This window comes from Semicossyphus pulcher, unplaced genomic scaffold (assembly GCF_022749685.1).
Source record: "Semicossyphus pulcher isolate SPU_LCO1_2020_fin unplaced genomic scaffold, fSemPul1.0.p SCAF_17, whole genome shotgun sequence".
Taxonomy (NCBI): domain Eukaryota; kingdom Metazoa; phylum Chordata; class Actinopteri; order Labriformes; family Labridae; genus Semicossyphus; species Semicossyphus pulcher.
This window is the reverse complement of record NW_027211681.1, coordinates 11,972,576-12,501,079: the sequence shown is the minus strand read 5'-3', so window position 1 is coordinate 12,501,079 and position 528,504 is coordinate 11,972,576. Positions and strand designations below refer to the sequence as shown.

At 42.0% G+C, this 528,504-nt stretch overlaps 12 protein-coding genes and 1 long non-coding RNA gene across 17 annotated transcripts; 7 read left to right on the top strand and 6 right to left on the bottom strand.

Annotated features, from left to right (window-relative positions):
* The first annotated feature begins 47,127 nt into the window (after positions 1 to 47,127).
* On the top strand, positions 47,128 to 51,523 carry LOC138594955 (uncharacterized). The gene is made up of 4 exons (XR_011308450.1): positions 47,128 to 47,325; positions 47,453 to 47,537; positions 47,713 to 48,051; positions 49,601 to 51,523. It is a non-coding gene; the product is annotated as an uncharacterized lncRNA (long non-coding RNA).
* A 46,588-nt stretch (positions 51,524 to 98,111) lies between these two features.
* On the top strand, positions 98,112 to 99,637 carry rasd4 (rasd family member 4). Its single transcript, XM_069666266.1, has one exon. It carries the CDS (start codon positions 98,304 to 98,306, stop codon positions 98,928 to 98,930), a length of 627 nt encoding a protein of 208 aa, XP_069522367.1. The 5' UTR covers positions 98,112 to 98,303; the 3' UTR covers positions 98,931 to 99,637.
* A 2,757-nt stretch (positions 99,638 to 102,394) lies between these two features.
* On the bottom strand, positions 102,395 to 112,844 carry LOC138594880 (phosphoribosyl pyrophosphate synthase-associated protein 1-like). 2 transcript variants are annotated; one of them, XM_069666152.1, is made up of 11 exons: positions 112,185 to 112,844; positions 110,371 to 110,423; positions 110,165 to 110,231; positions 109,006 to 109,178; positions 107,893 to 108,008; positions 107,680 to 107,735; positions 107,311 to 107,456; positions 106,490 to 106,531; positions 104,469 to 104,539; positions 103,324 to 103,470; positions 102,395 to 102,900 (listed from the first exon to the last, which is right to left on the bottom strand). In XM_069666152.1, the coding sequence occupies exons 1-11, from the start codon at positions 112,346 to 112,348 to the stop codon at positions 102,742 to 102,744; spliced, it is 1,194 nt and encodes a 397-aa protein (XP_069522253.1). In that variant the 5' UTR covers positions 112,349 to 112,844; the 3' UTR covers positions 102,395 to 102,741. The 2 variants fall into 2 exon arrangements, with proteins under 2 accessions (XP_069522253.1, XP_069522254.1); XM_069666153.1 differs by lacking the exon at positions 106,490 to 106,531.
* A 9,885-nt stretch (positions 112,845 to 122,729) lies between these two features.
* On the bottom strand, positions 122,730 to 137,759 carry LOC138594757 (bMERB domain-containing protein 1-like). Its single transcript, XM_069665972.1, has 6 exons — positions 137,460 to 137,759; positions 131,547 to 131,667; positions 130,365 to 130,438; positions 128,874 to 128,988; positions 127,341 to 127,411; positions 122,730 to 126,931 (listed from the first exon to the last, which is right to left on the bottom strand). The coding sequence occupies exons 1-6, from the start codon at positions 137,536 to 137,538 to the stop codon at positions 126,819 to 126,821; spliced, it is 573 nt and encodes a 190-aa protein (XP_069522073.1). The 5' UTR covers positions 137,539 to 137,759; the 3' UTR covers positions 122,730 to 126,818.
* Positions 137,760 to 137,897: 138 nt separating this feature from the next.
* On the bottom strand, positions 137,898 to 160,639 carry LOC138594669 (phosphoinositide 3-kinase regulatory subunit 6). 3 transcript variants are annotated; one of them, XM_069665843.1, is made up of 21 exons: positions 160,596 to 160,639; positions 151,462 to 151,546; positions 151,181 to 151,285; positions 150,568 to 150,659; positions 150,215 to 150,283; positions 149,643 to 149,775; positions 149,183 to 149,252; positions 148,833 to 149,031; positions 147,406 to 147,553; positions 146,377 to 146,466; positions 143,362 to 143,605; positions 142,968 to 143,255; positions 142,644 to 142,743; positions 141,548 to 141,670; positions 140,671 to 140,778; positions 140,449 to 140,551; positions 140,286 to 140,347; positions 140,010 to 140,100; positions 139,855 to 139,916; positions 139,634 to 139,737; positions 137,898 to 139,498 (listed from the first exon to the last, which is right to left on the bottom strand). In XM_069665843.1, exons 2-21 carry the CDS (start codon positions 151,481 to 151,483, stop codon positions 139,342 to 139,344), a joined length of 2,370 nt encoding a protein of 789 aa, XP_069521944.1. In that variant the 5' UTR covers positions 151,484 to 151,546; positions 160,596 to 160,639; the 3' UTR covers positions 137,898 to 139,341. The 3 variants fall into 3 exon arrangements, with proteins under 3 accessions (XP_069521944.1, XP_069521942.1, XP_069521943.1); XM_069665841.1 differs by having other exon boundaries at positions 139,855 to 140,100; XM_069665842.1 differs by lacking the exon at positions 160,596 to 160,639 and adding an exon at positions 152,285 to 152,337 and having other exon boundaries at positions 139,855 to 140,100.
* A 313-nt stretch (positions 160,640 to 160,952) lies between these two features.
* pik3r5 (phosphoinositide-3-kinase, regulatory subunit 5) lies at positions 160,953 to 183,786 on the bottom strand. Of its 2 annotated transcripts, none has more exons than XM_069665565.1 (18): positions 183,593 to 183,786; positions 175,091 to 175,206; positions 172,471 to 172,586; positions 172,217 to 172,285; positions 170,326 to 170,464; positions 169,451 to 169,520; positions 168,578 to 168,752; positions 168,098 to 168,266; positions 167,333 to 167,401; positions 166,403 to 167,205; positions 166,109 to 166,237; positions 165,881 to 166,012; positions 165,666 to 165,759; positions 165,108 to 165,184; positions 164,578 to 164,671; positions 164,277 to 164,359; positions 163,756 to 163,871; positions 160,953 to 162,373 (listed from the first exon to the last, which is right to left on the bottom strand). In XM_069665565.1, the coding sequence occupies exons 2-18, from the start codon at positions 175,188 to 175,190 to the stop codon at positions 162,223 to 162,225; spliced, it is 2,586 nt and encodes an 861-aa protein (XP_069521666.1). In that variant the 5' UTR covers positions 175,191 to 175,206; positions 183,593 to 183,786; the 3' UTR covers positions 160,953 to 162,222. The 2 variants fall into 2 exon arrangements, with proteins under 2 accessions (XP_069521666.1, XP_069521667.1); XM_069665566.1 differs by having other exon boundaries at positions 166,109 to 166,234.
* Positions 183,787 to 188,124: 4,338 nt separating this feature from the next.
* Positions 188,125 to 251,665, top strand: ntn1a (netrin 1a). Its single transcript, XM_069665567.1, has 6 exons — positions 188,125 to 189,151; positions 222,817 to 223,005; positions 232,618 to 232,767; positions 235,179 to 235,232; positions 243,968 to 244,042; positions 251,064 to 251,665. Exons 1-6 carry the CDS (start codon positions 188,125 to 188,127, stop codon positions 251,390 to 251,392), a joined length of 1,824 nt encoding a protein of 607 aa, XP_069521668.1. The 3' UTR covers positions 251,393 to 251,665.
* Positions 251,666 to 255,100: 3,435 nt separating this feature from the next.
* stx8 (syntaxin 8) lies at positions 255,101 to 299,628 on the bottom strand. The gene is made up of 8 exons (XM_069666469.1): positions 299,531 to 299,628; positions 298,733 to 298,832; positions 298,535 to 298,629; positions 298,157 to 298,267; positions 294,911 to 295,035; positions 292,884 to 292,976; positions 266,158 to 266,259; positions 255,101 to 255,836 (listed from the first exon to the last, which is right to left on the bottom strand). The coding sequence occupies exons 1-8, from the start codon at positions 299,545 to 299,547 to the stop codon at positions 255,772 to 255,774; spliced, it is 708 nt and encodes a 235-aa protein (XP_069522570.1). The 5' UTR covers positions 299,548 to 299,628; the 3' UTR covers positions 255,101 to 255,771.
* Positions 299,629 to 300,886: 1,258 nt separating this feature from the next.
* On the top strand, positions 300,887 to 305,302 carry LOC138594850 (TBC1 domain family member 24-like). The gene is made up of 11 exons (XM_069666110.1): positions 300,887 to 301,135; positions 301,311 to 301,486; positions 301,583 to 301,844; positions 301,949 to 302,065; positions 302,165 to 302,581; positions 302,676 to 302,915; positions 303,008 to 303,163; positions 303,649 to 303,712; positions 303,880 to 303,978; positions 304,082 to 304,382; positions 304,476 to 305,302. Exons 1-11 carry the CDS (start codon positions 300,918 to 300,920, stop codon positions 304,649 to 304,651), a joined length of 2,226 nt encoding a protein of 741 aa, XP_069522211.1. The 5' UTR covers positions 300,887 to 300,917; the 3' UTR covers positions 304,652 to 305,302.
* Positions 305,303 to 305,516: 214 nt separating this feature from the next.
* LOC138595003 (zinc finger protein ZFP2-like) lies at positions 305,517 to 309,183 on the top strand. Its single transcript, XM_069666318.1, has 3 exons — positions 305,517 to 305,622; positions 306,630 to 306,687; positions 306,858 to 309,183. Exons 2-3 carry the CDS (start codon positions 306,639 to 306,641, stop codon positions 307,979 to 307,981), a joined length of 1,173 nt encoding a protein of 390 aa, XP_069522419.1. The 5' UTR covers positions 305,517 to 305,622; positions 306,630 to 306,638; the 3' UTR covers positions 307,982 to 309,183.
* A 1,155-nt stretch (positions 309,184 to 310,338) lies between these two features.
* cfap52 (cilia and flagella associated protein 52) lies at positions 310,339 to 321,045 on the top strand. Its single transcript, XM_069666639.1, has 14 exons — positions 310,339 to 310,399; positions 310,729 to 310,928; positions 311,153 to 311,289; positions 311,456 to 311,584; positions 311,755 to 311,854; positions 312,048 to 312,164; positions 312,673 to 312,773; positions 312,910 to 313,080; positions 313,553 to 313,701; positions 313,855 to 314,000; positions 314,627 to 314,778; positions 315,474 to 315,576; positions 320,420 to 320,531; positions 320,861 to 321,045. The coding sequence occupies exons 1-14, from the start codon at positions 310,339 to 310,341 to the stop codon at positions 321,043 to 321,045; spliced, it is 1,863 nt and encodes a 620-aa protein (XP_069522740.1).
* A 1,828-nt stretch (positions 321,046 to 322,873) lies between these two features.
* usp43a (ubiquitin specific peptidase 43a) lies at positions 322,874 to 448,842 on the top strand. The gene is made up of 16 exons (XM_069666076.1): positions 322,874 to 323,794; positions 336,086 to 336,259; positions 365,570 to 365,673; positions 378,002 to 378,094; positions 384,932 to 385,067; positions 386,408 to 386,552; positions 403,166 to 403,334; positions 406,897 to 407,008; positions 414,760 to 414,863; positions 418,176 to 418,253; positions 418,460 to 418,589; positions 427,757 to 427,880; positions 434,259 to 434,483; positions 437,226 to 437,384; positions 444,052 to 444,213; positions 444,335 to 448,842. The coding sequence occupies exons 1-16, from the start codon at positions 323,177 to 323,179 to the stop codon at positions 445,495 to 445,497; spliced, it is 3,696 nt and encodes a 1,231-aa protein (XP_069522177.1). The 5' UTR covers positions 322,874 to 323,176; the 3' UTR covers positions 445,498 to 448,842.
* Positions 448,843 to 470,628: 21,786 nt separating this feature from the next.
* Positions 470,629 to 472,592, bottom strand: mchr1a (melanin-concentrating hormone receptor 1a). The gene is made up of 2 exons (XM_069666691.1): positions 472,535 to 472,592; positions 470,629 to 471,653 (listed from the first exon to the last, which is right to left on the bottom strand). Exons 1-2 carry the CDS (start codon positions 472,590 to 472,592, stop codon positions 470,629 to 470,631), a joined length of 1,083 nt encoding a protein of 360 aa, XP_069522792.1.
* Between the last annotated feature and the right edge of the window lie 55,912 nt (positions 472,593 to 528,504).

Below are 528,504 nucleotides of genomic sequence, written 5' to 3'. Positions count from 1 at the left end.
GAACAATGTGTTATGTTCACTTATATATTGATGCTTATTGAAATATTTAAGAGCAGAGAAGACCATGATGTCATGACATATTATGGCTGACAGAGAGATTAGATCCCCATGTCACTTTCTATGTGTGCACCACTGTAACAGGACTATATTTTCTGTTGATTTAGTTGCATGTTTTTCCAAAGCCATTTGTTCATGTGTGATTTATTCTTCCTTTGTTTACATACGCACTTGCATGCACATGAAATCCTGCAGAATCACCGCACAGCTGGCCCCCTGATTCCTCCAGACTGTTTTTAAAAACCAGACACTGGATGATTGGTACGTCTAATCTTGTGTTGTCTCAGGGTTACGAAATGTCTTTTGCTTGCAAATGTCAGCGCAACAGCCTCGCAAGGATTATCTCCATCATGTTTGACTGTCACATGTTAAATTATCGAAACAAATCTGGATGGATGAAGCAACGTAAAGCTAACAATGAGATGATGACGGATCGTAAAGTGCAGAGGAACAAATCATCACATTTTGATGAATGATTATAGAACTAATCAACAGCCGTTAAAGACGCTCTCAATCAAACTACTCGCCTCATTTGCAAACATATTCTCTTAGTCTGTAAAGAAATACATAAAGTTAAATGCTTCCCATGGAATATGTGATCATTTTGGTCATATTTAAAGCACTTTGTTAGATTAGGTACACATTTCTTTTGGCTGACCATCAGATTTAAATGAGAAAATAGTCCCACTTATTAAGTATGTATCTAAAATTAATCTTTTACTCAATACTGGCTATCTCCAGGCGTTATGTGTCTGGATAAGGTTGATGATCCTGCTTTCTGAGCCGACACAGACGCTGTTTATCAGGACAGGAGCATAAATTGATTTTCTGTTTGTCGGAGGAAGCAAAAGTCAAAGCCACTTCCTTATTTCTGCATAAATATCGTTGGTGCAAAGGGTAAGAAGAGTCAGCTAAACACAATGTGATTCTGAACCGGGTGATTTATGCAGGTCACTTTCGAGTTAAACTGCTGTCACAGGAGAAGCGCTGAAGCGGACAGCAGATTGAGATCAAACCCCAAACTCTGATTATGTAGACAAATCACATATCAGTGTCACGCACCCGTGGCAGCAAATCTAATTTGATTTTTCTCGACCAGGAGGGAGAAGCTGCGAAAGAGGAAAGCAATGTTACTATTTCAGTGCTTAATTTATGGCAAAAATGCAACCGGGCGGAAAGATACAGCAAGAGAAGAAACATTTATTAGAAATATATGGGCCTGTGCTGAATGCCTGCGACTGAATCCTTCAGGCCTCAACCAAATACATGTTATAACAGGTGTTTTCATCAAAAGTCAAACGCAACATCCTGCAGTGTGATCTATAAGTGCTGGGAAGCCAAACACAGCAACACACCTTAAAAAAATAAACCCATACAGGGTTGTTGAACAGGTGTCTGCCCTCAGTCGATTATTCATGGTCGAGGGTGCTGTTTCTCCTCTCTACACTGGTTGTAAAGTAGTACCTCATTTGAAAAATACTTTCCTTGTTTTGCTTAAAAATAATGCAGATTCAGTCAAAGTAAATTCAAGTAACTAAAAAGTTTAACACGCTTTCCTTGCTCAGCTGAGGCGGAGGGATACATCCAGGCAGTCACACAAACTGGTTTGTTTTGGGGACCTACATGGATCTGTCAGGTCAAACATACAGACTCAATTTGGCTACCTGAGTCTGCTTAAAATATCCTCATCTGAACTTTGGAACCACTTTTGTAACAATCCGTTAATCTTTACACGTTCCTGTTTTATTTTGAAATTATTTTGTTCTCATATCACTTCCTGCCTCCATGTGTCTCCTGGTCCCTTGATTACCAGCACCTGTTGTCATCGCACACCTGCTTCTGATCATGTCATTAGTCTACACAGCTCATTTACTCCTTTGTTTTCCCTCCTCATTTACCAGCTTGTGTTTGTTCATCCCTGTGAGTGCTTCACTTACCACCTTTATGCGTTTGTAATCTGGAGTTTTGACTCGGTCTGGTTTCTGGATTTGGACTTTTGGCCTCTTTCTTTACTGGATTTGGAGTCTTTTTCAAACTGATTTCCTTTTTGCGAGTGACCGAGCCTTTTCGAATTGCACTTTGTGTCCTGTACTTCTCTGTGTCTGAGTCTCACAGTTGCCTGGTACCGTTGAAGGAACATTTTCCCCCTATTCCTTTCAGTGTAGTGGCTCTAAAAGGTACTACTTTACGGCCTATAGCCAGAGGAGGAAGGATAACATGGGCCCAAAATGTGAGTCCTGTATAAATATAGACTTGGAAAAATGGAATCCTTTAACTGTAGAATATGAACATGTTGTATTGTGTATTCTAACAAGGGATAAAATACTAAGTCCTCACTGAAAGGGGTTGATACCTTCATCTAGGCTGTAAAACCTCCACTATACACTCAGCACCAAAGTTAGCAGCTAGTTGGTGAACATCATGGGACATTATGTGTCTAAAGGGTCAAACTTCGCTCGGGAGTTGGAGGAGACCAAAACAGGGTCAAAACATTTGTCCGGTGGTCAGAAATATTACTGCATAAGTAAGTAAACTCTTTGCTATGTATTCTTTAAAGTAGGGATGCACAATATCGGATTTTTTGCTAATATCCAATATGCCGATATTTTCCAGCCCATTTTGCCAATTGACGATTTCAATATATTCGGCAAATGTTTTTTTTGCTCCTAATTGCAGAGAACATCAAGTCTCCCCTGTAGTGGTATTGATATCATGCCTACTCTTATTGTAGTGGCCAAAAACTGCCATACCACAGACATCTTGCACCCTTCTTCACGCTTGACAGAAGAGACGTTGTACAAAACGTCACATGTCTGATCACTCAAGTTTCTGAGCGCACATGAATGCAGCATCCCCTGAAACATGGCAGTGAGGGAGACATGCCCGGACTTGTTTACTGCACCTACTACGGAGACATCAGTGATCGCCGACGGACTCTTTTTATCGCGTGTGCTTCCATGAATATGTAAGTTAGTTTTGCACTGATGTTTATGTTACTCTCTGTTAGCGTCAGCTTTGGCCGCGGGTGTATTTTTGGTGTGTCTGATGTTGTTAAGTGCGGTAAAATGACGAGAATGAACTGTTAGCTAATTAAGAGTAGTGAAAGTTGTTTAACTTTTGTCCATTGGCTCAAGTTTCTGTGACTTTTTAGTCTATATTTGTATATTAGTGATAACTTTTCGCAGGTATTGCACGCGCGCACACTTATAAATAATGTCGCAGCATTCCCTCAAACATTTTTAGGGAATCATCGAGTATTTAGGCAAAACTAAAGAGTTGTTTAATCGGCGGAAATATCGGAAAAAACATTACATCTCTGCCGATGCCAATATGTCATTTTCAAGCTGATACCGATAACGTGCTAATAATATCGAGCATCCCTACTTTAAAGGTGATGACACATCAGTGTTGTATTTGCTTCTTGTTTGTGCTCTCCTCTGGTGGCCAATTAACTCAATTATTGAAGGTTTAAAGACCCTAAACCCACATTATACAACATCTTTCCCACTAAGGCTGTAACAGTAGAGCAGACACAACACACGACAGACTACTGTGCTAATGCTAACTCGTGTGTTGCTGGTTCAGGGACCAGATTCTGCAAGTCAGCTGCAGAGAAATCCTCGGGTAGTAGAACAAAGAAATGGCAAATTAAACCAGGTAATGAAACAAGCTTCCCTTCGTTAATTTAGACCCACTCCGTTTTTGTCTCAGACTCTCTCCCTTTGTTCCGCCTTCCCTTGTATCCCAAACAAAGACAGGCTAATTGGGAGTCTGGAGTTGGTCACAAAAAAACACAAACCAAAAACAATCCATTACCTCTGAACTGTAATTGAAAAGAGAGCCTGGAGTTAATTACTAATCGTTAATCATCCCATTCTCCTCCAGCTACCTGCTCACTTCATCGTTTTTCATCCCACCAACTTTTTCCATACCAATTACAGACCCTCCCTCTGGAAGGGAAGGAGGGAAACAGTTGAAAGGAGGGATAAAGACAAATTGGCAGGTGACAGAAATCGATGGAGGAATAGAGCGCAGACATGAGAAGCGAACGTAACAATGAGGGAGATTGATTTATCTGTAATGAATGAGGGAAGTGGCTCGGTGGAGTGATTTGTCCCCAGCACGTCCGGGTGGATTGTGGGCCGTTTTGCGAGAGGTTGAAAGGCGATGGAGGGTTGTGATGCTGATTGACAGCGCAGGTTGACACAGGAGGGACCATTTGCATTTTCATTACATCGGAGATTGACTTCCATCTCCTGTGTGGCTTGACACTTACACACACACACACACACTGAAAAAACACTGAAGCGTCTTGGTGCTGTCTCCGTGCAGATTCTGACCCTCGGCATCTCCGCAGAGTGTGATTGACAGATACACGGTGTGTTTGTGTCACATTTGGAAATAATAATAAAAGAATCGCTCTTAAAATAGATCAAGTGGGGTTTTTTTGCTGTAAACAAACCCTGAAATTGAACACAAGGAGTGATTTCAACTTCAGATCATGTTGGAAAGTGAAAGTTTGACTAAAACCTCTGCTTTTGAAAAGGGTGATTTTGGAACCCCTTACTTCCTGTTGTCATACTGCAGAAAGGATAACAGGATATCAGCCATACATGTGTGCATTAACTTAAGTGTGTTAAGGAAAATTGTTGCTGTAGTCTTGTTGTTGAATGAAGATGCAAAGGGTGCCAAAATGATAAACTGGGCGGAACTTCAGCGATGACACAATTGGCGAGCGGGCAGCAGTGACAGAACTACTGACTGTACATTTAGTTTGTGATTGACTGTGTACACAATCGACTGAGGGATTATGCTGCAGAAGCTTTACAAACAGACTTACATTGGATCATTCATGGGGCAGAGTCCTTGCTTTAACATGAAAGGCTGTCTCTCACGGTCTGCCAGTGACTTTAAGCTCTGTCGATTGTTTTACCCCGAGGCTGTGATGATTGTTTTTTCCTCTTGGCGTGGACGGCATGTTTCCATCCCAAGAAAGAAAAGGCTTCTGTTCACCTGTCAATAAACTAATGCCATTTAGTGTTGGCAGGTTTAAGCTGTCCTGAAATTCAAACTTTCAGGACGCACCAAGATATTTTTTTTGTTACAGGAGCTGGAGGTAGAAATTAAGATCAAGACGTGAAAGACAGAGGACTCAAATGTCGTTACTTCTTTGTTGTCTTATTTAGCTGAATGTGTAACTTTCAATTTGGACAACACATAGAAGCCACATGAACTAGAGGATATGATATTTTCTATTCAGGGTCATTGTTGTGAGCACACAGGGTTGTCTGTATGAACACACACGTGTTTCGTCAGCAGGTTTTATATCTACAACGCAACACATTAACAAAGCTACTAAGACAGCAAGTTGTTATTTTAGCTCCAGAAACAAACAAACTCCAGCTACACATTAGAATATTAGTATAATTACATTAAATGATGACATGAAATACATTTATTGATTATACACTTTATTAAACATCACCATAGCAACCTCTCATCATGCGTGTTTCATTTCGCCGAGTGTTTGTTTGCTTTTCCCGTGCCGTCCAAAAGGTGTTGTCCGTCTGCCGTCTGCCTGAGTCCATGCGAACACAGCATAAAACACAACTCTGCAACATGATCATGTAGGAGGCGCTATAAGCAATGATTCACTTGATTGGATGGACCTAAGCTTGTACAATACATATTACTATGAGTCAGTGGGAAATGTATTAATCATAGGAGGAGAAAATGCAGACCAAAAGCACTCGAAATATTTGCATTGTGTTACTTGAGCAAGTTTTATCACATGATCATTCAAGGTTTTCAGACATATTCGGCCTTATGTTCCAGAAAAAATACAAGGAGGGGGAGTGGCCTGTCTCCTAGATACCAACAACATTTGTTGCAGCCTTTTCCTCCTGTAATCAACCTTAACCTTAACAAAGTTGCTGTAATTGTTGACTTGTATGTGGTGTGGAAATGCAAGAGACGTTGGCATCTGTCCTCTGAAAAAAATCACATTAAGTCACGCCGCTAGCCAGCTACGGTTGTGCTAACTGCAGCTATCCGTTCATTGTACAACCCCTCGCTAGAAACAAGTAACCAACATATTTTCTGGACTAAGCAGGTATTCCAACCTCTTTACTGACTTTTTGCTGGGCCCTCTCCTTCTTGGTTTCGTCTCTATAAAGGAAACAAGTGGAATCATAAAGCTCTGGGAGCCTGAAGACTATTATATCCTCCATTTGTGACGTCATCAGTGTCTACTGATTGACAAAATTTGAACTTGCGTGAAGAGCAATTTGTCTGTGCTGAACACATCGTCAGGTTCTCAGAAGTTCATTCTATTGGGATGATGATGTTCACCTTAAACATACATTAAATGTAAACTAACTTCATATTCTGCAGTTCGCCAGTATAGAAGGAAAAAACACTTCTTCGTACTGCTCCACAATGTGGCTTTTTGTTGTGGGAATATGTGCGCAGATAAACCAAGCCACAACACTGATAGTTTATTGTCACTGGATATGTAACAGAGAGAAGCTGTACAGTGGGATGATGAAACCACACGCAAACAAACACACACATATACACACACACAGAAACACACTGCTGTTTCTTCAGACTTGCGCTTCTGTCAAGCAGACTGTTTTGACAGCCAGCAGCTCTCAGATTGAAAGGAGCGGTCATCTGAAAGTGGCATCACTGAGGAACGCCGAAGGGGAAAGGCCCGCGGGTCGGCCCGAGAGGCCTCACGCTGATACTGTGACTGACAAACCTCGCTCCCATTCTGTGACAGCCGGGCAACCGATATACAGAGTCAACAAGCTCCCGTCGGCGTCTTCCAAGAGAAAGAGCAGCAGATCCCTGCATTGCGATCCAAACAGAAATTCTCTCTGTGGCTGTCTGTCTTTAAAAAAAAACACAGTGTGAAGCCAACAGCCACAGGACACACACTCAGTCCTGGCGGAGTAAGCTACTGGCAGTACATGAAAAGTTAAAATTAGATATAGAGTTCTACCTGTGCAAACTCGCGCTGGAGGAGAGCATCTTACTTCTCCTCTTCTTCTGCTCTCTGTTTGCCAATGTGTCCAATTCCAACTTTCAGACAGGGGGGAGAAGTAAAGTGGCTGGTCTGCTCCCTGGTCTTGCAGGCTGTCTCAATGCCTCAGTCTTGGTCTTAATACACGACTTGGTATTTTTTAACTTTCTAGCCCACGACACTATTTACAGCCAACATTTATGCTGTACTCATGTGTGCTTTAAATTGTCCGATTTCCTCATTTGGAAAATTGGTCTTCCAACTTCAGCGTATTCATGAGCTCTGAAGTCGTAATGAGGGAACAACAACTAAGAAGATAGGGTATGTTATAATTCATTGCTCAGAACTAGTGTTCGTCACTCTTGCACAGCTAATGGTTACAATCTAATACCATTTAACAAATCACAAATGAGCCAACATTGATACGCAAATACTGAATATTAGATTGATGTTGGGTACCAACATTTGTATGTGACTGACTGACTGACTGAGTGATGGTACTTTCACAGCCGTAGAGACAGAGAGAGTTGCGACATCGCCTTTGTTCGGGGAGTAGGCGGGGCTGCTCCTCCGCTGCTCCTCCGCTGTCCTCACCTACGTCCGCAGTGCACCTGCTTTCAAACACGTTGTCATCGGCCTCATAAGTCCTTGTAACACACTGCCCACAAAAGCGCACTTTGACCTGATGCGGTCAGCCACATACTAGGTTTGGACCTAGTCTTGTTCAAGGTGTTGTTCCCACTTGAGATTTTTCCGACAGAACCTGAATTCAGGCTCATATTAAACTGTGCTTCTAATTTAGTTTCAACAGTTTTGTGGGAGACCCTTGTCCACATGTTCACATTTGACCTTATAATGTGTTAATCTACCAAAAGTACCAAAAAAGTTGCCATTTCAAGCATCATTTTGTTTTGTTTGTACCTGTAATGAAGTCCAGCTCCTCTGCGTCTCTTGGTTTTGCCTCTGTGAGAGCAGAATCTCTGTCTGGTCTTCACTCTGGGAGTAAAATATCAACGTCCCAGTGCCCTGAAGCCTCCCAGCTGCATGCCCTACTCGCTGCTGTCCTCTTCCTCTGGGGCGACATCCCACACTTTCACACTGCTCACTATGATCCAGGACAGTTCTTGAAATTCAGGCAATGAATGAAGTGAGAAGAGCAAACTGGAAATACACGTCACAAAGGGAGTCAGGAGCAGTAACACCCGAATACAGCTGACACCAGATGAACATCTTATCTGTGTGAGAGTCCCAAGATGATTTTCTCTGCCAACAGCCTTCCTACTTGCCACATAAAGTACATGTCAGTGTACTAATGTATTCTGGGAGTGAACTGTTGCCAAATGCCATATTACTATTCCTTCAGTTTCTTAAAGGTTCCACCAAATAGTGACACAGCAGCTAGGCACCGTTCTGGTTTTAACACACAATTCAAAATGTTACTGAAATGAGGACAAACCCCCTAGTTCCCAGGGGCATGTCCAATCTCATAGTCCCATTATTGTGTATGAAATGTGCTATACAAATACAATTGAATTAAATTGTCCTTTGGTTTCATGGGCCGACCCTGAAATCTGATTGGCCCCCCATAATCCTAAAATATAATTGGCTATATGCCCAGTCGGAGGCGGGACTTATGTTAAAACCAACTTCTTGGTGTTGCAACAGGCTGCTAGTTACATTTGTGGCACATTTTCTTTTGTTAGATGAAGCTTCGCGTTAGTTCATGGAGGACACGAAAGTCAGCTGTAATCAGGTGACAGCCTGCTGATTGAATCATTGTTCCTAATCGCTCTTATCCCATTCTCACAACAAGGCAGTCCATTTAAATCCCACTCACCTGGATTCAACTAAGCAAATAGGTAAGAGCCTTCCATTGGAAAATGACCGGAGTGATTAATATCTTTCAGCTGGCAACAAGTTATTTAACTCTAACTGACGCAGTGAGTAGCTTCTCATTTCTTAAACAACCATGTCGGAAGACATATCCTGTGGTCGTGGAAAAGATTATAGAGATAATTATTGTCCTGCATCAAGCAAAGAAAACAACTAAGGAGACGCTGAAACTACTAAAACTACTAAAACTGGGTTAAGAACTGTCCAACGCATTATTAAAACCTGGAAGGATAGTGGTGAACCATCATCTTCAACGAAGAATTGTGGTCTGAACATTTTTTTGAATGATTGTGATCGAAGATCACTTACTGTAAACGTCTGGTGAAATCAAATCATAAAAAATCACCAGTAAAACTCACAGCTAAGTTTAATATAGAAAGTAAGAGCATTTCCACACGCAGCTCTGTAGCCTTAAGAAAACCACTCATCAGTGAGGCTGATCAGAAGAAAGGGCTTCAGTTTGTTAGAGAGCAGAAAGATTGGACTCTGGAGCAATGCAAAAAGGTCATGTGGTATGATGAGTCCAGATTGAGATTGTGCATCAGGGTAGAGGCGGATGAAGTGACGCACCCATCATGCCTAGAGCCTACCGTACAAGCCTGTGGGGGCAGATCTGGGGTTGCTTCAGTTGGTCAGGTTGAGGCAGATTACCTGAATGACCAGGTTTTTCCATCAAAGGATTCTTCTAAGATAGTGAAAGAGTGGTTCAGGGAGCATGAGGCATCATTTTCACACATGGATTAGGCCACCACAGAGTCCAGACCTTAACCCCATTGAGAAGACTTTACACAGCGGCCCAACTCTCCCATCATCAATACAAGATGTTGGCAAAATATGAATGCAACTCTGGACAGAAATAAATGTGACATTGCATAAGCTTATCAAAACGATGCCACGGCGAATGCATGCCAAAATCAAAGCCAAAGGCGGTTCAACTAAATATTAGAGTGTGTGACTGTTGTTTGGGCCAGGCAGTGTATGTTGCCACTCTGTTGTGTTATTTTTCAAATCAAAAAACTATAAACAGGAATGTAAAACGTCTATAATATCTATTCAGAAATATGTGTTTGCCCATACATACTGGATGCCGCCCCCCACATAAGGTTCCCGAGGGTGGCCCCCTGAGTTTCGGCCTCCAAAAAATCAAGACACGCCCCTGCCAGTTCCCTCACACCAAAGCAGCAACAAATTTGGCGTATGATTGTACTTCTCCATCCTCTCGTGTGTCTAAAGAGCCGCTCAGGTCCCTGCCTTGAGGTGGCAAATGGAGAAAAGAGGAGTGATTGATCCACTTTCCACCTTACGCTGCAATAAAAAGACAGACCAGGGCAAAAATCAATAGAGGTTTATTTTGTTGTGCTGTGGATATGATGTTGTGACCACTCTGTATTAAAGCGAGTTAGATAGAGGAAGTGCGAGAGGGGAGAACATAAAAGCTGCAAGGTGGCAAACAATTGTTTGTAGATAAAAGTGGATTAAGCTCACATCAGTATTAAGGATGAATACTTTTTAAACAGGTGTGCGATATTTCCATAATGGGGTCATGTAGGGTCAATGACATAAAGGCTTATGAGAAAACCAACATCATCTCAGGGGAATTGGTCACGACCACACACCAATTTTTACAGTAATACAACCCGTGCAGCCTGTGCTCTATGAAAGCTCCACACAACATTATACCTCCAATATCTAATTGTCTACAAGGGTTGAGACGGTGTCCTAAATAGGACAAATGGTGCGAGGGCTCTGAGAAGGCAGTGATGTGTCAAACCCTGCCATGGTTGGTAAGAGGTTGGAGAGCCGGAGTGATTAAAGCCATGAATCACTGTTGGGGAGGTCTCAGCTGCTGGCGTCATCTCGCGCGCAAGACGGCAATTCAGGACGGCCATAAGCAGCACCGGCAATTCTTCACTGAAACGAGAGAACAAAGTGTGCGTTTATATGTGCGTGTCTGAGAAAGAGATGTCGAGGGAGAGTTTTTCACCCTGTTTATACAACACTGTATAAATGTGTCCAATTTCATTCTTCGCCAGCAGAAACAAGGCTCATTTATCTAGATAGATGTCTACTTGGGGCTACAATTACTTTTAAAAGTATGTGGATGGATACCGAGTGAGAGGAACACAACAAGACCCTAAAGTGGTGTTAACAGGTGCACTGGATTGTCAAGGCTCTCCGAGAACAATGTGCTACATAAACATTATTGTACAACTCGTGTAGTAGATTAAAGTACGGAGGAAACTCCAAGGTACATTTGGGATTTATTGACTCATGTATTTCTAAAATGTCATGTCTATCTGTCTTCCTGCTGATTTCTTGATTGATTTATTGGCAGACAATAAGTGTTGCAAACATACAAATACTTGTTAAACACTTCTGTAATATCATACAACAAGAATAAGGGTCTAAATCTATGCTAGAAGCTCTGTGAGGCACAGAGGTGCTTGGAGCTAAATGCTAGCGTCAGCCTGCTAGCATGCTCACAATAACAGTGTACATGCTGACTGCCGTTCTCTTTTCACTGTTAAAAAGAAAATATAACTAACCCAATCAAACTGAATTCAAAACTGACAACCTCCTTAAAAATACATGTTAAACTACAGCAAGCCTGGATACAGGATGTAGGGCTAGATAGTAGAAAAAAGCAGCGAAGCTAACGGTGGTCCTGCTGTCCACACTGACAGACAACGAGATGATCAATCCTTGTTGTTCATTTCACGCCTCCGCTCGCATCGTTTACCCTGTTCTTGGACTGCGTCAATGCCAATATTAATCAATATGAACTGTGATTGATGGTGACACCCACAGTCTGTCCACAGTGACTGTTCTCTGCTCAACAACAGGACACTTAATGCCTGCTGTAAGTGACACAACAGAAACAAGACAGCAGCTTTTGCCCTCTGACCCCTGAATACAAACACTTCTACTCTCTAGCCTACCTATGTAATTACTTGGTGTTTTTTCTTACCATTTTGTGTAACATAGTCTGGATCAGATGATTTTCCCTTATAATCAAAGCACTCTAAAGTCTAATTCAACCTTTAAAGACTACTTTAGCGGTTTGCTTCCAAACTAAGCCAAGATTAATCGTGTGGGCGAGAAGCTTTGTTGAGGTAAATTAATGATGCTGTAGCAGATTCCTGAGTAGGCGTCTAACATACATGATGATATAAAACTAAAGGAAGGGAAAATGAAAAGAAAATTGTGCTCCTGGACACCTGCAGACAATATCTTAACCTGTGCCAAGCTGGCGCAGCGGTCGGTCTTGGATATGGCCTCCTACGACGAGCTGTAAGACTTCTGATCACAGGCCTGTGAGCAGCAGATCACGACTCACCATATCTCACCTCAGTGTAGACACGGTTTATCATCCTAGGATCTAGTGTGGGTGTATTTTTGAAATGACTCAGCAGGAGACGGATGAAGTCATTACCTTAAAGCGGCCATTGTGATGAAAGATCAGAATCACTTCACGTGCTGTGTTGGAGGGGTGACGGGGGGGGGGGATCAGAAAGTAAGAAAGCTGTGAAGTGAAGCCAAATCTGTTTCGTTTAAGCAGAACATCTTCCTATTTACGATGCTCAAAGTCAAACAAGTCTGAGAAGCAGCTTGGAAATACACAAGGGGCTGCGGAAAATAAAGTGTGAAAACTGGTCTGTTATTTTACAACTTCAATGGCAAATTGGACTGTGATGAAGATATTGGAGGGATATCAGCGTCCCAAAGGAGGATACTGTGTTTGTGAAGTGCTCTGAAGAGGAGTCGTAAAAAGGGATAAAGAGGAAGAACTGATGGATGGAAGGAAACCAAAGCTGATAAGTCAGGCCTTGAGCTGACAGATTCACAGCCCCCATTTCCCTTTCATAAAAACAGAGTGCTGCATGGTTTCACCTTGGACAGTGTTGAACTGAGTGTGTGTGTGTGTGTGTGTGTGTGTGTGTGTGTGTGTGTGCGTGTGCGTGTGCGTGTGCGTGTGTCAGTGTCACAATGTAGTAAAGTTTGTTGGCAGTGATTTGACTTGAGATCTTCTTCTTTTGAGCTTATCCACGTCTCCCAAGTAGCTGTTTCAAGTTCACCTTTCTTGTACAGCACATAGTTTATAATGATCACAGTGGCAGATTTACTACTTAAGGCTAATTCATGAAATGACGGGGCGTTGACTTCATACTAAAGTACTAAAGAAGGTCTTATTTCATTAATATTTGATGAGGACAGTTCATGTTTTCCAGCTGAAATGAGTGATGTCCCTAGTTGGTTCGTTGGTTAACATGACGTCTTCCAATTACTTTTTAATGTCTTCGGCAGTTTTAAAAATGCATCTGAATCCCACATAAATTATATTGTTATTGTATTAAAGTGTGTTTCTCAGAGATAATTAGACTGCTTCCTGCTGACATGACACCACCCAGATATGTGTAATGTAGAACAGCGCTTAATGTTTATTTAACAAGGGCGGCGGCTGCAATGGCAATCAGGATGGTGCATGTCTGTGACCAAGCGTGAGCAACAGTGAAGTTTTCCTCCCTTAAAACAGCAGAGAAAACAATGCTGCGGCAAATAGGAGATGTCACCACTTAACAACGGGATAGCACCATCGTCTGGGTAAAATACTGTAACACAATAACATACCTCTCTTTGCATTTCATACTGGTATATTGGTCGCCCCGGCATGTAGGACGTAGCCCATTTTTTAGATTAAAAAATGTATTTAAAGTCGACTCATACACCACATTTTCTGGTACTTTAAATTTTATAATAGTTTATAGCAACTGTGTACTGATACAGTATCCGTCTGGAACAAGGAATTTTTGTAACGTAACCTTTAACTTGTGTTTAATGTATATATGTGTGTGTATATGTATGTATATATAATGTAATCAGCTATGATATGCAAACTCTAAGCCTTGGACACATTCATTTACAAGTAGTTAGCCAGACATGCTAACATTAGCAGCTTTAATCAGTGCAGAAAATCACCCTGCTTAATAGATTCTTTATAATTAGCTCTTGCATTTTTGACAACTCTATACGGAGAATCTTTCTTTGGCTGCACGATGGTGCAGTGGCTAACGCTGTCGCCTCACAGCTAGAAGGTCCCTTTTTTCGAATACCCCCCATGGGGGCTTTTCTGTTTGTAGTTTGCATGTTCTCCCCGTGCATGTGAGGCGTAACAGTCTGGCAATGTAAAAGGGGCTTATGTGTCAGCCCTGTGATTGACCGACGACCTGTCCAGGGTGCACCCCGCCTCTCGCCCAATGACAGCTGGGATGGCGCCAGCCCTCCTGCAACCCTGAACAGGATGAGTATAGATAAGGAATGGATGGAATCTCTCTTATAGTTCCCTGCTTACTGGCAGGCCTGCACTGCCTTGCTATGGTCGTTAAACTACGATAGTACGATCACTGTCTGGGGGAAGAGTTTGGCAATGATTCTTTTCTCCAAACAAAGTTTAATGTCACATGATCAATCTCACTGACTGCATTCATTGAGCTTGTACTTCATCAAGCAATAACTCAATATCCACTATGATAATATGAAGGCTAATTAAAATCCATTCTCCTTCATTATTTTAATGACTCTCTGTGGGTTTAGCACCTTTCTTTCTCTCACTGACAGGCCACCTCAAGGTGCATTATTTTTCTCCTTCTAAAACTCTTTTACCCCTTCTTGTGAAACCAAGATTAACTGAATAATTTGAGCGATAAGCTTTTAAGCAGGCAAAAACTAGTTTTTAAATATCCACACATATCGAGTACTGAAGGCTATGTGCAGGACAATAAAGTAGACACAATGTAGGGCGTCCTTTCTTATGTGTTTCTCTAGAAATACCACCCAGAGGTATTATAAATATGCAAGAACATTTCAGGCCTTGTAATCAATATAATGCACCATGCAGTATGTATGCTATGAAAGTGATACGAAAAATTCTGCATCCCACTTAATGGATTCAGCCCCTCGTGTAATAGGAACAGAATCTACGACCACGATCCTGAGGGAGGAGTCCTGTCAGCAGTGATCGATCACTGAGCGGCCACCCATCACAGGGCGACACTGACAAGATGAAACTGATTTTCTCTTTTAAGATGAATGAGAGTTTGAGTTTATTGACACTCGGCCATCATCCCCGCAGTGTACCACCACGTAGTCGGTGCCCTTCAGCCTGAGAGGAAGATCATAAAAGATGCGCTTCATTATGGTGATTACATTTCTGATATATACTCACCATAAAATATAACTAGGACCATAAAATGTAACCACTACAAAGGAATACTTTTACAACCGAGTATTCTTCATTTAATCAAGTTTCATGTTGGTACAAGCAAGGAAGTCTAATAATCCGCACCCTCTGTAGAGTTTGTTACAAGTTTCAGCATGTTCCAGTATTGTTCGACAGTCAACATTTGAGGAGCTGGGAGACAGATATAAATGGAGTCTATTTCCAGACACCTGCTGTGTCTAGACAACCCAGATATGCCAATAGTTGATCTGGCACTCTGTCACTGGCGGCTTTATGCCTAAATATCTCTCCTGGCAAAGAGAGATCGTATTTGAGCACATGTGGGTAGATGTTTTGTGCCCTTGGGTTGTTTGACGAGATGAAGAGAAACTCTCTTTTCATTCTAAATTCGGAGACATGCTTAGGGAGAGAAGTGCCCACTCTGTGTCTGTGCCCAGAGGGGGTGTCGTCACGCAAAGTTTCCTCCTCTGCTCCAGAAATACTCGGTATCCACACTCCGGAGCTGTCCCACACAATGGGCTCTGCCTTTCAGTGTGAAAATTCTGAAGTGTGGAAAATACCACCTGCTGCCTTACAAAGCTAATGCTTGTCTTTTAGCCCACAGTTATCCTCTTTCCTCTGGCTAGTAGAGGTTTCTCTTACAGCTCAGAGGAGGACTGGCTCTGAATTAGTGCTGTTATATTGGCCAGAAGACAAAAAGGAGTGACTGACGCATTACTCTGCTCAAAAACCCCTTCAGACACGCTGATCGATAGCGCTGTTATTAAAAACAAAGTCAATTGAGAATCTCTGACTAATCCTGAAACTCAACCGACTCTGCGGGGTAAGACTTGAAAACACATATTGATGCTTCACTCTTCTACAAATACAAGAGAACAATACTGGAAAGTTTTGCAATTTGAATGTGTCAATACATGTATCACAACATCTTTCCCTAACTGACTGACTGCAATACGAATGACTGAACATATAAAGCCCATCTATTGTCTCTAATAATGTGAGAAATCTAGCAACTTTAAAGGTTGTTTTATCTTGAATTTCTCTGTTTTGTGTCAACTGAGTTTTCCTTATATCTGCGGAAACACACCCCAGACACACACTACTTGGAACTCTCCCCAAGCCTCAATTTGACCCCCTCCCAAATTCCGTCACTTCACGTAAAGCCTCTTAACGCACACACCGGATAACTTAAGTTTACACTGCACATTGAGACGATAGCTGTATCTCAATTCAAGGCCTGCATCCTTCGAAGGACGCAAGCTACGAAGGATGAGTCTTTCGTAACCTGCCTGGGCCGCTGAGGCTAAATGAGACGGTCTTGTCTACAGAGGATTTTCTTGTTTGCGTCACCAGCTTTTCCTGCCCTTACTCTTACATCACCAAACCCTGCTCCTATTGCCTAGCAACAGGTAGCTAGCTGGCAAATTAGCTATCATAACTTACTTACTTCTCTTCATCTCCTATGGGACATAAGGCTTCATTGAGCTCTCTCCATTGTACTCGGTCCATGTTGGGCCTCTCCCCATGAAGTCCTGATATGTTTTTATTGTTGTTTTATAGTTCTGTAAATTTAATTTACAGACTGAAAACATTGTTTCATCTCCGCTCGTGGCAAATTCTGTGAAACTGACACCAAATTGCAAAATTGCAGTGAATAAATACATTAATCCTGCACTTTGTATTCTTCAGTTGAACAGGTATCGTGATGTATCATTATATCGGGATATTATCGTGGGCCACATATTGCTTATCATATCGTATCATATCGTATCGTATCATATTGTATCGCATTGTATCATATCGTATTGTATTGTATCATACTGTATCGTATCGTGTCGTATCGCATTGTATCGTATCGTATTGTATCGCATCGTATCGTATCATACTGTATTGTATCGTATCATATCGTATTGTATCGTATCGCATTGTATCGTATCGTATCGTATTGTATCGCATCATATCGTATCATACTGTATCGTATCGTATCGTATCGCATTGTATCGTATCGTATTGTATTGTATCATATCGTATCATACTGTATCGTATCGTATCGTATCGCATTGTATCATATCGTATCGTATCGTATTGTATCGCATCATATCGTATCATACTGTACCGTATCGTATCGTATCGCATTGTATCGTATCGTATCGTATTGTATCGCATCATATCGTATCATACTGTATCGTATCGTATCGTATCGCATTGTATCGTATCGTATCGTATCGTATCGTATTGTATCGCATCATATCGTATCATACTGTATCGTATCGTATCGTATCGCATTGTATCGTGTCGTATCGTATCGTATCATATCGTATCGTATCGTACTGTATCGTATCGTAGTGTATCGTAGTGTATCGTAGTGTATCGTATCGTATCGTATCGTAGTGTATCGCATTGTATCGTGTCGTATCGTATCGTATCGTACTGTATCGTATCGTATCGCATCGTAGTGTATCGTAACGTATCATATTGTATCGCATTGTTTCTTATCATATTGTGACTTACCCTCCAATTCCCACCCCTGGTAATAGTAGTACAGTTGTGTATCTCTTGGGTAAGAGCTCAGTTCATCCAATTTAAAAGGACTATTTTGAGACATTGGTGATTTATTGTCGTGGTCACTGTAGATATATTTGTGATTTCCTCTTTTATACTATCATTTATCTTCCTGTTTACCCAGGATTGTTGGTGAGAGATGATGTATATGGAGATGAAATATGTTTCTGTCCCTGATTAATAGTACTTACTATTGTTTTGGAAGTTAAGTAATTTGCAGTGAGTTGCCACAAACAGTAATCCACCTCTGCAGACAAAATGTGTTTATCGCCTCCAGCCAGTTTTCAGAGGAAAACAAAGCCTGAAACTGCCCGCTCGCATGATGTTCCTGTGCCCCTCTCTGTCTGCTCCTCTCTGTCTCTCTGTTTAAACTCCCATTAACCATTCACACTTAATGGCTTTGGTATTTCAGACAATTTAAAACCCCTCTCCGGCAGAAAGGACGGTGCGATCGAGCGTGGCGGAGAGCTAATTGAAGTCCGCTGACACCATTAGCAAACTGCCATCGGGCTGATAGCCAGTCGTATAACAAGAGGCTGAGGGCCGAGGAAGAGCGACAGAGAGACAGCTGATGATGAAGAACACAACAGTGATTTCTTTCTCACAGGTCGGACCACGTCTCAGCTAACAAGCTAATGGAACGATATGGGGGCAGCCATGGGTGGAAATGCATGAACACACACTTATTTACACATATACAGCTTAATATTCACAGGCTTATATTTTGATGTCTCTTTTTAATGCAAAGCCACAATCATCTGTACTGGTCCGTTACTGTGCTACACAACTGGAAACAAAGCTATATCAGTCCGATCTACAAAGGTCATTGAATTCAGTGACCTGCCAGCTGCTGTCACGCACTGGCCTTTATCTCTGTGGCTCATGTTAATGCACCATGACTGTTGCCTTTGCTGAAAGGACTAACAAGGGGACTATATCTGAAAATGGCTTTATAGTGAGATCTAAAAAGAGGACTGTGACATTGTGTGTGTGTTATTTAGCCTTTTAAGTGCTCTAAAGGTGTATAACAAATAGAGGCGATGCATGAATATGTATTATGTTTGCAGGAGGATTTTGTAAACTATCTTCCTGCACCATCTCTGGCAGTTATCCACAGTGGAAATCAAGCCTGCAGCCCTGGCGGTTTTAACGATATTAAACCATTAAACTACCCCCAGCCTGGCTCAAGAAGCGCAGCAGAAGGAGCCTAAACAGGCCAGTAACATGCTGATCCGCGCCATCGTCTCCTCCACTGTGCCGCCGATTTGATTTGGCTGTGACTGTCTTTATTTCCCCTGGGCTGCGCGGCTATCACGGAGAGGCGAGGAGGTGAGCCATCCTGCCTGAATGGAAATGCTCCCACAGATGTGCAGTATGTGAGAGACTAGCCCCTGGGACCAATACCGGCTAATGGCGATCTGATTGACTGGGCAAAGAGAGGAAGAGAGGCGAGGAAGTGAGGACGGGGAGTGCAGGAAGGTGACACGCCTGCTGTCTGATTGTCTTCAGTATGAAAGTATATAGAGCATGTTTATGCATGCTTATCAGTCTGCTGTGTGTTTTTGTATGTGTGCTCCCTGTCCCCACATGCCTTTCAGCCTGTGGCCCTAATGAAGGCTGCTTACAGTATAATGAAAGATGTGGTCAGATAATGGAGGAGGTAATTACTCCAGCGTGCAGCAGCCGCTGGTTAAGAATTACATTATTGATCAGTCAGATGCAGCAGCATGACAGGCCGGGGAGGGAGCGCAAAAATAGGAGAAGGGAGAAAAATCAACTCCTAAAATAAACAGCTCGTCTGTCTCGCTTCCAATCAACGCTGAGGCATACAGGTGAGCGGAGAGAGCGCGTGCATGCGCACGCACGCACACAAACATTCCAGCTGAGTGACTTCCCTCAGCGGGGGGGACATCTGCAGTAATGCGAGTGTGTAGTGATCCAAACGGCTCCACTGAGCAGGGAAATATGTGCACTGCGGATAAGCCTTTTTAAATGTTAGTCTGTGTGCTCCAAACACGGTTTTATCAGCCAGGCTGGAAACAGAAATAGAGTCAGGAAACATTTCATTCCTATCAGACACTGGGCACCTGATTTTATTTGCTCTGTGATGTGTTTGAACCACAAAACTTAATGCGCATACTACAAAATTAACTGTGGTCATTGCTGGCCAAAACTGCAGAATTTCCTCTACAGACACACTCTGGTTAGAGTTTTAAAAATCATACAGCGGACATAAAGAGCTGGATTTATGGGCAACAAAATGATATTTATGTCATTGTGGAACACAGGCTGAAACTGCTGGTTAGCGGTGGCGTTTACAACCTGTTGATATGATTGCGAAGTACTTAAATGTTTGTCAGCTGTAGACAGTGAAAACCCGTACCAAAGCACACGCTGCACACACACTAAACACATGTTACACATTAGCTTGACCCACGGCTCTTCATCCCCAGCAGAAATCAATACTTTATATTGATTCCCTCTGAGACAGCAGCATGTAAGACACTGGGATCCTCGCTGCTTCCACTGTTACTCTGATCCTGCTCCATGTTAGAGCATCTGCTAGCTTTAGCAAACATCAGAATGTGATGCTAAAACATTATTAGTACACAATTGAACATCCTTATTCATAAATATAAACAAAAGGGAGTTCATTTCAGCACAAAGACTCTGATAAAACCTTGCATTAAGCGGGTAAACAAGGTGGTAACTCCAGTTGTTTAATGCCAGCAGGACTCCAAACAGAGCTGGTTATAATGGACTCAGATCTGCCCGCTAGCTAGCCGCAGCATGCGCACATACTGTATGAGTGTGTCACTTTGTGTGTGTGCCAGTATGTATGAGGGTTTTGTGTGTGTGTCGGGGTGATTGCTGGGGCTTTAGCTTTTCATTAAAACAGAAGGCCTGGTGGCTAGGTGCTTCAATGTAAGTCCCCAGAGGCTGCCTTTTTCCATGAGCTCAACGCAATCAATTCACAGACCTGCATGGGGGAAAGGAGAGATGGATGTGAAAGGCTGGACTGAAGGATGGATGGATGGAAGAAGGGAGAGAGAGAGAGACAGGCAGGGACTGAAGCATGGCAAACAGGATTGATGACAGAAAACTCCACTAGCATAGAAATCCCTTCATTTCTGTCAGGAGGCCTCCTGTGGGCAGCTGGGGAGAGCGAACAAAGTCAGAGGAGCCGGAGAAAAGAGAAGAGAGGAATACTGAACATGTGTGACAGTAAAAGCGCCGTCCTTCTGTCCTCCCTCCATCCCTGAAGAGGTGCCGCACAGTGGCTGCAGTCACGTCTGCTTAAAGCCCACTTTTCTGCAGCCACCTGATGTTCAAACATTCAAGTCTCATAAACTAATGTTAAACTAATAATCTAAAGCATGGATTAACATTCTGATTTGTGAAATGTTCTCGCATATGTCCGCTGAGAGTGAGGTCTCGTGTGCAACAATTATTTCCACAAGAAGAGAGCCATGCAGTGATATATGTGTCACAGTGTTCAGTGCAGGCTGGACGGTAGCACAGAGGATTACAGATTTGTGCAATTCATTGTGAATAAAGGTCTTAAAGGCGGGTATGGGCTGAAAGGCAGGCAGGGAAACTGCAAACAAGAAACAGTCTGGCAGGTAGGCCAGCAAATCTAGAAAGCTATAAGCAACAAAGCAAAGCAGCAACGCAGAGTAACAAGGACAAACTGGGAACTAAATGATGGAAAGAGTGGGGTAGAGTGAGACTTATTAGTGAACAATAATAGGTTGATTATAAAAGGGAACAGGTGTGTAGATGGAGAAAGGAGGGAAAGTCTGAGGGCATGTGGTGCAGAGGTGGAGAATGGCAGGGGACCTTAGTATGTGGGACTGTTGAGGAGGAACAGGGAGGCACTGATGAATGTATTCATGCATAAAGGTTTGTCTATTTCCCCCCTTTTTATGCTTAATTGAGAATAGGTCACACTTCTTCAATCCATTTCAATCCATAGACTGTGACGACATGACAGCTCCTTAAAAGTGAAGTCAAACCCTCTCTATCGACCCCTGCTGGCTTGCTGCATAAAGCCCGCCTCCTCCATGTTAACAGATGGCATGAGTCAAATTATAAAGCCGCCTGTGTGGAGAGCACAGTTTACAATTTACCAAAATGCCCTCCCTGGCTCCCATCGACGGTCATGTGACAATGATTTCGTTTTAATTGATCTCTTTAAAATAGACATCTGCACCCAGTTGCAGTAAACAATCCGTTCTTAGACGTCGTACCTCGACTCCAACTCTGCTCTCGCTTCTCAAGTTGAAAGTCAGATTGTAAACAACATGGTCCTCAGACAGTAGCCGATAGGCTCCAAGATTAGCCAAACAATAGCACACTACCAAAGTACAGCTTCAATTAGTGCTGTTCCTAAAAGTAGAGCAGCTGGTGGAGAGCATTAGTGTGTAACGCTCTTCACAAACACAGGGCGCTACATATTGAGGAAAAATGTTATTGACAGAAGCCGATTAAAAGCTCATTATATACCCGGCCATACAGTAACAGCTGCACATTGTGAACGTTTGTTCGAGAGCTTGCTGGTGTGGTTGTAAGACTAATGGAAAATCTCCAAACCCTTCAACGTAGAGTGGAAAAGAGGGTGTGGATTCATCTCAAACTCTACATCTCGCTCTATACGGTGAAGAACACTGATGAGACTCGAAATGGGCCAATTTGTCTCAACATTATATTCAGTTTATTAGACAATGGGCCCTCAGTCAAATTTTTGATTGAGTATGATGATCAAGTGTGTTGTTTACCAATGTTAGACATCAGTGATGAAGCTGTTTCCAGTGACCATTGTTCTCTGAGTAGCATCAAGTGTGTCTCACATTGGGAACTTACAGCACGTGTTTATTAGAACCTCTTGTCTCTCCGTGACATCTAAGAATTGGCTGGGATCAAGGATCCTTGTGTGTGAGATCCCCCCTCCCCTCTACATGAGAGGAAGTAGGGTGGATGTGACAATATTCACTTGGCGGCCATTTTCATCAGCGTGGGAAAATAACACTCTAATAATGTATTGCTGTGATTCAGGTTGTACATCAAATGTAAGAAACCTGACAAATTGTCATTTTAACTCTCAGCAACTGAAAAGACTACAGAAGGACACTGTCAGACAACAGCTAATGTTAGCATTTAGCTACTTCCTACCTACTGTAAGCTAGAAGGTGTCTGAATGTAAACACTAACTTTTGAAACTGTTTTACGATATGATAAGAAAACATCATATGTGATATCCCATTAGCTACCATCACAACATGGTTGTTTACTATGGTATCATTCAACAAACCAACCATACAACAAGCTATTGTTAGAATTCAGCCACTTTCTAGTTAACAGTAAAATTGGCTAGGAAGTGGCTAAATGCTAAAATTAGCGGTTGTCTGCTGGTAGCTAATAGGTTTTAAAATATATTATTTTTACATAAAATATGAGCTGTGTCCCAAACCAGGGGCTGCAGCCTTCGAAGGAGGATGCGCCATTCAAAGCCTGCGCAGACCGTTAAAGTCGAACTGAAATGAGACAATTTGCGTCACCAGCTGTTCACGTCCTTACCCCTGCATCACCAAACGCCGCTCCGGTGGCTTAGCAACAGGTAGCTAGCTGGCTTACAAGCGCGCATAACTAACGCCGCGTTACTTAACCTATTATTTTAAAGATAACTTATTTCAAGGGCCCTTTCGTTTATTTCAAACATGTGTAACGCTAGCTATCTGACTTAAGTTGAAACCAAAAAAATTCACATTTAAAAGTCGCAAAAGGGTTAGCCATCTCGTTTGAATTGGCACGCAATGAATCTCAGGATACGTCGGGCTGCGTAGGATGCTACCGATGGATCCTTCATGGCCCGGGAAAAGGAGGACGCATTTGTCGGATGCGTCTGAGGAAGCCGTCGAATTGGGACAGCCTTCGATACGCTGCTGTGACGCAATCGGCCTTCATTTGGGATTGGGAGCCGGAGGAAAATGGCTGCCATGTGAATATGGTGGTCCCAAGCTCACTCAAAGAAATAAAAATAGCCTAAAACTTTATCAGCATTTTTCTGGGAGTCTCCCAAATCAAAGACTAGAGAAATGGTTGATTTACATTTTTTGTCTTCCACTATCATATCCTATAGTCACTATCAAACTATGTTTGTTGGTGGTGTTGTTGTCACTCCACAATATTATCAAATCATCTTTCGCCAAGACCCCTCTGTCAGCATCCGGAGTATGTGTTTGTGTTGTCAAAAACTCTGACAACAGTTGCCATTTAACCTTCATGAAGGACAGAACAATTGTCCTAAACAGGGAAAGGTGGCCAACTACAGCACAGAGAGCTTTCAAACATTTAACGGATGTAGAAGCCCTGTGTTTGACAAAAGTGGATTTATTATTCTACTTAAGACAGGAAGTCAAGGTATCTGGCAGACAATAGCTTTCACCAGAGGACGTGACTCAGCAGTTGACATCATCGATGCTAAGCTTCATTTGGAGCTGACATGTGTGAGAGATAACAAACAGTGCTGGGCAGACACTGCTGGTTAGACACCAGTCAACAGCCATCAGACAGAAAATCAGGAGGTAAGAGGACATTTGCTTTTGTAATTAGCAAGCCGGTGTTTGTGCAGCAGATAAAACCTCATGACAAGAGTAGATTCAATTATGATGTTATGTTTTTAAGGGTGTGTTAACTGTACAGTGACAGTGTGAGTGGCAGAAACAGGAAGTAATCACAACCATAAAATATCTGATAATTAGCCTAGCAGCTAAAAACTAGCTTAAATGGTCAGGGTTTTAATGTGTAGCTTCCAGCATTAGAGTTAAATTATTTAAACAAAGTGTGGTAATCTTTCCTTTTATCCTTTTATCCTTTTATCAATCTTTTATCATCTTTTATCGCAGGAACGTTCTCAAGTTACCAAAGTAATATCGCCGACTGATCCTATTTGATGCTACAGCATGATACACTTTGGAGGAGTGTCATTTTAAAACTTGTATTTGGGCCAAATGTTTTTTTCCTCTGACAGTTAATCAACAATAGAAGTGTTTCTGTGTTACTGGAAATTCTCTCTGGGCAAGCTGATATGTTTTTATGGAGCAGGAGCCCTATAGGAGTAGGGAAACAGGAAGCGGTGCTGTAAACCTGGAATGTGACACTCAGCTCAACTTTGTAATGAGCTTCCCTCCTTTCCCTTTAAAATGTAAACATGATTGTTCCTCCTTCAAAGGTAAAGGTACAAGAGAAGAAATGTAGGAAATACCCCTGAGCAGAATAAACGGTGAGGCTGTCCGAGCAAAAGGAGGATCAAGCGTCCTGTTACATGTGGTAATATAATCATGGCTTGTTCAGTTGTTTCAAATATATGGCTTACTCCTCTTCACTTTTCATGGATTCGGTCAGTAACACTCTCGTCATAGATTTAACCATTTATTGAAAAATGGAAGTACAATTACGTTTGGCGCTGATGGCTCCGCTCTTAAGTTGCTCCCTGTGTTAGACGAGCAGCATGCCGCAGCCCTCCAGGGAGCGCGATGCAAAACCCTGTGGTTATACAGAGTGGGCAAAAGGCTTACAATGTTACAATTTAATTGAGCCGATGCTTATTCCAAAGCGACGTACATCCGAGAGATAATACGACACAAGCAAAGGATCGAGACAGGCTTCAGACTAGAAAGGTGGAGGCTGGGGTGGTGGAGGCACAGCATCGTCAGCAGCAGCAGCAGCGGTGTGTGTGCAGCATTGGTGTAGCAGGGATGAGTGAGAAGGGAGTTGCACTTAAAGGGACAGCCTTCTTGTAAGAGGCGGTGGTGGTGTGTTACTGATTAGAAACGATGATACAGCAGGGGTGTATGACCAACCAACACAGACAGGCGATCGCATACTGGTGGCCAGTAGGATTGATAAGATGAGGTAAGCCCATCCATTGTGAGTAATTGTTGGTTTCTCTTGCCTGTTAAATAAATTAAAAAATTATGTTTTCAAATCCAGCATCTCACGTCATTAGCACACAATCTCTTAAAGTTATAATCTCAAAGATTTTCATGTAAATAAATGTCTGTTAAGTCACTATCTATCACCGAATGAGGTAACACAATGGTGATTGAGCAGCGCCCAGTTAGTGACGCGTTTTCCATCACCCAGTAGTGGTTGGTCTGCCAGAGAGGGTAGGCGGAGCTAAGCGGCTGCTTTTCCGGTCTCTGCAAGTGTTGCGAGTAAACAGTAATCTACTATGGCTGAACAAACAAAGAAAAGATCGATGACTACAGATACAACTTTGACGCTCAGGTGAAGGCAAACAGTCTAAAAAGGAAAGCGACCATCAGCGAGGAAAATCAACACTTACAACCGTAACAAAGGGAGCCATGTATGGATATGTAGGAAGTGTACTCCCGCAAATACCGCTTATCGCCAGGGGGTGTTGCCAAAGAGAACAAAACTGAAATCTTCAAGATTATACCTTTAATCGAGTAACTTAATCAAGTACTTAACTTTTGTATGAAATTATTTATTTAAAGATTCATAACAGTTGCCTATTTATACATCCAGCAGACACAGTTTAAAATTTGGGTTTCCTGCCACCTGACAAATTTCAGTCCAGTTAATATTTACTTTTCGTTTTGCTTTGTTTTTGTTTTTTGGTACTCCAGATAAAATTCCAGACAGGAATATCTGGCTGCTCAGCTGCTCATGCTAACCAGCTGTTTGCTGCAGTGCAGGTAGTGTACAGTGGATCTTTGAGGCCTTTTAGCTGCACAGTGGTACAACACTTGTACGTATGTGTAGCACTTTTTTTTTGTTTCTTGATCACTTCCAAGGACCTCTTTACATACAATTGGTTGCTACTTTACTCTCTTATAAAAGTTGCTTTAAAGCAGCAAGATTCAATTGAACAATGTGACTGTCTTTCATAAAGGACATATAAGGATCTGTGTTTGTGCTGCCTTGCACTCAAAGAACACATGCACGAACAAATCTCTGTTGTTTCCCAAAGGAGAAGTCAACGGATTGGTGACCTATTACCTAGTGATCTTTTGCTGTGTGTGCTTTCCTGTACTTCTCTTGATCTTTCTTTGACTGAGTTGACTTCCGGTAACTCTCTGGCATTCCCTCAGACGGGCCTGCGGACATTCTTTGTATCATGTTAATAATTCCGGGTGACCGGCCGGCCTTTGGCAATCTCTCTTCTCAAACTTGTATTGATTTGTAATGACATCAAGATGGCCTGCTGTTACTGCTGATGAATTTAACAGTCAGTGGGAAGCCATATGCTTATACTGTTCGCTTTTGTCAAGTTGGAAAAGTATGATGGTGTTGCAGCATAACTCTTTTTGTCTTGTGCTTACAGTTTTTCTTTTGTCTGCATCCATCCTACCCTCCACCCCCATCCCTCCTACCACCTGATCTCCCATGTTACCCCCTTTCATCTCCAACAAAAACACCTAACACTCTAAATCTGCTGGTGTTGTTGTTGCAGTAACAAATATTGATGTTTTTTTAAGGCGTTTTTCCGTGTTAAGGCAAAGATAATGGATGACCATTCTTTAGCACCTTCTCCCTCCTGGGGCGTGGTCCACAGTCGCAGGGTCTTATAGGCGTGGAGGCGTTGATAGCGAGCCATTCTCATCAGCAGTCAAGCAGCTTATTTTATGCACTTTGTCACTAATGGACAGGGCTATCATTTATGAAGGGTAATGCCTTTAAAGAGGACATCAATGGAGGCTAATGATCTCAACGGCACTCTGTCTGAAGCAGTCCTTTGTGGATGGTATTAAGACTTGTACCTTTATGAGGTGCTTTCAGTGATGGATGGTGAGCTTATTAAAGTTATGTTGACGGATGAAGACCTCTATTTTCACTGGTTCATTTACAGTAGAGATGTGTATCCGGCAGGTGAATATAAATAATATACACTTGGGATTTGATCCCCAACTTCTGTCTGCGCTGTCTTCTAAAACCCATGTGGGGTTCTAGTCTCTATTTTCTGTCTGTTGCAAAAGTCTAAATATACTACTAGAGATACTTTCCAACGTCACCCCCTCCATTCTTTTCTTCCTTACTTAATGTACTTAATAATTTATCAGAAATCAGAAACATGCATGCAGGTTTGCATTCTCACACTGTATGTTCCCACCTTCTCCCCCCTCTCATCACTGCCTGGTTAACGTCCCTACAGCCCCCTGTTAACAAAAACATAAATCACCTACGCTTCTTCTCAACTGCCCGACTGAAATTCATGGTTCTCTGTGCCACTAAATCACAGTGGACGAGTGCCCAGGAGAGGCTAGAAGGCTAATACACACTCTCCATGAATACCATTCGCAACGAGGCCAGTCTAAACATAGTCAATCCAGAGATGGATGGGCGAGGCCTGAGGAGCCATAGGGGAAGGGAGGGCACTTGGTTTGATAATTGCAGTCAAGTCAATTTATTCATATAGCCCCATATAAAAAATAATAACAAATAATATAACTTTTTGTACCTCAAGGGGCTTTACATTCTGTTCAGCAAATAGCACCATCCACCCTGATACCCTCTGTTCAGATAATGCCTGGCTCACATGAAAAGATTTTTCAAATCTTAACAGATGTTGAAAATGTGAGAAAGCCCACACATGACGATATATAGATTTAACAGTTTTGCTCCTATAGTGTGTGGAGAGCAACGATTACACAAAAACAGCACACCACACACTAACAGATTAATTCACCATCAACCAGAGTCCGACTCTCACAGCTGAAAATCTCACAAAACTCTCAAACGAGACTTTAGAGTAAACAAACATAGCGGACGACAGGCAGGAAGAATTGGCGCTGATAGTTTGTGGACTTTTTACTGAAAATTCAGGAAGAAAAAAGAAAAAACTGTGGATGAATTGGTGGAGACGGCGTGAACATGGGCTGGACAGTACTTTATGCTCCCCGTTTGCTTTTGTTGCCATGGCTGCGGTTTTTGTGCTTCCTCCTTCAGTCAGCTTGCTTCCCCATTGGCTATCGTTTAGTGTCACGTGACAATCCACAGACTGCGTGCTCAGCTGATATATGAATCAGCTGAATATTGTATATTGAACATATTTGATATTTACGATTTCAAAGCGGTGCGCCCACGACGGCTTTCCGAGCAGATCGGGGGGAGTAAAATCACTCTGGACATACCTCACACCACAGGAACATCTGGCAAGATAATCTTTAGAACCATCAAAAAATCGTGACTTTACGATTGTCGGAAGGGGGGAATGGGGCCCAAAATCTTGTAGTGTGTACCCCGCTTAAGGAAAACGAATGAAATGACTAATTAAAAGAAGAAAAAAATGGTAGAATATAGTACATTTTCTGTATAGGGCAAGGAGATAATAGACGGAATTGTAGCTGTGTTATTGAAAAAAGGCTGTCTGTGATTTTTGAATGTGCTCATCAAAAAATGATAGGAAACAAAAGTAATATCAAAATTCTTGACTATCAAATGTTGATAAATCACAAAATTGTAACATTCAGTTTTCTCAGCACAGAACCAAGTCTTTCATTTTATTATTTCAGAGTTATTTTCTGCCTGAACCGGCACACAAGCGTAGTATCATCAGCGTAGAGGTGGACATTAACACTATGACTGCATATAATGTGGCCAGTAGTATCATCAGCGTAGAGGTGGACATTAACACCATGACTGCATATAATGTGGCCAGTAGTATCATCAGCGTAGAGGTGGACATTAACACCATGACTGCATATAATGTGGCCAGTAGTATCATCAGCGTAGAGGTGGACATTAACACCATGACTGCATATAATGTGGCCAGTAGTATCATCAGCGTAGAGGTGGACATTAACACCATGACTGCATATAATGTGGCCAGTAGTATCATCAGCGTAGAGGTGGACATTAACACCATGACTGCATATAATGTGGCCAGTAGTATCATCAGCGTAGAGGTGGACATTAACACTATGACTACATATAATGTGGCCAGTAGTATCATCAGCGTAGAGGTGGATATTAACACCATTACTGCATATAATGTGTCCAAGAGTTGAAATATATTTTGGAAACCGGAGGGAAGTAATCCATATTTCATATAAGTAACCCATAGGAGGCAAAGATTGATTCAATATAACCCAAAAGTTTTTGTACCAGGCTGTAAGCATTATTATATTGGGCCTAATGGGAATTGACTCGCTTCAGCCTCAAGTGGCCGGTCAAGGAACTGCAGATTTTAGGCTCTTCCGTGTTGGCTTCATTTTTCAGCTTGTCGCTTGAAATCAAGGGGCTGTTTTAGTTAAGTAGACCATAGCAGTCTTAAAACTGGTGAGCACAGTGAAAGCCTTAAGTGATAAATATCAATATTTTGTGTTTTTAACCACAGGAATTGCTAGAGAAGTTTATGTAGAGAGTTTGAGGAGCAGGTGGTTGATTGGAAAGTACCTGGAGACTGAAAGCATGTTCGAAAACGTGTTCATGGCAGCCGTAAAAGCTAACATTTGGCTGAATTTGGCAATGGTGTCAAATAGAAACCTGGAATTGTTTTTAGTGTTACTTATTACACAACCAAAATTGGCTGATTGAGCAGCAGTCATATTACACTTTTACTTTAATACACCAGTGCCTCCCAGTTTTGATTAAACCATTTGCATCCTCCATCTCCTGTAGGCCTTAAGTGCGTGTTCTACAGAAAGCCCAGTGTAGACCTCTTTGACTGTATCCTCCTATTAGAAAGAGGAACTTGAAAGGGCTTTATTCAGAGTTTGGACTGATGATGAGGGATTACAGCCTCCTGGATAACACATTAGTCCATTAACCTTAACAATAGAAGGAATTGTGTCCTGTATCCTCCCCGAGGGTCTTTACATGCTATAGGTGTGTATAGCTGCAACTAAACTCAACAGCAGAACATATTTACTTTGTGTTTCTATGTCAAGAAAGAAATTTCCTCCTGGACAAACCCTAATGCAGTAAGCACTGAAAGTATTTCCTTTCTACTTTGAGGATCCTAGTCTTCGTTCCCCTTCACTCTTGTTTTGAGACATGTTTTGTATCTAAGTAAAACAGGAAATGATCAAACCAACGAAACAAATGAAATGCATAGACTAAATGACAAGAACACAGATTCAATTAAATACAAAACTAAAAAACAAGAACTAGTGACAACAGGAGACAAAGTGACAAAGCAAAACAACATCTGATCACCGAAACACAACTAGAATAACTCATGACAGACTTGGCCTCCAAATTCCCCAGATCTCAATCCAATCGAGCATCTGTGGGATGTGCTGGACAAGCAAGTCCGATCCATGGAGGCCCCACCTCGCAACTTAAGTGTTTTGGTCTCGTGGAGTCCGTGCCTCGACGGGTCAGGGCTGTTTTGGCAGCATAAGGGGGACCTTCACAATATTTGGCAGGTGGTCATAATGTAATGGCTGATCGGTATATAATAGTGTCACACTTTCAACATGATAAACCCTTCTGATACAGACTTTTATTTTGATACCGATACCAATTATTACTTTAAAACTGCTCAGGATCAAATTTAACAGCCTGCCAGAGCCGCTTAAGTGACCACAGAATCTCGTTACAGTATGCTTTCTTCTCCTGGGCGGTCCTTTGTTTATGATCATGTTTCAGCTGGGATGCGTACTCACCTTGCTCAAATCAAGGTGAAGCACTAAAGCTTAATCGACGGTGCTGCACTGTGTGCATCAGCATGTGGACATCTGTACAGCCTTATTATTAAACGAAGAATAATTTCTCCGGCAGACAGGAATGGCTCATGAGGGGAGGAAATGCACAGAGATCCCCGTGTGCTTCCACTGCAATTACCATAATCATTTCCTTTTTATAATTAAGGGGAATACACTTTAAATCTCTGGCAGTGAAAGCACTTCAGTGTGAAGTGGATGTCTGAGTGTTGTTAATCACACAGGGGGTCATCTTTTTCACCGAGGCAGTTTGAACCACATTTAATCATCCTATCATATAACACCTTTAGAAGCTACAATCTCATCTGGGAGTTGAGCCAAAATAAAGGATATGTTTAGGCCCAGTAATGCTGCACTAACACATCAGCAACTTCAAAGTGCAAGCAAACAGAAGAGGCTAATCCTCTGCGTTAGCAAACATTGGCGTCAAGTTTGAGCATGGCTCTACATTTCGCTAAGAAGGTAGGCCAGCTACCCTGCATGCTTTGAGCCAGATTAGCTTCCTGATTCTGCAGAAAAACATGCCTCTGATCTCCTCAGAGCTGCTTTCGGAGTAAAACTCTCTCTCAAACATTAATTTGTCCTGCTTCAAAGATGCTGACAACACCAGTGGGATTACAGGAAGCATGGGGTACGTATCCAAATATTGTTTTTTGTTTCACCCATTTACAGTCCTGACAAAAGATAACAAGGTTCCCTGAGATGATTGGTTCGCTAGAGATTAGAGAGAATTATAGCAGGGACAAATCTGATTACGCGGGACAGCATGATGTTCAGCTGGTCAACAGCCTGAGAGTGATGAATCCTTTGATCACAGGAATAGTGACAATGCAGATGTGCTAATAACAGCGTCGCCGTGCCTTCGACGTCTTATGTAACTAAATGTGTCAAAGTAGAATTATATAAAAGTCTTTATGGGTGTGCAGTGGAGGAGAATGTCACAGGTCCTGTCATGCCATGCGCTCCCTTCGGTTTTCATCATCTGTGAGTAAATTGGTTTAACATTCACGCAAAATATGACGAAGACTCTTCCTAGATTTAAAGTCTTTTGAAGATTTTTGTACCAGAGTGCAAATGCAGCCTCTAGTTAACCTTATTTTTTACCTCTCAGATTGTGGCCTAGTTGTTACAGTTTAACACACTGAATCAGAAACTACACTTGTCTGAAGGTAGCTCTGCAGATTGATGGTGTATGCCTGTAGTGCCACATATTTTTTATTTCATAAAGGCATGAGTTTCTCATTTTGGCCCAGTGCAAAACCAGCAGTGATGCAGCCACACTTATTTGTAAGGCATTTTTAGTACAAACTACCCTGAAGTAGCAGCACTTATGTGCAGTTTCTCCCATTTAAAACTGGTTTTCCACTCCAGTATCCTTCTCAGTACAAGAGTTATGCACATAAGGACATCTTGTCACTGAAATAATCGTTTTCTTTCCTGTCTCAAATCCCTCAAAGTCCTGTTCTCGCCAGCTGCAGCAGGCAGCTGCACTACATTTAAAATGATTCAGTTGGATCCTTTTGAGGCCTGTAACAGTCTGCAGATTGTGGTGAGATTGATGCATCATGAAGACGCAGATGGCAAAGCACAATGCTCCTTCATGTCATTTACTGGCGAAATTCTACCACAGACTAGTTTATGTATGTCATTATAAAGTCGATCCATTTCTAACAAGGATGGTGAGACCTTTCGTACAAGCTTAAATTTACTATTTGTGAGTCCGGATCACAGACTTTATAAAAAGATGGACGACATGACAGCTCCCTAAAAGTGAAGCCAAACCCTCTCTATCGCCCCCTGCTGACTGGCTGCAGTATAGGTCATAAAGCCCGCCTCCTCCATGTTAACAGATGGGACATGAGTCAAACTATAAAATCAAACTACACGTTAAATAAATGTTTCTCAAACATGGTTTCTGTCATTATAGTTAGTTATTATTATGTTGATTTACGTCCAAGTGTTCATTTTTCGGACAAGTTTAGTTTTAATGAGTTAATGAGTTGGTCCGGACGCTTGGAGCCGCCACTCCATTCTTTGGTTGTGGCTCGTTTGAAGGTCATGTGACCACTGTTCCTGGCTGCAAATTTGCGTACATTAATAAACTTTAACTGAGCATGCGATAAAAAGTCAGACTTAGTTTAGGGATAGTTTCAGCCAAATCATCTCGCTGAGCAGTATTTGTATTACATCACAAATAAAGAAACGAGTGTAGCAGTTAACGTTAGCTAAACATAGACTGGAGAAAACGTGGATCTTCGAGCGCGTCATAAAGTGTGCAACCAGGTTATGTGCATTAGTAAACCCATGTTGTTGTTTCATCTAGTGTTTCAGCAGAAGTTTAAGCAACAAGATGGCTAAAGGGGACATGATGTGATTGAAAGATGACCAAATGAAACACAACGTTATCTTGAGTGAAATTACAGAAGGTTTGAACACTAATGGAAACATTTAGGATGTTATAAATACACAATTCAACAATAAGAATAATGCAAAGGTCTGAGCCTATTGAGAGATTTTAGTGTGCAAATGTTACATATACTATATAATGACATTTAAACTCGAGTGAAGAGTAAAGCAACAATCCCTCATTAACCTTTCCTGTCTACTTTTCCTCTCCGCTCTGTCACTTGTCTGCACTTTAAAGTTTTCGCTCCTTTTCACTGAAAAGGTCACTTAGGACTGTCAGGACTAAAAGCTGGGCCCTAATGAATCATTCATGAAATCAACTCGTCTTTCTGTCACACTTTCAGGGCTTTGCGCTGAAAATGCATTTGAAAATATACTGAAAAGGAAAGATCAGGTTTATCTGAGAGACGGTTTTCTGACATGAAGTGTAGTATGACTTTAAAAGCCCTGAAAGAGAGTAGATGGTGTGTTTTGAATAGAACACCTTAATAGTCAGGCATTACACAGGGCTCGACATAAGCACTGGCCTGGTGGCCCGACGGTATGTTTTTCACCCACCAGGCCAGTTTATTAAGCATTTAACTGGTGTCCACAAGCCCACAGTGTAAACGATACAGTAGCCCTCCTGAGATTCACAGTCCCGATGGACGGGACTAATTACTTTCTAAGCAGAATGGCTGCTGCTCTCAACACCACGTTACACGCTACTCGCTGCACTCGTGACAGAGCAGCTGTCATTCTAAAACACTGCTAACGTCAATTAGCAAGCTACCGCGGACCAGTATTAATACACACGTTATCGATTTTCAGATGGGCCGTTATGTGAGGTGGCAAGTGTGTGTATTCCCATTATCAGCTGCAGCTCGTCCCGGTGCACGTTAGCACTGTGGCTACATAAACAAACCGTTCACAGAGCCGACATGGTGCCGACTGTTTAAAGGCTACAGGAAGTAGGAGACGGTACAATTTCGTTTCAAAAAGTTACTCTCACGGGCTGATCACGCTAATTAAACTTGCAACATTGAACAGCGTCAGCTTATTAGTAACGCAACTGCAGCTATTACTACTTATTCATGCGGGTGTCAGAGTTGCTGAACCAAGAGTGGAAGCCTCTTTATACCCATATGCTAATTTTGGTCTATTTTTATAAGTTTATAATAGTTCCACAATTGACTGAACACATACTCAGTTATAAGAACCCTTACATAAGGAGAAACTGAATTATACGTTGAAAAATTCCGCAATAACAAATGATCTCAGGACCAGTGGTTTTAATGGCAGGGCCAGTGAATTTGGAAAGTTACTGGAAAATTGTGCTCATTGTCAACCCCTGCATTACAGAAGTATATCCTTTAATTCTAGTTATTATACTGTATATCATCGACATTACACAACACTAAATATCCTTTTGGCCCTGATTGTGTTTTATAATTTTACATTTCTGCAAATGCAGTTTGCTTTTGCAGTGTCCTCATTGCTGTGTGAGTGCTTGGGATGCAGGACACAACAGGACCCAGGTGGTTTACCAGGGCCTGTGCCTGCTCAAAAAGCTGACAGATGCAAAACATCTTTCACCTTCCTTCAATGAAATTAACAGATGTGGATGTGGAAGTTCTGTTGTTTTCAACAACTAAAGTCTTTGTGTTATTGTGCAGCTTCTGGACCAGACTTCTTAACTTTTTATGCTGTTAAAATGAGCAGAACATGTAATTTCTGCTCAGTCTGAAACCTGCGTATATGCTTGTTCTGTAGCCTCCGACAAGCCTTCCAATAGACATCATTAGGGTGATAGCAGTTAGGGGTGGAGATTGGGTCGGGTGCAGCAAAGCTCAGAGAGCTGCTCATAAATGTGATTCATGATTATGTGTGATGGAGACGTCCTCAAACTTTAAGGGCTCAAACAGAGGACACGAGAGAGAGAGAGAGAGAGACAGAGAGAGAGAGGGGATGAAGAGGTTGGCATGCATCAGTGTGGTCTGTGTGTCTATCTGCCTGTCAGTGTCCATGAAGGTAGTTGATTATGTTGAACTGTTTCCTGTTTTGAGTGAGTGTCCCCATAAGTGATTTTGTGTTTGTCTGGACTTGGTTGAAGTTCTTTAAGATGTTTCACCGAAAGGATTCTTCATTTCTGAACTGACTGGTGGACGGAGCTACAAATATACGCCTCTGTAGGTCATTAGTATGCTAACAGATGTGTAAATAAGGGTGAGTCGTTAACCTGAGCTGTTGAACTAGTATCACTGAGACCCGTTAGTACCCTCTGTTGTTGATGGGTCGTAAAGCTCACATGATCCTGAGTTTCCGTAGGGTGTCTGGCCGATAAGGTAAGGAACTCGAACATCAGGATGGAGCTCGGAGTAGAGCAGATACTCCTTCGCATCTTAAGGAGCCTGTTGAGGTGATTCGGTCAGCTGATTGGGATGCCTTCCGCTGGAGGTTCTCCGGGCATGTCCAACTGGGAGAAGACCTCGGGGCAGACACAATGTACGTGTGTTCAGTCTGTAAATTAAATTTACAGAACTTCTAGATCAAATTAGGACTTTAGATTCGTCAAAATGGCAGGGAAATCTGTTTAGAGCGCCTTTTTATTTGTAAATTAAAATATATCGATATTTGACACTAACCTAGTAATAATTGTATTGCACGAGTCAGGATGAAGATTTATGCCGTATACTCTATACATCTCTTACCTTAAAGATGCAACCTTCTGCCTTACACGGGCACTTTTCTGCGGGTACTTACACGGTAAATTGCGGGTAATTACACGATAAGTCGCGGGTACTTAGACGGAAGTTGCGGGTACTTAGATGGTAAGTCGCGGGTACTTACACGGAAGTCAGGGGTTTACCTTAAAGATGCAACCTTCTGCCTTTTTACATTTTGCAAATGCATCTTGCTCTGAAAAATATGCTGTTACTACAAAAATATAGGTAACGCTTTATAATACGGCAATATTACGATATTACATTATAAGTCGCGGGTAATTACACGGAAGTTGCGAGTACTTACACGGAAGTCACGGGTACTTACACGGAAGTCACGGGTACTTACACGGAAGTCGCGGGTACTTAGACGGTAAGACATGGGTACTTACATGGAAGTCACAGTTACTTAGATGGTAAGTTGCGGGTACTAACACGTCAAGTCGCGGTACTTACACGATAAGTTGCAGGCCGTATTATATAGCGTTACCAAAATATAACAAGATGCCAAATAAGGCTGTGCTGATTCCAGCTTACAGGCCCATGCTAACAGTTAGCAGCTCAGCAGCTCAGCTCTGTCATGTTCACAGATAAGAGTGTTTTAAATCAACATATTAAATATAACGATGACTGAAAACATATTTTAATGGATTGAACAATCCATTATAAAATGTATTTATGCAGCACATTGAATGGTCCTGTCACTGTGACAATTCTAAGGTGAGTTTTAGCTACATCATGATGCATTTCATTGCATCAACTTGTTGTCTGAAGAAGTAGAAGGAAAGTCCCAAAAACATGCCACACAATATATTTTCAATTCATACTTCAGTGTGTATAAAGTGCATTCAAAATGTCACAGTGACAGGACTGAGATTGTGCGCTTGTCCACTCGAACTTTTGTTCCTAAACCCTAAAAAACACACTACAGCTGAAGCCTCCAATCACGGCCCTGCAGAGATGCACTGAAGCACTCTCGTGACAGTTTGATCAAATTGGCTCAATTTTGTTGGAGTGGTGACTCGCGAGCTGCAGTCTACCTGCGAGCAGCCCCTCCAACAAAGAAACAACCTTTTTGCTCATGCGGCTTTGCTTCTCCCGCTCGCAAAACAAATTCTGCACAGTTTAGAGCCTCCCGCGCTGATCTTACTTACAGCGCTGGCAGGAGGAGAGTGTTGCATTGATTGCATCCTGCCATTTTCTGGATGTGGTACCAGTAATGGCTGTACAAAGCACTACAACTGTGCTGCTGATGGCTGGAAGGAGCAGTCGGAGAAGGGAGGGCATGTGGAAAGGCTTATAGCGCAGGTGTAAGGGTTTAATGTGAATTACTGTTTAGGTCAGAGTCTCTTTAATAGACCTGCTGAGCATGTTTTCCTCCCCCTGCACACCTCTTCCAGGTTTGACTGGAAAGACAGAGTTATATTGTTGCTCTCAGAAACAAGAAAGAAAGGTTAAGGAGTAACCCAAAGTAAACTGACCCAGAAAATACAGATAACAAACGATATGTACCTCTGATTTATTCGCCTATCACCTGGTCTAATCTCTCACTCCACCATATTCTGCCGGTCAAAGGACTCTTAAGAGGAATTTCTTAAGAGCTTCCTTGTTTGTGTTGTGACGGTAAAGCTTAGTAAAATATCCAACAATCTTAGTTCCTGGTATGAGTAAACATTGCTTAAGGTGTGTGACAGACACTCCCCTTTTGTGCAACAGTTACCTTTTATACTGCAGGTAATAATAAGACAAAGAGCATGAGCAAACATGAATGATATTGTAAATCCCTGTTCCACTTGAAAAATAGACCTCACCTGGGACAAACTGTGAAGATAAGTCAAGTGTAGCTCAGTTTTATGATGATACAGTACGGCTCTGTGAGTTTTACGGGACACCAGTGGTTCCCAAGCCCCTTCAAACTGTCTGTGAGAAAGTGAAACAGTCTCTGACTGTTCAGAGAAACAAAATAATTACGACCCGATAGCTTGAGGCAAAGAAGTGTTTCTCACAACATGCGGGTGTCTGTTAATGCGGCCTTCTTTGTCTGTTCAGATGAAGTCACTTTCTGTCAGGAAAACCCCCTAAAACAGCTGCATGCACTCACCCGGAAGGACTGTTTTTATGTGTTTCCTTATTGTGCAGATAATATACCAGATGATATATGCAGATATACTGTACGCCTTAAGACATAGTGCCAAAAAGTCACACATTTCAAACGTGGACTATTTTTCCGTTAAAAAGACGTTTAAAACTGGTTCAAAAGTGAAAGTTTTTTCAACGACTGAAGATGTTAAAGATGTTGTGAGACCAGATTTCGCCTGGTGCTGTCACAAGATTCATCACTCACACGTACACATACTAACGGCGATTTTCAAGATGCATCTTATAAAATGCAGTGCACCGGTTCACCAATGGAAAAATCACACACATCTGGAGATGGATTAGATCTAGGGCGCTTCACTGTCAGCCACCAAAGTCTCTTGAGTTTTTCCACTCCTTCGTTTCCCAAAAAACCCCGTCCACACGAGCACGGTTATAAAAAAATCCCTGTCCAAACTAAAACGCAACACAAACGCTGTAATGAGAAAGCCACACCAACAGGCGGCGATATAACCCAGTCATGCAAAGAAGAAAAACTAAATCGCGGTCAATCAAAAATCTGAAAAAATCAATTGCCGGAAACTGTACATATAAGCTACTGTATTTGTAAACATGTATAAAGTCCTGTTAAAAGGTTAGAAGCATTACTGTTTTTGTCACATCCGTCATTTTGCAGCCTGACGCCACGAGCCAAAAATGCCGTTTACCCCGTCTACACGTCTCTTTCTAAAAGTTTCTAAAAGTCTTCACCCTGGCTGGAGTCTTACAAAAGATCTGTTTTCAGTGACATAAAACGGCGTTTGTGTGGACGAAAGGCTGAAACGCAGAGAAAAAGCTGCATTTTGGAAAATAACCCTGTTTGTGTGACTTGGCCTACGTCAGCATCCAGGGGTCTTCTTTTCTCTTCTTCTGTGGGGAATGTTTAAAACTGCTCTCTTTACAATTAACCCTCTGGTAAACATCACACAGCCCATTAAGCGCTGTATTTCTGTATTTTTTTTCAAGATTATTTTTTTGGACTTTCATGCCTTTATTGAGCGGACAGTGGAAAGTGTTGGAAACAGGGGGGGGATGACACGTGGCAAAGTGCCGAGGGCGGGAGTTGAGCCTGGGGCCGGCGCATCGAGGACTGTGGCCTCTGTATATGGCCGCCGATTTAACTGCTGAGCTAAACCGGCGCCCCCAAGCGCTGTATTTTGGATTTTTGTATGAAAAATAAAATGCGTTGAAATGATGTCTTTGCATAGACCAGATTTCTACCACCTACATCTACAATCATCGCTTTCGTCACCCTTTTAACGCGTGTTTTAGCCGGTTGGTAGAAAACTGTTTGAAAAGTGGTCTTGGACATTTAGGCCTGTTTCCAACCAAATTCTAACATTGAAATCTTGGTGCTCACTGGGTTACTTATTTATTTCAATAATTAAAAAATGGATGCGTCCCAAACGTGCAGCTGCATCCACCATGTTGCCTCAAGATTCTTCTGAACTTTGAGAGTTAAGTGCCAGCACAGCTGAGATTCTTTAAATCTGGTTGAGGCTGAGCTTTACTGGAGCTTTGGGGGGTTTTTAAAAGCTAAAGTCTTCAACAGGAATTATGAGTGCTACTTAAAGCTGCATCTTCTGTGAGACTGTGATGCAAGGGGAGATCAAAAGCCCATGTAATGCAGTAATCTTTAACAAGTTCAAGAAAACATCCCACTTCTGTCATTTAAAATCCTCTGTTCGGTGGTGTTTTATTCTATAAAATCATTTATGCACTGAGCTGTCCGTGCAACTCATTTAATCATGTTGAATAGGTGGTAATTAGATCATTAGCTAATGTTTGCAGCCGCTGAAGTATTAGCTTTGGGAGCCACAGATGATTCATCTAACAGGAGTGACACCCAGAAAAAGGTCACAGGAATCAGTCTTTGTCTTGAGCTTGGCGACACAGCGTCTCTGACATTATCAAGGCGCTGTAGAAAAACAGTGTCTATGAATACGACAATTTTTCATTCTAAAATAAGTGTTGTCCTGCTCACAAGTTTTCAGCTGACTGCAACAAAATCTACCTGACTGACGCCAGAGCAAAAGGTCAAGAGTGAGACTCAGCTGCACTCCTGTGAGCAGAATCACTGTCAAACTTTATTCACCACATGCTAAACAAACACGGTGGTTTACCGGACCCACTGCAAATCATGTTAAAGCCTCAGATAAAACTCAGCATTATGGGTAATCTGGTCCCTACAGCAATTAAGTACAGGATAAAAGCTGACACGCCGTGTAGCTAAGCCGCACCGCTGCTGACATGCAGGGCAGGAGAGGCCTGAGAGTGTGACACCAGGATTTTCCCTGTAATATGAGACGGTGAATCAAAGTCGTACCTGTGAGTCTGTGTGTGTGTGTGTGTGTGTGTGTGTGTGTGTGTGTGTGTGTGTGTGTGTAACCAAAGTCAGATTACAGACAGGACCAGACACGATACTGTAAAGCAGGAACTGATGACTGATGCAGGTTTTAAGGAGTTTTTTTTAAGGGTCTTTCACTATACAACCATTTAATTTTAGTTTCTTATAGGAAGCTTGATTACGGTGGCCCTGAAGGTCAAAACACCACAACTTTCACAACACACAAAAACATTTCAGAAAACATAACAAAGGACAATTCACTGAACACAACATTTGAAAAAAACAAGAACCTTCCAGAAAACACACAGAGTGATTTCTGAAAGGTTGTTGTGTTTGGCCTTCAGGGCCACCGTATTTAATGAAAACTCTGTAATTTAGTACTGATCCAATCATGGGGGTAAAAATTGAAGAAGATTTAAACCGAAGAAAATATCTATTAAATGATTTTAGCTATCAATTTGAATTAATATGTTGGGAGGGTACCAATTCATCTGTGTTTCTACATGTATTACCTGATATTCAGCACCAAATTACACGGTCCTTTCAAGGATACGTCCTAGAAAAGGATTCACAACTTTTCAGAAATTGCAGAGCCATAAAACACATATATATTCATCTTGGGGTTACTATTTGTTAGTTCTGAATTTAACGTGGTAATCCCGAAGATCTCAGTTCCGTCTCTTTGGCGATAACCGGTAATTGCGGGAGCACACTTCCCAGATATCCAGACAGTGTCGCATGTGTGACGTCCACGGTTGGCTCCGGTTGTAACTCTTGATTTTCCTCGCTGACGGTCGCTTTCCTTTTAGACTGTTTGCTTCATCTGAGCGTCGAGTTTGTTTCTTTTTCTTTGGATCTTCACTTATTTTTGAAGTTGTATCTGTAGTCATCCATCTTTTCTTTGTTTGTTCAGACATAGTGGATTACTGTTTACTCGCAACACTTGCAGAGTATCACTTCAGTGATTCAGATAATCTGACTAAATTTGTTGTTTCCATTCTGCCTGCTTGTCTGATCTCTAGTGTCTGCTGACGTGTTGATCTTCACTGCAGTAGCAGCATTTGCTGTACTTCAGTCACTACAATGTTCCATAAATGATGGCTCAAACTTTTAATAAATAAACATCCTTAAAGGCAGCTCATGGCAAAAATCGACATGAACGATGAATGCAGTGAAATGAGGAAGCAGAGTTGATGTTGCAACACATGAAAAACAAGTCAAGTCTGTACTTGTGGCAGTTTTTTCAAGGAGGAGATCACCTACCCTGTTTCTGCTCCTCTCACTTTCTCTCCCTTCCTCATTATCTCTGGTCTTGTGTTGTAGCATCATGTCGTGTTTATGGTTCATCCAGCTATATGGACAATAACATTTTGGCAATGACACTTGTAGGTTTTCAGTCCAATGTCGACTATCGGCAATGACATTGGATGACTACAGCTGTTAATGCAGCAGAATTGAAAGAACTTCGACAGCTACAGGAAGCCAACACGGTTTAAATGTGTTTCATACCTTCAGGTTTAGTGAACAGACTGTATTTCACATGAGCAGTATTCAGATTATGATGGATAAACCAGTCAGCGGAGGGCATGAGAAAAAGAAAGCATTATGATGAAGGCCAGACTGCTGATTGTGATCTTTGCTCACATAAACGCTGATACTAGATTGTGTGTAATGTCATGGTGTACTCATAAACACATAAAAACTGAACTCAGAAGAGCAAAGGACAGATAAAAGGATACATAGCAGCAGTAAAAGAAATAGTCCTAGGACAAAGTGTTACTGATATTACAGGAAGAAAATGTTTAGAGCAGCAGAAAGATTGAGACAGCAGAAGCACAGGTTATATTCTGAAACCTTGAGCTGCTGGTATTAAATGTCCTGTGTCTTCTCCCTGTGGGGAAGAGTTCAAACAGAAGGGAAGAACAGCTGACAGTTCAGAGCAGATTTGAGGACTGCAGGGCTGAAACACTAAAGTCTGCAGCACTCAGAGAGCTGGGCACAGTCGCTGTATGTAGAGACACGAGCAGGCAGGAGATGTGGCTCACAGCAGAGCGTGTCAGATTTCTGTAAGAGTGAAACAGAAAACTCTTATCGCTTATCTTTTCATCTGATTGATTATCTGAGCGTGGTGCTGATCATATAACACTGACGAGAAATAGATCAGCAAATTCATTATTTTAATTTCCTTTACATTTCTGTAAAAATGCAAAGAACCAGGTGAGGGGACGGCCTGTAAGTCCACGTATGCTGCCAAAATAAGGTATGCGAGGCAAGAATACTTTCCTCGCTGGACGACCTGAAGCATGAAATGCTTAAAAGGACAGGTGTTTCTTTTTGTCTCCTGAAACTAAAGCTTGCAACCTGCAGTCCTACAAACAGCCAGCCTTGCTTTGTTTTACCACTTTAGGGCCTGTGTCCAATAACAGCGCCCACGACCTTTCAGAGTGCTTCTCACTGGCGATTACCAGAGATGTGGACTTGAGACTTGGTGACTTGCACTTGAGATGACTTGATTCTTGACTTGGACTTGAGGCATGATGACTTGAGTGTGTTTAGAAGTTTGAATGCTGTTAAATATAAAATGATAAAATTCAATGTTGTCAAGTTTCTGCCTAACTATCAGGTATGTCTGCAGCGCAAACTGGGAATCATGATTGGACGACTCAAAAAGCTCCCCGGTATGTGATTGACATGTTTAGATGACTGGCTGTCAGTCAAACTCCTCGCTATGGCAACACGCAACATGAAAGACCCCACTACCTGATGTCTGTTCCCCAGACAGAAGCCTCATCAGTCGTACTCGTTACTACTATATACGGTCTCAGACCAGACCATCATCATGGCTGCGTCTGTGCCAAGATAATACAGATACAATTCATTGTCATACTTTTTGAACAGGTTATATCAGTTGGCCAATTATATCATCATTAGACGGGCTACTAACACCTTGTCTTTTCTCTTTATAAAGACTTGCCCAAGAAAAATGACTCGAGACTTGCTTGAGACTTGGACCAAATGACTTGAGACATACTTGGGACTTGAGCAAAGACGACTTGGTCACAACACTGGCGATTACTGTTGCTAGCTTGCAAAAATTGTCTGCCGGCACTTGTGCTCCTCTTGGTAGTGATCATTAAGTCTGTTTTAAATTGCATAAACATAAAAACAGTGGAAAGGAATTGTGTCCTGACATTAGCAGCAGCTCTAGACCTGGAAACCCGCCAAAAAACTGAAGGATGAGCATCACCTCTGCCATTGTTGTTGACAAAGATATCTGAAGTCCCGCCCCTTCTTGATTTTGATTGGTCGGTTAGAGAGAAGTCACATTGACGAGCCCGGCGCTGTTCCAAAAGTTGAACTATTTTCAACTAAGAGCGCTGTGAGCGACATTCAGGGCCTGCTTGGCCACACCATGGTGCATTTAAAAACTCCCTGCTGCCTGTATATCTTATATTGTTGTCACTGTAATTAACTACAGTCATGTAGTGCAGGAAAAGTACCTTTGTTTGTATTGTGATCAGAATGGACTGGTAGGAATTAGAAACATTTACACAGAAGATGGAGAGAAGGTAAACAGACCTGCCCTTGAACGGGTCCTTAATAACTCATTTTACCAGCTGAATTCTTCTCAAACGTCTCCGGTCTTAAGAGCCTCTTGAGTGAGTTCTCTTTGGCAGGCGTCACGCTGCTCCCTGTCGCTCTCTGTCTCCCAGTGCTCAATTAAGTAAATGAACACCAGTTACTTTGTCTCTGTCACACACTCGACGAGCAGCTCTCTAATTAACACTCAAACTGCAAGTGTCACAATAAGAGCCATTGAAAATCAATGCTCATTATGACCAGAACTCTGTGTGTAGATGTAAATGAGATGTAGTTAACTTGTCCTCACTTCCGCAGCATTAACGCAGAACAATGCTCATGTTTGCTGCAGAACAGGAAAAACCCAAAGTAAGAGCTTGCCGGTTTTATGTGGTTTAGGACAGTGATGCAGCTGTGCGCCTAGGAGGCTGAAGCAATTGACAATAGTTGTTAGTAGGATTAATAGGTTAAGTTAGAGGGATAAAGGCGGCATTGATTTAGGTCTCCCCTGGTATTTTCTGATAATAAGACAGGAAATAACGATATCACTGTCCTGTAACAGATACAAGCAGACAACTTTTTCATGGATGGCAAAGTTGCATTAAGGGAGGTTTGCTTGGACAAATGCAGCTTTCCAACCACCTGGGGCACATTGTGCATTCTCCCTGATTCCCTAAATGAACTCTGCTGCCACGGCTCAGCCACAAAACACGACAAATATAAGTGGGCTCCGAAAAGGTGCAGCATCAAAGTCGACAACATCTGCACATCGTCCAGAGAAGAAGAAACCTCAACGGCTAAACTATGGGAGAAATGACACACACATAAGTAAGAATAAAGAGGCATAAATGTGGATATGATGAAAGTAAAATAAATATAACCCGGGGAGCTGGTTTAGCTCAGTTGGTAGAGCAGGCGCCCCATGCACAGAGGCTACAGTCCTGGATGCACCGAGCACAGGCCCGACCTCTGGTCTTGCGGTGCATGTCATCCCTCACTCTCTACTCCCCACTTTTCCCGTCTCTCTTCAGCTGTCCTATCGAGCAAAGGCAAAAGCCCAATAAATAATCTTTTTAAAAAAATAACCTGTCCATTTATGATGATGTAAGGAGAGTCAGTCGCCCCCAATCCCCTGATCCTCCATTCTCAAAGTAGAAGTATCCTTGGGCAAGATACTGAACCCCAAATTGCTCCTGGAGGCATAGCCTGCGTGAATGCGAATATTCACAAATCTGAAATAATCTTTTGGTAGATCAGCAGCACACTGTCACAAGTTTAAGGATATGAAAAGTGATTTTATTTGAACATGATTTTTGTCATTTTAGCGCAGGCAGCTGACTTATCTTCTGCCTAAAATTCAGAAATGATTTTCCGGCCCTAGTACTCCATCGTATGACGCACAGAGTCAGACAGCATTTCACGCTCACATTCAGGCCTACAGGTATTTGTTTTAGTCACCAATGAACCTAACAAACATGTCTTTGGTCTGTGGGAGGAAGCCGCATTACCCGAATGACTAGAAGGAGACTATATATGTGCTGCTATATAAATACCATTTACCATGTCATTCCTATCAGCCTTTCATCATGACAATGCTGTTCTTGCTCATTTTTACACTTTACTGTACCATTATTATTGGCATTGTAACCAGTATGTATTACCTGTTGTCGTTGTTGTTGATGATGATGATGAAGCAAGGACATATGTTGTTGTTGCTGTTGATGTTGTTGATCTCTATGCCTGTCTCTATCCTGCATCTCCTTCTGTCCCACTTCTCAGCCCGTCCAGTCGAGGCAGACGGCTGTTCAGCATGAGTCTGGTTCTGCTCGAGGTTTCTGCCTGATGAAAGGACGTTTTTCTGCCAATGTGCTGAATGTTGCTAAGTGCGGCTCATGTTGGAGTCACGTTGGGTCTCTCTAAATAACATAACTAAGAGTACTAGACCTGCTCTTTTTGTAAAGTGTCTTAATAACTTTGGTTGTGATTTGGCGCTATATAAAATGTGAGTGAATTTGATTGACTGACAGATGATATGAGTCAGTGTTTCTTACTGCCCAGACTCAGGGTCACTTACAGTCCACTTCTCTATCTTGTGAAACAAATTGTTCCGACCAGTATGTGTGTCTATTACCATCATTTTGCTCACTCACTCGTGTTTATACTGTTTCCGGTTAAAAATGACTCATTTACAAAAAAGACACGGCACAGTCCTTAGCCTGAGAAAGAGGCTCTTTGGAGCATCGTAGATTAAAGCGTTTCCCTGAGGCTGTGGCTACTGAGTTCAAACAATATCAAGCACTCATAATGACGCCATGGGAAAAATCAATTCGGCAGTTGAGTGCAGTGAAAAGAGGAAGCAAAACACTTTTGCACCACATGGAAGATACAAGTCTGTACTTGTTGGTGCTTTTCTGGTTTTCTGACTGGGTCTTAACTTGCCCTCTTTCTGCTTCTTTCACTTTCTTTGTCTCTCACACGCTCTCACACAACACGTCTGCCTTTGCCCTTGTTGTGCAGGTTCCAGCAGCGATAAGCCGTCCTTGCGTCCTTCCCCTTTATCATTTAAGAAATTATTAACTTTTTGCACTTAAAGTCTGAGGGACGATTCCTGAGCACAAACGCGCCTTAAGGGATCGGAGACTGCAAACAACGGAGAAGAGCTGAGGAGAAGCACCAGTCCTCCTGAGGTCAGTTGCTTTCAAATAGAGGACTTTACAAACATGCTGCTTTTACAATATGGGGGGTTTATCAGCCTGCTGAGATCCGGATTTCAACCTAGAACTTAAAGTATGGAGATGTGTTTTTATGTTGCAGTGAAATGCAAACAAAGTGAAAATGGGGTTCACAGCTCTGCATGTACTTCTCTGGCTTGTGGCTACCTGCACTCTTACAACACAAGGTACGTGCAACTTTTATGACTCATCATTTAAGAGAGACGTTTTTAACATGAGGAATAAAATTCTTCTTTCTTTTAAAGTGTAACGGTTATGCTGTAAAATTGTAATAAATGTGAACAGTGTGATGGTGTTGTTGCTAATTCTTGCATTAAATCGTGTCATTAAATTTGTCTACAGATTTGGCATCACTAAGCGTGAGTCCCAAAATTACAGCAGTGTGTGGCCAAAAGGTGGTCCTCCACTGCGACGTGTCCTCTTCTCATCATGGACTGTCAATCAGAAGTATGGGCTGGTCTCAGAACCAAACATCTTTGTGCTCTGTGGACAGTGAAGACACTGTTACCATACATCCTAGGGCATCTATGAGTAGCTTCACTTGTGATTATCGACAAGGACAACTGTCCCTCACCTTCGAAGAAGTGCAGCCGATGGAGAGCGGACTCTCAAACCGATACAGGTGCAAACTACAATCCAACAAGGGAGCTTCACATGACTATACAACAGTGGAGTTACAAGGTCAGTGTCCACATGTTTTTTATTTAGATAAACGCTGATACCTCTTTATACTGTTTGTAAAACTGCTGTCACGGTTGCTTTTCTTTAGCCATTTTTTCTAGTTGTTCCCTCCCTTTGTTTGTATCTTTGCTGCTTTTTTGGCACGTATCTACAGTCGCTAACAAGGGCATCCATGCTGAGACCTAAAAGATCTTTATTAGTGAAAAAATTGTGTGCGTAAAGTGAAACTGCTTTATTTTAGACAGGTGAGAGAAGAGAACCAGCCTTTACAAATTAGGAATTTGGGCACCGGTTTAGCTCAGCAGTTAAAATAGTTGACCGTATACAGAGGCTATAGTCCTTGATGCTACGGCCACAGGTTCAACTCCCGCCCTCGGCCCTGTGCTGCGTGTCATCCTCACTCTCTGTTCTCCCATTTCTGGCACTATGCACTGTCCTCTCTCTTATAAAGGCATAAAAAGCCAAAATATATACACTACCAGTCAAAAGTCTGGACACACTTTCCCATTCACTTGTATGAGAAAATGTGTCCAAACTTTTGACTGGTAGTGTCTATATACAGTATATTAGGAATTTACTGATTCCCTGACAACACAATGATGGGTTTATTTCCAAGTGCCAGGTCTCGCTGCTTTTACTTTGCTAAAACAAAACTTAAAAAGTTGCTAGCAGAACTTTAAGCTGAACCTGCCCAGTGTGAGGGCTCTGAGTTGGGGGGGTGTTGTACACCTCTGACTAGTGCTTGAGTTTGTGACCGCTTGGCAGTTGAGGTTATCAGGCCAGGGGCAGGGGGGAAACTCAGTGGGAAATGTTCGTGGAGTTTGACGACAAGGATTAACATTGGTTAAATTACCCAGGAATTTGACATCGTCTCCAACAAGTACTCTGACTCTAGGGCTGTCAAAAATGTCCCCAGAGAAGCCGATGGGATCCGAGATTGCCATTGGGGTAACTGTGGAGGACCAAAAGGGAGGTCAGGAATGAATCAGTACCCAATTGTGGAGATAGCAGGCTTTTTTGTGGGGGCAGCCCTGATATGCCAGGAGTCAAACTCAGCAAAGAAAACTTCCTTGCTACTGTTATCAACCCGACCTCCGTTGGTCTTAGGGGCAGTATTGGTCCAGGCCTGGTCATGTCTCCCCCCACGGGCCTAAAAACCTCGTCCAGGGTCATGTAAATATTTTTTTCCATAAAATATGTTTAGCTTAAATCCTGTTCCAGTTAGCGCCCCCTACAGGCCTGGAGTACTTCTGTTGTGATGACTGGATATGTAATGTTTTTCTTCTGCTTAATTTTTTTTTGGTATGTGTAAGTTTCTCCTTATGAAGATCTTTTTCGGCCATAAAAGCACGTTTGCCCTTGTTGACCACCGTACGTATCTGCCAAATACTGCCATTCAGCTGTACAATCATTGGCAGTAATATAAATAGCATTACTGGCATGCACTTAAATGTGCCGTCAAAACCTGGTCCCACTCACATATAACTTCTCATTGTTTACGACATGAGGCGTAATTTAAAGGAACCTTTTCTTCTGGTCTCTCCTTCAGAGTGCGTCGGGAAAGAGGAGGGTTTTTGGAAGGATGGCCGTCCCACCTGCACCTTCACCCGTGTCCATCCAGACGGAGAGGTGCACTGGTTTCACGGCTCCCGACACCTCAGACATGGACACTTCACTAGTAAGCGTGTGGAAGACGGGGGATGGCTGACTATCCATAGTTACCTGGAGACGAAAAGTTCAGATGGGCCCTACAACTGTTCCCTGAGGAACACGAAGACTGGTAGATACATGGCCAGCGCTTTGGTTGAGCATGGAGTCAGATCACTGGGATCTAAAGCTGTGCTCGGGAATGGAGTTGGATCTCAGGGACCTATGGAGACATTTTTGATTATTTTAGTCTCACTTGTTGTCGCACTGAATTAATGGATTTACAAATGTTACTCCAGATCATTAAGTTTGATCAGGCTGGAGCATTTATTAGTACTGATTAAGAATAACGAGAAACAATGAGGGACTGACTTGCATGTTTTCTTTCAAAATCCAGGGCAACTGCACTCCCAGTTAGGTCTGCTTGCATTGTCCAGAGGTTAATTATCTACTGTTAAGCTCTCACCTACAGGGAACAGGGAAGTTAAAGATCATTACAATCATTTCATCATTACATCAGATCATTATCAGTAGATCTAGTTTGTGTTTATATCAGAGAGAGTGAGATATAAATATCGATCAACAGGTTGGATTCTTGTTGGTTGGTTGACTGTCGTGTCAACATGTAAAGAAATCCGTCCCCCTTGACAGAATGAAGACCTCGAACGACGAATGTCCTTCAGGAAACACATCTCTGTGGTTTGTGGGTGTATGCTGCCCTCTGGTGGAAGAGTCTGGGTTAGTCAGATGTGAATGTCGCTGCGGTACAACTTTAAGGGGCAGTGGACTGACCGTATGGAGGGCATTATGGGTGCATTTAAAGGGTTGGTTTGCTTAATTAAACTTAAAAAAATGTTAACCTACCTTTAATGGTATGTGTTCATTCACGCAGGCAGCTTTGGTTTTATCTTTTGTGATTTTGTTGAGCCTTCGTCCAATGGGCTTGAAAGATTTGTGACTTTTTTTAAGAATCTGTTTTTATTACAGAAATAAGGCATGTGCATATTTGTAAAGATTTAATCTTGTTGTGTTCTGTACCGATACAGTATATGAAATCCCACAATGCTCTATTTCATTAGTGTGGTTGTATCTGCATACAAACTCATAGTGTACAGTCAACATCCTGGGAACAGCAGACAGGTCCCCCTTCCTTTCCCCTCTTCAGTTTTTGTAGATATAGCTCAAAGTCAGGGACTAAACCTCTGCCTTCCTGACGCCGCAGCGCCCGCGCTCCAGACAGGACATTCGAGAGCCTTTTAAAGTCGAGAACGACTCTGTGCTAATGGTGTCTCTAAATCGGTGCCACGCAGGGACGGGTTGAACCCTGAGCGGGATCTTGCTGCAGCTGAGAGCTCAGTGAGTAAACAAATACAAGGTCACCTTGGCTACTCCAGTGCACATGGATGCATCCGGATACAGAGATGACAAACACACACACACACACACACACACACACACACACACACACACACACACATACACTTTCACCAGTCAACATAGGCTGAGAACTTGATGTCTTTGTTAATTACTTTTTTCTTTATGTATATGATTGTATATATATATTTTTTATACGAATATCACACTGACCACTTCTAAGATGGTAACTATTTGTCATTTCAATCTTCAATCGAGAACAATCACATGTTCTCTAAATGGAGAAGTGTGTTCATTTCTTACAGTTTGACATTGATTGTTATACTGGAGTAATGTCTCTTTCCAGTTTGATACTACTTTTTATTTTAATTTGTTTTTAGTACAGCATACTGTATGTTTTTACACATGAGCCTTTAAAGGGAATTGCATAAAGAGTTTTTTATGAATGAAATGATTTGTGGTTGTTTTCTTCGTGTAAATAACTAACTTACTAACTAAAGCTTCTCCTGTATCTACTGAGGTTGGATCGAACTCAGTTTGACGTTGCTTTGAAAAAAGGTGCCACCAGGTGAATACATGTAAATGACGGTTGTAAAGAAGTGTGCTGACGTAGTGATCTTTCAAACTTCTAAGCAAAGACTTTGATGGCTTCTGATAACGAACCCTAGAAAACAAACAAACAAAACCCCAGAGCTAATGTAAGTCAGGGGCTGAAATCCAAATTGCATTGCAGTGCATTGATATTATAGCTGCCGCATGGATGTCATTTAGGAGAAATAAAGCTACAAATCTTTTGTTGAGCTTCATATTCTGTTGGCTTTGTGCCAATTAAGAGCGTGGTAGTGATTGAAAGCAACAATAGCTAACCTTGAAATTCAACTTCAGCTTTTAGGCTGAAAATCACATTGAAATATTTTCTAGGGCCCACGAGAGTATCATGGATGAACAGAAAACTGCATCAGCCTCTCTGCACTTGTAGTGAGCCCTTCTAACCACCAGAGGGAGCACGTTACACACATCACAGTCACCCTGACAGATTTCAAACTGCTTGTCCTGGTGTTGCAAGGCAGCAGGATTTACATCACATTACTGATGAGTCGGAGAACCTGATTCAAATGGTTTGCTGCCTTATGCAGGTTGGTGCAAAGACTGTTCAATAGAGTATAATATAATACTAAAGCATATTGCAAGACTAGTGTGTTTTTAAATTAACAAATGAGAGACTTGCAACTATATTCCTCAGTGTAAGAATGTTTTCTTATGCCAGGATGTCTAATGCCCTTTACATAAATATGGGGCAATTACATGTATTGGTGTTGTAACCGACCAGCATGGTGTTAATTGTTACTTCAGCTGACACGATGCTAACAGCAGCCCTGCTGCTTGTTACATCACCTCTGTATGTTTGAAGTTTGTTTCTCCTACGAGCACTTCATCTGGGCAAAGTACACAGTGGGGGGGTGCTCGCTCCAGTCACTGAGATGTGTTCGTGTGTGTGTTTGAGTCTATACAGGGGCTTCAGGTCAAGTTCCCATGGTAACAGAGAGGTGTCTCACTGCGTGCCCCGGGCTTCCTCTGTGTGAGCGTGTGTTTGTGTGTGTGTCTGGCCAATTATCCCGGTGGCCTGTTATCTCTTTTCGGAGAGGTTTGCATTATCACCCTGACAGCCTGCCGGTCATTGGTCAGGTGAGCAGTCACAGATGGTTATATCATATACAACATCCCTAGTCCAATGGGGTGGAGTGTGTGTGTGTGTGTGTGTGTGTGTGTGTGTGTGTGTGTGGAGGGGGAGGGGAAGGGGCTGATCAAAAGAGGCGAGATAGGACACTGACTGACCGACAAACAACGAGACAGGATGGACGGATGAGGAAGAGAGGGGGAGAAGAAAGAGGGATGGAGGAATGGAAAGAGGAGATAAAAGCCGGTTTCTGTCAACAAACAGGGAGACATATGTGAGCCATTGATAACATGTTACCTAACATGACAGTAAATGGGAGCCAGCTGGGGATTTATTGCTCTCAGAGCTGATGTATACAAGGATCAGTTGTTGGCGTCTTCTGTGTGTTCCTACAGTTTTAATTACTGTACAGAAAATCACTTTTAATTAAGCATATTCTGCACATACATGTTTCATAAAATGCACCAATATGTATTAAAACCATAGGAAATATTGATATTTTCTCACAGCCTGCAGCACTGTACGTTTTCCCTCAGAAGGATTGTCCTGTATTGACTTACTTTGTGCATATCTACTCTTACATATAAAGTGTTGCATGATGACCCCTGGCAGTGTTGGAATATATAATTAACAAGTCATAATGCGTGACCATGTGAAAAGCATAGGTGCGGTTTGATGTGTGGTTAGGGGTTCACAACAGTGGAGGAAATTAAATCTGTGCAGCGGAGGCTTTGCATATAATTTCCTGTATTTCCTGTATATCCAGATGGATGAATTACCATAGTTGTCACAGTTCATCTCTGCCTCACCACTCTGCACCTGCCTGCTTCAATCTGCCAATCAGACACACCCCTCTCGTCAAGCCAACTCCACTCACCTGTGCTCTCTGCTCTGCTCTGGCTGCATTTAAGCCCCAGCTCCACTCTCACTCATTGCCAGATTGTTCTCGATGCTTGCACCAGACTCTCCAGCGTTTCTCTGCCTGATCTCCCGGTTTCGACCCTGCTTGCCTCCGACCATCCTGCCTGACCGATCTCCTGGTAATCACCTCAGCCTTCCGTCCCCGACCACGATCCTCGCCTGTCCCTTTCTGGATTCTGCCTGTCTGCTCCCTTGGCTATCCGGTGATTACCTGATTCAGCTCTACATAGTGAGTGTCACTCTCGTCTCCTCTGTGGCATCCTGCAGTTCTGTGACTCTGATTATCCCTTCACTGAGTGAGTACAAGACTGAGTTTCACGGACGTTACTCACCAGTATCCTGGTTTGGTTCGGCTGAACCTAATCTACAATCCCCACCAGAGACTGTTAAAGGCCAGCGGCCAGAAGACAGACTGTTTTGCCTACTGCCATTGATTCCTGCTCTTGTGTCAATAAAGTTTGTTACCAACGATACCTGCCTGTCTTTGTGCTGCTATTGGGTCCAAACCAAACCCTTTTACAATAGTAACTGAACAAGTACAAACCGAAAAACCTGACAGTACTTAGCCTCATCTGAGTGTTGAAATATTTTACACACAGGAACACAAAAAATGCTGGTGTGTTGAAAATGAAAGATGTCTTTTTTTTAAACAAGTTAAAGCTCCTGTGAGGAGTTTTTCGCTGTTTATGAAACAGACTGAAATTAATTCTGATGACTCTATATGACCGACAAAAGCAAACCAGACCATCAGCGACAAGACTGATTATTTATATGTAGTTATTTTTCATGACTGCAACTGCAGGCGAGGGGTAGGTGTCACACAAAGTGATTAACTGCACTTTGTCCACAGGGGGTGCCAAAATCAACACAAACTGAAAGTTCCTCACAGCAGCTTTAAAGAAGGTTTATTATCAGCAGGATGAGGATGACCCAGTGTAGTCCTGTGAAATCAGTCTTATTTCATGCCATCACCACGCCGCTGCTGCTGCTGCTGCACAAACAATGGGCAAAGATGGCGGTTCATCTGGCTGATGGTTCCTTTACTGAAGAAGAGAATCCCGAAGTTTCTGGCCATCACCACCAACTTTCTGCAGCTGCTGTCCTGCTGCTTCCTGTTGTCAGCTAATCATCCTGGCCAATGGGGAGGTCCAGAGAGTCTGTCCGTGTTCATTAAGGAACTACAACTACGAGAAGCTGCTGTGGACGACCAGCCGAGTCCTCAAAGTGCTGTCGTGTCCCAGCAACAAGCCAGCCCTCATGGTGGCTGGTGAGACCACACACCTGAACAGAAAGTTCATTATTTATTTTTTATGTTTTATTTTAACCATATCTATTTTTAATTGTAGTAATCTAGATTGATATTTGAATATCATATCAGTAAAATAAGTCCCTGCTGTGTTGCAAAATGGCATGCAGGCAATGAATAAAATATTCTCTGTGACAGAGAAAATGCTGTTTAACCTTTAAAGGGATAGTTCTGATTTTTGGACACCAAGTTGTATGAAATACTTGCTAGTAGTGTAGTGGATGCAAAGCTATTAGCTTACTCACCGAGTCCCGTGGTCGGAGTTCTGGGCGGGGTCATGAAACCAAAAGGTTAGTTACACGTTAGTTTTACCTAGTCTCTCTTACCCTTCAATTCCACAGGATCCGTCTCTGTGTCACCGCTCTCCTAGCGTCATTTTCGGCTGCAGCTTTGTGCAAATAATCCACTGTACACGACCTGCTCAGCACCAAACAGCTTACAAGCACAGCAAGGGACTCTAGCTAGTCAAGCTGCTAGAGCATTAGCATCCAGGTATTCCCTCAGAAATTGGTTGTGGTCAAAACAGAGCAAAAATTAAGTGAATATTATACATATTTTTGCTTGTTGACATAAACACAAATTCAATGAATGCTATGGTAATGTTGCTCAGTAAATCCTGGATTTGTAGATATTAGAAAATGCTTGGTAACAAGTTTGCCATATCAACCTCTAAGGGGTTGATATATCCATGTTTTCCTTTACTGAAAGCAGGCTGTAGCACAAACTGTTCCAGTTTACACAGTATGTAATTCTAGGGCAAAGTTACACATACAGCGGCGGTGGCTCAAACACTGAATGTCCTAAGAGTCTGTAAATATCTCCGGTGACAGCGTAGGAGGTTTCATTAAACACTTCATCCCTCCTCCAAATCATAAACACATTTATAGCAGACAGCCTCAGCGGCTCAACATCTCCACTGCTGCCGACACTGATTTTATTAAACACTCATATTTGTGTACATTCAGTGCTGATTCAGCCGCCTGACAGTAACAGGAGTAACTCCTTTGAGTAACAGCTGTTGCTTTATAGATATCAATAATAACCCAGTGGGGAGACTGGGCTGAACCTCAGCTGCTTTCTGAGCTTCACTCAGAGGATGTGGTTTCTTTAAGGTTACAGCCGGAGATATAAAAGTGTTGACAGGTATGACGTGGAAAAAAAGTTCAATATGTGCTCTCAAGGTATTTTTGCAAACGCAGTGGCTTCAATTATTCACAATGGAAAGAAAGTGACAACAAAGAATGAAAGATGGTGTTCGTCTGAGGACACGGCCTGCAGACAGCCTCACAGCAAACACAGTCTGAATCTTTCTGGTGCTGCTTGAACACTTGACACTCTGTTTGTTCCCTTGTCCTTCCAGATATATCAGCTGTGATGAAATATAGGATGTCAGCTTTCCCAGTTTTTACTAAGCTTAAAATTTGTTGAGATATTACGACGAGTATTAGTCGTAAGATATGTCCACATTTGGTCTTTTATAGGTTTTTTTTTTGCTCTGCTCCTGCAAAATTAAAGATCCCTCCAAAACATATACAGATAAGGAGGATATGGCTCCCTCCAGTAAACCGTGTGCCATGCTACACCTCCATTATCAAATTTACAGTCGACACTGTAATGTTCATTTCACTCAAAAAATGATGTTGGACCCATGTGCAGGAGACAGAAGCCAGGAATCAAAATTATAAGGTCTTTAGTGGAAAATAAGGAACACACTTGAAAGAGACAAGCCTCTTTAAACTCAAAAAGGAGACTAACAGACAGAGACTAAGTCAGACAAACCCAGGATTTAAAGACCCAATCCGAATCTCCACCCGAAAGCCTAAGCACTTAACCCTCACGTGCTGCCACTCTGTGTTCCGGCTGACCCAAGACACAAACTACAGTGCGAGGCCTGATCACCATTGAACAGGCATGCCTGAAACAGGTAGATGGCCGCACACGTCCTCAAACCTGACACGGAACTTCAGCAAGACAAAAGGAGTGGTGGTGGACTTTACAAGACAGCACGTCTGCAGATACACCCAGCTGAAGATCAATGCAGAACCTGTATAACTTTGATCCTCACCTCGACCCTTCACACTCTTGCACTCATCCAGAAGGCCTTCAACTCCTCGGCCACGTCATCATCTCGTGGTTCAGGAGCAGCTCAGCAAACACCGCATCGCCCTGCAGAGGGACATAAGTTCAGCTGAAGCACTACAAGAAGACATCTTTTACCCTCTTTGATTTCTGCGGTCAGGCAGACAACTCTGCAGTCACACGGCCAAAACAGACAGACTGAAGAGGTGTTTCTATCCTCAGGCCGTCTGGTTCACTAACACACACGCTTCAGTTTAACAAAGACTTTTACACTCACACAAACACGATTGCAAGACTGAACACACTGTTTGATTCTGCCGCTGTCACTTTTGCTGTAAATAAAGATCACCTAAGTTTACAATGTGTCTGTATATAGCTTCATCTTTACCCATTAATTTTATCCTATTGTATTTTTCGATCCTTTTGAAAATCTTGCATAGCACTGAGCATGCCCTTCATTTCTCTGCATGTTTTGCTTTCTATCTCTGAGCAAATACAGAACCTTGAATGAACCAGATCTCTTTGTGAAAGGGAACAATTGGCTGAAAGCTACAATGAAAGAATTGTCAGTAACCGGGGACCAAGAGGAAGGAAATGCAAACACACAGACGGGTGATCAAAATTTAGGAACGGTTTAATGCCAGGCAGGATTCGGTACACAGACGAGCAGTCAGATCAGGCAGAGGTATCAAACACGTGAGGCAGTAAAAGGCAAGGTAAGACAGGGGGTAAAATACATGAGGTAATGGCGCTGATGAGACACAGCTGGGGAGAGCACAATCAGGAGCAGGTGAGCACACAGCGGGGGAGGTGCAGACACAAACCTGGAACAGAGGCAGGGGTGAGTGATTTCAAAATAAAACAGGATATACCGGACATGAAACAGGAGGAAAAATAAAAGAAAACAAGAGTGATCCACGATGCTTCAGATGTTATGTCACTAATTTGCTCCTCTACATTGTACATTTACCCTTGCAGGCTTTATTCTGACAAGAACATTTCAGGAGGAGCTGATGCATTCATACAGATCATAGAGCAGCCTTGCATGTTTGTTTGGTGTGTCGGGAAGGGAGTATTTTTTGCACACGAGAAACTAGTCCTGGTTTCCTTGGAAACCCATTCACAGTTACAATCCTGACCATAAAGCTAGCTCTCATTAACATAATGCTTTTCACTAAAATCCAAGTGGATGTGAATGTAAACATCCGCTCACGTGTTACATACAGGAACATAGAGACTGACAAAGATTGAGAAGAGCAAGACATACTTTATTATGTATTATATTATAATTGACTCCATTGTTATTTCCCACACACAGGCCTGAAATACACTCATTCACAAACAAGACCTTTACGCATGCATCAATGCTTTGAGACATGTCAGACTAAGGGGCCCTTACAGCTCATTTTCAGTGTTCAGTGCGTCGGTGCACCGTGGCAATGCCCACTAATTGAACTGCCGCCTCCCAATCTACCGGAAACACTTCATAATAATGGTGTTACATAAGTTGCAACACACACAAAGCTTGTAATAATAAAGCACAGGTCAAATAAAAAAGCTATAGTTATATATGATTCCACTCAGGTGTACTTACATACCAATCCTAATGTCATACCATGCCGATTTTGCAGCTACGATACAAAAAATCAAACACACAACACAAAACAAAGCTAGGGAAAGAAAAAAAAGGCTCTTTTTGAAATCAAAAATGACACCATATGTTTATCATTAAGAATTTAATGGTGGAAAAACAATGTCAGATAATTCACAGAGAGAAAGCTAAAGATTTAATACTGTAGCTTTCTGTCCCTGTCTCATCACCACCTGCTTTCTGTTGCAGCTGCATGTAGTTCAGCCTTCCCTTTGTGCAATGCAATATGGAAGTAAACGAACAGCACTCTTAAAGAAAGTACCGAATACTCACACAGGTGTGTTGTGACCAGAGTATACAGTAATCGGATTTGTCAGGCCAAACCTGAGGCCTGTACTAAGAATCAATTCAACAGAAGCATGATATCTTTTAGTTATCTTAATACATGTGTGAACAAGGTAAGTACAACAAGGCATTAGTGCTTCAATCAGTCTCCTGCTGTAGGATGATACGCGTACGAAGCACAAGGAATTTCTCTCATATAAAAAATCATCTGGGAATGCAAAAGTCTGAACACTCCTGCCCTCCTCGCCTCTCGCCCCAAGCTAGGCGATCAAGAACATTGATCGGTCAGTACGGGTGTTATAGGATTTGACCTCTTGTCTCGACCATAAGCTAGTCTGATGCAGGTTTTAATGCAGCACAAATTACCATATCATGGTGAAATGTGAACCATGGTTGAGTCCCGAAATCCCAGGGTTCACCCTAAAGTAACCGTGCTAACCGCAAGTCTGGCTTTTATTATGACCTGATTGCAGATAGAGAAAATGCTTCCATTAAGTTGAAAGGTCACATAATTATAGCTCTACCCAGTAATGGCTAGCAGTAGCTAGCAAGTTATCCCTCACACAAAGAGATACAAAAATAACCTATCTCTGTGTGTGGCATTGAAAGTGAAAGGCCTTGAGCAGATGTGAAACGGCTGTTCAGTGCATTGTATGGATATTAAACACTGCTCTAAGTAGAACGGAGACAACTCTAATACATCTCTTTACTTCTGTGCATGGCCGCTATGACAGGTCATGTTAGCGATGAGGTCAAGTGCGACTCCTTCTACTGGTCTGCTTTAAGGATTTGGTAGTTGTTTATTCCATATTTCGATACCTCATCAGAGTTTATTTCCTGCTCTACATCATTTCTAAAACTGTCCAAAAGATATTAGATTTCATGCCAGTACCTTTCTAACAGCAGTGAGTCATCATACTGAATTAGCAGGGCTTTGTTCCTGAGGCACGAATACAGAAAACATAACAGACCTGTTCCTGATGATGAGTCATAGTTGGTTTTGTACACCCATCAAGAGTCAGGTGTAATTAAACCAAAAACATTCTTTGGTCAAACTCAAGTTACATTAGAAAGTTTTGTGATTGCTTCTGGAACAGGATGTGATGAGACCTGTAACCTTAAGCGTAAGACTCAGATGTTGCATGATACTATGACATTAACACCATCTAATAATTAACTTACAGAAGCGTGGAAGCCACTGAGAACAGAATATACCAAAGTATCTTGTCCTCTTTTGGAATGTAATAAATAATCGATGAATTCTGGACGGGAGGACTCCTGGATCTATGATTGTGACAAAAACCGAATATGAATTTTAAACTAAAAACGCTGCTGGTTGAAAACGTTGTTGAAGACGTAGATTGGCCCAGGGTGAAAAGACTTTATAATAAAGGTCCGTTGTCAGCAAGACACACCATTATAAAGTCAGTCTTTAAGAGAGGGTAGGGTTGACCTCCGGCTAGGGAAGTATTGATTGTTGCCTTATCCTTGCTTATATAACTGCACCCTGGAAGTAAACAAGCAGAAGAATAGAAGGGATGCTGTGTGTGAAGGGATAGAGGGTAAAGAAAATAGGAATGGTCTTCTGGTAGAAAGATGGGTAGGCTGGATAATCACCTACACTATCCATTATTTCTTTAAAACCTCCATAGTCGCAGCACAAAAAGCAGTGACAGGAAGCCACGCTGGCATCTGTTTGTATGGGCTCACTGGTTCTCTGTTCCCCTGGGGCTCTTACTCACATCATCAAAGCAAAAGCGCTCCAATTTTTGATCAAAGTCCAAATAAAGTGGCAATATTGAGAGGCTGTCTGGGTTTCAGTTGTACACTGCATATTTCATTAGTGCAAGCAAACCAATTATTAGTCTGAAAATCGACTGTGTCCTCTATTCTGCCCTCATAAGGAGCTGGTACTGGTATTTCAAGGATCCCATCTATGAAATATGCATAGCTTATTGAACCATTCTGGGTAGTCCTGCGTCAATATCCCATCTGTCTTTGTGTGTTCACATGAAACGGGCTAACAAATGGTCAGTATCTTACCACGTGCATGTTGATGGTACATTCGAGGAGCTGGACTGTAAGACGACAGACCGAGCAATCCTTAAATCAAGCGCCTTTTAGTCATATATCGATTAATACAGCTGCATCTAACGGGTTGTTACATAAAGCGCCATCTCTGGAGGATCGCAATCCCCTCCAGGACTCGCATGAATGGACGTTCATTAGTTCATGTCAAAAAGTAATTTACGTTCTCCATCTGTATTACCTTTTCATATATTTTGCTATTCAGCCCCAGGAGAAAAGACAGAAGAGAAAGGATTCCTGGTAATTTGCGCTCATTCTCAGACTTTCCCTTCAATCTACAGGTTCCACCGCCCACCATCTATTATCTGCCTGAGCGGAGGGTTCCATGCACCACAGGCAAAACTGATTGACAAGAGTTCACAAAGAATAACGGCTGGATGGTCCTCATTACTCGGAGACCCCAACTGCCTTACGTTCCACTGCTTCAGTTTTTTGTGCATGTTATGTAACCTTGGGGATTTATGTAACACCTTGCAATGCGACGACCAATGTGACAAATCATGATGGATAGAACAGGCGACATTGTAACCGACACACTTTCAACACCTCACTTTTCACATGTCTAAAGTCTTGAGGAAGCTAAGGGGTGGAAAGTTTTGAAATATGCCAATATCAGTGATGCCACAATTTCCCATTGCCCCCGAAGTATTCGTGTCTTCTTGTCTTATGTCCACACAAAGGGTTCAGTTATGCCCTCAAGAAACTGTGAGACATGTAGTTTTTTGCTGAACCATGTATGCCATAAACATTTTTGCCAATGAATAATAATAATATCAAATCCAAATCCAATATAGTTTTTTTTGTAATTCATATTCTAGGCTTGCTTCAAAAGACTTTTCTCGATGACGATTTAGCTTCTTATTAATCTCTATAAACATCTGCATTCTAACAGATAACAATCTGCTCTGGATCTCAAATTCAACTTGAGTTAAATTCCCTTCATGCTGTGTCACGAAAGCCGTTCAACGATCAGATTTTCCGACTTCCTTGAAAGCATCAGATCAAGCCGACCTCTGTTCAACAAACAAGCATTTTAAAAGTAGTTTTCTTCTCCTCTTGAGGACAGACCTGACAAAGCTTCAGGTAAGACCCGTTATTCAAAGTCAGTCACAAGAAGAACAGGTTATTTTCCTGTATACAATGCAGCACGCAGAAAAGGAAGTCGTTTATTGCTGGCTACATGCCCCGGCATGTTCACCGCTGTGCCAAGAGGCTATATTGTCGTCAGACTACAGCCGATGGGATCTGAGATTGCACAAAATCACGTAAGGGGGTTGCACTTTTCTAAATAATTAAGTTTCTGTGCACTATGTATGTATGTTGTGTTAATCCAATCCATGATTGAGTTATGCTGCCAATAAAAACCTAAACACAGAAATCGGGGAAACAGCATAATGTGTAACTCCACAATTCAGTGATACAGTAGTTGAAGGCCTCTTTACATGTTTAATATGTCAAGAAAGTCTCAGATTTTGCTTTACCCGGTCTTTAATATACGATTTTCTATATTTTATTTACCTTTTTATTTAAATTTTTAGACATCATAAGGGATTTTAGTTTTTGTCACTACCCCCAGCTCAAGTGTGTATCTTATACCCCTTTCCCACCGAATTTAGCTTGTTGACGCAGGTTTTTCAGACCCAGGAAGACCCGCTTATAGATGCCGATTGTCTCTTTTCCCATTGCCAGTGAAGTATACTCCTTTAGGTCTCTTTTCTGTTGTGTCACCGTCTGATGTCATAAACGCTCCAGAGACAGGGTTAGTAAACAGTGAAGATGTTACGGTGGTTAGGTCTTTATTGTATCTATTACTCATTCAGTCTGTTTATCAAACTCGGCGCCGACAAATGTTGGGTTGTTTGGGCGCTGCTTGGACGGAGACGGGTGGAATTTTGTAGCTAAGACGACTAGGAGTCCCAGAAGTTACCGATAGAGTATAGCATCACGCCGGAACCGAGGCGATAATTACCTGGGTCTACTACAGAGTCATTTGACACGGGTCTGAATGCCAATTGTATACTTTCCCACTAAGCAAAAAAGCTGGGTGTTAGAGGGTTTTTGACCAGTGGGAAAGCAGCTTTTTAGGATCCATTGATTCTTAACAAAAAACCCTTTTCACCGCCTGGATCACTTAGGTATTTTTACATGTCACAGAGGAGACTTTTATGACAAAAAATCAGTTGTCAGTTTTTCTATTAGGACTTGATTGAGGCTCCCTCTTTTCCTCACAAAATGCCCGCACCATTATTCTGGTAGTAGCGTGAAAGCTCGGGGAGCATGGTGGCTCTTTTGTTTTAAGGAGATTGCCACATCCATTAGACACGAGTGCTGTTCTTGTTTGTTCCAAGAACAACAGATGATCTTGAAGTGCCTGAGGGCGTAGGGGGTGAAAGCTGGTTGGTGACTGAGTCTTATGTGGTTCCCAATTATGGTGAGAGAAGGACAATTGGAGGGTCCCCTTTGAAGACTAAGTAACCTTAAATGGAAGCGATACTAGATACTAGTATGGAAAATGCATGTAGATAAGTCAGCAGCATTGTTATGATCAGCGCCTCCTGTTCTCACATATGCTGTGTGCATAATGAGGATCTAATTGGTATTCAGTGCTTTTCTGCGGTGATGATTTAATTTCTGCAAATCCATGCAATTAATAAAACATAGCAGTAATGACATTATCGTATTCAACTGTTCACCTGTATTAAAATGAGCCTTATTTATATGTTGAATCTTATTCAAGGCTAAAATCTTCTCTAACGCGACCTGTGACAAAAGTGACATTATCTAATACGAAAAGAAATATGTCTGTAAGTATCAATAAGTGCAATTTCTTTTAGTGCATTCCACTTATTTGCTTCCTCATTTATTCATTTCACACTCAAGATATGCAAACACCAAATCTGTTAATGAATGCTGATTGTAAACAGCGATACTGCAGGTGATACACATCACACACACAGCCTTCCTCAGTCCCTGTGAAATGAATACACACTCAGCGTCGTGGACATGTTGGCAAAAACATAAAACATCTGATGCAGGAGACACAGGGACGAGAGCGAAGACAAGCACGCCAGACAAAATGTTCTTCCCTCCAACAAACACGCAGAGCATGCATGCACTTGCACACGGCACGTGCAGGCGTACAAGCAGGCAGACACGCATGCACGGCACTTGTACACACATTAAAAAAAAGCAGTCACCCACACGAACAAACACTTCCTTAACACCTCCGCCAAAAACCATGTTTATGTTGACATTGCATTAGCAGGAGGAAATGTGCATCTGTTTCATTATATCCGTTCAAATTTTTTGGATAAATGTTTGCAATGTTGTGGTGTATCACAGATGCACGCACACACACACTATGCAAATGCACACCTGTACTCTTACACTCAGCGATCTGTCGAGTAGACTAATTTGTTGCAATCAGCTGTTTTATGCAACAAAGCTGTCACGTCACCTCCTTGCACAACGACATCTGCCCCATGTTGTTTTTGAGGATAAATCTCCACATGTAATAAAATGGGTCATTGAGCAGTGAGAGGAATTTGGATCACATTCACATCCTGTGACAGTTCGTGAGTCACAACTGCAAATTCAACACTATTACACAGAGAGAACAAGACACACGCAGCATCCCTTCAGCCAAACTGTATTTGGATGAAACTTCACATCATATATATATACATATACCAATATAAATGTTGAACTGCGTCTCTTTATGTAGCACACGTGGGGTTAAAGGTCAGTCAGTGCTGAATTCTGAACTCCACAGAGCTGAATACATTGTGTATCCTGCTTATATATGCTGTTGCGAGGGTCATGTGCAAGTGCAGTGTGCAAATCCTTCATGTGAGCTTTTTCAATCTTGGAGCCCATCAGCGACCTTCTGACGATCGTCACAAGGATACATCCACTGGGAGCAGCGGACAAAGTCTGGAGGCCTCCTGTGTAACCAGCTGTTATTCCTGGACTTCCTTTTCTGTTTGCTGTTCATTGTCACCAGTCCGACCTCAGAAACAAGGATGGGGTTTGAGTTGAGTGGGGACGCCTAATATGCACTTGTCTGTCTGGAGAGAGTAATAAGGTGCAAAAACCTCGTCAGATGATGGCTGATGGGTTCTAGGGCGGCATTATGGCTAATGTGTTCTGCTTCTTTTGCTCTCCACATGTTTTCCTGCATACAACGAAAGCCCGGGAAAACACAAGGGCACTACAGATGAAAACACGAATGCTTCAGACACCAAAATCTTCTCGCTCTTGTACATTCTGCATTTATATGCAGATTAAAGATCTTTCTGATGTAACCCAGTAACTCCTGTTTGCATCAAAAAAACGTACAGTTTTTCATATTGCAATAGTAGTTTGATAGTGGTTGTAGGAGCGGTTTGAGACCCATTTTTCAAGTCTTGTAAGCAAATCTCAGTAAACAAAGATTTTAGGAAAACAAAAAAGCAGCTCTCTGATTTGGGATTTTATGTTGATGTATTGCTCTATGAATTAAACATTACATTAAAAGTTATAGTTAAATTTAATGGCTGTCTTACTTAAGCACAGTAAAAAAGACAAAAATAAAATACAGTGTCAGCATGACCCTTCTGAAAAACCCAAACATAACAAACCTGTGGTAAAAGCCCAGGTGGAGACGGTGCAGCAGCAGCAGCAGCAGGGTAAATGAGGCAGAGGACGCCTGAGGTTATTGTGACCTCTCATCAAAGACAAATCTCCGAGACATGATCGATAATCCTACTTTTTTCTGCAGAAGCCCTGCAGAGATTTCCAGACAGATTAAGACCTCAGAACTACAAGTCATCTCACACACGTCCATGGACACAAACACACACACAGACACACACACACACCGGACGCCGCTGTCAAAACACAAAATCACAAAGTCAGAAAAGGTTTGTCTTTGTTTGACGTTTGATATTTAAGCGTGACTGATGTTAAAGGACATCCAGACTGATAGGAAAAGAGGATGTGAGAGTTTATAAACTTAAGTCTGTATTTTAGTTGCACGTTTTTTCACACTTACTTTTTTACTTTACATTTTTACTTAAAACTGTGTTTAATATTTTGTATTATTTGAATGACTTTTCAGTTACTGGCTAAATGCTACAAAGAAAGACATGTGGAGCAACATGGTAATACAATATTAACTCTTGTAAATGTGGTCGATTTTTCCAAGCAGGTTAAAATGATTTCAGAACCTTGGAGACATTCGATATACATGACATATGGTTGGATGTACTGTATATATCCTTCCTCTTAAGTGTAGTGGGAACAGGAAAATAGGTACAATATGTACTGTCCCCGGAAAAGTAGAAACACACATCACAGTTGGACACAGGTCCTGTCACAGGTGGCGTAACCAGGACAACAGGAAATTGACCCAAGCAAAGTCTAATGATGCAAAAACTGGGGCAGGTCAAAGATTTACTGAAATGAAAGAGCAGCAAAGGATCTGGACTGATAAACTGTAGATATATGATAAGGCTGATGAGGGAATGTGTAAGTGGCTGATGATGCAACGTGATGCAGATGGGTGGAAAGATCAGGTGCACAGAATATGTTGTTTGTAATGATGCAGGGCTGATGGAAGTGGCAGAAGAGTCTAAGAGCATCTGCTGGTCTGAAGAATGGCAAGGGACCTGAGGAAGTGGGAATGTGACCAGTGGGGAAGAACAGGGAGACAGACAGTGCAGAACGCCACCATCAAGGGACCAGGCTCTTCCTGGTGTAAAATTGGAACCATGGGCAGGGGGGCCTTGGAGTTCAAAAAGTGGACAGCCTGTGGGCAGGACACAGGGGGAGAGGAAATCCCTTAGGAAGACAGACATGATGTTGATGAAAATGGCGGAGCCACTCCAGAGGAGAAGCTGCAGGTCAACTAGATGGGCAAAGCCCCCTTAGAGGATATGCACAGGGTCGACCAAGTAGGCAAAGCTGCTCTGAAGGACAACCTGTAGGCCAACTTTGGAAGAATCCAGGATGGGCGGACCAATGGAGGCCTGACTAGGAAAGCTAAAAAGGTGGCTGGCAACAGGACAGGTGACCAGGAGGATGGCAGCTGGGACATTGGCAGGGTAGCTTGTGGTGCCAGACAACAGGTAGCTGCTGAAGCACCACCGTAGGTGCCTGCATCAGCACAGGCCAAAGCATACAGTGTCAGAACATTATGTTTTTAGTAAGTAACTGGTTTCATCAAGGAGCTGCACGGTGGTACAGTGGTACAGTGGTTAGCGCTGTCGCCTCACAGCAAGAAGTACGAACCCTCGGTTCAGGCCTTTCTGTGTGAAGTTTGCATGTTCTCCCCGTGCACGCGTGGGTTCCCTCCAGGTACTACAGCTTCCTTCCACAGTCCAAAGACATGCTCATTAGGTTCATTGGTGCCTCTAAAATTGCCTGTAGGTGTGAGTGTGAGCGTGACAGGTTGTCTGTCTCTATGTGTCAGCCCTGTGATTGACTGACGATCAGTCCAGGGTTTACCCCGCCTTTCGCCCAATGACAGCTGGGATAGGCTCCATCTCCCCCGCAACCCTGAAAAGGATAAGCGGTATGGATAATGGATGGATGGATGGATGGTTTCATCAAATAACTGCATATGTTGATTGCAATCCAACATCAGGGAATAGCCCAAAAATTCAAGGGATTACAGGTATATCAATCATCAACCTTGTGACTGATGTTTTTTGTGTATACCACAAGAAAATGCTGCCTTTACTTACTTTTGTATTCCACTGTTTCTACATGCTGCTGTGAACTGGCATGGCAGTAAAGAGGATATCCTAGGGCATTGAGGGCAGGCAAGTCAATCCTGCTTAGCTGTAGTCACAGAGACAGAAAATTAGATTTACTTTGACGCCCTTACCTCCGAGACTGCAGAGTTCCCTTAACTGGCAGGATGGCAGGTCACAGAAACTCTGAAAGAAAATTTAAACCCGGTTTCTCTTTAGCAAAGTGGGATTGAAACAAGATGTTCTTTCACGTTTCACCCAGGGCACGCTGTCCTTCATCTTAACGGTTATGACAACTTGATACTTCCAGCATTTATTTTCCTCATAAGATTCTGAAGTGGTTGAAATCCACAACTTGAATTTTCAATAAAATCAAGAGAGCCTAAAATGCCCAGAGGAGAGTTTAGATAGAAAGGGTTCTCGTGACCTTACTTAGGCTTTAAAATCTGCTGTGCTTTTTTCTGTTTGCAGGCGCTTTTTAAAAGAATACACTGTCAAGGACAGATCATGAGCTTTGGGAAGTGGCCAAAATCACTTTTCTCAACAGCGTGGCTTGGCTCCGCCTTAGAGATCAGGTAAGGAGCTCAGACATCCGAGGACAGCTTGGATTCGAGCAGCTGTTCCATCGCATTGAAGGAGTAGGTTTAGTTGGTTCAGGCATTTGATTAGGATGCTTGTGGGGCGCCTCCCTTTGGAGGTTTTTCTGGACACATCCAGCTGCCACTACAACATAGCCTCAGATAAGTGTAAGAAAATGGATGGGATGGACTATGTTGTTTTATGTTGGGGCATAATCCAGCGTTTTCCATCCTTTAACATAATTGCTAGATACAGAGACTAGATTATGGCCAAATAACCATTATTTTTCTGACTGAGGACAAAAGCTAATCGAAAGCTAAAAATAATAATGTTTAAAAATATTAATCTGTAATTGCCAATTTAAAGACAAAAGCTTTGATGATACTTTTACTGCAATTTAGCCAGATCACACTGCCCTCTGGTCTCTGTCTGGATGGCCTGTGTTTCACTTCATTATCCCATTTGTCAATTAAACAGGCTGGTGCAGCGTTTCCATGGCAAGTGATAGCTGCAACAGGTATCAGCCCAAGTGGTGGCAACTGAGAACAAGAGTAACAGAGTAGGGAGTGGTGCAAAATAAGCATGGTAGCACTGATTGCTAACCAGAGCTTGAATATGCAGAACAAACACAGTTCTTCACACTCCATTAACCAAAGAATTAGGAGAGAGAACACAGAAGTCCCTGTTACAAGTCATTATTTTGGTGAAATATCAGAGAACCTCTTTTTTGGGGGGTCTCTTCCTCAACGAAAAACATCTCCATGGTTAAGGAGTGTGCATCCGTCCCAGCCAGCTGATTTCCAAATGTCAGAGATTACAGACAGTTTCATCATTCTGTGTGATCAGATTGGTTTCCCTTTGAGCCAGCAGACGGAAGATGTCACTCACCTGGATCCTTTTATAAGGCTTAGTGTGTGATTGACAGCAGATCCTCTGTAGCAGTTATGCCTTCATATTGCCATTCATCTCGTGTCGTGAATGACGCTGTGACCTTCAGGACTGGTGTGTTTGTTATATCAGGGGCTCGTAGATAAAACTGTAAACAGAATAGTCTTGCAATTTTAGAGGATCAACCGAGCAGACTATTGTGCCCACATGCATGAGACCTGTTTGTCCAAGAATCTCTGCGAAATCAGCTGTTTCCATCTTGGTGAAAAACATGTGAGATGTATATGGTAATAAGGGACATTAGCATTAAAATGCGCTCTCGCTGTGTTCCCTGTCTGAGTGGATGTCCTTTCCTATCGGCAAGTCTGCCCCTCTCACGGTGCTTCTGCTGCTTGCTGCTTGAAATCACGTGGGCTCTCCAGCATGCGGAGCAAACATGAACCTTTTTTTTTTTACAGCTTCATCAGTAGCGCACATATGTTTTACGGAGCTCCGGGTGATTTTTTGCAAATTATGTGGTTAGTGATTGCAATCAACAATCATTAATCAGTGAGACTTCATCTCGGTGCTGAGGCTGAAGTGTGAATAATTCCAGTCACCTACATCTACGTCTGCATCTGTATGACTGTGAAATTGCGTTTCACATGTACAGAGCTTCTGTGGGGACCTGCACAAGAGATGACAATTATGTGAAGAGTGTAAGTGCATACTGCGCACAGAGTTGCACACAGAAGTGGGATATGTAAGTAAAAAGGGTGAGTTTGAAAGCAGCCTCCATTTTCTACTTCAGCATTATTCTAAAACAAGGCTCGAATACATTTCTCTTCTGTGTGCTGCATAATCAAACTCAATAACTCAATATAAATCTGAAGAGTGTACTTCAAGTGTACTGTCACGAGGGCTTTAACAAAAACTGAGGATGAGTCAGATGTTTCATCTCAGTTACACAACAACCCTCCAGATATTCTTTACATTAACACAACAGATCAGCACACTGACTAAATCAATAAGTCACGGCGCAACAGTGGGTGTATGGTGTGTGCTGTTGTGTGTGTAGGTAGGTTCATGGGAATGTGTGTGTATCCTATACCTCTGGGCCATTCGTTTGTGTTTCTAATCCAAGAGTCTGAGTGGGCTGGAGTCGTGAGAACTTCATCGAGGCTACTAGGTCGCTCCACTGTTGGATCGGCTTGAAAAAAAAGAGCAAAGCCGTCTCCAGTGTCCAGCCCTCCACCACCCACCTGTCAGTCAGTAAGTCAGTGGTTTAACTGTCTCTTCCTTTATCCCACCTACAAAAACATGGAAACAATTTTATGTACCCTTAAATGCACCGTTGATATGACATCACCATTATTCTGTTGTTTCGATGCTCACGAGGCACAGTACTGGGTGATGCTGGGCGGCTTTGGCACAGCGCGTAGAGTGGGTCGTCTCTATGAAGGTTGGCAGCTTGATCGCTGACTCCTACAGTCTACATGTCGGAGTGTCCTTGGGCAAGACACTGAACTCCTAATTAGTCCTGAATGCATTGCCATGGGTGTGTGAATGGTTAGCTAGAGCCTGATAGGAGATTGGCACTCTGTGTAGCAGCCTCTGCCATTAGTGTGTGAATTTGTGTTTGAAAGATTCTCAGATTCGCTCAGATCCATCCATCCATCCATCGGATTGTTAGCTGCACTCACTGTATATGCACGTCTGTTTGTAGAGATTAATTAGAAGTTGAACTATAAATTGGTGGCTGATGGATTCTGGGATTGCTTGATGGACCAATGGGTTCCGCCTTTTTTGCTCTCCATTGGACTGCGTTCATACAGCTAATGCCCGCCTAAATGCTATAGGCAATACTATTTGGACTAAAAACAGAAACCAGAACACTTCTTACACCAAAACTCCTTCCGCTTGCTTCTGTACTCGTGGTTGATCGGTCTGTGGTAATCACATCGAACAATTTACTATATGAAAAATGTGTCGCCCCCCCCAGTAACCTGAAACATAACAATGGACCTTGTTCTTTTTGTCTTTTCTTTTCAAAGATAAGTTCTGGAGAAACTCCTACAATGAAATGCATGAATGCCTGAATGTGAATGGGTTGAAAACCCTCTGTAAATGCCATGGTAACTGATCACTGCTCACTGGTTCTCATTTTCAGCATCGGTGGAGAAGGAGGTGCAGGGTTAGCTTGAATGAGAACCGGGAGACAGGATGATGAGGAGGTATAGACGAGTGAATGTGAAAAGGGTAAGGACGGAAAGTGAAATGATAGAGAAATCTAAGACGAGGGGGAGCAGGGGGAAGATGAGAGGATGTACAGTATGTCATTGATATTCACTCTGCTACACACTGGTGGAAGGATAAGACACTGCGTACCATCTGATGTGGAAATTAATGCAAGGGAGAAGTTATTAATGGTGTATGTGTGCATTTTGTCACACAGGGACCCTGGCGTCCTGTATGGAGAATCGAGGGTTTCATGGCAGGATGGATAGCAGAAGATGGATTGTTTCATGGCTGACTCCTGAGCAAAATGATTTCAATAAGAAAATAATTACACTTCATCCACTGTACATCTTTTGCTTTCCATTATCACTACACATATATTCTGAGATATATGATATTGGCATTGAATTAATGTGCAAGGTCAAAGGGGTAGCTTGCTGACTTCCAACCATCCAACTGACCGGCCTTACTGATTTCTTTTAGCTTCATTTAGCTCTGTGTTTTTAGATTTACAGAGGGTACATTCAGTTAATGCCTCAATTGATCAAGCTCCATTCCAGCTCCATCCCTTTTTTTAGCAGGCAGCTTTTTTTCAGCAAATAGAAATTGGACAAACCTTGCCACCAACCAAATGACATACCGGTATTTGATTACTTCTCTGACAAAGAAGGTGAAACTTACAGCAAGTTTGATAACCCCCAGCACATTTTCTTGGGAGCTGCTAACGACCTAGCACAGCTAAATGGAAAGCGAATATTGTAATGCAATTCATATAGTGACACCTTTAGCCGTTAACTACGTTAAAATTTTCTATTTTGGGCTGTTGACATTGATGATCGAAATGTCACGATTTCTGCCTTGGGACACGGGAAGACTTTGAAGATGTCATGATGTTAGCTGGGTAAGCTTTGAAAGCTATCACGTATCAAGTGAGGCGTTTCCTTTCTGCCTATTCAAACTTTAATTTGAGTTAACAGTTACCATACTCACATTGCCACCTAACAGAGAGTTGGTGTCCAACTGTGATATTGCATTCAAGTAGGAAACTGTCAAATCAGTTGGCTTTCTTTTCTCTGGAGTCCCCGCCCTGTTTACTGCTAAAGATGGCACACCTTTTGGTTGTTTGAAAATACAGCTCTGAAGTTGGAAGTCCCAAAGGTACCAGGATGCTTTACGCAAACAGGAGTGGTAACCCAGCAGTGGAGACTTGGCGGTTGTGTGGCTGGACTTCGAAAAGTTGAAACCAGACTAGACTATAGTTCTTGAACGGCGGCATGTAAAGAGCCTGGGCAAAATATTTGTCTGCATCTGGAGGGACAATGCAGTGCTCCAGGCAACCATAAGCTAAAGCAAGGCTGCAGCAGTGGACAAGTCAGTGTTGCCAGGGAAATGTATCCCCTGCAGAAGCTTGCTTGAGGTGTTCATTATAACTTGAAAAGGAGAGGTGCTGATATATCGAGACTCAAGAAATCAAAGTCTCCTCTGTAGACATTGAAGTCCGGACGTGAGGAATGGAGGGGACATCAGGCAGTCATGCAGTGGCGTTAGGACAGGCAGGTCTAGGAGGCACTCCAAGGCAAAGCCAAGGGGAAAGACCTTGTGTGACGGAGCCTGCTGGTTTTCCTTCTCCTGGTTTTGTTTTTTGTTGCAGGTTGCTGGTGGGCGGGTTTCGCTGCCCCTGGGAGTGCCTGGCCAGTCTCCCAGGTGCATTTAAGAGCTGCCCGTCGACGTGCACACTCTCTGCTCTCCTCTTTTCTCGCTGCTCTGCTCGACCCGGTCCTGCGAGATGCCAGTGCGATCCGCGTGGCAAAATTACTTTGTTTAGTTGGCTTCAGCCGTATTTTGTTTAGGTTTCACACCCTACAACAGGCACTACGCACTTTCCATTCATCCAACAGCTGACACACTGACTAACAGACTTATACACCTCATATCCTTATACCTATATATGTCTTGTGAGCCGGGTCATGACACCCTGTGCAGGCGGAGGTCTGAGCAGGTGGAGAGGAAGTTTGTTCCAGCCCATCCAGTCCGTTCTGTTGGGGTTTGGAAGAAACTCCAGCATGCCCGAGAGGCCAGAGAAGAAGATCCCTAAAGCATATTCAAAGCTGTTGCCCAAAGGCTCTGGGAGAGGGGCGGTATCACTGCCGCCATGACTGGGGAACTGAAGGTCAGCGAGTGGAAAGTGGTTTGGTTTAAGGGAAGCATTAGTGATAAAGTATGAGAGATGAGGATTATGACTAAGAGCTTGATTAGTCTATTGTTTGCCCTTGAAATTAAATTTCTAATTTACAAGAATAACCTGTAGAAAGCTATGTCAATTTAAAAAATGTAGCAGGTTTAGTTAGTTTCTATCCACTGACAACAGTGACCTCAATTTCCAACAAGGACTCCCATTTCCAATCCAAGTAGAAAAATGTAATTCCAGAGCCGGCATCACACCAAGAGGAGTAGCAATTCATCTTAGCAAGAGTGAGTGCCGTCCATATCCTGGGAACTGTCACATGCACTTGATTGCTTCTTCTTGCCTTCAGGGTCAATTGAGGGACTGCCGCTTTCATGGTGATATGCTGGTGCTTTTACCAAATCACTGAGGTAGCAAGTAAAGTTTTTCATCACACTCTGTGCTCACGTGACACAATAGAGATAGGATGGTTTAATGCAGCCCTTTGCGTGTGCAGGGACTTCTGTTTTGGCCCTATATACCCTGATAGATGAGTGACTAACAATGCACTTCAACAAGGCGTAACAACCTCAGAGACGGAGCGCGGAGGGCAGGATAGGGCTGTCACCCTCGCTGCCTTTCTCCCTATCTTTGTTAAGTGTTCAGCACATTGTGCACAACATAGATGGAGCCTCGGTGTATACGAAGAGAGAGAGGAAGGTGGAAACAAAATGATTACAAAATGAGGAAAAGCAGAAGGAGGAGTGAAGGTAAAGGAGAGAGCAGTTCAGGATTAAGGTGAAGGAGCTGTGTGAATGTTAACTCAGTGTGTGTGCGTGTGCGTGTATGAGCACATAACGGAAGGTAATTTCTGATGACATTAAGAGTCCTCTGGCCTGTGCAGGGACACACCTGCTGTTCAGACTTTGGGTTTTTTCTGGATGTTGTAAGGATGTGCAATCTTTCAGTGAGTGAGGTGTAAAGAGGCCCTGAGGAGCAGCTTGTTGTCAAGGACAACATCATGCTCTGCTGAAGGGAGGCGGACCGTGGTAAAACATTTGAACCAGGTAAACATTGTGGGATTTTTCTCTCATTGGTTCAATTAAAAGAAATGTGTTTTTCCCTGCAGGCAAACATTAAATCTCTCAGTTTGAGCTTCACAGGTTTCTTTCTACACCGAACCCTGAGACCCTGAATAGTATAATACAGAGATGACAGAGACTACTGTCAGGATTTTTACCATTATGTAAGCAAATGTCTAAAGTGTCTTAGCCCATAGAAAATGTTCCGTCAACTTAATTTCATTCCATTTTGTGGAAGTCGCCAGTTATATTTTGTTATGCGTAATTTGTTTATCTAGTATGGAAGTTTAAATAAATGACTTAAAAATAAGTATACATAAATAATCTTTTAAAAATCTTTGGAAACTGTTGCACAATTTCCAGCTTTTCCTTTCAGAAGAAGATAACACATACATATTTATCAGTCACAGGGCAAGTCTGTTATTTGTCAAAGCACATGTGGGAGTATTAGAAGCAAAGATGCATGCAGTCAGCAAAAACTTCTCATTAGCATTCATAACTAAGATTAGACCAGTGCCTTAGCCTCTGTACTTACATGAAAGCATTAACTGATAAGGCAGCAGTTCTTTTCTGTCTGGTACACTTCTGCATCTTAAGAGACAAGCAGCTTATCCTTTTGCTAACATGAGGCGAGGAACCATCTGATTAGTTTGTGCTGAGTCTCTAAAAAAACAAATCATGTATCTGGAAACATTGTTACGAGTTAAAGATTCAAGATCAAGGACAGAATATTTGTAGGCAAGCTTTCACTTCCTTATAAATGTTTGCAAATGACACCATTGTTGTTGAAACAATAGTTGGAAGTTCATATCTTTTTTGCAGCCAAAAGACAGATCATATTGTAATATTATGATATCGTAATAGTTTATGTGTGATGGACAACATTCTCAGAGTACTCTCAGACCCCCTATTGCTCTCTATTTTGGCTGGGTTAGGGTCAGCTGCGGGTAGAACAAGGGCCAGAAACAGCTCTGAAGAGGTGATGGTCGTCATATTCCAGTAACTTGACAGGACAAAATTCCCATCTTCACATTTCACTAATGAGTGACTGCCCTGACAACAACAGGCAGCATGGTGCTTTTGACTTGTGACCCACTGACAGTAACGCTAACCTCTGGTGCGGACGTCAGAGCACTTAATCAAAAATAGTTTTTAACAGACTTTTAAGATAAGACAGATGACTGTTAGTCTCAAAGGAAATTCTACCACCAGATTGTTTAAAAATGTCAATACAAAATTATGAGTCACACAAAATAACAACTAAAATAAAGGAGAAATATAAAGTGTACATGTTTTAAATGTAAAAAGACAGTGCCGGTTAGAGTAGTCAGCTCAATAGAAAGCATAGTGAAAGTAAAAGTATTATTGCACATGATATTAATATGTGGCATGGATCAGTATTATTGCACGATATTAAAACGCAGAATGGATCAGCATTTTTGCACATGATATTAATATGTGGAATGGATCAGTATTATTGCACATGATATTAATACACGGCATGGATCAGCATTATTGCACAATATTAATACGTCGAATGGATCAGTATTATTGCACATGATATTAATACGTGGAATGGATCAGTATTATTGCACATGATATTAATACGCAGAATGGATCAGTATTATTGCACATGATATTAATAAGTGGAATGGATCAGTATTATTGCACATGATATTAATAAGTGGAATGGATCAGTATTATTGCACATGATATTAATACGTGGAATGGATCAGTATTATTGCACATGCTATTAATAAGTGGAATGGATCAGTATTATTGCACATGATATTAATAAGTGGAATGGATCAGTATTATTGCACATGATATTAACACGTGGAATGTGTCATCATTATTGCACATGATATTAATACGCAGAATGGATCAGTATTATTGCACATGATATTAATAAGTGGAATGGATCAGTATTATTCAGGGTGGAAGATGGTGGCCTGGTCTGATGAATCATGTTTCCTTTACATCAAGTGGATGGACATGGACATGGCACTAAGATGCTCTATGGAAAGAAGGCAAACTGGCAGAGGCAGTGTGATGCTTTGGACAATGTTCTGCTGGAAAACCTTGGGTCCACGGTATTCCCTAATGGCAGTTGCCTCTTTCAGCAGGATAATGCTCCCTGGCACAATCCAATGGAGCATCTGTGGGATGTGCTGGAGATACAAGTCCGATCCATGGAGCCCCCACCTCGCAACTTACAGGACTTAAAGGATCTGCTGCTGGTACCAGATACCACAGCACACTTTCTGAAATATAATGGAGTCCATGCCTCGATGGATCAGGGCTGTTTTGGTCATATTGATACGGCTGACGGGGGTATATTGTTTGTATAATTTAGAATAAAGCGCAGAATATCCCATAATGCCACAAAAATGCACACATTAGCAGTTAAACGCGGCCAAATGTATTATATGTTTATGGTTCACACATGTTCCTGGTTTGTTTTGCCTGTGAAAGTCCTCTGGCAGCATGTAGCTGTAAACGAGAGGCGGAGACACACTTCAGTTTAGACTTCAGATGGCTGACAGTGTTACACAACCCAATGTGACTTGTTAGCACATGGGTGCCCAGCAGGCTGTTTCCCTCCGCTGCCTCTGACAGTTTACCTGTCAGCAACACTGTGCCATGATAGGGGACTAATACGAGATGAAAACACCACTCGTCTTATGCATATGCCAACATTATGCGTGTACATCAACGCGCAAACATTCTCAGACTGGTTTCTTTGAGGAAACACATCCGTAACTTTTGACTGACTTCAATTTTCTAACAGAATTGTTGATAAATGTTTAGTAGCTGCCTGCACTCAACCATCATAGAGAGATGTTCACTCTTTCACTGACAGACGCCTCAATAGAGCAACATGCAATGCAATGTGAGGGAAGCAAATGTCTGTAATCAGAGATACGCTATGATGCTCACACACTCAGTTGCCTCTCTTGTAGTTATTCACACTGAAAAATAAATCTACTGAAAAGATTACGGAAAATCAGGATGTTGGATACGGATGTAAAACAAGACGATAAAAGACAGGACGCAGAAACAAAACACTAATTGAAGCCTTAATCAGAAAAGTCACATGATTCATATAATATCAGAGGATCTGAAGAGCAGGTCTGTTTACTCTGAATGAACATGTCTGTGTACAAAACCATTGTAAAGATGCAGATTCCCTGGGTACAGGAAAAACTAGCACGGCTGAATGGAAAGAAAATTAATTCACTGAAAAGAGAGCAGCTAGAGGAAATAAGAGAAACAGCTCCTGCAACATTAAAGTTCTGCCATTCATACAAACACGCACACAGTTTGGGCCGTCAATAGCTACAGTGTCTGACTTGTCACATGTATCTTTGTACCAGTACATCACGACTGATGTTTTTGTCCAACAGAGGCATTGAAAAACCAAGTGGACTTTCCCAAAAGCAATGGAGGGAATCCTAATTAGTGGAAGCCTCTTTTCTCGAAAGTCCGACCATAACACGGAACATTGTAGCCATTAAGAGAAACCCACAGCGTGTACCTGGTTAATGATTACCTCTCTGCTCTCGTACACACACATTAGAGCTCAGTAGATCAGCGGTTTACTACTCTGGCCTGGTGAACTTCCGCTCCCACTACACCACAGACCTGCATTCTCTGCAGACAGACGGTGTCAGCTCACACACAGCTGTTATATTGATCCATCACACAAAGAGACGAGAGGAAGCGTGAGAGGAGGTGGGAGAGCTCCGTGTTCACGCTGATTAAAAGCAACTATTCTCAGCCATAACTGTGCTTCATTATGAATCATTAATTGTTATTATTTTTGACTCATAATGAGACGGCTTAAATATGTCCGACAAGTGTGCAGAGGCAGCTCCTGTGTTTGTGAGAGCCCTGCTGAGGCTGGGTCACATGCAGAGGGAGGGCGAAGAGGCTAAATGAGGGACAGCGAGAAGGACAGAGTCAAAGTAAACTCTGAATCACGCAGTGAGCATGAAGGAAAAGCCCCCGAGCCACAAGGCAATGTACTTTTGGTGGAAGTTGTCATCTGCGGTATTCCACCTTCAGTTTAACCGTATGAGTAAAGCGGACACCTCATACATAAAGAACAAGAGAAGCTCGTTAAATATCTGAAAAGATTGTAGTTTCAAAGGAATTATTTATTAAAGCTCGTGACTCATCTAGGTTGTCCTGTCCTACTGAGGATCTAGCACAATATTGCATATGATAAAAAAAATCAGCACAGAACAAGAATATTAAAAAAGATTCACTGTGACAGGACACGTTCGGGAAAACATGGCAGACCATATGTTTATTGCATGTAATGTTTATTTCATATTTCATAATTTAGTCCAGACATAAAATACTTTCTGACAACTACTGACCAGATTATCATGACACGTGGTAAGACTAATGGGCCATTAAGGTTAAGTATTGATGATTGTGATACCATTTTTCAAGAGTAGTTAACAAATGTTGGATGGTAAATAGACTGCAACTATATTGCGCTTTTCTAGTCTTCTGACCATTAAACATGCTTTTACACTACATGCCATCATTCGCCCCTTAACACACGCCATGCAAGGCCACTAATGAGCTAACCACTCACACACATTCATACCTTTGAAGCAATGTGGGCTTCAGTATCTTGCCCAAAGATACTTTGAATTGTGGACTAGAGGAGCTAGGGATCACCTCTGAGTCACAGCCACCCCTTTGGAGACATGCAGTACTTCTTTCACACAGTAAAACTGTTTACCCAAAGACATTTGTATAATTCTATGTGCAAATTACACTGTCCTGCTCTGAGGTCAGTAATGGTAATAATAAAAGTTCATCAGCATTCTCAACTTTAAAACTTTTTAAGAAAAGTAACTCATATTGAAGCATTTGAACGTGCGACAGAAAGACTAGAAGTCACCAGGGTTGTGCCTCGCTTCCTTTCAAGATGATCCAATATGCATCCAGATATATACGATACCGCACGGCTCCGATACGATTCATGGACGATACGATGGACGATCGATTTGGTGCAATGTAGCCATTACTCTCAAATACACTGTAATCTTAGTGATACAACGGGCTATGTATTTAAACCATAGACTTCGCAGGGTTTTGGCTGGAAAAGTGTTAAATATTCAGGTCTGTGTTTTGACTCTTGTTGCTTGTGCTAGCATCCTCGTTGCCTGCCCAGCTTTGGCCCCGCTGTCTCACCAGGTCAGTGTTAACATTTGTCTTGCTGTCGTTGTAGTCAATCTATTTTTCTACAAATCATACAAACAGACAGACTTTTGTCAAGTTTACCTTCCTTCATTTAAAGTCAAAATAATTGCTGACTGGATTTTAGATGTGGAGCACTGCAAATCACTTCAGCGTTTATGTCCTCGCAAGCCTCCTAATGCTAAGGTTACTCGCAAAAAAGGTGAAAGGTCATCGTCAGCGTCATCGCAAGATTGGAGACGCTGTGCAAAGTATGCAGGAGTAGCAGCAACTGTTTAATAAACAGAATCAATCGACCAGCTCGCCTTACATTCAAACCGACCCAGGACTTTGTGTACCGATGTAGTCGCATCTTTAATGTGAAAATTGATGAGCGATTTGTATCGACCCCTCGAAGTCATCATAACAAATGTAAAGTTAGACTGGAGTTTAAGACAAGTAGAAACCGGGCTCATGAACCTGAGTCTTGTAACAAGTTTATCAAATAACAGCAACAGCAAAAAATGGTTTTGGGGTCACTGGGAACACATGGGAAAAATAAATACATATAGTCTGAAAGTAATTTGTCTCCGTCTAAATGGACAGGCATATGAGATGTGTGACAGTGATGGAGGGGAGCAGATGAAAGACGGACAGCACTTTGATGTTCTCTTAAAAACTGGGTCACTGAATAAACTGGATGGATTACACTTAATGATGCCCACTCTGGATGGAGGACAGATGGATGGATGGTGGTAGTAAGTGTGTGTGAGTGTTTATGTATAATTAAAGGTGTGGTAGAAGCAGTCTGGCCAGATTTGCTGCTTGTGCATATATAGCACAGATATATGCACAATAGTCTCAAAGTGTAGATTAACCCTGAAAATTGTGATTATTAAGGTTAACATGAAGTCATGACTGTAGACTGTAAATACCCTCTGTGATGTCACACTGCCATACAGCAGCGATGTCTCCATTAGTGAGTCCACTAGATGACACATTTACCAGTGATTATACTTGATTAACATAATAATAGCTTAATATCAAGTCAATTAACTCACTTGAACCACACCAACAAGCCTCCAATACAAGTTGTGTAAGAATACAAGTGTCGTTTGGATGTGGAAAATGGAGGAAGATAAGGGCTCTTGATGACGCATTGATTTTTTCGTTTCTGGGTCAGAGCTTCAGAACAGCGTCTGAATGATACCAACTTATCGTTGACTCGAAATATATGGGTCACTGATAAAAGTTGGGTTACTTTGCCAATGCAAATGCATGGTTTTCTGCGTTTGCAATTCTAAATTTAAATGATTTAAATAATGAGTCCTGAAAACAGGGCCATGACTCGGGTATCTATCTAGCATGTTACGTGGTCCAGAACAGACAGACAGAGCATCACAAACCTTCAGTTACTGCTTATCGTTGGTGCAAAATTAAATCCTTAAAAATGTCAACTGAAAACTGTGGTAGGCAACTTCAGAGAAACCAGCAACCTATACCTGACTACTGGTAGGTGACAAGATCATTGTCGAAGAGTGTTGGGGCTAGGAGCACAGTGTATAGTTCACATCCAACTACCCGTCTCAGCCATTCTTGTGTGGGTAGCTCACCAGCTTTAGCTTGTGGAAGCCTCTAGTCATGGAGGTACATAGGTTGATTGTCAGGTATACCAAGCAATTGTTTCATTCTAGTAAAATGAAATGATTTGCTTATTACAGGTCTTACAACAATGCAACAACATAATAAAAACAAGTGTCAGTATAACGCAAACAGATCAACAGCACCACAATGCTCAACTGTGAAATGACCAAAAAAGTAAAATAAGACCCCTCATGGCCAGTGTGAAGGGGACAAGAGCAACATCACGGTGAAATGTAAGTTGTGCCTGGAGGATAAGTGCCTGTCAGCTGTGAAGAGCTCTAGTTTAGATTTTAGGAAGCATCTGCAGCTAAACACAGCTCCGCAACACTGGTGACGCTAAGAGCCTGTGTTGTATTGTTGTCTTTGAAACAGCTGTGCCTAATATTGTCTGCCTCTGCCCAGTTCGCTGTTAGATTGTTAGCATAATAAAGAGCTGTAAAGATGACATTGCATCTGTCATTCTTGTTATTATGCTGCAGAGTTATGGATTATGGACCGTAAACTAGGCTATGCAATGACGGTAGAGTCAATTCATCCAAAGGTAGATGTACAGTAGGCTACACGCCGTCCTGACAATATAACCGACATGCATAAAGAGTTGCCAAGTGGTTTTAATATCGGTAACACAAAAATGACCTCATGTTGTCACTTAAAGTGACATGAGGTTTTTCAAACTAAAAAATATTACATTTAGGTAGGATTTATGATTGTTGTAATAGAGCACACTAGTTTTAGTTAAGTTAATCTACTGAATTAACTGATTGTAGCAATTGTCCTCAACATATCCTATTATAATTCAGAAACTCCAACAGAGAAAAAAGTTACATTTTTGAATACAAACTTCCATCTTGGTGCTCAAACTCTTGTTCCAGAAGAGAAATACACAACAACAGTGTCCGCATACAGTACTGGTCGTGCCAACAGGGACTACATGTCGTTAACGTTGGCAGGCAGCAGGACAGCAAGAGACAGGAAATAAACAAAGGTTATAGAATTCTTGGCCTCATTAGCAGACACTGGTGCTTTTGGTACGTGACGGTCTAAAAATTCCGGTATCACTCAAACTGAACATCAAATCAAGCGCAGTGGGCAACAATTTTTATGCACCTGCTAGTTGTTAACAAAAAAAGTAGCACTGAGGAGTGTTTCTTGTATGTTGACCTTAAAAAGTCGTATTAATATCGTCGCTTTGGACACTTACTCTTATTGTAGGAGAGCCAGGTGTCAAATTTGAATACAGGGTCATGCGAAAGCGGCATAATATGTAGGGCAACAAGTAACACAACCCATTCATGCTGGGTGACTAACAGTGACACTCAGCACACTCACACCTACAAGAGGACTCTTCTCAGCGCTTCGTGCTGGACCACTCTTTGTATTAGCTGAAGCTTTGAGAGATAATTTTATGGATGAGTGAGCAATTACATATTTTCTTGAGTTCTTTGGAAGGATCAAACAGGCAGCTAATGAGGGATCCTGGTGACACTGCCATGTCTCCTGGGGGTCATTAGGGTAAGGAAGGTTTGGTGCACAGGGTCCAGATTTATATCCAGTTTGATCAGAAAGACTTCTAAAATTTTAGCCAAAATGTTGTCCTGACTTCCTCTGAAATTTGGAAGACAATACTCTTCTTGTTCTCGTCATCTAATTAAGTTAAACTCACTCGCTTATCCAAATGGGAGCAAATGACTAATCAGCATGCCCTTTATTAATCCACTTAGCTGCTCCATCCAAAGTCAGAGTCATGATGGCCGAGGGGAGTTACTATGTCCTCCTTTTCTGGGTTTCATCCCAGGAAACAAAGCCAAAAACTGATACGATATCGGTTGTGTCTCCGATTGACGTCTATCTGGTGTTTCAGCCAATTTGGCACAGGCTGTAAAAGTGAAGCAAGTAGATCTGTATCACTTACAAATACGCCCCATGTTATTTATCTGTCCTCTCTCTGTGTTATATGAGCCAGATGGGTGGAATTGGCACTGGTTGCCTGTACTCCCAGACCATGAAAGCATGACAGACTTTCAGATTAAAAGACAGATTTTAGGTTAATCATCGTGAGCTATAAAGGAGCTGTGACTAAGTTTGCACCTGGAGACGGAGCTGCACATACAAGACGGGAAGCCTGCATGCAAACACACAGAAAGATTATACAATATATTCTGCTGCAACATCTGATATTAAATTGGGATTTTAAAAAAAATGCATCATGGTTCCACAATTTTATTTTTTTATCTCGTGGAACCTCGGGTCCTCAGAGGAGCAGCTGTGATAAATCCGACAGGATGTGGCATGACTGATCACCAAAATGTCACACTGCTGAGCACAATGCAGCCTGACAAGCCATCTGACTGCCGCTGACTCACACGTGCACACATGCATGTACACTCTCACACAGAAAGTGGTAAATAGCTGGACCTACGACAATCCTAAGGTAACAGGAAATAATTTAGGTCAGAGATTGTGGAGTTTATGTAAGCCAGAAGCATAAAACTGCAGATTTAAGACACAGATATGCATATGCACCCTTTTTGTCTGATTCATAAATCCAGAAATGGTTCTGCAGCAGTTTTAGAGATAGCATCTTTTTTTATCCCAATTCTTCTTCGTCTACAATCTTACTTTAGCACTTACAGTTGGGTTGGAGATTCAGGTGTGTTGCTAATAACAGGCCTAAAGCAGAATTTTCTCTGAGTCACAAAAGGATCTCACATTTTTTCAGATGTGCAGTAGTGTTCCTTCAGACTGATAAACCGCCTTTAGTGCCTGTGTCCACAAACGCCATTTTATGTGCTGGCAGTGCGCAGGACCTCAATTTCAGAGCACTTCTCGCCCGCGCTTACCGTTGCTAGGTAACGGAAGTTATCTGGCAGCACTTCCCCTTCCCTCTGTAGTGATCGTTAAGTCCGTTTTAAATTGCTCTGTATGCTTCATATTTGCTTTACTCAAATTTGTACCCTTGAAAAAACAGAAGGATTAGCTTCTCCTCCGCCATTGTTGTTGACAAAGTCGATGTCTGAAGTCCCGCCCCTTCTTGATTTTGATACTGATTATTGATTTTGTCGGTTAGGGAGAAGTGACATTAACAAGCGTGGCGGTGTTCCAAAAGTTGAACTAGGGCCTGTGTCCACTAACGGCATATTTTTTAATACAAAACCGATGCAGTTCAGCGCTCAGCGTCCTTAGTGCAAAAACACCCTCGGCTTCAGCTGCTTTTTGTAGCTGTGCTCACAGCACTCTCAGTTGAAAAATGTTCAACTTTTAAAACACCGCCAAAGTCACTTCTCCCTCAAAACAAAAACAGGCGGGACTTCCGATATCAAATTTGTCAACAACAATGGCGGGGGAGAAGCTAATCCTTTCGTTTTGTACAGGGTACAATCTCCAGGTGTAGAGCTGCTGCTAATGCCAGGAGACGTTTCCCTATTTAATGTTTACTTTGTAAAATCTCCTTGAATCAAAGCAGATATTAAGCATACAGACCGATTTAAAACAGACCTAAAGGTCACTCCCGGGAAGTGGAAATGCAGCGTGACAACTTTTGCAACCTAGTAACAGTAAGCGCCGGTAAGAAGCACTCTTGAAATTGAGGTCATGGGCGCTGCAAGAGCAAAAAACGCTATTAGTGGACACAGGCCCCTATTTTCAACTTAGGACGCTGAGCACTGAAAAAGCTGAACTGCATTGGTTTTGTATTAAAAAAATGCCGTTACTGCACTCAGGCCCTAGTTCAACTTTTGGAACACCGCCGCACTCATCAATGTCACCTATTGGTTTTGTGTAGAAAATAGCTGCCAGCGCAAAAACGCCTTCAGTGGACATAGGTCCTTAATGTTTCAAATCAATGAAATATCCCTTAAATAAAATCATTCCTTCATCACGTGTGTACCAGCACATTATCATCCGCAGTGGTACATTATCCCACTTCTTATCCTTACAGAAGATTATAGCATTCGTACCAAGACAAAAACAAAAATCACAAAAAAAGTGAATTAAAGATATAATATAAAAATAGTTAATACTCTAATAGAAAGCATGTCAGATTTGGCGTGGTCATCATTCTCAGCTTGATCGAGGAAAACAAGTGCATGCAAGGTGTAAGGTGAGGTCCAATTAATCCATAACACAAATATAAATACAAACTTTTGTCCACCGTGTGTTTACATGATTTTTCAGGAAAGACTTACTGTTCTAGCCAGCAAAAGTGTGAAACTGCATGGTTCTTGGTTCCTGCCATATTCTTTCTCTACTTTCCTCCCTGCCTCCTCGCTGACATACAAACCCATACAGTCACACGCATTCACGAAACAAGTGTATCCTCAGGGTGTTTGGGACATCTGAGCACTGAGTCACTGTTGTACCAACAAATTGATTATAGAGCAGGACACATTAATCCACCACACTTTTGGAAGTGACTCAGGGTGTCGAGCTGTTTGTTCAAGTGGTTTCATTTCCACACTTCCTGTTGACTCTCCAGTCATTAAATCGAGAAATAACATGTACTTAAATATCTGATTGCGGCCCACTATTTGTGCTACTTGTATTTTGAACAGAGACATGCTGTAATGCGTGTGCTGTTTTCCTGTTCATTTCACAGCAGGCTCTCTGTATAACAGGACCTGACAGCAGCTACAACAAATCATAGTGAGTCTTGTGAATGTGGAGACATTTGTAACCCCAGATGACTCTTTTCCAAACGTCACAAGAACTAAACCATACACGACTTTCTGTGCATATACGGACGACAAGAAAGCTCTCATATTTGTAAGAACATTGCATTGCTTTTGATTTGTTTTAGACATTGTGAAAGCGAAACATTAGAATGATGACTCACTAATGACGCGTTTCTCATCAGTGAAACTTTAATTAGTTCTGATTCACCCAACAAATTACTTTTTAATTAAATTAAGTTATTGATACTCAGTGCCAGACTGTTCTCATCCCCAAGTCTTCGACGACTGATGCTTTATCACAGCCCGCAGGGTCTCACAGAGATGCAGAAGATAACCTTTGACTGCATGAGACGCAACAGGTTTTCAAGTAAGTCCAATATAAATCCTTCTGCGGCAATAATACAGCCTCAAAGCATCTGCTCTGAGTGTCGCTGCAGAGTAAGAATAAAGTCAGCTGATGGCTGTAGGGGATGTTAGATGGGTCGAGCAGCGCACGCCTGTAACCCAGGAGACGGGTTCTCATTTCCTGTGAGACACTGGAAGTCAATATTGAGTAATTAATGATTATTGAACCCACCAAAAGATGTTTTTTGAAAACATAAACATGTGATTTTTGTGACTATCAAATGTTGTAAATGGTAAATAATGGCAAATGGACTTAGTTATATAGCGCTTTCCTAGTCTTCTGACCACTCAAGGTGCTTTTACTCTGTCACATTCAACCATTCAGACACGGATGGCAAGAGCCAATATAAGTGTCAATCTCTAATCAGGATCTATGCATTTATACCCGATGGCTAAGCATGGGGAGCAATTTAGGGTTGGGTGTCTTGCCCAAGGACACTTCAACATGTGACTGAAGCAGTCAGGGATCAAACCTTCGGATTGAAAGACAACCGACTCCACCACTGAGCCACAGCCGCCACATGTTAAGCGGGGAACACACTACAAGATAATTGGGCCGATTCCCCCCTGCCGACAATTGTAAACAAAGTCAGTGTGTGGTGTGACTGATGTTAAGAGTGATTTACATCCTCCGATCGGCTCGGAAGGCCGTCGTGGCCGCTCTGATTGCAAATCGTAAATATTAAACATGTTCAATATTTACGATCCGTTATGCTGTTGCGTGACGATGACAGCCGAGCACGCACTCTGTGGTTTGTCACGTGGAACAACACAATAGCCAATGGGGAAGCAAGCTGACGGAAGCAGGAAGCACAACAACCGCAGCCATGGCGACAAAAGCAAACATGAAGCATAAAGTAACATGTACAGCCCGTGTTCACGCCTTCTCCACCAATTTTCCGTAAAAAAGTCTAAAAACCATCATCGCCAATTCTTCCTGCCCGTCGTCCACCATGTTTGTTTACTCTAAAGTCTCGTTTGACCGCGAGAGATTTAGTGAGATTTCCAGATGTGAGAGTCGGGAGTCGGGTTGTTGGTGAATGGAATCTGTCAGTGTGTGGTGTGCTGCTTTGGCATAATCATTGCTCTCCACACTTTAGGAACAAATCTATTAAATCTATAATTATTTATATCTCATATATCAACATCTGTTAAGATTTGAAAAATCTTTGAGTGTGAGCCAGGCATTAGAAAGAAAGAAAACAGACTCTGCCTTGTGCATCTCTCTAACGAGCAGCTGACATACAGCATGTATGAGACACCAAAGGGGGAAGACCAAACATCTGTATAAAAAAACTAGGATGATAAAGCATCATCAATGCCCCCAAGTTTGGGTCTCTCAAAACTTTCACTATCTGTGATTCAACAATTCTCAAATCAACAGAAATATTCCAGCACTATCCGTTCTGGGCGCATTATAGATGGTTTAAATAACTGAACAACTTCTCCTTCTTTGCATCATTCACCTTTATTGTTCAGACCCCCCTCCGCCGCCATGATCTCCATCTGTCACCTGAGCACATCTCACCGGGGATCAGTATTCTGAATTGGTATCTTGTTAGAACCTGACATTAACATAATGCTTATGAGTCATTCCAGGCACGGAGACTTACATACTGTATATCCACATGTGCGGCTCACATCCAACAGCTGTATGAATAATTTAGACACATTAATAAGTGACACATTTGCACAACAGAGGGATGTTTGTAAGGTAAGGAGAAACTCCCTGGTGATTTGTTGTCAGCCTTCTTAACCCTTCTGCTGAGATGCTAATCAAGAGGAGACAGTTAATTATGGCGCTGTGAGGAACTCTGCGTGGCTCGAGATGATTTTTAAAGATGCAGGATCCATTAAAGCAAGGAAATATAAACAGGGTAAGTGAAGCTGAATAAGTGGGAATGGCCTCAGGAAACAACTCGAAGCTGTTTAAGTCAGAGTGCCTTTAAAACAGAAAAGTGATAGTCAGAGTGGCCAAGCTGGATAGCTTTTTATTGGAGGTTACATTTTATTTAATGGGTTTAGTTTCCAGGACCATTTCAGTTAGTAAGCTGCTAATGAGCCGCCAAGGGTACAATATCAGTAACACTAAAAATAACTTCATGAAACTACATTATAGGACTAAAGGGTAATAAAAGTGAGATGGTGTTTTAAAGGAGTATTTTTAAAGTAAGTCAAAGGAAATTATTTCCTCGGGCAGGTTTTAACAAAAGAACAAACCATATAACATCCCCATTTCTCACTAGCCTTAATAGTTATCTTTGCCACTGTATAAAAGTAAGTACGAGGAAATGGGGCACATATTTTGGATTATTCAGTTTGTGATGTTTGTATGTCCTGTCTTTTGTGTGGCACCCCGGAAGAAGAGTTGTTGAAGCAGTAATAACTAACGAGGGTTCTTTATGAATGTATAAGTGAATCAATAAATATTATAACAGCAGTGATTAGTATTTGACAGGGAGACACAAGATTGGCGTCCATCAGTGGTTGTCTATCCGTTTGACAGAGATATGAAAACTGATATGATCGTTGTTGCCAAGTCAGACATTTGACTCGTCTGTTGCTGACATCCTGTCAGTCCATCAATAGAAGCTGCGCTACAATATTTTGACACGACTTCATTCTCAAATATAATGATCGCATACAAGTTTCTTTTATCAGCCTTTCCTGAAGTTGCCTGCATTCCTGCAGGTTGATGTTAGGGTAGTGGTGTCATTGTCAGAGCAGAGGGAAAGATAGGAAATTTTGCAGCATTTAAATGTCTGTTAAGTCTCCAACTATCGCCTACTGAGCTAACACAATGGTGATGGAGCCTATGGCCCACTGATGAAAGCCTTTGCATTTGCAGTATCACAGGCTGGGTGTCTGGTGCGACTTTCGAGGAAAAGAATCACCAGCGGCGCCCAGTTAGTGACGCGTTTTCCATCACCCAGCAGTGGTTGGTCTGTCAGAGAGGGTAGGCGGAGCTAAGCGGCTGCTTTTCCGGTCTCTGCAAGTGTTGCGAGTAAACAGTAATCTACTATGGCTGAACAAACAAAGAAAAGATGGATGACTACAGATACAACTTCAAAAATAAGTGAAAATCCATAGAAAAAGAAACGAACTCGACGCTCAGATGAAGCAAACAGTCTGAAAAGGAAAGCGACCGTCAGCCAGGAAAATCAAGAATTACAACCGGAGCCAACCGTGGACGTCACACATGCAGCACTGTCTAGATATCTGGGAAGTGTGCTCCCGCAATTACCATTTATCCCCATAGGTGCCGCCAAAGAATATGAAACCGAGATCTTCGAGATTAGCACTATAAATAGACCGCAGGTGATTCAGTAAAATAAGACTTGTCAAGTGTGTATAAAGGGTGCAGCTCAAACTGACTGCCTTAACTAGCTCGCAGGCGTGGCTCCATTATCTTCATTCCAAATCTCAAGGAAAAAAATAGATAATTAAATCCGAAATAGAAATAAGTCATTAAACTAATGCCAGGGGCACAGAAGGCAGCTTTGCAAACATAAAGCCACAATACAACAATTTAATGGTATCACTCTTTCCATTAACACTTACTACTCACTATTCACTCAACTACTGTACAGGCAAGACTTCTTTTCAAGGCTGGGAACCAACACTGGCAGACTGGAGGGCCATTTGGATTATGATTTTACAGTGGCGACAGAAGGCTGTCACACAATCCAGCAAGGCGGGAAAATACCGGACATGGACATTTCTGCATTCGAATTGATCATTGTCTATGAAGCGTGCAACAGTAGCCCTGATGAACCTTGCATACGTTTCATATGATGGACTGGAAGAGCTCATGCTTTAACAAGTCTTCACAGTGAGGAATTATACATAGTCATTGGATAATGGTTCGCGGTAAGAATCAAGTAGGTGCAGGTTCTTATTTTAACAGCCGCTCAGCAGCTTTGGGTTAAGTGGGGATGTTTGCCAATACAAAACTACCACAAGCTATTTGCTCAGCAATACAGTGTCAACACAACGCCAATCCCTAAAGGTAAAGCCTGGAGTTGTTAAATGAGCGTAACCTGTGTGGTAATATTTTACAACGACTGCCAGAGAGTGCAGGCTTTAAGCCATAATTTACTGCTCACCAGCTGTTAGGCAACAGGTCAGCACCTGGGCTATATCAACAGCCAGGGCACTTCATATAGGATTAAACTGTCTACTGATGTCACTGGACGAATGACAACTGCCTTCAGTTAAACACTGATAAGACAGTGGTCCTTATAATTGCCTCTGATAGCATCGCTTCCAAGGTTGCCAAGTGTATCCCTATCCCTTTTCTTCTTCTGTATTTGTCTTCTTCTACATGTGATCAGGTGATACTTTCTGATCAACATATTAAGTCATTAACCCGTTCATGTTTCTTTCATTTAAGAAGCACTGCCAAACTAAAATCTGTCGTCTCACAAGCTGAGTTAAGAGATGCTTATTCATGCTTTTGTTTCCTCCCGGCTTGACTACTGCAATTCCCTTTGCACCTGCCTCAGTAAGTCCTCCCTCGACCGTCTACAAGTGGTCCAGAACGCTGCTGCACGGCTCTTGACTAGGTTCAGCAGGTCAAGTCATATTACACCCATCTTACTTTCCCATACATTGGCTTCCAATTAATTTATAATTCATTTTAAGGTGCTTGTTTTCATTTATTAAGCCCGGCATGATCCGGCAACTGTGTACATCTCAGACCTGCTCCATCTCTACATCACCAGTAGATCCCTCGGGTCTTCTGACCAGGCTGTCCGACTGAAAACAAAAGGTGATACACTATGGCCCTGTTTACACCTAGCATCTTGTTTAAGCCGATCAAGTGAACAGCTCAAAGTTTCTCCGTTTACTCCTGGCATCAGAATCCCATCATGCGTCCTGAGTGACCACTTGTGTTTGAATCTCACTTTATTACACATGAACCTGTGCGCCCTTTTCCATTTGCATGGGCCAAATATGTTGTTTTAACTAGCGGCAAAATTGAAAATCAGCAACAGTTTTGTGTGTACTTTATGTATGAGGCTGTCTCCAAATGAGTCCCCAGGGACCACTTGTGATCGGATCTCGCTACCCCGCTCTGCATGCAAATGAACAGGTAGCTTCGTTAGCCCATAAAAACATGTGATTCAGATTTCCAGCAGAAGTGCTCATGAGGACAAGTGAGAAGGAGGAAGCAGGTGAATATGGACAGAAGTGACCATGTGATGATTACAAAGCCTTATGTTCCTTTACAGCTGTGTGGTTTAAAAGTGAAGTACATAAAGTACATTGTAGACTGGTGTCTCTGAAAACAGTAAAAGAAAAAGATCCACTTCACAAACAGACCCCTCCCTTTGTCCATTTACTTGATTGTCCCATACTGACACATAAAATGTGTGAATTGGTTTTAATGAGAATTAAACGCAGAGCAAAGGTATTCAATCAGTCAAGAATGAGAGGTGAGTGGTCCTTCACTTAGCATAATAGATGCCATGGATACAGGGAGAGTGGGCGGTCCTTCAGTGTAGCTTAGGACACGTGCCTTCAGCCTGACACTCAAATGTGAACACATGTCTCCAGACCACCTCAGTATTTGGCGTTAGTGATTGGATCTGAATGCATCCTGTCTTTAAGACTGCCCAATCACTTAGGACACATGTTAATACCAGGTGTAAACAGGACCTATGAGAATCACTTTTGTGGTGGCCTCTTCTTCGTTTGTACTTTCATTATGCAAATGGAACAAAAATGGGTACATGCTTCTGTGTAGGACATCTGTTGAGTGGATATTAGCCAGGACCGGAGCCAAGCTCTAACATACAGCTAAATAAATGTGGCCATATACAACCCAGACAATCTCCAAATGTGGTCTGCAAAATTGGATCTCAATGCATTCTCAATGGGGCAGGGGTAGAATTAAAACGTATAGCTGTCTTCTTTTGCCATGTTACTGTCGCATATAAATAGAGTTTGTATATTTGTGACCTAGTCCTAAATTGATTTTCGATGACTTTACAAATAAATTGGAACTACTCAATTAAAAGGACAGGCTCAACCACAAAATAAATTCATAAATTAACTAATAGAAGACTCATGCATAAGTTGTCTTTGAACGAACTATGATACACAGTAACTCTGGTCAAAAACATACAGGAAGACCTGAGGAGGAGGAGGAGAGCCGTAGATTTAAAAACAAACTCTGCTCTTAGCATTGAACATGGAACACTTAAAGTAGCCTATTTAACCCCGCTAATGTGTTTCCAATCACCCTATCCTTGTTGCTGTGTAGTGAGAAGGAGGGTGGAACTGCCCCTTCCCTGCACCACTTTTTTATTTTTTACGAAGCTCGCTCTCTTTTTCTTTTTTGTTTGTTTGTTTGAATTCAGAACCAGGAGAAGCAGCAACAGGCTATCAATCTCTTCTGCGCTGTGTCAGTACCATGGACAGCGCCGCACCCGTCGTACACACAGCGAACGTGGCCCGAACCGTTAGCAAAACAATGACGGCTGCGCACGCAGATAAATATTTTTAAGAAGAACGTTTCTGGGACTTACATGGTTAATATATCATATCTTTACTTCCAAAAAAAATTTGAAATGCGGGAAATTTGCTGTGATTTCGAGAATGTGGCGAGACACTCGCGACTCTCCCATAAAATGCGGGACGGGTGGTCACCCTAGTGGGGTCTTACATCAAACACGGCACGCTTCCTCTGCCTTTTATTGTAATAAAAAAAAACAGGACAGGGGGAGAATATTTAAGTACAAGTGAAGGTTAATTCACACGTAGGGCAACATTTATATTTAGCATCTGTCAGATTTAAACACCATCATCTTTTGGCGTCATCTTGACAGGTTGACAGCGCAGTTTGCATGTTTGCCACGGGAGTGAAGATGCAGAGGTTCAGGCCAGGGGGGCAAGACACAGGCAGTTCTCCATCAATACACTGAGCCAGAAACAGGCTCCTCGACACAACACAAGGGGCTCATAGCCATAGGGAAATCTATTTTAAATGAAGACACACAGAAAACTAATAATAATTAATTGTGAGTAATTAAAATTTTTGGTTAAAAAAAAATTGTTTTTCCAGACAACTGTTATCCATCTTTTTAACCACAAAATAACAGAATGCTTGTGTGATGTAAGGAAGAAATAAGCACAGGTACGACTGAAAGAGGAAACACCATGGCAACAAGAGCCCATGTATACCTAAGGACAAGCACACACACACAGCAGCACAATGGCACTTTCATTACAATAGGGTCACGACACAGGTCATGTAGACAGCCTGTTGAATATGCATTGAACAGGCAAACTAATCAGCGAAGAGCAGAAAAATGAAGGGAGATAAACCAGACAGAGCTTCTATTGTTTCAAGCAGCAGGACTTGAGGAAGTGAGTACAGATTAATACAGAGCTTTGTGTGTAATTGAAATACACACTTTGTGTAAGGGTGTACAACTGTGTTCTCTAACACACGTCAGAGCTGAACATTTGTTTCAGTCTAACAAGCAATGCCATCTGGTAATTATCATCACCACAGGCAGCATGACCGTAAATAGAAAAACGAGAAAAAGGCTGGGGATATGAGACATAATGGAACTTGAAGTACACACGATATCTCCCTGCGGCCACAGACGGGAGGTCAATTTTATATTTAATTTTAAACGCTTAATGATGCAGATTTCTTGGGCGTATGGGTAGTTTTTCCTGTATTATGTCTTGAGGCATTTTTCAATTACAAGTTGGGTATGAGGGTTTGCAATATGACAGGATAGACCTTTTTGTGCTCCTCGATTTACTTTGTTATCTCACCATTTTTTTCATTTTGCCTAGGGCAAATAAATTAATGGGTTTTCTTTGATTGCACTGTGCCACTGTATGAAAATGTGTTAAATGCTATATTCTTGGGTGCATGTACATATTTAGATAGAGAGATAGAGTGCGAAAGTGATAGTAAATTATTTGTATTAATGTTTTGTTTCCATCCAGCAGTGAAATCAAAATTATTTGCATTCAAGGTTGTAGCTGTGATCTGCTCATAGGCAGCAGGTGGAGTGCCAAAGATAATCACAGCGGTGCTGCTTTTCAGTATAACAGCACTCCCTCTCATGAGATATGCTTTTATACAAGTTATGCAAGCCGCAAATAGAACTAAACAGTAGGCTAATAATCAACAACAGATTATTATTTTTTGCTCCACCTACTCAGCTAAAACTAGACTGTCGTTGCCAAGCAACCCAAACATTGTCCTGCACTGTGTCGACATGTTACCAGAGTTTTTTATCATGTACATTTATCTGTATGTTTAAATTTCTCAAGCTGCCAGTGGAATAAGAGTCTGCTGTGTGATTCAGAGGTACCAGATCGATCGGTCTAAACATACACAGTCTGCTTTAATGTTAACTAAAGCCACGTTCCCGCTGGTAAAAAAAAATCTGCCAACACCCGCTAACACCAGGCTTTTCACCGGTCATCTCAGCTACAAAATTCTGCCCGTCTCCGTCCGAGCAGCGCTTGAACATCGTTCGAAATTTGTCTGCACCGAGTTTGATAAACAGACTGTATGAGTATTAGATATAATAAACACTTAACCACCGTAACATCTTTACTATTTGTCTGTCTCTGGCGCGTTTGTGACGTCATACGGTGACGCGGCAGAAAAGAGACAGAAAGGAGTATACTTCAAAGGCAATGGGAAAAGAGACAATCGGCATTTATACGTGGGTCTGAAAAACCCCAACACGCTGAAAACCTCAACCCGCTAAATTTAGGTGGGAAAGGGTCATAACGGTAGTCAGAACACCTGGCTTAGGTGGAGTGATACACAGAGAGAAAAGTCCCAGTGATGTTATACTCTATATCAGCACTCATGGAATAATTCTTGTCCAATCAGATTAGTTGGTTGGAATAAACTGTTATGGTATAATGATAGACAGTCAATTGATGGATATTTCAATTTTGTAATTGAACACTCTCTTTAACGCTCTTAAAATAGATCTGGAGGGAGTCTTACATTAGCAAAATAACTAGTAACTATGAATATGAGACAGGTGTAGTGGAGGAGAAAATGTGCCCTGTAAAACCCTATAAAATGTAGTATCTGTTTAAAGAAGCGTTAAATAGACAGTAGAACTCAAGTAGCTTTGAACTGTACTTAAAACGAGCTCTTGAGTAAACTCACTCTGCGACAGATCCATAACAGTGATCACACTGAAATGCTATCTTTACTACTTTGTCATATAAAAGCATTGAGATGTGAAGATGTGTTTCTTTAGCAGTAACACTCTTTACAGTCATGACAATATGATTACAACCATTCAGATTTAAATTCCACAGGCGTGACACGGCAGCCATTAGCGAACCTCACGCTGTGTGTCAGGACGAGGAAATCCACAGCTAATATTCCCACTGTGCTCAGCTCTGCTCCACTGCCCAGCAGGTACAGCAGCCCCCTTGGGAGACACGGTATGCGTGCATATTAAAAGTGTATGCTGAGGGTACATTGGGAGGGGTAACCGCTTTCCCTGGAGCTTATCCTGGTTCCACAATGTTGCAGAACCTAACAAGGCAGGCAGAGGCACAGTCTGTGAGATGACACAAGTCCCGGGGGAAATCTATGAAGCTCACGAGTCAGACTCACTCCTCTAGAACAATCTATGACAAACTTCACGCGGGCAAGAATGGTTCTCAGACAGTTACAGGCAATGCATCACATTTAATTGGACACCAAGGAAAGCTGAAGGTGGCTCACAGTCATGCATTGCCATGTGTGACTGAAGCTACTCTTCCTTGAATTGTATGCAACGGAAATGTCATTGGACAGAAAAGTTATGTAATGGCATTTTTCGATTTTTTAGAATGAACATCACAGGAAGGAAATCACGTTTCAGCATCTGCTTTTGAACTTTTGTGACTTTCCTTTTACAAATGGAGAACGATACAACAAAAGGGGAGAAGGGGTAGTCTGACTGCATGGAGATCAAAAAGCTATAGTTGCTAGTTCTGCATTCATAGTAGCTAAATAATAAAGAAGGGGCCGAAAGATTCACAAATGATTTCTTGCGGATTACCAAGGTATTGACCTAAATGCTCTTTCGGGCGCCGAGGGTCTTTGGTGGTAAAAAGTGAACTGCAGCTGCTGCTGGAGTCCAAAATCAGCCCAAGAAAGTGGGGTATATAACTAGCCTCATGTCTCACGTGTCTCAAAGAATTAAATCAAAAGTATACTGTGAATAAAGAAGTCCTACTAAACGGTTATAGTTCTCTTTGACCTCATGGCAATATAGCAACTACAGGAGTACACTTCCAAATATCCAAACATCCACGGTTGGCTCCCTTTGTTACGGTTTTAACTCTTGATCTTCCTCACTGACGGTTCGTCTGTATCTGAGCGTCCACTTTGTTTCTTTTTCTTTGGATTTTCACTTCTTTTTGACCGGAAAGAGCAGCCGCTTAACTCCGCCTACCCTCTCTGGCCGACCAACAGCTGCTGGGTGATGGAAAACGCGTCACTAAGTGGGCGCCGCTTGTGATTCTTTTCCGTGAATGTCGCCACAGTGTGAGTCTGTAATACTGCAAATGTAAAGGCTCCATTCCTTAGAGGGTTTTCATTTTGTATGTAAATTATGGCACTCTACTGCACTGCATTTCTTATATTCAACTGTAGCTTAAAGTCATCTGTATCTTAATTCTTTTAAAATCATACATTTGTGACTTAATATTTTCCTGTGTTTCCGTTGTATATTTTAATGCCTGTGTTTCTTACGTAAAGCCCCAATTGCCTAGCTGTTGAATGGTGCTACGCATATAAATTTGCCCTTTGTTGCCTCACCGAAATTGATATATTGAGCCCAATGCAATTACCTCTCTGCACCAATTGTTTGCCTTTATCTCAGGAGGACTGCAGAAAAAACTACCGTTTTCATTAAACTCTGAAGAAGGATGTCACATGGGGGAAGAAGGTAGTCAATACATTTTGGACTGGATGCAGATTTGACTCATGATATTGACCTACTGGTATGTGTTGTGAAAATACAGATTTCTTATTACAACTACTTAATAGCAAGCTGCTGTATTCATCGTAACTTCAGTCTAAGGATCGGATATTTGTATATATGTACACAATCATGATAAATGTACAGCTCTGTAACGGCACTCTGCATGAACTGAATTATATAGATCAGAAATGCAGAAGACGTCCCTTCTCTAAGGTACTCTGTGACCCCCAGACATTCTAATCAGGATCCTCCTCTAGCAGCATTCAGTGCTCCGCTTGCTGTGAATCCCTCCTCTGTCCCTGTACACTGATTTACATGATCTGTCTTCATTGGTTGCCTAGCTATTGCACTCCAACAGGCTGCTGACGTCGGATTGGCTGCAGCTGCAGGAGGGCATGGACGCTCTCACCAAAACAGGCATAAAAGGCAGTGTGTGGGATCAGACATAGAGGAGCACTCAATGCACAACTTTGAGGAGCTTTGACAGAGAGCTGCTGCTTAACAAAACTTGGAGATTGTTAAAAAAGCAAGGAAAGGAGTCTCAGGAAACTTGATTGAAATTTATAACTGTTTTACAGCAGCTGCTTTGACCACTGAGAGGAAGTTAGGAAGTGTTCTGGATATTTCCTTTACACACTTTGTTTCCAAAACAAAAGAGCAGCATGTCTCTGGAGGTGAAGGAGAAGACCCAGGTGCGTCTAGTGTTTCTGGGGGCAGCAGGAGTGGGCAAGACAGCCTTGATCCAACGCTTCCTCCAAGACAAGTTTGAGCCCAAACACCGGCGCACAGTGGAGGAGATGCACAGCAAGGAGTACGACATTGGAGGGGTCAAGATCACAGTGGAGATCCTGGACACCAGTGGCAGCTACTCCTTCCCGGCAATGCGGAAGCTCTCCATCCAAAACAGCGACGCCTTCGCACTGGTGTACGCCGTGGATGACCCGGAGTCGCTGGAGGCAGTGAAGAGCCTCAGGGATGAGATTCTGGAGATCAAGGAGGACAAATACACGCCAATCGTGGTGGTGGGGAACAAGATGGACCGGGAGGAGGAGCGTCAGGTGTCCAACAAGGACGTGCTGTCGACCGTGGAGATGGACTGGAACAACAGTTACCTGGAAGCTTCGGCGAAGGAGAACGCCAACGTGGTGGAGGTGTTCAAGGAGCTCCTGCAGCAGGCGAACCTTCCCAGCCGCCTCAGCCCGGCGCTACGCAGACGCAGGGAGACCTTTCCCAAAGACACCAACTTCCGGCCGCCCATGAACAAGACCAACAGCTGTATTCTGTCGTAATGTGAGACAGAGGAGGGGTGGTGATGTTTTGATTCATGAGGGGACATAAGATGAGAGGCAGAGGGGTTGTGTTGTGGAGCGAAGAGAAAAGCCTGACTGACTCAGTCAGAAGGTGTGAAGTGAAGAGCTGCCTGACTGAGATTAATGAATCTGGAGCGACAGAGACCCTTCAGGGCACACATCTGAGAACCCGAGGAAGAGATGGTGTTAAGGCTGGACTTTAACAAACTGCCAGGGGAAAGACGGAGGAAGCATTTATTACTCAGTTGTTTACTCTATGTAATGTTGTTGCTGCTTATTTGGTGACATGCTGCTTGTGTTTAGATCAATGTAAGACTTTTGGGTTTTCAATTAAAAAGATATCTGGACTGTTTCCAACACACTGTCTACCGTGAGAACGTGTGCGTCTGTGTTGTGGTTTGTGCCGAGGTCGTACGTTTCATGTAACTTAATAATTCAGCTGTAACGCATCATGATGTGAAGTATGAAGTTTTTTGTATTCAATTCAAATTTTGCCAATAAGCATGCCTGCCTCTTGTATTTAAAAAAAAAAAGGGGTGAAATGCAAAAGTAAACTGTAAATGCACTTTTTATTTTGAGATGATCATCCAAATGTTTTCAGACTGTTCTTTTTATAAATCTGATTTTTTTTTTTTACTATGACATATTGTCACACGTTATTATGTTGCTGTTTATTTTACAAATGTAAGTGGAAAGTTGATTTTAATGTGTAATAAAAACATAAGCAGATAAAGAGTGATGTGTGTCTCATTTAGATGTTGATGTTATATGCATGATTGTGCAAACGTTAGGAGTTATATAAAAGAGGTGAGTTTGTTAAATAATAAATGGATCATTAATTACATGAACATTTAAGCAGTTCCTTCTAAGATTAAACACACGATATTGATACATATTGCAGGAATACAGTTTTTATAACTACAATATTTATGATTAAATTTACAAACGTGTGAAGGACAAATATGATTAATATTTTTGTCCACCCTAAGTGGAATTTTAAAACCTATTAGAGAGATGATCTCTTTATGGAGTCAGGTGATCTTTCTGAAGAGAGCAGCTCTTAAATATCTCACCGTATAACGCTTGTTAAAGCAAACAGGCCACAGATATTATGAGTGCCCGTCAGGTGCAAAACAAAGAAAGACTAGAAAGCAAACGATGATTATGAAATATACATAATTAAGATTAGAGGCATGTGCTTGTTAGAGTAATGCATGTGTAACAGAGCCTTAAAAACCATGTTAGCTTTCCACTTTTACACTAACATTTTATGTCATCTGTGAAATCTTGAAATGTGACTTAAGAGTAGTAAAAAGCAGTCTGTGTTGTTCCAGTTCTTGTTGACATCTTCCAGTATTTTAAGACCTCTGGTGCCATCTGTTGAGGAAAAACACACATTACATTCACTCACACACGGGGAACACAGCGTCACCTTAGTGCCGACTTTTGTCATCCTATAAAGCTTCAACCATGAACCTTGAAATAACAGATCAAGGAGAGGTGTTGATGTTGACACAGACGTCACTATGTTGTGTTATCATCCTCTTAAGTTTCGTCAGTGTTCAAAGAAACGTGTGCTTGCGTGTCATCAGTCTGAGCGAAAGGCGCGTCTTCAATCAATCAAAGCAGGCTTTATGAACCTCAAACCACACTTTAGCTTACGGTTGACAACTGAAGAAGCCTGAATAATACAAACACGTTTCACATCTCTGCAAAATAGTTTCGACTTAAGCTGAAAGCAAGTGTGACATCCCGATTAACAACGTAGTGTAAACTTTGCCAACTGGTTGCAGGCCTGAGGGCGCAGCAGTCACAGTTAGACTCAGTGAAATGAGCTGGCCTAGAGCGTGACAGAATTTGAATACTAAACTCCTGTTAAACCGGTGGACAAAACGGATCGCTGTTCAGTTCCTGAAACAGTTGTGCACGGTTCCCCTAAATGCAACCTGCCGAGCAGACATTGATGGTGGTCAGGTTCCAAGACCCCCCCATAGCGCACACACACACACACACACACACACACACACACACACACACACACACACACACAACTCCATCAGATTACAGTGAACTAAGTTTCCTGTTTTAATTTGAGGAAGTGGCCGGGGCAAACGTTTGCGGGCAGTTCCTCTTTCAGTCCACATTTAACCATTCTTCCGCACTCTGCTCTTGATCATTTGCGAAGGAAAGGAGGCCCAGCAGCTTCACAGTCACGCAGGTGTGTGGATTTGTCATCTCCTAACGCAGAGTTCTGCTTTTATTCATGTCAGAGGTGGATATTTCAGAAGATTTTGTGTACACTTCTCTTAAAATGTAACAAATTTTTATTAGCATTCAGTGTTTTGATTTTACCCTTTGTTATGGAGGCCATTCATACAGTTGTGACTCATTTTCTAAGAAGCCTTTGCCCCTGGACTTGGTCAAAGCTCCTCAGCAGATTAAAGCCACTCTGAGGCGTTTAGAACAAGTTCAGGGTCCAGGGCAGAACACGGCAAGACTTTTAAGTTGAGTGCAATGAAATGTCAGCAGTCTGTGTAATGTCTGGATATAAACTAAGACGTATTTTTTGTCTATTCACATGCTCATTTTACTTTTTTTACCCTTCTTCTGTGGAAGTGTAAAAATATCTGCATGATGCGTCATGTTTTTATATTCACTCTGACCCAGTCTCCATGGGTCATGTGTCGATGTGTAACATACACTTGTGAATAAGTCGCCTATTTATAGCAGAGACCATAAACAAAGAATGCATGAACAATTGAATTCACATTTTGAAGTGTTACTTAAAGGCAAATTAAGATTGAATATTTGCTGTATACCCAGAAAGTCCCAGATGCCGCTTAAAAATAAATCAAAATTGGTCACAGCAAGCTCGAGCTTTTCTACCATCTAGTAATTTTAGCTGGCATGCAAAGGTTTATTTACCCTTTTGTTGGATCTGTTCTGTAATAAGATTTAAAAATACAACAAAATAAAGGCACATTGCAGCAATCAAATCCCACCAACCCTCTGTACAACCATATCTTTCTCCTACACAGTACTCTGTCCTGACAGGAGCTGAACTCTGTGATATATACTGCAACCCTAAAATTACGGAAGCCTCAAACAAAACAGAGCCTATTTAAAAGTGATCATAAAACTCACACCAAATGTCAAACTGCAACTGAACACTGCAGCTTGACATGTCATACTATCCCATGCTTCATAAAGCAGCAGCCTCGGCTGTGACTGAAACTGCTACTGAAAGTTTAGTTTCAGGCGTGAAAAAAAACTGCACTGCACATTTGTGACGGTTCCAGAAATGTCTTCACACTTCAAAACGCAAACCATACTTACTACTGCCAGCTGTAGCACAGTGTTACAGTCATCCAGTTACTCAGGCTTAGCACAGCCAAGCCTGGGTCACTTTACATGCACACAGTAAAATAATGACAGAAGGTTGCTCACCCGAGAACAATTGTTTTATTTGCCAAATTCTGCAGCTTGCTGAAAGGCTGCACATTGTACATTATGTTGTGCCATGTGTGTTTTCTAATAATAGGAAGCTTATATTAGTGAAGTGTAACAGATGCATGGTAGGTGCAGTCCCACTATGTAACAGAGAAACAAAGCAGCGGTCAGATGCTTCATATGTAACATACAGGTAATGCAGCCGGTTTCTGTTTACATGTTTATCTGCAAAACAAACAGGAACAACAGACACAGGCTGGAGGAAATCTGACTCTTGGTCATTGGTGTGTGCGCTTGGTAATGTTAGCAGGAATGTGAATGTGTGTGTGTGTGTGTTGCCTCAGTCGTCCACAGCGATGTTGCGGAACAGATAGGCCATGGACTCTCCGTTGTGGATTCGTCTGATGGCCTCAGCCAGGATCATACTGACGTCCACCGTCTTGATTTTTGGGCACTGCAGCTTCTGCACCTCATGAGGGACAGTGTTGGTCACCACTACCTGGAGGCACAATACAACAGCTTTAATGCATTTTAGTGGCAGCGCTATAACTCCTTTTGTGCTCTCAGGTAGCACTTGAACTTCTTCTCAAGCTAAAAATATCAGGACTAACTATGGGGCTTCTTCATAACATACTTTGTTCAACTTGATAAATCTGCAAGTGATAGTTGGAGGGTAAGTGAGGTGGTGCACCCTGGGAATTAGGTATGATTCACATGTACATGGTATTATGAATAAAAACAAACCCCATACTAATTTTGTGCACTCTCCTGATGTAGGATCAGTAAAACATCTGAATAAAAATGTCATTTGTGTCTTGTGTTTTGTGTATTGAAAATAGTTATACGTCAGCTTTGTCCTAATGTTGACCTTTGAATCTTAACATTGTGACAACATATGAAGACATCCTCCAAATGATTTTACCTCATCAATAGCAGACTCCTCTATTAGTCTGGGTGCCTCTGCAGACAGCAGGCCGTGTGTAGCCATGATGTAGATCTTGTAGGCTCCCCTCTCCTTCAGGATTTCTGCTGCTGCAACATATTCCTCCACATCATCTATGATGTCATCCTGGGTTGAGCATCACACGACAAAAAGGGAACAGGATTAGAAGAAAAATATATATATATATATTGATTTCTGGAATACTCATATAGAAAAATCAAATTAAAGTACAAACATCACTACAAAAAGTTCCATTGCTTTGATTATTTCTATCATGTTCCCCCCTTATGAGAAACATTAGCAATGAACATACTGAACCAGACAATAGCTGCAAAACAACTAAGTAATGCCACATGGAAAATAAACTGTCACATAGACCTGCATATGAACAACCTCCCAAAATCAGTTAACTTAATATGTGAAGCCGTCCCTCTTACAGTATAACAAACTTCCTCCACCTCAACTGTGAAAAATCGGACATAATAACCATCACTAACACCGCCCACGACTTCTGCCTAACAATTGACAATTCCACTCTGTCTCACCGCACAAGCGCAACCTTGGAGTCATTCTCGACAGCAACCTCAGCTTTGAACAACACGCCAATCAAATCACCAGGACTGCCTTTTTCCATCTCAAAAACATCGCTCGTCTCCGTACATCACTCTTTCTCTGCTGCCGAAACCCTGATCCATGCTTTCATCACATCCAGAATCGACTACTGCAACAGCATCCTATATGGTTCATCCTCCACAGTCCTCAATAAATTCCAACACACCCAGAAATCTGCTGCTCCTCCGCTCCTCTGATGCAAACCTCCTCTCTCCGCCACTCAGAACCAAGCACCGAACCTGGGGTGACAGAGCTTTCTCCATAGCTGCCCCCTCCCTCTAGAGCTCTCTACCCAAACACATCAGAGACTGTACCGACCTGAACTCCTTCAAGTCATTGACCTTTTTAAAACTGCTTTTAAGCTCTGATGCAGATCTTTTTTTTTCAAACAAAGGATTCATATTGAAGCAATTCGTCTTGCTTTATCTTTCATTACAGATGCGTTGATGGAGATCAGATTTTCCAATATGATGAATTGTTTTAATGAATCATATGAGAGCTTCTGGACTCACGATAATGATGGCGATTCTGCCTCCTACATCTCCAACCACAGTGATGGGCGGCTTCTCCTTCGCCATCATCACTGAAAGACACAGATAAAGAAAAAATGACATTTTGTAAAAAGAGTTAAATCTATCCGGTAACCCCGGTAAAACGAGTTCTTGAAGGTCAAATGAGGGGAGATTTGGTGAAAAGGGACTTGACAAACAAATTCGCAAACGTCATGCAAGACAGCTGTACCCGAACAAGCTTCCAGCTACCACAGAACCAATCCAGTAACAGCAGGACAACTCAGACTTTCTGTGACAAATGGCTGCTTAATCCGCACCATGATTTACGGTGGTTTTATATTGTGCGGCTGCTTGTCACTGATTTTGGTTTAGTGGTAGATGGACAACTGGGTGTTGAACTGAGCCTCTTTCAGGAACCACAGACCAGGAAAGATCATTATTTGTAATCCTATCAATCACAATTTCCAAAAGATAACAATAGTGATGTTGTAAAAAGAATGACTTTTTCAAGCTCATATATGCCCCGCCCCTAAATTGAGCTGAAAATAACCCCAATAGGAAAAAAATTAATTCATGTAGTTGACGGGATTTCAAGTAATAATCAATCCAGGTCTGAAACCCAGCAAATCTGACTCGTAAGGTCCCCCACACTGAGGCCCTGAGCAAAACAGTAACCCTCCTCCAACAACAGCAAGGCAGGGACAGAGGTCATTTTCAGAATCCATCACAAGACCATCCAGAAAGTTCTCTGTGCAAAAAACAAAAGATTAAAAACATTTTTGAACGGGCTGAAAAGGAAACCAAGACACTAGAATCTATATTCAATCAAGGGTTGTTGTTTTTTTAACAAGAGAGTCAAGCAAACCATGAGCCGACGACCTGAGCTGAATTTAGAATCTGTTCAACAGTGTGTAAAGACATCTGTATTTCTAGTAGGAGAATTAAATAGCATGAGCCATAATAAATAACTTCGTTTGTCCAACCATTAAATTTAATATCCTAAAGCCTGAGGTTCTCACAGCTGTGTTGACTAAGATAACTTGACTCATGTTGTTCACGTCACAGTTACTTGGTCCAGTAATAACTTTTATTTCACAGAAAACAAATTCATTTAACTCGAGAGGATGTGAGACTGAGGGCTTCCAACTAATTTAATTGACACTTAGATGAAAACAATTATCCACCTTATGATTCAAGTGTTTCTCAGTGTAACAGGACAGTGCAGCTTCCTGCGCTTAGCACTAAACATAAACTGACAGACGGGGTTTGTCATAAAAACAGCAACTGGTTGGAATAAGTCACATATAAACCTGGTTTAGATGATGTGTTCCAACAGCTTTTTTTTTAATTAATTTGAATATAATTGCAAAAAAATCCACTTCGACATTGATGTAAACAAACAAAAAGAAAGAAACCCCTTGAATTTTTGTTTTTGGACTGATCTGTTGTAGAAGAATCAAAGCGCTCACTCAGAGAACACAGCTGGAAAAACTAATGCATGTCCTACATTCCTTTGTAACGTCAGCAGTAAGCTGCGGTGAGCGTGTGAAATACCATCGATAAGGATGGCATCAATATTCAAGGCGGCTTTGATTTAACTCCGGTGAGAGATACTCATATACTTTGTAGAAGTAAATAGTGTGTGCACTGATCAGTATCCTAAGAATACGAAATAAAAAATGCAGCAGATAAGAACTAATCAAAACCAAACCAGACAACACCTGACTGACTGTTGGAGATACAGCCTATCCTGCTGACATTTGGAGAGAGCCTAGGTATACAACCTGAACAGGTGGCTAGTGTAGAGCTGAGAGTGTGAGCAAGTGTTTCTGTTGTTTTTCTTTCCCTCTGATGTCAGAGAGATGCAGCCAAATTCTATTATTGGACTACTGTCACTTTAATTCTTGAATTTCAACATGTAAAATGAAGTGGATGCCCTCAGTGACACATTCTGTCGTTCCATGCAGAAAGACAAACAAACCAACAGGAAGCACAAATGCATTCAAGTGTTCTGATCATACTTGGGAGCTCTATCCCAGGGAATGGGACATGATGTCTGACACCTGCGTTGGCAAAAGAAAGGACGGAACAGAAAATATTAATGCACAATTACAAAGACAACAATCAGACAACGACAAAGTTTGTCACTGTTATCAGGGGAGATGGTTCAAGATCCCAGAGCAGCAGTGTGAAGAGTTGAAAAACTTTTTATACAAGAAAGTGACATTTCATGTAATTGATGCATGTGTAAAGGCAGAGAGGAAGAAATGGCTGGAACGAAATTGATTCAGCTGCTTCTGGAGAGAAAAAGATGAGGCTGATAGAGAGCATACTTCCAAGTTCAGGGGGGTGAAAGGGTGAGATGGTGAATCAACTGAAAGAAGAGGAAATAGGACCAGATGAGATGAGGAGGGAACCTGGCTGAGGAAGGAAAAACGGGGTCAGTAATGTCAGCAAGCGCCTGCAGTATTTCACATCTGGCTAACCCAACACCTGGGGCAAGGGTGACCCGAAACATGCTGAAAAACTGTCTGGTTACACATAACTGGAGGGCAACGTCTCCAGTCATAACATGTCTATTTTAGGCAGTTTTGAAAGAAAACTTAAACTGTGAGTTGGGGTTTAGCCCTGCAACTGAGTCTAACCCGGAGGAATTTTGATCTCATAAAAATCATCTTTGGGTTCATATGTTTACCAATTTAGGGAAAACAACTTTAGTTTATGATCGTTTGTCAGTAATTCCACCAAAAAATAATTTTAAATGAATGTGAGAGGTTAAGGAAAAAGATGAAACACAAACAGAGGAACGGGTTAGTGGGCATGTCGCTGTGTTGTGTCTTACATGGCAGCTCCAGGCCGGTGTGTCCTGTGGTGGTGCGGGACAAGGGGGGAGACTGTCGACCATCCGTCATGTCCGACTCCGAGTGGTTGGCCTCCCCGTGCAACACTGCCAGACCGAGCCGCAGCCTCTCAGCGTAGGACTGAGCTCTGAGACAGACGGACACGCAGACACACAAGAGTCAAAGAAACTGACAAACACAACACATACAGACAAATACAAAAGGCAGAAAAAGAGCAGAAAGAAGTTTGCACAGGACAGACTTGAAGTGGTAATATGAAAAGACCAAAGCACAGTAATGTTAAAGACAGAAAACGGCCACTGTGACAGCAGGAGATGTTTAAGATATGCAAGTTCTGCGCGTCTTCTTACCTTTTGGCTGCTGAAGGAGACTTTGCAACAATAATAGCGTTCCTGTAGTCCGGGATCTGAGGAAAGAAAGAACGTGAAACTGACCTTTCACCTTACATAAGATAAAGATATTCAGCAATAAATGGGTTCCAAAACTCTCTCTTTGATGTACAGTAAAAACCCATCATCGTTGTGACAGTGTCTGTTGCACAATTACAGAAAGTGTAGCTTCACCTCCTCCTGGATGTACTGGATGAGGAAGGGGGAAGCTCTCAGGTTGTCAACAGGGAAGCTGAAGAATCCCTGGATTTCTTTCTGGTGGAGGTCCACGGTGATGATGTGAGTTAGTCCTGCAACACCAAAGTTCTTAATTGAGACATGTCTTATACAACTGGAATGCAGAGGAATTATTAAGGATATAAATTAAGGGGGGAAAGAAACAGTTATAAGTTACATGGAGCAAAAATATATATCACATAAGGCAGTAGATACCCACAATTCAGTTTGATTTGGTTTACAATCTTTATACATCACACACTAACTGATGATTTTGTCTGCCGCCTGTCAACTTCAAATTAGCCAGACTTGAACTGAGACGATCCCATCTGTCATCAAAGCCAGAACATATTCATAAATAGCTCGACAGTCCTCCCTGCATTAACAGGGCAGGTCACTTAATGTTGTGTTTTTGTCTGTTTATCAGTGCCTTCATTCAGTGATATAAATCAGTCCCTCCAGGATTTTTGGTTATTGCGGCCAAAAATACTTGATTTCGAGGACTGATTTTGAATTTTGCAATGCAAGTTGTGACGTTTTAAGGCTTTTTTTCTCCAATTTAAGTCATTACACATCCACTGTGAGCGACTGGGACAAACACTGTAATAAAGTAATCTATGTGTCTTGAGACATCACTTCCACCGGACAATTTCAGTGACAAGATGCCAATAAAATGCGGAAAAACTGAATAACACTAAAGCCATATAGCCATAAAGGGGAATCTACACATTATTCGTTACATTTATACTGTACTAGTCTATATTAGAGTCTCCTTAAAGACTGTAGTTTGAGGCCGGATTAGTTATGAAAGAGAGACAATCACATGGTGCCTTGTATGAAAGGATCAGCTGTCTGCTTCACAAAAGTCCATCTCTAGTACGCAGACATACAAACATATTAAAGAAACAGTGAAACTACCCTCTGTTACAGACCTCAGGGGATCAATATGACTTCACCCACGCAGGGAAATTGGTTGAATTTGCGGGAACGCAACTTTTGGAACTTGCTGGAGCGACTGCTAAATAACAGATCAATAATGACAGAGAAGAAATCCTAATACACAGTCCGTACCAGCTATAGCTAACATGGATGCGAGCAGCTTGCAGACGATGGATCCTCTCTTCCTCATCTTGCACTGCTTGCTGTACGGAAAGTAGGGAATGACGCCAATGATGTTCTTCGCACAGGACGTCTTCAGGGCGTAAGCCATGACCAGCAGCTCCATGATGGCCGTGTTGACATCTCTGAGAAAATACACAATCAATTCAAAACATTTTTTCAGATGTCATAACCCCGCAAAGGCATTGTGCTGGTGTGCAATAAGTCTGAGCTTAGAGTGGATCTGAAAATGAACAGAAGGATGTGTTAATGGGAGTGATGGACTCCACCTTAACCAGGTTTTGCTTTGATACTCGAGCCAAAAATGACTGTCAAAGTTACTGGAACATATTTGATTACCAAAAGAAACACTGCATTAGCTAACATGACATTTACATGAGGTTCTGTCCAGGAAAAAGACAAGGCAAGTAAGAAAAGACAGCTCACAGGACATTTTTAAATCAATATCCCACTGGATAGAAATCAAAGCTTTCATACACTACAGTGATGGTTGATATTTTGATAACTCGGACAGTTCCACTACATTAGAAAGATGAAGAGCAGTTGGTGTAACAGGACACTGTACGTATCCGTTTTGGCCTCGACGGTTTGTTGAAACCAGAGCTCCTACACAGACGGGTCAGTGGCCCTGCTGGATCTGCACACACTCAATACAGGAAGCTCAATATGTGACGTCTCCCCTGTGAACTGTGTCTATCTTCAGAACGTGCTTATCTGGCTAATTACTGATTAACGAAGACAAACATGAGAAAAGACTGGTTAAAGTGAAGTGGCCATAATAAGTATTATCTTCCTTGTTCTACTTCCTGCAGAAGGGAATGTCATTTGGACTCGAACCTCCCGTAATGTCTCAGTAATCTTGATGGTCAAAGCAAAAGACAAGACATAAAGTAGATGTAGATTACTGGTTTAGCTACTGAGATTGTTACAGCAGCAACACATTCAGCTTCATCACAAAATAAAATGTTGTGGCTACTACCAGAGAAAAGGCTGCAGAACCAAACATAAGAGACTTAAAAACTAGGAAGAGTTGTGTGACAATTCTCTGAGGGTTTGTCACATTACAAAGTGATAAAACATTAAAGGCTTCAAGAGCATCCTCCGGTCTCACCTGGGAATGGTCTGAATGATAAAGATGTCTTGTCCACGGACAGATTCTTTGACATCCACTCTGGTCTCTGAAAGACAAAAACAATCAATAAAATACAATCATGCTGGGTTCAAGAGCAACGCCGAGGGAGCCCATCATAAACCACAGCTCCTTTTTTAGGCCATTAATGTGGATATGAGGGACATGAGGGCATTTATCAGCCTTACCTGTATTTGACTCTTGGTAAACCACTGACTTGCCCAACTCCACACCCAGGCGTCTATAAAAACAGAGTTAAAACAGACCACAGAGAGTTAAAACAACAACACACACCTTTATGTGTTCAATTAATTGATGTGTAAATTCTTCTGCTTGTACTACACAAGTGTTTACAATCTTAGGGACATTTAATAACCCAATGTATTGAAAGGACAATCTCCAGCTAATCACTAACATTCTTCCAAACCGTCACAGCTATATTAATATTAATATTATTTATTACTGTTGCCACCTATAAACTGGAAAAACAAGTTCCAAGTTACAAAAATGTGTTACAAACTAAAGTTACGAACAGTCCTGTTGTATCAAGTCAAACTGTGGACAGGCCCAGGCACCATGTACACAGCTCTTCCTTGGGCTGATAATCACACTGTAAATTTTAATATCAAACAGCCACACATCAGCGCCAGTTATAATGAGTGAACTTGATTGCTGTTAAAAACATGCCGAACATCAGTGAGGGTTTGGCTCGGTGACAGCGGGAGGCTCCTCTTCAAGGACGTTCTGATGGGATCCCGCAAGGCAAAAACAAGCTATTCTGCCTCTTTGGCCTCACCCTGTTTACATCACTCAACCATTTCCAATTTTAAATAAAACATTAATCTGAGACATGTCTGAAGTATTTTTTTAAACTCTATTTGTCTTACAGGGGAAAGCTCGAAGAATATTGCAAAAGGAAACCCTGCATTCCATATATTACATTCAGTAAAATATCAAATATCAAAGTGACATCAGCTCCCGGGTTGCTTACACAAAGCCCAGACACCATGTGCACCTCAGAGTAAATATTGAGTTCAGTATTCATTAACATGTTTTACGTGCTCATGTTGTTATTTAACCTTTGCTCCACACAAAAAAAAAAACCTACTTAGCAGGACAGCAGCACAATCACCCCAACAATGTTCTGCAATGTTGCCAAACTGTGAACACTGAGAGAGCTAAGCTGTTTCTCACTGTGCGAGCAATGCAACTTCTGCTGACTGGCTGACAAGTCTGCTGGGCAGAGAAAAACACGGCTGCTCCCTGTTTTCAGTACACCAACAACAGAAGATATTGGTGTCTGAAGGGATCTGGGTCAGCCAGTTATGGGTTTCATAAGAACTGCGAACAGATATTGTTCAGATGCATGCTACCTACCAAACCAATAATCATTTCAATGAGTCACTGCCCATTTAATAATGTCTGGCTTGGCACGATAACATCCAGTGTATAGTATGTGTGCTTTGTTTACGCTCTGACAGAGCGGTGTCTGCAGAGTATGCTCCTTTCATCAGAGTTATTCTCACTGGCAGGTCCTTTGTGTGTCCCAGGCTAAGACAAAAAAGACCAGATTAGCTGTAATCTAATAAAACAACTCTTTCATCTTAACTGTATAGAGATCTGCAATTATTCTTTTAATGGAAATGGTGATTGAGGAAAAAACAAGCTTTACAGTCAATGACGCCTTCAAAAGCTAAAACATTGACATTTTACACTTAAGAAAGTGCTGAATCAAATGGTATAAGAGTACATGTATATGAGCGAGTTTACGTTAATCATTAAACTTTCATATGTACAGTTTGTCTCTGAGTATTTGTTTGTAAAGACTTTCTGAACTTCAAGAGATTCAAAAACAATACACACCCACTAGCCTGAGGTCACCTGCAGATATGAATCCCATTACTGTCAGGGACATGGCGGGTAACAAAGACAGGCTAATCAGCAAATTCACAGACATTAAATGACATTAATTCTTAATGTATTGTAATTAAAGCTCGCTTACTCTGTTATCTTCTTGGCCAGCTCGGTGCACGCGGTGGTGGAGTTGGCAGAAAACACACGGTAGCCACTTCTTGAAATATTCATTCTGTTGTAACCATAAGACAGCTTTGTAGTTTGAGAGTGAGATACCAGAGACCTGTGACCCCCAAAACGCCTAATGGGCATGTTGCTACTGAGCCAGTGTGGTTTTTAGCGACGTTTCTCCCCCCAAAAAACCCGTTAAACTCGTCCGTTATTACCTCAGGCAGTTTCTCTCTAAAAACTAACTATGGGTGCTTCAAACTTCTACACCATCACTAAACACATCTTTGAGTAAGAAAATACAAAACTCAGGATAGCTGTGTGACCGAAAACTGTCAAAAATTAAACAACAGAGAGCACATGCCCCAAACTCAACGTTGGAGCAACACTCGTGCTGATGTTAGCGAGTCAACAACCACCTTCCCATGGAGAAGCACCAGAAAAAAGACCCCGGTCTACCAATAAATCGACAGCGGATAGAAAGCTGAGCTCAGTGTTTTCAAACGGATCAGAGTCTTTATCGTCTTCAGACCACACACACAGCGGTTTACGTTACTATTAAGACAAACAGAAGTGTAACAAGAACTTCTTAGGCGCTGAAGCGGTGTAATAAGTTAAAAACTCCGCCGCTAGCATTCAAATGTAGCTACTAGCTACAGTAAACTTTGTAGCAATGCGGTCGCAGAGGAGGGTATAAAACGCCACGAGCAGTCGGTCATTGGGTGCATGAAGGAAGGGAGTGATGTTAAGGAGAGCCAATCAGAGACTGAATCAGCACGACAGAGGGCGTGTATAATATCAATTTGACCAATAGGTTCGTGGGATTCCCATGACGTAAAATTAAAGCGCAACTACTAAAAAATTGTGGGGTAAACATTTTTTCCTCCCCGAGTTGAATATGACAGGAAACAAGAACCTGATATTAACCATATTGTGTGTGTTTTCTGTGAATGTACATAGTACAATGTACAAAAGCATGAAATAAAATATCTACATACTTGAAAATGTCATTTCCACTGATTGCCCCTTAGCAAATGAGGTTGTTCAAGTAACTCCCAACTGGGGTGAAGTGCAGACACAGTTTGTAATGAGTTAAATGGCGATGGCGATGATCATGACGAATCCACATAATCTTTGCTTAAATTTTTTTAATTTGCAGAATAAAACTATTTACTCTTTATGTTAACATATTCCTTTATGTTAACATATTTTCTTTACATGCATTCAGTTTAGAAAACGTATGCTATTTATTGGGCACTCAAGGCAAAGAAGCATTTTAATTCAAAGCATTTTCATACATACAAAGCATTGTAGCTATATCACGGTAAGATGTGATTAAAAAAAAGTCGATATTAAAGCTTATTTTATATTGTAACCAATGCTAACACTTTAAACTGAGGATTTTAGTAAACATTGTTACACTACTCATGTAACGTAGTTTAAGTGAAAAATGTCCAAATTGTTTTTGTAAAATCTGTTGAATAGAGGCAAACACTTAACAGCTTAAAGTGTTACAGTGTAGTACCAAAGTGCTTAGCAGTCAATGTACAGTGGAGTCACAGTTAGTAAAATAAAGTTTTACTTCTACTTTAATCCAACTTAATCCATATGTATGAGTCATTAACATGTTAATGCTACAAGATTTTCAAAAGCACCATAACTCTAATGTTAAGTGCTTTAATATACAGCTTTTCTTTTTCCTTCCAACCTAGAATCACAGAGAATGATGTCCTTTACTCTGAGAACAGGACTCGTAAAAACAGGACGCATGTATCTGCTTCTGTGCAGCAGATCATCCTGGCACATAATGAACCTGCCAGATTTGGCTCAGTGGCTCACCACACCTTCTGAAGGAGAGAGACATGGCACCACACCCTTTTTCTGCATTCCATTTCTGAGGTGACAATCCAGTAATCGCTCCTCTTTAAACCCTCATGCAGACTGTGCCACGAGGAATACAATGTAGGGAGTGATTATTGGCATATAAATGGACCGGTTTTGTGCAGCTGGTTTAGGCAAATATTTTCCACGGTTGTGTGTAATTTTTGGCACATTGGTGCACCAGACACACATACTGTACATGTGAATGCACATTACTAATTTATTTGGCTAGAAAGATCTGCAAATGTATTACTGCCATTCGTATTAAATCACTGGTCAGCTCTGCTATAAGATTTTGTTTAGTTATTTTACCAGGTTGATGACCTGCACCTGAAAAAAACCAACAGCAGTTTGATCTTTTCACATCCTGCTTCCCAGGTGTTCTTCTTTTTTGTTCATGAAGTCAGCCATGTTAGTTTCCCACATATCATGCTTTGACTTTAGTTTTTTAAAGATGGCATTGAAATGCATGTGAAGCAGTTTTTTCAGCCTTTCAGCACCTTCTCTTTCAGCAGGTCTAAGATGACCTGCCTCTCTTGGCTCTCAAGCTCAAATCTCCGTTCCCTCTCTTTCCTGTCAGCTCCTAGACGTTCCATCTCCAGAGCGATCTTACCTGAGAATAGAAAATGAAAAAACAAACAATGAAATCTGTAATCCAATGCCGCTTGAGGGTTATGACGCCGTAATAGTCAGCATAAGTTATTGAATTCCTCCTTTAAAATCAGGAAAACGATGATCTTTTTCAATTTACATCACAATAGAAGACAGGACATTTATTGATCTTGCTTTATCACAAACAACATCAGTAACAAAATATGGACTTCAAATTAATAACAAAGATTGCATAATAGAAATATCCACTTTAAACAACATCTACAACAAAGCTGGAACGACCCTGCTCTCTGAAAAATCTTACTCCTTTGAATCTCCAGCTCCTCTCGGCGTAGGGCGAGCTCCTCCTCTCGCAGCCGCTGCTCCGATTCTGAGCGCTTCTCCAGGAAGCTGAGGATCTCAGAGTACGTCTGGCAGCAGCACTGGCATGGCCGTTTGGCCATGGGCGCCGCTGAAATCTCTGCCATTGCTTCGCGTTCTTCTTCTGGTTCTGCTGTGACAGAAAATAGATATATAACAAAATACAATCAGCCGCAGAGCAACTTCCAGGGATTAATAGTTGAAGGACACTTTGAAAAATACTTGTTTACAGGTTTGTTTAACCTTGGAGTTGAGGGCTTTGAGCTACTCTCAGCCAAAGTCTTTATTTTGAGAAGGAAACACTCATTGATCTCTTTGATTAAATTGCAATGTTGCAAAATAAATGAATGAATAAAAGCCTCTTCAGATCTCCTATTTACTTACAGTTTAAGTGCTATTAACCATGCAACTCAATACCAGGGGCTTATTCTTGACAGCAGCGACATATTCCATGATTAAACATACTTTGTTTGTCTCTAAGCAGGATTTAATGATTGAAAAGTAATTCCCTTAATATCATTAATTATTACATATTTTAATACCCTTGTGCTGTGGGCATAAGCGAGTCCTGTGTAGTGCCCTGAATCAGTTTTACCTGCAGTGTGTGTGATTGTGATGTTGGGCTTGTCCTGCTCTGGTAGAGTTAGTTCCTCTATGGCTCGCTTTCTCAGCTCATTATCCTGGAAGAGATGATGATGTTACCGCTTTTATAACACTAAGAAGGAGGAAAATGTAAATTATGAGCAACAGAAACAACTGTTTTAGTAACAGCAAGCTTAACCAATAGTAGAAGAAGAAGAAGTCAGAGAATTTAAAAATATGTTTCAAGTAAAAATAAATATGAAGTTTGGACCGATAATTTAGAAAGAAGAAAAATAGAAATATTATGTATTATATTTTTGTGTAGCAAGTGTTTTTCATGTGCGGTCAGGGTTACTTTTTCTTCTTCTGCCCTCTAACGATGAGAGGTTTTAAAACTCACTCAAATCCAACTCAAAGGTACTAAAAAGCCCTCTTTAAAACATTTCTTACACTGTTGGTGTCACATAATTTACCTTCTTTACTTTTAACACCGCTGAAACCCACCTGGTACTTTGTGCCTCCCCCACTCATCAGGAGCCCCTTTTCAGCCTCCAGCTCCAAAACCTCATGGAGCAGATCCTCCTTCTGGGCGTACAACCTCTCTGTTCCAAATCTGAGTACAACACACAAGCATACACACATTAAACTTAATGCCAAACACATCATTAATTACATTAAGTACAGGAAACAAGCACGGTAAGCATTTAGTTTTTCCTGAACTGTGGGTGCTAGTGACTTAACCAACCTGCGCAGACTGGGGAAATCTTGTTTCTTGTAGTAGTCGAGCAGCAGCATGGTCCTCTCCCTACACCTCCTGGCATCCACCTCAAAGTTTTCATCCTGGAGGGTTGCAGTAATAATCTCCCCCACACGGGCCCAGACACATCCTGATTAAAGAGCTCATAGTTAATAGGATTGGGCATACACTTTCCCGCCAATCCTTTTCAAACTGAACTTACCTGGCTCTTTAGAGCCAAACGGGTTCTGGGAGACTACCTCCCGCAGAAGGATGATGTCATGCCGCGCTGAAAAACGCACCTGACGCTTTCTTGGGGTGGACGAAGGGCCAGCGAGGGAATAACCTGAAGATGAGAACAGAGAAGAATATAGTACAGAGAATATAGTGCCCAGGAAAAACTCCATATAACAGTGAGTTAAAGAAGGGAAAGCATTATTAACAAGGCTGAACTCTTTCAGAATTGCTTTGACTCCAACTGTTTTCTGAAAACAAAACAAATAACACATATTTCTGCCATTATTTATATATTTTTTATTATCTATTATTATCATTATCTGCATTAGAAATGCCAAGTCCAACTTGAGCATTTGCTATGGTTATAACAAAACACCGTTCCTGGAATAAGACTGCAGGTAATATTAACTTAATCTATGTCAGATGAGTCTTTTGTGCTGTGTTTAGGTGCACAGATGTATGTGGTGACAGGAGTGCACCAGTACAAGCAGCAGTATCCTGCAGCTACACGAATCCACGCAGACACGAGACTGAATAGCCAGTCATGCACTCATGCTCCTGCAGAGGCTACAGGACGTTCACAACCCATACATTGCGTCAGAGGAAGAGGAGGAGTAATTGTGCTCGAATTGAGATATATGACGTCTAGAATGTGTTTATAAGTGACTGAAAGGCGCGTTAGACGTGCAGGTGGTTGTGTGTCTCACCGTTGTTGATCGGCACTTCAACCACCACCCGGTCCATGTTTCTGTTCGCTGCTTCCGGGAACCGGCTGACGCGCCGTACACGTCCACTCACCAGTACAGGTTCACTACTGACGTGTAACTCAACTTGGCGGGGAAACTGAATCTGGCTCACTTTTAGTTGCACTTACTCTGTGCGAACACAAGATGGAGCCAGATACCTGCTGTCCAATGAATCTGAGTTGACTGTTGTAACAAGATGTGAGGATGCAACTACTCCTGTTTGCAGAGTGAGAAGCCACAGCAACAAATTCAACTTAAGCTGCCCTTACAGAACCTCAAATAACACCTGGATCTATTTGTGCTCCCAACACTCACCATGAGGTTGTGAATTTACTCAAATAGCTTGTTTTTGTTGTGCAATATGGCACACACAAAATCATTCCTCAAAGTGATGATGCTTTTGTCCTGTTCTGTCCATCCTTGGTGCTGGGGTACAATGGCCTTGCTGAATAAAGTGTTTATCTATATAACCTCCATGGACATCAGCTGGCTGGTGACACAGAGACGTCACAAATCTGTCAACCCAGACATCCCTCTGCATCTCTCCTGCCTATTCAAAGTTTTTCTTACTGCAGTGCTTTTCTTCTCACCATCTTTCAACTCCTTTTTTTTTGCATTTGACATTCTACTTGATTATTTCCAGGGTCAATGTGACATTTGAATGCCTCTCCGGTGTTCAAAGCTAGGGCAATGAAGGCTACTACCTGTATGAGCAAATGAAAATCGAGTCTTGGGACCAGTGGTTAGCATTAACTGACCACCAGGTGTCCCCCAAATGATTGAAAGTAATCTGACCTTGCTGGCTGATTAACTCTTCAGCCTCACACTAAAATCCAAGGCTAATATGTGAAGTTTATTTTATTTGCAATTTGGTTTGTAATTCTCTGCTTCTCAACTTACCTAACTTTTAATACCAATTAGAAAATTCTACCCTTTTTCACTCTGTCCTCTGTCATGCACCAAGATGTTAATGAAATGCTCTCTTTAAATTCTGCCATTCAGTTAACCTTGGAAATTGATATGCAATACACATTACAAATTAAATCCCATGTATGTGACAGCTATGGATGTCTATCATTCTTAAAACACACCGTCTATTTAGAATGCAGTTGAACGTAAGAAGGCTAATAAATAGTTGTAACAGTGATGTTTGAAGTGACTGAAAAGCTTTGTAAAAGTTGTGTTTCATTCACTGTAATAAAACCGTACTGACCTTCCCAATACATGATGATTGCTTACAACAAAATGTGGAAGTACTTCATTAATTTACCTTAGTGGTTATTTTATTTCCAACCTCAGCTCAGCTCCGCTCAACTCAACCTTATTTATATAGCACCTTTCACACAAACTTTCAGCACAAAATGCTTCACATAACAAACAGACAGAAAATTGATCTGAAAACAATAGATATAATAAAAGTTTGTTAGACAATGACAGCTTGCAGTGCGTTGGGGTCATTTGGTGAGAAAGATGTACAATTGAGTGTCGTCAGCATAAAAGTGGTAATTGACATGGTGATGTGAGATCATATTTCTAAGTGGCAGCATATATAATAGAAATACAAGAGGTCCAAGAATACTTCCTTGAGGAATCCCATATTCTACCTATGAGCTGAAACCAGGCTTAAACAGTTACAACCTCTATTTAACTTTGCTATTTCTAATGTTTTCATTGCTATAGCTAAAAACTACCTGTTATAATATTTTGAGCCTAACCCCATAATTTTGACACTGCAGATTTAAGAGGGGTAAATCTGATCGATTTCTAATGTGGTCTTTTCTATGTGGATATGATTGTGCAAAGGTACTCAGAAGGCTGCGTTCTCAAACATAGTGCTTTATTAAAGAATATTTAACATTATTGTCAACCTATTGACGTTTAACTCCTATCCTGTGTTGCAGAAGGTGCTGAAGGAGTATTTTTCATTAAGGTGTCGGAGTGGACTCTGCCAAAAGAACTAAAATCACCCAAAGCATTGTTTCCACATTATCTGATCTGTTAAAAATGGTTTCATATCTGTGCATGTCCATAAACATTTACACTGATGCAGATATATCTGTGATAGACCAATATTGGCCCAATAATATCGGTCGACTAATGTGTAGGTCCGCTGTAGTTATTTCAATTTATGTGTTGAAAGTACTTGGTTATTATGTGACTCTGCACCCATCTAGTGCTTAGAATACCCAGGCATCACTGCCAGTCTTAAGAGCAACCGCCAATTACTATTCTGTCTTCTTCAACAGACGAAGATTTACCTTGAGCCCTGGCAAAAAAAATACAAACACTAATCCTCTCTTTTTATCTTTGACTTTGAATCTGACATTGTTCCGTCCCTCGGGAGCAGCAGGATGCTTTAATGGTGAGAAAGGCTTCTCTTCTGATGTAATGGGAGGAAATAAAACACTCGCTATCTCCGTGTTTGTAAACTCAGCCTACAAACTATGATTCATGTAATGTGACATAGGCTGAAATGCTCAGTGTGTCCTTGTAAGTAAGAGTAAATAAGGAGAAATGAAAAGAAATGTGACAGACGAACCACAAACACAAAATGGACACCTGACTGAAATAACCACAAATGTCAGTAGATGTTTATTTTCTCACTCCAAAGACACTTTACTGTATGAGAATTTCTTCTGTCTCATGACTAAGAGAGGAGCTATAGGGGTGTTATGTTTTATACTTACTGCAGATATTATGTCATAATCTCCTCTGTGATCTTCTTCTGTTAAAGCCTGCTGACATTTAACAAATCCATAGTCCAAGGTCAAATGAACCAAGGGGAAACTTTACACATAAATCAACATAACTGTGCATTCCTTGCGACTTGATGATTATTGAAATGTAAAAATTATTATAGCCTTATTTTAAACATCATGTCTACATGAAATATCCAACATACAGTGGGATTCCCTGACTCTGCTGAAGCCCCAAAAACCTCAATGGAAAGCCGCCGTATACCTAAATATGTTTATTTCTTTTGTACCTTTGTCTGGAGGTTTTTGCTCTACGTTTTAGAAATTCAGCTGTGGGGTCTTTTGGAGGATTTAGTTTGTGCTGCTTTTGATTTCACTCAACAGGTACCTGCATTGTTTTTCCCTCTTCATTTACATAAATAAGGGCTGGATAAATAAAAGAAACCCTTTGCTGTAGCACAGCACAATTCAACAAAAGCAAAAACAACACTCTCTGGACATTTTAAGCTCACTAAAACAGGGATTTATTGCAGGACTGTGAGATGACTGTAATAAACTGTTAACTTACTGTATCCTCTGTTTAAAGAGGATTTTAACTGAACAGAAGCATATTGAACACAGCACTGAAATTTAACCCTCAAAATAGTTTGGGATCCTCGGATACTTTGGCTTCTTGTAGCTGTAAAGGTGAATCAGATTACGATTCGATTTTTAACATCCGAGGAAGGCTTGATTAACTATAAGTGAGCAAAGTGAATCAAATACACAAAATAACAATGCTGTGTCCAAAAGGAAGAAAGATGCTCTTTCAACCCTGCAGCAAACACAAAGAAGTAGAGAAGGCAATTTAGAGGGCTGTCAGATTGTTACAAAGAGGAAAAACTCTTCATGTTGTTGTTGTGGAGGTCGATCTGCTCTGAAGCTTTTACTGTGAAAGGTCTTTGATCCTGGCAGGACCAGAGCTGTGTGTCCTGGCTCATTAACAGTCCAGTGACATGTGAGCGCTGCTGCTGCTGCAGCTGCTGGTGAGCCTGCCTGCAGCTGGAGCCTGCTCTCTATTCTTTCATCTGCACAAGCTCACTGGTGATTTGTGCTGTATGATCAGACCATATGGCATGAATATGATGATATGATATTTTTTATAAAAGGCATATTTTTGTTATACCATCCTCTGTCTGTATGTGACATTGTTCCGTTTCCTTTTTCCGACTCTGCTTTATCCATGTCCCGTGTGTCTCTTCAGTCTAAATAAAAGCAACACTCAGCGTCACAGTCAGCGGTGATGAGAGCGTGGGCGGTACTTTCACCTTTATTTGGACGGTTGCCAGGTTCCATTAACTCTCTCTAAAGTCAATAACGCAGGAAACAAAACTGATTTCCTCTCTTTTTATAAAAAAGCAGCTGTGACTCATCCCCCAGTCACCCAGTCTACCTCCACACTCTCTCTCTCTCTGCTTCCATTCCTGTCTGCCCTTCCTCCCTGCATCCCTCAGTGTATCCTTAAAACAATTCCCCAGCGTCTCGTAACAAATAATCAAATGATTATGAAGCAGCAGGTTGCCAGGTCCTGGGTCTGTTTCTCTGCTTATCTCCCTTTAATTATGTCAGCAGCTACGTCAAGCAAATGCGGGTTTAGTCAGAGAAAGGCCAAAGTAGCAATGACAGAGTGTGACTACGCGAACACCTGCAGGCCTCTGTGGGTTTTTTGGAGAGATTTAGGACCAGAAGACTCTACCATCTTTTTCTCACTTGATTGTTATGTGTGTAAATTTTTTCCCTTCTTATCATTAGTTTTCTACCTGTTCATCTTTATAATGTATTGGAATTCTCAACAAACAACCTGACTCTTTGTTCTGCACCCTTCATTTAAGTTGCAGAAAGAAAATGGTTGTTTTTCTTAATTGCATCCGTATCAGGTCCTGTAGCTTTGTCGTCCTGTAGCTTTAGCTACATGCCTAAAATACAAATGTGTCAAAGGTATAATAAGTAGGATTTTCCTAAAAAAAACTGCCTGTGTGTACAGACCCTTGGGAGACCCTTCTCACAAGGGTTCTGCTCATCTATTCTGTTCTGCATTGCACGGGACGTTTTCAGGAGGGGCACTGTTGTTGTTCCCTGAGCCAATCACAGCGTATAGGTGAGTGTTGGAGTGGTTCAAATTAGCAACTAAAAACCAAGTTGGCCTTCTGGCCATCAAGGTTGTGTTCACTTATAAAGAATATCTCGCTGAACAAAGTGTAGAATGACAACGTTTTATATGGCCCAGAGCCTATTATCTGCAATAATCCACAATGCAATGAAAAAAACATACTGTTTGCTGATACAGGTGTCCTACAGGTGTCCTGTTTTTAGTGGATGGTGTTTTTCTTTAGAGATGCCACTGAAACTGAAACAGTAAGTGCCAACGTGCTTGCTTCACATTCACTTGTATCTCTCTCTCGATGCAGACACGAGCATGGCGTCTTCACTTCCTGGGTCTAATCATCGTGGGGTTTCCAGGCAACGAGCAGCAACTTGATGTGCTAATTAGAAAGCTAAGAGGTGATTGTACGGGAGTATTTTTGAACTATGGAGAGAGGCGGGATGTGTCACATTCTGCAGCAGATTCAAGTCACATGAAACACAAGCAAGATTATGTCCACATGCGAGCAGAGTATGAGTAATGAGACTGAATCTTGAGATAAGATTTGATTTATTACATTTGCAGCTTTAACTGAGAACATGAAATAACCCTGAACATTAGAAAAACAGGTCCTTGTAGTCGCACCACACATGCAGCCTGCAGCCTTTGAGTTTAATACACAGCACGACCTAATGAAACAGGAAGTGAGGGTTTACAATCCAGTCCCAGTAACCATAGTAACAAAGCAGTGACAGCTACTATACCTCCTGTTATCACCTTAGTGTTCGTAGGCACACAAACAAGCACAGGTACACACACACTGCATACACACCTACACATTTCCATTTGTCTCTCTCTCACACGCACACACACACACACAAACACACACACACACACACGTATAAACACATTTTACTGTTATAGTGAGCTGTGCAGATCGTGCGCAGGATTACACTGTTTGAATGACAGTCCTGCCCTTACCACTACGCTGCGTACACTGATCGCTGGCCCTGTGGGAACTCACAGATTTCACTAAGGATGACTCACACTGAAGATTAACAACCCCCCAACTCTTTGTCCTCCCTCTCTTTTTTCATCTCCCCCCGCTTTTGACCACTACAACCATCTATTCTAATATCACTTTCTCCCTCCGACTCCCTCTCCCTGCAACATTTCCTAGGAGGCTACAGGGTCTCACATAGTTTTTAGATCATCTCTTTTCTCAGGCAGAACACAGTTAGGGGATGTAACACATCCTCCAACTGGTGTAAACAGCTGAATTTATGTTTAAATGTACAAACTGAAGAACAGAAACATGGCACACTCAGTCCCCTGACCCAACACAAAAAATATCTAATTCGCCAGGTCGCCATTCAATTGACCATATGTACACGGTGCCCATTTTCCTCTGATGTCACTCTCAGGATGGGAAGCAAAACTGCGATTATAATGCGTTACTCTTGTACTCCAGGTTGTAAATAGCATAAATGCAGGGAATCAAACAAATCGCTGTTATCTAATAGCTCAAGTTGGCTGTATTTTAAGTTTAAGCAACATATTAATAATCATTTAGCTATTGTCAGACAAGAGATAATGTTAGCATTCTGCTACTTTCTAGCTAACATAACTGTAAGCTAGGGTGGCTAATGTTAGCTAGAAAGTATTCAGCTACTTTCTAGCTAACATAACTGTTAGCTAGGGTGGCTTATGTTAGCTAGAAAGTATTCAGCAGCTGTGTCCCAATCCACGGGCTGCAGCCTCGAAGGATGCAGTCTACGGAGGATGTGCCTTTAATAGCCTGCATAGACCGTTAAAGTCGAACTGAAATGAGACAGTCTGGTCTACGGAGGATTTCCTGTTTGCGTGCCCAGCTGTTACCTCCCTAACCCTTGCATCACCAAACACAGCTCCTGTCACCTAGCAACAAGTAGGTAGCGGGCTAACTAGCTAGAATAACTAACATCACGTAACTTAACCTATATGATTAAATTGAAACCAAAAACTTTTACATTTCAAAGTTTATACCTGGGCTGCGTTAGAGTCCGCCATCTCGTTTGAATTTGCACGCAATGCATCTTGGGATACGTTGGGCAGCGTAGGATGCACCCAGTGGATCCTTCGTGGCCCGGGAAAAGGAGGAAGCATTTGTCAGCTGCATCTGACGCACCGCTGTGACGCAATCAGCTTTCAAATACGGCCTTCAAGTTGCAGCCCCTGGATTGGGACACAGCAAGCTACTTTCTAGCCACCATTACCTCTAGCTAGGGAGTGGCTAATGTTAGCTAGGAAGTATTCAACTACTTTCTAGTTTACATTACCGTCATCTCAGGAGTGGCTGAAGGCTAACGTTACCACTTGATACCAATGATTATAGACCGAATAGTGTAAGACAATATGACAGGAAAGGCGTTACTTCCAAGCTATTGCTAATAGTAATGCTAGCTGGAAGTGGTTGAATGCTAACATTTAGCCATTCGTCTGCCAGTACCTAATGTGTAATCAAATATGTTGTTTTATCTTTAAATATGGCCCATGTCCCTTCAGGTTTTCATGGTTCGTTGTCACTTGTTTATTATTCTGAAGTTTTCCCTAAATTTAGCCTCTACAATTGACAACATGGAATACAGCAGCACAACATTATTACCAAATTTTAGCTTGCTACCCTAAGAGTAACATCAAAGGAAGATTGTCGCCGTGAGAATATGGTAAATAACAGGGCTGACACATACACACACACACACACATACTGATAATTTAGAGTTACCAATAAACCTAACGAGCATGTGTTTGGACTGTGGGAGGAAACCAGAGTACCCGGAGGGAACCCACACATGCACAGGGAGAACATGCAAACTCTTCAATATTTGTATTTTTAAGTTAAAAACTGTTCTATGTGGCAAAAAGGTTTACACTGTCATAATGTTATGCAAACATTTTATCCCCTTGTGAAACTTCATGACAGCAGCAGAGATAGATGCTGGCATCTATGATATCTGACCTAAAGCCTCCGACTGAACAAAGGGGACAGCTGCATTCATGACTAGTTGTGAATAAACCATAAAAGGGACGAGAAACCTGACAGATTCGCTTGGAGGTGTATCATCTGAAATTATTTTAAAATGAGACTTATAATTACCATCAAATTTAAAATCTGTGTATCTCTAATACGTCAACTTTCCAGTTGGGAAAACAGCAGATTTCCGTTTACTAATTCTTTAGGCGTTTTTCGTTTAACTTAAAGGATGAGAAAGGGATTCAGAAGCTAAATTATTTTAGATTTCTTGTTGTCATAAGAAGGCTGTGTAGGTGTGCATAAAAATCCACATTAGACATCACTTTTATTCTCTTTCCTGTTCACTCTTCATTAGTTAACCACAATGTCTTGCTTTAGACACATCTCTGAAATCTCACCTCTCCCAACCTGCCGCATCGTCTCATTGTGAAGATATGGGGTATACAAGGTTGCTATGGTGACTATTCTTCTCAGCAACACAGGGATCTGCTCCATAGTTTGATTGGCCAAATGTAGTGTACACTTCCTTTAGGTATATATAGCTGATAAAAAATAGTGTGGGGAACAAATACATAGTGCTTATTCATAGTGGCAATGGGCTGAATAGAGTTGGACTACGCCAGCAGATTAATATGAAACATCAAGTAACCACTCAAAACACACATAAGTGTGCCTGAGTCATGTGTGCAATGTCTGCCTTTATCACTGGAGTGGTTTGTATATTAGGTCTAGTGGTGTGCAGTCGTGTGCGGATTCATATCATTTGTGGAAACGTATGCGAGTGATACGAAACTAATAAATGAGTAGTTCATCAGCTTGTGCCTGTGTGTCCAGAATCGTATGGTCTTAATACTGCATGTGTGTGTCCCCACATAATGCTGCAATCATTTTTGAATCACTGTTAACTTTAAAAAAAAAAAAGTTGACATGTTTACTTAAGTGTTTATATTTAGCTATTAAAGGAAATTGGAGCGTGACGAGACATCCGTCGTTTCTTCACGAGTCACCACCTTTCAAAAGGTCACAACGTCATCCTAACACAACCCCGTTAATGTCACTTTCATTCGTGTCATCTCGTTAATGCTGATCATAAAGTTCCAGCAATGTGTCTAGACTGGCCTGCCGACTCCTGCAAAAAACAGCTTCTTTTCCTAACGAAGAGGTGACAGTTTAGCTCGGTTAGGTCTTTAAATATAAAACTTGTGGGCATGCCGTGGTAGCTGGATCCAATTAGTGAGTGCACTATCCATGGCTGACATGTGCTGTGCTGTTTGTGTGCTTCACACCCCCTCCTGTCTGCATGAAAGAGAGAGATAAATACAGTATGCTGGGCTCAGTTTGTCAGAAGAAGTTGGCTAAGCAGTGATAATTAGTGTGATGAGACATTTGGAAATCAGCGACACACAGAAGGGAAATCACGTCAACTCAGGACAGACTGGGGTCTTGGCGTTGAAAACACACCACGTGATCTTTGCTAAATTCTTTCCTCTCCTTCTGAGCAAACATATCTTCAGCGTTCTGCGCTGCTCCATCCAGTCTTTCTCAGACTGAAGAGCTGAAACTGGAAAATAAACTCCTGTGAAATGGCTGTTTTTCGGTTGCAGTGGGGCCCAACATTTTGGCGTTAGTCTACATGATGGAGCAGGTGAAGCCGCAGCACTCCTTCAGCAGGGTGAGGCCTGTCTTGGTGAAGGGGGAGGAGGTCTGCTGAGCCCTGGATGGCACCCGTCTGGTTGGTAAACCTAAAGTATGGAGAAATCGCACTGAGTAACAGGTAAAATATTCTCCAAATGGTGTCTGAGACAAGAGACAACTTCATCTGTCCCTTTGAATGTGATGCTTTCTAGCTCTTTCTCTTACATACACACACAGACATAAGTGCTGATGTATAAAAACCAAGACCAAGAGGAGGAGAAAGACATATCTTTTTGCAGACAAGTCTAAAGCACAGCCTCAGAACTCCCATTTCAATTTCATTTTGCACTAGTCAGTGTATCTGTGAAACTTCATCCTTCAAAGCCCTCAAGAGGAAAGCACCTTGAACAAGGAAAATGTTCGGAACAAAGAAAGTTCTTGCCACAGCTTATTCCTCTCTCAGATACTCAAACTTTGATGGAGAACAAAGTAGCAGCTCTCTTTAAACATGAATACCTTTCTTCTTCATATGTCTCGGGAATTTGGACTTCAGAAAATCTGCCATTTCCTTATCTTCTTCGTTCTCCCTGTAGAAATGGAGAAAGACTGACGTAAAACACATGGAAATAGGTGCATTTGTAAGGCACATGTTGCCTTCCAATTATATAAACATCCTGATACGAACCACTTGTTATAAAGATGTCTAATTCAATTCTAGTTTCTAGTGTACGATTGCTGAACTTGCCATCTATTCCACACTGTATGAGCATTTCAAAGGAGGATGATTGTTACTAAAGTGGAAGGATGAAACACCTCCTCAAGATTCCCACTGGATAAGAAACATAATGCAGTTCTGCCTGTCAGGAAAGATTAGATTACTCTGAGAGATTCTACTGCTAAATTCAATATATCTGGCTGCCACTCTTTGTCCATGAAGAGATTACTAGACTCCGTAAACACACTCTGCATTTTGAGTATTTGGATGATGAAAGTGCCTAGTGAAGTAGCCTATCGAGATGCATGTGGTAGGTTTGCACGATATTGGCAGAGTATGCTAACCATAGCATGTCTGTCCTGCCTTGAAAATGAAAAACTTTGTTGTGAAGGACAGTCAGGGTAAAAAAAAAAAAAAAGCAAGAAAGATCTCTATATTTATCAGCGAGAACAACATGGCCTTGAGCGCCGTCACATCCTCTCCTCTCCCCGATCCATTACCGCTCTGTTGTTCCCCTGCTTCCTGCCTCTCACCTTCCTATCAGCCCTTCAGCTTTTTCGCAGCAGGCTGTCAGCTGCCAACGCAGAGTGGAGATCACACAAACTAACAGCGCCTGATACTGTCTGAGAGCTGGAGGGGTGAGAAGATTAACCCTAAAACATGCTTTATACCACACTGTCCAATTTCAAGTAGATTACAAGCTGAGCGATTTTGCGGCGACGTGGGCCCACGGGAAACAGGTGTTCTTTACAAGTGACAGTTTCTGAATGAAGTACCCACAGCCAGATTTAAAAGGCTTGGTGAAAAATAATGTAATGAAAAAAACAGGGTTTTTTTTAACCGATGGCGGCCCCTTTTGCAGCACTGAGTGACTCACGCTGACACATCTTTAATTGAAACGGCTCTCCGCTGTGCGCTCCGCGGTGTTCTGTCTCAGTGCGCCGTGCCTCAGGAAATGTTCCTGTGTTTAATGAAGCACAATGGGGCAGCTCTGTGGAAGCATGCATTGCATATGGATGATATTGATGATACTTATATGACTTTAGCGGTGAGTGTGACTTCAAGTGATGTCCAATCAGAGGCCTATCAGTCACTATAAGAATGTTAATGAACACTGCATAAGGAATGGCGTTATCAAAGATTGGTGCTCGTGCATGAAAAATACATCACACTCAAGTTTTTACACTTGGGTGACATATTCCCTGAGGCCTTTCCAGCGAGACTGCATGAGTTCTGTAAATTTATAATTTTTAATTATTCATTGGCAGACTATATTGACAGGCAGCAAATGATTCCTGCCAGGCTGTAATGAAACCACAGAGGCAGAAACACACCTGAGCCGTTCAAACTCCACATCGTCCACCAGGAAATCTCTGGTCTCCACCAGCTTGTGGATCTGCTGCAGCAGCTCTTCCTCCTTCTGCCGGTCATCGTTGGACTTGTCCTTATCTGCAGCACAACACATCTGAGTTGCTAGAGCTCTTCCAAAACTTACTTTACTACCAACATCCACGGACGACAGTCATCTGTAATCAGCACTCGGACTGGGGTACCACAAGGTTGCGTCCTCTCACCCTTGTTGTTCACATTGCTTACCAACGACTGTGTAAGTCATAAAGTCATAATTGTGCATCGATTAAATTTGCAGATGATGTCGCTCTGATAGGACAATGAGACCAATTACAGAGCTGAGTCAACTTTTACAACTGGTGTCTCTGGCCCCTGTAATTATGAATAACACAAATAGTGGAATTGTAACATTTAACTGACGTTAACATAAGTGCAAGATTTGCTTGTTTTCTCGCTGAGAGTAAGATGAGAAGATAGATACCCCATTAGCTCTGTCTAGTCAACAATAAGCTGGAGCCAAAAGATGATTAGCTTAGCATAGCATAAGACTGGAAGCGTGGGAAAATAGCAAGCCTGGCCATAATCAGAGTACCACAAAGTACCACAATCTCTATCTATCTAGTAGATTCATTGACAGGTCAAATCTTGTTTGTTCAATCTGTACATTAACAGAAATTAAAAAGTTTTAACGGTAGATTTTTTTTTGATATTTCAGAAAGACTAGGCTTGTCCTTTCCTCGTTTCCAGCATTTATGCTAATATAAGCTAGCATAAAGCTAACTGTAACAGCCTGCTGACTCCATACGAACCTGACAACAAAGTGAAAAAGCTTTTTGTCCCAAATGCCAAACTTTTAATTTTTACCTGTTTTTATTCTCCATCAACATAAAATTCCAAAACCGTCAGGTTTGAAATGTAGACTGCAGACCTGAAGATTTTTTAGACGATTCCACTGGTATATTCTCGTCGTATTTCTGATTCTGTACCGCTCTGAGCCATTGCCTGCAGCGATCAATGTCCTTGTCTGGAAAACGGAAGTATTTCACTCCAGCGTCTCTCGCTGGGCCGTTCTTTTCAGAGGGAGCGGCACAATGCATGCTGGGTGTTGTAGGAATGTAGAATGGGCGAAACCACAAACTGTTTGTACAACTTTCTCCACAGCTATGCCACCAATTTCAAATATTATTGCTTCTATCGACTACAGAGAACACCAGCTTTGCCTGACAGTGGCTTTTTCCGGGGGCGAACTGCTCCTTTAAGTAAACTGTGTGACAAAATAGCACTACAATAAAGAACTGTAGTGCTTCAAGGACGCCATAGCCTACAAATCTTTATGTATTGTGGGTGAACCATACCATATGTCACCTGATTTCGATCGTTTGTCAGGGAAAAAAGTTGTGACGCAACAACAATAATTCCTCACCTAGGATGATTTCCAAATTCTAAATCTGTCAGAATTATCCAAGGACACATACCTGGTACGGACACTAATTTATGCAGCTCCTTCTTCAGACGCGTGATCTCCTTGCACAGCTGAATGTCATCCATCCTGCGCAGACATGAAGGAACAGAGACGCACAACGTCAAATGAAACCCACAGTAAGTTTGTGATTTAAAGGGTAGTGAGGGGTGAAATCTTGACTCAGTGAAAATGAATTTCAAACAGAGGAAGATTGATTTTGATCTTATATTTCACACAGGAGATGACACAATCTTTTCGGGGCAGAAATCCCTGCGGCGTCTCAGAGTCAGATCGCTTTCAGTCTGCTGCGCTCTGCATCACTCTCTCTCTGTCAATGGCCCTTCAAGTCAGTGGATCCTTACTGACATTTAGGTGGGGTGAGGACCCTCTGAGCCTTCCTCGGAGTAAAGAGGTATCACAGCAACTGAGTCTTTTTTAGAAACACACACACACACACACACACACACAGGCAGGTGTGGAATACAAATTGCACACTTAACTCAACTTACTAAAAGAAAAAACACTGTTTGTATGTGGACCGCTGGGAAAAGAAGGTGCTTAAAATCGTGACTCTCCATCTCCTTCCTCTGTCTCTCATTCCCCTACATTATCTGCCTGATGCTTGCTTGCTACTCCACACGCGCCACTCCCCATATTTCCCCCGCTGTCTGAGCAGTGTTACTATCTCTCTTTCAGAAGAGTAGATGAATAAATATCCATGCATAAGCCTGCTTTGTGGAAGGTAAAGTCGTTGAAATTTTAATGGGGGCCAGATTGGGACGTGAATACGGAGGCATACGAGGAGTAGAGGGCAATGCTGCTATGAGATGTGTCTCTGATTCTGAGGTGTGTTCCTGGATGAAAAAAAGGCTTTATGCAGTTACATTTAGAACAAGTATGAAAGTATTTATTTATAGCTTTACAGTCATATCAGTATATTGTTTTTTCAGGGATGCATGTCAGTCTTTCGGTCAAGCACTTTTAATCAGACACCCCCAACATGTCCAGATATTGTCATGTTAGCATGATATCATCAAAGAGTCAAAGCACATCTTCTCACGCTATAATCCCCAGGCAAGAACATACTTTATAGAAACATCAACAACTTCAACCAAGTCCAGTCGCCTTTCAGATTAAACCATGACCTTAGATGACTGAGATCCTCCACAGTGGTGGTGCTGTGCGAACCACTCACATGTATCTGAGCTCTGACTCCCTCCTGACCAGGACATCTCTGATCCTCTCAATCTTAAAAAGCTCCCCCTCGATGTCGTCCGCGGTGATGGTGGAGTCCGCCATGGACACCACGTCGTCCTCTGGTAGAGAGAAATAAAGAGAGGGAGGATACGCTTTAAATGTTGTAAAAGTACAAAAGAGTATATTAACATTTTATAGTTTTTAAAGGATGTTTACATTTCTTTAACTGACTTTTACTATAGAGAAAGGTAGACACATGCATGTAAGAAGCTATTCAAAGTCCAGTTTGCCAGTGCACGACAAACGCTGCATGTGAATCTGCAAATTAAAATGTATAAACAGCTGCAGCTGATCCACTTTGAAATTGAGCGTCACAGTCACATTAACGTGTGTCAGGGGTTGGCACGACTCGCATGTCTGTTCTCTGTGTCTTGATACTGCTTATCCTGTTCTGCTGTGAAGTTCACTGTTCAGGCATTTAGTGTAAACATTTCTGCGGAGTGAAATTCTTCGGGGCTGAAATGGTTGGTCACATAATTAAAGAGTCAGTTAACAGAACAAAAGCAGCAATCTTAAAAATCTATAATATTGTTATGGTCGCAACGATTGAGACAGGAGGCAACAAACTCAGTAAGAGACAACAAAAAGCTTCAAGCAGCAGCATCAACAAGGTCAATGTAGTCATCATCATCATGAATATCCTGGTCAGCATAAACTACATCCTCAATTTCATCATCATCAACAGCATCAATATCATTAAGGTCAGAGGTGTTCATGAAAGAACTGTGTCTTTAGCTTCTTCTTAAAGGTGAAAGGGACTCTGCGAACCGAATGGAGTTTGGTAGCTTGTTCCACCACCTGGGGACGACTGAGGAGAAGAGTTAGCGACTTAGGGCCCTGTTGTGATGGGAGTACCAGGCACCTTTCATTGGCAGAGGACGGGACGGAGTGTAGACCTAGTGTAGTGTAGTGACATGTGCTTGTTGGGTTGATTGAAGACCAGCCGCGCTGCTGCGTTCTGGATCACCTGCAGAGGTTTGAATGTGCACACAGGAAGGCCTGCCAGTAGGGAGTTGCAGTAAACAGTGCGTGATATCACGAGAGGCTGTACCAGCAGTTGTGTTGCATACTCTGAAAGGTAGGGTCTGATGTCTGCGGGATGGCAGTTTTTCAAAGTTTCCAAAACAGACAGCAAGGTTGTGCTCAGCATCGCAACACTACAAATGTAATCGCCCATCTCAAGAATCTGCCAGTGGGCCACTTCAATAAGAGTAGGCATGTATCAATTCCACTAATGGGGAGACTTGATGGTCTCTGCAATTTGGTGGATAAAAACATGTGTATGATATATCGGTATCAAAATTAGCAATCGGCAAAAAGGGTTGGAAAATATCGGCATATCGGCAAAAAATCCGATTTCGTGCATACCTATTTTTTTTATTCTTCTTGGATATTAGAGAAAAACATAAGCCTAATTATTTCATTAATTAATTTATATATTTAACATTGTAGTTTGCAGTCTGACCATGACACCAAATTCAATTAACATTTAAGAAAACAGGATGTTAAGCATTTCCTTACACAAAGTGAAATCAAGGAAGAAAACGCATCTGTCACTAATAATAGTTATTACTACAGTAAATGTGCATTTGTCATATGCACAATATGTGCTAGCAGATGCGTCTCAAGTGTAAACAAAAGGCACTAAATATATGAAAGTATCTTCAGTTCAATTCTTCCAGCATTCTGCATGTTCATATAAGAACAACAGAATGGCTCATAATTATTTTTAAAGAACAATACAATGGTGTTAAGTCATCCCTGTCGAAGTATTGACTCTCACACACAGCAGCTCTGCCTTTAAAGTGGAACAATAATCTGCACAGAGGATGCTTTGATGGTTTGGTGGACAGGAATATGAAACACTAGCTGTAAGTCTGTCTCATTATGCCTGTCACTCACGCACCACTCCCTGCATCTCTCCTTTTAACTGTGTCCTTTCAAAAATCAAGAGACATCCAATCCTCAAAGTTAAAATGAAGCAAATAATATAAAATCGCATTATGTTTGCTGAATATCTCATGACACTATCTACGACCATTTACAATTAATTAATCCCGAGGTCCCCGGGAACGTCTGAGTGGTGTATGAGGACATCAAAGCCTTTCACACAGCCAAAGTCACCAGCTGCACTAGGAGCACATTCACCAGCATATCAAACACTGAACTGCAACCACCTCAGGCTAAATACATTTAATCTAGCCTGAGATCCAAGCCCTGTTAACCCTTTTGAAGGCCTGCAAGGACATCATTGACTTAATAACCACTGTCTGCTCACGAATCGTTACATTAGCACAGTAGCAGTTCTGGATATCTGTCACTCCCCTGCAGAGAGCCGCACAACATAGGAGCTAAGACGGACATTACCAGGAAGAAACCACTGACACCAGGTCCCCGCCTCCTCCTGGGCCCTTAAATCCTCTTAATATACACACAGCATTGCTTAGTTTAGCTCTAGCATGTAATATCTGTATTCTAGTCACATTTAGCCTGAGGGAGGAGCTCAGCAGGTTCAAAGTGCTGTGAAGACACGTCTTCTATAGCGTGAACAGAGGAGAAGTGCATCATAATAATTGAAACTTGGATTGTATGACCTCAGGGTAGCAGTGAGAGCACCATGGGAAGCATAAAGCGTGCCTGGTGATTATTGCCAGTTTACATGGACTCACATCTCCGCTGGCGGTAAAGCTTTGTATGAGGGGCTGGTACATCTGCACTCGGCTTTGTGTGACAGACAAAAAGGGATCCTGAAGTACAGACAGACATCTTCACACGCAGACGCTCTACTCCGTTTCTATGACAAATATGGCTGACGTCAGTGTGGCGTCAACACAACCTTGGCGTCTGAGAAGAAGTGAACTGTGGCAGCAAACATGTAACTACAGCATTAATGGGATTACAAATATAAAAACATGGACTGTAAGCGGAACGTTTCAATTCAAGATAAAGTCCAGAAGAAGAGGCAAACAGCTAGCCTGAATGTGTCCAAGGTTCAAAAGTACAGCTACCATGTTCCATCATCGTTACATGCTAACACTTCTTTTGCTAATTAAGGTTAGCTGCCTCCCTGTTGTAGTTCAGTCCTTACTGCACAGACAGTGTCAATTCTCCTCTAACTCACTTTTTTTTTTGCTTAAAAAAAACCTAAAACTGAAAAGATGTGTGGAACATCAGAAGGAACCTAAGTGAGTAAATTATTTCATCTTATGCAAAATGCAAAAAAACCAAACTTTTCAAATACGTTTTTTGTAAGGTCTATTAATTGCAATATTTGCACTGTGTATACTGTATGTATATATATATATGCTAGCTACATTTACTGTGTAGATCAGCCGACTGGTCTGTGTTTACACTACCTGTGCCACTTTTTTAACTGCACTATATGTCACCTTTTGCTTCTCCTTCTTTTATGTAGCATCGTGGTCCTGGAGAGAAAACATTTTGTACCTGTATATTGTTGAAATGACAATAACTTCACTTGTCATTTGCCTCACCTGAACTATATCAAGGTGAATTGCTTACTAAAATGAATGGACTTGACTAACAGTCTATTTTCACACTTGTCACAGGTGTAACTAATTACTAATTGATTGCTGGAAGGAGTCCTCATTAATGGCATTGGTGTCACCTGTGCTTTTGAATTAGTGACATAGTCACATCTGCAGTTCAGCAACTAAGTACTTACTAAATTATCCTTTTTGTTATTTTACATCAACAGCTAGTGCAAAGCTAACCGTGATGCTGTCGGTGTTAGCTCGGCGGGGTGGCCGTGTTCTCTGGTGACGAAGAGCCCAGGAGGAGGGGCCCAGTTTGAATGTGTTGTTGACAAAATACAAGTTGAGTTGCTTACTGAAAGGAATGGACTTCACAGCACACAGTCGTCACAGATTTAACAAATCACTAAGTAATTGCTGGAAGGGAGTCCTCGTTAATGGCATTAGTTTCAATTGTGCTTTTATGACTTCATGACAGTCACACCGGCAGTTCAGCCTGTAAGTACTTACTAAATTGTCCTTGTTCTTTTTCACATCAACAGCTTAATAATATAGTTTAACATAAAATAGTATTTCATTGTAAAACAGTAATGTATACTGTTGTTAAACAGTAGCACTGTAATTTAAATTACTTTTGTACAAGAGTAATTACATTACAGTACATTTGTAACACTGTACATAATTTAAAAGTATGCAAAACAGTGTAAATAACACTATAATGTTCTTCATTTTTCCGGTTTGTTAAAAAAATACTATGGTACAATTTACAGTCATTTTAACATAATGTGAAATACCGCAATTATTGGAGAATAGTTGCCAGTAAATTAGTGATAATTTCACAGTTTGTGAAAGTCTTCAAAACTAAGACCTATCTCAGCAACTACCTCCAAAGACACTGTTTATTCATCACCTGCCAATAACTCAAGGTAGCCAGTAAGACAAGCTGTAATACCTCCAACTGGGGATTCCCATGTAGCTGACTGAAACACCGTATGAGGTGGGGTCAGATAAAGACACACAACATGAAGAGTTGTGTATTCTTTCATTGTAAGAGACACCACGTTGTGCTGCAGAGGCTCTCTATGACAGGTTATTCTGCCACTGTGCAGTTATGACTCATCACCAGACCTCTCTGAACGCTCCCTACTTCACACTTTTTCCGCTTCTTTCCTCCCTTACAGCTGGGGTTACATCTCCCTTTGCTCTCCGTCATTTCCTCACCATGTCTCTCCCTTCTCTTTATCTTAACCCCTGGAGATGCAAAGTCGCATCATGAGCAGAGTTTACAGTCCCATCCCTCTCCTACTCACTGCTACAATGTGCTTTAATGAGGGGGAACGGCGCAATGACAGAAAGATCAGCTTGATTATAGGCCAAGAGGCAGAGGTGGAGGAGAGAGTAGGAGGGGAGAGAAGAAAGGGAGGACAAGAGGTGGGAAATATGGGAAGGAGGAGTGACGGGAATAAAGGAAAATTTACGAGAGCTTAATCCGCAAAGCTTTCCAGACGTCTCACGTGACTGATCACACCGTCTGATAGAATAATGCTGTCGTAAGCATAAATCACACAGTTCTGATGTAGGATATCAATGAACATGAGAAACTTCAGCAACAACTTTGATGAAACATGAACGTTGCACTTTGTTTTTCAGGAAAAATGTCAACACTGGTTCCAGAGGATACACTGCTTTCTTTTTTCACAGGTTCATTGAATTTCTTTGAGGTTTTGACAAAAAGGAAGGCGTAATTTTGGCCTTATTTTAATGCTTTAATGTAGCAAACGATTCATAGAAAACTAAGCACACACATACATACATTTTAAGTCGCTTGTGTGGACATAAATTTCACATAGACTCATTCTTGTCCTGGAAAATCCCTAACTCGCCCAACCCAAGCCTTAACTGCTTTTTCCCCAACTGGTGACAGGGCTTTTGTCTCTAATTGGACAAGCAATCCCTAATTAACCGGTTGGCACTCTGAATGTGTCATAATCACACACACATACACACTGGCACATCAGACACATTGATTGGTTCAATCAAGCAAGCATACAAATGACCCAGCTGTGAAACTAAAACACTATACAAACTACTGTAGTCATGCTATACATTTTAGTGGAGCTGAAACCTATGAAGACTTTCAGAGACATTGTGGTAATGCCATAGATTATATTTTAGAATAAAGAGAGTTAGAACAGATTGAAATCACACATTATAACTCCCAGTACATGTAAAAAGAACACGAGATACAGTGGCACATTTTAAAGTGATAGTGATATCGGAGATATAAAATATAGGCAGAAAGCTCACTTTAAACTCTTTAAACAGCTAATAATAACGCTGTGTGTTTATAAGTGAACCTGGTTTGTCGGCGTCTCTGCTCCATTCAGTGCGCTCCAGTGATCCGTACTGATGAGGAGATGCTTGCTTCCTCTCCATCGGTCCGACAGCTGTTCCTCTCCTCTTCTTCTCTCCCCCACGCGTCCAGCTGCAGCGGCCGTGGAAACAGCAAGGGAAAACCTACAGGGGAGGGTCCAGTTTGCTGCTGTTGGTCATTGAGTCATCGCCAGTAAGTCAGTCACCAACCTGTAGAGGCAGAGAGGAGAGATGCTCGAGCAGCCCCCACCAGCTGTGGCAGGTGTCGGTGTGTGCGTACAGTGTGCAAGACCCTCCCTGATGTGTCAACCAGTGCTCAAGCTGGCCAGATAAACAGGTAAACAGAGCCACCTGGTGGGCAATAGTGGCACTTACAGCGTGAGAGTTTACATGTGCATTTGCTATGAAGTACAAACACCACATTAAAAAACAAAAATATTTATTTACAGTTACATTTTGATTTTAATGGCATCCCCTTTACATGACATGAAAAGAATGTGCAAATTGTATCATGAATTTTTAACTCATGATTTCACCCTGCCAGGCCAACAGACACACACACACACTCACACGATTATATTTTGAGCACCCAATAACGTGTCACTTCCACTTCCTGAGGCGGCTGACATTTATAACCTGGTTTCATTCCTGCGCCTGAAGAAGCAACGCCTTGGTCTTTGAAACTGAAACAAGCCGTCGTTAAGTCGCTTTGCATGCTGTACACAGTTGTCACACTGTAGCTCCACTCCCACAAGGATATGCTTTAATAACATGCAGTTTTAGTGCAAATAGATTCAGTTTATAATTCCTTACTGTAACACGCAACACTGTCAGAGGTGATTTTCACACCTCAGTGTTGATAGATTTAAGATGTTTACTGAAACATGTGCAAAGTTTCACTTTTGATTGTCCCCAAGTTTTGCTCTGAATGTAACACATCTGGTGAAAACACAGCGGGCTAGCTGTTACTTTCTGTAGCGCAGCCTGCGAAAGGTCAACATTTCTGTGCGATAAAGTAAAACACACAGGCTGCTTTCGTTCTGTAATCATTCCCTGGTGTGGTCACAGACACTTTCCAGAAAGACGCCAAACACCAAAGCGGAAGCTAACATCAATCTTTTGCTCTTTCATAACAGCCTGCATTCTGAAACAGGTACAGGAATAACAAGGCATTTGTTTGATTTGGCAGAGCACCAGTGACCTGTGAACAGTCAACACTTGTCACATTTTAATAGCTGACCCGCCAGATGAGTCTGTCTGCAATATTTTGTGTAAACTGTACGTGTGTGTGTGTGTGTGTGTGTGTGTGTGTCAAGGAGGCAGTGAAAAGGTAGTGTGTCTACGAAGTAGAATCCCTTCAAATCTGATTCTCACGTTGCAGATTTTTTTAAGATAATGTCACATCTTAAATGATCCACTTGTTTCCGGATCTTCGGATACATATCGTTGCTTATTGTTCCCACTACCTCTCGTCTTTCCAGTGTCACAGGCAGTGTTGTTCTTTGGCATTATTACAACCTGCATATATAAAATTATTGTCTTCAAGTAAACACTGAAGTTCACTCATGAAAAGTCTTATCATCCCTTCAGTGTGAGGATACTTTGTTCCTGTTTCCGTAAAAGGTACGGTACGGCATGTGTTGCATTTGCCACACAAAAACACACATGCTAGTAAGTCCCTACTGAGAGAACTGAAACATGCAGGTTTCGGGAGCAGCTCAGTGGGACTCGGAGGTGATTCCCGTATCTCCTTTTATGTGTCCGAGTGGTCTTCTGATTTTACAGAAGCAGCAATCATTTTGACCATCAAACACACAGCGTCATGGTCGGCATTGTCTCGATTCTCTGCAGGGTTTTTCCGTCACGTCAGGTGATGATGCCGGCGAATGTGTTGATTGGCAGTGGAAGTCCTTTGTTCATGTATTTACTCAGTCCGGCGTCTTTGTCTTTTCCCAACTTTAATTTGGACCTCATGGTTTTCTGGACGCAGTATCCGGGATCGAGACAGGGAGAGACCTCAATGCTACGACACAAACATGTTCAAAAGACAGTCATCAGTTCGGTTGGTTGTTGTGAAACATTTTTAATGATGCACCATATCTTTATTTAACCTTGAATAAAAAATCCACTAACAGAACAGCTGAGGCTCGACTCTTACCTCTGCACGTCTTTGTAGGTCCTGCGACTGTCTCTGTCCAGCGTAAGAGTGAAAGATCGGCTCTCCAAAGTGCGAATCTTAATGTTGTTGGTCCGAATCTTTGGCTGAATTTAAAAATGAAATCATAAATAGGTTTAATGTAGAAACTGAGAGATATTATGAGTTGTTGTAAAGATAATTCACCAGAGATTTGTGCACTCGGATGTATTGCTTAGACTCACCACAATGTTGTTTTTAGACTTTGTTGGAGATTCGTTCAGTGTGAGTGTCAAACAGTTCAGATCTGAGAGAAAATAAATAAAGGGAGCATGAGAGTTACAGAATGGCGTGGAGTTATAGACGTTAGTTGTGATGAGTGTTTGAGAAAATACTGAACCTTCTGCTTCATTGGAGGGAATAGCGTTGATCTGAGCACCTGATGTCCTGACCGAGAGTCCTTTGTCAACGTCTCGGCCACTTAATGTTACCTGGATACACATGCGCAAAGAAATACGCACCCAGAAACAAAGCATATATATTTATACAGAAAACACAATCTGAAATGAAAATGTCCGAGCCATTTAACTAGTTATTGAAAAAGCATTTGGCTACAGAGATACCACTCAAGATAGTAGTCGAATAAGGAAACAACCTACCAAAATAAATAACTCACCCTTCTGTAATTCATTGAGACAACAGCTCCGCATGCCTCCCCCGAACTTTTCCTCTGTTTATCTGATAAAGACACAAGTATGACGTCAAACTTGGTTGTGCACAGACATGCAAATCTTCCCACATATAAACCCAAATAGGACGAAAATGTACACGCAATTCACCTTTCGTCGGTGGTAAGATCTGCCTGAACTCAGGAAACTCGATTTCTAGATGGGTAAGAAACACGTCTTCCACGGGCTCCCTTGTTATGCTGGTGAACGTGATCTAATGGGAAAGAACAAACAGCTTTAAAAATTAAAAAAGATTTGAAGAATGTGAATGTAATATTGTTTTTTTTTTCATATCAAAACCTTTAAGCCCCATTAAAAAGTGCATCGTAGTACCTTAACAAAGTAGATGGTGAAGTAGACAGGCTGCTGGCCGGTTCGAACGTAGTAGGAGATGACATCAGACACGAAGGGGTCTTTCGGCCGCCCGGGGTTTGTCTGTTTCTAGAGAAGATTAAAGAAGTTAACCTGGCTGTCTGCTCGAGGCGGTAACTGCAGACTTATTTTGGTCACAGTTTGGTCTTATCAGGTAACATGATGAGTCATTGAAAGGTCAGTTGCCTGCCAGGTAACGCAGCTGTGGCTGGTTATTTGCCTGTTGTCAAGAAACAGCAGAGAGTCCCTTCAGCAACAAAGTTTACTCTGCTGTCATTTTAAGGTGACTTCAAATTTAGCAAAAACACTTTTTTATATTTTCTTCCAGTGATTTTGACAAATTGAATGTAGTCGAGTATCGAGAGGAAATAAAGTAAGAGCAGGACTCAGAGCGCTCAACACTTTTTACATCATTCTAAACCTCAACATCGAACCCTTGACTGTTTTACCATTTATATCTTATAATATTAGATTTATATATTATATATTAGATTTACCACTTATAACTTTGCATTGGGTGTTTCCTGTAAAGGGCTCAGAGTCAGTGCAGTGTCAAGATGTCTTTCGGTTCAGCGCACTCTAACTGTGGTTTCAGGGAAACCAACATATTTATTTTCCTCACAGTAAAACATGTTATGCAACTTCCTGTGTTTCAACTAATGCAGAGAACAGTCGCCCCGTTCACTAAGTATTCAAACTAAAGTAATCAACGTGGTTTTTCTCTCTAATGATGCCACTCGAACACAAACAATTACTTTTAAATACATGTAAAATATAGGACTGCGGTGATAAGAGAGGGATTTTTCTTGAGATTGTATTGCATTGCATTGTATCGTACCATCTCTGCCAGTCTGGGGATCATGCAGCCTAAACCCCTGATGTTAGAGTTGTACCACGGGTCCACCATGCTCAAGTAGGAACCGAGAGCGCAGGGATTTCCCCTGGGTTCTGGGAGGTTTTCCTATAAAAAAAAAAAGGAACATGAGAGTGAAACCAAATGAAGACGTATGTGCCTTCTTTGATTCTAGAACTGGAATTCTGTTCAGGACAAACCATCATGAATGCAGGTTTTGGCTAACATGTCTATCATCATGAACTTGGCTTTCAATAACATGCAAACAGCAAAGCAAATGTATATATTTTGTTTTTTACATACTATATGTAAAATGTTTTAAATGACTGATGAATTAATGACAGAAAGGTGATTGTTTTCCTACGCAGCGTCACTCCATTATTACTTAAATAAAGAAACTATGACACATTGTAATCATGTAATAATCCATTTGCTCTCATTGTACAAAAGTGATGCCAAACTCCCCCGTGATAGGCGCTGCCATCTTGTAATGATGATGTCATTTGGAGCCAGAGACTGTGCAGTAGAGATCAGCGGCCGTAGCCACTTAACTTATAGAAAAAGCAGCAAGGATCCCGCACGTCGGCGTATTAAACAGCAGAACAGCTTCTCTGTGTTGGTCTGAAGCAGACGTTCACAGATATGGAAACTTCAATGACTGTAGTGATTGTTTAGTTACGCTTACTCTCACCGATCGTTCTCCACTCTGCTAATCCGGAAATAATTGGCTGCAGGAGCCGTATTTGTCAACAGAGCTGTCAATCATCCTTTTTGCAGCATAAAATAACTAATTAAAACTTGACGGAAAAATGAACACTTGGACGTTAATCAGCATGATAATTACTAGCTATAATGACAGAAACCATGTTTGAGAAAAATGTATTTGACGTGTATTTTGATTTTATAGTTTGACTCATGTCCCATCTGTTAACATGGAGGAGGCGGGCTTTATGACCTATACTGCAGCCAGTCAGCAATCTATGGAAACAACAAAGGCCCTTTATCCTGCTTTCATAAGAGGTGTGGGGACTTTTACACAGTCACACGTTGGCGGTGTCTTGATAAGAGGAAGTTGGCTTACCTTGACGGGGGAGATGGTGGTCGTAGGCCTGCAAACAGGGATGTAGTAAAACTGGAGGTTGACTTTCATTGTAAGAAAAAGCCTCCGTGCTTCCCTTTTCCTGCAAAGACAAACCATAGAAACATGAGTGTCTGCACGCCCAATCAAGCAACGTGACGATCCCAGCAACAGGAGAAGTACTGTTAGCATCGAAACCTGACATACCAGTTTGGTTGAAGTAGCTGATTTCTATATTGTAGTTATTATTAGTAAAGGCATATAAATGTTATATCACTCAATTCACACACAAATCTCCAGCTGCTTGTGACATGTTTATTCCCTCACCTGAAGAAGAAGTATGCCTTAGCCAGGCGTCCAAGTACCCTGTCGTCCCCCATGGCGACTATCCTGGCAGTAAAGTGTCTCTGCTGCTTGTGGAAAGGGTTCTGCAGCATGGTGCTTCCTGTCCTCCTCTGCAGAGGGGCCCCTCTTCCTACCCCTCTCCCTCCAGTTCCTCCTCCACCGAGGCTCGCGTGTTCCTCCAGGGTGTCTTGCATCAGCAACATATTGTCTTTAGCAGAAGGCTTCATCTTCATGCATCCACGCCGTGACAGCTTTGATGGATCTTGCTCACTGGGAAGAAAAAAAGCTCAAAATCATCATTTTGAAATAATGTAGTAAATGTACTATAGAGACTGCTGGCCTTTAATTTATACAAAATAACAGGTTTTAGATTTACCTTTTGCATTGTTCCAATGATGCGCTCAAGCTGGCAGAGTCCAGAGAAGACGATAGGGAGGGATCAGCGCTGGGGGGTAGGTCTCTTTCAATGCCGCTGTCGTTCGACAGGACAGAAAAGCGGGTAATGTCAGAAGGCCTCGGGTCACTGGGAGACTCACCCAGCTCCAAGTCCTCCAGCTCCTGGGAGAGGGAGAACTGCTCCGACATGGAGCTGGATCGAAACCACTTGGTCAGCACTCGCCCTGGAAACAGTTAAGCATTCATTATTTACGTGCAATTCAGAAGTCGACATTCACATGGAGGAAAACAGCACAAACCTCTTAGTCCACAAAACACTTAGTCCCGTCAATTATCAGAGATGTAAGGCTCATTCTAAACAGAGCGCTGACATGAGTTTTCTGCTGTGTGTAATTGTTTTGTTACGGAGCTGCAGGGTGCACATGCACGCTCTTCCTCTGGGAAAGTCCAACAGTTTATCCACAGTGAAGAGGGTGAAGGGGAAGAGAGCTTTTGGTGTAATATTTACCCTTAGATACGTACAAAATTGCTCATTTTCACTCAATTCAGCACTCAAATTCCTGCTGTGTCTGATACTATGAAGTGATGTTCTGCTTCTAATGCGTAAATGAAAATACATATTGGCAGGTTTTGATGACAGAAGCTCTGGAGATGAAGATGTATCTGAGGCTGCTGAGGAATTTTGTTTTTGTGCCATTTATGAATCGGATTGTTTAAAAGCAGAAATGGTGCATTAGAATGGTAAAACTACACTGTGAGCTTTGTATTTGATAAAAGTGAAGTTCCCCTTAAAATAGAGGAAATTTTTAACATGAAGCCAGATAACCTTCATGAGTTGTGACCAAAGCTGAAGAAACTGCAGAGGCCACAGAGCTTGCTGAACTACACTTCCTCAATCTAGGACGCCCGCCTCCGATGTCATGTTTTTAGACGACCAACTGGTATATTCTTGTTGGATTCTGTAGCGCTCTGAGCCATTGCCTGCAGCGAAACGGTAGTATTTCATTCACTCAAATCTCTCGCTGTTCCTTTCAGCGGCAGGGGTGCAATGCCTGCTGGGTGTTGTAGGAATGTAGAATGGGCGAAACCACGAGCTGTTTGTACAACTTTCTCCACAGCTATGGCACCAATTTCAAATACTATTGCTTCTATCGATTACTGAGAACACCAGCTTTGACGTGAATACATCTCTGAATAAAAATCGAACATCTATAAATGAATGAAAAATAAATGAGTGAATTAAGTATACTGTATTCCATAACCATATTTAATATTTGGAATACTTGCAATGAATAAGTAATGCTTAAAAATAGCCTGCAGGCAGCTTCCTTGTGACCCCTCAGCATTCAATGCTGATATGACTCCACTGCATACATTAAAAAGGCTATAATCACTGTGCTTTATTTCCAGTAAACAGTGTGTGAGTTGTATTGCAGGACAGTGAACATCCTCTTCATTCAAAAATCACATGATCACTATTGCTTTCACTGAAATCACAGCTGTGATCATAAACACCTTCAATAAATGACACGCTTTACTGAGACTATGACGACCATACTGTACATGTGCACGTCTTGGCCACAGTCACTTTCACGGTTCCATCGATTCAAATCAGATTTGTCCGGTTTAAACCGGTTTGTTACAGTAAAGTTGATCAAGTTCAGCTTGGATGGAAACTCTACCCCTCAGCTATCCTCATGCTGTGAGCGAGCGTTATGATTAGCTGAATGATGTTTACATCTGAAATGATCTTGATGTGTCTAATGAGGCTACTGTTGGTGAGAAACATTCACTTGTAAAAAACTTTCCTAAGATTAAAGATCTACTGGTGATGTTTTTGATTACTAGAGAGAATATTTTTTCATGGCAAATAGGGCTGACACGTATGCTACAAAGCTTTAATCGTTGCCATGGTAATCGACGGCAAAAATCAGGATTCCATTTTTATCTACAGACGTTAGGAGATGAGCAGATACAACACAGATCTATGTTCCTCATGTGGCTCAATAAAGTCGCGACCAGTTACTGTAAAGTATAAACTACACTCCACATGCTGTGAATGACACGAGCAGGAGCTGTAACCTCCCATCAGTTCATCATTGTTTCTAATATCTTTTAATAACGTGGATCTGTGTGTTGTCCAGTCTGCTGTAGTTCATATATTTCCCTGATAAACACAGAGCTATAGAGGAGCATCAGACTGGACTCTTACTGTGGCGCCATGATCAAAGTAAGTCGTGTATCACGTCATCACTTCAGTCCGCGATCACCTGCTTCCTCCCTCCCCTCTGCGCTCGTGCTTTCCCCCTCTCAGCGCTGCGAGTCTGCGTCACAGTTTGTATTATATGATGTTTTTTAAAGTCTAATGACAGTGAATGAGGCTCCTTGTATATTCACAGGGCCTAAGGCTAACACCACACACCAACACTGCTATATGAAAAACAAAAAAGAGTGAATAGTCCAATCTTCGTGTTGAACAGCCAAATCCAGTTTGGGTACCCTAGTACCAAATAACAAAATAAAAATGAAAATTAACTTAAAAATATAGAGGAGTTTCCCCAAGTAAAGGTGTCTTGTTTAATTGATGCTGTATAGCAAAGTTTCAGGAGCAGGACCACGCCTCAACCGCGCCTCTTGCATTCCCATTAATTCAATCCTAACCCTCTCCTCCTCTTTAGCTCTCGCTATCTGCACCCCTCCCTCCCACCCCTGCTCCTTTGCTGTTTCTTTCGTTGTGCTTGACCTCACCACGTAAAAGCATCATAATCATCAATCTCATTAATCAATTAGTTGTTAAATGGCATCCTGTTGATGGTTTGATCCTTGCTAGTGAAGTTCTTTAAATGTACATCTTTTCTTTGTTTCAGGATTATATTTTTTATTGGGTTTAGTTTGAGGTTAAGTTTCCACATTCAGCCTATATTCAGTTCAGCTGACTGGCTGCAACAACTTCCTCTAGACCCCCCGCATTGACCACCCCGCCGGAGACACTCACAGATATCCAGATCCTCCGTCCACAGGTGGAAGCTCATCTCTGGGTTAGGAAGAGGGCAGTCACACAGCGGTCCACCACCGGACAATGGCTCTGCAATAGACACGCACACACACACACAAACAGGGAGGAAGAGAGATAGGAAGAGACCAAAACTGTCACAATGACACTCAAAACAAAACAATCCACACAATTTCCTCCCTGTGAACACTGCTGTCTGTCCCTCAAGCTCCCAGCTGGGATGAGCGGAAAAGCAGGTTCATCGGACGGGTTGCTGACATGATAATAGTTTAAAAAAGAGTGGATGTCATGTAAATAGATATCCGGACAAATATAAAAATACAGACAACTGACTCGACGGCTTCGGCCAAAGAGGAAATTGCTTTCTAAAGGCAAGGTCACATGTTTGATCTCTTGAGCCCTTTTGGAAACAGTAAACACGTCTATCACCGACAATGTGTGCTTTAACTGTACTCTGAACAGCGCTGCACTCGCTTACGCAGAACAGGATCAGTTTGCATAAGTATGAGCTGAATGAGATGTAGAAATAGTCATGAAGGCCTGCAAGATATGAGGAAAATCTGCGATGTGCGGTAGGCAGCGTTGTTGAATATTGCAATGCCGCTATAATTTTCTCAGCCATCATGCTAGCTAGCTTCGCAGTTGCCACCAAATTGACACCACTAATCTGAGGACAGCTGTCAGCTAGCTAGGGCTACAGTGGCTTGGATGCATGGTCCTTGTTTCCAGGGCTCTGTCTGATTGGTCAAATATTTGCCAATGCATGGTGCATGGCAATAAAAGTGCAAAGTGGCAAAGTTTTTTTACACATGCTAGATGTAGAGCAAGAGGAAGCCCTGTACGGCTTTTTGCAAGCGACAATCATCTATCAAATGTGAAGCAGCCACCGTTAATTTGTGGTGTAAAGTTACATAACCAAAAATGTGAGAGTGGTTCTTGTGGTTGTCCTGAAATTGATATACACCTTCAATGTAGCAGCTGTGCCTGAAAAAAGCTCCTGAGAACTCCTACCTGAGTCCGTGTCAGACACGATCTCGCTGTACAGCTGCAGAAGACGGCTCTTCAGAGCCCCCTTCTTTCCTCTGGCGCCCTCCTCCGCGCTCTGCTCTACAGTCGCCATCACTTCCTGAAAGTACGTCTCAACGTCTTGGCCCATGTCCTGTCCAAAAACACACACACACACACATGTGGGTGAGCAACTGATATACGCACAGGAAGACGAACACACACAGATAGTGTATTAATAGCAAAGAGGTGAGGGGTTGGTAGGGCGCGCGTGCGTCTGCCTACGTGTGCGTCCTGCTGAGGTGTTACTTTAGGCTCAGTGCCCGGCGACACTTCCACCACGCAGCTCAAAGACAACAGACCTTCATTCAGGATGTTTCACATGACATGTGCAGATGGGGCAGGGACTCGTAAGCTATTTTTAATATGGCAGAAAATGCTGATGAAAAAACCTCATGAATCATTCTAGAGAGTTAAAATCTCTAAACATGTTCAACATGTGGTGACCATTGAGTTTCTTTTTAGGACATAAAGGTCACTAACTTCCCCCCTGAGTCGCAACAGTCAGCATTTGCAATTGTGCTAAAATGATTAAAAGATGAAGTGCAACTGACTGAACAAACAGATTCAATAAGATACTAAGAACGTGAATAAAGAGAAGAGAGGTTACATGGAGTGATATTTGTGAAGCATGCAGATGCAGGTAAAGGCGGCTTTAGCTCGCAGGTACAGTGGTTCGATTCTGCAGCCAGAATGTTAAAGTGTCCTTGGGCAAGATACTGAACCGCTCCTCAGGACATGGCCATCAGTGTATGAATGTGCTCGGATAAGTTCTTCATGCCCAGCTTGGCACTTTCCATAGCAGCCTCTGTCTTCAGTCTATGAATGTGAGAAAGGGTGAACTTGACATGTGGTGTAAAGTGCATTGAATTACCAGAAACCTAGAAAAGCCACATATAATAGAGTCCATTTACCATTCACCGCAACAGAAACAGACGCTCGCAGCCACACCAGTCATTGAACTTTCATGGTCTACTTGCTGCCGCAGATATATTTAGATATTAATGAGCCTGGTTCCAAGTAAGAGGCTTTGCAAGAATCATTCACATTTACTCTCTGCCTCTACATTAATTGCATTGCTGACTGACACTTTGTCTTTTGTATCCATGTAGGTCATTCATTTGTCTTAAAAGCACTGTGTAGTGCTCAATAAAGAAAGCTAATATCAGTATTTTACAAAGCCTTGTGAGTGCAAAGAAAGGTTCATCAGAGAGCAAACCTGCAGTCAACTCAACAGAACAACCCTCAGAAAGCAAACCAAAGAATTACAGCATGACAACAATAACAGCAGAGGGACAAACAATGGCCAAAACAGACAACCTGACAACTAAAAAAAAAACAGAAGGCAATAGGTATTGTGTAGTCGCACTGACCTTCAGGGCTTGAGCCAGTCTCTCCCCGTGGCACTGCTCTCCTCCTAAAGCAGCCTGGATGGAGTGTTGCACCACATTGCGCATGTGTTCTAAAGGAGATAGACATCCACCTGAAGCTGAAGCGAACGCCTCGATGTCTCCCATCAGGACTTGTCCCAAAGAACCAGAGAAGACTTCTGGGTCAGCCAGAACAAACACCCTGCGGGGATTTACATAACAGACTTGAGTGACGGACAGGGAAGGCAGTTTGACTACATGCAGCAGTACAAGGAAATAAAATAAAACTTCCAATTCCCGGAGGCTTTAATTGTACCTTCAGACTTGTAATACATTATTTATACATAACTCACCTCTCCTGATATGGATAGTGCTCGTTTTTTAGTCTCTGCTCAGCTGTGACCATCCTCTGGTACTTCAGGCCTGTGAAACAAAGTGGTATTTAATAAAAGGTATATGGTTGCAAATGCAAATAAAGGTTAATTAACTAATGTCTGCTGAATGGACAGCTCATGTAATACCACAACAGCAGTATACGCTTGTGTCGCTATCTTTCAGGTTGGTTAGGTTTGGCTATATTTGTTTTTCTTTCATTGTTTGTTCATTGGTTAAACTTCCAATGTCAAGAGGATGAGTAATACTGTAGATATCGAATGTTTTGATTTACCTGTCCGGGTTTATCAGTCATTCATTTGTTGTTAGAAAAACATTATTAGCAAAGACAACTGATACCAAAGCTAGTCAGCTCGTTAGCTCATTAGCCTCTTGTTTTAAATTTAAAATGGAAATAAATAGATGAGAGTGGACTAATACCTGGAATGGCCCGTTCAGTTTTTATCTGTCTGGCGTAGCTGAGGCCCACGGTGCAGTAGGGGTGAGGAAAGGTCAGGAGTCTCTTACAAAAGTCGTAGACGCGCTTGTATAACTCATCTGGAATGTAGGCCGTCTGGAAAATCAATAAAAACACACACATCACACACAGGTGGTTTTTTTTAAGGTTAACCGATGGTAATCATCTATGTTTGTCATAAGAGGACATAAGAGGAAAAACTCTCAAGCTTTTTTTCAGAAGTCTACTTCCTACTACTTGAAATAAAAGCACATTACTCCCCCTGTTTAGTTTTATTTGGAAACTCCCTCCATTACACACCTTAAAGCAGCACACAAGAAATTTACTCACACTGTGTGGAATTTTTTTAATCAACACACAAACATGCCAGCCTGGTGAATTACGGCAATCTGACTAGTTTCAAACACGCTTAAGATAAATTCATATACACCCCTAAAAACTAAAAGAATGGACAGCGCTAATACACAGAAATGATGTGTTCACCATGCCATTCAAAAAATAGTGAAAAAGCAAGTGTGAGGCAGGAAGATCGTACCTGAATGATGGCATACATCAGTGTGTGAAGCAGAGGGATGATGCATTTGCGAGAGTCCCATCTCTCAGCCTGCAGAGAACACACACACACACACACACACACACACACACACTTTGTCAGGGGTCTAATCCAGCTCAAAGGGAGGCCTGTTTAATGCTACTCAAGCTAGCCAATTAATTTATAATACTGTCAACAGAAGAAAATCAGCTTTTATTGAATTTTAATCACTTTTTAATTTGTTGGTTAACCGAAAAAATACAGCAAATAAAATTCAGCAATTTCACTAATTGATTTAACAGGCATGCAACATGTACAAACTTTGTACACAGGTGACCACAGCTGAGATCTCATACCTTTTCCAGCTCTTTTATCAGCACCCACACCAGAGATACGCTGTTAGCAGGATTGTTTAGAACCTTCTTATGAAGTGTCCATCTCAGCATGCCTGCACACACACGCAGAGACACAACTCATTACAGACAGACATTAACGGAGGCTAGATTTCCACAGGACTAACACAAACTTGCAAAATGTGTCACACCTTTCTCCATTACAGCGCTAATCCAAAATATGTCTGATGACTAACAGCTGAACTGCCCTCACACTGCTGACACATCTAACTATTCCACCGTGTCATTAACGCAAGTGGGCAGGCTTACTTAAATATCTGCTGAGGGACGGAAAGGTCTACAGGGTGGAGTGCTTCTGGATACAGTTTTCAGCATATAATTGAGTCTGTTTTGTGACGTCTTATCCACGTTTTTAGAAACACTGAATCACTGTAATTGTGTTTTATCTGCGTGGTGATCACAAAGTTGGTCTTCTGCTGTTGTCACTTGAAAACCATAAAGATAAAGTTAAAACCCAATGAAATAATCAGATGATGTTCGTGTGAGCAGAGCCAACAGCAACGACTGATACAAACCTTCTTATCTTAACACTTAGTTATGGGGGATTATTTAGTACCTTTGTTGAAACAGTCTGGAAGCTGTTTGTTGTCTGTTTCCCTGGGCAGCAAGGCCTGGATGCTGCGGTAGAGCTCGGCCTCTGGGACTGTGGGGAAGCAGCCAGCTGATGATAAAAGTTAGAGGTTTGGGTGTTTGAGTCTGAATATGAAAAGCTTTTGCTTTAAACAGACTAGCCCTGAAGAACTATGTTGGATTTTACTCCGTTATTGGAAACATTTTAAGGCCAGAGACACGACAGCATGTCTAAAAATGTCCACATATGCATCCTGTTGTGTGTACCTGTTGGCTCCATGCTGCACATACTGCTCGAGTTATCCCAAGGGGCCTTGTTGGTCTTGTCTCACGGGCATTGTGGATGTTTCAACTGTTTTGAAGAAGAAGGAGACACAGACAGGAAGCGTTATTTTTGTCTGCTTGCTAAATGTAAACGGATACACTGAATGAAGTTCTTTCTGTGCACAGGCGGGCTGACAACACAATCACCTCTACCTGCCTTCGTCTCGTTTTTTTGGATGAGCGTGTGAACTAAAGTGCAGAGGGGTTTAAACCAAAATGCTGCGTTTAAAGTCCACCGACACAAACACCTACACACACATTTACACACACACTGGTAGCTAAGAGAGCAACCACGGCTTTATGAGTCACCTCTTAAACCTCCTTAAGACTACATTTGCAGTGAAATATAGCCAAATTTAGACGTGTGGCACTGGTGTGTCAAGCTTCAGAGCCTTTTTTTATGTCCAACACAAATGAAACATGAGACCTTAAAAACCACAAGAAGTTAAAATTAGCTCTGTTTATTAAAAGCTCTGCCGTCATCTTACTCACCATAACTATATGCCCACTTTTGCACAACAAGAGATCTCATGAAGCTGCCCATAACGTTGGTGTAAAAGACCATGAAGCTCATTATAACACAAGGCACAAAACAAGGCCTGGCCCAAACAAACCAAAAGTTCTTGCTCCCTGAAACACGTTCATTAACTTCTCAGCCAACAGTCCAAATTTACAAACATCACACAAGCCAATAAAACTACAAAACCCATCCTCATCCACTCCCCATTGCTCACGAGTCAAAGCATAACAGGTGTAACACACTTACCCTGTTCTGTACAGGCACGGACCAAACAGTCCAACATCCACACACTACGCTCTCCGTACTGACACTAAGAGTGTGACACACGCGAGGGAGAGAGAGAGAGGGTCACAGTCAAGCGAGGACAGCAGTTCTTGCTGAGTGTATTTCCTCTTGTGGCAGCTTATGTACGAGTTACAAGGAATAAGCACTTTGTGGATGTGTGTGTTAGTGTGTAAGCCGAGCGGTGGAGGTGGGGAGAGGGTGAAAGAGAGTGTTTGTGTGTACAGGTGTCCAACAGTCAAAGAGTCATAACCTGTTTGAATCATGTTTGGTTTGCCCAAGGCCGAAGGTGGATTTGTTTCTATTTTTGGACGCGTGACTCATGACAGATCTGCTCACTTTACTAAACTTTTCAGAATACATTTCACGTCAACTTCTCTCAAACTCTTCCTTATTCTCTCCCTTCCTCCCTCACATACACACACAGAGCAGAACACGCAAGCAGCCCTGCGTGCCAATCCGCAGGGTATGTGTCCAATGAAAGGAATTTGTGTGTTGAGCCTTAATCCCTCTCAGAAAAGAAGTATTTTCAAAAACTGTGAGTTAGCAGCGCTGCCTCAGCAGCTGAGCGCTGCCTGTTTGACCACAAGCTTCCGGCGTGTGTACTCGCTCTAATGTCTCTCTCTATCTTTCACTCCCTCCTCCATTTCTCTCTAACTTTGTTTACATCATCTATCTGCGATCTGAAACATGCACCACAAGTCTAAAAAGATTGTGTCTTTTTCTTTACACATGCACGCATTTTCTCCCGCCCGCTCAGATGCACAAACTCACACACGCCTGAACACAGAAACCATTATTGCACTGTAGGAGCAGACACATACACAACACTTCCTCTCCGTCAGAATGAGTGGGCAGGCGACACTCTATATTTAGATAAACACAGACAGAGTGAGAAAAAGCATGACAGAAAGATGAACACAGGGTTTAAGACATGTTAAAAATAGACGAAACAAACAGCTAGCCTGGAAAAACCACAGTCTGCAGAGAGTTTCTGTAGAGCTGTACAGCCCTGAAAACAGACGAGCCCCTGCATACAACTGTGGATGTCAGGATTATATCAAACAAAATATTCAACTGATTTTTTTTCCTGAGTTTGAATTAATGATGATTCAAGCACGCACTGCTTGCACCACGCCTTGTCCATCAAGCATGAAGAAGGGTGCAGGATGTCTGCGGTATGGTGGGTTTTCCAAAGTTTCCGTGACGGACAGAAAGGTTGCTATTTGCAATGGTTGCTCAGCATCGGTCATGCGAGGGCGGGCCAAATCTCATCATGCAAGCCTGTTAAAGTTGTATGAATATTATAGTTTTATTTGAATTAAATGTAAGCTAAGTTTCAGTAGTTTTCTTATACTGCCCAGTGAATGTGTACATTTTAAAAAGCACTGTATTATGTTATTTCTGTGTCTGCCAGTGGGCCAGTATCAATTCCACTACTGAGGAGACTTGGTCTTCTTTACAAAAAGGGATATTTGCATGCCAATATTGGCATGTCGGAAAATATCCAATATCGTGCATCCCTAGTTTGAATCTAACCTAAAGTGTTGCTCTCACAAAAAAGCCTTTTAGAAAATGTATTAAAGATGTTAGCAATGTGTTTAACTGCAGAAACAAAAAAGCACTTTATGTTGCAGCTGCACAAAGAACCAATGATGCAATAATACCATGGATTGTATCTTTTTACTCACAGTGCATGACAGAAACGCAGTGAACCAAAGTTGTAAACACTGCCACACAAAACGCGAGGCCACAGCTCCAAATGTCACCAACCAGAGTCGGTATTCTGATCTGAACATTCCTAACATGTTTCTGAACGCTGCCAGGCATTCTTTGATTTGCACGCATTGTTAATTTTGTAATTAGTGCCTGTAACAGCCGTCACATGACCCAGAAAACTGAGCATAGAGCACAAGCTGCTATTAATGCTGCCAAGGCCACATGCCAGCGAAACAAACTTCCTCCATGACTGTTGACTATTTACTGTGAATCAGTTCCTGATCTGAGTATCGGTAACGACACACATGCACCTACACCTTCCCTTTGCGGCCAGCCGTCACTGTGTGTCGCGGTGGGCAGCTGAAGTCACGAACAATGCGGCCAAACAGAAAACAGGAGAACTCATTTCCGTTCGGGCACGCTGCAGACGTCTCAGAAAACAGGAAGGACCTGACAGCGACGTGTGGAAGTGCGTTCATAGCGAAAGAGAGAGGTGGTGCTTAGGGGCTGCAGTGGGGGTGGAGTTGTATATGTGAACGTGTGAGTGGGTTTGCTTGATTGGAAATCCCCAACCTGGGGTCTGTTTGCACAGAAGGGCCTCAACTTCTCGTACATATAGAGGTGGACAAAGTGGTCCGGCTCCTGCAGTGTTTATCCCCTGTTGTATGCAACAAGCGAGCAATACCTGAACAAAAAGTACACAGCGACAGTTGTCCTTCTTCCTTTAGAAGACAACACAATAGCTGCTGCCCTTGTGTCTTTCTGGGGCTTCTTAGAAAGAAAAAAAATCTACGCTCCAAAGAACACACACACAAAGTTGCAAAGAAACCCCTAAAACGGTCAACGTTTAATCCAGTGTGAGCAGCATTGGATATCAATCAAAGTGATTTCCTGTATCAACATGCAGGACAATATGAGGAAGTCCTCTTGGACCGGTGAATGAGTGTATTTGTGCGTGCATGTGGCTGTAAACCTGCCTGACCTGAGCGTGCTTGCATTATTTCCTCCTTAGGGCCTGCAAAAATTTGCACAATAATGCTCTGAATCCGCAACAAACAAAATATGTTATAAGTACACAGAGAAATTCTCTGACTGGTGGAGGCTGGTGTAAATGGACAGTGCACTGAGTGCACAGTGTGAAGATTTATGTCGCTGGGGGTAGTGTGCTAAATCCATCAGGAGGGAGGAAGACAGATAGGAAGAGGTCAAGATATAAAGGGGTTTCCCGAGAAGGTGTGTATGTGTGTGTTTTTGTGTGTGTGTTTAATGGGCCTTTCTGTTGGGTCTGATGATGAGAACTGGGTCAATCGGTTCATTAGGGGTCAGTTTAGGATGTGGCATTGAGGTTGGATTAGGAAATAGCTAGTTTTGTACAAACACTGTGTTAAAAACAAATTCAGACGCACACACACAAATACATACACAGGACTAAACGTTCTACTGTGTGGCCGAAACGTGAGGCACAGGAAGCGTGCAATTTAACGGACATGCAGCTCCCGCTGACTTACACAAAACTCAGCCTCGATAACTTTTTAATCAATTGATTGTAGTTTTTCCTGTGTCCATTCATCTTGCACTGACAGTACTCTATGTATGTGTGATTCTTATTGAGAATAAACAAGAGGAACAAAGAGAGGTTTGTAACCATAGATACTGCTGTGGCCACAGGCAAGAGGGCGAGTGGGAGAATGTTGAGTATGATTGATGTCTTTTATTAAACATCTTAATGAATAACAAGCCACTTACAATGACTTACACAACAACTATCAGCTATTTAATTTTCTATTGTGGTTGGGAATTTGTTTGTTTAGCCACAAACCTACAGATTCCCTCTTGTGCTTTAGCACAGTTGCCTTGTGATTTTCAAGACTGCTCTTTAAACACGTGGCTTACAGTCTCTGCTTATGAGGCGTCCCTGCTGTTTATTCACCTGTTAAAAGGTATAATAAGGAGGATTGTTTCTTGCATTATGTCAACAACACATTCAAACTGGGCCCCTCCTCCTGGACTCACCAGAGGCACACGCCCACCCCGCCGAGCTAACACCGACAGCTTCATGGTTACCGTTGCGCTAGCATGCGTACTGCCAGTTACCATTGCGCTAACATGCTAACCGCCGGTTAGCTTGTCCTACCCGGTTTGAGGCACCTACCTGTCCAACAGAAAGAAGGCCAACTCTACATCGCTCTTTCACCATGTTCGCCGGTCTGAATGGGGCCCATTGCTAATTTGAACCACTCCCACACTCACCTATACGCTGTGATTGGCTCAGGGAAGCACAACAGCGCCCCTCCTGAAAACGTCCCGTGCAAAGCGAAACAACAGAATAGATGCAGAGGGAAGAGTCTCACAAGGGTCTGCACACACACTCACCAACACACATAGAGGCCTGTAAGTGATGATTATATTTGTAAAAGTCTATAATTCTATAATTTCTAGGAAAATCCTACTTATTATATCTTTAACTCAAGTGCAATGCATGTCAGATTTGCAAATACTTTACACAAATACATTCACATCCTATGACTCTTATTCTAACTATAACTCTGCAGCAAGCACATATTCAAGCAAAGAACATTCGAGACTTTCTCTAACCACATATTTGTCACATTCTGCAACCTAATGAATGGAAAAGCAAACAATGTTTCCAGACATCCCAGGGGGGAAAGTAAAAATCATGAAGACAAATGTGAGGACCATAAGTCTCGCCACGCAGCAGACCTTATTTAGCCACTGTGGGTACAGTGAGGCCACGCAGTGCGAAGGAAGTACACCCTCACAGAAGGTCACTGGCTGTAAAGAGATCCGACCGCTACAAGCACAGGATGTAAATAGTGCCTCACATAAACATGATCACCAACAGAAATAGATCCAGACACACTAAGTAGCATAAAAAAGCCCAGTGGAGCCGGTTTTCCAAGCCCACAGACACACGACTTTGCCAAGAAGTGTTGCTATTTGTTTATATCCCTCGCAAGACAAACAAGACTGCGGTGTAACAAATTGAAGGGCGTCTGCGACTGTCTGTGTTTTGGTCATTACAACACGTGTTGTAATGACTTAGGGCAAGGTTTCCATTTAAAATGATGGGTCAAGTTTTCCAAGACAATGCAACAGTTGCGTTGGCTGACACGAGCCCAGCACACCAGGGTGCAACATCTGCCTAAACTGGCAAAAGTAGCCTAGAGATGCTAAAACGAAGCTGTCAGGACGCAACTAAAATGATTTTTAATACTGATTAATCTGCAGAATATTTCTTAATAATTGACTTCTCCTTTAGCAGAGATAATGGAAGAGAGTGAAGGTGGAATCCTTAAGTATTATGGTTTTCTCATGCTACTGTGCACAACTTAAATATTTTACATTTATTACGACCTATAATCAAAAGCAGCAAATTCCTAGTTCAGAAGCTTGAAAAGCGGGAATGTTTCCTAATAATTAAACTAGTTGCACATTCCTGCTCTGATAATGGATAATACTTGGTATTATAAGGTTTTTCCTGAACACTCATCGGCATCATGTCAACTGACGTAGTGATGGTTTGAACTAATAGGGTCATCTGACTGAGCTGAAATGATCAAAGCGTCAGATGAGGCATTCAGGTCTTGTGTCAGAACAGCGTAGAGACACAGTGGAGTCTGCTGTTCCAGCTAACGTAAACTACTGTCCCTCGTAAACACCACAGGGTGAAAGGGACTACAAAAAGGGTTTATTGACTTTTCCCCTGTAGCAGGAGGAACTACCCAACAAATCCTTAGAACAAAGACTTAGCTGAGACTCTGCTCAAGGTTGTATGAAAAACCAGTTTTCAAATGGCAGTGATACAAGGGTGTGCCCTTGATCACTTTTTGATCTACTAAACACTAGAACAAAGACAAAATTACTTTTGCCTGTGACCTCCAAACATTTGTCCAAACATTGCTTTGAAGTGGCTGACCTTTCGTGAAGGACTGAGGGGCCTTTGATTGCAAAGTTCACAGTCTCATGATGGCCCTCATGGGTCGAAGTGGCACCACAAGTCCAGCCCTTTCCATCTATCAATTGATCTTGTTTTGACAGAACATGAAGAAGATAATGACCTCTGACTCTGTCGACCAGACGGTGTTTTTTTAAAGTGACAGAGGTTGACCCAAAGGCCTCAACATTATCTGAAGTGTGATAAACCAAAGTTCATTTTGGTCAACTTTTAACAAACCTCAGAAGTGTGACACTTATAGTCCGTTTTATATGCTTGAATCCAAACACATTACAGTAACTGATCTGTAACTGAAAGTAATTGTTGTGTCATGATCCTGTCTAAGTGACAAACCACATGGCTGACTGCAAAGGGCCTTAAGATACTACTGCTAGATGCTTATCTGAAGTAGACTCACTTAAATAAGAAAACGCATTTTGAAAACTTTAAAGTCTATTAGCACGTCTGTTAAGTCTATCAAAAACACCTCAAGGCTGCTGGTCTCAAGCGTTCTCAGCAGTTCAATCCTAACAAAGTCTTGCTTCACTTAAATCCCTCCTGAGCTCTGGCCTGCTTCTTACATTAGATTTGTAGTTCCAACGAATTGACAAGATGGCAGCATTAAAAAAAACTACATAATATTAAACTATAGAAAGCTTAGAAAAGTACAACATTTTCATTTAGCAGACACTTTTGTCCAAAGCAACGTACATCTGAGAGTTAATACAACACAAGCTACGATCACGACAGGAGGGAACAAAGTCACTAAGAGCCAACAAACAGCTTCAAGTGCGATCGGACACTGGTGCCGACAGGCAGGTTATCGGGTGTTTTTTTGTTTGTTTGTTTTAAATAATAGTAATCATCAGCAACATCAACAAGATCAGTATAGTCATCATCATCATCATGAAAATCAGTATAAACTACATCCTCGATGTCATCATCATCAATAGCATCAATATCATTAAGGTCAGAGGTGTTCATAAAGCGCTGGGTCTTTAGCTTCTTCTTAAAGGTGAAAGGGACTCTGCGGACCGAATGGAGTTTGGTAGCTCGTTCCACCACCTGGGGACTACTGAGGAGAAGAGTCTAGTTAGCGACTGTGATGGGAGAACCAGGCGCCTTTCATTGGCAGAGCGTAGTGGGTGGGACGGACTGTAGACCTGGATGAGGGCGTTCAGGTAGGCTGGAGCCGTGTTTGTTGCTGTTTTGTAAGCGAGCAACAGGGTTTGGAATTTGATGCGAGCGGCGACTGGGAGGCAGTGGAGGGATATGAGCAGTGACAGACTAAGAATTAGTTTTGTGATGTGTGAAGGTGTATGTATTCAGTGTGTCTATCATCATTATTACATGCTGATGGTGTAGGGTTAAGCCTATTATTGAGACAAATACCCTTTGATACAGTTCTAACTGTACCCCTGTGTTTAACGGTAACCTGCTCAGTAACTGAGTCAGTAACTCACCCCAACAAGTGTGCAAGTGTATTGTTAGTGTCACTGTAGCTGTTTGTATAATCCCGGAAATTGCATATGTGTGGCTTATCATGTGCTCATAATATATTTCTAAATGGTGATTACAGTGTGTAATTATAAACGTAAGTGATGTTATTAAATGTCCCCATAAACAGTAATTTTCTCATGAACCACGTTCAGGACTAGTTTATCAGCATTCAGCTAATAGCCTATTTAAAACCACTATGTCACTGCTTTGTCAGGGACCTCACCCAATAGTTGACATCACCAGATTGTTATCTAGATTAGATTAGTTGTATTGGGTGGATGGCTTCAACATCTTTATTTACGTCAAAATTTAAGATTTAATGTGTGCCAAACTGCTATGGACAATGTTCCTTTGCAACAAAAATAAAGGATAATTGCCTCAATTTAGGAACAAAAACATCACCTACAAAGGGACTAACATGGACACACAAACAGACTGGAGCCACTCAGCATCCCCTTAACCCCACAGTGGTATCAGGAAGCTCGGGTCTAAAACACGGAAGCTGAAGGAAATACAGCTGCTCTTAGACTCCAAATAGACACAACAGTGAGCCAGAGCTTCAATCAGATCAGGCACTGTTATCAAACCACTGTTATTATCTCAGGAGGGAGAAAATAAACCGCCGTCCGTCATGACTTCCCGTGTCAGAGGGCATCATGACGTTTTTTTATAGCCTGACTCACATGTAAAAGTATAATATAGTATAGTATTAAAAGTAAATCTGAATAAAGATGAGGAGAATACAGTTTTCTGCTTACAAGTAGGCAGATAATAGCAATCGTCTCATCAGTGCAAAGCGTAAACATTAGTAAGACGATATGAGTCATGCAAATGAGCAGAAAACATCCTTAAATATAAACAAGTCAACCCATAGGGAAATGCAACAGGTATGAGATACATTTACATACAATATACAAGTTTATTTTACAGGGAATTAAACGGACATTGACAAGCACACTTAAGCTAACGTTAACGTAAAAAAAAAACATTCGCAATATTATCGAGCGATAGTTATTTCATAAGTTGACACGCAACTTAAAAACGTAAAGGTGTGTGGGAAATTAAAAAACGTTTGATAATAAAATATTTGTGAAAACTTACCTGTATTGAAGATGTACAAACAGCTCCATTTGCCTTCTGTATCAGCTCAGTGTTACTAGTCAGCTTCAGTCAACTGTCAGCCAAGTAGTCTTGTAACCACGCCCACCAGTGAAACTGACCAATGGTGTGTTATTTACCACTTGCGCTGGTGACCAATCAGAGAATCCATAGCGGCGGTCCTCTCATCCCACAGGTGTTTTATAGTTTAACGTGCTTTTATGATGACCATAGATAGATAGAAAGATAGATAGATAGATAGATAGATAGATAGACAGAATTATTTTGTCTAAAGAAGTTGCTATATGTAGTATAGAAATTTAAATATGCAAGCAAATATCATGATGGAATGTTGAAGACATTTATTTTGATAAAAATAGAATTTGTGAAGCATCCATTGCATTAATGATACACATTATGAAACCAATATTGCATTTAAATATATATTTACATTTTCTTTTAAAAAGGCCTGTTGGCAGAGGGCAGTGATGCACGGCATTTATCTAAAAATTAAAGTACCTATTTCACTTTATGTAATGTTCAAGTGCTTTAATTGCATAACAGATATTTCTGTACAGTGCTATTATTTCAATCTCAGTCAGATGATCAGGATATTCTCCCTTTACAGCCACAAGACTGTAAGCTTGTCTTTAAAAATGTCATAGTTCACAATATGCAAAGTGCAATGTATCAGTTCATCTAATATTATGAAGGATATCATGCATCCAAATGTATTTTTAGCACCATATCAAATTCATATTTTATATAAATTCAATTATAGTTAATAAAAAGCATTTACTGCATGTATAGCCCTCTCTGGATTGTTAAAGTAATCTGTACTTCCCTGGAAGACAAAAGGTCAACAGAGCCCTCTGCTGGTCATATTCATAACTCCAGTTTACCCAGTGACTTCATAGTAACTCCTTAGGAGACATGTAATGACAAAAAGCCAACATACAAAAGACACAATTATGGTGTGACATTCAAGTTATGTCATACAGTATAATATTTTACAAACATAATATATACACAATGTGTAAATCCATAGTGTGCACTCTTATATATATATAGTCCCATAGTCCAATAATCTCCCTTGGGGATTTACATGGTAAGTCTAGAGAACAGTTTTCAAATTCTTGATCGTCCACCATGTCCAGGAAGGTCGATCCAAGAAAAAAACTTTTCATTTTTATACAGCAGCTCTTTGTAGTTCCAAGGTTTATGACAGCATATTGTAGTTGCAAGTTTGGGTGCCATCTCACCCCAGATCCTGTACAGTAGATTCACCCTGTTTGACCAAATTACGTTATAATGTTGCTGTGCTTAAGGTCTCATCCCTGCGAACTGGAAAAGAGGAACTGAAACCTGAGGAATGAAACTTGAGCATGTTTCCTTAACAACAGTGATGAGTTCTTTGAACAGAAGAAACTGGTATCAACATCATTATATCCACTGAATCTTTTTTTGCAAGCTCTACAGTTTTCTTGATTAGTCCTCGTCTTTCAACAGCTCTGTCCAACTGCTGTTTGAGGCTGCATTCATGTGAGTTCAACTGTGTCGTTTATTCAGAGTATATAAATATCAGTGCAGAAAACTTTCCTTTCAAGCCACCCAAACCTAGTTGAGGAGTTCAGGGGAGAGCCCCGCTGAAAGTGACAATGGGCAGGCAGAGGAGGGAGCAGAAGGTGGGGTTCAGAGGCTGGATTTGGGCTGAAGTCAGAGATTCCCTTAACTTCCAGTCACTGGAACTGTCAGGTTTATAGCACACTGATATGTCACATCTGTGTGGGACAGAAGAGACACATGGGTTAGATGGTGAAAAAACTTGTGGGGGTAAGGATTAGTGAGTCATTATGAGAGTAATTTTTTCCGTTAAGGTGTGTTTCCTGACAGGAAGTGGGTGTGCAGAAGATGCACGTGAGAACACCCAAGAAAAAACAAGCCTGCCTGGTCTTTGAGATGAGAAAAAAATCATATCTTTTACACGTGAAACTTCTGAAAAATTGGTTTTTAATTGTCTGAAGATATTGACAGATTAGGGGAGCCTGTCAGATGAGCAACCACTACTTGACACAAATGATTCACTTTATCAGAGAGATGAAAAGTTGTTGATATGCCGCTTACAGACACTAAGACATTTTGGTACTCACTACCTCAAAAGACTGTTTTAAGGTTAAGACTTTCGATCTGAGAACCCTAAAACTATCTTATGATGTCGATTATCCAATGGGGGCAACATTTAGGATAACTTACATCCATGCCAAAACTTCCTTTAAAAGGTATAATAAGTAGGATTTTCCTAGAAAAATAAATGATAGACTTTTACAAATATAATATAATATAAATCATCACTTATGGGCCTCTATACATGTGTGTTGGTGAGTGTGTGTGCAGACCCTTGTGAGACCCTTCCCTCTGCATCTATTCTGTTGTTTTACTTTGCACGGGACGTTTTCAGGAGGGGCGCTGTTGTGGTTCCCTGAGCCAATCACAGCGTATAGGTGAGTGTGGGAGTGCTTCAAATTAGAAAATGGGCCCCATTCAGACCGGCGAACATGGTGAAAGAGCAATGCAGAGTTGGCCTTCTTTCTGTTGGACAGGTAGGTGCCTCAAACCGGGTAGGACAAGCTAACCAGCAGTTGCCAGCGCAAAGGTAACCGGCGGTTAGCATGGTAGTGCAAAGGTAACCGTGATGCGGTCGGTGTAAGCTTGGCAGGATGGGCTTGTTCTCGCACGAGAGAGTGAGAGTGAGCTTCTGGTGACGAAGAGCCCAGGAGGAGGGGCTCAGTTTGAATGTGTTGTTGACAAAATGCAAGAAGAAATCCTACTAATTACACCTTTAAGGCACACTGCTCATGTATACAGTCCGACTAGCTGGTTTAAACGTAAGAAAGGAGTTGGACATGAGAGATCTATGACAGGATTGTTTGGCAAGAAGGAAGTTTACACCCGTTTAAAAAAAATCTAGTAAAAGATAAATTGTGTTGCTTGCCAAAGGGGTTCTGAGATTATGTTTTGGCCAAATGTTATCCCCCTTAAACAGTTTTCCTGCATGCAACCAAGCCCCCAGTTACTGTAAGGTGAGAGTCAGGAACATGGCATGCATTTCGTTGGTCCTCACAATATAAAAAGATGTTTGTGTGAGTTTTTGTTGACTCCGTACCTGGTGACACTCTGCAGTATTTTTTTCTCGTCTTGGTCAAGACAAACAGCAAAGGTTGTGTCTCCAGCACCGCTGATCTGCACCTTGTCCACCTTCACCTCTGTCACACTCAACGTCTTTGAGTGGTAGGAAGAGAGAAAAAGTAAATGAATTGCACATCAAGATGTTTTTGCACATTTGTGTATCCTAAGATATGATTTTCGTTGCAAATGCAGCTTGACTGAGTTGTTTAATTCTTGTTTATGCATGGGGTGTTGTTGAATCTAAAGCTAAAGCTACAATGCGAGCAGAGTCTTGCCTTTGCTGTGGTTTTCTGTTCCATTAACAGTGAGCTTAAAAAACATTCTCAGCAGGCTGTACGTGAGATTCGGTTGAGTTTCAGATGCTATCCGGAGCGTATTGAGGTCGCTGTCTTTGAATTGTGAATGTGCTGCAGAGTTGTTTGTGAAAGTGTGCAGCTGTGATGCTTTTTTTTTAAGACCACAAACCACCAGCGCAGACAGATGTCACATCTAACTCACCTGGTTGTAGCCCTTCTTGCTTTTACCGTTCTGTCTCTTCAGGACCTCCGTCATCGTGAGTTGCAGGCACTCCATCTTTGAGTCTGACAGAGAATAGTTTGAACACACATTAACATGATGTGCCCATTAGCTCCTTTGAGGTTAGTTAATGGTCTAAAGAAGTTTTAAGAAATCTAAACAAAAAAATCTTTGTTTTTGCCATTAACAGTAAATCTTCTGTTATTCTGAATCCAGGCGACTAATGTATGGTCTTATTCGAGCACTTAGCATTTTATAAGAATAGGCAGTGGCAGCAGCTTACCTAGTTCCTCAGGGTTCTTGCACGCTTTGGTTAAGTTTACTGAAGTACAAACTTTGGTGTCTTTTTTCCACTGGCTTCTCCCGCTGATCACCACCTGCATGGGAGCAGAAAGGAGTATGAGATTATGGCTGTGTTTGAAAACGCTAGCACAGGAAGTTTGAATTGGGGAAAACAAATCACAGTGAGGAAATGCATCTACTGTAAGATAGAGCTTAGAGAGCGATCATGTTCCTGAGTCTCTCATGCTTCAGAGCCACAGAGAAGGCAAAAGCCCTAGACACGTGCTCATTGCTATTTAGCAGAAGTTTGTCCAAAAATGTTGACGTGTTATTTCCTGTGGGAGGAGAAGTGATCATAACTAAGACCAGTAAGAGTACCACCAAGAGTAGATAAGGAAGAAACTGCACTGTCTTCAAATCGGAAATAGGATGCGTTTATGCTGATCAGCTTTCTGCTTGCAGAAAACAAATCTTGTTTACTGCAGCTTTAATGATCTTTAATAGTGAATACCATGAAAAACACCATCTTACCCTGTTGTACACCACGTCCAACATTAGCGGCACTGCCTCTCTGTCACCGTCAATGCCGAAACGTTTACTGGCAGCACCTAAGTAAAGAGAAGAAAACACACACACTTTAACTCATGCTGTTCAAATGAACACAAAAAAATGCTGCATTACTGTAGAATATAAGTACTGATATTCAAATTAAAAACAGCTAAATGCTCATATTTTACAGACAGCTTCCAATGTAGAAGATGTTGTCTGTTAGTAATTGAATAAACAAAGTTGTTTACACAGTAACTGGACATGAGGCATAAACAGTTTCCCCTGAACTTCTCAACGGAAATAAAAAATCAGAAGTGCGACGCAAATGGCGATAAGTGAAACTAGAAAAGTAGAAGTAGACTGAATAATGATGATATAGAAATAGCAGATGTTCCTCTTCCATAAATTGGCCCCAGTCTCACCCTCAAAAACACTGACGATGATTCATTTCACCGCGTGGAAAATGCGAAGGATTTTCTTTTCTTGTGGCACGGTTGCGAGGATATTTGTGTGTGTTTGGCTTTTGTGTGTCACCCTCACCCATGGCCTTGATGGCTCGTGTTCCTGCAGTGTGACCCAGCTCTAAGGAGTGGACGAACACCTCAGTCCTCTTCTCTCCGCAAGCCAATGTCAGCTGCAACGCAACAAGAGACCTTAATCAATCACTGGATTTCAACCAATTAAATATTCGTTATAAATGAGACCCAGAGGAAAGTAGCTTTTGTGTGTGTGTATGTAGTTTTTGTGTGTCCTACCTCGGCCTGATAGAGCTGGATCAGAGCTGGCCTGTTAGCGTTGCGGCAGTAGTACAGGACCAAGTCTGCCAGGATGGGCAAACGCTGCTCATACGAACTATCGTACGACTCTGACTCCGTCTTTGAGGTTTGCTGCAGAGTGATACCAAACAAAGTTACACTTCATATACACTTATACAGCAGGGGGATTTACGTATGTAGGTATAGCAAACAAAACTATGGACAGACCTGGCAGACGACGTTGGGAGGCAAGTTAAGCAGGCTAAGGGTGTTCCTTTCGTACCAAGGGTCCAACATGCCGAGCAGGTGGGCAATGTCGTTAGTACTGTCCCCTGTGCCCGCGTGGTGAAGATCCTGCTTTAGCAAAAGGAACAATTACAACCAAACAGTGCTTGTTTTTGGCTTTTACACTGTAGCCATGTCAAAATCTGGCTCTCTTACTCTAAACTGCACTCAGCTCTTTAACAGGTTAGATAAGGTAAGGTAAGGTAAGGTAGATAGGTAAGATGAACTTCTACTTACATTTGACAGGGATGCTCCTTTTGGACTAGGAGACCTCAGGCTTCCAGGCCCTGCAGCAGAGTCCCTCCTCACCGGCACGAAGTAGAACTGAAGCTTGAAGGCCCTGCTGAGCCGTGGACATTCACTCTCCTTCCTCCTCAGGCTGTTGTAGGCCCGTGCCACCTTCCCGACTACATGATCAGCACCGAACACCACCACCCTCAGCGTAGTGTTCTTGATGTCCTCGTCGCTGCTGAGAATAGGCCTCCTTCTGAAGCAGACATGTCTGAGAGTCTGACTCTGTGTCTGCTGCAGAGGCTCAGGACTGCGTAACTTGACTTGCTGTGGTAGAGAGTTCGAGCGCCTGTCTCGCACCACTAAAAGGTCTTTAGATTCTGTGTTTCCTAAGCTTTTGGCCCGGATCAGCGACCGCTGCTTCGGTTTGAAGAGACGGTAAAAGTGCTGGCTGAGCCGAGACTTTGGCGAAAATTTTTCAGAGATAGGAGAGTCGTCGAAATCATCAAAGAAGTCACTGTCCACTCCCGAAGTGACAGAGTAGAGCGACGGAGTGTAGGACCCAGAGGTTACGGACAAGGTGGAGAACATGGAGTCTTTGGAGGCAGTGGACAGGGAGGAGATGGTGGAGAACGTGGAGGCACGATGGATGTACATGGAAGGCAATTCTACTCCATGAACCTCCTCCTCTTTGTCTTGTTCCTCGTCATCATCATCCTCATCATCACTGTCTGCTTCTTCTTCCTCCTCAGTATGCCCATTGTTTCCCAGGTCATCAGGGTCATGCTCCAAAAGGGTGTTAAGAACATCTGCAGGAATCCAAATACACAAATATCAATCACATGTTGCTCACAAAAACAATTATGCTTAATATGCTTCATATTTCTGTCATATTAAAATTTAGCTTGGAAGACATATGCAGAATTTATTTTTTACCAAAGTTATCGTTTTCCCAGTGAAACATGTGACACTTGGCTGTAGGCAGCGGTAGAGTTTGTAGCATTCCTGAAAGAGACAACAGACAAAGAGCCATCAGAACCATATGTAATAGAAACTTAAAGGGCCCCTGGAAAAAGCCACTGTCAGTCAAAGCTGGTGTTCTCTGTAATCGATAGAAGCAATAATATTTGAAATTGGCGCAATAACTGTGGAGAAAGTTGTCCAAACAGCTCGTGGTTTCGACCACTCTACATTCCTACAACACCCAGCGTGCATTGCGCCCCTCCCCCTGAAAGGAACGGCCCAGCGAGAGACGCTGGAGTGAAATACTACAGTTTTCCAGTCAAGGACATTGATCGCTGCAGGCGATGGCTCAGAGCGGTGCAGAATCAGAAATACGACGAGAATATACCGGTGGATGGTCTAAAAACTCTTCGGGTCTGCAGTCCACATTTCAAACCTGACGATTTTGAACGAGACGTGATATCGGAGGCGCGTGTCCTAGATTGAGGAAGTGTAGTTTAGCGAGCTCCCTGGCGCGCCATCTGGCGAAGGTTTTCCAGGTCCCATTGGAGAAGCGGATAGCGTCCTCCAAAGGCACAGAGTGAAATTGCATTTTCTTTTTTCTACCATAATGGCATTAGCTCCCCAAAATAGCATGATAGTACTAAGGTTGAACATTGGCGAACTGGCCCTTTAAATATCACTATCAAATGATACATTGTGTATGGATCCCAAAGCTCATGAAATGCGCTCTCTTACCATCAGACTTCCTTCCATTGGATGCTGGGATTCTCATCCTCTCCCTCAGTTGCTCGAGTCCCTGGATCACATGACTGCGGCCCTTTACAGGGTCAGTCATGGCAGCCGCCGTCTCTAAGACGTCACTAACTGTGGAGAATATCTCCCCGAGTTCAATGACATTCTTTTCCTGCATAAAGGATTTATGAAACGGTATTTAGTAAAAGAAACATCCGTTGATTGTTATACTGGTTAATTTCTTAAACTAATTACACACTCTTTGTTTGTGTGTGATAACTTCCTCCTCAAAAATATAATTTTAAATGCGTATAAAAAGGGTTAAATGGAGATTTAATTTATACTATGGGTCTATATTTTCAGTATACTCCTTTGCACTGTATACAGATAACTCCATAATATAACCCCATACCATAACAGTAATGTTTAACATATAGCATAAGTAAAATATCCTTCAAAAGTCCTTGAGAACTATCTACAGACCTGCAGGGCTTGGTGGATACTGTGCAGAGGGTATTTGGTGCCCAGTGTGGACTGGAAGGCGTGTTTGATCAGGTTGATGTAGGTCTCCTTCTGTGAGTGCTGAATGCTGGTGAGCTGTTGAGCCACTGAGAGGAAGTCAGGGGGCACCTCGCCCGGGTTCATCAGCAGCACAGTCCTGCGGGAGGCAGACAGACACAGATGGTGTTAATGGAAATGCGAGGACATGTACACAAATTCAAACAGGATGCTAAGGGACTTTCCACTGCGTGAACCTGCAGTGCTGTAGTTTTTGAATGGTGTGTTTTTTACTTTAAAAGTGTGTCGTCAGATCAGATAAACTTACTGTGAACCAGTGACAAAAAAAAGCAATTTTAACAAGAAAGCAGAAGGTACAAGATTGCAAAATGACACTAAGTATAAACTGGGCTGCAAGAAGACCAACATGAGCACACAGCTTCAAACAGAAGTAGGTGTTGTATGTGTCTCATAAGGAATATCTCTTTTACTAATACAAATGTGGTGATATACGCAGTTGTTACAAATTGAAAAAAGAGCTTTAATTGTACACTGAATACAGAAAACATGTCAGGGCACCGGTTTAGCTCAGCAGTTAAATTGGCGACCATATACAGAGGCTATAGTCCTCGATGAGGCGGCCCGGGTTCAACTCCTGCCCTCAGCCCTTTGCCGCGTGTTGTCCCCACTCCCTATTCCCCGATTTCCACCACTATCCACTATCCTCTCTCTAAAAAATAAAGACATAAAAAGCCCTAATATCTAATAAAAAAACAGAAAAGAAAACATGAATAGAGTACATACAGTAAAATCTATAGGTACATAAGAGAGTACAATGCTTCTGTTATGTGGACTTACATGGTCTTGGAGGACTGGCTGGACATGATGAGGCTTTGTTCTTCTCTCACCAGCCTCTGAAAGGAAAGCCCTGTGAGGAATATAAAAAGAAAGTTTAATTTCATGTGTTGATCCTTTTTTTAACCTAAACACAATGTAATTAAAGACATAGTTCAGGTTAAATAGTTGCAGGAAAGGGAAGAAATAGTGGATTTAGTACATGGGTACAGGGTAAAGCTTTTGGCCACTGAGGAGCTTCACAGAAGTTTTGGGTTAAAGTTTATAGTTTTTGAAGCTGCTTTTTATGCTACAACTTTTACAGGCGACTATTGTCTATTGCTATATGATGAGAAATGGCTTCAAAATCAGTACAAATGTTTAAAAGCATCCTGGGGCAGTCACACATCCATGATGGCTTTATATTTACATGGACACGATACTGTTAAAAAAGAAGTTTAGAATAAATGAAGTACGTTAAACTAAAAAAGTGGCTTAATAGTGCGTCTTTATTTCTGAGAGGCTCTTTACACTGAAACAAATACACAGGCTTTAAAACAAACATCCATTCATTCTGTAGATGTGAATGTATTCATTCAGTCACGTTTTCACTTCCTTTGACCCTTCCTGTAAATTTCGGTGTACGTGTTCACAGCTTCTCCTTTTTTTGTTTTCTCAGAGCAATTTCAAGTCAACAAGCAGAAGTGCCCAGTTCAACCTCAAGCCTTATCTTCCTGTCTCTCTCTTATTGATACTGATACTTGTGGCATCTTCCTGAATGCACTTCTCTGACTTGTCACTAGGGGGAAGACAATCACAGCATTGAAAGACGACATTAGACACTCCGTGGAGGCACACGAAGCGTGGCCATTTAACAAAATAAACCCATCAGTGTTTACCTGGGGCTTTGATCTCCAGCTGTAGTGTGGAGAGGAGGTTTCTGCACACGCTGCTGTACGGCTCAGGCCAGGTGAGGAAGCAGCGAAACACCGCAACAGCTTCCTCCAGCAGCTCTGTGTCAGGAGGACAGTACGGCGTCTGCAACCAGAGCACAAATCAGGTTAGTTGGTGGCGTTCCTTTAAGGAGCAGCAACACCTGTGTCCTTGTATGGCATTATGGGAGCTTTTTCTTGTGTTTGGTGTAATACATCATGCTGTAGGTACTGTATGTGGTGGCTTTACAGGCTCTATATGTATGACGAATGCACAAAAAAATGGCCTAAAGTTGAAATTATGTTACTTATTAATCAATCTATCGATTATTTTTTTAAACTGATTCTGGCGACATTGTCAAACAATATTAACAGTTGCCCCTTTATCAGCCAGAGCCCGAACTAAAGCTCTTTTTTCTTGCCAATAGTCGAAACCACTCCACCATTTAAAAAGGGCGGCACAGTGGTGTAGTGGTTAGCACTGTTGCCTCACAGCTCCCCACCCTGGTTCAGACAAAGTCGGCTTGCGATCAGTACAGGGTGTACCTCGCCTTTCCCCCTACTGACAGATGGGATCGGCTCCAGCCCCCTCCCCACGACCCTGAGCAGGATAAGCGGTATAGATGATGGATGGATGGATGTAGAGAAAAGTAGAAAATCCTCAACTTTGGACTTTAGGAATAACTGAATGGGTTGACTTATTATAAATAATCCTCCTTATTTAATTTAACCTTGTATGAGACTCATTAAATACATAAACTGGCCTTTATGCCATCCTGAACAATAATATCAATTATCCCTTTTATTATTTTTTTCATCATCTAAACACTTGTACTTGTAGTGTTCCAGTGTTTTATTTTTTTTACAGGTTGTATACCATCTAATCTCGATTTACAGATTCTACATAGAAATGGGACGTGGATATCCGGGAAGGCAAGTGTTCTGTTTGAACTACGCTTGTAGTCCCGAATAATATTGACCAATCACGTATCAGCAGGCCGCGGTGTATGCAGGAAAAACAGTCCGTGAGGAGAGCAAAAGCAGGCGGAACGTAATCCGCTGTAATGACATCCCGGCTCCCATCAGCCTCATCTGACGACGATTTGGCTTCTTATTAATCTCTATAAACAGACATCTGCATGCTAACAGCTAACAATCTGTTGTAGATCTAAAATTTCACTTAAGCTTCCTTTTTACTTCTTTCAGATCTGCATCGTGATGAAAACGTTTTCTCTCTCTGTAACGATGCAGCACGCATTAAAGGAAGTCCTGAAGGGAAGTCGATTGTCGCTTACCGCCCGGCACGTTCACCAGTGTCCCCAGAGGCTAGATCGTCTTAGATTATAGCCGATGGGCTCCGAGATCGTATATCAACCAAAGACACATTTGTCACGTCATTACAAATGCTATTACATTATCAACTGCTACACAGGTTAAACCACAATTTGGGGGGTTTTGGTTTTGGTTTGTATCTTACTTGTAAAAAGTGATTAACAGCAATGACAACCACAAAAAGTAAATAAAAATGAATTGACACATGTAAACCTCTTCCGTTTCCAATTACATTGAGTTCAAATGTGTTATTTTTTTTACCGGACCACTTTATTTGAATACGTGTGAAGGCATTTCCCCCTGATTAAACAGTAGAAGCAATCTTGATGAACCAAATCGATCTTGCAATACCAGTAAGTGTTTTGCATAACAGTGTTTTTTTTCAGTTGTGTATGAGTAACAGTACACAACTGAAGTCATAGTAACACATAAAAAAAAACGTCATAGTGGTTTAATTTGAGGAAGTTATTGTCCTTTTGACGGAGTGTAAAGGTTTTGTTAAACTCCGGATGAGGACGATTTGTACCTGAAGCAATGTGGAGGAGAACATGATCGCGAGGGGAGCCACCAGCTCGTACTGACACTGCTCCTGAACCTGAACACACACACACACACGCACGCATACACACGCACACACAAAGAAAGAAAGAGACAGGCAGACAGAGAGTCTTTAGGGTGAATATTCAGTAACACTCGTGTTTCACATCCGTCAAAGATTACTACACAACATGAACAGTATGTGTTTTATTTGTCCGTGACCTTTGACCTTTGTCCTCTCACCTTTTTGGTCTTTCTGATGATCTGTTGCAAGAGGATGAGGAAGTTCTCCGGGTCCCTCTTCACCATCTCCTCCAGGCTCCAGCGGTTCATCGACTGACCAGCCGAGCACATCAGCACTGAAACACACAACATGTGGATTCATGTTACTATAATGCACTACTTTAACATGCACAGAAAGACACACAACAAACCTGGAAAAAGATACAGAAATCTTGTCTTACATCACCACAGTCATTTTGATAAAACCCCAAAATTACACTAAACCTTTCTAATGCCAGAAAAGCTTAGTTAATTGTATCTTCTCCGGCTCTTAAAGCTCCTGTGAAGAGTTTTTCACTGCTTATGAAACAGACTGAAATTAATTATGACGCCTCTATATGACCTTCAAAAGCAAACCAGACCATCAGCAACAAGATTGATCATTTCTATATAGTTATTTTAAATGCCTGAAACCGCTGGCGGGGGGCAGGTGTCAGATGAAGCGATTAACTGCACGCTGACTTTGTTCACATTTTCCAGGGCAAAAATCACTCACATTGTCCAGGTGAGTGATACGTTTGACTGTTAAAGAAAGCAGGAGGAGATTTTTTTGTTAAAAACCACCACTTAAGCATGTACAGGACAAAATCAGAGAAGAGTACAGCTTTGTCCACAGGGGGGCGCCAAAATCGACACAAACCGAAAGTTTCTCATAGAAGCTTTAATGTATAAAATCCTTAAAATAGAGTTCTGTGGTTATTAACAATACTGTGAATGTATTGTCACAAATGATCAGTCAGTTTGTTAATAAAATAAAGGGTAACTTTGCCAATGCAAGAATGAACTGTCAGTGTAGTAGTGCAGAGGACTTGTTGTTGTAAGCACATCCAACAGACAAAGGGCTGCGAGTCGAAGTCGAACCAAAAAACCAGCGCCCCAGAGAGTTTCTTGAAACCTTCTATATATAAACTAATAGAAATAATTATTTAATTTTTCAAATATGGCCTGCTGTGTAAAACTACATCACTTAAATACACAGCTTAATACGTTTGGTGTATTTATTGGCATAGCAGAGCTAATACAAGAAGGTTCAGATCTTTGGTCTAGGACTGGCATGAACCGTATTCAGCTTTACTACACACAGCGGGGCTTTAAAGCATGTAACTCTTGTTTCTGCTGCACTTCAAAGGTGTGTTTTATCACCTTTTGTTAAGTGCGTCAGCTAGGATGTTTGTATGCGTACAAGTCTGGCAGGACAGACTTCCTGTTGCGAGAAAACTGACTCGAGGTATCCTCTCTAAAGGATGTGTTTCGGTTAAAAACATTTAAAAGGTGTTTTGAACATCTTGACACAGATAATTATTACCCAGATTCTAATAAGTTTGGATTTCAAATGTCAATACTTTTTCTACAAACCGCAATGGAAACTTTCTTCTGAATATCACAGTTTTGGGATGTAAAGGAAGAAGAAGCGCTGACCGCAAGTTTTCGCTTACAGAGTGGAATGGAAACAACTGGGAGTTGCATATGCAGAATCTCAAAGCACACAAATCTGAGCTCAATCACGCTCATAGAAACCACTGATGGAGTGATCGCTGACTCCTCACAAGCATCTTATTTTCCATCTGTCTCAACGGCTGCAACTGCATCTCTGATAAGCTCAGGTTCAAGGGAAGTAAAACATCAGCAGTCTTTCTGGTTACACGTCGATGTTTTCCTAGAAACTTCTCTGTTTTTGTCTCTCCAACACCAGTGGTGTTATCTCTAAAAAAACGTGTAGTTGCATTATATTGCATCAGTATTGACTTGAGACAAACTCATAACATGGACATCCCTTCTTAGAATAACATGTTGTTAGAAGTGTCAATCAGGCACTGGTTGACATGCAGGAGGCCCGTACTGGTTTGATCACCCAGCCTGTTTTGACACGAGGGGAGCTCCCGCCTCGCGACGCCTCCCTCACACACTGCGGTCTCTGCCACCACTTCCTCCCAGCTGTATATTCACACAGCTTCCTGCAGCACCCAATAACATGTCCCCCCGGTGATTTCACTGCGTCAGTGTCACCAACAACAAGCTCAACATGCTTAAATACACGTTTGGCCTGCATGCTGGTGTATACCGTCTGTCACACGCCGGCCTTGTGCGGAGAAGGCGAGAACAAACAACATGCTCTCTGAACTGTGAACAGCGCATAAGACATCTAAATATGTTTACTTGGGTTGATAATTCTGAGAAGACTTTCTGCTTACTTAGAAACACTAGGTTGCAGTTTGACCCCGAACATTAGCCACAATTCCTTGAGCAAGAAGTTTCTCTTTGACAGGGGCTCTAGATTGCACGTAATCCAAAATAGATAAACAAAACCTTCTATTTAAACAAGTTCATAATTAACGCTTATATTTTTATAACATATTCGCCATGAATGGAAAAAGATAAATGCAAGCCAGACATGCATTAATCTAAAAACATGCCCATCAAAGATCTCAAAAACCTAAAGATACATCATAATTCCCACAGTAATTAAAGCATCCTCATTGCAGCAGTGCAGAAACATTAAACATTTAATCTTGCACAAATAAACTTTACTCACTGCAACCAAATCTTAGCTGCGGCCTTCGTAAATAGTGTGACTTCTCACCGTTCCAGTGGTGTGCAGCCGTGGGACTCCGTCTCAACCCGTCCAGACACCTGTCCAGAGCGTGCTGGATCCTGTCCTCTGTGCACGACGTGTGCTGCATCTTCACCGCTCGGGATCTGCGGAGGGACGAGAGATGGAGCTGATATTAGGAGTCAAAATATGACGCGTAACTGCACGCCCTGTCGTGTATTCTGTGGAATATTATCTGCCAATTCATTTGTTTGCTTATATCACATACACACGCACATCCAACACGCTCCTCTCTTGTCATGGACAGTGTGTGTTATCATGTCTGTTTTGCATGTATGAAAAACAGTCCATAAAGGGATATTTCGGCAGAAGAATAAACACACACGGTGTTGCTGTTTTGTTGCCATAGCATCTGAAGTGTCACATGCAGTGCAACATTTATGATTGCCTGCTGTCCTGTCTCAAAACTGACATGTTATGTGTGATATGTTAAATATTTTATCAGTGATATCTTTTCAGATGCTGATGATAACATGACATTTAAACAAAAAGGCGAACGAAAAAAGCCCAGAATTTTCACTATATGAATATTTTTTAGAAAGGGTATAAAAAAACAAGTGTGCTGTGTAATTTCAGTCCGACAACAACTCTGTAAGTATCATATCTTCAACTCTCATTGTGTCAGTGATTTTGACTGTTTTTCGCGCAGCATCTGAGGACAACCCAGGTGTGGCGAGTTGTTTCAGTTCTGTTATGAACGCGTCTCACCAGAAGACATATGCATAACAAAACAGGGACGTCCCGACAGCAACCTAAAGCTTTGGGTGATAGATTAAAAAAAAACAACCTTGTCTGTCTTAACGTTGATAACAGCATTCACCAACCAAAACCAAAAGTTCACCAACACCGCTTCCCAAACTTGAGCCATGTTGTAAGGTTGGCTACCACTTCTTCACAAATATTTTGCAAGATCTTTGAATTCCCCTTGAATTTTCACAGACGTTTAGTGGTAAGACTGCTGCTATCAGTCACAAAATGACAAGAAGCATCTCGGGGGGGCGACACAATGTGCACATACAATCGCCATTTAAAAAGGGGAAGCCTCTCACTTATCCTTTATAAAACATTTAGAATTTGATTTCTCAAGAGCTCCCCCTACAGCTTGCTGGAGTACAGCTACCCGAGTAAACACTAAATGACAATAACACTAACTCTAACCGTGTCATGAAAGGATCAAGCCATTAACGAGACTAGCCTTAAAAATCCAACATTGTGTTCACCTTCAAACCATTTGTAAGACAATTTATTTGTTTATTACATAAATGATGTAAACATGTGTTGAAGTAGCAGTTTTCCTCCTTATTTTTAGAACTTACAATCTCTGGCTCAATGACTAACAGCATCGTCATATGGTGCAGGAGAGTGACTGTTACTGGTTAAAAGATGATAACAAAAATAAACTTTAAAATCTGTTCGTCTTGGGTTTTCGGTCTGAAATGTCAGCCACTAGTCAAGAAACATCTAATCCAATGAGTTGTATTAATAGAAGTAGTACAAAGTAACATAGTAGATGCTTAATCCTATATTTTGTCCATAAATGTACATAAAGTCCAACTTTGCATGACAGTGAAAAGTTGTTTTCATGAATTATCATGAAAACGATCACGTGTACGATTTTAGATAAACACTAAAAATAGAAAGTGGAACTTTTACTGAATATTAATTGAAAAGCGTGCAGAGGAGAAGTTACATGCTATAAACTATATATTTTTAAAGCTTCCTCATATTAGAGTTTTTCAGGGAAAAAACATTACGTGTGTTTGCATACTGCGAAACAGAGAAGAAAAACTTCCCTAAAGAAGAGATGGCAAAGCTTTTTAAAGATCTGCTTTTTTTAGAACCTGGGCAGCTCAGCGGTTTTCACTAAGTGACATATGTAACCAAATTCTCAACATCATTATTAAAAGTTTTATGAATTTTTGCGAGATGTACCCACATAACTCCTGAGCTTCTGTGTGTTTGCTAGTCGAGTCCTTTAAAAGTAAAGTCAGCAAACTGACGTGTGTGCGAGGAGGTGTGCGATGACACCAAAAACTGTTTATGCCTGATTACATCCTCTGAAAAGTTCCCCAGTGAGCATAACAAATTCCCCATTTCACATGAAAGCTAGAAATAAATGAAGCCTGTCAAAAGGTGGTGGTAATGATTGACTCATTCGCACTAACACACCCACTCACCTGATAACACACAGATGTTACACACAAGATTGACTTTTAGAAATATGCCTATTTGCCTGTTTCTGAGGGTTAGAAAAAAAAAGATTGATACCACTTTTATACCTATCAAATATAAGGTTACAGCTGGCATGTGACAGCTAGTTGCTAGCTTAATTTAGCATAAAAAATTCAGGAGGGGACAGCTAGCCTGCTTCTCTCTGACGTTTACCAACACCTATAATAGCTTACTGGCTATGTTGTCACAAATAACACGGTTTAAGAACAAATTTAAGAAAAAACTTACTGGTGAATGAGGCCCAATATTTCTTGGCTGGCAGAAGACAGTTGCCTGGCAAACCTACGGGGACCTCAAAACTTTGGAAAGGTCCTGCACCTCGCCTCTTTGTTTAGCCGACAAGCTTCTTGTTAAGCTAGCAAAGCTAGCCAGCTGCTAATACCCAATGGTAGCAGTCACTTTCTAGCACTGGTCAAGAAAATTTACGAGCATTTATCCCACAATGTCACAAAATTTATTTTTAATGTGCGTAAAAATGTAACAAAAACACCATATAGAAGCACAGCAATGGAAATGCTTGCTAGTGTGGGCACAGACATTGTTCTATGCATTCACATACATGTATGTTTATATAAAATCATAGATTGTATAAAAAGATGGACGATTAGACAGCTCCCTAAAAGTGAAGCCAAAACATTTCGAGCGCCCCCTGCTGACTGGCTGCAGTATAGGTCATAAAGCTCGCCTCCTCCATGTTAACAGATGGGACATGAGTCAATCTATAAAATCAAAATACACGCCAAATCCATTTTTCTGTCATTATAGTTAGTTCTTATCATGCTGATTTACGTCCAAGTGTTCATTTTCTAACAATTTTAGTTTTAATTAGTTATTTAATGCTGTAAAAAAGATGATTGACAGCTCTGTTGACAAATACGGCTCCTGTAGCCGATCTGTTCTGGATTAGCAGAGTAGAGGAGGAACGGCAAGAGAAAACATAACTAAAACAATCACAAGTCATTGAAGTTTACATATCTGTGAACGTCTGCTTCAGACCAACACAACAAAGCAGTTCTGCTGTTAAACACGCCGACGACCTGGATCCTTGCTGTTTTTTCGGTAAGTTAAGTGTGTGGCTACGGCGGCTCCACCCGCCGATCTCTACTGCGCAGCTCTGGCTCCACCATCACATCATGAGGGGTATTTTGGCATCAATTTCGTACAATGAGAGCAGATGGAGATGCGTCGTCCATCTATATATACAGTCATTGATATAAACACGTACAGTACAAAGTATAGGCTACTTTACAAACATCCAAAGCACTAACCTCATGATTAACTTTAAAGGAGAGGTGGAACAGGAAGTCAATGCAAACCCGAGTTCAAGAGGCCAGAGGAATGAAGCTCAATTACCCCCCACCACCTCACCCCTTTTCCGACAGTCACCACTGAACAACAATACCATCAGCTACAGACGCAGACCTGTCCATGTACCCCCTTTTTTTCTCAGCGGTCCCTCCTCCCCAGAGAGGTATTGTGTCCCGAGTGGCACTGAGCGGGGGTATACAGCCGAGCGCGTTGGACACTGGTGCTGAGGGCTCCGGTCATTGTGAGGGTCGGACAGAGCTGGATTAGAGCCCGGTGAGAGTGGAAGGAAGTAATAAGTCAGAGCTGTGATGACTGCTGCTTACAGGATGGGGTTCAATGGAGACGTGCACAGGTAATAAAAGAAGCAAATACTTTATATGAGGGGGCATTATGCTGTGAAAGTGAGAGTTTATGAGTAGTAATTTTCAATTTAAAGTCTATTTTAGAGATAAATCATCACACCTAATCAACATAAGAAAGCTGATGGTGTGGATGCTACAATACACACATAGTGGATTTTAACAGTAAAATGTAATCCCAACTCCAGTGTGTCATCACACTTGTTTACGTAGAGTTTTCTAGTCATGTTGCAAATGCATGAGTGTGTGCTGTTTCATAAGAGGATGTATGCAGAACATCCCTAAGAGTCAACAAGGTCACTTCCACTTTTTCGTGGCTCGCAGCTCATAACAGTCGGACAATAACAAGCAGCAAAGTGGAAGAACGATATGAAACAATATCTAAAAGAGGACCAGATTTACACTGAAGTAACGGAGATGGTTTTATCAGATGCAAAGAAAAGAAACGGACATTACATACGTCCAAAAAACGGTGATATGTTCGAACCCTATTATGTCTTCTTGAGAAAAACATCCATGTGAACTAAGGGAGGTTAAATTTAGAGACACTATTGACAGCTCACTCCACAAATGTGGGATCACATGATGCCAAACTGCATTTATTATGTAATGTTTTAAAGGATTATATCCCTGTCAGCTGATTCCAAAAAAGAGAGGAACCTCTGATCCCGACAACAACAATGGAAACAATCTAACGAGAGACTCTTTTCCATTGAGGTGTACTTTGTCCCTCTCAAGCTCCTGCATCGTCTCATGGCCCATAACAGCATCTCATCCCAAACATTTCAATCCACTTTTCTCTGTTGCCTGATCATCTCTCTTTGCAGTGCCAGCCCTGCACCTCCACCTGTGTCTTTCTCATGCTGTCCTCCTCTCCCTCACAGGCTGCTTCCCATCTCTCCCACTGATCCCATTACCAACTGCTTCCTAACAGGAAGTCGGCTTCCCTGCACAGCTGAGGAAGCAGGTGCCTCCCTATTGTTGTGGTGTGATCAGACTCCCAGATACACTCCCACAGACCAGGGACCACGAGAGCTGCTGTGTGTTCCTGTATATATGTGTGTGTGTGTGTGTGTACAGTATGCGTGTCTGTCATTTTACTGACCCCCCCATGATTAATAGAGTCCAATATTCCCATCCAGCTTTCCTCTGCGGGCCCCGCAGAGCGGTTGAACCCCCCCCTCTTTCTCTCCACTGACCTACTGGATGTGGACCTTCCTCTTATTGCTTTAGGAAACAACAGCGGTCCAACTCCAAAGCTGGGCTGTAACTAAGCGCTTCCCTTTAGTTCAAACAAACGCTACCTGTGAGAACTCACAAGTCTGATAAACAAAGTCAGGGTAAAAACGGCAGTCATACCCCTTTTCCACCAACGCCAACCTGGTTCAGGGCTGGTGCTCGTGCTGGTTCTTGCGAACCACCTTGGAACCAGTTTGTTTTTCCACCCGAACTTTCCCTCACAATAACAACAATGGCGGACGACTTGGCATGTTTGCCGTTGTTGCGCCTCTTTTCGAATCACATTAGATCCCCAAGACAACTAATCCAACACATTCGTGCTACTCGTCGTGCTTTCCATGGTCGGTGACTTTTTATGAGAAGAAAGGTAATGATCCACCCGTCTTATTCTTAATAAGACTGAACGTAAGCTGTTGTTAGCCTCTCTGCTAGCCCGCTAGCTGAAGTTAGCTTATTTAGCATCGATTAAACTGGTGGCTTAAACCCAAAAGCTGAGGCTCCTGTTTGAAACTTTTGGGTTCTTTGGGTACAGCTATTTTGGTATTCAACTTTACTTTGTAGTTTCTTCTTGATCTAGGAAACATAGTTTGCCTACTTCTCCAAGCATTTTCAGGAGTTCCTGTTGATGCTGACCCTGAAGTATTAGCTTGTTTTTTAAAGTTGTGTTTGCAAGGTCAAGATTAAACTTTGAAGCCCGACTTTTTTGCCTTTGTTTTAGGGGAAAGTCTTATATTTTATGGGATTTGTCGATGATTCTTTCCCGTGTTTTACTGGAATATTGCACTTATCTTATCTTCCCATCAAACTTGCTCAAGAAAAAATACAGAAAGTGCAACTTAGACCTGACTTAAATAGGCAGCATTGGCTTCAAAATAGATGCAACAGTCCACTCAGGTACATTTACCTACCGCACAAAAACATAAAGGCTCTTTATATAAACTTTGGTCTCTACTTCCTCAATAAACATTTATAAACAGATGCTGAAACTACCCTGAATGCAAATATCAGCTTCTGTAATAACAGTGGAGACTCTGCTTCACAAACAAACTAAGCGAGCCCCTGTCCGCTCAGTTTCACACTGAATAACATTAAGTGTTATTATCATAAGTATGATGATGAAGCAGATATCATTTTTGTGCTTTAATGGCTACGTCACGAGCATTTCTTTACAACAGGTGGGTTGAGCATGTGCCAAGATGCGTATGCACCCACACACGTGGGTGTTGACCTCAAAGTGTGCGACATAAAGGTGAAAATAAAGATTTTAGTGATACCAAAGCACTATGGAGACAAACAGGAAGCAATTTTGTGAATAACACACACCTCTGCACCGGGATACTGCAATCAAACTCTGCTATAGATGTGAGAAAACAACACAATATGACAGCCTTCAGTCGTCATATCTGATCTCTGCGGTAAACAATAAAGAGAGTGAAGATCTGCCACCTCCAGTCTACGTCATGAATCTGTGTTCCTTTTTTTTTTTTTTTCAAGCCTGACACATGAGCCACTCTGGCAGTTTTTATTTCCCAACAAGAAAAGTTCTGTGTGCCCAAAGTCATTGTGTAATTGATGAATTTCTAAGAACAGTTTATCCCTTTCTTGGATGTGTCTGTCATCACACTAAAAAGGGTGCTTTGATGTTTAATTTAATGTTTAGTGTTTTATTTTGGTTAAAAATGATGGCAATGGTATTCATACTAATTATGCAGTAAAGAAAAGTTGGCTATTAAATCACCTACTTCATGTTAGTAGAGATAAGTTACCTGCTTGTTATTTAGTGAAATCTAACCCTCCACAACAGACCTGCAGAGATTTAAAGCTGAAGACTTGGACTGGATTATTTAATTATTTGACCTATTGTTCGCTTTTATATTCCTTTTGTCCATAGAATCAGGCAATATTATAGGAATACAACGCTAATTCAGAGTAATGCTTATTCAACTTAAGACTTGAACTCCATCCATCCATCCATTATCTATATCACTAATTCTGCTGGCCGGAGCCTATTCCAGCTGTCATAGGTCGAGAGGCGGATGAACATCCTGGACTGATCAGTCAATCACAGGGCTGACACACAGAGACAACCTTTCATGCTCACATTCACACCTACGGGCAATTTTAGAGTTGCCACTTGACGAGCATGTCTTTGGTGTGCGGTACCTGAAGGGAACCCCCCGCAAGCAAGAGGGGGACATGCAAACGCCGCACAGAAAGGCCCCCTTACGTTCGAACTGGGTTTCCAACCTGGAACCTAATAGCTGTGAGGCAACAGCCCTTAAGACTGCATGAAAAAAAAAAGATTTGAGCCTTCTAGATCTCAGTGGCTGCCACGTGGTTCATTTATGCATTACAAAAGGATGTTGATTTCAGGCGTTGGCTCTGTTTCCATGGGTGGAGTCCTCTAAGACCACTGAAGGACTGTGTTGTGTCAGCCTGAACTCATGCTTCTGTGACAGTACACAGGATCCTCTGCTTGCATCCCTGATTGTCACTTTTGAGTGTAGTTTTTGTATCAGTGCAGAATTTGAACTGTGTATGCTCTAGCCAACTCCTGCCTCTGAAATTACCCCTTTAGCATAACCTCATATGACTTTATCATGCTCTTCAAGGTGCTGACACTGCTATCTGACCACACTGCCTTATGTGCGTTTCCATTTGTGGATACAAACACAGACATTTAAAGCCAGATAAGAACCAGGCGCCTGACACGTGGCCCTGCCTGTCTACTTCCTCAGCCTTTATCAAAAGCATGAATCATACAGAGAATCTGAAAAAGCAGAAGTCCCCGAAATGGTCTGACAACAGGGGTCTAGTGAGCTCACAGTGGGCGGCTGTCAACATGTCAGATCTGCTTTTCCCATCAGCGCGAGGCTGATGCCGACCATCAGCTGCTCTGACAGAAAACGAGACGCCCGAGGCTTTTACTCTGAAGAGAACTGAACTCTGGTATTATTAAGCACCTCGGTATGAGTCAAAACAAGACGACTCGGACAAAACCAGCTTCTAAAAAAGAGTCCCCAAGATGAAGATGTGTAATAATGTCAGAATGCATTCTTAGTCTACATGCTATAGACATTTTAATACATCCAGTCTACTGTAAGGCATGGTGCTATTTTTCCCATTACTTCTACCAGAGAGGACTGTCACCATTAATCAATCAATATTTATTTATATAGTGCCAAATCACCTTTATCTCATGATACTTTAAAGCAGATATAGACTGTCACTGCAATGTTATTTATAGAGATCAAACACTGATCAATCAATGCCCCTAAAGCGGGAAGCAGGTGCCCTTCAAAATAAAATATACCCATCGATGCCTCTGTCTTACCTTCAGTCTACTGTCCAGCATCCATTCCTTGTGTTTGTGTCTTAAGAATCCAAAGAGTCCAAAGAAGAGTGTCTCCAGCTCAGTACTACTGCCATTCATTCACCGCACACATCACGGTTTAACAGATAAACCCACATCCTGGGCACAGCGGGGCGCTTCAGTGAAACACGAGTAAAAACTCAGCCAGTGATATCTTGCTGCAGCTCTCTGCTATGCAGTCCCTCAAAGACTTCTGCACTTCACACCGAACACACAGCGGCTCACAAACAGCGCAAACAGGAAGTGTATGACAGACTCACATGTGAGCACAATGAGAGAGCCTGCTGGTGTGTAAAGGTGGGAAGTGTCATTGTGTGTGTGTGTGTGTGTGTGTGTGTGTGTGTGTGTGTGTGTGTGTGTGTGTGTGTGTGTTTCTACATGTGTGCCTCAGAGGTTGCATGTGGATTTTGAAGGGATGTTGGAACCAGAAGGAAGTCATCTGTTTGACGTGTTTGTTTTCATGCTATTTTCAAGCTTGTGAGTTGAGCGTCTTTGTTTGGGTGTTGTGGCTTTGTTCATTATTTGGTTAAACTAGGCAGCACTAAAAAATCTGTTGATTTAATTGTCTCAACATGATATACACAAAAAAGGGGTCTGTTTGTCAGTGATTTGGAGACATCAACATTTCCAAAACTTATTGCAACAAAAACAAGTCGATCTGCAAATAGCAGCACCAATCATTTGCATAATATTTTTATATTTATATTATTATGATTTTTTAAAATCTATTTATCAAACTTTGTGTAGCACCCAAGAATAAAGCTCTGTTCCTGTTATTTATGTAAAGTTTGTGAGGTCATATTCGTGCTGTATCTCTCAGTAGCCCTGTCAGTCAGGGAAACACTGATCTTACTTCCCCCTCTTGCTTTGAATGTAATTTACATTTCATATATTAATGGGTGTAACTGTGAATTCCCCTTCTCTTGAATGGAGGAAGATGTGGTGTCAAACCAAACAAAACACTGACAGTAAACACTAATCATGTCCTGAGCAGTTATGCTAAATTTAAATACCCTCAGTAATTAATGATGATTTTTTTTTTTTAATAAAAACGGTAATGTATACATTAGAAGACATCGATCTGGCTTATAATTATTTATATTAAAAAATAAATAAATAAAAACATATATTTAATTTACCTAATGACGCCCCAGCAAAGTGACGGACGATGACCGTTGAACTTTGCTGATGTGCAATTTGATCGGTGGATTTGTATCGCTGGACGTGAGATTGAATGTGTTGGGCAGTGTAAACAAAAGATACTCTTACAGTTTTTAGCTGAGGAGTTACTACAAGTGCCGAATCGTTTCGGCGAAATGCAATAAGTTTGTAGTAATTAACCGACTAGTGCAAACAGACTAGTTTATTTTAAAATCTCAAAGAAAACAAACAAAACACGTTGGAGAGCTAAAGATAATCACGGAGAGCTAACTCCAGCAATGAGGATGCTAGTAGTTTATGTGGTGGTGACATTATGATGCCAAACACGGAGGATAATGAAGACGATGATGAGGGCGGTTAAGAAGAGGACTGTCTGAACGAGCTGCATTAGTACAGTAAGTTAGTGTCGTGAGCCGAAAGTAAGCTACTCCTGTCAAGTGCTGTGTGCTTCTGGCTAGCTGCTAGCTAGCAAGAGTAGCGTGTTGCTGTTTCCATCATAACATTGGACGAATCTGCTTATTTAACTCTAGCCAGAACTACCATCATTTTTTGTGAAAGTATTTTGTATATCCATTGATGCTTTTGTCATGACTATGCTTTGTTTAGTTCATTTTAACGTACGAAGTTGATTGTGCTTTGTTTAGTAATAAGCATTCAATTCTTTACCGGGGATAAATGAATCGCGTTTTTTTCGTAGCAACTGCAAGCCCCCCACTTATCAAATACGTTGTGTTGGACCTTTAACTTAAAAAAACATGGACAATTAATTTGTGACTGAAGTCATTACAAACAAGGACAAAACTCTAAATGTTAAAAGTGTTAATATACTCGACGGCGCCTTTTTTATTTTTTATTTTTTATTTTTTTACAGCTTTTTTGACAAACATGTCTTTATATGGTGTGGCATAAGAGAACATGTTTAAAAAGCACTTTTGTTTTTTTAAATTTTACTTCCCTGTAACTTGATATCACCATGGAGATGTAAACTAGATGATTTCCAGATAAGGGAAGTCACATCATCTCGCAAAAATAAATTGAATGTTTCCTGCTGCAACAGAGGCAACTATTGTTTTGCTGTAGGTGTATGTGAGGTACGCACCCGTTTGATGTAGTTTATCACTAGTTAGAAAGTTTATTCTTCAAAGAGCCCAACAACAGCTGTCAAACATCTGACTGGTTTTATTCTTCTTTCCAATTGCCTGCTTGGCAATGTGTCTCTGTTAGCTGTTTCTATTCTTATTTCCATTCAGTAGCAGATGTAAAGGAAATAGTAACAGTGAAACAGAGACGTAAAGCCAGAGCAGCTGCAGGACTGATAATTCTATACCATACTTGAATGTAGAAGGTAGAATGGCATCAGAAATATGTGAAGTTAGAAATATTAACCCCAAAAAAATCGCATTAAACCTTAGGTTTAAGCATGAAGGAAGATGTGATCATCATGTGTTTCCTTTAGAAGAGTGAGGGCAAATTGGATTGTATCTTCTTCACTGTTTAAGCTAAAATTGTATTGTTTATAAAACACCTTTTGCAGCTCATGATTTACATTATAATGAAGCTTCTACCTTGGTTTTCTGTTTCTCCATATACTAAAATAAGACTATGTAATTATAAGTAAAAGATAACTCAGTACCCATCTTTACGGTTTACTGTTCTTGACCTTAAACTGGATCCTGCAAAATGTCTGTTTTAATTTTTCCTTTCCGTTTTTCCTTTTTTAGTTTAGGGTGGTTGACCGCACTAAAAAGTTAATTTTCTCTGTATGAAACTAAGCAGTTATCATCTGCCTGTTTCAGTATTATACAGCATCTATACTATTCAGACCTGCAGCAGCAACACATCATCCATCTCATTAAATAGACGGTGTTAGGCCTCCACCGTCTGGGATAACTAGAATACTCTGCTCGCTCTACAGGCTGCGCTGGTGTGTTTTTCCATGTCCGCAAGATGGCGCTGTTACCTCTGCTGACATTCAACAGGTCCCGAGCTGCTATGCGCGCCAGGTTGGACTGCACATCGGAGCGTCAATACGATGAGTCCTGCAAAATAGTGCAGCTATAATGGCTATGCAAATGTTTTTTTACATACCGTATGTTTGCTTTTGAGTAGAAGCATTTAATATCCAAGTTTAGGCGATGTCTGCTGTCCTTATTAACATAATTGTAGATTATGGTTTAGAAGAGGGTAATCTGGAGACAAAGTGCTGCCCAGGCCTCTTAAAATTACCTGAAATCTGTCTAACACGATGCAAAGGCAGATTTAATTTTGATGTAGGTGGCATTAGGCACACTAAACATTTTAGTGTCTGGGATATTTTATTCATAAGGATTCCAGTCATGTATTTATGATGCCCAATCTGTGATTGTGACGAAAACGTAACTTAACTATAACGTAACGTAACTATATTTTTTAAATAGACTTCCGGTTGGCTTAGGTTGCTTTTTTTATCATGTAAAAATGCAATTACAATAATGTTCCCTTAATTTCTAGTTGCCTATACAATACTTTGGAAACAGTGTATTGAATTCTTATCACCAGGATAAATGAACAGCAATAAACAAAGGACCAGAGAGCACGTAAATAGTGATTTTACTGTATTTTTATTTATTGTAAAACACATGTTTTGACTACAATGTTTTCTGCACATCCCAATAATTCATCTACACGATTTTAGGATATCAGTTCTCGTTCAGATGAAGGTGTGGCATCTGGGCATTGAATCCTTGCAATACTTACCAGCTATTTCCTCTATATCTTGCGGTATGTGCCTCCATCGCAAGACGGATCTTCTGACGCACCACCAGTGGATGTCGTTGTTCCGCCCCTGGTGACACCTCACCCACCCCTTAGGATGAGCTGATTCAAAGCTGTGCCAAGCCAAGATCCGATCCGAGAGAGAGGCAGAGAGAGAGAGAGAGAGACAGAGGGAGAGAGAGAGAGAGGTTGTGAAAAGACCGGCAGGAGGAGTGGGACTTGCTATAAGGACACTAGCGACTCTTAAAATCCAGCCGCTGCTCTGTTTTTACGCAGCAGATTTGAAGAAACAAACATCTAAACAGGAGGAGCTGTGAGTGCAGGAAAGTCTCCTGATACATCGCCGCTATTTGGACATCTTTTAAATCATTCTCAGGTACAGTGAGCTTTAAAGACATTTCACCAAACCTTGCATGAACGTGGCGTGAATGAATGATACTTTAAAATCACTATCAAGTAATGATTCTGTGTTTGTTTGGAAACTAAATTTCTACCTTCCTGATCCATCAGCACCAAACTTATCTCCCCCTCTCTCCCTCAGCGGCAGAGACACTCGGGGACCACCAGGACCTTCTACCATGACTCGGGCTGTGGATTTTGCTCTGACTTTGCTCCTGGCCGTGTCCCTCTCGTGCCGGAGCGCCCTAGCCGGGAGCTACGGGATGAGCCTGTTCGCGGCGCAGACCTCCCCCCCGGACCCCTGCTACGACGAGCACGGCAACCCGCGGCGCTGCATCCCGGACTTCGTCAACTCCGCCTTCGGGAAGGAGGTGAAGGTGTCCAGCACCTGCGGCAAGGCGCCCAGCCGCTACTGTGTGGTGACCTCTGCGGAGAAAGGAGACGAGAGGACCAGGAACTGTCACACCTGCGACGCCTCGGACCCCAAGAAGTACCATCCTCCTGCTTACCTGACGGACCTCAACAACCCGCACAACCTCACGTGCTGGCAGTCCGAGAACTTCATCCAGTACCCGCAGAACGTCACCCTAACTCTGTCCCTGGGGAAGAAGTTTGAGGTGACTTATGTGAGCCTGCAGTTCTGCTCACCTCGACCTGAGTCCATGGTGATTTATAAGTCCATGGACTACGGGAAAACCTGGGTCCCCTTTCAGTTTTACTCGACCCAGTGCAGGAAGATGTACAACAAGCCGAACAGGGCCGTGATCACAAAGCAAAACGAGCAGGAGGCCGTGTGCACGGACTCGCACACCGACATGTACCCTCTGACCGGCGGCCTCATCGCTTTCAGCACGCTGGACGGGAGACCCTCCGCGCACGACTTTGACAACTCCCCGGTGCTGCAGGACTGGGTCACAGCCACCGACATCAAAGTCATCTTCAGCAGGCTGCACACTTTCGGAGACGAGAACGAGGACGACTCGGAGCTGGCCCGGGACTCGTACTTCTACGCCGTGTCGGACCTGCAGGTCGGAGGGAGATGCAAATGCAACGGACATGCGTCCCGGTGCGTAAAGGACCGGGACGGGAGTCTGGTGTGTGAGTGCAAACACAACACCGCCGGGCCCGAGTGCGACAGGTGCAAACCTTTCCACTACGACAGACCGTGGCAGAGAGCCACAGCCCGGGAGGCCAACGAGTGCGTGGGTAAGTCCATCCTCACTCCTCCGTGTGTCTGATGCTGCAGAGCTGATTTACGTGTAGTATGCATTTTATTTTGAAGATTAACTGTCGGCCAAAAAAAGGACCGCTCAGTCAGTGAATTTTTTAAAGGAAAAAAACAAAACAATAGTTTATTTGGACGTATTAAAAATCTGCGTATGATTTAGCAGATTCACTTAATTAAACCCAAATTTCAACATTCCCTTTAAACGAAACCACAGCAAAGCCACATTTTTTCACATATTATGGCGCACATAAACGAGCATATAATTGCGCTAAAGTCACATGCAACATGTAAATGTAATTTGACAGTTCATTTAGCCTCCTACAGGCCATAATTGAGGCTTTTTAACCACCTCAAACACGACCTCAGAGTGTAGTCATCAGCAGTCAGGAACGTTTCTCACAGCTCCACTTACCGCTGCAATAAAGCCATGCCTTTAATTCATCCTGCAACAAACCAACAGCAGTGGTGACTGAACACATAAATGTGTTTTTTATTATCGTAAATTATTTTTTTCCACATTAAAATCTCTGGAAAGGATCGCATCAAAATGTTAGATGTTAGAGTTTATGATTAAAATATAAATATGTCATTCGTAATGTCAAATTATTATTATATTATTAGATTCTGAGGTAATGTAATTAAATTGTCTGTCCAAATGTTAATGTTAATAATGCAGTTTGCCTCTGGTTTTTATTGCTGTTATGTCTATATTTTAATTATATTTAAATTACTATAATTTGAATATTTTCATAACAATTTAAATTTTTTTAAATCAGAGCATAACAAAAAAACAGCCATAAATGTGTGTTTAAATACATCAATGTTCAACAGTATTGTCAATCCTAAAAAGAAAGCAGGTGCAAAAAGAAACAGTCTGTGATCGTATCTGTGCTGCAGAGAGCCAACATGTTTCGTCAAAGTGATCGAGTTACAGTAGTTCAGCGTTTGTGTTTTATTACAACCTGGCAGACACAGATGAACCAGTAGATTACAAATAATCCAGGCTCACTCGCCAGGCTTCTGTCAGTTGAAATGTTCTACTTGAGATGTAGAAAAGAAGCTCGAGGCTTTGAGGGCTGTTTAGAAGATTGTGTGTATAGATTTATGAAAATCCTGTTATGTGATATTCTCGTTATTTTCTAATGGAACTTGGAATACATCTCTAAGATATCCAATTTCCCCAAATGTGCTTTTATTATTAATGCTCAATCCTGAGACCATTCACTCTTAGGCCCAAATAGACATTTAACTTTAGCATTAAATGTTAGCTTTGTTTTCTTTTTGAATTGCACCGAGGTGTGACTGAGAGAGAGAAACAAAGAGTTGCTGTAATTTGATGTTGGTCTGGCTGCTGCGATCAACTTCACAGAGCGGAAGGAGACGAGGGACGGTTAGAGATGCAGAAAGATGAAGCACTTAAACCTCAGTGTGACTATCGCATAGAAAAGAGTCAATACATTCAATCCTCCATGTTTCCCACTCTGCTGAAAGTCTGTAGTGAAAAAGCCTCTTCGCTGTTTGACAGCCCCGATGCATGTCACACACTCTGACACATACCAGCTGTTCAAGAGCTTTTTGTTTGCTGGTGTTTTGTGTTTCCAAAGCGAGTACATTTTTTTTCACCAGCAGACTTTAACACGTAGCTAAACCAACTTATTTTCTCTTCATGTTATCCATCCGTTATACTTACTTTACCCTTAAAAAATATATATTTTTACACGTGTGGCGCTTTTAAAAACTCAATTTTAAAGGGCTTGAGAGAGAGACAATTCAAAGAGAGATTAAAGAAATGTTTGGTAGCTAAAATTCCAGCATTCCGACAATAAGTGTTAATTTACTTATCAAATTTAAAAGTAGAGCGAGATCTTGAAATTGCAGCTTTAAATGCCTTAATATTGTAATGCATGTGTGGAAAAGACGAACACAGTTAAGGCTTAAGTAACTTTATTTTGTTCTGGCCCAGTGCATGTTTAACATATGTTGGGTATTTTGTGAGTCATACAAATGTGCGTATGAGCTGAATCTTAAGAGGAGGAAACCACAGCACTGTATGGGCAGTTGATGAACAATGAAAGGAGGTGTGTTGGATGAACGAGCGTATCACACCAAATCTGAGCCTTTGTCTCAGCACTGGTGCAACTAGACTCTCCTAAGTATAATCGCAGAAGTGTTCCCGTGTGCAGAAAAAGGAGTCGGAAGTGACCCAAGCTTGAGTCCTCTGATCTTCACTTCTCACACTAAAAAAGCTAAAAAAAAAAAAAAGGGTAAATTAATAAAAAGAAAGAACTCCGGAATGAAAGAAAAGATGTGTTCATGCAGGTGTGTGTCTGTGTTTCCTCTAAAGTGCCCTTTGCTGATTACTTCCATCAGGACCCTAAAGAACCCTCATATCCTCCTGGGTGTGCACCTCCATCCATTTGAGTTATTGTCTCTCACAGCAAAGGGAATCTTGTAATGCAATGAGTTTGATAGACCTGTTTCAGTCTGGGCTCCGAGGCGTTAATCCCGCTTTGCAGCAAAAGGTAAATGAACATTACAGATGCACCATGGCCTGTCAGCATGCTCCTCCACTCTCAGCTCTCAGAGTAAAGAAGGTGAAATGGTGTCAGCTAATTGCTGCATGATGAGAACCGGCTGCAGTCGCAGAGGCCCCCCTCCGGAGATAAATTCTTTCAATGCAAATGTACTGTAAATGTAATTTTTATCCCCCGGTTTTCAGGTTTGTGCAGTTTGCTTGACGTGTCGAGTGAGAAAAAAGAAAAAAAAGAAAGGAGAAGAAGAAGAGGAGAAGGTGTCTTGAATAATTCAGGAAGATTAGAGGGACAGCTTGGAGGCATGCAGAATGAGGGGGACCCGCTCTGCTCTGCAGCACAGAGAGGAGCAGGGCCGGAGGGAGGGCTGGAGGACGACAATAGTGAAAATGAAAGAGATGTAAGTGAGAGGAGGGGGGGGGAGTATGATGAGGAAAATGTGTGAGGGAGGGGAGCGGGGAAGTAATGGGGCAGTAGAGTGACATTTCCATGGCCTGTGGGCCAGCACTACTTTTTGACAATTGTCTCTTTTTTTCCTGGCGCCCCACATCGTGCAAGCAGTAAAACTTTTACTTTCCTGAGTTTTGTGTGTGCATCGATGCTGTAACACATTAGTGATTCGAAAGATTAGAGCAGACTGGCGGCTTAATTTTGCATCGCTATTTCAAAATGTACGCTGCAGGAATCTCTAAGTTTGCTCAAGTGTTTGCAGGCGCTGCTCAGAGGCAGGTGTGCAGAAAAGTGGACATGGATGAGTTAAAATAATTACGTTTTAAAGCCACAACCACTTGTTTAAAAGAGGGGAAAATGACGGTGTTTTTTATGCCTTCGTTTGTTTCTGACTTCATCCTGTCAGGAGCTACACAAAGCTACATAGAAAAAAAATCCAAGAAAAACATATGTAAACACTTAGAAAAAGCTGTGCCTGTGCTCTTGTTTGGCAGTAATTTTTTTTCATTTTGTCACAGCGTATTTGCCCAAACCTTGCTGAAGTTTAAGATAATTCCAGAACAACTAAATTACAGTTCGATAACAGGAGAATTCAGTAACTGCGAAAACCAATTTGCAAGATTTCGTGCAGTTTTTCTGACAGAATCAAAAATGAAAACGTTTCTTGCCGACCGTTTTGCAGAAACGTTCAAATCTGGCAAATTCCAGCAGAAAGCATGCGGCGATGTAAAATCGTGTCCTGAATTAGAAAGAATGCTGTCATGAGATGTGCTGTGTTTTTTTTGCATTGGAAGCCAGAATCATGGAAATGACCCAGTGTGCAATAGATGGACGGACGCTAGTGTTGTTTTATTGCAGAGTTGATTGTGGGCATCAGTCTTTCTCTTCGGAGTTGATTAACTTTTTTTTTCCACAATTGTGAGAAATAAAACAAATATCACAGACTAATGATTTATGATGGTGTTAAAATATTAGATGGTAGATTTTCTCTTGATACAATTGTTTCTTGTCCTTCAAATATAAGTTAATGACTAATTAAATGTAATAAAGTCTTCAAGGGCAGAATCAACTGCATTATTAATCCTACTTGTCAAACGTGTGCCAGTTCACCTTTGTCTGCACGTTTAAGTCTGCACGTTTCAAGTAAGTCGGGGGACAAAGATGCTCTGCAGGCCTTTCCTCAGATGTTTCCTTGCTGTCATGGCCGTTTGGCACCTTTCAGACCCGACTGAAGGTCTGGTTAATGTTCCACCGACTCACCGTCCCCCTATAAACCGGCATCCTTCATCTTCAAAGGCGCCGGCAGGATGCATTGTTATCCCCGCTCACTGCAAACAACGCTGGGAATAATGTGACCAAGTAGCTCCGCACTTTGCACTGTCCTACTTTTCCTCACCCTCACTTCTCTAGACAGCAGTCACCTCCAACACGCACACACACACACACGCTACCGTGCACGCCGGGTTTCCTTCAGGTCTTTAGCCGCTAGTTCAAACAGAGGGGGAACGGCCTTTCTCTCTCGCTTTGAGCCTCAGCTCTTATCACTGTTTATGACTCGTTCTGTAAACCGCTGCAAAAAAAATAAGTCGCTCATGCTCCAGACAACTCGGCCTTCTGTTTTACATTTTTGGGACCTGTTGTATCTCTCGCACAGACAGAAACATGGCCACCGAGCCAGCGCACACTGTAAGCAAGGCTGACGCTACGGTATATCAAGTGCTGTAACCAAAGACGGGAAAAGACAGCCAGGAAAGACACACACACACACATGCAGGAGGAGGTGGTAATAATAAGAAACTTTCTGCAGCATGTTCTGGGATCATAGTAGACACTATAGACCTGCATGTGAGGCCTCCTGTTGTCTTGTGATCAGTATGTGTTTTGGTGGCTTTAGGGTGAGTGTCCTGTCACACAGCTTGTTGCTAATTTTGCAGAGAATCTACGCCAGATATTAAACAAGGCAGATGCAAAATCACTTGAGTGCTGGAGCACAATTCAGTAAATGCACATACTCTGTTTATAGTTAGATTTAAGCCTGCACAATATGAGAACAATCTGTGATGTACGATGACGTTGTTCACAGTGCGATAACGAAATGAAGTGTGAGAAATAAACACATATGAAAGGGTGCGTATTAGCTTAGTTTTATGTCTATCTGCTGCTCTGCATGGTTTACACAATGCATGTGTTTGCAACATGTCCCTCCTGAATCCAAAATAATAAACAGTTTTCTTTCACCACTAAATTGACACCAGATAATGTGAGGGTAGCCAGCTTCGTTATCATCTGATTGCATGAAAATGCTGTGAAATCATGGTCATTATATCCAGGGCTAAATCTAACGGGTAACATTTTGCCGAGTGAGAAATGGTGGCTTGTTTGCAGAGAGTAAATTCTCTCATTCATTGCAATAAAGTCAGACTTTTGCGATTGTGTTTATTGCGAATGCTGATGTTGCGATAACAATGAAATTGGGATTTATTGCGCAGCCGTAGTTAGATTTATTACATTCTCAATACACTTCAATATACGTTGCAGCTTTGTCTGATTACAGAGAACTTTTGCATGTTTAAGTGTACTTTTTATTATTTTGTGAACTTACATCAGATTTAGCAGCTTGGTCTATGATAGGAGATAAAATCTGCTCCTGGCCCTTTAACCACCAATGTGGTCCAAAAATAGTCACCAGTCCTGGGTAAAGGTTTTCCGGTTCCAGAGAGATATCAAAGTATTTTTATCAAACAATTATGATGATTAAATAAAGCTTCTATAATCACATAACTTTCACAAAGCACTTCTGTAACCAGAGACCATACAGTCCCAGCAGTTGTAGTTTGGGCTCGAATGGAAGCCATTGATGTTTCACATGATGCAGATTCTGTTGAGTATGTTGAAGCATACAAAGTCTTGAAGCCATTAATGTCAGAGTTTTTGGCTGCAGCACTGTTGAGCAGGAATTCTTGGAGCTAGTTGTTGCTTGTCATGAGGCCTGTTCAAAAAAACAATTCAATTTTGATGGCATTCCACTTTTATACAGATAATAAACTCTGACAGGCCTTTGAAGAGATGAAATGAGTTTACATAAAAGGGGTCTGAGAATAATATACAGTTAGGACAGGCAGTTAGCGCACAAAGCAGCAATTAGAAAGTGTTTGTGCTGAGAGAGAGAAATACAAGGAAAGCTGCCACCAATCATAAAAGTAAAAACTGAATCCAGAGTACATCTGTAAGTGTGTTTTACTCCAGCTATCTGCATGTTGTCTGCTAGTGGTCTCAAGTGGAAAAAGATCCTTTTCATCGCGGTCCGTTTTACTGCCTCTGACAAAGCCCAGGTCGCACTGCTTGGGGTGAAGGAATGTGTTCACTTGTCAGAAAAGACAAAACCTGCTCTGAAATTTCACAGCCTGTGTGTCTGTTGTTGAATTCAGGCTCCTCTGGGCAAAGTGAACATTTCTGCGGCCGCGGTTTTGTTTCATTGCTTTGGCTACGACACATAATGCAACACAGATCCCGCTCACAGTGTGAGTCCACAGTTTCAGCCAGTGCGCGGGTGTGTGTGAGGGTGTGCACGCTCGTACCAGAAATGGAACCTCGACCTTGTTTTTGAGAAACGTTTGGTCGGAAGCCATATTGACTCTAAAGGAAAGCCATATTGTGTTACTCTATTGGCTCCTGGCCTGCACTCACTTCCTCTTGTCACTTTCACTGGCGCTTGAACTCACCGTGGACTGTGGCTGGTTTATCACAACATCCAGCCAGGCCAGAGAGCCAGAGTGACATCATAAGTATTATTATCTTTCTTGTGTTTGTTTTGATCAGACAAATCACTGCTGCACACCTGTAAAGTGTGTGTGTGTGTCCATTTAAATATGTTTCCATCCAATCTCTGGCGCACTCTTGCAGCAGCTGGCGATAATTGGTCCGTCCTCCGAGATCCAAAGCGGATCTTTTCTTCTTCCTTCCATCCCTCCAACACAGAGCTCTCCTCACTCAGTATCAGCTGCAGGAGCAGCTCACTTCCGCACTTTATTTTTACTCTGTCAGGTAGATCCTCCAGAGAGAAATCTGGGTGCGCTGCACACACAAGATTTTCAGCAATCTGATTAATCTTCCTCAAACCACAGACATGAAGTAGGTTTTCTTTACAGCGATGACAGCTGCTTTATTATTTCCATTGGAAGGCGTGCTCTTTGACAGCGCTGAGAGCTCCATTTTGAGCGGGTTTTCCTCGGGGGGCAAAAAGTTAAATGCATTACAAATTCACCAAAACGGTGTTCAGACATGACGAGGATGGCTCCCAAACATCTGCAAAAGTGCTGCTAGCTGGTCTAGAAAAGGTGTTTGAAGGACATGAGGGATTGAGGCAACTCCAAGACTTTAACACAAACACACACACACACACACACACACACACACACACACACTCGTGGCTCCTCGTCTTAAATTCTTCCAGCAGCAGACAGTCAGAAGATGCTCTTCCAAGTCTCTGTTGATACCTGCCTCTGCTGCCTGCCAGTTACCTGTTCATAAGTGTGTGCGCGCGCTTATGCTTGTGCTAGCGTTTCCATGTGTCTTTCTTCACCACCAGTACGCCTTGACATTATACAGTGTATTTATTTCTGCTGTAGCGTGTGTATTTGTGAGAGAGAGCGGGAGAAAGAGAGTCGATTGCGCAAGTCTTTTGAGTGTGTCTCCTGATCTGCGTGCGGTCTGCCAGCGGGTGTTTACGCAAACAGTATTTCTGTCAGGGATGTGAGCAGCTATTCAGCGCCCGAGGAGACGTCTGTTAATGAATTAATTGGTGACTTGATGCCGTAGTGAAAGCTCGTCTTAGCCGAGGGAGGATCTGTGTGTGTTGTGGGTTTGGCATGAACCGCAGGATAAGTGTGTGTACGAGAGAGAGAGAGAGAGAGAGAGAGAGAGACGGGGGTGTTTGTGTGTAATGGAAAGGTTTGGTCCGAGCAGGTACCACATGATTAAGGATAATCAAAACCAACGGCAGACAACATAAGCATGTGATCACACATTAGATCTTCAGCTGAATCACAGCCTGCTTGTCTTTGCACATTAAACAGCCACATTTACAGCATGAAGTACACACAGTCATACAGGGGGTGACAGACGCTAATCAGGCAGGACACAATCTGCGATTTTACTGGAAGTTTAATGGTAGGAAATTTTCCGACATTGTTTTAGCTCCCTGTCTGGGATTTTAGGATATGTTATAAAGAAAAAAAAATCTTTGTTCTTATTTTATTAGGTTTGGCTGGACAGCAAACAAACAGCTGGACACAATCTGCTCATAAGCAACATGCAGAGTCTTACTCATGATTAGAATAAATGAGAAAGACTTTACAGATCACAGAGGAGAGTTAGCCGTTTATCCTCAGAGGAACTGTTTGGAAAACTCAAATATTGTGTTAATTTGAAGGCACAAAGGATACTGTTGCAATCGGCTGTTTAAGAAAAAGATTGTTTTGCCTTACAGGCATAAAAAGAGCTGGCCATGACCTGAGTGGTATTAACGCTTAATCAGGCTGTTTCACTATCTACAACTACCAAAAGGTTTTCCAATGATTTGGCTTTGCGCTCCAGTAACGTAGTCGGATTCAAGATGGACAGTTAAGAAAATATCCATCAAATTGAAGCATTGAAGCAAGAAACATTTTTTTATTCATTCATTCTTCTTCCTTTCAAAACATGGCGTCTAGAATAATCACAGTTTACCATATTAACACGGCGGCCATTTTCCTCTGACGTCACGCTTAGGGTATGATGTAAGTATTTCAAGTTGTTTAAATGTAGCATATCTGTCTTTATCATTATCATATCAACGCTTCTTGATTGATAAGCAACTAAAAAGACAAATGAGAGCCAAACTACGCTACGCTAACAGCTAATCCTAGCATTTAGCCACTTCCTAGCAAACATTGCGATAGGAAGTAAATTCCATGTTAATCACATAAGCGAGGAAATTACACCTTTCCTTTCGTATCATGTAACACTACCAAACAGTATCTTTAGCTTTTAGCTTCCTTGCTAACTGTAGAGTGAGCTAAAAAGTGGTTGAATGTTAACGTTAGCTGCTGTCTGAACTTAGCTAATGGGTTATCAAAAACGTCATTTTGAGTTATTGCATTAATTCAGCTTTGACAATGACTGTCCATGGCATTTCCTAGAATCCAGAAGCTGTAAATGATTTATCGGATACACTAAATTTATTCCACTTACAACCTGGAACACCGCAGTAAGACATTATTACAGCATTTTAGCTTCCCACCCTGAGCATGACATCAAAGTAAAAATGCCTTCAGGTCTTTCTGTTTGGAATCGACATGTTGTTGTTTAACCCCTTACTATGATTTTTTTTCTTAGCAGTGTTGTGCGCTAACCCAACTGCAACCGTTGCACGACATAAACCACATACTTTGTAAGGTTTAGGCACCTACACTGCACTGACCAAAACAACTGTGTTGTAAAATAGCAAGTCATTAGCCTTTTTTATACTGCCAGTTCAAGGCGGGATTATTACGCCTCTGTTACGTTCTGTCTTCTATGTAAAACGCACGGAGGCGTAATGGTGGGGCGAAGTCATTCTGCCTCTGAGCCGGCATGGGAGGTAGTGACAGTAGAACAGAGGCGAAACGGCATCTGTGTAAACTGCAGAGCCAGCAGGGCGACAGGGTGTGTATTTGAAGCATGCGCTGTTTGTTTACACCTCACGCACGTTTTGCTTCCACGATGCCAGAACGCATCGTAAAACCACACACTGGGGCGGGTTTGCGCCAGTGTTGCTTGGTCCAATGTAAAATGACAAAGGTGGCATGAGGACTGAGCTTCGTTACGGCGCTGAGGCGGAACCGCAGTGTAAAAAGGGCTGGAGGGATTTGGTTGTGTTACGCTAGTTGCAATTAATGCAGCCTCTAGCCTGAATTAATGATGAGAACAGAAGTTACCTAGCTTCTTTCTATCTCCATACCTCAGACTTTTTAGTTTACAAACTTTATTTTGAGCGTCGACCAACACTGACTCACACTGAGGTAGTTTATCAAACATTCATGCGGCTCCTCCTGAAGCCACAAAACTACAACTTTTTCACATAAAATCTTTGGAGTTCCCCTTTTTGCCCACCAGTTTCTGCACAAGTCAGCGTCCGTCAGTCATGCCGTCATCGGCTCTGAAACTCTCTGGTAGCACGATACTGATTCATTGCCGTCACCAGAGACAGACCAGAGCGGTCTCACTTGTTAACAGGGGGCCATAAAGGGCCCAGTAAACAGGGCAAGAAAACACAGCGAGCGTGTGCCTGTGAGGGCCTGGTGCTGTGTGATGATGTATGCGTAGGAATTGGCAGCTTTAAAGAGTTAAAATGCGGTGAGTGAGTGTGTGTGTTCGTATATGTGAGACCTGATCCTGAAAACCGCGGCCAGCGGTGCTGTAGAAGATCAGCAGCGAGGCTGATGACCTCAGCAGCTCTGTGTGGCAGCAGGTTACCGCACGGTTACCAAGAGGAGGACGAGGGTTTACAGCCAAGGCAAATATATATTGTGGACTGGAGGCATCAACAGAGGGAGCAGGGAGAAAGTGAATTTAAGAAGACATCATTCTCCTTCACCGTGCCCTGGGCTGTGCCTTGCAGGAATTAGCTAATGCCATATGAATGAGATTACTGTAAAATCTTCGCATGCTGCGTTCCTTCTTGTACTTCCAGGTAGAAGAAACGCATCACAACAAGCGCTGACGCTGGTGCAGCATGTGTTCTTTCATTACGCTACAATTACCCAAGTCTGTTCACACTTTAAAATGAAAGCCTTGGCACCGCTTGTTACAAGTCCTCCACAAATCTCCCTGTTGCTGATGGAGCTCTAACAGCATCAACAACAACAATATAAAACAGATACTCACTCATGTGTGTGTAGGGGGGGGGGGAGAGCGAGAGAGAGAGAGAGAGAGAAATAAAGGAGAAGGAGGCTTTTGTGTTTGCAGCAGCAGCTCAGCGTTTGATTCAAGGTGAAAGTCCTGGCACAAACTTCTCTGGCAACGGTCGCGCCTCTCGCCGACAGGACCACCTAGCGCGAGCGTGAGCACATCAGGCCCGAAGCAGGGGTCCTTAACACTCACAGCTAAAGATGATTAACGGCTGGACGCAGCTTCACCATGACACAGCAGCTTGTTGTGTAGATCAGAGCGCCCCCTGCTGTTCCTGTAAGACACTACTGCTGTCATTTCAATGAAATGCAAACAGATGGAAACTGCTAATGAGGACTAAAGTGTCTGTGGTGGCTAATTAGGTGCTAAACATTAAGATTTTATATGTAGGTTAAGTTGCAAGGAGTCCTTATGCAAACTGAACGTGCATGGGTTAATTTGTTCTTTCATGTTTTCTATGCTTTATCTATCTATCTCACTCCCTCACACACACACACACACACACACATACACACACACACACACACACACACACATACACACACACACACACACACACACAGAAAAGCACCTGTGACAGATCAAGCAGAGTCAAACAATTTCATTGTGCGTCAAACATGCTCACATGCCGCCGCAAACTTTCCCTGGAATTCCTTCTGTGTGTGCGTGTGCGTGTCTGTGTGTGTGTGTGTGTGTGTTAAATAGCAGCCAGTGATTTATCACCAATGTCTTTGTCTTTCCCATATAAGTCATGGCGCAGGCTGTACGTGTCTGTGTGTGTGTTTGTGTGTGGCAGCCAGCAGGTCACCAGAGGTTTGTTGCACCCGGTTGTCATGGATGCCTTCAAGTCACGTTTGTGTGTGTGTGTGTCGGTGACTGTGTGTGGGCCTGTGATTGTCTATATAAGCAGCAGTAATACAGGCAGCTAAGAGTCATACATCAGCTTTTTATCTTTGAAGATGTCAGCCTGTTGTTGGGACCAAACAAGCTGGGAGAGAAAGCCGTGTGTGTGTGTGCAGGCAGCAGGTCGACACGGCTGCACAAAGAGATCTCTGTCAGCAGAGGTCAGCACAAAGTAGACACACTTACAATAAATGAGACTTTGCTGGCAATGATTTCTCCGAGGAAAACTAGAATTGAAAACTTCTGTTTTTGATGCTCCTTGCCTGATAATCGATGCTCCATCCGGACCTCGACGAGCAACTTGTATTGCAGCGCACATCCCTACCTTTAAGGAGGATGACGTCGCCTTTCTTTTAACTCTGAGCGTTGCTGTCGTCTCGTATTTGTTTGCTTGTTGTGTGAAGTGGAATGCAGACTTCTGGGAGGCTGCTTATAGGCTAACTTTGCGGGGTCATCTCAATTTGCCAGGGGTGATCCCGGGTTAATCCGTCACTCATTAGCTCCCACAGATAAGACACACACGGTGGGGTGAGGGGCTGTGAGCCAACACTTTCTCCCCCAGTAACCCTAACGCGAGAAAACACAAAGTCCTCCTTCTGTGTCTATTAGTAACGGCAAATTAAAAGAAATGGAGAACATCTGATAGAATAAAAGCTCTCTCCTTTTTTCCTCCCTGTTAACCCCTTCTCCTTTCTGGCTCTGTTCCCTCCGCTACAATGCAGCCAATTAATTAGGCTCGATGTCCAGCCGAGAGCAGGGAGAGCGTTAGAAAAGAGCCGGCCTCAGCTGATTTAGCTCCTCTGTAGAAGGCCCATTATGGAGAGAGAGAGGAGAGAGAGAATGAGAGACTATAGGGGTGAAGGAGAGAGAGCTGGAGCCGCAGCGAGAGAGCAAGAAAAAGAAAGAGGATGGAGATAAAGATAAAGAAAGAGGCTCTTGACTCAGCGTGCTACCAGTAAGAGCTATTTAAAGAGCTTCTGCTGCTGCTGCTGCTGCTGCTGCTGCTTTGTCTTGGTGTGTGGAAGTATGTGTGTTTGCAATAGGGGTCCCGAGCAGCTGTGGGGACCCCCTCCTCCAGCAGAGTTAAGTCATCAGGTTCCCACGTGCCTCCCCCCTCTCTGCTTCTAATAACAAAAGGCCCATATCACTGGAGGATGACAAAGCAAACAAACGGGCCTAATTACGGGGGGTCGATAAGGAAATTATAAGGAAATTGAGTCATTAATGGTAATATTTGTGTTATGAGATGATAGTTCATGGAGAAAATTCATTTCCAAATGGGGCCCCTCTGTGTTTTCTCTGAAGCGAAGACCTGGACCTGTTTGACGCAGGGAGAAAAACTTGGCCTCGGCCTCGTTCTCTCAGTCTATCTCCTGCTCTCTAACCTCAAGAGACACCCGCAGATACTGGAATGATTATGTACCAGATCTCTGTAGATATCCAGATGTCCATCTGATGTATAAAAAGAACCTGCAGAATACATTTCACCTTCTCTCCCCCCCTTCGTGCTCCCCGTCCTTGTTTTGGTTGTATTTTTCTCCTCGTATTTTCTCTACTGTAAGGCCGGGACAGGTCGTTGGCTGCAGATGAAAGTTGAGGTGGAGCACGAGGTATGACCGATGGGAGACGATTCTGCTGTCTCGCAAGTCTCTCTGAGGAAGGCAGAAAAAGGTAGATAGATGGATAGAGAGATGGAGCCCGGCCAGAAGTAGCCATTGGGGGGTGACTTCCCCCATCTTTCCCCTTCATGGCCTGTTAGCGGGCTGTGGGAGTATTAACAGTAGCTGATGCAGACCTGGTTCCTGTCAGAAGCTGTTTTATGTTAAAGCCTGTGGAAATCCACATCCAAACTTAATAAGTTTTGTACTATGTACTTTAGGGTCTTCTATATATAATTCCCTGTCGGAAATTTCAACTCAAACGCCCCCTGAGGTCGGATTTCCGACTCAGAAAGTCGGAGGAACCTCACCAACCCCAACCTCATAATCAAAGATGGCTGCTCTGTGCATCTCCAGTAAAAACTCTTTTACTGGAGGGGTCCATATCTTGCGGTCAAGTCAGGTGTGACGTCATTCCCAGTTCCGAATTCCGACCTCCGAGGTAAATGGAACGCACCATAAAAAATATCACAATGAGTTTCAATCTAAAACTGAAGTAATGTAATTTAAGTGTATATAAACTTTACTGATACTGAGTTTGAATTTCAGTGTTTACGCTCTGGTTTTTAATATGAAAGCTACACAATTAATTTGGCAAATCAAAGACTGGAAAAAGTCACATGGCAGCTTTGCGACTGTCTATTTTCTCTTGCCAGAGTTTAGTTCAGGCCGCTGATGATGCTTTTTGGCTGCAGGTGTTGAGTGTCAGAGGTGGGAGTTTAGGTCAGGTTAAAGAGCTATCATTTAGCATTTAGAGCTTTGAGGACAAAAAGGGGCATCTCTGCTAACTGCTAATTATGATTCAGCATGTCACATCCAGCGACAGATTGAAATGAATACTTAAAGGGCTTATGTTTCCTTCTCTGATTCAGACAACTCAAACATAATATTTAGGACTGTACTACGCTGATTCTCACATCTGTCATTGTTGTGTGCAGAGCCAAGGACACACTGATGGCAGAGGCTGCTTCATAAAGTGCCCAACTGTCAATCAGTACTTATTACAGTCACACCAATGCCGATGCAACCAGGAGCAATTTGGTGTTCAGTGTCTTGCCCAAGAAAACTTCGACATGCAGACTGAGGCAGCTGGGGATCGAGCCACCAACCTTCCAATTAAGAGACGGACTATTCTTCCACTGAACCACAGCCATCAATCAAAATTTGGCCACACCCACAAATTCTGAGAAATTGTCGAAGCAAAAAAAAAAAAAGGTTTGTTTTCCATAAAATCTTTGTGGATGCTTCGTGACACTTTCGACTTTAATATCATTTGTGCCTCTTTGCTGTTAAATCCAAATTTCCGGGGGCTTAAAGACAAAGTGAAGATCACTTTAACCATTACTCTCTAAAGCTTGAGGCCTTTGTCCCTCCCTCCTGTGACAGCCACTGTTTCACTCCCCAGGAACACCAAGCCGCACAGTTTCCACTTTCAGAAAGAAAGACAGTATTGGGTTTCTGCGAGCGGTTTCCATAGCACCGGAGGCGGGAAATTAAATTAAACTCCGAGCCCCAATAACAAACAAGGTCAGTGAAAAAATAAAGCATGGGGCGATGACAAACAAAGATAGAGAGGAAAAAAGAAACAGAAGAGTTGGATGTAAGGAAAAGAATAACAGCGGCTGGTGTTAGCCGTGCTCCGACCGGTGACCTCATCGGAAATGACACCTCTCTTACGAGCGTCGGAGGAGTCCATATTTTAGACACAACAGTTTAGATTACAGGAAAATGGGCAGGTTGTGAACGTGTTGACAGGAGGGTGTTTACACAGATGGGAAAAAAAGGATTAACAGAAGTGTTTTTAAAAGAACGCAACCATAAAAAGTTGATCAATCCTGACAATATAATCCAGTTGATCCATATCTTAAGTCCAAGTCTTTCACTAATATATCAGCTGCAACATGTTGAGACAAAAAACCTGCTGTAAGAGGTTAAACTATTTTCTGCAGTCATTTTCATTAGATTAAGTTTAAGTGGCCTATTTGATAATTATAGTCAATTGTCCTGGCTCGCTAAGCAGCGCAATCATCCTGTAGTGAGAGTCGACCTCCTGCCAGAGCAAATATAAAGACGTATCTACAGGTTCAATAACACTTAGGGGGTGATATTACAATTCACTTCCATTTCACTGGAAAGCAACGACTGTTCATCAGCGAGTTAGATAAATAGCCATAGTATGTGGATGTAAACCTGTTAGCTGTAACAGGAAGTTGTCAGAACCTTTTTTCCTCAGATCATCTGTTTGACTTTGTGAAATCCTCCTCCTCAAGCCCTGTTTCCCTGTAGTTATTTACAAAGTAACTTATTTGCAATGTTTACAGCATTTCCTATAACTATATAACTATACACAGATAGTTGCTGTGTCCCAATTCAGAGGCTGCATCCTTCGAAGGACGTATTTGAAGGACGATTGCGTCACAGCAGCGCGTCGAAGGCTGTCCCATTTCAAAGGCTCCTTCAGATGCGGCCGACAAATGCCTCCTTTTCCCGGGCCACGAAGGATCCATCGGGTGCATCCTTTGTGGTTGTTTGAGATTCATTGCGCGCCACTTCCAACGAGACAGTGGACTCTTAAACGGCCGAGGAATACACTTTAAAAGTTTTTGGTATAAACTCAATTGAATAGCTACAATACACGTTTAAAATAATGAAAAGGGCCTCAAAACTTTAAATAATCGATAAAATAATACGTTAAGTTACATGACATTAGTTATGATCATAGATATGATAGCTAGTTAGCCTTCTAGCTACCTGTTGCTAAGCGACAGGAGCGCCATTCGGTGACGCGAACAAGAAATCCTCCGTAGACCAGACCGTCTCATGTCATTTCGGCCTCAGCGGTCTTGACATGGCTCATCTTCCGTAGACCGTGTCCGTCAAAGGATGCAGCCCCCGAACTGAGACACAGTCATTGTGTAAAGGGAGACATTATGTCCTTAAATGTTACCTGGGGTCAAAATTGTTGGAAATTTGTTGTTTTGACATCAGTTTTTTATGTTAGTACAAAAAAACAACAAACAAAAGATCATTCGAGGATTCATCAAGCTTCTGTTTTTGGTCTTTTTATGAAGTATTGACTGTAATTAGTTCTTCATTAAGGGTTTTAGGCAGGTGTCTAATCCTCACCATGTATCACCTTTTGTCATCCCTCACATGCTCATTGGTGTCATGGTGTTCAAGGTGTCATGCTGATCACCAGGAGTGTGCGTCGTGTGTGTTGTTGCATGCGGCTGCTGCAGCCTTCTCAAATGTGAACTTTTGGCCTTGCCTTGTCTGAATAAATCCTCATCCGAAATGAGACATGAGACAAATAGAGAGGCGTTCCACCTCCTGCCTTTAATCTTCTGTGTGAGAGAGAGCAATAATAAATCCTCAGTTTGTTTCCCTCCTTGTTAGACGACTGTCAGACGTTTTCCATTCAGAGAGCGCTGCTAACCTCCTGTTTGCTTTCTCTTCCTCTGAGATAAAACTCTCTTTGTTCCTTCTCTCTAAGTCTCAACTTGCACTTGTCATTATCGTAAAAATAACAAGCATAGTCTGTTGTCACATTATTAGCGCAGCCAAATTGTGCTTTCATTGCAGAAGGCAGAGTTTACCCTCAGCGTGTGTCAGCAGCTTGCTTGCTCTGGCAAAGACCAGTCCTTCCCTCGCTAATTGCCTTCTACCGATGACTAAATTACGAGGGTTTCCAGTTTCTGGATCAGAAAGGTCTCTTTTCCTCCTCCTCCACTTCCACAGCTGTATCCTTCCTGCCTGAGTCACAAGTGTCACATTCTGTTACAGGCGATGTGAAGTGCTGCGATTTTGCTAGAAAACAGTTTCCCCTAAGAAAGAAACAACCAACCTTGAAGGGCTACTGTTCCAACGGTGCAATTAGTGCAGTGGATGCATATCAGCCTGCATGTGTGCACGAGGGCCTGATTCCTACTGAGCGGTAGGCTCTGTGCTGCAGCAGAGGAGTGCAGTAAATGTGGTTCTGGAGCGCGTACAGTAAAAACATCTCCGCTCCATCACTGTCAGAAACAATCTGCGTGGACCAAACCAGCTGCAACACCGCCTCCGTGCACAGAAACCAGGCGGGTGTAGCTGCAGGACGGCAGCGCGCTCCTGTTTTTATGATAATAATGAACCACACCAAACTTTACAGAGCTACTAGCAGACTCTTAATCTGAAAGGAATTCAATACTAATGATTAATGAAAAGTGTTGAGCCAAAGTGGATACATTGTATAAAATCAAGGCAGTAAGAAGAAAATAACAAAAACGTGCCAATATGGATCCTTTTTTTACCAATCAAAGCAGAACAACTGAGACACATACAATTTGTATTTCAACAAAACTTTATTGACAAAATCAAATCAACTACAGACTTTGCTCTACTTTACTCAAGTGCCAGTGTTCCATGATATTCAGCTTTTATTACTGTTTTTCTTCTGCGTCCTTTATTGTATGAATTTGTATCTTTTGCAAATGAATATAATTAGCAAATCACTTTAAAGTATCCGATAATTTTGATATGAAATTAATCAAAAATCATTTGTGATTAGGGATGGGTAATGGTTAATCGATGATCGATGATTGGTGGTTAATAATTTGGTCGATCACATAGAATTAAATCGATCTGACGTTGGTGTCAGAAGCGGGCAGGTCGGGAAAGTCTAACTGGCGACTAATTCTGTCATGCAGACTAAAGTACTTTTGTGAACAAACACTAAAATGTGGTGGAGAAGGATGATTGCAATGAATGCAATTTTTTAAATTGTCTTTTTAAGGTTGAGGCTGTGAAAACGTGAAAATAAACATTTGATTAAAGCTGCTGTGAGGAACTTTGGGTTTGTGTTGATTTTGGCGCCCCCTGTGGACAAAGCCGTACCTCTTATCTCGTTGCAGATTTTTTCCTGTTCATGCTTAAGTGGTGGTTTTTAACAAAAAATTTCATCCTGCTTTCTTTAACAGTCACATGTATCACTCACTTTAAAGTTTTGCCCTGGAAAATGTAAACAAAGGCAGCGTGCAGTTAACCGCTTCATCTGACAGCTACCCCCCACCAGCAGTTTCAGGCATTAAAAATAACTATAAAGAAATAATCAATCTTGTGTCAATTAAGCAGCGAAAAACTAATCACAGGAGCTTTAAGAAAACATATTTAGTATTTTCATAGGCAAAAAAAGTATCTAAAAACACAACGATTAATCAATGAATTGATCGTTAACGTTATTGATGGTCGAGTTAGGGAGTTTCTTGAAACGGCCATCTCTAGTTGTCATGCATTCAGTTTGTATGGGAAAGACATTTTTAATTCCCATAATAACACCTGTGGTGCAGTTACAGAACGTTACACCACCAGTGTTCACTTCAGGTGTCTTAATGTAGCTATTATTGGCCTTAAAGATCAACTAACTGAGCGTAGGGATCTAAAGCATCACTTTGAATAACAACAGTAAATGCGCTCCATTTACCTGTACATCATCATACTCCTCATAATCTTGGATAATGACTTATGATAGCTCAGGTTGAAACAGCAAAGATTCTTTTCAGAGCCCAGAGTCAACATGAGTGATAAAAAGCGATGCATATGCATGCACACACTCTCGCCACATTGTGATCCTTTTGATCCTCTCCATCTCTTTGAACTGGTTGGCCTCTTTGGCTCTTACTGTAACTCTGCATGCACTCACTCTTTTCCAATAGCTTCATAACTCAACCATATCCGTACGATCAAACTGAGCTGTTCTAATAAGAGTAAGAGATCAGAAGAGAAGTCTCGAAATTGCATCATTTTTACTCCTATTCTGCAGAATGAAGGTAATTACGCGCCCGCCCAAAAAACGTGTTTCCTGTAGTATTGTGACTTCAGGCTTTCTGCCACCAACCTGTTTCTCTGTGAGCTCATCTCCCCCTGAGCAGCTCCACTCTCTGCTGCCTCTTCCAAGAAAAATGCCTGAGCTTTGACAGATGCAGAGCCTTCTGCCCGCTTCACACTCCATTTGTGACCAAGGCGTCCAGACTGCCCGGACTTTAAAGCCCGGAACATACAAGCAACAGATACGGCGACAAATTATTTCACCCCTGCCCGCACACGCTCACGCTGAAGGTCTAAAAAAAAAAAGAGAGTGTGGGACGTTGAGGAATTCGGGTTAAAGTTTTAGAAACGGATGATAGCTGAGGACAATATGAGGAGGAGGGAAAATGAAACGAGGACAATAAATGTGTCACAGACGTGAAGGAGCTGTGCAGCGGGGATTCAGATTTATGGCTCTCCTCTGGATAGGAGACTGCATGACTTGGCAGCAAGAAGACAAAAATGTACAAAGCACACACACAGACATCTTCAGCTGCACTTCTCTCATCATTCCCCCACAGGCTGCTGTCTGCAGAAAGTCTGCCTCTAAGGCCAGATGCAGTAAAAGAGTGCGATATGTAGCAGGGTGATTAGTGATCCTGGGTTGTGATTTATCTCGGCTAAGACGGTTAATACTTCTGTCTGATTGCTCACATCGGCAACCAAGCCTCACTCGCTTATATAGCGGGATAATCATGCTTTGCTCATATCCTGTACATTACAGTTTGACTCTACTGGAGCTGCAGGTGAAATCCTGCAAAGGGATGCACAAGGAAGCTCGTGCAAACTGACACTAAAACCCTCACAGCAATCAAACGGGCCGTTAAGATAATTTTCATTGCAACCTGGTCTTGTGCCAAACCTGCCCCCCGAGTGTTAATAGTAATTGTAGGCTGTAAAAGAGCTACTAAAAGGTCAGGCAGTAGTAGAGGAGTTTCAGAAGGAGGGAATCTTTTTATTTTTTTTAAGTCCATCGAGTTAAGATTTATTACTTTTCCGTTCCATCGCGCCACTCCTCCATTCCTCTTTGTCACCAGATTAACTTGTGTTGCAGATAATTCAACTCTCCTCTCCTCTCCGTCTGACCGCCCAACTGAAGCCGTTTTCATGGCTGATAAATTTTATGGAGAAATTTGTCTCAGCAGTCAAAGTACCACTCGCTAATGACATCTGCAGCAGGGAAGGCCCCAGAGGAGCGAGGAGAGGAGGGTTAGGAGGAGGAGGAGGAGGAGGGTCACGGCCCATTTCGGAGGAGTGGTAACTTAGTAATGGGGACTTGACAAAGGAATGTAGGGGGTGTGTGTGAAGGTCAAAGGTTTCCCACCTGCTAAGCACGGCTGCGGTGCGGCGGTTGCTAATGAGCGTACAATAAAATAGTGTCGAGCAGCGTCAATTAAGACTTCAGTGCTCGGTGAGGTGAGGCAACACTCATGAGCATCCTGATGTAGAGAGAACGCTATATCAAACAACCAAAATTGATGAAGCCAATATTTTTTTAACGCTATTATTTAATTTTTGATAAATAAAAGGAAAAGACACGAAAGAAAAAAACTATCTCCCCTAAAGGTCCCCCTTAGTAGTTGTTCTAGCGATTTCAACCATGTCACACGACCTTCTTCATCAGATTAAACGTACAATTTGGTAGCACAATCGCATGTCCCACGTACAGAGGCTACTGTCCTTGATGCGGCGGCCCTGGGTTCGACTCCCACCCTCAGCCCTTTGCCATGTGTCGTCCCCACTCTCTCTTCCCCCGTTTCAGACACTATCCACTGTCCTCCCTCTAAATAAAGGCATAAAAAGCCCCCAAAAAACTTTGTGACGTCACAAAGTGCAGCATGTTGAAAAATTGTGTGAAACCTGGCGTTCACAGCAGCCAGCAGACTGAGCTGAGAAACCTGGGGATTACTCCAACATACTTTTACCTACAGATTTGAAACTCACGAGTTTAGTATGGACATCCAACATTGTAACATTATATATATATATGTCTAAAATGTGAAACAGCATAATAACCCCAAGGCTAGAATAAAGTCTTATATCTCTTTGATTAAATTTCTGAGACAGAAAGACATCTGCAGAAGAAGATCATGTGATTCGATCAAAGCTCCTGGGCGGATACAGCGTGGATATTTATGTAAATTTTTGTAATTGCTATTTCCGAGGTCAAGAATTAACTTTCAGTTGAAGCAAAATTTAAAGTTGAAAGGGAAAATTTTCCAGGAAACTACCTGTGTTAATAATTTCATCATATTTTTGACACTTCTGAGAAGAATGTCCATATTGGCTGATACGGAGGACATTTTATGAGGGAGTTGATACCATTAATGTAAGAAATCCAAGAGAGCATTCCGACCTCATCCCTAACCCAAGACTCATCTGCTTATCCTTAAGGCTGACTCAGTGCGTTATGGGAACACTTTCCGAAGCAAGGTGGGGAGCGCCTTCTCCCGCAGGACTCTTCTTCACATGCTGTAGGTAGAAAATGTGTTAGAGGAAAAGAAAGAAGTTGATGATGATGATATCCAGTGTCTCTGCCTCGCGTTCTCAGACTCACGCAGGAGGAAACGCTCTCTGCCTTTTCCTGCCCGAAGCGCCAAATTAACCCATCTAATCTTCTAATCATCTCATCTTCAAACGCTGTTTATTTTCTCAGCTCACAGCCGCCAATCAGTGTTGGCCGCCTTCATTCTGTTATAAGGCGACCGGGTTTAAAATCTTTAGTTAACATTGTTGGCGCGGAGTGATTGCCGTAATTGCAGCGGCTGTGGGATTAGAGTGAATCACAGTTATGGAGCAGCGTGAGTGTAAGCTCCGTGTCTTTGTTAGCTCTGACAGCACCGGCCCATCCCTGTCAGCCTCGGGGCCAGCAACGCAACGAGACGACCTGCCAGGAGACATCTGAACCCAAAACACCACGGATGTGTTGGTCCCATAGAAACCAAACTCGGCGAGTAAATAGACTGGAGGTGATGTTTGACAGGAGCAGGGAGAGCAGCTTGTTTGGGGAAGATGCGTCTCGCGTGTTGCTGATGTCTCCCCCGTGAAAGCTTGAGGACGTGTGAGGGACTAGGCGGAGGAGATAGAGTAAGGATGTAAATTAATAGAGAGCTAAGACTGTAGAGGAACCGTATTCTAGTTAAATTGACAGCCAAGCGTTGCACAATCAATTTACACTCGTTGGTACGATCGTTCACACTGATTATCAGATCAGACACTGATGGCAGTGAGAAACGTCAGGCACTTGTTTCAGTAATCCGCTTTTACTATGAAAGGAAAACATTGCTCCATCAGTCAAACACAATACATTTAAACAACTTTCCCACTCATACCCCTTCATTAAAAAACCCAACAACTCTCCTAAGTGAAAGCAGACCGTTTTCGGTCCTCCTGCTAATGAAACTGTAAATCCATTTCGTTCCAATCTTCATCACGCTCAGGGAGGATCTTTCCACATCCGTTCACACGTAAGCTTCCCGAACGTCGAGGTGATGCGTCTCTGCCAGCGCTGTCAGACTCTTCTCCTCGCGTCTAATAGAAATGTACAGGATGCGTTCACCGTCTGGCAGCTCTCCTGCTCGATCGTATTATGTTGTCACACAGCGGAGCGTTGTTTGAACAGTTTGCGTGGATGCTGCTCTGATGCTGCGTGTCCGTCCCTCACGCTATTAAGACAGCTGCTCTCAGTGTGTATTGTTCGGCGGGGAGCTATGGGGACCTGACAGGCCTAAGGAATCTTTTTTTTTTTTCATCCTAAAGACCCTTTCACTGCTGACGCCCTGAATAGGACCTGCCAACGTCATCCTCCACCCATGGCATTTTTATGGCATAGCTGACATACGCACAACGCACTCTCGTCAGCTCGAGCCGGGCTCCCTTTATTCCCCGCACTGTATGTCAGCTGCTGTTTTCCCATAGACATGGATCGGAGATCTTTTCCAGGCAGAGACACTTTATGTTAGAATTACTCACGCAAACACTCGCACAACACGCACACTCTGAGAGCCGTGGACGCACAAATAGAGACAGATGGACAGAGAGAGAATTGCTCTCCTCTCTCTCTTTCACGCAGGTGCTTTCACACACACACGCACACACCTTCTCTCACACACACACACACACACACACACACACTGCTTTACACACCACTCAGACAAAAGAGCCTTGATTACTCAGCAAATGGATGCACCACTGATCACAGGCCAGCCCTTTTACAAACTGGCCTATTATGCGGTCTCAGCGTGGGGTGGAAGTGTTGCAGAGGCCCGGGGCAGTGTAGCTGAAGGAGTGTGTGTGTGTGTGTGTGTGTGTGTGCACGCACTAAGGCTGAGAAGTGCTCCCATGCTGCGCGGCCTAACGAGAGGGCAGGTCAGCCATTAAATGGGCACTAATGCGGGAAATTGGAGGCCATTAGGCCTTTCTTTGTTGTTGTGCCTCTGTGTGGCGAGTCAGACTGTTGAAAAAGGAAAGGCCTTATTAGCCCCCACATGGAGACACACAGAGAATATACGGGCCATTTAGCTCAGCATGGAGCGGGCCAGCCTGCTGCTACAGGCTGCTGCAGACTGTAAGGCCGTGTGCACACAGAGCTAATGTACATTTGCTATAGTGTTCATGTGTCAAAGGCTTTCAAATCACTTGTTTGTGTGTAATTATAGCTTCACAGTGTTTGTAGTTTAATCCCCTCTTCTTGGCATAGAACCAATTCTGTCAACGCATGGTTTTCTACACCAGCAAGTTAAGAATCAAAAAATAGATCCAATTACAATCAGAAATTCAATTTTTCACCAGTCACACCAAAATATACAAAATAAAAAATGCAATATTATAGAAAAAACTTTTTTCAGTCCAATTGCAACAAATATGTGTTTCATTCAAAGATAAGAAAGGATGTCCACCTGAAGTATTTTACAGGGTTTAAACACCATATACATGGGGTACTGGTTTAGCTCAGTTGGTAGAGCATGCGCCCCATGTACAGGCTACAGCCCTCGACGCACTGATCGCAGGTTCATCTGCTGATCATTTGGTGCATGTCATCCCCCACTCTCTACTCACCCACGTTTCCTATCTCTCTTCAGTTGTCCGATATAATAAAGGCAAAAAGCCAAAAAAAAATCTTAAAATAAATAAACACTTCATGCCTGTGCTAGTAGTTATAATATATACAGTATATATAAGGTTATACCCTGCTCTGATGGTATTTACGATGCAGCCTACTGTAAATCCGTTGCTTAACATTAACCTTCACTCCAGCACTAATAGCTTCATGAGGGATCCCCGCCTGCACAGAGGCAGGCCGGTTCTCACAGCTCTTTAATTGCGTCCGTCAGATAATCAGACTGCATTTTATCACCCACTGACAGGATGCCGAGCTGAGACGGTCGGCTGTGGGAAATGCATAATTTCACCAAATGTGGGAAAACATCTGAGGGTTAAATGATGAAATAAAGAGAGGAGAAATAAATAAGTGTGCAGAGGAAAGGAGCCTGACAGGACGTGGGATCTGTCCACTGGAAATCTCTCCTCACAGCATATTTAATGAGCCTTTGATGACCCTGCAGGACTGATGAATATTCTGTGTGACTTGATCTCAATTAGCCAAGTCTCCAGGAGTCAGGCCGGGGACTGAGCAAGCGGCAGGATGATCCCTCTTCCCTTCGTCTGTCCACCCTCTCCTCTCTCTATATCCTTCCTGTTTCTTACCTCCTCCTCAGTGCACTGTCAAACTGCTTATTAAAAATACAGCAGCGGTGAAACATGGCCTTCTTTGGGAGCAGCAGAGATCCAGAGTTTAGTCGGGGTCATTAGAGACGGAGTGAAGAGGGCGAGAGGACTCGCAGGGGGCTAACGTGCTGCGGCTAATTGGCTGCAATAAAGGAATTAAATTAGCCTGATATAATCTCTGCAGTGGGAGCCTCATCCTCTCCTCTCTCGCCCCTCTTTCCACTCGCCCACACCCCCATAGTTTCAATGCATTCCCAGCATGCTCCCCAATACACACTGACCGGATCAACACACGCAGACGCGTTAACCTTAAGCTTCCCACACTCTTTGTACCTCTTCTCGTTCCCACTCTTTGCTTTGTTTGCTCTCTGAACATTCAGAAATTCTCACCCTTTTCTCTGTGAAAATGAAATTATTGAAGCAGAAATTGTTGTTGTTATTGTTGCTCTTAATTGGATGACTTTCTTGAAAGGTTTTTTGACATTTTAGGATGTCAAAAACCTCTCCTTCAGGGAGCAGAAGTTCTAGTTATAACATATCGTTCCCTTTCAGTCCAAGCACTCAGTATACAACACATATAGTACGGGATATCACGCCCTTACTATATGTGTTGTACCTCGTTCCTCTCCTTCAGGGAACAGAAGTTATATTCATAACATTTCGTTCCATTTCGGTCGATTCATTCGGTCCAACACATATAGCAAGGGCATGGTATCCCATACAGTATGTGTTGTACCTCGCACCCCTCCCTCAGGGACCAGAAGTTATTTTCATAACATTTAGTTTTCTGTCGCCCTTTTTTAGAAAGTAATGGCTCGTCTTTTTTGAGTGCATTTTGCCAGTTTTCTTTTTGTAAAAGGCTCCTGTTTTTCTTCGGGTTATATATTTAATTGGCCGAGTGAGAGAGAGTAGCCGCACAATTCCACTCTCCTTCGTTCAGCAGTTAGAGATATTATGGCATCACATAATGACAGACAAATGATTTGCTTGTTATAAAGGATCAATTGAGCCCATAATGCTAAATGACATTTATATAAAACCATAATTGTCTTGAAGACGTCAAACAAAAAACACTTCATCTATCATCTCAATCCCTCGAATGAGCTCTCATTAGATTTGGAAATTCCCGCCTTTAACTTGTCACCGCCTGGATCAACAGCCACCGGATAGAAAGCAGTATTGTTCTAATGTACAAGAGTCTAAATAAACAGTTACCGTGATTTATTAGTTGATACGAAACAGAGACCTGACGACGGAACATAAATATTTCTTTTACTTTGCATCGCTCAGTGTTTTGGTTCAGCAGGTATTACAGCAGCTTTAAAAAAGTCTGTTTGTTTTGGGGGAAACAGTCATTATCAGGGACGGGCGATTATTGAAATTCCATTGTTGGTGAATCACATTTTCTCCATTCGTGTGGTCCAACATCAGCCTGACAAGAGGCATTAAAGTTACCTGTCACCAAGGTGAATGTTTTAAATACTAACACCAATTAATCCGGCCACACAATGATTGTTTGATGTGTCGGCGCTAAGGGAGAAACTCCAGACATTACAGGTTGATAAGAACTGTTGGCTTTTGTTACGTTGTGGCAATTGTTGAAAAGTCGTCCCTTTACGTCTGTTTACAGTCAGCATATCGTTATGTAAATATCTGAGCTCATTTACCACCAGCCGTTCTTATATATAAGAAACGCAAGCAACATAATTTAACCAATACAAACTGGAGTCGGCCTCTGGGTGACATTTATTTAAATTACCATACAGATTTGTGGTACTTGTAATTTACTTTCACAATTTCCATTTGGATTTAAATTCTTGTCCTACTGTTTCAAAGTTTATTTCACAGCTAATTTACAGATGACCTTTCAAATTAAGAGTTTAAATGCAAAACAGATAAAGAGCTTATAAAAGATGTTGCAGATTAAACTACCAAACAACTCACTGTAATGGACTATATTTGCAGTTTGATATGCTACATTTCATATAAGGAACCTTTGTTACGTAAGGCACCGGTTCGTTTCGCCAAAGTAAAAATTAGGGATGCATGATATTGGATTTTTTGCCGATATCCGATATGCCGATATTTTACAACTCATTTAGCCGATAACCGATACCGATATTTTTTTTCCGCACACCTAATTGCAGAGATCACCAACTCTCTTCTGTATTTGCATTAGCGTATAGTATAATGGTGATACTCTGATCACATTTGTTACAACGGTCGGGGTGACGGGTCTTGAGATGGTTAATCAAGTTTGTAGTGTTGAAAGACTTTGCCTTGGCTCCTCCTCGCATCACCGAAGCTGAGCAGTCATTGCAAATAGCAGTTTTGCTTTCTATTTCGGACACTTTGAAAAACTTCCACACCACGGACATTTTGGCTTCTAACTCTGTCATGCTGCAGGTAGACACACGTGACGTCATCACGCTGCGCCGCGCAGGTCTTCTTCGCGCCGGGGACATTGCGCCGAGGTCGGGCATTTAATCAAGTATGCAGCAGCCCATTATTTTATCAGTTAATTATATCGGCGGATATGGGGGTGTTGGCTGATATCCGATAGTTAATTTTTAAGCCAATATCGGCCGATACCGATAACGTGCCAATAATATTGTGCATCCCTAGTAAAAATTTGTTTTTTTTTATTGTCTGAAAGTTGCACACCTGTTTGGACATCCACCGCAGAAAGTAGGCCCTAAATTACTTGATGCAATTATTCTCCCATAGCCTGTAAAAAAAAAAAATATTACAAACACATTAAGTCGCATGATCGCAGCCACTGGATCCCTGAAATGGATCCATGTGGGGCGGGTGTTTGCTGTTTGACACACATCTGATCCTGTGTTTGGCCGTGTCGAGCAGCCAAACCTCCCAAACTTTCCCGGCATGTGTGTTATGTTTCCCCATCGACCCCCAGAGAGAGAGAGAGAGGGAGAGGGAGAGAGGGAGATAGCAGGCTGTCTGTGTGAGGGAAAGAGGGATGCTTTACAGACAGCCATGATTTAATTTATGCACCATATGGAACAGGGTGGTATCAAGTTGTTCCACATATTTGGGACACACTTTGTGAAAACATTTGCAAAAACTGTCTCGGCAACACAGAGGACACCCATTATTTTTTCATTTTCTGTGTGAAAAGCCGGAGACAGAGTAGCAGAGCTCCTGCTGCTCCCTGCTCGCAGGCGGCGGTGTTGGGTTTTGGTTTTCTGTCCTGTTTGGGTGAGCGTGGAGATGACAGCAGCGGGGAGGCAGACATCTCCAGAAAGGGAAGAAGACTGAAGACCGCACAGATAGCATGAATTTAAAGAAGAGAGTGGATTCTTAGATTCCCGGTCTGATAGCAAAAAGCTCAATCCAGCGTTAAAGTGGCAGAGATCAGTTGCTTGAGTGTCTCTTCAGAACAAATGGAGGCTGTGACCGACATCACTTCATTACCAGGCTTATCGTCAGTACGATGAGCTTAACCTCAACCTCCCGCTCTGTTCTTGAGTTTTCCCTCTAATTAGCCGAGCCTCTGTTCTGCTACATGACTGAGGTCAGTGGATAGAGGCTGGGAACCACTCAGAGAAACTAATTAGCTGGCTTTCCAAAACACACTCAGACACTGCGCTGAGGCCTCGTGTCTCCTGCGGAGGGACTTGCGGGAAACTGCAACGCCCGATAAACAAATCAGCTTCCTGTTAAATTCTGCAGTTTGAGGTCAAAACGGCTTCGAGGCTCCAATGCAGCTTTTTTTTGTGCTTTCAGACAGTCGCGGTCCCCGTTACAGGAGGTGCTGAAAAGCTTTGGGTAAGCTTAGCTTCATCCAGCTAATTCAATTACTGCTGTGTTAAAGGTATCAGTTCACACTTCTTTTTTACTGCTCACCTGGGGGCGGTTACAGCCGCCCAGCGAGCCGCTAATCCGGCCTGAAGCCGTTAACCTGATTGAAAACAGGCCAAACATTTAAGGGCGTTCGAAAAGGTAAATGTAGTCTTTGTTAACATGAATTAACAAAATAAAATGTCAGCAAATATAATTTATAAAAGCTGCTCAAAATATGTCTAATAAGAATTATTAGATTTTAATAAAATAAAGTTATTTGTAATTTTTTCCCCTTTTTTATTGTAATTTTAGGCATTTTTGACTCACAGGAAGCAAGGAACGAGCAAACGTCTCTTTAAAGCGCACCTGGGGCACTCAGCGTGTGTGTTTGTGTGTGTGTGTGTGTGTGTGTGTGATTCGGTGTGAATAGCAGCAGGAGCTTTTGTTTGCCGTGAAGGTGTGCGAGCTGATCGCATGGCTGAAATAAACTACAGCTCCGCTTTTGTGTCTCTACTGAAGGGCAGAAACCCTGAATCCTGCTGCTTGTAAAGAGCAGGCGTGAGGAATGTTGTGCGCTTGTGTGTGTGTGTGTGTGTGTGTGTGTGTGTGTGTGTGTGTGTGTGTGTGTGCGTGTGTGCGTGCGTGCGTGCGTGCGTGCGTGCGTGTGTGTGCGTGTGTGCAATGGACCTCTTTGGTCCTTTTATATGCCATCGTTATCACAGCGGCCTGCCTGACAAGAGATGGCAGGTATTTCAGCAGCAGCAGAGAGCAGCAGCGGTTCCTGTGGTCGTTCTGAATGAGCCCGCTTCTTCTTCTTGTTCTGGGACCAGTTTAGTGTTAAAGTTTCTGTCTTTAATCATTTGTTGAATGCAAATTAATTAAAAAGTCTTGTACCACTATTTCTATCTCACTTTTTCGAGCCTATGAATTATCTCACTGGTCGCCTGTGATAAACAAGTTTAAAAAGCTGAAAAAAGCTGCAGCTTCTGCTTCAAAATAAAAGCACAATAGAGTAATTTTAATACATTCTCCTGGTGAGAGGACAGTGTTGTTTAAGCGAGCAGGTGCTGTCACTTTGATTCATTTTTTGAAAGTGACACTGATGTGTGTTTTACTCTCACATTTCCTGCTTTCGTTCCCTTGGCTTGAAAAGGGCGTTTCAACAACAAGCAGAAAATAAGAAAAACTGACAATAATAGTTAAAAAAATAGGGAGGAACGTTTTTATGGTTAATATTTACAGATAATAAATGATGCCACCGCATCGCTATGTGAGGAATCTGATGTCAACACCTTAAAATGAGTAAATATAATTAGCAAAGCAGCCTCATTAAAAGAGAAAGATCCCACTGTGTTTGATTATGACTGACAGCATGATGTTATCTTTAAACAAAAGTTCAGTATATGTTTGATACGGAAACAGGTAACCACACACGAACAGATAACACGGTTTTATATCGGAGCAGGAAACCTGATAAGCTAACGTCGTGTCGGCTAACAAATCACGCCTTATTTTGACAAGGCGGTGATTGCTTCCTTCGTAAAACAGTTGGAACTGTGCCAACAATAACAGCGTCTCTGAGGATTGTTTTATGTCAGGTGTATTGTGTAAGAAAAGCCGCATCGCGCCTGGTGTCAGTGAGTTTACATAAAGTGCCTCTCACTCGTCCCCATTCTCTGACATAATACCTGATGAAGCCTGATACTGTCACACACAATGTGGCCCTCTGCCCCACACCTCCACATCCAGCTTGCATACCGACTACAATATCCAACATGCCTCCCAGGACAACGGCTTTATTTTCACTGAGTGTAGTTTGTTTGTCGTCACTGAAGGAGGGTGTGAAACAATCTTTGTAGTGAAACAGAGACGTGTCTGCGGGTCTCCTCTCCGCACTGATCCCTGTTACCTGCAGGCGGGCTCAGGGATAGCTTTCATTTAAACTGTGGTCCAGAGCAGGAATCGGAGGGAGGCTGAACGTGCCCTCAGGCTGGACTGACAGGCAGCTCAGTGACACAGAGCTGTCTAAGAATCGTATCCATTCTCTTATCAATTTATCTCCTCAGCTAAACTAAAGGCCGATTTAATGCTGACATGTCCATCAAAGGAAATAAAGTTCTATGCTCTTTTATGGCTCACATCCCAACACTTTTAAGAAGCGTACTATCAAGGTCAGTGGGCTGTAGGGGTTTTCCAGTGGAGCCGTGAAGGAAAGCACCTTCCCTGCCGCCTGAAAGGCGACTAACATGAGTCATACACAGGTGTAAATGTAGCTGAACCCAACAATGAAAACATCAGATCCGTGTCACTTTAAGGAAAACAGGTGAATCCACAGGGCACAAGAGTAAAGATGATCGTTTTGACACGGATACACTGGAATGTTGTTTTCCCGGAAAATATAGTGCCTTGAATAAGGCACCTTTCCATTTGTTGTCATGTTACAAATATAAGTAAAAGCTGTTTTTATTGGACACACAAAAAATAGTCACACTTTAAAACTTTCACGGAAGTGCAGTGATGGTTAAAACTTATAAAAGGCGCTGGCAACATCATCAATATCATCGTCTTGTGGTCTCGCGGTATTAAAAGTCTTGTGTTATTTACATTGCATTACATACTGAGGCTTTAGACAAGCAGTCTGAAGCAGAGGCGTATCACTAATTAAACCCCCGCTGTCCTGCAGGAAAGACGCAGAGCGAAGTCACCACTGATAAGGCACAGCGCTGCTAATGCGTGTGTACTTGTGTGTGTGTGTTATAATAAAGATATTGTAATTAGGTCCTTAGAGTGGAAAGAGGGAACCTCAGGGGTCTCACTCAGACACACATTCAGATAAGACATACCCAGAAACTTGCACACACACACGCAGAAGTGAACTATCAGGTTGAGGGATGCTGATATGGAGAGATACATTTTCCAGGGGACCCCAGTTGGACCCAGATAACCCCCTTTTCCACACTCATACACGCACATAAAGTACAGTATGTTCCCTCTCACGCCCGAGCCACAAACTGTATCAGAAGTGTTGCTGTAAATAATGCATGAGCGTGTCTGTGGTGATGGTGTAGTACCGGTGTGTCTCGTACGGCCGGTCTTAATGAAATTGGGCACGTCGGACTCACTCCGCTGCCAGAGAGTCATGAATAAACATCAGCCGGCTAATTAAACTCAGCGCGGGCAACTGTACTGATCAGTAAACAAGCGGTGGTGAGGGTTCCCGCACATGCTCACTGGGATTCCCGGGGAGGGGAGGAAATGGTAAAAACCAGGCCTTCACTTTCTGTACAGTACGTGTTGCACTCTGGAGAGCAGCAAGGGTTGTGTGGAAAAGAGCTAGAGGAATGAGCGTGAGGAGAAGAGATGCAGACAGGAAAAGGAGCGAGGAGAGGAAAGCGATTTGAGTAGGAGATGGAAAAAGACAACTGGAGAGAAGCAGGAAAAAGGATGCAAGTGTTTGACCTCATTATCAGAGAAGTTTAGAGTCTCAGTATCTGTGGTGGCTCTGTGTGAAGTCAGATATCAGTTGTGTAAACCCAGACAGAAGATCCTGGAAGTGACGAATAAACTGCACGCAAAGAAAACGCCTTTTCTGATTGGCTAATGGGTATCCATTAAAAATGTATATTGGTATTATTAGTTGAACTTTTAACTAATAAATTAGAAAACAGACTACAGTAGAAGAAAAAACCTTACAAGTTAACGCACGGAAAATTTACCCAATCATGACAACTGACTACAAATAAATCAGTTGTCAGTGGTTGAGAGGCGGGGTACACCCCGGACTGATGGCCAGTCAATCACAGGGCCGACACATAGAGACAGACAAACTTTCACGTTTACATTCATACCTCTCCAATCCCAATCTCCACCCTAAAGCCTGAGCACTGAACGCTCATGGACTTTAATGGCGTCAGGCGTGCGGCGCGTGAGTCCGCGAGGGTTTGAGATCTGCATAAAAATCAGGAATGGGTCACACTATCATGGCATGACACGTTGCCTGGAAACCAGATGGACCTATAAACCTAATTAGAAAAAAAGCCAACCTCCAGCATGTGTGTGTGCGTCTTACAGTGTTTACATATTTTAACAGAACATAAGCTTGATTTAACAAACTATCAAAATCACTAAAGTTTTCTTCAAACTTTATTGAATTCTACTTCAATGTACGAACATTTGTTTACATTTAGTGGGGTGCTGGACAATCATGTTCGTATATGTCACCAAGTTCGCTATGAATTCTGGGTAAGTCCCACTGGAAAGTCTGCAGATATGCGGACTCACGAAAAGTCCGTAATTTGGTGTTGAAAAGTCAGAGCCCTATCGCACTTGGTGATTTGACAGTGGGACAGCAGTAAGCACTCACGCACTTACCGGGAACGCACCTTAAAGTCCGTTAGTCCATGAGTGTGGAGATTTGGGATTTGGCCTTAGAGTCACCAATGAACCTAGCGAGCATGTCTTTGGACTGTGGGAGGAAGCCGGAGTACCTGGAGGCAGCCCACGCATCCACGGGGAGAGCGTGCAACCTCCATACAGAAAGGCTCTCTACGTCCGAACCGGGATTGGAACCCAGAGAATTTTATAGGGTTAAATTAACACATGCACAAATCAGCGACTTTCCTAAACAGTGCCAGTTATCTGTAATCTGTCAAGATTGGCTACAATACAACACATTTAATGCAGATTCAATGTAACAAATACCAATTATCATGTTAGCTTGTTGTCGATAACTCGATCAGATTCGGATATAATATTTGTCTAACATTAATTCTTTTGCCTCCCGTTCTGTTTCCTCCTCAGCCTGCAACTGCAACCTTCACGCACGGAGGTGTCGTTTCAACATGGAGCTGTACAAGCTGTCGGGGAGGAAGAGCGGAGGAGTCTGCCTCAACTGTCGCCACAACACAGCCGGACGCCACTGCCACTACTGCAAGGAGGGCTACTACAGAGACCTGTCCAAACCCATCTCACACAGGAAGGCCTGCAAAGGTACTGTGCTTCTTTTCTCACCACCAGACTTGCCTCTTTCCCTCTCTGTGAGCAGTCTTTGGCTTTATTTGCAGCTATTTCATTGGACTTCACACAGAGCAGCACTTTTATACTCGACACCAAGCCCTACTGAGATTATTTAGCTCTGATATGCAACAGTTTTAGATGAATTACAGGAAGTGGGGGGAGCCAGCAGTCTCTTCATTCCTGAGCGTGTCTCGCCCTCATCTCCTTCTGTCAGCGGAGATGAGTTGGGGGTCTGTTGGGATTGTGGAGGTCGTGGCGGTACGGGCATGTCGGGCTGGGTGTTCCCTCATCGACAGTTGAGTTATTTGGCTTCGCTTCGGGGGGGAGGGGATGGAGGGGAGAGAGGGGATGACAGGACAAGCAAAACAAACAGAGCTGAGGTGTGAAGTGATCCCCGGTGCAGGTCAAAGACGAATGAGAACCCAGGAAGATCGAAGGAGGAGGCAAACCCAAGTTGGCAAGAGAGTGAAAGATGTTAGGGAGGAGAAGAAGAGGAAGAGAGGAGGACACCCCCACGCAGGTGTGCTCACTGCTAAGTGCAGGATGAATCGCCTGCCATCAGCCCTCAGCGTAGCTAATAAGGGTCAAAGAAAGAGAGGAAGAGGAGGAAAAAGAGGGGGTGGTGGGGTATGTTTTCTCACCTCTTCTATAGCTGCAGGGAAAGATAACAGGAGCTGAATCCCTGTGCAAACAAGCCCAGAGACACCTCCGAGTCGCTCCGTGTACATGCAGCCTGCACACAGAAATACATGCATACCTGGTTTGAAGGGTTTCAGAGCGCTAACTTCTAAAGGCGGTCTGTGAGGAAATATTAGCCGCCTGCTGACAGTTTAAGCCGGAGTTTTCTCACATCATTCACCAGGAAGTAAATAAATAAACCGACCAATCAGTCAGCCTGACAGCCGGGCATGTCTGCAGAGTGAAACATCTGCAGGAGAAACGACGAATACAAAAAATAGGTCCTGAATTGTGATCTCTTACATCCTTACTTTAACATTTCCCTTCGCTCACGCTTCATGCTGCTGCGACAAGAACATTAATAACGTCAAACATTTAGTCTCATTTAACCCCTGAAATCATGCAACCATATCAAGCATCCTCTGCATGAGCACAAACTCATACCAAAGCTCTCTTACAAATGCATCCATTCATTCTTCACCTCTCATGAGCGATATTCCCAAACTGACATTAACACCTTCCGTGGCTTTGGGCCCATTCTCCTGTCGAGCAGGAATGCAAACACACATTCATCAGGCGGGACGTTGTGTATCATTAACCCCTATCCTCCGCTGTGTCTGCCAGCCGAGCTAATTGTGCAGATTTAACCTCTTTTTTTTGTTGTTGTTGTTGTTTTAACGTCCCTTCTCATGTGTCCCAGACTTGATTCTTTCAGCATCTCATAATTCACATTCATGGGGGATTTGTGTGTCGTAGCAGAAAAAGTTAAAGGTCCTGCTGTGCATTTAATCACAGAATTGGTATATGTGGGTGTTCACACTTGTAGATGCATGCTTAAATTTACTAAATAAGAGCATACAAGCTATTGCTAATAAGAAGGATCCGTGCCTAAATGCCAAAATTCAGCAAGTAATTCATCCTTTTTTTTTTATATCCATGTCTGTGAATTAATTAAATCATGTTTGAATTAGTAACACATTTAGGAATAGAGACTTTCCCATATTAAATCAGCACAAACATGATTAATCCAGCATATTTCTGATGATCACAGACCGATTTCATTACTTTTTTATTGCCACTGAAATGAAAGATTTGAAAGCAAGCATTCATGTTTTAGATGTTTATGTGTTAGAACTAAATAAAAGCAAAAAAATACGAGTTAAAAACCTCATCTAATGTAGTAATAAAATGTTAAACCAAAGCTAGAAAACAGCCGCCTCAGTGAAAATAAGGTTTCACTGATGTGGAAATGTGTTCTCATAAGGCGATGGTGACTAATCTGATGTTCGGAAAAACTTTGGATGAATGAGTCATGAAGGGAAACGTCCAAACAGCGAGATGAAAGCTGTGAAAAATGCACCTGGAGTGGACCTCTGGCATCTGGATTAAACTGATGGTGTACGTGCGTCTGGATCTGTGGGAGCTGCTATGTATTTTATGCATTATGGTTTTTTGATAACTCGTGCTACTGATTTGGAGCCTGACAGGAAGTCCTTCATCTTCATCTGTCCTCTCAGCGTGGACTCTCTCTCTCTCTCTCTCTCTGCACACGCTGCTTTTCTGACTCTGCCTGGCGCTCCTGCTCTCACTGAGGGAAACTAACTCGCTTGTGTGAAGTGAATGTGCAACATGTAGTCAATTCTTTACATTAATGACTCTGTCGTGTGTATATTAGTTTTATAATAATGTCAGAAATATCTGTAATAGGGGCGCTGGTTTAGCTCAGTTGGTAGAAGAGGCAGCAAATGTACAGAGGCCACCGATCGCAGGTTCAACTCCCGGTCTCTCTCCAGCCGTCCTATACAATAACAGCAAAAGCCAAAAACTAATATATAAACCTTCTCTCTTGTTGCCACTCAAAAAGCTTCATAAGATTAATAAAAATCCACTTATTACATTCAAAGCGGAAACAACCGGTTGATTAATCGATGAATTATTTAACACCAGTTTTGATAATTATTTCAGTTACTTTGTCATTTTTTCCTGACGCTAAACCAACTCTGCCCTCAGCTTCTCAATTTTGCTGCTTGGAAAAGTTTAAATCAATTAATTAAAGAAATATTTGACAGATGAATTAATAATGAAACATTTAATTAGTTGCAGCTATAATTAATATTCTGATCATCATTAATGTAATTCTCATTACTAAACATCCGCCCCAGCCAAGCACATTTAATCATTTAGAGCCCAGAAATAAAGCATCAGTGGACCCGTTGAGGACTTTCACAATAAGATCTACAGCCCCGGAAAAAATCAAGAGATCACTCCAAATGTTCCTTTAATCAGCATCCCTCTCTACACGTCATGGCCAGCCCAATCCAGTTCTGAACCCCACTGAAAACCTCCTGCATGTGATCAATGGAAGAGTGGCAGAACATCATCCAACAGTGATGTGAAAGTCTTCAAAGATGAATAAACGCTGTAATTAAAAACCAGGTTATTCCACCAAATATAGTTTTCTGAACTCTTCCCAAGTTAAAACATTTGTATTCTGTTGTTTAAAAATGAACATGAGCTTGCATTATTTAACGTCTGAAAAACATCTCGTATGCATCTTAACCAGTCGTCATTTTCTGCAAATAAAAGACGAAATAAAAGAAATGAGAATATTTGATTTGGAAGTCGTGAGAAACACAAACCTGTGAATTCTTTCCGGAGCTGTATACTAGAATTATTATTGTAAGATAATCGCAGCCCCACGGGCTCACACCAGGATAACAGCCATGTCATATTCTCATTACGTCAGAGTCTCCAAATCATCTCACACTACAAACTCGCTCCTGCCTCCTTCCTGTTCTCGGCTGCCTCTCACCAAGCTCAAACGTAAACACATTTCATCATTATTTATAAAATCGTCAGCTTACCCAAACGGTTTTGTTCAATTTAATCCATGAAATTTGCCAGAGTTTGCGCGCCTCCCACCTCTCCCAGCCCGGCGTAATTATAAGCAAACACTGTCCAAGCTCTACCGAGGTATTCACTTACATCAAAACAGACTTACAATAAAGGATGTGTGCTAATTACCCCAAGCTGACAAATGATACGAAGCATGAACTCTCCCTTTTGCCAGTTAAAACATTTCGGCTAACTGTATTTGGAAAGTTACAGATGAAGGCTTTAGAAACGTAACTGTATAACATGCCCGTTTTTTTTGTTAATAAACTTGCCACACACAGCTCTTTCCCTGCGTCAAACACCTAAACGTGCTGTCAAAGTCTCGCCCTGCCAAACTCTCTCAGGTTTACCACATCATAACTCAAGATAATTCAATGAAACTCAAACCGCAGAACTAATTTCTGTCCGCTCCTCGGGCAGCGTGAGCACCGCAGCGAAGTGACAGCAATTAAGAGGTTTGGTTATTTATTGAACTCAAAGAGAGAAAGAGAGAGAGAGCCTTTTTTCGCTGTGTGGCTTTTGGAGGAGAAAGCAAGGAGCGCGGGCAGGTCGAGGAGCACAAGAGTTTGCTTTTTTTTTATGCGTAACACAATCCCACCCCCCGAGAAAAAGCTGCTCATTTCCATAGGAGGCCATTTACAAGAGCAGGGGCTTATCCTCTGCAGAGTGAGCTGTGCCCGGTGGCTACACTTACACGCTGAAATTTATAGCTTCACCCCTCATTGATTGAGAGCGTAAACACAGAATACAGTTTCAAGCAGCTCTTGTTAGTGTCTTTAACAGTTTGAAACCTCTGAATAAAAGTCACTGTGTGTATTTAAAGGAGAAATTAAGGAGTTGAACTAAAACGGTGGTAGTGAGATCTGAAAAGACAAAGAGATGCCGCTTTCCGGGTGGTCTTTGAACGCACCCGACATATAACTGAGATAACAAATGTCGCTCTGCAGTGATAACTCCACTTAAACTTTGATCAGCTGTTTGTTGTCACACTGGTACTGACTTTAAAAGGCTGTCTGAACTTTATTTTAAAAGTTAAACACTACAAGTACTCACGCTACCGTAATTGATTAGCTTTTTTGTGTTGTGAAAGTTAGTAATTTACTTTTACTTATGTATGTTTTAAATGAAGTAAAATAATTCACTACATTTCTACATCCTGCCATTACCGAGTAAAATATTATCTCTAGATATTGCGTGCTAGAAAGAACACTGCCTTGGACCAGGCGCCAATCAAATGCATTGCATCAAAAACAGGCCAATCAGATCGCAGTGTCATCGCGCCAAAACAGCAGTGCCGGTTGATTTTCACTGAGTCCGAAGCGAAGAAGTAGAGCTGCAGCCGATAACATTAATGATCCATGAATAGGACAGAAGACTGTTCGGAGGAAACACAACCTTTGACAGAGACTGAATTAAGTTTTTTGTTTAGCCAGAAACAGCCGTTACGCCACCACAACTCAAAACAGTACTTTTACCTCGCAGAACACGGGACTTGTCGGTGTACCGCTGACTCGTTACACATCGTAACACGTTAGGTCGGAACCGAACTGACCCTTTAAAAGACCACTCAACAACACAAACAAACTAACCAATTGAGGCAACGTAAACCATCAGCAGCTCCCGTGTTCTGCGAGGTAAAATTACTGTTTTTGTCAATGGACTCTGGTGGCAATTAAGAGAACTGTATAGCTGTTGTTTCTGGTTGAATGCGGATCTTACTCTTTGACAAAAAGTCTGTCTCTCGTCATTTTGACGCCAAAACATTTAAACAAAGGGCCCAGGCTTTGTACAGGATGCATGTGTAAGGAAACTTTGGCAAAATGTATATAAAATCTAAAAATCAGCGCAGTGGGAAAGTAACTAAGTAACTTTTACTTGCAGTACTTTTTATGTGAGCTACTTTTACTTTTACTTGAGTCATTTTTTACACAAGTACTTTCACTTGAGGGGAATATTTCAGTACTCCTTACACCTCTGGTGAACCCCTTAAGAACTCTTGTTGATGTTGAGCCTACAGAGAGGTCTTTGCCAAACAATAGGCCATGATCTTGATTAGTCCTCCATCTAAAGCTTGAGCAGGTTGGCATTGGTTTCTCTGACTGATGGATCAAGTTCCGGCCTTCACATCCGCATCCAAACATCAACTATCAGACAAATTACATCTCTCAGTGGGAATATTAGGAACATATTTCGCGTACTGGGAGAAATTAGGCTTTGATTGAGTGATGGTCTGTTTCAAACAGAATAACAAGCTGAAAAAACACCCCCCCCTCTCCGCTGCATGTCTTTCATTGGCACGGTTGGGCTTTTTTATTGGCCTCATCTAAAATGTTTTCTGCTCTGGATTTGAAAAATATTACTTTTCATGACTTTGTGTTTCTCTTTATATTTTTGTCGGGTGTGCTGATATTTGTGTGTTTTCAATTAAAACAACACACACACACACTCAGTACTGTGCACCAAACTTACATCATTCATAAAGTAAGCCTAAAACTTTTTTGTGGCTGAAAACCAAACTTTTCTGCCAATTTCAAACTATTAATCTGATCAATAAAACACCAAACAACACACAATACACAATAAGCTAAACCCACTCTCTAATAGATCGATAGAGAGCTGTGCATGCGCAGCGTAGCAACCCAACAACCCTATCTCTTTCTGCTCTCCCAAGATCCTTGCGGAGAAGTAGAAACCTAATTATAATAGAAGACAGACTCGGGTAGCTCGGCTTCACTCCGGGGCCAACAAATTATTCTTATTGGCACAGAGCGCACAAACCAAATAGGGGAGCGGAGTTCAGACTTCAAAGGGCAGCTTTATGGTAAACGATTGGCAGAGCTGAAAATTCTCACATTGTGCAATCTCAGACTGAGGCCCGCCTTTGAAAAACTCCCCGCCCTCCACATTAACCAAGAATATTTCTCATACTTTTATTCGCAACTGCTGGCGCCAAGAGCTTCTTTCAGCGGGAGGGATTCTGTCCTCATCTGGAAACATGACAGAAGTTTTCGATAAGACGTAAAGGTGTGTGTTTCCTGACAAAGTCGACCTAAATCTAACGGATAAGTCCCGGATAATTCTCACTTTTCCTTCCTGAAGGCGTTGAGATCCTTCTTCTTCTGCTGTCCCCGTATCTCCCTGAGACATCTGTAGCAGCCTTGAAGCAGAGCACACAGACACTTAACCGCTAAGTGGACACACACTTAAACCAGAGACCCTCACTCGCACCCTCCACAGTGCCCCAGCGCTTTAACCCAACAGGTGGGTCATCCAGCCAGAGAGAGTCAGACTATCTGTCATCAACGGGACAGCAGGTCAGGCTCAGCCGGCCTTAAAGTCAAAGAGGAGAGGACGAGGAGGAGGGGGCGGCTTCTGAGTGTTTCCCACCTGTAGACCATGTGCGGTGCACCTTGATTTACTGGCAGGCTTTAGTCTCAGAGCTGTGGTTACCACGCAGACGCTCTTAAAAATATAAACTGAACTCTCTGAAGCTCCAACCACAAACGCTCGCTGCCCTCCCGTGCCTCCGACTCCTTTGACATGCTCCGAAATTTACAGGCCTGAAGACGTGCTGCACCGGCCGCCACGCCGTTTATTGGGCTTCCTGTGAGCGTGTGTTTGTGTGTGTGTGCTGTTTCTCCCACTGAGCTAGACACAACTTAGCAATGAAAGCAGTGACAGATTGGTCTGATAAAGGTACTAATAGAAAGACACACTTTAAAGGGGGGCTTCTCTGTGACTGATAAGAGGGGTGAACAAGCACTTACACTGCAGAGATAAGAGCAGCAACAGAAGCTGAATCACAGGAAACAGGCAATAGAGATAAAAGCAAGGTGTGTGTGTGTGTGTGTGTGTGTGTGTGTGTGTGTGAGGAGGTGGCATGCTCAATTTCCATATTATGAACTTTCCACATGAGGTGTCTTATCGAACTTGTGTGCTCCTGCAGTCAGACTACACAGTTGAATCTGTCATTTTAATACACAGTAGAAACCTGCTGTTTTGATTGTATCCATATCCACTATTAATCATAATCTGCTGTGACATTTCTACACATTAAACACTCATTTGGATGCAATGAGCCGAAATGAACAGATTGTTTAGAGGCTGTAATTTTTCACTCTGGGCTGAGCAGTCTGTGCGGTGAAAAACAAAACAGGCCAAACCACTAAATACCACCACAAACCTCGAAGCACATAACTCAGCTTCGCCTTTGAAGGCTCTCAGACTGACAAGTGACACAAGGCAGAGAATAATCTGCAGGGCGGGGGCGCCCAACTGAGGCTGAAAGTCGGCATCATTGCTTGGAAATAAACAGAAAATGGAACAGTCATGGAGTGAAGAATAAAGTGGTGAGAGTTTGCTGACAAACAGTGTTTTAGGCTTTGTAGGCATTTCGAGTGAAGAAGTGGAAATTGTTGATAAATGATCAGAAATGTTCTGGTCTGGATTAGACTGTCAGGAATTACTGTACGGACTGTTTGTAACACTATCAATTCAACCACCTCTCCTCACTGCTATTTATATCCCAAAATAGATGAAAAGAAACAGCTCTCAGACGTCTATTACTCAATGATCTCAAACCTGACAAGGGTTTGGCTGTGAAATTAATTAAGGGCTTGGATCAGGGGGGGAGAGCAATTGTTAAATGATTACATTCCTGAGGCATATGTGTTCGATAGACCCCCCAGTTTGGGAGGAAGTGTGACAGACGTTTCGGGCTTTTGTTCAAAGCCCGGCAGAAATCAAAAACAGGCAATTAGGATTATCCTCCATTATTTTATCATTTGGTAAACATGCACACACACAAAGCTGCTGTCCCACAGAACGCTCACACACGGGCATACACATAAAGGCCAAGCAGACGTACTCGGATGTAGAACACACACACTGATTTGTGACTATGCGTGTACTATATTTTTCAGATTTTCAGGTAGGTATATTTTTTTATGCCATGTCAAGAAATGTCTGCAGACTTAGAGGATGTGTTGCTCTCGTAGTCCTGTTTTAGCATTGCTTCAAAGCGAGCACTGTGGTGTCTCTCTGTGCACGTCTCCACCTGTCTCTCACCACTCTATTACCGACCATATTCACACAGCGGCCATTTTTCTCTGACGTCACGCTCAGGGTGGGAAGCTCAAAGGCTGTTATGTCACACTACTGTGTTCCAAGTTGCAAGTCATATAAAGCTCGGGACATCTGACGAATTGTTATCATGTCTTCTCGATTGATTAGCAGCTTAAAAGACAGTAAAGAGTGAAAATCCAGAGGGATGTCGAGCCACAGTTCAAGTTAAAACAACTTATTTGTTAAGCTATTAGCATCAAACAACAGCTAACTTTAGCATTCAACCACTTCTTAGCTACTGTTAGCTTACTGTTAGCTTAGAACAAAACTGAAAGCTAGACAACGATGAATGTTGAATTCTTAGCTAAAGGTAACGTTAGCTAGGAAGATGTTGCTAATGCTAAAATTACAGTTTGATATTTTTATAACATACAATAGGAAAGGCATAAATGACTATAATGTTAGCTTGTAGAAATTGGTGGTATGTTAAATACTACTACTACTACTTAAAGGTTAGCATTTAAGTAGTAATTAAATGCTAACATTTGCTGTTGTCTATGTTAGCTAATAGTGTATCAATTATGTTGTTTCAACTTGAGATATGGCCCGTTGTCCCCCTGGATTTACACATTGTCTTTTCAGTCTCTAATAAATCAGAAGGGGTTAAAAATGATACAATTGTCAGATTCTTTACGTTTATATGTTTTGCATCCTGTAACACAGCACTTCAACATTATTACGGCATTTGAGCTTCTAATTCTGAGTGTGACATCAGAGAAAAATGGCCGCCATGTGAATATGGTTTATTGTTGCCACCACTGCTATCGTTGCTGCTGTGTACCCACCTGCACTCTCTATAGTTAGTATACGTTTGTATCTTCCCACATGTTTGCGTGTGTGTGTGATCACTCACTGTGCCTCTCTCTTTCTTCCTCTGTTTCCTCACAGCATGTGATTGCCATCCCGTGGGTGCTGCTGGCAAAACCTGTAACCAAACCACAGGACAATGTCCCTGTAAAGACGGCGTGACTGGTATCACGTGCAACCGCTGCGCTAAAGGCTACCAGCAGAGCCGCTCGCCCATTGCCCCCTGCATAAGTACGTTGACCCGGTCCTTACCACAAAGGGAGGGACACACCAGACACTTCAATCTGTGATTACACACACATGTGCATGTTCAAAATCACACATAGTTAACACACAATTATAGAGCAGGCACTCCAACACAGCTTAAATCCTCTCATCCTTTTCTTCAGACAAGCGCTTAGTGTCCGACTGTCGGTTTTCTGACCAGTAAATCTGCTAGCTTAAATAAACAAACCATTAAAGTGAACCTCAAGGTTATTGCAGCGCAGCCTCCTCGGCTTGTTGGTCTCCATAAATCTGAGACACAAAGCTGTTAACACCAGAATCTGCCAAAGTGACTGAGATAAAAGTGCAGAAAGACTTGAGTCGAATACAAAATCAATCTTGTTCTCAGCATCCAATGACCATTTATGAGCCAAAGCATGGCCTTGTGTTACAGTCAGACGGATATAGTATCGCCTGAGGGGTGGCTTAAGCTTTAAATCTGCAGAGTAAATGACAACTTGTGGATATATATTGGCTCTTTTGTCTCACTCAAAAAAACAGTTTTAATGAGTCCTCTTGCTTTTGTAATTAGATACCAGGAATTAAATGCTTATGAGGAATAAATCTCTACATGGATATGCATGGCTGAGGTCCACATTAAGTCAACTTATCAGATATCTTTGATTCGTGGGGCCGCCAAGTAAGAGCTAAGGTGTCAAACACGCACTGATCCCTCTCTGATGATCACTATGTAATCAAGTTTAATCTTTAACGGCCGTCTTTTAGATTTAGCGACAGCACTTGCCAGCTTTTCCTATATCTCAGAGTCGTGTACACCTTCCAGCGCTGTCAGCCATAAATCTACACGAGTCAATAATGAGAAACAGGCTCATTATTTAAACTGGCACACGGAGGACACATGGAGACTGAATACTGATGGGAGATTCTGATCAACAACAGCATATGAGACCTCTGGGCTTCAGGCGCCATTGTTTTGGCAGTAATTGTTTTTCTTGTCATTATATAGACCAATTCGTCATGGGAGAAGGCCTCATTACGTCCACCAGGCGTGCACATCATTCCTCATGGCTCTGATTTACATTGCACAATAAATGTGTACGTTCACAAAGTAGGAAGCAGGGTTGCTCGGTCCCAGCTGAGGAAATCTGATCAAAAGACTTGATTCTTTCTGCCTCCCCTCACACAAAGTCCTCACCTCTGCACAGCTGAAGCCACCACTGTTGCGCACCTCTTTCCTCAGCGTGTCGACTCCTTTCTTTGCATGCGTCTTTGATACATCTCTGCGGTTTTACCTTTTTGTCCTCGTACTTCCCCTCTTAGCTCTGCACAGACGTTTTGATGAGGCCCTTCTCGTCCTCCTGCGCACAGTAACAAAAAGGCATTATGTGCGTTTTATATCTTCTGTTGCCATCCTGCTCCTTTGGAGATAAGGTGGCAGTTCGTCATGCATGGTTTCTCTGACTGTCAACTTCCTACCCACAGAGTATGAAGGAGGGCTGAGGGAATCAAGTCTTTGGGCGATCATAAGGCTCTGGTTTTTCCCCAACAGCAGGGTACAGGGGAGGAGCGTAAAAGACTCCACAATGGAGAGGTTAACAATATTTATTATAAATCAAAACAATAGGCAAATATTTTAAAAGATAGACTTTATTAGGGCATATAAGAGGCTTCAGGTACATGTTAAATAGCTTTTTGGGGAAAGGTATGCCTTTATAAAGCAGTAGAAACATGAATCCAAATACGAGAGTAGAGAGTTAATTGCCATTGCCGTAATCCCAATGCTATTATAACATTTTGACTTGACTACCCAACTTCAGAGTGGTTTGAAGGATGCATAAAGACATTCACTTTTATGGGCGGGTATGTAATTTGTGGATGAGAAGCTTCTGAGAGAGAGGTTTAAAAGACCAGACACGACAAAATAATCACAAAAATTAGTAGAGAAGTGAAAAGGAATTACAGGGGAGCAAACTTTCTCGCAACTTCATTTGTGGGAATGTTTTACGCTTTGACCCCAGGATCATAAAAATGACCTTAAGACACAAAAATGAGGAGAGATCCTGGGAAGAACGTATCTGACAGGAATTATAGATGCAATGTCATGGCATCTAATACTAGATTTCTTTTTAAGTCTAAGCCATCTATCAGATATTATGCAAAGAAGGCAAAACTTCCTTGACTGTAAGTTATTCATAAATTTGCAAAGCACCATGCGTAACAAATGCACATTACACTAAAAGCTTGTCTGTTGAAAGAAACCACACAGCTCTAAACATCTCATCGCCTCAACAGTTAGTATTTGTCCCTATCCTTCTTTAGCACATTTGCACATTTACACGAGACAAAGCACAGGTGGATGCACATGATAGTGAAACTGATCTTTCTTTGTGTCTCTGCTCTGTTTTCTCTGGGAGTAGAGATTCCAGTTGCACCTCCTACAACCCCGTCCAGCAGTACAGAGGAGCCATCAGGTGAGTCCAGTCCAGAGTCAAACTTGCTTTATATTCATGTTTGCTGCTTCACATTGAGGAAAAAATTGGAAGAATATTATGCCGTGTGAGTGTGAAAATGGATTTTTCCACACCTCACCACAATATTTTTTCAAGTGTCAAAACAGACTGCTGGATAAATTGGATCCCTCATGTCTTTCCCCTGCTTATTACTGGGTCATGAATATTAAATCCATTAGCAGCAGCCATGGGATGTGCCTCCTTTAATCTCTCGCACTTTCACAATTAATCAGTCTAACTGCGGCACAGTGGGGTGTTGGCCGAGCTTACAGCACGAGGGCCGTGGCAGTTTGTTTGATTCGATGATGTTTCATCTCTCCAAACTCCCTCAGTCTCACTCCGATTCAGTCGGGCGAGGGAAGGACTGATGGAGGGATCTGGATCTTGTACTTTTTAGCAGGATACAGATTCACACAGTTCAGGGCGTGAATTCCAAATATTTAGAGCAAAAACACTTCCTGTTTCATCGTGATAAACACAGATACCTTTGAAAGCAGGATGCAATAACTTCCACATTCTGTTTTTTTGGCCTCCTGGTGGAAAAAATTGAGTCATCTGGCATTGCATGTTTGCTCTGCCTCAACCATGAAGTTGCAGGAGGCCCATGGTATACATGTGAGTAAGAGGCTCCTGCAGCTGTTGTCGGGCCCTCCGAGCTCCCAAACATTCCCTGGACAGCTTCGATTGACAGCACAGTCAGAATACTGCCGCTCCCCCCCCCCCCACAACCGTCCTCCACCTCTTTTCTTTTCTCTTTCGCTCTCTTTGCGCTCTCCTCCACTTCCTTCGTCTCCCTCTGTTTCACGCTTTGTCTTCACATAACACTGTGGGTGGTGCCGGGCCGGAATATCTGGAGTTTCTCTGGGCCCCCTTGTCATGAATCTGTCCAGTTCTGGGGCGTAGGAAATTTTCCTCACCTCATTGAGGGATTACTGAATAAGTAAGAGAAACCTGTATCGCTTTATCAACGGGAATAAATGTTCAGCATATTTATTGCTATTTTACTTTAGTATTTAAACTATGATAAGAAAACAACCTGTTTTTTTAATATGAAAGCTTTCCCCTTACATCCCACTCCGATCCACTTTGTTTCTCTGAAATCTTTGGCTTTGGCATCATAACATCCTGGTTTAAGGCTAATAATGTTTTTTATTAAACCATGTCATTGAACTAATGTAAACACAACCTGAAGGAGACTGTATAATGACTCCGTGTAGCTATAAAGATAATCTAATCACGGAAGTGCTCGGGGAGTTCCCTCTTATGTGTACGATAACGGGCACGAGAAAGGTTGAAATCAAGCAGATTGCAAGGTGGAGTGCTTTGATGGACGTCCTGTGTCAGAATCATGAGTAGCCTGTAGGGTCCCGCTGGACCTGGAGGAGCTGAAAGCTAAGAGGACGCATAAATTACCCTATGAGCCTTCTCAGAAGGTTGCAGAGCACATGCACCTCCTGCTCAGCCGAGTGTTTGAGCAGCTATGATATCATCGAATATAGGATTACAAACAGATGTTGGGAATTTATCAGAGTATCAACAAAGTATTTTTCAGCCCAATAACATTAGTTGTACCAGTTTAAATAAGAATATCAAACATGCAAATTATTTGTATTTCTATGATATAAGCATTACTACTAAAGCTGTAGTAGTAGCAGTAAAGTAGTAATGGGGGAATACACATTACACAAGGAAAGGAGGAGAAAGGTTGGGTACATGACGAAAGGAAAAACAGAGTTTTAAATCAGAAAATTACAAGTAAATAAAAAACATAAACACAAAGAGAAAAAGTAAACAATATATGGAGGGGAGAAGAAAAAAATGGAATGAGAAAGATGATGCTGAAATTTTTTTTTTTAAATAGAAATCGAAAAACTATAAGCTAACAAAGGAAAACCGTGTTCATAGTGTGTATGTGTGATACCAGGGGGTGTTAGGCTGACAGCTGTGAGGCAGGTGCCTTGTTGCGCCTCACTTGAACGAAGAGGGGGACGAAGTTTGAGGAGGGGTGAATGGAGGGCGTGCGGGAAAAAATGGAGTGGATATTAATTTGTCTCCTGCAGAAGAGGCCCCCCCCCCCGACCACACGGAGGGCTGGAATGCATGGAGAATACCTCCGATGGTGTGGCCCAGACAAAACACACATTGTGCTGGTAGGTCACGGATGGTGTGAGTCGCCACTCCCACGGGTTGTGACAGAGACGTCTGCACAGCAACGAAATGTGGGGGAGATTAACCGCTGATGACCTGCGATGGCCGCCCGGGTCTGTATGGATACACAGGATGTGAAAGTAACTGATGATGATGAGGAGAAGGAGAATTGGAGTGACGATGATGAGGCTCATAAGGGTAACGCGGATCAGTCTTCCACGTGTGTGTGTGTGTGTGTGTGTGTGTGTGTTGTGAGGCTGGAAGTGATCAGAATCTGTGGCGGACCCCTCCTTGGATTTTTTGGACATGAGTCTTGCCTCACACACCCTGTTTTTCAACTCCACCGCGCTGTACAGTCATGTCAACGTGGGATCTTGTTACGGCGCTTAATTGTAAGGAAGAGTGAGAGAAGAAATAACAGTTAAAGACATTTTTGTAAAAAGCAGGGCAGAAAATAAAACAGCTGAATATCAAATTCTCAATATTGATTTTGGTGCTCCAATTTATTATCAATTACATGAAAACCTTGGTTGGGTTGTCCTCTCTGCTTTGGGTGGTAATCAACAGTCCCCACTGACTCATCTGAAACTCATCAGTTACAGTAAAAGACAACAACCCAGCTGATTGCATGCCACCCAAAAGTGAAATCTCAAATCAGGTCAAGAGCTCTAACTGTGTCGTAACTTGCTGTCTGCCTAAATCTTCTACGTCTTTTGATAATACCATGACAAAAAAAATGGGGGTCCTCACTCTCTTTGCTGGACAGGTTCCAAACTCACGGCTCTGGTGCGAGCAGCCCAGCAGAGAGCAGGGCACCACACTGGGCTCCATAATCTAATTACATGCTTTATTTGCCGCAATTTGTTTCTCAATCAGTCTGCTTGAGGGTGAAAGCCCTCCTCCTGGGCCGTCATTTACACCTCCTTGTCATCGCTGCTCTGGCACCTCTGATCCCGCCCATCCTCCGAGGCCTTGTTCGCACTGAGTAACTTGTTTATGCAGCAAGAGTTTGTCTAGATATACTCGATGTAGCTGGCTGTTCAAACTCACATTGACCGGAGAGACCACTTGTGGCCAGCTTCACTTGCCTGCCTGGATAAATTAGATTTGATCGATGTGGAGAGTGGGAGAGCTGCTGGACAGTTAAATACATATTTGTATTCAGCCATGCATCTAGGGAAGTGAGGGCAGTTAGTTTTTCAATACCTCTACCAAGTTTTTATTAACTCGAATGAACTCCTGAGGATTTGGTCCAGACATTTCTTGGACTTGCCCTGTCCCACACAATGGGAGATCAGATGCGTTCTCAACTACAGGAAGTAGTCTATTTGGTTTAGGTGAGGGGCAACACCTGGGTAGAGTGTGCAGGAGGCGGAGACTTGTCCGCAATGATGACTGTTCTCGCATTTACATGGCTACAACATGTATTTGGAAGTCGTGCAATATCAAATAAAGAGTGGAAAGTTACACAGAGGGAAGCAGAAAATGTTATGAACTCTGTGGAACTTCATCAAGATCATCAGCGCTCCCACTCCCTCACTGTGAATGCTCCGGACCATTACCCTGATCAACTAACTGGGACATTATGCAGACTTTGGACAAAGGGGCTGCAGGATAAAGTCCATTTAATGTCCAACTGATTTGGACATCTGCATTCTCACAGTCCCTCCGGGTAATGTCCAGACATGTGCAGGAGTGCAGTACATGTTTTTAAGGAGCGTAGGAATCATCAATGTGGTCAGTGTTGCATTCTTATCAACTGTGCAGTACTGTATGTACGCTCACACGCCTCTCAAAGCAGCTCTGATTGCAGCCTGAATGATCTCATGCTGTGTCTTCAATACAATTCGGCCAAATCCTTCCATCCATCCATTTTCTTATCCGGTCACAGTAACAGCAAGCTTAGCAATGTTTTCAAGCTTCTCAAGGCGCTTCTCAAGGTCAGACTGGCCAAACAATCTGTCCAGCAAGTTCATGGTCTACCCCGGGGTCTCCTCCCAGTAGGACATTCCAGATTAATGTCCAAGGGGAGGCATCCAGGCGGCATCCTGATCAGATGCCCGAACCACTTCAATTTGCACCTTTCGATGCAAAGGAGCACCAGCTCTACTCCCAGCTCCCTCCAGATATCCGAGTCCTCTAGTCTGTCTCAAAGGCAAAGCCCAGCCACCCTGCGTCGGAAAGTGATTCATGCCTGAGATCTTATTCTTTCTGTCACTACCCAGGGTTCATGACCAGAGGGAAGGGTTGGAACGTGATTGACTGGTTAATCAAAAGCTTTACCTTCGTGGTCAGCTCCCTCTTTGCCACAATGGTCCGGTACAACACCTGCATTACTGGTGATACTGCACCAACCTTTCTGTGAGTCGTAAACAAGACCCAGAGATGATTAAACTCCTTTGCTGTGGCAGTAACACACTCCCCTTCCGGAAGCAGAAATCCACCGTATTACAGAGAACAAGCCTCAGACTTGGACGTTCTGACTGTTATCTCAACCTCTCCACGCTGTGCTTCAAACCGCCCAAGTGCATACTGGAGGTCTCCAATTGGTGTAGCCAACATACCGAATCATATGTCTGAATTGGAGCAGACACTCTGTAGACTTCTGATCAGATTGCCAGAGATGACTGAAGTGTGAACAGGACCTTCATCTGGCCTGCAGGGAGACAACAGCCCTTCTTTAGAACAATGCAGGAGGCCATGTTGGTTGAGGCGTGTTGCTTCAGGTACCTGTGAGATAATGAAATACAGAAGCCCAGTTGAAGATACAGATGAATGCCTCATCAGACACCAAAACGCTGCACTGCTCAACCATCCATAATAGTGAGTTTTCCTACTTTGCAAAGTTATCAAAAGTACGTCTGCTTCATCTCTATGATGTTTTGTTGTAAGCAACATCGAGCCAGGTTTAACCTTTTTGCAGATGACACTGCAGTGTTTTTTGAAGCCCCTCCTGTTGGCACACCTGCTGCATCAGTGTCTTAACGTACCTTAAGAAGGCAGGGACCCTTCATGGTACGCCATGGATAGTTGTTGCTCTGTCATCATTTTACTAGGGCCAAAGATTGTTTGTTGTCAACTTTTTATAGGTTACAGTACATGTTGCCCACACCCAGCATTTTTGACTTTGTAATACTGTATTATTCTTGGACACTGGCTACTGAACCTTATCCAGTCCTGGTTTGGCCTCTTGCTAAGTAAAGCTTTGGCTCAGATACATAGAACTGTACCGTCCTGTATTCTTCCTTGAAGCCGCTTTAGTCAGAAGCATCCCGAATGAGAACGATTAGCTTAAAGGGCTGTACAGCACTTTGATAGAAGGGGCAAAGGTCCACCTCTCAGTTACGCACTTCTCAGTGCTCTGAAAGGCAGGCAACAAAGCGCTGTAGTAACTACATCTACTCAGAACACCCAAAGCACATTTTAGCTCAGTGCTACAGGACTGCTCCCACTTCCCCAGCCTGTAACACGCGCACAAAGGGAACATTTGTCCTCACGGTAGGGGACTGCCTGGCCCTAAATGGGGATCTTGGGGTGCTCTCAGCGGGGCCCGGGGCTGTGTCTCAGGGGTACACTAATGGGGAACGAAAGGCTATCAAAGGGAAGTATCATGACGGCATCAAGGGGGGTTATGAGAAAACAAAGCTTCCTTTCCACAGCTCCCCCTTCCATCATTTACATGGTAATCAGGCGCAGCTCATATAGACTCTTCTGTTTCATTTACTTTGTCTATTTTTGTTGCTCACTCTATTACTACCACCCGCTGCAGCTTTGTGGTCTGGCTAACCAGCTTTAGTTTTTGCTGATTTTACTTAAAATCCTGGTCCTCCTCTTCCTACTCTTCTTCTTCTTCCCTCCCCCCTGATAAACTTCACTCCTGTCTTTTTCTTTTTTTTTGTGTCAACCTCTCCACCCCTTCACTCTCTACCAGTATCCATTCTCCCGCCTCCTTCCCTGCATTTTTTCTTCTCCTGGTGTTCCCCAGGCAACCTCATTCAAACGGAGTATAAAGGAGAGTAAAGGCATGGAGCAAAGATCTGCTTGCAACAATGAAGTTTGTTCATATTCAGGCTGCCTGAAAGCTCCCATCCTTCTTCCTACACCCCATCACTCTCCTCCACTACAACTTGCTGTCCATCCATCTCTTGCTCTCTCCTTCCTTCCTTCCCTCTTTTCCTTTACTACACTCATTACAACCTGCAGCTCTGAAGTGTAAACCAAATCAGGACTCTGGAACCAATTTATGCCCGCGAGGAAAGTGCAGAAGGAGCAGAAAAGAGTTTTTTTCCTTTTCATGATATGGCCTCACGTCACGTCTGTTTTGCCTGCACTGTAAGTATCTGGCAGCATGACAGCATAGCATGGGGCAATCACTGAAGCCATGAACTGTTCGGATTGCGGGGGCCTAGCAAAGCACAGGGAGGGATATATTGTTGCCTCCTTCACCTCCTGGTAATCTATCATAAAAACTGAAGGCATTTGCGTTTCCTCATGGATCTATTTGAGCAAGGAGCGGGGTTAGTTATAATCTGCCATGCATGTGTGGTCGGCCTTTTACCTACCCCCAGTGATTAAAACCAGATCGACCAATGGGATTGCAGTAGGGATGTGGAAGAGAAATACCTGTCTCTAAGTTCATCTGCACAGCGAGACACTCGCAAATTCGGCAGCATTACAGTGTGTAAATACATATAGCGTTTGTGCGTGTGAGCTTCCCCAGTTCAGAGAGCTGTGATGCGATTTGGGTGACCCCTCTGCCTGCGTGAGGTATTTATTTGTTCACGGCCCTCCCTCCAAAAACAGGGTCCTCTGCCTAACGCTTCATGGATGGCTAATTTTCCCTTCCTGACCTCCCTTTGTGTGGCATTGACCCCCTTCACACCCCCCACCTTCTACTCCCTCGAATAGCTGCCAGCCCTCAGCGCTCTCTCACCCCCCCTCGTCCACACTGCAATAAATGCAAAAGCTTGACATGGTCCTCGCTGGGGCCTTGAAGTGATCCCAGGGTTATTTTTTTTCTGGAGGTCGGGGGGCTGAGGTGACAAGCGAGGTGAGATTTGGTGGGGGTTGAAGTGGGTGGAGGGTGGTCTGCACCGGCCTGACTCATTCCCACAGTCTGACAGGGAGTGAGTGGGTAGATGGCAGTCGTGATTTGTGTTTCTACTAGACCGCTGCTGGTACCATCAGCTCCTTTCAGAGGTCCTCAACATCACACACAGAGGTGCTTAGAGGGTAAAGTGCCTCCACCACAACCAACACATTAGGCTTTAATAATTGTAACAGTGGACCCACAGCAGACACAGTATAGACAACACAATCAAACCACACACGTCTGTGTCAACCAGTCAACCAAAAAAAAGCTGCTGCCATAATTACTGTTCCCGTAACTTGCTTTAAAACAGACGTTTCTTTCTCTGTATGAAAGACAGGCCCTTGTTTCTGCTTTTATTTTACTAAAAATGCATTTCAATTAACAAATACACTAAACAGAAGTTAAACATGAGAAGAGATCTCCTAAAGGTGGTGCTAAAGCCTTGAAAAATTGTGTAAAGACACTTCAATATAAGTAAATATGAGGCCGACAGAGAGAAATATGTTTCAGTCTAGTGAAGTTATTATGTTTAACAGTAGTGCTCATGAAACACCCAGCACATCTGTAGTGTGCTTATATTTTACAAAAAAATTTCCAGGTGTAAAAACAAATATTTTCAAACAAATAAATATTAATAATAATCTCAACTCAACTTTTGGCTGTTTGTATGAAAAGAAAGAATTTAGCTAAATCAGAGCAACACTGATGGAATATAAGAACAAAAAGGGACAATAATCAACAAGAATAAAAACATAAAATAAAAATAATAATTATATAATAATTTATTAATAAAATAATAGACCTAAAAAACAATAAAATGTAAGAAATAAAAAGCAATTTGAGGTCAAAATAAACAATAGGGATAAAAAAAAAACTGATTTTTTTATTAGTTTTATTTTAAGTAAAAGGACAGTTGAGATGAGTTGTTGTAAAGTGCCTATTTTCATTTATTAAAATAATAACTATAATTTATATAATGACTTACTTGAGCCTTTTAATATACAGTATATAAACAATTATTCACAAGGTAAAAGTTTTTTCCCAATCTATTTGAATTGGGCGCTGGTGTAGCTCAATGTTTAAATCGGGCATCATATATACAGAGGCTACAGTCCCCGGGTTCCTATCCCACCCTCGGCCGCGTGTCATCCCCACTCTCTCTTCCCCTGTTTCAGACACACTGTCCTCTCTCTCTCTCTCAATAAAGGCATAAAAGGCCCCCAAAAAAATCGTCAAATTTTTTTTTTTTGTAATGAGCCATGCATGCTATTGCTTTTCAACACTCACTTTTGTCCTGTTTTGGAAATTGCTTAATTCGGTAATGTTTCAGCCCCCTCCCCGTCAATGGATTCTTAACAAAACTCTTTTTCCCCTTCACAAAATCAAAATAAAAAATCTGTTTTTTTCTCTTCCAGCCATTTAACTGTTTTTCTTTTCTGCCTTCTTATTATTGCAGACTGTGACTCGTACTGCAAAGCGTCTAAAGGCAAGCTGAAAATCAACATGAAGAAGTACTGCAAGAAAGATTACGGTGAGTCAACACACAACACACAATCCATGACTCAAATTCACATTAATGTCTACAGAAGAGCTTAAAAACATGTGGTCTGATGAGAGAAACACACAGTTCTCGTTTTTACTGACTTGGATCTGGATAAAAAACAATTCTTTTTCTGTTGGAACAAATCGTGTGTGTCAGACTTTTCGGATCATTAGAATCAGGGAGCAACAGAATGCCTCAGAATACTTCCCATGCCGTACATCCCGGAGCAGCACGTTGCTGGGAGCTGCTATAGTTTACAGAGGAGGCATTTTTACTGATGGCTTACTCCAGCTTTCTGAGGACGGAGACAAAAGATCAAACAGACGACAGCAGATCTTTAAGGAGGAAGAGAGAAGCAGACAAACAGAAGGAGAGAAAGGGAAGGATAAAGAATTAGGCAGATGTGTGTGTGAGGGGGTTGTGTCCGAGCAGGCATTTAAGACCCGGGCGGATAAAGCATAGACAGTGTGACGGACAGTGGGTGCTCACTAAGAGATCCTCATTAAGCCAGACCACTTCCCCCACAGCTGGAGCGTTTTCTCGCTGCATTCCTGTGAGCGTCCGTCCGCCACGCCATTCAAGGTGTGGATAAGACGTATGACCTCTCCCCTCTCCCCCCTCCCTCGGTCCCTTCCCCTGATTGAAGTCAGGCTGCTGAACCGGTCAACCGATCAGCGGCATCCTGCGGCATACCTCAGCAGCTTGACGGACAGGCGTGGGCTTTGTTCTGCGGGGATTTGGAGGAGTTAGGGGGTCAGATTATTGACACCTCCTCTTCCACCGATGTCTGCCTGGCTGCTGATGTCGTGAGAAGAGGCTGACCACAGTGTATCGTTTCTATAAAGTCTTTGGAATGCTGCATACTAGAAACACATACTTTTTTAGCTGTACAGCCGCAACAATCACAAAAACTCACCACAGTTGCAACTATTTTTGCAATATTCTTATTTTCCAGCAATTTCTTATCATGTTCTTGGCCTTTGCCTTTATTTGATACGACAGGGGATAGAGTGGGAAATATGGGAAGAGAGAGGGGCGATGACACGCAGCAACAGGCCAGGGTCAGAGGCAAATCTTGGGCCGCTGCAGTGACGACTGAGCCTCTATACATGGGACACCTGATCTAACCGCTGAGCTGAACCGGTGCCCCAGTGTTCCAGCAATGTCACTGAAAAAAATGGTGCAAAACTCTTTCCAAAAGCTGCCGCGAAATCAGGTGGTTTAAGTCGCAACACTCCCAAACAAAAAAAAAAAGCCTGCAGAATCCTCAGCTATGTGCTTTCTTTGGCGTGTAGACACCGTTGTTAATCTTTCCGTATTCGGTTCATTCTTTAGTTCAAATCTCCCATCATAGATGACAGACGATTTCATCAGTAGAACATTTATTTCACACCTGAGCGGTAACCGCATGCAGCGTTCGTTCGAGGGTGGAGAGGTGGAGAGGGAAAAAGAGACATCAGGATGTTGTAGTGGAGAAACCATCACTCAACACGTCACTGAGCACCCTCATGTAGGAACATCTCCCTGAAGGAAGCCAGGAGAGCCTCCCAACTGGTTTGGCATATGCTGTATGTGTGTGTGTGTGAGAGAGAGGTGTGTGGGATCTGCTGGTGCTGATGGTTGAGATAATACTAATAAAAGACAAATGGAAGTTTCTTTTTGCACCAAAGGTTTTGTGTGTAGATGGAAGATAATTTAATGTGGGGGGTCAGAGGTCGAGGGAGAGTGTAAGCACGATAAAGAGGGAGGCTGTTATAATAAAAGACTTCAGTTTAATTGAGTTATAAGAAAGCAGGGAAGGTTTGTCTTGTTAAAAAGTTACTGTAATAATATACAGATAGATGTGATATATTCATTTATAACAGAACAACAGATAATTAGTCCTGGTCTCAATACATTTTAATACATTTCCCATAAACCATCTGTCCACCATTAGTTTTACATGCTACCTCACTCTCTGTGTAATCCTTGTTCCCTTGAATTCCCTTCACTAGGGGGCCTTTGTACACGAGAACCACTAAGCTCCTTGTCATGTCCATCCATAGTTTGCAACAGCATATTCAAGATTCATAACAGACCCCGAACAAGATCCTCGTACAGTTCTTGCCACACAAGCTCAGTGAAGCGGATCAGAAAAGTCAAACACGATGTGAATCTACAGGATGAGTGGGGAGAGCTATAGCTTTGGATTGTTGTGAAAAGATCAGCAGGGGAGCGGGGCTCCATGCTGCGCGGAGAAACGACGCTACAAGCTTCTGCGCTCGACATACAGACGCACATGAAGAGTCGCGGGGTGGAAGGAGGGGGTGGAAATGTCTGATCTCACAATAATCCCTGGTTATAACCATTCAGGCGTTTCAGTGTACAGTGACTGTTCACTAAACTCAGACAGAGAAGAGAAACTGTTGGTAGCTAGTAGGTTCAAGGTGGTGGTGAGGTCACAACAGGCAGACGTACAGCTGGGGTGAAAATGATCTACAAGCACCAGTAGAAGTATTTTGCAAACAGTCCAATATTGTTAAAATGTTCTACTTTGACAAATAAACAATATCACACTTGAGGTTGTGCTGTTATATTGAATATCCGCACGGTTGTAATTCAGCCAAGATAATCACAGCCGTGCTGATATTCAGTACAACAGCACGACCTTGAGTTTAATATTGCTTTTATAAAACTGGTCTACAAGCAGTATATTGTAGGAAAATGTCTTCATTAGTATTATTTGATAATTTAATAATTCCATTTAGCTCTAAAATCACAAGTAGCTCCACAACCTGACTGGAACAGGACTGTTGCCAAGAAGCACATTAACATTTTGCTACTCTTTGTGTGTCTACACGTTTCAGCAGACCAGCTCCTTTGTAGTATGTACACGTATCCGTATGTTTCCATCTATCATGCGTCCACTGAATTAAGAGAGAACACCTGTGAAGTGTTGAGAACACCTTGCTGACGCGGACTGATACACAAAGTAAAAAGTTCCAGTGCTCATGGAATGCCTCTCGTCCAATCAGATTACTTGGTTGAAACTAACTGTTGTATAATATTAGATGACTCACAGTTGTTATTGACATATTATTGTCCTGGTTCAATCATCCGTACAAAAGATGAATAATTGTTTTTCGTTGGTATTTTTTTTAAATAACGCCCATATTTTTCAGATCTCGAGCACTCATAAACTGTGACTCCAAAACCTGCCCTTGAATAGGACATATTCTTTATACTGCATCATGTGAAGCTCCATTAGCATTACACTGAAGGTGAAACCAGCCGCTCTGTAACACAGTGGTTCATTGCCAAAGCAGTCCTGTAAGTACAGGAGAGGTATAATGGAACTTAATAGAGATCTGGTCAATATAATACATACTGATACATGCTGGGTTTGGATCAATGAGAGGAAACCTTCTCTCTCTTCCCTCCCTCTCTCCGAAGGACCAAACCAGCTGATTCATCACCCAGTGTCTGTGCAGCTAGCGTCTTTAATAGCTCTACCCTTCCCTCTAAATCACATTATAAATCTCAGAGCTCTGTTAGTAGTAATGGGCGTAATGCATGTGGAGCTGAATATCATAGATGGACCATAGAGCAGCCTTTTCCACTGAGGATAAAAACCACATGAGAGTTTATGGGCATTTACAGTCCATGGGTGCTAAGGTTTCGCTGACGACTGATCTCTTATTTTTGTTAATTCATTACTTCCTGTTTATGATTCCGTTCGATTTGTCGGTGCTTTATCAACAGCTGTCACCTACCTTATGTCAAAAATGTTGACCCCTGACCCAGTATTGATCTCCACACCATGGCAGATTTTCCCCAAAGCATTCCCATTGTGTGTATTTGCAACATGTTCTGTAAAAAATGCCCTTAAATACCAGGAGCAAGTTGTATGGAGTATGATGTTTTCTCAGTGCTGATCCGTATTTGAGAACTACCTGCTGATGCATAGTATGTTAACTTAAATGTTGATTAATGTATCTGACATCCCCGGTAATATTGTGCATCAATTTGACAATATAGGCCAAAAAATTACAGAAAATCAATTTCTTCGTATTCTTATATCAAAATCCGATCATTTTTTCTTCCAGTAAATTTCACGCGTGCTTACGTAAGTTAGCACCAAACTATTTCAACCAATCAATCTGCAACATTTAGCCGCAGAGCACCAAGAACGCTCGGTCAGTTAGCTAGCTACTGCGCTGTGGAGAACGTCTGTCTGCGCCCACTTCTCAACGATCAAATCAAATCCCTCTAATGATATGTCCCGCCTGCACGTCCTGTTTCACTCGGAAATACGTCACGATACGGAAGCTAGATACTCTCGAAATGCCGTTTCAGCTCGACTTTAAATTATGATAGGATATGGATAACAGTTTGGTTAGCAACAGCTGCTTTGATCTGCTGCAGGTGATCTTTGTCATCTGCGGTGGTGAAAGCCACGATTAGTGCTGGCAAAAAAGAAGAAGCAGCCACCTGAATGTTTAGTACATTACCCTTTGTTGTAGCTCAGCCCAAATCTGGGCTCTCAAGAGAATAGTTGAAGCTAATCTTTGGCAGAAGTTTTTTTTGATTTAGCGTTCCTGCTGGATTACTCTACAGACAAAGTATTTTATATAAAGCGTTGTCCGGCGATGTCATTTTCCCACTGATCGCACTATAAGCGACTAAAGCAGCTGTTGAAGACTGAACAAAGAGAGCTTGAAACAGAAGATCAAATTCTGCATACTTTCTCACCTGCGCACACCTGGCCAATCGCCACTTGTGAAATGTGGAGCTTTGTTTCTTGTTGATGCGGTTTATTGACAGAAACGGTCGGATGCAACTTAAACTGGGTTCAGAAGTTTCTACGTCCATCTGCCGAGCGTTCAGATTGAGCAAACTGACCCTCTGAAGACTCTCTGATGCAATAATTCAATGCAACACATGAAAAATAAGACTCTTTTGGGGATACTGAGGGTCGAATCACTGGTCCTCTCAGAAGAGGTCAGGGTTCTGGATGCTGTGAAACAACGCAGCATGGGTCAGCGCTTACTGCAAGCTTCTCCACACGCTGTACCCTGTGGGATTCTATCTGCCAGCTCCGCGCTCTCGGTTTCTGAGGATGAAGTGAGATGATGTTTGAATAATGGCCACACGGTTGGAAAAAGAGCCAGTGTGCTTGGCAGAAAAAAGAGCCTTTTCCTTCCATTGTGACAGAGATCTCTGAATGTGGTGGTTTCTTCTCGATGAAAAGCTGATGCAGCGAAGTGAAGCAAAGCACAAGCTCTCATTAAAACAATAAAAGGAGCTGCATATCTTCATACAGGAAAGCGCTGGTTAGTTGACCTAACGTATCTTATTTAATTACATCAATAAATATACAGTGACGGAAAGGTTTCAGTGCAACAGGAATTGTTAAAATTGAAACCTCTGGCTCAGAAGGCCAGGAGGGTTTTGGTCTGGATTATTGTGGCAAGGCTTTTATGCTGCAAGCACAACTATAAGGATAGCAAGGTTTTCCCCTCAGTCGCTCTGGCCAACCAATTAGATATGTCTTAGATACTGTATGTTAAACTTTAGACAGATTACCATGAAACTGTGCAAAGAATTTCCTGACTCTCTTTTGTTTCGTTTGCAAGAAAGTTCACAAATTGTCGTACTAATTGTTCTCTTACGTTTGTAGCAGCCCCAACATGAAGTAAAAAGTCTTGGCTGTACTTGGTTTTGTGCTAAGTAGGAAATATTAGCATGCCAACACACTAAACTATGATGGTTAGGGATGCACGATATTGGATTTTTTGCCGATATCTGATATGCCGATATTTTACAACTGATTTAGCCGATTACCGATACCGGTATTTTTTTCCCGCACACCTAATTGCAGAGATCATGAACTCTCTTCTGTATTGGAATTAGCGTACAGTATAATGGTGATACTCTTATCACATTTGTTACAACGGTCGGGGTGACGGGTCTCTAGATGGTTAATCAAGTTTGTAGTGTTGAAAGACTTTGCCTTGGCTCCTCCTCGCATCACTGAAGCTGAGCAGTCATTGCAAATAGCAGTTTTGCTTTCTATTTGGGACAAACTTCCACACCACGGACATTTTGGCTTCTAACTCTGTCATGCTGCAGGTAGACACACGTGACGTCATCACGCTGCGCCGCGCAGGTCTTCTTCTCGCCGAGGTCGGGCATTTAATCAAGTATGCAGCAGCCCATTTTTTTATCGGTTAATTATATCGGCGGATATCGGCGTGTTGGCTGATAACCGATAGTTCATTTTTAAGCCAATATCGGCCGATACCGATAGCGTGCGCATCCCTAATGATAGTAATGTAAAACAGTAATGTATATTAATGTTATAAAGTATTATCTTCATTCATCCATCCATCCATTATCTATACCGCTTATCCTGTTAATGGTCGTGGGCGTGCTGCAGCCAATCCCAGCTGTCACTGGACGAGAGGCGGGGTACACCCTGGACTGATCGCCAGTCAGTCACGCTCACACTCACACCTACGGGCAATTTAGAGTCACCAATGAACCTAACGAGCATGTCTTTGGACTGTGGGAGGAAGCCGGAGTACCTTTGAGGCGACAGCGCTAACCGCTGCACCACCATGCAGCCTATTATCTTCATACCTCAATCAAAATTTTGAATGTTTCTTGAAGCTGTAGTTGTGTTGCAAAAAGCCTCATGGTGGTCTGATCTCATTTCCCTTATTAGTGTTGTGTATTAGGCGATTGTTGTTTGTTATAATTATTTTTTATTAGCACTGTGGAGGCGGCTTAATGTGTGCAGCATTCAGCTCTGTATTCTGTAACATCTGCATATTTGTCATTGGTAGCATGTTAGCATGCACACGTTAAAGCAAGAGTGCTGTGCGTGATTACAGCCTCGTAAAGTTGCTAGAAAGGCTGCACACTCATAGTCTCGTTGAGATAATTACCGTATGATGAGACGCTGATTGCACGTCAGTGGAATGTAGTAAATCTCTCATTAAGTGTTAATGTGTCATCTCTATTGCAGCCGTCCAGGTGCACATCCTGAAGGCAGACAAATCCGCAGAGTGGTGGAAGTTCACCGTCAACATCATCTCCGTCTACAAGCAGGGCGAGAGCCGCATCCGCCGCGGGGACCAGTTCCTGTGGGTGCGCGCCAAAGACGTGGCCTGCAAGTGTCCCAAGATCAAGCCCGGGAAGAAGTACCTGCTGCTGGGGAACGACGAGGACTCCCCCGGGCAGAGCGGGGTGGTGGCAGACAAAGGCAGCCTGGTTATCCAGTGGAGGGACACGTGGGCGCGCAGGCTCAGGAAGTTCCAGCAGCGCGAGAAGAAAGGCAAGTGCAAGAAGCCATAGGCGGGAAAGGATGGAGAGGAGGCCGGAGGGGGAGAGAAGAGCTGAGCGGGTCATTAAAAAAAAAAGTGAAAGAGAGGCAGACAGAGGACCACGGACAGACAAGAGACTGTTTATGTCGCTGCTTTTTTGTGTAGAAGCATGAAGAGAATTATTTAGGATGACTTGTTTTCTAGTGAACTTTTGTTGAAGGAGCTCACCCTGCAGATTTGGTTTCATGGTTTATTTTACTTTGAGATTTGTCTCTCTTGTGGATTTGCCGAATTTTGCACCTATTACCAGCATATAAAGTTATTTGTGTTTGTTATCTCAGTATGACATCATTATATTTTTATGTTTTAATTTTATGAACATTTACTGCTGGTTCAAAAATGACACAGAAAAAGCCACTTAAATACCACTGAGATATTGCCTCTGCATGGATTTTCTTTTTTATTGTATTTTTAGTTAAGAAGCGTTTTGTTTCATCAAGAGTCCGATGGAGGCAGCGATGTTTCATCTGTTCACAACTGTGCCATAAAAAACTATTGTTTGTACGCCACAGAAATGCATCGCACATTCAGCTGTCAGTGATTTCCATTCCTTTCAAGAAACAAACTTTATTTTTACATTCTACAAATTGAGAATAAAGTAGTGACAGGAGAGAACAAAGGATAAAACACAGTATTGACTGAAGCATTTTCTACCTGAATAATCTTCAGTATGTCTTTAATCCCTTATTTGGCCCTTCTGTGTTTGCTGGTTTAATCTTAGTGGTTCAGTATGTGTACAAAGTGCTGCTCATGGAACGTAACAGAGAACAGACTGCCTTTTAAACCACGAAATTTCACTTTCTGTGATAAGTTTCTGTGTTTAAAAAAAACAACCAACTTACAAACGAAAAGATGTTAGCATTATTGATTGTTACAAAAAATACTCTGGAACTCTTCACAAGATATTCTTAGATAGAGCTTATATAAATACAAATTAATATGGGTCCTAAGTTGTTTTTTAATTAATTTGATCCACATTTAAGTGACCATAATTACACGTTATGCCACAGAATAATTTGAGCTCTAAGTTAGATAGTTGTGGAAAGTGGATGCAACGCTATTGCTGCGCGGATTGAAAGCAGCTGCAAGGACTGCATGTTCTCAGAGGAAACTGGCAAAGACGTGCAAATTGAATGTGACAAATGTGACAGATTTTATGTCATTAGAAATTTACTTCTTTATACCAGCTCATTAAAAAAAAAAAAATGTTTGTACAGTGTGTCAAACTGTATCTTTACACATTGAAATGTCCTTAAATTGGTCTCTGCCTCGCTCTAAGGTACTAAAATGTGGATGGCTCCCACTTTTATGTCGAGCGAGGTTGCTCGACAATTGCAGATTGTGTGAAACAATTAGCATTGACTTAATGGAAAGAAAATAATTCCCTTACCTTGTGTGGCGCACCAATTAATTCTAAAAAAAAACTTTTGTCGCAAACAATTATTTTCATGCATTTTTGAAGTCCACCTCCCTCTGGCTTGTTTTCATCTAGAATCCGACAGTCCTCTGAGAATGCAGATAAATACCATCGGTGTCCACACACACACACACACACACACACACACTCCTTCGCAAACACAATGCATGACTGTACATTCACTAAAAAAGGACACTCAGAAGCTGCAGTGTCCCATTGACCTGTCACGTTAATTCTCTTCACTTCCACACTCGCACAGGGAGAAATGGGCTGAATTGCAATCACTTGGTGCTGCTTGATTCGAACCACATTGCTCATTTATTTGTGTGCAGTTCAGTTTGGATTTTTCTCTGAGGAATGCGTGGTAAAAAACACAGCTCAGGTTTGTACAAGCCCATAGTAATGTATCATAAACTGGGGTTCCTTTCAGTCCATCCCAACACACACGTTTTGATGTTGCCGGTGTTTGCTGTTTTACAAGATTATATTTAGCACCTTTTTAGTGTGAGTAAAGTAAGTCTGAAAGGGGTTTAGGATCTACTTAAGACACATGGTTTTAATCTGATGTACTAGATCTACTTCCTGTGTTTTAAATGACAATAATTTCTGATTCCACGGTCATAGAAACCATGTGTCCAGAGTTTTCTAGATGGACCGAAATGCCTCATTGATGATGACAAATCAGAAATCAAAAACCTGAGTTACATAAGAAGATTAAAAAAAACAGATGACCTGTCTGGGCTTCTTAAAAAGTTCTTTTTTTCACTGTTAAATCAATCAAATGATGTTGATGTCCATCACCATGTTAAGTGCTTCCCAGCACTGCTGATGACATCACACATACGACATATGAACATGTTCCTGCCTTTCATTGTTAATCCTGCGTCATAACTCTACGTGTCAGTGTTTTGTGTTGGGCACATTATAATCTGTATCCCACCTTTCTCGTCTCCGTAGCCTCATGCTGTAAATTTTACATCCGTCTCCTGAGCAATGGTTTGACAAGCTTCCTGATGAATCGCAACACACACACAGACACACACCTGTCAAAGCATTGCTTTGTGTTCATACTATGAATTGTAAATGTTGTTTAGTTGTCACCATTGCCAAGACTTTTTTTGCAATGTTGTTTTACAATGCGTACTAATATATTATGGTTATTATATATGAATATATTTAATGACACAAGACATTGTGGATTTTATTGTCTTTTTCAACTTTTTTTTTTGTACTTTGTTTGTGGTCGTTTAGAGTGTTGCCATTAAAGAAGGAAATAATAACTACTGAACACACCAACCTGGTAGAACTAAATTCAGATTTTCAGTTGAAATAAACTCGTTACATTGAAAATAACATTTGTGTCTGTTGATTTCAATCTTTATTGTTTAGTTTATTTGGTTTAATTCTAATGCATCTAGACAGATTTTTCTCCATTTACTGTTATAATGTTATATGCTGATTTTGCAAATGGAAAAATGGAAGTGGTAGTTAAAGGAGCAATTCAAAAAGCCACTGTCAGTCAAAGCTGGTGTTCTCTGTAATCGATGCAATAATATCTGAAATTGGCGCCATAGCTCGTGGTTTCCCCCATTCTACATTCCTACAACACCCAGCATGCATTGCGCCCCTCCCTCTGAAAGGAACGGCCCAGCGGGAGACACTGGAGTGAAATACTACCGTTTCACTGCAGGCAACGGCTCAGAGCGGGACAGAATCAGAAATATGACGAGATTATACCGGTGGATCGTCTAAAAAATCTTCGGGACTTCAGTCCACCTTTCAAAGCTGACGATTTTGAACGAGACATGACTCAGTTATGAATGTGGAATGTCTGGGAGGGAAAACAGGAGAGCAGGCAGCGTTTCAAGGCACCTCTAGGAACAAATTATTACATTTTATGGTATGTGTTTTTTTCAACTTAACACTGCAAACAGCGGCGGCGGGCGTCCTAGATTGAGGAGGTGTTTAGCGAGCTCCCTGGCCTCCACCGGATGACGCGTTTTACGCAGCCTGGCGGAAGTTTTCCAGGGCCCGTTGGAGAAGCAGGTAGCGTCCTCCAAAGGCACAGAGCGACATTGCATTTTTTTTCCTACCATAATGGCATTAGCTCCCCGTAACCGCATGATAGAACTGAGGTTGAAAATCGGCGAACTGGCCCTTTAAAGGTTCACCCCAGCTAAATATCATCTTACAAAGCACAGCAATCCTGCGGCATGAACATAACCACAGACAGACTGAGTCCAGGGACTTTTAACTGGAAATGTCATTTATTAGAAATTACAAGCTGAATTGATTTACAAGAAAGGAAAGGAGCCATGTTAGTAACACAGCCGAGCTGCTTGTTTTGGCTGAGAGCTATTCTATAAACATTATAAAATCCCAGGACAAATGATAACATTACAGCTGCTACAGTAATGCATGGGTAAATATAAGTGAGTGTGAATATTGCAAAGCTTTGCGGAATAACTGTACCCAGTGTGAGCCTCGGCCGGACCACAGACAGACTTATGAGAGGAAAGATCCAGCTGCCTGCGGGAGGTCCGGCTGTTGGGTCAACATTCACCTCAGTCCCGGCTGAAAATGTTTAGAAACCTCCAAATAATTTAACTACTTCATACATTGTCGGTTTAATGAGCGAGACACGTGAACAGTTATTAAAGAGGAACATTTACACCCTAGCAATTTACATTGGAGAGAAAGTAACTGCTGCTATAGGACTTCATCTTTATTTCACATTGCCGTGGTTGGGAAGTCACCGTGTTCGTCTCAATGTGAAGAGAAAGAAAAAGAAATCTAGAGATAGATAACGTTTAAATGAACGTCTGTACATGTGCACGCTGTGGATGCAAAGGCTTAAAACCAGTATTCTGCACCAGACTGTCGTTATAGGAGTCGGTTCAGCGCAGTTCAATGATCACCGCTGTCCTCGTCAGCTACACCGGCCACACTGCGATCACTACGATGGCTATGAGAAGCAGGACGATCACCACCAGCATCCCTGAGAGAGGAAAGATGAGGAAACACAGAAACCAGATGGAAAATATTAATGCAGTTTGCCTTCAGTAAAAACACGTTACATTTTGCACTCTGTGACATGTTTCTGTCCTTACAATGAACATGTCCTCTGTGGAGTGTTTTTGAGCTGATACCACAAATATAGCAAGAATTCATTAGGGCAACAAGTGTGAGCTAATCCGCAGCTGAAAATAGTTCCCTAACACATACAGTACTTACTGCTACTGCTGTAACATTTGCTTTAACACAGTGTCCAGCTATTATATAATTTTTACTAGAGATAGACTGATATGGTTTTTTCAGGGCCGATACCTATACCGATTATTAGTAGTCAAGGAGGCCGATAACCGATATTTGAAGCCGATATTCATTTGCGGTAAAAGTGAAAATATTGGCGTCAACATTTTGAATAATACAAACTCCAACACTTAACTTTGTTTAAATGCCTTTAAGCATATGCATCAGAGCCAAAATAACCCAGTTTTAAATTGATCTCTTATCGGCCGTCGGATTAAAAAAAAAAAAAGGCTGATGCCAATATGCGTCAAAATGCCGAATATCGGCCCGGCCGATAATCGGTCTATCCCTAGTTTTTACATTCATACAAAGACATTTGTTTCATCTTTTTAAACATTTTCAGCAGGAACAAATTGGCTTGGGGCCGAGGGTCACAGAAACAGTGAGTAATGGAGGGTTACATTACTGGTTTTAATCCTTTAATGGGGCTTTCTGAGAATAGAGTGGATATAGAATAACGCCAGGCCTTTAAGTGTAAGGACTTCATTAGATAGATATCCGACTGCAAAATACAATGTCACCATGCTAACATAGATTACTGTTTGTATCTTGTAAAATGTATCTCTGGTCTGAGCACGCTCTGTCAGCCCTTTTGGAGAAAGTTCGACATGTAAATGAATTTTTAAAAGAACTTTCGATTTCAAAGAAGCCCAGTTGTCTGTGACATGAGATCATTGTGCTGAATATTCATGCAGGAAAAAACTAATGCAAGTCATTCGGGAAACAAAGGTAATTCAATTGACTATGAAAGTATGGCGCCTCGATAAGTCCCTGAAGAAGACTACAGACTCTAAGTGGTTGGACCTTTAATGGTTTAAAGGTGGTCAGCGCTTAATCAGAAAATGTTTTTGTCTTAAACCTACTTCATGATAAGTTGAGAATTTAAATGTCAGGCAGCTGAGGGAGTCCAAACCTGATGTGAGACAGGCTCACGGAGGAGGCGGGGCTCCGAGCACACACGGGGGAATACACTTGGAAGACGCAAGAAGCCTGCATACCTCACTACTAATTTTCAAAGTCCTTGATCTAACACGAGTCCCGGGTGAGTATGCCCTCACAGCATATCACCATTTTTCTCTTGATGACTTAATGCAATTTACATGCGTTGAGCAGCCACAAAAGCTTTATTGCCTCAGATTGCACACTGTGATAGGCATATGTTTCTGATTGAGCCTTGAGAGGATAATCACTGTTTTTCACTGATACCATGGAAGCAGAGAAAAATGTGCAAAAGCTCACTCACACTTCATCAAAGCGCTTTACCCCCAGGACCTGAAAATATTACAGTTTTTATTATAGCCACCACCCAGGGAAGAAAGTGTGTAAAATGCACTACAGGAACTTTCATCCTTCGTAAAAAGACAAACGCTTTTTGGGAACTTTACAATCACATTTTATTGAATGTGAATCATTTTGAATACCTGACTGGATCTGGTTTGGTGGAGCTTTTTAACAAAGGCCACATATCACTTCACTGTTAAGGAATTTCTTCAAAAGATTGACAATAAAAGTTTTACAATTAAAGTTCTCACTGTCACTCTGTTATAACTTACAGGGAGACGAGACGGCATTAGTGACGTGTGCTTGTCATGTCCTGCTCATTAAAAAGAGAGGAGATAAACTATGTGATGAAAGATAAGTCCAGAAAAAACATCCTAATTTTGGTGAATATTACTAAGTTGAGAGAGAATCTAAGGGCCTGTGTCCACTAACAGCGTTTTTTTTACGCTGGCAGCCTATTTTCATTACAAAACCAATTAGTGCTGTCAAAATGGGCCAAAAAGCCACGTGTCAAAAGCAACGTTTGGTTATTCCCTCTAAAAAAGACAACGGTTCGAACTATTCGAATATCTATGTTTGCGCAATATGAGGACATACCAATACAAAGAGAGACAAACGTACCTGCAAAAGTAGAATTATTTAAACATAAACATGCCTTTTAAAAGATCAACATAGGCGTCCTACACCTTACAAAATAAACAAATAAAATAATTAACGGTAGACAGGCTGTGCTGTGACAGGCATATCCATTTAAACCTACACCTGTATATGAATTCTCCGCCATCATTACCACACGCCGTGGTAATTGCTCGTTGTGACAAGACTAAAGTTAATTATTAACGTATACAGTGACATGGTGCATTCAAAGGTGCTCCGTAACCAAGAGCGTGCGCGCGAGGACATGCGATAACACATTAGAACATATGAGAGCTCGCCAGGCAGCCGCGGTAGTGCTGATTTTTATCACATCGAATGTTCATTTTAAGAATCGGATATCCGTTTTTTATTACAGCTCGGTTAGATATTTGAATTTAGAATATTAATTGACAGCCCTAAAACCAATCAGTTCAGCGTTTTCAGCGCTCAGCGTCCTCAGCGCAAAACGGCCTCACTGTGCTCACAGCACTCTCAGTTGAAAGTAGTTCAACTTCTGGAACACCGCCGAGCTCGTCGATGTTACTTCTTACTCATCCACCAATCAAAATTATGAAGGGGCGGGACTTCTGAGATCAACTTTGTCAACAACAATGGCAGAGGAAAAGCATCGTTTTTATGATTTCCTTGTATAAATTACTCGAATAAAAGAACATATTAAGCATACAGAGCGATTTAAAGCAGACTTATTGGTCAATAACAGAAGTGCCGGCAGTCAACTTTCGTAACCTAGCAACAGTAAGCGGCGGTGAGAAGCACTCTGAAATGGAGGTTGTGGGCACTGCCGGCAATATCCACTTATATGTTAGTCAACATATAACAACTTACTGCTATACAGATAGGGCAAAGATAAAGAACTAAGGTCTCCATGAAAAAGTAAAAGTAATTTTTTCTAATGTGAAGTATTTTGCCCAGAGTTTTTAATTAATATTGGCTAATATAGTATAACCATATTTATTAAACTCTCAAATATATAAGCCAGTGTTGGCCTGAAAGAATAGGCCAAAACATGTGGGGCTGTATCTGAATCCAAAACTGAGGTGGACATGGACACTGTAGAGAGTATTTCTGTCATTGGGATAACTGCTGAAAATAACAAAAAAAAATGTTGAATTAATTTATTAAAATCTTACAATCAGGTCCGGTTCAGCTGGTACAAATCGTCTATCTGAGAGAAGCAATGCTGGGCGGCTCATATCACATTTATCGTAAACACTTGAATGCCTTTAGTATGTGGTCTCTCCTTCAGTATTGTGTGAATATATTCTATGACCTACATCACCAAACTTGCCACACACTATCACAAGATATGGAAAACTTTCTCCAAGGGCACCTTCACGCACTCTCTCCCCCCCGCTCCCTTTCTCCTAAGAGTGATGATTTCAAACAACTGCGTATCTGGCTGCTCTGAGGGCCGTCGCCGGTCCCCTCTCCGACTCCGACTCGTCCATTGTTATTTAGCATGGGGCTGGTATTTCCCCCTGCCTCTCACTTTGGGTTTACATTTCTCTCATTCTTTGGCTCTCTCCGCCCGCGCTCTCCTCCGTCGCCTAATTGGTCGTCTTTCCCACAGGGGAAGAGACGGAGCGAGATATAAGCTATGCTGAACTAATTGCTTGTGGTGCTTGTGGCGCTGATGCTGGTTTTCTCTGCTTTAAATGGTCCAGATGTCTCTTTACCACTTTGGCTACGTGTGTCACAACTGTCATCTTTCTCTTGTGTTCCTTTAAGGTATTTGACTCTTTGTGTTTTTAATTCTTTGAGCACTAGGTGGTCAGGTCCAAAGAACAGGACCTCTCCTCCTGATAACTTGCACATGTGAGCGTGATATAAATGTCCAAGTAGAAACACGCTCAAAATGCTTTTCTGATAGCTCTTTAAAAGGCTTAACGTAAACGCACACACATTTCAAGCAATCATCTTTGTTTGGGCGTAAAGCCGCCCGTCCACATCAGAATTTCCTTCCAACATCTGCCAGCAACTCCTTCAGACAATGCCATTGCAACAATAGCAGTAAAGGCTGAGCTTGTACGCATATGCTATTGTTGAGCAAGACTCTCACACCCTCTCATGTCAAATAACAGTCAGTCATGAAGCCACATTAGACACCCGCACTGACCCTCACCCTCCTCGGTCCAGCCCTGCCAACAAGCCTCTCGTGACCCTCAGGGGCCCTCCAGAGACTAATGACAATAATGTCGTTTGCTTGCCAAATAGATTAGGGCTGTGGTGTGACACTGATGCTGAGGGAGATAGTTGGTGTCTGCTGATAGACTGACCACCCAGGAGGGTTTTGGGGGGCCAGAGTCTAGGTTCATCCCATCTGAGCAATTTTCAGACACATCAGTAAGACAAATCACAGAGAGAAGGAATAATTGGTGCGAGTCCCGGACATGCAGAGACAACCTCTCCCGCTGCGCCCCCGCGCTGCTCATGGTTCAAAGATCTTTTTGGACCACAAAAGGCGAGGACGACCTTTAGACAGACACTACGGATTTTATGTTAACAAGGTTAGCTCATCATTTCTCTCACAGCACAATATAAAGGAGAAAAGTTGTAATGTTTTTTGGCTCAAAGTTTTAGATATACACCTAAAACATATGGAAATGTTTCTAACACAACAACAGAGCATTAGTTTGGACCGTACAGGCCTAAGAGTCCACAGCCAAGTGATGTAAACGTTATGGCCTCACCAGAGCCTGTAGGATTCATCCCCTTAGGGCACAACTCTGTTTTAAAATCAACTAATGGTATATTTATGTGAAAGTGAAAACTTTGGTGGCTCAACAGGAAAAGTCTGAATTACCCAGAGGATGAACGCTTTTGGTGAGAGTCACTGGGGTCCATTAATAGCTAAAAGTCATATAATCAAATACTATGGGTATCTATCCAGCGGTTGTTGAGATATGACGCGAGCTTGACAAATACAGAAAGAATGCAAAGTATCCTACTTTGAAAACCACAGCCATGGGACGGGAAAACCAACAGGCCCCTCACTGTGCAACCAAAGGCTGAAACGCTGACAGAAAGCCTAAAAACATTTCATCATATGAAAGGATAAGTTTAGCTCTCTATGTCTACCAGAGAGGAACAGCTACACTGACTAACTCAATATTGTCTGAACATCTCAGTGTCCCTTCTAACCATGAGATTTTCTTGGAGAGATGATATCACTGAATTGAAAAAACTTGATAAAATCATCATTTAACCTAATAGCTTATCGGTCTGGTCGTATAACCACCCTTTCTACTACTACTCTCCCGCCTTACTGTAAAATCCAGAATGTATATCAACACTATCTCAATGTATTTTAATGTGAAACACATTAAAAACACACAAATTATAGCCGACTATCCATTTTCACCATGTGAAGTTTGCAATCCTGCTAGCTGCCGGCGTGGTAGTTGAGCTAAGGTAACGTTGATTGTTGTGAGGATGGCGGCTGCACTGGCGATCATGGCGGCGCATGTCCGTGACGAAGCTTTAGCTAGATTATAGCGCCATCGTCTGGGTAAAATACCGTTACACAATAAAACACCTCTCTGCATTTTATACTAGTATATTGGTTGCACCAGTATATAGGACGCTGCCCACTTTTTAGATGAAAAAAAAGCATTAAAAGTGCGTCTTATACACTGAATTTTACAGTAACTGCAAAACACTTCTTTAAGCCTCAGTTTGTCAGTGTTGATGCACATAAAAACCCTGTTGGTAGTGCATCCCTCCCACATATAAGCTCGCAGGTATTTTCTGCAGTTTTCTCGCTGACCAAAGACACACATTCTGCTGTGGGCAGGACTGAACTGCGCTGTCTTTATACTTTTCTCTTGCAGCTCTGGAAGTTACCTCACTGGTCTGCCAATAAAAGAGCTTGTTGAGGTAATATCAATGAAACTAAAAGGTCTGATATTCAGCTGGTAGATGAAACCATATGCACCATGGTGCCACTTTGTGGCGTGAGCACATTAATAGGACTTAATTGTTCTCGCAGAAACCCTGGCAGACACGAGATGTGAAAAGAGTTTCAAATATTTATAGATTTTTCAAGGCTAGTTTAATTTAACTTGTCACGCGCTGAGAGGAATCTCAGATGTGGGAACATCATTAGCAGGATGTATTACTTTGGGTTCTTTGGGACAAATTCTTTGGTCCACCATGTGAAGTATATTGAATTGCCATTTCTGAATTACAACATTGTACCGTGTCGGTACAAAAAGAGAAAGAGGAGCTTGTTGAAAGGGAGTATTGATTAAAGTAGACAGACACTTAAATGTAAGATATTATGTTGAACAAAATACAGTCCAAAATCAGATGTATAAAACTTCATTATAACGATACTTCATTATAACGAGAAAAATGTAGTTGGGTAAAATTGTGTTTTTTCTTTCAGGCCAACTTAAAGTGGAAAGTTTATGAAAATCAGCGCTACTTTCAGAGCCCTTCGCTCCTCTTCCAACACTCTCAAATGCTGCCCCTCACCCACTGTCTCTTTAGACCTCCCCTCCAGTCCAAACAGTCCAGACCTAGTTGAGATGCGAGCCACCTGCGGGATTCATGGCGTTGCACAAGTGGCCCTCTACAAACCGAGGATTAGCTCTGTCGAGAGGGCCGCTCGGGCACTGATGTTGCCTCATGGCGATGCCTAAGCTCCGGGGGAGCTCACACTACTCTCCAAGAGACCCTTTGGTGCCGAAGACTAATCTGCCAAACTAATCCAAGCAAAGTCAAAGCCTCCACTCCCAAATTCCCACCAACATCACCTAAAACAAGTGGTGATGACTCAGTGAATCAGGCTTAGCTGGTTTAAGTGACAGCGATGGAGCAGCGGTGGAATCGGAGTTTCAGCTCTGACAAAACAGTTAACATGCATGTTTCAACCTTTTACACCGAAGTGGTTTAATCCTGTTTTAAATCTAATTTTAGTTTCAGTTAAACAAAATAATCAACATTTCTTAAAAGTATTAGTGATTAATTTCTTCTCTACACGAGCAGCTTTGTAAAACCTTTTGGAAAATATAAAATACAGTATAAAATGTGTAAAATTGACATCTAAAAATGTGATTAAAGCACCAGTTACCAGGGTTACCAGGGTTGCCAGGGTTGCCAGGTCTGCGGTTTTCCTGCTGAATTGGGCTACTTTTTAAGTGTTGCCGCGGGTGGAAATTTTTGTCCGCTGGTTGGGTAGACCTGTTTTGCATGCAAATTACATAAATAATAGGCTATCTATTAATAGAAATCCTTAATTTTTGTATTATTTTAGATATATAATTTATTTATACCCAAATCCTACCAAACGGACTCCACGTCATTCAGCACTACACACAAGGGACCGGTAAAGGGAAAACAGAATCAAAGAATGGATAGCACGTGTGGCTGAAGATAATACAAAAGCTTTTTGTCGGTACTGTATAACGAAGATCGCAGGGGGTGACAGGAGTTGTCCATGATGGACGCCAGTTTTGATAGCATCCTCCTCTCACCCACCTCTATGACCGTCTGAGTTTAATTAATCTGTGTATTTTATAATGCATTTGGCAATGATAGCAATGCTGTTAGTTTTAAATAGCAGTGTACATGGTTTGACAGGGGTACATTTTGACTTCTAGTATTGGGCTGGTTTTGATTGGCCATCGGGCTGGTTTTGTCACACAGACCTGGCAACCCTGCCAGTTACCAAGACAGAGAATCTGACATGGCATTTCCATAAAAACTTTTTAACACAATGCCCAAACTGAACTATACTTACTTTTACTAGCTGCTATGGACAACATTCTGTAGTCAGAAAGTATTAATGTTTGGTTTTTAAATGTCATTTTCTCTTGTTCCCGCTGTGGAAATCTAAAAAAATGTTGGTTAAAAAGCAAAAAGAAATCATTGTTTGCTTTAAACTATATAAACTGACATTTATTTCTGTTTGTCTTGTGTTTGTTGTAAATCCCTTTGAAACACCTCCTAAATGTTAGATAATGACGTATTCCAACTTGGGAACAGCTTTAGTGCATTTAAATGAAGTGTCAATGTTGTGCACATGTAGGGGATAGACGTCTCCACAAGTCTGGTGCCTGAAGTGTTTTGAAACATCCACTGGGACGCAACGTACTGGATTCCTGCACAGCACGCTCTTGCACAGCGTGCCACAGGAAGCATGCTCGAGCTTCATGCAGGTCCTTCCTTTTCAATGAGATGACCCTTCCCGTAGCTCAGGGTCTCTGCTGCATGCATGCACACTAAACTTCTTCACCAGTAATTTAACAGTGAGAGTGTCAGATGGTTAATATTAATGGTTAATAGCTTTTTCTTGAAATGTTTCCAGCTTGTCTTTGAAAAAAACTAATATGGCTCTTTTACAACGAGGCCGCTACCAATAGTTATGCTAAGTATGCTCTCGCCTGTCAAAGCCAGACGCTTCCAGCTTTACAAGGACTCGGCTGAGACATAACACCCAACGCCGGCTTTGGATGAGAGGTGGTTTCAAAAATAAATAAAGCCTTAAAGCTAAGGAATTATAAACACGCTGCCATGGAGAAAGAGGGAAAGCCCTCCGAACAATCTGTGGCATGTAGTATTTTCAATTCTTTCTCTGGCTGACACAAAGACGAGTGTCAAACAACCGAGGAGACGAACAGGGGGATGACAGAGAGGAATGGAAAAAAGAAAGAGAGCATTGAGGTGAGAGTGAAGAAGACCGTGGGGGGATTTTCCATTCACAGAGAAACTCCACCACATACAAGCGTGCACAAGATCAGACTGTGCAAATACGTTTGCGCAGATTTTGATGGACACTCGTGCACGATTAAAAATATGCACACATATCTATATGTGATGCATTGACATGCAGCTGCACACAGGAACACACACGCTCCATGAATATTCTTCAGCCTGTAACCGAGCAGACGGAAGAAGGAGTTGGGACGGCAAAAGAACAAGTTAAACAAAAAGGAAGACAGCAAGAAAGAGTCCTGATTCTAACACAATATGAGCTCTGGGATCTTCAAACAAACTCGCGCTCGGGCACCATGGGGACACGGCCGACACAATGAAGCATCCTGAGGGCTGACCTTCCTATTGCCTCCTCTGCTTCTGTCCCTGACCGCCTGTTAGCCGGGTCTCCTAGCACAACAATGCAGCCTTTGCTATAGCAATGCTGTCTGGCGTTTCACTGGGCAAACTGAGCCTTGTCCCCGAACTCCCACATTCCATACATTGGCTTTAGACGCTAAACACACCTCTCATGGCAGCCGGGTTCCTTTGAAAAAAGCATTACCCGCTGAGGAAAGAAGAGAAGCTGGATTCTTTTTATGTCGAAAGAAACGTTAAACAAACAGAGGAAGATCTTTTGCAATGGTAGGGGAGGGCTGCTAAACAACTCAACTCACCACATGTTGGGTTGAGGCAACAGAGAATGATTACTCTGTGTGTCAGAGCTGGGTGTGTCTATACAGCATGTTTAAGGCACTGATTGAAACGTCACCTTCATTTTGACAAGCGTAGTTACGCACGTATAAAGACACCTAAGTGTGAAAATATGCCTTGCTCAAAGTCCTTTGAGCGTTTCATGCTCGGTTAGAACAAAAACATATCTGTGAACAAATTACTACAATGTCTTCCTAAAGTGTACGGATCCCCTCAATACACTTTGGGGATTCCTCAGAGGACGAGCATGCGAGACGCCCAAAACACTTTGTTAGCGGGCTTGACAGACAGAACCAGTCCACCCACCATTCACCACCCACATCCTCTATGCCAAGAGGGCATGTCCCGATGAGAATTATTTTCTCTGCTCCATTAAGCATCATTGTTTCTGTAGATGAAGGCCAAAGCAGCAATAGAAACTGTTTAAGATGATAACTTTGTATTGCTAAAAGATTAGTGGTAGCAAATAAGATGGACCCTGGATGTCTCATAAAATAGTGTCTCACACCAGCCAGAGTTACTTCCTCCATTAAAGCAATTAGACACAGCTTTGTGAACTGCAGAAAAGAGATCTGATGATTGGTAATCATTCCAATAAATAATAAGATTAATGGTCCCTGATACTTGGCCGAGGTTCTCCATAGAGGAGTAAAACTCACCACAGGAGGCTGACTTTGTCTCCACCAGCTTCACCCTTCTTGTCTCATTTCGAATCCTGTCGTCCGTCTTGTCGACGAGATGCGCAAGGTCGTCGATGATTTCTGAAAGACAAAGGAAGATATGAAATGTGAGAGGATATCGATAAAATCAATTGCTGCTTTGTATTATGCTGCTATCTGCCATTATTAAGACTTTAAAGAGGGCTTTTTTTTCTTAGTTCTAATACATAAAAGACCTCCCAATACGTTAAGTGTAGTAAAATAAATAAAAGTGACAGGTTCTGCAGGACATCAGAGCAGTCAACAACTTCAAAAGACAGCGGCTGCCAAAGCACAGACGTGAGTGTTGGTTATCGAGGGAGTGGGCTGCGTGAAAGCACTCCTCGCGCCTTCAAATGGTTTCACTACTTCCTGAATCCATCCTGGATTTAATCAGACCCTTATTGTTCACGGGTTTTAAAGACGTAAGCCCAGACTTCAGGGACTCTGCCTGGGCGTCCAAATAAAGAGAGCGTGTGATTTGTGTATGCGTGTTTGGCTCGGTGGATAAGGTCCTTGAGTAGGGGGTTCCTGACTTGAAGGTCGTCCAGATGGAAGCCTGTATGATTTGTAAGGGCTCACCACTGTGTTGACATGGCATCTCTAAGAGTCTGGTGCAGCAACAAAAACAGATAACAGTTGGAGGATTTCCCAATTCTTGATGATGTTAGTATCAGTAACAGATTATATTATTTTGCCGTTGTGATTTTTGAATCAAGCCCAGTCAAAATTGGCAAACGCGACCACTGACTGATTTAGAAATTGGCTGAAATAAATATAAACTAATTAAATATTAAATCAACAGAACTGCAAATTCGTTTTAAGGGTGTAATACAAGACAATTAACTGTAAACATCCTCTCCTTCTGCAATCAGTTTGCCATGATGACACAACACTGTTTCATCTTAAACCTGCTTGTTTGTAGATGTGAGGCCTGTTTTTTATGTCTGCGCCAACAGTGATGATAAGTCCCGTCCAGGAACCGTAAAAAACGCAACAAAAAGAAGTGGCCCAACAACAAAGAAGCCAGTAAAACAGATCCAAGGCCGAGTCGAGGAAAGGGAAGTTGTTCACAGACGCGCATCATCCTCTGATAAATGGAAGTTTTACTGGAGTGGGAAGCTCGACTCATCCACAAGCCTCAGCTCAGTGCCAAGCCAAACAGACTTGTCCACAGAGGGAGCAAGCTTTTATTGCTGCTGCTGCTGCTGCTATAAGAAAAAAAAATACTCAGTATGATTTAAACATTTATTTTATCTCAAAAAAGCTGAATTTGTCTTTGTGAACTGCCTTTAGCTCTCGATTGGTGAGATAACATGTTTCCTCAAATAGGATCCATCCCAGCTTGATAAGAGAGTCTGTGTTATGGCTGACATCAGATGATAAAGTTGCATAGATAATTCATGGAAGGAAAGTAAGGCATGTCAGTTTGGAGGGCCGGAGTGCGAAGGGGCAAGGACAAGAGGATGCGAGACGTGAGAGCGCCGTATGCACAGAGTCCCCGGAGACTCCCACATCATCATCTACACATCAGGCAACAATTTAGAAGGAAGAAACTCTTCCTTCACTGGCAGGGAAGGACTGTAGACACCGAACCACTTGGGAGCGTGCAACTCCAAGTCATAGAGGATGTTTTTGGTTTGCTGGTTCCACGTTTCTTGATTCGATTCTGGCCTGCAATCTCAATCCATTGATGAATTCTAAACCATGTCAAGGTGCAGAGTGATGACCTTTAACTAAAACTACAAGGAAAGGTACATTTACATTTTGTAGGGCAGCAGGAACTTGCTTTGTACATACATCGTCCTTTAATTCACTGATATCAAGTCATGTTTCTGACAACATAATTCTCAATTTCCTTTTAAAACTTTTGCTTCCATGTATGACAGCTGCTGGCCCGGCCTGGATCTGCCAGACCACAAAGAAGGCCTTACTCAGGCAAGGATTGTTTGTTTAAAGTACCATTACACTGGATAAACCTCTGAAGCCACAGTGTAGGAGAGCCAGCATGGGACACTGTTAACTCGCAAGTTGCTTTGACATGCATTGTCTGTGCTTGTTGGCCACAATGGACAATGTGTCCTAGCTAGATTGATAACTTGTTAAATCAGCAAAAACTTTGTAGAAAGAGAAAACGTGTCCAGGATCAACTGAGGACATCGATTGAATCTATATCAGAACCCTAATAAGCTGATTGTTTACCTCTGGCAGAGTTTGACTATGCCCTTTCCTAATAACGTCTGCCTCATGAACAACACGAGGCCATTAACAAGCTCTCAATGTCCCAGGGACTCGTTACCATAGCCTCTGTTGTGCTCTTTCACAGCAAACAAAAACAACCGAAAAAATTAGCGGATGGTTTCGTGAACAGTAAAACGTAGTATTTGGCACCCAAAAGGCAGAGCATTCAATATGAGTGACAGCTCTAAAAAATGAAAGGCAAACCAAGTTCAGCTGAAGCGCAGATATTTCACGAGAGTGATATTTGTGACAGGTCCCGACACTTTTGACTTTCTGTCCATAAATGGTCCTGGTTTCCTTTTTCACTTAGGGTCCAAGGGTTCTGGTTCTGCTTTGAAAGTGAGACATTCAGCAACATTTCCAGAGAGCTGGGCTAACCCCTCTGCAGGTGCTGGCACATAAAATGAGGCTTTGAGTGTAGTCTCCATAAATTGTAAACTGATTCCATATGACCATATAACAAGAAGATCAACTCTTAAAATAGAGGTATTACCATAGTTGGTGTTTGTTAAATAAATTCATAAATACTGTAAAGCTTTTAATCTTTTACTGGAATACTAAGGTAGCAGATGCTTCCAAAGCACGTGAGTCTGTGGTAACTGAATACGTAGGCTGAAAAAGAAAGGAACGCCAGCTCCGCATTTTGTTTCTCTGCTACCAACAGTGCCTTTTATTCACACAAAAAAGAACGTACCTAAAGCATTGCCTTCCTTCACAAGGTTCCCGGAGCTCACACACCAATAAGAGACAGATGTAGCTCTCATATGGCGTCACCTTCTCTCACATGCTGACTCTCTAAACGGCATTTGATCTCTGTTTTAATTCTTGCAGCTTTAACCACCTCTCTCTGTGGCCACCTTGTTCTCTTGGGGCTTACGGGCCAACAGGTCTGTTTCCATCCCTGCTCTCAGCATCATCTGGAAGCATGACACCTACCAGCCACAGGATTGGCTGCAGTTGGTCATTGCTAATTGATTATTATGGGGCCAAGGCACAAACGGGAAGAAAATACTTAAGGGCCACTGTTTTGTGTTCAGTCACTTACAGGATAAGTATTCCATTTGTTCAAGGGGCACACATCCAGATATAATATTGCCAAATAATTTTTGGATGTGTACAGCATGTCCACCAACCAGCCTCATCTCTTTGCATAGAATGCATTTTGCAGACTCCATCTTTGACAAATAAACTATGGATTCTGTAAGTCTGTGGACGGTCGGCCCGAAGATACACCGAGGAAGCTTCCATAGGAGTAGCTCAGTGCTCAACGTCACAGTGCTCACGGTTTTTTTTGCAACTTATTTTGGGTTACTTCACGGGCAATCGGGCTATGCAAGGTATTCTATTCAAGGTATTCAAGGTATGTGGTAGGCGATTATGTGCCCTTTGTCTGCCTCCTGATCCCTTCCAAGTTGAATGTACCTGGGAGACCTCCAAAAGGAGGCTTCATGGAGGCATCCACATCAGAGGCCAAAATCAAGTGCCAGATTCCTTTTCGATACAAGGACCAGTGGTTCTACTAAGAGTTCCTTCTGAATGTTCCTCAAGCCATCTCTAAGTGCGATCCCAGCCACCCTGCAAAGGAAGAACCATACCCAGGGTTGAACATAACAACCAGTAAATCAAGAGCCCAAAACACTTGTTGTTACGATCCAGTACATTTTTTTTGCATTGCCTCTGACAAGAAGCTAATCAGCCTTGGCATGTCATGCCCCATCTTACCCTTACTTGTTAATAAGACCCTAATATAATCTGAACCTCTTCTTGTGTGGCAGTTACTCTGTTGTGACCTGCAGACAATCTCTATTTGTGACTGGCAAGGGAAAAGATGTTGTTGTTGGTGTCGGAAGCGTTCTGGTTTCTGTTTGAAGTGAGAGTGGTATCGTCCACTCATGTTTCAGCAGAGTTTGGCTGTACACAGGAAAACTGTCCCTGTGGAAACCAAAAGAGGCAGACCGCCTCGGTTGTAGTGCAATTACAGAGCCCATCGGCTATCATCTGATGTCGATTAAGCGTTTTTAGAGAGCTCTTCAAACAAACATCTGCATAGGAGTGCAGCTAACAATCCGACTGTAGTCGTCATCTCATTTGGCGTGACTTGGAGGTAATGTTCTGCTGAACTCCCTTTCCCTTCAAGTTCCGTCATCAGAGCTCTTAATGATAACCTACCTCACTGAGCAATTAGAGGACGATTTTATTCAACTGACACAACCAGCGAGATCAATGGCTATTAACGAACTCCAGAGCTGTGATACACAATCCTGACCTAATAAGTCGAGTAAGGGACAAGGCAAATGGAAAAATAATGGTGAAGCCAAAGCACGGAAATCAAACGGGCCAAGATCACACTTTTCAAAGTATGTTGCTGTTTAGGTTTTAATTATTGTTTAGTGAATAAAGAAAGAGACAGACTGAGGAATGCAGAGAATGAGAAACATACGAAGAAGCGGAAAAGAGGAGAAAATCAGAGAGGTACGGAGACTGTGAGAAGTATGCTATCAAGACAGTTAAAGATATTCAGTGGATACCACATTGGATAAATGTAACTCTAGCATGAGGCCTAAACACTCATTTCAAAGAAAATCATCACATAATAAAGGCTAATTCAAGTCAGACACCAAATATGACACTCACACGCAGGAGCACGGGGAGACGTTTGGAAGACGCTCTCTATTCTAATGATTAAATTCCCGCATCCCAGATCTATATCCGCTCCAAGCCTCAGAACCGCTGACTCATCTTCACAGAGGCTACAGCCGTGGTGGTTCGGGTTTGTGTGTGTGTGTGTGTGTGTGTGTGTGTGTGTGTGTGTGTGTGTGTGTGTGTGCATGTGGTGGAGGCACTGCCATAAACAGTGACACCCCAGCGTGGCTCCAGGATGTGCTGTATTAACTCTGTGTGTTATTGTAGGACTCATTCCCAGAGCGGGCATCGCGCTCAGAGAAAATGCTTGTTTTCTCTCGCTGGTTTAAACACAATCCGACTCAGTGGGGCTAATTCTGTTGTGCTTATTCAGGAGATGATTTCTCCTGAGGATAGGGAAACCGAGGGGAGTAAAGACGGACAGTTTTTTTTTTCCAATCAACCCTCCTCTTGCACCCCTTGTTGTAATGCAGGGGGGGTCTGACCACAACTGTTACCAATTGGCCCTGGTGTGACTGACTGTGTATAGAGGGTAGTGCTGTGTTGCCAACCAAAACACACATCTCTGGATGTAACTGGAACTTCACTTGGCACACACACAGGCACTCAGCGTGATGATACAACTTAGGGCAATTATGGTATTTACAAGAAGTTGCACAGTCTTGGAAGAGTTTCTTTCAAATTCTCTCTTTTTTTCCCAGCTCTCCGCTGCTTATTGTAAACAAACTCACCCCGAGGGTCTGCGGTAAGAGAGGATTAGGGGAAGTTTCACTCAAAACCTCAGAGTTTTACCAGTTTTTAAAGTGTGCAAAACCCAACAAATCATTTGAATGTCGGCCAAGAAAAAAAAAGATGAGCCTTTGTATCGACGTAATCCTAAAAATGTGTTTGGCCAATCTGACGTTCAGAGTGGGGATATATAAACACAGCATATTTCCTTTCCTAACAATACTATAGCACGACAATAAAAATGTCAGTTTATTTGTTCATAATGGCCCTTTAATTATTGTTTAAAAATTCCCAACGGTGATGGATATTTAATGACTTAATTTCTGCGCCAATATCCAACGCTTCAGGAAAAAGCCACAAGATTTTTCCCTCAGGGCCAAACCAGTCATAATGTCGTATTTTACAAGTCAGGGAATGTTAAGTAACATTTCAATGCAATGCAGCAGAAATATGATGCACAGGGTTTCCCAGTGGGGAGGGAGTCTCTGCCTTAAGCGAAGGAATTCAAGTATCTCGAGGTCTTGTTCACGAGTGAGGGTAAAATGGATTGTGAGAGTGACAGACGGGTTGGTGCAGCTTCAGTAGTAATGCAGACGTTGTACCGGACTGTTATCTGTCTTTCTGGGGCGGCTGTGGCTCAGTGGTCGTCTTTCAACCGGAAGGTCGGAGGTTCGATCCCCAGCTCCCTCAGGCTACATGTCGAAGTGTCCTTGGGCAAGACACTGAACCCGAAATTGCTCCCGGTGGCATAGCAAACGGGTCTGATTGACAGTTGGGCACTTTATGTAGCAGCCTCTGCCATTAGTCTATGAATGTGTGTATGAATGGGTGAATGTGATATGTAGTGTAAAAGCAGCTTTGAGTGGTCGCAAAGACTAGAAAAGTGCTATATAAGAACAGTCCATTTACCATCTACCAGTCGATCTATGTTCCAACCCTCACCTATGGTCGGGTATGGGACGGTGACCGAAAGAATGAGGTTGCGGATACAAGTGGCCGAAATTAGTTTCCCTCGAAGGATGGCTGGGCTCAGCCTTAGAGATAGAGTAAGGAGCTCACATCTGGAGTTGAGCTGTTACCCCTTCGCATCGAAGGGAGCACAGTTGAGGTGGTTTGTGCATCTGATTTGGATTCCTCCTGGGTGCCTTCCTTCTGAGGTTTTCTAGGAGACCCTGGGGCAGACCCAAAGCTCACTTAATTTATCCTGTCTGGCCTGGGAATACCTTGGAAACCTCCAGGTGGAGCTGGAAAACGTTGCTAGGGAAAAGGATGTCTTTGTCACCTTGCTTAGCCTGCTGCCACCCTGACCCAGCCCCTGATAAGCGGAAGAAAATGGATGGATGGATGGATGGACCATGGTTTCTTGTTGTTTCCCGTATTGAATCCCCATTGAAGTCATTGTTCCAAGATCAGAACTGACCTATGGCAGTGCAAATGTCAACATAGAATCAAGTCACACAGTTAAACGATCAGTGATTCATGTAAATAGTGCCATATATAACTTAGACTCACTACAATACTGTACTGTTCATAGCATTAAGCGTCTGTGTCTCTCTGTGCACATGTGCTGTTGAGGTTTGTGAGGGCATAACCATACACACAATCACCATTTCAACATCTGGCCTTCTGAAGTGCAGGGCCACATGTGCACAAATTAGTCTCACTGTTGGACATCATCGGCCCCCCCTGGCCCCAATGAATCCCCGACTCCCTCCAAAAGGACTGACAGGCTCCCCTGGTCAACACGTTGGGGGTTTCATTAGACGTTTTCTCCTGCGAGTGCAGTGTCTAACTGAGTGATGATAGATGTCTTGCTTTATGCAGCTTACACCATGTCCACACTCGCCAATGATGAAAATAAAGCACTGTTTATTCTTATTGTGGGGCAACATGGTCTTTCAATGAAAACTTTGTGATGGCAATGTTGTTGTGAACCTTGGAATAAATGTGACTTTATGAATCCAGCAGGACAGGTCGCAGCCCACTGAGACAGCAGCGTGCCACCTCTTGATATTAATGTCAAACCGCTTTCACATTTGAGTCTGCATGCTCTGTATGGGAATCAAGGACGGCAAATGACAACTGTATGAATGGAATATATACAACCTGATGAACATGAAAAAGTGAAGTCTTGTCGCACAGTGTGAAGAGAGAACAAACTTTCACTTTGTTTCGCTAACAAAAATGCTAAATTACAAAAACAAATCAGTGACTCTTAACTTTAAGGACCTTAAAGGGGATAAATGTACCAATATTTGTGACCCTCCACTTCGATAGCCATTACGTATGTGGCCTTCACATTACCGGCCTTAATCCCAACCATTTGTGTGCCAGTTTGAAACTGAAACCGGCTGTGTGTCCACGGACAGTTTCACCTCTCTAACCCTGCTACGTTTACCCCAAGATCCATCATCGCACATGACAGACACTGAAAAGAATGACCAGCTGATGAATGCATTTCCAAACGTTGAACCTCCATTTGAACGAACAACACTTCAAAGAAAAGCACATAAATTGCCCTCCAAACTAGTTCAGTTTAAGCGTGTACAGGCCGTTGGGTTTGCATTCGCAAGGCTCCAAAGACAGGGTCCATGTGAATTATGGGAATGTAGTCAACCCAAGATCTGTAAGAGAGTCCACTTGGTTTGTTCAATGCACACATTATAAGGGATGAACGATACTGGATTCTTTGCCGATATCCGATATGCCGATATTTTACAACTGATTTAGCCGATAACCGATACCGATACCGATATTTTTTTCCCGCACACCTAATTGCATTCTGTATTGGAATGAGCGTACAGTATAATGGTGATACTCTTATCACATTTGTTACAACGGTCGGGGGGACGGGTCTTGAGATGGTTAATCAAGTTTGGAGTGTTGAAAGACTTTGCCTTGGCTCCTCCTCGCATCACCGAAGCTGAGCAGTCATTGCAAACAGCAGTTTTGCCATCTATTTCGGACACTTTGAAAAACTTCCACACCACGCACATGTTGGCTTCTAACTCTCTCATGCTGCAGGTAGACACACGTGACGTCATCACGCTGTGCCGCGCAGGTCTTCTTCGCGCCGGGGACATTGCGCCGAGGTCGGGCATTTAATCAAGTATGCAGCAGCCCATTATTTTATCGGTTAATTATATCGGCGGATATCGGCCAACACGCAGATATCCGCCGAATATAAGCCAATATCGGCCGATACCGATAACGTGCCGATGATATTGTGCATCCCTACACATTATACATGCATGCAGATACATACGGTATTGCAAGACAATGCAGGAAAGAACGACTGGAATTTCAGTGTCATGCTAGAGGTATCTTAAAGCGGGGGCGAGCAAATCTAGCTAAAAATGGATAAGGGATTCCAGGAGAGCGTATCGTTGTCATTGCTTAATGTGACATTATTTCTCTATTCATTTTTTGGACATGTATTTCTACAGTCCTTAGATAGCAACCCACCCATCCGACGCTTTCAACAGCGCTGTTGGAATCAGAACGATTCGAGCTACCCTTAAGCAGTCGGGGCCTTTTCAGGAGCATTGCATGACAAGAATACCACGCAAGCTTTATTAAACAACCTGCTTTGTTTGAGCCTTCAAAAGCTAGAAATGATCAGCTCTGTGATCATAACAACAAAACGCAAGTGAGTCATGGTGTCATCTTATGATACTAGCTTTATAAAAACAAAAACTGTTTAGTAGAATAGCGACTGTTGGCGAGACATTCAGGCGCGTGTTTACCGTAATAGGTTTAGCAGCTTTTCAAGCCATCTGCACACGATCAAAATAATGTGCAGATAAATTAAGATCAAATCCGTAATGACTTCCACAGATAAAGAAGAAAGGAGCAAGTGAGACGAGGATCTGCCTTTCAGACGGAATGCAACTATTTCTGCATGTTCCTGCTGGATTCAACATATACATGATTGCAGATACATGATTGATCTATAATTTAAGGATGAATAAAAACAAGGATTTAGACGTGTAAAGACCGACATGAATGAGGAGAGGTCTGATCTGTAGCCGTTTTTTTCACCATCAGCCGTCTTATGGCCAGGTGCCACCGAACAATGTGTGCGTGATGAGCATGAGGGTGCCAGCAGCAGCAGCAGCAGCAGGCAGGAGCAGCAGCAGCAGCAGCAGCATGAGGCGGGGGACCACCCTGTCACTGGCACGGCACCTCCAAAACCAGCCGCTGCTACACTTCATCACTACCATCACACATCATTAGCACGGACACCCAGGAGAGGTCGACATATTGAGAAGGTAGGAATTAATACAAAAAATGAAACAACAGATTGGATTGGATGAGATTTATAGTGTAGGACATGAAAGGAGTCGAGTGCCTACTGGATTCTGACACATTTACCAGTTCATCTACTGCAGCGCCCATTTCATCAGAACAGACTTTACATATTCTGCAGCTTTTACCTTCAATAAGAATTCCCTGAACAGATTTATGCAGCAACTATAAATGCAATTGCACAAGTGGTATACTTTAAAGTAATTGATAATATATTAATACAGAGAGAATTGTGGGAAATGGAGTGTTTTCAAGAGAAAACTAAGGTTTGTTTTTACATAGATATGAATGGAAGATAGGACAAAAATGTTTTTTCTTCCCACTGTCTACTCGCAGGCTTGGCAGGGTTTGAAGAGGCATGCCTTCAAATTAAAATAACCCTGCAGTGATTGAGAACTTGTCCTGCAGTGTAAGCATCCACATGTGTTTTTCAGGAACATTACATGACTTTTCTTTCGAGAAAAGGACACAGGGAGAGAAATTTCTCACTAAACGAACAACTACGTCTAATTGAAATTATCTGAATCTAATAACTCATCGTCCCCCGTAGCGAGCGGAGCTTCCTGGCAGTACGCTGGCCGACTGACTGGCTGACTGAGGAGTTATGGAGGGACTTTGATCTTCGTGCCAGACCCTGTTTCACTCATAATGCACTCACATGCATGGAGACGCATATGCTCCCATACACAGACGCTGACACAAACACACACATCTATGAGCATCATACAGACAGGCACACCCTAACAGGCACTTTAATAGAGGAAGACACCCACACACACACACACACTTCCCGGATGTGACACACTTCCGATAATCATTTGCGTCCCAGACTGAAGAGGAGTCATCTCCACATTATGAACCCACAGTGATGTTCAGGGGGAGAACAGGAGCAGTAAGTAGAACAGAAGATCTACCACGTTGATATGTGTTGTTGTGGAACAGAGAGTTCAGAGCCAGCTGGTGTTTACGTGCTGAAGATCAGTGGGGATGCAGAACGTAAAACATCACAGAGCTGGTGTTCAGGCTTGAAACTGCTCAGATGAGGTGTGATCAAATCTGGGTTTGTGGCTTTCAGCAGAGTTACTCTGGATAACTATGTAACATAAGCCTCATTTCGAAAACTTTTTTCAGTATGAAACTAAAGTTCAAAGTCATAAGGGCCACTGATGATGGATCAGTCGCAAAAAGAATAGGAAGCAGTTCATAGGACGCTTAAGTAAGCTGGTCAAATGAGCCTCCTGAAGCAAACGTCAAAGAAAATTCAAGCATTAGTTTGACGTTGAATGTCGTCACATTAAGTTATGGCGGTATAGTTCATGAATTTATCCGACTGTTGTTTGGGAAAACTTACTAGTGTTGGGAATTACGGCTCTTTGAAGAGAGGCTCCGTTCCTTTCCGAGAGAGGGCTCATCGTGCCTGCACAATTTTCTCCCGTATCAACACGCATATTTAAAATCCTGCGCTTTTAAAATTTAAAAAGAAACAGGAGAATAATTCAGGAACAATTAATCAACATCATTGATTTGCCAATAATTTATGATACAACTCTGTGTGACTACAGAGATGTCAACAAAAAACAACAAACTTGGCGGAGGGTTACATCGTTCGCACCAAAGAGCCGTTCAAAAGAATCGGATCGTTCGCGAACATCAGAACACTAAAACTTAGAAGATTGCAACAGCTACACCTGACCAAAACATCTTGAACAAAAAAACTTCAATTGCATTTTTCATTTGAGGCAAAAAAAAAAATACATTGCAAGACGCCAAGAGAGGAAAAATGGTGGAGAATAAAGGCTAGCCTAACGTCAAACGCACATGTGCAGGGAGGGAGTGGCAGGACCTTTTTGGTTCCCGGCTGAATGCTGGCACTGGAGAAGAAGGTGAGTCTCCAAAAACAAACATCCGTTGCAGGAATAGGGCGAACCTCATTGTGTCTTATGACAATTCTACATCCCTTTCTGCACAACGTGCTGCATAAGGATAGAACATCATACAACCTCAGCCTTAACTGCGATCGAGCACAACTCATGAGGAAAAGTTGTGCTCGATTTGAGATTCTATTTTCTCCTGGAATATCGCTTGAATACATGAATTTGAAAATTTACAAAGACAGAGGTTGGAACACTTGGCATACCAGGATGGCAATTGGGATTCACATACTAGCAAAAAATCTAAGTGACTCTGTGGTGGATTTGGGGTAATTGCACTCTACTCATGGAGGCCAGGGCAAATGTTTGGCCAACAGTGCGGCTGAAACAACTTCCCATCCTGAGAGGAAACAACCTCCCACATAGCCTGTGGACAGCTCGGAGTGGCGCAGGGCACTAACCAAACAACGAATAAAGATGACGCAACCCGACCACAGGCTCTACATGCGCTGAAAACAGGCTGCATGCACAGACAGTTAGACTCAAACCACATGCATACGCTCGGTTGCACATGTGAGGGTAGTTGTAGTAGCTGCACTTACACAAAAAACACAGGACTAAAACTCCATCATAATACTGAAGCTATGAAGTGTGACTGCACTGCAAGCCGCAGCCGTCGAAACAGCTGCACCTACAGCTGTCGTGTAATCACCCGGCTCCTCCAGCTGATGAGCGAAAAAAAGGAGGAGGTGCTGATTAATGGAGGAGAAGAAGAAACCTCCTCAGAGGAATTAAACAAATTAACAAATCCTGTGTGAGATCCTGTGACTCTCTCTTCATCCGCCCTGAACTTGGATCACTCCATCACCATAACACATCCATCCCACGGAAGAGAGAGCGCAGTGAATCACTCCAGTTGGAAGGTGTAAACACAGAGTTTCACTGAGGATGGTGGAGGAGCTCACTGTTGTGCTGCTACTGCCTCTACTGCCCACTAGTGGGGTCGTGTGTGCGCTGCACGTGGCAGACGGCTACAGATTTGAACTTGTGGTTCCCCTAGAAGTTCAATTCGTAAATTAATTGGAGTTAACTACTTTAATGCTTAACTGCAAACCATTACAAAATAACTTAATTGTGTCTAAAAATAGATTTAAAACAAGTGCTCATTTGTAGCCGTCATACAGAAATGGTATGCTCCTGTATAGAAAGCTAACATAGAGTCAATAGAGTCTTTATAACATTTAAAATCCCAATCCCAATTTATACCATGATCGAATATCCTGTATGAACACACTTAAAGGGGCATGCACAGTCTAATCTGTGTATGAGTCCTAAAATAGTTAGAAATTGTGTTTACGTCTGTGTGTGCATGTGTGTGTCTGTGTTCATTTTCTTTAGTCTCGCCAGCGTAGGTCTACGCCCACACTTAAACACATGTAACAAACAGGAGGCTGGTAGGCAGCCGCGAGTGAAACAGATGAGAACGATCAGATAACAGAACAAAAGCCTCTTTTTTTAGGAGGTTGTGATTCGAGGGGCAGCGCTCGGAACATAACACAGACAGAAATTAGGAACAATAAAAGGCCTCTTATTCAAACCTGGGTTTTCAAACACTTTTGCCTAAAGGCAAAGGCATTAGTGTGGCCTGTAGATTGTGTCTGATTAGACACATTCAGGGTCATCAGATAACAGATGATGATAAATAAGGTGTAAAGAATTCACAACTTTTTGGCAACACGTTTGCAGCATGATTAAACACTTGTAGCAGTTTCGAATGGGACAGATAAGCTCAGTATCACTTTGAATGTATCTATTGCTTAAATCTTCCCCCTGCCAAATGCAATAACAACATAAATGTTATGTCTACAGCTACCTTGTGCTAATATTTCATTACATAAATGTTGAACTATTTTTGCAAACTGACAAATGACCAATGCCTTGGTAAATTGTAACATGGCTTCAGTCTGTATTTAGCCCACAACAGTCCATACATTACAAACAGTTTTACTCTTCTGCCCTGTGCGACACACTCTGTGACTCTGCCTTTAAAAGGGCTCTATAAATAAATGTTATTTACTTTGTGCAGTCCTTTCTTTGGAAAAGCTCTGATAAAAGTCTTTAGTCTAAAGTCCCAACTAAATATGTCCAATATTAGTCACAAAGAGATTATCTGCCTTTCCATCTTGTGTTTTTCCTCTCGCCCTCACCCCACACTCACTGCATAAGAATCTCAGACTCCCCTGCCTCAATGTCTCATGCACAGCGCGTCTGTGAGATTAGCCCACCATGCTCTCTATCTGTGTGTCCGAGTGCCTGTGAAGTCCCGCACTGACGTCTACCGTGAACTCCATTCCATCTCAGGCTGGCCGCCGGCCTCTGAGCTCCTCATGCAGATATAAATATGGCCTGTGTGCCAGTCACAACCTGACAACATGTGCTGCACATGTGGTGTACACTTTCAGAACAAACACAATGATCTCACACTCAGACGAGGCACTTACACTCTCCAACAAACACACTAGTCCATGCGCACACACACACACACACTGAGCGGAGGCTGTGAAGAACAGATGTAAAAATGTGCACTTGCACACATACATAAACACATAAAAATGCCCGGCAGATGAAGGTGCAATCTTCCCCCCTGTGCTTAAATGGGAACCACGTGCTGGTTGTGGTTGGAGGCAGACTTGGTAAAGTAAGTCCTTCCACTCATTATATGGGATGACCCATGCTACCCCGAGGCTGAGGGCAGCGCGAGGCAGCTCTCTGCTCGGCGGCCCTTTGAACGCGGCCTCCAAACCGGAGCGGTTAGCAATTAAATAAACAGAGGAGGAGATTTGTTCCCGCTGTCACTTGCGTTAGCCAAAAGGAACCTGCCGGGCCAAGCCTGAGTCAGTCTAAGGTACCATTAAATGGCAGGGAATCCTTTGCCCGGAGCCAAAGGAACTGGCAGCTCAAATTGTAGAGGTTCCCAACCACCAATACCACCAACACATGCGGCTAATGTGCTTCCCCTGGACTAGCTGCCCGCAAGAGCCCTCCAGGGAAAAATTACAGCACAGTATCAACATCAGTTTACCGTTAAATTGTACACATACCACACGTATTAGGCAACGCTCTCCAAAAGAAACAACATAGCTGTGGCTTGGCTGTGCAAACAAAATGCAGTGAAATCATAACATCCTCATTGTGAGCAGGTAATCCAGTGAGGTAATGCTGACGAGTGGACTGGGTAATATTCATATAACGGCTGCTGCTTTATAGTCTTGATATGATTGATATATTTTCAAACATTCAGTGTTATATGGCCAATGTTACAGTTGTTTTCCTTGTAGCTCAAATACAGAAGGATTTTCCAAATGATTCCTATGAGCACAGTAGGAACAGTCCGGCAGTAAGTCAAAACAAGTTACATAAACGCGTGCTTTCACTGACTACATTATGGAGCATTATTATTATTTTGTTGTGGTAAAGCTGCAGAACAAATATGTTCAAATATGATATGTGCTTCTTGCTGTCAATGCGTACATTGTAAGTCTTCAAGTACTGTAAGCAGACATGAAGTTTCAAGTGAGTAAATCTTGGAGCATGAACTTGTGTTGGTTGCAGCCAAGTTAGAAGTATAGTTAAACCCTGTCGTGGCAAGGAAAAGTACAATTTGCTCAGCATAGTGAGGCAGACGAGACGAGGCTGCACCCACACTAACATCCCTGAGTGAGTTAGTAGGCCACAAAGGCAACAACTAAATTAAAAGTAAAAGTAAAATACTAGGTAATAGTGGGAATCGCAGGGTAACTCTCGACATGATAAGATAAGCGACACGAGGCCCACCATAACGATAATATTACGATACAGCAACTTCTTTTCACCGCTGTCCGACATTATCCCACTGCCTTCTTCTTCTTCTTCTTCTTCTATCCTGCTGTCAACTTCTTCTTCTTCTGCCAAAAAATGTCCGTTCACATGTACCCTCCTTCATGTCATACACGCCACCTCGAGGAGTCATAAAGTAGTGACGGGGTGAGTCAAAATCGCAGTGAAATCTGTTTAGAGCGCCAAATATTTGTACATTAAAATCAGGACGACGATATATTTCAGTGTCGATATCTTGGGGTGGGACTCTAATAGGTTATAGTAAGGAAACTGATTAAATCTAAGAATGTAAGTTGTTTATGATGACTAGAATAATGCATTACAACCTAGTCCAACTGCTGATTTCTAGATGGTTTACAGAGTAGATATAGAAAAAAAGAAGATTCATGTTAACACAGATAATATACAGACAAAAGAATATGTAGACACAGTATCAGTATAACAGCAAAGCCTATAATGCCAGCAGTATGACAGACAGATTTCTCAAAGCCATGGTAATAAGACCAAACCCTTCAAAAGATCTCACACAGCTCAATAAGTGTTTGTTTCCATGTGTTGTGTCATCCTCAGCTTTAAAGATGGTGGTGGGGAAAGAACCAGTGAAATCATACCTCCCTAGATTTTTTTCCCATAATTATTAGCGTTTTCAGGGATAATGCACAATTGATAGTTTGTGAAAACGCCTGTGACTGCCAGCGTGGTGGTTGTGCGTGTTGCTGAGGATGGATGGAGTAGGGAGTGGAAGGGAAACAGCCTCGCCCAGTCTCTGAACAGGCGTGTTGGTGGACATCTGGATGTGATCCGGGTCTGCAGATGAGCTGAGCAGACTGACCACACCTCACGACTGCATCAGACTGAATATTAGGGCTCCTGTCTTTAATACTGTATATATACATTGTGACTGTGTTGTGTGACGGTACGACCAGAAGAGAATCTCAGGGAAAAAACACCTTTGCTAATACTTGTCAACTATAAAGTGGGTTATTTCTGCAAAGCTGGAAGTTTTGAAGAAACACCCCAAATGTGACTCTGAAGGGCTTCACAATAATTTGACCTGCCAACAAGAACAAGTACTTATGCCGACCATAAATCCTTCTTTTACGTCTCATCCTCTCCATCCCCTGCTCCACAAGGTACTTCCATCCATTATCTGTACCGCTGATCCTGTTCGGGGTCGCAGGGGGGCTGGAGCCTACCCCAGCTGTCATTGGACTGATCGCCAGTCAATCACAATTTTAGAGTCACCAATGAGCTGAACCAGAATGTCTTTGGACGTTGGAAGAAAGCCGGAGTACCCAAAGGGAACCCATGCATTAACATGCACACACACGAGGTACTTGCTATTTCCTTTTCAGCCCGACAGATCAGAATAAATCGTGTGCCTTGAGAATTAGACGCCAACTACTACTAATCTTGGTACATTTTATTTGCTGATAAACATTTGTCAGCAAAATTTGTTGTGCTATACAGGCAATACTTTCTCCTTCACTATTTCAAGCGAAAAAACCCCAAAAGAAATATCAGCTCCCACAAAGATGCAGAGTCGGGGTCATTTGATCCACCGAGCTGTGGGAAGCATGGGTCTTAATGTACTTTAATATCCCTCACACAACAGTGCTGACAAACATCCAGAAATGAGTCGCCATGAAATTGTGATTCACTTTGGTGCATCCTCTAAACCCGAAAACATCAAACTAATGTGGTTTATACCCTTTAAATATTTTAACACAGATTGATTTTTACGTGTCTGCCTTTCAGGACAAATAACCAGGGTTTACAGGAACTTGTAAAGCTGCTGTTGATATCATCTATATATAAGAAGAGGAGATGCACAAAGCATACATCTGTATTAAAAGTATGACGAAAGTGAGTAATACCTTATTCCTCTGTGACTGTGCCTCTATTCTCAGACTGCTGCAAAATCAGTTCTGAAAGTCATTCCCGTCCATCCACCATCAATCCACTCCACTGCTGCCACACATCAGTCCCTACTTCCTGTACTCTGAGAATTTCCGTAACTGGTTTTTAATGTGGGGCCTTTCCCGCTAATGACTGTCACCACAACACGTTTGTTCCAGATGGATCGAGATAAATCAAAGCCGCCATCCTGCAACGACGTTTGAAGCTTGTAGAGCAGAAAGCATGACGGAGGGGAACCTCTTGCTGGAAGTCTCCAACCTGAATCTCAAATTAAAACTATCTTTTTTAGATCAAACTTTCACAAAAAAAAAAAACTTTTAAAGTAGTACAGCCACTTAGTGTTTGAGTTACGATAGGCTGAAAATGGGTATTTCTGGTGCCACTGGGCTACATGAACATGAAGAAATCCCTCAAAATAAAATCCAGTGAAATCATTTAAGAATCAGTTCTGCCATCTTGTTGGATATCAATCTAAGACCCAAAGAAAAGATACGTAAAACCAATGAGGGGCATAAAAAAACTGTTCTTGAAAAGGTTCAACAGGTTGCATTTAAGACTTTGAAGTTTAAACCGACTCTTCCTGAGTGATAAACGGGGGCATCAACCCCCGAAGCGAAACAAAGGACGTCGTGATTGATGAAGTGTCTTGAGACGTTTTTCTTTAGCGTCCCAAAATGTTAATTTCCTTGTGACGTCTTAACTGGATTATTCATCACTTGGTGAAAGCTGTACTGACCCGAGTCCCTCATGTCATTGTCAGCCCCCACTTCTCCACAACTCTATCAGTGTGACATCAACAGTGCTCAGACAGAGATGGATGCTGGGATGGATAGATAGAGATATAAGGACACAACAACCCATGATTGATTGTAGCCTGGTTAGGATGCTTCACAGTGGAGTCTGGCCTGGGGACTAGTGGCGCATCTTCATTTGGCCATCTTTTGTCTTTCTTTCAAGCATCCACTACAATGTCTTCTGGGGATGTTAACTTAAACCCTCTGTATCAGCTTGAGTCTTCAACGAGTAAAAATAAAGTATTGTACTCTATTAGTTTAGTGCCTGTAGTAAGTCTGCATTGACTGTTGATTGTAGGCAACTGCAGTCGGGGGGGTATTATGGTGTTTCACATTGTAAGACATATTTATAATGTTACAGTGTTGGATGTCTTGACTACACGCAGGTGAAGTTTCAAATCTGTAGGTAAAAATATGTCAGAGTAATCCCCAGGCTTCTCAGCTCAGTCTGCAGGCTGCTGTGAACGCCAGGTTTCAAACAGTTTTTTCTACAAGCTGCACTTTGTGACATCACAAAGTGCATTTTGTGATGTCACATAAAAAGTGATAAACTTTCGAAGGGCTTCGAAGAGCTGGCCAGTCAGAAGAAGTTGGGCTTATAGGGGCGGGGTTTCTTAAAGGGACAGAGCTGACTGAGTCGTTTGAGGCAGCGGATGTATGAGGGCCTGCACAGAGCACCAGTGAGAGAAAAATAAGGATTTTTTTTAACTGTAAATTATGCTAAGCTACTCCACAGGTATCACAGAGTGAAATATGAAGCTTGAAATTACCACAATACCCCCCCACCCCACCCCCAACTATAAAATTATGCATAAAAATCTACTTTACGAATAACTTCATGTAATATATTCAAGCTGCTCTAACAGGGGACATCTGATATGTATTCAAAATACAATATCTGTATCACAAATTGGAAACTTAATCTACTGTTCCCATTTACCTGCTCAGAAAATCAATGAGAGCTGAACTAACGTTTTAATAACTCTGACATCATCATATAAGTCCCAGAAAGTGGGGTTAGTAGGGTAAATCCTGGATCAGTTATTCTAAGAGCGATTTGAGAGCGGCCTAATGTTGGCATCTCTAGCAAAAACAGGAGACCAACCAACACGTGTCATGAATGGCAGGGCTGTCCCCCCCATCAAACATATCACTCAATAATTCATAATGTCAAACATCAGTCAGCCAGTCTGGTGGTCACCAAAACGATGCTCTCTTTCGCGCCTCATTGCAAGCTTGACATTCCTCTGATGACAAACTCTTTTGAACATCACATCATGTCTCTCTCTCTTCATTTCCACGCCGTCTGGAAAACACTGCTCACTACAACCAGCCTCGAATTCAAACCGAGCGAGTCAAACAAACAATAAATCAATCCGCAAGTCTCACCACACTGACTTTGTGCCGAGTGCCATCATTAGCACGGTTTATTTGCTCACGGAGCGGTTTCTAAAAGCAGAAGCAGGCAGCGGGCTGTGTTCGCTGTGGCAGCGGCTGATGTCACTGCGCTGCAGCAGTTAGTGCCTCTCTCCTTTCACTCTGCTGTTTATTTGGAAGTCATTAGTGCTGTCCAACCTGGGCCCTGCGCATACTGACGCAAAATCCCATCAGTGATCTAATTATTAGCCAGGCCACCATGGGACCAAGGCCTGTTCTATTTATTAAGCGGCTGGCGTCTTAATAGACAGACTCCTTGGAACATAACACACTTATACTTTAAGAATAATCAGGCTGGCTGACAAAGTGCTTTAAAAACACTCCCATTACCAAAAGGTCAGAACTGAGTCAGTGCAGCAGCTACACGTGTGCTCTGCTAAAGGGATCCGTGAATGACACATCAAATCCCGGAGTGGGACGTGCACGATAATCGACACAACATATGAAAAGTGCTAAACCACAATTAAAAAAGTGGCCAGAGAAATGTTGCTTATGAAAGTAAGTACACCTCCCACTGGCAGCTGCAGGGCAGCAGCAAACATATAGCAGTTATTATCATGAAGAAGCAGCCAACTGTCTTTGCCTCTGGTGGATAGCTAGCATCATGTCAATTACACCAAGACTTTTGAAAGTCTTCATAGATGTTTTATATCGACCCGACCTAACAATTTCTACATGCATGTATCGCCTTCTGTCAATCACATGCTGTGCAGTCAGGATGAAACTAGTCTTGCATATCTCGATACTGTTTTAGCGCTGCACCAATGTTGGAGAAATGTAAGGCAGAACTTATCGCAATTCTGCACGAAGGGGAAAAATTGCTTTGTGTTGCATGTGTCTCTTTAAAACAATCACAATCACTTGGGCTGCACTAAGCCTAGGATGCAGCCAGGGTGGGACATTAGCCTATAAGGAGGCAAATCATGGCAGTAACATGCTATTTTCGGTGTGTAGGATGCTAGCTTAAAAGCAACCGGATATTTTAAATGAAGCTGATAGCAGAAGAGAAGTTCCATTGCGTCTTAAATCAGAGGCCACAAGAAGGTTAATAAGCATAGTTTACATCCTTTGGGGAAGACAACAGTGAAACTGACAAATGCAAAATAGCTTGCATATGAATATTCAGCGATTTGCAACCTTTGCTTTTTCACCTATGTTTGCAGAAATGTTGCTGCGATACATTCCCAGAGGTGATGATAAATCCAACATCCATATATATTTGGAATTACTGGAACTTTGTTTAACATAAGTGAAGTCAGGAACAAAGGTTTAAAGTCCAAGAATTCAGGAAGTAATATTCATATCTTACACAGTGTTTTTTCTCTTCACGGTACAACTTTCATGTTAAATAAGACCCTCTGTTTAATAGTGAAATATCTGTTGAGTAAGTTCACTATACAGCTCAACATTCAACCAGGACAAACCTGCTAAAGTCATTCAAAAAAGGCATGCCCTGTTTCTTATCTCCAAGCTTAGGACAAAACAAAGAGAGCACATGTGGTCAGAAGTGCAGTGTCTGACAGAAAACATCTGAAATTTGTTCCAGAAGGTCTCAATCAAAACGACGGTCTGTTTCTCTCCAGTCCCAGATATACTGTACACTTTGTGGGATTTAGTGCATTCTCTTGGTAAATGTAAAAAGTTGCATGGCAATATCAAGCAGGCCAAAATAATATTATCAAAGGGTAGGAGAAAGGGGACAGGACATCCCTGGTGAGAACAAAAGTGCCGGAGCTGTCTGAGGTTCTTTCAAAATAAAGCTCTGGTTGTTGAGACGTATAGTCAGAACAACTGGCTGTGACTTGATCAGTTTGAACAGTTCATGTGGGATGAACTCAACGGAGCAGAACTCCTGTTGAACTTCTAACATGCTTATTCAGATGGTGGAAAATGGTGAACTCATTCATTCATTTCAGTATGAGTAGCTTAATTATTTGATGATTGATCTAAATCTGTAAGCACAGATACACGTGAAAATACACCCGCCCTGTGTTTGCTCGTGTCATTGTGCCTCTATGTCTGCCTACATCACATGGTGTTCAGTCACACTAACCCTAGACTGGAGCTTTAACAGTTAAATACATAAACTCCACCATCACATCTATAATTTAATGCAGAAAAGGGCCCTTAAAATCTGAAATGAGACAGTCTCAGTCTTTCACGCTCTTTTCTTAACGACCTATATTAACGACCTAGCCACTGTCTGTCACTGTCATATGACATTGACTTGGCCTGATGTCATTGTTCCAGGCCACACACTCAGAAATATCAACACTAACAAAGTGAAATTAATGTTGATGTTTCTCGTTGGGACGGGAGGCTACCGCTGTGCTGGTGCAAGCCATTCCGGTCGGTATGTGCCGGGCTATTTTCTGCAACATTTAGTCTGGAAATGAAAATATATACCGATCTTTGCTGACGTCATGTAAGAAATATGAAAACACGCGATGACAGCACATCATTTAACTCATTTTAACCTACTAAAAATAATGATTGAATTTCTCTTTCTGTTATGACTGGCAAGTTAGATGGGAAAGTGTTCAGCATGCAATGGATTAAAGTTATGAGCCATAAAGCATAGACGGGAATTGAGGAAATCTGTCTGCTTACTCTTTTCTACATTTCAGTCTGTTCTGATTCACTTAAGTCTCAGGGGGACGTAAAGGGGGGGCCTTGGGTTCATCTTTAAACCTCTGGACAGGGTCGTCTTCTTTGCTGACCTCAGCCGGAATTGTTTCCCTGAAAGGAAATGACTGCAACCTTCACTGCACTTGGGTCATGAGCTAGACTGGAGCAGCCCAACTACAAAGAGCTTAATCTATTTATAGGAAAACACCGCTCCAGTACAGCGATCAGGGGGAAAAGGAACCCTACAAGACAGAAAGACAGACGGACGCCAAGGTTTCGCGCCAACTGTCGAGATCAACAAGGAGCCTGCTCGTTCCCCTGCTTTCCAATTTAAATCCATTTCTCTCACAGAAAACATTAAACTATCCCATTACTTTTTACATTCTCAGTTTTAACATTTAATACCAGGAGGAAATGCAGCACCTTCAAAGCTGGCTGATGTAATACTCCAAGTGACTCCAAGTGCAAGTCTAAGGAAAAAGATATTTTTTTATTTGGTTGCTGTGGCTCAGTGAAAGGGTGGGTTGTCTTTCAATTGGAAGGTTGATGGTTCGATCCCCAGCTCCTGTAGTATACATTTCGTAGTGTCCTTGGGCAAGATACTCCCGAAGGCATAGACCGTAGCATAACCATGTGTGTGAATGTCATAAGTAAGATCCTGATGAGCAGCTTGGCACTTGCGTAGCAGCCTCTTTCACGAGCGTATGAATGTGTGTGTGAAAGGGTGAATGTGACATGTTGTGTAAAAGCAATAAGAGTGATCAGTAGACGAGAAAAGTGCGATATAAGTGCAGTCCATTTGCCATTTCACATATACACAGATCAGCCATAACATTATTAACACCTGCCTAATACTGTGTAGGTCCCCCTTTTGCTGCCAAAACAGGCCTGACCCATCAAGGGCATGGACTCCACCAGACCTCTGAAGGTGTGCTGAGGTATCTGGTATCTGAGATGTTAGCAGCAGATCCTTTAAGTCCTGTAAGTTGCGAGGTGAGGCCTCTGTGATTCAGACTTGTTTATCCAGCACATCCCACAGATGCTCAAAACCTTGAACTCGTTGTCGTGTTCCTCAAACCATCCCTGAACCATGTTTGCAGAGTGGCAGGGCGCATTATCCTGCTGAAAGAGGCCATTAGGGAATACCATTTTCATGAAGGGGTGTACTTGGTCTGCAACAATGTTTAGGTGGGTGGTATGTGTCTAAGTAACATCCACATGAATGGCAGGACCCAAGGTTTCCCAACAGAACATTGTCCAAAACATCACACTACCTCTGCCAACTTGTTTTCCAACTTCTTCCCCAGATAAGCGATGCACATGCACTCGGCTATCCACATGATGTATAAGAAAACATGAATCATTAGCCCAGGCCTGATGCTCACGTGCTCATTGTAGCACGGTGCACACACATCTGCAGTTTTGGAGATGCTCTGACCCAGGCGTTGAGCCATCATAATTTGGTCCTTGTCAAAGTCGCTCACATCCTCACACTTGCCCATTTTCCTGCTTCCAACACATCAACTTCGAGGACAAAATGTTCACTTGCTGCCTAACATGTCCCACCCACTGACAGGTGCCATTGTGTTATGTGTCTTTTCAAAGTAGGTAACACTTGGTTTGCCTTTTCAACAGACTGAAAACATGTCAGATTAAACACATCTTTTAAGGTCTGTAGTTTTCTATCAGACGTTTAACACACTTAACGAACTACATTTCTACAAAAAAAGTTTGACATATTTTTGAGCGATTTCCTTTATTAAATTGAAGTATTACTCCACAGAATCCCCAAATCAGGCTGAGAAAACTAGCATCACTGGGTCAACAGCTTTTAAATGTAAGAATCTACATCTGCATGTATGATGGATCCCCATTCTCCACCCTGTCAGACACAAAGAACTGAGGAATCTCCCATTACTCATGAGAGGATACAGGCGAGACACAGAGAGATGGAAGAAGTAGGTTATAAAATAAAGGACTGTTGAAAAGAGGAAAAAGAGAACAGGGAGTGTGATGAGAGACGGACGAACAGCCGGGGTCCCACAAAGGAAAGAAACACAGGTAGGTATAGGAAAGCTGTGGAAGGCCTGAGCCCCGTAGGCCCTGTGAATCATTGCCTGGTGTCAGCAGGCCGTATGAAGCTCAGCTCGACCATAAATTGCGGCGGGAGATCCATGTGGAAATTCTATTTCTACACTTTATCAAAGGTCTGCATGACCACTGAGACCGGTTACACTGTATGCACAATGATGTCTTTTGTAATAAACAACAAGCAGGCAGCGTTTTAAAACAGAAGAATCGTGACAAGGCCAAAAGAGTTTGCCTTCTTGCAGTGAAAGTGGTGTAATGCTCTGTAACATCCCTCCCATTATCAATCCAGGTTCATAATATGGGAAACAATGACATCAAGGTGAAAGAACTAGGAGAAAAATACACCCTTCGCCGTAATAAAGCAGCGATCCAGCTTTAGTTCTATAACAAGAAAGCAGGCTACAACAATCATTTCTCATTTCCTTCCCTTTTCCCATCGGTGTCACCGAACATCTGGTATTCCTTCCCAGCAGAAAGGGATGGTGGTTTGTTTCCAGATCGAGATCACTCGGTTATACAACTTCTGTTTGGGTACGACTGCTCAGACAGGATATTACAGGACGGTGCAACGCCTTCTTTTCTAACTGGAAGCCGGTCATCAGGGAAGAAACAGACCGTATCTGTGTGTGCTGTAGGTGTGCGAGACAACTTCAGATTACCAGCTTGTTTGGGATTTCCTCCTTCTATGATCCCAAGAAAATAAAACCTTGTAAACATCTCCATGTTGTGTTTCCCATGTGCTTCAAGACATCATCAGCAGTCATCTCCATGGCTGGGCCTGTCTGCTTTTAAACTGCAGTGTACCAAGGACAGGCTGAACAACACGTTTTCAGATTGGCAGGTTTGAGACGTCACAAACATAAGGAGCCAATCCTGTTAATGGATGGGGTGACGCTATGCATATCATTATGTGTAACCAATGGCAACCACTTTGACTATGCACGAGCCAACTGTAACCGTCATCGTAATTACTGCAAACTCACTACTGACTACTGACGTTAACGTTACTACTAATTACTACATTTCAAGCAGCTAAGTTGCCACTAAAGGATGGCAGAGACATGTTTTGTTTTTGCGACAGAGGGAGCAGTTGGAAATGTGCATAGTGGGCGGTGACTATGCAGATTGGGGAATTTTGAATGAGGGAGAAGGAGGAGATGCCCTGGGAGGATTTTTACAAGGTAGTTAAACGTATTTTGCAGAAAAAACATATCAGACACAATTTATTATTTCAAGCAGAGCATATTATATGTCCTTAAACATGACTGGAGCTGCTCTTTAACGAGCCGACACATCACTCCAGATCTAGAGTCGATCTAGAGTCTACCCTCTCCGACTAAAGTGTCTGTGAAAATGACACCAGTCTCCTATCCATTGTGCCACTGAGCCTCACAACTCCCCTGCTGTAGCTGTGTGCTAAATTATCCACTCTACCTTTATATCGACCTGCAGTCTCTGAACTGTGAATCTCTGTTGAGGAGCTGACAGACTAATGCATGTCCTGGGCACATGGTGAGTGTAAACATGAGAGATAGCAGTCATGATGTAATTCAAAAAAGGATAGTAATACACATGTTCATCCACTTTGTAAGGTAACACTTTCAGGCCTCGGCCTATTAACTGCTGTAGTCTTTTGAGAGCGATGCATTAAAGGATCTAATTGTTCACCGGTTGACAGATGATCGTCCCAAAGTCTTGAGTCTCAAGTGCCGCCTGTCTGAGCTTAAAAAGTCTGGTGCAATGCACCCTGGTCTGGGTGGCGTGTTGTACCTGAGATGGAAGCTGTTAATGCACTGATGAGAGGCATTTATCCAGAAAAAAACTAAAAGCACCATTATCTCTGAGCAGATCTGATTCCAGAAACCACAAAACACTGTTTTTTTCCCACATCATGAAGGTCGTAGATGCCGTCGTGACCTGAATGTGAGGTCAGTTTCTCTGACAATGGTAGCGTGAGGGCGTGTGTGTTGTGGTTGGTACAAACTATGTCAGTGTGTGTGACGTGAGGGAGTATCACTGTCCAGCAAGTGACATGAGGCAAGTCGTTCCATAGCAGAACAGCTATGTCCGTCTGCCGTCACGCCGCGGTGTGTAATGCGTCTGGAATTTCTTTTGACGAACATGTACAGATGCAGAAGTTCAACTTTACCGTTCTGTTCGTCCAGCTCGTTGCCGATATCCTGGCCCATTATCTTCTGCCGGCTGATGACGGCGGCCAGTGCATCCAAGCCTGCATCCTGGGCTGTAAGGGGAGAGGAGAGAACATAAACTTTAACATGGCAGAAGAAAGAGGCAAACTGTAAGACAGCACCAGGATAACACAAAAACAATTGAGCTTTTACTTAGTTAACTTACAGTATACTATACTTGTGTTATAATGAGGCAACTTTTAGGGAAAGAGGAATGACAGGCCGTTGGGGTCCAGCTCAGCTCACAGCGCCACATGTGAGTTATTCAGCACTTTACCCCACTCAGCCTCACTCCTGTTATTCTAACTGCAGCAGGCCAAGGTTTGAAAAAACAGTCAAGCTAAAAATAGGAGTAAAGAAGAGAAGAGAAAAGACGAGAGGAGATTTGGCCTCTGTAGGTTTAAACACACTCACACACCACAGGATTGTTTTTATGACCGCAGGTTCAGACGCTCACCATTACCCAACTCCACCAGAAATCCCACAGGGAACTAGCAAACCTCCATGTGGTTTGGTTTTTACTGTCTAAGCAGGAATCCGTGACAATAGCCAGAGCCGTAATGGAGACACAGAATTGAAGTGTCACATGGAGTCAGGTGAATTAACGTCTGGGCGCTCATGTCATGACAGTCGGGAAACAGGAAAAAGCAGTCAGGGGCTTAATGTATTATTTTCATACACATTTAGAGATGTGATGGGATACTGTCTTTGTTAGAGAGACATAATAGGGGCAAGTATGAGTTACACAGATTATCAAAGGATGCTCGATCTGTACTCTTATTATTTCAAAACAGAAGCATACTTGAAAACAAGTAAATTTCCTTGCAACAGAACGTACTGCAACTCCAGGAAGACAAGCAGTGTACCGTAAATTCTCAAATAGTGTGCAGGGCCTTTCTTTACCTCAGCTGCAGAGGGTACCAGGCTTTTATACTGTATCAAGCAGGCTTATGTTAGAGACAGGCCGTTATTAACAGTGAAGCCTCACTGTTCTATAGTACCTGATTCTTTTCGGATCGATGTTAAAGCTCTAAGTTAGATCTAAAATTCCATTTGAGATAAATTCCCTTGATGCTGTGTCACGAGAGCGTTCAGCGTTCAGATTTCCTCGAATGCATCAGATCGATCCGACCTCTGTTCAACAAACGAGCATTTTAAAAGTAGCTTTCTTCTCCTCTTGAGGACAGACCTGACAAAGCTTCATTTTTACTTTTTACAAATCTGCGTCATGATGTTGAAATGTTGGCAAAAGGTAAGACCCGTTAATTGAAGTAAATCAATATGTTTATCGCTAACCGCTCCGGTTAGGTTGCACCAGCAATCTAACAATTAGATCCACAACAAAGAGTTGATTTGTTAAAAGTAACATGATTGTATGACTAATGGCTCATAATTGTAAATAAAAAGAATGATACAATTCATCACTCATAAATAATTCAAAAATACATTTATAAATTATTTGATTTGATTTGTGTTTGGGGCAGGCCTTTTATTTGTTCCTGCCGACCACGGCCCGGGCTACTTATAGAGAGCCGGCTATTATTTGAGAATTTACTGTATCTAATAATCTCATCAGTGTTATACTAGGCAGCAGCAGCTTTGTGCTTTACCCCCTAAGGTAGAAAAGCTGTATATAACCACTTTTCACTATTAGTGACTGACTGACTGACTGACTGACTGACTGACTGAACTTTCACAGCCGTAGAGAGAAAGAGCTGCGACATCGCAATGGCGGATCATGGAGCATATTGGACCTCCAGTATACGGCTCTGGGTACTTCGTTCGGGGAGTAGGCGGGGCTGCTCCTCCGCTGCTCATCCACTGTCCTCACCTACGTCCCCAGCGCGCACCTGCTTTCAAACACGTTGCCATTGGTCTCATAAGGACAGTCCTTGTAACACATTGCCCACAAAAGCACGCATTGACCTGATGCGGTCAGCCACATACTAGGTTTCGACCTGGTCTTGTTTAATTATGTGTAATTTACCGTCAATGATTCTTTGTTGCTGCTGCTTGATCTCTCCAAAGCTCAGCCCTTTGGTCTCGTCTGTCTCGTTGATCAGCCAGGGGTTTGCTGCCCCTCGACTTCCTCCTTCAGCCATCAGTGTCGACCTGTGATAATCATAATAACAAATCATACTTCACAAATTGTTTCATTAATAAATGAAAAAAAAAGTAAACGCAATCAATACTCCTGGCTGTTAAAGGAGCACTATAATATCTGTAGCACTTTTACTCAAACACATCTGTACACGGCATGTTCCCCTTTCAACGCTTTACACACTTCATATGAACAAACCCCTTTGGATCACAGAAACAAAGTGTTTATTTACTCACTGTGTCTTTATAAGGTTTTTCAAGGACTGAAAAATACCAGGTCAGCTTGTGCAGTGTGTAAACAGTGTGTGTTAATCGGTCACAGGACTGTGGGCTGCTGGGGAAGTTTGGGTCTGACAAACTGAGAGACCAGCAGAGAGCTCTCTGTACTGTACTGAACTCGACTGTGCTAAACACCGCCGTGTGGTTTGAAAGCTATTCTTCCGCTAATAGCTTAAAGATGTGTCTCTGAAGCCCTCATGGCTGTGTTGCAGTGACGGGTCAAGATTCTCTGTGTGAAGCTGGTTTTGAACATGTCTGCAGTGAGCAAGTTGTCTGCTGGTCAAGCCGAGGAAACCTGAGTCTGCTGTTTGCTTATCAGTTGCTAAAGAAAAATAAACCTTTATTTTACAGGAAAAATAAACCCGAGCTTTCAAATTGTGATAGCTATTTGCCTTAATCTCTTTCTTGCATGAGAAACACATAAAACTACTTTAATCTCAGCCCAGCTCATGCATCTGAGTGTGATGACTACTTCAAGCTGTTTTTGAAGTGGTAAGTTAAGCATTGTGAGACCACTCACAATGCTGGCAGGCTGAGGCTGATACCATCAGAGAAGTAGGTGAGACGAGGCATTCGCTCTAATCTCTCTGACATGTTTGATTACTCCGAGACTGTGTGCCAGCCCTCCACTTCCTCCGTGCCGATGCCCGGTGTGTGAAGATCCAATTAACCAGTCAGTGGGGAGCGCCAAAACCAGTCAGGCACATCTCTCGCACTAGACTGCCGCCATCGCGACCTGAGCGCCCATGTCCTGACTGAACGACTCGGACAGGCGAGATTTAACTAATTACAACTATTTCCAGTGCAATCAGACACAAAGGAGAGGTTAGTGAATAAAGGAGGAAAGGTGGGTCTGAGGGGCAGCGGGGTGAACTGAGCCTTCAAATGTAGGCGCCAGGTCCTTCTTTTGCTGGGTCTGAAATGGAGATGCTTAAAAAGCATTGTTTCAGGGATAGATTAAAGTCCCCTCTGTCACCTCGATCCCTTTTCTTCTACCCAAAGTTCTCACAAAAAAAGGGGGGGGAAAAGAGCGGCTTAGGTTATCCAGGCATGGCCAATCCACCCCCTCCCACATTCTGCCCTCAGAGACCACACAGTGGGAATGGGTCCTACCCACAAATCCAAATTACCCACCACATATCACCATAAAAGTTAGGTCTCACTGAGCAAACTGAAAACCCTACGACCACATGATTACAGTTTGCTGAGCTAATTTATTAGAAAATGTCATTAGGGCTTTTTTTACAGGCCCTTTTATGTAATTGGGTGTGTGGTCTGTAAAAAGATGAAAGCCTGTGCAAAGCACCGCTAAGTAGATCAGAACCCAAACCAAAGCTTGTGAAAGATACCAGTGAAAGGCGGCCTCCTACCAAGGCGTCAATGAAAGAGGGTCTGTTAATTCTACCGATATGATGAAACTGTTTTGTGTGGTTACTATGGCTACAAAATAGACATACTATACTGTACAGGAGTCAAGTGCTGAGCCTGAGATGCCAACAAAAAAAGTCATGGGAGCCCTTAGAGAGTAACAACATGATCCCAATTTCCTCTTCCTGTCCAAACAAATATCACCTGTGCCAGCGTATGTCAAACATAACGCAAAGTAATGGACTATCTGCTGCCTGAGGTTTTCAAAGCTGTCACATTGATAGAACATCACATGATGAAGAGGATATAAGCTTTGGTATCCATCTCTTTGATAAGCTCCACAAGTACAAGAGGAAATGCTCAGTGAAGAGTTCGACACTGTAAACTCACACCTTCCTGTGTTCATTTCAGGAGGTGCCAAATGTGTGATCAACAGAGCAAAGCCGGCAAACCTCCTAATGAAGAAGAATTAGCTATGAAGTTAAGCGCCCTGTCAGAACGGCAGACGGACGGACTTCCTCCAGAGTGATAGCACAGGGAGAGGTCACGGCACATGGGTCATAACGGATGTACAAAGACTTTCACAGAAAGTTAGTGACCGCTGACGCTTCATCAAAGCAAAGAACAGACCCTCTGACCCCTGTGGCAAAGGACACAGACAACAGCATGAGGGTCTATCATTTTTAATTGGGAAACCAGCTTTAGTTTTTTATAATAAACATCTCACTGAGGAGAATCGCAAATGAAATGTGGCATGTTCTGATGGTTGGTTTGAGTTCTCTAGGGAAAGAACTATTCAAAACTACTTAGGGACTCACTGTTTTAAGAAGCAGCAATGCTTCCAGCTAGAGATGTTGTGGTACTGATATCAGTATCAGAAAATGCGGAATAATGTATCGGCCCTTCATAAAAATCAAAATTAAGAAATTAAAGGGTTGTCATGCTAAAGATTGATGTTGCAGCGATGCTTCAGTGCAAACAGCTGTTCTCCACAGAGGTCACCTCCTCTCCTAATCAAACTGACCTGGTAATCAAAACTACCAAAAACACTGAATTAAGTAGCTTCATGTTACAAATCAGTGCCCTTTTTCAGTTTCTCCTTACATAATCTAGCTTCATTGATTCATATTCTTTCTCAGTTATAACTGACTGTCATGCCACTTAACAAAAGAAAGATATCTGTCACACATTCTTTGGGCCTGGTAATGTAGACATGATAGCAATCATAGTCCACACTGGTATCGAATCAGCCGATATTCAGGTATTGGAATGACTATCGGTCAGGAAAAAATGGTATCAGAACATCTCTACTACTAGCTATTGATTATAAATATGTAAAGATCCATCAAAACTTTTGTATCTTATGATCTAATTGTCAACATTTGATCCTTAAACAAGCAAAAGCTGCCTTATGAGATTTCCAAACTCTGACTTTCTTAACCTTTTCTCATATTGGTATTCAAATAATAAGGCCAGACTTTAATACCTGGACGGTTCGGGCTCTGTGATGTCTCCTTTGAAAGAGGCATTGAGCTGCTTCTCTCTGGTTAGCAGGTCGTCAATGAGGTTCTGCCTCCTATCAGCTTCTGACTGCATGCTGATGAAGCCAAGTCAAGGTCATACAAAGGTCAACATTACTTTAACCACCTTCATTGAAAGTGGAATAGGAATGTAGTAACACTTTTCTTAGGTTGAGTTTCTAATTAACCCACAGAAACCTTGTTAACATTTAAGGCTTTTAATAACACTCTAATGCCCTCTACAGGACGACAGCTGCTACTGCAAACAAAGGGAACCGTGAAGCCAAAAATGTAATCTTCATCCCATGACTTCCACTGCACAACATTCTCAGAGGAAAGGATACATGCGCCGAGATGATGATGCTCGCAATACACCTTCTTTAAGCTGGGCAATATTCTGTTTGAGCTTCTGCAGCGATGCCCGTAGTGTCATGTTGATCTGCAAAAGACAGAAGAAATTTGCACAAACAAACATCAAGGGAAAACTACTTCAGGAGAAATGTATAGGCATAGCCACTTTCCCTGTTACTGTAACACCTTACCTTAGCGGGGTTCCCCCCTGTTCTCTGCTGCCTGTTCCGTTCATGGATGTTTTCTGCTATTTCCTGTGCCAAGCGGCAAGTGGCATCATAATTCTGTAACCTAAAGATGAATGATAAGGACAGAATTGTCATGGTTATTAACATGTCCTTACTGAATGATGACAAAGTGCAGAATCAGATAAACTAATTAGCAGTATAGAGAGACTTCTGTTATGTGATTAATGTAGTGTGAAGCACAGCAGAAGATAATCAATGGTGTGTGGATTTTTAATTTGTTCACTTATGTGTCTCCCAATTTTGTGCAAATTTTGTATTTTAAGAATACCTTACAATACAATGCAGTAAATACTAGCAAGTTTTTTTTTTTTTACTAACTCGTAATACTCAGAGCTCAGACAGCAAGAGGGCTTTATGTAAGTCGTTTTGGATATTAGCTTAACAATCATCATGTGACATTTTTAGCATTGCCTGTTTCCTGTCAATTCTGCTAGCGTTACAAGATTCCAGTCTGAATAGTAAGCTAAACAAGTTGGAAATATAAAGTCTAAAACCTAATCCAGGACTGCCATACTACATTTACTAACACATAAAGTATGTTTTTGCAAGGGTCAACTAAAAATGCGGCTTAGTGTATTTGATTCACGTATGTTCCCAGATGTTTCTAGGTAATAGCCGGTTAGCCCTGTAGCTAGGAGGAAACAGAAAGATTAGCTAACTTATCAGGGTTAGCAGCGAGATTTGTTGAAGTTAATAACACGGTGGAGACGATAAATTGTAGTCTTTGAATATATAACTCACCAGGGATCCTGAGACATTGTGATAAAAGTTGGTTAAAATCCACTTAGTTTGAACCATCCGGCAATTATCACCAGCAAACTGTTTCTTGTTTTTGTGTGACGTCACTACGGCACACTGCGAGGAACAATTGACTACATGGCCGCGTTTTTTTTCCAGCGCTGTAGACGGAGGAAAATGTTTCTCATAGAACGTTTGAGATTAATTGTTACTCTGTCTGTACTCTAACTAATTATCACCTTGACAGGATCATTAAAATTGTATTATAGTATGTTTACTTGGATTAACCTATGCAGCAAAAATTTTGGTAAAAAAAAAAAGAAAGGAAAGGAAAATTTACGGTAAGCAGTAATTTGCAATGCCAGGAAGTGTAGGCCTGTAAAGGGAGTGTGTATTCCCTTAATAAGTAAAAGGCCTGTGCATTTTTGTCTGACAGTACATATTGAGTTATGTTGACCAAAAGTGTGTTTCATGTAAACATGAATGATTTTACAGATAATTGGACTGTTCTGTAAAACACTATGGGATTGTTTTATAGTCTTTACAGACTTTAGGAACAGTGTTAAGTCTGAACTTTATATGTGTTTAAACTTCTTTCATTTCTTACATTTTAATCAGAAGTACATTTTTTAACATTATGTTCCCATCCTTCATGGAAATTGACACTTGGGAACAACAGCATGCCTTCTGCACTCATGGGGCTAGAGAGTTTGTTTTTCGACTGCATTCCATGTGGAGCCCACATATGAGATAAGTACTCGTAGACGTTTCATGTATCATAACCAAACAGTAGCTGTGTTTGGATCAAAACATATATCTGTTGTATGGAATAATAACCTTTGGAAGACTTCTCGGAATAGACTCATTTGGCATTTTGATGCTACGCATGAAGCCGTTTCAGAGAAAGACCAACATCTCCTCTTTCTCATGACCTTATTTAAAAAAATTAATTGTTTAATAGAGATGCCTGTTTAAAAAAAAAAATTATTTGTTAATTGAAATGGTAATTAATTCTCTATCAAGTGATTTGATGTTTTTAACATTAAGATAACAGTTATGTACTTTGCAGTTTATAGGGTTATTTGACACTTTATAAATCAAGTTGTTTTTAATAAGTGCCTGTATTTTGTTCATGTGATATGGCCCTTTGGTTTCTTGTATGTGACCACTTACTTCTCAGAATAAGCCACTGTAAATTGCCAAAGTTCAAACAGGTAAATCAGTGGATTTTCTTCCCTCTCATTGGCTGAAACAACCATAAACAAACCACACCACCATAGCGCACTTCACATGGGCACAGACCCTGCAGGCTTATATAAAGCCCTCGTCCTGAGAACCTGCAGCTAGAAATAGGGAAACACGTTGCAGACAACTTGCATTTTGTTGCAGAATGAGACTTGAGATGATTGAAGTTTCAAGAACGCCTGACTTCTCTTATTGCGGAAACATGGATTCGATCTCAATGCACACGTCCCCTGACCAGGACCTGGGCTCTATGGCAGGAGGCAGAAGCAGGCAGAGGTCTCACTCCTATTACAGCCGAGAGGACAGTCAGAACTACGGCGTGCCGACGCAGACAGAGGAAACCTGTCTAAGACCTCGCTCCAGGTATGTTTTACCTTCAATTTAAAGACCTGTGCTGTTTTTTTTTTTATCCAAATAATGTTGAGACAACATACATGTTTACCTAAAGTTATGTGGGTTTGTGTTTTAATTTTGTGGCAGAAAAGTGACTACCCAGCAACAAAAACTAACTAAAAAGATGCATGAATTTGCTTCTCAGGTCCTTTTACAGTATTGAGACATCAGAACAAAATTCGGACCACAACATGGGAAACTCTACCTCCAGTCCACTGAAGCAGAAGGCAAACTTCTTACTCCAGTATCAAGTGAACAAAAAGGAAAATAAGAAGTCCAGGTCTAAACCAAACAAGCATTCTCCATCAAGAGAACTAAATTGTACGAAAATAACTTTTTGTATCGCATGTTTATCGACTCCCAAAAATGTGATTTTTAAAAAAATCTAAATTGTTTATGCGTGTTAATTATTCTCAGGCAGTAAAGGCAACCTGAAGCCTGTCTCGATGATGACCATCTCTGAGTCGGACAACTGGGAAATTTGCCCCAACTCGGGGATGAAGTACGGGCAGTTTGTGGACTGGGAGAAGATCGATCCTGAGGCCGCTAAAAGATACCAGCAGATCCTGAAGAGCGATCACCAGCAGCTGAAAACGATGGGCCGAGAAGGATTCTGGGAGATGCCTCATACGCTCAGGGCCAAAGCTTACTATCACATCATCCACAGCATCAATTCGATGTAATTGGGTTTAATACATTTCACGAAGAAGCATATATAAATTTGGAGGGATGGATATGACCTTGAGTGTGAACATCTGAATGTGTATTGCTGTTATGTTGCAGCGGGACAGTCACTCCAGACAGAGAGGTCTACTATGAATTGTCCAAGAAGCTTTTTGGAGAGCAGAAAATCAGCACCCATCCTGTGCCAGAGTACATGGAGGCAGGAGAAATACCCAGGTACTGTATTAGGATGATATCTGTAGATGTAAACTAGACATATTGGTGTCTTATATTAAAATAATGTTCCCTAAAATGTGACAATATTCTCCTATTCAGATACTGTCTCAACAAAGCAGGCCTGAACGCAGTTAAAAAGATCCTCCTCTGCCTCGGCAAATACTTCCCGGATATGAACTTCTGCCCCATCCTGCCTGAGCTGGTCTCCCTCCTCCTCCACTTCAGCCAGGACGAAGCCGAGTGTTTCCACAGCGTGTCCCGACTCATCTGCTACAACGACCCCAACAAGCGCTACATCGACCAGACCTTCCTCACCTACCGCGCCTCCTGTATGACCTTTGGCGACCTTGCCAACAAGTGTTGCAGAGGCATCCGTAAGCTGATTGCCAGCTCTCACCAGAACCTGTTTGAGTTCTACTCTGATTGGATCATGTGGATATTCGCTGACCTGCCGTTCACGTACGCCATCAGAGTGCTGGATGTCTACCTACTGGAGGGTTACAAGGTGCTCTACAGGTTTGTTTACCAAATTTTTACATCTGAAAGTACAATTTTAATGACAAAACTGTTAAACAACACAGTAAAATCACTTCACAATCCTTCTCTGTAGGGTGGCGCTGGCTTTGCTCGGCCTGTACAGAGTATCCGTGTCGTCTCGGGTGGCAGACGTGGAGGACTTCAGGACAGATATGAAGAGATTTGTACAGAACATTGCTCGTCACTGCACGGCCGAGAAGCTTCTGGAAAGGGGCTTCATGATCCCGATGGCCACGCGGAGAGAGCTCAACCTCCTGTTCAATGCCAACAAGGACTCCCTCATGCAAAAAGGAGTCAGCACACACCAGAAGAGGTGAGTCAGAACAATCAATAGGAGCGCAGGAAAACTGCTTATATTTATCTTGTTTCTATTTTATATTCTTATCTGTCGTTATGTTCCTAAAGGCAGTCGGTTGAGACGGTGGACTTTGACAACATCACCTCCAATGTTGTGACGGGGACGGAGATGAGAGTCGTGTGGGCCTGGATACCTGAGCGCTTTGCCCTGTTCAGTCCCATTAGACTGTTTAATACAGCTGAACAGGGAAGAAGTCTGGCTTCGTAAGTTACTTTATTTGCTCCTTTATTCCCATTTGGGAGACATAAAAAGAAGGACTTTACAGGCATTAATTATGGATGGAAGTTTTTCTTTCATTTATAAAAGCCTTTATATCTTTAAATATTATCTGTTCATAACGTGCATTATTAAATGAGGTCAGGGCATTGTGGGTCAGTTAGTGCTGAACACCGCGTACCAGCAGGGAAAAGCTTTCTCAGGTCTAATTACGTAACAGAAAGAGGCTGTGTGTTTACACTGTCAACATATTTGCGTCGAATGTCAAAGTCAAGTGACTAACAGTTCAGGGGTCAGTCACGTATGATGTTTGTGTAGAAAAATTTTGTGACACAGTAAAAAAGAAAAAGCAATTTACCATATAGAAGGGGATAATTAAGTTAATCAAATTAATGGATCTATTTTTTCTTCTTTAAATAGCAGATTATGGGAAACTAAAACCAACTAAAATGTTATTTCTTCTCTTGCATAGATTCTATTCACATGTGGAGGGGCACGAACCAGCGGTCTTGATCATCAAAACTGTGGATGAAGAGGTAATGCTATGTAATATAATGGATATTTGGATACATCTGACAAATGCTACATGTGATTTTTCTTATTAATTCATCCTTAGATTTAAAAAGAAGACGTCTTAATCCCAATAATGCTTATAGTAAGTGTATGAAATCAATTTTCTTTGGTAATATCCTTTATTTCTTAGGTCTTCGGTGCCTTCCTGTCAACAGACATGATAGAAAGAAGAAAGCACGACTCTGGGGGTCTTACATATTTTGGAACTGGGGAATGTTTTGTTTTTACGGTGAGACAAATACCCCCCTTTTTCTTCAATTCAAGCTCTATAACGTCATATTCAAGTGTGTTGTAACATTGCGTCTCAACAATAAATGTACTTCCTCTTTCAGCTTCGTCCCAGCATGGAGCTCTACCAGCAGGCTGTGGTCAACATCATGACCAGGAGAGCGCCCCCTCAGCAGGGCAGAGCCAGCAGTGGTGCTTCATCTGAGGTGCCAAATACTGCCTGGTGCCCCATCACCTCCACCATGACTCTGACCTGTCCCGCTGGAACGCCCCAGGACCCCAGTTACCTGACGATCCCCTTCACTACCCCCTCAGAGGAATCCATGACCGCCAAAGAGCCAAAGAGACACAAGGAACAGGAAGCCTCCATGTTCATAGCTGGCAGCGACAGCCAGCTTGTCATTGGTATGTTTGTTAAACATATTTTTAGGCGAAAAGAACAGACTTCAGAAACGTTCATAGTGTGTATGCAGTGCTAATTTATGTGTCCTTTCCAAGGTGGTGATGGGGGCCATGCACTCTGCCTACAGGAGGACCTAATGGGAGGATATTCAGACCCTTGTGACACATTCAAGAGCATCCCTCTCTGCAAGGGACATTTCAAAATCCAGGCACTGGAAGTGTGGGGCATCCAGAACTCTATTTCCTTTTCTCACAGTTTTCTCTCTCAGTAACAAAATGCGAGAGCAGCCTTTTGAATCTCTAGGGAAATGCATTTTTTTTTTATGCTGTTTTGATTTTTATTTAAATTCCAAATATTTATTACGTGGAATGCAAATTTATGCTCATATTGGAAGCAATCGGGTGAGATTTTACTTGACTTGTTGTTTACAAGTCAAGTAAAATCGGTTTATTTATGTATCACTTAAAAAACAGGCTCAAATGTAATATTTTTTTCTTGTATTCGAAATTCTCATTACATGAAGGCTGTCACTATTAAGGCCCATAAATATGTACTTGTTTTCTTGTTGTGAAAGTAATGAGTTATATTTTGATACCCTATATACTGTATACCTTTTAAAGATACTGCCCTGTCTACCAAAAATAACGTACCTACTCATTTTGGCTCTGCAGTAGAAGATATTGCTGCATTTAAGTGCTGTTGCAACTGCTGTAAATGTTAGAGCCACAACAAAAAGTAAAAAACGAGTCTTGTTTTGATTGTTTTCTGCTGTTTTTTGTATGTTTGACAATGTGGATTATAAAAACGAAAATACCGTAGATCTGAATTCAGTTGTAAGTCAGTGTATGATTTTGATATGTCTATTGTATCTATGGTCACTGTTTAACTTGGTATACAATTTTCTTAAAATAAAAAGAATAACGTGGTAGATAATAGGCACGTTGTTCTCGTTATTTCCATCACAATACAGAGCAGGCAAGGAGAGGTATAAGGAGGGGGAGGAGAACAAGACAATTATATACCAGTAGTAATTAATAACCACTCTCCTCCGGCATATTGTAACTTCCACATTTACGTGGGGCAATTGAAGGTAGCGTGAAAGGGACGGGCATGTAGCTTCTCTCCATACTGCAGAATCTTTACAAGCTGCAGCAACTAGCTCGCTTTAACCGAGATGTAGACTACATTTAAAACGTTTTGGACAAAAGATGGGACAACCTTCTTTTAAGGATTATTAGAGAGGTGGGACTCAATCTTGTATGCACTGCTTTACCTGATACGGCTGTTCAAGCTGGCCCGACAACAACGTTAGCTTTAGCTTGGTTAGCTAACTTCACTTAGCTCCTTCTACATGCATGTGTGCCCCAGATAAACAATCATCTATCCCGAGTTTTTTAAGCCACTTCCGCTAGATAATACATTGCGTTGACCTTACAACGATGGGGCTGTATGTGTCATAAGAAGGACACTCAATACAAAAACATTTAGCTTAGTTGCCCTGCCCATTTACAGATGTTACAGACATGTTGTAATCTACATATGGGCTGTATTTTTCGACATGCTAGTCCTGCTAATTCTCGCTAAAGTATCACCTTTAACATTTCACGTTTAGTATTGTTTTGTCTTTGATTTGGGCCTACTTCCTGGGCTTAAATAAGTTGTTGATGTGCAGTTTGATCCCTTAAATGTCTGCATTGTAAATAGGTTAGCCAAACAGCTGTTTAGGGATCATTATAAATAGCATCTATCTCAGCAGGCGATGGTGCTAAAAGGAAAACAGCCACAATGGGGCTTTGTAACTGCTTCAATCTCCTCTGGAGGGACTGGGTACCAAATGACTATCACTGCAAGTCTTATTACCTAGTTTAATATCTGTGAAATGTATTATTCATATTTTGAATATTCGACAATGTAGGCTGAGTATGAGAGAACAGCTGGATTGTTCTTCCTAAGCTTCCCTGCTGTGTCCTCATTATCCCAGCAAGGCCTTCTCTCTTATCCAGCGTGCAACATATCTGGCACTAAGAATACTATGGTGGCTAATAATCTACATGCGAATGATAAATATGACCACTTGACAATGATAAAAGTGCTCCGTAATGCAAAATGGGCTGTTATGCAAAAGGTTTAAATTACATTTAAACTTCAAATTATACGGTCTTTATTAAGACACTGAACACTTGCTCCACAACACTAATGTAAGCCTCCATTTCCTTCCTTGTGACTGTTTCTGTGTTGTATATAAATAGGTAGCAGTCATGGGCCCAGACACTGAATCTGTCCCTAAAACAGCATCTTCACAAGAAAGTAAGTGCTGATGATTCTTTGTACTGTTTTTGATTACACTCAAGAACCTAAGTAGTTGAATTCTTTCTTTCTTAACCTTATATAAGTGATATATTGGTCACTGAAAACAGAGATTGTTTCTACATAATTTTCTCAGTAAAGTATTCATTTTTTATTTGTTTCTTCCTCAGGTCCAGGAGAAGTTGTTGTCACGATAACCTCAGAATCCGATTCCAATGATGCATCAGCTGATGCTGAGTCTGACAACTCAAAACCGGCAGAGAGCAACACATCAGACAAGTGTTACCCCTGCTCCGCCTGTGATAAGGTATTTGACAGACCATCCAAGCTAGAGAGGCATAAGCCTGTACACACGAGGAAGCCGAAGACTGTTCATCAGTGTCAGCACTGTGATAAGAGTTTCACGCAACAAGAGAAGCTGATCCGACACCAGAATTGCCACAGCAGGACTAACAAGCACCCCTGTCCTGACTGTGGAAAAGTTTTTAACAGGCCTTCAAAGTTAGAGAGACATAAGCGCACACACTCAAAGAAACCCAAGGTGCCTCATCAGTGTCCGTACTGCATGAAGACGTTTAGTAAACTAAACAAACTTGTGCGTCACAAGCGAATGCACACCGGGGAGAAGCCGTTTACCTGCTCTGTCTGTGGGAAAGGATTTTCAGAGTCGGGGCACTGCAAAGCACACGAGAAGACGCACGAGGAGCAGCCGGAAAAACCTCACTGCTGCACCGACTGTGGGATGTGTTTCTTCAAGGCGTCAGAGCTCCGTCGGCACTTCCGCTCCCACACAGGAGAAAAACCTTTCAGATGCAGCCTGTGTGAGAGCTGCTTCTCCCGCTCAGAGGGACTTAAACGACACATGAGGAGCCACACAGGGGAAAGGCCGTTCAAATGCATAACCTGCGGAAAGGGGTTTTATTCTCGGCAGGATTTGAATATTCACGGACTGACCCACTCGGGGGAGAAACCACATCTCTGCCCTGTGTGTGGTAAAGGCTTCTCACAGCTGGGCAACATGAAAGAGCACGAACAAAACGTTCACATTAAGTCCGAGAAATACATTTGCAATGAATGCGGGGCAACATTTACACGGTACAAGTCTCTGACTAAACATCAGCGGACACACACAGGAGAGAGACCTTATCTGTGCCTCACCTGCGGGCGCAGGTTTTCATGGAGTCACTCTCTGAGCAGACATCGCAGGACACATGCACACAGACAGATGTCTATGGACACACCCAAAGACATGTCAAGTTTTGAAACTCCCTCTGAGAATCCTGGCAGTTGTTAAAGAAGTAAGCTCCTCATCACAGGTGGATTTTCCTGGAGCCAAAGTCAAGCTGAAATGTAACAATTTGTTGTACATTTAAAACTAATTTTGAAGCTGCATTACCTCTATTCACAGTGCTGCTTGTTTTATCTTATCAGCTTTTTGTCTCCAGATAATATTCTATTGATCAAAGCCCAAAGGAAGATTTTCTACCCTCAGTGTTTAATGGCGATGCAGGCAGATAAAAATGAATACATTTTATTTTACACAGGCATTTTCTGTTCATTATGTGAGCACAGATCGAATGTGGGAAAGCTGTTTACATCTTCCTTTACGACAGATTTGGACTTGCCTTTCGATAAGTGGAAGAATATTACATATTTTGACATTGATTACAATCTGTTATAAACCAAACTTATTGTTACAACCAAAGAAAAGTTGACCTGCCAGAAGGCCTAAACTATTTTTCATGCAAACAAAATTTTCCAAAATAAAATATGGGCCCAGTTTTTGCAGCTTTATATTAATAGACATGCCACACTATAGTAATGAAATCATTTTGTAAATGTGTGCTTTCAAAGGGTGACTTACTTAATCAGCACAAGAGAAGAACCACGAACATTAACCAACACAAGATTTGTGCATAGTTCAGTCCATAACAGTAGCTCTGTGATTTTTTTCTGTCATAAACAGTTAAATGCCAAAAACAGACGTTTTTGTACTCTTACATTATGTTACTTTCGTATCATTAAACCTGCACAGTTTTGTCAATGCCATGTTGACTCAGAGCAGAAATGTGCCGTCACATGACTTTTTTCACAGGTTTGAATTTGACCTCCCCACAGAAATGGAAACAGCTGCTGTGAGATCACTGACAGCGTAAGTTAAATGTTCAACATTGCTTTCAGACTCAGACTGCAGCAGCTGTTATGAGTGGCGTTTGTCCTTATCGCCTGTTAAAACTTATTTCAGTTGTATTTTATATTGAAAGTAGCATAAACAGCATATTGTGTAGTTATGTAATCCATTGATTTCTTTATGATACTATTTACGAACATATGAGCCTACAGGTGCATCACATTTTGGTGTAACTCACTGCACAGTAACAACACAATTGGCCCACTAGACCCAATAATATATTTTCAATAAAACTGCTTTAATGTATTTTTAGTTGTGTGGATAAATATCTGTCTGGAATTACATAAAAAATACAGCCACCAATAAACTGCCTTTAATTAGCAGCTTTGGCAATTAAAGCAATTTTTTTTTATTGCGTATGCATTTGTTAATGCGTACCAGTTCTGCTGTAGAAGGCTCCTCATGCTTTAGTGTGTTGTCAGGTCATTTAAATCGTTGCTCAGTCTCTACCAACAGCAAAGTTTTGTGTCTTTGTCCTGTAGTTGTTTCTTAACCAACAATATATATATTTTAAATCTAGATTTGTCTGCTAAAATCACCATGATATCAATTTTTATATTTTAGGGGTATCCTTATTTATCATAAAGCTTGGTTGGGTAATTTCTGTTGAAGGCAGATGGTTAAAACTGCTATTATGTGACTTAAATCTCTTTTGTCCTGTGTTTAAAAAGCTCATCCATGTAACAACGGTGGTGGTTTGATGGGTAAAGAGTTATCTCTTTGTCTCATATCAATACCATAATAAAAATAGTTTGAGGTAGGTATACGGGCATTTTATTAATATAATGAACAACTGTTATTCTTCCTGAGGGAACGTAAAATGAGACATACCCCATTAATTAGATATTTCTTGGTTTTAATATTTCAGTTTTTACTGTGCATATTCCAGAAATGTGTGCTGTTTAAAGTTACAATCAGCTACCTTTTACAAATGAAATATACACATTGAAAAGGACACTGAAATGGGTGACACAGAGGGTCAGTAAAGGTTTCAAGCTTATATTTTATGCTCAGGATGAAATATTTGTTTAAAAAAAAAAAACGGCAGCAAAACCTACTGCATGCAACTGTTTGTAAACTCTCTTCTTCTCTTCTTTCAATAGGTTTGTGTTCTTGTTGTTCGCTAATGTTGTCTAACAGTAGCGAATTAGTTATTAAATATGTCGTTTTAAACAGCAGTGAAAAGATTGTGGGAAAATAACGGGCTATACCAGTATCTTTTTAAGGACAAAACATTTCCGACGGCACGTGAAGGCAACGTGGCCGTTTCACCGGCCAATAACAGTGGCCAGTAGAACCCCAGCTGTTGCTAGGTAACGTTTGTTGGGTGCTACTAGTTGGCTAGGCCTGTTTGGGAAAGACGTTAACGTTATACTTTATAGCACAGTTTAATTGAATTGACAAAAGAAGAGTTGTCTTAACATTTAAGATTAGAAAGAAAAGGAAGAAGGTTTTCTGCGATGGATCTTGAACCACAGGTCGTGTCTAAACTTGAATTGGAGGCTGTTATTGGGTTTAACGGTAAGTTACCCTTCAAACTTAACGGTTTTTACAAGCTAGATACTTCGTGTCAACATTTGTAACTTAAATGAAGTTGCTAGGTAAACGGCTAGTTTGCACATTTCAATTAATTAAGAATAATTAATTAATTATCAAAATGAATGTTTATTAGATTTTAAATTGACCATAGGGACGTGGCAATATGCGTAACATTTCTTGGTTGGATGTTAAACTGCTGTCTGCTCATACATCTTTTAATAAGAGACCATCCATCATCATAACAAATGATTTATCTTTCCCCCTTTATTTATTAGTACATGTTTGATCTTATGTTATCTTTGTTTTATCAGGGCATGTGTTTTCTGGCCTGAGAGTCCATCCAGACAGAGAGCACCTGATCTATCCTCTGGGCAGCACAGTCATTCTGAGGAGAATCAAAGATGGCAAACAGGAGTTCCTGCAGGGACACACAAACAATGTGTCCTGTATTTCAGTGTGCAAAAGTGGATCTTATATTGCCTCTGGACAAGTCAACTTTATGGGCTTTAAGGTAGCTGTAGATATGATGCATGTTCTTTCTGTAAAGTATGTCAAGTAGTTTTTGGTTAATTTCCAAACAGCAGCTATTACACGTTCTATTTGTTTCCCATTTTGGTGTTGTGTAGTAGGCCTACATAAATAAACAGTCATTAATGTTGCATCAGGCATATGTGAGGGGCGTTGTCATTTATGTAGCATGTAAAGCATTCTGAATAAATATTTACATATCCCTAGGCTGCCATTATTATCTGGGACTACGCACAGAAAACAATCTATGCTGAGCTGGAGCTCCACAAGGCGAAAGTAGAGGCACTGGCCTTCTCTCCAAACGACAAGTACCTGGTGTCTCTTGGTGGTCAGGATGATGGCAGGTAAAAATCAACGCTTGGTGTTTCAGGTTGTAGTTTATATAAGACCCACAGTACACTTTGCACTCTAAACTTAAATGTAGCGTCACAAACATACTCACATAAGAACAAAGTGTTTGTAAAAGAAAACAAAATGACTTTGCCATACATTTTTTGTGTGTGTTTTCAGCATAGTGGTGTGGAATATTGAGACCAAACAGGCCATCTGTGGGAGCCCAGCTTCAGCAGCAAGTGCCGGCCACTGCCTCGCTCTGCAGTACTCTAACACAAATAACAACGTGTTTGTGTTAGCTGGGAGGTGAGGTGTTCATCTTTCCTTTCAAAGTTTTAAGAAAGCCAATTATAGTTTTTTTCCCAGCATACCTAAATTTAAAATGTGGTATCTTTTAAGCTCCTACTATTTAATGTTTATGCCGTTCTCATTATTATTCTCTGAGATTTTTAATATCACTTGTCTGTTGTGGGCAGCGGAACACTGCGAGTCTGGGAACTGGACCTCCGAAACAGAAAGATCAGGCCCACAGAGTGTCGGACTGGCAAGATGAAGAGGATTGTGAAATGTGTCGAGGTATGATGCCATTTTGAAAACCATCTGAGATTTGCAAATGGCTAGAATTGCACAAAAGTCAAGAAATGATTGGCGTTACAGTTGTAGTAGATGCATTTTGGTAGATACACAGCTAGTAGTGTATAAAGACGACAAGCATAGTACACACCAGATATGGTATGGGTCATGTTAACGTGTTTATGTTATTACACAGATTTCGGAGGATGATCAGTACATTTTCTGTGGCACCACCAGTGGAGACATAATGAAGATCAACCTGAAGACAGGGCTTCTGATTGACTGTGGTCCAGAAAAGACAAAATACAGCCTGGTAGGTCTGCGCAAAAGAAAGGCATTACATTCCAAATTCCTTTACAGCTAGTATCTAGAAAATGTAATTAATAAAAATGGGAGCTTTTTGTTTTTACCTTCTGGAACTAATGGAACAACCCAGGCCTTTCAGGATGAATTGTTTATAATCAAAGACATCCATCCATCCATCCATACCGCTTATGCTGAGCCAATCCCAGCTACCATTGGGCGAGAGGCGGGTTACACCCAGGACTGATCACCAGTCAATCACAGGGCTGACACATAGAGACAGACAACCTTTCACGCTCACTTTCACACCTACGGGTAATTCAGAGTCACCAATGAACCTAATGAGCATGTCTTTGGACTGTGGGAGGAAGCTGGAAATTTAAAGCAGGAATCGTTTAGCTGTGAGGCAACAGCGCGAACCACAGCCCACATACGAACATGAAATGTCATATGTTTCCTGTACATAATAACATAACGGGAATGTATCTTAATACTCAGTGTTTGTGCCTTTTATGCAGGGTGTCAATGTCATTAGGACACTGAAGTCTGGGGACCTGCTTGTAGGCTCTGGATCTGGCACCTTCACTCTTTGTTCCAGGACTAACTTCAAAATTCACAAGTGAGTCCTGTAACTGCATTAATAATACATGCTGTACAGTAAAGTTTGACAGCTTTTTTGTGTATATATTTTTTAAATTAGACTAGATATTTAAGATAAAAAATATAATCTTTTTTTCCCTCTCCTCCCACATTAGGGAAGTCCAGCTGGAAAAGGGGGTGACCTCCATCGCTCTCAGAGGAGAGGGCCAGCAGTTCTTTGTTGCGACAGAGACTTCTCAGATGTACTGCTTCAGTTATGATGACTTCAAAGCTGAACTAATTTCCACCAGCCACAACGGTGCTATCAACGATGTAGCCATATGTTTGTGAGTGTCAGACAAACAAGTCAGGGAGAAGAATCAAAGTCATCAGTGTTTTTATGGTTCAGAACGGAGACTCAGTAGACAGGATATAACAAATATTTAGCTTGTCTTGTTAACAGAAATTTTCTCTTGCACCAAATTATAACAAATACAAACAGTTTCCTCTCTCTCAACTGCAGTATAACAAAAACAACTCTTTTTTTCTGGATTAAACATTTTAAGCGATTGTTCATAGCTGTGTGTCCTTCCTCAGCCCCCAGCGTTAATCTCAGGCATCTTTCACAATGCATGACTTCAGTACCCCGTTGTGCTCACTAGAGGGTGACGTAGTCTTGACTCCTCCAGTCCATTATATGCTTCGAAAAGTATTTAATTGGGTTTAGATATTTTGTACACATAAAGCTCACATGCCTTAATCTCAGGTTACATTCCCACAACTTTCATTCCACATCTGTCTGTTTGTCATTTCTCCCAGTGGAACATCTGAATTGTTTGCAACGTGCTCTGCAGAGGACATCAGGTTGTGGCACATAAACAAGCCCAAAGAGCTGCTGCGCATCACTGTACCAAACATGACCTGCAATTCTTTGGACATCATGATGGACGGTCATAGCATCATCAGCGGTAGGAAGTCATAACTACGTACAATGTGTTTGATGCAACCTGCAACTTGCTTTCCCCTAGTTTTCAACATAAACTAAAATTGTACTTTATTATAGACTTAATCAAATGTATCTTCCTTATAACTGACTTTTATTTGTTTTCTCTGTCTTCTAGCGTGGAATGATGACAAGATCCGTGTGTTTGCTCCGGAAAGTGGCCGTCTCATGCTCATCATTCACAACGCGCACAGAATGGGTGTGACAGCCATCGCGGGCACCAGGGACTGCAAGAGGATCGTCAGTGGAGGGGGAGAGGGGCAGGTCAGTAAACATAACAGTGATAAAACTCAAACATGTACAAGTTCAGAACATGGCGTTATGTTCAGTGATCTCATCAGATGAAAACGCAGAGCAACACATTAAAATTCGACACGAGCTCCATGAAATTTTCCATTTTAGAATTGCAATTCCTCCCAGTTGTCAGCAAATGATTGCATGCAGACACCATGTGTAGACAACAAATCGCAGTTTGCTGCATAAGAAACTATTCTCCCGACAGTTTTTTAAATTAAGAAGCCACATGGTTTGAAAGAATGATTACCTACTTTTCTTCATTGCTATTTAGCTGGCATTTATTCCCAGCTCATCTGTTTTATAACACAACTAATAATGGCCCTTTAAGTGAAGTCTTAAAACTTTAATTGTTTTTTTAATATGTTTTGAATTTTTGAGGAAAATTTAAAGATGCTTAACGTAAGTGGTCCCAGGATATAATCCATTATATGTCCATGATACACATTTATAACTATACAAACTACACCTGATATATGTATATTTTGCATTATAAATCACTGAAACAAAGAATAAAGAGTGCGTTATTAGCTGTCTTATCTAATGTAAAATGGATATCCTATGTCTTTGAATGAGTCTGAGTTAACCTGTTGTAGGTGCGTGTGTGGGAGCTGCAGTCACATGGCCATCGGCTGCTGGGGACCATGAAAGAGCACAAAGCCATGGTCACCTCTATCAAAATCAAGAGTAACGACAAAGAATGTGTCACTGCCGGCTCTGATGGAGCCTGCGTCATCTGGGACATAGTGTGAGTAACACATTTGCGACACACATCTCACAAATACAGTATATATCCTCTTTAAACCTTTATCCTTAGATAGGGAGTGCATCAATTAGTGTGAATCAGGTATTTAAATTCCAAGGGAAAAAAAAACATAGTGTACATTATTCAGAATGATGAACATAGCCCGCAGAGGGAAGAAAAGCTAAGCTCTGGTACAGTAGGAATAATATGAAATCCAGTGCATTCTTTATGCAGAAAGCTTTAAATCCTTTAATCCACAGGCTTCTTCAGTGAGGAGAAAAAAAACTCTTACGGTGGTCGTATTTCACCATCCATCCTCTCTCTTCAATGAATGAGTCTGTGGATTAATGGCAACAAGACTGTGTTCCTCAAGAGTAGTATGGATGTACTTCTTATGGCTGTTTACCCACAGCCTGATGAATTATATTAAGAGAACAGCGTTAATGAATCTAAATTGACTTCATGTCCAGCCTGACGCACAGTCATTTTAGTGTTCACAGAAGAAACGTGTGCGATGTGTGTGTTTTATTTCCATGCAGGTGCACATTGCATTTAACGGCTTATTTAATGTATAACTACACAGATTGGCTTGTATGTTTTTTTCCACACTAGACTGCATTTTACAGTTCATAATGACCTTCTTATTGCTTTACTTGTTGAAGTCACTATTTCCTCCTCTTCTGCATTTCCTGCTGCAGGCGGTTTATAAGTCTTCAAATGGTGCTCTCCAACACGCTGTTCCGGACTGTGTGCTACCACCCAGAGGAATATCAGATCATCACCAGCGGCACAGACAGAAAGGTGTGTTGGAAATCCTCAGTGCTCTCCCTCAGCTCAGCCAAACATTGTTATGTAATGTTTGAGCATTTATTTGAAGAAGAAAAGTGACAATGTACATTAATCAACATTCAACCAAAATGGAAATGTACCCGAGTTAGCCGAGACGCTGGTTTCCATCTGTCGTCCCTTTTGCCAGATGTTGTTGGCATCTTAAAACAACAAAAACAATTCAGTAGGAACCATAGTTACAATACAGACAACGTTAAACAACATGAGTGGACAGAATCTGATTCACAGGTGATGTGCAAACAGATGGAGCAGTCAGAGTTGACATTTTGATATGATGGGGACTCTCATAGGCTGCATTCATACTGCAGGCCTTCATGCTCAATTCCAGTTTGGGGCTCATATGTGATTTTTATGGGGTCAGTGTTCATATCTATTTTAGAATGTGACCCAGGTAATATATCATTGTGAACAGAAAATTATTTAAAAAAGACACACGTGCACAAACAACAATAACAAAAGACGTCACATCCGCTGACATTCGTTTTATGTAAAACATGGATGGCTCTCGGGAGTTGGGAGTTTGGATGTGCAGAAACTTTTGTGCAAGTAAGCAACATATCCATCAGAGACGGGCAACATGGACAAGAGCGGCACTTTTCTCTCGAAATATTTTAGAACACATTTCGGTTTGTGTATGTGACTTCAAGTTTTGACTGGATAGAGGCATCTCCCCAAATAGCAATTAAATCTATTTTGCTGCGTGTTGTTGTCCTTCATGGTAAAGTGGAAGAAGGAAGTCTTCTTCTTCTCCTTTGGAATCACTCCTGGATATGTGCATATTACCAAGGCAACACGGACCAATTCCGATTTGAGTGTTCAAATACAAGTCCCATGCAGGTCATCATGCAAGTTTTTGCTGTTCACAATGATTTGAAAAAATCAGATGTGTCACATTGGCAGAATAAATCGGAATTTTAGCTGCAGTATGAATGCAGCCTTGTTGACTGTAGTACTGAATTCCATTGATGTGACGCTCTGAAAGAAAAGATGGCCGGGCTAAAGGCACATTTTCTGAATGGGGTTGTGCTGCACCCGTAGTTGCTCAGTTTGCGGTAGATTTGAAGAGGATTAAACCAGATTTAAAGGTGATGAAATAACTTTACCTATCATCCCTGCCAATATATAGCTTTACTATGGTCAGAGAAATCTGTCAATGTATCTCTCTAACCGAAGATTTGGTTGGTTTTAGGCACAGGCATGTAAGATGTTTGTTTTCCCTGAGGGTCGACACTCAGCAGTCATGCCTCACAGGAAGAAAAATGTTATGACTGTAATGACTGAAAATCCCTGAGGGTGCAGCCAGACTGGCACTCAACAGTCAACATAATCTAGATGTCTCATTATGCTGTGAGTGTTATTATAATCTCCCCTCAGCGTGCATGAAAGAACTACCAGCTCTGGTAAGATCAGCATTGAGGAAAACAGTGAACACTTGCACAAACACACACACACACACTTCCATGTCCACAGATTAGTTTGAAAAGCTTAATTAAACCTTTGTGCTGGCTGTTAGGCACGGTGGCAGAAACACTCAGATGTGTAAGTCTGTTATTTTGTGGGTAATTTTGATTAACTCGGCTCAACGTATTTGCATAAGGTCAGAAGTTCACTGTGGCAGAATGAAATGCTTGTTTCCTTGATTGTGCTCTTCATCCACACTCCTTGAACCCCGGCCACACACTAGGCCCACACTGTCGCCTCCTCTGCATGCTGAGAAGTGAGGACAAGTTGTGCTGATTAACGCAGCGCTATGGATGTGCTGAGCGAGCCGAGAGAGAAAGAGAGAGAAAAAGGAGGGATTCAGGAAAGAGGGTGAGAAGAGAGAGTGCTGTGGTGTTCGTGCCTTCCTGCGGATGTGCCCATGCCACCCGAGTGCCAGCCAGATCCACCATCTGCTCATCCCAGGACACAGGCGCTCTGTCTGGGAGAACAAATACCAACACTCTGCTCTCTCTCACTCCCACCCTCCATCACATCCCAGCATGCCTCTAGGAGTAAATTCACAGCAAGCAAACCAACTGAGAGAAATAGAGGAGAAAAATAGACAAGGGGAGTGGAGGGTCAGGCAGAGGCTGTATTAATGAGATAGAATAGAATGAGGGATGAGGAAGATGATGCATGTTGATGGTGCATTCAGGGGAGACAATATGGTGCGAACTGTTTGTCTTTTTAGGAAGACGGGAATATACTTGAAAGTTGTTTTATTTGCGTTGTATCCAGTTATTGTTCAGGGTTTTTTCCCTTAAAGGCAAATGTGAATGCTGTCACACCAACAAAATAAGCTGCCCTATCATACATTCTAATTTTGTATGGTTTAGTTTTAATATATCTACGGGAACAGTTAGCATCAGGACTTAATGATGCTAATTTTGTCTGTAGCTACAGTGACTATACTCTGATTGTGGCCTCATAAGCTGAGTAGTATACAGTAGGCCTGGCGTTTTGGACTCGCTCTTGCTTGCAGCGTGTAATTAATTTCCTGGTGGCCCATGTTGTGGCGGTAGGCCAGTTTCCAGGGCTGAGGTGGAGGGATCACAGATGGGCCAAGACAACTCGCACAGGTGGGAATCTCTAATAAGCTGCTGAAATGAGATAAGAGACGGGGGAGAGGTTGTGACTTTGGCAAAGGAGCAAGAGATGGAGGGTGACGTGAGGGAGAAGGAGGAGTGTTACAGTTGACTTTGGAAAACTGCACAGAAATGTATTTTGACTGTTGTGATAAGATGTCCTGCTTTGTTTCCTGTCGGGGAAAAATATTGTATGTTGTTATTGGTAAAGACAATAGCTGAGCTGAGCGAATTTGCACATTCTGTTCCCTTGTAAACATTAACTTCGGATTTGTTTCTCAGTTAAATAAAGATGGATTTCAGAACTTTGTCTTTGGTGGTTATAATGAACCATTCCCCCTTTGGTTATAGCTGTATTTTTCTAAATTATGTTTTGCAAAGTTGTTTTGAGGAAATTATATCTGCAAGAAAATCCATCTTAATAAGCCAATCTGTGACAGAAACAATGCCGTTTCAGAAATGTTCCTGTGGCTATAAAGGGCCAGTGAGAATCACTTTGCAGTTGTGAAACTATAAATACACGTCTTTTTAGCTAAGCCTTTTGTTCCTCTTTTATGGCATAATAACAACAGTATTGGATATGCCTGTGTTAGATTACATCTCCCCCCTGTAATGCATGACAGGCATTGTGCAGAGAAATGAAACCCTGTTTCAGAGGCTATTCTTACAAATCTGCTTTGTATAACGTGAACCTTTTCTTTTAGAAATATCCAGCCTATGTAATGCTGCTTATGAGTTCATATAGTTTAATGACTTGGAAAACTTCTGTATATTATTTATAAGAAGCACTACAGTTAGATTTTTTTCAGTTACCTTTAAGTGTGTTCTGTAGTTCTTGTAACACTTGACTGACTTTGATGTGTGATCTGTTTAGCCTGTTTTACCACCTTCAAATGTCTCCTGGAGTTTTTAACACACAAAGGGATTGAGATCAGTGCTGCGGTGTGAAACTCATTCACACAGGATGACTCAGAAAGCTGTTTTTAATCATTAAATCCACCTGGCCCTTCATTTACTGCACCTAACTTTTAAGATGCAATCAGGTTGGTCATATAAATAACAAGAAAGCACCCTTGTTGGTGTTCAGCACTGTGATGTTTCTGCCGGCTGCACTATAAATAACTTCAACTAACAATTGCCTTTTGTGAGACTTTGACAGCTATAAAGCTCTGGGGATGATTAAATCTCATTTGGATCAGCAGACATGGTTCCAATAGGTGTGTGTATGTGAGAGAGACGTTGATAGATTTCAGTGCAGAGTAAAAATAATAAAGCTGCGAGGGGAACTTAAGGTCAGATGTTACCAAAATAGGAGATAATGAGGTTTATGATGATGTAATAGAGACATAGCACAGAGACATAAAGATGATGTCATCTGCATTATCTGGATTGTAAGCTATTAATCTGTCCCAGCATCTGCACCCGTCAATAACAAAATCGTTCAAACTACAGAAATGAGATAAAAAAATAATGTGCCATTTATGATGCAAACTTTTCCACGATATTCACGATATCAGTCCACTTAACACATTTTTAATTCTTACATACAGATACCAATACAATACAGATATGATACCAATACCAATAGGATACCAATAGGATACCAATACGATACAGATACCGATACCGATACCAATACGATACAGATATGATACCAATACCAATAACAATAGGATACAGGTACGATTCCAATAGGGTACAGTTACGATACCAATAGGATACAGATATGATGCCAATACCAATACCAACAGGATACAGATACAATACCAATAGGATACAGATACAGATACCAATACCAATACGATACAAATATCGACACCAACACCGATACAGATATTAATACAAATACCAATACTGCCTAAAATGCGCCCAGCATTATCTGCGAGTATGCCAGTGAATGCACCAATCCAATACCATAAATTATTGTGCATTTACATTTTACAGTTACAAACAACAACAGTGTGCTAGCAGAGACCGTGATGCTGTTGAATCTGTTTTTTTCCACCAATAATATGTATATTTTTTAATTACACTAGTATCAGAGGGGTACGCGTTGCTGGTCAATACTTAGAGCATATTGGAATTGGTAAAGGGAAGGAGAAAATGGTGTCGGAACATCTCTACATATATTTATGTCTTACATAAAAAATGGCAGTGATGAGCAAATGTGGGTTGTATGAATTCTGCAGCTACATGTCAGTGTTTCTGTGTGTTATATTCCTATTCAGATTTCCTACTGGGACGTGTTTGACGGTTCTGCCATCAGAGAACTGGAGGGCTCCGACTCCGGGGCCATCAACGGCATGCACTTCTCACAGGACGGTAGACACTTTGTGACAGGTACGGCCCATTACACAGCTGCTGCTTGTTATGTTGCTGCTTTAAAAATGACATTTTCCTATCAATATAATTCAACCGAAATTAATGAGTCAGTTTTACACTCGACCAAGTACACTGCAGATTACCTGTGTGCTCAAGTTCAGGTCAAAGAATCTTTTTTGTGACAATAGCTTCAGCTTAGTCAGTGTTTGAGTTACTGTATATTTCATCATTTTCTTTACTCTTGGATATTGTTGACTGTGTTGTCATCTCCTCTGCTGACACTTAAATGCATCCTCACCTCACACTCCTCTCAAGTTACTGACATATCTTTCACCTCTTTGTGGCAGGGGGAGATGACAAGCAGGTGAAGGTGTGGGACTACATGGAAGGGGAAGTAACCCACGTAGGGATTGCTCACGGCAGCAGCATCACCAGCGTAAAGCTCTGCTGCAACAACAGTACCTTAATCAGCACCAGCGGGGATGGAGCCATTATGCGATGGAGGTTCCCTCACCCTCCGTCTTCCTCTTAATGTGACACGATGAGATCTGGACTCGAGAAGAAATCCAGTAACACCAAACCTTTACTGGAATTTATCCGAAAATCCCTCTTTCCTCTTAGCAAATGTTCTAATGAGAATTCAACAATCTTACATTCAAATTGCAGAATGGATTCACACTCTGACAAAAGGAAATAAATATAGTTTGATGGAGCTTTTTCATTTTTCAGCAGAGAAAGGACGATATATGCAGAAGGGAAAAGATTACATGTATTGAGCAGTGTAGTCTCTTAAGTGGTGATTCCCCGCAGGAGCTGAATATAGGTGGGAACTCAGAGCTTGCATTTAAAATTACACTTCAAGGCACAAGAAGGTATTCTTCACATCAAAGTGTCTGCATAATTCTTCTTCACACTTTTTTTTTATAACAACAGAATTAATGGCACACGATACGTTTTCTCGGTGCAGATGAAACCATCAGAATATGCAAAAACGAGGCTATATCATACAGTACATTAAACCGACTCGGATATGATTCCTGTAGAGAAAAAGGAGGAGGCTCTGATTCTTTGCCGCCTAAGCGCACGGCTGCTGTCAGCTAATCTATCAACAGCAATTCCCTGAAGGATTCTGGTTGAAGAGGGAGGTGGTGTACAGCAGAAAGCCTTTCTGACTGTCTCTGATCTGAGCCCATTCTCCTCACTATTGTTCAAAATGGCTCATCTAAATTATTAATACCTCACCCCTGCTTCCCCCAAAAAAGGGAAATGGTAAACCTGCAGTATAAAGCGAGTCAGCTAAAAAAAACATACCCTCGTTTTATCTCTCTTTGCCTTTCTGCACCCTGCCTTTGAACAGGTGTTGGCCATTTTCATAAGGAAGAAATAAAGTTTGTGTTTCAATGAATGTACCATGTGTGCATGTTTCCACAACAATGCCGATAAAGGAGAAATAGAAATGCTGAATGGGGCTCTGACAATCTATTTCAATAAATCAGAACATCTGGCCCACTAAATTCAATCTTTAGTACTGGTGAGCTGTGAAATTAAGCTGCAGATGATTAGATCGGGAATGCAGCCCAAAAGATGCTGAATCCCCATTGTAAACCAGAGCCACACATTAAGTGTCTGGCTGAATGCTTCTCTAACATCCATTTTACTTATTTTGTGGAGCCTCTAGAAAGCTCCACAGAGTCTCACACATACATTCTGCTGTTGTAGCAGCAGCAGCAGCTTTAATGTGTGTGCGAGCCGTAGCCAGGCTATTTATAGGAAGCTATACGTGTGTCTGTGAAAGCTGGGGTGTTATAGACAATTTTTTTTAATAGCAGGATGAAGCAAAAAACCTCAGTGAAAAATGTACACAATGAGCAGTTTTACTATCACTTGTCATGTGTAATTAATGCCTCCACACTCTGGCTAGAGGCTCCATTTAAAGGCTCTCCTGGCTGTTTAGGATTCTTCCACTTTAAAAGCGGATCATCCACTCCTTTGCAGTTTTCTGTCACACCCTCTGAAGTTGTTAAGACAGGTGATGTTGTAATTGGTCCTACAGGGGGCAGTTAAAGGCTTCAGTGCTTGACACCTATTAAACATAACAACTTCCTTGTTCCCTGTGTAATAATAAACCAGCCTGTTAAGTTTTATGTTATCTGTTAGTCCAGCAACAGAGTGAGAGTATTTCCTGCTCATTGAATCAAGCTTTCTGTTGTGAGAAACAGAAAGTCATTTAATCCAGGTTAATTAAATTCAGGTCTGAGGGGCGGGCAGTAGACAGGATCCTCCAAATAGAAAGTTGTCCATTGTAGCGCCGTAGACAGGAGGGAGGGAGGGGGGGGGAGTGAAAGCCCGGCAGCGCACGATCCAGCGCTGAGATCCATCGATGAGGAAGTGTAACTGAAGCTGCGATGTGGAGGGAGGTAAGCAGCTCATCTGTGTAGTTCCTGGAGAGACCGTGACTGGTGACCGTACTGTACTGGGAATTGTCACAATGTCGAGGGAATATTATCAGTGATCATGTGCCTTATTGGCGCCGATTCGGTGCCATCTCAGCGGTGAGGTTTGTGGAGGGAAGGAGAGACGAAGAGGAGGAGGAGGGGTAGACAGCCTGGCAGACAGGTGCGACTCCACTGCCTGTTTCATTTTCTCTCGGTCCTTTTCCAGCCATGGATACCCGCAAGGAAAACAAGGTAAGAAAAGCCATGAAACCCAAAACGACGAAGCGGAAAGAGAAGAAATACAAAACGGGGAGGTTTATCAGGAGGAAATCGCTGCGGTCTTTTGGGAATTTCATGGGAAGGATCCTTAAAACTTTGGGCACTTTGGCGCACTTTGGCGACGCGGAACCGCCGGACCCAGAGGACGACGATGGCGGCTTCGGGCAGAGCGCCTCGGGAGGCTTCAAAGACGACTGCTCGCCGGTGTGCAGGGAGGGCACCGTGAAGAAGATCTCCACGGTGTCCTCCTCCCACGGCTCGGTGAAAGACAGGCTGTCGTGGTGCTACGGAGACAAGACCCCCGGGGTGCTGGGGCTGAAGAACCACGGAAACACCTGCTTCATGAACGCCGTGGTTCAGTGCCTCAGCAACACGGACCTGCTGGCAGAGTACCTCGGGCTGGAGCAGTACAAGTTGGATATAGTGAGCCACAGGAGGCTGAACGGGGAGGCTGCGAGGGGCGACGAGCGGCAGGCGGCCAGGGGAGAGGTGACCGAGCAGCTGGCGTCGCTGGTTCGAGGGCTTTGGACGCTGGAGTACACGCCGCAGCTGTCTGTGGAGTTCAAGGTGAGGACGGAGAGGGTGCTGGGTGTTTTTACATTAGGTTTCTCATTATGTCACAGGGTTGTTGTGTTATTTCTTCTGTCTTAATGCCTACAGTCAACCTGTGGTGCTATTGAGGAGATAAGGTAAGGTAAGAAATGACTTTACAGAGTGAGATAAACTGTCCTTTTCTTTTGGACTTATCTACACATATAGTTACACATTTATCAGAAAAAAGTAGTGTATTTACTTTTAAATGCATGTTTTACACTTTAAACAGCAAGGTGGATAACACCCTAAATCCCCACCTGGATAAAGCCAGTATGGGCCCAGACTCCCAGAGGCTCCAAAACCCCAGGGTAAACCCTCCAAATTGTTTTGAGGTTATTTCATGAACCACACTTTTCCCCCCTAGGATTGTACCCTACCAAAGAGCAAAAAACACAGGGCCTTAAGGTATTCTAAATCAAATTACCACATACTAATTGACACGCAGCAAACCTGCGTACAGGTATTATTCCAGCGCAAGAGCACTGGTGGGTTCCTTGGTCTCCAGACATAATGTAATAAAGCCGCTGTGTGCAGCACTCCGCTGGTACTTGGAGAAGACAGGGTGCATATTGCACAGAGAGACGGGGTCAATAGGGGCTCAAGAGGAAAATGTGTGCCCCAGGGCCCCCTGTGGGCCACACCAGCAATGCATAAAGAGATTCCATTACCTTCAGGCCAGATTACTTATACACATTCTTCTCCTGGAATTTCCCCAGTTACCAGCCAGAGAGTTTATTTTCCTCAGATTAAGTGTTAACTTGTGCGTCCTGTTCCCTGCCACCACTCAGCAGCGAGCCTATAGCAGCGCTGCAGGCATATGTCAAGAGCACTTAGAGGGATTTGTAAGCAGTTACCAGCTACTCGGTCTATATTGGCAAAACAAATATTTGAAAGAACCTGTCAGGTGAGCACTTGATCGAGTGCGGTTCAACGGTCAACCTGTGTGTCCCGTTTCCGTTAATAAAAGCGCACAGGTCGTGTTTCAGTGTTTCACGCCCACACACTTTGCCTCGCAGTTTCGACATTTTATTGTTGTTTGTTGAAGCAGCCGTAGGTTTAAGTGTGTGATAACACATGTGTGGTCATTCCACTTGACTCACCTGCTCAACAATCCAGCACTTCAGGTGGTTTGTGTGCATTCCATGACAGTCGAGTGCGAGGGAGTCGAGCATTCCTTTTCATTGACATCAATCTGTTAAATGAGTGATAGTGAAACTGGATTACAACTGCTACAGTTTCTGTAAAAATATGACAATATGAAAGGTAAAATATTTTCCAAAATGCAGTTTTAAATTTTTGTGTCCTCCGTGTCTTTAAAGATCAACAAGTGGAGAGACTCTTATAGAAAGAAAGCACTCACTCATGGCTGTTGTAAGCCAGTGCTGCAGGCCCTCCAGCCTTGTCTTATACTACGGGGGCTCTCTGAGTAGTAACTCTTTGTTGCAATCAGCCTGGGGGAAGTTGTAGGGAAGGGAGTAATGCAACATGTGCACACTCAAATCACATAATCACACAGGCATGGAGAGACAGCGAAAAGTGGGCTGCAATTCATAATGGAAAAGGTTGATTTTCATCATAGTGACTTTGGATGGAGCCTCATCAGCCACCGCAAGTTAGCATGAATTAGTAACACATGTATTAAAGGGAGATTGCTTTCTGTTCCAACGCTGTAGGGGAAAGGTAGAAGTGATTAATACAGATGAGGAGTTTGATGCTTTTTTTGATCTGGAAAATAAGACTCATGGGGTTATGGATCGTTAAAGCAGAGCACCTGCATGCATGTGAGATTTCGAAAGCACAGTTTGAACTCCTGTCATGCAGTGATTCAATACCGTGAGCGTCTGTGGAGTTTTGACTTTTCAATAGAAGCTTATGGAAGCAAAATGACGTGACGTAGCACACGGTCCTGGGGGGTATGAATTATACGGTGTGAATTAGAAGCCTTGAGAGTGTAGTAAACGTAAGTTATAATTATGTATAAACTCTGGGTCGAACCTGGACAGTATTTTGTCTCGTACTCTACAGGTGATTTATCTGTCAAACAACATGTGATTCAGTTTCAGGTTATCTCATTCAGACCTATATTAAAATGGGTAAAAAATATCGTCTAATGGCCACCTGCTGCAAGGAAATACTTTTTAGCCAATGAACTTAATGTCTGAATGTGTGGTTAAATCCATTTTGCTGTAATAAGTCTCACGATAGTGGGCTGCATTAAAAAAGAAACCACGTCCTCCACTTTCTTTTTCTCGCCTTGTCCCATCACATCGACACAGATTTGTGTCTGTCTGCTCATCCTCGGCTGGAGACGGTGTTTACTGTAGCAAGTGCATTCAGCCTGGAGAAGGAGGGTGCCCCCCTGCTGAGACGCCTCCGATGGTGAGCACTCAGAGGGAGCGAGGAAGTGGGAGGGAGAAATATTTCTGGTAAACAAAGCTATCCTCCCTCCTGTGATTCTCATCGGACTCTTCCTAGGCTGTAATCGGGACAAGGGACCAATTTGACAAGTGGTCATTATTGCCTCTAAAAGAAGGGCACTGGCCTGTAAAGAAGTGGAAAAGGAAACTTTTCTGTGAGATAAGGGCTCTCGCTGTACTTTTTGTAACTTCTTTAGTTTTGGGATTTGTATTAGGAGTGAGTTGGAGTCACGAGTCTGTCAGAAGAAATCACAGTGTCCTCGCTGTAGATTCCAGAATGACCTCAGTGTTTTTACAAAGATACAGCAGGGAGTTGGGTCAGGATTTAATTGTTGGGCACAAAAAGTTTGACTTAAAGCTGAAAACCTTTGACAAATTAAAGTGCACTATGTGTCTGTTATACTTTACGCAAACATTTTATTGTCAGTCTGTGTTGCAAAATCACTTATGGGAAAATTCACAGATTACTGATACTGTTGCCGATATCTTGAATATTATATACGGTAGTAGGGGTGGGACAAAATATCGATACGCCAATATATCATCGCCTTTATTCCTGCTATACAATTATCGATCCGCTGGTGCCAAATCAATATTTTAATTTGGCATGACTCCTTGTGGTGGCGCTTTTGACATGAATGAGGGTAACGTGAATGGAAATTCATCAGCCAAAGAAGAAGTTTATCAGATATCGTAATGTTATATTATATGATTGTCTTACAATCTATCAATTATTGCAGAATCGCAATAACAGAAACTTGCAATATATCAACTATAGCAGAATCTAAGTATTGTGATATTATTGTTATTGTGGGCCACTTATCGTATATCGCGTATCGTATATCGTGTTTCATATATCGCATATCGTATATTGCGTATCATATCGCATTTTGCGTATCGTATCGCTCATCGTATTGCGCATCGTATCGCGCATCGTATCACGTATCGTATTGTGTATCGTATCGTATCGTATCGCGTACTGCGATTCCCACCCCTAGTATATCGGTAAAAAAGTAGACATATCCCATAATTATACCACGCGGAGGTACTCATATGACTGATTTCTAAAACAATTTACTTTTTCAGGGAATATTCAACATGATTACACCTTTTTGACCAATGCTAGTGTAAACCATGTGTCTGCTCGGCTGTGACGCTCTGCTACAGACAGTGCTGAGAATATTGTAAACTATTTAGTCTGAACCTGCTCTGCCTGGCAAACTGTACACCATCATCTTTTATTTGCAATACAAGTAGGCCTACTTTAAAAAAGTTTTTATATTGCAAAACATATAACGGCCCCCTTATTCATACGTGATAAGCCCATTTCAGGCCATCGTTCGTGGATAATATTGGCCCACTGTTAATATTGGTCGGGCTGTATTTAAAAGGTTAATCGTATAAATCAGTAGACTGGTTTAACACGTGATGCTTGGACTGTTTTGTGAAGAAAATTGAGTCTTTTTATGTTCAGACGTCTTTACTTGTGTCATCTGGACAGAAAAAATGACAAGAAAAAAGGTTATCATCCTCTTTGCCTGCTGTAAGGATTAAAACACTGTGATCAACGTGCTCCGACAAATGACACGCTCATTAGGTTTAATCTGAATGTTTTACTTCCAGCAAAGCAAAGATCCCTGTTAGTTATCTCATTAGTAAACATTATGAATACGACTGATATGAAATGTATTGCAGCTGCACGTATAGATGACAGCCAGCCTAATGGAGTTCTGTGTTTAAAGGTCAACATTTCCAACTCTGTCATCACCGCTTCACTACACATCTGATGCTGATGGATTCTGCAGGGATGAAGTGTCCATTTATTAGTTGAAGTAAAAAGTTGTCTTAATCCGTTTAACACGATGACAGAGTGATTTCTTCCTTTCTGTTGACTCCTGACCTAAAGGCTTTAACAGCACTACTTTTAGAAGTTATAGCGAGGAGGAGCCCGGGCCTGGATTCATCCTTTTTTTACGCTTGACAGGATGCAGCTCCGCGAGGCCGGTGGAGCTCAGCCGGAGAAGATGAAGCCTGGTGTTTTTAAGTACTTCTTGTTTGTTCTGGGAGAGCGGGCAGTGTGTGACCGCGAGGCAGGGCAGCCAGACTGATGCTTTGTTTGTCTTTAGTTGTCTCTGCTCTCCATCACGGACCGCTTTCATTCTCACTCTCAGAGCTGAAGATGTATATAATGTTTGTAGAAACACAGAGACGCACACGTTGCAGTGGGGAGAAGCACCACCTGGACACTGTGCTGAATTTGCACGCTGAGGCGGCCTCTCATCTCAGGTTGATGGCGGCAGTTTGTCAGCGAAGCAGATGGCGGAGTTTTTGTTTTTGCAGATTTAAGCAGTTTAAACAATATGACGTTTTTATTCCTGTGTTACACCCCACCCTAATAATCTGACCCAGAATTAACAGCATGAAACACTTTAATAAAGTCAAAACCAAGAGGGATTTATTCTCCACTGACACACAAAGACCTAAATCATTAAACAAAGGTCAACTAAGGTCAAAACTAACAAACTCAACAATGCAAACTTTCTGCCTGAGAGGCACAAAAAAAAAGCAGCCTGTCTTCTGATATCATGACTGGTGTTATTAAGCATCTAAGACCAGGTGCACCTTGTTGATCAATCACCTGGCTGGGAAGACACAACAGAAGGGGAAAAGGGACAAACAGTGCGGAGAACACACACAACTGAACATCTTGTTTTTTTGTGATCTTTTTTTTTCTTTCAAAAAGAGGGCTTTGAATAAATATGACAGCAAATCATTAGCATCTACTTACACATATATTTTTTCCCCTCTCCAGTCTTGAAGCCCCTCCCCCCTTCCCTGTATGTCACATGGGTACAAAAATATGACTGAATTTAATTCAAACAACTTTATTAACATTCACAAGGGGCAATTGTTTTGGAGCAGGTTGTGCATAAAAAAAGATGAACACAATGATGAACACAAGAATTACACATCAGAGCTAAAATATGAAAAAAGATTCAAAATATATACTGATATTAACTAGACTTAATATAATAATAACAGACATAAACAAACAGAAAGAAAACGATAAAAAGATCAGTCTTAATAAAAGGATTAGAAAATAACATTATGACTGCCGACAGGTGGAGTGAATAACTTTGATTATCTTGTTACAATGGCCCCTGTCAGTGCAAGTTGTAGAAAGTGAACATTTTGTCATTGAAGTTGATGTGTTGGAAGCAAGAAAATGGGTAAGTCTGAGGATGTGAGCGACTTTGACAAGGGTGAAATTATGATGGCTAGACGACGGGGTCAGAGCATTTCCAAAACTGCAGCTCTTGTGGAGTGTTCCCGACCTCCAGTGGTCAGTAACTACCAAAAGTGCTCCAAGGAAGGAAAACTGGTGGACCGGCGACGAGGTCATGGGCAGCCAAGGCTCATTGATGCACGTGGGAAGTGAAGGCTGGCCTGTGTGGTCCGATAGAGCAGAAGAGCTACTGTAGCTCAAACTGCTGAAAAAGTTAAAGCTGGTTCTGATAGAAAGGTGTCAGAACACACAGAGCATCACAGTTTGTTGTGTATGGGGCTGTGGAGCTGCAGACTGGTCAGGGTGCCCATGCTGACCCCTGTCCACTGCTGAAAGCGCCTACAATGAGCATTAGAACTGAGCCACAAAGCAATGGAAGAAGGTGGCCTCGTCTGATGAGTCACGTTTTCTTTCACATCATGTGGATGTGATGTGTGTGCATCGCTAACCTGGGGAAGACATGGCACCAGGATGCACTATGGGAGGAAGGCAAGCCGGTGGACGCAGTGTGAAGCTTTGGGCAGTGGGAAACCTCCGGTCCTGCCATTCTCGTGGATGTTACTTTGACATGTAACACCTACCTAAACATTGTTGTAGGCCAAGTACACCCCTTCATGTAAACAGTATTTCCTAATGGCAGTGGTCTCTTTCTTTGAGGAAAACGACAACGAGTTCAAGGTGTTGACTTGGCCTCTAAATTCCCCAGATCTCAATCCAATGGAGCATCTGTGGGATGTGCTGGACAAACAAGTCTGATCCATGGAGGCCCCACCTCGCACCTTACAGGACTTAAAGGATCTGCTGCTAATGTCTTGGTGCCAGATACCTGGACACACCTTCAGAGGAGTGGTGTCCATGCCTCGATGGGTCAGGGCTGTTTTGGCACTACAATAGTAGTCAGGGCATAATGTTATGGCCGATCGGTGTAGATATTGAATTATAATGTACACAAATAAGATGAAAAATATATATATATTGCCATAGATTTACAATAGCAGGGTCTATGTCTCGGCTGAGGAAGTCTTAATGCTTCAAACACTCCACCTCACACTCATAAACACAAAAGCCTGACTGCTTACAAGCAGCATAACAGAGCCACCATATGCTGTTTGGAAGCAGCATGCGTTCCCACGACTCAGTGAGCGGCACTCCATTATACCTACACCGCTGTGACAAAAGGCAATAAAGAAACACACAAAGAGGATTGTGTCTGTGTGAGCACTACAATATGCCACCATTTCCATCAGGTTTATTACACCTCCTGTGATTTATGTAGCAACATTTGACGCCAAGGTTGTAGGAAGCCGTGGGAATAAATCAATCCTAACTATCCTGGGTTGGGATGCTGCGGTTGCGGAATCCTGGAGAGTCTGGCATGACTTTTTCCTACTTTATCTCACTGATGGGAAGCACACGGAAAGGACATATAAGCTGGACTCAACAGTGCGTACTTACACCCTCAGCTGCAAGTATCCATTTCTCAGTTTCAGCAGAGCCCAGGGACCCTTTCCCGGGCTGTAAACCATTCAGAGGCGATTATTCCCATCGCATCTCATCCCTTCTTATTTCTTACTGATCGCCTTTAAATCCCACACCGGGGACGTCCTCGGCTTTGTTCAGTCTTGACTCGCTGGCGCCTTTATCGAATGATTTTCCAAGCTTCTCAGTGTTGCGTAGGAAATTCAGGTCTCATTCCAAGATTTAGGCTTTAGATTTGCGATTAAAAAAAATCGTAGGGTGAAACCTGGTGTGGCCTCGGATGACACGGGAAGGCTGAATTGGTTTGGATTTGGGAGGATGGAAGAAGGGAGGAGGAGGCGAGATGGGACAGCCAGGTGCAACACTCCACAAGAGATTCTTAGAGAGTTAATAGAAAGAAAGGAAAAAAGAAAGGTTGTGTGTGTGTGTGAGTCAGCTGATGAAACACAGCGTGAGGAGAAAGAGAGAGGAGTAAGTGGAGGCTGTAAGTGATGGCAGCCCCGCGTCCGGAGCGGAGCCGACAACACCAGGCGGCTAAAAAATGGAACCGCAAATGGAGCAGCCCGTAATGACAGATCCTATCCGGCCTCAATGCAGACACACCTTTGTGGGGAAAAGGAAGTGTGTGCAGTTTTTGTTAGGGTTACACACACCCTGTCATAATTTGTCAGCATCATTCTCTGCACGTCACAGAGGAGGCCTCTTTTCCGGCCGGACAGCGATGAGGTGTGCGCTCATAAATGTTTTTTTTTTAGCCATACAGAGGAGGGTTATTTTGCTCGATGTGTTTATAGTAAATTCCCGCCATGCCGGCACTCTGATCCGTCAGTGTTTACAGAGGAAGAAGATGGATGTGGGGACGGCATGAAGGGTAATGGTGTGAGGTGAAGCAAAGGGAGCAAACAGACATCAGGGCGTGGAAGCAGGGGAGTGCAGGCCTCCCTCTGCGGACCGCTGAGAGGTCGCGACCCCTGCTGCGGAGACCGCACAGGTTCACGGTTTGTCTTTTGTGTTTCTGTTATCTTTCTTTGATGCTTTCTTCTTATTTGTTCGCCTGTAGCAGTCAGGCCTTTTGTTTTATTCTCTCTGCTGAAACAGTCAGACGTATGCTTGGGACTAAACTTTTCTTTTGGCCTGAGAAAATAGGTCGCAATTTTGAAGTAATTTTCAAAATGAAGTTATATAACATGACCTGAAATCGTGTCCAATTAAAACCCCCTAAAAGGATGTATAACCATGTGTTTGTTATGTAATTTGGACATTTTGTGGAGTGGAGCTTTACCTTTGATATCAACAGGATGGAGTCAGGTATCAACAACAATTTGTAGCATATAACATATAATTAAGGATTTTAAATATAGTAGCAGAGAAACTAAACGTTTTTCCAAAGAGAAAACACGTAAATTGCACTAAATGATGTTAAATTGAGACCACACAGCTGTTTTCCACATGCTCTGATGTAATAAAAAACTGATGTCTAAAAGCAGTGGCTGAAAATACCCTCTTAAGAGAATTAAAGATCCTGTGAGGAACATTTGGCCCCCTGTGGACAAAGCTGTACGTCTTACCTCTTTGCTGATTTTTTCCTGTTCATGCTTAAGTGGTGGTTTTTAACAATGAATCTCATCCTGCTTTCTTTAACAGTCATATGTATCACTCACTTAAATATTTGCCCTGGAAAATGTAAACAAAGGCAGCGTGTGGTTAACCGCTTCGCCGGGGTCGTCACCTACCCCCCGCCAGCAGCTTAAGGCATTAAAGATAACTATACATAAATAATCAATCGTGTCGCTGATGGTCTGGTTTGCTTTTGTAGGTCATATAGAGACATCAGAATTAATTTCAGTAACAGGAGCTTTAAGAGAAATGCTTTTGTACGCAGCACATCGGGTCATGTGCGGGCTGAGAATCAGCTCCGCGGTCCAGACTGATCAATACTTCTAAACAAAAAGTCTTAGCCTTCGCTCTAGTCGACCCTGACGCCCACCTTGATCCTCTCCTTGACTCGCTCTGAAGTGTTTTCTCAACAAACACTTCAGCTGCGCTCAGGTCAGCTCTGAACACTGCCTCTTGTTTGCACAGCAGCTTGACATTTTAACTAACCTGCAATTCCTGTCTTTTGTTTCTCCAGTAAATCCTCCCCGACTCATTACTTTGTTTCCTCCTTTCATTTCCTCCTGTACAAGGATTCAATTAAAAAAGGGCTTGAAGCCTGGGAATAGAAATTTGTCCCTTTTAAGAGCTTGTGTGAGGCTGTGTGACTGTTTTCACCAGGGACGCTCCGAGAGACAAGACTGTAAACAGATATCAAAGAGATGAGAAGCTTTGACACACACAAACACGCACACACAGTCACACGGAGGGAGAAAACAGGAGCGATGAGGCCGGTGGAGTTGTCCTCCCCTCATCTTAATAGTCATAACCTCTTTATGTCATAAAGTTTCTACTGTCTTCTTCTTCTTTGCCGTCTTTTATTACACCTCTCTCTTTTCATCTCTGGGACAGCCACAACTGCTCCCTCCTTTTTTTTGATAGGAAGACGTAAACAAAACCCTCGCAGGTCTGTTCAAACTCCGCCAGCGTCCCTCCCCTCCTCTTTCACTCCACTCCTCCCTCTCTCCATCTGTCCCTCATCCCTCCATCCCCTGTCAGTGCTTCCTCGTAGCGATGAAGCTCATTAGCGGGCCGTCTCCGTCGGGTACAGTGTGTGTGTGTGTCCCTCCTGTGTTTATATTTAGATCCTGGGACTCTGCAGGTATGATGTGGTGATTTTTAATGAGGTGTGGAGCAGAGCCTGGATCCTGTCAGTCACACACACTCAGACAGAGAGAGTAGCCACACTAGATATTGTAGTGTTAATGCTCTCATTAGTTTGTGTGTGTCATTTTCTCGGACTGACTCATTCACTCACATCTCCCTCCTCATAATTGAATTAGACAATCTGGAGGTTTTTTCTCTTCGAGTAACACCTGTCAGGTTCTGGATCTCCTGTGTATGACTCATGCTTTGGTGTGCAGTGAGCAGCACTTATAGTGATGTGTCGGGTGTTTACTGATGCAGCAAAAACAGCAACCTGAGTGCATTAGTAGAAATAATAGTATTAAGTTATTTTACTTAGAGAGAGCGACAGTGTGTCAGTTCCTTAGAAGTGTAATATCAGTGAAACGACTTGTTACTACTTGAAACTACAACTCTTGTGTTTCCAAGGCTGAAATTATATTCATACACATTCAACACAAAATATGTAATAAATCTAAAGAGCAGTTCTTAGATAATGCATGTTTTTTATTATTGTTTGGTTTGAACACAATTGCAGGCGTGTGTAATTACAACAGCAATCTCCATGAATTATTGCTTTATTAATTTGTTTTCATTGTGCAAAATAAGTTGCAAAATGTCCTTCTAAAGGGGAATTTTATAACCTCAATGTTGCAATTTAAACTGAACTTAATATAAACATCGAGTCTGGGCCTAACAGTGTGTTTACGTTTTAACAACTGACTTCTGTAGTGTGCGCTGTACAAGTGTTTTCATTGAATACATTTTCCGATACCCTCAATGATACACTGTAGAAACAATTCATCATGGTGACTTCATAATAACTTATAATTCATTGTCAGTTTTACCAGAAGAACGCAACATTTTGTGTTTACCTCATCTCATGTGAGTCAAAAGGATATGCAGGTAACAGTTCCTCTATATTTAAGCTTTTATACAACAGTTCTACAAGCTGCAAATATTAGCAGACAATAATAATCAACAACATATTAATTATTTCGCTCCACCAACTTAACTGAAACTGGACTGTTGTTGCCAAGCAACGCAAACATTCTCCTGCACTCTGTGTCTACAGGTCACCACAGATCAGCATGCACATGTATCTGTTTGTTTTAATTTATCATCAACCAGTGAAAGAAGAGTCTGATTAATGTAGACATACACGCTCTGCTGTGATGTTAGTTAACAGTGTTTAGAACACCTGGCTGAGGCGGAGTGATACACAGAGTGAGAAGTCTCGGTGATGTTCTCCATATCACCACTCATGGGCTGTGTCCGAAACCACATACTAACGTACTGCCTACTACATACTCAAACAGTATGTACTGCATACTTCCTACTAACCTGACTATTAGGATGCCGTTCACATCATACTCAGAGCCGTCTTCTCCGCATCACGTGACTTAATCGTTTCCGTATGCCCGGTCTGATCTCCGGTCCATCTCCGTCATAGTAGAAGCTGAATAGCCGCAATGCATTTTGGGGCGGCTGAGTACAACCAGTGAGCTCCCGTCCGGGCCAATCTAGTATACATCCAGGCATTTCTCGCATACACAAAATTGCATACTATGAGATGGGAACGCATGACATACTCAATTTTACATCACGGTTAGTATGATTAGTATGATAGTATGTGGTTTCGGACACACCCATGGAATGCCTTTTGTCCAATCAGATACTTGGTCAGAACTAACCGTTGTATATAAATATATAATTAGTTGACACAGCAAGAAGTGGCTGCATGATGGTAAAGTGGTTAGTTCCTGGTTCGCATCCCCGGTCTGGATATGTATGAAATTAAAAGACTGCTGGAAGAGAAAACTATGGCAACTGAATTGTAGTTAAAAGTTAAGTCAACTTCTGGATCTAAGTTCAACTTAGTTAATGTCAAGTTAATTTAGGAAAGTGGGATTTTATTTGTTTTGAATCAAATTCATCTCAACTTCTCAAATTCAACTTAAAATTCACTTTTTTTTTTTACAGTGTAACTTTTTAGATATAAAAAAATGTTTTTCTTAAATGACTTTATGATCCGATCTAATCACAGCCTAATAATGTGTGACAGATGTTCTGAGATGACTCAGCATTAAATGATGGTAGGAGAGCGAGCGAGAGAGAGAGAGAGAGATGTCCCTGCATCTCTTTAATGAACCCCCGAGCTGAAACCAACTCTAACTTCCAAATGATGAGCTCCTGTGTTCCGTGTGATCGCGGCCTCATTTTGTCAGGAACGTGTCGGTATTTAATGACTTCTGAAATCACCTAAAGTGACAGATTCATCATGATGTCTCTCCTCTCCTTTAGAGCATAGTGGCCAAGTACGGCTCTCAGTTTCGGGGAAACTCTCAGCACGACGCCCTCGAGTTCCTCCTCTGGCTTTTGGACAGAGTTCATGAAGATGCTAACTCCAGCCTGAACAACAACAGGAACCCCAGCAGCAGCAGCAGCAGCAACAACAAGACCAAAGCCAACGCCAAGGTGAGTCCACGTCATGGAGCGGCAGCCGCAGGCTCTGCAGCAGCAAGCCGGTATTTGTTGCTGCTGTCTCACACCCACACACAAGCACACAATGCTCCAGTGTCTTTTACTTCACTGCTTCTCCGTGCGCAAAGACTAAGGGACCAAATCATAATGATAATGAACAGATCTCACTCAGAAATCACTTCACACATGTTCACAAAAGAGGAGTCTCTCTTTTCAGTCCTAGTTACAGCAGAGATCCCAGAATAGAGCTGGTTCTGTGAGGAGTTAGCGTTGCAGCGCAGAGTGTTGTTCTGGTTCCTCTCGCCTGTAGATAAGTTGAATCTCACGGAGCCTTGTCCTGAAATGAACCTTTGTCTGCAGTGACTCTTTGAGAAAGCAGGCAGCCGTTCTCTCTCTCTCTCTCTGTGTCTTTGTCTCTGACGTTCACCTTGCAGCCTGGTTCTTGGAGAGGAGCCAGGGCTGAACGTGATGTGGTGAAAGTGAATGAAGGGCAGACGCATCAGGACTGACTTGATGACTATTCATCATGACTAACCCTGATGCTTGCCAAACATTAAAACATCAGACGATTTGTCTTCCTTTATTTTTTCAATGCATTGGATTGGACTGAAGTGCAGGTTTCTCTGCAAACAAATACACATTTATACACCAACATCGATTGCAGGAAATTGCAGTTTATATCACTTTGGCAATATGCAACCTTCTTCTTTCATATATTTGCACTGTGTTCCTTCTGTTTGCTGTTTATTCTCTCCGACCATAAGTCAATCACAATGACTGATGACGCTTTAATCGCCGGCACAAACACAATGGCATCTTAATATCTGTTTCTCTGCTGTCTGATGGTTCATTATCACAATTTCAGGAGACCTTGTTTCTTTTTCTTTTTTTCTTCATGTACTCTCTGACTCCATACAGCTGGAAACTTAGGTTGGGTGATGCATTGTGTAACTCGACATTTATATTTATATGAATAGATTTTTTTCTTGCCAAAATTATTCATCCAGTTCTTGGAAGGATATCCCAAAAAAGTGACTTTTAGTTCTCAACTGTGGAAACAATTAGATCATATTACATCCACCCATCCATCCATTATCTAAACCTGCTGGAGCCTGTCCGAGCTGTCATTGGGCGAGAGGCGGGGAGAACATGCCAACTCTACACATAAAGGCCCCCTACGTCCAAACTGGGATTCAAAACAGGAACCTTCTAGCTGTGAACTAGAGGTCTTCACGGGTCAAAAATGTCGTGCCCGAACCCTAACAGACCTGTTATTGTGCGATCCGGAACCGAACCGGACCCGTCTATTATTTGAAAGTTGGGACCCGGACCCGTGAAGAATGGAGTTATGTCGGACCCGACCCCGGGCAGATGAAAGAGACCCGATCAGCACCAACTTCACAGCTGATTAATATTAACAAGTTACCGTCAGTCAGCTGTCAAAACAAACCTTTTAGTCCTACCTGTGTGACGCAGCCTTGTCCCCTGAGCCTGGCGGTGCATATAATCCATCCTCTGCCAAGAAAGTTCATAAAACACATCCAGGTTTCCTGGTATCCATGTCGTGTTGAAGAAAACAGAGATGCTAATCCACTACTATTTCAGATTAAAAGTCCGCTGTCACACAGACGGATGACAAACGTGCGGCTCATTTAAAAGCCACACACACGTGTTACACATAACTGCGCTTACTTTCTTCTCGTCTTTTCCACAATTCGCATAAACAAGGTTTTACCTCTTTAAATTCATTTTTGTTTAGCTTTTTTGTCCACATCAAGGGATCCATCATTACCGGCTTTGGCTTCAGCTTTTCTCTAAACCTGCAGTCACGTGACACGTCACTTAAATCGTTGTTGCTCTTTCTTCAGTGTTTTTCCCCTTTAATTCCCGCACGTTCTCATGCGAATGACACATTGTTGCAAGTTAAAATACACACACAGAACGTTTAATCATGAACACTTTCTAAGCATGGGTCTTCCCAGATCCAGTTGGGTATTACACGTAATGTTGGACAGACCCGGAACTGAGGATTACAGAACAAGTTCCGACCCGGACCCTTTTGACCACGTAATACGCGGACCCGAACCCGTCCGGGCCCGCGAAGACCTCTACTGTGAATGCCTGCTAACCACTGCCCCACCATCAGTTAATTTAACCTTTTTTTTAATTGATTTAGCAATTTTCATCATATGCCAAGTGACATTAAACTCCATCGATCATTACTGTTTAACTGTAGTGAGGAAGCAGTTTTCTTGGACCTGTGAATGACTCTGTTAAATCATATTCAGAATGATATCATAATTGAATGTGTAACTCCACGAGTGTACGTGTTTGTAAACTAATTATAGCATTAAATCCTGGATAAGCAGACCTCCCATGACAAACACCCTCTGTGACAAACCCCTCGTGTTTAATTACATTTGCTAAGTATCCTCCTGTTTCCTCCGCTCGGTCTGGACTTTGGCAGCCTCGCCGCTGGTTCTGCCTCCTGTCTGGGCCTCGCCGCGCCGCCAGCTGACGACCTCCAGTCCTGTTAGGAAATAAAAACTGTTATGAGCTGAACTGTTGCTGCGCTGCCACCCAATGCCCGGCTCTGCTTCTCTGACAGCAGCGCTAATAGAAGCAGCCTTTATGCCACATAAACAGCTTAGGGCTCTCATTAGGCTGCCAGTGAATCACGGTATCATAAAGCCAGCTTTCCTCCGCTGCAGAGGAGAAGAAGAAAATCCCTGGCATTTTCACACCGGGAGGGAACATGTCTGATTTTTCTAAAATGAAAAGCTCGTCCTGCTTCTTGTAAATTGATTTCATTCATGTAGCACAGCGCGCTCAGGCTTATACTGCCGCTGTAATGTAAAAACTTGGAAGTGTTGAGATCTCATGCTCCTCTATGGGTTTAGAAAATGCATGCGGTGGGCTCTCTCTCATGTGCTCTCTCTAGTTGTTTCTCTGTCTCTCTTTGTAGCTCTGTCTCTTTATCTCTTTCTTTCTTTATTCTTGCAAAGCCTCTACAGTCTGAACCAAGTCCAACTTGGATGCTGAAAGAGAGCTACCTGATTAGTTTTAAAGATTATTTTTTGTGTGGCTTTTTTTATGCCTTTATTAGGATTGGAGGAAACAGGGGGAGAGAGAATGGGGGATGACACGCAGCAAAGGGCCGAGGGTGGGAGTCGAACATGAGCCGCCGATTCAACCACTGAGCCAAACCGGTGCCCACCTGATTAGTTTTGACCCATTAAAATAAACCTTGAGAATCAGGTATTACTTAATAGATAAAAGTTGCAGTATTTAGGTCCCAATCAGACAGAACGCATGTTTGTAGTTGTTTTCAATGAGAGGGAAGCTTTTTGCGCTGCTTTTGCGTTGCTGAGCGGCTCGCGTTTTTCCGCTCTGTGCGACTTCAGTTTTTAAGGGTAAACATTCTGAGCGCCTTGAGTTGAAAAAGCTTCAACTCAAAGCATAAAAGCGCCCGCAGCATTGACGTTTTTTCTCATTGTCCAACCGGATGAATGGAGAGGCGGGCCTTGTGTCTGGACTCCCTGTAGCTAGTGGTCATTTTTGTGATGCTGGGCCCGACGATTGACAAGAGATTGTCAAATTGACCCCGACTCATCCTTAAATAAACACCCGAACGGTCATCATCCAGGACGAGGCTCTTGTTCCAGCTGGTGGTCCTCGCTGTGATCTGTCCTTATTCTGAGGGTGTCATGTACCCACACGGATCTCTGTTCCCCTGTTTCCCAGCCTCTCATTACAAAATAACGGTTAGGTTAATGACAGCTGCTCTTTTTTTTTTTTACTGTATGCTTCAACAGAAAAGGCAGTGCGATGCGCCTTGCATTTTACAGCCTACAAAATGCACTCTGTCTGATCGGGACCTTAGGAAGTTTCAAGTCAGGAAAGCCTTAAAAATGAAGTCCATGACCCCTGACTATAAAATAAAAATCCTGATTCACTCATAAAACAAAAAATTAAAACGAAAGAGGTTACAGATCCTTCCACAGAACCTGTATGAACCAGATTTCTGTGGTTGGGCAGATTGACAGAAGGAAACGAAGATAAAGTTGCGACTGAGTTAAGGGTAAAGGAATGTAAAGTGACTTTCATTTCTCCGTGTGACACCTGAGCATGGGAAACAGGCATGTAGGATGATACAGGTCATGCTGAGCTGACAGAAACTTCACAGCGTCAACATTGTCCCTGTCAGTTTCACAGACGTTTAGTGAATAGCGCCTTGGCCTGAAGTTCAGCCTCAGTCTTCTTCTGACCCACACAGAGACTTCAGATTGATTCAGATACGTTGAACATCTCTGCTCTGTTCAGGATCCTGTTCATTTGCAGTCTGTGTTTTATGTTGTGTAATTTTTCCTTGACTCCTTTTCTTATGAGAGAAAACTCTCGAAACACATCACTTCTGGGATTGTTCAGTGTATCCTGTTCGGTTAAGTTAACGGCAGCAGCTTTCACAGCTCTTCATGATGTAGTTACTAAATGATGTATCTGTACAAACTGTGCTTTACTCGACTCTGCCTGTCACAGTTTTTGAACAGCCTCTTGATGTTGTGACATATTTTTAGCTTCATTGTTATTCCCGTCTTGATTTATTCTCTGGAGATGTGCTGAAATTCTCATGGAACGAGTGTAACGAGATCCCTAAAACAGGTACACGGTCGGGGTTGTGTTTCAGTGTTTCATTCTGGCTTTAGATTTGAGGAAAACAAAAAGACATGCTCCTCTCACATATGTTGTTTTGTGCTGAATGAAGATGTTTTTGTATTTCGGAAAGGGTGCCTGTGTGGGTGCTGTGGCTCATGGCTCAGTCTGACACACTTGCTAGGCGAACAGGACATTACAGTGGCGGCTGTTCAATCGGAAGCTTGGTGGTTCGATCCCCAGCTCCTTCAGTCTACATGTCGAAGTGTCCTTGGGCATAGCCATTGGTGTGTGAATGTGATGACTGATTGACACGTCGCAACCTCAGCCACCAGTGTATGAATGTGTGTCTGAGTGGGTGAATGTGAGAGCACTTTGAGTGGTCACAAGACTAGAAAAGCGCTATATAAGTTTAGTCCATTTACCATTTATAGGCTGTATGATAGGGGTGTGAGTGGATGGATGGATTTATTGATATATTTCAATCAGGAGAGACAAGTAAATGAAGAAAGATTATTTATTACAACAATTGACATGATATTGTGACATGACAGAAGGTCTTTGGCGTTTGGACTCAAGGGGACATCTCGATCGAAGAATTATCTGAGCGGCAGCAGGATAAACCACCCCTGGAGTCCTGACACTGGTGGTGGTGGCGACTGAAAAAGTCAGATGGCGATGAATTGATGACTGATGATTCTGCGAAGACGAAGGCGGTGATGGGGAGGCAGAGGGACGCACGAATCACAGCGTGAGAGCGCTGGGGGCAGAGAAAAATCGTATTTAAAAGGAGAGCAGAAAGATGGTAGGCTAATGAATCGATGTGGGCCTTGTGGTTGGATAGGAGAGATCAGCTGATCAGCCCCAAACAAGTGACTGCGGGAAATGTGAGTGAGTATGCGAGAGAGGGAAGGGTGAGAAATAGCCAGTGACCAAGAAAGAATTATTGTCTTCCTGCGTGAACTTATGCTAGAGCCTCATTTGTATTCCTGTTAGCTAGTCTTTGAAGCCATTTGTAGCCATTTGTTAACCATTTCTGTCTAAGTATTAACACAAACTCAAAGCTGGGATTTATTGCAAAACCGTTTGCCTTGGACTGTATTAGACTGTACATGTTGCCTGAATGAACTGCTAAATCATAGTACAAGCTAATGTATTGTGCTGAACATGAGTGAATATATTTCTACAGCAGCAGATTTGTGTATCATTGTGTCAAAGCGTGCAGCGGTGTAACAAACCTTGTTTGTACAGCTCACCTGCTGTAGGAGCGGTGCGATCAGTCCCACAGCTTCGCTTAAGTAACATTACATAACACAAGTCTGTGAGCACACATGAAGGCAGCTCAGTAATGTTAATCCGTCTTCCGCGGGGACCTCGCTAAACTTGCTCAGCTTCTTTCTCGCCTCACTGGAACCACATCAGCAGCATTCCTCACCGGCTGACTGAAGACCTCAGAAGTCACAGATTTGTGCAGGAAAAAAATCCTTTTTACTGTGAGAGATAGACAAACAGTTTGACAATAGTGATTAGAAGACGAGAAAGATTGTAGTTCTGTTTTAAAAGTGATGAAAGATTAGCTTAATGTCGTATCCAGTGACTAACATGTAGCCAGAATGCCAGTTTCTTTTTCCTAGCAGGGAAAAAACTACAGGTGAGAGAGGCTTTTTCTAGCCTAAGTGTTGCAGTGCAAAACACACTGCCACTGCCTCGGAGCCACAGCTGTATACATAATATTAAAGTTTCGATTCACACACTGCACATTTGTATTATATTCTCCTCTTAGGCGCAAGAAGTTCTAAAAGTATGAATACGATTGGGTGAACTACTAACCGCAAACTCAAGCTTCGTATTATCAGAGAGGCATAAATATCTTCTCTGAATGAGAACCTGCACACACTACATTTAGCCTCAGGCCCTTCATGAGTGGGATTTAGAGCGAGTGCATTTAAAAACTCATCCATCTTACCCTATGGACAGTAGTGGGACACAAGGTTTGCCAATGCAACACCCGTGCCAAAGCATTATGTATGCATTATTCCATTTTGAATGTCGATAGTGGTCGGCCTTTCTGCCTCTGGAGGGTTGACTGTGTGGAGGGAGAGAGAGAAAAATCCCCTCGGCCCCCCGAGCCAACTGCATAGACTTTGAAATCGGGTCAGTGGATGCTGTAAAGCGAGCGAGCCGTCTTATCGTCAGGGCCTGAAATAGTGAGTTTGATAGCGCCGTGTGCCATTTTGGCTCGTGGTCTCAAGAGGGTTGGAGAGCAAATGTCGATGAATGAGATGAATCAGCTGACAGGGTGGGTGACAGGGCGAGGCTGATGGGTCCTTGATCTGGTCTCACCTGTTTCTGTGTCAGTCGTCAAGGCATAAATGCTCTGATATCGCAGCCATCCCCTTTGTTTCAGTCAGACATCATCGTGTGATACTACAAATTAAAATGTTGATCCTAGCTCTTCTAACAAAACCTCTGAGGTAACTATTCGAGATATAAAGACTTTTTATGGTACAGAACAAAACAGAAATCCTTTAAGTTAACCAGTAATTGCTTGAAGTATTTCATAGCTGTTGGTGAATGACAGTAACACACTCATAAAAAATCCAAATGTTCCATAAATATTTGAAGTTTTAATGAATTAATAAATAACTTATTTGCCCCTGAGGGAGTATAGTTGTTTCGAGAGTCAAGAAGCATTTTGTTAATATTTTACACATAAATCCGAGCATTTATCAAAATTTAAAACAAAGCTTTGAACTTATTCAGAACTTAGAGCAAGAAAAACAAATTTTCTTCACTGATACTACAGATTGAATTATTAATAATATAAGGGTTAGAAGCTTTGTGAAGTAGTAATTACACACCGTTTAGCAGTTGGTTGATAAACTGCTGTAACAGACTAGGGCTAGCTAGCTCTGCCAGGCTAGCACAAGCCTGTCACAATAGCTCCTGAGCTTCTCTCAGCTTTCTTTAAACTGTTCCGTTTGTTGTCCCTGGAATTTTGTTCAACATTGTTGCAACAATTTTATTCAACAAAAATTTTTTGAGGAGAGAAAAATATGTTTTCTGAGCTAGCAAGCTTGCTAGCAAACTCCTTAGCTCGTCAACAATGCTCAGTTGCTAACGGAACAACGCTGCCCTATACTTCGATTTGAACACATGAATTACATTGTGTAACATACACATTTACGTACTTATTTGAGTAGTTCTTGAATTTAAATATTTAGTCTTATAGCAAACATGGCCATTACAAGAAATGCTATAGTGACATTTATACGTTTCTTCTTCTTTTTAATGGGGAATGGCTAACAGGCGAAGCATTATTGCATTTTATGCGAATGTCTGCCTGCTTGTTTCCTCACTTGACTTCAATTCAAATGTATTAAAATGAATGAAATGAACACGTAACTTTTTATTTGCTTGCCCCATTTGCTATACGAGTACTCAAAGTGCACTGTATGCATTTGGCCATGAACTCTTAACCATATTTCAGCTGTTTATACTCCGACAGAGTATAAAAGGCTAAACATTGTGAGCTCATTTTGTGTCTCATCTTCATTCCTGAAACCTGTTGGATTTGAGCTGAGCCATTTTTGAGATTGCTATTATGTCTTCTGATCCTGGCATAGCCTTTTATATTTGAAGTTATATATCAGATTCTCTGAAGAGTGACTACCAAACATTTCCTGTCCTCCCCCTGGTGTCACGTCCAGGTGAAGTTGTTCTTTTGTGAGGCCTTCAGTCTCCGTCTGGCCACCCGTACCCTTCACCGCCCAGCTCCTTTCTCCCCTCCTGCTCCCAGCCTCACACAGGCTACATAAAAGCAGCATGACCCCTGCAACAGCCACCTCTCCGGACTCGGCCAGCAACTCGAATATAACTCAAAGTGACATTTCTCAGATTCCACAAATTCCAACTGACAGAGAGGGAGAGCGAGGTTTCTCGAAAGAGACACCCTTGAGTTTTTTTTGTCTTTTTTCATACAGATTGGATTCTTGGAGTGTTCTGTGTTGGAAAATAAATATCAAAGCATGTTGTTGTTACTGTGATAGCATTGGACTAGTGATAGCCCTCACAACACTAATCCTTTAAGCAGTTATTACATTGCTTAAATATGTAGGGAAGATATATGATACCAGTTAAAGTAGTGATTCAGAGGGTTTATATATTTTATCAGTGCGAACAGTCTGGACAGAGTGAACGGGGTCAGCTAATCCCCCCGTGCTTTCCTACCCCTCTAATAGGATTTACACAGACGGGGGGAGACAAACTTTGGATGGAAACTTTTTTTGAAATATTTCCAAACATGTATTCCTGCCTTCACTCTTTTGCCATGGCTTCATCCATTATTCACTTTGCCTGTTCAAGTGTCTTTTTTAAGCCTCTTCCCTGACGTAATGTCTCGATCTATCAGCTAGTGAGAGTTGAATGACTGAGTAGGCCTTCTCATCCCCTGTCACCCCCCGCTCTCTCTCGCAACTTTGTTAGACTTCTGCTGAGATGGAATTTGGATTCTTTGCTGGGGTTTGTGCTGAGATGAAACAAAGGTGTTGACTTTGCGTTTCTCTTTGCCCCGTGAAGGATATGGCTTAGTTCTGACAGCTCTTTGGTTTTCCTTTGTGTCACTTCTGAATTGATGCCGTCTACCCTATGCCTATATGTTGATTCTGGGGAATAACCTCCTGCTTGCGTGGAAATGTGGAAATTGAGACATCTCTTCCACTGTTAAACCTTGAGTTTAGTCTTTAAACTCGTGAGGAAGCTCACTGTCGGTCCTTAACGTTTCTAAACTAGAATTCATACGATTGACTTCTCACTTGGTGGATGTATTGTTGAGGACCCAAGGGACTGCATTGTTAAATTTGGTGCAATTTGGCCATATTGTGGTATTGTGGTGCTCCAACAAAGCACTTTAATCTTTTGGCTTGGAACCTTTGACCCGTAAGTCTCAGATTAAGGGCCTTAGTTACAAAAATAATACTAACTCTTGATGACTTTGTGCTACTGCAACCACATTTGGTAGAGTTGTGTAGATATGATGTCTGGGTGCTGGTGAAAAATTTGGTGCCATTTGGCCAATAGGTGGCCCTGTAACAGCATCTCTGTCTGTCTGTTCTTCGCATGTCTTGAGAATGTGTGTGTATTGCTGTCGTCCCAAGGGGATGCAGTGTCCAGTGTGGGGTCAATCACATCAGCAGTTCTTGAAAATAATGCAAGCAGCATTGGTCCTGCTTTGAATGTGCATATGCTCTGAGAGGTCATGCCCTGTAATGGGCAAAACAAATAAAGAGAAAAAGGTAAAGGATATAAAGTTGTCAGATCACCGGGAGTTTTCAGAGGCTTAGTTTGCAATTCAAATTTTCTTCCCTCTAGCATTTATATATCTGACAAATATTATCCTACACATGTTGCATCTTCTTCCTTGTAAAAAAAAATGGCACCCTCTAAAGGGGGAAATAGCCTCGAGCTGCTGGCATCAAGCAGAGTCTAGGAGTGGGCTGCCGAGGTCTACAGAGGAAAGCTCAGTTGTTTCTGACTCAGCAGCCAAAGACTTCTTTTAATAACTCTGAAGCTTCTAAAAATGACATCACTAAAGTCGATTTATCACCTCAAACAGCTCCTCCTGGAGCCACAAAAAACTCCATACAGGTTTTTTCAAATATGCTGAGGTACTCCCCGCGACCTACAAACAGACTTTGATGTGTAAAATCTGTGACATAATTTTAACGTATCACTGCCAGGCTTTGACTACAAGCAGGTGTTGTAGATTAAAATAAAGCATGATTTTGCAACTTATTAGAGTTGATTAAAAACGGTTCTTGAGTTTTTCCAGATTGTATATTGGAAGCAAAGAGCAATGATTTCCCAGCAACCGGCATGCTTATCCTAAAGCCTGAACTAAATATCAGTCAGCCGATGATATCGGCCTTTCACAGATATATTGGTGTTGGCACATCTTGTGTGTGATTTTTATGAACAGAACACAATGCTCTGGATGATGACTTTAAGTGGCTCACAATGTATAATGTAAAATAAAGTGTTAAATATTGACTCACTCTATTGGCCACCCTAAAATTTTTATTGGTATCGATTTTCAAAATCACATATCGGTCAGGCCCTAGTTCTTTAAGTCAGGGAAGAACTGCCAATCGATAATTGTATAGTTTTTGGGGGGGATATTTTGCCTTTTATTTTGGATAGTGACAGGAAGAGAGATATACAGGAAGAGAGTGAGGGGATGAGCATGCACATAAAAGCATAATAATACAATCAAAACCACTACTGTGCTGAAAACACAACTCGAATAAGAAGGTGTTGAGAGATATGTGCACGACTGCTAAAAACCTAGAGAGACCTGTTCGGCCTTGCAGTAGAAATCTTAGAAATGATGCATGATGTTTCCTTCCATAGAGAAGTAGAATACTGGAGCAGCCAGGATTTGTGAGGGATCTGAAGTAGGGACCCCCTACCCAGCTGTGGAGCAGCCCCTATACAGAGGAGCACTGTGACTGAAATGCCATGCTGCGGGAGCTTATGAAAAATTAAATATGTCCTCTCAGGGTGCAAAAACACATAGAGAGAGACACACACACACGCACGCGCACACACTCACAAACATAGAGATCCATACGCGGCAGCAACATTAGCACAGAGATTGATTCATGCTCAGGAGATGGCAGCAGGTACATCCTTCAGACAACTTCCTGCCCTCTGCAGCTCCTTCACATCCTACTGCTGTTATTTCTATGTGTGTGTGTGTGTGTGTGTGTGTTTTCATGTGTGACAGCGGATGGAAGAGTTTTCAGGATGAGCTTTTAAAACCCTCTCTTGCATGTTTGACAAGAGCAGACAGAGATGCCCTTGCTCGCTCCCTCTTTTTTCCCTTACCTCCCATCCTACCAACAGCGTTCCTCTTTTAGGTCTGGAATGGGTTTTCTCTCCATACTTTGTCCAGTCCTACCACAAGTATATATATATACACACATACACACGCATGCAGGTGACTACAGTACCTCGCAGGGGCATCAGAGACACTTACAGCAACCTGCAGGTGGACATTCACTGTGAAAGGCTTTTAATGGTTCCTACTACGTGAATGAAATATTCACGACATTTCCTTAGAATCATTTAATTAAATACATGAATGTTTCAAAAGAAGTCCTGCTTTAAATAGTTCGAGAACATCGGAAAGATAAACTTCTGTCTATACATAGAGTGAGAGAGAGAGGGAGGGAAAGAAAGTGAAAGTCAAGCTGAGTGGAAAGCAGAGAAAGAGCGAGAGGAGGGGAGTTGGTGGAGGGGTTTCTGTAATGAAGATTAGGGTGAATTGAGGACTATGGAAAGCTAATGGAAGTTAGACTTCTATTATAAATGCTGAAAGAGTCAGCTCTTACATTCTGAGCATAAAATAGCAACCCTTTTCCGAATGAGCTCTGCACAAGTGAAATTTAATGACCTTCACATTCCATCATTTTGTAGCCTTTTTATTAGGAGGGTGTTCAAAGAGGTGAAAGTAAATTCTTGCTCTTTGAATTGATGTTTTTTAACAGTTCAATGGCCCCGAGAACATGAAAAATTAACCCAGATTTGTGTGTTTCAGGTTTTTCTGCAGTTTGAAGGATAGCAAGCTAGTGTCGTCTGTACTTAATCTGTGCCCTGGAAACTGAATATTAAGTGTAGACTACAAAGTGTGTTGAATGTAATGAGTATATTCAGTAAGTGTGTATGTGAGTTTGAGTGTATTGACTATAAGAAGAATACTTTGATAACAGGTTGGTGTTGTTGCCTGCAGAGCATTTCTGCTTGTTGCACCTCCGCCCGTGCCTGGACACCAGCTGCAGTGTCTTCGGCTGGGAGCCATCCCTCACTGGTGTTTCGCCCCATTATTCCCAGAACATCTCAGGATGGTGGGGCAGCGGTCAGGGGCATCTCCTTGCCTCTACCTGCAGCTGGATTTAGAAGGTCAGGTATTTTACTAAGTGGCTTCTCGGTTCCCCCAGGTCTTGTCTCTTCTCCGAAGCCAGAGCCAGAAACTTCTCTCTTCTGCTTCTTCAGAGAGACTTTGTATGACTCTTTCCCTTTGATGATTTGAAGCCAATGTCTCCCGGGAAGCGTTGGGTTGAGAGGCTCACGAAGACACGGCAGCTGAATTCTACTGGGTAGGTTGTTGCTCTCTCGCCTCTTCTTGGCATTCAGACAGTAGGTCAACATACCGCATGCTTCTTCAGGGCCCTTTTCCCATGGACCTCTCAGCTCAACTATCACAACATGGTTCTCGGTTGGCGACCACAGGACGATGTCATGTCTCAGTGTGGTGGCGGTGATGTCAGTGGGAAACCTCAGGTGCTTGTCGAGGTCTGCTCTCGTTGACTAGTCGTTTCCTGGGAACAGTGAGGGCCACTTCTGCCTCACTTGTCCTGCTGGCAAAAACTGGACACGCTGCTTCTGGGGTGTTCCGTTTGCCAAGACCAAAGCGGCCTTGCAACCAGACAGGATATGGTGGAGATTTACTTGAGTCCTTCTGCACAGGCCACAGTTCCTCTGAGCCAACCATTGAGCCAGATTAGCTGGGCTGGGGAGGATGTCATATGTGGCTCTGATTAGAAAGCTTAGTCTTGCCTGAGGGATCTTCCACAGGTCACTCCATCCCATTGACCTTTGGAGAATGCCCTCCTATCTTGCTGACATTGGCTGACAGACTTTACCAAGAGCTTGTCTTCCTCCATTCTTGTCACTTCTGTGACCACCAACCTCTTTTGTTCTTTCTTGGATGCTTTTGACCAAAACGTTTGTGGCTCTCCCCAGCCCGGACCACTTCTCCATAGTTGAATTCTTTCTGTGAGGTCTTGAGGCTTTCGCCTAGAGATGGCGTTGTCCACACAGTCTTCTGCATTCCCTGCTCTCCATGTCCGGATCTTGGCACCAGCGTTCCTGACCAGCTGGTAACTTGACTCTCTAAGTTCCAGTGCCAGCCAGGTCTTCTCCAGCCTCTACCTAAGTGAGATGTTCACCAGATAAAACCTGGCCAGGGTGTACCCCAGCTCTCGCCCAATATCAGATGGGTTTTGCTTCAGCCTTCCTCATCCCTTCAGGGATAATCGGTATAGCTAATGGATTAACAGTTTTATCCTTTAATGCAGTGTATTAATCTATTTAAGCATCCTTTTAAGACTGGAATTAATTTGTTCTTAAGACTAGAAGAAACTTTTCTACATTCTGCCCTCAGCTAGCCATTTGCAAAACACGCTTTCCAAAAACACAAGGATAATCTGTCAGGATATTTGGTTGGTCTGGTGTTTGGTTATTAGCAGGTGTAAGTCTAAAAATGTAAAGGGTGAACAGTCTAATTAACCTGTCCCTGTTTTTGCTCCAAATATTTAGTTATTTCCTGAACTTCAGCCCACATTCATCTACTTTGTATTTTCCCTGTTGGCTGGTGGATTTGCAGGATGTATGATAAGCTGCTGAAGATTGGAAAAGGCGTAAATTAGTTCTGTGGATGCAGGTGTGAGATCGCACGTGTGGATTTTGCAGTAATTACTATGGAGATAAATTAAAGATACCTGTTGGCTCCCAGGTGTAACATATGAGTTAAGGAGAATAACCAACCTGCCTCACACCCTCACAGAGATTGCTTCACCTATTCTCGTCTGTCTTCCGTGTGTTCAGTGTTTGGTTTCTAGAACTGGTCTTGCTGGTGCTTTGTTGGTCTTACTCAGCAAACAGAGTCTGTCCGGCAGGTTCAGCATTCAGTGTAACTTCCACCACACCCATTCCATGCTTGTCTGCCTTATATGGTCGTGTCTTCCTGGCACCTGCAGACCCGGTAATTATGCAGTCTGACCTGTTCTTGTCACCTGTTCTGCATTGTACACTGAACTGAAAGGGAAATATTTGGATCTCACTCAAGTACAAGTTGTTTACAATGCCAACCAAGCAGTCATTCGTATTTGGAAGAAGAATATTGTATAAACGTGGTAGATTCTTAATAAAATGTAAATATTTAGTCTCTCTGTGTTGGACATTGCGGATTGTGGTTGACTCTCCGTGGGAGTATGTTTGTTTTCTCTTGGTTTTAGAGAGGCTTTGGCGCTAATATGCCAGTGTGGCAGATTTTGCAGAAGGATAAGGGGTTTAAAAAACAGACAGACCTCGTGCAGCTCAAAACAGAAGCCCTTGAAACAGTAAAGCAGCGTTATTACTTTCTCAAATGTGTCAAGCCTTGTATTTTAAGTATTTCGGGGCCTAAGTAAGAATGTAATCATATGTGTGGCAGAGAGAACTTTATCTTGAAGGTTATCTTGAAGTGGAAATGTCATTCTAGTGTCTTTTATATCATCTTAGAAAGACTAACTGGTCTTATATGTGATCACGTTTCAGTTTTAAAGTTCTCAGCATTTCCCTCGGTACGAGATCTCTCCCCGTGTTTCCCAGAATGCCAAGTGCAGATCAACAATGCAGCTTTTTATCCTGGTAGGACGAGAGGCTCTGCTGGCACCGGCCATCCCCCGGCTCAGCTTCATCAAAGCGAGGGAAAACACCCTCACAGGACCCAGACTCTTTAGAGGCTAATGAATTCCCTCCCTTTCATCTCGATTAGTCACGTCGATTCGTTTATTTCTCTAAGTCAATATTTGCTTGGGAATGAACTCCTCCGGTGTGAGATGAGAGACACAGAAGCGGAGAGGAGGAGAGAGAGAGATGGAGCGAGCCTCTGCTGCCAAGCCAGATTTGGCTGTCAGCGCTCTGCCAGGCGCTCTTGTCTGAGGCTGCTTAGTTTGTGTTCTGCCTTTGTTTTGGCCATAGTAACAGCCAGAGAGTGGCGGGTCTGGCTGGGCTCGGCACCACGTGAAGTGGAGTGGGTACATGCAGTGTTCTTCAGATAAGCTTAGGCTTAAGATCAGTGAAAGATGCAGTGGAGGTATTTGGTTCTGATCTTCAAAAGCAGTGCCAACAATACATACCAATCAATAAAATCTGATCAATGTGTAAAAAGGAAGCACAAGTACTGTCAGAGAGGAAGAGGTGAAGGGGTTACCATTGCTGGGGAAGCAGGGGTTAAAAAATGCCTGTGGTTTCCCCCGTTATCTCCCAGTCTGCCTTGTTAGCGTAAGCCGGCTTTGAATAGGCCGAATTAGCAGCAGTCGTCCGGAGCTGAAAGAATAGAGGTGAGTCAGCCGCTTTACTGCACGGACAGCGTTTCCCTCATTCCTCTCTTCTGAGTCAGTCTCTGTGTGGCTCCGACAGCCAGCCGCTCTCTCTATCTCTGTCTTCTCCCACTCTTTTTACTCACATCCTCTGGAGTAGAATCAGAATCAGGCTTATTGCCAAGTAGGTTTTCACATACAAGGAATTTGATTGTTGTTTAGGTGCAGAACAACAAACACAGAAGTAAAAAAAGGAGGTAGCTAGGAGCAGCAGTACCCCGACTGTCAGGGAACTTATAATAATAATAGAACAATAAACAATAAGAATATAAAAACAATATTATACAAAATATGTACAATTGTAACCTATTGCACAGAACAAATACATTCTGTCCATTTGGAAAACTTTGAAAAAACTGCCATTCTGCAGATATCTTTCACCTTTCTTCATGCTGGACGGAAGAGGCGTGATGCAGGCAATGCGCACGCACACACTCGCACCAAGTTAATGTAGCATTACGTCAAGCTTTTTCAGGGAACCATCGAGCATTCGTGCAAAATTAAAGCGTTGTTTTATCGGCGGAAAATATCGCCAGAAAAATGCCGACAGAAATTAGCTTAGCCTTGGATTTAGCTCTCCTGAATCATTGTGCAAGACAGTACGCAGTTCCCAAAGTTAACAACTTTATTAGTTAATATAACTTCTGCATGAACCACTTGCATAGATTTTCATTGGCAATTGTGACAGTTTGACAATGAAGACAGTAAGACAGTCCCACATTTCTTCTTGTCATCCAACAAAATCTTTTGTTATTGTAGCGGCTGAAATGACGCACTGTGTTCTCTTGTTATATCTGTCCTTAACAGGAGTTCCTCCTTCATTCTAATAGTCCTTTGCCTCTTGCCTTGTTAATCTGTCCTTTGTGTATTTGTTCTGTCTCTGTCTTCCTCCATCTCTCCTCAATGACCCCATTTGACCTCTGCCATGCTGCCTCTCTGCTCTGACACTTTGAGAAATGATAAAAGACACTCAGCCCAGCATCATTTATCACAAGCTGCTAAAGTAGAAGGTGAGCTGAAAGTTTCAGTTCTCAGACAGTGTCGACACACACAGGCTCACTTCTATTAAAGCCCGACCTGCACTGTTATGACTGCAGCTCAACGCTCTGGTGGCAGGATCTCTCTGAAAGACAGGAGTGGATCTGACTCCTGAAGCAGCAAACGGCTCAGTCAACATTGGCTCTTCTAATTCACACACTCAGTGGGAGACGTCATCTCCGCCTGCAGGAGGCCCCAAACAGCAAGCTGCTAGCAGCGGCTTAAAGTGTGGGCTACTTCTGCGCAGAATACAGTTCAACACACACACAAAGACACACACGTTATTGGACTAACACGCTTGATAAAACACGCTTTGAGAAACAATCTGTTTCCATTGATGCAGAAACAGTGGAATATGTTATCTATTTTTTCATTGTTGAACGTCACCTATGTATTTGTTATTTGTCTTATATGTTGATGTTCAGATTTTGTGAATTCTGGGCTTTCTTACCAGTTCAGATTTTGAGATGTCTGAGTTTCAGGCCGATAAGTAAAAACACTAAATACCACAGCTAGTGCTTGGTACAGTCACTAAATGTTGGCTTGACAGTTTACCAGGCGCGACAGGATACTATTTGTGTTGCAACAAGACTCATTTGTCAGTGGTGAGTGGGCCGATTGTAACTTCATTAACTGTGGCGAAGAGGTTCTTAATGCAGCAGGACACTCAAGGACATGTCGGTGAAAGTGGACTTTACTTATATAGCGCTTTTCTGATCTTCCGGCCACTCAAAGTGCTTTTACACTACATGTCACATTCACCCTTTCACACACACATGCACACACTGATGGCAGATGCATAAGTGTCATTCTCCAATGAGTATCTAAAGTGACTGTAGCAGTCAGGGATTGAACCAACCTTACGATTCTGAGAGACGACGGACTCTGCCACTGAGCCACACTCGTAGTGATGGTAATCACTGTGAGTGAGACATCTCCCTTCCTTCTCCTCTCTGTTTGAGTTGCACATGACAGTGCTGACCGACAGGATCATAGATGTAGGTGTATAGATGTACATATTTTATTTAAGGTTTTGATCATGTCGTGACAGACGGCTCCAGGGATAAAAGTCTGGTAACATTTCCACCAGAACAAGAAAACAACAGAAGAAAGCTTTCTTTTCCTGGAGTGGCATCAATAAGCTTCCATACATGTTATTAATTAACTTTTGATCTCAACCTTTTGTCTCTAAATGTGTGAAAGTTGCCTTTGGGTGTTCTCATGAAAGCTGGATGGAACAAATACAGAAATATGGCACTATAGGTGCTGTATCCGAGGACTTTGATTCAGTCTCAGAGCCACACAGAGTCTGTGCTGCCTTTGGTTCAGCTCAGGACTCCCAGGTTTTTGTCATGAAAATGTCTCCAGCCCTTCATGGCCTGCGCCAGAGGTATGGCTGCGTAAGATAACACGTCTGGTAGATCTGGCTCAGTCTGGCCTCGCTGTGGTGAAGACACATTTGGAAGAAGAAACATGGAAGCACTCACATTCAGGTTGACACAGTTTAGCTTCTGTAATGAGCCTGCTTGAAAACACATTTGGACCTGAAAGCCTCTTATTGTGTGAGAGATGGAGAAAGATAAAGGGAGTAACGCTGTGTAGGTACACATGAGTTTATATATATGATAGTGTGTGCATGTGTCTGTCTGTGGGAATGCATCGAGCTTCTTTCTCAGTGTGTGTTGTGATGACTCAGAGCAGCCGCAGGCAGCCAAGGTGAGTGTGTTAAGACCCAGCAGCCGGCCTGTTGATTAAAAATGTGCTTTGAGACGATAACTGAATCAGCGTGTTTCCTCAGTCCAACACCGTTTATTTTTCAGAGGTTATTTTTAGAGTCCATAAAATGTTTTTCTCTGTAACTGCAGTTTAGGTTGCTTTGCCCACTGAGGCAGTAGCATTATTAAAAATGACATTAGCATATTACTTTACTCAAATCACTTCAGGTCAGTGTAAAACTCTTACCTTCCAGGTAAGGTTTCAAGTATTTGTATTATTGGGATATGTTTTTAATTCTAGTGATATGTTTTTAATTTTTCTGTGAAGCACTTTGTGTTGAATTCTTTTTGCATGAAAGGTGCTATATAAATAAAGTTTGATTTGATTTGATTCCAGATGTCAGCTGATGTTAGAAAATGCTAAATTTGTCATTGTGAAGTGTAAAAATATTAATTTACACCAAGACACGGACACGGAAGAAAATGACACAAGCTGCTGTTGTTTAAATAAAGCACAAAATAAGAATCAGTATGAAACTAAATTCTGCAATCCTGCAAATGCTTTCTTCAGGTCACATTAATTGATGCTGTAACAAACGTGTCTAACATGTTTCAGATTGCATTTCCTGTTTCAGTGCAGTCTCTTCATCAGCTGGGGCAGACTTGCTGGTCAAAGTTCACCTTTGACCTAAGGTCAGCTTTGACCTTATCGATGTTCATTGTTGGCGAGTAGCAACACTGAACTCTTTTTTGTTGGTGCCATCACCAGAATATTGAATAATATCACAAATATCATATAACAAGATTATAAACTGCAGCCTCGCTGTCACTGACTGTTTAGAATATAACATCGGTATCGGAGTTAGAATTTAAACAAACTGTCTCTTGCTTTTTTATTCATCAGAATTAATTTAACCTTCTCATTGGTTTGCTTGATGACAGTCTCGAAACCCATCGGCTGCAGTCTGACAACGATACAGCCTCTAGAAGTGACAGTGAATTTTCCCGGCATTCTGGTTTAGCCAGTGTTTAGTGATAAGGGATAAGGACTTGCAGCCAAGACTTCCTTTTTCTGTGCGCTGCATTGTTTACAGTCCAGTTAGCAACTTGAGAAGCGACCGTGTGTTCAGATCAAAAGTGAAGCAAATTTCACCCCAGCACAATAAACGGCGTCATGTCTCGGTTCATTAAATCCCCCGGAGGAGCGTCCGCTCATCTGTTTTTGGTGAGTCAGTTTCACTGTAAATAGAAAGTTACATGAACTACTGTGGTATGAACCCATAAAAGAAACCAACATCATGATGCAGATCAGTAACAAGTAAAAATAAAGCTTTGTCAGGTCTGTCCTCAAGGAGAAGAATACTACTTCTAAAATGCTCGTTTGTTGAACGGAGGTTGGGTTGATGATTTCTGATGCACTCAAGGAAGTCGGGAAATCTATTCGCTGAACGGCTTTCGTGACACTGCGTCACGGGAATCTGTCTCAAGTTAAATTTTAGATCTAGAAAGGATTGTTAGCTGAACTTGCCGCCTGCTTTTGCTCTCCACACAGACTGTTTTTCCTGCATACACCGCAGCTTGCTGATTGGACTACAAGCGGACTACAAACGGAAACCAGAACACTTCCTGTACTACAAATCCATGTCCCTGTATATAGATTCTACATTTTCATAGAATCTGTAAATGGAGTGATCCTCTTGGTCAGTGAGGTGAGGGAACCAACCTGCACCTGATAGTTAAGCTTTTCTGTGAAACACAGTGAGTGAATTATCCCGCAAGTAAGGTTAAAAAGTTTCTGCAGGCATTGTATTACTTATTTCAGCCATGGCAACTTGTCTTTATATGATGTTTTGTGTATTTCTGTCAATTCAAGCTGCGCTCTGCTCCATTAAAGAAGAAGCTTCACACTTTCCACCTATAAAGCTTTCTGTATGTCTGCTGTTTTATCCCCAGTTAAATTCCAATTTCTCCTGAATATGATTTTTAATAATTATGATCACAGTGATCTGAAGCAGAAATAAACCAGTGTTTCCGCTCAATGGACTCTGCAGCTTTTGTTTATTAGTCACTCTCTCTCCCTCCAGGCCAAACTGCCTCTCCTAGTTTGTTTTTGATGTTTTGCAGCTACAACAACTCGCCAAAACACAATCACCCACTCTCTCCTATTGTTACCGTGATTCAGATTCCTAAACTACAACCATCCTCTCACACACATACACACGTATACAAAAGCCTTCCAATACACAACCACACACAGCAAGCCAAACTCCCACTCCCTCCCTGCACGCTGTAGAGGAGCGTCTCAGTAACGTCTCACATGAATGCGCCCCGCGGGGAATCAGCCGCGCTTTGATAACAACATATGTTTTCATGTAGGGATTGGAGTGTGAAGATCTCTTGAGGGGAGCTGTGTCTCTGCCAGAGGCTCCGGGCCAAAGAGATTTACAGTGGCTGCACTGGAGAAATGTTCCAGTGATCACGCTGAATTGAGTCCCAGACGGAGGTGAGGAGGAAAGTCTGTGAGGAGAAGGAAAGAGCTCAGGTTAAAGTGAAGATAAATCCCTGATTCATACCGACCAAATATCCAGCACTACTTCCTGATGAAGGCTGATTTCTGCTGTGAGAACACTGGAAAAATGTCCTCACTGACATACCGGGTGCTCGTCAGCAGCATTGGGATTTTTTTTTACTTGACCCAGTGACTGTATCGGCATATCTCCATCTACTGTCATTGTAAAAAATTCATGCCAAAACACCCCCGAGGAGGGCGCTGCCATCTTGCACTGGTGACGTCAGTTGGAGCCAGAAGAGCTGTGCAGTAGAGATCAGCTGGTGGAGCTGCCGTAGCCACTTCCGCTAACCAAAATAAACACTTAAACTACCGAAATACACAGCCAAGATCCCCCACGTCGGCGTATTTAACAGCAGAACAGCTTCTTGTGTTGGTCTGAAGCAGATGTTCACAGATATGGAAACTTAAATGACTGGAACAGTCATTTAAGTTTGACTGGAAGCTGCAGGAGCCGTATTTGTCAACAGAGCTGTCAATCATCCTTTTGACAACACAAAAATCAACACTTGGTCATAAATCAGCATGATAAGAACTAACTATAATGACAGAAACCATGTTTGAGAAAAAATGTTTTTGGCGTGTATTTTGATTTTATAGTTTGACTCATGTCCCATCTGTTAACATGGAGGAGGCGGGCTTTATGACCTATACTGCAGCCGGTCAGCAGGGGGCGATAGAGATGTTTTGGCTTCACTTTAAGTCATGTCATGTCGTCCACCTTTTATACAGCCTGTGCCTTGACCACATCAATTAAAATGTATTTACATAGTATTTATATTTTTTACTCCCAGGGAATAAAAAACCCTCCTCCAGTGATTGTGCACTTCTGCCCTTGAAGTGACACAATACCTGAAGAGGGATACACTTCATTTATCATGTTTCCACACCTCTGTGGCCTCTGTTATTTTGCAGTTACAGTCTTCACAAAGGCATTTTATTTTGGGATAATGATAACATAATTTTTTTATATTCTATAGACGTGATACGTTGTATCCTATACCGTCTTCTGTTTAGTGTTTACTTCATGTGCTTTGGTCAGTTTCTCTGTCGTACTCTGTCTTTTACCTTGATTGCTTTTTCTCTGCTGTTGTTGTCCCTTTTTTCCCTCACAGTAAACGGCCAATGCCAAATTAACCAGACTTCTTTCTGCGGATATCACCACAGTTAGTACTCCACAGCCTGATTAGAGCTGCAATGGTTTGTTCTTCATAGCAGTAGATAAATAGCAGACCTTAGAATGCTGTAATCAGCCAATCAGAAAAGAGTGTTCAACAGAGCTGCATAAGAAATGAGATGAACAACCAGTAATGTGTCAGTGACGTCCTGTAGTGTTACAAATAGCGGAAAAACTAACCAGCGAGTTTGTTGTTTCCTCTCACATCCCCAGTACAGTCAGTACACAGCAGAGTCGACTGAGGCCGACTGATGTGCCGCCATGACTTGTCTCATTTGTCAAGTTGCAGTGGTTGTAGCTGTGCGCCCTTGATTTGTGCGTGCATCCCTGTGCACTCATGCCTCTGCTGTATGTGTATGTGTGTGGTTAGTCCTTAGTGGCCACAAAAGGGGAATGTTCTCACAATGATACACAATACCCATGAGTCCTGGTGGGTTAGCTGCTCCTGTGATGCAATGAAGGCGGGCTCTGCTGATGGCGGTGATATGTACCCGTTTGACCTGTCATGGCTCAGAGGAGGAGTGAACTGAAAGAGTTGGAGGACACGATGTTCTTTTCAAAGTGACCTTTTTACAGGCCTGAAACGCTTAGAAAACTTGTTCAACATGCTTTGAATGGCTACGCTGCCAAAGCCGGAGAGCAGTTCACTTTAGAGCACCGGTGTTATGAACAGAACGGAGACAGTGTTCCGAATTTACTCTAAAAATTCATCACTTTTCTTGAAGGTATGTGTGTCCAAATCCCATAACTCACTGCTACAAGTCCCCCAGGCTTTTGGCTCCTACGCTTTATTAGATCAGATCTAAAACTGGCTTTCAAAACAAAAGCAAAATTGAGCTGAATGCAGAATAAACCCTTTAATATTTCCTCCAGTCTGTTCCTTAGATGCCTCCTTAAAGTCTCAATGCACCTGCTCATTTCTCTGCTACCTTTACCTGCACGCATTTTGACACTACACTCATTGAGATGACAGAACAAGTACAGCTTTTTTAACTGAAGCATGCTGAGCTCAGGAAACCACGCACAGTATGCAAATCTTCAAAATCAATAACACCACCAGGGGCCTATAGATGCTGCCGGTAATTTTGCCCCCGAGCAACAGGAGGCGGCTGAATGTGTCCTAGATCTGTTAGAGGTTTATTTTGTTGGATAGCACCCAGTGTGACAATTGAACAGCTTAGTGCTTCTGTATGTTAGTATTCACTTGTCATTGCTGCGGCCTGCCCCACGCAGCTATTTTTGGCAGCCGATAGCAGAGCTGGAACAACATTGTGGTATTTATTATTCCCTGGGTGCTAAATAAAGAGGCAGGGTACACTCAGTGTTTCAAGTGTGTGTATCTGTGTGTTTCTTTGTCATATAATATCTCTTACTCTAATTGTGGCTCAATGCAGTTTTATTCAGGTCTGGCTTTCAGGTTGTTGACCTGCTCTGGTGGAAGGTGCATTATCAAGTAGTCAGTGATGAGCCCTGGTTTAGATGTATTATGCATAAAGAATTATGTATATAAGCCCGTCTCATACATATTCCTCTCTTCACTGTGTTGTACTTCCTGTTGAAGGCTACTGTAGGGCTGAACAATTAATTAATTAATCTCAATGATATCAAACCACTTCACCTCAGCCTGCGAATGTTTTTATTAATTGTGTCATTTTCTGTATCTTGACTTCATTGCAAATGAGGGAAACCGCACTGATTTTCGAGGCTTAAATAAAAGTTTGAATGAATAATTGAAATTTAATCGAAATCACAATATAGCCGACTGCAATTATCAAATTGCAGGAGGCGCAATATTTTTTAAGGGTAACATGTGTGTCAAAATACCATTTTAATTTGAATATTGTGCCTCAGAGATGCTCTGGCCTACACATCATACAAGTATCAAATATCTTTGCTTGGTACAGATCCCTGAAAAAGTCACACCATAATCACTAATTCATATTTTTAATGAAAATGAGCATAAGGATGTAAAAAATATCACTCCCTTTAACATCATATCGAAATCACAATATAAGTCAAAATAATCACAATTAGATATATTTTCAAAATAGCCCTATTGTAGTACTGACACTGCTTAACTGTCATCGCTTGTCAACTGCTTTCTTCTTTATGTGGCACTTCCACTGGTACCTCAGTGGATGAGGAGAATCAGAATCTGGGTTTATTGCCAAAAAGGTTTACTCAAACAAGGAAGTGGTCTTGTTTACCTTAAGGTTAACATAAAAATAGAGTTAAAAAGCAAATAAAGTGAACAGCAGTAATCCAACTGTCAAGAAACCTACATGGAATCATATAAATTATATAAATATTAAAGAATGTTACATAAAATATGTACAATGTATGTCTTGGTATATGAAATGAGCTGAAAACATCAAACAATCTATCATCTCATCAGGAGAATGTGAGGGCATTTCAGATCATGCCAAAAGACGTGCTTTTATTTTGAAAATCATTTACTCTCTATGCAATAATTAATTACACATCTGAAACGTGTTGTTTGTGTTTTATTTAATCATCAAAATCTCTGCAAAAATCCCCTTTTTAGTTAAGAACCTGCCGGGCTTTTGTCTGGTGAAATACAGATTTAATCCTTTGACTTTGAAATCAAAAATGTGAGTAGACTCTGTGATATTTGTAGTGTATTACAAATGTACACAAACATGCACATGGGGCCGTGACAGGGCGCTTTCAGTCGGCATAATGGCTTCAGACAAACATGAATGGCTCTGGTGATTAGCCTTTTTCTTTATTTTTAGGCCACGCTGTGACGGATGAAAAAGTTCCCTGTTCCCACATGTTTATTGGGGGAATGAGGCCAGGTTTCCATGGTGACGCTTGTAACCCGGTCTGTCTCTGAGGGTCGGAGGATTGTTCTCCTTTGTCCTTCGGAGGAGCGATGGAGTAAAGAGGGTGAAATCGAGAGAAAGAGGCCCAGAAACAGCTTAGCTTGAGATTCACTAATAAGATATTAAAATACAGACTATTATGATTAAAATTACATGTTTGTATTGAGACTTCTGACTGTGATATGTTCACAAATTCAAGCAGAGAAAAAAGAAACATCACTCCTTTTATTCAGCTGTCAAAGTGAGGTGTAAAATCGTATATGATTGCCAGAGTTTTCACAAAACCAACCTGATATTATTGCAGTCTATCCAGGATTCAGAAACTCTGCATCTCAAGTATCCAGAATAACTTTTTCGTGACTCTTTTTTTTTTCGTCGTTCTGTCACCCACCTCTGTGAAACTGATGCGCACCAGCACAGAATGGAAATTTCAGTCAATTTCAAATCCCCCCAGCTGCATTGCATGCTCCCCAGGTGCACATGAATCCATTTTCCAATCTCTATCGCTCACACAGGCCTTCTTAACCGTCCATTACAAGTGATAAGCCGCACAGGGTTCGCTCTGAGGCAGAGGAACCTCCTTCTCTTACCTTAATTCTGCTTTTATCTCACATATATGAAGCATATCTCTTTGACTAGATGGCTGAGGTTAGAATACTGCTCCCAAATAGACAGCACCTGTAGCTGGTCGCCTTTTACTCTCCACTTTGAGGATTCTTGGTGTCCTCGCCTGACACAGCAGCATTAGAAGGAGTGAGGAGGAAGTGCACACAAGGCCGAGAGAGTGAAACCAAAACAGTTTTCTGGCTTTTGCCTCTTTATATAATCTGTAAAGATCCATCCTTGGAGAACTTTTCAATGATGCTGAAAAGCTGCTCATTGTTCAGAGTGAATACAGCAGTGATTTAAATTTTCTTTTAGCCAAAGCAAAGCTTCATCAATATTGCATTTTCATTAGCTCCAAACACAATGCGAGACCAGCGCAGAAAAACTCTCATTTCCCCTCAGTAAGTGGAGAAGCAGACCTTGGTGTCTCAGTCGACTGTAACTGTGTTTGCTGTTTAATCTTCAGTCTTTCATTAACAATTTGAGGCTGAAAGTTCTGTTTTCTAATTGGTATGTTAACACCACTTTTTATATGTTACATTTTGACATCTCATCCTGAATAAAAGGTTATAAAGTGTTCATTTATCACATTGCAAAGCAGCGTAACAGTTTGATAATCTCTGTTTGTAAGAAGAACTGCTTACCAACGTAATGTTTCAAATCATCATTTCCAGGACTCGTAATTAGATAAAAATAATGATATAATCCGGTATCTTTCATTTGTAATGCACTCAAAATATGATCAAGAAATACAGAATTATTTTTTTTTTTAAAACCTCAGAACTTCACCCAACACGATACGGTATGGACGATGTTGAAATGTCCCGTCTTCCAAGCGCTCTTGGTCCAACGTGCCAAACCTTAAGAAAAAACATGGCCGACCTTGACAAACTGATATTTCATTGGTAAGTTTACACATAACACTGCTCTCAGCAATGCAGCCTTTAGGCATGTAGAATAACTTATATATACATATACAAAAAATATAGCAATCGCAGGGTAACTCATGATATGATACAAATTGCTGCATCGCAATAACATAAGGATACAGCGATATAGCGATTATTGGTATACTGCAACACAATAACGATACATCACAAAATCTGATTATTCTTTGGCCAGTTCATTTCCGTTCACGTTCGCCTGCCTCATGTCATAAGCTCCACCGTGAGCAGTCATGAGGTAGTGATGCGGTGAGTCCAAATCACAGGGAAATCTGTTCAGAGCGCTAAATTAAAGTACCGATATTGGGCTCCAGCCTATCACGAGTCCGGACAACAATATATTGCCGTAGTGATATTTTGTCCCACCCCTAATATACATACACTACACTGTGTTGCTTTTCAGTATATGGTTTACCATCCAAAAAGTGCTGCCATTTGTGTGACAGCAGAAAACTGCTTCATGAATTTATGGTAAAAGGATTTTACAAGTAGGACCTCCAATTTTGAGTTTTCCATTGTACTTTTTCTAGTAGGAGGAGGTTTTTTCACTTACAAGTTGTCTGACTCTTACTTCCTGTTTGACTGTGTAGACCTATGACCAGCAGTTAATATGGAAGCCCATTGACTAATACTTTTGTTAAATGAAGTAAAATATGATAAAGAAATGAACATGAATAACAACGTTTATATTAAAATGAGCCGGTTTAGCTCAGCGGTTAAATCAGCGGCCATGCTCTCTCTTCCCCTGTTTCTGGTGCTATCCACTGTCCTCTCTCATTAAAGGCACGAAAGGCCAAAAAACATGAATACAAATGAAAAACGACATAATTCATATTGAAACTTCCCAAAATAACTTTGGTTAACAATTAAGCAACACAACTCGTCCCACAGTTCTGTGCTGAAACTAGGAATAAATAGAAGATGCAGAAAGTAGGATGTGTCAGGTCAGTGTGAAGTTGTGTTAGCACCATGACAGTCTGCTACAAGAAAGTCTTTAACCCTGGAATAGATTTTTCAATTAAAGTCATATGCTGCCTTCAAATTGAAGCTTTGCGTTCCATGTGGTTTAGTCATGATGACATTATAGCTAGGCAGCAAGAACATGGCCGGCAAATTATCACCACTGTCGGTTTCTAGAAGCCGCAGAGGTTAATCAGTTTGCAAGCTAGCTAGCGGGTAGCGTAATTAAGGAAACACAGAGGCTTAATGACAGTTAAAAGAGGAAGCTGTGGGGAATATCAGCAAACGACACAACTAAAATAATAATGTATAACTTACAATCCACTGACTTCCATGGCCTCTCTCTTTCTTGACACACTCTTCTTGTTAACACAGTAGACGTTAGCCTATACGAAGGCACAAATAGTTGTCCCCTCCCAGGTGTTTTCTCTTAGGTCACTGATTAGATCTGTTGTCAGGACAGCCAGGTCTAATCGGGCAGAGTAATTGAAAACACCTGTTCACGCAGTGAAGTGAAACATACAGTAAGTTGTAGTTAAAGTGGTATAAAGCGTGTAATAGCTGCCATAAATAAGGTCCCATAGATCTGTTCACTATCAGCAAGCTGTCTGCTGTTAGTGTCATAATTGTGCTTTAGCAGCAGCAGACTCATGCTTGTCTACTTGTGTCTGTGTCTGCCATTGTGTTATATCCTTAACACCTCGTGTTCACTTACAGCACAATATCAGCCATCTCAGATCCAGATTCAGGGTTCTGTTGCTCCATTTCCTCAAGTCATACTCTTCCATATTTAATTCAGCACCCTCATTCTTTAATTCTTATATTTGTCTTTGAAGTCTTTCTGCCCCCCTGCCGAGTGTGACGCATCACGCTGGGTATCACATCCATTCAGTTTGCCATCATGACGTGTGGGACGTTTGACACCTCAAATATTTTTGTTACTCCAAGCTGTGTTAACTTTTCTACCGCAAACATTTATATTTTCCTTCTCATCCCTATTTTTACATGATGAATCACGTTTTTCTCATTTAGCTTCCCATTTTGAGCCTGTTCACTTTCACGTGTGAACAAGTTATGTGTAAATTAACTTTCTATGTGTGTTTTTACTGTTTTACTCAATGTCAATATCTATATAATCTTGTATTTTATTGAGAAAGTGAATAGAATGCTGAGTCTTTGCTTTTGTGACCTTTTCCAGACTCACACCGTGTAACTCAGGCTCTCAGTTCTGTACAGTATACTGCAGGCAAAAGGCAAAGTCCAAGAGGTTGAGTCATCTGTTTATCTCCCATTCAATCTGTCTCCATTAAAGTGTGCGTAAAGCTACTATTCACAACCAGCACCTGCCGCAGGTGGTGCAGAAGGCTCTCTTTCTGTACAGCAAATGACAGCTTATTTCTCAAATCACACCTCTCCTACTGCAGCTTTATAACATTTATTTTGAAGTTCTAATTCGTCTAATTCAACAAATTTTGAATGATAATGATTCATATTTGTATTTTGTATTTCTTTTAAAATTAAAGTAAATATACACCATGTCCACCAAAGTGGTTGTGTGTCTCCTCTCTGACCCTCTTTCTCTTCGTCTGCAGGGACCCGGCTCACTGGAGGAACCTTCCAGTCCCAGTTCAGCCAGCACACAGCAGCCTCGGAGCCGACACAGTTTTGTGCAGGAACACTTCCAGGCTCAGTACAGGTGAGAAGCAAAGTCATAAGCATGCTTAGATCATTCAAAATCAGGGGGATTCAAGATGGCTGCTGCGTGTTGGAACGCCCAATAAGCTTACGCCTGGTAAAGAATATTCTGTAGCTATACAAACCTTTCATCTGTCTCCTTTATTGAATTGTATAGAGGACTTACATGTTGCCTCAAAGGTGCATCCAATCCACAACACTGGTTTGCGCTGTCGCTAGAATGATCCTAGTTTGAGTCAGGTTGGGCCTTTCTGTGTGGAGTTTGCATGTTCTCCCGTGCATGCGTGGGTTTCCTCCAGGTACTCCGGCTCCCTCTCACAGTCCAAAGACATGCTCGTTAGGTTCACCGGTGGATTTGAAATCCTGTTAATATGTTTCCCCTAAAAATTGACGCACATTTCTGTCAAAGCACAAAACTCAAAGCTCTTAGTAAGAAGTAGGACGAGAACTAATTTTGGAAACTATCTAAAGTTCTTTATCAATAATGTATTACGCAGGCTGGCACTCCGTCTAATGTCCTGAGGTACTGTTTGAATAAACTGAGTGCAATACATAGCATTAAAGAGAAAAGGTAGCACAGGTGAGAATGTGTTTTCTCTCCTGTGGATAAGAATCGGTAGCTGGAGAAAGTAGGTCAGACAGAGCTGTGAAAGATTCAGGAGATCCATCTTCAGCAGCGGCTGCTGGCTCTCTGTGCTTCAGTCACAGCAGAGAGTCAGTGCTGAGGTCCTCTGCTTTTACAGACCCTCTAATGGACCTGAATATAGACTTCAGTAACCTTTCAGCACCCTACACTGTGTACATTTACTTTAACTACTTACCATTACTTCTCACTTGTTTCACTTTCACTCTGCGAATGGCTGCTTCAGTGTTGTTCTTGTATAATACTGCAGAGATTTTTCTTTACACTTTAAAAATGGGTAATATAATATTATTTCATATTTTTCAATGGACCTTTTTTTTAAGTTTCTTTACAGCAGTCATTAACTTCAGTCAGTCCACAGAGTCCTTTTTAAAGAAACTAATAAACATCACAGAAGCTGGCGTCTTAAAAGTGAATATATAGTGTGTTCATTTTTTATGGTTGTAAACTGAAAAGTCGTTCAGTTCTTGCACTCTTTCTTAAAATTTCTCCAGCCTGCAGGGATTTAGTGGTTTCGTGGATTGATCCGTTGTTGACAACTGATGACAGATCTCATAAACTTGTTGAAGCTGACAAGCTTGTTGATTGATTTTCTGTTCCCTGCCTGTGGGGAATGAATGGGCTTTTAGTGAGCCTTTTTGGGCCAATATTGACCAATCACGCATCAGCAGGCTGCGGCGTATGCGGGAAAAACAGTCCGTGGAGAGCAAAAGCAGGCGGAGCGTAATACACCGTAATGACATCCCGGTTCCCATCAGCGGCTACCTGACAACAATTTAGCTTCTTATTAATCTCTATAAACGGACATCTGCATGCTAACAGCTAACAATCTGTTCTAGATCTAACATTCATCTTGAGATAACTTCCCTTGATGCTGTGTCACGAAAGCCGTTCAGAGTTCATATTTCCCAACTTCCTCGAATGCATCAGAAATGACTGATCCGAAGAAGTAGTTTTCTTCTCCTCTTGAGGACAGACCTGACAAAGCTTCATTTTTACTTTTTACTATTCTGCATCATGATGTTGAAATTTCGGCCAAGGTAAGACCCGTTAATTAAAGTCAATCACAAGAAAAACGGGTTCTTTTTCTTGACTGGAAGTCGTTTATTGCTAACCGCTGGCTACACGTCCGGCATGTTCAGCGTTGTCCCCAGAGGCTATATCGTCGTCAAACTATAGCCGATAGAATCTGGGATTGCTTAAAGGGTAGTCAAAAGTAAGTCTGCTAAAAATGCCTGTTTTCCACATGCTGAGATGGTAAATGGACTGCCATGCAAGGCAACTGATTAACTTATCGGGGAGCAATTTGGGGTTCAGTATCTCGCCCAAGGATACTGCCCGCATGTCGGAGGAGCTGGGTAGTGAACCTTAAACTTTCTGATTGGAGGGCGACCCAATGTACCTCTAAACCACAGCCACCCCTGATTATTTTCTAGGTGTGTGGCAACAATGTAGCAATTTTAATGTTGTGCTTCTCTGCCATGATGAATCCACATTTAATAATTTACTTAACACTCCGAAAAATAGGAATTTAGTCTCTGGGTGAGAAGTGACCTTGTTGATGCCACCACTCAGAATAGTCTTGTGAAAAATCACAGAGTTGACCCACAAGAAAAAGGCCAACCTGTGAAACTTGTACAGGATTGAACACTGCAGTGTGTTGTTAACCAGAACATTCATTTGTGGGATTATCTCACTCTCTCATTGGCGGATGATGGATTGAACGCTTAGTGACGGCCTTGTATCCCTGCGGAGCCTCGTCTCCCATGATGCTCTCAACCTTACTGACTGAACACACACACCACTTTCCCCTTCCCACACTCTCTCTCTGTCTCTCACACTCACAAACCCAAGTGTTTATGTGACATTATCTGATTAGCTGCCAATTCATTAGCAGATTAGATTAACAAGCTCTGGGAAATTCATTTCCGAGGCTGGTAGTGACACAGGAATAAAACCGTGCTAATGTATGGTAATAGATGGTAATAGTATTGTCATTGAACACACACTTTACACTTTTTTTCACACCAAACTATTTTCAATGAAACCAAAAAACAATTTTTTATATTCATGGGGCTTTTAGAAGAAGATTTCCGAGCCTTTGCTCTCAGCTCCGACTTGTATTCCTGTAACAGTGAAACAAACAGAAGTGTGAGACTAAGCACTCAGGACAGGGCAGCGGTAGCAATAACACATCTCGAGTTCAGAAGGCAACACAATGAGACAGAGAGAAGAAAATATTTGCTCTTGTGTCAGACTCCAGTGTAGACTCTTTTACTCTTGGTTCATTCACTGTTACAACCACTGGATTATGCATTTACAACAGAAATGTGGCCAAACTCTGAAACAGAACTTTACACAATTATGTAACAACAGCAACACACACACGTACACATGTGGTAATTACTCCTCTGATTCCCACCTCTTCCCTAACTAGAAGTCCTGAGTGCATTAAGAGCTCATTATTACGGCTGTTTTCTCCCGATGTATCCATCACTCATTACAGGTTGTAACGTCCCGCCTAACAAGCTTATCGTGTAACTGCAAACCTCCAAATGCAGGACTGTGGGATTCACCTGAGGGGGTCTGAGTAAGATGTGTATAAATATTGAGAGGGGGAGAGAGAGGAAGGGGAAAAAAGCAGAAGATGTGTGTGTTTTTTTACTGCAGGGGACCTTCCCTCTGCAGCCTGGCTCTGTTTCACTGTTGTGACAGACAGAACATGTTTCACATTTCTGCTGAGGACACTTACAGTCCTTGTCGATGTTTTTTTTTAGGGCCACATTAAAAGTAAAATAAACAAGAGATTACAAGAATAAAGTCGTAATATTATGAGAATAAAGACTGACAGACTGACCATAGCGTAAAATTACAACTTTATTCTCGTAATATGACCTTTTTTCTCGCAAACTTGCAACTTTATTCACATTATATTTTTACTTTATTCTTGTAATCTTATAGAATTTTTTTCCCCCTCAATATGGCCCTAATACTTCATCGTATATTTGTATTCATTCATTCATAACAATGTCAAAAACATTCTTTAGAAATAATAGAATCTTGTTAAAATTGAATGTGACAATTACATAGACACCACGGTGAGAGCTTTAGACAACCTTTTTGTCCAAGACTGTTATATTTGAAGATGAAGTTTTAGTGATGTACAGTATATCGGAGAAAATAGGCAAATGACCTGAAATAAAGGTTGATTTTTAAATTCGCTGCATGCTTCGTTCACCAAATGTTCTTTCCATCTTGCCTTCGGCAGGGAGGTCTTTATGGTCTTGCATTTAAACTCAAACTGATCAGCACCCAAGCCTGCACGGTGGTGCAGCGGTTAGCGCTGCTGCCTCACAGCTAGAAGTTTCCGGGTTCGGACATAGGGGATCTTACTGTGTGGAATTTGCATGCTCTCCCCGTGCATGCGTGGGTTCCCTCCGGGTACTCCGGCTTCCTTCCACAGTCCAATGACATGCTTGTTAGGTTCATTGGTGACTCTAAAATCTGCCACAGTTGTGAGCAGGAATGGTTGTCTGTCTCTATGTGTCAGCCTTGTGATTGACAGGCCTCTCGCCCAATGACAGCTGGGATGGGCTCTAGTGCCCCGCGACCTTGAACAGGATATGCGGTATAGATAATGATTACAGATGATGGATGGATGATCTGCACTAGTAGAAATGTTGCGGCATGATTGAAGTAGAGCTTTGTCAATAGTTGTAAGAGGTTGAACAAATCAAAACCATCATAGTGATGTTCATTAATGTGCATTTTACTTAATAACTTGTGTCATAATAGTGTCATTTAACACTTCAATATCAAACTCTACCAAACACATCACAAACGCACATCATCCCTTCTGTTAAACCATAAAGTGTTGGCTAAACTCTGAGGCTATATTCTCCCTGTTGACTCACTCATTTAATAAGTAATAGACCGAGATACTCTGATGGCCTGGAATGTGTTTTCTTCTCTGGTTTCATCAGGTCTTTTTTCAGTGTAAAGATGCTTATAAACATTTGTATTCTCATCTCATTAGTCTGTCTCAGTCTGAGCCGGGTTTAGTCTGCCGTCTTTATCTGCTCCTCTTTTTCTCTCTTCTCCTCCTCTTTGCTGCGTGTAATCACCGGGGAGCTGGAGTCACTTTGTCTCTAAACGCAGGCTAACAAAAGAGCAATCAGTCCCCCTCATTCTCACTGTGTCTAATTTTTGTTTCTTTGTTTCTGTCTGAGTCTTTGTCTCTCTCCGGTCTTCCCTTCTCGCTCTCTCTGTATCACTCTCCTGATCTCTCCTTCTTCCCTCCTCCTTCCTGCCAGAGTCTTTTTATATCTCAGAGAGATGCTCCTCAGAGGCGCTCAGTGCAGTTGTCTGATCTGAATAAATGTTTGCGATTAGAGCCGGGGCTGTCTTGTGGTTTGGGCTGCCAATGTGGGAGTCGGTGCTCGAGTCACTCCATCGTGCGGCGTTTAAATGAGTCTTTGTCAAAGGACCCCCCCCCCACCCCTCCTCTGTTTGTCACTCTCAGTTTGTGGCATCTATTTTTAATGGCCGGGGAGACGTGCGGAAAGCCCCAGCCTCCATCTCCGTCTGAACAAACAAGATAGCTGAGGATGGGTACTCTTTCTCTATCACAGAGGCTTTTATTTGGATGCAGATTGGATGTGAAAACATTTGGGATATTACACAATTTGTAAAATAAATGTTGTCAGAAAGAAACTAAAGTTTCTATGATTTCTAGCTTTATTTTCGTATACTGTTTTTTTCTTCCCGATTTTGATTCTGATACCGAAACTTCAGCTGAAGCCGAGCATCCCTCTGATATCCCCCTTCCACCCCTTGTGCAATTAATAAAATATAGATAATATTGTTGTAGTGAGTGCTGAGTGCACTGAGTGCTGACATGTAGCTAGTTTGACTAACTTTTTGCCCACCCCAAAAAGTTTAATCCCCCCACTTGTTTTTGTTAATTTTACACAATAAATTACCTGAAACCAGTTCATTTTGGAGGTGCTAATTGTTTAAAGTATTGAAAAAGTTCATTGGTCTGCATCGATAACGGTATATATAGATGGATGACACACCTCCACCTGTTCTCATATATATATATATATATATTATATATATATTTGATATATTTGAAATATATTTGTTTTGATTTTATAGTTTGACCCATGTCCCATCTGTTAACATGGAGGAGGCGGGCTTTATGACCTATACTGCAGCCAATCCGCAGGGGGCGCTCAAAATGTTTTGGCTTTACTTTAGGGAGCTGTCATGTCGTCCATCTTTTTATACAGTGTAGCATACTCACCGATGTACTCATGTTAGACAGTTCAGATCAGTATCACCTTTTCCAGTACGAGCAATGACTCCCTAACATTCATATATTTTTATGCCAACCCTCTATAAACTACTACTGATGCACACAGGTTGGCATGTGCTCACCTTGACCTCACAGAAGCTTTTCTCCGTCTGGTCACTGCACGCCACACAGCCGAGTGGCTGCTCAAAACATGACCAGACGCTGACCCTCTGTACTTTGATTTAGAAACTTTCACCACCCACAGAGCTTTCCCGGAGTCCAGCCTCACGCAGCACTCTCCCTCCCGCTGACACCACCCAGCTCCCTGCAGCAGCACACTTTGAAGTGGGTGCTGGGCGGTTAGTACGGGTCATTATCAAATGGAAGTCACTCTTTGATCTTTTTTTTTTTCATTTTTTGTTTTGCAAAATCCAAAAAATTAAGATGCAATTTCAGCAAGTGCATATCTGACTCCTCCTGAGTCACTGGTCTAGCTGATCATTTAAATGCAGAACACAACAAACAGCATTACAAATATATCTGATTCAGATTCTTCAAATAAAGTCAGGCCATTTTCTCAAACTTTTAACGTCTGTTAAAGTTAGGATGTCCTGATTCTCGTCTTATTAAAGTACAGAGCTTCTTCACTAGTGCACTAAAAGCAATGTTGTGCGTGATATTGCTTAAATATCATTCAGCAGACCCTGTCCCAATGCTGTTGTCTGGATCAAGACAACCAACAGCCATGTCCTGTTCTGGATGTCCCTACCACATTAGTGTTATTAATTATTTGTTCATTTGAATTCAACACTTTTTCAGACAATTTTTTTGTAATGCATCTCCTTCAGCATGTTTTTCACAAAGACGAAGCAATTGAGTGACCTTGTGTAAGAGAATGAGCATGCGCAGAGGAAAAAGAAAGAGGTGGTGAGTCTTGTCTGTGTGACAGGGATGGAGTTATGGTTGGTTGGAGATGGTTAACGTCTTTAATCCTGCCCCGTGCTTTGAAAATGTTGTGGAAGAAACTTTTCACAGTTTATGCTATAAGAAAAATAATAATAACCAATCAACCACTTTCTGTTCAGACTTCTCTCTTCACCTGAAAACTGTGAAAGTGCAGTCATGTGTGCCCAGATATTTTCTGTAACTTATTACATGGGTTTAAATTTTCCATTCATTTCCTGGTCAGTTCGTTTTAGACAACAAGGCCACAACTCATTTGTATGCATGTGATGTCAAGAACAAGCAATTGAAATATTGCGTCTAGAGTATAAGAGAGAGAGTAAATAAAAGTGAAGACGGGAGAGAAAGTGACTTTTTATAAGACTTAACATGTCTGAGTGTGTGAGTGAGTGTGAGTCTTGACAGCCCCTTTAACTGAGTTAATTTCCCCTGACGGGAGGTCTCTACTTGTGCTGTCGTACAGAGAGAGATGAGTGCCCTTCAATCCTCAGCCAGCGACACACGACTGACTGACTGACAGGCGCTCAGAGGAAAATTAACTCCCTGCTCTCTCTCTCCTTCAGTCCTCTGAGGAGCACTGAACTACAGACACAACTTTGACAAACAGTATAAAACAGCTCTAAGTTTGCTGTGGTTATGTTTAGGTGACTTTTATCAGCAGGCATGTGTCTACTTTTTAGGAACAAAACTAATATTTTATGACCTCTTAGTCCCCTTATTGGCAAAGGACTAGCATAGCATAAAATAGGTCTCTTAAACAAGTGTAATACGTTACAGGCCTAGTGCTGTTACAGGTTTCTGCTACTTTTATTTTGGAAGATAAATATCCTCTTGAAAAAGAGACAGGATTTTTATTTACCCATGAATCATTGCAGCAGACCAGGAGTATTGATAATTGATGAGAGCATCTAAAACACAGTAATCATGTGTACTTTTGTATCTAATGCCGAACACGCCTGAGGCTGCACAGTCATGAATGTGCACTGATGCCTTGCGCATAACAGTCTAGCCAGGTGCTATAAATATGTATTCTGCACTCAACACTTGAACATATTTATCATTCACAACCAGCCGGAGGTGGGGTTAGTAAGTTAGAAATATACGTGCATTTCAACTTACCCTGTGTTGTCTGTCTGCTTTGTTGTTTCCTGTTTGTAAAACATGTTTTTCTTTATAAGATCATTAAGAATTGTCATTGATCTGAGCAGCTTCTTATTGGCTCTTGCAAGAGAAACTACTGTAGATTAAAGTGCCATGATATCATGACGTTTGTTTTTACAGACTGATTTTTGGGTACTTGTTTCTTAAGTTTAGAGGGACCGGCCTCTATCTCAAGTGTCCGATGTTTCTCAAAAAGTAAGTAGTAGTAGTCAGTAGTCAGAAACAATAAAATAAAACTCCTTTAAGAGTCACTACAAACAACCTCAGCTAGCAATAACAAACTCTGGCTGACCCCGGGCCTCCATCCATCGCTGTTGGCTGACAACTTAGAGAAGTTCAAGACTGCAGCGACTAAACAATCAAGCTTCTCTGACGAGAACATTTTGGTCGCTGCAAACTTTTAAGATGTCGAGCAGAAGGGAGGAAGTGTGACTTTGCATCCCCTCGGAGCTCATTCCATTTGTGTAGCGCAAAGTACTTGAACCTACCTTTTCCAGTTCAGTGTGAACAAGAGTTACCGCTCATGTTAATGTGACCTGACATTATAATACTTTGTTTAAATGTAACCAGAGAGCAAAGGAAATGTGGAAGTTTTGCAAAAGAGGTTTATAAATAAGCAACATATGATGCTGCTCAGTCAAGGAGGACCTTCCCACGTGTGAAATATATATAATGAAGCGTAGAAAGTACAGGTGGAACAAAATATTGATGTGGCAATATATAGTCGTACTGACTCATGCAATACAAGGCGCGAAATATCTTTATTTTAATTTCCAAATATTTGGCTCTCTAAATATATTTACCTGTGTTTTTGACTCAACGCGTCACTTCTTCATGACTCCTCGCAGTGGGGCTTCTGACATGAATGAGGGTCATGTGAAAGGAAATAAATGGCTGAAAAAAGTCGACAGCAGGACAAAAGAAGAGGAAGACAGCAGGATAATGTCGGACAGCAGTGAAAAGAAGTTTAGAGATGCGCCAGCCACTTTCAAACCCAACGTCCTGATTTGTTTTTACAGTCGTTCTATTCATTTAATTTGACTGAAAACATTGTTTCAAATTCTGTGAAACTGACACCAAATTACAGTGAATAAATACATTAATCCTGCACTTTGTTTTCTTCAGTTAAATAGAGGTCCTGGTGTATCATTATATGATTGTCTTGCAATATATCAATTTTACAGAATGTTATTGTGGGCCACAAATGAGGTATTCAATAAATTATAGCTTGCAAAACTAGCTCATCCCTGACACCATAATTGATATTACTTTTATACGCTGATGTCATATACCAACGCCCTGACCTATTTAGAGCTGCATACGTTGCATTATCCACATCCCGTTCATCATCCTCCGTATTGTGCTTCATATCTTCTCAGTTTAGAATAACAGTATGAGAAATACTGGAATCAGGCGACGTGATGCTGCATAATGTTCAGAGATGCTGCTGGTGGAGTTTTATTTATTTAGCTGCGGAGGAGCTCAACTTTCATTCTGATAAATACGAGCAGCTGCTGCTGTGCCCGGCGTCGCTGTGTTTGCTGGCCTGTGTGGTGCAGCTCCACGTATCTGGTCTAAACTAAAGGATGGTGGTCTTTCAGTGCTGCACACGCTGCTTACTGTCTGACAAACACACACAAACACACGCACACGCACAAAAAACGTGAGCAGATTCTCCAACAGACTGGAAACACGATCAGTCTCACCACAAGCTTTTTTTTGTGCGTTCCTCCACGCATATTATGGTTTTCAGTGTAAGTAAGTGCCGAGTTTTGATGTGCACAATGTTCGCTCTGTGTGCGCGTGATGACGGCCTGTCAGTCTGCTTTACTGAGTACAAACCGGCATCATTAGCGCGCCTGTGACTGGCTGCCACGGCACGCTGCTTACAACACTGACAGCCCGGAAACTGTGTATTATTTCCAACATATTTGTACATTTGACAAGTTAGTATCTTCACAAACTCTGATACAGCTCAGCTGGCAGGAATGATAGTGAGACACCGGGAGATGAAACGAGCATCTGGCAACACGCAAACACAAACTGTGCACACGCTCGGTAATGTAAGTGAAAAAAAGAGCATTTTGTAGCTGCATTGCAATCATCTCCTCCGAAGGATCGTACACAAATGACACCAAAAGTTTACGTCAAATAGGTACAAAGAAACTGCTTCAAAGTTTTTGGTGCACCAAGGAACTTTAACTCACACTTCTTACATTTAACTGCACTTAAGAAAACCACAGTGAGAAGTGCTGCATCAGCAAGCCTCTTCAGATCTTATTATCTCATAAAGGGTAATAGATTCCCCTCGGATGGAGACAAATGGGCACTTTATCCGTGTTTGTAATGTCGCCTCAAAGAAATAGTTTGAATGGTAAATGTAGAGGTTTGAATCAGAGCTTAAATGTTGGCTCAAACCTTAAAGTAAGGGCGTGAAAGGCACTACAGACAATGAATTGCCTTGAATGATCTTACACCGCTAAAAGGATTATGTGTCTACACCATAAGATGATTATGTGGCACAAGAACAAACTGAACACGGTGTTTTAGCTTGATGTTAAATCCATATCAAAAGGGTACAGTTAAGTAAGGACAGCAGGTTATTTGAGGCTATTTTTTAATGGTTTAAGATAAAAGCAAAAGCAACGATGTGCACAACTGGGAGCTTACTGATGGCACAGAGCAATAAACATTAGCTTGTTAGCCACCAGCTGGGCTGAAGGAAAAGTTTTATCTGTCAGGAAATAAGCTAATTCACCTATCCAGAGTTAAATTAGAGGATCGTTCCCACTCCTAAGTTTATCAACAAAACATGAAGCTACATTCAAAGCTAATTTGCTTAGCTTAGCAGAAAGACTGGAAATAGGGTGAAACAGTTAGCCTGACTTTTTCACAATGTAGCAAAATCCACAAATCTGTACAGAAAGCTCAGTAGTTAACGTGTTAAATCTTATTACTTCTAAGTTGACTCTTTAACATGTCGTTTCCCGTAAGTTTAAAACATTAAAAAACAAGTGGAAGGAAGTTACTGCACCTAGTAGATGCACTGCTACACTGGTAAAGAAATAGTACATACAAATCTTCCCTGTAAAATGACAAATTGTGATCATTACATATTGTTTTTGTACAAAACAAAGTATCGTAGTTATAAGTGATGGTTTGGAGGTGCTGATATGTTTAAACAGCACAAACAGGCTCACATTTGTAGTCTGTGAGCTAAGCTAACTGTGGCTAACCTGCGGTTGATTTAGAGTGGAATTCTTATGTGAGTCAATTTATCTTGCAGAATTTATCTTGTAACAATCTCCCTTTTAACAATGTTTTTTTATCTACAAATATACAGTAGTATATGTAGTATATACTATAAATAGAGTGTGCATCTTTGTGCCGATGCTAGCCATGGTTGGGATCCCTCTGTTTCTATCCCTATGTCATTCTTCTTCTATGATCAGCTGCCCTCCCGCTGGCTCAAAGATTCTGTCCGTGCTTTCCCTCCATCAGCTTTGCTTTATAGTTTTGTCAACTCGATTGTCCCGCTGCCAACCTTCTGTTTAGTTTCAGTCTGTCGTCCCGCTGAGGCCTGCACTGTGTCGTCTCTCTCTTCATCTCTGTGTCTTTGGAATCATCGGCTTTTCCAGCCTCCAATATGTCTGCTGCGCGTCATTTTAGTCTCAAGTCATGCGTTGTTCCTTTAAGCTTAACCTTCTGTTCACCATACTTTCATCTCTCTCCATAGCACTCCTTCTCTCCTCTACAGCTCAGCATGTTCTATAGGTTACAGCCTTTTTATTATCTGCAAAGTCTCATCTTCCTAACTCCGCTGCTTTGCTGCCCTTCTTCAACAGCAGAGTCCAGAAGGTCGGTTTTTGCAACTTAGTATTCACCACCAATATGTGGCACAAAAGACAGTAAAATTTCAGGTGCACATTTACTCAATACTTAAGTGGAAATGGAGCATCTGGCTTGCTGTGATGGTGATATCTGTGCACCCATCTGTCCAACACTGTGTAATGTAATGTAAAGTTAAAATAGCTTCTGTCCCTAATGGTTGTCTTTAAATATTTAAAGGGTGTTAGCTTTATGGCTGCAATGTGCGGATGTGAAAATGACCCAAATCTGAGTGAAGCAGGATTATATTTGGAAACTATGTCCATATATATACAGCATGTCTATCAATACTATCAGAACCTACATTTTAAGGTGAGATGATGTTGAATATAGCAAACACGATTATAACAGCTCTGTCTTTCTGTCTCCTTCCAGGTCCTCCCTGACGTGCCCTCATTGCCTTAAGCAGAGCAACACCTTTGACCCGTTTTCATGCATCTCCCTGCCCATCCCCCTACGACAAACCAGGTGAGATAACGCACACACACAAGTGCTCCACAGTATATTAACAATAGCTAACGAACAGCTGTCATTTGGATATGGGCTGGTGCATGTTTATCTACCTTTCAATGTTATATTAAGATAATATCTCATAACAAGTTTGTGCTGATTGCACATTGCTTACTGTCTGAATTACCTGAACTCTATGTCTTCTAATAATAAGAGTTAGAAGTAAACTTACAGCTCCAGTGTTTGTTGTTTTGTACTCAAAGTTTTCACTTTGGTCTCAGGAGCTGAGTATACAGTTTGTATTAAGAATAAACTTCCTTATTTTGTTCACTGTGTAAATATCCTGTAGGTTTCAGTGCAAACACAAAACTGTTGAGTCCAGCAAAAGCTTCACTTAGCTGCTGGGAAGTCGACACACTGTATGTATTAAGTTGTCACCTGATGTCAGTGAAACAGATATTATTTATCTACACTTTCAAATAAAGCCCAATAAGTAGAACACTAATTACAACAAGTACATTTTTAGCACAAATTTAAAAAGGAATTTTGACAAACACGACCAACAGAAACACATCTGCACTCTCCTCACACATCTACTGACCATGGTCATTTTGTGATAAATGTCGGCCATCAAAAGTCCCTGACCAAACACTTTCTCTCTTGTTTCCATTATTAAAGCTGCGTGTCAGCAAGGTCTCGCTGTACGACTTTGACATATGAAGAAAGATACAGAGAGAGAACTAGACAGGAGGGGTTTATTTTAGAGAATAGAGAGGACATGTATCGCAGGCTCAGGTGTACTTTAAGTATTAGAAACCACTTGTTCCAATTAAAGGCCCTTCACACCAGTGACACTCCCAAAGGTGATTGAAATAATTGCTTGATTAGACACCTTCTCAGGACTGTTATGGTAAATCGTAAATGGACTGTACTTATATAGCGCTTTTCTAGTCTTTGCGACCACTCAAAGCTGCTTTTACACTACATGTCACATTCACCCATTCACACACACATTCACACACTGATGGCTGAGGCTGCTACGTAAAGTGCCCAACTGTCAATCAGATATCACATTCATACCCGTTGGGTGCCACCGGGAGCAATTTGGGGTTCAGTGTTATGCCCAAGGACACTTCGATATGTAGCCTGAGCGAGCTGGGGATCGAACCTCCGACCTTCCAATTGAAAGACGACCGACTCTACCACTGAGCCACATCTGCCGGGACAGTATACACTGTCTGGCCCAAAAAAAAGTCACCACCTGGATTTAACTAAGCAAATAGGTAAGAGCCTACCATTGGAAAGTGACTGCAGTGATTAATATGTTTCAGCTGGCAACAAGTTATTTAACTCTAACTGATGCAGTGAGTAGCTTCTCATTTCTTAAACTACCATGTGGGAAGACATATCCTGTGGTCGTGGAAAAGATGTGACTCTGTTTCAGAAGGGTCAAATTATTGTCCTGCATCAAGCAAAGAAAACAACTAAGGAGATGCTGAAACTACTAAAACTGGGTTAAGAACTGTCCAACGCATTATTAAAACCTGGAAGAATAGTGGTGAACTTGGTGAAATCCCATCGTAAAAAATCAACAGTACAACTCACGGCTATGCTTAATAGTGAAAGTCCACACGCGCAATGCAAAGAGAACTCAAGGGATTGGGACTAAACATCTGTGTAGCCTTAAGAAAACCAGTCGTCAGTGAGGCTAATTGGAAGAAAAGGCTTCAGTTTGCTGGTCATGTGGTCTGATGAGTCCAGAGTGACGGGAGCATCTGGGTAGAGGCAGATGAAGCGACGCACCCTTCATGCCTAGAGCCTACCGTCCGAGCCTGCAGTGTTATGATCCGGGGTTGCTTCAGTTGGTCAGGTCGAGGTTCAGAAACGTTATGTGCCCAAAAAATGAGGTCGGCTGATTACCTGAATGACCAGGTTTTTCCATCAATGGATTTTTTCTTCCCTGATGGCACGAGCATATTCCAAGATGACAATGCCACGATTCTTTGGGCTCAAATTGTTTCAAATTTTCACACATGGATTGGCCACCACAGAGTCCAGACTTTAAACAAATTGAGCATCTGTGGGATGTGCTGGAGAAGACTTTACGCAGCGGCCCGACTCTTTCATCATAAATACAAGATCTTGTCGACATATTAATGCAACTCTAGGCAGCAATAGATCTTGTGACATTGCATAAGCTTATCAAAACGATGCCACGGCGAATGCTCGCCATAATCAAAGCTAAAGGCGTTCCAACTAAATATTAGAGTGTGTGGTTTTCTTTGGGCTCGGCAGTTTAGTTTGCAATTGATTGGCATCTTCCTGAGTCTCAGACCCATCAGGGCCAAAATGCAAATATTACACCAGAAATAAACATGTTTACAGCCTGGTACAAAAAATGCTTTTCATCTCTGTAGCTCATTTCTCTGTTCATGACAACTGTTCGGGGGTGAATTTTTATATAACTCAAGCATTTAAATTATATTAACCTAAAATTATGGGGACGTGGTCACCTGAGTGACAGGTGGATACTGCTGGTTGTCTGCTATCAACACAGCTAATACAGTCAACTTAATCTCTCAGCCGTGTTAATGTTGTTGGAGCCTTCTGGGGATTTTTTTATTAAAAAATCATTATAATTGATAATAATTACTATATATATTACTATTGATAATAATTAATAACAATAATTTGGCTTGCTGTGACATGGAACTAGTGCCAAGCTTTTTTGGTGAGTTAAATTCCAGGATTATTGTATTAATATATTTGCACTAAGCAGCAGGTATACTGTGCTCGCCATACCTGGCTTGTTAGCCTGTTTAGTGTTTATCAAACATGTATTTAATCATCGGCCTGTAAGTAGGAGTCAGGAGTTGCTGGCTTTTCCCCGGAGAGACTACGGTGAACTGTAGTGATGAGATGATCGTTGTATTTTGAGTGTCACCCACCGCTCTGTTACCAGAGATTTGGGAGTGCCAAGGCTGCTTCTTCTTACGTCAGATACGTAAACACCTGAACAAAAAGAATCTCTGAGGGAAACACAAAGTTAAACTAGTTTATTCACCAGCTAATTAATTAGCTACTGGGGTAGCCTGTTTAGCTTTGATTACTTGGCGTTTCCCAACCCCTTGCTCCTCTGCAGCACCACCCTCTCCCAATATGGTCACTTCTGGCTCCAGAAAACCAACATGGGAGCAGCCATATCCTTAACTCGAGGTTTGTTTGTTTTTTGAGAAACCAATGGGCATCGACTTGTATAGTTGTGCAGGGCATTTTAAACCACTTATACTGGTGACCAAGGCACACAAGGAAACCACAGCATTGTTGGTTTTGTCTCGTTTCATCCCCTTCCTCTCACTCTGCCCATGTCTTCAGTCATGCATAAAACATTATAAAAGAAAACTAAAAACAACAGACATCTCTTTCCTGAGATGTGCCCACATTCAGCTTTTTATGACTCCTCTTATCTTCAAACATGCAGACTCTGCTGCTCTGCATCCTCTCTGCATGTTCTAACCCCAAACTCAGTTCTGCAGCTCTCTGACAGTGTGTGGTCGGTCCCTGCAGTTGTCTCAGCCCTTCTCAGAGGAACATTCATTCAGATTCAGTGTAGACTCTCTGCTGGACCTCCATGAATTGACACACATGCAGACGCACACAGAGGCATCAGGCATGGTCCTGCTGCAGCAGCATCCCAGCAGAATGCCTGAAAAGTCTGAGGTCCCCAGAGACACAGCGGGGTCCGGCTGGCAGCGTGGCGTCGAGGTCTGGGTGCTGCAGATAATGCCTGTGTGGCAGAGAGAAAAGGTGCACGGCAGCATCTCTGACTGTGTTTTCTCCTGATGATAACCTTGCAGAGAGTCTCAATGGAATTATTCTTTCTAAAGCAAAAGAAAATATTCAGAGTTGGCCAAAACGGCTGCTTGTAACCGATCAGTGACTAATTCGATTACATGAATTAAGTCAGCATTTCTTTTAATACTTCCTTTATTTCTTTGCGCTAAAGTTTTGCACATTTTTGGCTCGGCTGGTCATCTTATCTTTTATGCTTTTATTCCTGCACGTTGTGGAGTGTAAAGTACTTTGTGACTGATGTCTCTGAAAAGCGCTATACAAATAGCTTTACTTCCTTAGTTCCTTGCTTTGCCTTAGTTATACTTATGGTACAAATGTGCGACAGGATAAACAGGCTACCCAAGCTATAGGAGTAACATTGATTCACTCGTTACAATGGCACCTGTCAGTGGGTGGGATATTTTTATCCAGCAAGTGAACATTTTGTCCTCGAAGTTCATGTGTTAAAATCAGGACAAATGGGAAAGTGTGAGGATGTGAGCGACTTTGACAAGGACCAAATTCTGTTGGCTCAACGACAAGTTTAGAGCATCTCCAGAACTGCAGCTCTTATGGGGTGTTCCCGTCTGCAGTGGTCAGTACCTACCAAATGTGGTCCAAGGAAGGAAAACAGTCATGGGCAGCCTAGGCTCATCTCAATGTTGTGCGTGGGGAGTGAAGGCTGGCCCGTGTGGTCCGATCCAGCAGAAGAGCTACTGTAGCTCAAACTGCTGATAAAGTTAAGTTCTGACAGAAAGGTGTCAGAACACACAGAGCATCACAGTTTGTTGTGTATGGGGCTGCGTAGCTGCAGACCGGTCAGTGTGCCCATGCTGACCCCTGTCCACCGCCACAAGCAGCTACAATGGACACATGAGCATCAGAACTGGACCACGGAGCAATGGAAGATGGAGGCCTGGTCTGATGAGTCGCATTTTCTTTAACATCATGTGGATGGCCGGGTTCCTGTGCGTTGCTTAACTGGGGAAGACATGGCACCAGGATGTAATGTGGGAAGAAGGCAAGGCAGTGTGATGCTTTGGGCAATGTTCTGCCGGGAAAGGGAGAGGACCCAGATGCAGACAATGATGTAAGTTTAAGAAACAAAAAAACTTAAAGGCAACAAACAAAGGCTTACTGTCCAAAGGGTACAGGCAAACAAAATCCAACAGCCCAAAAAGCTCAAACAAAACAGGGAACAAATAATCCACAGGAAAAGAACAACGGCTGGTCAAAAAAACACGGAGAGCCACGAGGAGCAAGGACAAAAGACAGAGCACGACATGAAAGACTTATGAGGAACTGACACTGAGACAAAGGCGCACAAAGAGTAAATAAACTTGGGAGGCGATGCTGACAAGAGGCAGGTGAAAACAATAAAGGCAGGGAAAACACACAAAGGCAGGAAGTGGATCATCACAAGAGACAAGGTGTCAAAGTTAAACAGGAAATGATCTAACCCATGAAACACAAATAAAATACTAAACAAGAATTGTGACCAGAACACTGAATTAACTAAAAACAAAACTAAACAGTAAGAACTCATGACAGTAGAGTTTTCAATGTGTTCAGCTTCCATAACCACACAATGATGGTAATCTTTTTTAAAAATCATCTATTTCAAGCATTTTCAACGTCTTTACAACCGCAAACGTTTTCATGCCTCACAGCATCAAGTGGAACAAATGGATTCCTGTAAAGTAGGAAAAGATTTAACAGAAACAGTAGCTCAGGGAAACAGCTGACGGAGATGTGAAGTAGACCTGATTTGTAGCAATAGATCTAAAAACACCTAAAGCACTTCTGGGGTTGTTAAATCCGTAAAAATTTTAGTAAGATCCTGGCTCTGACAAAAGACCATTTTTATATACCTGAAGAACTTCATTCACTCTTCCTGCTTCAAAAGGAAACTTATGAGAGTCTGCTGTATAATAGAGACTATCAGGCTTCAAACCAGCAGGGGCCTGGGAGGCTGCTGCAGAAACCTGCGTTTTAAGATGACATCTCTATTTCCTGTTCCTCTCGAGTATCATCCCACACCTCTCATCCTGTTTCATTTCACATCGCGGTGTCTCATCTCGGAGCATCTAACAGCGTAAATAAAACAGTTGCTCAGATCCTCTGCCGTCTGCCCTGTCAGCCACCCCACTGCTAACACATTACTCACCTGAATAATGCATGATGGGAAACAGGAAGTGGAGGTGTCAGCGATTATCCCAAATGAGAAGGCGTGACCTTACTCCGTCCCACCGGCTCTGTCTTTTCCTGCCTCCACTACCTGCCTTACTTTCTGTTCTCTCATCTTCTTCTCACACTCTTCAGTCACAGACATGATACCGTATCGATTTCATCCTTCTACTGTCCCTCCATCATCTTCATCCCTTACAGGAGGCGTTAAGGTCGTTGTACATCAGACACATCCCAGCACACAGCAGCTTCCTGTGGGACCGTCACCAATGTGCTGGTTTAGTCATGTCCAGTCACGCAGAAATGTACACATGTACACACACACACACACACACACACACACACACACACACACAGGGGAAAATGAAACATTTCAAGGCCACATCTAAAAATAGTTAAATCACTTCAGATATGAAATCAGACATGGACGAATCGGGTGTGTATATACTCCAGACATACATATATTTTCCAGACATGAAGCAGCTCAACAATGAATTTTATTAGTCTCATTGTATTGAATGATTTGTTTTGCTGTAGAGCAGCTCAACTACATCAAGACTCTGCTCATAAACCGTCTGCAAACATGATTGTTGTTGCCCCTGGTGCACTTGAGTTCACAAATGCCTCACTCTCTCCTGTCGTGGTTTTGGTTTTGGTCTGCAAACAGTGTCTGCGTAGCTCCAGAAAACGATATAAAAAACTCAGTATCCCATGTGTTTGTAATCTGTAATGATGTAAATATACAATATGGCTCTTTGCTCTATTATGTAATGTGTCTTCTCTCTCCGTCTTTCTCCCCTCCCTCCCTCCGCCCCTCTTCTATTTACCCCGCAGACCGATGTATGTGACGCTGGTGTTCAGTACAAAGGGGCAGAGGTACCTGCGGGTGGGGCTGGCTGTACCTCTATTTGGTTCCATGTCCTCTCTGAGAGCCATGGTGGCAGAGGAGGGCAACATCTCTCCGGAACAGGTAAACACACACACACGCACATACAATGACACACACATATTAGCCCTTTTTACACTGCGATTCCGCCTCAGCGTCGCAACGAAGCTCCACCGCTGTGCAGCCTTTGTCATTTTACACCGGACCCAGGAACGCCAGCATAAAGCCGCCCCAGTGTGTGTGTTTTAGATTGCGTTCCAACGTTGCAGAAGCAAAACGTGCGCAAGGTGTTAACAACCGATGCCGGCTCAGAGGCGGAGCGACTTCGCCCCTCCATTCCGCCTCCGTGCATAACAGAGGGGTAATAATCCCGCCTTGAACTGGCAGTGTAAAAGGGGCTACACACACACACACACACACACACACACGCACAGGAACGAACACCAACATGTCCCCAAACATGATTAATAAACGACTGAAATTACATTAAAATAGTTTTAACTATTTGAGCGTCTTAGATCGTATTAGAAAAATATCACAAGAATAATAAATATAAAACCAAGGTAAAGCAAAATGTCAAACAAAATTCTCTAGAAAACACTTGCATGCAAAAGGAAGAGAAACAAAAGGTAACAATCTTTACTTGCCCCACAACTGATTCAAAATACTGCTGGATTGTCGAAACTAATCTGTGTTCAGTCTATTCAAATGTGTACCCACTCTTACAAAGCGCTGTTTGTATGGGTAGCTGCATTTTGATCATCATTTGGGAGTTTAAAATCCTTTAACAGGACGACCGGCTGTCAGACACTAATGAGTATTTCCCCTTGTCATCGTATAAGACACATAAGACAAATATAAATAAATAAAAACTTCTCAGACTGAACTTCAGATACTTAAAAGCAAGTGTTCAGCAGCCGTTACAAGGCTCTCCTCACTTAATGCAATTTCTGAGTTTCCCTGTAGAAGATGTTGACTTAAACATGAAAGTAGAAATATACGTCTTTGACAGGAAAAAAAATGTGCAGACATTTGGAAAAGAAACTTTTACTCAAAATTATTCTCTTTGCAGATTTCCATGTTTTAATTTTCCATCTTGATGTATTTCAGTTGTCAGGCATTTGAGACATTTGCTTTAGTCTTGTATAAGCTGCTGTAAAGGATTTATTTCTAAAGCAGCAACCTTTAGGTCTAGTTTGTTTTAGTTATTTGACCTGATTACACAAGTATATTTATTTCCTGCATACAGAACTTTTTAAGGTTTATTTCCTGTCATGCATCTCTGCAAGTTATCACAGAGAGTCGGTTCTTGTGTTATCAAAGAAAGCTCAAGTTGTTCCTTCTTTCACTTTCACTTTGATTAATAAGTCGAACTTGTTTTGCAGCACAAAGTTCACAGTGTCTTTTTTCCTCTCACTCTTAAGGTCATCCTATCAGAGCTGTACTCGACGGGTTTCCAGCGCTCCTTTTCAGATGATGACGACCTGACAGCAATCGCCGACAGCGACGTCGTCTACGCCTTTCAGGCTCCTCCCCTCTATAGCCGTGGAGGCTCCGCACAGCACTCAGGTAACCACAGAAAACAGACCTCCTACAAGAACAACGATAACGCTCACTTCCTTCCCTCTGTGATCTGAGATCTGAAAGTTTTTCACACTTAAAATCATGTTTTACTTATATATTGTATTTCACAGGCAGATTTCACTCAGGGGGGAGGGACGAGCAGACTTTGCATTGTGCTTTGTATTCCTTCTTTCACTCTAGTCTTTATGCATGATAGCACCCAAACTAATCAAATGACATGCCGCGTCTGAAATCCAGCCTCGAATTTACAATCTGCTTGACAAAAGTGAATGAGCTCCTTCAGAATCAGATTTTGGCAAAATTAAGAACAGCTTCAGTCTCATGATAACACCCCTCTCAGAGGTCAAGTTTAAGCTCTTGCGCTCCCTTCCTCTTATTTATTTACTTCTATAAACAGCAACAGAAGAGTTATTTCTTCTGCAGCCATAAAGTGGAGACATAGCTTTGAGGTTGAGTCATCCTTGCATCATTATAACACTTTAAAAACCCTTTATGTCCGTGTAGGATTCTGCTTAAGGCTCTGTTGACCTGAGACTGAGGAAGAGTGTTATTACACACACACACACACATGAAACAGACTGAAATTAATTCTTAAGACTTTATATGACCTACAACAGCAAACCAGACCATCAGCGACAAGATTGATTATTTCTATATATTTATTTTCAGTGCCTGAAACTGCTGGCGGAGGGTAGGTGTCAGACGAAGTGATTAACTGCACGCTGCCTTTGTTTACATTTTCCAGGGCAGGAATTTAAAGTGAGTGATACATATGACAGCAGGGTGAGATTTTTTGTTAAATACCTCCACTTAAGCATGTACAGGACAAAATCAGCAAAGAGATAAGAGGTACGGCTTTGTCCACAGGGGGCGCCAAAATGCAAAACATTCTCGTATCTTTCAAAGTTTATCAAAAGAATTAAGTCAAACAGTGAAGACAATGCCATGGCTCAATATACTATCTAATTATACATAGAGAGAAAAGGGTGTGTGTAATGTGTGTTAGGTTTTCTGTAACAGAAATGCTATTGGTTGCATTGTGGGAAATGTAGGATAAGTGTTTCTCAAGCTTGGCCCAGACTGGGACCTAAAAGAGGGTTTCATCAGGGTAAGCACAGGGTATCTGTGGGTCTTACAGAGTCTTGAGGGAAAAGGATGCACTGCTGTTTCCTTCAAATGAAATGTAATAAATGTATCAGGTCATCTCAAAGTTGAATGTGACGTTTCAGTCACACATCAGACTGTTAGCTGACATCTTGTTTTGCTATTGTTATAGTCTACTTAGAGGTACTGAAAAATATAAGAGAAATAATAAGACATTTCTCTAGGCCGTATCCTCCCCACTGGTTTTCCATTATTTTTTCACACTTTGGAAACAAAACTTGGTGAACCCTGCAGAAAATCATGCATCAATTTAACCACTCAAAGGAAATACTGGAAAATGAGATTTGAAAAACTGAAATTTTCGTTAAAGTAAAAATGTTCTCGTGATGTCAGGAAGTGATTATATTTTCATTTCCAGCTTTGATTTATACCAATAACACACAAGATGTGACCATCCAGCAAAATGCTACAACTACAAAGTCATTAAAAAGCTACTAACATTAAAAAGAGCTCAACTTTTGATCAGGCTCTTTTGGGTTGTGTAAATCATGTAGCAAAAACCTGCCTCTCATATGTAATGAATTGTGGAATTCATGAGAGAGATTGTCAGGGAGGTTACAGGTGCTTCAACTCTTTGTTGTGTAAATGAAGAGAGAGAGAGAGCGTGCATCATCTTATGGCTATCGATGAATGGCTGTGAAGGTTTGAGGTTTAACTTTCAATGACAAATGCATGGCGGACTTAAGCAAAAAGCAGAAGTTTGCAATCTGGAACGCAAAAAGAGTGACAAGAAGAGGGAGCAGACATACGATGTGCTCTCATTCACACAGAAACACACACACACACACACACACACACACAAGCCATTAGAAATACTCGAGAGAGAGTCTCGTAAATTCATGCCCCTCAAGAGGAAACCATGCACCGACCACACACACACACACACACACACACACAGTAATACACCTATAATGAATCACACTTAAGTGCACACTGGGAAATGTGTCTTCCATTCTTGTAGGCAATCTGATGAAAATGATGAATGGTCCTCGGCTCGGAATAATTCATGAGATCACAGCAGAGCAGATTCCAGGATATCATAACTCCATTCAAGTGGATTTATGTCGTGTTTTATAAAGTGTAGCCAACAGAATTTACACAAGCATTACAGCTCAGACCGCAGCAGGGCACTGTGGGGATAATAGATGATGTATGGCAGCGTTTTCTGCATCATTTGATTTTAGTGGGGAGGACAGATGTTTGAAAGAGCGTGCAGACGATCTAACACCGGGAACACGTCTACATTTAGATGATTTAATTTAATGATCTGAAGCATTGTGGGAAAGAACACTTATTTTCATTTAAGCCTTATTGGTGCGGAGGAATCAGTGTTACTATGGTTACAAAGTTCATGTAAGGCCATAGTTACTCTGGAGCTTAAAGAGGCCTCACTGTGTCAATGATAACTCTGCTGTAAGTGTACTGTTCATAATGACACTGTCACTAATGAAAACAGTAGGCCGCTCCCAAGATGTAAACTGACAGATCTGTTCCCATTTATGTTGGCTAACTAAAATACTTAACTTTGTGTTCAGTAGATAAGTTATATCTGCATTAAAAATGGACAGGCGGAGCGCTCTTTCTCTGGCTTTGATAGAGGGTGAGAGGCTGTGCCCAAATACATTAAACACAGGGATACAGAGATCCGTGTGGGTGCATGACACCCTCAGAAAGAGGAAAGATCACTGCGAGTACTACCAGCTGGCCCAAGAGCTTCGTCCGAATGATGACCTCAGAAGGCCCGCCTCTCCATTCATCCAATTAGACAATGACGTCAGGCACTTTTCTGCTTTGAGTTGAAGTTTTAACTAGAGGCGCTCAGGCCGTTACCCCGAAGACGCGAGGCGCACAGAGCCGAAAAACATGAGGCGCTCAGCAACGCAAAAGCAGCGCGCAAAAAGCGTCCAACTAGAAAAAAGATGCCCCCAGCTGCTAAAACAGCTCTGTCTGATCGGGACCTAGGCCTGTTTTAGCCAGTTTGAACTTTGGTATTGGCTGCCATCAAAGTTGGATTTGGTACAATCAGAGGGCTGAGAAGACTACTTGATATGTCTTATTGATCTCTGATGCTTAGAGATTGTAGAAAGTCCTCCTTACAAAGGAAAAAGAGTTAGTAAAGTGGTGTACAACGGTTCAACCAGACCTTTTAGCCACAGTTAGCCGCCATGGTAAAAGAAACAGAAAGCTTAGCGTCATCAATATTTAAAGGTTTAACTGTGAGCTATGAACTGTTTCAGTGTGCAGGGCACAGTGCCCACAGTATAACAAGCAGAAATTAAGTTTCTGCAAAGCTTTTCTAGAATAGAGTAGAAAAGAAATAGAATGTTTTTGTGTCTACAATACGAGTTACAATCCCTAGTGTCTCCAGCACATCACTTGTATGCTTTTCTGGGCAGATTTACAAATTCCAAATCCTAAGGGGGGTAATATTCAGCAGTATCGTCCCCTGCCATGCAACACTGTGGGGACTAAATGAAATCTTTTATCATTTAATGACTGTATTCTTCTTCTCCGGGCTAAAACTATTCTGATGGTGAATAATATTTGGTGTCGTCTGTATTTAATGTTTTTATCTGTTAAATTACCCATTATTAAAGGATAAAAAAAACAGTAACGTAGCAAGTAATCCAAACTTCGTAATGTCATGTACATTGTGGTGACACCACACCAAGTTCTTGCATATTAGCAGAATTAGATGTGCACGTCTTTTTTATTATGGTGACATCTCTTATTACCTTCATAGCTCTTATTATAAATCTGTTGTTGATACATGATGAAACATAGGCAAGGCAAGTGTATTTATAAAGCACCATTCATACATAGACTAATTCAGAGTGCTTTACACAGTTAAAAACAGCATTAAATGAAAAGAAAAGCAAAATATAGCATTAAAATATAAAACATATAACAGTTATAATTTTCTCATGGGTCCCAGACCCTGGAGACCCAGACTCTTTATTTCTCAACACTTGTGGCCCCGAATTTCCCCCCTGGAGATCAATGAAGGATTATCTCTTATCTTATAACGCTGTAAGTATTACCCAGTACTCGTACAACGGTTCCCAGAGGATGAAACCTGCACACATGCTCTGAATGTTTTACAATTTCAAAGTTAGTTCCCTGAACTTTAATTATAACTCGTCAGTTATACTTTTCCTTAGTTTTTAGTATTACGAGAATTATTTTTCTCTCTGGAGTCCCAGATTCCTACTGCTGCAATATTCGATCTTCCATTATATTTAAATATGAAATAGAATAAAGTGCAAGATCAATTAAAATTAATTTAATGTTGATTATAAAAGTAACAGATTAAAAATATAAGATCAATTAAAATAAGTCAGTAATATTAATTAAAATTGCAGAAATGCAGACTAGGGGTGCATAGACCACAGGCCACATAAATATTCCACCCCCAAAGAGGAAACTTCATTTGTGGTTCGCAGATGTGATTAATGCAACGCTGTGAAATGACACAATAAAAATTAGCTCAGGTAATGATGTTTTTCAGATTATACGGAAATCCAGTGATGCTCCTATAATTGGTTTTGTGTGACAATTATAGTGGTCACACAAAATGAATCCATTTCAAAGATGATTAAACATGAAACCAACAGTGTAGCGGTTCAACAACCCATTAAATATCTCATTGTATTGACTTTTTATGAATCTGTTTAGCTGGTGAAATTTGTTTTAAATTCCTTATTTTTATGAATCACACAGAATTTTTTAGCAGTTTACACAGCCTTATTTATTTAGTCATATTAAAAAGAGTCCACAGTGAAGAACAAGTTACCTAACAGGAATAAGGAGCATTATTAAAATAGAAAATGACTACCTGTACAACAAAAACATCAACACAATTATTTTATTCATAAGTCTAATTAGAAAAAGAAAGAAGAAATTCACGTGTTTGAAAACTATGTTACAAACAGCCACACGTACTATTCTAATCTCTTACATAAATTCACACAGATTAACCTGACGTCTTTGGGGGAACAGAGGGTGGACAATGTATTATAAATTGGTAACATTAACATGGAATTGAAGCGTAATGTATTCACAGAGAGGTGAAGCAGCAGCCACATGCTGACGTCCTCCCAGGGCTGTCTGCATCTCTCTGACAGGCCACAACAGCATGCCAATTTAAAGGTCACTTCACAACTTCTGACTTTAAAACACCAGAACTGAACGCTGTCATGTACTGTCCTCTTCACTGGGAGAGAGACGAGGACGCAGGGCTGAAAACGTGCAGCATGAGATGACAGGGAAGATTGAAAGAGGAAAAAGTGAAATTACACAGCAGAAGTTTGGACATGCAGTTGCAGGCACGATTTTCTCTGTGATACAGGGTTCATCATCACACCTCTTTGCTTGCTCCACCTCTTTACATTTTCCTCTGTGATCCTGAAAATGATATTTTTGCCACCATGTTCTAGCTGCTCCAGTAGTGCAGGATATAAAAGAGGCTGCTGCTGAAACCCACATGAAGAGTGCTTTTCGGATCGATGGATAGACCTTGCACAAATAGAAACAGCACAAAAACACAGACTAATTTTCAGAGTAGCATCTCTTAGTATTGTAAACCACGGTGCAGTTCTCCATCAGACTCATGGAACTTTTATTCAATTTATATTTTCCTCCTCTTTCTGTAATAAGATGTCCATGTCGTTGGACTTTGAGGTAAACGACAGCCTTTCCATAACATGTATTATAATTTCTATCCATTCATCAAAAGTGGGTGGATTCAATTTTAGCCATTTCCTTTTCACAGCTTTTTTGCTTTCTTTCAGAACTATCTGTGACAGCTTTTTATCATTTATATTCCACCCATCTAATAAAATGACACCCATCTATTCTGTATCACACCTAAAAAGGGATGTTAACGCCAAACATGTTATTAATATGGTTATGGTTAAGGCACAATGACCTATTGTGCACTTCGAGAAAATACGGCAGCAACGGGCGTCATTTATCCCACATAGCCTCCAACAACAACTACAGAATATTACAATATAATATATACAGAGTACCAAATTTTAAGGCAATTCAACCAATAGTTTTCTAGATGTTTCACTGAAAAACAAAAATATGTCAATCTGCTCATGTAGAAGAGAAAACATTCAGAGTATGTGTGCAGGTTTCATCCTCTGGCAAACCATGAGTGTCTGTTAAAATTCATGGCAATCCATTTAATACTTGAAATATCTTAGTATCGACCGAGGTGGTGGAGCGACAGGCTAACAATCCCAAGAGCCAAGATGCCAGCAAATATTAAATATAAAACATGACAAATACTTCAAAATGTACCACTTTTTTTAAACTGTTGGTCAGCTGTGATAAGGGACATGATATTTAGTTGTCTCCTTAACTTGCCCCTAAACCTTTGCTTGTCATTTTCTTTTCTTTCCTTTCCATAATTCCATAATCCATTAATTCAATAGTATGACAATTATTGTATGTTACCCTCAATATTGAGTAAAGACACGTTCAAGCTTCAAGCCAGTCGCTGGAGAGGCTTTATTGTATGCAGGAAATTCCCCTGTCGTCATTACCTGCTGTGTACCTCAGCATGAAGGAGCCGGGCTTCCCTGAATTCGTCAGTAAATGTTCTCGGGGATATTGAATCAGCAGCGCTCTGCGGTACAATAACAAGGATTTGCATTTAGAGGAAGTGACAGCAGGAGGTCTCACGATGGAAAACACTGAAAAATCAATTAGGTCCACAGCGCCACAATAGCACCCTATTTCACCCCCAACAATCTGGGCAATTTGCACATAAATAGAGTGTTAAAGCTCTGTAATAGTGCAGTACGAAAAAAAGACTTCCTGCTGAATACAGAAGCTCAGGGAAGCTTAGCGTGCTAACTTTGTGTGGTGTTCACTTGGTGCCCTTGTATAAAAACGTAAAGGTCCAGGCTGAGCCACATGTCCCCTGAATAATGGAGAGCTAAATCAAGATTGAGAGGAGTGGATTGTGGGAGTCGGCCGCCTCAAAGTGAGGCCGAAAGAGAGAGAGAGAGAATGCGTGTTAAAACAGGAGAGATAGAGGGATTTGAGAGGGTTTGACTCGCACAAACAGCATCTTCATTCTGAGAAAGATTCAGTAATCAAAGTCATCTTTCATTCTCTCCACCACCTCTCGCTTACACACTCTGACATTACACTGTGGCTTCATTCAGAGCTCTCCAGCAGGTTATTGAGTGTTCAGGTGCTGAGGTTAGGCCACTGTGTCTTTTACCATCAACCCCCTGAAGGCTGTGTACAGGTAGAGGGTCGGGGATGTCAGTGTTACTAGACATAGTTAAAGTGTTTCATCTAAGTGAGTAAACACACACTCACACACTGTCCTCAGTTATGTGGTCAGGACAATGGACGCATCACTCCCCACAGTCAAATAAAATCAGCATCTTAAATGTTGTACTCTTGTGATTCTTGTCAGGATATCAGGACACAGGAGAGATCATAGAATGGATATGATTTATTATGCATAGGACTTGAATACGATGGCTTCCCTGCCATTTTTGGCCTCACATCCCTCGCTGTTACTGTTTATTAAAGGCTACCCCATTATTTTTGTATATGTTTTTGAAGCTATAAATATATCATTGTTTATATTTATCTGTTAAAAACATTTTTTGGCAACTAAGGTGCAGTGGAAAGTACTTGTGAACTCAAAATTGACATAGCATTAGCTAAAAACTGATATAGCAATTAACTTGCTTATTTACAAATCCAGTAGTTACAGAGCTGCATTCTATGACAGAGTGGCCATATTACAGAAAAAAATCAGAGTAATTTTACGAGAATTAAGTCGGAATATTATGAGAATAAAGTCAATATTTTACAAGAATAAAGTCGGAATATTACGAGAATTAAGTCGGAATATTACGAGAATAAAGAAGTCATTTTACCTCTATTTGTACGCTCATGAACTGACATACACTTACACCTACATAAATAGACTTGTACTTTGACAAAGACATCACACATGCAAATTAAACCCCGCTAAGTACACTTCCCGTGCAGTTCCATTAAGGCAATTACAGGCCGCCTAAAGCAAACTCAGTGCAGAAAAGCAAAAATGTTCCAGGAACATTCACAGGGGAGCTCTTGCCCCTCCAGTAAGATTCATCATTTAAAATAACCTGAAGAGAACGACGGCAGAAAGAGATTTGTAGTGTCTACACTCGGTGCTCTGATCGTCACGACTGCCTCTGGAACGTGTTCTCAAATCATCTGGGAAATAACAGACACACACTGCTCAGCTGCCTTATCAGGAACAACACAAATGATGCACAAATGTGTGTGTGTGTGTGAGTGCCAACAAGAAAGCTTGTCTTGAGCCTGTCAAAACAAAACCTACAGTATTAACTCACAAGAAAATCCTAATTGTGTTCAAGTGAATCAGGCAGGATGGCAAAGGATGCTGGATGACGTTTGCTAACACGTCTCCTTTTCTTATTGTTCGTTTGGTCTTTTGTTCTCAACATTTTTATCAGATTTATTCACTGATATCAACAACTACATTTTATCTTAGGCATGGTTTGTTGCTTAACTAATATTTGAGACGTGATGCAACTCAGAGCAAAACACCACACGTAATTTCAGTGATCGCAAATTCCTTTATCTTATTTCCCCTCAATGTGACCATGCAGCGGGGCACAGTATTGTGACTAAAAATGGGTTACAAAAGCGTAGAGCCATAGGAGGATGAACTGGATGCAGTTGAGAGATGCTGAAAAACAAGCTAAAAAGAAAGGGGGAGAAAGGGAAGCATCAGGTGTATGTTCCTCCCCTGCTGCCTCCCTAATCTGTCATTTCGCTGTTGGCAGAAAGCTCAGGTGCTTTGCTGACAGTGGGGGCATTCGTGGTCAGATGGCTGCTCACTGCTGGGACCTGCGATGTGTCTGTGTTCGGAGCCAAGCCCACGGCCCCCTGGGTATTTTTAGTCAGGTGTGCGGATTGCTCTGACAGGGGTCACTCAATTGGTCTTGAACCGCTTGGGAAGAGTGTCATTTTAAGTCGCTGTGTGGCCAAAATCCTCTCTCGAGTTTCTTTTTTTGTTTCTTTTTGTGTCACACAACTTGAAATATTTGTACACATTATTATCATAAAGAAGTGTTTGGGAAAGAATGACATCAGTGCTGAAAGACTTTTGCCTCTGGTGCAACGGTATGTATAATTATCTACTTAAAATAATTAGTGTATGTGTGTGTGGTTGGATTCCTGCAGAGAAATGGGACTATCAAAAGCACAGTTCTGACTTAAGCAGACATCATCTGTAGATATTACCAGAGACACTGCAGGAAGTGACAACACTGTCATTTTAAAAAGGTTCTTATCCAATAGCCTCAAGTCATATTCAACTGTTAGTTAGCAGATGCTTTCCTGACAAGTCTCACAAGAACAAAGTTGTCTCTGATTGTTTAGTCTTTGATTTTTAAAACTCCCTGACAGAGAAAAGACTGTGATGTCAAGAAGCTTACTGTAATCCTGACAGGTTGACACAGCCTTTTTTCACTGACATCACGCTCAGGGTGGAAAGCTCATTATCGTTCAGACAATGAAGATTGAGAATCTGCAAGTTAAAATTATATATTTGAAAACTCTTTAGCTTCGGTCGGACAACAGCTAATGTTAGCATTTAGCTACTTAACCAAATAATACTGTTAGAAAGTGGCTGAATGCTAACTTACCCCTTTTAATAGAAAATGACTTCACTTTGTAAAAACAACATTGGGAAACTCTTGAGCTACAGTCAGACAACAGCTAATGTTAGCATTTAGCTACTTAACCTAATAATACTGTTAGAAAGTGGCTGAATGCTAACTTACCCCTTTTAATAGAAAATGACTAAACAGACTTAACTTTGTAAAAACAACATTGGGAAACTCTTCAGCTACAGTCAGACAACAGCTAATGTTAGCATTTAGCTACTTAAGCTAATAATACTGTTAGAAAGTGGCTGAATGCTAACTTAACCCTTTTATGTGTTATACAATACAATAGAAAAGGAGTCAACAGACTTAACTTTGTAAAAACAACATATTGGAAAACTCTTCAGCTACAGTTAGACAACAGCCAATGTTAGCATTTAGCTACTTAAGCTAATATTACCGTTAGAAAGTGGTTGAACACTAAAGTAACCCCTTGTGTTATAAAAGGAGTAAACAGACACTTTGTAAAAACAACATATTTGGTTCCTACCATAGCGACAAGACTTTAGCTAATGTTAGCATTCAACAACTTATTTGCGAACATTACGGTTAGCTAGGAATTTCTTATTGTATCTTAGAACACCATTAAACGTAATGTTCGCATTCAGACACTTTCTAGCTAACTTTAATATAAGTTGGGAAGTGGCTAATGCTAACATTAGCTGTTGCCTGATGGTTAATCAGATATGTAGTTTTAACTTGAAATATGGTCCAATTTCCTCCAGATTTTCACTATTGATTGTTTTTTCAGCTCTGACTTTATCAGGAAACAGGGAAATGATAATTATTGTCGGACTCCCAAAGATCATACAACTTATATCCGGAGACTCAGCACTTAGCATTTGATATTCCCACCATGGTGTCAGAGGAACATGACCACCATGTGGTCATGTGTCCTTCTTGGTACAAAAATCTTGTCACTGCTTGTCCTACAAATTTGAAACATACTCAACAAACTATACTAATTCTTACTAAAATGTCTACCTTCAAGCTCAAGCTGAGGGTAGATTCATCCCAAGCAGTTATATAGTGGAGACAGTTGGTGGGAGTAGGGATGGAAGTAAAGAGATAGTGTTTAGAAACAAGGAGGGGCGTCGAACATTATACAAAAGGAAGAAATGAAGGGCGTTTAGGGGAGAGAAGAGAGCGAGTGCCAGAGGAGGTGTAGTATCTCCTTCAGGGCTGAGCTGTTTAATTAACGCTGACATGCTCAACACCTCCAATCTCAAGAGCCATTTCTGTTCCTCTCCTTGTCTCTCTCTAAATACAAGCGCTCTCTCGGTATCTTCATCCATCCCGCCGTTCAGGTGCATTCACTGCAGTCCCAATGTTTATCTTTTAATTAAAAAATAGCAGATAATAAACAACGTCCTGCGGCAACCTTGACATTGTGACTATTACAACAACAAATGTATGAACATCGTGCTAATCGATCATTGAATCGATGCACTTATGAGAGGACATGCAATGTGATGGTTTTCTTCCTCATTGCAAATGTTCCTCTGTTCCCTCTGTACATTTTTCTGTTTTATTCACTTGGGAATTACTTTTTTAAAATCAGCAACCTCTGCTCTTTCCTCGTTTCCCTGGGAGAACTCCTCTCACTCACTCTCACAGTCTCTCCCTTTCTATCAACTCTGGGCTTCTCTTTTTCATCTCTCACTCTGTCTTTCTCCACGCTGCTAACACCTCCCCTCCGTCTGTGGCTTCCCTCTGTCCATCTCAAAAAGAGGAGGTGAGAATGAGAGTCTGGCAGGAGGCTCTCCTGGCACACCTGGGACATGAAGGCAAAGTCAGGACTTAAGTTTTTGGTTTGAAACTAGCTCCGAAAATACTGGTGCTGTTGAAATAGCACTGGGTTGTGGGCGTTAACCAACTCCTAGTGTTTAATACAAATAAAAAAATGGACGACATGACAGCTCCCTAAAAGTGAAGCCAAAACATTTCAAGCCCCCCCTGCTGACTGGCTGCAGTATAGGTCATAAAGCCCGCCTCCTCCATGTTAACAGATGGGACATGAGTCAAACTATAAAATCAAAATGCACGCCAAATAAATTTTTCTCAAACATGGTTTCTGTCATTATAGTTAGTTCTTATCATGCTGATTTATGTCCAAGTGTTCATTTTTCGGACAAGTTTTTTTTAAATTATTTATTTGATGCAGTAAAAAGGATGATTGACAAATACGGCACCAACACAAAGAAGCTGTTCTGCTGTTAAATACGCCAACGTGCGGGATCTCTGCTTTTATATTTCTGTAAGTTAAGTGTGTGTTAGCAGAACTGGTTATGGCAACTGCACCTGCCGATCTCTACTGCTCTGCTCTGGTTCCAAACGGCGTCACCAGCGCAAGATATGGCAGCGCCCGTCACAGGGGCTGTTTTGGCTTCAATTTTGTACAATGAGAGCAGATGGAGACGCGTCGTCCATCTTTGTTTACAGTCATTGATAGAGCCCAATATGTTAATTGGTCAGCCAATGTTATTATTTGATTGGAGCCTGATACAGGCCTGACACAGATGCTGCATTCAGGTGCGCTCAAAAGCTGAGTGATCGGACATGTGACCTTTTGTACAACACCTCTTCTGTCAAGTGTGAAGAGGGGTGCAGTTTTTGGCCACTACAATAAGAGTAGACATGATATCATTGATGTGCTCTGCAATTACAGGGAACAAAACGTGCCTAATATATCGGTATCGAAATCGGCAGAAAGGGTTGGAGAATATCGGCATATTTGCAAAAAAATCCAATCCAGCCAAAAAATATACATCCCTACGACAAACAATTTAGAGGTGATGAAGAATTGGTGTCATCCCACCAGCAGAGTACACTCCAAATCATGGTTCACCATTTACATACGGAGATTTTACATATTCTTCGATAAAGTTATTTGTTTAAGAAAGAAGATTTGCAATGTCACAATCCAAATTGAAAAAGCTCTTTAATTTAATTACAGCTCCAAAATTCACTTTACAGGCCCCCGCTTTTTAATGGGTTTTCCCCTCTAAAGTTAGTGTTTGTCAGGTGTCAGGGCGTTGTTAATATAAGCAAAATATTATGTCTTCCTTCTTCAAGGGTCATGACCTTTCTACTCCTTCTACTCGAGCAAGATGTTTTATGTAATATCTTCAAATAGCTAGTTAAAAGTTATTTAATAACAGTTGGCAGTAAGGTACATGAAGTAAAGAATAGTTGCTAAGGAAGTTACATTCAAGCCTACAGCAAGAGTTGGATCAAATGTAATTAATTGGTGATATATTGATTAATTGGTGTGTCAGAGGTTTAGTGACATGCTGCAGGCTGAGATAAAAAGTAAATCATCTATACTTTTACTTTTCTACCTCCTGAGTGAAAAACAACTGAGAGTTAAATGTAACAGAGAGGACAGAGGGAGGGATGAGTGAGACAAACAGACAGGAGATAAATTGGCCATTTAAAGGGCAGGCGGTATGCATAAAATGTCACATCCAGTTGCTCCTGTCGGCTCAGAGAGAAAAACATCTCTGTGTGATTTAAGGTTCAACAAACTTTTCAAACTCTTTGCGCTTGTTTAAAGGTCAGCACTTTTATTTTTGTATTCAGTTACTTTTATTTTTTTAATTAAGTTGTATTTACAGACACTTGAGTTATTCAGCAAAAAGCGGTGGCCTTTTCTGTCCTTGTGTCTGATGTATGTGTCTCTGATGTGTGTGTCTCTGATGTGTGTGTGTGTGTGTGTGTGTGTGTGTGTGTGTGTGTGTGTGTGTGCGTGTGCGTGCGTGTGCGTGCGTGTCTTAGTGACTGGTCTGCCTGCTTTTGTGATGGCTTCACATCTTAGCCTTACAGCTCTTCACACTTGTGTCCCTGTGTGTGTGTGTGTGTGTGTGTGTGTGTGTGTGTGTGTGTGTGTTGAAATTTGTTTTATGTGTGTGTTGGGACCGGACTATGCCTCTAAGTCAGATTCCATAAGTAAAGGGAGGTATTAAAATGGCTATTAAAAGAAATGAAAAATTATTAAAAATAATTATTAATGATATAAATGATATGATTTAATCTACATTAAATCACCTCTGTACGGGGCACCACTTAACGAAGTGAAGAAAATAACCATCTAATTACCTCAGTCTCATAAAGTATACCAGACTATCAATATAAGCTCTTTGCACTGTTCAATATCCTGCACACATGTACAGTTTTTAATCACACCTGTTGTACATATTTTGTACTATTTGTATCATACGTATTGCTTTTTATATTTTTATTCTTATTCCTATTTTTTATCTTATTCTATTTAAGTCTTTTACTTAATTTTATTCTAGTTCTGTGTTAATTGTTCTGCACCAAAATCACCAAAACAAATTCCTTGTATGTGTAAACCTACTTGGAAATAAACACCGATTCTGATTCTAAATATAGACTCTGATTAATAATTAACTTAATAACTATAACCTAATTATTGATAGCTAGTAGGTTGAAGGATTTGGAGTTCAAACGCAGAAGAGGTTGGCAGTATTCATTCTTGTGCAACATTAAATAGAAAGTATTTTATTCCACACAGGGATTTATTTAAAAAGACAATAAAAGCAGAAGTAAAACACGAAATGTGGAATCTAACTAATGCTAATATTTACATGTCTCAGTGTGTGTGTGTGTGTGTGTGTGAGAGAGAGAGAGAGAGAGAGAGAGAGAGAGAGAAAAGGGTGTGTCTGTCTCAGGACAGGCAGAGACCGAAATGGAGGTTGTGTCCATGAAGAGACCACATGGCTTCAGTGGCAAATAGAGGAGACAAAGAACTCATAAAATGGCAGACTCAAGGATGGGCACTGAATGCTGTCCTTTGTCTCAACCAACTTGCACTGAGCACATGGGACGGGTAGAGACCCAGAAAAAGAACCAGGAGGTTTAATTCCTGGCTGTTTAGTCTGGTTAAAAGGTCAAAAGGTCAGTCCAAAATAGTGTATGTCAATATCAATACTTGGCTAAACAGACATTACAACAATACAACTCAGTAACTAATCAAATCAATAACATTACAATGCAGTAAACATTCCTGCTTAGCCGGTACTGTGAGTTATTCTAGCTTTGCCCAGATGTTATGTTACCAGACCGTGGACGGAAAGGCGTTGCTGTGCTGTGTTGCAGCTTGTTAGGCCGACGATCCTGTCGCTCAACCGGGCCGGGGGAGCAGTGGTTCTGGTGAAGTTGCAGTCGTTGTGTTGGTGTCCAGTTGGAGGGAAACTGGTCCTTCGTTGCTCCGTTGTCCTTATTTGAAAAGCGGGCAGACTCTTTCAGCTGCTGCTAAACTACGGTTACTAGTTCATGCTGAGTAAACCGGTAATCTTTTCAGCAGGATCTCGCATCGCTGCTGAGGCCTTGCTCGGTTAGCAAGCCATGAGAGCTGCTGAATTGGAGGGAACTGCGGCTCCAACCTTCTTGGAGGGCAGTGGAGAAGAGTCAGTTTAAAGTCCATAAATGAACACATTCCAATATTGGAGATGCAGTGAATCCCAACATGTGTGTGATGTTTAAAGGTGGCAGTGATTAATTGCACAGCAGGGTTGGAACAAGCTTTGTTTAATTAAATCCTTTGATAATGTCAAAGTTTATGTTTCCTGGGAGACGAGAGGTTGGGCCTTCTGTATCCCCTCAGTCATTACCCACGATTAATCACAGCACGTGTGTATGTGTGTGATTGTGTGTGTGGTCAAAGATGTAATTCTTCTTATGGGTCCTGTGGGTGAATAAAAATCAAAGGGCAATTCTTGTACAACAGAAATTTAGTTTTTAGAAGCACAGTGTAAACATGTCACATTAGATGCGCAGCAGTTTCTCATTTAGGCACCCAGAGCTGTTTTAGTTCTCCCACCCTGATGGAATGAGCTCTGGTACTAGAAACATTTGCTGTAATATCCGGTGTGATATTACCTGCTCTCTGCCAACAATTTGTTTTTGATTTGGACTCAACCTCTGTTTTTTTTCTAGATATATTGTATACTATGCAATAAACTAAGGTACACGCACTAAAAGACCCCTTTTAATCCCTTTCAGTGACATATAATCTTAAATAAGCGAAACAAAGCTAAACTACAAATATAATCCATTCATTTTTACGTCACTTGTACATATACAGTATATAAATATCCATCCATCATCTACACCGCTTATCCTGTTCAGGGTCGCGGGGGGCTGGAGCCTATCCCAGCTGTCATTGGGCGAAAGGCAGGGTACACCCTGGACTGGTCGCCAGTCAATCACAGGGCTGACACATTGAGACAGACAGCATGTCGAGCATGTCTGTGGGAGGAAGCCAGAGACCCCGGAGAGAACCCACGTATGCACAAGGAGAACATGCAAACTCCACACAGAAAGGTGTCCAAACCTTTCTGGCTATGAGGCAACAGCGCTAACCACTGCACCACCGCGCAGCCTTTTATAAATATGAATAAATACAAATAAAAATGTCAAGTCACAATTTTTTTTAAAGAAATTAGATTTTGTCAATTCTACTTCCTGTTTCTTTTCACAACAGGGTTGCAAACTGTAGTTCTTAGTAACCCTTAACTAATGGGATTTTGCAGGTATAAGTTTAATAAATAAATAAAAAAAGGTTCTTAAAAAATGATCTTTTTTTTTCATTGCGAGAAAAAAACAGAAAGTTGTGTGTGCGATTGCACCCCATTAGTTTGTATCTTACATGTTGCACCATCCAACAGTCATCCTCTCCTCTGCTCGCCTCAGGGTATCACCACAGCCTCCCCTCCTCCCCCTACTCCTCCACGGCTGGTCCCGATGGTCAGAGGTTACCTTCGTCTGGCGCCCTCTCCTCTGAATACCTGAACCAGGGCGGCTCCTCCAAGGTCCTTTTCCTCATCTGCAACACAGCTGGAAGTGGCCAGCAGGCTGTCAGGTGAGCTGCGGGCTGATGGATGTTCAAGCTGTTATTGTTGTTGGTTTAGTTTTGAATGATGGGTTGGATTTGGCCTTTTATGGTGCATTCAGCTGATTCAGTTGGAAGGGCCTCATCTTGTTTATTGATTTGGTTTAGCACACAGTAGTTGAGTTAGATTATCTTCACTGTTTCAGAGATTTATTGATGTGTCATCCTGCATTTGAGCTGTAGAGACATCTCTCCTCCCGCTATTCTGAGTTTGTTTTCTTAAATACAATTCTGTCTCAATGTCAGCTTCTAACTTCTGTTTGACTTTGACCTGTATATCTGTTGCATAAACACATCCTAGCAGGTTTTATTTAGCCTGTGCAGCTTGAGTTCCCTGTTCAGCTGTAGCTGGAGGCTGACTGTGTGGAAATTTGAGACTGAGTGAAACAATGAGCTCAAATTGAAGCACTTAACCTGGAACCGTCTGGTTTTATTGTTGGCCATATGTTACCCTAACAAGTGTAGGCGGCATCATTAAGTTGCAAAGCACCTCGGCTGCCTCTTTTGTACAACAACACAGTGGGACCAAACAGCAGAAGCAGCTGTAATGCAGCTACAGCTGAAGGGAGCTTCTTGTTAGTAGCTCACAGGTGAGATGTGTTGTTCTGTTTTGGGATAAATGTTCCCCAGGGGGCTGAGTGGCTTTGCAAAACAGAGAGGAAATGCTCTCATCCCATCCAGACTCTTATTATCAGGTAACACATTTTAGTGTCTGTTTAGAAGTGGGACAATATTTTATTGATTAGTGCACCCAATCCAACCTGGTGCATGACTGTTTTGCAGCTACAGTAGAAGGATAAGGCAGGGAAGATGTCAAACAGTGAATCATGAAAGACTGAGATATTCTGTGGAGTTAGTCAGGCAAAGTCATGCCAAACCATATTAGATTATTCTCAGTGAGAGTTACAGTAGCATTACACAGGATTACATTTTTAAGACAGTTAAATATGAAGACAAGGTTTAGTTGAGGATCATTTATCCCATTCCCTTTTGTCTAGCAAACACCTCTCAGTTTATAATCAGCATCATGAAACCGAGTGTCAGTGAATGTGCAAACACATTATCACCCTTACATTATAAATCCATAATATCTATACTCATTTGTTCCCACTTTGATGTTCTGGTGTTTACCTAGCTGTGGACTTGCAGCATAATGTGGAAGTGCCTTAAACCTGCATTCTGTCTAATGGCCAGCAGGGGGCAAAACACTGGTTATTGAAAAAGTCAGATCTTAAAGGAGACATATTTGATCAATTTTCTATTATTCTAAAGTGTCCTCTTGAACACAGCATGATGTCCAATTTAGAGCAGAATAGACGACAATGATGACAGTGTTAGAAATGACTACAGGATACTCTTCGGAGTTTCAATTTTTCAAGTCGTAACTCGTTTGACTTGAGTTTGACTGTTAGTCAACTTAAGTTAGCATCCTAGGTAATATTACAGTTACCGTGAATTACCAATACCAAGCTAGCACCAGGGATAGTCGATAAGCTAGCATTAGCTTTTCTTATATACAGTCCTTGGTAAACATGCTAAATTCATGATGTCCGCTGCAGCTTATTTTAGTTCAGTACAAAGCTAGCCAAAACATTCATTTTTTACACTGCCTAATCTATACTCTAATGGCTGCAAACTTATTTTAAACTCAATTATAAATGTTTTTTTAACTATGCACCCCTTTTCTGCACTTTTGCTATTCTAATGGATTTTAATGAATTATCTTTTTATTGTAAATCCGTGTCTTTTACTATGTTTTATTGTTCTCTAAAGCACTATGAAATGTGCATATGAAATGTGCCTTTTCTACAGCCATGAATTCATATTAGCATCAGCAGGGTTTGCCTGGTGCACGCTGCCTGGGTTGTTCCATTCTTCTTATCGGGTTCCTCACCCTCACAGCACTCTGTCAGGTTTGTTCCAAGGACTGCAGTTAATTGCAGTGAATTTAAGTCACTGTAATGTTCCTGAACCCATTATGAGTCATTATGTGCTTTGTGACACAAAGCATTATTTTAATGGAAGTATTCATTTAACCAAGGGTAGACAGTAATCCTCTCATGCTGAGGGCCTCATTGTGTACAAAGAAATTGTTCCCGTTTCCATTATTAGTGCTCTCAACTCATACGGAGGCTCGGATTCCCTACAGGGATCGACAGAGTTTAAGCTATCGTTGACAAAAGGAAGGATTCATCCATTTTAATCTTCAATCATCCAGTCGTAATTTGGCCTTTGGTGCTTGATCTTTTGCTCTTAGCTGACAGTAGTTTATACAGCTTATGCTGCTGAGGAGTTCATGCATGTTTTATGGGGTTTATATGGGAACAGATAACAGCCATTACTATAAATGACATAATAAGAATGAGATATTTAAAGACTCAGGAGTCCACCTGCCACAGGACTTGTGTACACTTATTGCAGTTAACATCCTAGTCTCTTTAAATGCTGTAGCCTGTTCGCTTGGGTAGATTGCCAGACCCAGCTGTAATGAAAACCTTTGGGGCAATCACAGGCGAGAAAGTCGAGTCCTCTGAAAGTGCTTGTTTTTGTCAATGACAGTCTCATGTTGTTTTCAAAGTGTCCGACAACATTTCACAAAGGATCCCTGCAGTGTTTGACATCGTTCCAACGCCTATAGATATAGGCCCCTTTTACACTGCCAGTTCTAGGCGGGATTATTATGTCTGAAAGCGGAATGGTTTATTTACACCACGACATGTTTTGCTTCTTTAACGCCGGATGTAAAAACACACACTGGGGCGGCTTAACGTTATGACCCTGGTTGAAAAATACAGGAATACCTTCTCCTTTCACACTTAAGCACACTATTGTTTGAAATGCTATTAGACAAAGTTGTTTCTTCCATATCAGAACGTAGTATCTCTCTGTAGCACTCATTACACTCATTCATAAAACTAATAAAAACCTTGGAACTTACCTCTTCAGCTTTGTGCGTCTCAATCATCTGTGAGAGATCCTGATATCCTTGACTTGTCCGTCTAGACAAACACCTCACATATAATAACCTCTAATACATCCACCACTACAGTGGGGAGGAGCACAAGCCTTGAGTTAACCTAGAGACAGAGAACTTATTATGAGGCATTGATGCATTGATGATATACAGGCTGGTTTCTCAGCTTTATTCAGCCCCTGACCGCACAGAACGTCGCTTTAAGCTGTCAGAGCAGGGCACAAGGCACTGGCGGTAAAACCTTGATGCATTTGACACCTGACAGCTTGACAGATGTGTTGAAGACAAAATAAGTTACAATGACCTTTATACTGGCACCTCCTGCACTGTCAATAGGCTCAACCTTCTCTGGAATGAATTCATCATGTTTTGTAGTGAGGAGGACTTTCCAAGTTAATCAATCTCAAACAACAAGGCTGGAGAATGTATTGATTTCGACAGCACAACACCAGCATGTTGCATTCATGAACTGAGATACATACCAATGGATATTTACTGCAGTATCTCATTTATTCATTTTCTCTCAGTCTTCACCTCTCCCTTTCTCTCCTCTCTCAGGTTTGGACCCCCGTTTCTCATGCGTGAGGACAGGAGCGTCTCCTGGGACCAGCTGCAGCAGAGCATCCTCAGCAAGCTCTATTATCTGATGCTGAATGGATCTCAGGCTCAGGTAATGGCCCCAACCCCATATAACCAATAGCATGTCATCCACTCTATTCTGGGGCTTACACCCTTCGGCTCAGAGGTTCCTGGATCCTCTTGACTCCAGTGACGCGAATGAAAACAGCACAGGGGAGTAGAAGTGAGAAGTTTCATCAATATTAAGGATTTTTAATAAGAGCTCATTGCTCTGCAGAGTCTACAATTTCCTGTTGAGCATGCTCAGTGGATAAATGTTGCATTTTCATTTGTTGTTGAAATTTAAGTACGCTTTCATAATTCATAATTACAGGTGAGTATTAGGGGGCTTTCACATTAGGGACCAGGGCCCGAGAACACTTGACCCCAAAGTCCAGGTCGTTTGATTAGTTCGAACACTGTTTATCGTACTCGGTTCCTCGATCTGTGCCGGGTCCACTTGAAAAGGTGGTCTCGAGTATGGTTCATGGCTTGGGATCATGCGATTCGCGTGCTTTTCGACACTGGAAGGAGAACATAAACAATGTGCCGTAGCTGATGATACTCCTCTTCTTCTCCTTGTTGTTGAGGTGCATTACTGCCACCTTCTGAGTCGGAGTCCAACCGCAAGTGTACTCAGGTACAGAACGAAATCGCTAATGTGAAAGCCGACCGGCGGGGGAGAGGAGAGGGGGGGGTAACCGTACTCGGGTATGGTACAAAGCAATCATACCTAATGTGAAAACTCCCTCACACTGGTGCCTCATTATTTTTTAACCTTGGTTTATCGTGCTGTATAATCAGAAGTGCATTCTTCCTTTAAAAGCTTCCATACACACAAAGAACAGATATTTATTTTTGAGAAAATACTTCAACACCTGATTAATAATTAAGAATCCTTTAGTGAGGAGTCCTACAGTTTCGGGTTTTTTGTTTTTCAGTTGCTTTATACTGAGATTATATTATATTATATTATATTATATTATATTATAAGATTCACCGCTCTCTCTTGGAACACTTGTGGCCTTCATTCACTCAGATAAACCGCATTTAATCAATCACAAACAACACAAACAAACAAGCATTTTATTTTGGTAAATCGTAAATGGACAGTGCTTATACAGCGCTTTCTTTCTTCTGACCACTCAAAGCGCTTTTACACTACATGTGACATTCACCCTTTCACACACACATTTACACATGTGAACTCGGAGCAGATTCATCTACCCAGACTTGAGTTGTGCACTTGGAGGCTCTAAGTTCGGAAGTCAGAAATTTCTACTGGGAAGTTCTGGAGTTCCCAGTTGTCTGGAACGCAGCATTAGTGCCAATCTCCAATCAGGATCTATACCCATCCATACATCGATGGCTATGCCTTTGGGAGCAGTTTGGGGTTCAGTGTCTTGTCCAAGGACACTTCAACATGTAACTGTAGCAGTCAGGGATCAAACCCCCAACTTTGCGATGAGCCACAGCTGCCCCATTTTGCGATGAACCTACATTCAATCATGTCTGCAAGCCTCTCTACATTTTATCATCATCAATACTACCAATCCTCATCTTTACCTCTGTAGAAGAACGTCTGTATTTTGGAATAATAAGTGAAGACAAAACACGTATTTGATTTACAAATGTAAACTATGTACTTTTACTGCTGCAGAGGACACGTGACTTTACATGACTTTATTCCTGGGTGATTGTGAATTGTTTGTTTCCTGCACAGCCGGTCTTGCATGTTAAACCTCTCCTCCTTGTTTGTACCGGAGGCTTTGACAATGATCCCCGACAGGCAAACCTCCACTTCAGCTTCATCTGTTTGTCTAAAGACAGTTCAAGTGATCTGTGCACCACAAGCCGCAGACCACAGACACACACACTCGCCCTCATGCGCACACACCGTCCCCGCTGCTGGTGGCCGAGTTGCCATGGGCAACGCCATGGTGACAGGCAATATTTGAGGTGGCCTTATCCAGAGCGAGCAGCCGTCAGGTTTATAAGAAAAGAGCTGAAGAGGAGGAGGAGAAAGAGAAATATCTTTGTTCACTGATCTCTATTGCAGATTCTAGAGGAGCCGGTTTGACCGGATACAAACTCGCTGAACCTCCGCTTGCCCTCCCGACCTTTTGTTTTTTTCTTAACACCAACAGCCTGCAGGACATTTTGATCGCACATTGTACAGATATTTTCAACTGAGAGGACTTTAATACCCCATGGGTGCAAAGTTTCAACTCTTATATATAATTATGTAATTTAAAAGGAAAAAATGAAGAAAAAAAAAATCTAATCTGCTGTAAAAATAAGAGTGTGTCTTGTGAGTTTGCTGTTACCTCTGTGTAATGCGAATTAGCATCACAATACTGTTAACACTCTTAATTCCTTTGAGAGGCAGTGAGTGCTTTGCTGCCGATGATTCGGGTCCCTGCTTCATCATTGAGAAGTGTTTTGGCGCCACCCAGAGGTTTGTTTAGGGAGATACAACTGTCAGTTCAGGGTACACTCCAGGTGCAAACCGACTTGCATGTTGAAATCCAGCTCTACTTTCCCCACGCTGATGTTTTGTCAAAAAAAATATATACATACATATTTTGTTGTTGTTGTTTTTTGTTTTGGCTTGTTGCCTTTATTCGATAGGACAGCTGAAGAGAGACAGGAAATGTGGGAGGTAGAGAGTGGGGGACGACATGCACCATACGATCAGCAGACTGGGAGTCAAACCTGCAATCAGTGCGTTGAGGACTGTAGCCTCTGTATACAGGGAGCCTGCTCTACCAACTGAGCCAAACCAGCGCCCCCAACTTTCAAGTTTAAGTAGCTTTTGATCCCCAAGATGCACTTTGTAATCTGTTTTTCAGCTGATTCAGGCTCATCTCATAAATGCCTCATGCTTTTCACATTATTTTCCTAATTCAGTTTTAACACCATAGTCCTTAACATACTGAGACCCGATCTTTCAAGGCACGATTTTGTATCAAACACCATTCAATACTGAAGCTTGCGACCTATTTTGACAATATCTTTAAAAATATGCTTGTTTTAGAAAAGGATTCAAACTCTGACAAAAGAGAGAAGTACTTTTTTTGAGCCAGACAAGTACAATTCTCAAAGGGCCAGTGTGGCGATTTTCAACCTCGGTCCTATCATGCTATTATGGGGAGCTAATGCCATTATGGTAGGAAAAAAACCTCCGCCAGACTATAAAAAACGCCTCCGATGTCATGCCTCGTTCAAAATCGTCAGGTTTGAAATGGAGACTGCAGACCCCAAGATTTTTAGACGACGCACTGGTTTATTCTCGCCGTATTTTGGATTCTGTACTGCTCTGAGCCACAGCCTGCAGCGAAACGGTAGTATGTCACTCCAGCGGCTCTCGCTGGGCCGTTCCTTTCAGAGGGAGGGGCGCAATGCACACTGGGTGTTGTAGGAATATAGAATGAGCGAAACCACGAGCTGTTTGTACAACTTTCTCCACAGCTATGGCGCCACTTTCAAATATTATTGCTTCTATCGATTACAGAGAACACCAGCTTTGACTGACAGGGGCTTTTTCCAGGGGTGAACTGCTCCTTTAAGAGCTTAAACTTTCTCTCCTGTCTCTACAGTAATGTACTCTGAGCTCTGGAGGATGTTCCTATTTTGTCGTGGTTATTTCTCAACTGTGAAAGAGCACACCCAAAAGCCCTAAATCATCCAAAATTGAGTGACTGACAGATAAATAAGATCACATATTTATGGGATTACCAGATTTGCTGTGTGACTTTTGTCCTTTTTGCAGTGCATGTGAACCTTCGACCCACCTCGTATGCTTCAGATTATCCTCATCATCTGTGGCTGCAATACTGTGTCATTGTAGTGCAGTGTAGTGTCGCCTGTTTTCTGACACAACAAGACACTTTTGATATATCACCCCATAAAGTCATCCATCTATCATCCTGTTGGATGCATCACTGTCCAATCTCACTCACACATGTGCAGAACTCTTTTTATAGCTGTATACTCATTAGCATGAAGTGTCCTGCTCTGCTCTTCCTCCCAATAGTCCAACAGGCAGATAAGACCATCTGAAAAGAAAGACTGTGCCTTTTTCATTTCCTGCTCGAGGCTCCTTTTAACCAACTAATTTATTTCTCTTTATGCTCTGCTGCAGTCCCTTTTCTCCAGCAGCAGCTGCCGGAGCACATTAGCTACCTGATTCTCTCTCTGCTCCCTAATAACTCCGGCCTCCCGTCTCTTCTGCACAGGCATCAGAGGAGTTATAATCCTTCTTTAAAGAAAATGCGTGGTGTCTATTGGAGTGACGATGTAGCAGGACTAGTAACCAGATGTAAATGAGGGAGGCTGTGTGTTTTAGACTGCTTTGGTGATGTTATGTAAAGGCCTGCAGGAATCAGCCCTGAATGGAAGAGTTGTTGGGTTAACACAGCACATCATGAGTTGTTTTATGTTCTGTAATTCTAGATGACACGTTCGCATCCACACAGTTTAGTGAAAGACCAAAATGCTTCAGTTAAATCAATCCATCTATTCTGTACCTCTTATCCTGTTCAGGGTCGTGGCGGGGGGATAGAGCCATTCATAGGGCGAGAGGCGGGGTACATCCTGGAACATCCTGAACACTCACAGACTTTAATGACGTCAGGTGTGCAGTGCGTAAGGGGTTCGAGATCTGCATAAAATAGGAATGGGACACACTGTCATGGCATCACAAGGAAACCAGTCCATCCTCGCTGTGTTTACATGTACCTTTTTTTGTGTAAACTTTATTGAATACTAATTCAATACAGGTATTCGTTACCAAGGTGGCTGTGAACTCTGGTGTTGAAAAGTCCGCATCAGAGCCGTCATGCACTTGGTGATTTGACAGTGGGTCACACACACACTTACCAGGAACACGCCTCAAAGCCCGTGAGTCTGTGAGTGTGCAGATTGAGATTTGGCCAGAGACAGACAACCTTTCACGCTTACATTCACACCTACGAGCAATTTAGAGTCACCAAAGAACCTAGCGAGCATGTCTTTGGAATGTGGGAGGAAGCCGGAGTACCTGGAGGGAATGCGCGCGGAGAACATGCAAACTCCTCAGAGAAAGGCTTCAGCGCTTTCTTCAGTTAAATGCAACATAACATTTCTTGCTGTGCTGAATCATTGCTCATGACTGTTCAGCCCAAATCAGTCAACCTGTTGCTAAGAAATTATATTACACTCCACTTACTTTACTGTATGCATATCACAAGTGAACACACCACAGTTAACACAAAGTACTGTATAAGACTATGTATACACATTCCAGTGCGGCTGCTTGAAACTTACCTGCAGTGTATTTCAGTGAAGTAAGACACCTAAAGCAGTGCCGAAGCACCACGAGCTAAATTTTTCATATTGACCATACGGTTTAACACCACCTTGTTAAATAAAACTGTTTGAAAAGACAACTCAACACTACAACCTTCATGAAGGAACGGCTTATTGCAGGAGTGTTGCATCAGCTCGAGCTCTGTGTACCGACACAGAAAAGGCAACGGCGTGTAGAAACACTAATTATTTTCGAGCTCACATCAGTTCAAGTTACAGTTAGTTGAACCCGGTGAACTCACTTTCTAAGACACTGTTGAACTGACTTTTATTCGGTAATATTACACATACTGCACTCTGATGTGTCCGTGTAGAGTTACATGAACATGGTTTGAGGAACACCTCTCTGCCAGCACTGCGTAAAAAGACGACCCAGCACATGCTTTATTGAAATAACCTGAAATAACCTGAAATAACCACACTTTTTTAAACAGCTTCTCATAAGCTTTGGGCTCCTTCATGCACACAATAATCCGTCACAGATAATGTCATTACACCTGAGAGGTTTTTGCTTCCATCCATCATCTATGCTGCTTATCCTGTTCAGGGTCACTTGGGGGGCTGGAGCCTATCCCTGCTCTCAGAGGCGGGGTACACCCTGGACTGATCGCCTGTCAATCACAGGGCTGACACACAGAGACAGACAACCTTTCACACTCACTCCCACAACTACGGGTCATTTCGAGTCACCAATGAACCTGACGAGCATGTCTTTGGACTGTGGGAGGAAGCTGGAGTACCCTAACCCTCCACACAGTAAGGCCCCCTACGTCTGAATCAGGATTTGAACCAGGAACCTTCTAGCTGTGAGAAAGTAGCACTAACGTCTGCACCACCGCACAGCCTGAGAGTCGAAACATTAGAATCAAAATCAGATGTTGCCTTCGCTGACAATCACATGAAACGGCACTCACATCGTCCTTATGAAGCCGATTAATTCTGATATATTAAAACATCCTGTTCTTTCTACTTTTTCCTACTCACATTTTGCATATTTGATCCAGCATATTTAATGTTTAATTGAGGGGAAAAAACAGCAAGTTTAAACTCTTCACATTATGTAGCACAACTTCAGATTAACCTTGTGAGTGTAATTGGATTACTATGCAAGCATCTCACTTGTATCATGACACTGTTAATCGGTTAAATACACCGTCGCTATATTAAGACACCAGCCGTGTTATCTGTCTCGCATCAGAAAATTGCAGTGACATTTCTTGCATCATTGCCTCTTTGAACTCTTGTAAAGAGGTGATTCACTTCGAAGTTACATAACGTGGGGGTGTTATGTTTATGTTTCGTCTCTGTCTGTCCTCAGAGAAATCCCTGTGATGTTTACAGCATTGTTAGCTGTCTTTACTAAAATGCTTGTGTTATTTTCAGCAAGTCTGTTTGCCTGGGTCTCAGAATGAAGTCTACTGGTTGAAAGGATGAGGGAGTGTATGCATCACTATTGTGTGTTTAAAAAAACATTCTTCAAACAGTATTCTTCATTGATTAATAGGGCGCGATAGCTGACTGCACGCTGCTAATCACCAACCTGCTGTTGAGCGTGCTGTTTAAAAATCAATGATCCACGCTGCGAGCTTTCCTTTGAATTCCATATTTGTGAGATTGTTCAAGATAACAAACTCTCCTGGATAAATCTGCAATTGATTTAGTTTGTTTCATCTTTTTCCACTCATAAACTTTAACCACACTTTTTGAAAATGCGTTTTTTTTTCTTAACAGCAAAAGAGATTTGTATTGTGAAAGTCCCTAACTTTCTCTGCTGACATTGATTGATTATATAGTCTGGGACGATATAGCCTCTGGGCACACCGGTGAACGTGTCGGGCGATAAGCGATAGTCGACTTCCTGTCAGGACTTCTTTTTCCGCGTGCTGCATTTTACAGAAAGAGAAAGTTTTCTTGTGATTTACTTGTTATTAACGGGTCTTACCTTTAATCGAGGTGCAGATTTGTAAGAAGTAATAATTCAAGCGTTGAAAGGTCTGTCCTCAAGAGCAGAAGAAAACTTTTAAAATGTTTGTTGAACCGAGGTCGGATCGATCTGATGCATTCGAGGTAGTCGGGAAATCTGAACGCTGAACGGCTTTTGTGACAAATCGTCAAGGGAATTCATCTCAAGTTAAATTTTAGATCTACAACAGATTGTTAGCTGAATTTACATGCAGATATCTGTTTATAGAGATTAATAAGAAGCCAAATCATCGTCAAATGACGCTGATGGGAGCCGGGATTATGGCGCATTAAGTTCCGCCTGCTTGTGCTCTCCTCACGGACTGTTGACGCGTGCTTGGTCAACATTACTCGGACTACATAATTCAAACAGAACACTTGCCTTCCCGGAACTCCACATTCTTACATTTCTACGTAGAATCTGTAAATCGAGATTAAAGGTGGATAAGCAGCTCTTTAAGATTCTTCTCACATGTTTCCCTCTCCCTGCAGAATGCCGGGGTGCTGTTTAGGATCCGAGTGGTGGGGGGATCTGCAGCCTACAGCTACCTCTCCCCGCAGGACAGCCGACCGCTGTACCATCCAACTGTTGACAGGTAGAACATGTACACACACATGAATACTCTTTTAGTGTCAATAACTCTTATATAACACTGAAGTAAACAAGCTGAGCAGTGTACTTTCTCTTCTCGATGTTTGAATGATAAAGAAAGGAACACAAAAACCTTATACAAGCCTTTTCAATGGCCGTGCCACAGCTCACTGCTGAAGACTTACACACATACATCATCCAATTAAGGCTAAAACTGAAGTGAGATTAACTGGTATTAAGAACCTTGGCAGACAGGTTTTCAGGTGCATTAGACAAAAGGCCACAATTCCTTTCAGAAACGAATGGCTCATAAGAGGATTACAGCGAATAGAGTACAATGATATCAGTTTCGAGGTGTGGTGATAAAGCCACTCTTTGCTGTGAGATAAAGAGACTGGACATGTCTCTTCACAGATGAAGAGCTTAGTATCAATCTCTCCTGTTGTTCTGCTGAGCTGCACTGTAGGTCAGGCCTTACACAAAGGAGCTAGGAAAGGAAATTGTCTACCAGGTTCAGTCTGAGTATGTGTGCTCCTGTGTCTATCCAGGCTGTGAGTATTTATGCTTTAAACATAGAGTATACTTCTGTCTTCCTGCTCTGCATCAACTGCAGCACGTTGCTTATGTCCCATTCAAAATGCAGATGTGATTTTGCTCACTTGACGTACACATGAAACCATCACTACCCATCAAATGTCACCAATGATTAGTGTCCCTCACGCCGTCATTAAGAGGCTGCTGTGAGTTTCACAAGCCACCAGGTGTCACTGTAGGAGCCCCAAAGCTAAAAAGCTTATTCTGCACAGATAGCAACCTTCATCAGGCATCAGCTGCCCATCATTATAATGCTGTATTCTCTTATGTAATGTTTATTGTACTGGGGGAAGTATAAAGCTTGAACCACAGTATGTATTTCAGGATCTAGTTTGCAATGGTGCATCTTGATGAGCTTTTTACACACACCACACTCTACAAGAAAGTACATCAACTTTATTGAAATGAAGTAATAATGACAAGCAACATATTATTAATGACTACAGGAATGATCCAAAATTAAATATTTTAACTCTTTATTTTTTAATTAATTGGATTTTTAAAAAAATTTAATCCCAGACATGATCCATTTTAGGCAGCTAGGGGCATCTAAGACGAAACTTCCATAATGAGCCATATTACCTCATAGCTTTCTTGCAAGTTGTCACGCTTTTCTTTTGCAGAGACTCTATAATGAGTGCAGAATTAGTCAGCTCAACTGATTAATATATGTTCAATGCTAAATTAGTTCTTTTTTAATGTTCAGATTATATTTAAATCACGCTCTACATGCCACTTCCCTTCAATGCCAAAACAATTACAGGAAGTTGAAACTGAAAACATATTTCGCTAAATTAAAACCAGTCAGCCTAAAAAATCATACTGACAAAACAATTAAAGGTTATTATTGAAAACACATATGAATGCCAAGTTCTGTTGTTTTCAGGGGAACCTGGAGCACGACCATTTTTTATTTATACACCTGTTTCAATTCCAATTAAAGTCTCTGTCCTGGCTCCCTGACTCTGTGTTTGTTTGCTTGTTAGTCTGTGAATGTCATCGCTACCTGTCTGAGGTTTAGCATTTTTATCCTAATACTTTACATTCAGGTAATGCCTTATATCTGCTACTATCATGTCACCACAACATAATGCCGACGCTGAGCAACATTATAACCCTCCATCTGTGCAGTCACACTGCATTGTATCATAAATGATTGGCAAATCAATGACTTTGATTAATTGTTCCTACATTATTCTGCTGTTTCCTTTTTCAATTCTAAAAGCGCAGAATTTTAAACATGCGTGTGTGTTGACAAGAGAGAATATATGTTGCAGGCACTCGCAAGTCTGACCACTCTCACGTCGCAGTGTTGTGACGTTGCCGAACGATGGGCCGTTCCTTTTGAACAACTCTCGGAGAGGAACGGAGCCATAAGATCCGGCTCCCTTCAAAGAACCGTAATTCCCAACACTATCAGCAGCTGTATGTAGCCCACAGCTTCATGTCTTGCTAGGAAAATGAAACAAATTACTTTCATTCAATATCTTTGTTAGCCTGACCTGCATGACATCCAGACCTGAATATCAGCTGATTGTGTAACCACCTTGTTGCCAAACAAAGCTGTTTTTCTGCATGTTGTTATGAAGTGTACCCCTACAATAATTAAAGATTTGATTAGTCCAGCTGTGCAGCCGTCTGGCAAATCAAAGTAATTCAGGAATTCGTTTATGTCTAATGTTTTGTTATTATTTATTTTGATACAGGGCTCAGGTCACAAATATATGCAATGATAATCTCCCTTCCACACACTTACAGAGTTAGTGTATGAGATTCACACAGCCTTATGGCACCAGGACAACCCAATGAATCCTGGAGAAGGCGAAACAGTGTTTTTGAATGGTAGCAGTGATGCTGTGTGAGATGAATATTGCAGCACTGAGCACACCTGTGAGCACTCACTCACACGCTCACACCCCAATTTCCCCCCTGGGGATCAATAAAGGATTATCTTATCTTACCTACGGGCAATTTAGAGTCACTAATAACCTGACAAGCATGTCTTTGGACTGTAGGAGGAAGCGGGAGTACTCTGAGAGAACCCACGCATGCAAACTCTGTGAGGCTGTGAGGCAACAAACAACAACAGAAGTTTTACTCTGAAGACTGATTGAAAGTACTTAGATACAAATTCAGTCGATACTCACACGTGCTGGAAATCTTCCGGCTGTTCCCATGCAGTATACGGACGCTTCACAAAACCAAAGAGGATAAAATTTTGATAAATCTGCGAAACATCTCAGACTTTGGATCCATCTTGTTCCCCGAGCAGGAAAAAAACACTTCTGCCTTTAGCATTCAGTGATTGTTGAATCTACCTTGGCCCTCCATCAGCGCGGCCTGGCGCTTGAATACTGATGCTTTTTTATCTTTGCCCCTGAGATCAAAGCAGTGAGCCTAATCTCCGCGATACACACCCCTCACTACACAATGACTCATCATCCGTTATTGCGTATTAAATCATGATGTGAAGCCAGGTCTCACCGGAGCCCAAATAACTCTGTGTAGTTGTGCTGCTGCCTGTGTGTATCAAGCACAAGTGTTCAAAGAAAGTCTCAGGTTCGTGGTCACAAGAGCAGTTTCATTATTTAAGATCGGGTTCAAGTGGTTTCATGCTTTTGGAAATGAGGCAAAACTTACAAACACTAACAGAACTTTAACCTTAAAATGTGTTTTGTAGATTTAGAATCAGATTTAACTGATTTTTCTTGTTGTTTTTTAGAGCTCTTAAGTTCTGCGGTCCTGGAGGACCTCCGCACGTGAAGCTCGTCATTGAGTGGGAGCACAAGACTAAAGAATGGTGAGTGGTGCATACATACAAACAAGTAGGCAGATGTCACAAGTTTTATTTTACCGCTTCCAGGAGACCCTGCACACTCTGTGATTCATCGTGTGTCAGTCAAAACACAAAAAAACACGCACACCCACTGATCCAAACATTGTAAACACAATTCAGCAGCTGAAGTGGGAACAATTAACCCTGTGCGTGTGTGTGTGTGTGTTCAGTCTGTTTGGCAGCATCCAGGAGGAGGTGGTGAAGGATGCGGAGAGTGTGAGGAACCAGCAGCAGCAGCATCTGCAGCAGCACAGCTGCACCCTGGATGAGTGCTTTCAGCTGTATACCAAAGAAGAACAGGTGAGACTCACAGCAAACTTTTATTTTGTTGACACAGGTTGTTTTTCTGCCCCAGGAAAATCAAACATCTGTACATACCGTATTTGAGTCTGCTCCTGCCTAAAACTCAGGTCTCCTCTTGGGGTAGCACTGCATGTGAGGAAAAAGTTATGTAAACTGTTTTTGAGGCCTCATCACGAACTGTTAGATAGCCTCAAGTCATCTCACCTGGTTCAGGTTCGGTGACAGCTGAAGACTACAAGTTTGAAAATGTTTACTGTTTTAGAAAGTGGAAGCGTGGAGGAGCTTACCAGACCACCGTTGTCTGCTCCACAACTCCACCTCAGGCTTGTGCCCCCTGGCTATATAAAACCCAAAACTCAGACCAAGCTTTTTGCAGTTGAACGGCATTTTGGGTAATGAAGACTGAGGGTTTGCCAAGCAAGACTAAATGAATGTGCTAAATGTCATCCATTGCACCTATTAGGACTTCCACTTTTCTGTCTGGCTGTTCATAGCGTGCAAAGGTTCGTACAGTGCAAAATTAGCAAAGGAAAAACATCATCACTCCAGAAGCCCTTAGCAGACATGCATCCATACGATTTATTTACTCCATTTTCCGTGCTAACGAGATTTTGACTTATTTTTCCCGTTATCACAAGATAATGATGCGGCACCACCGTAACTTCAGATGCTCATAACTCGTATCCCCAGAGTTGTAAAAGCACAAAACAAACAGAAACAGGCTTAACTTACCTCATTAGGGTGGGCAATGGCAGCATGGCATGTCCTGCTCTGTAATGCCACAGTGAGCAGCCTGTTGTTTGATTCCTAGATCACTGGAAAATTAGCCCATTATCATGAGAAAACAAGCTTTGTTATCTCGAGATAATGGGAAAAATAAGTCGATATCTCCAGAAAGCAACCAGAAAAAACTTAACTTAGAATAAAATGTATGGATGCATGTCCACTAAGGGCTTCCAAACATCATCACAAGCAATTCTTCTATGAAGATAAAATCAAAAACATATCTACAAAAATATGTATTTGTATATATTTAAGTAAAAAGAGCTGTACAGTGTTCAAAATCAGGAGAATTTGATGTAGAAAAGAATCAATAAATGCATTTTAATGTAAAAGAATTAAATTTAGAGTCACATATATACAAAAATGTAACAAACTACTTACAGTTTCTCACAATTGCTAAAACACCAAACCCCATTCTCTGAATCAAATGCTCAGTGGCATAAACCCATTTGTCGAATCAACCACCCTTTAGGCCGAACCTTAAACAAGTTCACGTAGTTAGACACCATTTGCAAATCTCACCCAGTCCATCCTGCACTTATGATGCACATGTGCTGCAAAATAGTGGGCAGCAAAAGTTAAACACAACTGCAACACAGCTGTCACGACTTACAACTCAAAATTGTTCACACTTGTTTCTAATGATGTGATCAAACCAAATGAGCAGAATATATATATATAAGCCAGTTCAGAGTGCATCGAATGTTGATACCAACAATGGATGGAATCAGTCTGAGAGGCAGAGGAGGTAGAGTACGTATAAGAGGGGGTGGACGAGGAGGAGGAGGAGGAAGAGCGTGATCAAGAACAGCCATTCAGATGAAATTCGAGCAGCTACCACGTTCTTGTTTATGGGATGAAAATGAGGGAAGCAGGACAAAGAGACCAGACAAATTTCCTTTACATTTTATCTACTGTAGTGCATCACTTTGCGAATAGAAAGGGGTCTGGAGGAAAAAGAAAACTTTTCTTGCCTTACAACATTTTACATGTTTTGTAACGTCCATTACTTTTTTCTTTTATAACTTCATGCCCTGGACACTGTGTTCTCAATTTTTTGATGTCGTGTCTAATGAATGCTCGGTGGTGTTTCTGAATAAAAGGTTTGAGAAAATGGGTGAAGGTTTCAAGAAATGTGTAAAACTGTAGTTAAAGCAGAGTTTGCAGAGAATTTCCATTGAAGTTTTTCAGAGCACATTCACCTCTTTAAACCTGTCCCCAAACCTGAACGCTTCTTTCTTCTCTAACCTTCCTCCATCTGAGCCACGCTGTGCGGCACTGTTTGTCATTGTGAGACCTCACCGGGCTGGGTGCTTATGTAACACAGTCCTCACAGATTCTGATGGATGGGATTTCACGGTCTCTGTCTGCATATTCAGACTGTCAGTAGTGCTTAAAACATACCATCCAGTACAATCAAAGCACGCACAGAGATCCTGAGATTTCATGTCTCTGGTTCACTCACAAAAGTTTTAAAGCTGCACGCTCGAACACACCAAGCAGCCATCTGCAGCACTGTTGTTTGTACTATGTGTTATCTGGATGCTTTTCAAGCTGCACTGTGACTGAAAGATAAGCTTTTACTACGGTGGCTGACAAGGGCAATCGCTTGAAACTGTGAATACAGAAACAATGCCGATTCAGAAACATGCAAAAGTCTGAAACAAATGCATTAACATCAAACACGCTGTAAATACAGAAACGAAGCAAAGTCAAAAAAACACAAACCGAGAAATACATGCAAAAGAAAAATGCTGCGAATCCAGTCAACACAACGGAAGTGCTCCAGGCCTGTAGGGGGCGCTCAGTGTAAAAGGGGTATTGTTAACGAGAGAAAGAGAGAGACAGTGAATTTAATAATTATCAGACTTTGAAACATCAGACTCCGCTGGAGCAGAGTGTCTCTGTTGTCCACGTAATTGATGAGTTTGACTTTTGATGAGAAATGGCTCCAGATTGACAGAAAGCTTTGCTAAAGTAACCACTGTTGAGTGTAGCTTCTGTTAGCTGTCTGGCGTTAGCCATGCAGCCACCTGTAGCGTACTTTTAGATGACTCTGCGGGGTGGGGAGGCTGTTAACTCCTCTAACTAGTACAGGGGCTTCAGGAGTCCAGAGGAGTCTGAGGAGTGAACACTAACACACCGCTGTGCTCAGAGCCCAACACAGTCAGTTAACAGAGTCAGATGATAGTACCGCTAGCTGCACGGCTAACTTAGACCCATAGCTAATGGAAGCAACCCATTGCTCTTAGCTGTTGCACCGAACGACCCCTACAGGCCTGGAGCACTTCCATTGTGTTGCATTTTTCTTTTGCGTTTCTGTTAATTCAGCCTTTTGCAGCACATTTATTTCATTTGCTGCACGTTTCTGTTGTTGCAGTTGTTTTGGACTTTTGCCTGTTCTTTTGACTTTTGACCATCAGGGCCAGGTTGCAGGGTGATTGCTCTTGTCTGCCACCATACTTTATGCTGTGTCATAACATTAGATATATATACAAGTGTGTAAAAAATGTCAGGTGAGGTTCTGACACAGCCAAAAAGAGCCAAGAAAGTTTACTTCTCGTTCATATGTGGCCCTGACCGCCGGGGCCTACAGCCCTACACACGGCTCTGGAAGTGCACATCGACCTGATGCAGTCAGCCACATGCTAGGTTTTGACCTAGTCTTGTTTCATTGTGTTCATTGTGTTGCGTGGCTATGCTGCTGTTACAAGTAGCTGTGCACATTAACAGTGGGTTGCTTGCTGTGTAGAGCACACTCTTAATTAACTACGTCCAGAGTCCATCCAGGGCACAGTGATTAATCAGGCCTAAAACAGACTAATTAAAATGCAAAAAAGGCCAAAGAGGAGGATGTATGAGGAAGAGAGGAGAAGATGAGAGGAGGAAAGAGAACACATTTGTCACAAGTATGATTGTGAGTCACAGTGTGTCAGAAAGGTCTCGAAAATTAATGATGCTTTTAATGATAAGCGTGGAGGATAGAAGATAAGCAGCCATGTTGTAGATGTTTACAAAAGGGGAAGGAGCCTACACCCTCGCATCATAAGTTTAGTTATAAAAAAGTTTTAAAAAAGAGCTGCTGCCTTTCTTTGTTTGTAAACTGAGTTAGTCAAAACACTCAAATGTGTGCACCTCCGTCCTTTGGGCTCATATTGTGGGAGGCCTTTTTTTCACTGTTGAAAACATAGATGATTTATAAGACGGAGAGAAATCCGAGCTGATGTAGCCTGAAGTTCTTTCAGGCCTCCAACTAGCTATGCTAAAGCCGGCGTTGGTGGCTAAAAGACCAACACATTTTTGGAGCAGTGCCTCAGAGACATGCAGAGAACATTTGCAGCAATTTTTCAAACTGCTGACTTAAATCGGGAAGATATAGATACTTTTAAAACATGGAAAAACTCCCCTGTATGATTTTTGTGATTAACTTTTGGCACATTTTGTGTAACTGTTTGATTAAAGAACTCTTTAAATAAAATATGACATACCCAATATTCTGTGCTGTAACCCTTGAATAATAATATTATCTGTAATGGCAAAATCCCTCCAAAGCCTGGACACTCTGGAAAAAGGATGTAAAAGCTTTGGGCCTCTCAGTGATAGGCAATTTAAAAAAGAAAGTACGTGTGACATAAGAATGTTAGGATATTAAGAGGGCCCCGAGGTGTAGATTTCCTCCGCTGTACACTGAATAAGAACACCTTCCTTCCGTCCCGTTCTCTGGCTCAATCTTCACTCAGCACTGCGGGAGAACTAAAAATGGACTCACACATTTATTAGAAGTGAGAGGGACTCGCTGCTCACACATATCTCTCCTGTCATCCCTCCTCCAGGAGTTTTCGATACATTTGATCATTTCTGGATTAATTTGCCTCATTAGTGGATGTATCATCAATATTTAACTCGTATTTCAAGGTTCACTGTTGTTAAAGATGGGGAACGGCCTCTTGTCTCAGCAGGAGAGTCCTTGTTCCACTTTTCCACATGTTGGCTAAAGCTCGGGGCCTCGCTTCGGATTTCAGAATTCTGCACCCGCCGTGTAGTACTGTACATCTACTGAAGACGTGTCTATTTATATCAAATCAGAGAGGGAGCTGGGAGAAGGTTGCTACGATCAATTTTAAACTTCGATAGCGACCCCATGCTGTTGCACAAGAGTCTGCCTTGTGTTCGCATCTAAATCTGTCCACCCCAATTATTTATTTATTATAAGACTCGAATTCAACTCTAAAAGTTGAGGACAAATCTGTAAGTTTTTATATTCCTCAACTGTATTACAAGTTTCAATCACATTAGCCACTTCAGCTCATTTAGCAAGAGGAGAAATATCTGCAGTGTAGCAGCGACATTCAAGGAGAAAGGAGAAAGTCCTTACCACATTTATTCTGTCAGAGTAGTTTCAATAGGCGCTTATCCCGCCTCGCCCTTGTGAAAATACCACTTCAATCCATTTATTGAGGACAAACATGTAAGTCAATAACAATCTCCAATCTGCTGTCTCCCCGTGGCTCTCCTGAGTCTTATCACACACATTAGATGTCTCTCACATAAGCTGAACGAAATATGAGATGTCGGGCAGATGAAACTTTTGGTTTAAATGATTTTTGTCTCGACAGACGATCGTACCACTTTGCCCTGACTGAGACTCACATGTTACATCTGTTTGTATTATCTGCAAACAAACCAATGTTAAAGGGGCCATGTCTTCTAAATGCTCATGTTTTACATGGGTTTCACATTTTTGGGTGTTTATTGTTCATTGAAAAAGTTAAAACTGCGAATTGAGAAGCCCACTCCTAAGAGTATCCTGCAGTCATTTCTAACACTGTCGTCATTGTCGTCTATTCTGCTCTAAATTGGACATCATGCTGTGTTCAAGAGGAAGACATAATAAGACCATACATTCATTAGGAAAGTGTTTCAAGTGAGAAGTAGTCACTTTCTCATCGACTTCTTTAAAGGGGCCACATCTTCTGAAAGGATAAAAAGTGAAAACTGCATAGTTCCGTGTTTTTCCAGAATGACAGTTTTAAAAAGGTCGCCTCTGGAATGGGCCGTTCAGAACAGCTGCAGGTTTCTACATAGAACCTTGCTTTCGCTGAAATCGACCAATCGTCATTCACCGTCATTCCCCTCAGGCTGCCTTCTTGCACGAGTTTGTAGTCAGGTCGTCAAGATTTCAACTTAGCCTTACTCCTGGGGATTCTGGCTTGTACATATAAGGCTGAATAACCGATCCTAGAGCAGCCATGTTTTCTACAACTTTGGATTGACAGTGCAGTGCGGCCACTCCGAGGGGCTACGCGGTCACTCAAAATACTGTCAGCCAATCGTGGCTAAGGTCTAACCTTTGAATGGCAAAATGGCTTATTAGTTTCAGGAGGGAGAGGCTCCAAAAAATAATTAAATTAAATATGTATACAATTTTTAAAACGAATCAAACTTTACCACAAGATTCACAAACACATTAGAATAATAGAAAATTGATTGCATAGCTAAAATATGTCCCCTTTAAAACAGCGTGTTTTACTGTGTCTTTATTACAGGTGGAAATCGCAGGGTAACTCACGAAACAATAGGGTACGTGATACGATACGTGATACAATACGCAATACGATACAATATGTGATACATGGCCCACGATAACAATAATATTGCGATACAGCGATACAGCGATAATTGATCTATTGCAAGACAATCATACTGCATTAATCACAATATCTGATTAACAAAAGAACACAAAATGCCCCTAAAAAGGTAAAGTGCAGGATTAATGTGTTTATTCACTGCAATTTCAGTCAGTTTCACAGAGTTTGACACAAACCGAGATGAAACAACGTTCATGTTTTCAGTCTGTAACTATAGAACTGTAACCTTGGATTTGATCGTGGCTGGCACATCTCTGAACTTCTTTTCACAGCTGTCTGACATTATGCTGTTGTCTTCTTCTTCTTTTATCCTGCTGTCTACTTCTTCTTCGGTCAATTCATTTCCATTCACGTTACCCTCATTCATGTCATAAGTGCCACCGCAAGGAGTCATGAAGTAGTGATGGATATTGATATTTGCTGCCAGCTTATCGCTAATTGTATTGCATTTTCTAATTGTATGTTCTCTATTTGACACATGGGGCCACTATCAGTTTAAAACAGATGCACACCTCCACCTTCGTTTGAACGATTAAATCAAACAGCCAGAAAAATGAAGTCTAAAGGAGCTAGAAAAACACCACCGTCCAGTCTTTTTCTGATGAAAGATCTTTTGAATCTTACCGATAAACATGTCAGGATCAAATACTTCTCGTGGAGCCGGGCATTCCTGAACAAAAGCCTTTGTGCTCATGAAACCACGTCTGTTGTGTAGAAATGTGTCTCTCTTAGTTGAAACTTTCAAACTGTTCCAAATTAACCGATAAGGGTTGAAAGGCAGGAAAAAATCAAAGAAAAAACACACAAATGCTGCCTTTGGATGCTCCCTGCTGCTATAATGGCGTGGGTTTCAGTGTAATTAGCCTGATCAGTTCAGTAATTAAACTCCCCTTCTTTTCTAAAAGCTGGGGTATTGAGATTTCCCAGCAAAGGCTTAGTGAAATTGTCTGTGCTCGAACATCACCGATACAGCTTCAAATGCACGACCGGCAGAAGTTTAATTATGTGCTGAAAAGCAGATCTGAATATAATGACTGGTCTGTTCTGTACTCCGTTTAAATCAAGGTTTGTTGTTCTTCTCTTTACAAATGCAAACTTCAAGGAACATAACACCACACGACAGTTTCAGAACACTTTGATCCAGCTGTGCAGACACTGTGTGTAACTCAAGAAAGAAACTGTATTGTGGAGGACATCTATTCCCCTGACTCCTCCTTAAATCTCTTTTTCACATGATAAGTGGGAGAAACTATGAACAAGCAGAAGTGAGGGCAAACAAGATGACAATCAAAGGAATTGGGGTGTACTGTCTCTATCAATGACTGTAAAGATGGACGAAGCGCCTCCATGTAGTCTCATTGTACAAAATTGATGCCAAAGTAGCCCCTGTGATAGGCGCTGCCATCTTGCTCTGGTGACGTCATTTGGAGCCAGAGCTGTGCAGTAGAGATCGGTGGGTGGAGCCGCCGTAGCTGCTTCCACTAACCAAAACACACACAGCAAGGATCCTGCATGACGTTAACAGCAGAACAGCTTCTTTCTGTCAGTCTGAAGCAGACGTTCACAGATATGAAAACTTCAATGACTGTAGTTTCAGTGTTAGCTACGTTTCCTCTCGCTGTTCCTCCTCGACTCTGCTAATCCAGAACACATCGGCTGCAGGAGCCGTATTTGTCAACAGAGCTGTCAATCATCCTTTTTACAGCATCAGATAACAAATTAAAAATAAACTTGTCAGAGAACACTTGGACGTGAATCAGCATGATAAGAACTAACTATAATGACAGAAACCATGTTTGAGAAAAATGTATTTGGCGTGTATTTTGATTTTATAATTTGACTCATGTCCCATCTGTTAACATGGAGGAGGCGGGCTTTATGACCTACACTGCAGCCAGTCAGCAGGGGGCGATAGAGATGTTTTGGCTTCACATTTAGGGAGCTGTCACGTCATCCATCTTTCTATTCCGTCTATATCTCTCTTTTTTGTCTTTCTCTCTCACACTGTGTCAAATATCTGCCGTACTGTTTGCACTTGGGACTGTTATGCTGATTCTCATGATGAATGTAGTTGAACAAGTATTCCTTGCATATGTTTCTACTACACTAATCATGCTTTGGTAAATGACGCACTAATGTGAGATAAGGCCATTTCATTTCCTGATGTCGCTTTATGATAAAAAATACTTTATGGAAAAAAGTGCTTTTTGGAAGGAGGGTTGAAAGGGGGGTAATAAGTCCCGTTACTCATTTAACTGTGATCTGGTATTAGCAGGATTTTGCTCTTACCTCCTGAATTTTTGTGAAGTCACACAGTGTACCCCTTGGCAAAAAGAGTGCCTCCTGTGTTCCTCCGACACATTACCAGTATGAGCAGTGGGAGGCTGTCTTTTAGATGTCACTCACACTCCGGTGATACTTGCACTTAATCCTCTTGATCATGAGCCTGCAGTATAAAGACTCTGGTACCTTACAGCGAGGAGCATAAAAGGTAGCAGCAGATATATAATTGCCCACATTTCAAACTCCACTCAAAGACCTTATAAAAAGACAATACTGACACTGCGGTACGTGCACACTGCAGCCTTAATGACAGGAGAGAAGCGGAGAGAAAGTCATAACAAGAAGAGGGCACGAGCTCTGTGTAAGAAGCCTCATCAGGCAGCATTATACCAAAGAAAATGATGTGATGTGTATAACCGTGTCATTGACTGATCCACTGACTGCTTCCAGCTCGCCCCAGATGATGCCTGGAAGTGTCCCCACTGTAAGCAGCTGCAGCAGGGCATGGTGAAGATGAGCCTGTGGACCCTCCCTGACATCCTCATTCTCCATCTCAAGCGTTTCCGGCAGGTAGGTGAGCTGTTAAGTGGCCTCTTCTGAAGGCAAGAGCTCTGGTTAAACTTGAATTATTTATAACTTAAAGCTGCACTGATACTACTGTTTTTTTGTAGAAATACTTTATTGTTTTGGTTCAGTCTTACCTCTTTCGACAACCTCATTTCTGATATTTTCTAGCTTTTATTGCACATTCCAAATCTGCTGGATACAAGTTAGCATGGTACATGCCAATATTGTGTTCATATCTTATCTTTCTAGCCCAGAAAGTCATTTTATTGCAGCCTTAAGAGTAGTAATATTTTTAGAATTGGCAAAGGATTGCCGTGTGAGTCATATGGCAGTATCTTCTTTTATAAAAAACCACTGAAAGCTCCGACCTTGTCCTTGTCCTGGAGGTTGTTGCCCAGTCTCATCTGCATGCATGCTATTTTGAGTTTGAAAAAATGCAGCTATTTCCATGTTGTTAGATACATTTGATCTGGTGTTCACTTTTACCTTGGATCACCAGGCCCTTGGTCACTTATTGTAAACTTACCTAGTTCCCTTTGGAAAGGGATCCTACCATTGGTCCGTTTCAGTAAGCGGGTTTAGTGAAAACCCCGGGTTTGTTAGCCGTGAAATGAGGGCCACCTCGGGCTTGCAGTTTCAGAATGAGAGGTAACTTCATCTCGGAGTTGGTCACTATGGTAACTGAGTCTGTGAACCTAACCTGGTCGGGAGCCGCTTTTCTTCAGGACACTCCGAGTTTCGCTCTGTGTCCTTTCTCTAAAATGTTGCATCTCCGTGGTGCTCGGACCGTTTTGCAAAAGTCTTTTATAAAATAATCAAAAGACAAATCCGTTTCAAAGTCATCATTTCTACATTTTCCACCACCACTGTAGAGAGCACTCAAATAAGAAAAATGATCATTTATTTGGTTCTCTTCATTCATACAGATACAAAAGCAGCCGTTAGTTATTGGAACAATATAAAAACTAACACAATTCAGTTAAATCAACTAAACAGGATTTAGGTGCGAGAACATAATGTGAACTGAACATCATGTTAGGGATAAAGCTAATGCACATTAAAACAGCCACTGAATGATATTTAATTTGTTTAATATTTAAAATATGATTGAAGTGAGGTTCAGCCATGAGCCTGTTCTGCCTGAGCTGCACCTTTGAATGATGTTCAGGTATTTTATTTTTAGCGGCTTCCATGTACGTTTTTTCTCCTGCTGGATTGCTCCTAAATAAATATAAATTTTAGCTTTTATTCCAGCCGTTTTTAAATATTAAATAAATAGACCAGCTCAAACGTAAGCGCCGCTTCTCTCTCTTTTGCAGCTGCAGCCGTGTTACTTTATTTTTCTTAAAACATGCTCGTATTCGCTGAACATCCGCGTGAGGATTTCAAGCTCCACTGGTGTGACGTTGGAGGACCTCTTTTTCTGTACCGTTGCCATGGTGAATCGTGGTATCGGGGCTCCATTAATGCGGGCTTTTTATAGTTAGCTTGCGTTCACTTAGCTCCGGCTTAACTTACTCAGGGTTGATTGAACTCAAATCAGCTGTTCGGAAACCAAAAAGCCAGCGACTTTCAGCTCAGAGTAAGTCAAACCACAGTCCGGGCTTAGACCGAGGGTTTGTTGGAAACGTTCTCATATAAAAAGTTGCCTTAAAAAATACTGTAGAGAATAAAACATCAGGCTATGCCAGTTTGATGGGATATAAAGATTACTGAGAGCAAAAATCCATTGAAGATGGAATAGTAACAATTATATTGAAGAGTGCACTTCTGCCCACTTTGATGGAAATTTCCTCCACAAAATAAAATCAATCAAATTGCTGATCCTAAAAGTGAGTTTCGACAGACTTGCCTGCACCTTGAGGTTTAGAAGCGTGATACCCCAATCATCAAAAACACACCCTCTGGATCCCTCTTAAAAAAGGGAACACGCACCCCTGATCTCCATGTATTATTGAGGAGTCCTGTCAGTCTGTCAATATCCAGCATTACCATGCAAGTCCCATTCAGCCCCATCATGTCCCTGCAAAGTCAGCCCCTGTAACCTCAGCTAGGGAGATCAGAAAGTCAAGACCTGATCGCACGCATCCTCCATGACAACTTTGTCTCTGCCAGGAGCTGTGGGAGCACACATGCACCCACTAAGTGGTGCGGCACTCCATTTATCTGAGAGGGTAAATGCACCCGAGATGAATGAAAAACGCTGGGACAGATTCTAAATATAAACGCGGTGTGACTGTCAGCTCAGCTTTGGAGAGACCGTCCTGCTTCACTGGGGGAAAGTTAATAAACTGGTATAATTAGGTATTTACATGCAGCATGTCGGCAACTGCCGGCTTCCACCCAAGGCAAACATTTACAATGCATGATACTGTGCTGCATCCTACATACAGGGAATGACTCCAGCTATATATGCAGCTTTGTCATTTCCTGTCAAACTAAACCCTTTTGAGTAGCCCTCCAAAGCTGGGTCCAGTGTCATGCACATTTTAAGCAGGTAGCTTATTCATGCTGGAAATGTGAAGAATACTGAAAGAGTGTGCTCTTATTTTGCAGTATATTCACACACTGAAATGCATGAAGGAATAGGAAGGGCCAATTACATCTGTGGAAAACTTTAAATTGTGTCTGTCAAATGTTTTAAAGTAGAACATCTCAAAAGCACTGGATGGTTTTAGAGATCCTCAGGCGACATCAGTTATTAGCAATGTCTCTTATGGAAGGCAGTGTCAGTCTTTTGTCAGCATGTTGAGCTTTTGGATCGCATGAAAATTTGCACTGTCTCGGTTTTGGGTAAAATAAAAAGGTAAAGGACCCAGGTGCAGACAATGGTAAGGAGTTTAATAAACTGAGGCAAAAAATGCAAAAACAAAATCTAAAATCCATCAAAAGACAAAACAGAAAACCAAATTGTAGAACAAAAGTCTTAAAAAGAACAAAAGAATAATCCAAAGGGAAAAAACTGAAACACACGGGAGCGACGAGGAAACAGGTAAATCCAGAATCACAGGTAACACGACAAAGACAATGAACCAGCACAGAGACAAGGGGGCACAGAGACTAAATAAACTTAGGAGGTGAGGCTAATGAGACACAGGTGAGACAATCAAGGGGCAGGTGAAAACAATCAGGGCTGGCCACATACTCAAACAAGCGGGAAACGCTAAGGCAGGAAGTGGATCAACACGAGAGACAAGGTGACAAAGTAAAACGAACGAGTAAAATGATCCAACCAAAGAGACACAAGTGAAAAACTTAACCAAACAAGACTAACTACTGACAAGCACACAGAATAAACTAAATACAAAACTAAACAATGAGAACTCATGACAATAGACAAAGTGACAACGTAAAACAAGAAATAATAACTGAACACTGCAATACAAGACAAAACCAGAACTAAACTGGAAACTCATGACATGCACGGACTTTAATGGACCGTTATGGCTCCTAACTTTGGCTTTAACCTATCAGTGAATTATCTCAACATCATCTTGTTGAATTGGCACAAATGTTATTGGATGTTATCAGATCATTAGATGTCCTGTTATTAGCTACATAGAAGGCTTTAGTCATGGGCCAACAGCACCTACAAGTAGGTCAGAGGGCGCTGCAGGTTGCCCTTCATTTGTAGTCATGGTAACGTTAATAAACATCTTACCAGATTGGTTAAGGCACCAAAACTTCTTGGATAGGTTTAGAAAAGAGGTTTCAGTTAAAACTGGAAACTATGAAAGAAGAAAATGAAGTGGCTTCATGTATGATATCAACTTATGTGTCTAAATAAACTTTAGTTTTACTCGTAACGCGGGAGTCCTCTGTGAAAGTCTGTTCTTTGCTTGCTCTACCCCAACCTCCACCTGATGCTCTCTTTCTTTTCACGACTTCACCTGACTTCTTAACGTGCTTTGCTCACATCGTTATTGCTACAGCTACTAATCGTAACCTATTATATGCAAATATGGGTCGTTCACCTTTCGAAGAGATAATAACAGCAGCCAGCTACTAGGTAAAGTTGTACTACTTTTCAAAAGATAGCTATAAAACTTTGTACAAACATTCATGTCACGTCAGAAAGAATACTAATCAATTTAATGGTCCTCTGACTTTCCATTTGGGACCATTATCTTTTCAAATATGTCATTTGGGAAGCCAATTTAGCTCAGTTGGGAGACAGGCACCTCAAACACAGAGGCCAAGTCCTCACCGCATCGACCGCAGGTTCCCCGAGTCATGTCATGTCATCCCCACTCTCTCTCCTCTCCCTAAAGGCAAAATTTGTTAAATAAAATACTATAGTATACACTAAACATATTTCCTCAAGCTTAGCTGCCTTTGTATTTATTGATAATAGGTTGTTAGCGTGCTTATATCCATCCATCCATCATCTATAGCGCTTATCCTGTTTAGGGTCGCGGGGGGCTGGAGCCTATCCCAACTGTCATTGGGCGAGAGGCAGCGACACCCTGGACTGATCACCAGTCAATCACAGGGCTGACACACAGACAGACAACCTTTCATGCTCATGTTCACACCTACGGGCAATTTTAGAGTCACCAATTAACAAGCATGTCTTCGGACTGTCGGAGGAAGCCAGAGTACCCGGAGGGAACCCACGCATGCACGGGGAGAACATGCAAACTCCACACATAAAGGGCCCCTACGTCTGAACCGGGATTCGAACCAGGAATCTTCTAGCTGTGTCATAACAGTTGTTTGGTGGTTTGCAGATGTTGCCTTCACTGACAATCAGATAAAACCGCATTCATTGTCCTTAAGAAGCAGACTAACTTAGCTTTTTAAATGAGCTAACCACTGCACCACCGTGCAGCCCAGCATGCTTATACACCAAACATTGCACTTACTTCAAATGAGCATGTTAGCATTGTTACCTCAGTATGTTGCCAGGCTGTTGTAAGATTTAAGTTCAAAGCAAAGCTGTGCCTCAGATCAGCTTAACACAGCCCGCAGCATGGCTGTAGACACTTTGTATACAGACTGCAAACACACTGAGTGAAGACCTACCTCATGTGGTTTAAATATCAGGGAACGCCTTCTTAACAGGAAACATTTTGAAATGTCACAGTGTTAAATTATCAGCTGCAGGGTCGTGCTGTTGTGCAGGCTGGCTCCCTGTCACACTGTCATGGCTTAAAGGGAACAGAGCAGAGACATTGTTAACATGATTAGTAACACCTGCATGTTTCCTGCTATGACTAGTCAAAATGCTGCTTGCCTTAAAAAAGGGTTTTTATAAGCACAGACAACAGGAAGCCTTTCATCTCCATCACATACAGCCGCACATAGGCCACCTTCTCTATTCTTTGTGATAGGCTCCCACACGGCAGCATCCACAATGAGTCATTAGCATCCACACACATGCCTCGACAGCAGGCGCACCGACACATTATGCCTGCACTGCTCAAGCTGTTACCCTGTGTCTTGCTTTCTAGACCAAATAAACACATATAATATGTATAATAAACAGGGGAATTTGTTTCGCAGTAATTCGGTGGTGATAACTATCAGCACTGAGATCTTTAGGGGCTCATTTGAAGAGCATCTGCCCTTCTCATTACAGATTTCTTGAGTGAAACTGGGTAGCGGAAGAGGATTTTATCACTGCCTTTTTAAGTTTCTGTGCACATCCCTGCCTGGTGACACTGCTTACCTCAGCCAGGTCCAGGACGGTCCAGCTCTGATTGAACACTCTTATCACATTTGGCTCTGTCCACAGAAGAATCCCAACTAATCTAGCTGGCATCTCCCACACAACTTCTGGCCCGTTGCCCCCTCAGAGAGGTGACATTTAATGCCGCAAAAACTGTTTCTGTAGCCAACTTTCAGTCCAGCTATGCCTCCCCCTTCGTCCAGTGCTCGATTGGCACCCTGCTGCTCCTCCTCTCTGATTGGGTCACCGGCCCAGGCAGTGTCCATCTGTCAAACTAAAGCAATCACTAACAGGCGCGCTCCTCCAATGCCGTGCTTTCCCACCGCTGACAAATGTAATTTTTCAAAGCCTTTGCAAAGAAATTCAGTCGGTATCTTTGGAACCTGGGGCCAATGGCTGGTTTTACATAGAACTGCCAGTGATTTTCATGCATAGATTTTAAGGTTGGGGGCGTGTGCAGATATAAATCACAGAGTTCAGAAAACTGCTGCTGATCTTTCTGACGTCTGATCTCCCAAAAAAAGCAAAAATCCTGCTGTGTTCAAAATTACACAATTTCAACCAGTAGGCACCTGTGCGGCTAGATTTCTACTCAAGCATATCCAATTTATTTCTGTCAGATGAACTCCTCATAGATTTTTAAATATGAATATGTATTTTATGCCTGCACTTGTATGTACCATATGAATGAATACGACATGTTCAAACAGGTAGGTGAGCGGAGGAACAAGCTGTCGACCCTGGTGCGCTTCCCCCTGACTGGTTTGGACATGGCCCCCCACGTCGTGAAGAGGAGTCAGAGCATGAGGAATGTGAACTTAGGAGCCTTGCCGACTTCCTGGAAGCAGCCCGTCGACATGACCCTCCCCCACGACTATCTCTACGACCTCTACGCTGTGTGCAACCATCATGGAGGGATGCATGGAGGACATTATACTGGTATGGAATTGTGTGCTAAAATACATTTTAACTACATGATACCTCATGGAGGGTTTTCTGTGTGACTTTTTTAATTGAATGAACCTGAAAAATAGTTCAATGAAACAGTTAAACCTATAAAACCTTATTGTTAGAAGGATTTTAGGGCGCATTCACACCTAAAGTCCGTTTGTTTGGTCTGAATCAAAGACCAACTTGTTACAATGTTGTATTTTGCCTGGAGTTTGGTTTGTGTTCACACTGCAGCTTTTACCAGCGGACCAAAAGCTTTGATGCAAGAGGAAACTGCTCTCTGACTGGTCAGAATTTCCACGTGGTAAAACTCCCTGCAGTAAACAAAGCGAGAGAGCACACTGACAATCACACTCGACATGATTGAGGACTTTAATGTTTTGTTGTCGGAGTTTATTACTTTTAACGGACGTTGTTCCACAGGTCGATCAGTTCCATCTCCTTTAGTTTTTCACTGAACAGTTTGAACACCTCCGTGTTCTCGTGCGTTTCCACAAGCATTTCTGAAAATTGTTTGGTCAGTCCATATTTCTAATTCCTCATTGCTCCCCCACGTCTGTCCTCTACTCATCACGCTGCGTGTGTCTGCAAATGTCAGCACCCGTAAACATACTACAATGCACAGTTTTATGGTTTGTTTCCTGTATTAGGTCCTGCTTTAAGTCTGTTTACGTTTTCAGCAGAATCAAACCGGACTGTGGTTCGTTTTGGAAATGAAGCGAGACTCGTCTTTTCTAGCGGACCATGGTTTAATTACGCCGTTCACACTGACCTAAACGAACCACAGGGTTTGGTTCAATCGGACTAAACAAAGCTGGTGTGAACCCGCCCTTACACATCATAGTCTTTTGCGGGACTTATATTTCGTCCCATCAGAGAAATTTGCCTCCAGTGACATCACTCAAGTCAGCCACGTTGGTTGCTGAAATGTGGGGAAAAAATTTTCAAAGGTCTAATGGCGTTGTGGATAATGTAGGCGCCTGGTTTTAACAAGTAAAATTAAAATAGACTATATCTCTGCTTATGGGGCATTGATTTGTAACTGTGCATTCTAAGTCAAACAGCGACATTGGACTGTGATGCTAAATTGGCGTAGGATTCTCTAAAAGCAAGGGCAGGCAATTTTTACAAGCACATTTTGTCCAAATACATCGAAATTTACACAGCCGATGGACAAACAGATGATGACTTGAAATTGCACAACTCGTACTAGGCCGAGTGAAGTAAAAAGGCAAGGTCAAAATCAAAGTCATACACCAGAAAATTACTCACTCGAAAAATTGCTGGAACGATGCAACACGAAAGAACACACAACAAACTGGCAACGAGAGGGAAGGCACACAGGGTGCGTATACACAGGTAATCAAGGGGAAACGAGGCACAGGTGGTTCTAATTAGGGCGGGGTAGGTGCAGGAAGCAGGGATCTGAAAGACTGTTGTTCGAAATGCCATGACTGGTATTTCCTTTGGTTGTTCACGTCTTACCGTCAGTCTCAGGACTCACTGATGACTCAGATGTATAGATAAAAACCTGAACCTTTATTCTTCAAACATGAAAGCTGAAAGAAAAACAGTTTTTCAGAGGTGTTCTACACACTATTCAGTATACAGAATGTTAAGGTTGAATGAAAGCCTAGAAAGGCAAGGCAGGTTTATACACAGAGCAATTCAAAGTGCTTTTCACAGTTACAAACAGAGCATTAGAGAAAAATCTCCTCTTGGGTAGAACTTTTTAGCCACAAATTGGACGTTTGCTCAATAAACTCTGGCACCCAAACCAGCATTAGCTGCGAGTCAGTACCTGAGCGGTGATGTATTTCCAAGTAATTGACAACAGTTCCCAAAAGAGCCATTAGACTAACAGTGTGTGGAGGAATTTTAGACCACACTGGGACACGCTTGGTTAATAAAGTTTATCCTTTGCCTCCCCGGTCATAAAGTTTAAGTGACATTACAGAATTCCAATTAGCCGGCTATGAAATGAAAAACAATATCTCAGCAAAACACACACTCAACCCGCCCTTTATGACAAAAACTGAGCTGTAAGTGGAATTAAATTGAATGAAAATAGGACCTCTTCCTGCCAAGTTCAGAGGCAGAGTCATTTCAATTTCCCATCCTGTATCACAGTCCTTCAGCCTTGGGAGACCCTGGGCAGAATACAGCTGATTGGTTCAGCTAGCTGACACACAGATGGGGACTGACAGGATCTGTAATTGCATGGGATGGTTTGGGAAGATAAACAGTAATGAAGCTCGTATGTTAGAGAATATGAGACAGCAGCATGGCAGCTCTCACAGCTGCACCCTGGGCCCTTTCAGGTTAAAGCCTTATGCATATAACATGCGGGGTGATGCAAGTTAAATATAGAAATTAAAAGGTGTCCATCTGTTACACACTTAAATTTCCAGTTTTCCTTTCATATTATAAAGCAGACTGAGTTTATACATTATGTAGTCGGTGAAGGAACAGGCTGTTATGAAGAAAACATTTATTTGACACATACATTCGCCCTCTGCAATAAGCGTAGCTCGTGCGGTGTATGTTTAAGAACTCCGCTGCAGCATTATTGATCTCTAGAATGCAGCTTCGTGTGCCAGGCAGAAAATCTTTGTTTACATGGCTTTGATGATTTCGTGAACTAAAATAAATCAGCCAGACTCAAATCAATTGCTCCCATGTGTGTTTTTCAATGAGATACTGTACTTTCTTTTCCCTTTTTTCCCCCAGCGTACTGCAGGAACTCGGTGGATGGTCTATGGTACAGCTACGATGACAGCAGCGTCGACCTGGTGCCAGAGGAGGAGGTTTGCACCAGAGGAGCCTACATCCTCTTCTACCAGAGACGTAACATCATTCCTCCGTGGTCGGCCAGCTGCTCCGTCAGAGGTACGCTATCAAAAGAGTAGCACGCAGAAACACATTTAAAGGCTACAAGTGCGTATGAACGTGCCTGTTTTTATGATGAAAATATTTGTTCTTACTAATGGGCGTGCAGGACTGTGTGTCATCCAGTCATTTAATGTTAGCCACACAAACTCATCCTGGTCTTTCTGGAGCTGCTAGATATCAGTACAGGAGATGCATGTTTACCGTGCATACTGAACCTTTTAATATTTTGTTATGCTAAGAATATAAATGTTTTGGGGTTTTTTTTCATGCAACTTTTAGTCAATTTATTGATTAATGTTTATTGAACGAGATTAATTGCCAACTACTTTGTGGATCCATTAATAGTTTCAGTCATTTTTGAAGGAGAAATTACATTTTCTGGTTCCAGCTCCTTAAATGTCACCATCGATTCGTCATTTTTGATGAGAAAGATGACGAGTCTTTGAAAAGGTTTCGGACTGAAGAAGACGTTACATATCTTCTCTGAGAAAATGTGATCCACATATTTCACCATTTTGTCATTTTATGAAATCTAAAATCAATGAATGGTTAAATAATCGGCATATTAATCAATATAAAAGTGACTCTTCGCCACAGCCCTAGTTTCTACACATGGCTGATCCTTGAATATTAAGGATGCATAAAGGATGCAAATAAATGATAAATAATTTATACATTTCCAATTAATTGACTGAATTCTCTGTGTGGCCCATAAATATTGTAGATAAACAGATAACTTGAAAGTAGAGAATCAAACTGCATTCTCCATAATTCATAGCATGCATGACCTATTTTACACTATCATTTATTTATAAAAGTTAACATTATTGATATGTCACAGTTATAGTTATTCAGGCTAAAAGGAAACCTCTCTCAACGATGTAACTGCAATTGAAAAACACAAAAATGATAAACATCGTGCTGAAAAATGCACAACAGGTGATCAAAGGAGTTATGAGTACAGTTATGTAATCATTGAAGACATACACAACTTACATCACTTAAAGTTACACGTCAGGTGATGAACAAAACTCGAGGAGTCACATTGTTACACATATTTGGGAACACTGAGAGCTTATGCGAGACTGTAGAGTGCTTGTTAAGCCCATTATTAAGCCATGTAAAAAAAATTGGTCTTATATTTTACGTCAGACTTAGCTGACTAGTCTGGTTGACACCAGTCGTAGCTGCGCCCAGTCTTATGATGCTCGTCCACGTGAACATTCGAAAAGCATTGACTGTTACCGAGCAACACGTCTCCACTCTCCCTTACTTCTCTCATCAAATGATCGACAGAATGTACGGATAACAAAACAAGTAAAGAAACAATTTTTTTACGGATAGTGAAATGAGGAAACAAGCATGCTGTTGTCCGATGTACATTTGTCATATCTCCCTCTGTATATTGAAAGGCCCTACGGCACAAAATCTGAGCTCAGTCAGCACCTGCAGGGCGCGGACAGCGCCGCGTTTCTGTCCGCCACATGCTGCAGCTGAGAGGAGAGCTCTTTAATTAATTCAAACAGGAACAAAAACGAAAACCTTTCGATCAACTTTGTTTTTATTTTTGAAGATTATTTTTTTAGCATTTTGCCTTTATTATATAGGAAAGCTGAAGAGAGACAGAGAGAGTGAGGGAAGACATGCACCAAATGTATCGTCGAACCTGCAATCAGTGCGTCAAGGCCTCTAGACATGGGGCGCCCGCTCTACCAACTGAGCCAAACCAGCGCCCCCTCTCTCTCGTTTTAACGCCATTTTAGTTATCCTGTAAAACAACAAGAAGCGCTGCCACGGTGTTTTTCTTTTAGGTTTTGTGACTGTTACTTTTACTGTTTGTTTTACTGTGGATTTAAGTCTGACTTTCTAAACGTACGCCTACTCCATCCTAGGCAAAAATAAGACATTCCAATCATGTTTTTCTTGGTGTTCACCATGGTTACCCAAAAGCCACCAAAGGAAGATAGGCAAGGAAGTGTCTCTCTGTCCATGCACATATTAGTCATGGGCAACAAAGATTTTTTTCCCTTCAAAAGCAGAACTACTTCCATTGAGCTAATGTAATTAGAAGCACTCTAAATGCAGCATATAATGACAGCCACACAGTGAACATTTATCATGACCCGGCAATGGAAAACACCTGCAAGAAGGCGCAGAGGGGAGAGCTGAGAGCAAGTTGAAAATTGGATCAGATTGTGTGACTGTGGAAGTGCGATAACATTAAATTAATTTTTGTATTCACATTCACAAAGGCAGCTTCAAGCCAGTAGAATACACAAAACAAGGTGTTAAAAGGAAAGTAGAGAGTTCAAATATGTTCGAGGTGCTTTTAATGTGACATTCCATCACTCCACCATACCGTACCTGATTACATTTCCAGGCGTAACTCTTCCCAGCCAATGCTAAACAAGCCTGTTGACAAAGTTTGAAAGGAAACGTTAAAACCCACATCAATCCTGTGCAACGTTGCAGGTTTTCTGGAGCCCCCACCCTGCCTTCCAGTGTATTACTGAGTGTTGTGCATAGAGCTGTAGCCAAATGCACGCAGCAATTACTCAATCTCGGATCCCATCAGCTACAGTCTGAGACGATATAGCCCCTGGGGACACCGGTGAATGTGCCGGCCAGTAAGCGATAAATGACTTCCCATCGAGTCTTCCTTTTCCGCGTTCTGCAGCGTTACAGAAAGAGAAACTGTTTTCTTGTGATTTACTTGAACAGGTCTGTTTGTCGAAATGTCAACATCATGATGCAGATTTATAAGAAGTAAAAATTCAAGCTTTGTCAGGTCTGTCCTCAAGAGGAGAGGAAAACTTTTAAAATCCTCGTTTGTTGAGCGGAGGTCGGATCAATCTGATGCATTCGAGGAAGTCGGGAAATCTGAACGCTGAGCGGCTTTTTTGACACAGCGTCAAGGGAATTCATCTCAAGTTAAATTTTAGATCTAGAACGGATTGTTAGCTGAACTTACATGCAGAAGTCCGTTTATAGAGATTAATAAGAAGCTAAATCGTCATCAGATCACGCTGATGAGAGCCCGGATGTCATAACGGCGGATTACATTCCGCCTGCTTTTGCTGTCCTCACAGACTGTTTTTCCTGCAAACGCCGCAGCCTGCTGATACGTGCACGCCAGAAAAGTATTTTCACTGCCAGAAAAGTCACATTTTTTCTACACAAAGCCCTTTCCCTGGTTCAGTTTGTTTATCCTGTCCTCATTTAAATTAGAATATATGTGTATGTGCAGAAAATGTTGCCCACTTTGGCACACTGCAGCTGGGTAAAAAAAAAAAAGGATGATAAGCTAGGTATAAGTATAAATGTGAAATGCACCGTGCTAGTATGTGTTAGCTCTGCACAGATCAGAAAAAACTGCCATAAACATACAACAGCACATGTTTTTGTGTGCTTATTTTGTGCATGTGAACAGTAAAAAGAACGTACACTTGAGGCACCCAAACAAAACCAGAGTGGCAGTTGAGAAAAGTAAGACACTTATTTCTTCCAGCAAGGATATACGGGGGAACAAATTTCTCTCTATATAATAAGAGTGAAACTATGAGCTCTTCATATAAGTTCTTAAAAACACTTATACCATTTTTAAACAACATAAAGATCCACCCAAGGATGATGGAAGGACAGAGAAGCGTTGAGCTTTATTTCCAAGTCTCACATCATTTTCATGTTTCCTTAAATGATGTTTTATCGCCTGTTAGTATCAAATTGTTTACTTGACCGCAGCTCTTCATCAGCTACTTCCTATGAACAATTGTCTCCTACATCAGAACAAAAGTGTATACATGAATTACAACAGTTTTAGTTATTTAAGAGTCTCTGTAGTTGTCATGCGTTACAGGACAAGAAGGAAATTGGATACAGTGACCGGGCAGGCAGCTCCAAAAATAGGAGATATTTAATGAAAATACAAAAAAGGCTTGCAAAGTCTGGGTGTGAAAGGCAGGCAGGAGAATGAAACAGATCCAGGGGAAAATGAGCCTGCCTCTAGGCAACATGGAAAACAACCACATACAATGAAGAAAACTGGCTATATGCTGGGAAGCTAACGAAGGAAATGCAATACAGGTGCGTGAGTAGAAGAGTCCGAGCTCGACAGGTGAAAGTAATGAGGGCGGCAAAGGCAGCAAGTAAAACAAGACACGACTCACATCAGGCAAGAACTGCAAAATAATACAGGAAACACTAAAAACCAAACTAGTGGCACTGTTTGGCATTGGAACACCATTATGCATTTTTCCTGCCTGTATATTTACTGAAGTGCTGTTCTTAAAGGTGCGTGAAATCTGGCTTTGAAGTAAAGAGTGCATATGTGATATCAAAGTCTGCAGTCTCATTACACATATGCAAAAATTCATAAAAACAGCCAATTTTGCTGTCTAGACTTTTTCTCAGGACTGCATAGGTCGCTGATGTCATTTTGATTGACATGTCCCTTGCTTTTTTGGCCATTGCTGTGTGATTTGACAGTCAGCCTAGTGTAGCCATAAACAGTATGTGTCAGAATCAGTGGAAGCGGAAGCCCTGCAGTCTGGAAATTATTTATTTCGATCAGCCTCTGAAAGACTTAGTGAGTTACAAAATGCTTTGCTACCCAAAGCAGTTAGCTGAGATGCCTCGATTTGTTCTCACAGCAGCAAAGCAGCATTTAGCAACAGTAAATAATGTCTCTGTAGTTTCAGCTACTGCCATATTATTATGGAATTAATGGCCCAATCCCAATCTCCACCCTTAGCACTGAACCCTCATGGACTTTAATGACGTCACGCGTGTAGTGCGTGAGCCGTAAAGGTTTGAGAACTACATAAAAATCAGGAATGGGACATACTATCATGGCATCCCACATTGCCTGGAAACAAGATGCACCATTAAATAATTAGAAAAAATCCAGTATGTAACTGTGTGTCTTGCATTACAGTGTTTCCATATTTTAGCAAACTATCAAAAGTCAAATATTTAACTGAAAAACACAAACATCTCTAAAGACGTTAAAGACCAGCTCCAATCATGTTTTAAGTCTGCAAAATACGTTTAACTACCTTGTAAAAATCCTCCCAAGGCGTCTCCTCCTTCTCCCTCATTAAAACTTCCAGACTCTGCATAGTCCCCGCCCACTATGCACATTTCCAACCGCCCCCTCCGTCGCAGAAACAAAACACGTCTCTGTCATCGTTTAGTCGCACCTCATTGAAACTTAGCTGCTTGAAATGTAGTAATTAGCAGTAGCAACGCTAACGTCAGTAGTCAGTAGTGAGTATGCAAAAATGGCGATGACGCTTACAGCTGGCTCATGCATAGTCAAAGTGGTTGCCATAGGTTACACATAATGATATGCATAGCGTCACCCCGTCCATTAACAGGATTGGCTCCTTAGGTTTGTGACGTCTCAAACCTGCCAATCTGAAAACGTGTTGTTCAGCCTGTCCTTGGTACACTGCAGTTTAAAAGCAGACAGGCCCAGCAATGGAGTTGACTGCTGATGTTGTCCCTGATATGTCTTGTAGCACACGAAGAACACCACATGGAGATGTTTACATGTTTTTGAGCTTTTAAAAGCGGGGGTGAGATGAGTACTAGAAGTGTGGGGAATTGGCTTGGTTACAGGTTGCTGAGCAGGAGGAAGCCAGGCCTGAGCCAAGCAGAGGAAAAGATGAGCTGTGCAAATCTGGAGTGGAATCCGAGGAATATCTGAGCTGAGCAGAGATCCAGGGCAGACACGATGATAGGATGGAGACGGGCAATGAAGCACGGCAGAAAGAACTGCAGTGAGAGAAATAAGATTAGGCACGGGGCAACAAGTAGAAGCAAATAAAAGCACCTTGAAACACAGTGTGACCGAGCAGGTACTACAAGCTGGCAAGCTGGATGTGGGGCAGTCTTTATTACGAGATGATCTACTCTGGCCCCTGCTCACCTTTCTCTATTCACAGTCACAATCACAAACACACAGTGGGAGAGAGAGGGAAGAGCCACAGGGGAAGATGGGTAACCACAAAGGAAATAACTATAGGCACAACCATGGCTGGGGCAGCTGCCGGTGTGATGGAACTACAGAAGCTCTTTTACTAGGTTTGTGTTTATACAAACTCAATGATGAACTTAGATTTAAATAGAGAACTTCACTGCTGTTACACGTCAAAGTCTGTTAACAGGTGTGTGGATGCAAACATGTTTGCAGATCCAAAACAAAAAGGATCTTTCATACAGCGTTTTGTGGTTCCAATGGGAGCTGCGGGAAGTCGGAAAATTACCTCAAAGGATGTCACTTCAGGCAGCATTGATTGGGACTAAAAACTAGTTTGAAAGATGAATACAGTCTGGGGCTTTTTGGGGGTGAAAAGAAGAGATTGCCAGACCTTTGTAACCCACTTCCTTTTTTCTGCTACAACAAGCATAACAACCTCAAGCCGAACAGTCAAGTTGTATCGTGGATGATGCAGGTGTCGTATTTCGACAGAGACAAAGAATGCATGGAATGAAGAAGACGATGTCCCTGGTTTTGCTTCACCGACCATGTATTAATTTTGTTTTAAACTGTCCTTTCTTAGTCCCACAGTGTTAAGGAGTGTTAAGGAGTGAAATGCTAAATCAGTCTTTTCAAGGGTTTAATTCTTCCTCTGATCCCCCTGGTCGCTTTGTGTGTCTACAGGATCCACAAGTTCATCAATGTCAGACCACTGGCTAATCCGGCTGACAGGGGACAGCAAGAGAGGCAGTCTGGTCTCTCGATCCTCCACCACCTGCCCATCTTCCTTACCTGACTCTCCTGAGTCTCCAGTCTTCCTTGAGGATGGAGCAAAAGAGGAAAAAGGTAAGAGGCCACTCATAGAATTTGCCTAATATGTTAAGTAGCTTTCAAAAGATTAGTTCTTTGTAAAGGTCCTGCTTTCAAATGTAAGAACTAATACATTTTCTCTCTACACAATTGCTAGGGGGTTTTGAGACCAGGCCTTTTGTCAGGGGCCTTCAGGGACGCAGTGTGAGCATGAGAGCCCCCAGTAAAACCAAGGACACTCTGAGCAAAATGCTTCCTCTACGCTGGTCCTTTGGTTCAAAGGACAGACGGAAACCTGATCCAGTGCCTCCGTCTGTCCAGGATCCTGCCCCTGTGGAGCTGGTACAGTACTTGGAATCTGGCCGACGACCCCGGTGCACAAAGGATCCGATAATAACACTGATGGGCGAATCACGGAGCCCAAAGGAAGCTGCAACCAATGCCCGATCTCCCAGTGTTGGGGGCATTAGTTGTATGGGTAAGGCAGAAGATGAGGTGCTACCTGAGTCTCCACAGGTGCCAGAGGGTCAGAGGAGGCCTTCAGAGAAAACAGCCAGCTTGAGACGCAGCAAGGGGAGCCAGGCAAGAGATGAGAGCACCCCGAATATCAGCAGTAGCTCTAGCAGTAACACCCTCACCAGGAGGAAGGATTCCCGGAAGCAGAGCTCCGCCAAAGCTTCTCACGATACCGAGACCAAATCGAGTTCCAGTGCTGGAGTTAAGCCCAGCTACAGCACCCCCATCCTGAACGATGGGACCCTTAGAAGACAAAAAGGAGACAGGGCTGATAGGGAACACCACGGTACATATGAAGGAAATTCTAAGACCAAGAAAGGAGACCTCTCCAAGAGTGCCCCCCATGAGGGACTTCTGTCCTTTCTCAAAGGTAACTTCCTAAAGAAGGATAAAGACTCAAGGAAGTCCAAGGAGAATGATTCGGGGAGAGGTGGAGGTGAGGAAGGAGGCAGAAGCAGAACTCTACCTAGACTGTCTCTGTCCAACGGAGCAGCAGGAGGGGTAACCGGGGTGGAAGGAGGCAAGTCAAATGGTTCGGGCCATCTGGGCGATGAACTGGCAAATGGGAAGGTTGGACGATCCGCTGCTGACATCAAACGCTCTCAGAGCTCCTCCAACATCCCCACCAAAGCCGAGCATAGCGTGCGACGCACAGCATCTTTGCATCGTAATGGGATGTCGACGGCCCCGGCGCCGTCACGAAGCCTCACGACGGACAAACCTTCTTACGGCACCCTGCAGAGGACTCGTTACAGCACAACCTCGCTGGGACGCAAACGGACGGTCCCCGAGTCAAGCTTCTGAGACAAACAGAGATCATTGCCACACGCACACACACAAAGCCTTTTATCTGTCGTAAAGTGAATGACGTTCAATCACTGGATCAAAGCAATAGAGCCCCACTCACAGTGGTTTGCCTTTTTGTTCCCAGAAAATTAACTGACTTGAGCTTTTTGCACCATGAAGCAAATGAAGGGTTCTTTACTGCTGGGATATTAATGGCAGGATGGCCTGTCCATCAAACATCAAAGGGAGTCCATTTTTAATTCTGTTTTTATGACTTAACACAAGTGCCTGAGCAACTAATATGCAGTCTAGACCAATGAGTTTGTCTGTTTAGCACTGGAAGCACGAAATCTCTTACACCTACTCGCACATACAAGCATAATTCCCGCATTTGTGTCTTATTACTGTAGTTAGAATGATATGGTTGTTTGGTTACAATCAAGACACGGCGATTGTGTTCACTTATAAGAATGTTTGTTATGATGGTGGTGCTTGAAGGCCGTGGTTTCTGATTAGCATCAATTGTTCACCTTTAAATTCCTTGCTTAATGTTTGTTAAAAGTACAAGAAGGCTTTGAACTCAAAGCCGAGTTTATATAAAGCTTTTATTTGTCCTCATGTGACCCTGACTGCAGTTGTTGTTTGCAGTTGTTATTGGATTTGAAACGTGCAGAGGAAACACCCTGACCCATTACTCTACCAACTCAATGGGTAGGAGTGGCGCTCAGCAGAATCACTGACATGTGTCTCTTAATCATTATTTGGCCAAGACATTCGATCTCTCGTGTGAACAGCAGCGCTGACTAACCTTTCTGTAATGGAAGGGGAAATATACTTGTCTGCTGTGAACTGTAATATAAATGGAAAATCCACCCTTAGGGATGTTCTACACCTTATATTTGACATGGATTAACCATATTGAATGTTTTTAATTTTTAAAGTTGTATTTCATCTGCTGTTTTGGTGCCACTACTTTAGTTTTCTTAGTTCATGATGTCATTTGCCACAGCGTTACAGTTTTGTTCCTGACTCAGAACAGCATGTGGCTGAAACAAAGCCTGCTCTATTGAAGCTCTCTTTAAAGGCCTCTTCCATAATTTCTTTTAAAGCTTCATTTTATAACAAAGTGGCAACTTCAAAAAACTTTTATTTTCACCAAACCCTGGCATTCACTGGTGTTGAGTTTTATAATCAAGCTGTAGCCGATCTGCAACGGTTGCAACTGAAATTCTTTGAAACCCCATTGGAAGAATTAAAATGCCTAAATTAAATATTCTCTGCACAAAGTGAAATACAGTTCACATAGTTGTATATATTTCCTTGTATGCATTTACTAACTTTGCAATCTAACCTTGTCCCCTTTCACCTCCTAATGTTATTAATGACAGTGCTTTGCATTGAGCAGGTGTATGCTGCATCCTGCTGCACAACAGTAACATGAAATAGACCTCTTTACTTTCTGTGTTAGGATCTTCTGTTAATGTGGCATGGGAAATTAATGACACAATCAAAATGAATTCTGTTATGAACAAAAAGTGACACAGTTGTCCTTTTGAGATATGTTTTAATTTAATTATGACGCAGTAAATAGAGGCTTAAAAGGGAGACACAAATTGTGTCCAGGATTGAGTGTCAAATAGTTTTTAAATAATTTGGGCATTTTAAATCTTCTCATCAGTTTAAGCTTTGCCTTTGGGAATCTGGTTTGGATGAAGGTTGGCTGTGCACTTTGTCTTTTAATAGCAGAGAGTATTATAATTTATTATGATGGTGTTTTTGTCCTCTGAGCTTATTTATACTCATTAAAGCATACTGTATTTTTTATACACATAGCTTTTTCCTATATGGACATTCAAGTGGTTAGTCGTTCACTGATGAAATCCACAGAAGTGGCCAATGCTTTACTTTTGGCCATGTTTTAGCAACAACTAGAACTACTAGCTAATAAGTACTCAGCTAACAGTCACTGAAATAACGGCGGATGAAAGCAGAGCATTCATTTCATTTCCCAGGCCCAGATGTCCTCAGCCACCCCCTTAATTAATGACTTCCGAATCACAAGTCAACGGCTAAATCAGGCTGTACTCTAAGAGCCTGTGTTAGACGCTTCTCATCAGCGCATACTGTTGCTAGGTTACAGAAGTTGTCTGGCGGCACATCCGCTTCCCTCGATAGTGATCGTTAAGTCTGTTTTAAATTGCTCTGTACTGTATGCTTAATAATGGCTTTAATTCAAGGATATCTTACACAGTAAAACGATGGAGAGGGATCGTGTCCTGGCAGCTCTACACCTGGAAATTGTACCCTGGAAAAAACAAAAGGATTAGCTTCTCCTCCGCCATTGTTGTTGACAAAGTTTATATCGGAATATCTGCCCGTTCTTGATTTTGATTGGTTGATGAGGGAGACATTGACAAGTGCGGCGGTGTTCCAAAAGTTGAACTATTTCAGAGCGCTGAAAATGCCGAACTGGTTTTGTATAGAGAATAGGCACTGCTAGCACAAAAGACAATATAAGTGGACACAGGCCTTAACAGTATAACAGACCAACTGGATCAAGTCATTATCCTCTGCAGTAATACCGATGTTTTATGCACACAAACTATTACAAAGTAACTACTTTACCCATTATGCCCTCTCACTCCCTTCATTGATATTTGCACAAGGCTGAGATTTGCACTTTATGCATAAAACAATTCGCTTTAGTAAATTAATAATAAGATATTTTAATAGAAATACATTGCAGTCAGTAAAAAATCAAATTAAATTATTACCTACAATAGACAATTGAACATGTTTTAAAACATATTTCATGTTCAGCACTTGAAGCACTCAAACACACACCCAGCCTTAATGTCTGTAACTGTCCTCTCTAAACCTTGAAACCTGAAAACCAACAGTATCCATTCATTATCCTTCATTATTATTTTCTCTTGTGCTTCCAAATTGCTACAAATACTTGATTTACCCCAAATAAACTTTTTCGTAGCTGTCAAACTTCTCTTTTCTTTGCCGTCCTTGGAGCCTTACATCACCCCTCTTTGAAATTATGTGAGGAAGGAAGAGGAGGGTCTATTCCCACCTGTTTTCCTCTGTGAGATCATGAAATAGCTCATCCTATTGCTTATGCTCAATATCAATATGAGAAGTTTGTGCTTTTATTCGCCATTTCTAAAGCATCCTTTCAGCCTTGGAAATCTTCAGAGACGCTGTATAAACATGAAAGAACCCCACGCGAGGTCAGTCAGAAAGATGGAGAAGTGTCATTTGCAGTAAATGTATGTTTTGTACCAACCTGTTCAGAATGCTTCCACTTAAGCAGTATCACATGTTGCCCTTCAAAATAAACCAACATATTTTTTATTGCATTCCGTTTTTTAGGATAGGAAGGAAAAGAGCAAGGAGGTTTTCAGTGCAGATTATCAGTGTGCAGCTCAGTGTGTCACTGTTTTAATTACACATTGAACACATTGTTCATTTTCCCATGTTTATGCCAAGGAGACAAACTTCTGTCTGTTGAATTATGATAAATATAGTGCACTAAGATGCCACATGACATTCTTTGTTTCAGAGGGAGGGTTTAGTATGTCGTGGTTAGTGCTGACGCCTCACAGCCAAAAGGTCCCCAGTTTGAATCCCAGTTTAGACGAAGAAGGCCCTTCTGTGAGGAGTTTGCAGGTTCTCCCCGAGCATGCACGGGTTCCCTCCGGATACTCCGGCTTCCTCCTACAGTCCAAAGACATGCTCGTTTGGTCAATTGGTGACTCTAAAAAATGTGCCTATAGGTCGGAGAGTGAGCGTGACAGGTTGTCTGTCTCTGTTTGTCCCTGTGATTGACTGGCTTGTTCAGTCCAGGGTGTACCCCTGCCTCTCGCCCAATGACAGCTGGGATAGGCTCCAGCCCCCCGCAACCCTGAACATGATAAGCTGTGTAGATAATGGATGGATGGTTTGGTATCATATAGTTAAGCCATACTTTATTAATGTTATTATCCCTACATTTAAATAGTTTGAGGTCATGATATTTAAAGCTCCTGTGAGGAGTTTTTAACTGGTTATCAAACAGACTTTAATTAATTCTGATGCCTCTTTATGACCTACAGAAGCAAGTGAGACCATCAGCATAAACACTGACTTTTTCTATATAGTTAAATTTAATGCCTGAAATCTCTGCCGCAGGGTAGGAGTCAGACCTGCACGCTGCTGAAGCCTTTTTTTACAGTTTCCACGGCAAAGATTCTCAATAAGTGATACAATTGACTACTACTACACTACTTACACATGTACAGGACTGCATCAGCAATAGGATAAGAGCTACTGCTGTGTCCACAGAGCGCCAAAATCTACACGAACAGAAAGTTCCAGAAAGAAACATGATTTATTTTGAATTCTCATTCTCAGCTTCGTTGTTGAAGCCACAGTGTAGAAAATCCTTTCAGCAACATCAGTGGATTTTATTTTGAAGGGGCCAGAGGTTCCCCTAAAACCGGTCAATACGCAGATCCATTCATTGCTTACAGAGAAAGACTTTCCCCGGGTATCTGATGTTTCTACTCTTATCATGTGGCAGCAAAGGGCATGTTGACAAGTAATCAATCTAAGCTGCAGGCATTTGGCACAGCTTTGATTATCTCATACATCATAAATCTGGCATTTAAGCTTTAGTTTGAAAAGCTCCTTTCTTTCAATGACTTTCTCAGAACCTTTTATATCTGCAACAGATGAATGAAAATGTCCAACTGGCATTTTAACTACTGAAGCAATGCACTGGATGTTGACTTGTACATAGCCCCTGTTATGTTGAAGTTGACCACTAGTATCAGTGACTAAGCAATTTCTCATTGGTTACTGTTTGTCCTCAGCAAAGTCTTGAATCTGAAGAACTGTTTATGAAACTTGTTTGAGTGACTGCTAATTGAAGCAGAGAAAGCGCGGCAGCTTTTGAATAAAACCTTGACAGTCACAGACAACTTTTTGAACCACTAACTCTGTTTTTTCTTTCAAAAGACTGAGACTGTTGCTTTTTTGCTAGTCAGCTGCTACTTCTCTTTCCTCAACTATGATTTTAGTAAACCTTGAACACGGGTTCACAAAGACAACTGTCCTCACTTAAACCAAGAGCAGTTCTTCAAAAACAAAAGACCTAAAAAGTGTGGTCACACCGCTGTCGAGATAAAACACTAAATGTGCCAAGCCCCGGATAATAACAGATTTGTATTATACACCTCTTACTGACCGCATTAAATATTATAACAACATTTCCTCGCATCTTCTTACAACTACATCTAAGCACCTCTTATGTTATAATGGTGCCGATGATGATGGTTGACAAATCATAGGCATTACCATCTCTTCAGTAACAGCACCGCCTACATCGAGTATTAACCAATAGGTCTACCCTGTTCCCTGCCATTCAGAAGTAGCACGTACTCACTGATACAGAATGATTTTTCGCTTGCTTTTCTCTGAGGACAAAACACCACATTGAAATTTCTTCGAGAGAACGCTGTGTTAGAGGGACATTGACTTTTAATAGAGACCCAAGGTCTGTACTGCATAATAAACCTATCTGTTAGTTTTTCTTTGCATGGCTTTATTCACTTGTGGCCACATAATGTTTACTCTGCCAAACTGAGCACTTCTGTGTGAACGCAATGTTTGTAAAATGTGCAGTAAAGATGTTTTTATATGCAATTTTTCTACATTTTATATACAAAAAAAAACCTATGGATATATTTGTAGATACACAAACAATGGAGGGAACAATGTGTGGGTGTGTGCAAGAGTAATGTGAATACATACACTTCTTATTATTGACATTTAACCTGTGCGTTGTAATGATTTGGAAATAAGATGCAAAGGTGTCCAGCTGAGCTCACATGCAATGTGTTCCACATTCTGCATAGGGCAGAAAGTGTGATTTCATTGTAAAACACCTGTTCCTGCTTGTATTGTCGACTGTACATAACGGTATATTGTTTTATTTTTCAATACAACAAATAAAAGGTATTATTTATGACTACGGCCTTCACTTTGCAGATGCTTGCTTGCAAATTTTAATCAACCGCTGAAGTCTTTTTTACATTTTTTAAGTTTTTAAAATCTGAACAGATTTTTTGAGAGACCCCACATGACGACAAATATCGATAGATCCCAAACAGCACACTGCACACTAAAAGATTCCCGACTCTCACAACTGGAAATCTTGCAAAATCTCTCACGGTCAAACGTGACTTCAGTGTAAACAAACATGGCGGACGACGGGCAGGAATTGGTGATTATATTTTGACTACTTTTTTAATATTGACGAAAAAAACTATGGATGAAGTCGTGGAGACGGTGTGACCATGGACTGTACATGTTACTTTCTGCTCCCCGTTTGCTTTTGTCACCATGGCTGCAGTTGTTGTTCTTCCTTCTTCAGTCAGCTTGCTTCCCAACTGGCTATCGTTTTGTTTCACGTGACAATCCACAGAGCGCATGCTCGGCTGTCCTCGGAGTTCCCCCCACACAACACGATTTTGGATCGGAAATATTGAACAAGTCGGGAGAAGTAAAATCGTTCTTAACACTCCTCACACCAATCTGACAAGACTTCAAGTGAGATTGGGCACTGGTGCCAACAGGCAGTGCATAGGGCATTTTTTGTTAGTTTTTTAAATAATAATAATCATCATCAGCAACATCAACAAGATCAGTATAGTCATCATCATCACGAAAATCCTAGTCAGCATAAACTACATTCTCCTACATCCTGTCATCATCATCAATATCATTAAGGTCAGAGGTGTTCACAAAGAGCTGGGTCTTCAGCTTCTTCTTAAAGGTGAAAGGGACTCTGCGGACCAAATGGAGTTTGGTAGCTAGTTCCACCACCTGGGGACTACTGAGGAGAAGAGTCTACTTAGCGACTTAGGGCCCTGTTATCACACTGAACCAGGGAATAGGACCCAAAATGCAAGACTCCACACAAAAATACTCAAAGTCCGTTTAATCAAAAAAGGTTCGGTACACAGGAGGTCAAACAAGCAGGCAAAAGTATCCAAAAACGATAGGCAAGAGGCTAGGTCAAAATACAGAAACTGGTCAAAATACACTAAGACTACACAAGGAAATTGCTGGAACGCTGACATGAAGTACAAGACGAAATGGCACAGAAGGGAGGAAACACTGAGACTAAATACTCCAGGGGAGTGTAGACAATGAGACACAGGCGGAGCACATTATTGTAATCAAGGAGGCGGGAGACACGGAAGGGCAGGGAGACAACGGATCTGACACAGAGACAGGGGTGAGTATCAAAATAAAACAGGAAGTACTAGACAAGAAACATGAGGGAAGAAAATAAAGGGACGTGACACCTGTTGTGATGGGAGTACCAGGCGCCTTTCATTGACAGAGCGAAGTGGGCAGGAGGGAGTGTAGACCTGGATGAGGGCGTTCAGGTAGACAGGAGAGGTTTTTGTTGCTGTTTTGTAAGCGAGCAACAGGGTTTGGAATTTGATGCAAGCGGCGACTGGGAGCCAGTGGAGGGATATGAGCAGTGAAGCGACATGTACTGTTTTGGTTTGATTGAAGACCAGTCGCACTGCTGCATTCTGGATCACCTGCAGAGGTTTGAATGTGAATGCAGGAAGGCCTGCCAGCAGGGAGTTGCAGTAGTCAATGCGTGATATCACAAGAGCCTGTACTAGCAGTTGTGTTGCATGCTCCGAAAGGTAAGGTCTTCCTGTTGTTGTGCAGGGCAAATCGACATGACTGAGCAATCGAGGCCAGGTGAACCTTAAAGGTTAGCTGGTCGTCAATTGTGACGCCCAGGTTCCGGGCAGACTTAGTGGGTATGAGTTCAGTTTGTCCAAGCTGGATATTGATCTGAGGTTGCATAGAGGGACTGGCTGGGATGACAAGGAGCTCAGTCTTAATTAGGTCGAGCTGAAGGTGACGTTCTTTCATCCATTTAGAGATATCTGCAAGGCATGACGAGATACGTGCCAGTAGAAGAAGACAACTTAGCAACTTTTCAGTGGTTTCAATCAGGATGCTTTTCTCAGTACAAAATTATGTGTAGACTTATTTCTTAATTAGGAAAAATAGACTCGACGCTGCTGGAGACTGCAGCATTGAATAACATTGCAGCGGCTCTGTCCCAGCACACGTGTGTCAAAAACACTTGTGTAGATTCCCCTTCAGAAGTGCATTCATGTATTGTTTCCTATTTCTAACATATTAGAATCAGACTAATTTATTGCCAAGTAGGTTTACTCATACAAGGAATTTGTTTTGGTGATTTTGGTGCAGAACAATAAACACAGAACAGAATGAAAACAAATAATAGCTAAAATAGAATAAGATAAAACTGGGCAATAAGAATAAAAATATAAAAAGCAATAATACAAAATATGTACAACAGGTGTGATTAGAAACTGTACAGATAAAATAGAGCAGTGTACAGACAGTATAAAAGTCTGGTGTGAACTGATGTAACGCATAGTCTGATTTAGAGACTTAACATTCATGAGATGTTGAGTGACTGAGGGGCAGGATGAGAGCCCATGTCACGTGGTGGGGTGGGGTCAGGGCCTTGCTGTTGAGGCTGGCAGCAGAGGGGAAGAAAGTGTTCTTGTGTCGGGAGGTTTTGGTCCTGATGGAGCGTAGCCTCTTGCCAGAGGGGAGGGTCTCAAAGAGTCTGTGACCGAGGTCGGCCTCAATCTTACCTGCACGCGGTGTACAGGTCCTCAAGAGATGGCAGATTGCAGCCAATCGCCATCTCTGCAGAGCAGATGATACACTGCAGCCTGCCCTTGTCCCTGGCAGTGGCAGCAGCGTACCAGACGGTGATGGAACAAGTGAGGATGGACTCAGCGTAGCTGTGTAGAAGTGCACCATCATTGTCTTTGGCAGGTTAAACTTCTTCAGCTGCCACAGGAAGTACATCCTCTGCTGTCCCTTTTTGATGAGGGAGCCGATGTTCAGCTCCCACTTGAGGTCCTGGCTGATGATGGTCCCCAGGAAGCGGAAAGACTCCACAGTGGAAACAGTGGAGTAGCTGATGGTGATGGGGGCGGGTGTGGCTGCTGTCTTTCTAAAATCCACAACCATCTCCACTGTCTTCAGAGCATTAAGCTCCAGGTTGTTCTCACCACACCAGGTCACCAGATGGTCAATCTCCCACCTGTAGGTGGACTCGTCCCCATCAGAGATGAGTCCAATGAGGGTGGTGTTGTCGGCGATTTTCCAGAGCTTGACGAACTGATGACTGGAGGTGCAGCTGTTGGTGTACAGGGAGAAGAGCAGAGGGGAAAGAACGCAGCCTTGAGGGGAGCCGGTGCTGATGGTCCTGGAGTCAGAGACGTGTTTCCCCAGCTTCACGTGCTGCCTCTTGTCAGACAGGAAGTCTGTGATCCACCTGCAGGTGGAGTCGGGCACATTCAGCTGGGAGAGCTTGTCCTGCAGCAGAGCGGGATGATCGTGTTGAAGGCAGAGCTGAAATCCACAAACAGGATCCTGCTGAGTCCAGATGCTGGAGGATGAAGTGGAAGGCCATGTTGACTGCGTCGTCTACAGACCTGTTGGCTCCGTAGGCGAACTGCAGGGGGTCCAGGAGAGGGTCTGTGATATTGCTTGGAATGAATGAGGTGTCGCTCGTATTGGAACGAGACATTGTTTTAATGTCTTTCTTCAAAGGCATGGAATAGAGTGGAATGAAATCACTCAAAGCACCTCTCACACACACATTCATACCATGATGGAAGCGGCTGCTCATCAGGATCTGACCCATAAATCAAATCAAATCAAATTTTATTTGTATAGCGCCAAATCATAACCAGAGTTATCTCGAGACACTTTACAAAAAGAGCAGGTCTAGACCGACTCTTTGTTATGTTATTTAAAGAGAGGCCCAACATGAATCACCATGAGTAGCACTTAGCAATATTCGGCACATTGGCAAGGAAAAACTTCCTTTTAACAGGCAGAAACCTCGAGCAGAACCAGACTCATGTTGAACAGCCGTCTGAGTTAATGAGCTGCATTAATATGACAGAGAGAGGGAGAGAGAGGGAGAGAGAGAGAGTGGGAGAGAGACAGGGAGACAAAGAGAGGGAGAGAGAGAGAGGGAGAGAGAGAGAGAGAGAGAGAAACATAGAGAGAGAGAGAGGAGCTTGGTGTGTCAGATCCCCCCGGCTGTCTAAACCTATAGCAGCATAACTATGAGCTAGTCCAAGCCTGAGCCAGCCCTAACTATAAGCTTTGTCAAAGAGGAAAGTTTTAAGTCTACTCTTAAAAGAAGAGAGGGTCTCTGCCTCCTGGACCTTGACTGGTAGATTGTTCCAGAGGAGGGGGGCCTGGTAATTGAAGGCTCTACCTCCAACACTACTCTTAGAGACTTCAGGTACCACAAGCAGGCCTGCATCCTGGGAGCGCAATGTTCTAGAGGTGTAATATGGTACTATGAGCTCTTTAAGATATGATGGTGCCTGACCATTAAGAGCTTTGTAAGTAAGAAGAAGGATTTTAAATTCTATTCTAGATTTTACAGGAAGCCAGTGCAGAGAGGCTGATACAGGAGAGATGTGATCACTCCTCCTAGTTCTTGTCAGCACACGTGCTGCAGCATTTTGTACCAGCTGCAGAGTTTTTAGTGACTTATTACCGATAACATTCAGTCATTCATACACCATTTGCTTTGCCTTTGGGAGAAATAATGGGTTCAGTTTCTTGCCCTGGGACACTTTGACATGTAGACTAAAATTGATTTTTCAAAGTAGTTTGTGGAATTACTCGCAGCTTCATTTGGAAAGAGGTTAGGGCTTCAATTTAGTTTTTAACAAGCAATTTGAGACATGCCTTTGGACCGCAGGGAAATACAAATACTATTTTCTAACATTTTATGCATAAAATGAAATCATTAGCTGATTATAATCAGCATATAAAACCTGCAATGGCTATGCATTTATTTATTTACTTAGTCATTTATTGCCACCCAACATTTTTCTTAATTTAGTATGGCAAATATCAGGCTTAATAGTTGTTCATTAATTTGCCATTGGTAAACAAAGACAGATGGTCCTGAGGAGCCATGTGTGATCAAGAATGTAAAACAGAACCCACTTCCTCTAGAGGACACGGCTTCACCAGAACCTTAGGGAGCTGCGGTACTTTTTCTGCAGGTTCGCACACACACATACACACATAATAGTTTTATTATTATTATTTTCACTTCCTCCATTCAGTTTGTCTCAGGTGAAAACTGTGGCTGAAGATTGCCAGCAGACTCTAAGAGCTTAGTTCATAGGGTTTTTCGGGAGGCTGAATAAATCGATTCAGTGCAGGAGACAAATAGTGGCAAACAGCTGTTCTCTTCTCTTCTGTTGTGCTCTGATTGTGTGCGGGTTGTTCAAGAAAGTCAATGGGAGCTGGGTTTTGTTGTCCAAAATCTCCTACTGCTCATTGTTTGTAGTTGTCTGCAGGATTCTGTGGTGTTTCTGTCGGGCCCAAATCAGTACTGAAGTCGCTCCTCTGGTCAGCGAGGAGCTGCCACAGAGAGATAGCATGAGCTGTTGTCCCACATTATTACGATTGTCAACAAGCTGCTTCCTTTTCTATTTTGCACGTTTAATTAAGATCTTGTCAACAATGTGATGCCCGAGAAATGACTCATATGTGCTTATTAGCTGCTCCCTCAAAAACAACGCCACAAACATTACGAGCCTTTCTAAAAGCAAACATGACTGCACCATGACGCATGTTTGTTGTGTTTGCAGCACCATCCTGCCTTACACATCATTGCCTAATAAATCGCAGCGCACTCTCTTTTTGTCCCGCTGGGAGCACCAGAGGATTACGCCAGTGACAAAAGCATGCGGCTGTCAGGGATGATGGAGGTGAAAAGATTCGGGAGGTGGTCCTGGTGGTGGATAAAAGCAGCGTATGTTAAGCCTGACTGCTCACAGTGTCCTGCTGTTTCTGCTCATCGAGTTTTGGTGCTTTGTGTTTCCATCGCTGACGCTTCCTGTGGGAGCTGAATACAAATATGAATGATTCTTTCTACTATATTTCTAACTCTACCTCATAAGGCCAAATAAAGCATCCCATGAATCTACCGTCCTGTAACTAGAATTTGGAACCACATTATTCCAAAATCCCAACAGGCTAAAACCCCGCGACAGTGTACTTTAACTTTTCTATGACGTGTCATATTATTCACATTCATTTCACGGAGGGGTTTTGCTGCCAGGCCAGAGACAGAAAAAAGGATCAGTAACATGTTATGAGTTGGAAGGTTAATTGTAATAACAAACCTTTTTTTATGTAAAAACATGTAATAATAGCATGTTGACAACACAAACCTTATAAAATGCTTATTGTTGTTGTAACAACATGCTATTTATCTTGTTAAATTGTTTAATGCAGAACATAAATTAAAGGTATAATAAGTAGGATTTTCCACGAAAAATAAATTATAGACTTTTATAAATATAATATAATATAAATCGAACTTATGGGCCTCTATACATGTGTGTTGGTGAGTGTGTGTGCAGACCCTTGTGAGACCCTTCCCTCTGCATCTATTCTGTTGTTTTGCTTTGCACGGGACGTTTCCAGGAGGGGCGCTGTTGTGGTTCCCTGAGCCAATCACAGCGTACAGGTGAGTGTGGGAGTTGTTCAAATTAGCAACTGGGCCCCATTCAGACCGGCGAACATAGAGAAAGAGCGATGCAGAGTTGGCCTTCTTTCTGCTGGACAGGTAGGAGCCTCAAACCAGTCATAGAAATATAAACAATTAAAACCTTCCTCTTCAACCAAGTTATTAGAAAGTCAGTTGATGAAAAACTAGTTTATTCTTTCAAGCTTATATTTGTTGTCTTGTCTTTTATTCAGGTAGTCCATTCCCAAAGAGAAAAACCACTGGACCCCTGGATAATCTCCGACAAATCAGGAAGGATTCTGGGAGCCCACTGTACCTGTATGGCTGGACAGGGGGAGACCTGCACACATGTGGCAGCGCCGTTGTTCCTGATTGAAGCAACTGTGAAGTTGAGGGGCTCAAAGACAGTAATGCAGGAAAAAGCGTACTGGCTGTTACCAACTGCAATGTCAAAGGAGTGTCGTAAGATTGACTTCACGGCAGCAAAGACTTACAAAGTAAAATAGCTGATCAGAGTGACTGTGCTGGCCATGTAAAATCACGTGAGAAAGAAAGTGCTCGTCATCGTACTCTTAAAGGAAGCAAAACACAAAATCCAACCAGTACTGAATTGGCATCATTATTCATTGCTCTCAGCACAACTGGCTCAAAGTCTGCTATTGTGTCTCTGATTGAGCATTATTCAGATGTCTGAAGATAAAAACTGTGTCGACTGAATTGCAAAACGAGGAAGCAGTTCCCATGGACCATAATGATGTATTGTCTATTTGCAATTATGTTGACAATTCAGTATCAGAGGAGCAAGCAAAGGCAGTTGAGATGGCTACAAGGGATCAATCTTCTTCCAAGCGTTGGTTCCGATTTCGTGCTGGTCGAATTACAGCGTCTAAAATGACAACAAAAAAAACTTTTTTGATACAGCCATTTTGCCAGAGCTAGTTAGGAAGTTCTAAACTAGGCTTTCACCCACTGTCGCTAATGTGTCCTCACAACCTGACGTGTCTGTCGCTGCCGATTCAGATGGCTCCGGTGATGCCGCCAGTGCTAGTGAGCAAGAAAAACCCTGCTGTTACTGTGGCCAGGCTGAGTGTGGTCAGAAGATTTATTGTGACAATGCAAAATGTCATATTCTGTGGTTTCACTATTTATGTGTTAATGTTGAGGTTGCACCAAAAGGAAAATGGTATTGTCCGGACTGCGGTAGGCTCCTTCAGTTTCTCAGAACACCTCAATGATATTGATGCTATTGATGATGATGACATCGAGGATGTAGTTTATGCTGACTAGGATTTTCATGATGATGATGATGATGATGACTATACTGATCTTGTTGATGCCCCTGATGATGATGATGATTATTATTTTTAAAAAAGAAAAAAAAAACGCACCAGTGTCCAGTTGCACTTGAAGCTGTTTTTTTGGCACTTCCTGTCTTGATCGTTGCTTGTGTTGTATTAACTCTCAGATGTACGTCGCTTTGGACAAAACCATCTGCTAAATTAAATTGTAACATTGTAACATTGTAAAATATGCACAGCAAGTATTATGCACACACAAAAACATACACTCTCTCCTTCCCACGGATGCCTGCTGCTGTCTAATGCTGCAGAGCATGAACATTAGAGATTGAGTGCAAAACACTGTTCAAGTAGCCCCTACACCCACCCATGGGTGAGAGATATGCCCATAAATATTACTTTAGCGGCACTTGAAGCTGTTGTGCAACGTACTGAGGGATGTTTGGGTCGTAAGGGCAAATACTTTTATTTCTTCTTCTTCCACAGTTGTTTGTTTATGTTTTTGCTATGTGCCTCAGAGACCATACATATGAGACACTTATTGCATTATAAGCAAGGCTAGAAGTATGGCTGAAGAATTGGGACTGTGTGTATCTTCAGTCAGTCCGTCCAACACTTCACCAGAATGAAAAGATATCTCACAAACAAGTTGATTGTTTGCCGTGAATTTTTGTTTGGACATTTCTCAAGAGGATAAATCTTACTGACTTTGGGTCCTTTACCTTGACTTTCACATCACCAGAAGCTCAGGGTATTCACTTATTCGGTTAAAAGTTTCAGCAATGAATGGATTGTTTGACAAAATATCTCGTATAAACCTCCATCTTGCCTTAAGGATGAACACCTCGATTGGGTGACCTCCTGACCTGATTTGAAGGTATATATAGGCACTATTATAGCATCATTAACCATTGATGTGAGGGAGGGTAGTTACATGCACATCGCATATAGGTGCAGGGCAATCAACATCTTTGCCAGGTGAGAAGTTCTCGTCTGCTTCTCTCATGACAAATTTAAATGTCTTAGGTGATACCTTTACTTCCATTAGCACCATGTTATCAGCATGTAAGCATTAGCATCTAGCAAACACCACTGTGTCCAAGTATAGCTTCACAGAGCTGCTAGCATCACTATAGAATCCATACTTTAAACCTGAGAAGCAATGCACCAGATGCAGGCGCAGAAAAAACTGCAGCAGAACTGGAATTGGTTAAACCTTAAATGCACCATTCACTTGTGAATTCACTCGCAAGGACAAGCACGGATGTTGGTGATTCATATGATATCCGTGCTGGATAATGCTGTTAATTATACGTGGCAAAACTCCAAGATATTTTAGAATAAAAATAATTGAAAGTCTAGATTTAAAACAGCGTTCTGTTGGATTTCCCAGTTTTTACACAATATCACAAAACAGACTTCTTACCGTCTGACCTGTAACTGCTGTTCTGAATCAAACCCTTCAATCGCCTGATTAAGTAAAATTAGGAGCTCTAACAAACTCTCAGGGACATATGTTCTGTATCCTTTTTTTCTTTTTTAAATACAACACTGTATGAGTGTTCTTCCTCCAAAATACCATGTTCCAATATAAAGAGTGGGATACAAAAGAATCTGGGTTATTTTGCATCATAGGAACTACCACTACAATGTCTCCAAGTTAACCATCACCTTTATTCATCAAAGCTTGGAGATAGTATTTTGATTCCCTTTAATAAACATCAGTGATACATATAATTGAGCAATTTACCTTTCCACGCCTGAGCCCTCCCAGCTTTTAAATCTACATACAATCGCTCATCTTTTGAAGCAGCTGCAGGCCGGATCTGGATCCTTTAGTTGAGGAATATAAAATATTCTTTTTTTTTTTTTAAGATTATTTTTTTGGCTTTTTTTGCCTTTATTCATAGGATAGCTGAAGACAGACAGGAAATGTGGGGAGCAGAGAGTGGGGGATGACATGCACCAAATGAATGCAGACTGGGAGTCGAACCTGCAATCAGTGCAACGAGGACTGTAACCTCTATACATGGGACGCCTGCTCTACCAACCGAGCCAAACCAGCACCCGGAATATAAAATATTCTGACAGCACTGACATCAAAGTGATGATCCCTTCTGCAAAGGAACCCTGTGTTCATTTAATGATGAGGAAACAGCAGGGGTCAACCTAAACTGTTGCCTAGCCAGATTAGCTCTATGTTGATATGTATTCTAAACACCCTGATGTGAGTTTCTGCGTGGGTCGTCGGGTAAAGAAGCTGAAATCCTTTCTAATGTCTGAATAGTGTTTTGCACACTGAGATAAGTCTATAAAATGATTAAACGCTCACCAACAATAGAAATACTTTGAGCCATAAATGAACCATTCCCTCTGTCATACTGTTTTCCAGCAAGAAAGAAATTGAAAAAATATATGTAAAAGTGTGAAAGACTGATACCTATACATATCAGTCTTTCATATATAAAGGGAAAATTATATTTACAACTATGTTTTAACATGTCATTAATATAATATTGCGAAGTGGCAGTCATATAATGTTAAAAAATCAGACTGCTCTCAGGGCAAAAGGCCTGCAGTAGTGCTCCTGATTACACAATGGATGAAGCCACCTGTTGCTGAAGGAGCTGCTAAAGGCCCCCACAGTCTGATGCAGGGGGTGGAGAGGTGAGAGGTAAAATCTTAGCTAATGGTAATTTAAGCTAGTTAGCGGTTCACTGCTAACGTTAGCTGTTATCTGATGGTAGCTTAGGGGTTAATGTTGCCTGATGTCCCTCTATATTTCCATTATCCATTACGTTTTCAGTTTCTGATTACTTGGGAAACAGTGAAATGATAGTGATTTTCAGACTCCCTATATCTCAGTGATATAAAATACACAAGTATCCGAATCAGTTGAGATCACACAGACCTCATGCTGCCGCCCCCCTTGTACACTCAGAGCCTGCATCACGTAGTCAGTCCTGTTGGGGCAGAGGATATGATTGGGACATCTGTACTCTGATGAGTTTTGGAGAGTGCAGACCCAGAATGAATTCTGGTGAAAAATCCAGTTTATTTCCTCGTCTCTCGGGCTCATGGTTCAGCGCTCCACACCACCTTTGTTTTCAGTCTTCGAACAGACCTCTGTTACATTGTTCTTTTGTAAGAGCTCTTTCATCTTCTCCTGTTGCCGACCTTGCCTTCCTCTTGTTTCTTTTAAAATTCAATTTGTACCCTCCTCAGTTCCTCTTTGTCCCTCGATCTACAAATTGACTTCTTTTCTCAGCAGGGCTCTTAGCTCCGGCTCACCCAGGGTTTTCTGTTGGAGAAAAACGTTATGTTTGTGGAATGCAGAGTGTCCTCCACACAAAAGTTGATATTGTTCAGTAACAATAATTCAATCAGGAGCTTTTCTTCATTCATTTAACCATTTTTTGCCAAATGGAAATGCAGTTATGCTTGGCACTGATGGCTCTTTGTCAGGAGTCATTCCAGTTCAGTTATGTTGTTGTTTTGTATTTTGGTGTTTTGATATTATTTCCTGTTTTCCTCAGTCACTTTGTCTCTTGTTGTCATGAGTTCTTGTTGTTTAGTTTGTATATTGTGTTCCTGTCTTGGTTTAGTTGTGCTTTTCATTTGGAGAATTTCCTGTTTTACTTTGTAGTCCTGTCAGTCCTGAGTTTGGTTCCTAGTGTCTCCTGTTTTATTTTCTAGTTCTTTCCCCTTGTATGTCATGTCTTGTTTTACTTCCCTCCTTTGTTCTGTTTCCTGCTTTTCAGATTGTGTGCCCTGCCCTCATTGTGTTCACCTGTGTTAATTACTCTCACCTGTCCCTGATTACCCTGTGTGTATTTAGTCTCTGTGTTCCTACCCTTCTGTGCCAATTCATTTGAGTCTTTGTCTCTGATCTTCCTGCTGTGAATTTGTTCCTCGTGTTCTTTGTGCTTTGTGTCCTTGTTTTTGGAGTTTGCCTTTTTGTCTTTTTGTTTGTACTTTCATTTGCTCTGCTTTTTGGGATTTTGCCTTTTGTTTTATTTAATAAATTATTTTAGTCTGCACCTGGGTTCTCCACCTTCTTGTTTTAACCTCAAACCCTGACACCCTTAGTCCATGAGCCAGACCACCAGAATTTAGCCATCATGCCCATTTTTGAGGGACCATGTCTCATTGTGGTTTTTCCCACGTACTCTCCCAGAGGTGAGGGTCGAAAGGGCGTGGAAATGTACCATTCCTCACTAGGGACAGGTGAGTCTACGGCTCCCTACTCTCCCTACTCTGCCAACTCTCACTACTCACCCCACTCTCCCTACTCTTCCTTCTCTCTCAGAGGCGGAGGTCGAGTGGGCATGGGAACGGGCGTGGGAAAGTACCATTCTTCACACGGGACAGGTGAGTCTACTGCTCCCTACTTTCCATACTCTCCATACTCTCCCTACCCTCCCTACTCTCCCAGAGGCAGGGGTCAAATGGCTGTGGGAATGTACCATTCTTCACATGGGACAGGTAAGCCTACTGCTCCCTACCCTCTCAGAGGCAGGGGTCAGACGGGCGTGGGAATGTACTAGTTTTCACATGGGACAGGTGAGCCCACTGCTCCATACTCTCCCTAGAACCGAAGACAAGGCCCACGCCAGCCTTGAACTCAACCGAGCTCCAGTCAGACAAGGCACTAGCCGGCCTTGAACCCATTACCTTCATTCTTCAAGTCCACTGCACCATCCTGCCTCTGTGCAGTACTTGTCCATTCAATTGTATCTATTTTACGTGACATTAGGAGAACTTAAAGAAATGCACCAACCATTTATTTTTTTGTTTTGACCAGGGTGCAAATGCACGCTTCAATACACGGGGCAGGTGCCCTATCCATTGAGCTATCTGCTTGCCCTGCCTTAATATGGAATCTTGAAATCATTTCAGTTGTGCATAATTGTATTGTTAAATGACTGTTGGAAATGTTAGCAGAGGACGGATTTGAACCCAGGTCTGAACTTGCCCTTTAAAATAAGGGTCAGGTGCTCTATCCATTGAACTATCTGCTTGCCCTGCCTTAGCAGGTTCATTTGGAGTTTTGACATAATTTCCTTTGTGCATAATTGTATTGTTAAAAGACTGTGGTGGAATTGGAAATGTTGTCAGAAGTAGGATCTGAACCCCAGGTCTGAACATGCCCTTTTAGACAAGTGTCGGCTGCTTTATCCATTGAACTATCTGCCTGCCCCACCACAGTGGGTTCATATGGAGTTTTGAAATCATTTCCTTGTGCATAATTGTAATGTTAAAAGACTGTGGTGGAATTGGAAATATTGGCAGAGGTTGGAGTCAAAACCAGGTCTGAACATGACCTTTGATTCAAGGGTCAGGCGCTCTGTCAACTGAGCTATCTGCTTGCCCTGATTTAGGTGGCTCCTTTTGAATTTGGAATCGCGTTAGCTACAATCAAAGTACACAAAACAGCACTGCAGAACAGCACTGCAGCATATTGTTAATAGGAGATGTTGTAGCGGCTTGGACCAGGAAACAGTTAATGCGGGGATGTGACATCACCACTTAACAACCGGATAGCCCCATCGTGAAATGTTTAAACAGAGTAAATAAGATATCATACCATATAAAAACAAAATGTTCTTGTCTTGTGTTCTTTTTTGACAAATTTCTTCTGAAAGATTTTGAGTTTTTATATTTTGTGTTTCTGTTGCTTACAGAACATTTACAGCTGCCCCAATAACAGAATCCAGTGCAACATTCTGAACACTCTATCAGAAACAAATTGCACAAAGTTAAGTTTATTTCGATAAGAAATGTTGTGATTGTTGTTATTCATGCAATATATAATTTTAAAGCTCTATTTGTGGTCTTTATGATGGAGGGTTAGACACATACACACATTAGATCAATATGAAGGTAGTTATAAGGCCATTTACGGAGGCACGCAGAATTCCCCCTATTACAGCATTAGAGGTCAAAGGTCAAATTCTGTTGTCCTCAGTGTCATGAAAATGTGACCGGTAGATAGAATATAATCTAAGCTTTACACTAATATGCCTGGTTGTTCAAAAGGTTTAATCATGATCAGAATTATCAGATAAGAATTATCTGATTTAGATCAGGTAATCCATCTGACTTTTATTTTGGCCTTCAAAGACATCCAAACCTGACATCAAACCCATATGATTGTATGGCATCAAAAGGCATTGCTGGGTTGATAACAAATCTGAAATTAAACTGACCTCAAACCTGAAGTTTAGGCCATGTCTACATGTACACGGGTGTTTTTGCCTCCTTCATTTAAAAAAAAATCCCTGTCCAAACGAAAACACAAGAGAAAAGCATTCATCAGTATGCCACACCAACAGGCCGCCATATAACCTGGTCATGCAAGAAGAAGAAGGAGAAGAAGAAATCTATCCTGACACCTTTGTTCCTCAATATGGTAGACGAGTAACAGCACATATGTGTAAACATGTAAAAAGTCCTGTTAAGCATCACTGTTTTTGTCACGTCCATCATTTTGCAAGAAATGTCGCCTCATTTGTGACGCCACACAACGGCGCACAGCCTGACGTCACAAGCCAAAAATGCGCTTTATGCTATCTACACGTCTCCGCGGAAACAGAGTTTATAAAAGTCTTACCCCGGCTGGAGTTTTACAAAAGATCAGTTTTCAGTGACCTAAAACGGCATTCTTGTGAGGACAAAAGGCCAAGACTCAGAGAAAAAGCTACGTTTTGAAAAATACCCGTGTACGTGTGGACATGGCCTTAGTTAACTTTAAAACCTTTGATGTCATAACCTGACTGTGATGTCACAACCTGACATTGGGTTGGTGTAAAAACCTGACATTGGGCTGACATCAAAACGTTGGGTTGGCATACCAATGTGGAAAATACTGGAACTTTGGTTGGATAGAAATCAACAACCAACATAAGGGTTGTAATGTAAGCAAAGTGAGGGTTTATCTTCAGCCATAGCTCTAAATTTAACTTTCATCAGTCCAAGCCACACCCCCTCAGACACACTTTGCTAGCTTAAGCTTCACTTAGGCTCAACTCTCCTTTAATCAAACTTCTAACATGAGTAAGCTTTAAAGCTGAATATGATAGTTGGCATTCTGCTTTAATACGCAGGCTGACGAGGCCTTCTATGTTCAGCATGTAAAACATTTGTTTGCAAGGTTAGCTTGTTAGCCAGTTAACATAGTAGCACCACAGGCTCAGTATTTTATCAGCATGTTTTTTCGTTGTTGTTTACATTAGTTACGATGTGTCATACTGAAGCTTGTTGCTTGGAAATTGCTCATTGTAACTTCTTCCAGGGCGTTAACATAACGCCCACTTCGCTGAGATACAAAGACAAACAAACTCTCCCCTGTTACAATGCTGATTACAATAGCATGCTTCATGAAAACCCAGCACTGTACATGGCGATATCAATAAGTGATTCTTCATGTTACTGACAACGTTTTGTGGAGTAAAGAGGCCATAGTTCATGAAATAGCTGTAGTTGTGATAAAGCTGCAGAGGTTTACAGCGTTGTCTTTTGTCTGCAGCCTGTAATTTGAGGGATAGTTAGTGCTGCAAATTAGCAGCTACTCTTAAAACCTTGTGATCCATTAACTGAAAGTGTAGACGTGACACTGATGTGCCACGGCATATTAAGGACATCTTGTGCGCTATTCCACAGTGTTTCATCAAACGGTAGTAATTATTCTCCATAACCTCCTGCAACCTAATATGGCATCACTACAGCTCTCTTGCTCATCTCTCTTTCCTCCATGTTCCACTCAAATGACTCATACTTCCATTGTATTTCCATTTCCTGAGAAGAATATGTGCTTGTTTGAAAATCAACCCCTGCGACCTTTATGTAAATGCACAGTACAGAGAGAGTGGCCCACAAATTATTTTTTAATAAACAACCAAGCAAAGTTGCACGTTTAGACATGAGGCTTTTTTTCTTTGGATTCATAACAGACAAGAACGACAGTTACACCAGAGTTTCTCATCCTTGGCGTTCGGACCCGAGGTGTGGTTTGATAGGCAGAAGGGGTCATGAGAAATTTAAAAACTATGTCATACTGTATATTCTGTGTAATCCATAAAGAGCTTTACCTGCTCGCCTAAAGATACAATATATAAGTAGAACATTCAGATGGAAACTTGACCCTTCTTCTTGCTCGAATCAAGGCAGTTTAAAACTCTTAAAACTGTCATAGTTCAATAAGGATGAGAAACTCTGTGATGAAGATACTTCATATTTACATGACGTCTTTTTAATAGCACAGACTCAGATAGAGTGAACCTTTATATCAACACAACATTAACAACACCTCATTGGCTAAATGGCATTTTGAGATTTGACATATTAGCTGAAGCAGCAGCTGAAAAAAAAGCACTAAGAGGTGCCTCAGATCGGATGTTTGAGGATGTAAAAGCCAGGTGAAAACAGTTCAATTTTTCTTCTTTTGAAAATTTTCATTTGCTCTGTTTCTATGTGGAATTACTGCAGGATATTGGACAGAATCCTGAGCCCTTGCAACTCTTAAGGCCTGTGTCCACTAATGCCGTTTTTGGTGATGGCAGTGCCCACAACCTCAATGTTACGAAAGTTGTACTGGCAGCACTTAAGCTTCCTTCGGTAGTGATCGTTAAGTCCGTTTTGAATCGCTCTGTGTGTTTAATGTCGAAATTTTACAAAGAAAACGTAAAAATGGAAAGAAATTGTGTCCTGGCATTAGTAGTCCCGCCCCTTCTTGATTTTGATTGGTCGGTGAGGGAGAAGTCACATTGACGAGTGTGGTGATGTTCCAAGAGTTGGACTACTTTCAACTGAGCGCGCTGTGAGCACAGCGACAAGAAACAGATGACGTCGAGGGCGTTTTTGCCCTGAGGACGCTAACTGCTGAAAAGGCCAAACTTCATTGGTTTTGTTCAGAAACCAGAGCAATAAACGTCTTTATGCATCTTTGTGCCTTGGCCCATGGCCTAACTTTACTCCAAATTTCATTGCACCCTGTTAAATACTTTTTTTTGTGATAACAGACAAAAAAACAGACAAGCAGAACAAAATATTTAAACAGTAAATGCTTAATTGAAAGCGCAGCTGAAACATACTCAGAATATCAAAAACTAAAAGACACAACACTCTTTCTTGCACATCTAATGTTTTCCTCTTTGTGCCCAAATTCCATATGCAGCAAAAATATACTGTTTTTTTAATTTTGCAGTTAACGTGAATTTCATTAACAGTGAATGCGTCGCCCATGGTTGGAAGTTGCCCCCTCCATGAAAAAAAATTACAGACAAAAACTAACGGAAAGGGATAAATATAGTTATAAGGAGACACTGAGGAGAAGTCATGAAATAGCTGGTTACAATCATGGCATGTACTGTTTTTTTTTACACTGCTAAAGCATTAGATTCTTTCATTCTTGTTAACATGACCCCATTCAATATTTCCCTTCTCATTCCTCAACCTTAAGTTCTTGTGAGGTTAGATAGTCACAGAAATCCCACAATCACAGAAGGACACAAGAAGATAAAATATCATCAAAACCTCAGTATTTTCTGTGCAAGTCTTCCTACACACTCTTAATGATCCCAAAACTCATTTCATACATCTTTTTCCATTATCCAGTACGACAGATATTTACAGCACCGTCTGCTGTATGTTTCTGTATTACACGGCTGACATCTCTGCTCCGGCTGCAGGTTGCTGCAGGGTAAACCACATGGATGCACACGGTGATTATATTCTGCAGTGATATGTCTCACGTAGTGAATTGTCCTTCATATTCATAACAATCACCTTAAATTAAACATAATTTGATTGTCATCAGGGTGCATGAATAATATCATATTTATAACATCCATGAACTATTAATCAGTGTACTATTTCATTTTAAAGATCTTCACCAGACAATGATTCCTGCTTGGAAGAAAATGTTCCCTTTTTATATTGATACAGGTGCTTCTCTACCCACACACATCCTCAGCACTCATGGGTAGTATAGAGTTGTGCTCAGATTGAATATAAAGGAGACAAAAGGATGTTATACAACAGTTAGCAATCTGATTAGACTGGGACAGCACTGGGACTTCTAACTACAGTGCATGTATCACTCCGCCTCAGGTGTTCTCCGTGTTAACTAACTTCACAGCAGGTATTTGTCTTGACCGATCAAGCTGGTACCTCAGAATCACAGAGGCCACCAAAGAAACTGTGAAATGTCTCTTATTTCACTGGTTGTGTAACAAATGCAAACATGCAGATAAATGTACTGAACAGAGAGTAGCTGATTGGCTGTAAAAAGTGGTCACGTACAAAGCAGCTGAAGTACAGGAAAATGTTTAGGCTGCTTGGCAACAGTCCAGTCTGAGTGAAGCTCCAGAGCTAGCTGTGTTCATGGAGCCAAATGAATGAATCAGAAAACAAAACATAATCTGTTGCCACTTGTTAGTTTTCACAACTTCATGTCAGCATGTACTGAATATCAGCACAATGTAATTATCTGCTGCACTTTGCCTGCGGCCTTGTTATGCCTAGGAGTGAACCACAGCTGAGCTGATATTCAGTACAACATCACTTCCTCTCGAGTGAATCTGCTTAATTTAAACACGATGTAAGTTTTAAAAACATGCTTCATAATGTAGAGAGACTGGAGGAGAGAGGACGTGAACCAGGAGGAACATCAAGTGAGTGTGTGTTGTGAGCTAGCAGCAAATGACTTGCCTGAGCAGGCCCTTGATTTCTCCCACGCCACTGAGTTGATGGATTTGTAAAGCAGCTTGCAGGAACAACTCTTTCCTCAAAGTTAATTCAGGCGGATATGTTCGTCTCTAGTGATAGCTGAAGCAATATTGTATCCCACTCCCCTGCGGAAATTGATTGCAGCTGAGTCAGAGTGCAACAAGTTGACAAATATGTCTGATATCAGGCAAGCAAATGTCTGTACAGGCATATCCATTAGCTGTAGATGAAGATGAAGATGAATTTTACTTTGCATTAACGCCCTCCTGCTACTGTGAAACTACACAGTGTAATGTTCGATAAACCTATGTGATGGTTCTGTGAGCTTCCAATGTTTGTGTGTTTTTGATTGATGTGCCGACATTAGTTTTCAGTACAGAACCGTTTGTATGTTCTTGTGCTACTTCTCAGTCAAAGAGCTTGTCAGATGTGAGATGCAGGGATAAGATATTTCCACTCTTCTTCACTGATTCTCATTCACTGTGGTGCCGCGTTGGATGGTATCATCTCCCCGGAGACCTGCTCCTGCTGAGCCCCTTCAGGTATCATCCTCACACTCACACTACCACCATCTGTCGTGCTCGGGTTCACACGGAATTTTCTATTAATTGGCCATACCGCTCGATAAAACTGCCTCTTGAAGGTCTCACTGAGGATAATGTAGAGGAATGGGTTGATGCAGCTGTTAGCGTAGCCCATGCTAATGGCTATGTTGTAGGCATAGGAGAAGGCTAGGCTTGGCTTCTGCACCCCAAGGTGGACCAGCTGAAGGATGTAGTAAGGGGCCCAGCAGATGAAGAAAGCCAGGCAGATGGCCACCGCCATGCGGGTAACCTTCCTGGTGCGGACCCGCAAACTCCGAGGAGGCAGCGGTGCCACGCTGGTGGACATGTGTTGGAGTATCTTGAAGAACACCAGGCAGATGATGGCTAAAGGTATAGCAAATGCCAAGAAGAACTGGTAGAGTGTAAACCAGTATGTGTCGGTGACCGGGTCTGGCAGAAGGAGAGCGCAGGCCACCAAGCCGTCAGGGAGTGTCATCAGGCCTGCGTACATCCACACGGGGATGATGGTGAGCAGGGACAGACCCCACACCAAGCCAATCACCAGCGCCGCCACACAGGGCGTGCGGATGTAGTTGAAACGGATGGGATGGACCGTAGCCAGGTAACGATCAAGGGTCATAGCAGTGAGGATGTAAGTACTGACAATTTGGCTGTTAGAGTCGAGCGCAGTGATGACCGTGCACATTACAGCTCCAAAGTGCCAGGTACCATTGCCCAGCAACTGGTGGATGAGGAATGGCATCCCAAGGAGGAACAGAAGATCAACAACCGATAAATTTAAGATAAATATATCCGGAACAGTTTGTTTGGCCCGGCACTTTGTCTTCTTCATGATGGTGTAGATGACGATGCAGTTTCCCATGATCCCCAGAAAGCAGATGATGCCGGAGATGACATGGAGGATGGAGCTGCAATGAAGGGTCCCATCATCTACAGCTGGAGACAAGAAGACAGACAGTTTTAATATGAAGGAAAGTACTGCAGATATCATACAGCATTGTACGAGTACAAATGTGCAGCTTATAATACAGACATCAAGTCACAATATGATTGCAGAGGAGCACAGTGATACTAACAGTACAAGTTTTGTCAGGGGATCATTATGTAGGCGCGCTGAAATTTTCTCCATCTGGCTTGTAGGCTGTTTCACTTCAGAAATCATTGAGTGTGTGCCCGTGTCTTGAGTGTGTGTGTGTGTGTGTGTGCAGGGTGTCGGACAGGGGGCGGAAGGAGTACTAAGTACACTACAGGGCCATTATATATGTGAGAAGGGCCCAGAAAGATAAAATCATGAATAGCTGTTAGTGAGGGCAGGGGTCTATAGAGGATGGCTGTGTGCGAGGCCCATCATTTTTTCCAACGCCCCTGTGTGTGTGTGTGTGTGTCTGTGTGTGTGTGTGTGTGTGTGTGTGTATGTGTGTCTTGGCTCCTGCAGCACAAAAGATGACTATAGCCAAAGATCTTTGTAAGGATAATAGGAAAAGAATAGATCTATAAATAGATTGTTGAAAATGCTTTTGATAAAGCAACGTTTTTAAAAGAAAAAGCACCTTTGACGACAAATTATGTGTAACAATAACTAAGTACAAATCGGTATAAATATTTCAGCTGTGACAATATTTGTCATCAAACACGTGGGGCTTAAGGGAATTAACTTCTGACTAAATATATACAAAGAGCTAAAAAAGTTAATTATATAAAGGTAACAATATAAGACAAAAAGCACTCATTAAATATGATATGCGTTAATGCCGTTGTGATGGTCATAAACAAGGTGGTAGATGAGGCTGGATTATATCACAGTTTGCTCAACCTACCTGTTGTTGTCGAATTAGTGTCTACGAGAGAAAAATTAGAAAGATTAGAAAAATCCATTGTAAAATCCAAAGTAAATCCAAGTTAAGAAGTAAAACCAAGTGCCTGCATCCCAGGTGAAATGCATCAGAAGTAGCCTGCAGCCAGAAAACCTTCTGACTCCCTGAGTGGTTCCAGAAATACCTTATGAAATAGTTTAATCCTCTGCAGAAAAAGCACCGTGTTTGACTCTATGCGCAGACCAGTGTGCTCCGCGCAGCCTCTGATAATAAAAAACAAATTCTCCTCGGTGCGCAGATGAAGAGCCAGTGAGAACATCTTCACTCGGAGTCCGTCAGGCTCTCTGCGGAGTTGCGACTGCGCTGCAAGTGTCAGTTAGGCTGGCGAAGTTAGAAGAGAGCGAGTGTGTGCGTAAAAGTGCGCGCTTGGACACATTGGATCAAAATGTATTAATTTGTTCGGTTGTTTGAGGACAAGGTTGGCAGTAATGTGCGCGCGCAAAGACTAAACAGCACCAAATTAATCACACTGAAACGAAAAGCAAATTGAAAAGGAAAAAAAGACAGTAAATAAAATATGGTTTGACTGAAAAAGTGTTTCACGTGATGATCGTTTCCATTGTCTATTTCCATTTTTCAAGTTGTCAATCATTATTTTTTCAATAACACAAAGCTCTGACGTGTCTTCACTCGACAGGCAGTATCCATCGCTAGTTTGAGGGCTAACGGGGTTACAGTTAATGAGCAACAGGTGTTTCCACTTAGCTACAAATAAATCCATGACTCCCGCGAGTCTATCTGTCAGGTCTGCACTCTTTCACCAGCACAAACAAGTCCTTTCCAGTTTGAACCACAAGATGGCTCTGCTGCGCCTCATTTGGAGTCCTCACACGTCTCCTGTTTGAAATATAGATGTGACTGACGAGGTTCAACAAAGTTTGAGGGTCAGAAATAGGTTTAGGTTAGAATCCCAGGGCGTTTATAAACGAATTCAGGCTAGTGTTGGGTTTGAAAACGCTTTATAAGGATTCAGGATGAATTTAAACGTGGGCTTCATTGGCTCAGGGGGGAGGAAACAAGCTTATGCAGTGTGTCTGTGTCCAAGTAGCATTAAAGTCACAGTAAGCAACAGTAATGCTGGTGTGCAGTGCCACTTTAATAAGATGCCAAGAGGATCACTTGCATGTTTTGCTCTGAAATATAGTCTTAGAACATCTCTGTCTGTTCATGCGTGAAATTATTTTTAACATCATATAAATCAATATTTTGAATTCATGTTTTGAAACAGACATATATTTCACTCTGTGATACCTATGGAGTAGCTTAGCATAATTTTCAGTGAAATAAAAAAAAAACTCTGTGCAGGCCCTCATACAACCTCTGCCTGAGACGATTCAGTCAGCTCTGCCTCTTGTCTCCCCGCTCCTATAAACTCGCTTTCTTCTGATTGGCCGGCTCTCTTTGAGGCACGCCTCCGACCCGTTGGCCATGTTACAGAGTTGTCAGCGAAGAGTAAACTTCGCTTTTTCGATTTAAAATGAACATCTGCTGCTCTTGTCCTTTGGAAAAGTAAACACTGATGTCTTTCCTTCACAGCCAAAGAAACACTTTCTCCAAGACATTCTTAACCAACTTGACGAGCAGAGCCGTTGAGCAGAGTGGTGGAGTGAAAAAAAGCTAGTCTGTCTGAAACCTGGCGTTGACAGCAGCCTTTATTAGCAGGGGATTCCTCCAACATACTTTTACCCACAGATTTGAAACTTCACCCACGTTTAGTATGTGGACATCCAACATTGTATAGCACGTCTTAAAATGTGAGACAGCATACTACCCCCTCTTTAAGTACGCCAAATAAAAAAGTTATAATTGAAATACCAATATAAGAGAAATTTTAGTTTGTGGAATTGTTCATTTTAAGTGATTTATATGATTAGTCTGTTATCCCATCAAGAGCCCAAAGTTAGCTGTGGCAGCTACTCTTAACTAGTCCATTATCTTCTTTGTTTTAGCAGGTGAGATGCAGCAATAGCCTTTGTTCTTTAGAGTCCATCACTTCTGCTTCAGGATTTTGCTGAATAACATCTTCATGGCTTAAAAGCCTTACTCTCAGATGTCTCGATCAATTACGACCTGCCATGCTCTCGTTCTCTAATGCCCATCGCCACATTTGCATCGCGTTCTGGGGTGAAATTGCCTTGTTAGTTCTTTCATCTGCTTCCTTTTTTCTTCCTCTCCCATATTAAGCCTGCCTTTCAAAATCTTATGAATTTCTTATTTTGTAAGTAACACTTGATTTTATTTTTGGTTTCCCTTCATTTCATGTGATTGCAGCTGCTGTGGCTCCCTCTCTCTCCCTCTGAGCGCCCACTTGCATGCCGTAGGCTGAGCCTCATTATCTGACATTTGGTCACAAAGTCTCAATCCCCCCTTTAATTTGGTCTATAAATTCGTCTTCAGCACTCATTCGATGACTCATGTGTATAAATGATCAGTTGTCTCCCTCACAGTCTTTAAAGTGGACATTCACTTCCTTCACAAAGCCTACACAAGCCCTCTAATGAATCGGTGTCTGTCTATCTGTCTGTCTGTCTGTCTAAAAGCCGCACATAATGAACCATAGATGCTATTATATATGCCTTGCCATTGTAACATCCATCATTCTGACCTGTAGTTAGACCTTACCAAACATTGTTAAACATTAATGAAGCTCAGCATAAGTACAAAGAGGGAGACTGTTTTCATGCCTCATTCATTCACATCACTCTCTCTCTTCCTTATTACTTCCTCTATGCAGTTTTAACATGAACCCTGCTCTTCATTGTATATCTTAAAGGTTTGCTACATCGTTAATCATACAAATGTAAACTCAGTGTGCTTTCCAGATCTTGCTCAAGTCCTTACAACACACAGACATACACTGTGAACATTATGACCACTGACAGGTAAAGTGAATAACAATGATTACCTCCTTACAATAGCACCTGTCAGTGGGTGGGTTATGTTAGGCAGCAAGTAAACGTTTCGTCCTGGAAGTTGATGTGTGAGAAAGCTGGGAGAATGGGCATGTGAAGGATGTGAGCGACTTTGACATGGACCAAATTGTGATGGCTAGACGACTGGCTCAGAGCATCTCCAAAACTGCAGCTCTCAGTCGGGTGCCTGTGCGTCGCTTACCTGCGGGAGACATGGCACCAGGATGCACTATGGGAAGAAGGCAAACCAGCGGAGGCTTTGGGCAATGTTCTGCTGGGAAACCTTGTGTCCTGCCATTCATGTGGATGTTACTTTTACCTAAACATTGTTGCAGACCAAGTACACCAATTTATGGAAATGGAATTCCCTAATGGCAGTGGCCTCTCTCAGCAGGATGATGTACCCTGCCACAGTTCAAACATGTTTCAGGATGGTTTGAGGAACATGAAAACGAGTTCAAGGTGTTGACTTGGCCTCTAAATTCTCTAGATCTCAATCCAATGGAGCATCTGTGGGATGTGCTGGACAAACAAGTCTGATCCGTGGAGGCCCCACCTCGTAACTTACAGGACTTAAAGGATCTGCTGCTAATGTCTTGGTGCCAGATACCACAGCTTAAGTTTTGTTTTGATTCTTTGCAACAAAATAAGAAAACATTAATCAAAAGGATCAAATTGCATCCTCAGTCATAATTATCTGTGTGATTTTATATTGTGAGGAAAAACTGTGAGCAGAACAACATAATGTATTATGCTTGTAACACCAGAAATATTTCTCCACAAGCTGTTTTTGGTAGATGTTAAATGCCTTTGACCTTAGAGACAGAGAAGGAAGGGATAGAAAAAAAAAAAGCATTTTCTATTACAGAAAAAAAACTGCCATAGCTTCTAATACAGAAAAATTACACCATAAAAACTCAGCAGCAATGTATACACGTTATTCCAGAACAACATTACTTTGGATAATCAGCAGAACACACTCGGAGCTGTTTTCAATGAAGCAAATCCTTCAGTAGAAATATATTCGGGAAACTGGCTGCAGGCCGTCATCAGGGCGCTTCCTCCCAAGCCTTCCTGTGGAGGTTTTCTGGCCAAGTCTCATTGGTAAAAGGATGAGGGGCAGAGCCAACACACACTGCTTTGCTTTGCATGCAGTGATTACTCACAGGTGCTGATAGAGTGTTGTGAATTTCTAATTCATTTCTCATGAATTATTAATTGATTCAAACTGAGATTACCACAGTCCAAACTTTTAAATGTCATGGTAATGTTAGCGGTTGGTTTGAGTTGAGCGCTCTGGTGTAACTCGAGTTTGTATGAGTCACTCACTAAAGAGTAAGGATGCACGATATTGGATTTTTTGCCGATATCCGATATGCCGATATTTTACAACTCATTTAGCCAATTACCAATACTGATATTTTTTCCCGCACACCTAATTGCAGAGATCATCAACTCTCTTCTGTATTGGAGTTAGCGTACAGTATAATGGTGATACTCTTATCACATGTGTTACAACGGTCGGGGTGACGGGTCTTGAGATGGTTAATCAAGTTTGTAGTGTTGAAAGACTTTGCCTTGGCTCCTCCTCGCATCACCGAAGCTGAGCAGTCATTGCAAACAGCAGTTTTGCGATCTATTTCGGACGCTGTGAAAAACTTCCACACCACGGACATTTTGGCTTCTAACTCTCTCATGCTGCAGGTAGACACACGTGAAGTCATCACGCCGCGCAGGTCTTCTTCGCACCGGGGACATTGCGCCAAGATCGGGCAATTAATCAAGTATACAGCAGCCCATTATTTTATCGGTTAATTATATCCGATTTTTAAGCCAATATCGGCCGATACCGATAACGTGCCGATAATATCGTGCATCCCTACTAAAGAGAGTTGTGTTTTCGAGTCACTGGAGTCAGTTACCCAGAGCCCACCGAACCCAAGCACCTATAGAGTTTGCGCACTAGAGATTTCCATCGCCCAATCTGGCTAACTTCTGGTTTAGCACTCAGCTAACATTAAGGGAGATTACATTTAATCGTGCAGCTCTTCTAGGCCTTCTGATTGTTTTTGGACCCACCTGATCAATTTCTGATAGTAAAGCGAATCACTTCATAGGGTTTGTGACGCTTGTTTTCCCATGATTATGTGTGGAAAGAGCTTTTTGTGCCCTGTTGGACCAGGAAGTTGTATCCAGCTGCCAACTCGAGTTGACAGCCTCTGTGGCTTGTTGGGAGGGCTCGGCTTATACGGTGGCCTCACCTCAAATTCATAGTTTGCAGTGGCTAGTAGCGGGTAGGAGGGGTGAATCAGTGAACGAGTTATTGGAGATGAGGACTCGAGTCAGTAAAAAGAGTCGTTCGATTCGAACAATTGACTAATGATTTATACATGACTATTCTGGTGCTACTATTAACCCCCACTGGCACAGTTCCAAAGCAGTTTTACTTTGGAGTTATAATCCTTAAAGAAGCTGTCCAACCAGTTATCAATGACCATTCCAACCAGATTGCCGGTCTTTGACAAATGTCGCTCAGCGTAAGTTCAAGAAGAAGACTGTTTATACTCATTCATTCATCCATTAGAATTATCATTCATCATGTCACGTTCCCTCTCCCTCTCTGTCCTTACTGTCTGCTGATCAGCTGATTATGAGCATATACTATTCAAGTGCTTAACCAACGAGATTCAGCCTCGATGTCAGTCGACCAATCATCCCTCTGCTGTCAAATTTTAAATCTGTTCTCCTCTCTTACGCAGACAGTTTGTCGTTTCAGCTCGATCATTGCGACCCTCCTCCACCCCGCTCACCTCCAATCCATCGCATCAGTGCCCAAGTCCAGCTCCTCAGCTCATGCTGTCTTCATCACCACCACCACCACCAGTGTCTAGACTCCATCGAGGGGGTTTCCTGTCCTGCTCTCTGCCTCTCTACTCCTTCACGTACATGAAGACATCACAATGAATTCTAATTGCCAAAGACATTGCACATTTCATTCTTTCCAAACTTGTGAATAAATAATTGTTCAATCTTAATGAAGTCTCTCGTAATTGAAATGATAGCAGAAGCTCTTGTGGGGGTTTGCTCCTGTCAACCAGGGTGGGTGCTGACTGATACCCCAGTAGCCTCTAACTAGTCGAACCAGCTTAATGCCCTTCCTAAAATTGCAACGCCTCACTGGAGTTAAAGTAGAAGTTAAAGTACTAAATCACCTTGTTATTGTGCTCCCTGTGGTTGAACTGGCTTCCTTTGGTCTCCCAGGCTATGTTTAAACACTCGATGAGAAGCTACTTTGTAAGCAGCTGTAATCTAATTTTCACACAAGAGAGCAACAATTAAAACAGTTATTTCTCTTGTTGACATGGTGAGATAAATAGCCTGTTATCTGAGGCTCTACTCTCTCTCTACTCTCATTTTTTCTCTGTTTGTAGTTTTTTAAGTAATCTGTTGTCAGAAAATACCTGAAAAAATGTCTTGGTTTTCAAATGCATCTAGAATGAACAATTAAGTTCAATGCTTTCCTCTGTGACAATCAATAAACTGTTTCACAATAAAAGCATGTTGAATGCTTCCAATGTGAAGCAAACATTTGGAAATATTGGGTTTGTTTCATATTTGAGATGTTTTTTCTGTCACCGCTTTCAAGCGAGTCAGACAAACATCAGACATTGCAACTGTCAATGTTTCTTTGTATTTCACACTTCCACATAAAGTCACAAACTACATTAAAGTGGCACTGAATAGTCAAAGTCATGACCTGGAGGTGTGTGATAACTATTTGACTAAGATGGCAGGTGAAGTTGAGCTGCTGTCTCTTTTATGTCATATGGGATGGATGGTAGAGATGCAGACGATTGCACTGTTAAAGCTCAGAGGGGTGAAAAACAAAGTCGGTTATCAATCTTCCATTATTCACTCTCATCGCACGAATCAAGCATCCAGTCAACCATGACTGAAAAGCAATTGCAGCTCTGTAATAAGTACATCTAAGCAGCAGTTTAATGCAATGCAGACCATATAGAAGGGTAGAAAGTGTACCTTTAATGTTTGGCTATAACATGAAACCCTTTTTCACCACTTGCCCTATGGGAACACAGGGCGACTGAAGCGTCTCCACGGTATCAAGCGGGGGTAGATTCACTGGCCACCTGACAAATGTACGGTACACTGGGTCCCAAGCTTGCAGCGTGTTCCCTTTCCTCTCTCAAAGCTGTGATTTACTGGTTCATTTTTATCTTGCAAGTGTCACAGGCTTATTTGTGGCTCCATGAGAGTGGTACAACTGCCTACTGGAAAAACCTAAAAAATATGAACAAAAAGTAGAGCTCTGCAGGGCTAAGTGAAAAACTAAGTCAGGCACATGGTATGTTTTTTTGAACATTATTGTACTAAAGCTCAACAGTTTTTTGAACTGTTTTTACTTTCTATCTAAAGAAACTTGTTAAAACATATTTGTTTTATTTTGACATAATACTAATTACCTAATTGACTTCAATTGTAATATTGATTATTTTTATTGTTAAAAAAGGTAAATGTACTTTTAATTAAGCTGAACCTCTCCATGTACCTGCCTGGTAACTGTAAACTTAGTACCCCAAGTAGCCCTAGTTCGAAATTACTGCTTCTGGGAAAATACAAGATTTCTTCACATGTGAAAAGAGGATATGTCTGCTACTTTAGGACCTCCAATAATGACAATTTATGACGGACACATACTGGTCACAGTTACTGGTAATGTTGTACTTCCTTTTTCCTCATTTGTTAGATGGATTCAGTTGTTCAAGTTGGCCTACCAGTGGAGAAAATAGGATGCAGTGCCAAACAGGCTGCCCTGCAATTAAATTTAGTATGTTAGAATAGTTGTAGTCAGTATATAGTATTAGTTTGTATAAAAGATGTCTTCCATAGATAAACTTTAAGTTTAAAACCAGAAATAGACCTATATAACCAGGGTTTTTGCATTGTGGAGCCTGAGTCTGTCTCTGACTACAAAGCTGTAAAAACATTACCCACTGAATACGGCCCCTTGCTCTTACGCCATTGGCTAATTGATGAGCGCGCGCTGTAATTGGTCGAAGCAAGAGCCAATCAGGTGCTCATTTCACTCTCATGTTGCGCTGTGTAGGTGTGGTAGCACGTTCAAAGCAGTCGCCGATCCGTTTTTGCTAGTTTAACTACCGTGGAAAAAGTGAGCAGGGTGAGTTTAACCAGCCTAATTCGTGTTTTGTTAAGCTTAGGAGTAAGTCGCCTGTCATTTATAACGTTTAGTATTTCGGTAGACTACATATTCTTTTTGCGAGAACAACATCCAAACTTCAAAGGCGCCGTCCTCTCCTTTTTTTGCTCCATGGAGGCCAAAGCTATGATCGACTTCAATGCGACAGCAGAGGATTAACTGAGTTTCAAGAAAGGATCGATATCAACGGTAAATCACAAAACACTTGATTATTATTATTGAGCTCTGAAAAAAGGTTAAACTTACTGTCATATTTAATTTAAAAGTAATTGTTTGCTTCATTTTAATTTCTAACAGTTAAAATTCATTGCTATTTGTTTTACTTTGCTGAAACGTGTTTGTCTATGTGGGGAAACATTTTCTATTTGAATATTTAAACATTTAACATTACATGTGGCAGTTCCTATAACTCTTATTCACATGCATTATGCCCAGTAGGTTAGGTTTTTGATAATGTAATAAATAAATAATGTAATAAATAGGCTTTCTCTGGGAAGGGAAGAAAAAAAGTACATCCAAAAAATGTTGCAAAGCAGATAACTGCACAACATTTGTGTCATAATATAGGGACAGGAAGTCTTGAGTAGCCTCCTCCTTTAAACCTATTTTACCACTGAGTAGAATGCCAAGTACTGGGGGTGTGACTTTTAATCTGGCAGTCCCCACTCCTAGTTCCACTTTGAAGGCCGGTCAGAAATACTCTTTCAACTCACATCAGAGAGCCAGCTTGAAAGAGTTATCCATCTGTCTGATTCATATCAGGCGGTGAACAGAACTTGCTTTGCAATCATTAACATTTGTGCCGCGTTCGCTATCATTTACATTTAAAAAGCAATTTCCCTGTTTAGAGCCATCAGACTTAACTACTACTTGTCTGTGATTGTTGAAGTGGCTGCTCAAACAGAACAGAACTATTTATAAGCAGGAAGCACATTTGGGAAAACAAAATTGAAAGGCAGAATTTAATGTATAAGCAAAATAGTTCAGGATCAGGCAGGCAACTTAAAGCAGCACTGTTTTCACACTTAAAGATATAACACGTATAACACACCAAACTAAGATATTAAACATGGTTAACATTATACCTGCTTAACATAAACAAAGAAGTATTGTCACTGTGAGCATATTAGCATGCAGATGGCCAATTCATTGAGTTGCTAGCATGGCTGTAGTCTTAAACTAATAATCTCGAAGAATTTCATTTTAAAAAATATCTGTTAAGTCACTATTTATCACTGAATGAGGTAAAACAATGGTGATTGATCCTATGGCCTGCTGATGAAAGCCTTTACATTTACAGTCTATAGTATGGTTATGGACATACTACATTTGCGGGGAAAAATCCCAAGTGGTGCCCAGTTAGTGAAGCATTTTCCATCAGCCAGCAGTGGTTGGTCTGACAGAGAGGGTAGGCGGAGCAAAGCGGCTGCTTGTCGGGGGTGTCTGCAAGTGTTGCGAGGAAACAGTAATCTACTATGGCTGAACAAACAAAGAAAAGATCGATGACTACAGATACAACTTCAAAATAAGTGAAAATCCAAAGAGAAATAAACAAATTGGACGCTCAGATGAAGCAAACAGTCTAAAAGGGAAAGAGACCGTCAGCGAGGAAAATCAAGAGTTGTTCTTTTTACAACAGTAACAAAGGGAGCCAACCGTAACTGGTACGTATGCACCCACATTTGCCTTGCAGGCTCACTAAAAGCGGCAATATTTTTTAGGTCTCTCCCTCTGCGCTGTCATTGCTACCGCTGCCCTGCACAAGTACAGCACTCAGACTTTCAGCCCCACCACCACCACAGCATCTAGCTGCAGGCTCCGGCTAGAGGGGTTTTAACTGTTATCTCATCACTCCTCAGATTTCTGCATATAAAATAAAGTTGCTGAGGTTGGAGGCTAGACGCCAAACACAAGCTATGTTCTGCTCGCGCAATAAACATTTCAAATTAGGACAAATGTGATTTTTCTGACTAAAATAATTGTCTCATTCTGTGCCTATGGAGGAAATCAGTGGAATGATAGTGATGTCTTCTGCTATTGTTGGAGGCTTTAGTTTGAGAAATGTTTTTTTACCCTGAAAACATTTGTTTTCCTGTAAAAAGATCCAGTATGAAGTTGTATTTAAAAATCTGTGCAGTGTTTCTGCTACACAGCAGCTGGCCCCGCCCCCTCTTTCTGTCTGTCTGCTTTGTTTACTGTCTTCATCAGCAGTCTGTTTAATTAAGTTACATAAGTTAAATATTTTCTCTCGCAATTCAAAACAGCCACTGAACCGTGTTAAACTGGTGTGAACCTAGATACCGGCACATAAGTTACCATGGAGATTTATTCTGTGTATCTAGCCTGCTACAGACCAGGCTAACAGCCAGGCTTGATTAATACTGGTATCAGTTATTAGGTCAGTCAGCAGTCACTGCGATCGGAAACCAGTATGTATGTGAGCAGGAAACTTCTAGTAATCCCAGTGTTTTACCGTTGAAAAGACGTTTACAAAAGTATTAATGAAGTACGTCAGCATCCTGGGGTTGTTACAGTCAGAGCTACACAGCCCAAGTACCTGGGCATGTGCAGTCTTCTTTTTTCTGAGGAGGAGATGTGTATGTTCAAAACGGTTCCCTGATGTCTCTGAACCTTCAGAGACATGTTCCATCACACAGCCTGTAAAGCGCTGGGTTTATGTTGAAATCCCATCTTTGTGTAGAGCGGATTACACCCACCCACCGCTGCAAATGATTTTGGAGAAACGCCGCTATAATCATCACGTTCATCACCCTTTCGTTGCTAAAATGGTAAACCGGCATTATGTACATATAGCAACATGGTCGTTATATATTCTAGCATTGTGGATGAGTGGTTGTAATTTATCTTGATGGTACATTTCCTGAGTAACAGTAACTGTAACTGCTGATTTTTAAGGCAAATGAAAAGTAATTCCTGCATGTTATAACTATGACGGTTTTAATTAAGAGTGGTTGGTGAATGTATCGGCTATTTTTGGGTTACAAGCATTCAGTCAGTTTGCAATAGATTTCTCATTGTTTCATTATAGCAGCGGTGTTTCCTTTTTTCAAAAAATACATACTATGTGTTTCACCTCTTCATAAACTTCCATTAGTAGCTCTTGCTTGATGGGTGTGAAGTATGCTGCACATGTCTCCATAACAGCGTCGGTAAATCTGTGATCACCCTGTGTTCTTTTGAAGAAAACCATAAACGCGCATTTATGAGAATTACTTAAACCTGGCTTGATCTAGTTTCACCTGTTCAGCCTGGCTTGGCCTACTTGAAACGGATTAAACCAGGATGCACTAACTAGGCTAGGTCAATGCTCGCTTTTTTTCTTATCCTGGATTTCTATATTCTGCTTTTGTGAAATAGTCCCTTTGCTTCTTTTGACTCCAGCAGTAGGAAAACAAACACGTCTCAGATTGTCACTCCATCTGTAAGTAAGTTATGGCTGCTACATCAATTATAACCATCTTAACCGTTGCCACACTGCATGTGTCTCCAGATCTTATTTTTACCTTTATAATTGTGTTTGCAGACAGCAAAAGTGGTCTTTGAAGCTTTTGCAGCTGTGCAAAATTGTGTCTGTCAGTTTCTCGGGACAGATTTGGATGGAGGGTGAAAAGAGATCAAAAGGAGCATGTCGACGGATAGAAATCAGCATAGAGAAATCATAAAAGCAGCGTCAGGAAAGTTTTCTCCTATTCCAATCAGACCCCGGATCATAGTGTGGCGAGTACTGAGGGATTAAGTTTCTTATCTCAAGCTGCAGAAAATCCTTCTATACGATACACCTAAAAAAAGTGTCTCATTTTATAAGTTTTCCCTGCAACAAAAACCTGAAGGATGTAACGTTCATTGATTGCTGATTGGTCTCACACAGCAGAGCCCTCAGAACAGTTCAGACTTCTTTGAGCTGAAGTTGTGTGATTAACTATTAAACCTTTTAAACCCAATGATGAACTGTGAATGAACTGTGTTAGCAGTCAAGTAAGAGAGGGAAGGTAGACGGTTAAGTCAGACAATTTAATAAAAAGGAACAAATAAAGACATAAAATAAATTATTGGTCAATAAAGGTGAATGCAACTACAAAGCGTTCAGGTGTGAGCACAGTGTGACCCGGTGCAGCATGGCAGCAGCTCTGGTGATGACTGTCAGAAAAGTAAGCTAAACAAGAGACAGTGTTTCAGTAGTGTTACAACGTGCTCCGCTGCAATTACTTTTAATCGGGCTTTTTGGCAGACAGCCCTGTCAGGAGCCCAGCGAGACCCTCTGTGCTTATTATCAGACATAAAATTGCAAGTGCGTCACAGAGCCTACTTTACGTTCTCTTCCTGTGTAGAATTATGATTGTTTATCCTTACATGTACTCTGAGGAGTTAAGTAGGACTGAAAGGCTGCTGAGGACATAGCTGCAACTTTAGCTAAAGTCCGGCTGCACTGATTTTGATTTCTATGAAGTTGTGTTGTTTCATGAGGTTGCTGGCTTTTCCCCTCTTAACTACAGACTTCCTTGTACATATTCTGCATTTAGATGCATTTTCATAAACTTCAGTCAAGTTTTTGAACGAAGTTGTACAACTTCGAACTGCCCGACGCTGGCAGCTTCGTCATCAGTAGGGGTTAGTTTGGAATATGATGCCTAAGATCGGCTACATTTGTATAAAATAACTTTACAGAAGTACTGATAGCAGCACCCATTGTGGAGGAGCTTATTAATATTTTAGTACTAACTAGTCAGGAACTGGTACCAATTAAACCTCCTATAAGGGAACTTTCAGTTTGTGTTGATTTTGGCGCCCCCTGTGGACAAAGCCATACCTCTTATCTCTTTGCTGCTTTTGTCCTGTTCATGCTTTAGTGGTGGTTTTTAACAAAAAATCTCACCCTGCTTTCTTTAACAGTCACATGTATCACTCACTTTAAATTTTTGCCCTGGAAAATGTAAACAAAGGCAGCGTGCAGTTCATCGCTTTTTCTGACACCTACCCCCCAACCAGCAGTTTCAGGCACTAAAAATAACTATATAGAGATCATAAATATTGTCACTGATGGTCTGGTTTTCTTTTGTAGCTCATTTAACCAGAATACATTTCAGTCTGTCTCATAACCAGCGAAAAACTCCTCACAGGAGCTCTAAGTACCTGTCCTCTATATCCAACCCTTATACTGTTTCCCTTTTAGATTTATGTTGGATAATGGACACATTTGAATTTACAGCTGTGCTGTTAAATGTGTTCTTGGCAACAACAACAGTTTCAACCAAAAACAAGCCAGAGTTGTGAAATGACATTTTTGTGCTCCTACCAAGCAGGTGTTTTAAGACGAACAATTCTTATTAAGCCCTGAAGACCAATTGTGAGGGTTCATTGTTTCCGCGACATACATTTTGCTGTGGCGGTCTGCCACGGCAAAATGGTTGCCACTGCTGCTTCAGATTTCTATTATGTGTCCCGAAGTTGCAACAAAACGACTCCACTGAGATGTCCGCTTCAAATGAACGGTCGTGCGCCCGCTCTCCTCGTTGAGGAAGAGCACTGAAACAGTGACAGGAGTCACAGGACATCAATCACAAGTAAAACGCAATCGGACACGCTATGTCCACACAGCAGGAAACCACAGGTAAATGTCTTTTTACTTATACTTAAATTAAAGTTAGCTAAAATAAATATGTAAATTACTCTGGATTTGTATTTGGGGGGTAAGGAGCTCGATTTGTCGAGGTTAGACATGCCATCACTCTGCCTTGACTGTTATGCTAGTGCCGCCTGAACGGGATTCTTTGCTGCAGGTTCAAGTTAGCAATTTTAATTAGCTAAATGTGGAGGCTACTGACTTGCGTAAGGCGTTATTTTTTTTTTTTTACTTTTGTCATGTGGTTAGTTTTGTATGTCGTGTTGGTGAAGGGTTCGTGTACCATGTAACGTTAATGTTAACTAGTTTGACTTACGTAGTGCCATTTTTTATATAACTGTTGCTATAAGCTAACGCGAAGGGGCATCGGGCCATAGTAGCAAGCTAGATAACGTTAGACGTCAGTATAGAGCTGTCTAGCGTTAGTTAGCTTTGGCTTGATTAGCCCCGAACCGGTCCTCCTCGTTTTACTGCTAACACGGAAGGACTGGTCCTGCGCTAATCAAGTTATATAGGCTGTAAATATTGACGTTAACTTGGGGCTAGCTAGCTAGCTAAATCAGCTAGCTATTCCGGCTAAATAACTGGCGTGATTAATCCCGAACCGATTTAACGTTACAACGAATGGACTGGAAAATGGCTGCCATGTGAATATGGTGAATTGTAATAACTAAGATCATAAGATTATTCAAGTATTCAGCGTAGTTGAGCGCTGTGGGAGACGGCTGCCTCTCCAGTAGCTCTTCAGTTATTTAGCTCTTTTAACTCTTTTAATCGCTCTTTTCACTTTCTGCTCTTCTTGCGAAGAGATTGTGTGCTTTTTTTTATTTATCCCATGGATATTTTTAACTTTAATATGCGACCAGGAGCCAGTTTTCTCACTTATTCGAGAGAGGAAATGCTGGCTCTACGAACAAAGGGACGAGCCGGGACACGACACCCCATCCCGGCGGAGCTGAGGAGGAGAACCAGGGGCTGCAAAGCCGGGGCTAAGCTAAAGGCTAAGCTAGCGGACAACCGGAGGCGCTACAAACCGACGATTCCCTCCGTAATCATGGGGAACGTGAACTCGCTGCCGAACAAGATCGACGAGCTGTCCGCACTGAACAACCAGCGGATCTACAGGGAGAGCAGCTTGCTCATCTTCACGGAGACATGGCTAAACCACCTCGTACCGGATGCTAACGTGGACCTGCTGGGATTCACTGCTGTGAGAGCCGACAGAGACACGAAAGCGAGCGGGAAAAGCAAAGGTGGGGGACTCATCATGTATGTGAACAACCGCTGGTGTAACCCAGGACATATCTCTGTGAAGACGGTGTGGTGTTGCCGGGACCTCGAGCTGCTAGCTGTTAGCTTGCGGCCATATTATCTGCCGAGGGAGTTCAGTCACGTGATCACCATCTGTGTTTACATCCCTCCGAGAGCGGACGCAACCACTGCCTGTGAGAAAATCCACTCTGTCACAGCGAGGCTGCAGACACAGCACCCCGAGGCTTTCATGATCATTTCTGGGGACTTCAACCATGCAACTTTGGACTCTACTTTGGCTGTTTTCCACCAGGTTGTTGACTGTCCTACAAGGAACAACAGGACAATTGATCTGCTGTATGCTAATGTAAGGGATGCATACAGAGTCACACCCCTCCCCCCACTGGGGAAGTCTGATCACAACCTGGTTCACCTACAGCCACTGTACACCCCCCTGGTCCGAAAGCAGCCGGTAACAACTCGCTCCAGCAGGAGATGGTCCCCTGAGATGGAAAGTGCCCTGAGAGACTGTTACAACACCACAGACTGGGATGTGCTGATCAACCAGCATGATGAGGACATCGAGGGGCTGACACACTGTCTGACAGATTACCTGAACTTCTGTGCAGACGTGGTCTCCCCTGTTAAGACTGTCCGCTGTTACCCTAATAACAAGCCATGGGTAACGCGGGAAGTCAAAGCTGTCCTCAACATGAAGAAGGCTGCCTTCAGGAGCAGAGACAGGGAGGCCATGAAGGCAGCACAGCAGGAGGTGAAACACCGTGTGAGGGAAGCTAAGGACAGCTACAGGAGAAAGGTGGAGCAGAAGCTGAAGGAGAACAACATGAGGGAGGTCTGGGAAGGTGTGAGGACCATCACAGGTCACAACACAAAGACCAGAGCCGTGGGGGGGACAGTGGAGAGGGCGAACGAACTGAATGACTTTTTCAACAGGTTCAACCAACCCATGCCCCCCCCACCCCCACCCGCACTTCAGCCATCTCTCCTTCTTCCCACAACACACCTCCCCCCAGACACCACAGCACCTCCCTCCTCCTCCCCCCCCCCCCCCCACCTCAACACAATCTCCACCTCACATCACCACAGACCAGGTCAGGGGACAGCTGAGGAAGCTCCGACCCAGGAAAGCAGCAGGCCCGGACAAGGTGTGTCCAAGACTTCTGAAGACCTGCGCTGCAGAACTGGGGGAACCACTACAACGGATCTTCAACCTCAGCCTGCAGCTAGGGAGAGTGCCCACCCTCTGGAAGACATCCTGCATTGTCCCGGTTCCTAAAAAGAACCGGCCCAGTGAGCTGAATGATTTCCGGCCGGTGGCACTCACTTCACACCTGATGAAGACGTTGGAGCGGCTCTTCCTCAGCCTCCTCAGACCCCAGGTGCAGCACGCCCAGGACAGCCTGCAGTTCGCCTACCAGCCAGGTGTTGGTGTGGAGGATGCCATCCTCTACCTACTACACCGAGTCCACTCCCATCTGGATAAGGGGAGAGGCACAGCGAGGATTCTCTTCTTGGACTTCTCCAGCGCCTTCAATACCATTCACCCCCCTATGCTTCGGGATAAATTGAACCGGATGGGAGTGGACCCCCACCTGGTGGCCTGGATATCCAACTACCTCACCGACAGGCCACAGTACGTCAGGCTGAAGGACACCACGTCTGACACTGTGGTCAGCAGCACTGGAGCCCCCCAGGGCACAGTGCTGGCCCCTCTTCTCTTCACCCTGTACACCTCGGACTTCTGTCACAACTCAGAGCTGTGTCACATACAGAAGTACGCCGATGACACAGCCATCGTTGGATGCATCAGGGACGACAGAGAGGAGGAGTATCGGAGTCTGGTGGGGGACTTTGCTGCTTGGTGCCGCACAAACCACCTAGAGCTCAACACCTCTAAGACAAAGGAGCTGGTCATAGACTTTGGGAGGTCCAGACCGAAGCCGAGACCAGTCCTACTAGAGGGAGCTGAGGTGGAGAGTGTGGACTCCTACAAATACCTCGGGCTGTGTCTGGACAACAAACTGGACTGGTCAACACACACCAGCCACCTGTACGGGAAGACACAAGGCAGGATGTACTTCCTAAGGAGACTGCGGTCTTTTAACATCTGCAGCAAACTGCTGCGGATGTTTTACCAGTCTGTGGTTGCCAGTGTCCTCTTTTACACTGTAGTGTGCTGGGGAGGCAGCACATCCAAGAAGGACACATCCAGACTGGATAAACTGATCAGGCGAGCCGGCTCTGTGATCGGCATGAAGCTGGACCCTCTGGTGACGGTGGCAGAGACAAGGACACTAAACAAACTGTTGGACATTATGGACAATGCCAGCCACCCTCTGCACACCGTCATCAGCAACCAGAGGAGCCTGTTCAGTGAGAGACTGCTCCTTCCAAAGTGCAGGACTAACCGACTGAAGAACTCCTTTGTCCCTCATGCCATCAGGCTGTACAACTCCTCACTTAGGGGGAGGAGGTAACAGGGACAGACTCTCTCACAAGCGGTAGCCACTAATTCAGCTCACAAAGTTAATAGTAGTTAACTTCCTTTATTCAATAGTAATATTTATTTATTTCTCAAAGGGTCATATGTGCAATAAAAATCTGTCAATGTGCAATAATCTCTCACCACAGTGCAATAACCTAATACCACAGTGCAATAACCTAATTTAGTTTAATTGAACTATTACCCACTGTTTACTTGTACATTTTCTAAGAGTGTATATTTTATATATTTTGTTATCTAATTTTGTACTTTTTTATATATATATATATATATCGATAGATATATATATTTTGATCTTTATTTTTTACCCTCTGTGTGCTGATTCTTTCCTATTGTATTGTACTGTATAAGCTGCTGGAGACTGAATTTCCCAGAGGGAGTCATCCCAAAGGGATCAATAAAGTTGAGTCTAAGTCTAAGTCTAAGTCTAAGATCGTGATGTTTATTGCAACTGAGGATATATGTTGCCTTCCGTTTCGTGACACAGCTGGTCCACATCGGTGGACTCAACTTTTTCAGATCAAATATAAAACTTTTTAAACCTTGGTGCTTGTGTGTTTTGAGTGTCCTGAGCTCTCTTTGTCACTTAATCTTTTCCATACTGGGTGTCAGATGTGTAACAAAAATATATACACATCTACCCCCTTTCTGTTTGAATAGTGATTTTAAGTGGCATTCCTGCCCTGTCTTATTAACTGTGTCTTAATGTCTCCCTCTCTGGATCTTATTTTTTGCAATGCATGATGACGTGTTCTACATCTTTCAAAGTGTTACACCACGGACATCGATTTGATTGACATTTCCCCGTTAAATATGGCAGAGTTGCCTTCAGTGTTGATTGGTTACGTGTCACAAGTAATAGCCAATCAGATAGTCCTGTGGGCGGGACATTGAATACGATTACAGAGACAGGCTGCATCAGAGCCAAAGTAGCGCATTTCTAAATGAATTTATCTTTAAACAATTTTTTTGTGTAGGCCCTGGGCAAATGATACTGTAGCAGTTTTATAGTCTTCAATGATATGTGTTTGTGGAAGTGGTTTTGTGTTCTTTTACCATAGTGAATAACAACTGAAACTTTTTTCTTCTCTTTCTCAGAAAATGGAGGCTAAGAAGAAAATCCTTGCAACAGATTTTGTAAATGGCAGAGAGATCTGCAAGAAGGTCCATGACATCTACACTGCTGTAGAATTAATTTAAGAACGCCAATCCCAAGTACCTTCTGCGTTAGCGTTGGATAGATTTCTCAAGTATAATGCAGACTTCAATGAGTTCATTGATTCAGATCGTAACTCAGACATCAAATTCCACATATTTTTCCAGTCCTGTTCTGAGCGAGCGGATGCACAGATTGAAGTGATATGTCCGGTAAGGCTGTGAGATAAGAATTCTTTGACTGAGATTTGGTTGTGAATCAATGCATAACATCTTACCTAATTTTTCAAATAATTGTGTAGTCCAGATGTAAAACATTTTATCTGTTTGACTGGGGATTTTAAACTGCACTGATGGCTCATACATTTTTGCTTTTGTTTGTTGTGTTTGTTTACTCCGGCATGCTTCCCCACTAAACCCCCAGCCAAGACAGACACATTCTCCATCTGCCCATGATGATGAGAGGTAGGTTAACAGTGGATTGGAGGCACTCGAAGCACTGATCCAGACGAAGGCTCCAGACATATTCAGAGACTATGAGGAATCTGGCTCCATATGCACAAAAACCAGAATGCTGCTCGTAAGGGTTGCTGTCAGTGATCTTGTGGAGAGACGTGGATTGTAAGTTGTTTCTATATCAAGTGTGTGTGTAGAATGATACATAAATATTGACAGTAGAGTGAAATTGGTTCTCTGCACCATACATGAACTTAGTATTTTATAGTAATTGTGAGGTGGGAGTAGAGCTTTATAGCATACTATACTACACTACAACTTTTATTACATTTCTTATGGCTATTTGTGGTTATTTTAAGTTACCCATCCAGTGATGAGAAGAGTGTCAAAATCCAGGAACTCAATGAAGGATATGTAAGTAAATATCATTTGCCCTCAAACTATTGTTGTGGTAGAAATGTACGCCACTTGACAATGTTGACTGATGCCTCATTCCTACTCTCTCTACCTTTAACCCAGGCCAAGGAACACAACTACGATCCAGTCTCACACAACGGCTTCATTGAAGTGAAACTACAAAACCTCAGAGGGGACGTGGAGGAAAGCCAGAGAAGACATCGGCGGAAGAGCAAGTCAGGTAGCAGCGCAGCTGTGACTCTGATCATGACAAATGCAGACACAGACGAGGATGTGAGTGAGAGGGTGACCCTGGCAAAGAGGATGAATCCCTCACCACAAAACGTCTCAACAATCAAGCACGCTATGGACCAGACCTTCACTCACCGAAGAACATGGATTACAACACAGTCTCCAACAGTCTTCATCAGTATCCACGGTTCATTGACATGCCACACCTGGTAAGCAAATTCTTGATGCTATAATCTTAGTTACTTCATCTTATTTAATAAAGTTAACAATTTTCACTCCTTTTGTAGCAATCCAAAGACATTGTTTAATCATAAGAGGCCGTACCTCAGTGAATGTACCCTATATAATTCAAAAGAACAAATTGGATTGTAATTGACTCAACACAAATTTGAATCTCTTTCTACATCTTAGTTTGATTCAGACTTCGATAAACTGTTCGAGGGGAAGGCTGACCTTTTTCTTTGTAAATGGGAGACGAACATTATCCCCAAACTAATGAAGGTTGCTTCGTTGGAGATGTCTGAGGATCTGGCAAATCCATCAACCACTGGGAATGACAATGATGGTATGTTGGGACGCATTAAGGAAGATGTGGTGAACATGCACTTGTAACATTTACGCAATGAACAACTACCTAAGATATCTAATTTACAATCCATTTCCATATAGACATGGTTTGCTTCAAAGCACTTCAGGTGCTCACGCACCTTCTTCCACCAACTGCATCAGGACGTGGGGCGGGATGGAGTCACTGCAGTGTGAAATCGGCCATTTCCTACCTTTTGGACTTTGCACCAGTAAGTTGTTTTTGTGGTAATGGCTTTTTTCCTTGTCTCGTACACTTTTGTGAACCATTTTGTGTTATGATTGTCTCTTCGTGCTTGTTTCATAAAGGATAACTTCGGGATTTTTCAACCTAGACTCTATTTTCCCATGTGTTTGTGTTCAAGTGCAGGAAGAAGGAGAGAGGAGTGAGAGAAGACGAAGAGGGAGAAGTGCTGTTTGTTGACCTGTGCAATCGACAAGCTATTCAAGATGTATTGGGTCTGCAACCTTGTGTACCCTGTCCAGCTGCGGCCCGTCTTCTCTTTCCTGGAGTATATTTATGAGATGCCCATTTCTGGTAAGAAAAGATCAAAGGTTTTTGAGCTCATCTCCAAGCTCCAGGCCATGTCATAAGTAAACCATGTACATGTGCCCAAAGTGTAAGCGTGTAATTGGAGGAGAAGTCAGGAAGCTTGTCCGGCATCTCAGAAACCTTCATGCCTTATCAGACTCCCAAGACTTTAAAATTGTTTGTTGCCAGAACAACTGCCAAAGAACATATCACAATCTAAATTCCTATACAAAACATCTGAAGAGAGACCATTCAAGAATTACATTCCGTTCCTGAACACTTGGAACTTTGAGATATGTCGAATGACACTGATTATGAACCAATTGCAGTAGAAGCCACAGCAGATCTCGGACCTGAAGATGTTGCAGCGGATTCACCAACTCTTACTGATTGCGCAGCTGCATTTGTAGCCCAAACGGTATTCCTCACCTAATACAACTCTCACTGATGTACAGAGGAGCGTTACATGTGCAAAAGAAGTCGTAGACCGGACTATGGACATTGTTCAAGAGAAAATGCTCTCCTTTATAGATACCCATTCCATACCTCATGACAACGATGCTTTTACAAATTTCATGCAGGAATTGGAAAGTGGGAGGAAAATGTTTGAGGATGTTGACACTCCCTATAAGATGAGTAAATATTTCTGTGATTAAATGTCTCTTGTGAAACCAACCTAAGTATTATTGGGGTACAGATACTGCCAGAAAGAATGGACAAATGGTTTCAGACGCATTTCAGTATATTTCTATTATTGGCACCATCAGGTTTCTTTTTAGCAGTGAGAAAATGCAGAGCCTTTACATGGGGTCTAATGGAAGTATGGATGGTAAAATCCGGGACTAATGTATGTAGAGTACAACTCATCTCTGGCAAACATTCATTTGTGTGTGCTTTTTAATTCTATAGACAAAGAGACTTACGGGTTTAGCAAAATCCTGCAGCCATTATTAGAAGACGTTAAACGTCTTGAAAGTCGAGGTATTGCAGTTGATATCAAAGGTCAAACCCATTTGCTTTATGGTACAATTTGCCTCCTGACACCTGACAACCTTGCTTATCGTTCCCTTTGTGGGTATTTGGAAAGTTTCTCAGCTAATATGTTTTGTCACTTCTGCTTAGTTGACAAAAAACTGCAACAAGATGAATTTGAAAAGCGTACTAGGGACAATTATCAACAACATGTTATGCTGAACAATCCCTTCTTCACAGGCATCAAGCAGGACTCTTGTTTGAACGCACTTAAATACTTTCATGTGACAGAGTGTTTGTGTAGACATCATGCATGATGTGTTAGAAGGTGTTGCCCCTTTGGAGGTAAGGCTGATTGCTTCGACAGTTAATATACGAGGACAAACTGTTTACATTGGAGCACCTAAACGATAGAATATCAAGCTTTGATTATGGCTACATGAACAAAAAGAACAAGCCATCTGTGATTCTGAATCTTAGATAATAGACCACCATAACATGTTTAAGAACGTCTACCCAGACAGGCCACTTATCCCCAAGCACCATTTCATGGTGCACTATGGTAGAATGATTGTAATGTTCAGACCACTTGTCAAGTTATGGTGCATGAGGTTTGAAAGTTAACGCTGTCCTTTGAAACGTCAAGCTCATGTAGTCTTTAAAAACATATCTAAAACACTGGCTTACAAAAACCAAATACAGAGTATGTACAGCTGGAAACTTGGGAACCACTTGAGAGAGAAATATCAGCTCCAAATGCCTTTCCTGTCATCATAGGATCTTTAGTGAGCTGCTCCTTGAAAAGTTGCATACAAAGAATGAAGGTCATTTTAAACACTATCCATGTTGCACACACAGTTAACATGTTTGGTCAGACATATAGAACAGGGAGTGTAGTCCCTCTAAACTGTGATACAAGAGGTGAACGTGTGTTTGGTGAAATCATTCACATCCTTCCAGAATGTGAGAAGGAAGAGGGATAGATGTTTGTCAGAATTGTATCAGTTAAATGTTTTGACGATCATTACTATGCTTACGTGGTGGACAAGAAAGATGCATTTGAAATGGTTAGCATAAATGATCTTGCAGATGTCAGACCCTTATGCCTGTTGTCATGTTTTCAGGGAGACAGAGTTTACTTGAATCCCAGGTACAAAATTGTTTAAGTAATTCTTCAATCAATCAATCAAATTTTATTTGTATAGCGCCAAATCATAACCAGAGTTATCTCGAGACACTTTACAAAAAGAGCAGGTCTAGACCGACTCTTTAAGTTATTTAAAGAGAGGCCCAACATGAATCACCATGAGTAGCACTTAGCAATTCGGCACGTTGGCAAGGAAAAACGTCCTTTTAACAGGCAGAAACCTCGAGCAGAACCAGACTCATGTTGAACAGCCATCTGCCTCGACTGGCGACCTCTATGAGGGATTTTATGATTAAAAAAAATTGACCATATGCATATAAAAATGTATTCTTAAAATATGTTCATTGCCATGAATTGCAATAATAAATGTAAAAAACAATAATGTGTCTATATAGGGTCAACACATTCTGTGTTATGTCTCCCAATCACTGTGTTGGAAAATCCAACACAGTGATTGTGTTAAAACTTTCAACACAAAAGTTGTGTTAAAAGTAACACTAAATGTGTTGTCTGAGTACAGACACCTGTTCGACTTGTTATAAGATCTATTACAATCAGATGGATGTGAATAAGGGATAGTGAGCTTTGGAAAGTTATAGAAAATTGTCTGGTTCAGGACTGGATTTTTTGTGCTCTGACAGGAAGTTTGCTTTATGCAAGGTGGAGAAACTATACCCAAGTGAATTTCAGGCATGTATCGTGTGGGTCGCAGGCATGCTTAACTATCTTATCCTCCTCTGTGACAGCCAGACTCTCAGTTTCACTCCTTTTCACTCCTACCCTTCAGCTCCTGTTCCTTCAGGCGACTGCTTTCCACTACCAGTTTTCTCACCTGGGTTTCCTTTTTACTGAGAAAAAGCACTCTTTCAGAGTTTTTCCACTTCTTTGCTCGAGGATGCAAGAGAAGGTGAATGTTTGAATGGACAGAAATAGTCCATGATGAGATTAGAAGAATTCAAGTCTCATCAAAACAGGAAACTGCCTCCTCTCTCCTGTTGGCCAGGCCTCTTAATGTTCATAACATAACATAAGGACTCATTCTGTCCTTAAATAATACTTTTCAGTATCTGTAAGCACCCACACACTTCAGTCCTGGAAAGGAAGAAACAGGTTACTTGGAAAGTATAAATGTATGCACAGCATCTTAGGTTGAAACACTGAGTACAGACACCTGTTCTACTTGTTGTAAGATCTATTACAATCAGTCCACGACGGGGTTCTGAAATTGGTCTGAAATAGTATAACTCTATTTCTGTGAAGATGAAAGCAGCAGATCCTTTGAGTACCGCCGTAAAGTATACCCCGAAAGGCAGGGGGGCCCCGCAGTCCGTATGGGTCCGGGCCCCGCCTGTCAACAACTATTGAATAAACAAAAGAAGCATTTTAGGCTTTAGGCTACTATTTACAGACGTTGGGGCGTGGATTTCTGGGGCAGCAAATCCTCTGCTTTCCGTTTGTAGTGCGTTTGTTCACTTTACTTACCAGTGCTCATCAATGTTATGGCTGAAAGGTGTATGTGGGAATAACAGTCAGTCCCTTCTGGGAGGTCTTCATGGTGCTGCACCCAGTTTCCCCTTCCAGAAATAGCGTGTAACGAATGAAAAAGGGTTATCAAACATAACCTTCACACAGCTGGGCACTCAACACGAAAGATGGATGTGAATAAGGGTTAGTTAGCTTTGGAAAGTTGTCCAAAGAAAATTGTCGGGTTCAGGACTGTATTTATTGTGCTCTGACAGGAAGTTTGCTTTATGCAAGGTGGAGAAACTATGCCCATGTGAATTTCAGGCCCTGCAGGCGACTGCTTTCCACTACCAGTTTCCTCACCTGGGTTCCTTTTTACTGAGAAAAAGCAGAAGGAAATATCTCTTGTTCTTTCAGAGTTTTTCCATTTCTTTGCTCGAGGATGCAAGAGAAGGTGAACGTTTGAATAGACAGAAATAGTCCATGATGAGATTAGAAGAATTCAATTTTCATCAAAACTGCCTCCTCTCTCTTGTTGTTATCCAAATAGCCAGGCCTCTAAAGGTTCATAACATAACATAAGGACTCATTCTGTCCTTAAATAATACTTTTCAGTATCTGTAAGCACCCACACACTTCAGTCCATGAATAACAATCCCCTCTACCTTGAGCCATGAATGCAAGTCCATTTAATTCCAATAATGATGGACTGAGATTGTGATTAGCTGAACCAATATGAATTCTTAGACTAAAGATCATGTGGGTTGTGAATGAATGAAAGCTGTGAAAGAAGTCCAAAAGGAGTATTTCAAATGGGATCCGTGAAAATAAATTAATAGTCTCTTGACTGCTTTTCTAACTTTAACTTCTATTTGTTTCTCATTGGGCTAAATGGCCCAGACTCAAGAGCTGAAGACAATGAGATTTTTAAAAGCACAACCTAAGAAAAGCAACTCTGCTTACAGCTGTTGGAGTTTATCCTTCTTCCCCCCACAGTCCTTTGAAAATCAGTAGTGCCAAAAGACCCTGAAATGAGTTTAACCAAATTAAAAGTTGCTTAATGTTTTAGCAGAAGCCTGCGGACTCACAAAACATTCAGATACATCAACAACGTTCGTGTTGTGAATGTGAGTGACTTTGAGTGAGCCATTTCAGGGAAGGTTGTTGTCTTTTTCTTTTGGCTTTTTCTCTTTTGAGTGCTTTGTGAGAGGAAGAAGTGAATCATCAAAGAAAGACACCTGTAGTCTGAGCAGTTCAGGGACAGTGTCACAGACCGGAAAAAATATTTAGGAGAGGAAGCACTAAAGGATTTGAAGGCTAAGCAGAACTGTGGTTTTCTGTAGAAGTCTGTGATTTAAGGAAGTGATTGTTGGTCTGTTTTCATGTAGTCCAATTTGGGTTGATTGCATGTAAGACATGAACACTGTTTTTGTTGTATTTGTATTATTAGATTAGGGTTGGGCGGTGTACCGGTTTCACACAGTCACCGGTGTCACGTTCTGCCACGACATAGATTTTGCAATACCGAGATAAACACAAACGTTTTAGTTTTCATACACGTTTTCCATAACTTATCTACAGACAGTCTGTCTGATATCACATAGCGCATCTCTTCTGCAGAGCACACAGAGACCTGACGCAAAAACATGCTCACGACGCTGCAGCCCTTATATATAATGTCGCTGGGATGATTGAGTCATTTGCGCAGTTATGCATGTCGGCTTATCAGTGAATGTGTCCCCGTTATTAGCGGAACCTCGTCCCGGTGCTGTTTAACGCTGTGGCCACATGAACAGACTGTTCACGGCGCAGAGGTGCCGTGGAGTGTTTTAGTTTCAGCCGCTTCACCTGCTGTGCACACATGGCATGAGGTTGTGCGTTTGGCGAACAGGAAGTAGAATGAGGGACTTTCGTTCCCAAAAGTTACCGTCACAGAGCTGGTCGCGCTGATTAAACATACATTTGAGCACCGTTAGAACCGGTAGAGGACAAGTAACCCAGTTGCAGCCCACAAGTCTATTTGTAGTCGCTGAACCAAGTGTGGTAAAAGTAGGAGGGATTTTTGTTTTGTTAAATAGAAAATAGACTTTAAAGTCCCAAATAACATAAAGTATAATTGTTAATTGTTTATATGTACATGAAAACACACTGAAGTGTTCTCTTACATTGACAATAGAGTAAAAAAGAGCTAGAATCATGTTTTTTAGTACCTTAAGTATTTTGAGTACCTTTTCATTTTGTAATACCGCAAAATAATACAGATACCGCCAAAAGGAAAAGAAGTATTAATAGACTATAATAGGCTTTAAACCTATATAAAAGACCCAGACATGAAACAAACATAAAAATACTGTGATATACCGTGAAACCACCAGAATATAACAAAATACTGTGATACAGATTTTGAGTCATACCGCCCAGCACTATTTTATTGTACTGAATTGAAGCATGTCAAAGAGGATTTGAGAGGTTTCTCGGAGGACATCCGAAATAATTGCCAACACAGGAACACTCAGAAAAAGTATCATTTCTGTCAGACCTAAGTGCTGCAGGTGCCCCACTGTGTTGCCAGATATAAAGTCAGGAGAACATTGATGGGTTTGTCAGTGTGGAAGCTGTCATTTTTCTGTCTTAACCCTCTTTGCCTGCTCTAAGAACCTCAGAATCTCATGTTGCAGGGACAGTTTGTCCTCTCCATTTAAAAAAAATTTTTTTTTTATACATTTTGGGCAAACCATACAATTTCAAACTTAGATAAATGTGTGAGGCCTTCTCCTCGTCAAAGCCGTCAAACCGACAAACAGAAGACAGCATGTGTTTTGAACCCTGCCTGAAATCTGTTACAGATCTTAAAACTTTTGAAGCAGACACGCTTGAGAGCCCTCCTCCATTTTTGCCTTTTGACAATTATTAAAACACATAGTGTTGGAATCTTTCATGTCTGCCATGATTCCTCTATGTTCTGGGAGGAGCAACATGCACACCTGCGCTGGATGGACTCAATTATACACAGCTGAAGTTCATCTCCTCACAATCAGGACTCTTATAAATGGGGAGAGAGCCCATTGTTCGGTTTGCTCTTCAACCAACCAGACATGTGTTCTCCTTTGCCTGTCAAGTGCATCAAAAGTGAGTTATAATCTAAGGACTATTAGTTTGATGATGCCATTTGTTTGTTAAGCTTAATGTGATCTTATTTAGTATTAAATTGATGTATTGATATCTTGTATTTACCTGTGTTTAGAGCTTCAGTTGATTTGTCAGGCTAATGTTAATTCACATGTTGATGAGAACAGTTGTTTTTGTTAATATTGTTGAAACATAGAACCGACCCATTTTCATTATATACTTTTCTCTTTGTTCAAACACAGACTTGACAAGTTAAGGTGCAACTGTGAATAAAGTCCTGTTCTTTCGTGGAATCTCACATCTCACTGCCTCTAATTTGAATACCTCATGTCAATAATTGAATGCTCATAAGCTCCAGCCCTCCTCAATTAGGTTACACCTAAAACGCATAGTTTCTGCTTAAAGCTCCTGTGAGGAGTTTTTCACTGGTTATGAAACCTGAGTTCACATCAGATAGAACTATAAGACACACAAGTGAATGTTTGAAAGGGGAGTAGGAGAGATGGACTGCTCTGATTAAAAGACAACCTCCCTGGTGTTTTGTCGGCGATAGGTTTTGTCATTTTGAGTGACGGATTGGACAGCTTGTGATTGGTGGCTGGAACCAGTGATGAGGAAAGGACGGACTGTCTGGAGGCGTTGTTCCAAAATCCCTCTTGAGGAGCAGATGACAAGCTGGCCAGCCCTTACTGACAGAGGATAAACTGCTGCATAACAAAACACAAAGACCAGAGCAGTGAGTAATGCTTGAGAAAAGATTTTAACACGACCACATGGGGTCGTTAAATGTCCTGCTGTTGGACCAGGTTGGTTTTTACAAATTAATCCTGTCGGGCCTTGTTTGTCTGTGTGGTTCAGTTTGACAAACTGGTGCAACGATGTCATTCTCTTTGTCCCACGATGCTAATAGAACAAAAAGATGTTCTTTCACTCTGTGTAGGAAAAAAAATGAGAACACTAATCGGCTGTCCACATCAGTAAATGCTTAATTGTTCTCACACCCGTGTTTGGACTGACAAACAGTTGACACAGTTTTCCCCAAACAGGTCCCTCTCCATGTGGCAAGCCAGTCTTTAACAGCATTTTTTTTTTAAATCTCAGTAACATTTCAGTACTTGAGCGGTCTTTACAAACAGCGTATGAATGTGAGGTGTTTAAGTGTCCTCTACTGTGCAATTTGAGGGTTTGAGATTATGAAAGGACAGATGATATTTGCAGGGAGAAAACCCTTTCTCATCACACAGATCTGAAACCTGTCACCATACCTCAAATTATTTGCACACGTAACATAAAACTACACTTTTTCTTTATATTTCTGGGCACTCTTATACATTCAGCTGGTGAAACTAGTTCTTTCTAATTATTGTACACCTCCCCACATCGGAGCTGCTTTTGTGGCAGCTCACAAATGGATGAGTCACAACGTATAATTCCAGATTCTGTTTCCTCTTCTGCTTTATATAAAGTGATGCTTTCACCACAATGATGATGGCTTACAGATAAAACATTATTCTCCCCCAGAATACACATTCAGACTAGTTCTCAGAATGCTGGAGTTCTGTTTTCATCCTCCCAGCTGCCGTTTAAGATTTGTGCATCTATTTGGCACCGTCATCGCTGACATCAATGGTTTCATTTGTGTTTCTGTGTATTTTTGGTCTGTCTAAAAAGCAGCTGGACTTGAAGACGTTTCACCTCTCATCCGAAAGGCTTCTTCAGTTCTAACTGACTGGTGGACAGAGCTAGAAATACAAGCCTCTGTAGGTCATTAGTATGCTAATAGATGTGTAATCAGGAATGAGTTGTTACCCTGCGCTGTGAACCCAGTGTCACTGAGAGTCGTTAGTACCCTCTGGTGGCAACCAAGTCCAGTTGCCTTTTGGATTAAGCTTACAATTACCATGCCCTGGATGACCGAGAACCTCCAGATATTTTTGTTCTTAAACACTAACACTTAAAATGAGTGCTCCGCCATCTGAGACAAAAAATTATAGTCATTTTCTCACTCCTTGTTCACAACATTGCATTCATTCAAGTGGAGAGTTGAATAGATTTTTGGATTAAGACAGGTCTACTGGGTGTAAGAGCTTTCAGTATAATGGCTTCTGTTTCAGAATAAAAGTTTTGAATGGGATCTAAGTGTCAATGGGTTGAAGGTCTTCTTGTGGAAAAACTCACACAGGCCTTAATTTGCAGTTCAATAATCGTTTATCCCCCAAGCTAAAGTGTTGGCATGTAAAGCATCACAGAAATACCTTCAAAGGGGAGATGCTTTATATTCACTGGATCCGTTTTCCAACATGATTTTCAAAGGAAACCTCATTCTGACAAAATGATTTACATGCAAGGACTACCCACAGAGGTCGCTGCGATAAATAACTGTACAAAGTATCATTATCAGAACATTTTACATTATTGAGTATTGGTATTAGTGGTGTAACCGTGAACCGTTCAGATTACTCCCCACGGTTTGGCAGGCGGTTTGCGGATCAATGCGAAGTTTAACATCATGATGTAAAACACATTTTTGATGCCTCTACATCTTTATGCAGAGTTGCAGTGAAAAGAGACAAAAGTGAGCATTGTGTTTGAATGATTACAGCTGTCATGTGGACGTGTCTATACTGCATAGATGCCGTGGCAGAACCTAATCAGTTTGGGGTGGGGTGGGGGGGATGTTGACGGAGCGGCTGCTGCAAGACAGGGTTGGGAAGTTAGTTTAAGGTTGGATATTCGACAGACATAAGTAATGGCCCGGGGCCAGTAAAAAAGTGTTTACAAAAAGTAAAGGACAGTGACAGTTTTTCTGTCAATCACTGTCACAGTTCAACCGGCCAGTTCGACAGTTGAGTTTTTTTCCACTTGCAGTCACTATTTACAGAACCAGCTTTATTGGCCAAGTATGTGGGAACATACAAGGAGTTTGACTCTGTGTTTTCTTTGCTCTTGATGTGCAGACACACATACTAAACTTAAAAACAAGGACAGGTTAGACACACACAGACACTTAGACACTAAAAAAACTAGATCTTAAACTTCTATATACAGATCTATGGATACAAATATATTTTACAAATTATTCATATATATAAATATATGTACATTATTTAAAGAAAACACAACAACACTTATAGGCAGGAGACAATAGTGCAATGGTGCAATAGAAAGTGCAAAGGTGCAGAGATAAATATGGATGTGAATCAGGTTTTTATGTATAAGAGGTGTGAATAAAGAATGAAAATTAAAACATTTAAAATGTTCTAAGAAGACAACTCTTTGTTGTTGTTTGGATGAATATTAAAATGTATATACAATTTATAAATTAACAGTTTTTTCTGCATTCATTTGGAGCGGAAGTTGAAGTTGTTTAATTGCAACTTCAGGACACGTTATAGAAATCTGAAGCAGCGGCGGCAATCATTTTGCCAAAATGTATGTAGGGGAAACACTGAGTGGGATTCATCATTCAGCTGCCTGGGTAAGAGCAGATTGGAATGGTTAAGAACATTTGGTACATCTGGCGTTGACTCATTTATTTTTTCTCTTAACAGAAAAATTAGTTGTTGCTGCATGCGGCCTGATGTTAGATAAAGATAGAAGCAAATTTTTTCCTGTAAATGTCTGTTTGTGTGATAACCTGGCTCTTGTACTTCCTTGATTTTATGAAGCAGTTTACACCCGATATTACCACCCGTCCTTGGTGTTTCCGTTCCAGTGTTCACACAATGCATTATCATTTGTCTCTGAGTGCGTCTCCACTGACCACTTGTGACTGGATCTCACTTCCCTGCTTTGTATGCACATAAATACTTGTACATAAGTTACGTTTAAAAAGCCCAAATGACTTGTTATTTTCACCGTGTCGGAGGCAGCATTGTTATCCCAGTTCTACATATTGCATTGTCAGCCGGAACAACAAAAACAAGAAGAATACACGATCAATGCCAAGCAGGAAAACAACAGAAGACGTTCTGCTTGAGCTACATCAAAACAGAACAGACTGCGTCTCATTCTTCCTTCAGCCGCAAAGGAAGTCATTGCATCATCTTGAGAGCTGTTGTGGACCACCTTTCACCGTGTGTGACAACCTTTTCACACTGGTGAGGCATAAATTATGCCTGCTCATTTTTGTACTTGACATATGTTTTAATTGCAGAGTAATATTGTAATTACTGTCACTAATAACTGGTGTATTTTTTTCCTGTTTCCTTTTAGAATACAAAAGAAATATGAGGCGTGTATTTGCTGCTAATGCTTTTGGGAGACCCTCCATACCTGCTAATGAAGGTGTCCCCGGACAAAGACGAGACGAGAGAGCAGAGGAATTTCAATTACAGGCTGAGTTATGCACCAATGATTGTGGCGTGTGCTTGTAAGGAGATGGCAGTGTGTATGGAAGAGGAAGGATGTCGGCATCTCAAGGGTCCCCATCCTTGTCATCAGCTGCTTCGTGTCACACAGCCTGTGCAAGTTACATGGGGACAAGTTTTTGGACAGCAGATTTCAGGGAACAGGACATTCCAGAGCCTCATGAGATAACAGAGCCACAAATTGTTAGACAGACACTCACTGCAACGTTTTTTTTTAACAAATATTTGCAACATATTTCAAAGTACTGAATAATGTGTCAACACTAGAACTTGTAAAGCTTTGCTTCAAACAGCAAAGCACATGTTTGTTATAGCACCAATAAATACCATGACACAGTTGTGTGTGGGTGTAATCACTTTTTGATAACTACACATTGGAAATTTACTTTACTACTTACTACTAAATTTACTACTTGTATTAAAGTTAAACCTATTTCTCCAATGGGCCAATAATGCGTTTTGGGGGAAGTCACGTCTTGCCAGTAAAACATGATGACAAAAGCAGAACAGTAGTTAAATTAACCTCTTAGCCTCTTAGCCTATCATGTATCACAAAGAAACAACTTTGTGCGCTTTAGTTTTATTTAAGTGTGCATCGCACAATGTGAAATGTGATGTTTGAAATATTTTATTCAGTGCAAATGTTTAAACTTCAGTGACTAATACTGTAAGATGAAAAGATTGTGATGATCTTGTTTTATTCAAATACATTTACAGGCTAATAAAGTGTCTTTTACCACTAAAGATTTATATCATGATATGGGCCGTTGATTTTGGTCTCCAAGAGTTATCTTTATATGATCTGAGTTGTTGGAGTTTTTTGCCTCTTGTAGGTTGTTCTAAAATGTTGACTTTAATTTGTCACTGCTGCCATGAACACTAGTAGCCCTTCTACCCCACCTCTCTCATCACTTGCTGAAGTTCTTCAGTGTGGCCCAGGACACGTGCGTACACGTGGCCAAACAAATATGGACCTATGCATCCCAAACCACTTCCAAATCTGGCCCGAGTGATCATATCTCAATGGGTTCTCTGGGGCTGTCCACTTGTCTTCCGATCACTCAGACCACATGTTGATACCAGGTGTAAACGGGGTCTTTGGGACTGGAGAGGGGGGCAGCACTGGTACTCCAGTAAGGGAAGGTGCAGCCATTGATGAGTACTGGTCTTTACATAAAAGCTTTCACTTTTAACTACATCAAAAATACTTTGTTAATGTATTATTCAGGTGATAGTTTCAGGAAATGGAGCTGAACTCTTGTAGCCCAAGGGTGACTGTGGAAAAGCCAATTTTATGGAAAGGGGGACAATTGGCATTCATGTCATATGTGACCCTTTTACGGTGAGCCCACAAAGTTTTCTCTTGAATATAAATAAGACAAAAGCTTTGTTAACGATAGACAGAAACCATTCCACTCTTGCTTTACGCACCATCCAGTGGTTTCTCTCTTTCTCTAATGTTTAAATTAGTTGTGAGTATCAAAAACACATTGTGCTGGATGGGTCGTCTTTTTGTTGTGCTTAACAGTTCTAAGCCTTAAAAATAACTACTGGTCCACCTCTACAGTCAGTTTCTCTCCTAGTCCTAGTTCTCACACAAGCACAGGGTGACTGAGTAAAAAAGGTATGCATGAGTGCTGTTCCACTTCTCAGGACATGGAGCTCTGAGCTCCTGGGGAGAGAGACAGGCCAGCAGCTCCTTCTCTGCTTCAGCTGCTCATTTATCATCCTTATGATGTTTTATTTTACCATTTGTTTGGTTTACCATTTTACTTTTTTACTTCTCTGTTATTAATGGGTTCCTTTCTCCTTGAATGTTGCCTTTTGTTTTTAAGCTCAATGGTCTCTAGTCATCAATCTTTTCTTTGTTTGTTCTGACTGTTTACAGCCACTTGGCAAAGATCCGAGAAGGCAGTGCTTTTACCTTTGCTCGCATTCACTGCTCAGTGATCAATACCACTTCTTCTAATGTCAACTGCAGACTACTCGATAACCATTGTGTAAAGTTATTCAGCAAAAGAAAGTTTCCACCAGACACTATTAGACTGAGTAAGTATCAGTAGAATAACAGATGTTTTGAGGACAAAAAACTACTTGGTTACATTACATCAGGGATTCCCAAAGTGGGATGCTACCTCCAGAGTGGTGCGCCTGAGGAAAAATGTAATGGTAATGGTGTATTTATTACACCAAGTGGGATTTTTCACTTAAAAATCCATCCTTTATTGCAGTTTGATTCAAATTAGGCTACTAATGTTCTAATTTCCATAACCGCTATGCTATGTTTGGTAATTGTAACTTAAACTTGATTAAATTTTTCTTAATGCGGCTGAAAATATGACAGCATTTCCCCATCTTCTCTCATGATGAGCCCATCTGCCTGTGCGTCTCTCCATGCCCTCGCTCATCTTCTTTGCTCTTTAAAAGTGAGGACTTGTGCGTAAGTTTGTTGCAGTGTAGTTTCAGTTTCAAATGATAGAGCCGGTCGGGGGTTGGGGGTACATCAACCCGGTCGGGATGTAGAAGGGGGTATGTGGCATAAAAAGTTTGGGAACTGCTGCATTACATAAATAATTGTCCTTTCTTACCACCGCCTCGGCAAGCCAAGAAGGTTATATTTGCGGTAGTAATTAAAGTCTTCTGATACAGGAAAATAAATGACGATTTGGGGCTGAAAAATAAAACAGAATGTTGTTCTCTCTGCCAAGTTTATTATTTCTTCACATTTTGGGACACGTCAGAGTGCACAGTCTTGCACAATGCCAGGGCCAAAGAAGACTGAAGAGTATAATTAAAGGTCTTGTAGGTTACAGTCTGGGTAGAGTAAATAAACAAGACTAGGTCAAAACCTTGTATGTGGCTGACCGCATCAGGTCAATGGGCGCTTTTGTGGGCAATGTGTTACAAGGACTGTCCTTATGAGGCCGATGACAACAAGTTTGAAAGCAGGTGCGCGCTGCAGACGTAGGTGAGGACAGCGGACAAGCAGTGGAGGAGCAGACACGCCTACAAAGTATCCAGAGCCGGGAAGACAGAGAGTCGCGTCAGTGGAGGTCCAATATGCTCCATGATCCGCCATTGCGATGTCGCAGCTCTCTCTCTCTACGCCTCTGAAAGTACCGTCACTGAGTCAGTCAGTTACTCAAGTTAGTCACATGCAGACCCATGTGTAGGGCTGACCCCGGCCGTCAGCCAAAAAATACTTCAGTAGCTGTAGTTACCAAAAAGAATGGTTCCAAGCTAGTCGAGTTGAACTGTACAACACAGTGCAAAAGACAGAGTGTAAAAGAGACTTGTTAGCTAATGAGGCCAAAAGTTGATCCATCTGCCAGAAGATGTGGAGGAGGTTACAGGATCAACCCTGTTATCTGTGTTGGGTCTCTCAAAAGCTTCCATGGATACATGATCTTTAACAGATCTAATTGCAAAAGATGATCCATTTATGTCACAAGTCAGAACCGAAAACAAACCCAAATGCACGACTCAGAGACCGGAGTTCACAAAAAATAGTTTCTTTACTTACCAAGTAGGAGGGATCAGGCTGAGGCAGAGTCGGGAAACAGGCAGGGTCGAAAACAGGTTATCAGGCAGGATACAAAAACGCTTGAAGGTATAGGTACGAGACACTATGACAATCTGGCAGAGGGTGAGTGGGGAAGCACATGTTAAATAGTAATAATAATAATGATAATAATAATACATTTTATTTATAAGCGCCTTTCAGGACACTCAAGGTCGCTGTACAAAAAACACAAACAAGAGTAAAAACACCAACAAGAGTAAAACAAACCAGATAAAATACATTAAGAATGGGTGAGGGACAGTTCTGAGAGTTGGGGAGAGTAGGTGAAGCGGAACAGATGAGTTTTGAGATTCGATTTAAAGATGGGGAGGGTGGTGCAGTTTCGGAGGTCGGGTGGGAGAGAATTCCAGAGCTGGGGAGCAGAGCGGCTGAAAGCTCTGGCCCCCATGGTGCTGAGGCGGGCAGGGGGTACGGTGAGGTGGATGGAGGAGGAAGACCGGACGGTGCGGGATGGAGTGGCAATGTGCAGGAGGTCGGAGAGGTAAGGAGGGGCGAGGTTGTGAATAGATTTGAAAGTAAACAGAGGGATTTTGTAGGTGATCCGTTGGTTGATTGGGAGCCAGTGGAGTTGGGAAGAAGGTGTTCTGGTGATGATCCGGGCGGCAGAGTTCTGGACAAGCTGAAGTTTATGGAGGCCGAAGAGAAGGGAGGTGCAGTAATCGAGGCGGGAGGTGACGAGGCTGTAGACAAGAATAGCAGAGGTGTGGGGAGGGAGGGTGGGGCGGAGACGGTTGATATTACGTAAGTGGAAGTAAGCGGACCGGGTGACGTTATTGATGTGTGATTGGAAAGAGAGTACTGTCGAGGATGACAGCCAGACTCTTAACCTGAGGGGAGGGGGAAACAGAGGTGCTGTCTATGGAGAGTGAGAAACTGTCAACTTTAGGTAGGGTGGATTTGGTGCCAAAATAAATAGTGTGGGGAGTGATTAGGGAATGAGGAGCAGGTGAGGTGAAACTACAGGTGCAGAGACTTGTCTAGATGAGGTGGGAGTGGTAAGGAGGTGGAACTGGAGAGGAGGCGGGGTGAGTGAACTATGGGTGAGGGGAGCTGAGAGATGGGGATGACCGGGTCTGAAATGACAGGAGAATTAGTAAACAGAATATTGCAGGCTACCAGAATGAATATTGCAGGTGTATAACTAAAACCATGACAATTTATCCATCTGTATTATATTTGAGATGTCCAAAATAATTAATAGAATCAAGGCGGTCTGATACCGATGACAGTTTGATGGTGATTATTGGCACATTTGTTTTGGAATGGGATCAGAGTTGATGTTTCCATTCAATTGTCAAGCTAATATTGCAGGAACTTTAAATTGTTGCAATAAAGAAACGTGGGCGTTGGGGCGTTTCCATCAACTGGTTCAGAGCAAATAAAGTAGGCTGAGTGCGGAAAGTAATTTTGTCAGGTGGCTGTATTGATTTAGCTTCACACATAGCTCTAATAAACTAAGACCGTGGTTCGAACTCATCGAAAAGCGAAAGCTGGAGAGAGGTCCTCAGGAATGTTTCTCTATTGGCAAGATTAACTTATTCTTTCATGTCAGCTACAAACAAGACAATCAAATGCATATACGAACATTATTGCCATCTTCTGGATTGGAGTGTGGGTTAGACCAGCTGATCAGTCATATGAGTAAAATGTAAGCTACTCCATATCCCGTTTAGTGAATCAACTCTTTCAACAAAGGTATTAAAAAAAACACCACACAAGAGGGGGTTAAATCCTAGTTTAGTAAGGCCATGTCTATACGTACACTGGTATTTTTCAAAACAGAGTTTTTCCCTCCTTCGTCTCCAAAAAAAACCCATCCACAAAAGCACGGTTATTAAAAAAACAAATGCAGAGAAGAAAAAGAAAATCGTGGCCTATCAGAAGTCTGAAAAAATGGATTGCTGGAAGAGTACCTGGTGTGCTGCAATAGCGCATCGAGGAAGGCGGACGATATATCAATATAGCGGACGAGTAACTGTACGTGTAAACATGTAAAAAGTCCTGTTAGTAAGCTTAGACTCATCACTGTTTTTGTCACGTCCATCATTTTGCAAGGAATGTCGCCTCATTTGTGATGCCTCACAAAAGAGAAAACGGCGCACAGCCTGATGTCATGAACCAAAAACACTGTTTACCCCGTCTCCATGGAAACAGAGTTTCTAAAAGTGTTCACCCTGGCCAAAAGATCTGTTGTCAGTGACCTTAAATGCCGTTTGTGTGGGCGAAAGGCCAAAACGCAGAGGAAAAGCTACGTTTTGAAAAATACATGTGGACATGGCCTAAGTCATAATGTAAAACTTCAAAATGTGCTCTTTTGGTACAGAGGGAGCTTAATTGGTTACAGGGAACGCTTGTTATGTATATTATCATAATTACTAATGTAGGAATCTCAGCAAAAACTTCATTTTACATTAGATGTTTCCAAAAGCTGTATTTTTCAGTGCGTCTGCCATTTCCTTCTCAGTGACTCATGCCAGACTTCCCTGCCACTACTTGTTTTATGTGCGGTGGATTTCATCCAATCCCAAATGCCCCCCTGTTGCGCGTAAGCGAGGTCTCTTTTAATCACTTCTCCCTCTTTTCATCTCACACTCCGCCTCATTTTCTCCCCCTCTTGGTTCAGGTAAAAGAGGGACCTAAAGTGGGAGAGGGCATGGTTAATTGTTTGTGAACTAGATGAAAGGGGAACTAATGGCTTTTTGTGTGCGTGCATTTTAGGTGGAAAGAAGACCCCCTGACATGCATTATGTTATCAGACAATAGAAAGCTGATTTTGAAAGTATCCAGGCAGTACGCATCCTCTTTTTGAAAATGATACTGATATACCAGATATTCTCCCAATTACAGCCCAGTGCTTCGGATTTATTCCATTTTTTCAATGGACGATATTTTATGAGTCCCGCAGGAGTAAGGTCAGATGTCTGAATTAATTTATGAAGAAACAGTCTCTTATTGATTTGGGAAATTGTAGTCCCTGAAGGAGGATAAGCAAACAAAAAATATTTGTAGTCCTCTTGTCCACTCAGCCTCTCTGTCCCTCTTCTTTCTTTCTTTCTGGAAATAGTCTTATTAATGAACTGAAGGCTACTTGCTGGCTATTTTTAAAACCATCTTAATAGTTCGTAGGGCCCACATGTCCAAAGTTAAATTGTCTAGCATCTATGCTGAAGTCACCCCGACCTGTGACATATGCAAACACGATGAGGCTACCCTTATCCACATGTACTGGTCACGTCCACACACATGTTTTTCATACCCTATCAAACATCTTAAAGCTGAATCTAGATCTGGACCCTCTGATAGCTCTGCTTGGCATTGCAGAGGGAGACAGTCATCATCTTACACCTGCAGAGCGTCGCATGGGGTTGGGTGGGTAACGCCGGGAACACACCGGACGCCGAACTGTGTGAATAGCCGCGAAGCGCCGAGGAGCAGAGCCAGTTTCCTTTCGGCGCCCATGTTAACCGATTGTGTCGTTCACACCAGACGCGCCGCGCACCTCCGCGCCTCGAGCGATCGCGTCAATCCTGGCAGGAAGTCACACATGAAACAACGAGAGAATCCGGTCAATTTTCAAAATTAAAACAATTTTCAAAATAAAACACCGCGATTGACAAATGCATAGACACGAGGCACTTGTTGACTGGCGCGGAAAAATGCGCGTCTGGTGTGAACGGAAGTGCTCTGGCTCGCGCACGATTTTCGTAGCGCGGCGCTTCGCTGCGCTTCCTCGTCCGGTGTGTCCCCGGCGTAAGGCTACCTTACTATATTGTTGCTGCTACTACTGCCATTGTGTGCTATCGTTTTTATATGACAATACATTGATGTATGTTTACCCATGAGAAATGTACGTGTCCAACCTTGGGAAAACCTTTGGAGAAAGATTTTGAAAAGAAAGAAAACCGTCATGAAATTTACATCTTTATAATTTAAATAGACCTATTAAACTCAAAGAAGACTTTTTTTGAACACTAGCTCAGCCTTTCCCAGGGTTACTGCTGAGCATGTAGAATCCTTTGTGTTAGTTTGATCATCATAGCTGGATGGTCCGCAGGGATATTTGCACAGTCCTGCGAATACTTCTTCTATAAGTGATGTTGGATTTGAAGGAGAACTCTGACTCACTCTGCAATTAATGTGCCGTATGCTGATCAGCTCGTAGAGAACTATTTCCTCTCCTACTTTGCTCTATGCTGGACTGTTCACAGTGCTTAAGAATTTTCTCTCTGCTTATCCTAGAGTTTGAGTTCATTATCTCACATTGAATATTGGGTATGGTATTATCGATATACACTGAGAGCATGTGATGCAATGATGGAGTATGGAATGATTATTGTTTAAAGTACAGTGGTTGTTGCTGAGCTAATGTCAGTTTTAATACCATAACTCCTGATTCTAATAATATAGGTACAGCCCTCTAATGTTATGGGTCCTACTGGTTATTTTAGAGCAGGGGTCTCCAACCCTGCTCCCGGAGAGCTACCTTCCTGCATGTTTTAGGTTTCTCCGTACTCTAACACACCTGGTTTGAATGATCTGCTCGTTACAACATTCAAATCAGGTGTGTTAGAGTACAGAGAAACCTAAAACATGCAGGAAGGTAGCTCTCCAGGTGCAGGCCACCTTTAATATTTATTCTTATCATTTTTATCAACCCAAGATCTTCCTCTTTATCAGTGTTTTTGTTTAAAAAAGAAAGAGTTTAATGAAATCTAAAGAGGTCAAAATGAAACGCCAAAGTACGGTTTACAATTTCTACTTACCTTTGTGATTTCAAGTGTCTTCATCATTTCAAGGGAATGAGGGAATTAGCTCAGTGCAGGGTCAGGAGTGTATGTGTCTAATTGCCCCTGATTAAGACCAGGTGTGGAAAGCCTATACATGCCCTTGGGTTCAAGTGCTCTGTGCTGACTCGTTATCTCACCATCAGAGGTAGTGAGAGGTTCTCTTAGTGCTGTCTCTTGTTGTGTAGGGGCGTGCGAGTCTGCAGAAGAACCACAAGAAATCATTCCTAGTTTTCTCTCAGAGTAGCTTGTTGGTGCGGGGTATCTTTTCTACCCAAGCCTTTTGTGTTTCTCTTTTAAGGCATCCCTGGCGGCCATTGTGTTTAGGTTGAGAAGTGGTCTCCCTGAAAGTTTAGTTTCTTGCCAGCTGCTTGGCAGCAGTGGTTCAGCTTATTGAAGTACTAGTTGGTCAAGGGAGCTTGTTTGTTTTTAGCTATTATTTTGGTGTTTCCCCTCTCCCATCTAATCGCTTGCTATTTTTGTGGTTATGCCTAAGGGATAACTTTAGTGCCCCTTTTCCACCCAAATTTAGCATGTTGACACAGTTTTTCAGACCCGGGAAGACCTGCTTATAGATGCCAATTTTCTGACGTCACAAACGTTCCGTAGACAGGGGTAGTAAACAGTGAAGATGTTACGGTGGTTAGGTCTTTTTTGTATCTATTACTCATTCAGTCTGTTTATCAAACTCGGTGGAGAAAATTTGGAACGATGTTCGAGCGCTGCTTGGACAGAGACGGCTTGAATTTGGAGCTGAAATGACAAGGAGTTCATTCATCAGACCAATGGTGTAACTTCATCCCACACTGATTCAGTGACAGACTTTGGGTTTGTAGGGATGGCCCTCAGTCTGCAGTCTTTTAGGCTTCCATCAAGGGACTTTTTGTCAGAAATAAGGACTTATTTTTTGTAGCCATGCTAGTGGTGTTGCTGTAAGGATCAGTCACCAGTACACCAACCATGCAAAGTTTGTGAACATTCCTGCTTCCTTCAGTTTCTCCCCTTCTTTCCCTTTCTCCGTGTTCCAGTTGCCAAAGTTTGGTACAGTTACTTCAGGAGTTTATGACTGAGCTCACTTATTACACCCACCCATTTGTTGTACACCACAAACAAAATAATACATGACACATCCACAGAAATAAAGGCCTCAGAGCAATTCATCAAAATCTCTGAGCCAACAGCATGAAGCCATCCAGCTGTGGCACGCACAGACAAGGGACCTTCTTGCTTGATCACCTGTTTGAGCCCCTGGTGTCATATCTTCAAAGACCAGTCGGCTCATTAGAGCTACCAAAGGAGAAGCTGACTCATTGAGTCACTATTTGTAGCTGTGGCGGCAAGTGTGTGTGTGTGTGCGTGTGTGCACTCAAGTACCTGTACAATAGTGGACCTCGGCATCGTCACACACTCACAGAGAGGGGACTGAACATCCAACAGGGGACACTTTTGAGTTCCCTCTTGGTCATGCTTTAAATCAACATGAGCACATCATGAGGAACAGCTGTGGCACCATATCAATAAAACACTACTATTTATAGATTTTCACTACAACTCAGTTAAATTTATTGTTTTCTATGGAGTGGTGGAATTTTCCTCTCTGCTGTGGAGCGCTGGATGGGAAACGGCGTCCTCAAAGCCCCTCCTAACTCTGGATCCCAGTTCTATAACTACAAGGGAACATTCTCGCTGGTTCTGCTTGCAATACTGTTTTCGGGTGATCGACGTCGGTGGCTATGGTAGAACCAGTGATGGTGGGATTCTGGCCAACTCTGCTTTTGGTCAGGGGCTTCCCTCCAACTAGCAGACCTGCCACTAACAGGAGCTGAGCACAGAGGACCCCGGCCGCACGTCTTCGTGGCAGATGAGGCATTTCCACTCCGGAAAAACCTCATGAGGCCATATCCTGGGCGCAGCCTGCCAAGAGAGCGCCGGATCTTTAATTACCGCCTGTCCCGAGCTTGGCTGGTTGTGGAGAATGCCTTTGGCATCCTCTCCTCCCAGTGGAGGATGTACAGCCGTGTGATTGAGGTCCACCCAGAAGTGGCAGAGAAGTGTGTGAAGGCTACCTGTGTTCTCCATAACTTCCTGCGGACAACAGCAGTGATGGGGCGCAGCCAGGTTGGTGAGGTGGAGCTACGGCCAGGTCTGGGGAGACTTGCTGCCAACAACTCAGCAAGGGAGGCCATCAGGGTTCAGGAGACCTTCACAACCTTCTTTTCAACAGAGGGAGCTGTTCCATGGCAAGACAGCATGTAGTGCACAACCGCAACAAACGGCTCTTTTAAGAGCCACCCACGTATCTTGACTGAGCAAAATTCCTTCGAGAAAGATTTATGTATTGTATTTTTTTTTAAATAAAGAAACATTATTAATTCACATTAGGGAATAAAGTGCTATCATAAAGTTTCGACTGAAAAAGGGGGACATTACAAGTTAAATTTAATAAAAACATTTATTTCATAAAAGTGATTTGCATTTGCAGTATTTAGTATTTAGGCCTATGATCTATGAGCTAAGCTAAAAGACTGCATAGGTTAAAAAATAACTTGTTACTGAATAGTTCACCTTGTTTTAATGTGGTTCCATGTAATGCTGCATGTGTTCAGGTTGGACTTTCTTGTGTGCAACACCAGTTCTATAATGTTCTTGGATAAAAAATTGCAGCTGAAAATTAAGAAATAATGTTGCAGCTTGTTTCCAGCACTGTTTCTCTTCACTGCATGTAATTGGCTAAAGTTTCTTCTGTTAAGTCAGTAAAACAGTGAATGCATTATACATCCATTAAATACACCAAACTATAAACAATATAGTAAATATTCATGATATTTGCACTTTTATTATCACTGTCTCTTTATTTTTATGTTCATTAACCAAAATAGAGAGACCCATCATTAATCTAACCTGTGAGAGCAACTTTTCTCTATGATGAAAGTAACCAAAACCTCACACAGGAGTCGTCTCAGTGATGCACACCTTCACTCCAGCCTGAGAGTGTCCACAGCTCAGAACCTAACCCCAAACATTCATGAACTTGCAACCAAGAAAAGATGCCTCAGGCAAACAGGCATAAGAGCAGAGTGCACTTAAATATGTGTTTTCTTCTTGCACCTCTTTAACAACTCTAAACCTGCTGAAAACTACAAAACTTCAATCATTTTCAGGATTGTTTAATTATTTGAATTATTGCATTATTTATTACAAAAAAATAATTATTTTCCATATAATAAATAGTAGGGAGATGGGGCTTTGGTGGTGATTACAGTCTTGGATATGTCAAAGATTAGCAAGAAAATTGATTTGATTGCATTAGTATTTTTTATGTAGTGTCAGATACTCCCTCTGGACACCTTCGTGGCAAAAATGTACACGTACAAAAAACTGCTATAAAATCATCATACATCAATATTTTTTCTGCTTGTTATTTCATAAATCACTTAAACAACTTCAAACCTGCTCAAAACTACCAAACATTAAATCATTTTCAGGATTCTAACCCTTTAAATGCCAGTTTAATTATTTGAATTATTTAATTATTTATTCCCAAAAAACCCCACAAAAAGTTAATTGTTTTCCATATAATAAATAGTAGGGAGATGGGACATTGGTGGTGATTAGAGTCTTGGATATGTCAAAGATTAGCAACAAAATTGATTTGATTGAATTAGTATTTTTTATGTAGTATCAGATGCTCCCTCTGGACATGTTCGTGGCCAAAAAGGCCTCATTGACTTCCATTAAAACCATATTTTTTAATCTCACTGCCATTACAGTATAAAAGCATGCATTCTGTAATGCATTTCATTTTGAAGAAAAGTAGTGATATTTGACATTTTTACTGTATTCCACCATATTCAACCGTTTTCCCAATGTAGGCCGATGCATGAAAGTTTTTGCCAGTTATATTATGAAGCTGTGTGCTACCAGGGGGCCCCAAGAGTGATTTGTTTGTACAACAGAGAAAATTATGATTTATGTTGGTGGACATTTTTTATTGATCATAACAACAAGAGGACAAGTTAATGGTGCGTGCGATTGTGCCTGTGTGCCGCCTTCTCAGTCATTTCTGTATATCAAATCTATCAATCTATGCTAAGGGCGTTTAGCATTCCCCTCAGACACTCAATGAAAGCAGCACCGGACACACAGCGAGCACCAGGCAAACAACAAAGTATTCATTAATTCAAGCCCCAATCATTGCAAAAACTCATGGGATATGACCCATTTTAAGGCATTAATTAATCATCTCCTGGAGCCGGTCTATGGCTCCATGGCCACTCGTTCTTGCAGGATGAGAGTCATAAATAATATTTGTCTGATTGTGAGTATCTGGGTGGCAATCATTTTGCAGGCTTTGATATTCACTGGCTGCAAAGAAGAACGTAGGCAGAGCTGAGGACCGACACATGCAGCAGCAGCAGATGTAAACCCACATGCTCGCAGCAATAGATGCGCTCATTAAAAAAAAAGGCACATTCTCGCATGCATAGAAATCTAGCAAGACATTAGCAAGTTAGCTTTAAACTGCAGAAAGTACATACAACACAGGAATCAACTGCCACTATAAAAAAGTTCAGGATGCAAGTTATTTTTTCTACAACATTAATTTAGACAAGGGTTAAGTAATAGGTGAAGGTTTAGGATTTCACTCTTCCTATACACAGGCATTAGAATATTTCAGAAATGTACTTTTCTGCCATGGTGGTGAAACGTGTTTATCTTTTGCTGTGGGGGTTTGTTGGCAGAAACTGTGGCCGACACCACACTGACACATGCAGATTTTATTTCCCTGGAAGAAAACAAAAGGGAAGAGATCAAGCTGTTAGCTCCTCTGGGTCTCTGTTACGTCTCGTCTTCTACATTAAATGCACGTAGGCTGAATGGTGGGGCGAAGTCGATCTGCAGCTCGAGGTAGTAAAAGAGGCGAAACAGCGTCACTGTGAAAGACAGAGCCAGCAGGGCACAACAGTGCTGTGTGTCTGTATGTGAACACACACTGTTTGTTTACACCTCGTGCACGTTTGGCTATCGCAATGCCGAAATGTTTGCACACACAGCGGGGCGGCTTGCTGTCCAATGTAAAATGACAAAGGTGGCATGACGGCGGAGCTCCTTTACGGCGTTGAGGCGGAACCGCAGTGTAAAAAGGGCTAATGTTTCCAGGGGGCAAATAACTTGTACTAACTACATCTGTAAAAGTTAGTTAAGGTAGATTACAGAAATCATTAATCATGAGTTATATCTTGTGTGCACCTCGAGCAGAGATGTATAAACAATACTAAGGAGTTACTAAGAAGTCCGTCATCATCCTAATCCAAATGGGAAAATATTTTTCAATATAAAATAACAAAACATGGAGCCTGACTGTCGTATAATATGTTGTTTTTCATAAAAACTATGACAAATAAATGCAACAACTATGAACACAACAGCAGAAAAATAAAGAAATAAAATAAAGTTGAACTTAAATGCCCTGTAGAAAGTTTCACAAACTAGTTATGTGGACCACTTCCAGCTGCAGAGCTCTTCATCTTCACGTCATCAAAAGGTAGAGAAAATAAACCATTTAAAAGATGGTTTGCCTACTTAGCTCAAGTCTGCATATTAAATTTTTCAGAACAAATTAAGGACATCTTGATTAAAAAACTCAATCTTTGAGAGAAAAAAAAATGCTAATGGGCCAAAAACCTGCCAGCTTAATGAAACTCCAAATCCATTCCAATCAATTGTTTCTGGTAGGAAATGTAACACTGTGAAAATTACAACTCTGGCATGTAAACCAAAAACTTACTGAGGGATCGCTGTTGTGACAGAATTTTTTTACATTTCACACATAACAATTTGCCCAACATCTCCTCATGAGCCCGAGAGGTCACAGGTCATACGAGAGGACTCGTAAGACATCATATTGTGTCGGTTACATGCGCTCCCCCTACTGGTTATTTGTGTTTAGGTCTGTACTCACCCTGCTAAATCTTTCAGGTGTGGGTGATCCACCTGATGGAGGAGAGACCATAAAAGGGAGGGGCAGAAACACGACACTCTCTCTTCCTCTTGTCTGATGGCTTCACTGCAGCAGCAGGAGTAGCTGGAGCTACTCCTTTGTTAATTTGAGTTTGGCATTCTTAAAATTATTTTCTGATGGGACCGGTAGTCTAGTTTTCGGTTTTAGTTTCTTAACTAGGGTTTGGTTTTTGGTTACGTTTAGGGAAGAAGGAAAGACACCAGATCCTATGGCCCTTTGTATGATGTTTGAATGGTTTTGTGGGATCAGTTTGGATAAAGGCTAAAGGACAGGTAACAATAACTAGTGAGGGACTACTTAGTAAAGACCAAGTATGAGGTAGGATAACAGTGAGGGGCAAAGAAAATGCAGTAACTCATGTACTTATTGACACTATAAATTATGTTTAGAGACTCAGTGTGAGTTCCTGAAATGTGTTTACCCACTAAGTGTCTGTCACTGTTGGAACCTCAGGCAGAGTTCAGGTTGATGAGCCAAATAAATGACTTTAATTTTCTCTGTGTACTGTGTAAGAGACTCCCTGCCAGGCCTGAATGCACAACATGGGTGGTGAAATAACCAGTCTGGGAGAAAAGAAGGCAATCTGAGTAAGCGTATGTCGAGTATTGGCAGACAGCATAGACTGATTTATGAAAATACATTTTCCTAGTGTTCCAACTGCCACCATGTTGGGAAAATAAAGTGGACATTAATGATATTTTGTACCGTTGCTCTGACAGTATGAAGATTGTATAGTCCTTAAACTTTTAATATTCGTATTAGGAATCCTGAGAAAGAGGCTGAGGCTAGCCGACAGCTCTGCAAACATTTCTGTATCCAGTTAAAGGTGAAAACTTTGTTATTTAAGCAGCTAGTTATTGTTGGTTCAGAGGCCTCAGATGAAGCCGTTCAGGTTGACTTTTTGACACCTTTTTTTCCTGGACTTTTGGTTCTCCCTTTGTCTTCACATCTCATGACTCAACCTGAACAACACCTCGAGGCCCTGCAATGATTGAAAGTCTAGCGGGGGCTCCTAAGGGTGGAATTGCTGTTTGTGTGTCTTCAGAATAGACTTTTCTTTTCCACAGGCGCTCTGTTTGGAAATGGCTCTGCACAATTTAGTCAGTTTTTGATAACAGGCATTATGTGGGGGGTTTAAAAAAGCAACCACATGTTTTCTTTCATTTGCCTGAATTTCAGCGCATTTATCTTCTTTACTGCAGATTTTGAAATTAAATTTGGACAAGGATACCGGGCAGGTTCTAGGCAGAGCAGTGCGGGATAATGGGTTTAATTCCCAAGAGCTACGTCCAACTTAAACCACATAGGTAAGTCAGGATAAAAAAAGATAATCGCTCTTGGTGGAGTTGCATGAACTGATGACAACAGACTCCTTCACCCGCGGTGTCTCACGGAGAGATACCGAAGGTCTTTTCCTCCTGCTGTGGTCAGACTATAATCAACAGTAAACACTCACACCAAAACAGACACAAAGGGCAATTCAGTCAGACAACTCACGTTGTTTTAGTTTGAAATGTTTATTGCAGCAGAACATAGCTTGTTTGGCGTCTAGGCTCCGACCTCATCACTCCTCGCTGATTTATTTTACATGCAGAAATTGAGGAGTGATGAGATAATATCTTAAACCCCCTATTCGGAGCCTGCAGGGGGATGCTGGGGTGGTGGTGGGGCTGAAAGTAGGAGCGCAGTACTGGTGCAGGGCAGCGATGGCAATGACAGAGCAGAGGGAGAGACAGGAAATCTTGCAGCTTAAATAGACCGCCAATTGGGAGGAAGTGTTTGTCAGGTGATGTGGAAATGACATATATCAATTATTAAATCAGTGCAGCTCGAGTTGTCTGCCTGAACTAGCTCGCAGGCGTCGCCCTGTTAATACTCCTGCTGACAGTGCTGCAACTCTCCATAATCTACATGTGCAATACCTAATGTGCAATATCACTTCACTTCATCTCACTTCTGAACATGTGCAACACTTCTTTACTTATCTTTATATGCCCTTTATTGTAATGTTGCACTATCCACTTTGCTGCTGTAACACTGTAAATTTCCCCGTTGTGGGACGAAAAAAAGGATTATCTTATCTTATCGGATTATTTCCATAATATTTGCTCTATACAATCCACCCTACAATAGGGATACATTTCACAGAACTATTGATCAGAACCCAAAGTCTTATCTTATATATCTTAAGTTTGCTTCTTGTGTCCAAAGAGAAGTCCAAAGGTACAGGTTTTTACATTTACAATGGTAGCACTCAAAAGCACCTTCATTGAGAATCTAGGACCTTTAAATAGTTGGTCTTTTTAAAATGGCTAAATTGATTATCAAACAGTTTGTCTAATTGGTTAATTTTTATGAATTTCAACCACACATGAGAGTTCTGACAACTGATCCTACAGATGGTAAAATAAAGACATTTCGGCTGTAGAAGTTCATTGGACTAAAGTGGCATAACTGTAACCTGCTTTGGTTTGTTCCTTTATGTGTAAATATGAAGACTGATCTGATGAAACATTGTGAGCAGAAAAAAAATATTGATGAAGATCATTGAACAGATGGTTGCTTTTAAATGGATGGGACTACATATGTGTTTTAGCAACCCATTTCCACAATCCATAGCGTTTACTTGCTGGGACACTTGTGAAGTTCTAACGTGCTTCCCGACATGCAACTTTCTACTCGGTGTGAGATAGGGTTGGGTTTTGTTGGAATTCTGTTGATTTGATTCTGATTCCAGTTCTGCTCATTGATAAAGGTGCTTATCGATTCCCTGTTTCACTTCCACATGAAGAAATACAAAGGTCAAATGTTTAGATCACAAATACAACACTTAGGGAGGAAATCCACCTCTTGAAACTTGTTCAGATATACTCAATGTCAAAAATAATAATGAATTCATATTAATTGAGATAGAGGCAAAATGAAAGCTTTTGTCTTTAAAACAAACACAAAATGTTGTGAATAATAAGTGAAAAAAAGCCTAATTTTCCCTGTAAACCAACGTTAAGTCAATAATTGTCAACTTTAACAACAGCAATGAATAACAGTCTCTCATATATTCCATGACAACACAGTGAAAGAAATCGCTGTTGAACGATGTGAGGATAATAACGTCTTGAGCTGCTTGCTGTTAATCTTATTTTCGGGAAACCTGCTCACATAAGTCAAACTAATCGTGTTTGAGAAACAATTAATTCCATCTGAGCCGCAATGGAGGCAAAGTGCTAGAACTAAAGTGAACTCAAGATTGTGTCCACTCTGGCTGATGGCACACTCAGAGACCAGAGGATATTTTGCACTGTACAGTCTGTCAGATAAATGCTTTTTGGTCAGATTTGAAGTGCACCTGACTGGCAGCTAATTGGCTTCCCACAGGCTCTGCACATTATCTGGTTGTCATGTTCTTTGTTCGAATGAAGCCGCCCCTTTTACCATTCAAAGAGGTCCGTCTGTTAGCTAGAAAGCCACTTTAGTCCTTTCAGATATAAATGGCACTTTATTGCAGGGATAAGAGACACACATAAGCTACTTCAGGGGCTGCATCCTTCAGGCTGATTGTCGAAGGTTCACCCATTTGAAGGTTACCTCAGATGCGGCCGAAAAATGTGTCCTACTTTTCCCGAGCCACAAAGGATCCATCGGGTGTATCCTCTGTGGCCCTAAGTATACCAAGATGAATTGCGCACCAATTCCAACGAGATGGCGGACTCTTAAGCGGCCAAGGAATACACTTTTAAATGTAAACGTTTTTGTTTTCAACTCAGTCGAATACCTAGCGAAACAAATGATTAAAAAAAACAAAGATGCCTTGAAACAAATTATCTTTAAAATAATCGGTTTAGTTACATGACGTTAGTTATGGAAGCTAATTAGCCAGTTAGCTACCTGTTGCTAGGCAACAAGAACAACGTTTTGTAGGGCAGCTGCTGATGCAAACAGTAAATCCTTCTTAGATCTTAGATGCATCCTTTGTAGCCTGCATCCTAGAGGGATACAGCCCCTAAGGTGAGACCCAGCTACAGCATGCTGCAGCTCAATTCAGGGGAGGAACACTTCACTGTCTGCATTTGTGGTCTTTGTTTAAGATTATTTTTGGCGGGTGCCAGTTTAGTTCAGTGGTTTAATCGGCCCATATACAGAGGCTAGAATCCTCGACGGGCGGCCCTGGGCTGGACTCCCACCCTTGGCCCTTTGTTGCGTGTCTTTTCTCTACCCAAATCACTAGCTGCCTAAATAAAAACAGTTTTCACCACTATCCACTGTCTCCATCAATAAAGGTATAAACAGCCCAAGAAAAACTTTAAAAAAAGAAAGTTTTTTAGCAGGTGTCACTTACATTTGACGGTCAGACAGGAAACAGGGGGGCTGACATGTAACAAAGGTCACTGGCTGGACCCACACCCTAAAGAAACTCACAGAGAGTTCAGGCCGAGCAGCGGGAGGACATCAGAAGGAAAATTCGATATAATTTACTATTGTAGCGACGTCAGTTCAAGAAAGTGCAGCTGTAAAATTCTGTTTTAGAAACAGCTTTAATATTCAAACTGTCAAAATTATTCAAAAAATGTCGGCAAACCGTGTTGGAAATCAGTGGTTTACAACCCCACCCACGCAGACATCCTGATTTGCCAAGGACAAAAGTGTAATACCATTAAAATGCAGACGTACACTGAGGTTGGACTCTATGTCCTTGATTTTGAATGCAGCCACAGATCAACAAACAGTCCTTGAAAGTCCACAAAACTGATTATATTTTGTTGTGCCTTCAGCGCAGGGCTTCATTACTGCCTCAGAGAAAGAGGCATGCTCCGTCAGTTCTTCTATAACTTTATTTATTATTTTTTCTATTTCTTGTAATTATTCTTGAGAGATTCTGCTGACAGACAGATGGGCAAACTAGATATAAAAAGTTAGCTCGGAGGTAATTACATACCACAAGGAAATTACCACCTGTCTGTCTGGCTTTCTGACCACCCACAGCCTGAAGCTGGCACATATTTGACATTTGATTAGCATTAGAAGTTTTTGTAGAGGGACATTGATTAATCAACTCAGTTCAACTCAGTTCAGAAATTTTCTTAAGTCCCTGAGCTTTATTAAAAAACTCTGTTTTATGGGACTTTAATTTTCTCTTATCTGATGTCCGATGTAGTTAATAAGCATAAGCAAACTAGTGATAAATATCATGCCAACACATCAACTGTCTTTATGAAAACAACAGAATTCATGCCGTTTTATTTAGAGTTGAAAAATGTGTGTATTGTGTTCATTCATTCATCATGCTGCTGACTTTTACAGCTGGTTTCAAAGGGACATGACTAAAGTTGAAGCTGAAGAATTGCTGAACAAACAGCAAGTGGAAGGAGCATTCCTCATCCAAGAGAGAGAGAGCTGCCCAGGGGACTTCACCCTCTCTGTCAAGTCAATTGTCATTTTAATTACTCCACCCGAAGGTGCATTTTCTGTCAGCTGTAGCAAACACACTTGCCTCGTTTAGAAAAAAATGTTTGCCTGTCAAACCACAGTTAATGATTCATATTCTGGAAAAAAACATTTGTAATTGAATCAATAATAGCCTAAAATATAAAAATATGATAAATGTATATACTGTAGTTATATATATATATTTTGCAGCAATGCAATCCTTCCCTATTTCTCTTTAAGACTTAAAGAGTGAAATATGAAGTGCCTTATTTATAAAGCACATCTCTAAATGCTGCTTCAGGTCTTTCCTTTTTCCCATTAGTCCAGGAGCAGGTCGAGCCTGACCTTGAGGTCCTTTAGCACCAATAATACCAGCATTTCTTGACTTTCACGTTGCTCTCTTAAAGTCCATTAAGGCCGAATACCAAAGATTTTTAACCTAACAGCCTGTTGCTCTTTCATTGGAGGATAACTGACCTTCACACCCACTCAGGTGTTTCCATTTACAAGACATATGCTGAGAATTACATGATGTGACCTGCCTCTATGAATAAAGGTTTCTACTCCATTTCAATTCGGCACAAAAACCACTCTTCAGTTTACAACAGCATCCTAAATAGTTTAGAGTAGTGTAGTAGTACTGTTTCATAAGGAAGGGGCAAAACTGTCTCAGCCAACACCTAAAGATATAAGCCCAAAGTTCTCAGTTTTGTTCTATTTGGCGCCACCTAATGGTGATAAAAAAGAATTGCGGGCACATATGTCCGGCTTTAACCAGACGTCTACGGTTGGCTCCCTTTGTCGTGGTTGTAACTGGATTTTCCGTCAGTCTCTTTCCTTTTTAGACTGTTTGCCTTCATCTGAGCGTCAAAGGTGTTTCTTTTCTTTCACCTATTTATGAAGTTGTATCTGTAGTCATCCATCTTTTCTTTGTTTGTTCAGCCATAGTAGATTACTGTTTACTTGCAGCACTTGCAGAGACCGGAAAAGCAGCCGCTTAGCTCCGCCTACCCTCTCTGGCAGACCAACCACTGCTGGGTGATGGAAAACGCGTCACTGACTGGGCGCCGCTTGTGATTTGTTCCGCGAACGTCGCCACAGACACCCAGTCCATAATATTGCAAATGCAAAGGCTTTCATCAGTGGGCCATCACGATTGTGTTACCTCATCCGGCGATAGACGGTGATTTAGCAGAATTTTATTTAAATGAAAATCTTCGAGATTGTATCCTTAAACATTATCTGTCCCACCTGCTGCAGTTTGGTTATTAGCTGATAGAGATTTATTATCCGGGTACGGCAAGACAAAGCAAGGCAGGTTTATTTATAAAGCAGCGTCATACACAGAGCATTTCAAAGTGCTTAACACAGTTAAAAACAGAGCGTTTATAAGAAATATGAAAGAAACATGTTTCCTTTTACTTCCTGCAAAGTCCTGCCAAACTTCACTTGTTCAAAGTGCAAATAAACTAAAGGTGAGGCGGTTTTTTTGCTCTGGTTTTATTTCAGTTTTGACAGTAGAGAACTGACAGGGAGCAAAGTGAGTGAGAGAGGGGGAGTGAACTGCAACAAAAGTCTCAAACTTGTGGTTATGTGATCAGAGTCTCCAGGGCGCCTATAGGGTTTCAGAAAGGTGGTCGGATTAATCTCTTTTTCTGAAAATACTGAAGCTTTCAACTCTTGGGTGGAAGGCTAGTGTCAGAGGTTACTGACAGTGAGGCTATCACTATTTGACAGCAGATGTCAGATGACTTGTTGACTTGTCATTGTAGGTAAGACATGGGTTCTGCTAACGATGTTAACAATGACTACTTCTAGACAGGTGTTAGCAATCAAGCAAAAAAACAACACATATGACATAAACAATCCCACCGCTCGTGTGTATAACTGCTGCACAGATTGTAGTCTATTTTGACAGTGTTGGTTTTTCTGATTCACCTGTCTCATCCAAGGTGACTGCTTTGTGAAAACAAGTCAACTCGGCCTGACAGCTTCTGATCTTTTTTGTCAAAGTGAGATGAGACTTTGTCCTGCATCCACGCGATGACAGAATATTAAAGCTGAGCTACGACCTCACAGGGTCCCACTGTCACTCATGATGCAACTTGATGAAACATGTGTACTGTCTAGACTTTAGTTTCTCTGTTACACTGCCAGAGTTTGAAATCCGGCTCCTGCATTTTGATGTCTGTATTGTGCTGAATTTCATAGTTTTGTGTGTTTACCTGAAGAAAATGTCAAAACTTTTGGTTATTAAATGGTTTCAATCTCGAATAAATAATGCCTGAGTTCCCTCTGACTTAGTATTCATCTAAACAAGTCATTTTTTGATTGTAGTGTAATTGATCCTATACCCGCCGGTGAATCATCTGTCACACCCCAAAGGTTCATATTAAATCTGACAGTCTCCCACATCCTGAATGGTGCTTTGAAATGTTTTGAAGAAATGTTTTCGCCTCCTCACGCTGCCCTTTTATTCTCAGAACAACAGGAAAGTTCTGTCGTCTGCTTGCTTACTTTGTTTTTACCAAATATGTCTGCATTCTTCACTTTGGACAAAAACGTAACCATCTACAATAAGTGAAGTGTACGTAGTGTATATTTATATTATTATTGTCTTTTTTCTGCACATTTTTTTTTATCCATAACTTGTTTTACCCTTGTCCTTTGAGCTGTTGTAACAAGTGAAATTCCCCAATGGGGGATAAATAAAGTCTGTCTTTTCTTATCTTGTCTTATATTTTTAATTCTCCTCAGGCATGACAATGGTGTGCAGCACTTAAAGGTCATGCGTGATGGTTCAGGGAAGTATCCAGCTGGTGGAGTATCACCACACGTCATCAGTGTGCTGCAGCTTAGCAATCTATCTGCATGACATGGATGAGATCACACACACACACACACACGTTTCCACTAGCCTCTCTAATATATGCTGTAGTAACTTAAACCCTGACTATTATTCAATGAAGAATTGCTTTATAAAATGACGATTTATTATTAGAGGAAAAAGGTATCTGCCCAGGTGCCAGCTGAACTAAGAACTTTACCTGCTCCACAGCCAACATTCACCCCTGCATTCGGCATGTTGCAGGCGCTGGCTTCAATCCCTGCATGCAGGTCATAGACATGCACTGTGACGTGCTTACACAAACCCGGAGGACAGAGACTGTTGCGTCGTTCAGATTTCAGGAAAGGACCATCACACTTACGAAAGTTAAACTGTACACCTGTACAAGGACCTTTTCTGTTTGGCTCACTGCAGTCAGCACGCTGTTATTCTGCACTCAACCGCCCAAAAAAGGATGCTCCATTCCTAATACAATAATACTTTATAGTCTATGTGATATGCAAATTTAACAGTAGCAAATAAGCTTTATTTCATTGGCCAAAACAGGAGGAGAGATAAGGCGGTTTAAACTCTGTTCTCTCTTGTTGGTGCACAGGCTAGTCCTAGCCTCTTGGCACACGAACCATCCAATCAGAAGGGTCCACGAGCTGTGGGAAGAACCTCCCTACCTACTTCTACACTCAACTGTCTCAAGCTCATAATAAGGAGTTGTTTTCTGGTTCTCTTCCGTCTAGCTCCGTTCCTTATTTGACTGTCATAACCCTCTTCCTGTCAAAGCTGCAGCACTAAGCAACCTATACTAACCCTAAGCAATGAGTATATAAATCTTTCTGTGTTCTGGCTTTTCATATCCTTTTTATTAATCCTTCACATTGTGGGACTAATGCTTTCTCATTTATCAACAGGACACTCTTTCTAGATACAGTGCGTATTTGCTCTCGGCCTTGACCTTCAAAGATGTAACTTCTCACAATACACGTGCACAGAAAGGCTCAGAGTAAAAGACACACGATTCACACTGTTGAAAAAGGTCAATTTAGTTGCTGCTGTGGAACTTTTGATAATATCAGACTTATTTCTCAGGAGACCGAGTTTTTCATGGAAATGTAGATGTTGGAATTTCCATTTTTATGAGATTTTATAAGGCGGTCTCATCTGCTGACGTGGACTGTGTGATACGACTCAAAAACAGCCTGGGCTGCTGTTTTGTCTTCTGCTGCTTCCAAGCTC

Bases quoted from the DNA above. Each gene is read 5' to 3' on its own strand.
- rasd4 (XM_069666266.1), top strand. From the start codon at position 98,304: ATGTCTCTGGAGGTGAAGGAGAAGACCCAGGTGCGTCTAGTGTTTCTG.
- LOC138594880 (XM_069666152.1), bottom strand. From the start codon at position 112,348: ATGCCCATTAGGCGTTTTGGGGGTCACAGGTCTCTGGTATCTCACTCT. The intron at 110,232-110,370 runs GTAAGGCTGATA...TTTGTCTTTCAG, and splicing joins TTACCAAGAGTCAAATACAG to AGACCAGAGTGGATGTCAAA. The intron at 104,540-106,489 runs GTATGATCAGAA...TGTGTCTTTCAG, and splicing joins CCCTGGGATAGAGCTCCCAA to TGATGATGGCGAAGGAGAAG.
- LOC138594757 (XM_069665972.1), bottom strand. From the start codon at position 137,538: ATGGAGAGGAAGCAAGCATCTCCTCATCAGTACGGATCACTGGAGCGC. The intron at 131,668-137,459 runs GTTCACTTATAA...TCTCTCTACCAG, and splicing joins CAGAGACGCCGACAAACCAG to AGGACGACGTGGTGTCCATG. The intron at 128,989-130,364 runs GTATGTGTCCTT...GTTGTGCTGCAG, and splicing joins TAAATTAGTGTCCGTACCAG to ATAAGGACAAGTCCAACGAT.
- LOC138594669 (XM_069665841.1), bottom strand. From the start codon at position 151,483: ATGTGCAGCATGGAGCCAACAG. The intron at 146,467-147,405 runs GTAGGAGTTCTC...TGTCTATTGCAG, and splicing joins CGTGTCTGACACGGACTCAG to AGCCATTGTCCGGTGGTGGA. The intron at 140,101-140,285 runs GTGAGTTATTTA...ATGTGTATCCAG, and splicing joins TCTCAATGAATTACAGAAGG to GTAACATTAAGTGGCCGAGA.
- pik3r5 (XM_069665565.1), bottom strand. From the start codon at position 175,190: ATGCAGCACACGTCGTGCACAGAGGACAGGATCCAGCACGCTCTGGAC. The intron at 172,587-175,090 runs GTGAGAAGTCAC...TGTGTGTTTCAG, and splicing joins GGCTGCACACCACTGGAACG to TGCTGATGTGCTCGGCTGGT. The intron at 167,402-168,097 runs GTAAGAGAGCGC...TGTCTCTTTCAG, and splicing joins CAATGGAAGGAAGTCTGATG to GAATGCTACAAACTCTACCG.
- ntn1a (XM_069665567.1), top strand. From the start codon at position 188,125: ATGACTCGGGCTGTGGATTTTGCTCTGACTTTGCTCCTGGCCGTGTCC. The intron at 189,152-222,816 runs GTAAGTCCATCC...TTTCCTCCTCAG, and splicing joins GGAGGCCAACGAGTGCGTGG to CCTGCAACTGCAACCTTCAC. The intron at 244,043-251,063 runs GTGAGTCAACAC...TCTCTATTGCAG, and splicing joins GTACTGCAAGAAAGATTACG to CCGTCCAGGTGCACATCCTG.
- stx8 (XM_069666469.1), bottom strand. The intron at 295,036-298,156 runs GTATTAAAGTCT...TGATTATCACAG, and splicing joins ACAGAGCCCGAACCGTCCAG to GTCGACACTGATGGCTGAAG. The intron at 266,260-292,883 runs GTAAAGTTGAAC...TTTGTCTTTCAG, and splicing joins CGAGCTGGACGAACAGAACG to AAATCATCGACGACCTTGCG.
- LOC138594850 (XM_069666110.1), top strand. From the start codon at position 300,918: ATGAGACTTGAGATGATTGAAGTTTCAAGAACGCCTGACTTCTCTTAT. The intron at 302,066-302,164 runs GTACTGTATTAG...TCTCCTATTCAG, and splicing joins GAGGCAGGAGAAATACCCAG to ATACTGTCTCAACAAAGCAG. The intron at 303,979-304,081 runs GTGAGACAAATA...TTCCTCTTTCAG, and splicing joins GGGAATGTTTTGTTTTTACG to CTTCGTCCCAGCATGGAGCT.
- LOC138595003 (XM_069666318.1), top strand. From the start codon at position 306,639: ATGGGCCCAGACACTGAATCTGTCCCTAAAACAGCATCTTCACAAGAA. The intron at 306,688-306,857 runs GTAAGTGCTGAT...TTTCTTCCTCAG, and splicing joins AACAGCATCTTCACAAGAAA to GTCCAGGAGAAGTTGTTGTC.
- cfap52 (XM_069666639.1), top strand. From the start codon at position 310,339: ATGGATCTTGAACCACAGGTCGTGTCTAAACTTGAATTGGAGGCTGTT. The intron at 310,929-311,152 runs GTAGCTGTAGAT...ACATATCCCTAG, and splicing joins TCAACTTTATGGGCTTTAAG to GCTGCCATTATTATCTGGGA. The intron at 311,855-312,047 runs GTATGATGCCAT...GTTATTACACAG, and splicing joins GGATTGTGAAATGTGTCGAG to ATTTCGGAGGATGATCAGTA.
- usp43a (XM_069666076.1), top strand. From the start codon at position 323,177: ATGGATACCCGCAAGGAAAACAAGGTAAGAAAAGCCATGAAACCCAAA. The intron at 365,674-378,001 runs GTGAGAAGCAAA...GTCTCCTTCCAG, and splicing joins CACTTCCAGGCTCAGTACAG to GTCCTCCCTGACGTGCCCTC. The intron at 378,095-384,931 runs GTGAGATAACGC...TTTACCCCGCAG, and splicing joins ATCCCCCTACGACAAACCAG to ACCGATGTATGTGACGCTGG.
- mchr1a (XM_069666691.1), bottom strand. From the start codon at position 472,592: ATGGATTTTTCTAATCTTTCTAATTTTTCTCTCGTAGACACTAATTCG. The intron at 471,654-472,534 runs GTAGGTTGAGCA...TCTTGTCTCCAG, and splicing joins CACTAATTCGACAACAACAG to CTGTAGATGATGGGACCCTT.